Here is a 576,716-nt window from a genome sequence, read left to right as displayed (position 1 = left end):
TGTCGAAGTCTCATGTTAATAATGTACGAGACATTGAGCTATTTTGTATGTGGTAGTTTTGCGTATTTCAGTGCAATTGTGTTAATTCTTAGTTCATAATTTTAATGAGTTGAATGTATTTCAGAGTTTTGTGTCTGTGACATAACACACGTTATCTCTATATGTTCAGAGAAACGTATCAAATTGAATTTTGAATTTTCATGTTACAAATAAAGGAAACTATTATGCATTTTGTTCCACATTTGTTACATTATCTTTTAACCACTTGTATGTTTTCTCAGTATAAGATTTTAAATTTAAATTTAAATTTAAATTTAAATTTAAATTTAATGGTCAGTTCGCCTTATAACTGTACATATGGATGCCGTTTATATTGTCTTCTTTTTAGACCGTGGCGCAATATACTTAATGAAATCCAAGAATTAAAAAATCTTCCTATTTTTGATTTCTAAACGTTGGCAGGTATGTAATACATTGAAGTGATATTTTCTTGTCCTTGATCATGCAGAATTTCCTAATTGCTATATCAAAATATTGTTAATTTCAACTTGATGTGAAGTCTAAAAAACAGTACAGCAGTAAGCACACATTGTTTGCCTACACTTTGTTGATACAAATCCAGAACCTATGAATAACACCAATGCACACGTACAATATAACACACAGAAATGGTTCCAATAATGTTTTTAAATGTTTCCAGTTGTTTTCCACACTCCAAAAACTTCTTTACAAATATGTTTTGCAATGCACATACCATGGCATCCTTCTTGGTACTTGGTACACAGTTCTTCAAAAAAAGCTAAGTCACTTCCGTACAGGCCAGAAAGGCCCTTAGAGGAGTGAAAGGTAAAGGCTTCCGCCATTGTTGACCTCGGCACGTGATGGGGTATAGTAGTTAGCTCTACGCCCGGCCGCCTTTGCCCCCAGGAATTAACCTGGTACTCATTTTTGGTGTAGTCTGAGTGAACCTCAGTGCCATATGCACCTCCGGAAGTGGAATTCTCGTTTCTTAAATTTTACGACTTCCTGATGGGGATTCGAACCCACGTCCTTCCGGGCGAACCGAGCACATCTTTACCGCCTCGGCCAGGCTGCCCCTACACAGTTCTTCAGCTGGTCCTATAAGGGTTAAAGAATAATAATAACAATAATAATAATAATCTTAAGACGTTAGGTGGCAAGTTACCTAGTGCACTCTTCTCAGTTTTATCGTTTGTTTGTTTGTTTGCTTGTTTTTGCTTATTTAGGGTATCTCCTTTCCAAGTGGATAATCATCTTGAGTGTTGTTTTCCGTTTTGAGTGATACAGCCATCGCCTTTGTAAATAAAGAGTGTTTCTCATAAACGTAGGACAAGTTGTGAATTGCAGGCTAACTCGACAATGCACCTCAGCATTTCAAAAGTTTGCTGTGACAGCGGATTGGATTTTATTAATTGCGTATTTTTAAATTTTTGATGTAAGCATTGATCACGTTTATTTAGAGATTTTTGTTTATCTTTTTATTTCATTTTTGATGTTTGATCTATCGTGTTTTAAGCGTAGACATTGAAGGTACGTGGATTTCACTTTTATTTTGTAAAATTAATTGTAGGTGTAGCTTAGACTATTTAGTGTTTTGATTTCTTTTGTTTTGTGCACTATGTGGACAGTGCTATGTATAATTTTGTAAATTAGAATTTCAAATGTTAGTTTAGTAGGACCACCTGGTATTCACAGTCAAATAAATTACAGCAGGTTCTTTACTCTTACATGAAGGCACCGCAAATAAATTATGGGCCACTACAAATTTAATTTATGCAAATGAACTGAATTATGTGAATAATGCTGCGAGTTGAGTTTATGAGATGGAATCTGTCACCATCAACAATAACACAATTAGATTGTTTGAATCAAGGGTAATAAGCGGCAAATGTAATGATGTTAAAAGGCGAGTTCATTTGGTTGATGTAAATACTGAGGCATTTAGCCTACTATTATTTTTGTATTGATTGTCCGGAACTGTCACGGTAATTTAATTCAATCACTCAATCAATATTGATCTGCATTTAGGGCAGTCACCCAGGTGGCAGATTCCCTATCTGTTGCTTTCCTAGGCTTTTCCTAAATGATTTCAAAGAAATTGGAAATTTATTGAACGTCTCCCTTGGTAAGTTATTCCAATCCCTAACTCCCCTTCCTATAAATGAATATTTGCCCCAGTTTGTCCTCTTGAATTCCAACTTTATCTTCATATTGTGATCATTCCTACTTTTATAAACACCAAGGTGTGTCATGGCAGAATAACTAATTTCTGATATTTAATTTCATTTAATTGAAACATAGCCTTCTTGATTTTCTTTCAGCCACTAGAATTAATTACGTGGCAAGGTTATACAATTAAAAGTGATAGTAGTATTCAACGGAAAGAGTGTTCATGGTTCTTTCTTTCTTTTTCTTATTTAAAGTTTATTCTAACAGTTGAAAGGTCAATAAGACAAGAGTAGTGAGTTTAAGATACCCTTGAGTTGTCTCAGACTATTTTCATTAATTAATTAATTCATTAATTACATAATTGCATTATTTACAATTTTCAGTTACTTTTGTAAATCTGAGACGTTAGTACGAGTGGTGAGTCTCATTTCGTAGACCACAGGTTTCTTTTATATTAGCGCCTATTGACGCAGAGTTTGTTTATTCATGGTGATGTTCATTATTTTAATTTTGACCTACATTCAAGTTTGAGGCAAATTTTTGTGGGACGATTTTCGAGTTTTTATTTATTTTGATTATTCACTTTTTAAATCCATTTTGTCTCACTTCATTTTAATTTATATATATATATTTTTTTTTTGTAACTTTTGTTAATAAATTACGTTCATTTAAATTCAATTCAGTGTTGGGTAAATTTATTTGTAGTTAGTTAGACCCATCGTTATTTTTATCTCGTCACCCAATTTTGTTGTGGCTCTACAACCACAATGAAAGCTGAGTTACGTTCCACACTCAAGGAAAGAGAGAGAGAGTCTACGTGTGCGGTGAGTATTTTTGTTTTTATTTTTCAGCAGCAGCCGGAGCATCAGTTTATCAAGAGGAGCACCGCCACATATGCCTTGAAAAGCGCACAATATGAAAGTATCTTATTTCAGTAATAACATTTGTAGTCATTATAGGCAGGCTGATGGACAAGTTACAACAACCAGTTGTTTACTTAAAGTTCCTCGTAGATGTTCAATAATTATTCAACTTGGATATAGCAATGTGCGAAGTTTAAATAAATGTCTTATACGGCTAAAACATAGTATGGCTTCTGTGTCACAGGTTATTATATCCACAAAAGTTCAGTAAACAAAAAGGATAAGTCCATTGTATAGCTTGGTCTGCATGTCCGTAGGTGTTAACTACTTTCCAGTTCTTGTGGTATATGTAAAATTTGGCTTATCTATTTGAACATCTTGATTCAATTTTTAAACATTTGCAATCAATATAGATATGATGATAAGCTAGTTGCTACAGCCTGTTATTCAAGTGACAGAAGATCCTCATAAATGTGTGTTAATTAAAATTTCTGAGGCATTCAACTTGGACTTAACAGTATGTAGATTTTGTATAAAAATCTCTTATATAGCTAAAATCTAATGATATTGCACAGTATCACAGGTTATTATATCTCTAAACGTTCATTAACCCTTTTGCTCTGAGGCTATTTGCACCAGTCCAACCCAAAACACTCGGACCATTTTTCATGATTATGCAAGTTAAAATGTAAAAAATTTCCGTATAAAGAAATCCCCAGATACAAAATTGAAAAAAATCACAATAGTACACCATTCAATAAATTTGTAGAAAACAAATATCCCGAAATTGTTCATGGCATATTTTACTACAAAATAATTTTGAAAATTGGAAAATACATTACAAAAAATAAAAATTGGTTTTCAAATACTAAAAATGTAATCTGTTCTTTAGTGATATTGTTGCTCAGTCATTCTGAAAATAAGAGCATTTAATTCTGTATAACATGATATAATTTTGTTTTTTGTATTCTTATTTAGTCATGAGTTATTACACCTGACGCAAAGATCTGTACACATACCTTACGGAGTCCGCATTTATGTTTTGGAAAACATTCTCCTATCATCACTATCTGTAAAATCCGAATCACTCTTCTTCTCTTTCTACCGCTTTTCCCATACCTGTGGGGTCGTGGGTGCGAACTGTGTTGCACATGTGGATTTGGCTCTGTTTCATGGCCTGATGCTCTACCTGACGCCAACCCGACATGAAGGGATGTAATCACTATTGCATGTTTCTGTGGTGGTTGGTAGTGTAATATGTTGGGACAAACACAAACACCCTGTCCCCACATCAGAAGAACTAACCAAGGGCGATTAAAATCCCCGACCCCATCGGGAATTGAACCCGGGACCCTCTGAACTGAAGGGCTCAACACTGACCATTCAGCCAATGAGTTGGACTAAAATCAGAATCACTATTGGCTATGAAATCACTGCCATCATCTAAAGCATCTAAATAATCCAAGACTTCGGAATTATTTAGCCTAAAACTTGGACCAGCCATTTAAAAAAATTAGGCCTACTCGTGGCACGAAAATCTAATAACACGGAATGTTAAACTAAACTTCACTTGAGAACACCCATAAATGTTGAATATAAACAAAATATAACAAACAATAAACTATTAAAATGGAAACAATATAACGAAGGAAAACACGTATTTTGAAGTTTAAATAAGACTATACTCGCAAGCAGCACACTTCAACTTGCTATGCGGTAAACATACGCGGTTTGATACCTTTATTTGTTTCAAACAGATGAGCTTCGTGTCTCTTATCTCTTGAGAAAAGTGTAAACTAAATCCAGAAGGTACTTTTGCTCTTTTTCCTATATCTGGGAGTCCATTAAGGTACTGATACAACCATCCGAACACAGAGCCGATAGATCTGCACGCTGAGTGTTGTAACCAATACCACTTGATCCAATAGATCGGCTCGCTGAGCGTATAAGAGGTAAGTAAAATGCGTAAGTTCATTGTATGGCTTGGTTTTTGAGTGACCGTAAATTGCAACTTAAAAATTGTAGGTTAATATAGAACAAACGAGATTTTGAGAGAGTAGTATTGTCGAGTGGATCCTGTAAAAACTCTGGAAGTATCTCGAACCAAGGAACCTAAAAGAAGAAATTGAGCTGCATGTTAGCACGACGAATGAGACAAATGCCTGGAAGGAATTATATGTAAACAGAAACTCACCTCCAGTACCACATTGATCGGTGAAGAGTAAGATAAGCTAAATAGCAGACACAGGCCGTCAAAGAGAGCAGGTGGAGGCGGAGCGTATTAGGTCGGGGAAGGGGAGGTCGCTTTAGAAGAATGAACTCTTAGGGATATAATAACCTGTGATATTGTGTCATATCATTATATTTTAGCTACATAGGAGATTTTTATACAAAATCCACACAATGTTAAGTCCAAGTTAAATGCCTCATAAATTATAATTAGCATACAATACCACACAGCACACCTATATAAATGGTCCGTTATTGGACATTATAAATTTTCCAGCTAACTCATTCCTGGTTGCCAATGTTTCACTCCCGTGTGCTAGAATGGGCTCATCAGTTGGTACCTAGTACACCTACCAAGACGCATGGCTACTGCATACCGTCAACACATTTATGAGGATCTTCTGTCACTTGAATAACAGGCTGTAGCAATTAGTACATCAGCATATCTATATTTATTACAAATGTTTAAAAATTGAATCAAGATGTTCAAATAGGTAAACCAAATTTTACATACACCTCAAGAACTGGAAAGTAGATAACACCTGCAGACATGCAGACCAAGCTATACAATGGACTTATCCTTTATCTTTACTGAACTTTTGTGGCTATAATAACCTGTGACACAGAAGCCATACTATGTTTTAGCCATATAAGACATTTATTTAAACTTCACACATTGCTATATCCAAGTTGAATAATTATTGAATATCTACGAGGAACTTTAAGTAAACAACTGGTTGTTGTAACTAGTCCATCAACCTATCTATAATGACTACAAATGTTATTACTGAACTAAGACACTATCATATATACCTTTATGACTACAAAGTAGCTAACGACCCATATTGTTATTACAATGTGAAAAAGCTCATTCCACTTTTGTAATATTAACTGTACAAATATTTTGGTGTACACCTTTCTATATTCAATTTTAATGACAAAAAACTTTGTGCATGTGTAAAGTAATTCAGTTCAAGCACGTATGTTTTAAAAAGTATTGTTAATAATTTTAGGAAATGTAATGTACTCTATGTCCAATGGCTTTTGTCTTAATTCCTAGGCTGATGATGGCATACCCTATTGCCGAAAACGTTCCAAATAAAATGAATATGTGATGAATTTATAATTATCGCTATTTCTTGTATTGAATAGGTGGATCCCCGCACCTAACAATTTTGAATGTATATAATATTCATGTGTTAAAATATTTGGCCTACAGATATCCTTTTATTCCATTGATGAAATATCACCAGCTTGTCCTTTTAGCCAGTGTGGCCATTGACGATATATTGCCAGTCGGTCTTTCTCGCAAGGATTGTCACTGATATGTCGTCAGCAATGAGAGGCCACAAATTGTGTTTTTAAAATATAAAATGGCCTGTATTAATAGAATGAACCTTTGTGAATTATATACTGTATATAGGAATGTCTGTCTGTTAGGTCATCAGCCCAGCGGCTGGTTGGATCCTCAAATAGCACCACCAATGGTTATGCGGTTATAAGGAAACCCAAAACCAAAGGTAGCACCAAAATGAGGCGTACTAGGCAAGATGAGGCGTGAGGTAGTTTGCCATTGCTTTCCTCACTGGGTCAGAAAGTACTATTGCAGCATGACTGACCCTATGAGCAGCACCTTTCATAACACTCAGATGCACTAGTCATGCTCTGAATGTCGTTACTCAGCACTACCCATACCCCAGCAACTTCCATATTGTCACAGCCATGGATGTTGACTGGGACTTCGGTGGAAGCTACACTTTGCTCTGGCTTGTGTCAAGAGATGGATGCAAAAGTACTGTATCCATCAAGAAATGACAGCAGGCAGTATATAGGAATATTGAGGAATATTATGGTGTGACCTGTGTTGATCAAAATTGTCACATGACATGCCATTTCAGATGTAAGACTTCGATGATATATGTGAAAGTGATAATGTATTTTAAAATACCTAATTAAAGATGTCCACATTAATAGTTAAAATGTGACTTGGTCAGGTTTATTTCCTTTGAGAAAAGTTACATAATTATGTACTCTACCCAGACACTTCCAACGTTGCCATATTGTAGCATAGACCCTGGCAGTGAAGTGGGCTTTTCTTCTAAATTTGAACACACCATGATGCAACATATGTACGTTATTTTTGTATCATATGAAGGTGTCAGCCATCCAAAATGAGGATATTAATTAGCAAGTAAATATATAAAGCAATTTAATTATACTAGTCTTATGTAAAACATGAAGAAAATTGTATAGAAAAAACCTTTACATTCAAGTTATACCAGTACCAATAAGCTTCTTCAAACAATAAAAATGAATCATTATATAAGGCTAGTTAAGCCAAAAATAAACAGTTAAAATTGAAATACAATAAATTTACCTACTTAGGAATAGTTTGTCTTGGTATGGTATTCCTGAAAACCTTGAGCTATACACAGCCCAACCTTGCACTCCTTGCACCACCATCTCCCTTTTCTCACGTGCCTACCACTTTCCTTCCAACCTTTGTCTGAGTAAAACCTTGCAATAATGCTTAGTATTCACTTTATTGCTTGTTGGAGGAACCTTTTCTGGAAAATGGCAAATAAAAGTCCTGTCAACACTTAGGGAGGGAGTAGGTTTCAGCATTGAGATTTCTCCTCCTTTAGCTGCTAATCTCAAACTGAACACTTTCATACAATCCACAAGAGACATCTTTTGATTTTTATATATCTTTATATAGTATGAAACCATTCACAACAAACAAGAAACAAATTTAAGAACAAGTTTCTTCCACCATTTCATTGCTTTCAGTGCAAATGGGTGGTAACTGTTGCCCATTGCCGCATCGCAAAGCACATACAATTGTGTGCTAGAATGAAAGAGGGAGCTAACCCACAAATTGTTTTAAATTAGGTATTGACATATTTGGATATTACTATAATATATTTATTATTCCACAATATATGAATAATTATCCACTTTTACTCTCCCATGGTACAAAAAATAGATTTTGGAATAATTCTTAATTTTAATCTTGCAGTGTGATAGGGAGCTAAGCCAAGTGGTAACATTGTCAGCTAGTGGTAGCTAACGGCACACGCTTGCAAGCAGAAACTTCAAATCTAGCTAAGAAACAGGCATGCACATCTGGGCAGAAGATGAAATTTCACATTTGTGCCATGAAGATCGAAGCCAGGAAGCTTGGTATAATACAATATAAAGAAAACTACTCTCCATTGGCTGTTTGGAAGGAAGTTGAGGTTTTGAGCTAAAGTACTGCACGACCTTGGAAACAGAACATCAGCTCATTTCAACCCCATCACAGCTTACTCAAGCTTACATAATGCAGAGTGCTTGTATCTTGTTGGCAGAAAGATTGTTGCTGCAAAACACAAGGACATGATGTCCCTGCTCCCTTACATCCCTGAAAACCATCGTGCTGTGTACCATGATCTTCAACCAGACACTTGAGGTACAAACAGCAAGGAGGATGATTCAGATGGCTAAAAGTAAGTTTAGGTTTCGGTACAGGCGGCTGCTTATTCCGTGTGACTTGAACCCCAGGCACTATTAGTAAACCTTAAATGTAACAAGAAATTTATGCTTAAGTAAATCTGAACCTCATCAATATCTTAGAAGACAAAATACTGTATAGTCAACATACTTTATCCTTGGGGCAGCCTCCTCATCGGAGAAGTTGTATTAATAAATAATAATATAATAATTTTATTTAGATTTGGTGACTTTGAGCAGACAATTTTCAGATAAATAATGGATATAAGAAAACTGATTAAATTTTCCTATATTCTTAGGACTACTGTACATATGATTCTTTATGAATCAGAAAGGCGACTGTTAATGTGCTCGGTTTCATACAGTAAGGACAAACACAAAACTCAAAAGCTATCTCCCTCTTGCATTCTAGCACTCAATTTCAAAGCGTGCTTAGTGGTTTTATTCTTCATATCAACCCTAAATTCTACCTGACCACGGAATGGACATTTGGCCTGAAATATTGTTAGATTCTTATAAGGCCAAAAACTGGAAATGCATTTGAGCACAAAAAAGAGCCTGAGTTTATGTAGAGGGTCATGATTAGGGTCCCCCTTTTTAATAAAGGTGGCATTGTCATTTAGATGTAATATAAAATTCCTGAAAATTTATCACGACTACAATCGGCTGGAAAATCATGTTTGATCAGTAGACCAATAATCGCAGAGTTTGGGTGACTTCACAACATACATATGCAAAATAGTTGCAAAAAAACAGTTTATTTCCTGAAGTTTTACTGCAGACCACTGGTGCCACATGGAATTTTCCTTCAGTTAGCCCTGATGTTTCATTGCTGCAATTGTACCTGCATATCTGTTAGTTTCTGTCTTTATATATTTCATCGCATCACTAAATAATTAATTAAACCATTTCATCGCCCCCTGCACCTAACTGAGTAGAACCAGATGCTGACTGCAAGACAGTTAGCTGTGTTTTGTTATCTGTTTTTGACCGGTCATCATCAGGGTCGGACGCAACAGGTGAATCATCAGCCTGCGTCTCTTCATCTAAACGAAAAAAATTAACCCAAATATCTGTAAGTTTCTATCATTTGGATTCTGACTGAAATAATACAGCTAGAAACTTGCATTTGAAAGCAGCTTGATAAATAAAATTCTCACCTGAACTATCACTCGATATATTACAGTACCTGGTTCATATGCAGGGTCGTCATCACTGCCATCGTCCGACTCTTTGGCTGAATGGTCCGCACACTGGCCTTCGGTTCAAAGTGTCCTGGAATCGATTCCCGGCTGAGTCTGGGATTTTAAAATTCCTTGGTTAATTCCATTGGCCTGGGGTCTGGATGTTCGAGCTGTCCCCAACATCCCTGCAACTCAAACACCACACATACAGTAATACTATCCTCCACCACAATAACACGCAGTTACCATATGGCAGATGCCGCCCACACTCAATGGAGGGTCTGCCTTACAAGGGCTGCACTCAGCTAGAAATAGCCACACAAAATTATTATTACACTGCCATCTATTTCTGAACCTGCTTGTCCCGATAAAATATCCAAGATATCACTGGAATTGAGCCGGCGTGAGTGCATATTTATACAGTAACACAGCTGACGGCACGACATTTGGTGCGCACAGCACAGAGTGTTTCATGAGGGCTCACGTTTTCAATACATTATATGTTCTTTTTATTAATTTGCATAAATAACATCATTACTATGTCTAAAGCGGGACACATTTTGCCTATTTTTTAGGCATCTTCCTCTGCCATTGCTAATATCTAAGGTCAAAATTGCTAGGATCCTACACATTGTTTATTGTAAAATGCTTAAAATAGTTTGGATAACATGAATTGCTCTGTCTAATAAGTTATGCTTACTCATACTATACATAAAAACATCTAGCAAACATGAATTGCTGTCTAAAAATTTATGCTTACACATAATCTGCATTTTATAAAAACATCCTTCACATGATTGTTACAATTTAAAACACGATTGTATACTAGTTCGATCTAATGTTACTTATAGGCGTGGATTGCTCAGTCTATAATGTCCAATGTGTGTGCAACCTATGGAAACTTCACTGACTTAATTGTCACTTTTTGTGATGTTCGTTTTTGAGATCAAAATTCAGTTGTGGTTTCATGGGATGTTGTTGATGTGGTCAGTTGTCTTGACTGTTTATCTTCTTTGTTGCCTTTGTGATTATTAGAATTGGGTAAAACTGGGTTGCCTGCTATTATGTGGATCAGAAGAGGAGGCTTCTCAAGATCGTTCTTTCAGTTGTTGTGGCCCTTATTGCTCATTAAAGGGCTGAGAGTGGTGGATTGAGAGTCTGTAATGAGAAAAGTGTTTAGTTGTGAATAAAGTATAAAATGGGGTGCTAAGTGGAATCCTACTCACCCCTTCTCTTCTCTTGTGGCTGGCTTGCTCCTGTGATGTCTCCTGTCTGACTGGCAGTGGCTAATGCTGTGCACCTCATGATGTAACTGTGTGTGTTGCGTGGAGGGGGGTGGGCAGAAGGGGCATCGACTTGTCGGAGTAGGGGGTCTACTGTGGGCGGAACTTTTACGTGTGGAGATTATTTAAGGTTTTGTAACATGTGTTAAAGAGTATTTTTAGCCTCTGTGATGCAGAAATTTTCACACAGAACTGGAGTGTAAATCATAGAGACAGAATAGCAATGGTAGGAGGGGAAGTATTCATTCTGGAGAAAGAAGAATTTGTAAGCGACGAAAAAGTTAACGATAATAAACATGAAATTCTAGTTGTAAGGCTCAGTTCTAAAGATAAAAGGCAACTTTTTGTTTTTGGAGTGTGCAGACCGGGAAAGGGTAGCACTGATGTTTATTTAGAATTTTTGATAAAGATGATCAGCTATGTGGGAAACGATATGGAAAGGAATGTCATTGTAGCGGCCGATTTCAATTTAACAAATGTCAATTGGGAAGGTAATGCGAACGACATGAAGCGTGACTCAGATGTTGATTCCCATAGGGAATCTGAAATATTTGTCTGTACCATCTGATGGCCAAGCAGGCATCAATTTTTGGAAATGAGACAAAGTTTCTTATAGTGCATTGGCACTGCCTGTGGCTATTAAGTAGCCTACACAGTGGCCTCCACGGTATGCACTAGCCAGCATCTTGGTAGGTGTGCTAGGTACCAACTGATGAGCCCAACCTAGCACATGGGGGCAAAACACTGGCAACCAGGAATGAGTTAGCTGGAAAATTTATAATATCCAAATACGGACAATTTATATTGGTATTATGAAGCGTGACTAACAAATGGCAAATAAGTTAATATGTGAAGGACAGCTGATTCAGAAAGTGATGGAACCAACTGGAGGAAAGAATATTCCGGACATGGTGCTGGTAAAACCAGATGAGCTCTGTATAGAAACCGAAGTAATAGATGGTATTGGTGATCATGAAGCTGTTTATGTCGTAGTTAAAAATAAATGTAATAGAAAGGAAGGTCTTAAAAGTAAGACAATTAGGCAGTACCATATGGCTGATAAAGCAGGTATGAGAGAGTTTTTATATGATAGGTGGAAAACGGTAAATAAAAATGTATACAGACTCTGCGATGGGTTTAAAGCAATTGTTGAGGAATGTGAAAACAGGTTTGTACCTTTAAAGGTGGTAAGGAATGATAAAGACCTACTTTATTATAATGGAGAAATAAAGAGACTAAAAAGGAGGTGCACATTGGAAAGTTTGAAATGGCTGTGGAAGTAAGAAGAAATTGAAGGAACTTACTAGGAAATTGAATGTAGCAAAGTCAGGTAAGGATAACATGAAGGCAAGCATAATCGGCAGTCATACAAATTTTGGTGAAAAATGGAAAGGTACGTTTAGGTATCTTAAGGCAGAAACAGTTTCCAAGAAGGACATTCCAGGAATCATTAATGAACAAGGGGACTGTGTATGTGAGGATCTTCAAAAGGCAGAAGTATTCAGTCAGCAGTATGTAAAGATTGTTGGTTACAAGGATAATATTCAGACAGAGGATGTGACTAATGCTAAAGAAGTATTAAAATTTACAGATGATAACAATGACATTTACAATAAGATATATAAGATTTCTGGAGACTAAAGACAATGGGTTGTGATTTAGTACCATATCTGTAGTACTTACATGACTATTGTTTGCATGAAGGAGCTATACCAAATGAATGGAGAGTTGCTATAGTAGCCCCTGTGTATAAAGAAAAGGTGATAGACATAAACTACAGGCCAGTAAGTTTGACATGCACTGCATGTAAGCTTTGGGAAAACATTATTTCTGATTAATTAGACATGTTTGCATAATTAATAACTGGTTCGGTAGAAGGCAGTTTGGGTTTAGGAAAGGTTATTCCACTGAAGCTCAACTTGTAGGATTCCAGCAAGATATAACGGATATCTTGGATTCTGGAGGTCGAATGGACTGTATCACGATTGATCTGTCGATGGCATTTGGTAGGGTGGATCATGGGAGACTACTGGCAAAAATGAGTGCAATTGGACTAGACAAAAGAGTGACTTAATGGGTTGCTATATTTCTAGAAAAGAGAACTCAGATAATTATAGAGTATGCAAAGCTTTATTCTCAGTAATAATTAAAGAGGGGAATTCCACAAGGCAGTATTATTTGACTTTTATGTTTTCTTGCATATATAAATGATATGAGTAAAGAAGTGGGATTAGATATACGGCTTTTTGCAGATGATGTTATTCTGTATAGAGTAATAAATAATTTACAAGATTGTGAGCAACTGCAAAATGACATCTATAATGTTGTGAGGTGGACAGCAGTCAACGGAATGCAGACAAATGCAGTTAAAAGTCAGGTTGTGAGTTTCACAAAAAGGAAAGTCCTCTCGGTTTTAATTACCATGTTGATGGGGTGAAAGATACTAATGGGGATCACTGTATGTACCTAGGTGTTAATATAAGGAAAGATATTCTTTGGTGTAATCACATAAATGGGATTGTAAATAAAGAGTACAAATCTCTGCACAGGGTTATGAAGGTATTTAGGAGTTGTAGTGAGGATGTAAAGGAAAGGGCATATAAATCTCTGGTACGACCCCAACTAGAGTATGGTTCCAGTATATGGGATGCTTACAAGGATTACTGGATTCATTAACTGGAAAAAATCCAAAGAAAAGCAGCTTGATTTTTTTCTGGGTGATTTCCAAAAAAAGAGTAGTGTTACGAAAATGTTGTGAAGTTTGGACTGGGAAGACTTGAGAGAAAGGAGACGAGCTGCTTGACTAAGTGGTATTTTCTGAGCTGTCAGTGGATAGATGGCGTGGAATGACAATAGTAGACAAATAAGGTTGAGTGGTGTCTTTAGAAGTAGAAAAGAACACAATGTGAAGATAAAGTTGGAATTCAGGAGGACAAATTGGGGCAAATGTTCATTTATAGGAAGGGGAGTTAGGGATTGGAATAACTTACCAAGGGCGATGTTCAATGAATTTTCAATTTCTTTGAAATAATTTAAGAAAAGACTAGGAAATCAACAGATAGGAAATCTGCCACCTGAGCGACTGCCCTAAGTGCAGATCAGTAATGATTGATTGATTGATTGATTGATTGATTGATTGATTGATTGATTGATTGATTGATTGATCGATTGATTGATTGATTGTCATTTAAATTGTTTTTCTGTTAAAAAATTGGTCGATGAAAATGTAAATATTTTCAAACTCGTTCATCAATTCGCCTTTTTTATTCCCTTTAGTATGGTTAAATCTTGTTCTATGGTTGTGTAGGCATGTCCTGTTTCTTTCACGTGGACACTAATTGCCGAGAATTTATGGTGTTTGTTTGCATTAAAGTGTTCTAAGTATCTTGTTGAGAAACTTCTTCGTGTTTGTCCAATGTATGAAACAAAACATGGGCACAGGTGAGTTTATAGATCCCAGATCCTGAGTGTTGGTCTTTGTTGGAGTTGACAATGTTGTGATTTAAGAATATGCCTTGGTTGGTATTTTGTGTTTTTAAAGTAATTTTGAAGTCATGTTTCTTAAATAGGTTGGAAAATTGGCATATGCTTGGATTGCTGCAAGTGAAAGTGGCTAATTTGGACTTTTTGGTTTTTCCAGATTGGAATTCAGAATTTGTCTATTTTTAATTTTTTATTTGATTCACCATTTCAATATTAAACCCGATGAACTTCGCCATGTTCCGTATGTATTGTAATTTTCTTTGTTGAGGTCTTTGGGTGTGAGGGCTATTTTAAATGCTTGATTTATTAGACTCTAGTAAGCTGTCCATATTTGAATGTTGGGTAGTAATGAGTTTTCCTTGATTGTGTTTGATGAAAACGTTGGCTTTCTATAAATATGGTATTCATAGCTGTCGTCTTTTTATGTGGTGGTGATATCTGAAAATATTATGGAATTATTGATTTCGTCTTCTGCTGTGAATTTTATATTTTTATCTAATGAGCTGAGGTATTGCAGAATGTTCATACTGTTGATGAAATATTGGTCTACAATGATGAATGTGTCATCAACATGGCGCATCCATTACTTGTATTTTCGTTATGATTTTTGTGTTGTTCTAAGTGGTCTGCTAAAATGCTTGACACTGGATCTCCCATTAATAGGCCTTCCTGACGATATATTTTATTGTTGAAGGTGAAAAATTGTTGTTGAGGACAAAATTTAAGATTTTTATAAATTCATCGATTTCCATAACGCTTAGGCGGCCGAGACATTTTTCTCATTACAGACTCTCAATCCAAGACTCTCAGCCCTTTAATGAGTAATAAGGTCCACAACAACAGAAAGAACAATCTCTGAAGTCCCCTCTTCTGACCCACATAACAGCAGGCAGCCCTGTTTTACCTAATTCTAATCATCACAAGGCAACAAAGAAGAAAAATAGTCAAACAACTGACCACATCAACATCCCATGAAACCACACCTGAATTTTTATCTCAAACACGAACATCACAAAAAAAAGAAAAGACAATTAAATCAGTGAAGTTTCCATAGGTTGCAAACACGTTGGACATTATAGACTAAACAATCCACACAAGATCAACGTCATTATAAGTAACATTGGGTTGAACTAGTATACAACCGCGTTTTAAATTGTAACAATCATGTCGAAGATGTTTTTATAAAGTGTATATTATGTGTAAGCATAAAATATTAGACAGAGCAATTCATGTTAGCCAAATGGTTTTATGTATAGTATGTGTAAGCATAACTTATTAGACAGAGCAATTCATGTTAGCCAAATGTTTTTATAAGATATATAGTATGTATAAGCATAACTTTTTAGACAGAACAATTCATGTTAGCCAAACTATTTTAAGCATTTTACCATAAACAAAGCCTAGGATCCTGGCAATTTTGATTTTAGATATTAGGAAGAGCGGATGAAGAAGCCTAAAACATAGGCAAAACATTTCCCGCATAAGACATAGTAAAAAGCGGAGGCGGGGCAGGTTTTTCTCTATGTACACTGGTTTACCCCATTGTCTTTCATTCCAGTGACACTCCAATATCATTTCATTTGATTCATCAATCATTAATCATTACCCCAGAGGAGTACAACAGGCTTCGGTAGCTAGCACAATTCTAACATCGCTGCTAGATGGGGGCGTCATTCACTCGAATAACTGAAAAGAGGCCGAAAATTTTCATTTCCATTTGTGGACATCTTATTGAATCTTTCAGCATCATATGAAAAAGAGAAGCTACACAGAGCATTTTCAATCAGAAAAGTTTATACACACATAGAAATCTCTTTTTAATATTAGTATAAATATTTGGGCATATGTCCTTTCTATAACAAACTACAAAAATATATAAAACAATATTTTCCACTCTCTTGTTTTTAATAAGGGAAACTTGGTATTATGGTTTCTCATTATATTAAACACCCTAGTCCATTTTTAATACTCATTGTCTTTTATTTGCTGACTGTCATCTTCTTTTGGTAGCTGTAAAATCTCCCCATAGAAAGATTTGTAACCTGTAGGAACATAAAACATCAGTCACCAGAGGTCCTTCATTTTCTTCACTTCAGTGGGCACTGGCCATGTGTTAGCCTTTTCCTAAGAAAGCTGAATACTTGTTCCAAGAATTCTAACCTAATGTATGTTTAACCAGACCTCCACTGTATTCAAATACTACCAAATGACCTGTTTTGCCCTTACAACACTCAGAATACATGAATTTTTTGGGTTCAAATGCAGCTATTTGACATTTGGGCACGGATCTGCCTTGACTTTCTAGTGACAACCCACCTTTCCAATAATTATTCAGTCAATTATCAATGATCCATATGTAGGACTATTATCCATGTGGCAGATTCCCTATCAGTTCTTTACCTGTTGAGCCACCTGGCAGAAAAGTTCAGAATATCTTCTGTGGAAACAAAGTTAACAGAGAACCTGTTGTTCTTTGTTGCATGCACTATGTACTTCACATATTCTTCAAACTGTATATAAGTAATGAATTTTGTCAGCACTTGTTCGATAAGCCCACAATTTTTGTCACAAACATTGTAGGAATGTTCTCTTATTGGGAAATAGCTTCTCACTTTATCAGATCTTCCACTGTCGGCTAAAACTAGGCATAAGCGATGCATTGAACTGTTCTTGTTTTGTGCTACGCTTCCGTCCAATAGGAGACGGAGTTCCTTCACATCAGCTGGCACATGTTGTTCTGTAAAAACATAAATGAATCAACATACATTGTTTTCTCCTTTGAGAGTGTCCCTGCAATGTAGGCATAAAAGATGCATTTGTTAGTATTCATGTTGTGTTTATAGAATATATTTACCCATAGTTGGCATAAATAAAGTACATCTTGGACTGGAATTTTAGGGAGAGGAACATTCTGCATAAAATTGATGCAAAACCCCAATAACATATAATCATATTTGCATTCATCTGTGCATTATATCATAGCATGGTAAAACTTCCTTGTTTTACACTTGTAAACAATATATTCAGCACTTGCATCATTTAGCAAATGACTTTCTGCACACACGTATCAACTTGAGGCTATCCATCAAAACAATGATGTACTTGTCTGGAAAAAGAACAATAGCAATTTAACTCTTACTACCTACATTGTTGTTTTAAGACAACCGGCTTTGTTCAGATAAGACCGAATAGCTTTTTGGTTAGGTTATTATATCTGCATGATGGTCAAGTACATCTTACGGATATAGTTCTCCTAGCAGTATTGGTATATTTACATCCATTGACTTTTGCCTCTTTTCAGGATGTCTACATCTTTTCTTGACTTTCATATCATTACATCCATCATAACATACAGGTTTCATTTTAACAACACCAGAAATAGCCGTTTATTCGGTAGTTACCTATCCTCCCACAAAGACTGCATTAGTGATCGTTATAGAAGGGAACGCATGTCCTGGATATCTGACCTTTCTCAAATGCAGGCAATACACAAATTCAATTTTTCCATGTAAGGAAGGAAGAATGAGAGTCCTGTCTATAAGGAAAAGATGCACATTCATATGCAGATTATGATCCACTGTCAAACTCATTTTGGCCCAAATTGGACATGTGACCTTTCTAAAATGACTGACTCAGTTATGACTGACTTATCCTGCATTCAGAATATATAAATAGAACATTCAGAGTGTTAAAACAATCGTTATTGCCTATAATGCTGTGTAGAATTGATTATGATGATGATGATGATGATGATTGTTGTTTAAAGTTGCCTAACAGCTAGGTCATCGGTCTCTTGTATACTGTTAAAAAGGTACTTAAGTGCAAGGACATCCCTGACACATGATAAACCACATTCCTTTTCTGCATTGAACTACTGAGTCCATTTCTGTTTTCAATACCAATATGCTACTCTGTAATTCAGATGCTACATGGTCCCAAATTTGTCTAAAATGTATCTGTTATGGCCCCAAGTTTGACCAAATTGTATCTCTTGGTCCCATAATGGTACACATAATAAATCTACACTTATACAATTGGTCAAATTAAAAGGACATTTTAAAGGAGCTCAAAAAACCCAAGTGTTCTACTCAATACTACACAATGGGGCCGGAAACCGCATGTCTATCAGAAGTCACTGTTATGTGAAACAAATAATTTTGTTTTGCTCTGCACTGCTATTGTACACACCCTTCCTCGATGCACTCCACTCCATTCCACTATAAATCTACACATGCAATTACAGCATTTTGATTGCTCTCGTTCTCTCCACTCTCCTTGCTCCTTGCCTCTCCACTATTATCATACCCTTACTCTGAAGGGAGTATTCTGCACTTTGTCATTTCCCATGGCATAAGCACTAAGGCTATCTTATCCAGTGTAGTAGAATATAATGGATATAGAGTGGCTATATATAGCAGCTTGATTAGTGCTCTGGGCAGAGGCAAGCAACACTACTGTAATGGATCAAACACCCCATATATATATAATTAAAAACAATTGCACGCTGGATGCCAGGCTTCGAAATTAAATGTAATTTGAAACCAAATTTAGATATAAAAAGTACTAAACATAATTTAATGAGACTATCTCGGTCGTGAGGTATAGAGATACTAACAATTAAATACCATGTGGAAAAACATAGGGAACCTTTTAAAAAAATCAATTATTTAATGACGTGAAAAGAAAAAGAAAAAAAAATTTATTTAAAAAAAGATGAAATTACGTAAAAACGAGTTTTTACCAAAATTTAAATAATACTGACTGAGATTACAATTCAGTACTACACTCGTGTACTTGCGTTAACAGGGATTACTAATGCTCACCGTAGGTTGATCTTTTTGTCGTCTGCTTCCGTAGTTGATCGTTGTCGTCTCTCTTCCACCAGCATCATCCTTGGCATCTGCTTCATGGAATGGATTCCACCATGAATCTAACACTCCCTATTGTGCTGAGTACCAAAAACATAGTACCAGCCTTACAATGTGAAATTCCAGTCCTTCTATATTATCTGAACTTGTCTTTCTAAATAATCTGAGTAAGTCTCCCAGAGCCGATAAGAAATGTTGAGTAAAAGCACATCGTAAGCGATGCACTCAGATAGCAGAGTTGGATGCAGAATGCCGAATACAGAATCAGAATCAGAATGATCTTCACCATGCCGTGTAGATCTATATAAATCCTCTTCATAATCCCACTTCCTCCCTTGTCACATGACATCTCGCTCCAATGAGAGCCGATATACATCACCACCCTGTCGATATATAGATGAAGTGTCTGTCCTTGACAGAAAAAGCCCTCCTGATAGGAGCACGTGATATGGGGTAATTTTGCGTCCCAACAACGAAATTATGTATCTTCCTCTTGCTGTTGCATACGTTTCCAAGAACCTTCCAAAATTAACCTTCCTGGACTATTGCGAGACACCAAGTAGTCTGTTAGCGCAAGACCTGTCTTGACATTACCACGGAATATTCTAATATGTTACAATTAAAAATTATATCTCGTTCTTATGTACAATTACATAAATGATGATGATGGAGGTTAATAATGAATAAAATTACATATGATACATGATACATATATATACAATTAATTCGGGTGGGCAATCAAATTATGTACATGTCGTGGCGACCACGATTATTACATTTGCCCCCCTGATTCTGAAATGCGTAACACATAGTGTCGGAATCACTCACAACATATTTATATATAACACATCAAATATACTAGTTTGTCATACATCGAATCATCATTCACAGCTTGTCAAATTTACACTCCTCTCGACGTCTCATACAGTTCATCTTGCATCAGTCTATCATGTGGTATCACCTCAAAATAGACCGACACACATTATTTACCCAACTTTAACATGCCAACCATGTATACATATATTTCAGCCTCCACGCTCTCGAGTGTTCAACTGTCCTTCAACTTCCATCAAAATTCACACATTACACAATTACAAAAACAATACCTAAAAATACTACTATACAACATCTCCTCTGATTTCTTCACACTGAAGCGTTCATCAGTTTTAAGATTGTCTTCACCAGATTAAAATGGCACAAAAAACATATAGCGCAACCACACTCTATTCCATATGTGAGATCATAATTTCACCTGGTGTCATCCAATACCAAGTGTATTCCCACACATGACCCTACAAGCACTGTTACACACGTTCACCCACACGCCGTTGGAACATGTAACCGTGCTACCGCAAGTCCTCTCATGGCACATATTCGCCTGCGATAACTCTATTTTACAAAAACAAACTTTTTTACGTAGGTCTTCCTATTGGGCAAGTCTAAATTTTTTACATTAAAAAAAAAACCTGGCATCACATACGCGCCGATTGACATGACTCACGTGCGCAGCAGTACAGTGAGCTCACTCCAGACAACACACCATGCCCCCCACATGTCTACAGACATAATCCAGAAAATCCACTTCTTACATACACACAGCTGATACACAAACACACCAACACCTCGACACAGTAACCGGGCTGACTTCTCGTTATCTACGTTCTGACTACTTAATGGCTCAATCACGCCGTTTGATAGCATACTTTGTATTTGCTCATCTACTGCTTTGGAAAACTTGTGTGGAATGCCATACCTCGGTCCACTAAAAAGGCTACTATCCAGTACAGAAAAAGAATGCTCATACACATGAGTTTGGTCAGGTTTCACTGAAAATACATTGATGTGTTCAAGCAACACCGCCAACAACTCGTCTTGCCGTCCTTCCTCCAAGCAACTCTTGCTCATAGTTTCCCATAATGTGTCCTTTTGACCCTTATCAACCAACACACGACACAGAACAAAGCTCTCACTAACTTCTTCTTCCCTGAAGCTCTCTCTAGCTTCCTCAATAGCTTGTGAAACCCTGACAACACACCCCATGGCACAATCACCCCGTTTCCCCTGAATGTCACCCTCAAAATTGACTTTAATATGAGCCTCTTTCCATGTTAAGTTAACCACAGCTTCTTTGTAATCTAACTGTGCTGAGTGTGACGTCAGCCAGTCACATCCGAAGATGATATTAAACACAAGATGCGGAATAACTAAACATATCTGAACCATAATAGAACCAGCAATACATATAGGTAATGCCACCTGCTTACATACTTGTTTGGACTTCTTGCCAACAGCAGTGATGATGTACGTACTCTTAACTGGCATTTCCTCCACATAAATACCTCGTTGTACAAAACTCATATACCACTCATAACTAACGCATGATCTCTGACTACCTGAGTCAATAAGTGCCTGAACACCTGCCCCCCATACTTCTAACTTAACAATGGGATTAACCACTTGCTCCTGTTTATTAATATATTCCTGCTGTGGTTCAAACATTAAATCATTTCTTACATCAAGGTCATACGATAACTCCATAACACAACTTTGGGTTATCGGTGGATACGGCTGAAATACAGACCCTGAATTACAGCCCGTACTTAGTTTAAATGTCTTACTTGGCCCTGACCATTCGTCTCGCTAGTGCTCACATTCCTATCTGCCTGTCGGTTACCTGCTTGCTGATCCGCTCGTTGTTGGTTCCCGTTACTCCTAGGGTTTCCTTGATTTCTATTTTCGTAGTTCGGCTGCCTACGGTTTTCCCTGCGCTCATACAGCGGGGCATAATCTTGTGCGTTCCCATTTCTACTCTCCATATTTCCCAACCCATCAAATTTAGTGAGCAGCTGTTCCATCTCCTGATTAGTGCTAGTTTTCTGCATTACCGCTGCAGTTCTTACTCGTTCAGGAAAATGCCTGAGTAGTAGCCTTACTATGTCAGTATCCGTCACTATTTCAGCTAAATTCTGGCATATCGCGACGTGAGCCAAGAAGTACTCCATCATGGATACCCCCTCATTCGCCCTAAACTTGCCAAAAATGACTCTTTCCCTCTCACGACTCTGAATTGTCTCGCTCCTGTATTTTTTCTTTAAATTTATTCTGGAACTCGTTGAGGTCTTTCATACTGTTACAGTACACCATGAACCAGGATCTCGTTTCTCCCACGAAAGCACTGCTAATAATTTCCAAAACCTGCTCCCATTCAATATACCCCTCATTTATGTTTCGCTCAAACCGTTTCTGAATAAGGTTAAGGAAATCCGGTGGGTTGGTTTGTCTCCCGTTAAACTTCGGTAATTCCTCTTCTCTTACGTAATTTCCTCCATGCTTCACCCCATCATAGCTACCTTGTTTCTCTCGTATCTCCCGTCTCAGCTTCACTTCTACCTTATTGACTCTCTCCTCGACTTTCATATCTCTACCTTCTATCTCACTTAACGTGCTTGTCTGTTTGTTTCTTAATGCTTTAATTTCACTTTCCTGTGTTTCTACTCTCTCCCTAGTTTTATTATTTTCCTTCCCAATAACTTCTGAAAGTTCGCTTTTTTGCTCTACCAACTTCTTATCCACCTCTCTCTTATGTTGTTCAGTCTTCTCATTCTGTTCCTCTACCCGTTTATCGCAATTTTCACTCTTTTTTAACAGCTCACTTATTTCCTTACTATGTTCCTTCATTTTCTTATCAGTTTCTGCTTTGTACTCTCTTAGTTCTTCACATAGTTCTTTCTTAGTTTTCTCTAGGTCTACCTTAATTTCCTTCCCCTGCTGCTCTAATTTTTCATTGATTTTCTCCCCCTGCTGCTCTAATTTTTTGTTGATTTCCTTCCCCTGATGCTCTAATTTTTCATTGATTTCCTTCCCCTGATGCTCTAATTTTTCATTGATTTCCTTCCCTTGATCCTTCAACTCCTTCTTTAACTCTTTAAACATAGACTGTATAAAACCTCTTAACTCAATGGTATTTTCTTCGGTGATAGGGATAACCTCCACTCCGCCCCCCAATTTATTACCCTCTGAGTCATGTTGAGCCTGGTTATCTGTCTTATCTACTCTCATCTCCTCCAGAGACTCATCTACCATGTCTTTATCGTTAGTTGACGAACCACCACTAAGCACACTACCATCACGTAACATCACACCATGCGTTTGATCTGCCATGATACTCTAACCTCAAACATATACTGAAATTTGGATTTATTGATTGCACTTTCGCCCCTTAACAAAACACAGACCCTATCTTCAGATTTGCCGTTCCCTATATCGTATTTAATGGTTTTCGTGCCCCACGTTGGGCACCATAATGTAACGGATCAAACACCCCATATATATATATATATATATAATTAAAAGCAATTGCACGCTGGAAGCCAGGCTTCAAAATTAAATGTAATTTGAAACCGAATTTAGATATAAAAAGTACTAAACATAATTTAATGAGACTATCTCGGTCGTGAGGTATAGAGATACTAACAATTAAATACCACGTGGAAAAACATAGGGAACCTTTTAAAAAATCAATTATTTAACAACGTAAAAAGAAATAAATTTTATTTAAAAGAAGATGAAATTACGTAAAAACGAGTTTTTACCAAAATTAAAAAATTACTGACTGAGATTACAATTCAATACTACACTCGTGGACTTGCGTTAATAGGGATTACTAATACTCACCGTAGGTTGATCTTTTCGTCGTCTGCTTCCGTGGTTGATCGTTGTCGTCCCACTTCCACCAGCATCATTCTTGGCATCTGCTTCGTGGAATGGATTCCACCCTGAATCTATCACTCCCTATTCTGCTGAGTACCAAAAACATAGTACCAGCCTCACAATGTGAAATTCCACATCGGAATTAATTGAATAGGGAGAACGGAAAACATCCAGTCCTTCTATATTATCTGAACTTGTCTTTCTAAATAATCTGAGTAAGTCTTCCAGAGCCGATAAGAAATGTTGAGTATAAGCACATCGTAAGCGATGCACTGAGATAGCAGAGTTGGATGCAGAATGCAGAATGCAGAATGCTGAATACAGAATCAGAATCAGAATGATCTTCACCACGCCGTGTAGATCTATATAAATCCTCTTCATATTCTCACTTCCTCCCTTGTCACATGACATCTCATTCCAATGAGAGCCGATATAAGTCATCACCCTGTCGATATATAGATGAAGTGTCTGTCCTTGACAGAAAAAGCCCTCCTGATAGGAGCATGTGATATGGGGTAATCTTGCGTCCCAACAACGAAATTATGTATCTTCCTCTTGCTGTTGCGTACGTTTCCAAGAACCTTCCAAAATTAACCTTCCTGGACTATTGCGAGACACCAAGTAGCCTGTTAGCGCAAGACCTGTCTTGACATTACCACGGAATATTCTAATATATTATAATTAAAAATTATATCTCGTTCTTACGTACAATTACATAAATGATGATGATGGACGTTAATAATGAATAAAATTACATATGATACGTGATATATGTATATACAATTAATTCGGGTGGGCAATCAAATTATGTACATGTCGTGGCGACCACGATTATAACACTACAGCTGCCATGACATAAATGGTCCCGCTAATGATGACAGCAGTATGAGTAATCTCACATGTGTGTCAAGTTCATCTTTGATAGAAATTATTTTATAGTTTGGCTTTATTTATTGTAGCGTGAATATGCCTACATTCTGTTTCACTTGCTTTCGTTTAAGCAACACAGTATATCTTATTTCAGGTAAGTTAATTTCTTTTCTTTTATAAGGAGGCCATGTATATTGGAAGATCATCTTAATTTTTGCTACTGTAAAGCACAAATTCTTGTCACAGGCTTTCACCAAGACAGATGGCTTACTAGGCAGTGAGCAAGCACTATGTGTGTGCATCCAAATGTTGTCCTGTTTCTCTACGGGGTCGGGTGTTTGGTTAATGACAGGAGATGATAGCTGCCCAAAGCATTAACGACAATTTAGAATTGCTCTTCTCATCCCTACGTTATATGGGAGGAAACAAATAATGCCAATGCAGAGCAATTCAGTTAGCATACAGGAAGTGTTTACTGGGACAGATTGACCCATTGACAGGAAGTGATGCTTCTCTTATCTATGTACCATAGTACAATTCCTTCTGATGACAGCACCTGTACTGATCATGATTGCTGCACTACAGATCATGAGTCATTCACCAAGTACTCTGAAAACATTGTTGAGTACATAGCAGGAAATGTCATCCGTTAGGTGGGAAAGAAAATTAAAGCCACCACTGTCAGATGGTTATGTTTGCTCCTCAGCATTTTGAAGAGAAGAAAGTACTTATTGCCTAGAAAGATATAAAATACAGTCTCTTTATCCAGCCCATGATGTGAAATTGTCACGTGGCTGAAAACGTGTTCAGAAAAAAGTCACTGTCAAGAAAATGTAACATAAATCGTATGTTAAAGTTACAGACTGAAATTCTCTCATCAGTTGCAGGGCAGGTGCTTTAAAATAACGATAATTTATTTACTGCTACTGAGTTCAGTGAGGAAACCCATTATGCCAGCATGACAAAACATCCCTTAAAGTAATATTTTAAATCAGACTGCACCATAGATAGAGTTATTATGCAAGAAATGAAAGGCGTAACCATATTACAGACGTACACAAAATTAACACTTTTCATGGGGCAATAAAACCGAGCTAGAAAATACGTATCGGTACATGTGAATGAGAGAGCTGATTTGAATTGAAAAATGTGACTATTAAAATATCAATAAAAAATTCAATTTGTTTGTTGTAAATTTTATTTCCAGTCCATGTTACAAAAATATTATGTAGAAAGGTTGCCTCTGAAATGTATGATAATTGGCCTACACTCTTCCTGCATGTTGATAAATTGGGGAAATGTGGATATCTGCACATCTTTGTGATAAAATTGTACCGGGCGGTACACCTCCACTCCGCTAATTTAAAAATTGCGCCAGGTGAAACTCCTCTGCTGGAGGAAGTCTGAACTTTATTGACAGTATTAATTTTCTACCTTCTCAGAAGATGTCACCACGTGGAAAATTCTGAGTTTTTGAACTGTGTCATTTTTGATGTGTTTTTGTTTCGCTTGAAGTAAGAAGTGTGAACTTTCTCTTCTAGAGGACACTACTGAAGATCTACAATAGTGCAACCTAGTGCGGAGTCAAAGAACTATTTTTTTTTGGAGAAAATTTAATTTCAAGAGTTTGTTCTTTGTTAAATTTCTTTCTATCATTGTTTAAGTTGGCAATATTTACCCCTTTCTTCCCCTTGTTATGAATGTATCCAATCCCGAATTTCTTCAATTAATTTCTATCCAATCAGATGTATCTTCCCCCAACTTGAATCTGTTGCGGGGTCCTATCCAATAAAGAGTTTGTGGGAGGGTGTTTTCTTTCCCCTAACGCCTAGAAACTTCCACGAGAGTATTTAAACTGCTGATTTTTGGGTCTCTCGGCCACTTCTGTTCCATCTTTCAGTGTGTTAAGTACATAGCAGGGGGCGGGAAGCGCCTCTTTCTTCTCCAGCCGTTCAACACAAGGTAATGGCCGATTAATAACTTCTTTCTTTGCTAGCTCAGCAGTTTAACTTTCGGGGCGGGTTCTAAGCGTTCAACCATGTAACCTTTTCCTAAAATGTAACTTCTCTTTTCATCTATTCTCTTGTAAAACGACATATTGGGATAGAGAGTGCTAACCCTCTCGAGCTCCCACTCACATTGTCTTGAGGTGAACTTATTTTCTCAACCTATTCTTCGTTAATGTAAAACAAATTGTTGTTTTCTTAAGTCACCTCTTTAGCATGGGATTAGCCCTTGTATTAACGGCCTAGTGCCAAGTAGGTCTTAATCAAAGTGTATTAGGAGTGCAAGTTCGCCTCCTCTCAAATTGTTATTTTAGAGGTCATTTAATTAACCTGCTTTTCTTTTAATAGACCTCAGTAGATTGGGTATTTTACCCCTGTGTTTATGTCCGTTGAGGACAACTTGAAGGTGGAGTTTGGTGTGGCCTGGGAGAGGCTTAAAGTTTGAGAGCGAGTGGCTCTTTTGAAAATTCTGGGTTGTATGCCTCATGGAGGTTTTTCAGTGTAATTTGGAGCAAGGGCTCCTAGGTATAAATGGGGTTTTCTCCCCCTCTGTTAAAACTTGTGTTTGAGGTAAAACTGAGCTGATTGCCCAAGCATTGTGAAGTCAGGGCGCGAAGCCCAAATTCTGTAAATATTGTAACTAACCCCTTTTGAATTGCTACTTGTACCTGCCATGCTTGTTATTTCTTTGTTTTCAAAAAAGAAAATATAACCTTGTTAACTTTTAAATTAATTTTACATTGCACTATAATTTCGTAGCTTGAAACCCATTCACACCCGCACCTTCTTTCACCTCTACCTACCACGGAAAAGTCCGTAACAAGTGGTAGCAGAGCGTGGTTGAATGGGTCTCAATTTAGCCCCTTTTGACGGCTACACATTGTTTTGATCCGAACTCTAACCATTTTCTCAGTTGCTGGAATTTTTTGACCTTTTCTAAATTGGTCTGTCATCATGCCCGGCCCTCGCGATGTTCTCCTTCTTAACTATTTGCACGGAGGCACGGTTGCAATAGACACTAACAAGCTTAGAGAGTCCCTTGATTTGCCCATTTCCATCCCCAATTTGGGAGAGAAAGAAATTGACGACTCTCTTTCCACGATCACGGAGAATATTACTGGGCTAGCTTCTGTAGTTAGTTTTTTTGATGAAAATGATCCGTCTCCTAATCAAATTAAGCGTGTGCAAGGCAGGCTATATCATTTTTCGAATAGGGTTAACGATCTGTTGTCTCTAAAACTGAATGATGTTCAGAGGAAGGAAGCTAGTACGCTCCTGGAAAATATTTCCGAATTATCTAGTAAGGTCACTCAATTGTTAACTGTGGAAGTTCCTCCCAAATCTGATCAACCCACCATAGTAAATGCAGGTAGTGAGGAAGCGCCTCCCAAGGGAGAAGTTAATAGAATAACCGTTGCTGCTCAAACTATCCCTGCCCCATTGGACAACGAATCCGAACGTCGTGCATCATTGAGTAACATCCGTTCTGAATTAACTTCCTTACCATTGAAACCTTTACCTACTATGTCACCCGGGTTTAGCAGCTTGCCTCATCCATTGGCAATGTTGCTCAGAGGTATCTCTAAGTTTTCCGTTAATACCACCAGTGATGTAATTTCATTTTTAAGATTTCTAGTGGAATTCCAGGATCATGCCCTTGTTTTTTCTCTTTCTCCATGTCAAATCTTGCAAATTATCTATCCGTATGCTATTGGTATTCTCTCTGATAAAATCGTAAGAGCCATTGCCGAGCAATCATCTATTGAGGATTTCCATGCCCATTTGCTAGCTAACTTCATCCCTGCTAGGGCCAGGTCCTCCCTTATTCAGAAGTACTATTATCGTGTACAGCGCTTGGATGAAAACTTGGCTGATTTCATACAGGACATTAAGTTTTATACTAGGGTGTTTGCCCTTCATTTTCCTGAAGATCAGATTGTACAGGCTATTGTAGAGGGAATTTCACCTCCCTATAGGTCATATTTGTGTTTCGCGGCGTGCCCGCAAACTTTCTCGGAACTTGAAGCATTGGCCGTCTCAGCGGAAGGAGTTAGATACGCCGATTCTTTGCGTGTCGCGAAAGAACCCCCGCCTTCCATTAGTAATACTCGGCCTCCACCTCGCCGATCAGTCACCCCCGTAAATGTTATGCTTGCGGGTCGCCTGACCATCTGCGCAATAAGTGTCCTCTGATCAAAACTAGTAGGGCAAATAATGGAGCTGGTTCATCACAAGGCTGTTTTAAATGTGGGGCTTTCTCACATAGCGCAAAGAATTGTCCCAATTCGAATAGCACCCCCTCCTGCTCAACTTCTGGTGTAACTTCCAACAACAATCAAAAGTGACTAGTGGCTGCGGCTGAGTCAACTAATTCTGCTTCCCAAGGCTCAGCCCCTGGCAAAAAGGTCGAGAATTCAGGGAACGATAAGTCTTCGAATACATCTTTTGAATGCCCCAAAGAGTGTCTTAGGATTGCGGCGGATACCCCCGCACCGGTTCCTTTTCTTAAGATTGAGTTAAATAACGAGCCTATAACAGCTCTCTTAGATTCAGGCAGTGTTTGTTCGATTATTTCGGCTGAATGGTATTCTAAATTGAAATCGGTTTGTAAACTTCCTGACTATGTCTCATCTTCTATTCAATATGTTTCGGCTAATTCATCTCCATTAGAAATTCTAGGTTCCGTACTGGTCAAAATTCGTATTTTTAAGTTTACTTGGAAAATTAAATTGTTTGTGGCTAAGCACCTGTCTTGCCCCATTATATTGGGAGCTGACTTTATTTCTCACACTGGTCTTGTGCTCGATCTCCAGTCTAGGTCGTGCACATTCAAATTTGCTTCTAGTTGTAAAATACCACTATTAAAGTGTAATTCTGTGTCATGTTCTTCTATTTCGCCTACCCAGGATGAGATGTTGTTAGACCTTAGACATCTACCTGAGGAGCAGGCTGATAGTATTCGCAAACTGTGTCAGTCGTTTCCCGAGGTGTTCTCTGATACTCTTGGTGTTACTGACCTTATTGAATACAAAATTGAGGTCACGGATTCGATTCCTGTCCGTTTTCCACCTTATAGGCTATCTCCACCTAAAATGAAGGCTCTGAAAGAAATTATCGATCAGATGTTGAAGGATGGTATTATTAGGCCCTCTAAGTCGGCGTATTCATCGCCTATTTTTCTAGTCCCGAAACCCCAAGGAGGCTTCAGGCCTGTCATTGATTACAGGGCTCTCAATCGGAAGGTGGTGTTGCAATCTGTGCCCCTTCCTGACCTTCATTCTTGTTTTTCATGGTTTCGTAAGGCCAAGTTCTTCACTATCTTGGACTTGAATCAGGCCTATAATCAAATTCCCCTTGCCGAAGAGTCTAAACACCTTACAGCGTTTGCCACGGACTGGAATTTATATGAATACAACCGCGTGCCTTTCGGGCTCCCCACGGGGGCAGCTGTGCTCACTAGGCTACTAGATAGGGTCTTCTCCGACATCAAATTCGAGTACTTATATCACTATTTAGATGATGTCGTCGTATTTTCAGAGACTTTTGAAGAACATCTAGATCATTTGCGAGAAGTTCTCGATCGCCTTCGTAAGGCTGGGTTAACTGTTAAGTTGTCCAAGGTTGCCTTTGCTAAGCCCTCTATGTCTTTCCTAGGGCATATTGTGTCACCTGATGGTGTAGCAGTCGATCATTCTAGAACACAGGCCATCCGTGATTTTAAACCTCCCAAGGACATTAAAGGTATCGCCAGGTTTATTGGTATGGTGAATTTCTTCAGAAAGTTCATTCCTAACTTTGCTAATAGAGCGGCGCCCTTAAACCTCCTTCGTAGGAAAGGTATCAAATTCGAGTGGGGACCTTCTCAACAAGCCGCTTTTGAAGATCTTAAATTAGCACTTTGTAATGCCCCTGTACTTGCTATGCCTGATTTCTCGAAGAAATTCATCGTCCAAACCGACGCGTCGTCGTCAGCAGTAGCTGCAGTCCTTCTTCAAGAGACTGAACTAGGGAGGCGACCTATCGCCTATGCCTCTAGGACCTTGTCGGCTCAAGAAGCCAAGTATTCCATCTATGAGCTCGAAGGTTTGGCAGTCTTATTCGCCTTAGAAAAGTTCCGTCTCTATCTGGAACACGTCAAATTCGACCTGGAGACAGATAATCAAGCATTAAGCTGGGTCTTAGGTAGGCCGCGTCGTACTGGTCGTATAGCCCGCTGGGCTATTCGTATTTCCGCCTTCCAGTTTGATGTTAGACATATCAGAGGTACCGAAAATGTTGTTGCTGATGGACTCAGCCGTATGTTTCATAACGACGTCGAGACCCACGAAACGGTCGACAGTTCATCACCTCCCGAGTCCATACTATCTGGTGTTAATGCCATCTTAACAGATGCTCCCATGCTTTTTAGGGATATTGAGAAATACCAACGTGAAGATCCGACGCTGGCTCCGATAATGGAAACCCTTTCTTCTGGGGAACATGTTGTCCCTTATGTTCTGAGGAATGGTGTTCTATGTTGCCCATCGAGGCATGATAGGATGATGAAAGTTGTCGTTCCAGCTGTTCTTGTACCTATGATCTTCAAGTATTATCATGAGACCCCATTAGGAGGGCATCTTGGAATCTTTAAAACTCGTGAGAAGATTCGTGAAATGTTCATCTGGAAAGGTATGGACGGTGAAATCCGTGAACTTGTAAAAGCTTGTAAATCTTGTTTGCTCAGTAAACCCACCATGTCCACCAAGGTAGGCCTTTTGTCTTCGCATCAAGCGTCGCGCCCCATGGAACGTCTGTATATCGATTATGTAGGACCCTTCCCCCAGTCAAAGGGTAATGCTAACAAGTTCATCTTTGTGTGCGTAGATGGTTTTACCAGATTTTCTTGGTTATTTCCGACTAAGCTGGCTACCGCTCAGTCTACCATTACCTGCTTAAATTCTATTTTTGCTTCTTTTGGTCCGTGTCAATATATTGTATCTGATAATGCTAAGGCTTTTACATCTAATTTATTTCGTAAATTCTGTTTTGACTTATCAATCTCTCATGTAACTACTTCTGCTTATTACCCTCAACCATCTCTGGCTGAACGGGTTAACCGTAATCTCAGGTCCGCACTTATTGCCTATCATCATGAAGATCATTCCAGGTGGGACACGTCCCTACATTGGATAGCTTTTGCTTTGAATTCAGCGGTTCATGAATCTCACAAGTTTACTCCAGCTTCTTTGATGTTCAAGTTTGTTCCCAACTCGCCGCTCTCTAACCTCTGGTCTCTGAATGACATTCTACCCGAGACAATAGATCCGGATAACATTAAAGATCTTTGGAAGAAGGCTAAAGCCAATCTTAAAGTGTCTCATGAAAAGGTTAGGGAAAGGTATGATCGTGGACGGAGACCCACCCCTTTGAAGGTAGGTGACCAGGTTATGGTCAAAAATTTTGTTCCCGCGGGCAAGCTTGCCCCCAGATTTCATGGGCCATGCATCATTCTCGATTTTCTCACACCGGTTACATTGTTAGTAAGCAATCCAGCCACCGAGAGGATATTTAGGGTTCACCTGTCCCAGGTGAAACCGGTGTAAATTTGGTGTCAACTTGCTTCATATAATTTGATAGGAATATGAAGGTTATATTTTTTTTTTTTTTGAGTTCCACTCTTAAGGCATTCTGCTCCTTCTATTTTATTTTATATGTAAGCATTTCTTGTAAACCTCCCCGATTGTTAAACTGCCATCCTGTCCTTACCTCGGCCATTACCACGCTCCCGTCTCCTGCTTCAATACACACAGTGGCATAACTTATGCCATGGATATTTGCACGCCGCTGGCCCCTCAACCTCTCCACAAGCCTGTACCCTCAAAAAAGATGATGGTCCAACACAATTCTGCCGCCAAGCTTTAATGTTTCAGTGCCCCCGCAGCCGCGCGGCGCCATGCAGCAACTGGAGCTGAGGACGGGCCCCCTCGGCCCCAGCGAGGAAGACGTGTGCACGGCGAGCCGGAGCTCTCCTCCCGGCCAAGGCTGATGTGCGGCGCACAACCTGCTACTTGCCCGCAGCCTGTTTATGTTCACCGCGGGCGCGGCGTGCTTCAACACCTCTGCTCCCCTCATAGTGCGGGCGAGCGGTATCTCAGGGTACTTGAGGGGTCCGAGCGGCCTCCTTTGGACGCAAGCCGCAACGGCCGGTCTGGCCATCCCACTTCATCACCATCTACTACATGAACAGATACTATAAGTAATGACTACACTTGGGAATTCAACTGCAATATTTGGTGGACTTTGAAAATTTTTTTTTTTCCTTCACTTTCAAGTATAAAAAGTTATCTTCAGAAATTCAACTTCTACAAATATAAAGACTTTACTTCATCTGCAACAACAAAATTTTGAAACTCTATCATACCAAATTAAAAAATCTTATAAATGCTTCTGCAATCAATCTTCATATCCACAGCATAACTTGGACCTTGTTTCAAACTGATTTCATGTGTCATCCCTGGAGGAACTTTTGGGGGGAGAGGTCTGTACCGGGCGGTACACCTCCACTCCGCTAATTTAAAAATTGCGCCAGGTGAAACTCCTCTGCTGGAGGAAGTCTGAACTTTATTGACAGTATTAATTTTCTACCTTCTCAGAAGATGTCACCACGTGGAAAATTCTGAGTTTTTGAACTGTGTCATTTTTGATGTGTTTTTGTTTCGCTTGAAGTAAGAAGTGTGAACTTTCTCTTCTAGAGGACACTACTGAAGATCTACAATAGTGCAACCTAGTGCGGAGTCAAAGAACTATTTTTTTTGGAGAAAATTTAATTTCAAGAGTTTGTTCTTTGTTAAATTTCTTTCTATCATTGTTTAAGTTGGCAATATTTACCCCTTTCTTCCCCTTGTTATGAATGTATCCAATCCCGAATTTCTTCAATTAATTTCTATCCAATCAGATGTATCTTCCCCCAACTTGAATCTGTTGCGGGGTCCTATCCAATAAAGAGTTTGTGGGAGGGTGTTTTCTTTCCCCTAACGCCTAGAAACTTCCACGAGAGTATTTAAACTGCTGATTTTTGGGTCTCTCGGCCACTTCTGTTCCATCTTTCAGTGTGTTAAGTACATAGCAGGGGGCGGGAAGCGCCTCTTTCTTCTCCAGCCGTTCAACACAAGGTAATGGCCGATTAATAACTTCTTTCTTTGCTAGCTCAGCAGTTTAACTTTCGGGGCGGGTTCTAAGCGTTCAACCATGTAACCTTTTCCTAAAATGTAACTTCTCTTTTCATCTATTCTCTTGTAAAACGACATATTGGGATAGAGAGTGCTAACCCTCTCGAGCTCCCACTCACATTGTCTTGAGGTGAACTTATTTTCTCAACCTATTCTTCGTTAATGTAAAACAAATTGTTGTTTTCTTAAGTCACCTCTTTAGCATGGGATTAGCCCTTGTATTAACGGCCTAGTGCCAAGTAGGTCTTAATCAAAGTGTATTAGGAGTGCAAGTTCGCCTCCTCTCAAATTGTTATTTTAGAGGTCATTTAATTAACCTGCTTTTCTTTTAATAGACCTCAGTAGATTGGGTATTTTACCCCTGTGTTTATGTCCGTTGAGGACAACTTGAAGGTGGAGTTTGGTGTGGCCTGGGAGAGGCTTAAATTTTGAGAGCGAGTGGCTCTTTTGAAAATTCTGGGTTGTATGCCTCATGGAGGTTTTTCAGTGTAATTTGGAGCAAGGGCTCCTAGGTATAAATGGGGTTTTCTCCCCCTCTGTTAAAACTTGTGTTTGAGGTAAAACTGAGCTGATTGCCCAAGCATTGTGAAGTCAGGGCGCGAAGCCCAAATTCTGTAAATATTGTAACTAACCCCTTTTGAATTGCTACTTGTACCTGCCATGCTTGTTATTTCTTTGTTTTCAAAAAAGAAAATATAACCTTGTTAACTTTTAAATTAATTTTACATTGCACTATAATTTCGTAGCTTGAAACCCATTCACACCCGCACCTTCTTTCACCTCTACCTACCACGGAAAAGTCCGTAACAAAAATAATTATTGATTTAATCATTTTCAACAATATATCACTTCAAGTAAAAAAATTGTTATGCTATGTATTTTGTTTTTCCTATTTTAAGTTACAGTACACTGTGATTCTGTAGGGAACCTCTGCTTAAGGAAAACATATATGCCTCAAATAGTTAGGCTTTCTATCCGATATTTTAATCATCAACTCAAATAATCTCTGTCATACATAATGAATAAGATCTGTGAGATAATTTCTCATTTTCCTGCTTTGTTCCAGACACTCTTTCACAATGCTCTGCCTACTGAGATACGTTTAAGACATGGCGGTCGTCAGTTCAACTTTCTTCAAAGATGGCAGCGTGATAGGCACTCTATGTATTATATTCTTGATTGTTGATCTTATTTACTGCTATTGCTGCTTTTTTTTTTTTTTTGGAGCACAGTGGCAACTAATTAAATTTTATCAGAGGTTCATACTATGTATTGTTTCATCCTTTGCACTCCCAATTTGAAAAGTGATTTGTGTTTTTGATTACATTTACTTATGGAGATTGTCATAAGTTAATGACCTGATTAATTTTTGAAGTAATGAAAAGGAATAAACTAATAACAAATCAGTTTAAAATAATTGTATGGCCTCATCTATCATGTGTGCAACCATTTTGATTTGACACCACCAGGTTGGCTGCATGTCAATTTTGAGTTTCCATTTTACCCTATAAGATGGCAGGGAGGGTGCGATCAGTCATTGAGAGGAAGTTGGATGAAACCCAGTGTGGTTTCAGACCACAGAGAGGCTGTCAGGATCAGATTTTCAGTATGCGCCAGGTAATTGAAAAATGCTACGAGAGGAATAGGCAGTTGTGTTTATGTTTCGTAGATCTAGAGAAAGCATATGACAGGGTACCGAGGGAAAAGATGTTCGCCATACTGGGGGACTATGGAATTAAAAGCAGATTATTAAAATCAATTAAAGGTATTTATGTTGACAATTGGGCTTCAGTGAGAATTGATGGTAGAATGAGTTCTTGGTTCAGAGTACTTACAGGGGTTAGAAAAGGCTGTAATCTTTCACCTTTGCTGTTCGTAGTTTACATGGATCATCTACTGAAAGGTATAAAATGGCAAGGAGGGATTTAGTTAGATGGAAATATAATAAGCAGTCTGGCCTATGCTGACGACTTGGTCTTAATGGCAGATTGTGACAAAAGCCTGCAGTCTAATATCTTGGAACTTGAAAATAGGTGCAATGAGTATGGTATGAAAATTAGCCTTTCGAAGACTAAATTGATGTCAGTAGGTAAGAAATTCAACAGAATTGAATGTCAGATTGGTGATACAAAGCTAGAACAGGTCGATAATTTTAAGTATTTAGGTTGTGTGATCTCCCAGGATGGTAATATAGTAAGTGAGATTGAATCAAGGTGTCGTAAAACTAATGCAGTGAGCTCGCAGTTGCGATCAACAGTATTCTGTAAGAAGGAAGTCAGCTCCCAGACGAAACTATCTTTACATCGGTCTGTTTTCAGAACAATTTTGCTTTATGGGAGCGAAAGCTGGGTGGACTCAGGATATCTTATTCATAAGTTAGAAGTAACAGACATGAAAGTAGCAAGAATGATTGCTGATACAAACAGGTGGGAACAATGGCAGGATGGTACTTGGAATGAGGAGATAAAGCCTAATTTAGGAATTAACTCAATGGATGAAGCTGTACGCATATACCGGCTTCGGTGGTGGGGTCATGTGAGGCGAATGGAGGAGGATAGGTTACCTAGGAGAATAATGTACTCCGCTATGGAGGGTAAGAGAAGTAGAGGTAGACCAAGACGACGATGGTTAGACTTGGTTTCCAACGATTTAAAGATAATAGGTATAGAATTAAATGAGGCCACAACACTTGTTGCAAATCGACGATTGTGGCGACGTTCAGTAAATTCACAGAGGCTTGCAGACTGAACGCTGAAAGGCATAACAGTCTATTATAATAATAATGTGTGTATGTATGGCAGAGTAAAACAGATTTCTCTTGGGTGATCTATGCTGGAGATTTAATTAATTTTGTCGGGTAAACACCAAATAGATCACTGGAGATCTTTTACTTTACAACATTGTACAATAAGGAGTGTCCAATGGACTTCATTCCAACCTTCAAAGGTCTGACTTCCTCTGCTGGGTTTGAACCCATGATCAGGAGTTTAAATATCTACTATGGAATGACTGTGGGAGCTATCAAGTCTAGTAATATATTGAAAGATAGGAACATGTTAAAAGAACCTAAAATAGGATCAAAGCAATAAAAGGTCATTGGGGGAAGGGGTAGCAATTCAGACATGGAAACACTAAAGGACAAGGACATTTTTCACATCACCTTACATGACCCTTCCAATAAAAAGGCCCTCTTCTAATCAAACCCAACATTCATTATCTGTGTTGGTACGGGGTCTATAAGATTGTGTGGTATTATAATTATTCAAGATTATGCAGCATTAGAGCATTGACAGACAAATCTGCTGAACATGACTGCACTACATCGTGACATACAGATAAAGCAGATGAACATGATGGCACATCATCGATGACAGAAGTTGATTTAAGGTCTAGAGTGAATTCTGTGCAGCCTTTTTAAGATATATCTTGTAGTTCCATTGGGCTCTTGACTTCGCTCTCTCCTTGTAAAATTTATTCTTTAGGATATGCAAATTCATTATTTTTGCAACATTAAAAACATCTGTTGCTCTCTGTAAATGCTGGTGATTATTTTCCATGCTTTTGAACACTTCTAATTATATCTTCATCTATCAAACACTCCATAGGTTCGTTTATATCTAATTTTAACCACTTCAGGAGTTTTTCCTTTGTTTAGTTTACCATGGTGTTGTCTGGTGGTAAATACACAGACATATAGTTCTAGACTGGCAATGATCAGCAGGATTCTGAAGTCAGAAGCGTGTGGCCATGGCCCTCTTACGTCACTACAATATCCCGATCCATTAATGTAAAATAGTAGGCGAAATGGGAATATTGGAGGGGAGATATTTAAAATATTTAAAAGCACATAGAAATAATAACAACACTGATTAATTAGACCTATTAGGTCCCTCATTTCACTGTTAAAGAAAGAAATGCTAGTACTGTATATCAATTTACGAATGCTTAAAAATAGCCAACATGTTTTAGACGGATCTATGGTCAAATCTGTTTCTATTCAACTCTCTTACAGCACGATTACACATATTTTCAGGTTTGTTTGTTTGTCCAACCCTTGTTCCATTTTTGTAGAGGGTCGGATATGAAGTGCGATGAATCTGTCGTGGTGAGTTTTTATGAGCGGATGACCTTCCTGACGTCAACCTCAACAGAGGAGTAAATGTGATGAAATGAATGACGTGATATATGATAGTAGGAAGGGAGAGGGTGAAATCCGATGCCGGCACATAGCCTTCTCCTGTTGAATAGCACCAAGGTTTCTGCTCGAGGCTTATCTTCCCCATTCGACGGACGAATCACCATCAACAGCGTCATATGCTCTCACTCCATTTGAGCACTGCGGAGTGGTTTGGAATTTAAACCAGGTTTTGGCATGCAATCTAATGATTGGATATTGTATACCACCACCTCCACTACCTTGCCGGCCAATATTCTGATAGTGGATTCTTTTTCAACCAATGGGACTCGAACTGGCTAACCATGGTGTCAGACTGTTTAGACTTCAGTGCCACCAGGCAGGCTCTGACACATATTTTCAGGTACAGTAATGAAATTACAGTAATAAGGTGATAGACATGCGCGTCCTTTGAGTTTAGATCTAAAGCATGTGAGCTTAAACTTGAAACCAAAAAACAAAAAAAGCAATGTTTCATACAACTTAGCTGTGACTTCATTAGGGTATGTTCCCTTTCATGACTGAGCTTAAACGATTACATGTATTCACTCCGAAATACATCTCAGTAAGTTTGCACACATGAACATCTTTCGTAGGAACATGCAGATTACTTCCATTCTTGAAAGAAATGAATGGATAAGGATTTTCTAACAATAAAATTGAATGTTATTTATTTTACGTTTCACTAACTACTTCTGTTTTCGGAGACGCCGAGGTGCCTGAACTTTGCCCCGCATTTCTTTTACGTGCCAGTAAATATACTGACACAAGACTGGCATGTTTGAATACCTTCAAATACCACCGGACTGAGCCAGGATCGAACCTGTCAAGTTGGGCAGAAGGCCAGCCCCTCAACCGTCTGAGCCACTCAGCCCAGCTAAGGATTTTCTTTTTGTACAATAGCTTCCTTGCAAGTATCGCATGGTGGATAATAACTGACCAACATCTTTACCACCAAATCCTGAGGTATGTTCAATAATATTCTGTGATAATAAACCTAACACCTATTTTGATTGTTACTAGCTTACCAAACCTTCCACTCTAATTTTAACTGTAATTTTGATATCCTTACAATGTATCATTCCACTGCTAATAACACCACCGAAACAAAAACTTAAGTTATAACAAAATGTATTATTATTATTATTATCATTATTATTATCATTATTATTATTATTGTTATTATTATTATTATTATTATTATTATTATTATTATTATTATTATTATTATTAATATTATTATTATGTCCTAGCCGCACACCATCACGAGGGGGCTAACGCCGACAAATATACACTGGAAGGAAGTGAATTAGTCATCTTCAATAGTAAATAAAATTGTATTAATAAGTAGGCAACAGGTGTTCATGAGCACATGTACGCCACTTACCAGTGTATTGAAACTTGTATTCCTTCCTTATTCTTTCTTCGTAAATAGGAGAAACCTCACCCAAACACTACTCAGGTATTCACCATTCTGCCACACAGTAGTCGGCCAAAACATTATTGTGAAATGTGCATTAAAAGAACATAAAACACAACTGCACGTAACACAGTAACATGCATGTTTACAGTGGCCCTGTAGTGACATAAGATGGTGCCGGCCACAAGCTTCCAGCTTCACTTGCACCAATGCTACAAGATAGGGCGCTGCTAGTCTATTTACTATATGTCTGTGGGTAAATCGGCAATTGCTTTCACCAAGAGTGATCTTTAACGGCCATGTCTCATTTACTCCATCCAGGTTCCTTGGTTATTACCTCAGGCCAAAACTGGTGCCAAGAATTTTTTAAGAGTTCTTGCCTTTTCTTATCTTCTAGCAAGAGCTGCCACTAATGCACTACTATTAACACTGAATATGCCTGACATTCCTTTGCACTATAGTTGATGGTATTTGGATGAAATATCACCTGTAAATTACCTAGCAACCCATTTCTTAGATACCATACCATGCATCTGGATAATCCTTCAGAAAACTTATAAGTCAATTTCTTTAAGATGCAAGTTACCCTGAATTGGTTTTCCTTTTTAATAATCATAAGGCCAGTTATAGACTTTTACATTCTGAGTACTAGCCAGTGAGTAATGTGTTATTACAGTGCAAGTCTTTTGGAGCAACATGAGATAGAAATAGGAACCAGCCTGTTGAAGTAGATCGGACAGTCCCAGGGATGATCCACATCGTATTGTACAGCTGTACATCTACCTTTTTCACACGGGCACTGTTGCACCATATTGGGGAGGGCAGAGCTTCACTGATTTTCTGCTGTAGCAGCCCACAAAATGCAACACAGTTGATGAAGGATGTTATTTCATGTCTTTAAGTTTTGACTAGATACCATCTGTATGAAAGTTTCCTATCAAGGTACAGATCAAGATATTTTGTGTGAGACTTTGACGGAGCAAGATGCCGTTAAATTCACTCTTAATTGTGCCTGCCATCTTGTTGGGATGGAAGCTTGCTGGCTTGTCTTACTCAGACCTGGTAGTAGTGTCCAGTTATAGAAATACAATGCAAGTATACTCAGGTCCTTAGACAGGGTATCCTAAGAAGACTTAATAACTTAATGCTAGGTGGTAATGGCTAAGTCATTGAAGTATACTAATTTTCGGCATACTGATGAAGTAAGGTCATGTGTATTCACATTGAATAACTGAAGGAGGAAGGTCAGATGTATTCAAACTGAATAACCATCAGTATTTCTTAATTTATCAAATTCATTGTCCATAATTTCTCTGCCCTTTCTGAGTTTTTCTATCATAATTCCACCACCAATAATGTTTTCATATTTGGTGAATTTTTTCTAGTTTTTTTCTATCTAAGATGTCGGTAGTGGATGAAGCAATTTTAAAATCTTCATGCTTATGTGTCCACACCAAATTCCAGAAGTTACTGACTGCTACATTTTCACTACATTATGACCACTCCATTATTTCACTGGTTATCTAGACATTGTTAAAAGTAGGTTTACATATCAGAATTTTCTTTCTTTGTTTCTTTGAGTATGATGAAGATTTCAGAAGAAGGGATGAATGTCTGATATTATTAAAAATACCTTCTAATACAGTAGTCAAATCTATGTATCACTATCAATTCATGAAGTAATTTCCTTAATACTGTACGGTATACCATATAAAATTCATGTTAGCAGTTCAATGGATGAAACTTGCGATGTCTGCTAGAAGGGATGACAAGCAGTATAAATGACCTCTCCCCTCTTTAAATGCTGATGATGATGATAATAATATTATACTTTTCATGATATGTTTCTCAGTTCCATGCGTTAAATCCACATTGTACAGCAGTAGCATAGCCAGGATCGACCGATGTGGTGGTTATAGTTGATGAAAGGACATAATGAAGGTGCTTGTGCATGTGTACATGCATGAGTGTCATTGTAGTGACACTGATTCAAGTGAAATATGTTGATATTCAGATTGCAGTACTGATACACTACAAAATCTTACATTAAAATACAGAACAAAAACAATATGATCATGGTTACCAGTTTTACAGTGAATGGTATGTTAGATTACAATCTAAAATACAACTTTTGGAGCTTCTTAGAAAATAATTTAAAGAGATCTGTATGTTTTGCAATTATGTTTCTGTGAATGTTCAAAAGAGCCAAGCTATTAAATTGAATTTAACTTGTTTATTGTCAGTTTCTGTTTACTTCTTTTTGTAAAAATTTCAGGGGGATGGGTTCTAACCCCCTTAGCTATGCCTCTATTGTACAGGTATCCTATTTCTCAACTTGATAATATAACTAAGAAGGACCACTTTCCTTTCTGTGGCATTGCCTTTAACAGTGAGTTCTTAAGAAGTGCCAACCTGCCTGTTGCTTAAAGTACTATCAGTTTAAGGTACTTCCTCCACCAGGGGAAACTTCGGCCATTCCGTTGCAAAATACTTATTCTCATCTGTCACCTACACAAGAAATGAGTAGCGATATTAATTTTAAATTGTGCAGTCTAAAACTGATCAAGGTATCTGTCAATGTATAGTATGTATTTCATGTTTTCAACCTTTCCCCCAGTGAATTAAATTCTCACATATATGTTTGCCTTAACCAGATTATTTATTTCTTGCTTACATCGCACAATAAATAAATAATCCATTTAGGGCAGTTAGGTGTGAGAATTTAATTAAATTTAATAGTGACCACATTCTTGTGCAACATTCTGCAGCAACAACTGTTTTGCATCCTATATTAAATCTTAGCTTCTTAGGTATCGTAAGTGTCTGACAATACATTCCCCAAATCTCAACTGGAAATATTTAATAGGGCTCTCTTGAATCACTGTTAAGTAAAAGTAGGTATATTATGTTCCTAGGTCACACTAGCCATGCAATGCCATTACAAAAAGAAACGTGGAGGTCATTCTTTCCAAAATGACAACCCTATCTACATTGAGAGAGCTTTATATGAAATTTGAAACATAAGGCTTTCCATCCAGATAACATCTGAAACTGTATGCGGTTTCCAGAACATATATAACCTGGATGGACAGGAGAAGGTACAGTTAGCTCATGCTACGTCAGGAACAAAAGAGAGTGGTTAAGGCCACGGCTGATTCCTATTCCATTATTACCATAAGATCTATCTGCTTCAGTGCGACATAAAACAAATTGTCTTCAGGCAATTACGTGAAAGGAAAATAACAGACTACAACTTGTCCAGTTACGTAAATGTGGAGGACATTCGTATATTATGTGAAAGTAATATTAGATTGGCCAGCCCTGCTGTGTAGGGGTAGCATGCCTGCCTCTTACCCGAAGGACCCGGGTTCAATTACTGGCCAAGTCAGGGATTTTTACCTGCATCTGAGGGCTGGTTCGTGGTCCACTCAGCCTACGTGATTACAATTGAGGAGCTATCTGATGGTGAGATGGTGGCTCCGGTCTAGAAAGCCAAGAATAACGGCCGAGAGAACCTGTCGTGCTGACCACATGACACCTTGTAATCTGCAGGCCTTCGGGCTGAGCAACTGTCGCCTGGTAGTCCATGACCCTTCGGGTCTGTTGCGCCATTGCGGGGGGGGGGGAGTTAATGTTAGGTTAATTCTTCTTCCACCCAATTCAACCCTTCTCACACAACTGTTAGATATCGCTCTATTCTTTTCTTGAGTATTCCCAGTTATCCGAGTCAGCACTAATGTCATACGGCCGGATGTCACTTTGCTTTCTTCCATCCCCTAAAAACTTCTGGACAGAAAAAAATTATGACAAATGGATAAATAGGAACATTGGGGGTACCCAGAAAATAAAATTCTCCAGGTTTTTTAAATTGGACATTGAAGAAATTTGGGAAGAGAAAATAGAAAAATTGGTTGAAGTAACCTATTTTCAAAAGTAACTTTGACTTCCATATTAAACTAGCGTTGGCCAAAGTTACCCTAAATCTTAGGAAACTTCAGCCACAATTTAATCACCTTTAAACCAGCTGATGGTTTGCCCTCCCCTGCGAACCATGTGACCTTGTCGCAGTGGGGAGGCTTGCGTGACCCACTGAAGCAGGTAGCCAAGCCATAGGTGCACCTATATAGGTGATGGGTATCTGTCGAGAGACCAAACTAATGAATGGTTCACCGAAAAGGGGAGTAGCAGCCTTTCCGAAGTTGCAAGGGCTGCTGTCTAGATGATTGACTGATATGGTCTTGTAATAATACTTAACATGACTTAGCTGTGTTGGTACTGCTACATAGCTGAAAGCAACGGCAAACTACAGCCGTAACTAAATCCCAAGGACATGCAGTTCTCTCTGTATGAATGATGTACTGATTATGGCTTCATCCCCTTTAAAACATTCTGGGGGTAAAATAGTCCCCCACTTGGATCTCCGGGTGGGGACTACATGAGAGGGGGAAAACATGAAGAAGATGAATAATGACATTCTTCGTGCAGAGTGTGGAATGTTAGAAGTTTTAATCATTGTGGTATGTTAGAGAATCTAAAAAGGGAGATGGATAGACTAAAGTTAGATGTAGTTGGTATAAGTAAAGTACGTTGGCAAGACGATCAGGATTTTTGGTCAGGTGAGTACAGAATTATCAACACAAAATCAAACAGGGGGAATGCAGGAGTTGGTTTAATGATAAAAAATAAAATAGGGAGCGAGTAAGCTACCATGACCAGCATAGTGAAAGGATTATTGTTGTCAAGATAGACACTAAACCAATGCTCACCACAATAGTGCAGGTCTATATGCCTACTAGTTCAGCAGATGATGAAGAAATTGAATGAATGTATAAAGAGATAGAAGATTTAATACAATATGTAAAAGGTGAAGAGAATCTAATTGTTATGGGAGACTGGAACACAGTGGTAGGCCAACGAAGAGAAGGTAATACAGTAGGAGAATTTGGATTGGGACATAGGAATGAAAGATGAAGTCGGCTAGTTGAATTCTGCACTGTTCATAATTTAGTCCTTGCTAATACTTGGTTCAAACACCACAAATAATGGCTGTATACATGGACGAGACCTGGAGACACTGGAAGGTATCAAATAAACTTCATTATGATTAGGCAGAGATTCAAAAACCAGGTGTTGGATTGCAAAACTTTCCCAGGAGCAGACGTGGACTCTGATGACAACTTGTTGGTCGTGAAATGCCATCTGAAGTTGAAATTGAAAAAAGGAAGGAATGCAAGGAGATGGGATCTAGACAAGTTGAAGGAAAAGGGTGTGAGGGACTGTTTCAAGGAACATTGTTGCACAAGGACTAAATGAAATAGGCTGAAGGAAACACAATAGAGGAAGAATGGACAATCATGAAGAATGACATGAAGAAAGAAATGTTAGGAAGAAGGAAAAGGTCAACTAAGAACAAATTTAGAAATCTACCCGAGCGAAGCTGCAGGTAACTGCTAGTATATACAGTATATAAAATAACATGTCCTGACTGACTGACTGACTGACTGACTGATTCATCATCGCCGAGCCAAAACTCCTGGACATAAAGAAATGACATTTTGGGGGTACATTTGTATTACAGTGTAGGTGTCACTAAGAAAGGATTGTTGGATATTCCATTGCTAAGAGGGTTTAATTTTTAATTTCATGTGGCTACTTCTAGCAGAGTGCAGCCCTTGTAAGGCAGACCCTCCGATGAGGGTGGGCGGCATCTGCCATTTGTAGGACACTGCGTGTTATTGTGGTGGAGTATAGTGTTATGTGTGGTGTGTAAGTTGCAGGGATGTTCGGGACAGCACGAACACCCAGCCCCCGGGCCATTCGAATTAACCAATGAAGGTTAAAATCCCCGACCCGGCCGGGAATCGAACCCGGGACCCTCTGAACCGAAGGCCAGTACGCTGACCATTCAGCCATCGAGTCGGACACTAAGAGGGTGAAAAGGGAGGAAGTAAAATTTAAAAATGAGTGTATCTATATCTCAAAAACTTAATAGTTTAAAGACGTGAAAATTACTATTTGGAATCTCCTTTAAAAATAAAGAAACACTTATGTTTTTGTTTTTGGAAAATCCACTTAAGGGGGTAAAAAGAAGTGGGAAAGGGGTTGAAACCCTTTGTATGAGAATACTTATCTCTCGAAAACTGAAGATGTTACAGACGTGCAAATTGGTTCTTGGAATCTCCTTTAAAAATAAAGAAAGATGCTTTTTGTTTTCGGAAAATCCACTTAACGGGGGTAAAGAGAAGGGGAAAGTTGGGTAGAATGCTCTTTCATGAGGATAGTTATATCTCAAAAGATGTTACAGACATAAAAATTGGTACATGAAATCTCATTTTAATAATAAATAAACACGTATTTTTTTTCATTTTCGGGAAACCCGCTTAAAGGGGAGTTAAAATAAGTGAAAAGGGGGTGAATTTTTAAAATGAGTATATATCAAACACTTAACATGTTACAGTCATAAAAATTGGTATTTGGAATGTCCTTAAGTATAAACACATATTTCTTGTTTTTGGGAAATAAACTTAGAGGGGGGGAATGACTGAAAAAGAGATAGGATCCTTTAATGGGGATACTTATACTCAAAAAATGAACATCTTACAGATGTAAAAAATTACTAATTGGTATCTCCTTTCAAAATAAAGAAACAAGTATTTTTTTTTCACAAAATCTACTAATGGGGTGAAAAGGCGGGTAAACAATTAAGTGTGTATAGTGTACATAAAGTATATCTCATAAACAACGCATGTTACAGATGTTAACATTGGTATTTGGAATCTCCCTTAAAAATAAAGAAACATATTTTTGTTTCCAGAAAATCCACTTGGGATGGTTTGGGGGGGGGGGGGGGGGGTGAAGAATGAGTTGGTTTTTTATGAAGATATTTTTATCTCAAAACTGAAGATGTCACAGACAACAAAATTGGTGTTTAGAATCTCCTTTAAAAATAAATAAACACATTTTTGTTTTCGGAAAGTCCACTTAATGGGGGAGGGGTGAAAAGAAGGGAAGAAGTTGAATTTTTTATGGGGATACTTATATCTAAAAACCTGAAGAAATTACAGACGTGAAAACTGGTACTTGGAATCTCCTTTAAAAATAAAGAAACACATTTCATGTTCATTTTAGGAAAATCCACTTAAGGGGTGAAAAGAATTGAAAAAGTGGGTGATTTTTAAAAAAGGAGCATATCTACAGTATATCCAAAAAAATACTGTATTACAGACACGAAAATTGGTATTTGGAATCTCATTTAAAAATAAAGAAACGTGTATTTTTGTTTTCGACTTAAGAAAGGTCTGTTTCTCATAGGCGTATGTAGTTCTATGTCGCATGTTCCAGAGTTAGCTCAGCCAGTAGCCTGGTCATCTTAGCCCCAAAATGCAATAAGTTACCACAAATGTGGTTTACAAAGATTTACTGGGGTAAAAGAAATTCAATTTTTCGGTGAGTGTTTATACTTCAGGGCAGTAGAGTAGCCAGGATTTCAGTTTGGGTGGGGGTGGGGGGCATTAAGGTAGTTCTTCATCCAGAATTTTATTTTGATAGATGTCCAAACTTCCAGTGTTTAGCTGGTATAGAATACCTAAAAAGGAAATGAGTGTCCTTGGATCCAAATAACAGTGGTGGATTTGTGCAGATTCTGGAAGCTAACAATAATATGCATTATATATAAAATGCTTAATAAAAGTACATTCGTTAAAACTCCTGGAGTTCCTGGACTCCTTGGACGACAACCACCCCCCTCCCCCACCAACCTCTGTTATTCCCATCCCAAAATAGCTGCAGCATTTCATATATTCTGAGTACCGGTACAAGTGAAATGAATGTAAGAATATATAGTTTGAGTAAAGATGTAATATTCTGGTTCTGGTTTAGAATAAATACAGTAATTTTGTTATAATAATGATCATATGATAAGCTATAAAGAAGTGACATTATATACAAATAATGCAGCAAAGAAATACACACACACGACATATATATAGAATGAGATATTTTGTTAGTTGGTAAAGAAAAATACTCATCTCAACATAGGCCAATGCAAGGTAGGGTTTACTTTGTCCTATTAGTTTCCCTCTCAAGTCTGAGGTACAGAATATTTATATATATAAAAGAACATGTCCTGACTGACTGACTGACTGACTGACTGACTGACTGACTGACTGACTGACTGACTGACTGACTGACTGACTGACTGACTGACTGACTGACTGACTGATTCATCATCGCAGAGCCAAAACTACTGGACATAATGAAATAAAATTTTGAGGATACATTTATAGTACAATGTAGGTGCTCACTAAGGGAGGATTTTTGGATATTCCATTGCTAAGGGGGTGAAATTTTAAAATGAGTGTATCTATATCTCAAAACTTTAAAATACATATGTAAAAATTGGTATATAGAATATCCTTTAAAAATAAGGAAACAAGTATTTTTTTGTTTTCAGAAAATCCCAATAGTAGGGATGAAAAAGGGGTTGAATGCCTTCAATTAGGATATTTATATCTCAGAAACTGAAGATATTGCAGACCTGAAAATTGGTATTTACCATCTCCTTTAAAAATAAAGAAACATGTACTTTTTGTTTTTTGAAAATCCAATTAATGGGAGGGCGAAAATGGGGGTGAATTTTTAAAATGAGTGTATCTATATCTCAAAGCTTCAAAAGTTTGCAGATGTAAAAATTTGTATTTAGAATCTCCTTTAAAAATAAAGAAACACATATCTTTTGTTTTTGGAAAATCCCAATAGGAGGGGTGAAAAGGGGGTTGAATGCCTTTAATGGGGATACTTATATCTCACCAACTGAAGATATTACAGACCTGAAAATTGGTATTTGGGATCTCCTTTAAAAATAAAGAAACATACTTTTGTTTTTGGAAAATCCAATTAATGCGGGGTAAAAAGGGGGGTGAATTTTTAAAATGAGTATATCTATATCTCAAAACTTTTAAAGTTTACAAAAGTAAAAATTGGTACTTAGAATCCCCTTTAAAAATAAACGGGCCTGCCAACTTTCCCGATTTAGGCGGGAGACTCCCGATTTTCGACAGTTTTTCCCGCCTCCCGATTATTCTATTATTTCTCCCGATTTTAGCTTATTTTTTTGGTGAACTTCATTTGTTTTCAAATCCCCCCATTTCAGCTTTTTTTACGCCAGTGGCCGGAAGTCCTTCGCTCATTGGCTGCTTTCAAACGAAATATCGACGTTTATTCATGCGAGAAATGTGCGCGAATGTGCGATGTTTATTGAAACCTATACATCGCGACATGTATGTCGATTGTCAATCTCTCGTTCTCGCTTGCTATGTTCGTGTTCGTCTAGTCATTGAATTCTCTTTGGTCGATTCTAGAGACTAGTCGCTAGATATTGAGTCTTTCTTAATAATGTAATGACAGATTTTAAATGATAACGACTCAATATAAATAAAATAAGAGTTTTGTCTGTACATTGCTCAGAATTCAAAAATAATGATATTTCCGTACCGGTCGTGACCATACTAACAAGGGGAAATGCATGTTTTAATTTTCCGTAATGTCTGTCTGTCTGTCTGTCTGTCTGTCTGTCTGTCTGTCTGTCTGTCTGTCTGTCTGTCTGTATGTATGTATGTACGCACGGTCATCACGAGAAAACGGATGAAGGGAATTTAATGAAAATCGGTATATATCGGTCCGAGAATAAGTCGCTACAATCTAGGCCATAAATAATTTTATTCACGCTGAGATAAATGGTAGTTTAGGGGAAGGCCTAAAATTTCACTCTCAAATATTTGTTATTATTGGCCCTACCGATAAATACTACATAACTAAAGGTATATATATTATTAAATTTTCTATCATTTGCGTCGTATACATTTTTAGCGTACTGGCTATGATAGAGATATATTAATGAATTTGATTTTTTTTTTTTTTTTTTTTTTCCCTGCTAAGTCCATATCAGCGCCGAGGTACGTGAAATGGGTGAACAGAATTTTATGTAAAGTCGGGGAATAAGGAGCTGCAGTCTATGCTATAAATAATTTTTTTTCACTCTGTTCGAAATGGTAGCTTAGGGGAAGGTGCCAAAAATTTAATTTTTGATTACTTATCTTACTGGTCATATTGAAAAGTACTACATATCAAAAGTTATAGAGAATACAATTTCCGATTATTTCTGTCTTATTCAGTTTTACCGTACCGACTCTAATGATATTGGTGATGATGGTGATTAAATTATGAAGATGATTATAAAAATGAGAAAAAAGCCATGAAGGAACAATTGCTTAAGTAACACAAGAGGTTGTCATGAAAGAAAGGAGGACTCACTTGACGTTATATGCTCTAATATCACAGATTCGGAAGAAAACTAAATGTGAAGGCCTCCAATATAGAAAGCTCATAAAATTGATCAACGATAACATTACATTGACCATTGTTTGTTGTGATGCGCTTTGTGTATTCTGCTGCCATTTATCTCTGATAGATGGGATTACTGCTGCGTATTGAGTATAACAGCCTACCTGAATATTGGCGGGAAGTAGCTGGGGAGTGGGGAGTTAGATCTCTCTCTTCTTTAGCATGCCATTCTTCTGGTTCATAAATTTTCTGATGCTACTGGTACGTAACACACTGGATCATCATAGTATTCTAGCTATTCGATCCCTACTCTGAGGCAGTGATTGGAATGAGCAGTGTGCATACTTAAACGGAATAATTACAGAAGTATTCGCTGCTGTCTGGAGCCTGGTCATTCTAGCTCTGAAACTTTGAACTTGTTAGATCAACACCGTAGTACTTTTCGCTAAAAGTGAGAAAATGTGCTGTTTTCATGTTATCGAATATTTCATATGACAGCATTGCTTTTAATCGAGACATTCATAGTGGCATCATTGTAATGACCTATGTTGACTTCAGTTGGGAAAACTATAAGGACAGTCTTTCTGAGAATTCCGTAGTGAAGCACGGGTACATCAGCTAGTTATTTGATCCAAATAGCATTGCGCTTCGCATAATCACGCGGCCGCTTGATTCCTATATTACTCTATGCATTTGCTAAGTAATGGCATCTAAGTGCATGGCTGATTAACACGTGGAGCATGAGTTCATACTATTTTCAGTAGGCTTATCAGAGATCGATCGTCTCACTCACATACTTCCTGTGAGGGAATAGAGATGTCTAATTTTTAGCCTTGTAGCCTCGTATAGCAACTGTCGGGCTTTGAGACAATAAGTGTTATAAATATACCGTAGGCCTAGTACTGTATTGCGCAAAACATGTAGAATAAGCAGTTTTGTCCAATTGCATCTCCTGATTTCTCCTGATTTTTCCTGATTTTCATATCAAAATCTCATGATTTTTGTTTTTGAATAAAGAAACATATATTATTTTGTTTTCGGAAAATCACAAAAGGAGTGGTGAAAAAGTGTGAAAAAGGGGTTGAATGCCCTGAATGAGGATTCTTATATCTCGGAAAGAGAAGATATTACAGACCTGAAAATTGGTGTTAGGGATCTTCTTTGAAAATAAAGAAACACATACTTTTTTGTTTTTGGAAGATCCAATTAATGGGGGGGGGGGGTTAAACAGATGTGACAAATTGGGGTGAATTTTTAGAAAGACTATATCTACAGTAGTATATCTCAGAAACGTAAAATGTTACAGGCGTAAAAACTGGCATTTGCAATCTCCTGTAAAAGTAAAGAAATATAGGTGATTTGTTTTTTGAAACTCCACTTAAAGGGGAACTAGAAAACGGGGAGAAATTGTGAAATGAGCATTTCTACAGTATAACTCAAAAACGTAACATGTTACCGAAGTGAGAAATAGTATTTTTTTATCTCTATTAAAATAAAGAAACACGCATTTTTTGTTTTATGAAAAACCACTTGGGTGGAGGGGTAAACGTGACTGAAAAGGGGTTCATTTCATTTATTTAGGATACTGATATCTCAAAAGCTGAAGATGTTACAGACGTGAAATTTGGTATTAGGAATCCCCTTTAAAAATAAAGAAATATGTATTCTTTGTTTTTGGAATCCCACCTAAAAGGGGGGGGGGGATATTGAAAAATAAGTTGAATTATTTGTACGAGGATACTATTATCTCAGACGTGAAAATTGGTATATGGAATCTGCTATAAATTAAAGAAGCACGTATTCCCGGAAAATCCAATAAAGGGGTGGGGGTAGGTGAAAGAATTGAAAAATTAATTGAATTAATTGTATGAGGATACTTACATCTAATAAAAACTAAAGTTGTTACAGACGTGAAAATAGGTATTTGGATCTCCTTTAAAAACAAAGAAAAAAACGTTTCTGGGGGAAATTGGTATTTGGAATATCCTCTAAACATAAAGAAACACGCCTTCATTTTTAGTGTGTGTGGGGGGGGGGGCGTAAATCAACTTAATGGTGGTGGGGTGAAAAAGGAGTTGAGACCAATTGATTTTACTGTTCATAATGTACTTAGGGCCTACTCTGATCACAAACTGATCATTTTTAATCTTTCCTGGGTTCGTTTTCAAGAGCCATCTTTTCCTTTGTAGAACATAAAGTTAGATTACAGTAGGCTCTCCTGCCATATAAATAAAAATATAAACACATTTGACATAAACGATAGGAATGGCATTGACCAAGCAATTTTTCACCTCTATAATAAGGTCAATAATGCACGGAAGTATATCATTCGTGTCATCGGAAATCTCGCGCACTTGCCTACGCGCGACGATGATAATGGTCACATTGTCAGCAATGAAAATGGCAGCAGATGTAATTTACCGCCAAGTAGCGGTCTTGCATCTTGCTGTGGGGTCCAGAAAATCAATAAGAAGGAAGTCAGCTCCCAGACGAAACTATCTTTACATCGGTCTGTTTTCAGACCAACTTTGCTTTACGGGAGCGAAAGCTAGGTGGACTCAGGATATCTTGTTCATAAGTTAGAAGTAACAGACATGAAAGTAGCGAGAATGATTATTGGTACAAACAGGTGGGAACAATGGCAGGGAGGTACTCGGAATGAGGAGATATAAGCTAATTTAGGATTGAATTCGATGGATAAAGCTGTACGCATAAACCGGCTTCGGTGGTGGGGTCATGTGAGGCGAATGGAGGAGGATAGGTTACCTAGGAGAATAATGGAGTCTGTTATGGAGGGTAAGAGAAATAGAGGGAGACCAAGACGACAATGGTTAGACTCAGTTTCTAACGATTTAAAGATAAGAGGTATAGAACTAAATGAAGCCACAGCATTCGTTGCAAATAGAGGATTGTGGCGACGTTTAGTAAATTCGCAGAGGCCTGCAGACTGAACGTTGAAGGACATAACAGTCTATAGTGATAATGTATAATAATAATAATAATAATAATAATAATAATAATAATAATAATAATGTTCTGGACCGTCGTCAAAATGTGCGGACCGCGCTGGAAACGGGTCCTGGCCGGGTAATGACTACTATTGCAGTACGGCCGCGGGTTCAGTACCGCCACGGCACCCAAGACGACACCACGCCGGATCTCCTCAAGGATTTGATCCATATTAAAAATGCTTATAGGAAAATATGACAAAGATTTAGGAACCCAACCAACCGGGTAGAATACCTGCACCTAGCCCGGGAAGTACGAAATCGATTGCTGGAAAGAAAGATTGAAAAATGGGAGGAAATTTGCCGTAATCTCTCAGAAAACGGGTCAGATCACAAATTTTGGCGGATTCTCTCAGAAAACGAGTCAGATCGCGAATTTCGACGGATTATATATAAAACGTTAAGCATTCAACTATAAATTTCACTATAATACCGTAGCGAAGCACGGGTATCTTGCTCGTCTACAATATAAAATAACATGTGCTGAGCCAAAATGAATGGACAAAAAGATGTGAAACTTTGGGAATATTTTTATATTACAGTGTAGGTGCTTACTAAGGGAGGATTTTTGATATTTCTAGGCTAAGGGGATGAAAAGGAGGGCGCAATTTTAAAATTAGTATATCTATATCTCAAAAACTTACCAGTTTAAAGTCTAAAAATTGGTATTTGGAATCTCATTTACAAATAAAGAAACACGTATGTTTTTGTTTTCGTAAAATCCACTTAAGGGGTAAAAAGAAGTGCAAAGGTGGTGACTCCTTTTTATGAGAACTAATATCGCAAAAATTGAAGATGTTCCAGACGTAAAAATTGGTATTTGGAATTGCATTTGTAAATAAAGAAACACTTATTTTTTGTTTTCGTAAAATCCACTTAAGGGGGGTGAAAAGAAGTGAAAACTGTGTTGAATTATTTTTATGGGGATACTTATATCTAAAAAACTGAAGATATTATAGACGTAAAAATTGGTACATAGAATCTCCTTTCAAAATAAAGAAGCATTGGTATTTGGAATCTCCTTCGGAACTATTAAATCCCGCATTTTTTGTTTTCGGAAAACCCACTTGGGGGAGGGGAATGAATAAGACTGAAAATGTGGTGGAATCATTTTTATGGGGATACTTATAACTCAAAAACTGAGAATGTTGCAGACGTGAAAATTGCTATTTGGGGACTCTTTAAAAATAAAGTTTTTGTTTTCGGAAAATCCACACAGATGGGCGGAGGCTGGAAAAAAGGGGAAGAAATTGAATTATTTTTGTGATGATCCTTGTATCTCAAAAACTGAAGATGTTACAGACGTGAAGATTGGTATTTGGAATGAGCTTTTTTAAAAAAGAAACACGTATTCTTTGTTTTCAGAAAGTCCACTTAAGGGCGCGGGGTGGGGAGTGGGGGGTGGGGGTGGGGGTGGGGGTGGGGGTGGAGGTGAAAAGGAGTGAAGAAAGAGCTGGATTCCTTTAATCATCATACATATGTCTCAAAGACCGAAGATGTCACAGAGGTGGGAAATGCTATTTGGAATCTCCTTTAAAATTAATAAAACTCGTATTATTTGCTTTCGACTTGAGGGAGGACTGTTTCTCACATTGTCAGTTATATGTCGCATGTTCCAGAGTTACCTCTGCTAGTAGCCTGGTCATCTTAGTCCCAAACGGCAATACCACAAACGTGGTTTAAAAAGAGGTACTGGTAAATGAAACTCAATTTTTCGGGGAGTTGTTTTACTTTCGGAATTTTTATATAATATCTTAGTGCAGTACCAAGGAGGATTTTTTTAATCAAATTACGAAATCAGGCGTGGGAAGCCGCGGGTATCAGCTAGTAATAGTATATACAGTTTTGTGACTCTAATATTCGTACGTATATTTTTTTATTGTTTTCGGAAAATCCACACAGATGGGCGGAGGCTGGAAAAAAGTGGAAGAAATTGAATTATTTTTGTGATTGAAGATGTTACAGACGTGAAGATTTCAGTCTTCAGCCCTAAGGCTGGTTGGATCGTCAACAGTTCCGCCATCAGCTGTCATAGACGGCCTAGGCATCACTGAAGAGGCGTACTAGGGAAATGAGGAGTGAGGTAGGTTTCCGTTGCTTTCCTCACCTAGCCAGAAGTTGCTATTACATATCAGTCTGCCAAGTCCACTGAAATGCATGCACCAACCGACCCTATGAGCAACATTTTCTCACCATTCATAGCAAGGACTGGCTGCAGAAGGAATAGCATTACTAGCATCGCTCATACCTCAGTCACTTTCATATTGTCAAAGCCAAGTATAAGACAGAGACAGATCAATGAAAGTAACAAAATTACACTAGCCCATACCAGAAGACAGTGCACTGTAAACACTAGGTCCTGCCAGCAAAGGCACGAACGTGCCAGAAACCACCGACATGGAGCTGTTGCCATTTCAACACCGTTTTAAGGGCCACCGACCCAAGCCAGGATTTGAACCTGCGAACTCGAACTCAGAAGGACAGCAACTCTACCAACTGAGCCACATGAAAAGGAGGCGTTTGTGATTATTGTTATAAATAGATGCAGTTTGTATTTTACAAAGGTTTTATGAGGAGCATTTATTAAGGCGTACGTTTTCCAACTGTCCTAAATGCACGAGACCGGACGTAAGAACTAGCTTGAAGCTAAGGAGCCTTGCGGGGATGTTGCTTCCTTCTCTGTTTACTTTTCCAAGCCAAACTCCATGGCATAACAGCCCCGAAGTGCTATCGCCTACCAAGCGACCGCTGTTCAGCTCTAAGGCCTGCAGATTACGAGGTGTCGTGTGGTCAGCAAGATGAATCCTCTCCGCCGTTATTCTTGGCTTTCTAGACCGGAGCCGCCATCTCACCCTCAGATAGCTCCTCAATTATAAGTACGTGGGCTGAGTGTACCTTGAACCAGTCCTCAGATACAGGTAAAAATCTCTGACCTGGCCGGGAATCGACCCCGGGGCCTCCGGTAAGAGGCAGACACGCTACCCCTACACCGTGGGGCAGGTTGTTAACTTTTAGGTCTCCTTATTTTAGAATTTGACTTAAGGCACCCTGCATTCGATTCCCGGCACGGACAGAGTTAAGAAAGGAATGGGATGGGGAAGATACAGTCTTGTTTGTGGCTGCAGTAGAGTTGGCCTTAAGTCTCCCGTAATCGATATATCTACGACCTGGAAGGTAGTCACCTTCACGGGGCGTAGTACCAAATTGGTTCCTTTTTTAAGAAGACAAATTAAATGAAGATTCTACTTCCTCGCAAACGAAGAGCGATATTATTTATTTTACGATCAGTTTCAATAATGCAGCCGGTTTATGTTAAGAGTACAGACGCTACGATTTCGATTGTTGGATATAATTACATGGTAACAATCAAAACTATCAATATCTACAGAAGATCCGTCTCCACACTCGGTAGGACCGGCTTTCTTTTCATATCTACCGGGTGAGTTGGCCGTGCGGTTAGGGGTGCACAGCTGTGAGCTTGCATCCGGGAGTTAGCGGGTTCGAACCCCACTGTCAGCAGCCCTAGAGATGGTTTTCCGTGGTTTCCCATTTTCATACCAGGCAAATGCTTGGGCTGTACATTAATTAAGGACACAGCCGCTTCCTTCCCACTCCTAGCCCTTTCCTTTCCCATCGTCGCCATAAGACCTCCTATGCGACGTAAAGCAAAATCTAAATTTAAAAAAAATATGTTCACAACCCCTTCCAAGGAAAAGTTGTATCCGCGCTACTGGCCTGGACTTATGCCCAACCCACTGAAATTATTTTGTGGGTACGCCACTGCATCCACTCACCATTTGAGGTACAAGGTAAGCCCGAAGAATGGTTGGATACTTAAAATACACCACCATAAATGATACGGCTATGGCTCAAAAATACTAAAGAAAGGTAAGGATCGGGATCTAGTGTTTTAAGTAGAATCCGAATCAATTGAACGTGACTTCCCATTTTAAAAATGTTTCATGTATCGACTTTGACTCAAACCTCGGCCGTCTTGATGAGAAGATAGAACCGTTGGAACTGAGTTATCACGCCCGCTAATTACAAAATAGCTACCCGCACTTTTGATGGTGCCATTTGAGGTTCCAATCAGTCCCTGGGCATTTGACAAAATATATAGGCCTACCTATAGAACTTAGGCACGCATCCGCGATCTGTCTTGCTAATGTTAGGATAAAAAAATGTTCATAACTTACCGAGGATGGACGTAGTTCTTTATAACAAAACGGTCCATATTCAAAAAAGTTACTTATATGGCACAAAGATAGGAACTAACGTGCAGCTCACAATCCCGTCACAGTCTTCCCAACGCTGCAACTTAAACACAGCACATCTCTCAACCGTCCGCCTCTGTGGTGTAGTGGTTAGCGTGATTAGCTGCCACCCCCGGAGGCCCGGGTTCGATTCCCGGCTCTGCCACGAAATTTGAAAAGTGGTACGAGGGCTGGAACGGGGTCCACTCAGCCTCGGGAGATCAACTGAGTAGAGGTGGGTTCGAGTCTGAAGCTCCAGGACACTGCCCTTGAGCCGGTAGAGGGGGGATCCCTCGCTAAGTCCGAGGAAAAAACCGAACCTGGAGGGTAAACAGATGATGATGATGATGATGACATCTCTCAACCACGGTACAACCCCAGGATCCCTAGGACATTGTTGTTTCCTGGAACCGATGTGCAAAAGCTGACATGATGTAAGCTTGCAACTTTTTCTGGCCGTGGCTCCAGTTATCTCGGTGGTCACGTTCCGGCCCCCTACTGAGTAATCCCTTGCTAATTGCCCTTTTCCTCATCTGCTGGCATTTGTCAACACACGGTTATATTCCCAATACTGAGAACTTCTACAGGGAAATATCCCCGCGCATCACAATCCTAAGTGTTTTCCTTTCATTCAAGTTGTACAGATATGGAGAATTATGAATAGTCCTACAGTGAATTGCTATATAAAAAAAATATAGTAGACTCTTTGTCGCTACGTTAATTTAACATTTCGGTGGAAGTTTTTTAGTTGTTCGTACCGTACGTAAAACAACGGCTGATCCTCGCTCTAGTTTCAGGAAACATTTTGGGAAGGGGGAAACACTTTTATGCGAATAATTTTATCAAACCAAGAAATTCAAGCGAGCGAAGCCGCGGGAACAGCTAGTTTCTAATAAACCATAAAATGTGGTCGAAATTACCCCTGTTGACTGTATTTCCTATGGCTGTGATGCTTATTCAACTAGGCCATTACTTTCTGGCAGTTTTTACAGCTCACAGCTACGCGCCCCTAACCGCACGGCCAACTCGCCCGTCGAAAGGGTAGTGTAGGGAAAGGTCTAAACTGTAATTCTCAAATGTTTGTTATTAGTGGTCCTGTCGATAAATAATGCATAACTAAAGTTATACAGATTTCAATTTCCGATCATTTATGTCTTATACATTTTTACCATACCGGCTAGGATAACAAATATATTCATTAAGTTCGATTTTTGTTGCAAGTCTATGTCAGCGCCGAGCCACGAGAAAATGGGTGAGCAGAATTTAATGAAAATCGGTACGTGAAGCAGAGAACTAAGGGACTAGGGCCTACAGTCTAGGCTAAATAATGTTATTCGCGCTGGATGAAATGGTAGTTTAGGTGAAGGCGCCTAATATGTAATTTTTAATTACCTGCGTTATTGGTCCTATGGAAAAGTATTACATAACAAAAGTTACAGAGAATACAATTTCCCATCACTAATGTCTTATACAGTTTTACCATACCGACTATGACAATAGAACTCATGAATTAGACTTTTGGCTCGTAGTTTGTATCAACGTCGAGCATTGCTAACATGGAAATATTCTTCAATCGTGTTAACTTGGCGATGGCTTTTGTCATGATTGTTTTAAGGTGTAAAACCGCATGGTCATCTGACCAGATCGACAAGGAAAATTGTGAAGATGATTATAAAAAAAGAGAAAAAAATCGTAAAGGAATTATTGCTTGAAGAAAAAGACAGGAGGGAGTCATGGAAAAGAAAGGACTCCCTTTACATTACACGCCCTAACACCCCGAGAGTCGGAAGGATACTAAAATAGTGTGAAGGCCTACCATATCTAAAGCTCGTACAAATGATCAACAATAACATTACATTGAACATTATTGTAATGTGATTTGTTTCTTCTGCTCCCACTCCTCTCCGATAGATGGGAGCAGTAATATATGGTATTAGTGATCACGAAGCTGTTTTTTGTCGCAGTCAAAAATAAATGTGATAGAAAGGACGGTCTTAAAAGTAGGACTATTAGGCAGTACCATATGGTTGATAAAGCAGGCATGAGGGAGTTTTTAAAAAGTAACTATGATCGGTGGAAAACAATAAATAAAAATGTAAACAGACTCTGTGATGGGTTTAAAGCAGTTGTTGAGGAATATGAAAACAGGTTTGTACCTTTTAAAGGTGACAAGGAATGGTACAGACCAACTATATTATAACAGAGAAGTAAGGAGACTAAGAAGGAGATGCAGATTCGAAAGAAATAGAATTATAAATTGCTGTGGAAGTAAGTAGAAATTGAAAGAACTAACTAGGGAATTGAATCTGGTAAAGAAGTCAGCTAAGGATTATATGATGGCAAGCATAAGTAGCAGTCATACAAATTTTAGTGAAAAATGGAAGGGTATGTATAGGTACTTAAAAGACAGAAACAGGTTCCAAAAAGGACATTCCAGGAATCATTATTGAATAAGGGGAGTGTGTATGTGAGGATGTTCAAAAGGCAAAATATTCAGTCACCAGTATGTAAAGATTGTTGGTTACAAACGATAATGACCAGATAGAAGAGGTGACTAGTACTAAAGTATTACAACGACATTTACAGTACAATAAGATACTAAAGTTGAAAACTAGAAAAGCGGCTGGAATTGATAACATATTGGGGGATATGCCAAAGACAATTGGTTGGGATGTACTTATTTGATTATTGTTTGCATACCAAATGAATGGTGCTGGACAAAACGGAGGTGGGGCAGGTTTTTCTCCGGGTACTCCGGTTTTTCCTGTCATCTTTCATTCCGGCAACACTCACCATTATCATTTCATAGCATCTATCATTCATTAATAATCACTTTGGGAGTGGCGACCCCATCGTACTAACAGCCTATATCTGCTTCATTCATTACATCCCTGACCCGGTCAATGACTGGAAAACAGGTTGTAGGTTTTCATTTTCATTTTTCACCAAATGAATGGAGAGTTGCTATATTAGCCCATGTGTATAAAGGAAAGGGTGATAGACATATACCTGAAAGTTACAGGCCAGTCAGTTTGACATGCATTCCATGTAAGCTTTGGGTAAGTATTCTTTCTGATTATATTAGAAATGTCTTCAAAATTAATGACTGGTTCGACAGAAGGATGTTCGGGTTTAGGAAAGGTTATTCAACTTAAGCTGAGCTTCCGTGGCTCAGGCGACAGCGCACCGGCCTCTCACCTCTGGATACCGTGGTTCAAATCCCGGTCTCTCTATGTCTGATTTGTGCTGGACATGGCGGAGGCGGGACAGGTTTTTCTCCGGGTACTCCAGTTTTCCCTGGCATCTTTCATTCCAGCAACACTCTCCACTATCATTTTATTTCATCCGTCAGTCGTTAATCATTGCCCCAGAGGAGTGCGACAGGCCTCGGCAGCCGGCAAAATTATTCATATTCTCGCCGCAAGTTGGGAGCTTCTTTCATCCCATCCCTGACCCGGTCATTGACTGTAAAATAGGTTGTAGGTTTTCATTCAAAATTCCACTGAAGCTCAACTTGTAGGATTTCAGCAAGATATAGCAGATCTCTTGGATTCAGGAGGTCAAATGGATTGTATCGCGATTGACCTGTCTAAGGCATTTGATAGGCTGGATCATGGAATACTACTGGCAAAAATGAGTGCAATTGGACTAGACAAAAGAGTGACTGAATGGGTGGATATATTTCTAGAAAATAGATCTGTGAGACTTATAGTAGGAGAAGCTTTATCTGACCCTGCAATAATTAAGAGGGGAATTCCTCAAGACAGTGTTATTGGGCCTTTATGTTTTCTTACATATATAAACTAGCAAGATACTCGTGGCTCGCTGCGGCTTTAATATTAAAGTTATTATTCAAAGTTTTACATCTTGGAGAGTCCGATGTCAGCTGAGACTGTAAAGTACGTCCTCAGTTCGTACGTCAACCGGTTCTGCGGGAATGATTATTTATTTTATAATCTACCACTCACTTGAACCCCGTTCGGAAGAAAAATGAAATGGCGTATGGCTTTTAGTGCCAGGAGTGTCCGAGGACAAGTTCGGCTCACCAGATGCAAGTTTTTGATTTGACTCCCATAGGTGATCTGCGCGTCGTGATGAGGATGAAATGATAATGAAGACGACACATACACCCAGCCCGATACCCAGCGAAATTTACAAATTAATGTTAAAATTCCCGACCCTGCGGGGAATCGAACACGGGACCACTGTGAACAAAGGCCAGCACGCTAACCGTTTAGCTATGGAGCCGGACCGTATGGAGCAATTTGAATGTTTTAAACCATATCAGATTTAACATCCAGGACGTAAAAGCGACCAACCTGTGAAATTTTGATTTTGTACGTCGAACAGGGCTGAAGGAATTAATACTTTTTTAAGGAGTAAATGTTTTGAAATGTTTATTAACATCTAGGATATAGAAGACAACCCTTCATAAAATAAGTTATGTTCATGCCTGAAACGGTTTTGGAAGCATGGATATTGTGTTTTTGAGAGTCAACTACACTCTAAACCTCTTAGGAGAGAAATGTTTAAGTATACGGTATTTTACACCTAGGATATAAAATAAGACCCTTCTCTTAAAATCTTTGTACGCCAAACGGTCTTGGAGGATGAACAATTTAGTTTACGGAGCTAACCTCCTTTGACACTTTAGCGGTGGAACATTTAAAAATATTTCTTATTTCACACCTAGTATTAAAAATATGTACCACTGTTTGGAATTTTGTCTTCGTACGTTAGACCGTTTCAGAGGGAATTAATATACTGTATATATGCTTTTCTTCAGATCTTAACCCCTATTTATTTAACTCTCAGAGGGGTTAAATTTGTTTCAAACCTTCTGTTATTTAACACCTAGGGTATCATTTGACATTTTAACTTCGTAATTCAAACGGTGTCCGCCTCTGTGGTGTAGTGGTTAGCGTGATTAGCTGCCACCCCCAGAGGTCCGGGTTCGATTCCCGGCTCTGCCATGAAATTTGAAAAGTGGTACGAGGGCTGGAACGGGGTCCACTCAGCCTCAGGAGGTCAACTGAGTACAGGTGGGTTCGATTCCCACCTCAGCCATCCTCGAAGTGGTTTTCCGTGGTTTCCCACTTCACCTCCAGGCGAATGCCGGGATGGTACCTAACTTAAGGCTACGGCCGCTTCCTTCTCTCATCCTTGCCTATCCCTTCCAATCTTCCCATCCCCCTACAAGGCCCCTGTTCACCATAGGTACTGGTCATACTCCCCAGTTGTATCCCCCGACCAAGGATCTGAAGCTCCAGGACACTGCCCTTGAGGTGGTAGAGGTGGGATCCCTCGCCGAGTCCGAGGGAAACAGATGATGATGATGATGAAGAATCCACATAAAAAAGCAAAGACATGTTACTTTAATTTTCAAAAGATTAAAAATACCAATTGTCAAGTCTGTAACGTGTTAAGTTTTTGATGTATCGATATGTATAAAATAAGAGTTTTGTCTGTACGTTGCTCAAAATTTATAAAGGATGGTATTTCTGTATCAGTCGTGTTCACAGTAAGAAGGAAATGCACTTTTTAATTTTCTGTGATGTCTGTCTGTCTGCATGTATGTACACGCATCATGAGAAAGCGGCTGAAGAGAATTCAATGAAAATCGGTATTCAAAGTCGGGGAATAAGTCACTAAAATCTCGGCCATAAATAATTATATTCACGCTGAGTGAAATGGTAGTTTAGGGGAAGAGCTAAAATTTAATTCTCAAATATTTACGTTATTAGTGGTCGTATCTTAATGAAAATCGGTATGCAAAGTCGGGGAATAAGTCGCTATAATCTAGGTCGTAAATGATTGTATTCACACTGAGTGAAATTGTAGTTTAGGGGGAGGCCTAACATTTGTTTCTCAAATAATAATGTTATTAGTGGTCGTATCTTAACTAAAATCGGTAGGCGAAGTCGAAGAACAAGTCGCTACGATCTAGGTTATAAATAATTGTATTCACGCTTAGAAAAATGGTGGTTTAGGGGAAGGCCTGAAATGTAATTCTCAAAAAATGTTGTGTTGTTACTGGTGTTTCGATAAATACTACATAACTAGAGTTATATAGTATTAAATTTCTGCTCATTTATGTCTTATACATTGTTTCCATACCGCCTATGATCACAGAGATATTCATGAACTTGGATTTTTGTTACTAAGTCCATATCAGTGCCGAGTCACGAGAAAATGGGTAAACAGAATTTAAATAAAATCGGTACGTAAAGTCGGAGAATAAGGAACCACAGTCTACGCAATAAATAATTTTATAGGACGCCCTAATATCACAGAGTCTAAGGAAAACTAAATATAGAAAGCTCATAAAATTGATCGACAATAACATTATATTGACCATTGTTTGTTGTGATGTGATTTGTGTCTTCTGTTGCCACTCATCTCCGATAGACAGGATTACTGCTGCGTACCGAATATTTTTTTTAAAATTGCATTACGTCGCACCGACACAGATAGGTCTCTATGGCGACGATGGGATGGGAAAGGGCTAGGAGTGTGAAAGAAGTGGCCTTGGCCCTAATTGAGGTACAGCCCCAGCATTTGCCTGGTGTGAAAATGGGAAACCAAGGAATAATATCCTCAGGGCTGCCGACAGTGAGGTTCAAATCCACTATCTCCTGGGTGCAAGCTCACAGCTGCGCGCTCCTAACCAGACGGCCAACTCGCCCGGTCGTGCCGAGTGTAACAGCCTGCCTGAATATTGGCGGGAAGTAGCTGGGGAGTTAGATAACTTTCTTCTTTAGCATGCCATTCCTCTGGTTAAAACACTTTCTGATACTACTGGTACGTAACACACTGGTTCGTCATAGCATTCGAGATATTCAATCCTTACTCTGAGGCACTGATTGGAATGAGCAGTGTGCATATTTAACGGAATAATGGCAGAGGAGTGTTCACGGCTGTCTGCGGCCTGGTCATTCCAGCTCTGGAACTTTGGACTGGTTTTTTATTTGACCATCCAATGATAACATTGCTTTTAATCGCTACTTTCCTACTAACGTTTTTGTAATGACCTATGTTGATTTCAGTTAGGAAAACCACAATGTCAGTCTTTCCGAGAATCCTGTAGCGAAGCACGGGTGCATCGGCTAGTCTATACAGGATGAAGCGTAATTCGCGCACTCGGGCGTCGCAGCGCGACTCCTCACATGCCAGCAATAAAAAAATGTCTCTTAAATTTCATCTTGCGAGTATATCCGGCAGAAAAACGACGTTGAAGATTAGCAATCTGGCAACACTGTAACCACATGTAGGGTAAGTACCTCTGTCAGCGGACGTTTTGCGTATTGTAAAGTTGGCGCAATGGATAGAGTTTTGGGTTAGCATGCAGGAGGTCGAGTGGTCGATCCTGGGTTGAGGCGTACGTTTTTATTTCGTAAATGTAGTCCAGGTGGTATGATATCTGGCATCTTAATCGTCAACAGCGATTGCAGTGGGTCCTCTAGAAACCATTTGCACTCACATACTACGATCCTAGAAATGGACGAACAATCGTTTTCATTGGTCAGCTTTGAAAGGCGCCCTTTCCACGTCGTGGGCGTGAATTTATTCGCACCACTTCATCTACTACATGTGAAACCTGTTTTCTTTGTACCCTCCTCCAATGGTCCCATATATTAGTACCAACTATTATTCTTGCCTCGTTCAGGTCCATTACATTTCGTTAGGGCCTTACGTTACCAGTAGGCCTAGCAACGTGCTCTGCGAATAATGTCCAAACTCAGTTACAATTTGTATGTGTTATCACCATGGTCCCAATAATTCTGCCTTTCAACATTGCGAGTTGCGTCTGGTAACCGCATGCTGTTTAGTACGTATCTCAATGTATTATTATTATTATTATTATTATTATGTTGTAAATGTAGGATACATGTGACCTCAGAAACGGTGTCTTACTGTATCACAGTAGGTAATGTCAGATGGAAATTAGCAAATAAAAATGCGCCTCAACCCAGGATCGAACCATCGATCTTCTGCATGCCAACCAAAAACTCCACCTAGTGCACCAACTGTACAGCACGGGGTAGACGTGTTGACAGCGGTAGTTACCCTACATATGATTACAGTGTTGCCAGATTGCTACTCTTTAACGTCCGTTTTCTAAAGGATATACTCGCAAGACGAAATTTTGTAAGAGACATTTTTTATTGCTGGCATGTGAGGAGTCGCGCTGCGACGCCCGAGTGCGCGAATTACGCTTCACCCTGTATATACCAGGTGGCTCAATAACGCCGTGCTTTCTACTTGCAAATGCTCCGCATGCACAAATGATGAATGCGATGTCTACCAACTGATTTTTACAGGCGCACTACTGCTAGCGGGTAGGTTACGTCAGAATATGAAGAGATAAGGACCAGCCTGTCGCTCGCAACATGTTACTCAGCGTTTCAGGTCTAATGCACCCCTTGCATTAGTAAACATCGTTTTCCACCGCATAGTTCTAGGGTGGTGTATGGTACAGCCGCACTATATTTGCTGTCAGCATATCGGCAATGGATAGTGGGTTAAGCAGCGACAAATACACAGACATTATTTTAATCTGGACAACCTGGTCGGAATGCAGCCGAAGCTCCAAACAGACGTAGGGCAATGCCTTCTACACACGTATTTCACCGAACAGTATTACTTTTTGTTTTATAAGAGCAACTCTATTATCGAGTGGAATGTCTACACGTGTATAAATTAATAAGTTATTCAATTTCCTTTTCTGCATCTTTGGCGTGTTTACAAAATAATAGTAGCGGTGATTAGGGGGTGGGGCGAGCAGGGACAGTGGCACCCTCCCCCAACTTTTTGTAGTAAACATTACATTTTTTCGCACTTTAGCCAGCTGGATCTTGGAATTATTTTTTAAAAAGCTATTTGTACAAGCCTTGTTGTCTTATCTGCTAATTCTTTCCTTCATTTTTTAATTATTAACATAATTATTGGCGGAAATACGCACAAAATGTCGTTCGTCGCGACTAACCGATTTGTATAGCGCTGCGGCAAGTAGTGGAGACTTTGCATGTGCTGTGAGGAAGGGTAATAGGGGTACATATTTTTTTGACAAGGTCGTGGACACTGAGTTATAATTCACCCGCTTGCCGCGCGCATCCGTCAGTCTGGCACTTTCTTTTAGTGCCAATTAGTTTCTTAGTGTGTATTCAAATACTAAATGATTTTTAATTGCATAATCATGCCGTACTTCTATTTAATTGCACCGGACAAGCTGGCCGTGGGGTTAGGGGCGCGCAGTTCTGAGCTTGCACGCGGGAGATAGTGGTTTCGAATCCTACTGTCGGCAGGCCTGAAGATAGTTTTCCGTAGTTAACCATTTTCACACCAGGCAAGTGTTGGGGCTGTACCTTAATTAAGAAAGCGGCTGTGGCCTTAATTAAGCCACAGCCCCAGCATTTTCGTGGTGTGAAAATGGGAAACCTCGGAAAACCATCTCGCCCGGTAGTTCAATTCTTTGTGTGAGGATACTTATATCTCAAAAACTAAAGATGTTAAAGACGTGAAAATTGGTATTTGGAATCTACTATAAAAATAAAGAAACACGCACTTTGGGGGAAGGGGGAATCAACTTAACGGGTAGGAAGGGGGGGGGGGTGAGAAAGGAGTTGAATTACTTTTATGAGTATATTTACATCTCAAAAACTGAAGATGTTACGGACGTGAAAATTAGTATTTGTAATCTCCTTTATAAATGAAGAAACACGCATTTGTTTTTTAATTTCGGAAAATAGACGTAAGGGGTGTGGGGTTGAAAATAAGTAAATAAGGAATTGAAATATGTTTATGAGGAAACTTTATCTTAAAAACTGAAGCTGTTACAGACGTGAAAGTTTGTATTCTGAATTTCCTTTCAGAATAAAGAAACACATATATACAGACTGTATATATTTTGTTTTCGGAAAGTCTACTTAACTAAACTGTAATTTCAAGAGTTTTGAAAGTGACTACATGCTTGCTACATTTCTGGCGGTAGTGTTCATGGACATTTAAAATTTATACGGGTTCGATTTGTGAGATGATTGACCCCCTTTGATAGGCACTATATTTTTTTGACTTGGCTTGGGTCACGCCATGTACACGCGCTTTGAAATAGTTCACAAAAATGACTTGAGATTCTTCCGCCGTCGACACGTGTGGCTGACGTCACGTACCCCAGAGCGTGGGACCGAAGGTAATCACCCCCTCGTCACGTGTCAAATCCATGCTATCAAGAATCCAACTTTTAGTTTAATTGTTAATTTATGCATAATGTTCTTAGGGCACAAAGGTCATGGGTTCAATACCAAAAGATATAAAGATGTTACAAACATGAAAACTGGTATTTGGAATCTCCTTTAAAGATAAAGGAACACGCATTTGTTGGGAGAATCAACTTGGTACGGAGGGGGGGGGGGGGGGGGAGGGTAGAGGGTGAAAACGGAGATGAATTCCTTTTACGAGGATACATATATCTAAAAAACTGAAGATGTTACAGTCGTGATAATTGGTATTTGGAAGCTCTTTTAAAGAAACGGGTACTGTTTGTTTTTGGAAAATTCACTTCAGTGGGGACTGTGAAAGGAAGTAAAAAATTGAATTCTTTTTCTGGAGAAACTTATATCTCAAAACTGAAGGTTACAGACGTGGAAATTGGTATTTGGAATCTAATATAAAAATAAAGAAACACGCATTTTTGGATGGGGGGAAACCAACTTAACGGGCGGAAAAGGAGTTGAATTCTATTCATGAGGATATTTATATATCAAAAACTGAAGATGTTACAGATATGAAAATTTGTATTTGGAATTTTCTTTCAAAGTGAAGAAACACGCATTTTTGGGGCGGTGGCGGTGAAAAAGTAGTGTAATTCCTTTTTGTGAGGATACATATATCTCAAAACTGAAGATGTTACAGTCGTGATAACTGGCATTTGGAAGCTCCTTTATAAATAAAGAAACAAAGGGGGGGGGGGGTGAAAGGAAGTGAAAAAATGGAATTCTTTTTATGGAGAAACTTATATCTCAAAATATTAAAGTTACACACGTGAAAATTAGTATTTGGAATCACCTTAAAAATAAATAAACACGCATATTTTGAGGGGGGAATCAACTTAACGGGCTGGTGTGAAAAGGAGTTGAATTTTTTTTATGAGGATACTTATATCCCAAAAACTGAAGATGTTAGAGGCATGAACATTCGTATTTGGAGTCTTCTTTCAGAGTAAAGAGACACGTTTTCTATTGTCTTCGTAAAATCCACTTAAGGATTAGTTGAATTCTTTGCTATTTGTTTTACGTCGCACCGACACAGACAGGTCTTATGGCGACGAAGGGATAGGAAAGTCCTAGAAGTGGGAAGAAAGCGGCTGTGGCCTTAATTAAGCCACAGCCCCCAGCATTTTCGTGGTGTGAAAATGGGAAACCTCGGAAAACCATTTCGCCCGGTAGTTCAATTCTTTGTGTGAGGATACTTATATCTCAAAAACTAAAGATGTTAAAGACGTGTAAATTGGTATTTGGAATCTACTATAAAAATAAAGAAACACGCACTTTGGGGGAAGGGGGAATCAACTTAACGGGTAGGAAGGGGGGGGGGTGAGGAAGGAGTTGAATTACTTTTATGAGTATATTTACATCTCAAAAACTGAAGATGTTACGGACGTGAAAATTAGTATTTGTAATCTCCTTTATAAATGAAGAAACACGCATTTGTTTTTTAATTTCGGAAAATAGACGTAAGGGGCGTGGGGTTGAAAATAAGTAAATAAGGAATTGAAATATGTTTATGAGGAAACTTTATCTTAAAAACTGAAGCTGTTACAGACGTGAAAGTTTGTATTCTGAATTTCCTTTCAGAATAAAGAAACACATATATAGACTGTATATATTCTGTTTTCGGAAAGTCTACTTAAGGCGGGAGAGGTGTGGAAAGAAGTGAAGAAGAAGAAGAAGAAGAAGAAGAAGAAGAAGAAGAAGAATTCTTATGAGTACCTATACATTTATCTCAAAAACTGAAGGTGTTACAGACGTTCCCCTTTAAGGAATTAATACATTTTTTCGGATCATACACCTACTTAACTCTCTGAGGGGTAAAAATTTACTTCAAACCTTCTGTTATTTAAACCTAGGATAGTCCGGCCCCGCGGTGTAGGGGGCCCCGGGCTCGATTCCCGGATGGGTCAGGGGATTTTTAATTGTAAATTATGAATATGCCTGGCCGGGGGACTGGGTGTTTGTGTTGTCCTTAACGTTCCTTTCCTCACATTCAACACTCTATACTTCCTCCATTCTAATTACACGCAGGTTCATATCACATGGTGCAAGTAGGGGCAAAAGATCTCTATAGGTCGACGACCAGAACAAATAGCATTTTTTTTTTAAACTTAGGATATCATCTGATATTTTAACTTCGTAATTCTAACGGTTTCATATAAACGTATGTTTTCTTGTCATCATTCCTCATTCCCAGTCAAAACTCCTTAGGGGTGTATTGTTTTAAGTCCACTTCTTATTTCTATCCTCAAAAAATAATTCAACTCCTTTACCACCCCACTTAAGTTGATTCCCCCATCGAGCTCGATACCCACGGTCGCTCGAGTGCGGCCAGTATCCAGTATTCGGCAGATGGTGAGCTCGAACTCCACTGTCGGCAGCCCTGAAGATGGTTTCCCATTTTCACACCAGGCAAATGTGTGGGCTGTACCTTCATTAAGACCACGGTCGCTTCCTTCCCACTCCCAGCCCTTTTCTGTCCCATCGTTGCCAAAGACGTGTGTGCTGGTGCGACGTAAAGCAAATTCTAAAGCAACTCCAGATTGTTTCCCCGCCCCAACAAAAATGCGTGTTTCTCTATTTTTAAAAGAGATCCCAATTACCAATTTTCACGTCCGTAACATCCTTCGTTTGTATGATATAAAGTAGTATAATGGGAGAGTTCGGGCGCCTCCTCCTCCTCCCGCCGCCTCCTCCGCCGCCCGCGGGAAATTTGAATTTTGGCGGGAAATTTGAATTTTGGCGCGAGATTTGAATTTGTAAACAAAGCCACGTGCTTTTTGACAGCTGTCATCGACAACAACGCAACGCTAACCTCACTGCTGCCATCTTGACGGGCCTAAACCTCACTAGTGCCAACTTAACCTAACTAGCATGAGGTAAACAAAGCCACGTGTTTTTTGACAGCCACGTGCTTTTTGACAGACAACAACGCATCGCTAACCTCAGTACTGCCATCTTGACGGGCCTAAACCTCAGTAGTGCCAACTTAACCTAACTAGTGCGAGATAAACAAATCCACGTGCTTTTTGACAGCCACATGCTTTTCAACAGATTTGTAAACAAAGCCACGTGCTTTTTGACAGACAACAACGCATCGCTAACCTCAGTACTGCCATCTTGACGGGCCTAAACCTCAGTAGTACCAACTTAACCTAACTAGCGCGAGGTAAACAAAGCCACGTGCTTTTTGACAGCCACGTGTTTTTTGACAGCCACGTGCTTTTTTGACAGCTGTCATCCGCCATCTTTGAGCACGGTGCTGCCCTCTTTCGTCACCTATCATCGGCAGTGCTGCCATCTTGACGGGTCTAAACCTTAGTGCTACCAACTTAACCTCACTAGCGCGAGATAAACAAATCCACGTGCAGCTGTCATCCACCATCTTTGAGCATCGTGCTGCCCTCTTTAGCTACTTACCTTTGAAATGTGGTACGTTATCCGCCATCTTGCATCCGAAACCTCAGTGCTGCACTCAATGTGGTGACGGTAAATTCCACGTGCTCTTGTTTGGAAACAAAGCCACGTGCAGCTGTCATCCACCATCTTTAATCACCGTGCTGCCCTCTTTAGCTACTTACCTTTGACAGTTGTCATCCGCCATCTTGCATCGCAAACCTCAGTGCTGCGCTCTATGTAGTGGCGGCAAATTCTACGTGCTCTTGTTTGGAAACAAATTCACGTGCTATTTTTCTGACAGCTGTCATCCGCCATCTTTGAGCACCGTGCTGCCCTCTTTAGCTACTTACCTTTGAAATATGGTACGTCACAGCTGTCATCCGCCATCTTTAATCCAGAGAGAACAGTGCTGCAATCTATGTGGTGACGGCAAATTCCACGTGCTTTACAAATCAACATGCTTTTTTGACAGCTGTCAACCGCCATCTTTAATCACCGTGCTGCCATCTATGTGGTGGCGGTAAATTCCACATGCTTTACAAACCTATATGCTTTTCTGACAGCTGTCATCCGCCATCTTTGAGAACAGTGCTGCCCTCTATGTGGTGGCGGCAAATTCCACGTGCTCTTGTTTGGAAACAAAGCCATGTGCAGCTGTCATCCGCCATCTTTGAGCACCGTGCTGCGAGCAATTTCGTCAGTTGTCATCCGCCATCTTTAATCTACAGAACACCGTGCTGCCCTCTTTATGGCTACTACCTTAAGCACGTAGTAGCGGGCAATTTGAAAAGTTCTTTTAGCTATCATCCGCCATCTTTAATCACCGTGCTGCCATCTTTAGCTAGATACCTTTGAAATGTGGCGGCGGATAATTTGAAAAATGCTTTTTGACAGCAGCTATCTTTGAGCACCGTGCTACCCTCTATGTGGTGGCGGCAAATTCTACATGCTTTACAAACCCACGCGCTTTTTTTTTTTGACAGCCATCTTTAAGCAACAGAGCACCGTGCTGCCCTCATGCGGGGTAATTTCGTTAGCTGCCTTCCGCCATCTTTAAACACCGTGCTGCCCTCTTTATGACTACTACCTTAAGCACGTAGTAGCGGGCAATTTCGTTAGCTGTCATCCGCTATCTTTGAGCACCGTGCTGCTCTCTGTAGTAGCGGGTAATTTGAAAAGTTCTGTTAGCTGTCATCCGCCATCTTTGAGCACCGTGCTGCCATCTATGTGGTGGCGGCAAATTCCACATGCTTTACAAACTCACGCGCAGCTGTCATCCACCATCTTACATCGCAAACCTCAGTGCTACACTCTATGTGGTAGCGGATAATTTTAAAAAGAAAAATTCTACAGCAGCCATCTCTCGACGCTAATTGCACAAGATGGTAGCTATACATGACTCCTTAAAGGTGCTCATGCAAGATGATCGCTATACATAGACTCCCTTGGGATGCTTGCGCAAGATGGCGGTTATACAAGGCTCCTTATGAGGGATGCTTGCGCGAGATGGTGGTTGCTCTTATGAGGCGGCTCAAGGATCCATGGCTAGAGACACCCTAAGGATGCTTGCGCAAGATGGCGGATGCAAGATGGCGGCTATACATAGCTCCTTATGAGACAGCCAGTACAACATGTGATCAGAACATTGATTGATGTGTTCAGAACACAAAATAAGTAGAATCGAACACTGTACTCGATACAACATGTGATTAAAACATTGTGTGGTGTGTTCAGAACACTAATCGAACGCTGTATTAGGGGATACCTTTGTTTAGATTGAAACATAACAAGACTAGAATTGAACACTGCACATTGATTGATGTGTTCAGAACACAAAATAAGTAGAATCGAACACTGTACTCGATGTCGTTAACTTCAACATGTGATTAAAACATTGGCTGGTGTGTTCAGAACACTACATAAGTAGAATCGAACGCTGTATTAGGGGATACCTTTGTTTAGATTGAAACATAACAAGACTAGAATTGAACACTGCACTCGATGTCGGAAGATCAGATTGAAACATAACAAGACTAGAATTGAACACTGTACATTGATTGATGTGTTCAGAACACAAAATAAGTAGAATCGAATACTGTACTCGATGTCGTTAACTTCAACATGTGATTAAAACATTGTCTGGTGTGTTCAGAACACTACATAAGTAGAATCGAACGCTGTATTAGGGGATACCTTTGTTCTAAGAAGATCAGATTGAAACATAACAAGACTAGAATTGAACACTGCACTCGATGTCGTTACATGTGATCAGAACAATGATTGATGTGTTCAGATCACGAAACAAGTAGAACCGAACACTGTACAACATGTTAGGGGGATACCTTTGTTTAGATTGAAACATAACAAGACTAGAATTGAACACTGCACTCGATGTCGTTACATGTGATCAGAACAATGATTGATGTGTTCAGATCACGAAACAAGTAGAACCGAACACTGTACAACATGTTAGGGGATACCTTTGTTTAGATTGAAACTAACAAGACTAGAATCGAACACTGCACTCGATGTCGTTACATGTGACCCGATACAACATGTTAGGGGATACCTTTATCCTAAGAACCGAACACTGTACACCATGTTAGGGGATACCTTTGTTTAGATTGAAACTAACAAGACTAGAATCGAACACTGCACTCGATGTCGTTACATGTGATCCGATACAACATGTTAGGGGATACCTTTGTTTAGATTGAAACATAGCAAGCCTAGAATCGAACATTGTTTGATGTGTTCAGTACAACTTCAATGATTAACATACACACTGTGCACATATCGCATAGCTAAAAACACACTGTGCACATATCGCATACCTAACACTTCAAATGATTTGCTTAGTACGAAAATAAAAATAAAAAATCTATACCGCGTAGCTAACTCGTTCATCACACTGCTAAGACGCTTAGTAATTGTGAATACACTCATACGAAAATCAAGAAAGCACACTGCGTAGCCAACTCGTTCGGCACGAAAAAAATCTATACCGCGTAGCTAACTCGTTCATCACACTGCTAAGACGCTTAGTAATTGTGAATACACTCATACGAAAATCAAGAAAGCACACTGCGTAGCCAACTCGCTCGGCTCACTCGCTTAGTAATTGCAACACACACGGATAAGAATGTTCCGAGATACTTACATGTTTTTTACGGGAGGGTGAAAGATCATAAATTATATGTACACACATGTTGTCTCCTCCAAGTTGTAAGATGAAATAGACGCAGTACTGCGAGTTTCCACTCTAGCTGGCGAACGGAAGTAGCATGATATCTCAGCAAAAAATAAAAATACGCGTGAGCTTGCAAGTCAGACACAATGATGGATACCGCGATTCAAATCCTGGCAACTTATGCCGTCGGGAAGGGCATCCGGCTAGATCATGTAATGATGATCGCACAGGTCCCACGCCTAGCATTTACAGCTTCCAGTTCGAACCCGCTATCATCCGAAGTAGTGAGAATGATTGAAGAGTGTTTTAGTGTGATTCATTTGTTGGATGGAGGCGTTAAGCTGCCTTCTTCGGTAGGAGTAGGCTATGTCGGGATATCGATTTAAAATCCTAGTCAGGAAGGGCAGCCGGTCGTAAAACTATGGTGTGAGGCGGGGTGTGCAAAAAGCTAGCAATAAGTAAGGGCTGTTGATGGGGACGTTAAACCTTGTGCAGACTCCTTCGAAAATTATTTTTTGAGTACAAGTGTGTTGATGCTGATTCATTTGTCGGATGGAGGCAATAAGCCTTGTGCAGGCTTCTTCAGTGGAGTAGGCTATGTATCGGTACCGGGATATCTAGTTATAAAACCCGCTACAACAAATTTATCGCGTATACTGCGATTTAAAATCCTAGTCAGGAAGGGCAGCCGGTCGTATAAAACTATGGTGTGAGGCGGGGTGTGCAAAAAAGCCAGCATTAAGTAAGGGCTGTTGATAGGAGGCGTTAAACCATGTGCAAGCTCCTTCACCAGGAGAAGCCTACATACCGGTACCGTGCAGGTTCTTTCGATAGGAGTAGGCACTGTGTGTGTAAAACTATGGTGTGAGGCGGGGTGTGCAAAAAAGCCAGCATTAAGTAAGGGCTGTTGATAGGAGGCGTTAAACCATGTGCAAGCTCCTTCACCAGGAGAAGCCTACATGCCGGTACCGTGCAGGTTCTTTCGATAGGAGTAATCACTGTGTGTGTTTTAACCTCTCCGTACAATCATGATAGTTTACGTTAGGAACTTACATAGGCTAAATGCTACACATTCCGTGGCAGAGCCGGGAATCGAACTCGGTCGAAAATTATTTTTTGAGTACAAGAGTGTTGATGCTGATTCATTTGTCGGATGGAGGCAATAAGCCTTGTGCAGGCTTCTTCAGTGGAGTAGGCTATGTATCGGTACCGGGATATCTAGTTATAAAACCCGCTACAACAAATTTATCGCGTATACTGCGATTTAAAATCCTAGTCAGGAAGGGCAGCCGGTCGTATAAAACTATGGTGTGAGGCGGGGTGTGCAAAAAAGCCAGCATTAAGTAAGGGCTGTTGATAGGAGGCGTTAAACCATGTGCAAGCTCCTTCACCAGGAGAAGCCTACATGCCGGTACCGTGCAGGTTCTTTCGATAGGAGTAGGCACTGTGTGTGTTTTAACCTCTCCGTACAATCATGATAGTTTACGTTAGGAAATTACATAGGCTAAATGCTACACATTCCGTGTAAGAGGTTAGATACTGCCAGTTTTGCGTCAGGAAGGGCAACTCAACAAATTCTTGCGATTTAAAATCCTAGTCAGGAAGGGCAGCCGGTCGTATAAAACTATGGTGTGAGGCGGGGTGTGCAAAAAAGCCAGCATTAAGTAAGGGCTGTTGATAGGAGGCGTTAAACCATGTGCATGCTCCTTCACCAGGAGAAGCATACATGCCGGTACCGTGCAGGTTCTTTCGATAGGAGTAGGCACTGTGTGTGTTTTAACCTCTCCGTACAATCATGATATTTTACGTTAGGAACTTACATAGGCTAAATGCTACACATTCCGTGGCAGAGCCGGGAATCGAACTCGGACCTCCGAGGGTAGCAGCTAACTACTACACTACAGAGGAGGACTATTTCAGAATATTTTACAACCTTAATTAGTGCTGTGTTTTAAGAGCTTGAATGGTACTCAGCTAAGAAGACGTTCGCGAGTTACAAGCCGCTTATCAGTGTCCTCGTTCAAGGCCGAGCCGGAAGATACGTGTACAATTTCAGCTAACACACGCATTCCGCTGCTCGCTCTGCGCTGATACGACTTCATGGACAGTAGAACAAACCTATAGCCTACAGTATGCATGCCTCTCACCCGGTAGTCTCGGGTTCGATTCTCTTGGGAATAAAAATGTGTTTAAATCGCAAGAATTTGTTGAGTTGTCCTTTGCACACTCTTGCCTTCGCGATGCGTGTTCGATAATTGTTTTCAACCGGTTGCCCTTCCTGACGTCAAAGAACTCGGATTAAGAATCTGTCGAGAATCGGGGGTTTTACTGCTAGATTTTAAATCACGAACTATTGTTTTCCTATCCCATCGTCGCCGTAAAACCTATTTGTGTCGGTGCGACGTAAAGCAAGTTGTAAAAAAAAATCTAACCCAGGTCCCGAGCCATCGGAATTAACCAATAACGGTTAAAATCACCGACCCGGCCGGGAATCAAGCCCGGGACACCCTGGACCAAAGGCAGCCCGCTAACCATTTAACCACTGAGCAGGAAATAATAATAATAATAATAATAATAATAATAATAATAATAATAAGAATAATAATAATAATAATGATATTTGTTCATGGCGTCGACCTCTGCAGATCTTTTGCCACTACTTTCACCATATGAGAGGAACCTGCGTGTAAGTGTAATTGCGGAAGTGTATATAGAGTGTTGAATGTGAGGAAAGGAACGTTAAGGACGACACAAACACCCAGTCCCCAGGCCCCAGGCCAGGGATATTAATTATTTACAATTCCCGGCCGGGAATCGAACCTGGGGCCGCCGGGTGACAGGCGGAAGCATTGCCACCTACACCACGGGGTCGGACAACAACAATAATAATAATAATAATAATAATAATAATAATAATAATAATAATAATAATAATAATAATAATAATTGTACCTCCACGCCGCTAATTCAAACTTTGCGCCAGTTGAAACTCCTCTACTGGAGGAAGCCTGAACTTTAACTACCATGTTAATTTTCTAGTTTCTCAGAAGAAATTTTGAAGTGTTCTGAACTATGTCAATTTCGATTCATTGTTGTTTTCTCTGTAGCAAGAAGTGTGAACATTCTCTTCTAGATGACACTACTTACGAACTACTATTGTGCACCCTAGTGCGAAGTGAGGGAACCCTTTTTTTGAAGAAATTTAGTATTTATAAGTCTGTTCCTTTTTAAATTTCTTTCAGCTTTTGTTTAAGTTGGCAACGTTAACCCTTTCTTTCTGCCAGTTTTGAAATTGGCCAATCATAAATTTCTGTAATTAATTTTCCACCAATCCTGGTTTTCTTCTTCAGTTCTGACATGTAATCTTTTGGTCGTCCAATAAAAGGCTTGTGGGCGGGTGTTCTCATTCATGAAAGGTCTCGAATGTTCCGCGAGGGTATATAAACTGCTGATATTCGGGTCTCCGCGCCACTTCAGTAACACCTATCATTGTGTAAATTATGTAGCAGGGGGCGGGAAGCGCCTCTTTCTTCGGGCAGTAGTTCAACCACCAGGTAATGGCCGTTTTATAACTTATTTTCTTGCCAGCTCAGCAGTTTAACCCTCGGGGCGGGTTCGAAACCTTTTACCATGTAACTTTCCTCTAAAATGTAAAAGACTCTTGATTTAAATTCTGTCTCTGTAACTACATATGGGGATAGAGAGTGCTTAACCCTCTCGAGCTCCCACTCATATTGCTTTGAGGTGAACTTATTTTCACAACCGTTTCTTCCCTTCTAATGTAATGTAAATCGTTTTCTTATATAAGTCACCTCTTTAGTATGGGATTAGCCCTTGCATTAGCGGCCTAGTGCCAAGTAGGTTTTAATAAGGCGTATTTGGAGTGCAGTTTCGCCTCCTCTCAACTTGGTATTTTGGAAGCCATGTAATTGTCCTGTTTCTTCACTTAATAGGCCTCAGTAGGTTGGGTATTTTTTACCCCTGTGTGTATGTCCTTGGAGGACAGCTTGAATGTGGAGTTTGATGTGGCCTTTGATAGGCTGGAACTTTGAGAGCGGGTTGCTCTTCCAAAAAAAAAATGTTTCTGTGTGCCTCGAGGAGGCTTTACTGTGTAATTGGGAGTAAGTGCTCCCGGGCATGATAGGGGTTTTCTCCCCCTTATGTTGAATCTTGTATATTCGAGTAAAGTTGGGCTTATTGCTCAAGGATTGTAAGTCTGGGTCTCGACGCCCAAATCCTGTAACCTCGGTAATTGTACATTTTTCATTGGTTGCTATGCTACTATGTACCTGTCATTCTTGTTATTTCTTGATTTTGCAAAGAAAATATAACCTTGTTAAATTTTATCTTAACTTTAATTTTGTAAGTTGAGACCTGTTCACCCCAGCACCTTCTTTCACCTCTAACTACCACAGAAAACTCCGCAACAATAATAATTGTAGAGATCCATACTACAGTACTCCATAATGGTGAACAAGCAAGTGAATTATCTGTAATATTCCATTATACTCTTCCTGCCCTTCCCTAGAAGTGAAATATCTTTACGTATTGTGCAACTAAAAGGCCCTAAATCAGAACATACATTTCAGGCTACTGACAAGGAATTTTAAACCGAAAACTTACTTTTGAGAAATTTATATAGGTACCTATAGTTACTAACTTCACGGACGGTATTACAGAAATTCGAGCCCGAACGCGTAAAAAAAGTGTATTTTAATTGGCAAACATTTTAATGAACAATGGTATTAGGAATCTTTAAAAACAAAGAAACACGTATTTTTCGTTTTCGGGAAATCCTGCTAACGGGGGTGAAAAAGGTGAAAAATGTGTTGAATACCTTTAATGGGGATACTTATATCTCAAAAACTAATGACGTCACAGTCATGAAAACTGGTATTTGGAATCTCCTTTAAAAAATTAAGAAGCTCGTATTTTTTTTTTTTTTTGTAAAGTCTACTTAAGGGGGGGGGGGGTGAACAGGGGTGACAAATGGGGTGAATTCTTAAAATGAGTATATCTCAAAAACCTTACATGTTACAGACGTGAAAATTTGTATTTGTAAACTCCTGTAAAAGTAAAGGAACATGCATATTTTTTTTGAAAATCCACTTAAGGGGAAGTAATAAAGGGGGTAAATTTTTAAAATGAGAATATATGCAGTATATATCAAAAACTTAACACCTTACAGATGTGAAAATTGGTATTTTTAATCTCTTTTAAAAAAGTAACAAATATTTGTTCGTTTTCGAATAAGAAACCACTTCAGTGAGGGGGGAGTGTAAAAAGGACTGAAAAGGGGTTGAATTATTTTTGTGTGGATACTTATATCTCAAAAACTGAAGATGTTACAGACATGAAAATTGTTATTTGGAATCTCCTTTAAAATAAAGAAACACGTATTTTTTTATATTCGGAAAATCCACATAAGAGGGTGGGGTGTTTGAAGGGAAGTGTACTTAGTTGAATTATTTTATGGGGATACTTATACATCAAATACTGAAGATGGTACAGACGTAAAAACTGGTATTTGGAATCTTCATTAAAAATAAAGAAACACGTACATTTTTTGTTTTCGAAAAAAACTCTAAAAGGGGTGAAAAAGGCGAGAAAGATGTTGAAGACCTATTTGAGGACACTTATATCTCAAAAACTGAAGATGTTACAGTCATGAAAATTTTGATTTGGAATCTCCATTAAAATAAAGGAAATTGTATTTTATTTTGGTTTTGGAAAACGTACTTAAGGGGGGGGGGTGAGGGTGAACACGACTAACAAGGGGGGTCAATTTTTTAAATGAGTATGTCTCAATAATAATGATATTGGCCTAACTCACCACTAAATACTTTTACGGTTTTCGGAGACACCGAGGTGCCGGAATTTAGTCCCGCAGGAGTTCTTTTTACGTGCCAGTAAATCTACCGACACGAGGCTGACGTATTTGAGCACCTTCAAATACCACTAGACTGAGCCAGGATCGAACCTGCCAAATTCGGGTCAGAAGGCCAGCGCCTCAACCGTCTGAGCCACTCAGCCCGGCGGGTATATCTCAGAAAGAAGGAACATGTTACAGACGTAAAAAAATGGTATTTATAATCTCTTTTAAAAATAAAGTAACACATACTTTTTTTGTTTTCGTAAAAATCACTTGGGGGAGAGGGGTAAATTGGACTGAAAGAGGGGTTGAATTATTTTTATTAGGATACTGGTTTCTCAAAATCTGAAGATATTACAGAGGTGAAAATTGGTATTTGGAATCTCCTTTAAAAATAAAGGAACACGTATTTATTTATTTGTTTTTCTAAAATCCACTTAAAGTGGGTGTAAAAAGGACTGAAAGGGGTTGAATTCTTATTGTGAGAATACTTGTACCTCAAAAAATGAAGATATTACCGACACGAACATTTGTATTTGGAATATTCTTTAAAAATAAAGACACAGGCATTAATGTGTTTTCGGAAAATCCAATTAAGGGTGGGTAAATGAACTGAAAAATGATTTTCATTCTTCGTATGAATATACTTATATCACACAAACGAACGAAGTTACGGCCATGAAAATTGGTATTTGGTTCTCCTTTAAAAGTAAAGAAACACACATTTTTTCTTGGGGGGAGATCAACTTAAGGGGGTTGTAAAATGAGTTGAATTCTTTCTATGAGGATACAAATAAGAGGTGGACTTAAAACAATACACCGCTAATGGGTTTTGATTGGGGGATGAGGCATGAAGACAAAAATATACGTTTATATGAAACCGTTTGAATTACGAAGTTAAAATGTCAAATGATATCCTAGGTGTTAGATAACGAAGGTTGAAACAAATTTAATTCTTTCCTCCAAAATGGTTTAACGTACGAAGACAAAATTCTAAATATATTTTAAATCCTAGGTGCGAAATAAGAAATATTTTTTAATGTTCCACCGGTAAAGTATCAAAGGAGGTTAGCTCCGTAAACTAAATTATTCATCCCTCCAAGACCATTTGGCGTACAAAGTTGTAATTTTACGAGAAGGGTCTTCTTTTATGTCCTAGGTGTAAAATACCGTATACTTCAAAGCATTTCTCCCCTAAGAGGTTTAGAGTGTAGTTGACTCTCAAAAACACAATATCTATTCTTCCGAAACCGTTTCAGGCATGAACATAACTTTTCTTTAATGAAGGGTTGTCTTCTATATCCTAGATGAATGAAAATGAAAATGAAAACCTACAACCTGTTGTCCAGTCATTGACCGGGTCAGGAATGAAATGAATGAAGCATGGGGTCGTCACTCCCAAAGTGATTTATTAATTACTAATAGATGCTATGAAATGAGAATGGAGAGTGTAGCTGGAATGAAGGATGGCAGGGAAAACCGGAAAACCCGGAGAAAAAGCTGTCCCGCCTCCGCTTTGTCCAGCACAAATCTCACATGAAACGACAGGGATTTGAACCACGGTATCCAGCGGTGACAGGCCGACGCGCTGCCGTCTCCAGCACAAATCTCACATGAAACGACCGGGATTTGAACCACGGTATCCAGCGGTGACAGGCCGACGCGCTGCCGTCTGTGCCACGGAGGCTCATCTATTTTCCAGATGTTAATAAATATTTCAAAACATTCCCGCCTTATAAAAGCGTTCATTCCTGCGTTACTGTTCGACGTACAAAATCAAGATATCACAGGTTGGTCGCTTTTACGTCCTAGATGTTAAATCAGATATGGTTTAAAACATTCAAATTCTCCGTACGAGGTTCAAGTGAGAGGTACATTATAAAATAAATAATCACTCCCCAAAAACAGTTTGACGTACGAACTGAGGACGTACTTTACAGGCTCACCTAACAGTGGACTCTCCAAAATGTAAACGTTTAAATAATAAACATTCATTTTAAGGCCGTTGCGAATCACGGGTATCTTGCTAGTATACAGTATATATCAAAAACTGAACACGTTACAGACGTGAAAGTTGGTATTTTTAATCTTCTTCTTCTTCTTAATCTGTTTACCCTCCAGGGTTGGCTTTTCCCTCGGACTCAGCGAGGGATCCCACCTCTACCGCCTCAAGGGCTGTGTCCTGGAGCTTCAGACTTTGGGTCGGGGGATACAACTGGGGATAATGACCAGTACCTCGCCCAGGCGGCCTCACCTGCTATGCTGAACAGGGGCCTTGTGAAGGGATGGGAAGATTGGAAGGGATAGACAAGGAAGAGGGAAGGAAGCGGCCGTGGCCTTAAGTGAGGTACCATCCCGGCATTTGCCTGGAGGAGAAGTGGGAAACCACGGAAAACCACTTCCAGGATGGCTGAGGAGGGAATCGAAACCCCCTCTACTCATTTGACCTCCCGAGGCTGAGTGGACCCGTTCCAGCCCTCGTACCACTTTTCAAATTTCGTGGCAGAGCCGGGAATCGAACCCGGGCCTCTGGGGGTGGCAGCTAATCACTACACCACAGAGGCGGGCATATTATAAACTGTACTAAATAAATATATTACATTCAGTAATTATACAAACTGAGTAGCGTCCATCTGGAAATTAAACTGTGACGAGTAGGCTATAGTAACGAAGTTGAGAAGTACTGCCAGTTTTTCGACGACTGCTAAGAAAGAACATCCCAAGAAAGAAACGAGCTTTGTAATTAAGGTATAGGAAGCGACCTTGTTCTTAATTAAAGTACAGCCCGAGCATTTGCCTGGTGTGAAAATGGGAAACCAACTTCAGGACTGCCGACAGTGGAGTTCGAACTCACTATCACGTATGGTTAATGCCACTGCCTCGGGGACTGGGTGCTTTTGTTCGTCGGTACACATAACACACCACACTACCAACCATCACAGATACACCCAATAGTGAATACATCGCTCCGTAGATTTGGGTCAGATCCACATAAGGTGCCGACCTCGACTGATTGGGAAAAGGCCCGGCAGAATAAGAAGATAATGGAGATTTTGCCAATACAAGGAGAGGCAGGCATTTTTTTAATTATTAAGTTGTGGAGACAACGATATTTAAGGCACCTTGTTGCGAGCGTTCTTGATTTTACTTTAAAAATGAGGGTTTAAGGGAATCAACCAATAATTTTCAAAATGCGGCTCTTTGTACTAACAACTCTACATTACCGTCTTCTCAGTAGTCTACAGAGAAAAATGAAGTACCGGTAACTAAAAAACTTGGTAACATCATCACATAAATCATTGGACAGTTTATAGAAAAGTACTTTTTCCAAACTATCTTTCAACATAGGATGTGAATGAAAACTACGAAGCTTTCCTTCTTTCTTTCCGACAATAATAAGAGTAGCAAGAGGCACTCCTGTGCCTGAGAACTCATTATGAAAACTGTCACTAGGCGGGGGAAGGCGGCTAAGTAGCGCGGCCGGCGACACGGAATTCACCTGAGGTACTCTGTACCTGTAGCCAATTCCGGTCGCCTAGTGTGAAGCGGCCCTTTAATGTATAACGCTTAAGGAGAAGAAAAGACTATGTACCGGTAAACCAGGGGTGTACGCTGGGAACAAGACGTAGGCTACCACTAGACCTAGGTTACCGCTTTTCGATAGTTTGTTTAGTGAATATCAAGCCCTATGCGTTCTGAGCTGCAGCCAATAGACAGCGGAGTGGCTGGCCTACTGTGTTGTCAGTGCTGTTTCACAAGCCACTGCCCTGGCCTCTGCTACTGCCAATACTCAACACCTGATCAGTGGATATGGTAGTCTAAGGTTTAGCATTTTAAAGTCCGGCTTTGTGGCGAAATGGAGGGATCCGATGGGCCCGGTTCAATTCTCAGAATCAACAACCTCGTACTCTTAATTCCCCTGGAGTGGGGACTGGGGATTCATTTAATCGTCGTTAGGTCACTACCAAGCTTATGCGTCATTAATATTATTATTATTATTATTATTATTATTATTATTATTATTATTATTATTATTATTATTATTTAAAATGTTCAATTTTACAGCGTTAACAGCAGTCGTACCCATCGTTCACTGGTTTATTAGTTTCCTTCGGAGATCAGTGGTGGTGTCCGACCCATGATCACAGATTCGATTCCAACCAACCAAAGATAACACTAAACCTGAAAGATTCCATTCCATTTTAGCGGATCGGCCAATAAAAGGAAAAGTACAGTACAGGGTGATCACAAAGTCCCATTACCCCCTATGTATTACATAGATGGTAATGAATTGTTGTGTCTTATTGTTGTGGGATCATGGCAGAGGACAACTTTGAGGCAGTGTGACTATTCGTTATTATTTATTCCAGGGTGTCTGTGTATACACCATCGTTTTCATAACAGAGTATGATTCTCCTCCATGTACGATGTGAAATTCTCCTCAAGATTTCTGGCGTGATGGTAGTAAATGCACGTCGAACAGCATCCTTAAGTTCGTCAAGTGTCTCGTAACGTGTGGTAGCAACCTCCTGTTTAATAAACCCCCATAATGCATTATCGCAGGATGAGAGATCAGGACTTGGGGGTGGCCACTCCAAAGGCGCAGACAATTGGACAGAACCACGTCCAATCCATTTGTCAGGCAATACCTCATTGGTGGGGAAGGTTTCTGAAACCTTACAGTGAAATCATGCTGAATATCTCTAATTGACTTCCCTGTATGCGGTCGTTCGTGAGCCCACGTGATCATTATGATCCGTTCCTCCATAGTGTAAGTGGACTCATCCGCCATGATTAGATGTATATCAACACAAACAACAATAAGAAACAACAATTCATTAACATCAGTGTAATACATACGAAACACAATCTATGTAATACATAGGGGGTAATGGGACTTTGTGATCACCCTGTATATTACTCCTATAACAGTAGCCCGCAGTGTCTTTGTACAAGGATGTAGAAGCAAAAGGGAGTGAAATACCAGCACTCTGTTATTTGTATAAGTAAGTCAGAAGTATGAGGTGAGGAAGTATAGGCTGTACGACGAGGAACGCATGTATGTGTCAATTCGGAAACTTGCGGAGAACTTCGAGTCTCTGAGCAATCTCTCCTTCGTTAGCAGTGGCGATCTGACAGACCGAAGTCCGAAACCTAGCACGCTTATCCTCCCAGTCCCCGCACCATCGGGCATTCAACAACAAGCCTTGCAGGATGAGGCGAGGAGAGAAGGACGCAATGCATGGGCTGCAATATTTCTCCCCGCTGCCTGGCACTAAGAAATACGAGCGACGTTTTATCTCATTCCGTTCAAGTTTTGTAAATGGAAAAATGTATCATGTGTTTACATTATAATATGCTTTAGATTTCCATCGTTCTCATTTGAGGTTAGGGCTTCACCGATAGCCTTAGTTAGTCCTCGGTGTACGCCACTGCGAAAAACAAAAAAAAGCAGTTGCATGCAACATGCATAAAATTCGAAGCCTGATTATCAGAATACTCATCTGGAAATTGGGAATCTATCGCCCGGGTGACTGCCTAAAACCAGATCAGATCAGTTATGATTGATTGATTGATTGATTGATTGATTGATTGATTGATTGATTGATTGATTGATTGATTGATTGATTGATTGATTGATTGATTGATTGATTGATTGATTGATTGATTGATAGTGAGGTACTGAAAACGTATGTACGCGAGTACACTTTAAACAGACGGACCTATATTGTTTTGCAAAATAGCGGCATAGTCGTAACTGCAACTGAAGAGTATCAAGTTCAACAACATATACACACGACGAAACAATATGCATTGAAGTAAATTTAAAACAAAAACACCAGTCTCCTGTAACCACAGTTCAAGTTAAAACCTGGACCAACACGAAGTAAATTCACTAATTCAGTGACGACTTGTGTAAAGCGTTATCTCGGCAAACATACAGTCGATTAAGATAAACGATAAGAACTTGTTTCAGTTTCTGGAGGAGTATACGAAGCAATCAGTGCAGATGAATCGACAATTGGGAAGAAAGAATTAACGTTCCTGAGTTTTATAAAGTTATGCTAGGTAGACGAAGGAAAAAAAGTTGATGGAAATATATTTGGGTCTCGCTAGACGAAAGAACGGGCGTGGGTCAAAAATATGTAATTAATTTGTGTTTGGAATTTTAGGAGAGGAAGAAGAGGGTTATTCAACTAAGTTGACCGCCTCAAATAACTCGTGAACCGTTCAAGATACTGACATTCTGTAATAGTACGAAAGGGTCTCATAATAAGACTTAAAGGATTTTTTTCATGGCGTCAATATCTTCCTTTCTTTCTTTCTTAATCTGTTTGCCCTCCAGGGTTGGTTTTTCCCTCGGATTCAGCGAGGGATTCCACCTCTACCACCTCAAGGGCAGTGTCCTGGAGCGTGAGACACTGGATCAGGGGATACAACTGGGGAGAATGACCAGTACCTCGCCCAGGTGGCTTCACCTGCTATGCTGAACAGGGGCCTTGTGGTGGGATGGGAGGATTGAAAAGGATAGATAAGGAAGAGGGAAGGAAGCGGCCGTGGCCTGAAGTTAGGTACCGGTTCCTTCCCGGCATTTGTCTGGAGGATAAGTGGGAAAACATGGAAAACCACTTTCAGGATGGCTGAGGTGGGAATCGAACCCACCTCTACTCATTTGAACTCCCGAGACTGGGTGGACTCCATTCCAGCCCTGTCGATGACAGCGATGGAGTGTCCTACTGCGCGGAGTACAGATGCCACGTCAGGAAATCGGTGGCCTCGGAGGGCTTTCTTCAACTTCGGAAACAGATCGAAGTCTGGTGAGTACGGAGGGTGTTCCAAGATTTCCCAATGCCACCATTGCAATATGAGCTAGACATTGATTGCGACATCACAACGTGCGATGAATGCAACACGACAGGGCGATCGTCTCGCAACAAACGTGGACGTTTGCGCCGTATAGCCGGACTCAGACATCGCTCCAGAAATCGGCAATAGTAGTCACTGTAAGAATAACACCCTCGTAGTGTATGGGACAATCAGCATAAGCTTCACCCGACTGGGTTCCTGTTGACATTTCTGTGGACTGTGGACGTGACGAACCTGGGTGACGCCATTGATTCGATTGACGCTTTAATTCAGGCTCGTAGGCTCGTGCCCACGTCTCATCAATGGCGACAATACGCTACAAAAATGCGTCTCCTTCGTTGCGGTATCTGTCCAGGTGGATATCAGCCATTGCATACCGGGGCCAATTCTGTACGTCGGTGAGTTGATGTGGAACCTAACGGGACGCATTTTCCTTATATTAAGATACTAGCAGTTACCCGCGGCTTCGCTCAAGTGGATTTCGTAATTTGAGATAAGTAATCATTCCTCGGTTCTGCACTAAGACATTATCTGAAGATCCATAAAGTATAAAACCTCACCGAAAAAATGTGTTTCATTTATCCCAGAAACTCTTTGTAAACCACGTTTGTGGTACTGCCTTTTGGGGCTAAGATGACCATGCGATATAGAACTGTACACGTGAGTCTTCTCCCAAGTCGAAAAAAAGCCACGTTTCTTTATTTTTAAAGGAGTTTCTAAATCCTATTTCCACGTCTGTAGCATCTTCAGTTTTTGAGATATAAGTATCCTCACAAAAAAACAATTCAACCATTTTTTCATTTCTTTTCACCCGCTTTGAGTGCCTTTTACGAAAACAAAAAAATATATTTTCCTGTATTTTTAAAGGACTTTTCATGTCTGTGACATGTTAAGTTTTTGACATGCGTTGTAGATATACCGGAACTAATTTTAAAAATTCACCTACCTTTCCAATTATTTTCAGCCCCTTAAGTGGATTTTCTGAAAACAAAAAAATGTGTGTTTCTTTATTCTTGAAGGAGATTCCAAATACCAGTTTTCACGTCTGTAACATCTTCAGAATTGAGATATAAGTATCCTCATAAAAAAATTCAACTTCTTCTTCACTTCTTTCCAATCCCTCACACCTTAAGAGGAATACCGCTAACCGAAAACAAAAAGTACGTGTTTCTTTATCTTTAAAGGAGGTTCAAAATACCAACTTCCACGTCTGTAACATCTTCAGTTTTTGAGACATTTGTATCTTCATAAACAGAATTCAACTCCTTCTTTATTTATTTTCAGCCCCCACCCCCAAGTCGATTTTCCGAAGACAAAAGTATTCCATTTCTTTATAGCAATTTTCACGTCTGTAATATCGTTTAGGTTTTTTAGATATAAGTACCTCGCAAATAATTCAACTAAGTTTTCAATTCTTTCACCCTCCCGCCTCCCTTAACTGGATGTTTCGAAAACAAAGTAGATTCCAAATACCAATTTTCACGTCTGTAACATCTTTAGTTTTTGAGATATAAGTATTGTCATACAAAGAATTCAACTAATTTTCCAATTCATTCACACCCCCTTAAGTGGATATTCCGAAAACAAAAGAATATGGGTTTCTTTATTTTGAAAGAAGATTACAAATAAAAAACATGTCTGCAACATCTTTAGTTTTTGAGATATAAGTATCCTCTTAAAAATAATTCAACTCCTTTTTCACATCCCCGCCCATCTTTGGGCATTAAGTTTATTCCCCCACCCCTCAAAAATGCGTGTTTCGTTATATTTCAAGGAGACTGCAAATACCACTTTTCACGTCTGTAACCGTCAGTTCTGAGATATAAGTATCCCCTTAAAAAGAATTATATTTCCTTCACTTCCTTTCACCCTCCACCTTGACTGAATTTTCCGCAAACAACAAATACGTGTTTCTTTATTTATAAAGGAGCTTGCAAATACCAGTTATCTCGACTGTAACGTCTTAAGCTTTTGAGATATACGTATGCTCATGAAAAGAATTCAACTTCTATTTCCTTTTCTTTCTTTTTTTTTTTTTTTTTTTTGTTGGGGGAGTGGGTAGGAATTGATTTTCTCCACAAAATATGTGCGTTTATTTTTAAAAGAGATTCCAAGTACCAATTTTCACGTCTGCAACGTCTTTAGTTTTTGAGATAAAAGTATCCTCATGCTTAGAATTCAACTAATATTTCAATCCTTTCACCGTCCCCCCCCCCCCCCAAGTGGATTTTCCGAAAACAAAAAATATGTATTTCTTTATTTTTAAAGGAGACTCCAAATACCTATTTTCACGTCTGTAACATCTTCAGTTGTTGAGATATCAGTATCCTAATAAAAATAATTCAACCCCCTTTTCAGTAGGCCCGTAGGTGGCTTTTCCGACAACAAAAAAATACATGTTTCTTTATTTTTAAAAGTGATTAAAAATACCATTTCACACCTGTAACATGTTAAGTGTTTGAGATATACTGTAGATATGCTCATTTTAAAAATTCACCCTAACCAAAATGAGTAGTATTGAAAGTGAATTATTAAAGCACATAGAACTTTTTGTTTCAAACGGACAATGTACATGTTATTAAACTACATAAATTAACGTACCGGTACCTACAGTTCATCCTTCCTAATGAAAAGAACATGTATACTGGTAGAATAAAGAATCATTATCTTATTGCTGCGTTTGCAGTGCTTATTAACCGTATCAAAGTTCAAATTTACGGGCTGAGTAGCTCCGATGGTTAAGGCATTGGCATCCTGGCCCTTACTTGGCAGGCTTAAACCTGGCTCAGTCTGGTGGTATTTTAACCTGCTCAAATACGCCAGATTCCTATCAGTAGACTTACTGGCACGTTAAAGAATACATATGGGACAAGATTCCGGCACCTCAGTGCTCCGGACAAAATTCCGGCACATCGGAGTCTCCGAAAACCGTAAAAAGTAGCGGGACGTAGGCAAATAACATTATTATTATTATTATTATTATTATTATTATTATTATTATTATTATTATTATTATCATCATCATTATTATTATTATTATTATTGTACCGGGAGGTACACCTTAACCCCACGCATTTAAAATAAGCGCCTTAATGAACTCCTCTATCGGTCAAAAGGTGAAGTTGATACCACACGAACTTGGAACTTTAAGCGAATGATGTCACCACTGAAATATTAAGTAACTTTGTTATTGTGCAGTTTCCTAAACTGACCGAATTTCTCCTTGTTTTGTTTGCTATACATCAAGAAGTTTGAACATTTCTCTACAGATGACACTACCAAAAAACTATGATCATGAACTCTGGTGCAAGGTGAAAGAAGTTATAATTTAAAGCAGTTTTGTATTTCTAGCTTTTCCATAACTGATCTATGTTCATTTATTTTTGGGTTAGCAATACTTCCTTTTCTTTCCGCCAGTTTTGAATCTAGCCAATGATTAATTTTTGTAATTAATTTTCAACCAATCACGAATTTCTTGTTCACTTTGTTTCAACCAATAAAAATTAAGAGTGTGTGTCCTGATTAATCTTGAATGCTCTCGAACCTTCCTTGAGGGTTTATAAACTGCGGCTTTTCACGTTTCCTGGTCAATTGATCACCGTCTGTATAAGTGTGTGTGTTAAGGCAGGAGGCGGGACATCTATAAGGTAATGGCCACATACCTTAGACTAATTCTTTCTGGCTACCTCCGCAGTTTAATTCGAGAGGAAGGTCCGACTCTTTAATTATGTAACCATACTTTTCTAAAATGTAACTTTTCTTTCGGCTAATGTAAAAATTTCATAAAATCTTTAATTGTAAATCGGGCATAGAGAGTGAGTTACCCTCTCGAGCTCCCCTTCATCTTGATTTGAGGTGCCTGCGATTTTGCAACCTATTTTTTGTAATATGTTAAAGTGATTTCCATGCGCGCCACCTCACGTAGCTTGGGATTAGCCCCTGTTTCATCGGCCGAGGATTTTATATTTCATTGTCTGGGAGTGCAGTGTACGCTTCCATTCAGTTTGTATTCGGGCCGTTTATTTAACCTGTTCTTTTTCGCAAAGGCCCTGAGTAGGCTGGAAGAAACTGAGAGCCTGTAAGCTCTTATTTTCTTTTCTTTTTTTTTTTTTTGCTATTTACTTTACGTCGCACCGACACAGATATGTCTTATGGCGACGATGGGGTGGGAAAGGCCTAGGAATGGGAAGGAAGCGGCCGTGGACTTAATTAAGGTACAACCCCAGCATTTTCCTGGTGTGAAAATGGGAAACCGCGGAAAACCATCTTCAGGGCTGCCGACAGTGGGGTTCGAACCCACTATCTCCCGATTACTGGATACTGGCCGCACTTAAGCGACTGCAGCTATCGAGCTCGGTGTAAGCTTTTTCAAAGTTTTGTAAGAGTGAAGTGTGCCTCTGGGAGGCTAAATATTGTGATTTAGGGAGCTAGTGCTCTTGAATTGGTTGACTTCTGCCCTTGCCTGGGCCTAAGTTATACCACTTTGAAATTGTTTATTTGTAAGCTAGAGGCTTGAAGCCCTGAATCTGTAAAATTCACAAATCTTGGATTTTCCTAGTCTTGTTTCAAGATTGCTATTTGTACCTGACATGTTATGTTCACTCAGTGAAAAAAGATTGCTAAGTTTGTTTTCGGAAAATAAATATAACCTTTTAATGTTTTAATTCAATTTTGATGTCGTAATTAGACCCATTCAAGCCCACACCTTCTTTCACCTCTTTCTGCTCTACGGGTAACCCCGGAACAATTATTATTATTATTATTATTATTATTATTATTATTATTATTATTATTATTATTATTATTATTATTATTATCAAAATAAGAGCTATCCGTCACACTCAAAATTTGTAGCTCTTAATTTGTCAGAATACACAAAAACGAAAATAGTGAAATGTCAACAACTCCGAATTATTATCCGAATTGTTAATCATAACTCTGAACACGACTCCGAAATTACTGGAACATGTACTTCGAAGTTAGTATTCTGTTCCTTCATACGAGGTGCTCGAAATGTCGTCCGTTAACTCGACGACAGACTTCCATGTGGTGACAGCATAAATCCCTCACCCACCTCCACACCTCCGTATCAGCTCTCACAGTTACGATGGCATCCCAATGCGTCGTCTTACAGTAAATTCATCGGCATTTCCACTTGGTACACCAAGTCTTTGAGGTGCACCCAGAAATAAAAATCTAGTGGTTTGAACTCGGGGGAACTCGATTGGCAGCTGATGGGACTATACCGACAAACCCTCCGATTGGGGAAACGGCGTTTTAGTGATCGACGAGCATACATACTGAGGTGAGGAGATGCCCCATCGTGCATGAGCCACACCCGCTTACGTATCTGTAGTGGAACGTCGTCTTGTGGCTCTGGCAGAGAAAACTGCATAAAAGGAGATAACTAGAGCCAGTCAGCCGTGCAGGCAGCTCCAATGGTCCAAGAAGCAGATCTCCCGAATTTACAGCCTTAATATTTTTAGAAAACCTGTGCTGGAAATGACCTTGGTGAATGGCAGGAGGGTCGTCTTCTGCTAATTTTTGGGGATTGTGAAAAAAATTATACCTCACCTCCCCCGGTAAATGATACCTCATCTGTAACCAACTCACTGTGCAGAACGTCTGCATTACGTTCACATTGTTACAAGAACCAGGTACAGAATTCAACTCTTGGTAGGTAATCCGTTTCTTGGAGATGTTCAACATTTTTTAAACAATTTCTTGTCCCATTGTCTTACTGCGACGATGGGACAGGAAAGGACTAGGAATGGGAAAGAAGCAACCGTGGCCTTAATTAAGGTACAGCCCCAGCGTTTGTCTGGGTGAAAATGGGAAACCACGGAAAATCATCGTCGACAGCGAGGTTCGAACCCAATATCTCCCGAATGCAAGCCTCACAGCTGCGTGCCCCTAACCGCACGGCCAACTCGTTCGGTGAATTAGTTTCCTTATTCCCCCTCCACGTCCCTTCCCGTAGTACTAGAATGAAGGCCCTCTTCCATATTCCCTACTTCCGCCATTCTCTTAACCAAAAGTACATCTCTATACGCATCCCAGTAATGTTTAATACTGTACCTTATCTCTCAACAGGAAAGAGACTAACTGCGTTTATTGAGGACGCCACATCCGAACACCAGTCTGGTGCGACACCAGGAAGATGTATAATTAATTCTCTATGTGTAATTCGGGATATTATATGCTAGTCATTGGTCAATAACAAAAAGAAACTTCTAATATCACTAGATGTTGACCACGCATTTGACAGGGTAAACCACAAATATATAATTGAAACACTAAATGCCCTTGGCTTTGACACTCGATTCACGGCTCTCATGGGTAAAATTCTTAATGGAGGCTCTTCAAAGATTAACATAAATGGTTATTAAACAAGGCCAATCTACATCCACAGAGGAGTATGACAAGGGTGTCCACTACCTACGTTGATATTTGTTCTTCGTCGCCATAAGACCTATATGTGTCGGTGCGACGTAAAGCCGATAGCCAAAAAAAAAAAAAAAAAAAAAAAAAAAAGAAAAAATTTGTTCTCTCTCTAGAATCCCTTATTAGCAATCTACAACAAACTTTCACTCTTAGTAATCTAGATATTATCGGCAGTGGCGGTTCGTGCATGAAGAGCTTTTGGGCGCCGACCAGCCGCATTTTCAAAAACATTTTACGTTATTTCACTCTCTAATTGATTACATAAATAGATGGACAAATGTCGCGAATTCGAACTTATGTGGTGTGATATTCAGTTCTACAATGTAATTTTTATTATTTCGGCTGTAAACATTTTGCTCTTCTTTTTTTCAAGAAAATGGTAAAAGCTTTCAGACAGTGGCTGCTCTCCAGCAAGCACGATGTTTTCTCTTTAGTCGTGAGGCGTTTGGACTGAGGCAGCAGAGCCCTGAGTAGGTCGCAAGACTCTGCAAGTGTGCGGGGTGCGGGAGGAGCCTGGAGGGCGATATCGGCTTGTCAGGGGAAGGAAGAGTGCAGGCGGGTGTAAGCGCTGAACGGCGGAGCCCTCAGCAACATCGACAACCACTTTGCAATGTACCTAGGCTTCCCCCCCCCACGTCGTACATTAATTGTTGTTAGAAATTAATTCCAAAACATTTTACAAAGCAACGAATTCCATTATACTGACTATTTAAACAATTCAGTTCTATAAAGCTGCTAAAATAAAGATTAAAAATGTAACCATAACGTGACGGTACTATTTCTAGGGTGGTCAAATTGTTAAATATGTTGTCATGCTTTGAAATTTAAGCAAGGAGAGAGAAAATTCAGGAGTGGACTATTTATTTGTTTTCGTGAATGTTATTATCATTTGTGATTTTGATCAGTGTAACAGTGCAGTGTTACAGTAGTCGGGATTGCATTACCTGTTAGCCTGTTAATGTGTGTGCATAAATGTCATTGTAGAGTAGTTAATTAATGTTCTAGTGCAAGCAGATTTCTATTCAGCCAGTGTCATATTATTATTATTATTATTATTATTATTATTATTATTATTATTATTATTATTATTATTATTATTATTATTATTATTATTCATCCAAAAGTATCGTGGTGCTGGTCAGCGATAACTGGACCGATTGGGGAGGGGAAAGAGATGGCGGCACAGCCCTGCCAGAGTAACATGTCACGAAACGCCACTGATTGTCGCATTCGCAGATGACGTTACTCTGATATTAGAAGAAACCATTGGTATCCAGCATTTTTTCAAGGTAATCGAGGATTACGGGAGATATTCCTGGGCTCAGCTGAACCCAAAGAAGACAAAGGCGATGTGGATTGGGAAAATGGGCCGTATCCAATGGGCACTTCCAGAGTGTGTAACATTAACACAAACAATTACAATTCTGGGAATAACGTGTTTCAGTGTGCATAAGATGATCAAAAAGAACTGGCCCGATGCTATGCATTATGTAAGAGGCATATTGCAACAGGTTAGGTATAGATCTTTTCTCTTGCAATAGAGAATAATGTATGTGAATGTGTACTGCTTAAGCAAAATATGGTATCTGAGCCAAATCGCTCCCATGTCAAGGATGATTGGTAAAAGTATAATTTCGGTTGTTGATTGGTTCATTTGGCAAGGATTATTAATACGTCTTGCCAGAAGTACACTCACCTTACCTAAATCCCAGGGTGGGCTGGGACTAATCGACATCAAAGAGAAAGCAAAAACCTTGTTTGTAACAAGAAACGTAAAGCTGTTTCACAGAGCAGGGGATCATAAATCGAAGAATTTCCTCACGAGATGGTGCAGTCATCAACGGTGCATTGATCCACCAACTTACTATGACATCCGTCATCATGCACCTCACGCAAGATATCTGAGAATGGAGTTAAGTTATATTCCAAAGGACGTCTTCACATCTTCAGATGTCTCAACGAAAAAGGTTTGTCGCTGTATACTGTCTCAACAGTATTTAGCCCCTAACATAACGAAAGCAGCTATGATAATCAACTGGAATCGAGTATGGAGGAATATCTCCAATCGCATAATTTCAGACGCAGTAAAAGGAAGTTGGTATAAAGTAATCCATGCCATAATATCAACAAACAGCAGACTTCATCATATTGTAATGGTTATAGCGTCCGTCATGCCAACTGGCTATGGGCCCGGCCCGGCACCGTATAGGCGCGCCCCTTACGCTTCAACCGCGCCAATCACAAGCAGCGCTTAAGTGCTAGGCCAGCCTCACTCGCTTCCGCTCGCGGTCCCGTGGCAGAGGAGTATGGAAATGAATCCACGATTAATCTGGAGTCTTCCATCTCGCGATGTTCCTGGATTCATCGAGCATCCGGACGATTCTAGAAGGGCCAGCGCAGGTATATAAAAGAGGAACGACTTGCCTCCAGGAGTGAGACGGATTTAGTTAGTGAGTGAGTGAGCGAGCGAGAGCAAGATTGAGTTCGCTGGTGTGAGTTAGCGAAGAGCGCAGTCAGTGATAGCCTGGGCTGAGATGTCAGCCTGATGGAGTATCTGCCTGTTGGAGCCGAGGACTCGGTCCTGTTTCCCTGATGTCGTGTGTGTGTGTCCCTTGAGGCCGGCTGCTGGAGAAGATCCTGGGGTGTTCTGGAGCAACGCGAAGGGAACACTGGGTGCCGACGCGTGCAGACTGCGAACGGGGTTCGACGGATTGAGTGAACAGCGGATACTATCCCGACCTGCGAGACTGACGTGTAGGCTGTGGACCGTGACAGCGCTAACGAGTGTGACTGAGTGGCTGAGTGAGTGTAGTGTAAATAATCGATGACTCTGTGTGTGCGTGTCATTGCGGATGGAACATAAGAGAAACTAAGAGAGACAGCGCGCAAACCGTGTAAGTGTGTAACCGTGTACGTGTGTAAGTTGTAAGCTCGGCTATCGTCTGTGTGTGTAAATCTGTAATTGTAGTAAATGAAAAATGAAAACCTACAACCTGTTTTCCAGTCATTGACCGGGTCAGGGATGTAATGAATGAATCATATATAGGCTGTTAGTACGATGGGGTCGCCACTCCCAAAGTGATTTATTAATAAATGATAGATGCTATGAAATGAGAATGGAGAGTGTTGCCGGAATGAAAGATGACAGGGAAAACCGGAGTACCCGGAGAAAAACCTGTCCCGCCTCCGCTTTGTCCAGCACAAACCTCACATGGAGTGACCGGGATTTGAACCACGGTAGCCAGCGGTGAGAGGCCGACGCGCTGCCGTCTGAGCCACGGAGGCTCCTTGTAATTGTAGTACTTAGTTAATAAATCTTAGAAGTAGGACGCTAATAGTTCTGTACTCATTTATTTACTTATTTACCCCGCCAACACGGTCCAATATTCATATGATGGAGATGGATTTGTTCAACTTCTGTCAACATACAGATACAATCCAATACCGACTTACAACTGTGCGAAGATTCGACCGACATGGAATAAATTTAAACAGATGCTGAAGTGCATCATCGGACGTCCGAACATATATATCGTACCTGAATGGGTGATCCATCCTGCATTTAGTTTACAACCACCGCAATTGAACAGTGTTGTCGTGTTACTGTTAGGTTGTTATGTCGACTGTGTGCTGAAATCTTCCGAACCTTACAGTGAACTCGAAAGAATGTCCGAGATAAGTGACTATGTTTTAATGTGCATTCAGTGTCCGAAAAGGAAGAGATGGTTGGGAGAGTATATAGAGCAGCTAAGTAGTGTTCTGTAAGTGTGAAGTGGTGGGAGCGCCAAGGGTAAATTAAAAAAATCAAATTGGACTGTATAAAAGTGTGATATACGTTTGTGTGATTCATTCATTTGTTATGTGTTATTTCTTGTCATCTACAGAGGGGCATTATTGTGATATTCTGAGACTTCAAACAATTCATGAACATTAGGCAATAAAAAGTTGTAAAGACGGTTTCTGTTTGTGTTTTTCTCTATCTAATTGTGTGTTCGTTTGTTAAACAGTTTAAATAATTTTATGTATTAACTATTATAGGCAAATAAATCAGATGTGAAAAAAAACAGGAACCTAGATATCTTCCTATCGTATCCTTCCCTCCGCCATGATACTTCTCACGTAACTTAATTTCCCTTCTGGTTCTTTCCTGTGTCTTCTCCCTTTCCTTTGTTTATGTCGTTGTTAAAGTAAATATGTAAACTATGGGATTGTACAGTTTATATTGTGTATATTTGTGTCATATGTAAATATGTGTATATTTTTTATTTTAGATAAATAACTATTGCACATATTACAGATCATTGTAATTGCGTGGTACGCTGTTGCTGATCGTAAATAAATAATTGGCAGTACGTCGATACTAGAAGTGTCTGATTTCGTCAAATCGGAGTGTGCGCCATTTTTTTTTTTTTTTTTTTTTGCAAGTTGCTTTACGTCGTACTGACACAGTTAGGTCTTATGGCGACGATGGGACAGGAAAGGGCTAGAAGTGGAAAGGAAGCAGCCGTGGCCTTATTTAAGGTACAGCCTGCCCGGTGTGAAAATGGGACACCACGGAAAACCATCTTCAGGGCTGCCGACAGTGGGTCTCGAGCCCACTATCTCCCGAATACTGGATACTGGCCGCACTTAAGCGACTGCAGCTATTGAGCTCGGTGCGCCAATTGTAGCATGTAATGTAGAGACAATTTTCTTTTCAGAGTAAAAAAAAAAACATTTTAAGTGAAAATAGACACTAGTCTGTGTTTGAGAACCTGTTGCATCATACTGTGACTGAGTGCAATCAAGACTTGTGAATTTTTGGTTAATTTGGCAGTTTTTAATGTGTAAAATTGATCTTTTACTATAAACATTACCAATATGACAACAGATTTACGTTTGTTTTCAATGTAAATTTCAACATTTTAGTGCATATTTTGACAAGTTTTAGTGCATATTTGTGTGCATATTTGGCATTTTTAAGTGTACTATCATCCGAAGCCTGCTGAGAACACACATGGGATCCTTGTGAAGTTTTTTCGTAATGCAGTCATTCTCTAGCTTGGGATTTACCAATAGGCCTACTGGTAAATCTTTCACCATCTGCGACCCTGGGAGAAATATTTCCTTGAAATCCCTCTAAAAAAATAGTATCAATTACATTGGGCACTTATCGATCACCGGATCCAAAGATAACCATCAGCCCAACCAGACGGAATTAATGTTATTTTCTTGACAACCTGATGAGATGAGTTTCTCCCAGACGGTAGGTTTAAGATAACTTACTTCAGATTATTACTCTCTCAGTTGTTCGTCACCAGCACGGCGCGGCTTGCTGATGCGAATGTTGCTTTTTTGTAAAGATTTAAGCGGCATATCCGCTGACTTTAATCCTGATTTCACATTGCGTTTCTCGAAGGCCATGCCCGACTATGACTTGCGGATCCTATAATTTAAACATACTGTACTTTCAGTAGCCAAACTGACAGTTCATAACAAGTGAACATTCCGCTTTTTTTTTATGTCTTCAGAGTCCAGTACTAGGCTAATTAAGTTTTCGAGGTCCAACATCATTTTTGACTTGGTAGATATTCAGACGCGTGGCGAAGGTCTTTGCCAGTGTTCACTGTTCATGTCGGTTAATGCAGGATCGATGCTGCCTATTGTAACATAAATTACCTTTACTGATAGAACGTTTAATGTTATTCATATTGTGGAGGACAATTCTGATGTCATTTACTGCTATGTTTCCATGATGAATCCATCTGAATGCTCCCCCTACTCAATGCAGTAACTCTCTATATCTAATAAGAACTCTAAATCGGATAAATGTTTTTATGAAAAAAAAAAAAAAAAAAAAACTGAAGGAATATTACTCTTATACAGATATCTATATGACTTACTTTAATTATTACGTTAATACATTGATTGTCTATATTTAATATCTTACAGCCATGCAATATCTGAATATAATTCTGAAAAACTATGATGCTAACATGTTATGGCAACAACTATGTCTTAGTTACCCAAAAATGTACTTGTCACTTTCCAGAAAAAGCTGTAGTACATATGAAATGTAATTATTGTGTCGCCTTAAGAAAACTATGTACTGTACTGTCCCCAGCAGGAGCCCGAGGAGCATGGGACCTTTTGTCACCAATAAATAAATAAATAAATAAATAAATAAATAAATAAATGAATAAATAAATAAATAAATAAATAAAAATAATAGAAAGATGAATTCCCGAAGCTAATGGTAAAACTGGAGGTCCCGTGGCCATAGTCGCGATATCAATAGCCATGTAAAAAAAAAAAAGTTTCCATTTTGTAAAGCAAGTCTGCAGTTTGTCCGCCTCTGTGTTGTAGTGGTTAGTGTGATTAGCTGCTATCCCCGTAGCAAGGCCGCACTAGATAGACAGGCCACAAGGCTCGGACCGTGACGTCACGCTAGTGGCTGGCGTTCAGCATGGCAGTGTAGGGCCCGCTCTCACTTTCACCATGATATTGTTCATTTATTCAACCTTAACGATAAAATTGAACACTACTTCAAATGTGGCTTCACTTAGGCTTGTATACTACACGAGTTTTATGCGGGGAGAAAACTGGAAGGGCAGTACATGTACATTTCTTTACGTAAAATTATGATGACATCTGTCACTTGTAACGCAACACGGTATCTTTAAAAGATTAGAACGCATAATACGTATACAAAAAGTTTTAATATTACTAGGAAAATGCATGATGGCAATTCACAACAAAAGTCTGAAACCTTTCTTAGAAATTAAGCTGCAACTTAAAACTTACCTAAGAATTCCTAAGGTTTCAGTTTGTACATTTTTATTTTCCTGAGGATTTCTTCTTCTCAGCGATGAGTTTATCTACGGTAACTTTTCTATTGTTATTCAATAATATATTACAAAAGATGTATATACATTTGTCAACGAAATGTTTAAAACTATTTATTTAATCACAGCATGTTTAAACATTTTTTTTTTCCAGAACATTGTTGACAAGGGAAGTCAGATTTTTTCTCTGAGAATCCTCATGTAAAAACATTAGTATACAGGTTTACGTTTTGTAGCTCTAAAAGAGTCTGGTACAACACCTTTTGGTAACAGGGCAGGAGCAAGCCAAGGCCGCACTAGATAGACTCAGACATTTTTTTGTCTGACTCAGAGTTGTCAAAGTCAGGATAAGTTTTCAGCTTGATTAAGCCAGTTATTTATTAAGCTTTTAAATAAATGACCAGTATCAAACAATTTTGTGTGTGTGTGTGTTTCGTCAAATGGATTTTGAAAAGTGGTTTGTAAATTGCTTTTGCACAGCTTTTCAAACATTTTCCTGTTATTATTAGAAATTATGCATGCTACCTTATAAGCTATAGGACTATCTGTTAATACTTTAAAGACTTGCAAAGTTAGTTCTTCTAAGAAATGTCATATTAGGTTCTTACATGGAAACAAATCAACAACGTCTTTATTTTTTTAAAGACTGGATGACAACATAAAAGTTTGTGCAGTTGTAGCTAATGTAGTATTATTTTCTCCGCTTTTACTACGAAAAGCAACTCCCTCTACCTTTCCTCCCAGCGGGCGATCTGGCCGTGCGGTTAGGGGCGTGCGGCTGTGAACGTGCATCGGGAGATAGTGGGTTCGAATCCCACTGTCGGCAGCCCTGAAGAAGGTTTTCCGTAGTTTCCCCATTTATCACCAGGCAAATGCTGGGGCTGTACCTTAATTAAGGCCACGGCCGCTTCCCTCCAGCTGTTATGCCTCTCCTATCCCATCGTCGCCATAAGACCTATCTGTGTCGGTGCGACGTAAAGCCACTGGCAAAAACAAAAATAAAACCTTTCCTCCTTTATACTAGTTCAGCTCACGTTTTATGTAGACTCCATTCAACAAGTTACAAAATATTTCATGCTCCTTTAACAATTTTAGTTTCCTTTTTCAAGTAATTCCAATGTGAATCATCAATACCCGAATTTCCCGTGCCTAGTTTTGCAGTAAAAGACTGTGAATAACCAAGTGGGGCATTGTAAGAAACGTTGACTGTCTTATCTTCGTTTACGCCCCAGGAAATGCGAAAAATATTGAAGTGAACCATGTTATTAGAATACAGGAGTAAGATACTTTCTTTGCAAAGGCTATATTTAACTGTTCCTTAAAAATAAAATAAAAAATATCGGTAATGATACACTCATTAACTTCACTTTCAATGTCATCAATTATTTTGTGTACAGATTCTATTTTGTCGTGGACAGTCACTTTTGAGTTACGAGCAGGTCTAAACAGGAAGTTATAAATACTTTTCTAATTTGACCATTTTAATATCTTGCCCCCATCACCTAATGCACGTATATCAGGGTTATAACTCATGAAAATATCATGTTTAATGGATTTAAAATCAAGAGCCTCGTTTAATGTTAAGGAAGTACCAATTTTCGGAATATTTTCCTCAGTCACATACATTTTGAAAATACAGACTTTGGCTGTTAAAGTTGACGGAAACTTTGTCCAAATCTAATTTGCGTTTAATACTGAAATTACCCTGAACGTCGTCGAAGTCCTTGATCCTGTCATATTCTTCCTCAGCTTGCTTTCTTTCTTTCCTTCCTCTTCCCGTTTTTCAATTTCTTCTTGTCTTTGAATAGGATTTTTGCTCGTTGTTGGAAGATTTTTTTATACAGATAGGCAGGCAAATTTTAAAACTTAGGAATAGCATCGTTTGAGAGTTTTAAATGGTTAGGTTTTACAGTTAAAAGAGACTCATCAGGTCTTTTAACGGAATCGTCTCTGATTATGAAACTTCGTCGAAGTGTTTTATGCACACAACTTAGCTTGCTGAAGGGATGAATTCGGTTCGATGGATAGCTATGATCCACTTTTGTTTCCGAAACACGCCAGTAGGAAATTTGAACACTGAAATATTAGGCTGTTTTGAACTGTAGTTTATTCTACAACCAGGTATACAACACGACGTGGCCATAATTCACAATGTTCACACACGTTTAAATCATTCAACACCATCGATAGCCTCACTGCTGCGAAGTTCAGATCAGCTTATAAGTCACTGGCGAGAAGTGAAGCGGCTGGCGACTAGTGTGACGTAGCGCCCGAAGTGGAGGGGGAGCCTTATGGCCTGTATATCTAGTTGGCCTTGCCCGTAGGCGCGGGTTCGATTCCCGGCTCTGCCACGAAATTTGAAAAGTTGTACGAGGGCTGGAACGGGGTCCACTCAACCTCAGGAGGTCAACTGAGTAGAGGTGGGTTCGATTCCCACCTCAGCCATCCTAGAAGTGGTTTTCCGTGGTTTCCCACTTCTCCTCCAGGTAAATGCCGGGATGGTACTTAACTTAAGGCTACGACCGCTTCCTTCCCTCTTCCATGTCTATCCCTTCCAATCTTCCCATCCCCCCACAAGGCCCCTGCTCAGCATAGCAGGTGAGGCCGCCTGGGCGAGGTACTGGCCATTCTCCCCAGCTGTATCCCCCGACCCAATGTCTCACGCTCCAGGACACTGCCGTTGAGGCGGTAGAGGTGGGATTCCTCGCTGAGGAAAAACAAACCCTGGAGGGTTAAGAAGAAAAAGAAGACTGCAGTTTTACGTGACTGTTGATATCGCGACGGGACTTCTAATTTCAGGTGGAATCCGAATCATGACGACTTGACTCTTCATTTCAAAAATCCCTCATGATTTGGCCAAGATACGAATCAAGGTCGCTTTGTCATTTTAATTTCGCTGGTTCACGACGCACACAAAAGCGATTCATCTTGCTTTCTATCTCATCCGCGTCTCATACAATTAGAAATAAGGTGCGTCCTACTTTACTTGAGGGGTTTATGCGAACTGAGCTTTGTTTCCAGTGCAGGAAGCTTATTCAAATCTATTTCAGTTCCCGACAGGTCAGACATGTCATAGCGGTCCTGAACTCTTCAAGACTCTCTGTCCTGAAGGCACGCCCATAGATCAGAACCCCGATTATTCTCCTTTCTGGACTGATGACCTAGATGCTACCCCTCCGTACCAAAATCAACCAATCACCATTTCTCGCCTGGTACGTCTGTTACCATACAGTTAGTGAGACCTGTTCCTCGGTCTGTGTAGTTGAGGTATTGTTGTTTGTTTTAAGGCTAATGAGGCAACTGACAATGTGTCAGATGAAGCAGCAAGATAAGAAAGCCACTTTGCATCCTATTACTTTCTCTTCATGTTACATTCTGCTTCAGACCATAAAGTAAACAACATCCAAGTATAACTATTTAACAGGAAGGGTGCATGTGGACCTGAAATCCAGGACAGCATTGGGATTTCTTACCCGTAAGTTACTTGGTAAATAACGAGTTAGGTATCAATTCCTTTGTTGAAATTTTTGCCAGTAAGTCGGATTTTCAACTGTTAAAGGCAACACGGTAGAGCTGTAGAATAACGGATATTTTTCGGCAGATGGAGAAGCCACCTTTTACTGAAACCACTTGTGAAACCACTTGTGTTCAAATTTGGGCTGAAAATATGATTCTCAAATATTTCCAGTACCTACACTGAAAGCCATTGCTCAAGACAGAAGTGATCGGAATGTATTTTTACGTTTCAGTTTCACACACTAACAATTAGTTTATTATTATTATTATTATTATTATTATTATTATTATTATTATTATTATTATTATTATTATTACAGCTCCTTGACTGAATGTTGAACGTAGTGGTCTTCGGTTCAGAGGGTTCGAGGTTCGATTCTTGGTCAGATCGGGGATTTTTTCTGCAATGATGAGCCTAACGCCCTTGTCTCAGGGATCCTATGTTTGTGCTGTCCTGCAACTCATACACAACAAACAATACTAACACCCGCCTGTTTGCCATGATCGTTAAGGCGTCAAGTTTTCAAGTTCTGACACCGCGGTTAGCTGTCTCGAGTCCCGTTCGCGGGAAAAATCTTCACCATCAAAAAGTTCGCCAGCAGGGTAGGAGAGGTGATGGACTGATGGTATACAGTTTATAATCACGACATTGTATGCCAAATGTCTGGGTTCAATTCCAAACTTCTCCGCAGTGATCGCATATGACGCTGTTGATAGTGATTCGTCCGTCGGATGAAGACCTTAAATTAACACGTCGCTTGGTGTTATTCGACAGGAGTAGGCTATGTGCCGACACCAGGTTTCGCCCACTACATAGATACATACATACATACATACATACATACATACATACATACATACATACATACATACATACATACATGACGTGATGTCGAATATCAAGAGCTGTACCCGGCTTCTCCGGAGGTCACACGCACTCAATCAAACTATATCAACACCCTGTTTCCCATACTCATCAGTCGGTCTGCCTTACGAGGTCTGCACCAAGCTAGTAATAGCCGCACGAAATTATTATTATTATTATTATTATTATTATTATTATTATTATTATTATTATTATTATTTTCTAGTTGCTTTACGTCGCACCGACACAGATAGGTCTTATGGCGACGATGGGACAGGAAAGGGCTAGGAGTGGGAAGGAAGCGGACGTGGCCTTAATTAAGGTACAGCCTGGTGTGAAAATGGGAAACCACGGAAAACATTTTCAGGGCTGCCGACAGTGGGGTTCGAACCTACTATCTCCCGAATACTGGATACTGGCCGCACTTAAGCGACTGCAGCTATCGAGCTCGGTATTATTATTATTATTATTATTATTATTATTATTATTATTATTATTATTATTTGTTTATTATTATTTGTATCTTTCTTTCTTTCTTTCTTTCTTTCTTTCTTAATCCGTTTATCCTCCAGGGTTGTTTTTTCCATCGGACTCGGCGAGGGATCCCACCTCTATCGCCTCAAGGGCAGTGTCATGGAGCGTGAGTCTTTCGGTTAGGGGATACAACTGGGGAGGAGGGCCAGTACATCGCCCAGGCGGCCTCACCTGCTATGCAAACAAGGGCCTTGTGGGGGATGGGACGATTGGAAGGGATAGACAAGGAAAAGGGGAGGAAGCGGCCGTGGCCGTAAGTTATGTACCATCCCGGCATTTGCCTGGAGGAGGAGTGGGAAACCATCGAAAAACACTTCGATGATGGCTGAGGAGGGAATCGAACCCTCTTCTACTCAGTAGACCTCCCGAGGCTGAGTGGACCCCGTTCCAGCCCTTGTACCGCTTTTCAATTTACGTGGCAGAGCCGGGAATCGAACCCGGGCCTCTCGGGGTGGCAGCTAATAACGCTAACCACTGCACCACAGAGGCGGACATTATGATTATTATTATTATTTATTATTATAATCGCTATTGTGAGTTTCTGTGGTGGTTTGTAGTGTGATGTGTTGTATGTAGATGTGTATTAAGACGAACATAAGGACGCAGTCCCCGAGCTAGAGGAATTAACCTAACACGGCTAAAATCCTTGGCTCGTTCAGGAATTGAGACCAGGCCCCTATAAACCAATGGCCACTGCGCTGATCATATACACGGAAAGGAATTGTGACAGACGAGGCCTTTTGTGACGCGTTCCGAAAGGCTAAGACTGCTCGATACTGAGCGAGATCAGTTTGAGGCGTTATCTGCTGCAGGCGAGACCTGTTGTCAGCGCCTTAACGAAAAGACCTCGCCTCACAGATCAAGCCACTTGTAAGGAAAGCTTGGAGTGGACAAAGGCACTGCTAGAGAAATTTATTGAAATGTACAAAGAGCTGCCGTGTCTTTTACAATTTAAACATGAGGTGTCGCAGTGTCGCAATCAAGCGTTCTTCAGTATCCTCCTTCTTCAGCTTAGAAGCTACAATATCCACACTAAATATGCTTTCAAGGTTGCGTTCACAAAATACTACTCTCCAACTCCGAGTAAACTCGGAGTTAACTCTATCCGTTCATAAAAGTAAAGAGTCAACTCTACAAGGCGTTCAGAAAATGCTTTCGAGTTAACTTAGAGTATACTCCTTTTACTCTGCGTAAATAGGTGGGTAGATTTAACTCGACATGCGCAGTAATGCATTCAGTGGTGGCGGTGAGAAATATTAACTGCGGCTATATTGACGTGGCAATGAATTCAAATTATTTTCAGTTGTTGACAAAGAAGGGCGTTCTGTATTGAATAAAGAAGGGGATGTTTTCGTTTAAAACAGGAAAAATAGGCACCGTGCCAATTTTAATAATCGGCGGAAATAACATGACTGAATTTTTATAACAAAACCCATGTAATGAATGAGCAGCTGATTTATTAACCTCAACTTTTTTGAGATTTCCTTGAAAAAATGCAACGTAACTTTTTAATATTTTAGATGACCTTCTGAATGAGACCATTTAATTATACGATCAGAAATACCACACAGTGCATTTATAATTCTCACGAAACCGATATGTACGAATCAGGTGCTAAGAGCCAAATTACAACCAGAATTTTTTTCGTGGGTCTTGCAATGGTCTTCCTCGTTCCCCGATTTTGGATTTTAAAAGTTTAGGGCCAATGACTCTGAGTAGATGTTCGAATGCTGATCCGGCAATCGGAAATGTTGTTTAAATTCAGTTTCGTCGTAGTTGTTAACAACATAATCTTCACAGTTAGTTGTCCTAAATGGCTTATCGTGCATCAGTGCGGAGCCGATGTATTGGTATTCATCATCAATATAATCAGATTGTTCCTACGAGGTAAAGAATAACGGATACTGTTTTAAGGAACAACTTGGTGAGGAAAGTAGTAATAACTCATATAGCACGCTGCTATGAAGAAACTCGCCTAGAAATTAGACATTAAATTCCTCGCAAATGAGGTTATGGTAAAACAAATAACCTTCCTTAATTGATTAGCCATATTCTGTTACTCTGTATTCACTCGAAGCGTTCACGAAATACCGTTACTCAGAGTTAACTTTACCAGTTACTCCGCGATACTCTACTCTACTCCAACTCTACTCGAAGTCGTATTTTGTGAACGCAACCCAACTAGACTGCTCTCCAGTAAAGCTACGCAAAACAAGTTATTTTTTTACTAGTGGCTTTACGTCGCACCGACACAGATAGGTCTTATGGCGACGATGGGATAGTGAAGGGCCAGGCTTGGAAGGAAGCAGCCGTGGCTTTAATTAGGGTACAGCCCCAGCATTTGCCTGGTGTGAAAATGGCAAACCACGGAAAACCATCTTCAGGGCTGCCGACAATGGGATTCGAACCCACTGTCTCCCGGATGCAAGCTCACACCTGCGCGCCCCTAACCGCACGGCTAACTCGCCCGGTAAACAAGTCATTATGTATGTGCTGTGTATGTTTTGTATTCAGTCCGAAGACTGGTTTGATCCTCCACAGCTATGCCAACAGCTGTCATAGATAGCCTAGGCATCACTGAAGAAGCGTACTAGGGAAATGAGGAGTGAGGTAGCCAGTGGCGTATACTGAGGGTTACCAAGGCTATCAGTGAAGCCCAAACCTCAAATGCGAGCGATGGAAATCTAAAGCACATTATATTGTAAGCATCTGACACATTGTTCCATTTGCAAACCTTGAAAGCAATGAGAAAAAACGTCGCACGTATTTCTGAGAACAAGGCTTCGGAGACTGATATTGCAGCCCAGACTCTCGTCTCGCTCCCCTCGACATGCCTCACGCGGCTTGCTGCTGTTTGCCTACAGGCGCGGGGACCGGCGGAGGATAGGTGTGCTAGGCTTCGGTCCGTCAGATCGCCACTGCTAACTATCAACCATGCGTTACTCATCGTATATACCTCCTCACCTCATCCTTCTGACTTATATATATATAGATAACGGAGTGTTAGTATTTCACTCCCGTTTACTTCTACATCCTTGTAGCGACACTGCAGGCCTGCTGGTATAGGAGTAATATAGTTTTATTTTTATAGGCAGATCTGCTGAAATGCAATCTTTCATGTTTAGTGTTCTCTTTTGTTGGTTGGGTCGTACACCACCACTGATCATCCGAGGAAGATAATTAAACAGTGAACGATGGGTACGACCGCTGTAAAATTCAACATTGTTATTTAACGATTATGATGATGTGTTTAATAATAATAATAATAATAATAATAATAATAATAATAATAATAATAATAATAATAATAATAATGGTGCATGGCATCTGTATAGGCTTGGTGGTGACCTAATAAGGATAAAATAAATGGCGAAGACGTCGTAAACACCCAGTTACCAAGCCAGGGGAATTAACAGTATGAGGGGGTTGATTCTGAAAATTGAACCGGGGCCGTCGGACCAAAGGCCAGCATTCTATCCATTTAGCCTCAAAGCTGGAATTCAATTTCCTAAACCTTAGGCTACCAACTCTATTGATCAGGTGTTGAGTATTGGCAGTGGCAGAGGCCAGGGCAGTAGCTTGTGAAGCAGCCTTGACAACACAGCAGGTTTCTCCGTTGGCTATTGGCTGCAGCTCAAAACGCTTAAGGCTTGACGTTCCCTAAACCAACCATCGAAAAGGGGTAACCTAAGTCTAGTGGTAGCCCACGTCTTGATACCAGCATACGCCATTGGAGGTAGCTTCCCGTTGCTTTCTTCACCGAGCCAGAAGTTGCTCGCATATCAGTCTGCCAAGCCCACTGAAATGCACGCACCAGCTGACTCTATGAGTGATATTTTCATACCGTTCATAACAGGGACTGGCTGCATAGGGAATGGTATTACTAGCATCGCTCATACCTCAAGTCACTTTCATATTGTCAAAGCCAAGGATAAGACTGAGACAGATCAAACATTTAACGTAATAACGTATTATTATTATTATTATTATTATTATTATTATTGCTAGTTGCCTTACGTCGCACCGACACAGATAGGTCTTATGGCGACGATAGGATAGGAAAGGCCTAGGAGTTGGAAGGAAGTGGCCGTGGACTTAATTAAGGCACAGCCCCAGCATTTGCCTGGTGTGAAAATGGGAAAACACGGAAAATCATCTTCAGGGCGCCGATAGTAGGGTTCAAACCCACCATCTTCCGAATACTGGATACTGGCCGCAATTGAGCAACTGCAGCTATCGAGCTCGGTCTTTCCAATTCTAGCCCTTTCCCACACTTGCATCACCGAAAAAAAACCTTCAATGAGTTAGTGCGATATTAAACCACTTGCAAAAAGAAAAACACGCTACTGTAATTCCAAACATTGAATTGTTTAAAACTAGAAACCACTGCATTATCGGCCTCAGAGAGATAGAATGATAATATAATTTCATGTGGCTATTCCCAGATTGGTCCGCCTCTGTGGTGTAGTGTTAGTGTGATTAGCTGCCACCCCCGGAGGCGCGGGTTTGATTTCCGGCTCTGCCACGAAATTTCAAAAGTGGTACGAAGGCTGTAACGGTGTCCACTCAGCCTCGGGAGGTCAAATGAGTAGAGGTGGGTTCGATTCCCACCTCGGCCATTCTGGAAGTGGTTTTCCGTGGTTTCCCACTTCTCCTCGAGGCAAATGCCGGGATGGTACCTAACTTAAGTCCACGGCCGCTTCTTTCCCTCTTCCTTGTCTCTCCCTTCCAATCTTCCCATTCAGCATAGCAGGTGAGGCCGCCTGGGCGAGTTACTGGTCATTCTCTCCAGTTGTATCCCCCGACCCAATGTCTCACGCTTCAAGACACTGCCCTTGAGGCGGTAGAGGTGCAATCCCTCGCTGAGTCCGAGGGAAAAACCAACCGTGGAGGGTAAACAGATTAAGTAAGTATTCCCAGATTGGTGTAACCCATGTAAGGCAGTCCTTTCGACGAAGGTGGGTGGCATCTGCCGTGTGTGGGGAAACGGAGTGTTATTGTAGTGGAGGATAGTGTTGTGTGCGATTTATGATTTGCAGGAATGTTGAGGACAGCACAAAGACCCAGTCCAGCCCGAGATGCAGAGATGCTGGCGGCAAATACACAGTTCCCGAACAAAGGGAATTAACTTCTTAAAATTAAAAACCGACTCGGCCGGCAATCGACTCCACGATCCTGTGGACGCAGGGTCATTATGCTGACCATTCAACCAAGAAGCCGGACAGGGTGAAAGAGTGAGAAGAGGAGTAGGTTTTCTTTTTCTTTCTTTTTCCAATATTCCATCCTTGCATCGCCGAAGATCTTAAATGTGTTTGTGCGGCGTTAAACCACTAGCCGCCGGGCTGCGTCGCTCAGACGGTTGAGGCGCTGGCCTTCTGACCCCAGCTTGGCAGGTTCGATCCTGGCTCAGTCTGGTGGTATTTGAGGGTGCTCAAATTCGTCAGCCTCGTGTCGGTAGATTTACTGGCACGTAAAAGAACTCCTGCGGGACTGAATTCCAGCACCTCGGCGTAAACGTAGTTAGTGGGACGTAAGGCAGGTAGCATTATTATTATTATTAAACCACTAGCAAAAATAAAATTTAATTTCTAACACTGAACTGTTCAATAGTAGAAGCCACTGCATTATCGCCCTCAGAGAGATAGTGATAATATAATTTCATGTGGCTATTGCTCGAATGCAATCCGTCTGCCTCTGGACTTCCGAGAGTCTATATCTAACTGCCCAAATTCATGGGAAAGTAGGAGTCTTTTTGGGATTAGGGATTCCTTTACGCTAAGTCCAAGAGGTTCTTAATCAAGTCTACTTACAGAAAAATGCAGCGAGCCGTGGAATGTTCATGTCAGCTTCCTGTCTAAAGAGGAGGATTTTCCATGAATTCTACCACAGCTGCAGGACCTACATTCCTACAGTTCATATTCTTAATTTGGACAAAATATGACTGCTCTCTATGAGACACAGAACAAACAATCCTACACTTTCCTACGTGAATCTCCCGCGTTCCTCATGGATTCATTCGCCATTTTTAGAGAGCATTTAATTATAATAAATCCTCTTCCTGACCTATTCCCAATTAATTGGAGTAAGCACTACTTTTGGATTAAGCCCAGTTCTACGGCTGGATGCTTGTCCTGGCGCCAATCCTGCAACTTTCGTCCTTCCGATGTAATGTTCACACTTTTCAAGTTCTGGTGCATTTCTTGAATCCAGGAAGGTTATCCCTTCCACTTCTCTTGGAGGATGAAAATTTTGTTCACCAGCCTGTTGGACCCCATTCTTCTGATATGCCCGTGAAACATCAGTCTTCTCCTTCTAATGCTCAATGAAATCCCTTCGAACTTTTCGTAGAGCTCCTTGTTTGATCTCAAGTGGACTATAAAAACCATCTTCGGGAACTTTCTTTCGGTCCTAGAATTCTCTTTTAGAATTTCCTTTCTTTTTCACCATTTCCAAAATTATCATTTTAGCTAAGGTTGCCGCTGTGTATACACTCTGATTTGACTACAGTAGTCTATGGTAGTGTCTAAATTTGACCTGATAGAAGAGGGATCTTTCCTTGTATGTTTAAGGCAGAGTACGAATGCCATCTTCGTGTTTCTCACCCTCTCAACAATGGCAGCTTTCCCGTCAACATTTGGAGATAGAATTTCGCCGAAGTACTTGAATTTCTCGTTCCTGTATACCAGGCATGTGAAGGTCACGACCCGACTGACGACTCTGCGTGAACGGGACACAGCTGTTACGAGCGCTAGCCCAGGATGTTACCAGCCTGGAGGGGTGCACATTACACGTTCAAAACTACGGTACTCCATGCAATATATGTGTATATTCTTTGATATAAGGACGTACATAATTAAATGACCTGGCGAGATTGCCGTGCGGTTAGGCGCGCCCGGCTGTGAGCTTGCATCTAGAAGATAGTGGGTTCGAATCCCACTGTCGGCAGCCCTGAAGATGGTTTTCCCATGTTCACACCAGGAAAATGCTGGGGCTGTACTTTAATTAAGGCCACGGTCGCGTCCTTCCAACTCCTAACATTTCCTATACCATCGTCGCCATAAGACATATCTGCGTCGGTGCGACGTAATGCCACCAGCAAAAAAATACCATAATTAAATGTGGTCAACATGTCGTTTGTATAAAATGTGTCGAACAATGTAATCACTCAATAACAGAAAAATACATTATTACTCTAAAGTTTGCCATAAGCAATGAAGTGCAAAATAAAAGGGACTTAGCATGCTTAACTTTTTTCTTTTACCATCTGAAATTACTAGTTATTTATCTCTCTTTTGGACGAATAGTGTTATTTTAACTCTTGTGTGTATAGTTGTATTTATTTACTGTGCTTAATGAGATACTTATAATATTGTGTAACTATGTACCTATGACTCTGTCCATTGCAACAGCCAGTTGCCTAACGACAATAAAATTCTATTCTATTCTATGAACTTTTTTGAAGCCGAATAATACCGAATACTATGGCGCTACTACATCGCTTCTGCAGCAGAACGTTATGCTTCTATAAACGTAAACAAAATAAAATAGGCTATGAAAAAATTACCATGCTTCAAGCAACCATGTTGATAAAAAATGTACACAAATACAAACACACACTAACACACTGCCAACGGCCGTAGCCGTGTTGACACGCCGGGTCTCGTGAGATCTCCGAAGTTAAGCCACATTGGGCGTGGTCAAGATGTGGGTGGGTCACCACGCGCTGTTGGTGGAGGTTAAGGGAATGAACTGGCCTCCTTACCGTACGTAAACTCTGCGGAGGTTCGGATCTGCCTTCGGGTAGAATGCACCCTTACCTTACTTTTACTAACAAATTACTGTATCAATCGTTATGCCACAGCCTATGCAGCTGTATGTTTCAACCATTACTTGTAGATCAAGGGGAAGTAGCCTACAAGCCGACTGAGAGGAAGTGACCTGCGCCCTCGTGCACAGGTATTTATTTCAAGCACGGGCTTTGCACTCACGGCGAGCAAGCATTGACATCCGTGTTGTAAACAGTCCCATATTGGGTGCTCATTTCTTGAATTGGATCTGATCTGGTCCAGTTCATGTACTGTGTTTTCTACACGGAGATTATGTTTACTACTACTACTACTGCTACTACTACTAGGTCTGAAATTCACTAAAGAATAAGTTATATCGAAAATAAATTGTTTTGAATCAATGAAAGTATTAAACTCTCTCAGGATGCTGAAGAGGAATTATATGAACATTTCCTACATATTGCTCAACTGTACTTTATTACCGTTTAAGCTCCGGTATATACAGTATGTGTATAGGCCTACATTATGTTCAGGTACAGTACACGCACGGGGAATTACAATAACGTCCAAACGGCGACTTTTTCTTCTTTGGCTCATTCATCCCATCTTCTGAATTAGGAGTGTAATTCCTATGCAAGTTCAGGAGTTCTAATCCATTTAACCTTGTATTACCGGGCGAGTTGGCCGTGCGCGTAGAGGCGCGCGGCTGTGAGCTTGCATCCGGGAGATAGTAGGTTCGAATCCCACTATCGGCAGCCCTGAAGATGGTTTCCCGTGGTTTCCCATTTTCACACCAGGCAAATGCTGGGGCTGTACCTTAATCAAGGCCACGGCCGCTTCCTTCCAACTCCTAGTCCTTTCCTATCCCATCGTCGCCATAAGACCTATCTGTGTCGGTGCGACGTAAAGCCCCTAGCAAAAAAAAATAACCTTGTATTTTATGTAGAATCACACAAATATATTTTTGGCGGTCTTTCTTTCCTTCTTTCATGATCTGATTATCCTCCAGGGTTGGTTTTTCCCTCGTACTCGGCGAGGGATCCCAAGTCTACCGCCTCAAGGGCAGTGTCCTGGAGCGTAAGACTTTGGGCCGGGGGATACAACTGGGGAGGATGACCAGTACCTCGCCCAGATGACCTCACCTGCTATGCCGAACAGGGGCCTTGTGGTTGGAGGGGAAGATCGGAAGGGATAGGCAAGGAAGAGAGAAGGAAGCGGCCGTGGCTTTAAGTTAGGTACCATCATGGCATATGCCTGGAGGAGAAGTGGGAAACCACGGAAAACCACGTCGAGGATGGCTGAGGAGGGAATGGAACCCCCCTCTACTCATTTGACCTCCCGAGGCTGAGTGGACCCCGTTCCAGCCCTCGTGGCAGAACCGGGAATCGAACCCGGGCCCCCGGGAGTGGCAGCTAATCATGCTAACCACTACAACACAGAGAGCCTTTTAGGCGGCCTAATGTTGAAAAAGATCGTACTTTTGTTCATGCCGACACACGTCTTCTTCTACTTCTTTTCTAGCCTTTCTCCAAATGATCTGAGGATGGCACTAATGTGGATTAAACCCTGTTTTACGGCCGGATATCCTTCTTGATGCTTACCGTATGTGGAGGGGTCTATTTACTGTTGCCTATTCCTGCGCTGGTCGGTAGCGTGATGTGTTGTATGTAAATGAAGATATGTACTCAAGACGATCAGAAACACCTAGCCTCAGAGCAAGAAGAATTTATCAAATGCTGCTACAATACCCGGCCCGGTCAGAAATCGAATCCGTGGCCCTATGAACAGAAGACCACTACGCTGACCATTCAATCAAGGATGGGGACTCATGTTGGCACTGGTAGAGAAACTAAAATTTCTAGCAATGACATTTTTTTTTTTTTTTGGCCGTAGAGTTTCTTTTGATTTTGGCAAACTAACAAAGAGATTCTAATAATATATGAAGACCTCCCCGGAATAAGGATGTAACCAACAAATTTTGGAAAGTGAGATTTCAGTGGAAATAGTCCGGCTCCATAGCTAAATGGTTAGCGTGCTGGCCTTTGGTCACAGGAGTCCCGGGTTCGATTCCCGGTAAGGTCGGGAATTTTAACCATAAGTGGTTAATTCCCCTGGCACGGGGACTGGGTGTATGTGTCACCTTCATCATCGTTTCATCCTCATTATGACGCGCAGGTCGCCTACAGGAGTCAAATCAAAAGACCTGCACCTGGCGAGCCGAAGTACTCGTACACATCCCGGCATTAAAAGCCATACACCATTTCATTTTTCAGTGGAAATAGGGTATATCATCACGCCTCTATGCTGTAGTGTTTCCTTATGTCGCCGGGCTGAGTGGCTCAGATGGTTGAGGAGCTGGCGTTCAGACCCTAACTTGGCAGGTTCCATCCTGGCTCGATGCTGGTATGTGAAGGTGCTCAAATACGTCAGCTTCGTGTCGATAGATTTACTGGCATGTAAAAGAACTCCTGTGGGGCTGCATTCAGGCACCTCAGCGTCTCAAAAAACCGGAAAAGTAGTTAGTGGGACGTAAAGCCAGTAAAAGTATTATTATTATTATTATTATTATTATTATTATTATTATTATTATTATTATTATTATTATTATTATTTCATGAACCTTACCTTACCGTACCCAAAGGAAAATCCTACTCTTCACTTGTTTGCAGAAACAGTAAGCACTCCAGGTCGCAGAGCTTTGTTAATATTGCATGTCTGTGGGTTCTGCACACATTTCATCATTTCCTGTAAACATATCCAGTAATATCTGGTCTGCCCAACGTTTTACGGGTTTTCCAGGTCCTGAATTATGCAGAATGTCGACTCAAGTAGGTAACCAGTTTCTCCATTATTTAAGCTGAATGATGGAAACACAGTTAAAGAAAATTCCTGCAACACAATATACTTTTATTTCTTTTCGTCGTATGGGCTCCAGTTCTGGAAATGCACACCACCCAAAAGAGTGGAATGGAAGATGAGTAAATCGTGTCCTCGAGGCGGTGCAGGTCATTTCAGGTATACCCTCAATGGAAGTAAAGAGCTTGTACAGTCGCTCAAAAAAGAAAAGGAAAAAGACGAGGGCATAGTATTGTATAAGTAGGTTACATTTTTCTCAGAAACAATTGAACCTATGGATATAATATTTGTTGTGGGTATATACAGGCTTTGTATCTACACGGGAGGTGAATTATAATTTGTTAAAAGTTAAGTCTGATAAGATATTAAATGTTAGGAACATGCTATACCATGTGCTCATTCTTTCTTTGAGCGACTATACACTTTCAACCACTACTGCGTGTTTCAGTGGTGATTAGTAGTATGGTATGTTGTATGTGTGTCTTCAGTCCTGAGCCCGAAGGCTCCACCATTAGCTGCTATAGATGGCCAAAGCATCACTGAAGACACGTAGTAGGGAAATGAGGAGTAAGGTAGTTTCCCGTTGCTTTCCTCACTGAGCTAGATGTTGCTGTTACGTATCAGTCTGCCAAACACACTGAAATGCAGGCACCAACCGACCCCATGAACACTATTTATAGCAGGGACTGGCTGCATAAAGAATGGCATTACGAGCATCGCTCATACCTCAGTCACTTGCATATTCTCAAAGCCAAGGATAAGACTGAGGCAGTCAATGAATGTAATAACATTGTTCTAGAGATAGCACACTGTAAACACTCTTTTCAGGACGAAATACCGCAATTTCGGCGTCTATCAGAAATCGGTAACAGTTGAATTATTATTATTATTATTATTATTATTATTATTATTATTATTATTATACTTGTTCTACGTCGCAGCGACACAGATGGCGGTCGTGGTGGTGATTATTGTTTTAAGAGGAAGTACAACTGGACAACCATCCTCTATATAACACTAATCAGACCGAGCTCGATAACTGCAGTCGCTTAAGTGCGGCCAGTATCCAGTATTAGGGAGATAGTAAGTTCGAACCCCACTGTCGGCAGCCCTGAAAATGGTTTTCCGTGGTTTCCCATTTTCGCACCAGGCATATGCTGGGGCTGTACCTTAACTAAGGCCACGGCCGCTTCCTTCCCAGTCCCATCGTCGCCATAAGACCTATCTGTGTCGGTGCGACGTAAAGCGACTAGCAAAAAAAAAAAAAAAACTAATCAGAGAGAAAAGAAGGAAGGGATCCGATACTTCGAAACATGAAGGTATCGGCCAAAAAAGGCAAGGGGCACGAAGGGCGTAAAAATTAAAAACTCCCTATGCCTCGAATGCTCCAAAACCGTCAGGGTCGGAAAAGAACAAGAATTGATCAAGGGAGGTCGGATATGACAGATGAAAGTGAGAAGATTGGCACAAGTAAGCACCAACACAGACAGGTATTTTTGCGACAATGGAATAGGACAGGCATAGGAGTAGGAAGGAAGCTACCGCGGCCTTAATTAATTCCATCTCATTAACTCCTCTGATGAGTTTGACGTCAGAAAGGGCGTCCGGTCGTAAAAACCGGCTACGAAGCTTCATCTCACTTCAAACCTGACCCCGTAGAGAAACGGGACTAGGGTCGGACATACAGTTATTCAGCTTGTGTTTTGCATTCATTTACAGTACGGTAATCTGTTATTATGTAGGGTCGTTTTTGTTCTTTTATGTAACTGCGTACCTTTTTAAAGTGATCGACTTAATATATTTCTCCGTGGAAATCGGTTTTACAATGGAGAGGCTACTACGTAAGAGGGAATTCCGAAGCATAACTTAGCCTACCTGCGTCTATCTCGAAGACGATATAAACAGGAACTGGTATAACCATGTATGTGGTGGCTGGTAAATAACTTAACTAGTATCTTTAACCAGTACGCGTCTGGGGCTTGTATAACGACTACAGGAGATACCCAGTTATTGAAATAACAGCGGCTCGGCAATACTCGTGTGTACAGGACTCGATTAACGAGGGCAGGGCGCGGCCAAAGTCGTTACAAATAACTGCCTTCGGTAACCAGTATTTTACTAACCTCTGTAGTGTAGTGGTTAGTGTGATTAGCTGCCACCCCCGGTGGCCCGGGTACGATTCTCGGCTCTGCCTCGAAATATGAAAAGTGTTACGATGGCTGGAACGGGGTCCACTCAGCCTCAGGAGGTCAACTGAGTAGATTCCCACCTCAGCCTTCCTCAAAGTGGTTTTCCGTGGTTTCCCACTTCTCCTCCAGGCAAATGCCGTGATGATACCTTACACAAGGCCAAGGCCGCTTCCTTATCTCTTCCTTGCCTGTCCCTTCAAATCTTCTGTTCAACATAGCAAGTGAGTTCGCCTGGGCGAGGTACTGGTCCTCCTCTCCAGTTGGTATCCCCCGACCCAAAATCCGAAGCTCCAGGACACTGCCCTTGAGGCGGTAGAGGTGGGATCGCTCGCTGAGTCCGAGAGAAGAACCTGGAGGGTAAACAAATTAAGAAGAAGAAGTATTATAATACAGTATACAGCAATACGCCGGCCCCGTGGTGTAGGGGTAGTGTGCCTGCCTCTCGCCCGGAGGCCCCGGCTTAGATTCCCGGCCAGGTCAGGGATTTTTCTCTCGACCTGAGGGCTTGTTCGAGGTCCACTTAGCCTACGTGATTACTGATCTATCTGGAGCTATCTGACGGTGAGATGGCGGCCCCGGTCTCGAAAGCCCAGACTAACGGCCGAGAGGATGCGTTGTGCTGACCGCACGACCCCTCGTAATCTGCAGGCCTTCGGGCTGAGCTGCGGTCGCTGGGCAGGCCATGGCCCTTTCAAGGGCGTTAAGTGCCGTGAGGTTTGGTTTTTGGTATAAGTTTACAGCAATACAGTTACTGAATAACAGCCGCGCGGCGGCCGTACTCGCTACCACTAACCACTATTTATGTACGTTATTTCATCTTGTAATTGACATTATTTTAAAATTAGGAAGGATTAAATGTTCGTTGTATTTCTCCTGTTAAGCGCTGCCCTGTTGTACATACGAGTGTGGACTTGCCGTGGCTTTTCTCTAAAATATTTAAGAAAGGAATTTAAATTCCTTTAGAGTATTCTGCCGGCCCCGTGGTGTAGGGGTAGCATGCCTGCCTATTACCCGGAGCCCCCGGGTTCGATTCCCGGCCAGGTCAGGGATTTTTACCTGGACTTGAGGGCTGGTTCGAGGTCCACTCAGCCTACGTGATTAGAACTGAGGAGCTATCTGTGGCCCCGGTCTAGAAAGCCAAGAATAACGACCGAGAGGATTCGTCGTGCTGACCACACGACACCTCGTAATCTGCAGGCCTTCGGACTGAGCAGCGGTCGCTTGGTAGGCCAAGGTCCTTCAAGGGCTGTAGTGCCATGGGGGGGGGGGGGGTTAGACTATTCTTCTTATATTTGGAGGTAATTTTTTATTTTAAAACTGATCGACTTCATGTATTTTTCCTTGCGAGAAGTATCTGTCGGCAGAGTGGTATTTGCATAAAAGACAATTATGAGTACCGGGCGAGTTGGCTGTACGGTTAGGAGCGCACAGCCGTGAGCTTGCATTCGGAAGGTAGTGGTTTTGAACCCCACTGCCGGCAGCCCTGAATATGGTTTTCCGTGGTTTCCTATTTTCACACCAGACAAATGGTGGGGCTGTACCTTAACTAAGACCACGACCGCTTCCTTCCCACTCCTAGCCCTTTCTATCCCATCGTCACCATAAGACCTATTTGTGTCGGTGCGACGTAAACCAAAGAGTAAAATTGCAATGATGACTCTACTTACGTTAACCTTGCAGTTGGTACACATACTATACTTCATAGCCCCCTGGCGATGCCTGCTCCGAAGGGCCTTTCGCCTACTGAAAGCGGCCATTCCTCACCCCGAATGCCTGCAGATTATAATCTGACGCGTGATCAGCGCGACGAATTCTCTCGGCCGTTATCGGCTTTCTAGACCGAGGCCGTCATTTCACCGTCAGATAACTCCTCAAGTGTAAGCACATGGACCTCTCGAAAATCGCTGACCTAGCCGACATTCTTCCCCCAAGACCACGCGGCTGGCACTATATTTCCCTAGTACAGAGAATGTTAGATACCTTTAATATTTAACCAAAAATAACTGCTAAGGCAATCCCTAATAAAAACCTAGATTGTGCTTGATGCAGCACGATTCCTTTTAATATATGTTACACTGAGAGCACTCGCCATCAAAACCAAGCCTATAAATGCATTCCGTGATCGAATTTGGACCTTGAATCACGTGGAACAAATATACCGTACATGATAAATATTTACTTCGTATGTTGAAAGTACCGCCGTCGGAACCCGGCACTATTTGTGGATGTTAAGAGTGCAGATAGATTACATTCTCAAGTAAGTTATTTACGGGATAGTGAAGAAATTTGTTTTCCGCAATTTGTAATCTTGGCAATAGATGGAAGATAGCGATTAGATAGTCTTTCGGCCAGGAATCATACTTTTCACCCGAAGATGTAGTGAAACGCGGAGTCATGAATCTTGCCAGGAAATTAATGTTATTTCTAAAATTGCTGAACGGCAGTCCAGTCTACGTCCTAATGGATGTAGTAAGTAGAATTTCGCCCATTCCATTACAGTCTGGGGAACAATAAGAAGAAAGGTCTTTATATTTTCCTGTTTAGAGCAAACCACTCCGCTGATGCATTTACGAAGAATACGCCTACAGATTTCATAACTTTTTATCCCGTAATTCATTTGTAACACGTTAATACGGTGATGTCACTACAGTTACTGCAGTCTCAGTTCTCGGACAGAAATACTTTTCTCTGAGAATTTCGGGGATGACCAATCAACTAAGTAGTAAATTCTCGTACAGGACTAGTTGCAAAGGGTTTTTCCTATAGGAAATACTGGAGAGAAACAATCAGTTGTAATGCCTGATGATTGGTAGTCCTATTCCCTGCGTAAAATGGAATACAATTTTCCGTCCCACTTACAGACAGCGAACTGACATGAATACAAATTAATATATTAGAATTATTCGTATCAATTTGTGCACGGTGTGGTTAAAACATTGTGTTCCTCTTGGTTAAAATATACGTTTCCATAATATTCAGCTTTAAATAAATTCAGTTGGTATATTGCAAAAAAGCGACAGCCTTGACACACTCGGAGATATATAATTCGCTCTACCGACCGTTAGTGAGGGTCCGAAGAATTTGGCTGGTAAACACGGGAAACCATCTTCAGGGTTGCCGATGATGGGGTCCCGAATGCAAGCTCACAGCCAACTCGTTCGGTCATTTCCGCTATAGGCCTACAAGTTTCATCCAAATAATCAAAAAAATATATTAGTTTGTCGAAAGGTGGCATATTGGAAATTAAGATATCTGCAAAACAGCCTCCTACTGAACTTGGTTATAGCAAAATTAGCCCAAATAAACATCTTAAAAACTTTCTAATGACAGAATGGAATTCGGAATTCAATTGCCAATTGTATTTTTCTTCACCATGCCTCCACTAAACGAAAGCGTCAATCATTGACATTTTGATTTGAAAATATTCTTCGCACTGCATTTCATTTCGAAGTCTGTAACTATCTCAGAGCGATAAAAGCTTAAATTTAACCTTCTTCACTCACCCACTAAATGTGAGAAAGCTATTTCATACGTAACACATGTTTTGTTCTTCAGTAACATAAACACTAATACCGTAGAATGTAATAGTCATTCTTATAAACAGGCAATATTACAATTGTCATAAATAGCAGAAAGTACCATCAATGTACACACTTATCTCATAGAGTAAAGATTTTTCTCAACAACTAACAATCGCAATGTTCTCTCGAACTTTGTTGACTAACAGAAACTGATCTCCATTTGTAGTTTTAATGTTCAAAAATCCTATGGAACGGTGTACATTCTGAATGTTCAGTGGGACAGGCGGCCGAATTAACGTACGTGCTCTATAAATCCTTTTCCTAATGCATTTGATATAAGCAGTAGTAAGTGATGATATTTTAGAAGGACTTACCTCACTGTCTATAATTTTCCATGGGTGCTCTGAAATATCCTTATGGCCTTGCGTACAGCACAGTTTCGAATTATGTTTCGATTGAAAATATCAGTTTTCGTGGTTGTGGTTATGATCAACATTTCTCTGTACCATTATTCCAGTTCACGAATCAGCTTTAATAAAGCACTTGCACGTTTTCTCGCACATACCCGTCTTTTAATACCACCTTTCAATGTCTCTTAGAGTCCGGCTCCATGGCTAAATGGTTAGCGTGCTGGCCTTTCGTCATAGGCGTCCCGGGTTCGATTCCCGGCAGGCTCGGGAATTTTAACCATACTTGGTGAATTTCGCTGGCCCGGGGGTTAGGTGTATGTGTCGTCTTCATCATCATTTCATCTTCATCACGACACGCAAGTCGCCTACGGGAGTCAAGTCGAAAGACCTGCATCTGGCGAGCCGAACTTGTCCTCGGACACTCCCGGCACTAAAAGCCATACGCCATTTCATTTTTTTTTCATGTCTCTTAGAAATTGAATTAAAACCCGTCATATACACTTATATCGTTTCCCTTCTCACTTACAACTTTAAGTAGACCAGATATGACACGAACCAGTCTACTGTTTTGAATGACTAATTTCCGAATGTACACTTCACAGATACAAAATGCGCAAATCGTGACGGGAGGGAATCTCCCATTGCTGTCTCCACACGTACACAAAATATGAAATAGACAAGTCGTTACGGGGTAAATCAAGTTTCTAAAATAATGCAAATGGGAGAGGACTGACCTACAAACTGCCACTAAACGGAAATAAAGTGATTAGTTAACTTATTCTTTCGGCCAGGAATTATTCTTGTCATTTGCAGACTCAGAGAAACACAGTCATGTATCTTGCCAGGAGAGGTAATGTTTCTAAAATTGGTGACTTGCTGACCGGAAGTCAAGCCCACGTCCTAACGGATGTAATAAGTAGAATTTCACTCCTTCCATGATAATCCAATCCAGTTTAGAGTAAACCATTTCACTGAAACGTTTACGATGAATATGCCTTACTAGAATGCTACCTTTTTATTCTTTCAACCTGCTTTTCGTCGCACCCGAGGTAGTTTGAGTTCTACGTACTTTGCGTCGCACCGACACAGATAGATCTTATAGCGACGATGCGTTAGAAAAGTGCTGGGAGTGGAAAGGAAGCGCCCGTGGCCTTAATTAAATTTGCTGGAATTTCTGTAAACGATCGACCGTCGGGCATATGTTCATGGGGAGTTTTTGTGTTTTTTGGGGTGTACTATCTACCTCCAGATTACTTCCCATATGTTTTGGAACACTCTGTATTTCGTGTTACGGTCATAGAGTTGGCGTCGGGAAAGACATCCGGCTGCAAGCCCTGGCTTAATCAACATTTGTGCCGACCCCAGATAATTTTAAAAAAAGCCAAGAAGAAGTGTTACGGTGCTGAAAGTACAGCCGAATAAACGGCCTTATTTTCTCCCAAGGAGCCAGAAAGAGAAACACTGACTTGTTAGTGAGGAAGAATACGTTTCCAGAATGTTGCCGTCGAGTACAAAAGCAATGCTTCTCTCTTACGAGGGCGTCTTTAACAGTGATGTAACGAAAATGAACACATCCCTAATATTTTGCATTTTATTAAGGTGGCAATCTGGAAATATCGGGCTAAACTACGCTAGTAAAGAGAACACATTTGATACATTCCCAGTTTACTAGAGTTCCAAGTATCTCCATCACAGATACCTGCACATCAAACCCGATGAGACTGACCATTCAACTGGTAACCAGTCTCATTGTGACACACCGGAAATAAGCGGAAAAACAGAGGTGGGCATAACATTTCCAAATTATTAATTCTTACGAGGTAATCGCTACGCATCGGGCTTATAACAGATACCTTCAACAATGGTGGCCATCTTGGTGGAAGGGTGACTGCCTCACTACCCCAACATCAACACTAGCGGAAGAAGAGAGCACATCCGAATCAAAATCATGTAGTTACACACAGTTGAGCACCATTGGACGTGGTTATTTTTCAGGCGAGTGCCCTGTCACTCACTCAACGGCCAACCCATCAGGTGGACACAGAAAACTAAGTATCTATTATAGGTGTCACCCTATACAGAGGATTAACGTTCAGTGATCGCATTTCTTGCATCGTAGCGCAGGAAAGTGTGCACCTCTATAAGTTAACGCCCATGATTAAAGCCGACAATGGGCTAACTATAAAAAATCGACTAACACATCAATACAAAATTGCTGCAGCTAAGTCGCGTCTGTCAAACGTACAGCGCGTCCAGAACCGTGCCCTGCGCCGATTAACGGGTACCAACTGGTATGAAAGGAGCGATGAACGGTACCAGCTCCCTACTGTTCGTACTAGACTACTTAGCTCTGCCACGAAATGTTACGACGCTCTAGCTGAGAGAAAAACATTCACTGATCAGGAACATATGAAACTACGATACCTTATCCTTTAACCCTACCCTACTAAGGGGTCACCTTGTCAGCGCGATTTCAATTTACAGTTCCACAACTCTTCCAACAAAAACGCAGTCCTAGTTAGTAATTCGTCATCGAAATAGCATTCTAGGTCCAAACTGAGTCGACGGACTTTAATCCCTCAATGGAACCGGGACCTCCTGGCACCGTTGAGAATTTTGGTTACACGGTGAGAGCGTCTCCTTTGCATTCAATGAAACACGTACACGGAAGTTCTAAGTCTGATACTGAAAAAACTGACCTCAACATTTATTAACGATAAACAGCTGCAATTAGATGTGTGTTGTGTGTTATGTCATTTTTGTCTGGAGCGGAAGTGACTTCTTTCCTATAAAGGGCAACATTCTACATCAACTGAGATCTTACAGCGCATACTCTAAAATGGTCGTCTTTAGGAAACTACAGATTCTTTTACTGGAACACTGGAAGAGGAGTACACTAGTTCACCGGCTCCGAAAACCAACTTCCTCCTGTCCCGGCCTATAAAATTGTAGTTCTTGCAATGTAATTTCATGCGGCTGTGGATAGGATTTCACGTATAACTGGAGATCCCATGGCTATGATCACGATACCATCACGTAAGACTACAAGTTTCCTCCTTTCCTTTTTAGTTAAGATTATCACTGTACTTTAAGAATCTACAAGCATGTTTTGTTTCTAATCGCATATAGGCCTACCTTATACCTTCGAAAGTAAAGGTGTCCTACCAGGTGAAAACATATTATGCTTGAGTACTTAAGTTGGTTTTCTTTTGGACAAACATGTAAGCCCGCCCTTTTCAACTCTGAAAGTTACAGGAGTTTTCGATTTTTCTAGGAATCTTAAGGGTCTAACGCCGGGTTAAGTTTCCAGGCTGTATGAAAGTGCTTCATTAATTTCTCTCTATCTTCACATTTATATACAGAATCTACCCCTAAGGATTGCTACACCTTGACTTCCATTTCTGAGTATAAGTAGCCCAGATCCCCTCTCTGATACCGATCAGATATACAGTAGAGTATAAAATGCACAATATATTTTCCCGGTGTAGGCTTGACAAGTGACTGAACTATAATATATGGTGATAACGCCATTCCTAACGAAGTCTGTTCCTGTGATGAATTATGCGAAACTACGATGTGTATGGTCGGTTGGTATAGATTTTCAGTGGGATTAACAGACGGCGCCTTTCGTTTCCCTGGATGCCTCTTGAGTGACGACCAGGCTGTTGGAATTGTTGGAGATCCAACCAGCTCGGGCTGAGAACTCGAATCGATTAGCGAGAATAATATTGAAATATCGTTTCTTGTTTGTGCACGAATATTTACTTGCGTCCGTTGTTGTAGACCCATATTTTACAGCTATATAATATTAATGTTTTACCAGACTGTCACTTACACATCGAAATAAAGTGCACTGACTCATCAGCCAAGGGTTGGATGGATCCTCAAAATGCAGAACCGTAGTTTAAATGCTTATAGAAAAACTTCATCATTCCAAAACACAGCTGATGAATAGTACAAAGTAAGGTGGAATGGCCGGTTCCTTTTTACCGCCACTGAAATGTGAAATGAACTAGGAATATCCTTTCTAAAATCGGATGTTAGGCGAGGTGTTAGGAGAAAAGATCAGCGTAAAATATGTGCAGTGACAGGTTGAGTAGAGTAGCTGTTTCGTAGAACACGTCCTAAGTTCAAGGTTTCAGGACTGAATTAAGGTATATGTTTGGCTTTATTTCTTGATTAGCTCCGTTGCAGAAATTGTTTACTGTTTATTCATTACATTATTATTATTATTATTATTATTATTATTATTATTATTATTATTATTATTATTATTATTATTGTATTTTCAACTATTGTCATCTGTGAAAATAAAATTATCATAGTCCATTGTCTTTACACTTTACATTTCTGAGTGATACTTCGTTCTTTTTCTCGGTTTGGGTACATGTACCCCGAGCTCGATAGCTACTGTCGCTTAAGTGCGGCCAGTGTCCAGTATTCGGGAGACAGTGGGTTCGAACCTCAGTGTCGGCAGCCCTCAAGATGCATTTCCGTGGTTTCCTATTTTCACACCAGGCAAATGCTGGGGCTGTACATTAATTAAGGCCACGGCCGCTTCCTTCCCCTTTCCTCTCCCATCGTCGCCGTAAGACCTATCTGTGTCGATGCGACGTAAAGCAACTTAAAAAAAAAAAAAATGTGTATGAACAAAATTCGAAAGTAAGTTCAACTGAATTGTTGTCTCTGTTTTGTTTGTTTTTGTTTGCTTATTCGTTTGTTTGTTTGTTTGTTTTTGTTTGTTACGAGATCAAGAGAAAATTGTTCAGCAGAATTTCTCAAAATTCGGTATTTAAGTTCAGGAATAGACGGATATGTACTAGACTATATTTGATTAGTATACAGTCGCGTAGAGATATTACCGGGACCAAACCGAAATGTAAATGTCAAATTTCTCCGTTAATATAAGCTGTATCGAAACAAGGTACATAATAAAGAGTTGAAAAATATAATTTCGAAATTTTAGGTTCAATGCATCTTTACCGTGTGGGGAACAATAACTGAGATATTCATTTTTATTGCCTGCATTTTTCACAAACTTAAAAATACGGTATTTCCGGTAATAAAGTTAAATCCAAATTGTGTATGATTTGTTTTCTAATGGTTTAACGTCTCACTAACGCATGGAAGGTTTTCGGGGACGCGAAGGTTGAAAAGGTAGCGGCCGTGCCCTTAATTACGGTACAGCCCCAGAATTTATATAGTGTGGAAATTGGGGAAACGAGGGAAAACCATTTTCATGGCTACCGACGGTGGGTTTCGAGCCCACCATTTCCTGAATGCTAGCTCACAGCTACGTGGCTCTAACCGCACGGCCAACTCGCTCAGTAAATGCGTACGTGACAAAGAAAATTTAATACCGGTCCTTTATATTTGATATATTTTTGTCGTACAAGCTCTAATAATGCAGACGCACGAATTTACATTTTATTGCTGATATTATAAACGGTGAGTATCGTTGACGTGGGAATATTGTCTAGTTGTCATGGTAACTGAACCCACCATCCTCCGATAACCCAAAAGCTTTGCAACAGAACAAATATGACCTTGGCCAAGATTGCTCAGTCGGTAAAGCATCCGACAGGAAATCGGAAATTTGTGAGTTCAGTTCCCACTAAGTTCCAATTGACTATTTTTATTCTGTACTTTACATCCCCTCCTCTGCGAACCATGTGACCTTGCCGCGGTGGGGAGGCTTGCGTGTCCCAATGATGCAGATAGCCGAGCCGCAGGTGCAACCATATCGGATGGGTATCTGTTGAGAGACCAGACTAACGAATGGTTCATCGAAAGGGGGGTAGCAGCCTTTCGGTAGTTACAAGGGCGGCAGTCTAGATGATTGACTGATACGGCCTTGTAATAATACTCAACATGGCTTAGCTGTGTTGATACTGCTACACGGCTGAAAGCAACGGGAAACTACAGCCGTAACTAACTCCTGAGGACATGCAGCTCTCTCTGTATGAACGATGTACTGATGATGGCTTCCTCCCGGGTAAAATATTCCGGAGGTAAACTAGTCCCCCATTCGGATCTCCGGGTGGGGACTACACGAGAGGGGGCGATCATCAGGAAGATGGGTACTGATATTCTGCGAGTCGGAGCGTGGAATGTTAGAAGTTTGAATCGTTGTGGTAGGTTAGAGAATCTGAAAAGGGAGATGGATAGACTAAAGTTAGATGTAGTTGGTATAAGTGAAGTACGTTGGCAGGAAGAACAAGACTTTTGGTCAGGCGACTACCGAATTATCAACACAAAATCAAACAGGGGAAATGCAGGAGTTGGTTTAATAATGAATAAGAAAATACGGCAGCAGGTAAGCTACTACGTCCAGCATAGTGAAAGAATTATTGTCGTCAAGATAGACACCAAACCAATGCCCACCACAATAGTGCAGGTCTATATGCCTACTAGTTCAGCGGATGATGAAGAAATCGAAAGAATATATGAGAAGATAGAAGATTTAATACGATATGTAAAAGGTGACGAGAATCTAATTGTGATGGGAGACTGGAATGCAGTGGTAGGCCAAGGAAGAGAAGGTAGTACAGTAGGAGAATTTGGATTGGGACAAAGGAACGAAAGAGGAAGTCGGCTGGTTGAATTCTGCACTGATCATAATTTAGTCCTTGCCAATACTTGGTTCAAACACCACAAACGACGGCTGTATACGTCGACGAGACCTGGAGACACTGGAAGGTATCAAATAGACTTCATTATGATTAGGCAGAGATTCAGAAACCAGGTGTTGGATTGTAAAACTTTCCCAGGAGCAGACGTGGACTCTGACCACAACTTGTTGGTCATGAAATGCCATCTGAAGTTGAAGAAATTGAAGAAAGGAAAGAATGCAAAAAGATGGGATCTAGACAAGTTGAAAGAAAAGAGTGTGAGGGATTGTTTCAAGGAACATGTTGCACAAGGACTAAATGAAAAGGCCGAAGGAAACACTATAGAGGAAGAGTGGAAACTCATGAAAAATGAAGTCAGTAGGGCTGCTGAAGAAATGTTAGGAAGGAAGAAAAGATCAACTAAGAATCAGTGGATAACTCAGGAGATACTAGACCTGATTGATGAACGACGAAAATACAAGAATGCTAGAAATGAAGAGGCAGAAAAGAATACAGGCGATTAAAGAATGAAGTGGATAGAAAGTGCAAGGTAGCTAAGGAAGAATGGCTGAAGGAGAAGTGCAAGGATGTCGAAGGCTGTATGGTCCTGGGAAAGGTAGATGCTGCATACAGGAAAATCAAGGAAACCTTTGGAGAAAGGAAATCTAGGTGTATGAATATTAAGAGCTCAGATGGAAAGCCACTTCTAGGGAAAGAAGACAAAGCAGAAAGATGGCAGGACTATATCCAACAGTTGTATGAAGGTAAAGATGTAGATAATTTGGTTCTGGAACATGAAGAGGGTGTTGATGCTGATGAAATGGGAGACCCAATTTTGAGGTCAGAGTTTGACAGAGCTGTGATTGACCTCAATAGGAACAAGGCACCTGGAATTGATGATATTCCCTCTGAATTACTGACTGCCTTAGGAGAAACCAGCATGGCAAGGTTATTTCATTTAGTGTGTAAGATGAATGAGACAGGAGAAGTCCCATCCGATTTTCGGAAGAATGTTGTTATACCTATTCCCAAGAAAGCCGGTGCTGACAGGTGTGAAACCTACCGCACCATTAGTTTAGTATCTCATGCCTGCAAAATTTTAACACGTATTATTTACAGAAGAATGGAAAACAAGTTGAAGCTGAGTTGGGAGAAGATCAATTTGGCTTCAGAAGAAATGTAGGAACACGTGAAGCAATCCTGACTTTACGTCTGATCTTAGAAGACCGAATCAAGAAGGACAAGCCCACGTACATGGCGTTCGTAGATCTAGAAAAGGCATTCGATAATGTTGATTGGACCAAGCTATTTATGATTCTGAAGATGATAGGGATCAGATACCGAGAACGAAGAATTATCTACAATCTGTATAAAAATCAGTCTGCAGTGATAAGAATCGAGGGCTTTGAAAAAGAAGCAGCAATCCAGAAAGGAGTGAGGCAAGGTTGCAGTTTGTCCCCGCTCCTTTTCAATGTTTACATAGAACAGGCAGTAAAGGAAATCAAAGAGAAATTTGGAAAGGGAATCACAGTCCAAAGAGAGGAAATCAAAACCTTGAGATTTGCCGATGATATTGTTATTTTATCTGAGACTGCAGAAGATCTCGAGAAGTTGCTGAATGGTATGGATGAAGTCTTGGGTAAGGAGTACAAGATGAAAATAAATAAGTCCAAAACAAAAGTAATGGAGTGCAGTCGAAGGAAGGCAGGTGATGCAGGAAATATTAGATTAGGAAATGAAGTTTCAAAGGAAATAGATGAATATTGTTACTTGGGTAGTAAAATAACTAACGATGGCAGAAGTAAGGAGGACATAAAATGTAGACTAGCACAAGCAAGGAAGAGCTTTCTTAAGAAAAGAAATTTGCTCACTTCAAATATTGATATCGGAATTAGAAAGATGTTTTTGAAGACTTTCGTGTGGAGCGTGGCATTGTATGGAAGTGAAACATGGACGGTAACTAGCTCAGAAAGAAAGAGAATAGAAGCTTTTGAAATGTGGTGTTACAGAAGAATGCTGAAGGTGAGATGGATAGATCGAATCACGAATAAAGAGATACTGAATCGAATTGGTAAGAGGAGATCGATTTGGCTAAATTTGACGAGAAGAGATAGAATGATAGGACACATCTTAAGACACCCAGGACTTGTTCAGTTGGTTTTTGAAGGAAGTGTAGGTGGTAAGAACGGTAGGGGTAGACCAAGGTATGAATATGACAAGCAGATTAGAGCAGATGTAGGATGCAGTAGTTACGTAGAAATGAAAAGGTTAGCACAGGATAGGGTGGCTTGGAGAGCTGCATCAAACCAGTCTATGGACTGATGACTCAAACAACACAACTTTACATCCCTTTGGCATGTAATGCGTGTATTCAACATGACCTAATAAGCTGAAAGTTTACTTCAAATTTCATATAAACCATGACACTTCTATTAATTCATAATGGTATGAGTTCGATTTCACCGTATTGTACTGGAGGAATGGTGCCGTCTTTTGTCACGAGGTGCTCAGTATGCGCCAATATGTACAGAGATGTATAAGCTAGATGTTGTTGTTGTATTTGTGCTACTTCTTCATATATTCTTCCCATTCCTGGAATTGGCGTGGAAAATTGCCCCCGTCAGAGAGTGGTTAAATATACCAAAATACTCACCGTGAATTCGTTGTTCATTCAAGGCGCTGGCTACATCTATTCTTAGGAACTCCGTAAATGTTATACTTTCATTGTCAGATATCTTATCTTCCTTTGTTGAATTATCTCTCTGACGCATGAATTTAGTTGCTGCGGTACTCATCAGCACTCAGTACAGGTAATTAGTAAAACTAATAAATTAATACCAGAAGTACCGATCTCGTACCTCTGAGCTTGCAGTCGGGAGATGGTAGGTTCGAATCCCATCGTCGTCAAACCTAAACATGATTTTACGTGGTGTACCATTTTCACATCAGGCTGTACTGTACATTAATTAAGGCTACGGCAGCTGCCGTTCCCCATCCTTGCGTCGTTGTAATACGTTGATGTGTTAGGGCGCTATTCAGTATCACCAAAAAGGTACCAGGACTTTCCATACAAGTTAGAAAGTGGTGATACACTCTGTTACGACTGAATATTCTATTTATAAATGTTTCGTATTTTTTCTCATTTATTGGATCATGTTTTATTTCTCCTGTCCCGGACACCCTTGTCGGTAAATGTGCTGCATGCATCTGAATGGCCAGAAGTTTTAGATATACACGAAAGGAAAAGTGTCAGGATTTTGTGTGATCAACTTAAGTTCAAGACTGTAAACTAATTAAAACTTAAAGACAGTACAAGGAAGATAAAATGAAGAGAAAGTACACAGATGATCTCCCCCTTTTGTGAGCAGTCAACTAAAAAGGAGATTCACTATTGTCTGACAATTTCAGGTAGTCATCGATCCCAGAGATACCTTGCTGATGTACTTTATTTGTTACATGAAGATCTTATCTTTATGTTTCAGAAATTTCTATATATGACATATCTATCGTACACTTAGTGATTTCGAACTGTTTTGTGGGTCTAGGTAATTTCGTAACCGTTATCGTGTCCGGCCCCGCGGTGTAGGGGGCAACGCGTCCGCCTGTCACTTGGCGGTCCCGGGTTCGATTCCCGGCCGGGTCAGGGGGGACTGGGTGTTTGTGTCGTCCTTAACGTTCCTTTCCTCACATTCAACACTTTACACTTCCGCCATTCACAAAATACACGCAGGTTCCTCATGGATGGTGCAAGTAGGAACAAATATATCTATACCATTATTTAATAATACTTACCGAGCGGAGTGGCCGTGCGTATTAACGCGCTTCGTGTACACAACCAAACTCTGCATTCGGGAGACGTGTGTGTTCGAACCCCATCTTTGGCTGTCCTGAGAATGGTTTCCCATTTTCACTTCCAGGTAAATGTCGGGATAGTTCTTATTTATAGGCCACAGCCAATTTCTTCCACCTCTTTACCCAACTCAATTCACCATAATTAATTCAAACTTCATTAGCTCCTCCACCGAGGTTGGTGTCAGAAAGGGCATCTGTCCGTAAAACATGCACATTCATGTCGACTCATTCCCGACCCCGTATCAAGAAACGTAGCCATACTTCATATTTAATATTAGATAAATAGTTTTAAGGGCACACCGAATTTGGGTACCATATTTCTGGATTTTTAAGGTCAGGAACATCAGTATTCTAGTTACAGTTAATTTATTGAATAGAAATGTAGGTGCTGATGCATGTTAGGATGGGTCTGAAAGAGGAAGGGGCTAAGAATTGCAAAACTAAATTTGCAGACTTCTTTCATTAATTATTACTGGCCACGCGGATAGAAGAAACGAATTACCGTAGAATTAATGCAAGTGTAAGCTATTTTTTTTTGCTAGTTACTTTACGTCGCACCGACACAGATAGGTCTTATGGCGACGATGGGACAAGGAAGGGCTAGGAGTGGGAAGGAAGCGGCCGTGGCCTTAATTAAGGTACAGCCCCAGCATTTGCCTGGTGTGAAAATGGGAAACCACGGAAAACCATTTCTAGGGCTGCCGATAGTGGGGTTCGAACCTACTATCTCCCGAATACTGGATACTGGCCGCACTTAAGCGACTGCAACAAGTGTAAGCAATTATTCAGTCATCTTGACTCAGTTTCATTGACATGGGGCAGAGGCATTCACAGCTGGAATGTAGATGTTTTCAGTCTAAAATAAGCACTTGTTCCCATGTCCTCTGCAAGGAATTTAGCTGGCTTAAGGTCACGGGTAGTGTCATTCTTTGTTCTCAGTTGTGTTGCTTTAGTACTTATCAGATTGTGTGTTCTCCGTCTCATAATAAATGAAGAATTGTTACGGTACGCTAAATTATTGCAATATGAAATATATTGACATGAATGTTATTGTTGTTCCAGTTCAGAAAATTAGGACGTTGCTTTTATCAGCCATGTGTATTTACGCGTGTAAAGGTAGCGATCTGATAGCGTAGCATTATGCCATTTGGGTATCTGCGCCACTGTCAGTGTTGAGAATTGATTGGAATTAAGACTGGGACTGGTGTTCTTACATTGGGTACAATTCAGCAATTGCCTGACTTACGAGAAGAGAATCCCAGACCTTTCGGTATCGACGAGACGAGATATGGAGAACCGCTATGTAAACGTAAAGTAGCCAAAAGTGCACGTATGAATTGCGTATGTTGAAACTTGGCAAGAGAAATATTTGTGTTAACACATTGAAGATGCTCCATTACAGGAGAATACGAAACTTTGTACTACACTTGTGTACCGCTATTGGAATTAGAGACAAACCATTAAGAAATGCAAACAAAGATATCAATAAGTGTGAAGTTTTCTTCTAGTTAACATCGAAATAAAACACGTTCCTTCAGCAGGCGGCTATATTTTCTTCCGAATCTGTGAAACTATCTTTCCTATGAGATAAGGGAACTTCGGGATTTGAATGACTTTAAATCTTTTCAACCATACCACAGGACCTAAGTTGCAGTTTAAAATGGAAGTGTGTTAGTCGAATGTCATAACTGATTTCTCACATCGGTGGCGGAATTCCGCCTCTTTGGTTCGGATTCCACGTAAAAATACCGGCCCTATTGCCACAACCAGATATCGACAGCCACACAAAAACTGCAGCTTGCATTTTTGTAGTTTTGCGTGGATTTATAATCACAGAGACGTAATTTGCAGGTCGCAAATCCCATTTACATCGACTAGGATTCGAATCATGGCCGTCCAAGTGAAACGTTGGCCACCGTTATCACTGAGCTTCCACGCCTTCCCCATTCACATAATTGTGAATGTCAGACTTCTACTCTAATACCCGTGTACTTGCTTTTAGAAGTGGGATACTAAATAATAATTTCGTATGGCTGTTGCTGCAGCCCTCCTTACCCTCCATGGAGGGTGAGTGGCGTCTGTCGTATGAAGTCCTTCGTGGAACGTGTTATATGTAAGTTGTGGAGGCAATTCATACATTCATGCCCTGGGCCACTGGAATTATCCATTCGCGGTTGCGGCCGAGTATCGAACCTTAGCGCGCCAACACTCAGTCAAGGAGACGGCCAAGGCTGTGATTAAAATGTAGGCTCTGCGAGATTTGCAGAATATCTGCAGTCACACAGTTAATTGTACTTTTAACGTCTGGAGTGTCTGCATCCTTGGCTAAATGGTTAGCGTGCTAGCCTTTGGCCGGAAGGGTTACGGGTTCGATTCCCGGCAGGGTCGGGAATTTTAACCATCGTTGGTTAATTTTGCTGGCACGGGAAATGGGTGTATGTGTCCTCTCCATCATCATTTTCATCCTCATCACGACGCGCAGGTCGCCTACGGGAGTCAAATCAAAAGACCTGCACCTGGCGAGCCGAACTTGTCTTCAGACACTCCCGGCACTAAAAGCCATACGCCATTTCATTTCACACCTAAAGGGTGCTTATGCCTTATTACTATGTAGAAAGCAGTGATCTACGTCACATCTTATTAGGCTAAAGAAAAACAAATGTCATCGATGTTTGATAAGTTTCGATAAAGTTAGCTAGGAAGGGATGGACGGGCACTGAGAAAGAGATCCCTGTTTGAGAATTTATGTACAATTTGATGATATTTTGCTGTAAAGGAGTAAAGAATTAAGAACTGCATTTTCAGTTCTAATTTTGACTTATTCACCATCAAATTATAAATGTACAGTGTCTTCCTAATCGAGGAGAGTAGCGCCCCTCAGCTGTTGGTCACGCATGATTGTTGATGGTAAGAGGATACTGTAGTTACAGAATCTACCCTTAACTTAATAGACAGAAATGTATTATCGATATTTTTCAGAACCGACACTTGTGTCATATGCATTTGGAAAACAAAAAGAAAAAGATTTCTGACACTGGACGGTATAGTTTTTAACCGGTCTTTGTTCTATTCCCTCCTTTAGTATCACAATCATACCATGTGTAGGCTGAGCAAATTAACTACGCGGTACGTATCGCGTAGTTCTGATCTTGCATTCGGGAGATGGTGGTTTAGAATCCCACCACCGCAGCCCTAAGGATGGTTTTCCCTCGTTTTCCATTTTTACACCAGGCAAATACCGAGGCTGATTATTTATTAAAGCACAGTCGTTATCTTACTAATGCTAGCCTTTCCCGTCCTTGTGCCTTCGATGTGTTAGTGCGACGTTTTACCACTACGTATAATTCATTTTAATAAATATTTATGAGTTTCATTTACTGTAAGCAATGAGTTTAGAATAAGTTGCATGAAAGAAATGTGTGTTTTGCTGCTGAACTTGTGCAACATTCAGGATCACTTTGCATTCCAACTAGCTGCGGAAATGGATACCTGTATAGTTGGAAAACCCTCATTCCAGGAATAGTACAAATCAGGCAGGTCGTAGAGGAGGGGAGGGAGAACTTTCATGGCAGGTATTGTTTGTTCCTCAACATCAGTTCTCAGAAGTCGTTCAGTGAAAGGAGTTGGAGGGTAGTGGTGGCAGCGTCTTACCATGTCTTACGGTAAACCAACCCTGTTCCGTACATCAAATCACCAAGTGAAGGCTACATGTTTCCGTATGGTTTATTGCTACCATTTTATATCAATTCAGTCAGTAAAATGCATGCAGTAGAAGATATGAGCTACGACGTGCCGTCGTAAGAAAGGTAAGTTTAACTCAAATTTTAGTTTACTTTTTGAGTATTTATCAGCTTTTTAGACTTTCTGAATTGATTGTGTACATTGTTGTCAAAACCTCGCCGTGGAGATTTATAATAATAATAGTAGATAATGTTAGATAATGCTGATAGGTAACTTTGTTAATATACTAGAACCATAATTCAGTGTGTGTTCGAAACAGGCTCTTGAAATAGGATATTGATATTTTTAGAGTTATGAGCAGTGAGTGCGATCGTTTTTCAGTCTTTATGCCCACGCTTAGAACAATAACACCTTATTATATACCCAATCATTTTAAATAGTAATTATCTTGGAAGGGTTTAAAGTAGGTGCAACGAATCCTTGAGAAACAGAACATACCTGTAATTCGGGAGTAGATAGGAAATATGCCATAAATGAGATATTGTAACTCATTTAAAAACAAACGTGGAAAAAAGTGAACTTAATACCGGTAAGATGATTATAGAAAATGCATGTACTGTAGTATTAGAAATAAGAAATAAAGAATCGCTCTATGCTTCTGTTTTCGTGGATGATAAAAATTTGCGGTACGCGGCGGTAATATAGCCTAATATTCAGTACGTACTAAATTACTAACCATGGGCTTATTATTACGGTTGTTGGGCATTGTCGCAATGTAGTTAGGAGTTGAACGGATACTATAGGAGTTGAATGGATACTAAGCACATGGTATTATTATTATTATTATTATTATATCAAGCTTACTTATAAAGTATTGGAAACGAACTTTCATATATCATTTACATTAACTAGTTTTGATTTAATTTCATTTTACAGCTTGTCCCATGCCTTACTTTGATGTTCAGCTGGACATGATTTTCCATAAATATATCAAGCTGGAAATTACATTGTAGAATGAGTACTATTATTATTTTGATCCATTCGAGAATTGCGTGAAAATTTAAATTACTAACCCTATCAGTTTGTGATTTATGTCAACTGGAGTGATTTACTGGATTTGAAATTTGTTGTGGATTGTGTGCATTATTTAGCTGTACTATTTACCGATATTTATATCTATTTTGGAGCCGATTTTGTTGTATGTTTTGCCTTTCTGTCAGCGCTCTTCTTCCAGGAAGGTATTTTAGTATTGCGTTATGTGTTTCTCGTACAATATGGTTCACCCAATAGCGAATACTTTCATTTATGGCTCTTATCCTGTATGGTGATTATTTATCCCGAGAGGTATTTGATTTAAATTTACTGTTAAAATGTCTGATTATTGTCCGGCTCCTTGGGTGAACGGACAGCGTCGGAGCCTTTGGTTCAGAGGGTCCCTGGTATGATTCATGTAGGGTTTGATGATTTTAATCGCGTATGGTTAATTGCTCTAACTCGGGGACTGGCTATTTTTGTTTATCCCAATATAGGTACTTCTCTTCATACACACACAACACAATACATCACACGTGTTAAGGGCCAAATCCACGCCTAGTAGCGACTCCAAGAAATCGAGTAAAATAGTATGAAGATCTTATTCTTGATTATTAATTGCTATTGGGATACCGTAGGAGGATGATAAATGGATGCAGGTTATGCACTTTTGGGAATTCACTTGTTAATTAAGATAAATGCTTTTAGAATGGAGGTTCCTGTCTCAAAATTATATAATTAGCAGGTACGGTCTCTTTTTACACTTATTTGCTCATATAGACGAGAGAACGTATCTGTGTGCCCTGGTGGGTGCATTTCTCGTCATGTATTCGCATAGCTATCGTGACTAGATCTGCAATCACCTGGAGCAGATGGAACTTGCTACAGCGTTGGTTCAGGACTATAGGAAGTGTATCTCTTTAGCTTTGTCGACGTGAAAATTTCAGGAATTATTGGTGCTGTACAATGCAGCCACTGTCTTATCACATACTGTAGCTTAAGTAGAAATATTTTCTGCATGTAGTACTGTCCTAAGCTTTTTAAAAATATATATTGTGCTTGAGTGATGAACCACTTGCCGTTGATGGATGTGTTTCTAGTGCATGTAATAGTAGAAACATAACTAGTTCTACACCCGCTCAGGGCGTCTGTGTTGTCGACGCAAGTCAAGCCTCTTCTTTGCTGTCAATTGGGTTGAATACACATCGTGTACAAAGCTGTAGGAATTTTGAGGGTTATTGTGGATGGATATTGTCCGACTCATTGCCTGAATGGTCAGCATTGAGGCCTTCGGTTCAGAGGGTCCCGGGTTCGATTCCCAGCCGGGTTGGGGATTTTAATCGCCTCTGATTAACTCTTATGGCCCGTGGACTGAGCATCATATTCAGACAACGCACTACACTGCAAACCACCACAGAAACACGCAGTAGTGATTACATCCCTCCATATGGGGTTGGGGTCAGGAAGGGCATCCGGCCGTAAAATCCACATGTGCGACACAGTTCGCGACTCTACAGGTGTGGGAAAAGCAGTAGGAAAAGAAAGTAGTGTAATACTAATATCTGATTATCCTGGAAATCATACCTACATTATTATTTGAAATGGTAGACTACCATTCCTTACCACCGAATTCGCCTTATACCTAGGCCTACATAGTATATGTGTTTGGAAATGAACTATTAACTTACAATAGTGTAGACGTTTAGGAAATATCTTGGGAAATGGTTTCCTACTTGGCCTTGATCTTCGAAACTTATGACACAGTGCGAGACGCAAGGACCGGGCTGAGTGGCTCAGACGGTTAAGGCGCTGGCTTTCTGAACCCAAGTTGGCAGGTTCGATACTGGCTCAGTTCGGTGGTATTTGAAGGCGCTCAGATACGTTAGCCTCGTGTCGGTAGATTTATTGGCGCGTAAAAGAACTGCGGGACAAAATTCCGTCACCTCGGTGTCTCCGAAAACCGTAAAATAACATTATTAAGAGACGCAAGCACTATTGTTACTTCCTTCCTTTATAGACGACTATATCGTTCATAGGATGTAACTTTGTGCACTTCCCGTTTAGGTTTAAACGTGGAGCGTGCTACGTTGCAAGAGAAAGAACGAGCGCGCGCGGTAAAACGAGAGAGAGGGAGCACGATCACCGACACTTGTTTAATCCCTCTCCAGGGCAAACTTCCGATACTCCGGCGTCTCTAAAAGTTACAGAAATTAAAAAGGAAAAGAATTATATGGGATCCATGTAATTTGTTTCATAGTTAATGCATAACCAAAAACCAAACCCCAGCCCTTGAAGGGCCTTAGCCTACCAACCTACCAACCGACCGCTGCTCAGCCCGAAGGACTGCAGGTTACGAGGTGTCGTGTGGTCAGCACGACGAATCCTCTCGGCCGTTATTCTTGGCTTTCTAGACCGGGGCCGCTATCTCGCCGTCAGTTAGCTCCTCAATTCTAATCGCGTAGGCTGAGTGGACCTCGAACCAGCCCTCAGGTCCAGGTAAAAATCCCTGACCTGGCCGGGAATCGAACCCGGGGGCTCCGGGTAAGAGGCAGACACGCTACCCCTACACCACAGGGCCGGCCAGTTAATGCATAACACCCAATATAATTTGGTACAATCGTGTTGACCAACTGAAAAGCATAAATTTCATATATTAGGCAATACTGAAAGTGCCTTCCAACATGATAATGGTTTTATTCACATCATATTATGTTCAAGAAACATTTCTATAGACGTAGTAAATACTCTCTCATTCACCAAAAGTAATAAGACAAAGGAAAAACACATGGAATTAATGCATTTATAGGAAAATTAAAAAAAATGAATCCTCACAGGATTTTTCAAGAATGTAATCATGTTCATGACTTATTTCTCTCAGAAAAAAAGTCCACAAAGGAAATGTGCACATGTTCTTTCCACAGTTTTCACAATGGTACCTTGTGAAACGATTCTTTTTCACACCACAGTCTTACATCTTTTCCTTGATTCTGAGACTTTTGGATGGTTTTCTTCCTGTTCTTTTTGTGATGTTGCTGTATCTCTCTAGAGTTTTTCAGTGATGTGTTTGGTAAGAGATTTTATCTCTCGTCTTCTGAACATGTGAGCTTCTACTAGCTGGACTGATAGCTTTTTTAGGAAATGATGCCTGCTCCCTACAGCAGGGTTGTTATTGCCAATGTATATAATTTGTGAATTTATTCCAGCAATGTTTAGCATGTAAAAAAGTACTACCATGGGCCAACGTCTAGTTTTCATAGAAATGTATGTTGCACAAAGCTGATCCGTGGTGTTATGTCCTTCTGAAATGCATATTCACTTGATTTCACAGGTCTCTTTTTACATTGGTAAAACTTGGTGGTATTTCAGTCTTGTTTTTATGGATTGTTCTGAACAACTGTCAATTTTTCCTTCAACATATCATCTACCAATTTTATACTAGTGAACCAGTTATCCATAGTGATGTTTCTACCAGTTCTGTAAGCCTCTTTACAATATTTGTAGGACTGTTGCTAACTGGAAAAGGACCGTCTGGTTGTTTCCCAGCATATACCTCTAAATTCAGAGTGTAGAACATCCGTGCATCTGCTAGAGCAAATATTTTAATGCCATATTTTTTGGGCTTGCTGGGAATACTTACTGAGTCAGTCCTATTCTACCTTGCGGTGTCGAGGTTTTCCAGCGGGTTCTGTCTCGGGCCAGCTCCTTTACTTTCCTCCATTCCCCACCTCTGGCTTCCACAGCTGCATTTACATCTTCTTCCCACGTTCTTCTGGGTTTGCCGCACGGTCTAGCTCCTTGCATTCTGGCATCCAAAGCTTGTTTAGCCATTCTCTTATCCTCCATTCTTTGGACATACCCAAACCATTGTAGTTGACTCTGTTCAGTTTTCTCAAGAACAGGTGAGACGTCAAGACTGGTTCTGGTGGTCTGATTCCTGATTCTGTCCCTTCTCGTTTTCCCTTCAATTTTGCGGAGTAATCGCATTTCTGATGCCTGAATTCTACTCCGATGTTTGCTGGTCAATGCCCAGGTTTCACAGCCATAGAGCAAGGTTGGCAGATATATCACCTTGTACACACGGATTTTCGTGGATTTAGACACAGAAGGGTTGTTACGAAAATTTCTCTTCAGTGCATTGAAGAGCCGCCCTGAGGCTTGGGATTGAGCTATAATTTCGCCATCTATTATTCCATCTTCCTGCAATGTGGCTCCAAGTTATTTAAAATTGGTGGCCTGCTCCAATATTGTACCCTCATTCAGTGCAATTACTGTGAGGTAGGCTGCCGTGTCATCATCATGGTCTGAGTTTTTCTAGCATTGACTTTCATGCCCCTCTTTACCAGCTCTTCTTCCCAGATTAACAAGTTCTTTTGTAGATTCCTTTCTGACTCTCCCAGCAGCAATATGTCATCAGCAAAGGCACAATGGGTGATATACACTGGCCTCAGAAACTTACGGCCGAGCTTGAATTTCTGCACCTTCCCATTACTTGATTTGATCACATCATCCATTAAGGTAATGAAAAGAAGTGGGCTGAGGATGCAGCCTCGTTTGAGTCCCACTGAGGTCTCAAACACCTGAGACTCTGCATTGCAGGTTCGAACATAATTCTGTCTTTGACTGTACAGGCTTTGAATTGCTTCTGTTAGCTGTTGATCAACATTTCTTTCCAAATTTCAACTCTCGGAACGGTGTCAAGCGCTTTCTCTAGTTCGATGAAGGTGAGATGCGCCTCTTTTCCGTACCTCATCAGTGTTTTGCTCATCTGTCTTATGGTAAAAATGAGGTCCTGGGTGCTTCTTCCGAAACCCACACTGCACTTCATTGAACTGTGGATCTACAACTTGCCTTAATCTATCTTCCAGGATCCTTGCATATATTTTTCCCTGCACGCTCAGGAGCAATATGCCACGATGGTTTGTGCAATCTCTGTTGTCCCCTTTCTTGAATACTGGAACAATTACACTGTACTCCCAGTCAGTTGGAACCTTCTTTGTTTTCCAGGCCAGGTTGATAATACGGTGGAACATATGTTCACCACTTTTGCCCATAACTTGAGCATCTCAGGTGCTATCTGGCCGTGGCCAGCAGCTTTGCCTAGCTTCATTTTCATCAGTGCACGCTTTAGTTCCTCAATACGTAATTCCTCACAGGTCCAATCTTCCTCTTGATGCTGCCATTCTTCTCCAGATTGATTGTTATCCTCAATTTCCATATTTCCTCCGAGCAGTTCTTGAAAGTGTTCTTTCGACCTTTCCATGATCTCATTTTCACTTGGGAGGAAGTTTCTGCTTTTGTCCTTTATGAACTTGAGAGGACACTGCTTCCCTGTTCGCAAAGATTTCAGTACCCTGTAAAACAGCTTTTGGTTATTTTGTAGGTTTACTTCCATTGTTTCTCCAAACTTTTCCCATGACTGTTGTTTTGAATCTTTCACTGCGTTCTTCACTGCAGTCCTTTGTTTTTTGTAGGCCTCATAATCACTTGGGTCTTTAGTGAGTAAGTATTTCTTCCACAATTCCTTCTTTTCCCTGACTACTTCCTTCACCTCTTCTGTCCACCATGGTATCCTCTTCTGATGTTGCCCTTCCCTAGACTTTCCACAGACCTTGGCTGCAGCTTCAAGGATTACCTTCTTGAACAGGCACCGTGTCTCTTCCAGTTGGTCTTCTCCCTCAGGTGGCAATTCCAGTAGATCAATCCGTTGTTTCACGGCATCTTGGTAGGTTTGCTGGGTGGCCTCTTCTCTCAATTTATGCACCTTCATTCTTTCTTTAGGTTTCCTTGTGTTAACTGAGTTTTTGGTCTTGATGTTAATGTGAAGCCGCATAACTACCAAATAGTGATGGCTTCCAATCTCGTAACCTCTGTATACTCTGGCATCCTAGATATATCTCCACTGGCTACATGGCACTAGGATGTAGTCAATACCGGGCTGAGTGGATCAGACGGTTGAGGCGCTGGCCTTCTGAACCCAACATGGCAGGTTCGATCCTGGCTCAGTCCGGTGGTGTTTGAAAATGCTCAAATACGTCAGCCTTGTGTCGGTAGATTTACTGGCACGTAAGAGAACTCCTGCGGGATTAAATTCTGGCACCTCAGCGTCTCCGAAAACTGTAAAAGAGTAGTTAGTGGGATGTAAAGCAAATAACATTATTGATATTATTATTGATGTAGTCAGTAATGGATTTCTCATTGCGGCTGGCGACTTCTCTTGTGTAGCGGTGTGCTTCTTTGTGTGGGAACATAGTACACTGACTGACAGAGCAAATGCAACACCAAGGAGGAGTGGTTCGAAAGGGATGAAAGTTGGGGAAAAAACAGAGTCGGCATGGAAGAATAATTGATGTTTATTTCAAACCGATATGCAGGTTACACAATGCGCACGGCATCGACTCAGTAGGATGTAGGACCACCGCGAGCGGCGATGCACGCAGAAACACGTCGAGGTACAGAGTCAATAAGAGTGCGGATGGTGTCCTGAGGGATGGTTCTCCATTCTCTGTCAACCATTTGCCACAGTTGGTCGTCTGTACGAGGCTGGGGCAGAGTTTGCAAACGGCGTCCAATGAGATCCCACACGTATTCGATTGGTGAGAGATCCGGAGAGTACGCTGGCCACGGAAGCATCTGTATACCTCGTAGAGCCTGTTGGGAGATGCGAGCAGTGTGTGGGCAGGCATTATCCTGCTGAAACAGAGCATTGGGCAGCCCCTGAGGGTACGGGAGTGCCACCGTTTCGAAGGAAAATCCAAAATTCTTTACCGATTTTTTTGAGTTTCGTACCATAAAACAAAAAATATTAAACTAACAGTTTTGTATAACGCAATCAAAATTTTGTGCCATTTCTTCACCCAAAAAATTAGTTTAATGAAAAAAAACACATAAATTTTCAAAATGTCATAAAATTTCCAAAATTGTTATAATCTTGAAATTGTTTTCACCAAGTTGAAGTATATCATTCATAGAATGTTGTGAACTAGGATCTTCTAATTATCAAAAACAGAAAGTGAGCTAGACATAATTTTTGACAAAAGTTTAAAAATAATTAATCACCCGTGTTACAATGGCTATAAAAATAATAATAACAATAACAATATTCACAATATTAACAAAGTACTAGTTTACAACATTCCCACATTCATTGGCTTTAATTTAATCTATCATTGATTTTTCTATCTCAATTTTAAGGATATTTAAATTTATTTGAAATATGGGAATGTGTGCAAAAAATTACATTCAAGAAAAACAGCACTGAAGTTTTAGGACTAAGTTATGAACATAACCCACTTATTTGGGCACCTAGAAACTTGCCTGCTCCATAGGTTGGACCCTCTTTTAGAAGTTGCTTGTCTTCTTTTAGTTTTCTTCTGCCTCTCAAGGACTGCCTCCTCTGCTTTTGTTCTGCAGTACTTTGATTTGCACCTTTGTGTAATGGTATTGCATCAGCTTCAAGTACACCAGATGATGTGTACTTGCCAGGAGCAATTCCCATCTTCTTCAGTATTTCTATTTCCACTCCGTTCTCCCAGTTGAAATGGCAAACAACATCCATCACTCCTAATTTTAAGGTATCAAGCCCCACATTTATGTCTCCTTAGGACACCTTCTCCATACCATGGCATTGAATGACTCATTATTTTGAGTCAATCCATGGAAGGACTTAGCATTTCTGGATTGGTGAGTCGCTCATATATAGGCTTCACTGCTTGAAGAATGCCAAAGGACAGGCCTGGTTTGAATTAAAATTGTTCTATCTCATTATTTGCTTTAGCTCACTGATATGAGCACCAGCTGTCAGTTCCTACAGGACACCAATGGTAGGTGGGACAGTCCTTTGTTGCTGTCAAATGGTACAATGTGGCCCATATGCCATTTGACATGATGTGAATACCGCTGTGTTGGAACGTAAAGCAATTCCAAATAATTTTGCATCTTATCGATGAGTGCTCCTGTCAGTTGGGAAATTCATAATCACAGTTGCTGCAAAACAATGCAAGGGACATTCCCTAAACAAATCTCAGAATTTCTAGGTTTTTACAAAAAACTGTATTACAGCTGAAGCAACTAGGGAAAGCTAATGCAAATAATATACGTGTAAAGCACTCTATGTCAATAATGATATTGTAAATGTCACTAACACTATCAGATTCAATATTTACAGATGAAAGTTTGGACTGAGAATCACTAGAAAATGATTCCCTTACATTAGGCCTACTTTCCGTCTCACTATTTATACTGATAGCACAAGTAACACTGACATTCACCATGCTATGTCTGTTTCCATGAAAATTTCTCTTTTTCTTTGCTCTACATCGGCTTTTAGAACTCATTTTATACACACTCACAGAGAAACAAACTCTTTGGTCACAATGTGAAAGACCACTTGGCCACAAGGAAGGTTTGTTTATATCCGTTGCCTATCAATGGAATAAAAGTCTTTGGAATATACAAGTATTGACATCTGTTAGTCAGAACTATTAACTACGGTATGTACTCAGGAGGCAAGCCGCACCAACGAGGTTTACATGTAAGCAGGACACTGCAGCCACGCCCCTTATCACGCGCGCACGTGGCTATTTAAATCTTATTTTCGGATACTTACAGTTGGAATATATGTATGAATTATATCCCATTTTGAAGTAGAGACTTCAAGCTTTCATTTCCAGTGAAAAAATTAAAATGGCATTTTTGGGCAAAAAAGACGATTTCGAACGTTAATACATACATTAACGTGCCTTGAATACACACTAGAGGTGACGTGGAATCATACGCAATAGCGCCCCAAAACATGATGCCGCGTTGTCTAGCGGTAGGGCGCTCCACATTTACTGCCGGATTTGACCTTTCTCCACGCCGACGCCACACTCGTCTGCGGTGACTATCACTGACAGAACAGAAACGTGACTCATCAGAGAACATGACGTTCCGCCATTCCCTCATCCAAGTCGCTCTAGCCCGGCACCATGCCAGGCATGCACGTCTATGCTGTGGAGTCAATGGTAGTCTTCTGAGCGACCGCCGGGAGTGCAGGCCTCCTTCAACCAATCGACGGGAAATTGTTCTGGTCGATATTGGAACAGCCAGGGTGTCTTGCACATGCTGAAGAATGGCGGTTGACGTGGCGTGCGGGGCTGCCACCGCTTGGCGGCGGATGCGCCGATCCTCGCGTGCTGACGTCACTCGGGCTGCGCCTGGACCCCTCGCACGTGCCACATGTCCCTGCGCCAACCATCTTCGCCACAGGCGCTGCACCGTGGACACATCCCTATGGGTATCGGCTGCGATTTGACGAAGCGACCAACCTGCCCTTCTCAGCCCGATCACCATACCCCTCGTAAAGTCGTCTGTCTGCTGGAAATGCCTCCGTTGACGGCGGCCTGGCATTCTTAGCTATACACGTGTCCTGTGGCACACGACAACACGTTCTACAATGACTGTTGGCTGAGAAATCACGGTACGAAGTGGGCCATTCGCCAACGCCGTGTCCCACTTATCGTTCGCTACGTGTGCAGCACAGCATTTCACATCATAAGCATACCTCAGTGACGTCAGTCTACCCTGCAATTGCCATAAAGTTCTGACCACTCCTTTTTGGTGTTGCATTTGCTCTGTCAGTCAGTGTATTTGCTATTACAAAGTCATTTCCTGCACATATGTCCAGGAGTCTTCTCCCACTGTCATTCTGGTGAACCTCTCTGTATTTCCCAAGCAGGCCGTCCATTCCCTCTGAGTTAATTCCAACTCTGCCATTGATGTCGTCTACTGTTCTTTGCAATTCATCATAAAACCTGTCTTTCTCTTCTGAGATGTCATCTTCATTTGGTGCGTATACGGCAATGAAAGTAGTGTCTTCATTGGTGCTGCTGTTGAGAGTTAAAGTCACTGAGATCATTCTTTCGTTGATGAATTTCCAGCACTTGACATAATGTCTGTAGCCTTCGGGGCTAACTGTGCCGACTCCTCCCTTTGCTCTCTGTTCCTTGTCCACGCCTGAATGAAGCATTAAGAACTTTTCACCACTGCTTGGTTCCATTAGCTGTTCTTGCCATCAAAAATCAGCCCTGGAAATATAAGCCATTTTTCTATAAGTGCACTGTTAGATAATTTCGTTTTAGGCATGTTGAACTATATTCACTAACAGATGTTCTTTCACTGGTGACTTGACACATTATGTCCCTTCTTACTATCTGCTACTTGTTCTTCTGAGATAATCCTCTCCCTAACTGTTATGCAGGAAAAGAGAAATAGAGGTGAAGTAAGACAATGATGAATAGGCTCAGTTTCTGATCATTTAAAGGTAAGATGTAAATGTAAAAGTAAATGTGCTCTAGTCTAGAGAATTAGTCAAAAACATAGGATTGTGGATGCATTTAACAAATTCACACGGGCTTGCAGACTATGACAAAAGACATAGCAGTATATTTAAGGATGTATGTACCTATTTTCACACTGCTAAACAAATGCTTTAAAACCATCCCATAGGATGTTAACATTTTCATTTACCATTTTCTACTTATCATAATTACTTTTTAAAAACTCTGGTATGCCTGTCTTATTATCCATATGGTATTGTCTAATAATCCTAGTTTTATAATCTTCCTTTCTATTGATTAATTTTTAATTCTGACAAAAATAGCTTTGTGTAGACCTGGGATTTTAAGGCAAGTGCATATTTTGTTCCTTACAAAATAACATGAAATTTTTTAAATATGTTGATGTTTCATGACAATCCCTTACATTTATAGTTTTATAGTGCTCTAAATACCTATTTGGACCTTTAGAGCCTATTTTACTATTTTAGTGCATAAAATGCCAATTTCATATATTTAAAGTAAAAATCAACTTCTGTAATTTTGCGATCATGTAATGGACATCGCTGAAAAGACCAGAACAGCAGAGGGTGGGTTTTTCACAGAAAATTCATCTTCCCAGACAACTGTTGCCAAAGGAATGCTAAGTGACTGTAGCAGATAACATTTTCTTAATTTGCCTAATATCACAACTTTTTGTAAGGTAAAAGTTCAGTTGATGGCTGAAGCGGTGTGTGTAAAATGCCCCAGGCTGCTTATTTAAAATCAGTGCTTGGGTTCCAGTAAATTTACCTGACATAATTGATGCAACATCAAACCCATGAGCCTGACAATCCTGAAAGTTCAATCAAACTTTTCAATGTGACTGGAAGCGGGGACCCTCCTCTGCTTTACATATCATACTCATTGCACCTATTTCAAGTTCCAAGATATTAGATTGCAGCCTTTTAGAACAGTCTACCATTAAGACCAAGTCGTTGGCGTAGGACAAACTGCTCACTACATTTCTTCCTAACTGAATCTTTCCCTGCTGCTTTCTACCCTTCAGCTGCTGACCATGTGAACTAAGGTGAAGGGTTTCAACCTTATCTAACCCCTGTGTATGTACCTTGAACCCAGAACTCATTTTACCGTCAATTCTCACTGAGGCCCTATTATCAACATAAATGCCTTTATTGCTTTTAATAATATATCCTTTATCGCATATGAAATATTACAAATTATATAAATAAAATTGAAATCTGTCTAAATAACAACAATAATAATAATTAATAACAATTGCAATATGATTAAAATAAACAAATATGAATAAATTGAAATACATAATCGCCTCATGCTTGGGCATCAGTTGTAATCTAATTCAAAATATATTAATAAATATCTGAATAAAAAATAAATAAATTAAATTAATAAAATAATTAATCGAAATGTCCATAGTATGAGCACCAGAGTTCATCAGAATGGATACCTCATATTTGATAGAGCATGATAATTCTATCTCTCCAAAAATGACTAAATATGTAGGAACTGCACCTAGGTTCATCAATAACTCCACTGATTCCAAAATAACTAACCGTATTCTGAATAACATCTGTGCATGTGCACCTCATCAACACACCAAAATATACATAAAATACACTCACAAAGTACTGCTGGAAGACACCATATTTACAACAGCATAACTAAAAGCGAGGACCAAGCTACCAATGAAAGTACATTATAAAGCATATATATGTGGATGAATACCCTTCACTGTCTCTGTGTATCAACACAACTTCATATTCTCATTATTGGCACTTGTTATTTCATATTGATACTCTACCTTATAATTCTGTATTCACTGATTCTAACACTTGGTTTAAAGATACATTCACTTGAGCAACACACGCTTGTTGTTTGAAAACATAAATTCTGGAAAGTCTGAGATACAGTACCCCATAGCTTTCACCAACATACGAGGCGTGTTTTTTAAGTAAGGTTCATTTAAGAATAAGTACACAACGAAAGGTTATTTCAAAAAAGTAAATTTATTTTCAGAAAGTACATACTTCACTCTATTTTTTGACATAGTTGCCAAGTTTGTTCAAACACTTATCATACCTCGTAACCAATTTTAAAATATCCTCTTCATAGAAACTTGCCACCTGCTCCGATAACCAAAAGCTCACTGCTGTTTTCAGGAAATTCGTTTGAGAGACTTGTTATTGTGAAGCGCCTCTTCTCACGAATCTTCGCTTCAACTGAAGCCACCAAATCATCTGTAATCAAAGAAGGGCGACCGGAGCAGTCCTCATCATGGATGTTGTCGCAGCCATCTTTGAATTGTCATACCCACTTACGCACTTTGCTTTCACTCATAACAGTATCACCGTACACCTTGCAAATCTGTCGATGAATTTCTGCAGCAGACAGGTTCCTTGCTGACAAAAACCGTATCACTGACCGAACCTCACGCGGCGAGCTATACAGGTTAGCTACAGAGCTAAACCTGAGCACAGTTGTTCCTGAGGCATGCCGGTACATGACGCACATGCTCGTTGCGATATGCACGCGAACTGCTAGTGTCTACAAAAAACGGACCTAACTTAAAAAGCACTCTTTGTATAATACCAAGCTGCCACATGTAATACAATACCAAGTGCCTGGGCACTCCACAGTTGTAGGTTAGTACCACACTTCACATTCTACAAACATTATAAGACCACATTCCACCAAAGTTACATCTTCTCTTCCTACCAAAGTTTGAAGTCCCGTCCCCTGCTGTTTTCACATATGCCTATATAGATCTCAGCTTCCCTCTACTCTTTCATGATATGTCTAGATTGATGTTGGCCATCCAATCATGAGAGTGGAAGATCCACTTGTCATTCCAAGACCATGCCCTGAACCACTTCCGGATCCCAAGACAATAGCATCAACGGCCTCTGGGCTGTTCCACATGACTCGTGACTCGTACAAAGTTTCCAAGTTGTAAATAGCACTGTTTTCCCATCTGCTTATACAAAACAAATGACTCATATCACATAATAATAATAAAATTATTATTATTATTAATAATAATAATAATAATAATAATAATAATAATAATAAAATGAATAATGACAATATATCCTACTTTTGAATACAGTACAAGTGTGTGATATATGTAGTGTCAGAGATAATCCCCTTGGTACTCTGTCCTATGCCTTTTTTAGATCTACAAAACATCAGCATAACTGTCTATTCCTCTGGTAACATTGCCTGGTGTTTACCGGACAAATTTAATTAAAACTCAGCCATACACGCTTGATAGACTCTGTAACTGTGCCATCTAGCAGGCCAAGATTAAAATGGAACATTGAAATTGATGAGCTGACAGCCAGATGGAATTGAATATGTCCACACCTGGTAGCTGAGTCTGTTCGATTATTATTAATTATTATTATTATTACTATGTGGCACATATTGAATACCTGATCCTTACAAGCCTCTCCATACTCATCAATCAATCGTCAATGATCTGCATTTAGGGTTGTCGCCAAGGTGACTTATTCCCTAGTATTTTTTTACCTAGCTTTTTCTTAAATATTTTCAAAGAACTTGGAAATTTATAGGAACATTTCCCTTGATAATTTATTCCAATCCCTTACTCCTCATCCTATAAATGAATATCAGCCCCAATTTGTACTCTTGAATTCCAAATTTATATTCATATTATGATCTTTCCAACTTTTAAAAGCACAAACTTATTTGTATACTTATGTCACTTCATGCCAACTCTCCACTGACAGCATGAAACATACCTTATAGTCAAGCACCTCGTCTCCTTACTCTCAAGTCTTCCCAGCCCAAAATTTGCAACATTTTCATAAAACTACTCCTTCGTCGGAAATCACTCAGAACAAATCGAGCTGCTTTCTTTAGAATACTGGGCCGATGACCTTTGATGTTAGGCCCCATAAAACAACAAGCATCATCATCATCAACCCTAGAATATTTTGGTGAGAGTCCCATAACACTGGAACTTTACTCTAACTGCAGTCTTACCAGAGGCTTATAATCCCTCTCCTTTACATCCTTACTACGTCCCCTAAATACTCTTTCAAGCATGTGAAGAGATCTGTAACCTTTCTTAACGACCACATTAATATGTTTATCCCAATGAAGATCATTCCTTATATAACACCTAAGTACTTACATTGTACCCTATGAAGTACAACACAATAATTAAAACTGAGAGGAATTTTCCTCTGTACCACACTTCACATTCCACAAACATTATAAGACCACGATCCACTACAGTTACATCTCGTCTTCCTACCAAAGTTTGGTCTGAAATCACACTGGTTTTCATCCAACATACTCTCAACCACTAATTGCCTTTTTCCAAACTGCCAGTGAATACCTCGCCTGGTGTACAGATCAATGAAGTACTGTGATAGTTGTTGCAATCCTTTCTGTTCCCTTGCTTATAGATAGGTGTACCCTATATTTTAACACTTCAGGTCAAATTTTATCTATTCCTAATCCTTAATGGCAGCGGCGTTTATTTATCATCCTTTCCACTTCTTCAAGTGAGATTTGACTATCACAGTTCGCCTCCGCAATGGCTCGGTTTTCCACAACGTCAACAGAGAAAGTTCCTTGTACTACTACTAATAATGTTATTGGCTTTATGTCCCACTAACTTATTTTATGGTTTTTGGAGATGCCAAGGTGCTGGAATTTAGTCCCACAGGAGTTCTTTTACATGCCAGTAAAACTACTGACACGAGACTGACATATTTGAGTACCTTCAAGCACCACTGGACTGAACATGGATCGAACCTGCCAAATTGGGGTCAGAAGGCCAGCACGTCAACCGTCTGAGCCACTCAGAGGATTTTCAAAATACACTGGAGGAAAATCAAATCCCAACACCAAGAAATCTTTAGTTTAGAGGAATGCAATTTAGACCAAGCAATAATGTCTAGTTAACAGATTTATTTGATTAAAGTTTCCAGGTCACAGGTTCAAGTATGCGTGAGAAGACATGTGACATGGTGCTACAGTTATAAATGCTGTAGTCACCATGTTTCAGTCCAGACATGCAAACTTGCATATGTGTCATTTTATGGGATGGAGTTCCATGCCTGTTGCACTCGATCACTGAAATCGGCAACGGTTATTGCTGGTATTGGACGACACTGGATTTGTCAACCCATAATGTCCCATATGTGCTCAGTAGGTAAAAGGTCTGGTGATATCGCAGGCCATGGCAACTGGTTGACGTTCTGTAGAACATGTTGGGTGACAGCAGCAGTATGAGGACGAGTGTTATCCTGTTGGAAAACATGAATACTGCGGATGAATGGAAGCACAACCAGTTCAATCACCAATCGGATAAACTAATCCGCTGTCATTGTGATAATGATGAGAGCGCTCCTGCTGTCAAGGGCAATCGCTTCCAAGACAATAACTCCTGGTGTAAGTCTAGTGTGTCGATGCCACTGATAGCTGGTTCCAAGCACTCTCCTAGCCTCCTCGTTACAAACCTATGGGCACCAACACAGGAATGGTTCTCATCCGAAAACACAACATACATTCATCCCACCCTGCTATGAGCTCTAGCTTGACACCACTGAAGCCCCAGATGTCAGTGATTTGCAGTTAGTGGCATGAATACTACAGGACGTCTGGCTTGGAGCTTTCCCCCAAGTAATCAATTTGTTACAGTTTGCTGTGTCACTCTAATGCCAACTGGAATTATTCAAGATTAAAAAAGAAGAATAATCTTATTTATGAGGTATGAACCCATTAGCTCAAATTTAGCTTATACATGTCCCGATTTTCCTTTATCTAGTAAAACTTGGTTTTGGAATTTAATTTTTTGCCAGTATACTTCTACTTGTCCAGTGATACCCTGGGATCTAATATTTTACCTGATTTACCCAAAACACTTTTTTTATGTGGGTGTATTTGAAGCTCTGATGGCTCGTGTAGATGCAGAACAATCCACCGCAGCCATGAAGCGAATATGGCAGTCTTCCCTCTCTGTAGTGGCTCGTGTGCAGAAAGGTCTTCTTGATATAGTGCCTTCCTGTGACCATTGTTGCCAACATTGATTCCCTGTGGGTACATCCCTGCCGAGTCTTTCTGCAATATCGCAGAATGAACATGCACCTTCATGTAGCCCTATTACATGGTTTTATTCAAATTCAGCAAGCTGCTGATACTGCCTTCTTCATCTTGTTAAGGCATGACTACTACCTATCTCATAATATCAACATCAGAAGATGTCTAACGCTCGCTAAGTGTACAGGAGGTATGTAAAGCAGACTTGCTTTTCAAGGTAGTAGTGGTGCTGCTAACACCACTCTTCGTCGACTAGTGCGCAAACTTAATGGGCCATCATCTTTCAGATGTGCAGACACATATCCCGATTTTCCTTTATCTAGTACAACTTGGTTTTGGAATTTCATTTTTTGCCAGTGTACTCCTACCACATGTCTAGTGATACTCTGGAATCTAGGATTTTACCTGATTTACCCAAAACACTATTTTTTTTTTCTTTTTCACTACTGCTTGACCAAGCCTTTCCAGGTTATTACTGAAATCTTCCCATGATTTCTTCCTGGATTCAACAATAATTTATTTTGCTCTGTTTCGTTCTTCTACATACAATTCCCTGTCTGCTTTTGTCCTTGTTTGGGGCATTTCTCATATAACCTTCCTTTTCAGTAATCATATCTATGTACTTTGGTCAAGTTTCCTTATTCTGGAGATTTTCTAACTTTATTTGCTGCAGACAGATTTCACTTTTACTTTCCTAGGCCTAGATATACTTAGTTCAGTTCAGATCAGATAATGATCTGCACTGTTAAAATTCCTCTAATATACCCACACGTTTCTAATAGATTTTCTGAATTCAAAGTCTATTGTAGTACCCATCGTTGATGGGATAACCATTGACATAGGCCTATGCAAAGTTATCTAACTCCCTAGCTATTTTCAGCCAATATTCAGGCATGCTGTTTTACTCAGACACAACAGTAATCCTATCTATCAGAAATGAATGGCAGCAGAAGACACAAATCACATCACAACAATGATCAATGTAATGTTATTGTTGGTCAGTTTTATGATCTTTCGATATTGCAGGCCTTCACATTTAATTTTCTACCGACTTTTTGACATTAGGGCATCTAACGTCATAAGATTCCTGCTTTCATGACTCCCACTTCTCTTGTTCTCCAAGCGATTGTTTCTTTACATTTTTCTAATTTCTTATAATCATCTTCACAATTTTCCATGTTGAAATGGATCAATGACCATGCAGTTTTAAACCTTAAGGCAATCATGACAAACCATCATCAGTTAACATGATTGAACAATATTTCCATGTTAGCAATGCTCTGCGTTGATATGGACTGAGCAACAAAAGTCTAGATTCATGAATACTTTTGTAGTCAGTACGGTACAACTGTACAAGAAATAAATGATTCTAAATTTTATTCTGTATAACTTATGCTATATAGTACTTTACAATAGAGCCAATAACATAGGTATACTCATGTTCACAAAAACTAGAACACCTTGAAAGACTAGGGATAGGAAGTTCATATTCACAGGATACGTACATTAGTATGTTCTGAAGAAATGAATAGCATTTGAACCAGGTCGGCCCTCAGGTTCAAGGTCCACATTGATATCTCAGCGCACCACCACCACTGGTGAAATGTGGCTATGGCTCTCGTTGTCGCTCTAAACCAAAGGCAACGGATCAGTGTGATTTGAGCAGACGTGAAGGATGCCTTGGAGGCATATGCGAGAACCATACCGTCAAATGGTTTGAGTTTGAAAGAGGGCACATTGTTGACATGAGAGAACGTGATGCATCCATCCGAGAAATGGCTGCTGGTGTGGAACGAAGTGTGTCAGCAGTGGAACAGGTGGGTACAGAATGGTTCACAGAAGGCCGTAGACCACGACGGGATGGGTCTGGATGCACCATCCAGACCACCCCCGAGAAGATTTACACCTCATCCGAATGGCATTGCAGGACAGATCTGTGTCCTGATCGGGCTCTGGCGCAACACTGGACCAGTGTAACACATCGTAAACTATCAGGAGTGACAGCCTGTCACCGTTTATTCTGGTCTGAGTTTCCGGCGTGTCGTCCACTTCTTTGCCTACCTTTGACTAATGTGCATAAACCTGCTAGACTGCAATGGTGTATGGAACGACGTCACTTGGGACAGGAATGGAAGCAGATAGTGTTATCAGACGAATCCAGGTACTGTTGTTTTAAAATGATGGCTGCATTTTGGTTCGCCGTTGACAGGGGTAGAGGCATCGTATTGACTGCATTCCCATAAGACGTACAACGCCAACTCAAGGCCTTATGGTGTGGGGTGCTATGGGGGTACTACCACAAATCACAGTTGGTGTGTGTCTAGGGCACTGTGACCAATTTGACCTTTATGAATGACATCGTGCGACCCTTAGCCATACCCTTTCTGCACGACAACAGGACAATGTGCAACCACGTGTTGCAGCACGAGCACGTGCCTTGTTGTTGTCACAGAATGTCAGCCTGTTCCCCTGGCCCACCCGATCACCGGACTTGTTGCCAGTCAAAAATGTGTGGGACATGGTGAAACGACAGGTGTGGCGCTGTGACCCAATGCCAACCAAAGATGAACTGTGAAACAAGGTGAATGCATCATGGATGGCTATACCCCAGGTCGCCATTTGCGCCTTATACGTGTCAATGCCATCATGCATGGAACAAGTTATCAGTGCCTATGGAGGACCCAGTGCCTACTAGGCAACAAGACACATGCTGAACCTAGGTGACTGAAATGTTATCTGCAGAACATACTAATGAACATGTCCTGTGAATATGAACATCCTATCTCTAATCTTTGGAGGTGTTCTGTTTTTATGAACATGAGGGTATTTAAAAATTCAATTTTAGGCATCTTCCCATAAACTACAATTTGATCCAGGGCAAAATATAAGATTTATTTATAGCCTAGACTGTAGTGCCTTATTTCCGAACTTTACATATCAATTTTCATCTGTTCACCCATTTTGTCGTGGTTCGTCGTTGATATAAATTTTGCAACTATAAATTCATGAATATCTGTGCTATCGTAGCCAGTACGGTAAAAAAAGTATGACCGGTCAAGTTGGCTGTGCGGTTAGGGGCGCCCAGCTATGAGCTTGCATCTGGGAGATAGTGGGTTCGAACCGCATTGTTGGCAGCCCCGAAGATGGTTTTCCGTGGTTTGCATTTTCACACCAGGCAAATACTGGGGGTGTACCTTAATTAAGGCCACAGCTGCTTCTTTCCCACTCCTATCCCATTGTCGCCATAAGACCTATATGTGTCAGTGCAATGTAAAACAAACTGTAAAAAAAATGTATGAGATATAAATGATTAGAAATTTAATTCTGTATAATTTTAGTTATCTAATATTTATCTATTGTGTTTGTTGTTTAAAAGGGCCGAGCATCTGTCTGCATTAGCATGAACCAGAACTGTTATTTGCTCTTCAGATAACTTGTCACCAACACATTTTTCACCTTTAAATTTCAGAGGTTTGTCTAGTGTCACTCTGAAGAAAATGCCAGTCTTGTCTGCATTAAAGATGTCACAATTGGCATATCCTTTGCATACATTAAGCCAAATGGTAGAAAGCCATTCTTGGGTTGTTTCAGCATTCACACTATACGCTTCGCCACTCACTTTGCCGCCGAAACTAATGTTGTGACATTGCTTGAATCTGTCAGTCCAGCCACTGCTGCACACAGTTTCTTCATCTATTCATTTCTTGTCTAATTCTGCTTTCACCATAAGGAGAGGTTCACTAATGGGTTCATTGTAGCTTCTCTGTTGCTTAAACCGCTTATCAAATTTCCACATTGCTCCGTTCAGGTTTTTGTAGCCGGTTAATTTTCAAACCATTCTGTTCAATTGCAGTAACAATTTTATCCTTGCTCTCCTAGATCTGTTGGTCTGTGGAATTAACAAGGCCAAACTCACGGCACACATCAGCTTTTTTAATTCCATTCACATTTTGTTGAATTACTTTAACTTTTTCTTCCAACATTAAAACTTTACTTTTAGTAGTCATACTGGGTTAAAATGCATGCCCTTATCGAGATGAAACTTCCAGTCGAAACTGACCACACACAGGTACTGTTAATACCACAAGAATTCGGATGGGTTACAGTGGGGTGGGGAATATGCCTGCATTCCCGAGGTCTATGAAAAAAGGGGCAGGAATTAATTTGCCAGGTTAGATCTCAACAATATATTTCTTAAAATACTTTGGTTCTTAGAAAATCTTATTTGAAACTGAGGTTCAATATTAGGTTGCGAGATAGACGCATATACATTTGTTGTATGAAGCAAGGCTGAAAAACACATTTCTTATGAGCAATAGGTTTGTACCACAGAAAACACGACGATATAGACATTGTCGCTGAAACCAATGTCGTTATAACAAAGTTCAACTGTATAGTACGTTGAGCCCTTCAGAAACTAGAATAAAATGCTCGTTGCAGTTTTGGATAATCAGAAACTGAGGAGGGTTTTTATAATTGTAATCCAGATTCTCAATGCATGGCCTTTGTAACTGTCACAACACAAGCAATTAATCGTTTCAGACATGTACTACAGCAAATTGCAAGAACTACACCAAAATATGCAGCAAGTTAGGTCGTGACAACCAAAAAGCTAGGGTGTTGTATTCAGTTACAACACCAGGCCTCTCCAATAGAATGGAATATCATATCACAGCCACCAATTTGATCAAACATAGTGCCTGTAGATTTCCACTTGTTTTGCTTTCTGCAAAAGTTGTTGAACAAAACACTCTTGGGATCGTAAGGTGAATGCAGAGTTTTGTTTCCAACCAAAGTCTTATTTTGAGGATAAAGTGAGATAATTATCATTATATATCCCTGTACATAGCAAGAGGCTGCTGCATAGATACTGTATTTCTACACCATTACTAAGAAACCACAGGCAAGAAAATTAACAATAAGAATGTCATTGATTTTATGCCCCACTAACTAGGTTTATGGTGTTCAGAGATGCTGACATGCAGGAAATTTAGCTCTGCAGGAGCCCTTTTATGTGCCAGAGAATTACCAACATGAACATGCAGCAGTACTCTAAATATTCATTTGTGTCCTTCTCTACAAGTACCGGGCGAGTTGGCCGTGCGCGTAGAGGCGCGCGGCTGTGAGCTTGCATCCGGGAGATAGTAGGTTCGAATCCCACTATCGGCAGCCCTGAAAATGGTTTTCCGTGGTTTCCCATTTTCACACCAGGCAAATGCTGGGGCTGTACCTTAATTAAGGCCACGGCCGCTTCCTTCCAACTCCTAGGCCTTTCCTATCCCATCGTCGCCATAAGACCTTTCTGTGTCGGTGCGACGTAAAGCCCATAGCAAAAAAAAAAAATCTCTACAAGTACATAAAAGAGTTCATCATCTATCAGCACCCTCTGTTATTTCATGCATAGGTTCATGAAAAATATAAAAATATTACATCAGTGCATAGTGTAAGGTATTCAATGTGAAATATGCACATATCTATGGTTCATTTTGTACATCATTATTTACTGATTTCTTAGGATATTTGATCTCTATTATGTTATTGACTTTAATGTTTCTTGCACAACTGAACACTGCATTATGTCTGCTTTCCCCAGTGAATGTATTTCTGGTTATGTTTCCTTAGTGTATTAATGACTAGATTTGCAATCACTTGGAGCAAGAGAAATATACTACTTGACTGGATACATAATATCAGGTCAAGTACATGGTAATACCAATTAATTATGATTTCTAAGATGCCAGTAGTTATTTGATCAAACATAGTGCCTGTACATGTCAAACATAGCTACAACGTCTCTTTAAAAATGAATCAGACTGTTCAACAGATTAAAATACCACAGATCAAAAGCTGATAATTATATTTTACTGCAAACATATAGTAAGAAAAACTGAATTTCTTTTAACATTCATTCTTTTTAATTATAATTACCAAGGTGTACACCTTATAAAAATTGACCACTATTGTATTAATGACTATCAGCTTATTTATGTAAATATTACTTTAGTTTTAATATGTATATTTTCTAATTTTACTATTATGATATTACTATAAGAGTCATGATCAATGTATTTTATTGTTGTATAATTTATCCTAGGCTGATGATATATATAGTTTATATATAGTTATATATAGTTTATAGTTTATATATAGTTTTGTCGAAACCGGTACCGAAAAGTTCATAAACGTGATGATTTAACAGAAATGTAGAAATTTTCATGTAATATATAGTATTGGAAAGGTGGATCTTATTATTTGCTTTGTTTATTGTGAATCTTGATTCAATACGGAACCCGAAGAATGAAATTCTTAACGTTAAATGATTGAAAATGGTGTGCGGTACTGATTTGATTTTCATAAAATTGAATGCAATAGCCTGCTCTCTGCCTGATTCTTGAGGACTTCTTGCCTTTGAAGGGTGCTTTTCTAGTGCATGTGATCTCAGTTAAATCATGACTAGATTGTCACCTCTCAGGGGCGAGTGTGTGAGGAGAAAAATTAGGGACAGCTGATAGAACTGAGTAAAGGGTTCTTCGAGCACAAATTGCATCTGCTCTTTATTACCTTCATTGCCTTTTGTGCTACTTCTGTGATTTGTTTTTTCTATCCCAGCAGTGGACACAAAATGCAGAGTTGGCAACATCACATCAAGCAGCCTTGTACGGTGCACACACTGGATGGATTAAATATACATTAATTCTTCAATTATTGTTTCTATGTATATCATAAGGACTAAGATTTCTATATACTTGTGCAATACCATATGTCATTGTGCTTATCCTAATATGTGTTCCCATCTCTATGTATATGACATTTGCCACTTGGCTGTTCCTTTCCAATACTTATATTATTCCATTGCAATCTTTTTTCTACTTCTATGTTTGTCATATATTCCTAAACTTCTGCCACCTGTATTTGTCTTCATCTCATGTTTCTTCCCTTTCCCTGGATTTGTCCAGTTTTTTTTCTTATCCTACACTTACCACATCATGACTGAGGATCTGTTGGGATGGCCCCTCAATGAGTGTTGAAGCTTGCCCTTTTAATAAATTTGGGAAGCGGACATTAGCTCATGAGGCCGAAAAGAGATAGATGTAGAAGTACTGGGACTCATGAAGACAGAGCCCATCTATTTGAAGATATAGAGATCGTCCCTTTTCCTTTTTTTGTTTTCATGTTTGTCCTTGTCTCCTCTTTCTATCTTCCTATACTGACCTGCCATGGAGTTTCTCCTGTTATATATTCCTTTTGATGTTCCTATATCTCTACATATGACTTGTACAACACAATATTAATATAACACCGTATACATGCAATGGCTCTAAAATGTGTAGATCCTTGCAGAGAAGGGATTAGAACCCACTGGCATATAAAATGAGATGTTTATACCTACTGCCATATCTCAGCATATTTCTGGTGCATGTTACAGTTTTTATCCTCACCTAAGACAGGGGCAAAATGGTGCATACACTCTGTAGCTGGGCTACAGAGTGCCCGTATTACCACAATTATTCTGTTTTCTCAGTGGTTTTTACCTGTGTGATGCAGATTCCATCTTGCATTACCAGGTCCAGCACTGTCAGTTCATCAGCTCACAGAAGTTGATGTTATCCCTGACAGATCAATTCCCCTCCAGTTTGCTTTTTGTAACTGTACAGTCACTCAAAAAGAGAATGAATTCGTGGTATTGTATAGGTATCTTGTTCCACTTTTTTTCAGAAATAGTTGAATGTATAGTCATGTTTGTTCTGGGCATCCATTGGGTTTGTATCTACATGGGAGGCGAATTACATATTGTTGATAAATGCACAGCCTTTTTCCAATCATTTGACCGGGTCAGGAATGGAATGAATGAATCCCCCATGTTGCGGCGAGGATAGGAATTGTGGCAGCTGCCAAAGTCTGTCTACTCCTCTGGGGCAAAATTACACACTGATAATATTAAAAATTAAGCCCAGAACACATAATCATGCACTAACTCATTTTCTGGGCATCTATACATATGAAAGAAGGCTGAGTGGGATGGCAATTTTCTGATCTTATGTCTAGAACTCCAGTTCTCATGAATAATTGGATGTTCAGTAATCCATGATTTTTGACATGAGCTGCTGACATTTAATGGCTTATGTATGATTTAATCTTATAGTACTGCTATATGTGAGCTTTCTACTATTTGCTCTACATGTGTATATTTCTAGACCATGTTTCATCAATTTAATCATGGCTAGTCATATACTCATCATGAGCAGAGGGTACCGAACCTGTAATGTAATTTACCTACCTGTTGCACATTTCCTCTAGTTGATGTACAATAAGTGTATCCGTTGAGCCAGAATATTTGCTCGGTTAGAGGAGAATTGCTCTCACTATCAATAAAAATATTGCATCAGGAAAGAGTTGTTAGAATCAAATGAAATGATCGATTGTAACATTGATGTAAGTGATCACATTATTAGGGTGAAAGGATAGTTTATTACAAGGAACCAAAAGCTTGAAAGGAGACAATTAATATGTGGGTCTGTCTTTAGATTGGATAGAAGATGGGATACGAGCAGGTCTCTAAATTATATAAATTCCTAGGCTGTTGAAGTTGGCACCCCAAGTGATCCCAGACATGTTTCGTGGGCGGTAAATTTGGCGATCACGCAGACTACAGAAGTTGGACAATCTTGTGAAGGTATTCTTGTGATACCCTTCCTATGTGCATTGGAGCGCTATCCTGCTGGAAAATGCCTCTTGGAAGTCCTGCCCTGAAGGGTAAAACGTGGCTGCAGGGTGTCCTGCACACATCGCTGTACTGTATCCATTCTAGGGGTCACTGACCGCCCTATGCAATTTCCGCCCAGACCAGCGCACCAGCAGTTACGATGGTCTGGCAAGCCACAGTAAAGGCATGATTGATAGCACTTGCAATGAGGCTTGCAGACACAAACACAGTCAACATCAGTGCACACAGAGGACCTGGATTTGTCACTAAAGACAACTGTTCCAGTGCAGATTTCTCATTACAACACCCCTGAAAATGGACATTACGATGTGTGCATAGCAAGACACATAATGGGTGTTGTGAGGCTAATTTGATTCAGCCAAGCTCCGGAAATGGTTCGGGCATACACAGGGCCCTATAAGTATGGATTTTTATGTGCCTGGATGATGGACACTGCAACAGCTGGATTGACTCATGCTTGTCAGATCAGACAAAAAGCTCTCTCATGGTGGTTAGTCAAGGGTGTCCTGAGCCCTGTTACCATATGTGCATGCTCTCTTGCGTATGCTGAACCCGGCATGCCCTAACAGTCTGGTTAGAACAGGTTAAGTGATGAGTGATTTGTAGCTACAACCATGCAACGTTGCACATTCTGATAATGTGCCCCCACTAAAACACTGATAACTCAGTAAAGTTCTCTCATTGCATCATAGAGGCAACCCGCTAAGTACAGAATGTATTATGGGTTAGGGTAAGCCTTCGCTTGAACTTATTGGAGTGATCAGTTAACGATTTGATACTCAAAGTTGGTTGAACTTGTAGAAGTATCATTGCCTCATGATTCACTGGCAGGTAATTCCGGAGAGAATAAAACAAAAGTGAAGCAGATCGATCCACTAGAATGGATGGGCTGATTTGCCGAAGCTGTTTTCAGTAAACTCCTTTAATATATAGATTATTGTTATTATTATTGTTATTGTTATTATTATTATTATTATTATTATTATTATTATTGCAGAAACATGTATATTTTCTATTCTAATTATGTTTGATAATGTTAAATCGGACGTTCGGTAGATTCATTTAAATCAAAACTTGCCCGCTTTCTGTCATGAGCTCAAAATGTATTGCAGTCAAAATTTGACATTTGAAGTGCAGTTCTCCATACAGAAAAGCTTGGAAATGTCCTCCTCCAGCCTGCAGATGTGTCTGTACTGAATCTCACCAAATTCTTTCACATGCTCAGGTAGGTGATAACTTGTTCTTTTAAACTGAGTAGACATTGATATTTCTCAAGATTTTAACAACACTGTCCCTAATATCTGAAATGAATGATGTGCTAATCTAATATATGTAAATGGTTGACCATTATTGAAGTTGTATTGTGCAGATGAAGATCCAAGATCAGTCACAATTTTAAATTCATGTGGACCAATAATAGTGGAATTTGAAGAAAATTCACAAAGAGCACTATGCTCAAAATATAGGGTACAGCTTGAATTTTTAGGAAATAGATTGCGCGAGAACTGGCGGCATATGTGGTGGGGAGAGCTGCCTATCCTTCCACCCCTCCAGCAGCTCCAGTCTTCACTATACAGTAGTGCAACTTACAATGGTCAACTTAATTTTTATTCTTTTTAATAAATAGTTGACAATGTCTTGAATAGATAGTCCTAGAAATAAAGATCTTTTGAGAGTTCTCTCTATATGTTGTCATCGGCTTTAACTCGATCTGAGTATATATAACTTCTTCCTGCATACATTGACCAGTTCAGCTCAGTTTATGGATGTGTTTGCGATGACTAAACAGACCATTCTGGCATAAAACATACAGCCACACAAATCACACTGAATGGATGGAGGAGGGCGGGGTTATAATTGACGGAGTTTTCTTGCTTGTCGCTCGGCCTCTTGATGTCTGCAGCATTCTCTTTGAAAAAAGTTGACTACGGTGGATGTAGTGTTCCGCCACAGTGAACGGTCCACAGCACATGCTTCCCATGTCTGTATATACAGGCTGTTAGGTGTATACATGCAGATATTTTGCTAGTCGGCAAAGAAAAATACATCTCACAATATATGCTATATATTTTTTACCTTGTCCTATTAGTTTTCCTACAACTGAGCCAAATATTTCAGGACCTAATGTGTTTCGAACGGCCGTAGCAGGATACGTAGGTTATGTTATTCTGTCCTCATGTAGTTAAGTACAGTAGCAGAGTATAGGGGTTGTTGAACCTGTTTCTTATCGCAGGCCAACACATGTTGTGCACTTCCCCTAAATGCCTGGCAAGTAGAGGAGTTGGATTCACGTGCCAAGCCACTTGCTGTACTCGAAAACTGGTCTAGGGTACTCTGTGTGAAAAGTACACAATTCTTACTCAAGTATCCACTCTTGTACCATCTCATGTTGCTGCAGAGTATTATTTTGTACTCATTTGTGTACAGTAGCTATGTGATGTCGAAGATCCATACCAGCACATACACGCGAATCAAGTGTTGTTTAGTTGTGTGTGATTTATAAGACGCCAATGGCATTACTCAGTGATCCAAGCTGACAGAAATGAAGGGAAATAGTTATTGAGTAAATGAAAAATGGGCACAACATTTCTGTGCCGTTATTGTGGTAGTCTACGATGAATCTCTGACAGTAGACAATGCAAGTTTTCTATGCTATATTCATAATATTTTCAGGTCAATGAAAGTACGGTGGACACTGAAAGAAATGGATATAAGTATTCTGTGAAATTGTTATTAACGAGACAAATTTCAAAAACCGTAGTTTTATCCATGCATGAACATTGCTCGAAGGAAAAAGAGCTATTATGGAATTGCCGCCGGGTATTTGTAATAGGTTTATTACTGGACTGTAAGTGCCAATAGGTTAAATGATGACTGTAATAGACCCGTTTAATTAGAGCTTCCGTAATAATAATGTTACTACTAATAATAATAACAATAATAATAATGTCTTTACATTCCACTAACTAATTTTCACGGTTTTCGGAGATGTTGAGGTGCCAGAATTTAGTACCGCAGTATTTTTTTAATGCAAGTAAATCTACAGACACGAGACTGGCATATATTTGAGCACCTTCAAATACCACCGAACTGAGCTGCCATCGAACCTGCCAAGGTGGGATCAGGAGACCAGCGCTCTATCATCTGAGCTACTCAGCCTGGCACTAGTGCTTAGAGTAAGTTGGTTGTGCGGTTAGGGGTGCGCAGCTGAGAGATTGCATTCTCGAGATAGTGGGTTCGAACTCCACTGGCGGCAGCCCTGGAGATGGTTTTCCGTTGTTTCTCATTTTTCACACCAGGGAAATGCTGGGGCTGTACATTTATTGAGGCCTCAAACGCTTCCTTCCCACTTATATATCTATTTTCTGTCCCATCATTGCCATAAGACATATCTGCTTCGGTGCAACGTAAAACAATTTGTAAGTATATATTTCAGTAATTTCGGAGACATGTCCGCAATTATAAGATTAATAATAATTTGGACTTGTTGACAGTTCACTATTGTCATTAGGGTTTTCTGACAGATTACAAGCTATGAAGTTTTGAGTGTGGTGATTAACTAGTATTTTCATAATAGTTAGTAAAAGTAGACTAACACAGTTATAATAATAATAATAATAATAATATGATGATGATGATGATGATTACATCCCAGTGGAGACACCCGGTGTTGGAATTTTGCCCGGAGATATTCTTTAACGTGCCTGTAAATCTACCGATCAGAAGCGGGCATATTTGAGCACCTTCAGATATCACTGGACTGAGCCAGGATCGAGCCTGCTAAGATCATAAAACCTGGGCTTGAACCGTCTGAGCCACTCAGCCTGGCAATGTTTATGTTGATATGTTTCATAGGCACTGCAAAAGCAGCAGTAGGCTAGAATGCTTTAATTTACCATTACATGTGTTCTTTTCGTTTAGAAGCATGAAATGAATTTATGTTTAATTTATTTACTTTTATAACATGTCCCTTATTGGTATGAAGCAAAACGTTCAATATGCTTTGAAAATTCAATTCCAATACTACTCATTTGGACATCCTATCCAATGCATTCTTTTGTCAACAGAAGAAACTGTTTATGTACATGTCAAAATGCTTTTGCCTAGCAGACTAACCGGACATCCTGCAGGATTTGTGTTTGAGCTATCTTGTGCATTATAACAAAATGAAGAAATGAAGTCCGGGGTTTTTCTGCATATGGTGAGTTGGTCTCCCAAAAATCCATGATAATGAAATCACACTATGGGAGAACATTCAACGTAAGCAGTTCAACAAAAGCACTAGATGTGTCACATGCCAGTTCGGTTGTCTGCTGTTCCTAGCGACGGGGATGTGGTTAGATGGGATCCAGCCCCCTGACCTTCACCTGAATAACAGCTGTCAGAGAGGCAAATTATTGTCCGTACTAGTCGTACGTGAGTTACGACATAGTGCTAGTATTTGAACAATGTCAGGGTATGAAAATCACAAATACCATATGCTGCTAATGTATCATGAGGCAGAACAGAATATGGGTCACACACCATGAACCTATCAGGAAAGATGTCCCAACAGACAGGTCCCGAATCCAGCAACGATATTTGCTGTACTGCAGCATATTCGCGATACAGGTTGTGTTACATCATGCTATGAAAAGCCAGGGCCTGAGCAGCCGTGTGTAATCCTAGACACGGAAGAAGAAATCCTGACAATAGTAAACGATGATCCCGGGTGCCGTACGTGTAGTATAACACGTGCCATTGGTGTACTAGTTTGGACCATACGTAGGACACTGCATGAAGAGTGAATGCATCCTGACCACATTCAACGGGTGCAGTGTCTTTCACCAGCTGTTTACCAATTTTTTTACAAGTTGATGTACATCGCCACGACACAGATAGGTCTTATGACGATGACGGGACAGGAAAGGGCTAGGATCAGGAAAGAAGTAACTGTGGCCTTAATTAAGGTACAGCCCCAGCATTTGCCTGTGTGAAAATGGGAAACCACGGAAAACCATCTTCAGGGCTGCTGACAAAGGGGTTTGAACATACTATATCCCAAATACTGGATAATGGCCAAGCTTTAGTGACTGCTGCTATCAAGCTCGGTGATGATTTAAGAGTGGATTTGTGCCGCTGGTTAATTGATCAAGCATGCAATTCAGAATTTCTGTCAAGTGTATTAGTGATACATCAGGAAATTTTTACAGGACAAGGAGTGTTTAATATGTACATAACTCACTCATGGGCTGTGGAACATCCCCTCTCAGTATGTCAAGGCAAGTTCCAGCACCACCTCTCGATTAATATCTGGTTGGATGCAGTGAGAGGTCGGTTATGTGGACCAGTCATCTTTTTATTAGCGTTATTTTGCTTTATGTACCACTAATTATCTTTACTGTTTTCTGAGACACTGAGGAGCCAAAATTTAATACCACAGGAGTTCTTTTATGTGCCAGTATATCTATGACATGAGGCTGATGTATTTGAGCACCTTCAAATACCACCGGACTGGGCCAGGTTTGAACCTGGCTAGTTGGAGTCAAAAGGCCAGCACCTCAACTGTCTGAGCCACTCCACCTGGCAGGAAGCACAAAATGCAGGTACGTTTATTTTATTTAGATGTATAACATGTCCATTATTCGTTCGAAACAAAATGTTCAATGTGCATCGATGATTCAATTCCATTACTACTCATTTGGACATCCTATCCCATGCATGGTTTCATTGATGTAAAGAATTTTGTTTACGAACACATCAACACGATTTTGCATTCTTTCTTCTACCTTTATACAATGCACAACGGGGATCGTACCGTATTTCACGTCCTGGCGTGCCTATCCCAACCTTTCACTCCAAAAATTATTACACACGCTCATACAAATCCCGCACCGACACAGGTTTTCAGGGCATTTCTATACTCACTCGATCATGATGCTGATGACCACAGAAATCCCAATCCCTCCTAAAGGACGTAACAGCAAAAGAACCAGTATTAATGCTGCAAATTCGATTCATCTCCAGGATCCGAAACCTATTGCCAGGGTTGTCTGAAGCCCCTAAGTTGGAAACAAAATACTAACAACCACAAAACCAATCTGGCGAGAATGTTCCGTAACATGACATACCCTAGTAGCAGCCTTCAGCTCTTATCGTACTTCAGTTGCTATTAAACATAAAACCAGTTTGGCAAGTATGTTACCTAAAATCTCATGGCATTGCATCAGTAGCATTCAGCTGTTATAGTAGCACATTTGCTCTTAACCCATGATGGGTCGCGTCCGGTCCTTTCAACCATTTCTGTTTATTTTGATCAAACCTTCTGCAAAAACGGTTTGTTATACTTCCTACCCCTCAGTACCTTTCAATGGACTTGTCCACACTTGTCACACCACTGTTATCCCTTATCCACTCCTTCAGTGAGTGACAAGCTGGCTATCCAGTTGTTTCTTTCGCACGCGGCTCTTCACGTTACCTGTTTCCGTTTTATTCAACCATATGCGAATCCTGGCGTAGACTTATTTATAATGTAGAAGTGCATTGTTATCATTCATTGTTGATTAGAGGGATAAGGAACAGTGTCTGGATGTGTATTCAATGAAATTAAACATTTAAAAAAGTATTTTCCATATACAGAACTTGAATTTTTATTTACAATTTCATCAGCAAAAAGGCATCTCATTTTATTGATTTCTGGTCGAAACGACCGTACGCAACTCCTGACGTTACACTCCGCATGCGACCCCTTGCAGGTTAAACAGAAACCAGTTTGGCATGGAACTTGTAACTTGCCTGTTATCGAAGGAGAGCTATTCATTCACACAAACAAGGCATATCACCTACTCTAAAAAACATTGTATCCCTTTGCTCTCGAAAATAACTTCCGAGCATTGCTAACAGTTTAATATATAGTGGTTCGTCACATCATTCTCTATTGCTACAAGAAATATCTGCATGTATACACCTGTAAGCTGTATGTACCAGTTGTCTTCATGATGTGTTTCAGCTCATCCATAAGATGCTTAAGAGGGGCTCCATGAGCTCTACTGCCGGAGCAAAGTTCACCATAAAGAATTTGGCAGGGAAGCCCGGTGTCACCCATGCGGTAAACATGGGCTAACCATTTCAGTTGATGAGCGATGATTGTTGCCTCAATGCTGTTTAGCTGCGGTTTGTCAAGAACTGCCGTGTTGATCACATAGTCCTCTCACTTAATATTCATGATGAATCTGATTTTCTATTGGTGGAAGCGCTCATGTTTTTTGATATCACAGCAATAGAGATTCCAAATTTCACAGCCATACAGCAGCGTGGAAATGAAAAAAGCTTTGTACACCATGAATTTGGTATGCAGTTTTAGGTCGTTATTCATTAAGACTGTGCATTAACCGTCCGAATGCTACATGAGCAGGCCCAATTCTTTTATCAACGTCTTGTTCACAGGTACACCATTTAGACAAAATGCTTCCAAGATATCTGATACTGAGTTACCATGAGGAAGCTGTCCAGGCTGTGATCAAACCGTTCCAGTGTTATGTCAAAGATGGAGATAGTGAACTCAGGCAGAGTTAATCCTGGGGCAGGTTGTGCCAGTACCTTCATTCTTTTCACATTAATGGCAAGACCAATGCGATCACATGCAGTTTTAAAGCCGTTGACTGATTGTTGTAGTTCTGCAGGTGTTAGAGAAGGAGATGCGGTGTCATCGTCATACTGCAGTCCTGTCACTCAGGTAGCCAGAGTACGTTTTTTTGAGCGAAGTCTTGCCGTATTGAAAAGCCCTCTATCAAAACAAAATTTAATCTCCATGCATAAGTTGTTTGCAGATGATACATGCAGCATGCCAGCCATGTACAGTGCAAAGAGTGTAGGAGCAACCACACAGCCTTGTTTCAATCCATGAGTGATTGGGAACGAATCTGATACGAGTTACCATGAGGAAGCTGTCCAGGCATGCCACCATGAAGGGCTTGAACCAATTCCACATAACATTATGTCAAAGATGGAAATAGTGAACTCAGGCGGACTTAATCCTGGGGCAGGTTGTGCCAGCACCTTCATTCTTTTCACATTAATGGCACGACCAAAGCAATCGCATGCAGTTTTAAAGCAGTTGATTGATTGTTGTAGTTCTGCAGGTGTTAGAGAAGGAGATGCGATGTCATTGGCATACTGCAGTTCTGTCACCCAGGTAACCAGAGTACTTTCCGCATAGCAGATCTTGGTACTGAATCAAAGGCTTTTTCCAGATCATAGAAAACTAAATACAGAGGCTGCTGTAGGTCTCTGCATTTTTCCTGGAGTTGTCTAGCACAGAAGATCATAAATGTTGTGCCTCTGGAGGTTCAGAAACCTCATTGAGACTCAGGCAAAATCCTCTCTGAGATAACTCGGAGCTGGTTTAATAGAATTCTTGTGAGAATTTTACCTGCAGTCGACAGAAGCGATATACCACGGTAGTTCCCACATACACAATGATCTGCTTTCTTGAAGATAGTGATGATGGTAGCATTCTTCAAGTCTTCAGGTACTTTTCGAGTTTCCCAAATCAAGGGGATGAGCGTGAAAAGTCTATTCTTCAAGGGTATGTCTCCATTTTGTATCAGTTCCAGAGGGATGTTATCAGGACAAGGATCCTTTCCTGGTCTTAGCTGATTGAGTGCTTTGGTGAAGTCTCTGCATGTAGGTGGAACTGCCATCCATGGTTTTTGGGGCTGCTGAGGGACATTACAAAGAAAGTCCTCAGCAACATTGGAGACATGATTTAGAAGTGCAGAGAAATGTTCCTTCCAACGTTCTAAAATTTCTCCATTATCAGTTTAAATATTGGAGTTGCATACCTGCCAATTATTCTGGTTTATCCATAAAATGTGCAGATTTTGAGTGTGTTTTACTGTTGTACGGATGAACAACGTTATCGTACGGATTTTGAATATCCGCGCTTGGTTTCTCTTTCTGCGGTCAAATCGGCTTTGACTTTCGATATTAGCTGGTAATACGAGATGCAGTGTTTGAAATTTGACCAGTAAATGTATCGATTATCACTGTGCTTTTGTCACCTGTTCTACCTCAACTGCTGAGATGTTCCCAGACTAGTAGCAGGCTGTGATTTTGAAGAAAAAAAAAATCTGTGAAAACTAACAGGCTGTGAATACATATATAACAACTTTGGTAACTGTGTCGTGCTTCGTAGAAGCTGTGAAAGGCTTTGTGTGTGGGTGTGAGTAACATTGGCGGTACTTCTGAAACTCGTGGTAATTGTGTGACGAATTTTTAAGCGATTTAGTCCTTTTAGTGGTGTTCGTAATGAGTTCAACTGAGAAATTATATTATCAGTCTTTTAGGAAGGCATGTTCTGCTTAATTTCATTGTTTTATACAATCACGGAATGTGTACCCAGTGCGAAGTAGAAACAGATGAGCGCTCATCAAGATGTAACTTTGTGTGAGTATTTAATTTCAGGGGTGATCATAACATATATTTGACTTGTATTAGTATTATTTATAATCATCACCTCCCCCTTGCCTTCCATTTTCATTATGTGTCAAGACTTTGTGACGCATGCCTGTGTTAAAAATTTTCCACTTTAGAATCTTCCGGATTTCTCTTTTTGAAAGTTAGCAGGTATGGAGTTGTCAGCAGTCTTCAATGACCCTGATGAAGATCAAATTGGACCATATATCTCCTTTATGCCAGCATAGAAGTTTTGCAGGTCACGGGCATCAGCTGTCCTTTGTAGTTCTACAGCTTTTCGTTGCCATCAGTTATTCTTGATTTCCCTAAGTTGTGCCTGGCATTTTACTTTAAGTTCCAAGGAATGTGATCTCTTCACATTGGAAGACAGATCTTGAAGATACAATAGATGGGCTTCCTGTTTGGCATTGATCAGAAATTGAATTTCTTTGTTATTTTCATCAAATCAGTCCTGTATTTTTTTCCTCACAAAACCAATTGTTTCCTCAGCTATCTCAGTGATGACCTTCTGAAGCATGGTCCATGCCTGATTTGTACTATCACTGCTGACTGGATGACTAGCCAGTTTGATTGAGATTGCATTTCTGTAATCTGTAGCAATGGCTTCAATTTGAAATTTAGAGGAAGTATCGAATTACTTTCCTGGGCAGGTTGTGGATGGATCTTTTTGGTTTGCGACAGATTGAAATTCTCAGCCAGAAAAAAGGAGCTTATGATCTGTCCAGCAGTCATCGATGATTCTTGCGGTCCATGTAACAAGTACATACTTTTATCATAGTCAAGGATGTGCCAGTGCTTTAAGCATGGGTGCATCCAAGTGGTCTTGTAGCGATTAGGCAGGCAGAATTGACTATTAGTAATGCAGAGTTTATGTTCAGCACATAAGCCAAGGAGCAGTAGACCATTGGCATTACAGTTGCCAAGGCCATGTTTTCCCATCACATTGCCCCATAATTGGTGATCTTTACCAACTCTGGCGTTGAAATTGCCAAGTAGTAAGAGTTTGTCTCTTTGTGGTACTTTGGTGATGGTAGTACTCAGCAGGTTGTAGAATTGGTCTTCTACGGAGATGAGTGTCATAGATTTGGCCCCAGAGAGTGGGATTCGGAGATTCATAATTCTTTCACTGACAGCAGTTGGAGTTAGCTGATAATCATTCACTAATGTGGTCTTCACAGTGAATCCCACACCATTCAGGTCTGTTATTGTATGATGATATAGATGTTGATTCCCATAGGGAATCTGAAATATTTGTTCCGAATGAGTAAATTTATAATACCAATATGTATGGTCCGTTATTGGACATTGAGTTAGCTGGAAGATTTATAATGTCCAATAACGGACCATATATATTGGTATTATAAATTTATTCATTCGGAACAAATATTTCAGATTCCCTATAGGAATCAACATCTATATCATCTGATGGCCAAGCAGGCATTAATTTTGGTAATGAGACAAAGTCTCTCATAGTGCATTGGCACTGCCGGTGGCAACAATTAGCCTACGCAGTGGCCTTCACGATATGCACTGGCCAGTGTATTGGTAGGTGTGCTAGGTACCAACTGACGAGCCCAGCCTAGCACATGGGGGCGAAACGCTGGCAACCAGAAGTGAGTTAGCTGGATGATTTATAATGTCCAATAACGGACCATATATATTGGTATTATATTCTGTTATTGTATTTCAAATCAAATAGGGTTCGAACATTCCAGGTTCCTATTATCTAAGTTTTGATATTCTTCGTTTTTTTGACCGCATAAGGGGCGACCCACTGGGTGAGGCCTCACAGCCGGTTAGGGCCTTTCCCATTCAGGTTGGGCAGCGGTGATCCTAAATAGGCCTGCCCAAACACAGATACCGGACCGAATTCGTGAGTAGTCATGGGGTCTTAGAAAGACGACCATCACACATATGCTGCCAACGTGCAGGTCCAAACTAGAGGCTTCCAGTGTCACCCGAAAAGCTGGCTCCACCATCCTTATCCTATCACTGTTGGACTTGAGTTGAAGGGGGTTGACAGCAGGAAAAAGTGCCACGAGCGGAATTTTGTTTAAGGTGGATCGCAGCTTGCAACGAAGTGACCCACACACTATGAACTCGGAACTATACCCTGCGGCACAAATGACATGCGACATGCAGGTTAGGTTCTAGTGACACTACTGCAACACACTGCTGCAGACTCGAAATACCATTGAGTTGCACTTTCAAAGCCAGTCCATCTGGCATGACCTCGTCGACCTCCACAACCGATGGAAACCACAAAAAGGACGTTCCTCCAACTGTTTTTCCGTTGGGCCAAAGACACAGATGATGGGTTCCAGTGTCATTTCCTATACTGAGGGGACAGTCAGCGCACCAAAGGGGCTCATCCGCCCGAAGCTGTTGGCCCCTATTGGGGGGGGGGGGGGGGCGAGTTATTTACCGCCGCTCGACACTCGGCGTTAGCTGTTTTTACAGCTGGTTGCCAAACCAGCTAACCCTCCTTTCCCATTCCGGACTTGGGACTGGACAATGGATAATTGTAAGTCAGTACAGAATGAAAATGTAATTTATTTGTTGCAATGATTAGTTCTGTTTCATTTTTTTTACACTCTTGAGGACACTTGCCTAGGGTGCAGTGGCGGCGTGTGGGTAAAACATCTGGTGTTTCACTACTTTGAAAAATAACGTCCAAGTTTATTGTTATCTGATGTTTTCATATATGTAAAATATTGACCTTGTTTGACTAGAAAAGTGACTTGCCTTTGAATGCACGTGGCTGCAGCTTGAAGAAGTTACCAAAGCTATGAGAAATGAAAGACAGAGGATATAAAGTGTAATTACTTTAAGCTAATCCAGTTTTGTCTAATGTTGAAGATGTTGGTATAACAGCTGTCGTCTGTGTGCACAGGAAATCCTCCTTTCCTTCCTGGCGGCGAATAAGTCCATTACCTTCTCATTAAAATTGCCTAATTTATGGGTCATCTCCTTCTCGATAGATAACATAGTGAGAGCAGAAAGTCTTTTTTTTTATCCATTGAACTCCTCAGGAATGTCTTAATCCGCTTTAAAGTGGAAAAACGTTTTTCTGGTTCAGAAGTAGTCATGGGGACAGTAATAATTAATTTCAAAAGTTTCACCACTTCTCCGAAAGGTTCCCTGATCGTTCTCTATCAAAAAAACAGTTGCATTTTTCATTTCTTTAAAATCACTTCTTGAGTAAATCACCTGCAGTTCGGTTTTCAGTTTATTTTTCAAGAAAAGGGTAGGATTCTATAATATACGTAAGATTCTCTTGGAAAATTATTTTGGAAGGATAGGAAGAATAGGTGATCAAAGAAGCTGGATGCCAGTAAGTGGTTGGAGAAGTTGATCCTTTCTTTGCTCTGATTTATAATCACATCACACACCTCCTTCACTGCAATGTTCTTTGAGTAATAACTATTTTTGCAACTTCTTTACCGTCTGTTGTCTTCTTATATATTTTCCTCCACAATGATGCTGTCAACATTGTGTCTTACTTTAAAAATTGCCATTTCAAAGGAGCTTACTGCACTTCGCATTGCTACAGGGTTAGCAGAACGCTTTTGTAGCTGGCTGTGTAGAATGTTCACGTGAGGCATAACCCTGTGAAAGAACTCTAACCAAAAAGTAAATATTTTGCTTTTGTATTTCCAGACGCAGTCCATGTGCTTGTTTCATAGTAGCTGTTTGCTCGTGTCTTCAATTTTCTCCAAGCATTCCAGTATTGCTTCCTTATGCTCATGCAATGTAAGAACACATCTTGATTTAAAGTTCCATCTCGTAGCTGAGCTCTGCAGAACCTCACCAAGAATGGCCACTCTCTGAGGCAAATGAGAAAAAAATGCTGGAATCTCCCCAATGGTAACAAAGAACAATTGCATTTCTTTGCTGTGGCTAAATATAAATTCAATTGATGGGCGTAACAATGCACAATATAAGCTAATGGGTAATCTCGTCTTACTATCGTTTGTACTCCGGAGTGTCAGCCGCTCATAACATTGGCACCATCATAACTTTGGGAGACTACTTTTTCTTTGTGCACTCCAACTACTTCAGTGAGGACGTCTTTTATACAATTGGCTAATGAGCAGGCGTCGTTTCCTGCTGGGTTTAAGAAAGTCCAGAATCTTTGAACAGGCTCCCCGTTAGCTAATACATACTGAAGCACAATGACTATCTGACACTTTGAAGACACATCAGATGTTTCATTTGCTATCAGGGAGATGAAATCTGCAGTAGCTACTTCAGCTAAAATATTCTCGCGACACACTTGCAACATACATGCCAGAATATTATTTTGAACGTCCTTCAACATACCCTTGAAGAATGTAGCACTGTTGAAATGACACCTAACAATGGTGTCCAATGCCGAAGTTAAATTAATGAGTCCTTTGAATATGCCTGGATGCTTTAAATCAAGTGTTTTGTCATGACCTCTCAAAGCAAGTTGAAATTCACCACAGAACTTCACTCAGTCAATGATCTTCGAGAGCACGTACTTATTTTTTCTGACACTATCATTCTGTCTCTCAATATGCCGATTGAAAGCGCTATTTAGCTGCTGCCTAATATCTGTTTTTCCCAGAACTGAGAGAACCAAACATGCACTCTTATGTGTAATAGATGCTTTGTGCTTTTTAATCTTTTGTGTTAAATTGCTGAGATCTGATACCCCTGTTTTTGTCCAATTCATGTCCAAACCCTTAGCAAAAAGCAAGCATGAGAAACAGAAAAGTCATTAATGATATTGCAACTACATAGTCAAGTATTCCTCTTGTAAATCTGTGGTTTAAATGTTCTACAAAAATCCTTATCTCTACTAGTTTGCTTCTGAATAATGTTCAGAGAGGGAAGAGGCCTGCCAAACTGCTTTATTCTGCACTTTTCTTCTATACCAAGTGTTGGAAAGTTATTCTCTAGAAGAAACCAAATGGTATTCATTTTAAGTCTGATGAATACATGACACATGCATCAAGACACCACCAGACACCGTGATAATGAACTTGAGATACAATAGAGCTCTTCACTAAACACAGTCTTGAGTAGATATTTGCTACGGTACTGTTCCGCGGGTGGTTGAACTGACAGGTCAGAAATAAACACTGCTTCAAGAATGTGTTAAGCAGCCTGTTGTTATTTATGTTCATATCTTGTATTTTGCTTTTATGAGCACTTCATACTAATTAAAATTTTACAATAGTTACATAAACAGGCTACATATCCCTATTGATGTTATACAAATCGTACTTGGCAAACTATTCTGGTTCATTGCGGTTAATTATACCATGGGAAAGTGTTAAGATGTTCATTTGCTTCGAATACGGATCATCGAGGAAGCACTTAAAATACCAGCACTTGAGGAATCTTCTAGAACTCAGCTCAGCTGAAACAAGTATGAACAGAATGATGTTGATGGGAAACTAGTTTCAACAAATACATGTAATGTTCCTAAGGTTACAACAAACAATATTAAATAGGTAGAAACCTGCTTTTGTTTTACACTATATTGCTCTTCAATACGGATTAATATGAAACTGATTACCTATGATTAGTATCTGGACATCTGCAGAATAGAGTTTCTCATGTATTACAAAAAAAAACAGTACCATAATGCATTGAAACTTACTATATAAGTGCTATTATGTTGGCAGTGAACAGTAATTATGTGGCAAATAACAAGCACAAATGTCACTTGCACCTTTACCTTCTAAATGATTGCCCCGTACATCTGGTCACTTTACTAGTGAGTACAGACTCACAAGACAACCACTAGATATCACGAAGGTCAAACTTCTCCAGCAGCCTATCATAGCGAAGGACAGAAAAGCCGAACAACACACGACTGCTGCAGCAGTCCACTGGCTACCCGGCACGGCATTCTCTCGACTGCTACAACAGCGCACAGGAGCATACAGGTCAATTCCTTTCTTTCACTTTTCTTCATTTGTAATGAAATATTTTGCAATATTTTGTCTTCATGTAATGGTTGCATTTTTGTTCAGTTGTAAGCAGGCTGTGTCATTGAATATTGTAATGTATTTCCTATTTATCTTGTTAAAGTGGATGTTATTCATTCTAACACTTTGTACCACTAACAGGACAGGAGAACAACCCTGCCAGTTCCATGTGCCCCTCATAGGTGTGTTTCTTTCCCATGTGATAAGTTTAATCATGGCAAGATTCACACTTGTTTAGGGCACTGAGTATGAGATACTTTCATAACTGAATCATAATATGAGATTTTTAACTGAGTGGGATGAATTGAGTTGTAAGCTATGGCCTTATGCAGAGTGATTCAATAAACTGGCAGCTGTAGGCTGTTCTTGGTATGGGTGTACGGACATCTCTGTATAAGGTATGGTTCTCTGAGCTGCTCTAAATGTGTCATTACTTGCCAGATTTTATAAGATGTTACTGAAACTGGCCACATTGGTTATCCACATGTTCTTAACATCTCATGAAGGAACTATCTACCGTATTATTCTTTGTCTGAGTGCTTCCTATTGCCAAACACTTATTTTATGTAGAGCGGGCTTTTTTTATGAGTTGTGACAACACTTGGAACTCTTGCTTGAAATCAGCTTTGAACTTGCCAAACGGTGGTGTACCACACTGTACAGTGGGAATTTCTTCATGGACAATTAAGGCCTTTCCAAAACCAGATCAGGTACAGTTGGTAGTCTGGTGAGAACATGAAAAAATTAACAATCACGGAATGCCAGTTCATAAGCACTGGTGAGTCCAAGCCACTGTCAAATAATTTCGCCACCAACCATGGACGCTGTTCGCTCGTGGTATCCATCATCAAGTGGACCACCACGACACTAGCTTGAACCAAAGAGGTGACTATTTTAGCAAATATTGTACCCAAACATCACTCTTTACTTCCTGTATGTTCATGTATTCCAAGCAATAAACCATTACATAAATCAATAAAAGTCTCAGTTTCATAAGAGGAAAACTCGTGTGATCCATCTGAGTTAACCCAGTGAGCTAGTGAGGTTCAGAGAAGATTTACAGAAAGATTCTTGTGTGTGAAGGTTCCAGACTATACAAAAATCCATAATATTTATATTTTTTATCTCAGTAGCATCTTAAATATATATCTTACACCAGACAAATCCACATATACTTGAAGAATGGAAACACAGTACCTGCCAAGAAACAGCCAGAATTACTCAATGTGTTCTACAGGGAGTGTTCGTTCTTTCATAAGTTTGTAAGTAAACCAAACCAAACACCTGTAACACAACAGCCCCGATGGGCCATGGCCTATCAAGCGACCACTGCTCAGCCTGAAGGCCTGCAACTTACATGGCGTTGTGTGGTCCTCTTCGCTGTTATTATTGTCTTTCTAGACCGGGGCCGCTACCTCACAGTGAGATAGCTCATCAGTTTTAATCACATAGGTGTAGTGAACCTTCCGCCAGCCCTCAGATCCAGGTAAAAATCCCTTTTCTGGCTGGGAATCGAACACAGGGCCTCTGACTAGGAGGCAGGCACATTACTTCTACACCATGAGGCTGACTTGGTAAGAAAAACCTTCAGAAATAGTTAAAGAGACTGTTATATGGTTGTGTCAGCACCATTCTACAATACCTATAGACAGCGACGAGCATTGCTCAGTACCTAGTTTGTTGGATCTCTGTAAATCGAAATAACAAATGAAAACGTGTTGAGTAGATTGATATATTACACCACAATAGGGTAGACTTTATGGTTAAATATACAGGGAAACACTCAACTTGAAATAAAGAGCCATTTAACTTCACAGCTACATTCTATCACACGGAAACACACATAGTATCCGGTGTGCACAATTAAACCGACAGGTGTTCAGTGTGACACAGCACAGGCTGTAATGATCATAGGAGTCTGAAATTTCATAGATGTGCTAACTACACAATGCATTTGTGATTTATGCCACAAAAATTATTAGTTCCATGACTTGCCACCAGGTGAAAATAGTAGCATGATTTAAACAGTGGTAGGGTTGCATAAAAAGGCAGGAATGATCAAACACATGATGTCTGTGGATCTGGCATGCTTATTAGGATTTATAGTTACAAAAAATGTTCAGTATGCACTCCCAACTCGTCAACATGCTCCATCTATAACACAGCATTGCCAACACTTGCCCGCAACATATTGGCTGAAATCAGAGCAATATTTTGTTGTATGCTAGCCTTTATATCAGTCAGAGACCAGATATGTCCCTAATAGATACGATCTTTCAATTATTATTATTATTTTCCATTTTTTTTTTAGAATCTGCTTTACGTCACACCAACACAGATAGGTCTTATGGTGAGGACGGGATAGGAAAGGCCTAGGAGTGGGAAGCAAGCAGCCATGGCTTTAATTAAGGTACAGCCCCAGCATTTATCTGGTGTGAAAATGGGAAATCACAGAAAACCATCATCAGGGCTGTCAACAGTGGGGTTCGAATCCACTACCTCCCGGATGCAAGCTCACAGCTGCACGCCTCTAGCCACATGGCCAACTCACCCGGTCATCAAATATTCCTTCATCCAGAAGTCACTTGGATTTAGGCCTATTGATGAAGCAGTTGTTACTGAAGGTTTCTTGCAGCAAAATGGAATCGGTATGCGTCACCAAGGATCTCACACCAGAGTTACAGAATATTGCACGTTCTCACTGCTTACAATGCCATATTTTCACCTTGTGGCAAGACTTAGAATGAATAATTTTTGTGGCATAATTTGCGAGCCCATTGCTTAGTTAGTATATGTACAAAATTTCAGAATCCTATGATCATTACACCCTATGCTGTGCTGCGCTGAACACTGTCAGTTTAATTGTGGATACCCAGTTCATACAGCACGAGCTGGGTAGACTAGCATAGTCATTTGCATAGTCAGTGAATCTCACTAAATTAATTTACAATGCACAGCATTACTTGCCCCTATTACAGGGGATGCTGGAAATATCCTCGCTGCTGGAGGCAGAGTTTGACTCTTTTGTACTTGTTTTCAAACACTTTGTGTAGGGGCTCTCATGTAATTTTAATTCCTTATGTACAGCTCTATGTGGTGACTGCACAGAAACATTTGCTTCCTATGCTAATTTCTGCATTAATTTAGTGGGGTTCCTCAACATTATGCTTCTTGGTGCATCATGTATTGATTTGGTTTCAATAAATTTTGAACTAAATCTCTCTGTTTTACAATTAGTTCATACCGAGAAATGTTGATTAAATTTAGGCTTATAATAATTCTGGGCTTCTTATGGGCGTACAAAATGGTGTGAAGTGGACTGAACTCGATATTTTTACCAACATGTGGCATGCAGGAAGAAAGGCAATGGCTGCAGAACTCAGCCTGTATAATGTAAGACATTAACGCCTTCACTATCATTTTGTGATGTCTAGTCACTTTCTAAAAGTGTGAAATAATACAAATACCACACTACGATTTTAAAATTAAATAAAGCTCTACATTACATAACACTCATCAATGTGTTTGCGAGTGGAATACTCACTACAGTAGATCTTGGGGATATGCCATATTGTGAACACAAGTTTCATATTATCTTAGGTAATCAACTTAAACAATTCTTGTAGTGGACAGTCAAAGTAGAGACTAAATAATCTGAAATATTCTATTTTTGGGTAATCAGTTTTTTAACAATCTCAACTAGCTTTAACTGGGAGTCAGGATTTCATTAAGAAACTCTAAATTGGATTACCTGGAAACCCAGGGTAGTTGACCTTGTTCATTAAATGTTTTCATGCTTGTCTCCTCATTCTGTTACATCATCTTTCCTAATTAACTTGCCATATGTTATCATGTGTTCAATTTCATGCCTTTCTGTGTATGAGTTGATTATCACTTGTTTCACTACTTGCCATCATTTATAACCAGGGCCAGATTTTGTTGACCTAAAAATGTTAAAAAATGAACTTTAAAATGACCTTAAAATTGTGAAATAATGTCCTAAAAATGAACAAAAAGACCTAAAAATCCCAAATATTTATTGTTTGAAACTAAATTATATACATTTCTAGATATGAACAATATTGATAATTTCTCTAATTTTTACATAGCAATATGTCAGTTCTTTGTTTTGGAATCTTGGTTTCCCTTAGAGACAAAACGTACCGATACGAAGATCTTCTGACACCAGGTACTCCGTAAAGAGAAATAATCTGAAAACGAAAACAACGTTCCTATCAAGATAGTTGTAATCGCCATCGATTCCAGATTTAACTGTGATGCTATAGCCTATATAATGCCATATTACGTAGGTTTTAATATTTACCTCAGACCGTGTTGCAGTAGATAATTGTGACCATCCACAGATTCTCGAAGGTAAAAGAACGTAGATTGTCGGTCAAAACGTTCTTGTACATCGAAAAGCTCCTTTTGACGTCCACAGATGCGAGGGGTGCGTACTTGAAGTGCGCTAAATCACTTGGTGACAGTTCTTCTTCAATATCCACTACACTGAAATCTTCCCCAGTGAGTACCCAGATGATTGAGCACAAAACCTTGTATCCTGTGTTTTTATCAAGAACAGATTTTAGTTTCCAAAATACCAACTCGCCAACTCCCACGCATATTTTCCAAAGCTTCCTGCATTGCTCTCACGAAAGCTGTCAACTGTTTGATTGTCACACCTCTCTCCTGAAGTTGTGTAATAGCTGACGGCAGGGAGCTAAAATTTGCCTTAATGTATGCCGACATACCCTGCACATCGTCAGCTGAAAACATCTCTTGGGCAATTTCGATAGCCCTGGCGTCTTGGGCTTCTAGAGAGTTTATCACTCGCTTCACTGCTAAAATGTTGTCGCTGTGGTACTCGCACGCATTGATCCACGTATCCCAACGTGTGACTACAGGCTGCGAAGGTGGTGGGATATCGGGAGCTAGTGACTTAGAGTTTCCTGCGTGATGGGGCCTTGACAAATACCATTTTTACCTGTGGCACAAGTCTATCAATGTCAGGGAAATTCTCCCTCATGTCTTCTGCCACTCTGTGGAAAGCATGAGCGAGACAAGTTACATGCACCAGTCTTGAATAAAAAGCTTTGATAGCTTTACCAGCTTTAACTATGTAGGGCACGGCATCGGTCACGTAAAGTAACATGTCATCATACCTCACACCCTCAGGCCACAGCAGAACCATGGCCCCGTCAAACATTCGACATATTGTAGAATGATTGACAGATTCCAGGACTTCAGAAGTTAGCAAAAATATTTCTCTATGATTATATATTTCCAGGGTTCCTACATTTACATTAGCCATGTAACGACCTTCACCATCAGTAGTTTCATCTACTGAGACAAGAATCTTCTTTCCGCTTGTTCTTTCCCATATTCTTTGAAGTGTTTTTTCATAACATAGCAGTATGTAATTTTTCCTTAGCGTAGATTCGTCCAGAATGGAATGACCTGTATACCGTGCTAGGAACTGCCGTAATTTAGGAATAGTTAGTTTATGAAGAGGAGTATTAGCTGTGACAAAAACTTCACACAGTTCATTAAAAAAGGCTGAGGTTGTACTTCAGCTTGATGATGTATGAGTAACTGTTGAGTACATTTCTTTCTGCTGATATTCTGAATACCGCACACATGTTCGTCGTGACTGTTGTGCTCTTGAACAGTGAATGTATTTGCTGCTGCCACTTTCACTTCACACACTTTACAGAATAGTATTTCACCATCTGTAGAAAAGGTATTTTCCCCGAATTCAGAGACAATTTGTCTCAAATGACCTGCCTTGGATGGTTTTACCTTTGGCATTTTAACATGCACTCAAAATGGTTACACACAACTGACATCTACAAACTGTACAGCTAAAACTGACATGAGGGAACAAGGAAATAGAGTACACTGGCAGAAATACCTCACTGCTGACGCCATACTGTGAACACACTTCCCTGCTGAAGTGATAAAGTCTTAGCCCTCGTCTGAAGGTCACCCAAGAATAGCTTAGCTCTCACCTCCTGTTAAGACACAAAGGTGAGGGATGTACAAAGCTTCGTACTCAGCTCACAACTGAGTGCAGAAACTTTCGAAGATGAACCATCACGTAAATCTTCAAGTATGCCAGGATATAGGAACTGCTTCGTTGATGATGTAAAACGTGGATTCTTATTTAAAAATAACCGATAAGAAAAAAAACTAATTAAACATGACAATAATGATGCAAAAAGCAAAAAAAGACCAAAAAACCAAATACTTCAAAAACTGATGAAAAATGACTTAATAAATACGCATTTCTGTAATCTAGGGGCCATGAACAGGATTTGTATATAACTTAGCAACTTCTATGATGCACCAATTAAAACATGACATGGCATTGAAATCTGGGCCCTGCTTATAACCAATAAATTAATTGTATCTGATATTTCTGATGATGATGAATATGCTTGTTGTTTAAAGGGGCCTGACGTCGAAGGTCATCGGCCCTATCTGATATTTCAGGAGCATGTGGAGATGAGAATAAAAATACTAATCCTACAAATTCGTCCTTGCAGAGCTGTCATTCCTGGGAATGTTGGATGCTGTATTATCCAGCCATGAACTACAACTTACGAAATGTATGGAATTGACTTGAGGCACAGACATATGCTACTATTGCTTTAGCTTGAGATGAGATCCAAGAGCTCTGAACAGCTACAGACTAGTCATGGAAGATCCCCGTTAAAAACTAAACCTAGCTGGAATTTAACTACAAAGCGATTTAGGGTACTGGTAGACAATTGGACTCTGCTTTGGCATTTGAGTTTTACCCCTCCCTCCCACTCATAGTTGAGGAGACACCAGACCATATTCAAATACATAACCATAAAATACTCACAAGATGTAATCAAAACATAACCACCCATGTTACATCGTATGGTCACTGCGACAGTTGTGGCCAAAATGTTCACCATGAGACAGGCCTGCGAATGTGCCTTCGTTAATGTGAAAATCCTGGATGCTCATGCCGCCCTAATGACCAAATTTACTGACTTGAACGTAAACTATTTTACTTTCTCCACTATTAAGAACACCCAATATACCATATCAATAAAAAGAATGACACGGAGAAGTCTGAAATAATGACCGAACTGATGGACATGAATTATGAAATAAAACACTGTTCATCACACAACTAACCAAGACTGTAAACACCTCTGAGACCATCTTTCTACCTAAGAATCAACTTCCAATATTTATGGTGGCATACAATCCCACTAAGGCTAATAAGAACACTATACATGTCTACATTTATTTTTTTGCTAGTTGCTTTACGTCGCACCGACACAGATAGGTCTTATGGCGACGATGGGACAGGGAAGGGCTGGGAGTGGGAAGGAAGCAGCCGTGGCCTTAATTAAGGTACAACCCCAGCATTTGCCTGGTGTCAAAATGGGAAACCATGGAAAACCATCTTCAGGGCTGCCAACAGTGGGGTTCGAACCTACTATCTCCCGAATACTGGATACTGGCCACACTTAAGCGACTGCAGCTATCGAGCTCGGTGTCTACATTTATCAACACATTGATTACAATGAAATAAATACACACTTGTGCTGCACTACTAACTCTCATCCAAAAATCACTGCTTCTAAATATGGGACCAACCCATATGCAAAGTGACCAGGTCAAAACTGGATCCGAAAATTAGCTTGCAAGCTGAAGTCCTCTTTATTCAACGCAGACACAACATCACAAATTAAGAAAAAGGAATAACACAACAAGACAAGAAAAATACACAGAAAACTCCTGAAACAAAACACACACAAATATATACACAGGAAAATAATAGGTCATTGGGAAACGAGTTCCAATACATCCACGGCCGTGTCTGACTTCACGTCAAACCAAAACAGTGGCATACTGTCCTACATCTCCACGTGGTCGGTCAGTCAGCTGACTGCAGGACAACAAGATCTAACTAACTGGGATACGGAAATAGCAAGAGGTTCATTCAAAAGCTTAACGGGCTTGGCAACAAAAAAAAAACTTTCACTCAAACGACTGGGGTGAAATCTAAGCTGTAGCTACCTCCTAAAGCTGTACAAGGCCTGGCCCTAGCTTCCATTCCTCATAAATATGAGGTTCATAATCTCCCTCTTTCAAATTACATCAGAGAGTTCTTGCTCTCAATTAGCAAAGCACATGGCTCGCTATTTCATTACATTATCAGCCCCAGAAAACACAAATGGCTTCTCTGCTTATCACATATCCAATTAGCCCACAAAATGATTCACGGCACATCTGGCCTGCTAATCAATATCTCCTTAGTTCAATGCTCTCGCATACCCTGAACTTGCTCTCCGTAAATATTTACGACCCTGCTTACCCCAACATCGTATTCAGCTTGTCCGCACGTCCTATAACTAGACCTGAAAATCCAATAAATAAAAATACATCCTGTACTAGTTTCATGTCACTAAATTAATCTACAATTCAATGCAGAAGCATATAGCCCATGAATACACAAAGACTTCACGTATCATAAAAATAACATAACTCGCACAGGAAAATATGGAATACACTAAACAAAAAAAATACTAACTCCATCTATCCTGCCTTGTCCCTTCTTTCCAAGCTAAATAAACTATATATACAGGTCCTGGACTCGAAACATGCAAACAAGCCCTAGGCGTATTTAAATTGAAATACAAAGAAAGACAAGAAATGCCATTCTGGCTGACTTCTAATCATTAACAAATTTAGACCTTACACTAGCAAATTGTCATTATCTACAGCATGCTTAAGACATTAGACACTTATCTTTGCTGGCACCTCGGCATCACTGACAAGTTACATGACCGCTTTGTTTACGTACGTTTAGCACATCATGTTAGCAGTCATCAAACATTGAACGTCCATCCTGCTGACTTCTGGAAACTGACATGGCTGCTGTCTTGGTCTTGGATACGCCTGCATTGGTCTCCAATTACATCAGCCTCACCACTTTGGTTTTGCGCTTTACACATTGATTTTCCCCTTAGTGCTTGACTGCCATTTATTACAGCCTGCGATCAAATTTGAGTTCTGATTAACATGCCATTGATTTATGGGATTGATTTCCCTGGTAAAAACTGTCCTTCTTGGCGGAATATTAATGCAGAAACGCACATGATACTTCGTGTCCACGATTGCAACATGGCAGTTTATTGCTAATATGAAAGTTAATTTTCTCGTGTCAGTTCAGTTTATATTTTTAGCAATTTGTAAATTATGCCAAATCGCACTTAGCATATATAAATAATAATGGAATTATGATAGAGGTCACTATCTTGAAATACTGATTCATACAATGAACTGAACAAAGTTCCAAAGTGCACACATACAGCGTGTGGTTAAGTTCAAAAGATCACAGAGCGTGGTTCAAACATGCGACTCACCTCACAAATACACAAGGAATGAATGAGCTTCTCCCAGCATGGGCGGTTTTATAGACTCGCAGGAAGTTCGTTGGTGATGGTATTTCCCCGCTGGATAATAGATACTGGTCTCAACAGATTCTCATTCAAATACATCTCATAATGAAATAGCACAAGTGATCAAATACATCGTTGCTAGGTAGCTGATAATTCTTTTCTCAATATCTTATGCCATCAAACCTGTGGAATAATCCTTAGTAATGTATATCTTGGTTTATATTCAAGTGATCCCAGCCATGGGAAAGCAAGTTTGGCTAGCCTGAACTCAATGTCAAGTAGTTCCCCAGTTTCGAATCTTCTCCCTACCAGCTTCCAGTCAGTTAAATTTTAAATTTTAAACGTGGACTATGTGACTAATATCTCGGCCACTGGCTCGATTCAATCAAAGAAGTTAGTTTGTGCTGGCCCGAATACTGGTTCACAAAGCTTATGACACGGCCTCCCAAAGTACTGGCCTATGTTTTCAATGACTCAGTGCTGCTGTTAATAAAATATTGCCACAGAATCCATACCAATTAATTGAGGCATATTACGTTATGGCTCAGTACAGCCTACAGTATTACCTTCCTTTCACTTGGCTTTCCACCGAGAAATAAGACTAAGACAGACCAGACCGAAAAAGACAAACTAAAATTCCCGTCGGTGCCACAAGAACTCAAATCTAGGATTCTTCTGTCCCATGACCCACACCCCACTCGCCCACTACTGCCCATTCTAAATCACTGACAAGACAGTGATTATTCTGTAACTGAGACAGCTTTAACTTGATTTTATTATTGGCTAAAATTCATCCTGAACTACCCTGTGTCCTCCAGGTCCTAATAGCCAAACTCCACAGAACCCTCCAGACCTTCATAGAAAAGACCATTAAAAACCTCCAAGAAATCGGTACACAACTGAGGTCATGATGACTGTGATGACCAACAGCCTGGGATTACAAATGTAGACAGACTTGGGTAAGATACATCTGACTTTAGCAAACTAGGACAGACTTAATACCACAGCCAAACAACTGAGCTTTGTCGGAGACTAGGAGGCTAAACTCAATGTGAAAGTATTATTTTCTATCCTTAATGTGCCATATTCTACACAGAGCACACAGATAATAATTTCGTGTGGCTATCTCTAGCTGGGTGCAGCCCTTGTAAGGCAGATCCTCCGATGAGGGTGGGCGGCATCTGCCATTTATAGGTAACTGCGTGTTATTGTGGTGGAGGATAGTGTTATGTGTGGTGTGTGAGTTGCAGGGATGTTGGGGACGGCCCCTGAGCCACTGGAATTAACCAATGAAGGTTAAAATCCCTGACCCGGCCGGGAATTGAACCCAGGACCCTCTAAACCGAAGGCCGGTACGCTGACCATTCAGCCAATGAGTCGGACAGCACACAGTTGAGGAGGTACGATGAGAATCACTGAGACATAATGAACTGTACTGTACTTACTGGTGACAGACAATATTTAAGTGACAGCTATTCAACTTAAACCTCAAGTGACGACATTATTATTAGCAAACCTCCTTGATACAAAGACACTCCGATTTGGCAAACTGAACATGTTCCTAAATTATGAGCATATTCTGCTTGCCAGAGACCTGAACTCAAAGCACTGCTGCAAGGCAGCAAATCACACACAATTTCAGTCATGAATATTTCTTTATAGCACTACTGAACTGATATTCTACTGCTACCAAAATGAAATACATCACAAAGGCACTCTGTACATAACATTAACTGAAAATATACCTTATAACATAAACTTCATTACCCACAAAGTCCTAGGATCAGACCACAGACTGCTGGTCATAGAGCTTGGAGTGGACTGAACCAATATTTCTACAGTGTGATATATATACACTCATTGTACAGACTGGGACAAATGTGGCAAACAAATTGACCTGTTGTGGTACAGACACAGTATCCATATAACAGATTCATGGAAACACTAAAGGAGAACTAAATGGATACTGCAATAATTATTGATAGGTGAAGAGTTTAGTAACTTTCAATTTAATTATAACATCCTATGGCAAACTACTAAAATATTCACTAAAAGTAATAAGTCCCTCTATTTACTAAACCAAAGAGAGAAGTAACATTCTCCAATAAAAATAAAGCTGAGGTCCTTGGCAAATGCTAAAATAGTAATTTTAACCTATCAACCACCTTACAAACCAGCAACATGACTAGATGGTCTTAAATTAAGTAAATAATTTTCTCAACACTCCAATATGTTCACCAATCCCTCAACTAACTGCACAAGAAAAAAAAAATGCTTTTAAAATATTAACTTATAATTAGACCTTGGATGTATATCCTGTATAAGTCACCAATATAAACATGCAACTATAGTGCAGAAAATGGTGAAATATGCACTTATTTCATTGCTGTTTTATGAAATGCAAACGTAAAATTCCTTTACTAGACTCACACAATTCACCCACATCAATGCACAAAATCATGATCATGAATAAACAACTAAATGAAAAACAAAATATCACACTCCACTTACAGCTGGAGGTGTACAAACAATCCATGCATAGTTAGTGGGACGTCTCCTAGATAAGGCACAGTGTGTTAATACACATGGTGAATCTTAATTAGTAAGGTTGTAAGAAGACTGTAAAAAATAAAACGTGAATCAACACACTTAAATACACATTCCTCTTTCATTTTCAGTACACACCATACTTTTCCTGTACATAATTTGCTTTATAGTGCATTACAACAATCTTCAAGTTTTCTGGTATAAAAATCTGTGGCATTTGTTAAAATTAGCTTCAAAGCGGTGAATGATCTCTCTACATCTATGGATGTGACAGGACAGTACATGAATTTGGGAGCAGGTGTAGGTGTTAAACATTCTGATAGACAGATAATGTTGTAGCCTGAATTTCGTTTCAGGATACCCACAATATTTATTTGCAGACAGAGTCCGAGGTTTTCTGGGAAAACGTCTAGTTCATGCTTCACGTTCTCCATGATCTCCAGTGAATAACTAAGATGGAGCCCCCGTGTTTCAAGGCTCTTTATCGATTCGTGTATGCTTTGGAAGTGTGTCTTGAATAGTGCCAGTACTCTTTCAACCCAGTGTTCTCCCCAGGACCTTTTTTACTGGGCACACCACCCTGCTGTTTTCACAGATCGCCTGGCTAACAAAACCTAGTTACATAAAAGTAATACATATTTGAGTCACTGGGTGCTCGACATTAAAAATGTAAATACTGTAAAACTTTTTATTTAAATGGCAAATCTTCATTATTTTCAGCATAATTGTATCAGTTACATCAGAATTTAAATGTTTAGCTTGACTATCGTAGTATTGTGCATGATTAGCATGGATTCTGCAATGATGTCGCAAACCCGTGTGGCACTCCACAGCAACCAAGTGGTAAGCCCCAGTGTTACATGATTACAAACGAGCAGTAGAACACTATGTCTTGTTCGTGACATCATCATTCTTAACATTTCTCCTTATACAGCTATTGCCAGGTCGCAGCATTTACGGCACCTCTCCACCTTCCTCTCTTGTTCGAATATCCTCTTCTAAAATCTTTGTCCCTGTCCAGGTTTCTTCTTGCGCTCATGGTCATTGAATCAATCCACCTTGTTCTAGGTCATTTGAAGATGCAACTTCCAACAATTTATTACTCAACAAAATTTTCTTGTGAAATTCCTTACAATTCCTTCCCATTAAAGTTGAAGTATACAGTCAGTTAATTTTTTAATTAAATTTACAGAGCTTCTGTTTCTGTCATCTCTCCATTTTATTGCCATTATCAAAAATACTCTTTGAGTACAGTATGTGCTTTCAATGAAAGTATAATTAACACAAACTCAAGTCCCATCAAAGTGTTCTTCAGTTTTTCTGGGCCAATTAAACCTGTAATATATACCAATCTCTCTGGTAGTGATAAAAACACTAAAATACCGTAGTTCAGTTTGCCATGTATATTTGAAGAGTGGAAATGCTAAAGGATCTAAGTGCCAAAAGTGAAATTTTTCAGGAAGCAAAAAAAAAAAAAAAAACGAACTGCACATCTTTGTGAGAAATTAATATTTATTTTAATTAAACACAAATGTACTCTTTACTTCATTATTAACATGTTGACAAAGGTTTTTTAATTATCTTGAAAAACAAAATAGTTATGTGGTTTTTTGAGCAGAAAAACCTAAGTACTGGTACAAAACGTTTTGACACAGCTAATAGATCTAAGTGCCATGAGACAGCATTAACTTTATTGAGCTAAGAGCTGTGTGAAAAAAGCCTTGTTCTTCTCCTCCATGTAATCAGTAATGGTGGAAAAGTCTTTTTCCTTATTTGGTGTCAACGGAACTGTAGCTGGAAGTTTTTCCAATTCCACAGCTGCAATGTCTTTCATTGTCTTGCCTTTCTTCAGTACATAAAAATTCTCCCAGTCACACAGATCAGAAAAGGTTGTTTTGCAGCACACAATACCAGGCTGTTGTTCGCTTATTTTCAGGAAAGAAACCTGAGTGATACCAAATTTTTTTTTGTATCAATGCACTCAGAAGCCTTTTTCTCAAAGTTGAAGAGACTGTCATATATGTTCAACACTCGGAAAGGTTTTGTAGGCCTAGTTTGCTTGATCACATTTTCAAGATCTTTTGTTACTTGCATTTTGGCTGTCTTGCTGCATTTCTCTGTAAGAATGAAATCGTGATTGGCAAATGAAAATCTGTGCCCAGACAATAGAAATTTATGTTCTACTGACTTGAAAATACCCCGTTCTAGTATGTACATGTACAAAAATATTACCATTCGATTTTTTATTTGGCTTGAGCAATTGTCACTCCATACAACACGATTTGTTTTTCTGTTTGGAAGTAAACCAGAGTTTAGAGCCTGCAAAATACAAGAAGCCATCTCATTCCCTCCTCTACCTCCGTGCCACTTGTGCAACATGCACATTATACCATCGTTCGTATCGGTAATGTGAATGTTAAAGTTACAGCAAGAGAGTTGATGCAAATAATACATGTTACTGTGCGTCAATTTTGGGCAAAGGGTAAACTTTTTCTAAATCCACAACAATGGTGCAATGTTGGCTGCGAGGTAATGTGCTGGATGTGTCATTTTTCAATACGGAAAAGGTACTCTCAGCTTTTCTATGGAGTAACTCGAGTGCCTTTTTGGCTTTGGTTGATTGTATGGGGCATTACCTTTTGATTTTATTTAAATAATTGTACCTTTTTCAGGTATCACTCCTTGGTCTTCTAAACGATAGCTTAGGAAAGTCTTTCAGGAATACTTTGTGGTAGAACTTGTATTGCACACCACTATCAGGATTAAAGGCAGCAAACAAACGGCTTAAGTTTAAGTCACCACTTTGGTATTCTCTTTCAGATTTCAAATGACTATAGTGAGAAACATTTCTGGGGAATAAGTTAATGTGATTTTTCACTTGCATTCTGTCCTGTTTACTAAATTTGAATGTAGAATCTACAGAACCTGATATTTTCTTTGTAACAATTGTTTGAATTTTTTAGGAGAAATTCCAAAGGAATTTAAAAAGGTAGCTTTGCATACTCTTCAGATCTTCCGTTCCATCTGGAAGTGTGTAGCTGATGGTTGACTGTCTTCTACTTTCTGAATCTTCATTATAGGTCTCATGGCATCGTCGTTGAATAGGAAGAATATCTATAAGCCCCATCAGGAAATTGCCTTATTGACTCAGGTCAAGTTGGTGGTATTCTTCAAAGAGCTGCATTTTCATATTGATCTGCAACTGTACTTAAACTTACAAAATACCTAAAAACAAAACAAAAACAAAATATATACATAAACCTGCTAGAATTAATACACGAGTACTGTAAGCAAGGAATGTAGGCTTAAAACATCGGTAGAAGTAGACCTACGTATTGAGGTAGAACAGAATACAGATAAGACTGTTTTTTGGCATTTTTATATTACTAGATAATAATGTAGGCTTACAGAAAGAAATATTATGTATTATAGGTTTACTTCTACTGTAAAAAACAACAGAACTAACCTGTAAAGGTGGCAGTTGTTTTGCAGCCATTTCCCACCTGTTCTGCTTCTTCTGTGTGAGGTAAGACTTTCCACTTAATCTTGCTTTTTGCTGTTTTGTTGTGAACATAAATTTCTCAACACTTCCATCACTACTAAAAGCACTGGTGTTCATACTATTATTATCATTCTCGTCCATCATTTTCAATAACAAGCAAAAGCTTCAGTAAGCAAAACATTAGCACGAGATGAAGGTTATGGCATATCCTTGACTACTGACTACTGCTCAGCTAGCGGCAGCCGGCTGTGGCACATAGATCCACTAGCAGAGCAGATCTGTCTGAACATAGGACTACTGTTAGGGACTGTAGCAACTCCAAGGAACAACTGAGGCATATAAATTCCTTAGCACAGCCCTTGCATGAAGACAGATTGGTTAACAGTGAAAAACCCGAAAGTTAAAAAATGGCACTTAGACCCTTTAGCATTTCCACTCCTTATTTACCTCTGATAATATTGTTAATGCCTGAGGGGAATAAATTGAAATTTTATCATATCCCACTTTTACGTAGTTTTTGGGGACAGCACTGGTACCATTTCATAGCTGAAAGTCACTTTCGCCTCCTGAATAGCGCTGGCACAACTGACATCAAATCCTTCAATCATACACTCCACTTCATCGAAATGACAATAGAATAGTGCAGCTTCAGTCCAAGTTCCCCAGCATAAGGATTGGCTCTGGAGGAAGAGGACCATCTGGTAAGCAATTCCTGCAAGCCTCTGTCTGGAGAGGCACTTTCACAAAGACTTTCTTCACAGTGGATGTTAGTTTTCATGGTATGAAGGGTTTCACGGCCGGTGTCAATACAATAAAAATCTTCCAGGCTATTATGCTGTGGTCCACTCCTGATCCCTTGCAGATATTTCGACTACTGCTGCAGTAGTCATCTTCTGTGGTGTTTTCTAGGTACTCTCTCCTGTATCCCGTTGGCGACTGCCGTGGTTGCTTGCGAGGCAGCTGCATTTATATCTGAATGTGCAACCTCCGATTTTACCCAATTTTCATTAACCTATTGACATACTAATTTAAATGTACTGAGTACGTGCATGTATAACATTTTTTCATGCATAAGATACAGTTTTATGCTAATAAAATTTACACATGTAATCTGCAACATACTGAATTTTAATCATACCCTTGTTTGATGTGATATAGTGCAGCACCCAGAAGAACAATTTATGTAAGTTTTAATGGTGTTAAACACCCTAAAACACTCTGGGAAATGCAAAGCCACCAAATACTTTCACAGTCGTATCTCATTACACTTTTCTTGCTTGTCTTGCTTTCAACACAGTCACGGCATGTTTTAGGGCTATAAGCCTCATGAAATGTTCCCAGTGAGCTCATACAGGGTGAGTTGGGATTTTTTTTCTGTTAATAACTGATCAGCAAAACTGTTTCTTTCAGTAGCTATCTCACACTGTCTCTGCTCATGGAAGTATGCAAGTAAATCGGCTCTCCGTTGAAGCAATTTTGTAGGTGAACAGAAGCAGTGGAAAAGTGCAGATCTGTTGTACTTGTGCCATGGTTCAAGTTGAGACCAGTTTTAAATCAATATAGTTGCTTACATCAGAATAATATTAAAAATGGGTCATCATCCAAATAAAGCTAGCAGCGGTAGTGCCGGCAGTGGTGCCAACCAAATCGGAAAGGTGGTGAGAAGGGCACTGGACGAGGCCGTGCTCTCCGAACGTTTCGAGGACAGTATTGTAAGTGCAGTGGCGAGAAAGGTGATGGAAATTGATAAAGGAACTTGAGCATAGTCTCCAGTTCAATGCGGAATTTGTGAATGAACTAAACAAAAAACTTGAGTGCTGCAGAGAAGAAATAAACATCTCAAAGAAGAAGTTGAGATGAAGTGCGACTCCCTAGAATAGTACCAAAGGAGGTCAAGTTTATGTCTGGTAATGCTGAGAGTGAGGGTAAGAACACAGACTACATTGTTTTGAGCCTCTGCATTAAACTGGAGGCCAAGGTAACCAAAACTGACATTGACAGGAGCCACAGAGTAGGACCGAAGGTGCCTGGAAAACCTCGGCCCATCATTATGAAGTTCAATTCCTTTCGCTCCAGGCAAGTTGTTTTCACACGGAAGCATCAACTAAAAGGAACACCTACCAGGATACAGGAAGACCTGACTGCAACTCATTTAGCTATTTCGAAAGCAGCCATCAATGTTCATGGACTGATCACGGGGATGTCATAATTAAGTTGGCAGACGGTACAAGGCGTCATATCAACCGGATGTGTGATATTCCTAGATTGTAATCTGCAAACATCACTACAGCAATTATACTAATATCGAACAGTTTTAGCTTTTAATGTGAGTACCAAAATATTGTCTTCATTTGCTTTTGTAGTAGGAATATACTACAGTAAACTTCACTTTATCTTTCTCCTCTCTCTCTCTCTCTCTCTCTCTCTCCCATTCAACCTCTCTCCCGTAACACACTTCCTATCATATCTTTTACTATATCAGGTATCTGTTTTACAAATATAACATTGCTAGTTAGAACCCTCATTTACATGATTTACCTTGTGGAATTTGTTTGAAGTGTATTCTGTCATTGTTATTAGTTTTAAATTGTCTTTTATACCTATAGTAATGCATATGGCTTGAACTATATTTAACCGTAGTCCTCTCGTTAGTTCTGTTTTAGTTTTACATTTCTGTTCCAAAGTGGCATACCTTTTAGCACAATAAGGACATACTTCTGACGACTGCAGGCCTAAGCGCATTCGTTTATCTCCATCTCCTTACCCCCTGTTCTGTTAACCGCTCCCTTCACACACACATAGTTGCTAGAGCAAACCCAGGCCCTCTTTCAGCCACTACTACCTTGAAGGAAACTATGAAACAATTTCCAAGAGCTCTTAATGTTTTGTCACTGTCATTTGCAGTGTTTGCTGTCCCAAACGTGCATGGATGAAATGCATGACCTGTTTTCTCTGCGCCAGTTCCATGCAATTCTTATGTCTGAAACATGGTTGACCAGCAACTGCCCTAGCTCAGCTGTTGACATGGATGGGTATGTCCTTCTACAAAATGACCACGAGGGTAAAGGCAGTGGGGGAGTAGCTGCTTAGGTTGCCAGAGACCTCAACCCTCAAGTAATTAGCCATTCACCTTCAAAGTATGAATGTAAACTAGAGTTTTGTTTGTAGAGGTAACGCTGTTTAGAGTGAAGTGCTTGCTAGGAGGGGCTTACAAGCCTCCGAAAGTAGGGTATTTGACTGACCTTGAGACTGAAATACTAAACCTTCTGCCAGACTACGGACACACTATAGGCCTAATGGGAGACTTCAACACAAATTTGTTAGACAGTACTTCAGCTTCAACTCAACAGTTTTGTAATATTTTTGAAGCATGTAACATGACAGTTTTACCCCTCAGACCAACCCACGACACTTGCAGTCACACTTCTCGATCTAATAATAACAAACAATTCAGCAGAAGTTCTGCAACATGGACAAACATCAGCCCTGGGACTATCAGGACATGACATAATCTACCTGTCCTATCAATTACAATGGCCGAAACTATGGATGAAAATATTATCATTCAGGGACCTCAGGTGAATTGATGCAGACAACTTAGAAGAAGATGCTCTTTCTGTGCCATGGATGGAGATAAATCACGCCAATAATATAGAGGAAATGGTTTCAATATTTAATGACCTAGTAATGCAACTCTACGATGGGCACGTCCCAGTGTATACGGGAAAAGGTTCCAGAGCTCCTAAACCACAGATAGATGACAAAATTTGCCACTTAATGGCTAAACGAGATACTGCTCATAGACGATACAAACACTACCTAATGGAAGTAAACCGCCAGACTTATAAAACACTACGTAATAAAACAATTTCCCAAATTTGAACCACTAGGCTACATTACGCCCATAACTTGATTGAACCTGACATACGACAATATGGAAATCTGTGAAGTATTTTGGCATCAATAACCAGAACTCTAACAAAGAACTAAATGTTAGTGTAGACGAATTAAACTACCATTTCATCTTGCCAACAGGAATTAATCCATTTGCGAAAGAGAAAACAATTAAAACATTTGATAACATGCCATTTCTACACAGAGAGAAATTATACTTCAGTCACGTCACACTGCAAGAAGTGATTGACTCAGTAAAATGCATCATGACCAAGGCTAGGGGCATAGATAATATAGGCCACAAAATGCACATGAAAATTCTCCATCACATCATTTATCCACTGGTGAATATCTTTAATTATTCACTGCAACAGGGGACTTATCCAGAAATATGGAAAATAGTCTGTCTGCTTCAGAAAATAAGATTGCAGAGGATGTCAGTGACTATCGGCCAATTAGTATCTTATGCATATTGTCAAAAGCTTTAGAATTCATTGTTCACAAGCAGATTACCAACTATCTTACTCAATACAATCTCCTCAATATCCACCATTATGGCTTTAGACCGAGACACAGCACTTGCAGTGCATTAACACATGTGACTGATGACATAAAGCAAGCTATGGACAACAAACAACTGACAGTTTTAGCATTATTTGGCTTAAGTAAAGCTTTCAACACTTTGCAAAGACATACTTATATCCAAATTAAAGAGTTTAAATTTCTCCGCGAGTGCACTCCAGTGGATCAGTTCCTATCTCACCGGCCGCTGGCAGTGTGTACTTAATAACAACACTGAATATTCAAATTGGCGTACGGTTGATGTAGGAATACAACAAGGATCTGTACAGGGCCCCATATTTTTCTCTTTGTATATAAATGGCATAGCTTCAGGATTAAAACACTGTAAATATCACGTACATGCAGATGACTTACAGATATATAGGGCCTATACACAGCAAACCCGATGTAGTGATGGGCCAAAAATCAAGGATTAAAATTTAACCCATCAAAATTTCAGGCAATAATTATTGGTTACTCTAAATTACTTTGCAAACTCAATCGAACAGCATTACCACAGTTGTCCATAAGTGGTACTCCCATACAATATAGCCAAGATGTAAGAAATCATAGTTTACTATTTGACGAACATCTGTCCTGGTCTGCCCAAACTATATCTGTGTGTAGAAAAATGTATGGAATGCTACACTGTCTCAGTAAATTCAAATTCACTTTCCCATTTAAACTAAAGAAAATTCTTGTTGAATCACTCGCATTACCTTATTTTGATTATTGAGATATAGTTTACAACAACCTAGGAGAAGACTGGGGAAGGGAATTACAGTGTGCTCAGAATTCTTGAGTAAGATTTATCTGTGGACTTTGGTACGCTGACCATGTCACACTGTCTTGCACACGGCTCGGGTGGCTTCACCTCCAAGAACGACGCACACTTCATATTCTGCTTTTTGCATGATATTCTTAAAACTTCTCGACCATCCTAGCTCCGTGATCACATCAAGCTTCTCTTCATAGACCATAACAAAAATACCTGATCCTACAGCACCATGTGTTTATCCCTTCCTGTACACAGAACAGCAATCTACACAAAATCATTCACCATTATTGCAGCCCGACAATGGAATCTCTTACCAGTGGACATCAAAAGCATGTCTAGCAGCTCTGCTTTTAAACATGCGTTTTTACATACTAGGTAAACATGCATGAATCATCAAGTTTTGACCTGAAAACACCTACTACCTCTTCATCATTATTTCCCTCTTCCTTTCACAGATCATTTTCTTCTTACTAATCCTTCTCTTCACCTCTCAATTGAAGGCGATATCTCAGTATATTGTAGAAGTCTATATATTTTCTAAAGTTTCTCTTAAGTAGTAGTTAGAGTACTCATTATTCAAATATAGTTAATGTACTCTATATACGATGTGTATTATATAGACGATATGATTTGTTTTTTATGTGTGGTTAATTTTATTTACTATTAATGTTGTTTTCATATTATTGTCAATCAGTAGTTATTATTAACAGTGTTCTAGATTAAGAGTGGTTAAGTGTAAGAAAGGGAGTACATATCTAACTTTTGCCAGAATAAATAAAACTTGTTATTATCCCATAAAGTGTTGTGAATCACATGTTGAGACATGTGTAGAGGGGAGGGATCTGGATTGAGGGTCCTGTTTATTTATTTTATTTATTTATTTCATGCCTTTGTATGTGGCGAAGTTAGGGCTCACTACCCTCTCTTACACTTAACCACTACATACCGTACATAATCACATAATTTGGAAAAATAGCATTGGCAGTCCCTAGGAAATACCTAAATTTATGGAGTGATATTATAACAGATTATAACTGTTATTTCTAATGATTAATATTATCTAGCCTATCTACATGTACATCACCTAACAATAGTTCTAAATCACACTTGCACTCATACACACTAACATTCATACAAGCTGATCGTGTATTTAAGAGGAAATCTCGACAAGACCATTTGAATGAGACTGTTGAAGTGCTATTACGTATACTGACAGGGAGTGTGTTCCATAGCCTTGCCCAAGACACTTGGAAAGAGTGGCTGTATACAGATGAATGATTAACCGGTATCATAAGGGTAGAAGTCGATCTGGTATTATGTCCATGGATAGATGAGAGGAAGGTGTAGATTCTTTCAGAAGTCGAAAATACTGTCGCAGTATGTAAATTTCTTAGTTGATCAATTTTCAGCCAGGATAGCTTCTCATAATAGTGGGAAATATGTGTCCTAAAGTTCAAAGAAAATATAAATCGTGTGCAAGAGTTCATTGCCCTTTGAAGTTTCATAGTTTGTTCTGCAGTTGCATCGGTTAATACGACATCACAGTAATAAATTATTGGAAAAATGAGAGTTTGAATAAGTTTTATTTTCGTGCTGTGGTGGAAGAATGGATTGTTTCATTTTTAGGGGGTGAAGAGATGCATACACTTTTCTGCAGACACTTGTTATATGGTCATTCCAGTTTAATGTGTCATTCATGACAACGCCTAGGTTTTTTACAGACTTCTGAAAAGTTATAGTTTCACCACAGAGCATGAGGTTAGGCTGTTGTATGATGTTTAGCGTATTTAAAAGTCTAGATTGTCCTATTATGATTGCTTGCATTTTCTTCAGGTTAATTAATAGGCAGTTCTCTTTGGCATATGAGCTAATTGAATTTAAAGTCGAGTTTATATGGTGGATTGATTGGTCAGTGTCGGGGACACTAAAGTGTGAGTAGATCTGAAGATCGACAGCATAAAGATGATAGTTGCAGTCGTTCAGATGAGGAGAAATGTCATTAATATAGATTAAGAATAAAAGAGGTCCAAGAATAGACCCTTGGGGGATGCCAGATGGCTTAGTCCTCCATTCTGTAGTCTTCATGTTTGATACAACTCGCTGTCATCTGTTTTTGAGGTATGAGCCCAAGAGCTGAATAGCAGAATGAGCCATGTGAAGTTTTTGTAACTTAGCTAACAATATGTCTATATTTACAGTGTCAAACGCACTGCTAAAGTCTAGAAGGATAAATATAGTCAGTTTTCGTTCATCCATAGCCCGTCTAATGTCATCCGTGATTTTGATTAGTGTTGTTGCAGTACTGTGTCCTTTCTTAAAACCAGACTGTAAGGGATCAAGTACAGAATGTTTTTCCAAGTATTTAACAATTTGTTTATGTATTATCTTCTCCAGAACCTTAGAAAGTGCTGTGAGGATGCAGACAGGTCGGTAGTCAGATGTATTGCTTGCAGGAGAGTTTTTTGGGACAGGCACAATGAGTGCATCTTTCCATTTAATTGGGATTTTGCCTGAAGTAAGACAGGTATTAAGTAAATGCGTAAAAATGGGCAATATTATGTCGATTATGTAAGTCACGAATGAAATGGGAATTTCATCAGCTCCAGTTGCGTTAGATTTAATTGAAATTACTTCCCTTCTTACTTCATGCTCTGTAACGGTATCAAATTCAAATACAGGGCGGACTGGGGATTGTTGCCTTAATATATTGTCAATGGTGTTTTGTATTGTCGTTGTGTCAGGAGTGAGATGTTCCATGGAGAAATATGTATTTAATTCATCAAGGGACTCCTCGGGATCAGTATGCTTCGCAAGTGGTTTGCCAATAACCAGTGACCGAAGTTGTTGCCATGTGGAACCAGTGTTAACGTTTTTGTTTAAATGCTGGAAATAATTAAATTTCTTATTACGAATTACAAGCTTAATTCGGTTTCGAAGAACACGGTACTGCTCATGTACGTCAGCTAGTTGAGTCTGCTTATAGCGTCGGTGTAGTGCGTCTCGTTCTTTCATCATAGTCTTAACATTAGTAGTCAGCCAAGGGCAGGGTGGACGTGTTACTCTCACAGAACAATTTGGTGCGTGTTTGTTGTACAATTCATGTAAATGGGAATTAAATATTTCCACTTTCTCGTCAATGTCAGTCTTGATCATTATGTCATACCAGGGGCAGAGTTGTGCATCTTGTCTCAGTTGTATTAAATTCATCGTTTTAAAATCTCTAAACGTTACATATTTCGGTCGGTATTTCGGCACGCGAAGAGAGTATGCTAAGTATATGAGGTCATGTTTAGATATGTCAGGAACAGATACTTGACCATGGTGAAGGATTTTTTGAGGGTTATTTGTTATTACTAGGTCTATGAATGTATCAGCGGAAATAGTGGAAGTATGGACGTGGTGGGTGGGTTTAAGGGGTAATATAGTCATGTCACAGGATTTAAAAATATTTTGTAGTCGTAAGGCGTCGTTGTTCAGAGTTAAGAAATTGGTGTTGAAGTCTCTAAAAAGTATCATGTGCTTGTATGATGGTAGCAACCTCAGTAAGCTGTCTTCTAAGTCATGGAAGTCTCGCACTGTGTCAGGAGGCCTATATACTACACCTACAAGTACTTTTACAGAATTGACAAGCACCTCTACAAAAATATATTCAGGAGCCGTTTTTACAGCAGGAGTAGACGTGTGAACAACTCTACTCTCGAGCATTGATTTACAATATAGGGCAACCCCACCACCTCGTCTGTTCGTCCGATCATGCCTGTGAATATCGTAGCCCGATATGTCAACCATGCTTGAGGGAATCGAACTACGGAGCCAACTCTTGCTTACAGCAGCGATATGAATTGGACTGTCTTCAAATATCGTCTTCATTTCATCGAGGTGAGCAATGATGGATTGGCTGTTGACATACACACAAAACAGGGCTCGATTAAATGACATCAGTTCCTTCTCTAAAATAATATGGGACCAGGCGAGATGGCCGTGAGCGTAGAGGCGCACGGCTGTGAGCTTGCATCCGGGAGACAGGGGGTTCGAATCTCACTGTCGGCAGGCAGCCCTGAAGATGGTTTTCCATGGTTTCCCATTTTCACACCAGGCAAATGCTGGGGCTGTACCTTAATTAAGGCCATGGCCGCTTCCTTCCTGCTCCCAGGCCCTTCCTATCCCATCGTCCCCATAAGACCTATCTGTGTCGGTGCGACATAAAGCCCCTAGAAAAAAAAAATAGTATGGGTAGAATAGGAAGGAGAAAGTGTTGAGGAATGGTCAATGGCAGGCCGTGTCCTTTCAGACGTATGTTCCAGTGAAAGGGCTGTGAAGGGTGAGTGAGGGGGGTCTGTCCTACAGAGGAGTGCTGAGGGGTGAGGGAGGGAGCAAGGAGGGGGACTTTCAATAGCACTTCTCAACTCAAGCATGCTAAAGGAATGTAAAACATGCGGCTTACCTTAATTTCCTCATGCATACAGTGACCAGCTGATTCACACAAACACATACATTCACAACTATACACTAAATTAAAAATAAATAAACTACGTAGATTGCACATTGTTCATATGTTGCTTTCACCATATTGCCTGATTAATGATTGTAATTCCACGAGTGAGTTCACTTGGAATTTCTTGCCGGATACGTGAATGAATATCCTTCCATCTTGGCTGTATGTGTTGCGCAGTCCAAAAGTGTCTCGTGCCATGTTCAAGATGTCCTTTCTCAGCCTAGTGAGGGATTCAGTTATGTGTAGTTTGGAGCCTTTAAGCTGACGTTTAGTGCGCCAAACTTGATACCGCTGGTGGTAGCGGAGGAATTTTGTGACAGGTTTTATTCCAGAATTTCATATAAAATCATATTGGATGGTTTATCACCGATTTTATTCCATTGCCAGCCATCTTCCTTTGTCTTTTTATAGGCAGGATGGACTTCATTATCATCGTCACTTTCATCACTCTCATGTGAAATTTTTTGTTATGCTGCTATAATTTTCACTGCTAGTAAATAGAATTGTTTAATTTTTTAAAACTATATCATTCTGACTATCCCATAATATATGTTCCATGTTTTTCCTTGGAATACAATGTTTACTAGTGTCTACCATTTTTGCCAATTATCAAGCAGGTAATCACCCTGCTGTGTGCTGCAATGTATGATGTTCATTCGAACTTCAAACAGAGAGAGAGAGAGAGAGCAGAATCTCAGACTTCAGATGGTATACTGCATGTCATGCCATCTACGGACAGAAGGTTTGAACTAGTTGCAGAAAGCTTACCTCCCAGTAGACCGCCTGCCAGGCATCTATGTATGAATGGTAACTGCATGCACAGCCACCAGGTAGGCGGCAAAGTATGCCAATGAGCCAAAACGATAAACCACCTCATAAAAATTAGGACAGTCTTCGTACATATAAGTAGCAGTAATTCAACCCCCACAGTCATCAGTTAGTTTAATTGCTAAGATTCTATTTTAAAAATTAAATAAGTATCCCCTAACAAGTAATACCACTACCACCTTATAAACTGACAACATTGTCATATTAGCCATCTCACAAAATGCCAACTTCATTGTTTAACACCTCTAACAACACCAGGTAAAGCTTGAACCCATGCTCATACAATAGAAGATCCAGGTCAATATTGGCAAAACAAGGCTGTATTTGTCACCAGTGGTGATACCCACAACCAGCCTCACGCTACCCAGTGAACAGACCACCATAAATACCTTGGTATAACACTACACAGCCACCTCACACTACATCAGTGTATTAAGGACACTGATCACAAAGCCAAATCATCCATCATCATGCTGCACGCCTGACTCGGCTGAATAGTCAGTGTACTTGCCTTCGGTTCAGAGGGTCCTGGGTTCGAATCCCGGCCAGGTCTGGGATTGTAACCTTCATTGGTTAATTCCAATGGCCTAGGGGCTGGGTGTTTGTGCCATCCCCAACATCCCTGCAATTCACACACCACACATAACACACAGTGACCTGGAAATGGCAGATGCCGCCCACCCTCATCGGGGGGGTTTGCCTTACAGGGGCTGTACCCGGCTTGAAATAGCCACACGAAATTATTATTTTTATCATGCTTTATTCATTCATCAACCTGAAAGCCCACTGTCACAAAAAAAACATCAAGCTCATTTACACAGTGTTCATCAGATCAATAATAATGTACACTTTTCGAGCAATAGGCTTTGTGATCCTTTGAAAAACTGCATATACTACAGCACTGGCTGCTGACTGGTATTTGAAAGCTACTGCTAAACAGTAGTGCAACTACATGGCACGACAAAAATACTGCACTTGTCTACCTTATGGTGATGACAGCAAACCTTTACAGAAAAGTTGAGACAAACAGTAACCCCCTAATCTTGAACCTGACCTATCACACTGCAAAACCTGCACAACTAATAACATTCACATAACCCATGACTTCCCCACACCTTCAAATATCTCCCCATCCCAGAAATGAAGGACTAGATTCAAACCAGATTAATATCATTAAGCAGTTTCAGACCCAAAAAGTTCAAGTAGTAACTCAGCATAAGAAAGTAAAAAGTAACAATACCTATAAATTTTGGCACAAGTAATTAGGAAAGTAATGGATGACATATCATTCTACCAATACTATGACGCAATATCAAAACAAAATGCATACTGTATTTACTCGCATGTAATTCCCCCCTGAATATTTTAGTACATATTTCCTGAATCTTATTCTTGCATTCTTCACATACTGTGTAATTTCCACTAACATCTTTATTAAGAAATTGGACACGTTGCACCTAACAAGCCTGTTTCCTGGATTCCAAGCATCTATAAATACCTTTGCAAATGGAAAGCCCAAAGCCATTCACCATCCCTTCCTATTACCTGCTACCCTGGCCTGCTTCCAGGCGCAGTTTAAACTTACAGTTGTTTATTTTGCACAAATAATAGAATCAAGATGTGCCAATGGAAGCAAAGGATACTATGTACAAGATGTATTACGTACCCATAACAACTTACGGAGCAGAAACTTGGACAATGACAAAGAAGGATGAGAGTCGAATACAGGCAGCCGAAATGAAATTCTTGAGGAGTATGATACAGAAGAGTAGACGAGACAAAATAAGGAACGAGAAAATCCGGGAAGAAATTGGAGTGGAAAAAATGAATGATAGAATAGAGAAGAGCCGACTAAGATGGTTTGGGCACATAAAGCGAATGAGCGACGAAAGAATGCCAAAAAAGGTGATGGAAATGCAAATCCAAGGAAGGAGAGGCCGTGGACGACCACGATTGAGATGGAAGGATACCATCCAACGCAGCATTATAGAAAGAAACCTGGACTGGGACACAGTGTTGGAGGAGGAGTGGTGGAAAGACCGAAGAAAGTGGAGAGGAACCATATTTGCCCCTACCCGGCTACAGCTGGATAAAGGGAAATGATGATGATGATGATATGAATAGAATCAAGTGCGCAGGAAGAGAGTTTGGCATAGAAGCAAAATTAATTTGCTATTGGTGGGCTTAGAAAGAAGAATTAAAAAAGCTAAATCCAGATGTCATTCATTTTGTGGCCCAGAGTGCTAAAAATTCCCCCCAGGTTGAGAAAGAAGTGCTTGACTATGTAGTGGAACTAAGAAATGTTAGCATTGCTATATCATATGAAATAATGCTGATGAAAGGGATGGATGTAGTGAAAAATTGTGGTATTACAAGTACGCAATTCAAGGTGTGCATTGGATGGGCTGTTTGTTTTATGCAGAGTCATGGACTTAGTCTGCAAAGACAAGCGATGCAGGCTTAGTGTCTAGCACGGCATTACACGGACATAATAATCAAATTTCACAAGTTTATCATCAAACTTGGACAAGATAATTATTTTCATCTTTCTTAAATTGGAAAAGCGGACCAAACTCCTGTTTATTTTGATATGTGGCAAAGGACGACAGAGCATATGAAGGGGTGCATTCAGTTTATTAATTAAAACAGGCGTAGAGTAATTACAGTGTACCGTCATGCTTGTAGTTACAGTTTGCAGTTTTCAAAAGAAAACTCTGCCGAAGTTTAATCTTGCAGCGGGCATTGTTGTTCAAGTGCAGGGACAAGGATGGATGTCAGCTGATGTAATGAAAGAATGGCTGAAAATTGTGTGGGATTGAAACCCTCGAGCTTTATATCATAAAAATTCCATGCTTGTTCTGGACAGTTTTCGTAGTCATTTATCAGAGCCCGTTAATAATGAGATGTCCTGCCTCAACACCAGGTGACTTGACTTGACTTATTTCCTGTATCTCCTAAGTGGAGCATAGGGCATCAACGAACTTCCGCCACCGGACTTTGTTCTGCGCCATCGTCCTGATCTCTGTCCAGGTCTTTCCTCCTTTCTCCATCCCTTCTGCTATTACACTCCTCCTCCATGTGTTTCTTGGTCTGCCTCTTCTCCTGCTACCTTGTGGGTTCCATTGCAGGGCTTATCTTGCTATGTTGTCTTTATCTCGCCGTAATGTATGCCCGATCCACTTCCATTTCCTACGACGCCTCTCAATATCAATGGGTGTTTGATGGTTTTTTTCCCATAGTTCTTCATTGGAGATTACTTGTGGCCACCATATCCTCAGGATATTCCTCAAACTTCTGTTCAAAAATGTTTGAAGTCTGCTAATCAGTTGTTTGTTAGTCTTCCATGTTTCACACCCATAGAGCAGTACTGACTTGACATTTGTATTGAAGATGCGTAGTTTGGTATAGGTGTTAAGTTCCTTAGATTTCCAGATTGGTCTCAGCATTGCAAATGCTCCTTTAGCCTTATTTATTCTATTTCCTATATCCTCTATAGTTCCTCCCTCAGGGGTGACTATACTTCCAAGGTAGCAAAACTGGTTGACTTGTTCGATCTCTTGGTTTCCTAAAAATAATAGTGCCTTGTTTCGGTTATTATAACGCATCTCCTTGGTTTTCTTTCCATTTATCTTCAATCCCACCTCTGATGCTTCGGTTTTTAAATCATTCAGCTTTGCTTCCATATCCTTAAAACTGTTGGATAACAAACACAAGTCATCCGCAAAGTCCAAGTCCTTCAACCAGCCTGTCAGTCCCCATTGAATTCCTCTTCGGCGATTCATTGCCTTCTTCATCGTAAGATCCAGCACCATCAGAAATAGTATTGGTGACAGCAAACATCCTTGCTTAACCCCTGTGTTTACTGGGATGGGCTCAGACAACATCCCCTGATGTAAAACTTGGCATGTGTAGTTCTCATACATTTCTTGGGTTATCTGTATAATTTTCTTTGGAATCCCAAATTCTTTCATGGCTTTCCACACCTTCTTCCTCATTACATTATCAAATGCCTTTTCAAAGTCTACAAATAGCAGATACAGTGACGACTGCAGCTCTGTGGATTATTCTATAATTATGCGCAGTGTGTTGATCTGGTCTGTACAGGAGTAACCTTCTCTAAACCCTGCCTGTTCTTTCCTCAGCCTTGAGTTAACTCGCTTTTTGATCCTTTCTAAAATTATTCGTGAGAGTACCTTACTTGGTATCGAAAGGAGGGTAATCCCTCTGCAGTTATCACATTCCAATAAATCTCCTTTCTTCGGAAGCTTAATCAACAATCCTTTCTTCCAATCTGTGGGGATCTTCTCTTCTTCCCAAATCTTCTTGAAAAGTGGGAACAGAATCTCGACTGAAGTACCCACGTCCACTTTCAAGGCCTCCGGTGTGATATTGTCCATACCTGCCGCTTTGCCATTCTTTAGTTGTTTAATGGCCCTTTGGATCTCTGTTCTTGATGGCGGTTCTGTACTGATAGCAACATCTTCCTGTTCTTCTACGGTCATCACCTTTGTCTCTTCTTCCTCGATTGCTTCACGATTCAAGATCTCCAGAAAGTGTTCTCTCCATCTTTCTAGCTGTTCTTTTTGTGTGGACAATAATCTCCCATCTTTGGCTTTCACTGGCTTGTCAGATGTAGAAAACTTTCCTGTTAGTCTCTTGGTAATGTGGTAGAGGGTCTTACTATCATTGTTTTGTGCTGCCGTCTCAGCTTGTGTTGCAAGATTATTGATAAATGCTCGTTTGTCACGTTGAAATCTCCCCTTCACTATTTTGTTAAGTTCATTAAAGTTAGTTCTAGCTTGTGCCTTCTCTTCTTGTGTTCTTGCGGTATTGAGTCTTTTCTTACGTTCCTTCCTTTGATTCACGGCTTCCCATGTCTCAGAAGTAATCCATTCCTCTCTCCCTTTTGCCTAAGACCTTTTCACAGGTATTAATGTAGGTACTCTCTATGCTCTTCCAATTATGTTCAATATCCTGTCCTTCTTCCTCTCTTAGCTGTTGGAATCGGTTATTCAATTCTAGTGAAAATTTTTGTTGCACCTCCTTGTCCTTCAGTTTATCCCAGTTATACTTTATCCTCCTCTTCTGATGAATGTGCCTAGTACTTGCAATCTTAAGTTGGAGCGTAGCTACTACTAAGTGATGGTCACTTCCCACATCTGCCCCCCTCTTGTTCCTCACGTCCAAAAGGGAGGTTCGCCATGTCTTGCTGATAGTGAAATGGTCGATCTGATTCTCCGTTCTATGGTCAGGGGAAACCCACGTCACTTTATGGCAATTCTTATGGGGGAAGATAGTGCCTCCTATCACCAACCTGTGGTTACTACAAAATTCAATAAGCCTTTCACCATTCTCATTTCTATTACCTATACCATGTTTTCCTATTATATTTTCTATTCCTTGGTTATCATTGCCAACTTTCGCATTCAGGTCTCCCATCACGACCATTATATCCCTTTTCTTTGCCTTTAACAGGGTTCGATGTAGCTGACCATAAAATTGCTCTTTTTCTTCTTCTTCCCCTGCCTCTGTTGGTGCATAACTCTGCACCACTGTAATTGGTCTTACTCTTGATGCAAATCGAGCTACTAGAATCCTTTCTGAGACTGGGTACCATTCTATCAAACTCTTCCTTGTCTTTTGAGTGATCAATAATCCAACACCCTCTCTATGTTCTTCTTCTCTTCCTGAGTACAGCAGCGTGTCCCCTTCCTGGGTCTTTATCTCACCAAACCCAGTCCATCTCATCTCACTCAAGCCTAATATGTCCAACCTGTATCGCTTCATCTCCCTAGATACTTCAGCCAATCTTCCTGCCTGCCACATTGTCTGTACATTCCACATTCCAATTCTCGTGTCCGATTTCATGCTAAAAGTCAAATCCATTTTATCCATCCGGCTTCTATTCGTTGATGTTTCTGTAATAGGTTAATCTCGGGTGTGTAGGTTATTGGCCTTCAGCACCCAAAGCCTGGTGAAGGGGCTACCTTCTAAGTAGCCAGGCCTACTGATTTTCTGTTGGGGTTTCTTCCCTTAGCCTTTGAAGTTCCCACTTCTGACCACAAGGCAGCAGTTCCTATTCTATTTTCCCCGCATAGGAGGGTTGCCTCGTCCGTCAGTTCCACCGTTCCGAAGTCCGTTTTCTCCGCCTTCACTGCCGTTGAGGTCTTCTCCGCCTTCACTGCCGTTGAGGTCTTCTCCGTAACCCTGGCAAGGGACCCTTACATGGGACTACCAGCTGGGTCAGCTGGACCAAGGTCTTTTAAAGAGGTGTTACTCCTCTATCACTCGCCCTTTGTTCTGACTTGTGACAGGCAGAGCCTGGCTTCCCAAACATTGGGAACAGGTTGGTGGGTTTCAACACCAGGTGGGCTACTATAAATTTTATAGCTGCTAGAAATCTTAATGAATAAACAATTTAAAGATCACCTCCGCCAGTTGGATGGGGGAATGGATGGCATCTGGTTCCTTCAAAGTGACAAAAAGGGGCAGCATTACAAGACCCAGCATCAAACAGTTGTGCTCTTGGATTCTTTGAGCTTGGAATCTGATCATGGAAGACATAGTCACAAAGAGTTCCTGCAAGACTGGGATATCTAACGCGATGGATGGTTCAAGAGTATGACGTCATGTGGGGTGATGCAATGGATACAAACAACTCTGCTGATGAAGACTATCTATCTACCAGAATATCTTCCAAAGAAAGCTGTTGGGGGGTAGAGTATAGGTATGTTGTTTTCTATTTACACACTTAACGAGCTGATTTTGTTTACCACGCATTTTATATCTGATGTTTATTATGCATTGTTTTCCTTGCTAGGGTTGATCTCAAGATCAAGTACCGTAAAACGGGATAACTTCGGCCAGTTTCTTGGATATTTTAAAAATTAAAATGTGAAATATTCCCTGTAATTTTCTGAAGAATATAAGTTCTTCCATATTTGCTCTTCATTTTTAAACATGAACATAATTCTGATTATTATTCAGTAATGAATTATGATTATCGAAAGAGTGGCCGGAGTTACCCCATGTTTTGGGCCACGGTGAATGTTTTTAAAAAACCTGCAGAATGCCCAGTATCAACAATCACAAACAAATTAAAAGGATTTGTGGTGAAACAGATGTATAGTGATCAAATTAACATTTTCCCCATAGAAGAAACTATTTTATTTAGCCTAAGCCTACAAGCATTGTATGATATTACAAATTACACGTTGCATTGCATAAATATTTGTAATGGTACAAAATGTAATAAATAAAAGGTACGAAAATCATAAAGCCCAATTGTATGGAGAGAGAAGGAGGTCAGAAAAGAAGCAATCTTGTAGACTGTCCTCATAATACACTGTCTTCTAAATTAGAAAATATCTGGGCTGTCAATCAAGTTCTTAAATGTTTATCGTCCATGTCAACTGATATCCGTCTATTTATCATTGGAAATGGGAACCGTCTTTCCCCTTCCTGTCAGGTTAAACTTCCCTGTTTATTATTATTGTGCCTTTATTGATCTCTTCTAAAGTCTTCTTGAAGTAAACAGGATTGTAATTACAACACCCACGGCCGTGTAATGTTTTCCTGTATGTTCTTAGCATGGCCGAAGTTACCCCGAAAGGGGACAACTTTTATCACAGAACTATTCCCTGAAAAACCTATTTGAATAAAATGCATCAAATTGTGTTGATCGGTTACCAGACAGACTTACATTTTGAACCCATAAATCACTGGAATAGAGAATTGAATGCTGGGGCTAGAGAACAGTTCGTTTTCTGCTGTTACCAGACAAGTCAATAGTCAGGGCTGAGAAAAAATCGATTGACTCAACAATGAGCCCACCAATGTTTCTTGTACTACCGAGTGTTGATAGAGTATTCTATTGTATGTGCATTTTAGTTGTAGCAAGTGGTTCATCTTTTTCAGTATAGGAGGCAGGAGAAAATAAGTGTTGCTATTCGTCAGTGGCCGAAGTTACCCTGTATGGCCGAAGTTACCCCACTTTACGGTACATCTGTATCCTGCTTTTGAACTCACTGTTCAAATATTTTGTTATGTTAGTTATTTTGCTGTTAAATATTAATTTGATAAATTAAGTTCTTGAATGTATGCATCTCAATTTTACATCCGGTTTTTTTGTAGTCATCATGTAATATCCATGTATTTCCCCCCAACTCCAGTTTTGCACTCTAAATTTTAAGAAATAAAAGGGGGAGATTATGAGAGTAAATACAATACAAAAATAATAATGTATCATGTTAATCACAATGAACATTAAAACACAATGTGGAACTCTACATCATAACAATAGCAGGGGCGTTTAAATCAAGCATGGTTACCAGTGGCATTCTAGACATTGCCCAGGAACCTGAGGATAGAATTTTTAAAAAAGTTAAGGAGCAAGAGCTTCCTACTCCTATAATTGAAATACATCTAGTGTAATGGTGGGAGGTTAATTTACTGACTGTATAATGGCAATTTATTAGATTATACTACTGTTCTGTTTACTTGCCAATGATTTTCAAGAAAGGCAGAGTTCCACAGTTATATAATATGGAAGAGATGTTTAAGCAAGTGTAATAATAGGCCTACAGATCCTGTATTTTCCCCTCTGGACCCCACATGTAAGTTTGAACTGCGACCATGGTGCACTATCTGAATTCTTGTTCTCATCTGGTTATAGTGGAACAGTATTAGATGGATGACCTCTTGGAAATTTTTCATTTTCCACCTTTCCTGTACAAATGGAAGTAAGTATAAATACTTCTGGAAAATTTGTTCACAATTGTTGTAACTGCAAAGCATAGTCAGTTTGACTCTCTCTACTATGTGCTCAAATTGTGGAAGAAATGGAGATGGTGGTGGTGATTAATATAAACAACAAATCTCTGCTAATTCTGACACTGTAGGATTAAAACGGCAGAGGTCAAACACTTCAAAGAATGAAGCTACAAGCAAATGAAGACCTCGTAAATGTAATGCCATGAGGATCAGAAGAAACAAGGGGTGATTCAGATATGAAGGATGGAATTAAGAAGCTGGGCATAAGTTAGTAACTAAAATTGCTGTTTAAATTATTGCTATACAGGATATGTTATCGATTAAGAAGATTGTATCTGCTGCTTTAAATTATAATGTTGTGGTTCCACTGCTCCTAGCGGATGCATTTCCTGTGCATGTGTTTCTATTTTAACATGACAAGATCTGTATTCGTTGGGGGATGAATGGAATGACTCAACTTTCATCACTACAGGGAGTGGCTGATTCAGTGACGTAAATCCTGTGCAGGAATTATAAAAACAATTTTAGAAGTGCTTAAGGCATAGACTTCCTCCTTTACTTTCATCCATTTTGGTACTGTTTGCTTCATGAGGGTAGTCTTTCACCTACATTGGTTTTTATTTTTCCTCATTGATGGTAACATCACTGTATTATACCATATTTACCTTTGTAATTTTTGCCCTTGCATAACATTCCCAGCCTTAATTTTGAAATGGAGTTTGGGGGGATATAGAAATTCACATAATTTTCCTGCCATGATTATGTAAATGTTTTGCATCATCAGTGTGGTTTTTAAAATGGTCATGGAAACATTAAAGCTACGGATGGACAGGCATTTTTAAATGTAATATTTGTCTGTTGAATAACACAAGAAGTAGGCACTTAGTGGCATGCAGAATGACATGACTAGAAGTTACAGAAGTTATCATGCAGTAACAATGTACAAAGTCACTCTCAAGGTTAATACGCAGACAAATAGGTCGTAGCCCATAATTTTCCGGTGAAAGAGACAATGTTTATTGTCTGCACGAATGTTAAGTAATGTAGTGTACAAGCAATCTGGTCACTCATCAATTATAGATGTTTCCACCACTTTCTCTGTTGTTTTTGTTCCCGATGTCATCTGACAATCAACTATGAAACAGTCGCTTTCATTGTTATGCTTAATTCTGTCACGCTGTTTCAAAATGCTTCATTTCTTGGAAAATGGAGGCTGGTCCACACCGAGGCCCTACAACAAAGGCAGCTACACTAAAAATACATCGTGTAGCTGGTGCATTACAAAACCTGCCTTATTTATTGCATATATAACAGTGTTATTTAACATATGGTCTACACAGGGTGACGAAATAAAATATTATGTTCATTTCTGTAAAAATTGTTACGTTTAACAATGCCTGTCTAGCCATGGCCCTATTGTATCAACAGCCATTCATTAGTTAGTATACGGCCATTTAGAAGCGCAAGTGGCAACACAGAAGTAACAAGACCACTTGGCAAGCTACACACAACATCGGTCTATGCACGCATCACTTATATGCTAGTGGTAACCACATGGGAGAAATGAACTTGCTCTATAACATATGCTGGTCTCTGTGCTAATTCATTTTGCATATGCAAGCAAATAGTGATTAGCTAGGGGGATGAAAATTGAGTTACAATGCACAGTCAAAATTAACAGCAATTGTGTTCACGGGTAATAACAATATTTTGTGTAGAGCCATCACATGTATGCTACTCACGTATATAAAAAAAAATAGTTTCAGTGTGCCAAGACGAAAATTTTATCATTTTGGGGAGAAAAATCAGGTCGTATACATAAAATTAAAATGACTGTTGAAATAAGGTAAATGGATAAAGGAACAACAGCTGTTCAGTTTTGTGCAAAAGTTTAGTTAAAAGTGCTGAAGATCCCAGAGAAAATCAATATTGGGATCTCACAGTTCAAAGCACTGTGCATTAGTGAATAGGAGCACCCTTTCTTTTTGAAGGAAGATATCTGTATGCTAGCGATCACTGAAGAACCATACCGAAAGAGTGGAGGAATTCCATCGATACTTTAGATTCATAATTTTTCACATAATTTTCAAATGAAATATTTGTAATCCGTTAATGACAATGTAATGATACTGTTAATTAATATTTTATATGATACTGATCTAAAGAATCCCATTGAGGAAGCCCTTAAATAAGGCAAATTGTAATGAAGCTTGAAGTATGGTATTGACTGGCAGAATAACTGTATCTTAGAATACCTCATGGTAGTCGTATGGGAGGATTTAGGTATGAGGAATGCCGGGATGATGATACCCATCAGCATCTATCCTACCAGTAAGGAAGTTTGGAGAAAGTGGATGAACTTTATATAGAATGGAGTTGGCCCACTTGCAACAAAACTAGAAAATGTAAGTGCAGATGATACAACAGAGGACGTTTTGACCAGGTTAGTACTGTGTATGGTAGACCAGTTCAGTGACGTGTATTTATGAACAAGATATTGCTCCTTGTCTGTATCCAGGAGCATAGGATTATCCCGACTTTTCACCGAAAATAGCGTTCGACATCTTCGGCTACAAGCCCGGAAAATACAGACAGGGAGTAATGTTTTGCTCACAAAACAGTCATCACTTAACTGGTTTATCATCTGCACTTACATTTTCTAGCTGTGTTACAAGTGGGCCAACTCCACTGTGTTCTGGATTCAGGTTTATAGAACTGGAAACCAAGTCTTGTTGACCTGTTCAGATTCCTCCTCACAGATCAAGCTGTTGGTGTGCCTCAGGATTTCAATGGCTTCCCTTTGTAGCTGGACGTGATAAGTAGAGATGGGAATTTGCCTATTTTATTCCTGTGTTCAGAAACGTAGGCTTTTGAGATATAAATCCATTTTGGGGTCCTTTAAGTTAGATTTTGTTGGTTTTATTGTGCCTATAAATGCTTATTTCAGGGGTTTGTGCCTATTTTGAGTATATTTGCCTATTTGATGCCTTTTAAATCTATTTTAAAGAAACCGATTTTCTTCCAGTAACTGATGTACTCGACAGAATTATTTTCTCATTTCTCAAGATCTGTTTATCCCACGAACAAAAATGGGAATTCTCGGAAGTCACCAGAAATAGTTCTTGGGAAATTCCGTCAGGAGGAACAAGGAACAATTTGACAACGTCGAACAAACCATACCCCTTATACCTCCTTCTCGATGTGAACTGTTGTGCGCGTACACTTTATCTTCAGAACGTGTAGTCATTTATTGTGAAGAAGAAGTGTGTCTGTGGCAGTGCCCAAAGATAACTCACTGGGCGAGTTGGTTGTGTGCTTAGGGGCGCGCAGCTGTGAGCTTGCATCCGGGAGATAGTGGGTTCAAGTCCCACTGTCGGCAGCCCTGACGATGGTTTTCCATGGTTTCCCATTTTCACACCAGGCAAATGCTGCGGCTGTACCTTAATTAATGCCACGGTCACTTCCTTCCCATCCCATTGTCACCATAAGAGAAAGGCCTCTTAATGATCTGGTGCATATGTTCTACTTGTCCAAGAAACAGAAGTTGTCACTTCTATCCTGTTCTCTCTCCCTCTCCCACTCTCTTTCTCGAGATACATCTGGTTTTAGGGTCTTTGGCGCCCTGAGAACAGCCCATTTTGGCAGCGACGTCAATAGGATAATAACACTAAATCGATAGTTTTAAGGATTAAGGATAGTTGATTATTAATCTGCAGAATAAGGTTAAATATGGTTAATTTATGAAGTGACTTGTTGAAAACCTATTTTGATAAGGTACGAGAGATGATCAAAAACTAAGGTTACAAGGAAGATATTCCTGGCGTTTCATCTGTTATAGAGAAATTAGTAGTGTGCGGTAATTCTAATACATACAGTACGGTTGGCAACTGCAGTGTTTCAGCCGGCCACCACCTACAGCGCTAGTTATAAGTAAACACAAATGGTGACTCGTTTGGAAAACAGGTCTTGCAAAAAAAAAAAAATCAGCTCAGTTATTCGATTCCTGTGGGAAAAACATGTAACCACAACTGAAATTCACCGGCAGCTGGTAGAGGTTTATGGAGAGACTGTAATGTCTTGTCAGCATGTTGCAGAATGGTGTAGAAAGTTTGCAGCCAGTAGTGGAAAGGTCACCGATGAGAATCGCAGTGCTGACCAGCACGGCATCAATAGATTTGTATACAGATTGCGTGGAGGAGCTGATTCAGGACAACAGGAGGATCATATTACGGCATATGACGGTAGAAATTGGAATGTCGTTCAGAAGCATTCGTCACATTGTTCGCGATATTCTGCAATACAGGAAATTTTGTTCCCAATGTGTTCCATGAAATCTGTTCAACCAACACAAGGAGAAGCACATGGGGGAAAGTCTGCAACTGTTGCAATGATTCTCCATGGAAGGGAACAGTTTTCTTCACCGCATTGTCTCATGTGAAGAAGCATGGATCCATAACTGCACCCCTAGCAGTAAGTGGTCATCAGTGGAGCGGAAACACGCCTCTCCACAGACAAACAAGTTTAAGGCGCCATCTGTGAGGAAGGTGATGGCCACAGTGTTCTGGGACAGCATGGTTGTCATACTCGTGGAGTTTTTGGAAAGGGAGCATACAGTGACTGTTGACCGATACTGCAAGACCTTGACACGATTGCATGAAGCAGTCCAGAGGCAACGGCCAGGACTTCTCACCGAGGGCATCACCTTCCTTCACGACAATGCGCGATCTCATAAAGCCAAGCAGACCACCACACTGTTGAAGTAGTTTCTCTCAGTCATCATCAACTACCCTCCCTACACCTGGATCTCGCACCAAGCAACTTTCATCTCTTTTCTCTCTTGAAGGAGCATCTAGGAGGCTGACGATTTGCTTCAGACGAGGAGGTGAAATACTTCGCTACAACGTGGCTGAACATGCATGGACAGGATTTTTACCAGGAGGGAATATTCAAGCTCATCCCACAAAGCGACAAGCGCCTAAACCAGTATAGAGAATGTGTCAAAAAATATCCTAAAGTGTGTACTATCAGTTGGCTGTATTGGGTGTGTGAAATAAAGTGTACTTTTTGATCACCCTTCGTAAGAAAATTATTAGTCAATCTGAAACCATTAATTAAAAGATGAGTATTTAATTAGCTCACTGATGTTAAGATCTTCTGGAACCTACATGTGACCAGTGAAGGATTAGTGTGCATGTATTAGTGTTTCCTCTTGAAAAGCATTGATGGGTGGTATCGCATTTTATGTGTCAAATCTGTGAGTTCTGGAGGGAACATGCAATTCAATTTAACTGAACAATAATACTACAGTAAATTTCACTCCCAACATCAATACCTCCCCAATGTTAAGATTAAGAACATCTCAACCTCTATTTTTATATCCTAATAGCACAAGAAATTTCAGAAAATTTCAATTTCCTAGAATATTTTCCTAAAATGATTAAGGGCCGGTTAAACTATCTGCTGGTAAACTAATGGCAGCTATGCAGGAGGTAAACTGCTTGGGGGTGTAAATCAGCTGGTACTTTGGCTTGCATGCTACCACCTCTATGTAAACACTAGGTAGCTACCTGGAGCTAGACACCGATATGCAGGATTGGCTAGACTGATTTTCAGCGACTTCTAACTTTCGACTGAGATGCTATCTATCATTAGATGTATGAAGCTCATTTCGATTCTGTTATTTTCCTTTGCATAGATCTGCTGAAGTGGTGATTAATCACGAAAAAGCCTAATGATAGGAGTCTGTAGATTTACTGACAACGATTTATGTCAATCATTTATGAGAATAATCTATGATGTTCATAATCAGTACCTAATTGGGTTTAAAATCTTGAGATTTTAATGTTTAAATTTTCTTATGCCAGTTATAAGCTGTCCTGTAAGCAGAGTTTTGGAAAGTATTCGCGTAGTAGAGTGGTCAAGGCGCTTGCTCCAAACTGGAAGGTACGCAGGTTTTCTTTGCCTTTTTATTTTAAATTCAAATTTATCGCATTTATGCAAATAATCCCCGCACCCTGACTTTAGGAAGGCTCATTTTGAAAAAATTAAGTGCCAACATTGATGTAAATAAAACCTCCACCCCCAACTTCGTGCCTCAAATTTTAAAAATAATTATGCGGGGATTATTCGCGAAAATACGGTATTTTCATTCCCTGCCGATGTTCTTAACTCACTTTAACGTGTTTCCAAATGCGTAAACATACAAATCTTCCTTATGGACTTTTTGCCTTTGAGCATTCTATCTGTTGGCTCTGTGAATTAAGTATATCCATGATCCTCTATTTGCAACCTGCTCTGTGACCTCGTTTAGTTCCACATGCTTCTATTTATTGATAATGTATTTCATTCTAATGTTTAACTTTATGAATATAAAGAACAAATTGGGGTAAATATCCATTTATAGAAAGAGCGACAGTCCTAAATGCAGTCAGTGATGATTGGAATTAATCATAATATCACTTTCTATATGTAGAACACATATAAAGCAATTTCCTAGTAGACATAATATTGTGATTACATATTACTAGGGCAAGGCATTTAATGACCAAAAAATAGCAAGAAAATGCAAAATAAAAAATGCATTTATGACCAAAAATGGTTAAAAAATGACACAAAATTTGAAAAAAATGACCAATTAATTAATCGTAAGTTACTTATTTATTAATCCTTTAAGAAACAATTAGCTGATTTGAGAGAGAATTTTAATGGATGGCAATGCATTAAGTTTAAATTATTTTTGTTACTAACAAAGTAAATACCACTTTGCACCCCTGGTGAAAAAATGAAATATTTTAGAATTGGCATATTCTTCAAATACTCTCCTAGCAAATAGGTGTCATTTAATTAACAAAGAATATTTAAGAAAACAAACTTCAGTGGCTGTTTACAATAAATTTGAATTGAAATGCACAATAAAAACTTTGCATAGGTTCTCAAATGAAAACGATTGCCTATTGTCTGCAAGTAACGATTTGTACATGGAAAAGCTTCTCTCTGCATCAACTGAAACAATTGGTGCATACTGAAAACAAGCAATATCTCCCGGATTCAATTCACAGTCGGTAAGAGAAAAATTTTCACCCGACAATGCTTTGCCAATAGAACACAAAGTTTTATACCCACTGTTCTTTTGCAATACCTTATTCAATTTCATGGATACAACTTCACCCACTTTACCACACACACGATTCAGATCATTCACAACTTTATACACAATTTGCAGCTGCTCCACTAGTGGCACTTGGGATTTTTCTAGAGCACTTATTGCATTAGGAAGGGATCCAAAAAATTTTTTTATGTAGGAAAGTTTACCTGCAATTTCTTTGTCAGCTAAGAGTTCTTGGGCTGTTTTTATTGATCCAGCCTCGGTTTTGTCGAAGGAATCTACCACTTTCTTTACAACTTCAAAGTTCTCGCAGTAATAACAACAAGCCTCAATCCACGTTCCCCATCTAGTCAAAACAGGTGAAAGGGGCAAGGGAATTTCAAGAGCTTCTGTTTTGAATGCTAGAACTCTAGATGGGGCTTTTAATAACACTTTCTTTATGCACCCAATTAACTTGTCAACTTCAGGAAAATTATGTCGTACCTCTTCCGCGGTCCGATGTAACGCATGGGCTAGGCATGTGACATTCACCATTTTCGAGAAGGGCGCTTGTAATGAATTTGCAGCCTTTACCATGTAGGGTGCTGCTTCTGTTATTAAAAGCAGCACATTGTCATTCCGAATGCCATCGGGCCACAATAGCCTCAAAGACTGGTCAAACAGTTTGCTAATTGTTGACCAGTTAGCTTTGTCCAATTGCTCAAAATGTAGTAGAAATGATTCTCCAACATTCCCTGCTTGCAGGACGCCTACAATAACGTTGGCTATATATCGTTCCATACTGTCTCCTACCCTTATCCTTATTTCTTGTAATGTTTTGTCATAGCATTTTCCAACATAGGTTCTTCTTAATGTTCTGGGATCTGGTACAGATTTTCCAGTCTCCTCTTTTAAGAATGTACGCAGCTTTGGATGGTTCAGTTTGTTCAGTGGAATATTGGCGCATCTCACAAAATGGAGAAAATGTTGAAGATTCACCCCGTAGTGTCTGGTGTAAGTCACGGTTTCTTTTATCTTCAAGTCGCTGCACACCACGTATATGTTTTTCTCGCGACACATGTTGTTCAACTGTAAACTTCTTTTCCGCTGAAACTCGCACATCACACACTTTGCAAAATAATATTTTCCCATCAGTGGAAAATATATTTTCTCCATATTGTGTAACAAATTGTTTTAATTTAACAATTGTACTTCCTTAACTTTGGGCATCTTACAGTACTTGTCAACAAAGAATTCAAAACAACTACCGGTACGCCTCGAAGACGGAGAACCAAAGTTAATGTAACCCCAGGAATGAGTCTGTGCATTGAAGACACTGAAAACTGTGAAGGAGAGACATCCTACAACATACAGTTAGGCAACATTGGCAATGAAAGTCCTTCATCCTTTGGGATCGCTACAGATCAACCTCCTTACCTGGAAAGTGACACAAATGAAGGATCGTTCAACAACGAAAATAATGAGCCTGCTGCAAAGGATTCTTCATGTCATGCGAAGGTTGAAGATTTTGTGATAGTCAAGAACCCGTAAGTGCACAAATCGGAGAAATACTTCATTGGACAAATCACTGAAGTTTGTATCAATGACTCAGGATATGTTGTGAAATTTCTAAAGAGACAGAAATCCAAATTTGTGTGGCCAGATCATATTGATGAAAGCGAAGTCGCTAGAGAACAAATTATGTTAATCCTCACCAGACCTGACGTACTGAAACGAGGCTTTACATTTCTCCAGCATTAAATAGAGTGCTTCAATATTAACTGCTGTAATATTTGTGATAATAAACAGTAATAACAGTAGTGAATTTATACAGGAATATACTGTATGGATGTTTATATCTGAATAAGGTCTTTTTTTCCTTAAATTCAGTTTGACATTAATTTCGTATTTGTGTAAAAAAAAATTCTCAGAGAACAAAAGTTTGGTACTCATATTCACCAATAAATGATCTCTAATATATCCACATGCATTTTCTTCAAGTCAAGGAAACCTGTGATGGGGTTTACTATGACTGGCAATAATTATTCAGGCACAAAAACTTAAAAAAACAACACTCTGTGGTCAAAGTAACCCCATTTTCATGGTAACTTTGACCGGTTACTAAAGGGCTGTTTTCTGATTGTTTACAGGAAGTATCAGCCCCTAAATTGGTGTACTTTAATTCTTCAGGCGACATTCAGAAGTTATGTAGGCCTAAATGTAATATGAATAAAAATTTCGGTCAAAATATACCCAACTGACGGTACAAGATGGACAGATACAATGGAATATACTGTACAAAATGGGCAACATCCCTTTATCTTAATCCGAGGAATATTATATGGCTGAATGATCAGCGTACTGGTCTTCGGATCAGAGAGCCCCACGTTCAGTTCCCGGTCAGCCAAACGATCTTAACTGCATATGGTTAATTTGTGTTAAAACACTTTTCTTCATCTACACACACCACACTACAAACCACCGCAGAAACATGGAAAAGTGAATACATCCCAGCATACAGGATTGACGTCAGGAAGGGCATTCAGCTGTAAAGCTGGGTCAAATCCATATCGAGTGCCGACCCCAGTAAATGGGAAAAAGGCTAGGAAGAGTACAATATACTGTACAACTATTTAATGTAGGCCAACAGTCATGTAGGAAAATTAGAGGATGAGGTCCACCTTGGACTAATCCACTACCGATATTCATTTCTCATTACTCTTTAATATTTCCATTAATGTTAAACCAAACCCACCAACCTGGGCGTGATATTTGGGAAGCCAGGCTCTGCCTGTCACAAGTCAGGACAAAGGGCGAGTGATAGAGGAGTAACACCTCTTTAAAAACCTTGGTCCAGCTGCCCCGGCTAGTAGTCCCATGTAAGGGTCCCTTGTCAGGTTTACGGTGAAGACCTCAACGGCAGTGAAGGCGGAGAAGAGGGACTTCGGAACGGTGGAACCGACGGAAGAGGCAACCCTCCTATTTGGGGAAAATAGAACAGGAACTGCTGCCTTGTAGTCAGAAGTGGGAACTTCAAAGGCTAAGGGAAGAAACCCCGACAGAAAATCAGTAGGCCTGGCTATTTAGAAGGCAGCTCCTTCACCAGGCTTTGGGTGCTGAAGGCCAATAAAGTAACGTGTGTTTCCCCTGACCATAGAACGGAGAATCAGATCGACCATTTCACTATCAGCAAGACATGGCGAACCTCCTTTTTGGATGTGAGGAACAAGAGGAAGGGGGGGGGGGGGGGGCAGATGTGGGAAGTGACCATCACTTAGTAGTAGCTACGCTCCGACTGAAGATTGCACGTACTAGGCACATACATCAGAAGAGGAGGATAAAGTATAACTGGAATAAACTGAAGGATAAGGAGGTGCAACATTATTTTTCACTAGAATTGAGTAACCGATTCCAACAGCTAAGAGAGGAAGAAGGACAGGATATTGAACATAATTGGAAGAGCATAGAGAGTACCTACATTAATACCTGTGGACAGGTCTTAGGCAAAAGGGAGAGAGGAATGGATTACCTCTGAGACATGGGAAGCCGTGAATCAAAGGAAGGAATGTAAGAAAGGGCTCAGTACCGCAAGAACAGAAGGCGCAAGCTAGAAATGACTTTAATGAACTTAATAAAATAGTGAAGAGGAGATTTCGACGTGACAAACGAGCATTTATCAAGAATCTTGCAACACAAGCTGAGACTGCAGCACAAAACAATGACAGTAAGACCCTTTACCTCATTACCAAGCGACTAACAGGAAAGTTTTCTAGTTCTGACATGCCAGTGAAAGCCAAAGATGGGAGATTATTGCCCACACAAAAAGAACAGCTAGAAAGATGGAGAGAACACTTTCTGGAGATCTTGAACCGTGAAAGAATCGAGGAAGAGGAGACAGAGGTGATGACAGTAGAAGAGCAGGAATGTGTTGCTATTAGGGTTGGGCAGACCGGAACATTCACTTGTTCCGCAACATTAGGAGCTTGAGGCGGAGTGTTTCGGTACAGAGTGCAACAGGACATGCTCCGCTTCAGCTGGAATGCGCCTGAACCGAACGTGCTCTGCCAAGGCCGCACTAGATAGATTAGTTGGCCTTGGCTGTGTCTGCCTGTCGATACCGGCTGTGTGCCGCCCTGTGTTGGAGTGTCAACATTTTTTCATCCAGTTATATCCTTAATTCCAAAGCGATGACCCGTGTTTTTCTTGGGCTTAAAAGTTTCCTTAAAGTCCAAATTAATTTTTAACATCAATCCCCGAGAAAGTGTTGAGGGAAATTTTCGAGATATTGAAGAAAGTAAATGGAAGTTGAGAGGGAAGGATTTCGAAGTGCAGAGAGCATAACAGCACGAAAGTACATCAATGTTTTCATCCAGTTATATTTTTAATTCCAAAGCGACGACCCATACTTTTCTTGGGCTTAAAAGTTTACTTAAAGTCCAAATTAATTTTTAACGTCAATCCTCGAGAAAGTGTTGAGGGAAATTTTCGAGATATTGAAGAAAGTAAATGGAAGTTGAGAGGGAAGGAATTCGAAGTGCAGAGAGCATAAGATTGGGACACAGGCGAAGCAGCTAAAGCAGTGCAGCGCAGAGCAGATTTTTGTAATCCACACAAATCATTGCACCATCGCAAGTTGACAGACAGGGCAGGACAGAGCAGAGCACCTACTTCCGCCTACCACGCGCAGTCTTAGAAACAGTTTCCTGCGCATGTGTCACGCAGTATGTTAAGAAATGGAGGAGAAAATTACCACAGCCGTTCGGTCTCACCATGTTTTGTAGGTACTATGTGAATCATGTGGACTGCAATGCAGCATGTACGTATATATGTATGTACGGATGTATGTATGTATGTATGTTCGTGAGAAAATGGCTGAACAGAATTTAATGAAAATCGGTATGTAAATTCGGGGAATAAGGCACTACAGTCTAGGCTATAAATAATTTTATTCACGCTTGGTAACAAGGTAGTTTAGAGAAAGGCCTAAAATGTAATCCACCGAGCAAGTGGCAGTGCGGTTAGGGTCGCGCATCTGTGAGCTTGCATTCGGGAGATAGTGGGTTCGAACCCCACTGTCGGCAGCCCTGAAGATGGCTTTCCGTGGTTTCCCATTTTCATACTAGGCAAATGCTGGGGCTGTACCATAATTAAGGCCACGCCCGCTACCTTCCCAAACTTCCACTCTTCCGTCGCCGAAAACCTTCGATATGTTAGTGCGACGTTAAACAGCAAACAAAAGAATGTAATCCTCATATATCTATGAAACAATCCGTGACCGAAGTTCTCGCAACATATAGAATTTAAGACAAAGATCTAATGCTGATTATGGAAAGCATCATCGCCGACTCCGTCGCCGTCATCCGTCATCACATTTATGTGAAGAGATAAATACGGAAAATCATGTCTTGTCAAATATAAATGCAAACGCGTTCACAACAGATTGTCAATGTTGATTGATTTTAGTGTCTTGTGACAACTAGATGAAAATCTAGCAGTACATTTGTAAATACATATTTTTCCCTCTCCCCCACTGTGATCCTATTAATGAATTTACCATGCAAGTTGGTCGTGCGGTTAGGATCGCCTTGCTATGAGCTTGCATTCGGGAGATAGGGGGTTCGAACCCCACTGTCGGCAACCGTGAAGATAGTTTTCCGTGGTTTCCCATTTTCACACCACGCTAATGCTAGGGGGGACTGTACCTTAATTAAGGACACGGTCGCTTCCTTCCCATTCCTAGCCCTTTCCTATTCCATCGTTGCCATAAGACCTATCTGTGTCGGTGCGACGTAAAAAATATAAAAAATAATCATGAATTAAATTCTTTGCTTAGTCCATATGAACGCCGAACATCGGTAACATAGAAAAATTGGTCAGTCTTGTAAACTGGCGAAGGTGGTTGTTTTTATTGCGATTGTCTTAAGCTGAATAACCGCGTTGCCATCAGCACAAGGGAAATTGTGCAGATGACTAACAAAATGAGAAAAATCGCAAATGCTTGAAGAAAAAGAAAAAAAGAGCATCTTTATACTGGATGTCCCAGTATCACAGAGTCTAAAGAAAACATGTTATTTCTGAAAACCGACGAGACCCTGCGTGGCAATGTATGCTCACGTCCACTTCGCAGTTTCGTAAGCTTCGCGCTGTTCTGCTCTGCTCTTCCCTGCTCTGCGGCCAACTGCTTCTCAATGTGAGCCCGGTCTAACAGCACGAAAGTACAACTATGTATTCATCCAGTTATATCCTTAATTCCAAAGCGATGACCCATGTTTTTCTTGGGCTTAAAAGTTTCCTTAAAGTCCAAATTAATGTTTAACGTCAATCCCCGAGAAAGTGTTGAGGGAAATTTTCGAGATATTAATTACTCACTAATTACTCACAATACAGGCCAATACATTCAACTGGTGAAAATATTCTTGAATTGGTTACTTTTAAACACCTGCACTGCCGTTGTAACCGTGTTATGTGTATTTTATATTGACCGGATAAAACTTAACCTAAAAGCAGCCTTTAAACGTGATTAGTGGGCGCGAATTTCAGTGTTCAGACAGTTCGTTCACGTTCCCTGCAGCTCTATGCTGGACCATGGCCATAACTACACACAGGCACACACCACACAGCACGTTCCGTACAGGCACATTCCCAGTTCCCACTGGCGCGAAGCATGTAATGTTGCCTCTCGAAGTTCTCTCTACACTGCGCAGTTACAGTCCCGCGTCCCGTGCGCCCGCTGCACAGTTCAGCTAGTAGGCGATGGGCAGTGCACGCTGCACAGTGGCGCTTCTGATGGGACAGCGAGTCAGTGTCTCCGGCTCGCTTGAGAATGTTTCGGAACAATTGACACTCGGTGTTCTGGAACAGCGGAACATAACTTTGCACCGGCGCATTGTGCCGAAACAGGGACATAGTGCCCAACCCTAGTTGCTATCAGTACAGAACCGCCATCAAGAACAGAGATCCAAAGGGCCATTAAACAACTAGAGAACGGCAAAGCGGCAGGTATGGACAATATCGCACCGGAGGCCTTGAAAGTGGATGTGGGTACTTCAGTTGAGATTCTGTTCCCACTTTTCAAGTAGATTTGTGAAGAAGAGAAGATCCCCACAGATTGGAAGAAAGGACTGTTGATTAATCTTCCAAAGAAAGGAGATTTATTAGAATGCGAAAAGTGGAGAGGGATTACCCTCCTTTTGATACCAAGTAAGGTACTCTCACGAGTAATTTTAGAAAGGATCAAAAAGCGAGTTAACTCAAGGCTATGGAAAGTACAAGCAGGATTTAGAGAAGGTTACTCCTGTACAGACCAGATCAACACACTGCGCAAAATTATATAACAATCCACGGAGATGCAGTCGTCACTGTATCTACTATTTGTAGACTTTGAAAAGGCATTTGATAGTGTAATGAGGAAGAAGATGTGGAAAGCCATGAAAGAGTTTGGGATTCCAAAGAAATTTATAAAGATAACCCAAGAAATGTATGAGAACTACACATGCCAAGTTTTACATCAGGGGATGTTGTCTGAGCCCATCACAGTAAACACACGAGTTAAGCAAGGATGTTTGCTGTCACCCATACTATTTCTGATGGTGTTGGATCTTATGATGAAGAAGGCAATGAATCGCCGAAGAGGAATTCAATGGGGACTGACAGGCAGGTTGGAGGACTTGGACTTTGCGGATGACTTGTGTTTGCTAGCTAGCAGTTTTAAGGATATGGAAGCAGAGCTGAATGATTTAAAAACCGAAGCATCAGAGGTGGGATTGAAGATAAATGGAAAGAAAACCAAGGAGATACGCTATAATAACCGAAACAAGGCACTATTATTTTTAGGAAACCAAGAGATCGAGCAAGTCAATCAGTTTTGCTACCGGGGAAGTATAGTCACCCTTGAAGGAGGAACTATAGAGGGTATAGGAAATAGAATAAATAAGGCTAAAGGAGCATTTGCAATGCTGAGACCAATCTGGAAATCAAGGAAACTTAACACCTATACCAAACTACGCATCTTCAATACAAATGTCAAGTCAGTACTGCTCTATGGGTGTGAAACATGGAAGACTAACAAACAACTGATTAGCAGACTTCAAACATTTTTGAACAGAAGTTTGAGGAATATCCTGAGGATATGGTGGCCACAAGTAAGCTCCAATGAAGAACCGTGGAATAAAACCATCAAACACCCATTGATATTGAGATGCGTCGTAGGTAATGGAAGTGGTTCGGGCATACATTACGGCGAGATAAAGACAACATAGCAAGGCAAATCCTGGAATGGAACCCACAAGGTAGCAGGAGAAGAGGCAGACCAAGGAACACATGGAGGAGGAGTGTAATAGCAGAAGAGATGGAGAAAGGAGGGAAGACCTGGACAGAGATCAGGACAATGGCGCAGAACAGAGTCCGGTGGCGGAAGTTCATTGATGCCCTATGCTCCACTTAGGAGATACAGGAAATAAGTCAAGTAATGTTAAACCATCTGTTATGAAGGGGGTTTCAGTATACTACCCGTCAACATTATCTCAAAGCGAAACGGTTCCTACGTTCGGAAAAGGTTTACTGTAGTCCATTTTACTCATAATTTTTTAACCATATCAAACTTTTTTCTGCAATTTGCTTTACCTCGCACCGACAAAGATATGGCAACGATGGGACAGGAAAGGGCTAGGAATGTGAAGGAAGCGGCCGTGGTCTTAATTAAGGTACACCACCGGGCGAGTTGGCCGTGCGCGTAGAGGCGCGTGGCTGTGAGCTTGCATCCGGGAGATAGTAGGTTCGAATCCCACTATCGGCAGCCCTGAAAATGGTTTTCCGTGGTTTCCCATTTTCACACCAGGCAAATGCTGGGGCTGTACCTTAATTAAGGCCACGGCCGCTTCCTTCCAACTCCTAGGCCTTTCCTATCCCATCGTCGCCATAAGACCTATCTGTGTCGGTGCGACGTAAAGCCCCTAGCAAAAAAAATTAAGGTACAGCCCCAGCATTTGCCTGGTGTGAAAATGGGAAACCACGGAAAACCATCTTCAGGGTTGCCGACAGTGGTGTTCGAACCCACTATCTCCCGAATATTGGATACTGGCCGCATTTAAGCGACTGCAGCTATCAAGCTCGGTATCAAACTACTGTAGTTACCATACTGCTGTAAATTGTCGAACAAGTCAGACACCGACTATGTTTAGGACAACACGCATTTCCGGATACGCCCACTGAATTCCGTTTATGAGACGGTTCAGGAATACGACGAATTGGATTCGTCTCACATCTCAGCTGATGGACATCGGTACCATCGGTTGGCAAGAGGGGACCAACGAGCACGGAATACTCTGGGGTCGCCAATATGCGGCCGCAGATGAAGGCAGTGGACACACGGGGCCGCCATATTGTTTGAAACAAAACATAAGACCGGTTGCTGTAATGTAGACTAATCGATCAATGTGCCACGTTGGAGGTAAATACGAGAATTTTGTGTTATGGTTTTGGTTTACTGAGATACGGTATAAAAGGAGATGCACAAGGAAAGACGTACTTACGAAAGAAAATCAGAAATTTACACAAATTGAATCGGTCTATGCATCAAATCCATGCCTGAATCCATATTTTTGTGCCGGGCTGAGTGGTTCAGACCCCAATTTGGCAAGTTCGATCCTGGCGCACTCTGGTTGTACTTGAAGGTGTTCTAACACGTCAGCCTCGTGTCAATAGAATTACTGGCACGTAAAAGTACTCCTGCGGGACAAAGGTCCAGCACCTCGGCGTCTCCGAAAACCGTCAAAAAGTAGTTAGTGGGATGTAAAAACAATACAGCAATATTATTATTGTCATATTTTTGACGAAAATTATTTAATGGTGAAAAATGGTGTAATACACGGCTTTCAAAGCTTGCCCGCCGCAAGCACAGTGCCGTGCATGAGGGCGCAAGTCTCTTCCCCTCAGTCGGCGCGTAATTCCCCACGTTGCTGATGCAGGGCGGTGCACGCCTACCTATTACAGGCTCCATTTACCTGTTGTTTTGCCCTACAGCTGATGGTTGAAACATGCTTCAATCAATCAATCACTACTGATCTGCATTTAGGGTAGTCGCCCAGGTGGCAGGTTCGCTATCTGTTGTTTTCCTACATAGGCTGTGGCACAGTAGCGGCCGGCCCTTAAGGGCTCCCGGACGGTGTCCTCCCTAGATAAGGAAAAGTTTAATTTTTTTTCGGCATTTGAAGTCAAACATTTGACTCGAATAATGCTAAGGAAATTACATTCATTGTAAAACTGTACATTCTCATCAATGAAGAAGACTGTTCGGCAATATCAAACTTATGTGACTGACTTCCAGCGTACAGTTCACAGGTAAATATTTTCAGATTGTAGATATAAGGCAAGGACTCTCGAGCCTCCGTCCGGTGGTATAGCGCTGGTGAGGGGGTTGAGATGTAAGGGGGAAGTGCGCTGGTGGAGGATTTCGGGGGAAGGAAGGGTGCGGGAATGGGCTTTCACATGGGCGGAGTCCGTATCAGTGTAGCAGTAAAGATGTCCTCACAAACCCCTAAACGAGCATGCGCTAGCCAAATCTCCATGGTCGCATACAATAACATTAAATAATAATTTATGACCTTGTTTGCCCTACTATATACTTTTTTATACATCGAGTAGAGCCTCTATGGACTGCGTGCTAGCAACCAACTTAATTTTAGTGTGTAGGTCTTGTTCTTGTTCCGGCTTTGACTTCCTGCCAGTATCTTCTGAGCCCAGCGACGAGTGCCTGTTTATGCTCTTCAAAGGTCCTTTCCGTCTTCTGGAAGTTGATGCCATTTGGAAACCTTGATAGTTGTTCGAACCCCACTGTCGGCAGCCCTAAAAATGGTTTTCTGTGGTTTCCCATTTTCACACCAGGCAAATGCTGGGACTGTACCTTAATTTTTTTGCTAGGGGCTTTACGTCGCACCGACACAGATAGGTCTTATGGCGACGATGGGATAGGAAAGGCCTATGAGTTGAAAGGAAGCGGCCGTGGCCTTAATTAAGGTACAGCCCCAGAATTTGCCTGGTGTGAAAATGGGAAACCACGGAAAACCATCTTCAGGGCTGCCGATAGTGAGATTCGAACCTACTATCTCCCGGATGCAAGCTCACAGCCGCGCGCCTCTACGCGCACGGCCAACTCGCCCGGTGTACCTTAATTAAGGCCACGGCCGCTTCCTTCCTACTCCTAGCCCTTTCCTCTCCCGTCGTCGCCATAAGACCTATCTGTGTCGGTGTGACGCAAAAAAAAAAAAAGTTGTTCACCAATCTTCTGAATTCGTTCCTGTCATGAATTTCTTGGTCTGAAATACCAGTCTGCCTCAGATCTTTTTCGCATTCCTGGAACCATCTCGGCCTTGTTGCCTTAGGTTGAATAAAATTCCATATTCTTAGTCGATCATCAGTCATCCTCAAGAGATGACCGTAAAATAATGGCCGTCTCTTCTTTATTGACGCTGTGAGAGGTTCTGTCTTGCTGTACAAATCCTCATTTGGTCTCAGTCGCCACTTTCTATCAACCCACCCAGTACCTAGGATATTTCTTAGTATCCTGCGCTCTCTTTTCTCCAGCCGGCCAGCTTGACCTTTACTACTTTTCAGACTAAGTTTCAGACGCATATAATCCCTCAAGTTTTACAACTGTGTTATAGTGTCGGAACTTGGCCCCTATACTCATAGACTTTTTATTATAGATATTCTTTGTCATTTGGTGTGCCTGGTCTAGCTTCCACATCCTGACATTGATTGCTTCCTCTTCTATTCCATTCTGCTGGATGACTTCACCAAGATATCGGAAATTCTTGACACGACCTATTTTTCCAAGATTAGTGATTATCCATTCAGGTCCATCACAGGTGTTTGTCATATATTTTGTCTTCGGAATAGAAATCTGGAGTCCTACCTTTTCAGTAACTTCTGACACCTATTGATCTTGTTGATTGCTGAATCTATGTTGTTAGCAAAAATGGCTAGATCATCTGCAAAGGCAGGCAGAACAAAAATAATAAATAATTATATTGAAATGTAACATTTCAGACCAGGAATTTTTATTCATATTGGGCCTCTGGCTTGCATCCGCGTTTTTGCGAGGGTTGGCAGCAGTGAATTAGCTTGTTTTCGCGCGGAAGACTTGAATGAGTGCGGCGGTACTGGTCAGTAGCAAAGAAAGAGTTGTAGGAATTTGTTAGTGTGTGTTTGTGTACTTCTGTATCATTTGCTTGAAGATATACTGCTTTTATGGAAGCCTATTTAAAAGAGCGTTAAGTGATACAGCAAGATGCGAGTGAACTGTGTAGCTCTAGCGCTGCATTGTTATTACAATATTATTATTAATTTACAATCGTGTATCTATGTATGTCTCACTGGAGTGGAATATTATTTCAGCTGTATTTTTATTGCGTTAAGTGAATTTGATTTATTTAGTATTCATTACGATAGTAATAATCATGATTCTTTTTTTTTTCTTTTCTTTTTTATGAACGGAATGAAGCCGAAACTCGCAGACGGTATGGGCAGCAGTTTCCCAATTGCCGCCTGCCTTCCATACACGTATTTTGCCGGCCATAGCTGCAATTAAGAGGTAGTGAATCATTCAGCGCACACACCACATACAAGCAACTTAATTATAACTTAACGAGTTATTAAACTTTATTTTCTGCATCTTTGGCGTATTTACAAGTGCACTCTTTTACAGAATATGGGTAGTAAAATAACTCCTATTTGTTTCACATCCGACTTATAACACGTTATTGACTGTACTACGTATATTGTTTTTATTGTGTGCTCTTGATAAAACTATGTTCTTTCTGAGGCAATTCATCTGGCAGTTTTGAAACACAATTAAAAGTCAAGCGATTTTGGAATAAGATGAAAAGACTGATTTCAGCTCTGTTTCCTGGCATGGCGAGAGGTAGCTCTCCGAGGTCACGATGAATATGAAACGTCTTTAAAACAAAGGCAGTTATTTAGAATTATTGTATTCTTGGCAGAGGAGGAACCGTATATGAATGATCATTTATTAGCGAATGGCATATATAAAGGCACTTCATCTGACGCACAAAATAAACTACTCGAATGCATTAGTAGTTAAAGAACAGATTTTTAATGAACTTGAAAATTGAATATTTATTTCCATACAGGCTGACCAAATCACGGACGTCTCAACTACAAGTCAGATGAGCGTTATTTTCTGTCATGCCAATAACGAATCAGGAGAAAATGAAGACAGCTACGTAGAATTTTATTTTGTTTCAAAAGGCCGAAGTGCTAAAGGTATAGCCGCTGTTTTGGTTGACGTCCTCAAAACATGAAAGATCTCGAAAGGGAAATTGACATAACCGAAGGCTGCAGTGCAATGACATGTTAAAATACTGATGTTCACTGTATTGTAATAGTATCTTCATCCATTGTTATGCGTCAATAAAATTTGGTTCTGCTCTATGCTCGTAAAACAATTCTTCAAGTTTTAAGGTTTTTGTATCAGACCTTGCAGGATTTCATACTTTTTAGCCGTTCTAGTAAAAGAAGGGATCTTTTTAGAGCAAGGAATTTTAAATTGCCAAGAACATGTGAAATAAAATGGAACTTTCATTTACACACTGTTGTAACAGTTATCTTTCACTATTCAGAACTAAAAGCAGCATTTCATGATATTATAAACAATGATGGGTGGGATTATAATTCTTTACATCAGGCAGTTGGACTTGGCTATATACTGAACTACCTGATGTACCCGTGCTTCGCTACGGAATTCTACATTGTTTACGGAATTCTAGTGTACACGTTGTGAGCAAGATTGTATTAAATTGCATACCGCTTAACGTTACACTAGAATCGCGACGGGGAAGTCACCAAACATCTTTTTCCATATGAAGACTGGGTTAGGGAATTTTTCACAGTAATGGTAGACACTCACTCTCCACCTGCCTTTTTACATCCTCAGAAAGACTGTCTTGGTGGTTTTCCCAACTGAAATGTACATACATTACAATGACGTCAGTAGGAATGGCGCGATTAAAAGCAATGCTTTCGTATGAAATACTCAATCAAATGAAACACCACACATTTTCTCACTTTTAACGAACAGGACTACACTGCCGATCTAACAGTCCAAAGTTCCAGAGCTGGAATGACCAAGCCGCAGACAGCCGTGATTCGTGAACACTCTTCGTCTATTTTCGGCGGGGAGAGGGTCGAATAGTGGAGACTCCCAGGACAAAAACTATGCCATTTTACCAATCTGTTTCCTAGGAGTACCCGATGAGACGGAAAATATCAATTCACTATGCTGGCGGCGGAAGAATCCATCTGACTTGGAGGCAAATTTTTCCTCCAGGCCAGAGGAGAAACCCCCTCTTCACTGATAATTTGGAATAAAATGAATGTAGAATTTAATAAAAGTGAAGAGGAAGAAGCTTTTCTTAAGAAACGGGCTCTTTTCAGGGTTGAATTTTGAGTTATTTAGTGAATTGTGGTACTAAAATTTGGAATAGGCCTAAATTGTTATTATAGACCAGGCCATACTACTACTACTATTACTACACCACCACCACCACTAAGTCAGCCTATGCCGTAAGTATGCACACTGCTCATTCGAAACAGCGCGTCAAAGTAGGGATCGATTAACGGGAATACTATGAAGAACCAGTGTGTTACGTATCAGCTGTATCAGAAAACGTATGAACCAGAGGAAGATATTGTAAACGTGTGAAAATTGTTATCCACGCCATGAGTGGATACGGCAATATAGTGTTAATGTGTGAAATCACCGCCATAATGTTCTAATTCAATGGCGATGGACGTCCTTGGCACGGGCGGAACCTGATTGCAACAATGTGCGTACACCAGTTATTATGGTAAATCTAAGACGTAGTTTACTATTTGTACAGTCTAGTTACGCGAGTTGTCAGTTAAATGTTTAGTCATTGTAGTTTAATCTAATGTATAGCACAGAGGATACCTTTATGTAGGATGCTTTATTCACGCACAAATGTATTGTTATTATATATTATTATTATTATGATTATTATTATTATTATTATTATTATTATTATTAGTTTTACTAATTTGGATAGATGTTAATCCCTGCATTAAATCTAAATTAGGGGCCGTTAGAATGAGCTTTGATGAGATTGCGCATTATAAATGTTACATTGGCAGTTGTAGTGGAGTGAATGAGATTTTAATTAGTGCTAAACTTTGCCACGAAGTAGTTATTATGTTTAATTTTGGATGAGTTTCGTAAATCAGAATATGCTTCACCTGAGTACTAGAAACATGGACAGGTTATTTTAATTTTAAACAGGAGATATTTGATAATTGAGCATCGTCAGGTAATTTTATTAATGAGTAGATCAGTGGAGTTATAATGTATACTGCAAGGTAACGATTCGAAGCAGCCAATTGGGGAGTGTAAAATGATGTACTGAAGTAGTGTGGAAATTGTGTACAGGAAAGCGATGTTGTGTGACAAGGTTTATGATGTAATGAAAAAGAGATACATGTGATAAGTCAATATGCACTGTAGATGAAATTCTCAAGGATAATGAGATGAAAATAATAAATTCCAGCTACAGAGCTGAAGAGATAGTATTCCAGCCGTAGAGCTGATGTAATTTAGTAGTATTCTAGCCATAGAGCTGAGAAAATAAATGCCGGCGTTGTGAGCCGAGGAAGTAATGCAATCCAGTGTAAGGACAAGTGCCTTAATAGAACATTGTAAGTTGGTGTGAATAATATAGTATGTGAATAGCACGACTGAAGAATATAAACCAACATGACACACCATCGCTAAGTAACGTAATTATACGTAAGCCATAACAATTTATCATGATGAATATTTATTGAAGCAGTTTAAACACCCAATTGACTTGCGAAGATCGTATTGCAATAATTTTACTTACGATTTTATATTTAATTCGATATCAGGTAAGCCAGTAATACCACATGTTTCCAGAATTTCGTTATATCACGAGAGTGGATTATTGATTGCTTTATTTCTGATTATATATATTTTATTTATCACTGCAAAGTCTCAGTGAAGCCATGAAAGACTCCTGTGGTCATGGAAAAACACCTGCACTCAGTGATTGGTAATCAATGGACTCTGAGCAGGATGACCTTATTTTGAATACGTAATGGTGCAATCTGAGGCCAGTTATTTTTTTTTATTTATACAGTTGCTAGTGTGTGTGAATAAGTATCATGTAAATAAATGTGAACATAGGTAGGATTTAGGATGTCATTTGTTTTCAGACATGATGTTTTTTTGGTGTTTACTAGCATAATTAGGTGATATTCCTCTGTGTCTTTAATGTAACATAGTAAATTGCATTAGTTGTTCTTTTATTTGAGTGAGGTAGTAACCACACACGTTTATGTTTAGATAGGGAAAGATGGCTCGCGTAATAATTAAGTAAACAACGTAATAGATCTACCATTGCATCTCACAAAACAATTCACAACAGATTATAGGAGTTGCTGAACTAAAAACTGGGAGAATAAATTATAATTTGTTACTAATTATATGTGTTACCCATGAGTAATGAATAAATTAAAATTTGTAAAAGTAAACTCGAATAGGATTGTATAGATCCCACATTGCTGTGAAAACAGTAATATTTATGTTAACAACAAAGTTAAGTAATTTCCAAGATTTTCAATAGTAGCAGTTTCGTAAATCTTATGTAAAGTGATGGAAAGTTACACAGTGATTCAGTGATTTTTATTTTATTTTTATATTTTATATTTATTATTTGCAATGGAAGTTTGTCATATTTAAATAATGGGCAATGGTTAAGGAGAAGTGACTCCAGAAATTCATATTGTAATGTTCTAAGAAGATGAAAAGTTAATAACCCATGATGTAAAATTATAATTTATTATAATACAACGATTGGTGACATTAAGTGTCAGTCATAAAATTTAACTGGTGGTTATTCAGCTATTGTAATGCACTTCAGATCAATGATGATCAAAATAATAATTACAGCATTGTCAAATTTAAGATGGATTAGTAATGTGATAGTTAATTAATTAATTAATTAATTAATTAATTTCATAAAATGTTTTTTTTAGAATAATTTAAAATGTCTGTAAAGCTAGCAAGCTTGCATTTAAACAAGTTTTTAAACGTTTGCAACATGATAATTTATGCTTACATTTTATTTTATCAGTCAGTAGAAGGTGATAATTATGTTTCCTTTGGGTTAATAAAGATTTATTATATTTATAAATTAGTCTGAGTCAAAATTAGATTTTTTTATTCGTTAATAAAGATATCCCGTAGTTATATAATCCTTATTAGCACCCTGAAGGCGACGAAGAACTGATCACCAATGAGATATTTTTTACAGCAGCCGAGCCAAGAGCCAGGATGAGTTACCGCAGCTCTACCGGCTAAAGGGTGCAAAAGAAGTATTTCTTGCCTTGTCCTCTCCTAAATTTTGCAGGTGAACCTAAAACTTTTCTAAATCTGTGGTGGATCCAGAGAGCAGTTTTGGGGGGGGGGAACTTCGACCGTCGGTACTAGTGGGTATGTAAATTAGGCAGGGGGAGGTTTTAGGGGGCAATCCCCGCAAAAAATTGACCTTACACTTTGAAAATATTTGAATGTGATTCTAGACTCCAGCAAGTAACTCAGTTAATTAGTCAATCAATATGCTTTATTTGCACGTAGAGGTATTAGCCCTAGTGGCAAATTTCAAGTACTTGAAAATCTTTAGGCTTAGGTGCAGGCATATTGAGGTGATGCCATCTAGGTCAGCTGCTTGTCAATTTTGATATTCCACTTCACTCTGCCAGAGAGCATAGTGAAACAAAACTCTATTGGGTGACCCATGGCTGAGGTTTAAATTAATTTTGTCGGGTAGACACCAAATGTGCACCAGAGGTCTTTAATATGCCGATGTTGTGTGACATGAAGAGCCGAGGATTTCTTTTCTGTTATTCTGAAGTCCGATGCCGCCCGATCAATGGGGCAAATGTGTGATGGCTACCTGTCCAAGGCCGGGGCAGGTTAAAGAAGTGAGGCTAATTTACCCAATTTGCGATGATCACCAATGGAACAATAAAAGAATGCAGCCACGTGTTGGCCTAATCAGTAGCGGCGATTGACAACTAAAAGTGGGGGGCAAAAAATGTACAGACAGCAAAAAGTACCCGGGTTTATGGGATTTAGCGGGCAGAGGTGGTGGTGGTGGTGGTGGGGGGCGATATATATATATCAAAACTGAAAAAAAGATAAGCTTTTGATGCTCTCTGAGCGAATTTCCACAGAGAGGTTAAGGTTGACAGTTTACCAACATAAGTGATTTTGATTTAATGCTATACAATAAAACTCACGAAGGAAGAATATTACACATGTATTACAATTAAAGAGAAGTACGGTATGATTATACAATTAAAATTCATTTAGTGTTTGACTACACACTCAGAAACTAACAGACACTAATGGGACTGCCATTCTGACGAATGCGAGCGGCAAGTCGGTGAATCATACCTCAGTGTCCATGATCTTGGCAAAAAAAAAAAAAAAAAAAAAAAAAAAATAATAATCTAACAACCCTTCCTCACAGCACATGCAAAGTTTCCACTACTTGCTGAGGTGCTATAGAAAGCGGTTAGTTCTGGCGAACGATATTTTGTGCGTTTTACCGTTAGTAATGTTTTTAATAATTAAAGAAAATAAGGAAAGAACTATACGATAAAACAACAGGGCTTCACAAATGGCTTTTTAATAATTCCTATAATTCCTAGTTTCAGCCAGCTAAAATGGAATAATAATATAATGTTTCCTCCAAAACGTGTGGGGGGAGCAACTGTCCCCTTCGCCTCCCCCCATAATCGCCGCTATTGGGCCTAATCATTCAAGCTACAATGGTTAGATATTGCTTGTACCCAGTAGACAAAATGGAAAAGAGTGAAAGCCTATGACATTGGTGAAGGATACAAGCTCTTATAGTATGCACATCATCCTGCCGAAATGGCATGGCAATTACCATCTCCGAGAACTTGTGAGATAACATCACCTACGTAGATTGTACACCCAACCACCTGATTGGCATCTGAGTTGACGCCGGGTCAATAATAGTACGTATCGTCTCTTGTTATGCACCACAGGTAGGGTGCCTAGTAGAGGAAGAAGATTGATTTGGGACAAATGAAGTCATACGTCCACTCTATTTACGCCAGCAAACATTTGTTAATCGGTGGACATCTCAGCAGTAATGTTAGCCACACAAGGAATGGTTTCGAATGAATGCATGGTGGATTCAGGTTTGGTATGCGCAATGAAGCTGGTGAACGTGCCTTGGAATGAGACTTGGCAAAAGTAAATACGTTCCTCAAGAAAGGCCTGTTCGGCATTATGACATATAGCAGTGATCGTCGCTAGTCGCAAATTGATTATTGGATGGTGAGGAGGAAGGGTCTCCAGCTAGTAATGGTCTGTAAAGTGATACCATCAGACAACATCGCTCCTCAGAACACATTCCTGGTTCTTGAATTTCAGCTTCACCTTCACCCACCTCTCCGTCCCGTCACCACCACAGAACACATCAAGGGATGGAAGCTTCACGATGAAGCAGCAGTGCTAACGGACATCATCTGTCCCCTCCTGAATAATGATCACCATATGAAGGATACCTGGTGTTTGATCGAGTGCGAAAGAACTAGTTGGATTGACGAAACCAGGAAATTGTTTCGTGGGCAGTCAGGTCTGGTGGTGAAATGACGAGGTTCAGCATGCAGTGTCCAAGATGATCCCCAAATGAACTGACATCGATCTGGTCCACTATAGGGAACTTAACCCCTCGTGTGTGCTTCTACAATTGTAGGGGGATAACCTCGGTTACCCTCTTCAATTGAAGATCCTCTGCGTGGTGAGGGGGACTAGTAGCTCCTTTCTTGCGATGCCGAATGGAGCCCTATTGGGTAACCATTCAGTATACAAGGAGGAGGAAGCTAAATCACCACCCAACCCTAAGATGTAACGCGACCCGTGCCGATGGAGTGCATGGCACATGGGAGATGTGTCTTGAACGGAGGCTTCGAGATTCTTGGCGCCCTCTCGAAGTAAGTAGCCTTACCCGGGTATGTGGGGCTCTGCCTGGGCGGACATTATATTTCCCTAGCTACTCGTGGGACCTACATGAGTACCGTACCCACCTAAAAACCGGAGAGCTCCTCTGGGGCCTCCGAGAGAAACACCAGTTCAACCATAACCGATGGGGACTCTTCGGAGATACCCTCGGATAGTACGACCTCGACAGTAAAAGAGCTCACTCTAGAGGTGGGCAGTCTTATAGTCCAGAAGAAGAAGAAGAAGAAACGGCGCTCCGGCGCTGAGAAGAGGAGGTATAAGAAGGCTTTAAAGGCCCGGGAGCAGGCCAAAGAGGGCCTAACTCCTGGAGCTGAGCGGCCTTCTACTGCCACGACAGCGACGACTGTGGGGGGATCCAATGGGCACAAGAGGCGGAACCCTGAAAAGGGCTCTGCTTCTAGGGCACAGAGGACTCCACCCACCAGGACGCCAGTGGGGAAACGACTCTTGTCGGGAGCAACCCCAGAAGAAGATCGGCAGGTCCACAGAAAACCCAAGGTGGTGTATGCCAGGATAGCTAAAGCTGGGATCAGGATGGCCATAGTGCCTGTATGTTATCCTGACCAGCAGCTAACTGAGAAACAGGTGGAGTCTGTGGAGGAGGCTATCACCAATCTGATGGATGAGCTTCCGGAGCAGGGGCACATTAAGCCTCAGTTCCTGGACTGCTATCTGTCGAGAGGCGCGGCCATAATTATCGCAGAGAATGACGAGACTGTAGCATGGCTTTTTAGTCTTGTTACAGACATGCAACCGTGGGAAGGAGCCAGGCTCACAATTGTGGGCACGGATAAACTCCTTTCCTATAAGAGAGTCATGGTCTGGATACCAGGACAACCAAAGGACAACAACGTCCTTTTGGGAAGAATGGCATACCAGAACCATGGCTTAAATCCCAGCAGCTGGAGAGTCTACGACCGCAAGGAGGAGAAGAGAGGTGTCCGACTTGTGGTCAGCATGGACTCCAGAGATGTGGAAAAAGTGGTGGGGAAGAAGATCTTCTGCGGGGTGCATGTTGCTACCTTCACACTGGTGGAGGGCAAACGCGACAAGCAGAGGACCAACCCCACCACAGACAACACTGAGACTAGCAGGGGCGAAGAGCGGGAGCCTGGACAGGAGCCGGGGCCAGCCAAGCCTCAGGATTCATCGCGGAAGACGGAACTGCACGTTCCGGAGACCGCATAAGGTAATGTATTGCATGAAAGTAAGGAATGATTACTTTCATACAAGCAAACATACAACATTGTATAGCGGCCTCTAGGGTACTTATAAGAAGTATCCAGAAAGGCAGGTTTTCGGTCGCCCTGATACAAGAACCCTGGCTTAGACAGGGGCATAGGGCCTATCATGGGACTAACATGTGCAGGCTTCACTCTATTCAGTGGAGTGGCGGAGGAGAAGCCTAGAGCATGTATACTAGTTAAGGATCATAACGCCTGGGCTATACCGGGCTTCATTACTAGAGACCTTGTAGCAGTTCTAGTGAGATATGAAGAGGGCGGACAGCCAAGAGACCTGGTTGTCTGTTCTGCATATTTCCCAGGAGACTCTGAATCTCCACCTCCGCCGGAGGAGTTCAAGAGACTGGTGATATACTGTAGGAAACAGGGACTTAACCTCATAGTAGGTTGTGACGCCAATGCTCATCACAGCATTTGGGGAAGTAAATACACAAACAGAAGGGGAGAGCATTTCATAGAATTTCTATGCATAACTGAAGTTGAGATCATGAACATAGGTGATACCCCTGCCTTCATCAATAATAGGAGTAAGGGGATCATAGATCTTACCATGGGTTCCATGGGAATCATACAGGAATTTAAAGACTGGAAAGTTTCGTTGGAGCCTTCCTTGTCAGATCATAGACACATTGTGTTTTATATAGAGGGCTCCTTCGAGATCCCATCTTACAGAAACCCTAGACGAACCAATTGGACGTCTTTTAGGGAGGACGTGAGGAGGGGACTGGAAGGAGGACCTTCAAATATAATGAAGAACAAAGAGGAGCTGGAGCTCAGTGTGAGCTTTCTCACACGGACACTAGTTGCCTCTTATGAATTAAACTGCCCAGTCGTTAAGGCAAAAAGAGTAACAGGAAGCTTCAAGTGGAACAGTTATCTTGAACACCTGAGGAGAAACACACGAAGGCTCTGGAATAAATACAGGGAACTTCAGGATCAAGAAAGTCTAAATTCTTATAAAGAATCACAAAGAAAGTACAAGTCAGAAGTCAAAAAGGCTTCTAAGAAATCTTGGAGACAGTTTTGTGACTCCATCGAGAGTCAACATGAAGCGGCAAGGCTTCATAAATTCTAACCTTGGATGGAAGGGCAAGGCTGGGGTCATTGGAGTCACCTTCGGGTGGATATACATCCTCAGAGGGGGAGACCCTGAGCTTATTGCTCGATGCCCACTTTCCATGTTCAGTAGTCACAAATAGTGAAGTAGAATCGAGCGGATCCTTCAGATCCGATAGAAGTGGCTGGAAGGAAGCCGCAGAGATTGTTACCCCAAGAAGGGTGAAGTGAGCATTAGAATCTTTTGCCCCTTATGAAAGCCCAGGCATGGATGGGATCTTCCCAGTACTTCTCCAGGAAGCGGGCGCGGTCCTTGTACCATACCTGGTAAGAATTTTTAGAGCCTGTCTCACTATGGGGTACGTGTACTCCTTGTGGCGTCAGGCGAAGGTAGTGTATACACCTAAACGCGGAAGGTCTTCATATACTAGACCTAAGGATTATAGACCCATTAGTCTAACGTCTTTTCTTCTTAAGACTTTGGAAAGACTGGTGGATAGACATATCAGGGAGAAAGTATTAAGGGACTATCCCCTGCATCCTCATCAACATGCATACCAACCGGGGAAGTCGGTTGAGACGGCACTACACCAGCTAGTTTCTAGGCTGGACAGCGTCTTGGATCAGCAACAACTTGCTATGGTGGTATTCCTAGATATAGAAGGGGCCTTTAACTACACATCTTTGGGCTCCATAGAACTTAGTCTAGAGAGAAGAGGAGTGAGCAGGATGCTCATAAAATGGATGGCGAGCTGGTACTTCTGGGCCTGCATCAGTCACACAAATACGGCTTTGTTAAAGGTTGTAGAACAGCAGCTTCTATCCGTGTTGTCTGGTTGCTGGCAAAGAGACACATACAGAAGAGAAGGATGGTCCATGCGGCCTTTCTATATTTAGAAACGATATTTGACCGGGTCCCCTATGAATTCATCTGGTATTCGCTCCATACCCATGGTGTCCCAGAGAAATAGGTCCAATAGGTTCAGCTCCTCTACCACAACACTACAAACTCTGTCCGCTGTGCAACTGATGTAACAGCACCATTTGACATTCGAGTCGGAATTCATCAAGGATCCAGCTTGTCACACTCCTGTTTATCCTGTGCATGGACCCAGTAACCATGGATCTGCAAACGCGACATCCATGGACCCTTCTCTGTGCAGATGACGTTATACTGGATAGCGACTCACGGAACAGGCTTAATGAATTGGTTATCCAGTGAAACACAAGGCTGGAAACATTTGGATTGCCTCTAAACCTCGTAAAAACAGAATACTTGAATGCGGCACCCAGACAAATGGGGCAATATTGGTCTAAGACATTCCACTGCGAAAGATATTTGTGTTCCGTTACTTTGGCTCCCACATGACAGCTGACGGTGACACACTTGTAGACGCTTAAGCACGAGTTAACGCCGCCTGGCTGAAGTGATGCCAGGTCATGAGCCTTTGTGCCTGCAAGATTTCTGTGTGTTTCAGATCAAAGATCTACAGTCATTCGTCGATTCATACTACATGGGGTGGGATGTTTGCTAGCGACAAAGAGATACTAGCAGATGGTCTACGTAACGGAGTTGCGCATGCTTAGATGGATGCTGGGAGTCACGCGACTAGACCACACTAAGAGGTCAGGAACACTTAGAGTTGCCCCAATTCCCGACAAAATGAGACAGGCAAAATTGAGGTGGTATGGTCACGTGACCAAAGCTGACGCAGAATCTATCTTTGAAATGCCTTTATTTTCCTCCGATCTACAGCATTGAAACCTTATTGATCTATTAAGGAGAAAATAATAATGCCCAACCTAGGCAGCTTAATCTAACATACGCATATAATAATTCCTGCAAAATAAACATATCTAACCCATGTAAATAATAATAATAATCAAATAGCAACGAGGCAGAATGGTCTGTTGTCCCTGGTATAAAACAGTATGGCAATATGGCAATGAGAAACTAAGCTGGTATCATATTGCTATGTAGAGTACGATGTTGTGACAGATTTGCATCTGCACTTTAAATAAGACAGTATGACAGTATGACAATGAAAAGCTAAACTGGTAACATATTGCTATATAGGGTACGATATAGTGTTAGATTTGCATCTGCACTTTAAACAAAGAGTATATCACTTCCGGCCGGGTTCGCACTCAGCATATTCTTCCTTGAACACTGACCTCACTGGCTCTGTACTTGAGTTGCAAACCTGGCTTCGTATTTCCTCCACTGTTGTGCCGGTGTGCAATTTTTCACCTTACGTTTCTTTACTGTTGGCCACTATTTGACTCTGTTATCTCACTATATTCATTATCTTTAGAATCCAGACTACTTATCACATTAACTGAAAGCGTGTTCACTCACCATTAACTTGGACCCTCAGCTGATATACCAACCATCACCACCTATTAACTTTATCCTTAACACCTATCCAATTTACAATCACTCTCTTCCTCTTCACTGCACACTTTACCTCCTGCGAATTTAACTATTTAATCACTCTTGTCATAGTTAACGAATACCACACAAACTCCGCTATTCTCATGTATACACCAATTTGCATTCTACTGCAGATTGCCTTTTTTGCTTCTTGTCACTATGCCTTCGTCCAATTTGTTCTTACCCCATATCTCCCTTAGGCTCAAACTTCTCCCTTACGCTAGGGCACCTCTTGCTTCTTCTTCCTGCCTCCCAGCCGTATTTTCACTCCGTTTGTGTGCTCTTGTCACATCTTGCATTTCCGTCCTCACCAGCTCCTTAATAGCAGCCCTGGTCTCCCTGGTTTCCTTCCTTATTTCCCTCCTCATCTCAGCTGTTACCTCTCTGGCTCCTTCGTCGATCGATTTGAAAATAGCATCTTTCAGGTTAATCTTTTCTTGCTGTGAGCTTAGGTCCAGTGTCTTATTTTCTTTGGTTCTTTCTTTATCTCCAGGTCCGTCTTCACCCACTTTACTGTCTCTGGCTTGCCTTTCTTCCACACTCTTCCCAACTATCTGTACGCCCTTCCTATTCTCTTCCATTTCCTGTAATTTCTTTGCTGTCCACACTCTAGTCCATTGTCCATTGGATACTACTAGTTGCTGATACTTAATATAGCCTAGGCTCTTAACCCTTGTATTTTAGCCCTGACTAAATGTTTTTTCAGAGTGATTATATTCTTTACCCCTTCTCTTCCCATGTCTCTTTTAATCCAAATTTTTGTGCTACGTATATTATCTGCGCCTCTTATCACTACTTCCGCCATCAAGGTGGAAAACAACTTCAGTTTTATCGGCCTATCACCCCGTTTTTTACCTATCCTTTCCACATCATCAATATCAACTTCACTAAAGTTAATTTTCATCATTTTCTGAATAACTTCCACAACTTTGTAGGTTGTCAGCACTTTGTTTTCCCCTTTGTCTTCCGGTACTCCATATATCAATAAGCATTTCTTCCTACGTTCTCGGTTGCTATCTTCAATTTCTGCTTTCAGCTTCACCAGGTCTTCCTCCATCTCCTTTATTTTTACCTTTAATGATATCATTTCTCTCTCACTGATTTCCACTTTGTTCGTTGTCTCGTCTGTTTTTCCCTGTATCCAACGCCTCATATGTTCAAATTCCTTCATTTGTTCTTTCATCATGTTTTTAATCTGCTCAAACGGACATACTTCTTCCACCACTTCTTTCATCACTCTTCTTATGACCTCCACGTCTTCCCAGTTCATGTTACCACTGGAAGTCGGGCCAGGGTTCACCTCCACACCTCCTATGGCTAACAGTACCATAATCACCGCTGCCACCAGTATCATCTCGCCAATCATTCTTGTTTCCACTTTACCTCCTGTTCCTTTCTCCATCTCCCCTGCCAACTTCCAATAGCTGCACGATATTGGTCCACACCAATCATCTTCCTCTTCCCTCCTGTCTTACTTATCCACTCACCGGTCACACTCCACACCGGCTCTGCCGGCAGCTCAACTCAGCACGACTGTCACCGAACGCTGACTAGGTTAGACTGTGTGCAGAATCTATCGCGAACCCAGCACTTAGACCCAGCCCAAATGGGCCTTGAGGCCGACCTGAAAGTGGTGAATAGACTCTTTGAGGGAGGACGTGAGAGCTGCAGGTTTTCATCCTGCAGACGCTGAAGACCAGTCAGAATAGAGGGCGAAATGCAAGAAGGCAGACCCTCCATAAAATGGAAAGAATAACAGGAATAAGAAAAAGAAGAAGAAGAGAAATCGACTACCTTTGCCGGTTTTGAACCTGCGATCTTAGGATCCAGTGGCGTACACTCTACCACTCATGTAGTGAAGTTCCGCTTTTCGTGAGGAAGCCTCAACTAATATCGTGGAAGAGGAACGTGTCGGCTGGGGAGGCTTTTCATGCACCTCTGAGGGGATGATAAATGAATAACTGGATCATCCCTAGAATGAAATATACACAGGGAACAGTGGCGTATGCTGAAGGCAACCAAGGCTATCAGTGAAGCCCAAACCTCAAATGCGAATGATGGAAATCTAAAGCACATTATAATGTAAGCATCAGACACATTGTTCCATTTACAAACCTTGAAAGCAATGAGAAAAACGTCACACGTATTTCTGCGAACAAGGCTTCGGAGAGTGATATTGCAGCCCAGGCTCTCGTCCCTCTCCCCTCGACTCACCTCACGCGGCATGCTGCTGTATGCGTGATAGGCGCGGGGACCGGGGGGATAGGTGTCTTAGGTTTCGGTCCGTCAGATCGCCACTGCTATCAACCATGCGTTACTCATCGTATATACTTCCTCACCTCATACTTCTCACTTAATCAAATAGATAACAGAGTGCTGGTATTTCGCTGCCGTTTACTTCTACATCCTTGTAGGAAAACACTGCAGGGCTGCTGTTATAGGAATAATATAGTTTTATTTTTATAGGTAGATCTGCTAAAATGAAATATAATCTTTCAGGTGTAGTGTTCTCTTTTGTTGGTTGGAATCGAATCCGTGATCATGGGTCGGACATCAGCACTGATCTCCCCAGGAAGCTAATTAACCAGTGAACGATGGGTACGACCGCTGTAAAATTCAACATTTTTATTTAATGATGTTAATAATAATAATAATAATAATAATAATAATAATAATAATGGTGCATGGCATCTGTATTGGCTTGGTGGAGAGATAATGAGGATAAAATGAATGGCGAAGACGTCATAAACACCCAGCCCCCAAGCCAGGGGAATTAACAGTACGAGAGGGTTGATTCTGAAAATTGAACCGGGACCATCGGACCAAAGGCAAGCATTCTATCCATTTAGCCACAAAGTCGGACTTCAATTTGCTAAACCTTAAGCTACCATCTCAACTGATCAGGTGTTGAGTATTGGCAGTGGCAGAGGCCAGGGCAGTAGCTTGTGAAGCAGGCTTGTCCGTTGGCTGTAGCTCAAAACGCTGAAGGCTTGACGTTCACCAAACCAACTATCGAAAAGGGGTAACGTAAGTCTAGTGGTAGCCCACGTCTTGAAATGAAATGTCGTATGGCTTTTAGTGCCGGGATATCCCAGGACGGGTTCGGCTCGCCAGGTGCAGGTCTTTTTATTTGACTCCCGTAGGCAACCTGCGCGTCGTGATGAGGATGAAATGATGATGAAGACAACACATACACCCAGCCCCCGTGCCGTTGGAATTAACCAATTAAGGTTAAAATCCCCGACCCGGCCGGGAATCGAACCCAGGACCCTCTGAACCTAAGGCCAGTACGCTGACCGTTCAGCCAACGAGTCGGACAGCCCACGTCTTGATCCTAGCATACGCCACTGACAGGGAAACAGGAGATCCTGGTGAAATCCTGTCCGACCTCCGCTTTATCCAGCGCAAATATTACATGCTGTCTCCATGTTTGAACCCAGGACCAGTGTTGAAGGCCGGTATCTAACCGTCTTGAGACTCTAGAATGTAATAAAAATAAATAGTGAAATTTGGACAATCACACCTCATAATTAAATTAATTAAAAACGTACTTAGGTATCAAGCGGAATTGCTACTGTTAACGAGTCTTAAAAGTAAACCTATAAAACAATAATGATACATTTCAAAGATACATAAGAATTTTCTTCCAATATGAAAACCAACGAAAATGTTTCGGATTCTTTCAAAATGTTTTAACAATTTTTGTATTAACAACTCTTGCAGAAAACAGATGTATTTTAATTCGAATCTACAGGCTGTCTGAAAATAAGTTCGGGAAAATTTATGGGCATAATAAACCCAATAATGTAAGAGAGGATTCGTCATCCATGTGGTTAATCGCCAAGAATAACTGGTTCATATATCTTATGTCCTGCGATGTAGTGCACTGAATTCCTAACAGAAAGTTAGTGGTGAAGAGTGTTAATATTGGCATTCAAAATTCCCAAGGAGAATGCATAGGGTACGTAGAAATTATATGAGAAATTTTACTAGTGAACGGAGTACAGATATAAGCACGTGACTGAGGACCACACGGTATCGGCTGTTTACATGTGTTGTGGAGATGGCAAGCAATACAGTAGTGTGCATAATATGACTCAACCAAGACCAACTACAATATATCAGACCTCAATGCAGCTGTCGATATTAGCTAAAATGGCACCGCGATCGGTTGGTTCAAATGTAAACATGAGCGTGTGCAAAGCGTCAGTTTAGTTCATTCTGTTGGTTTGGTTTAATTAGGAAACGTTAGCGTAGTGATGTATATATTGAAATTTGTTTTTAAAACTAATTTGATATATTAGGACGTGTGCCTGGATGTAATTCATATTACAGGAGATGCACTCACATTCAGATCAAGTGTACTTAATGCATCGTGATGATTTCGTAGGTACAAACAATGTATTGGGATAAATTTGTCAATAGAGAGGGCGTTTTCCGTGTAGGCCTGCTTGATGAGCTACTTTTTCCGGATAAAGCCAAAACTCTGTGTTGGTGCCTATTCTAGTCTTCTTCTTCTTTTCCTGCCGCTTTTCCCACACCTGTGGGATCGCGGGTACGAACAGCGGCGCAAATGGGGATCTGACCTTGTTTTACGGCCGGATACCCTCCCTGACGCCAACCCTATATGGAGGGATGGAAGCACTATTGCGTGTTTCTGTGGTGGTTGGTGGTGTGGCATGTTGTCTGAATATGATGAGGAGAGTGTTGGGACGGACACGTACACCCAGCCCGGCCGGGAATCGAATCCGGGACCCTCTGAACCGAAGACCAGTACGCTGACCATTCAGCCTACGAGTCGGACCTGGTCCCTATCCTAGTATATTTCTCAATTACTATACCTTTTGAGGTGTTTAAAGTGACGTTATAAAACGTGATAAAGCTATTTATTTTATCTGTAAATGAAGATTATATTCTCTGTGTTAAATTACAGGATAAGGTATCAACTGTCACTTACAATGCGTACGGTATTTACGATGACAACGATTTCGGTTTCTATAGAATACTTTCCCGCCTTGTCAATACTTTACATATTTTATTATACCTAATTCCCGTACATGTTTCCAGAGCCAATCACTCTCTTCCTCAGCGGTGCCAAGACATCAATAATCTTTGGACTTGGTACATTGTAACAGATATACTTATCAACACAACAATTATATATAAAAATCTTGAAATTGTTAAAATATCTTTTTGTGTTTCAACTTACTTACTTACTATGTCAATTTATTACAGACTTGTTCAAAGGGCAGAGCAGATTTAAAATTTTAGCATATAGTTGACTAATTTAATAGATATCCATTTTATGATTTAAAAAATTCACTACACTGAAAAATAATTATAGTACTGAATGACATACCCACGTTGAGCTTGCATCCGGAAGATAGTGGGTTCGAGGCTCACCGTCAGCACACTTAAAATGGTTCTCCGTGGTTTCCCATTTTCACACCATATACCGTAATTAAGGGCACGGTCACTACCTTCCCAGTACTGGCCCTCCCCTTTCCCATAGTTGACGAAAACTGCAGTTGTTAGTGCGACGTTAAACATGTAGCAAAACTAATCTCGCATGCAGAGTGGTCACTTTGGTAGGAAGTCATCACGCTAGAAATAATCCTTCCCTCCCTAGAAACAAGAAATACTGTAGAACCGTCGCAAAGAAAGTGCCAGCAGGGAGATGCTACGAGCTACGGGGCGTGGGTTGCTCTTCTTACGTAGACTATTGTGTTATGAGAAGCGCGAAGTTTTGAAAATATGTTTAGTGACGAAGAGGGCCTCACAACAAATATAATCTAAAATTCAAGTCTATTCGTGATCACAAAATTAATTTGGTGCTGATTTAGGTACTGTGGCTACTTCAACCACTATTCTTACCAATACTCTTATACCTTCATCTCTTTCACACAATACACATAACATTCGGTAGAGCATACCTCTTATCTCAATTATCTCAAGGCGTGAGGTGATAAAACTCACACATCTGGCAATATACAGGGATATGGATCAGGACAATATTAGATTACGGTTGCATTTCCACAATTGAGGATTGAACTTGGAAATAGAATCACTTATTATAATTAAAATAAAACTGAGTTTATGACTATAATTTACGCCACAATGAACAAGTATTGACGTATTTTAATTTAACAAAAAAAATATATTGTGAGATTTGCTGTTACATTTAAAAAGAATTTAATCTAAACAAAGAAAGCTATTGGCATGAACTTGAAGTGAAATGTGATATCGCCGCTGATTACATTCTTCTTCATGTTATTAATGCATAACATGTGTGATGCTTTAATTACCTGATGTCTACCTACACCGCTGTTGAACTTGAAATTCCTGGAAAAACCAATGAGCTGAAGTCGGGAGCCGTCTGCTGTTACCTTCTTATGTAACCGGGAGTTGACCTACATACCATGTACGCGTGTAGAAAGCTCCAATGTAGTTACGTCCACTCAATAGATTGTAAGAAATTGGAAAATATTATTGAAAGTCCATCCTCACAAGTAAACGATGTTTCACTATCAGCATATTAGCAGTCTCTACTCGGATACAACCACCACTTGTAGACCTCCTCGATGATTCCAAGACCTCTTCAAACACAACTCTTAGCTCTGACCACCACTCTAAGACCACTGACCATCACTCTTCCCTCACTTCTTCCATTTGATTTGATTCCTCTGATAGCTCTCACCACCGTTGCATCGACTTATATAACCTCGTGATGACTACTCCTCTCCCTACTCTCTGGTCATCCCTTCCACCTCAACATACAGTAGCTGGCGAATACAGACACTTGCTCGAAATCACTTATGTCATCAGTCATGTGTCGTATAAGCGTGCCCACGCGGACTACGGATGACTACCTTGCATGTGTCACGGGAAACCTACTTGCTCAATACATTCTCGGTTAAACATAGCCTCGATTGCAAAATACTATGCCAGCTCATCTGGCCAGAGTTACGAGCCACAGCATGACTATTTGAAACCAACAAATCTCACTAATTAATATATAGTATAATTACAAACAAAATTCACTTAACCTATGATTAAATACAATAATATGCGTGATACCTAATTAGTACAGTCTTAATGATGAAAAACAGAATATAAAATCTAAAGAATCGGGTTAATAATAATAATAATAATAATAATAATAATAATAATAATAATAATAATAATAATTACTGAATGGAATCTGTAACCCTGTTGTACGGTTACAGTACTAAGTGACCGCATTCTGATGTAGAGGTTAGTGTTAGTGGCTTGATGCCCTATCAATTGCAGTGCTTGCTTTGCTTCAAACCAATTTAACAGTCCCGGTATCGGGCGAGTTGGCCGTGCGGTTAGGGGCTGTACCTGTACTAGCAAAAATACAACCAAAAACAGCTCCGGCATAAAAACATGCCATCATCGGCCCATGTCCTGTGACCACCTTCAATAGTTAGAACATTGGAATAATACGATTTGTTCACGTACGTAACCTTTCAATTTATATATGTGTATGCAAACGATAGAACAAACAGAGAAATGCCAATGAAGAGTAGCAAACAACATTGGCTAGCGCTAAGAATTTTTTTTTCGCTAGTTGCTTTACGTAGCACCGACACAGATAGGTCTTATGGCGACGATGGGACAGGGAAGGGCTAGGAGTGGGAAGGAAGCGGCCGTGGCCTTAAGGTACAGCCCCAGCATTTGCCTGGTGTGAAAATGGGAAACCACGGAAAACCATTTTCAGGGCTGCCGACAGTGGGGTTCGAACCTACTATTTCCCGAATACTGGATACTGGCCGCACTTAAGCGACTGCAGCTATCGAGCTAAGAAATTAATGCCGTTGTATTAATATAGGCAATTTGCACTTTATAGACTACTTCCCATTTTATTAGCTGCACTTTGCCAATGGTAATGACAGCTAACGGTATCATAAAAACTCAAGAAAACAGACACGTGCACTTCACTTTATGTATTTTCTCCAGAATCATGGAGCACAACTAATTATGATGCTTCCTCCTTACGTCACTTAGGTTGGGGTGGTAATTCTGTCATCATTCACCGCGGTTTCTCACTACGGGGTGGAGCTTTGGACTCTCTCTCTCTCTCTCTCTCTCTCTCTCTCCCCTCCTCAAAGTCAAGTTGTCGGTGCTATTAACAGAAGAGGGTAATTCTTGCAATTTTGTGCTGAACCGGCGACAAGCCAAACTATTTCCATTTAAGTTGTTAACGTCATAATGGGTATCCTGTTGCTATGTAAATTGTACATTATAATAATTATCATTATTCATAATGATTATTTTTATACTATCATATTACCCTAGAAACTGAGTCTCCCTTTTAGTTTATAGAATTTCTAAATTAAAAAATCGATTTTCTCCTCATCGCCCCCACTCCGTGCATCCGCCCCTGCTCTAAATGAAGCAGCAACACAGAAATTGAGGAGGCTTGCGTTCGAAATAGTTGACACTATAGTAGTGAACATGAAACCAGATTCCATGACTTTCAGAAGCTAGATTTTACGGAATTGATAGATAAGGAAATATCTTCATATTACAATAGGTCAAATCATTTTCCGATATGTATTCTCGAAAAATTCTTTAAAATGTATCCATTATTCCATTATGAAAAACTGTAGTAGAGAGGATAAACACCTATTGCCTAGGGGTCTATTCAAATACTTTATGCATAATGGATTAAAAACTGTACTGCCGGGCTGAGTGGCTCAGTCGGTTGAGGCCCTGGCCTTCTGACCCCAACTTGGCAGGTTCGATCCTGGCTCTGCCCGGTGGTATTTGAAGGTGCTCAAATACGTCAGATTCATGTCGGTAGATTTACTGGCACGTAAAATAACTCCTGCGGGACTAAATTCCGTTACCTCGGCGTCTCCGTAAACCGTAAAAGTAGTTAGTGGAACGTAAAGCAAATAACAATTATAAAAATTGTACTCCCCGAATGCGTGAAACAAGTTTCCTTGGTACTTTCAATTCGAGCGACCACATTTCCACGTGAAAGGAGCATGAGTACATTGTGTTAAAACATACCTCCGTAACACAATGACGAACAGCAGACTATCAAATTTCGCAATGTTGGCTATAGAGAAGAGAACTGTAAACTATTTTCTAGAGTTATCCATGTCTACGCCCAGAAAAAGGACAGAAGGATCGAACTTATTTACAAAAACGTTTAATGATTGATAATGTATTAATTTGCCTATGCTCCTTGTTGAATTCATTTAATTTAATTTAAAACATGTATGCATATTTTGATGAAAATTTCTGTCTCTTAAATAACATAATATTTGCAGGGGGGGGGGGGGGGGCAACTCGTGAAGGCAGAGTGCGAGTGTTATCAAGGCCACGCAAGCTCGCGTCGTGTCCCGTTCTTCACAGTAATTTCGAATGGACATTCTTTGTTGGTGTTGCCGATTTAGTTTTACTCGGTTGACTTATGACTGCATAGTCCGCACTGCTGGTCTCTTAGAAAAGGTCGCCGCCACCTGTTTAGAATAATACGGCTCTATTAAGATTATAGCACTTCACTTTCAATGTTGGGCCTACATTAAATGTCTCATGCTCACAACGTCATTTGGCGGTGAGGGGGGGGGGGGGCTTCGATAAATGCGCTTGTTTAGGCCTACTGGTCTTATAATACGGCTTTTTAAACTTCAAAAGATTGCCAAACGGAATATGCCTAGTTATAAAATGTAGAATCCTTTCTAAAGACTCACTGGTGTACTTATGCATTTACAGACCTGTGAAGGGTTCTTTTTATTAATTTCAAATAACACTACTGCTCTCTTATTAATGTGTAAGTGAAAAACGCAATTTAGTTAAGATCATTCTTTTTTTTCATAACCGGGCTGAGCGCCTCAGACGGTTGGGGCGTTGGCCTTCTGACCCCAACTTGGCAGGTTCGCTCCTGGCTCTGCCGGTGGTATTTGAAGGTGCTCAAATACATCAGCCTCATGTCGGTTGATTTACTTGCACGTAAAAGAACTCCTGCTGGACTAATTTCCGGCGCGTCGGCGTCTCCGGAAACCGTAAAAGTAGTTAGTGGGACGTAAAACAAATAACATTATTATTAATTTTTTATACCTGGTATGAGTAACCGTGTGTGCCTCTTGAAGGGAAATAGAGGTTCCAACCTCCAGTAGAATAAGGCTGTGATTTTTGAGGAATTGAGCACGTTTGTTACTTTTAAGATTCATTAATCCTCAGCCTACCTTACAAAAAAATATTACGCCTCACAGCTGCTCATTAGATCTCCTCCTCTCCTGGTCTCCCTTAACTTCCCTGATACCTGCAGAACCTATTTTCTCCACCCCACTTTCTCCCCTCAAGACCCTGTTCAACCTCCGTCTTTCTATCATCTACGTCCCCCTTTCCTTTTGCCTCGCGCCTCCTATGTACCACTTCTCTGTTACTCGCCTTCCGTTTGCTGTTGTACCTGCTGTGACTCATACCGAATCCTCATTGGTACCTCTTCTGAATATCTGTCTGACGAGAACCCTTAGCCCTCATTTTCCTTCCCCTTAAAATATCAGCCCACCTCTCTTATACGACTTCTTCCCGTCCTCCGCTTCCTCTTGCCTGTCTATTGTATCCAAGTAGGCTAAATTGTTTGAGGTAGACCAACCTTCATTCCTGTCCTCCGTTAAAAGCCCAATTATCTCCCGCAAACTCGATATCTTTTCCCCGAGGAGCCGGATCTGAAACCCATTGAGCACATCTGGGATACTGTAGAGGGATTTGTGTAGCCTGGACCCTGCTCCGACCAATCTTCATTGGTTATGGGAGGCTGTGCAGCGACTATGGATCAGTACGGCTCCCCAAGGCTTCTGGTGCCTTGTGTTGTCCATGCCAGGTCGCGTCGCCGCCGTCATCAAGGTATCTCTAATTCAACTGCTCACGAGTGTAGATAAGCAAAATACTAAGTTATTTAATAAAATAAATGCACTACGATTGTAATGCAATTAGGCGTATCCTAATTATAACAGGTTACCTGAAATGGTAGAACTGAAGTTAAAACTAAATATTTGATACTAAGATTACTATTTTTCTACCTACGCGCTGACAGAAATTGAAACTGCCCTTAATTACTTAAATATCGAGAGTACGAGAGAAGACGTCTAAAACAGTAACTCGTCAACAATTCTTATAACTATGCCGGAGACCTGAACTACAAATATGCCAATCGTCTGATTTACTCGACAGTATGCCAACAGTGGAATATTTGATTTCGAAGAGCAGTAATAAATTCACCAGCAATGTAGAGACCATTACCTCGTCAGTAAACCGTACGTTCTCTTGAAGTCTTTTTTTAAATTATATTTATTGACTAAATTTGCAATGCTTCCGGTTTTTAATTGATTATTTAAGGAACATTTTCCTTCGTGATAAGTGCAATGGGTGCTATACGAAATGTATCCAGTATATGTAAGAATGTAAATATAGGAAGTGCGGAAGGTACATCTCCGTATAATACCTTTTCTTTATACGTATCCTACTAACGAAGCTATTGCTATTTAAACAGAACAAAAGAATATCCTATTTTCCCCAACCCATATAGGAAACAAAGTAAACCTGACCTACGTAACGTACAGTAGGCCTACGTAATCTAACGAACGCCAACGGAACTACTCAACGTAAAATTTAAGAAATATTCACTAATCTTAATTACTACCGGTAAATGCCAGCATTAATTATTTATTCCACTAACAGGATCATTCCCACACCATTTTCTTCTATTATGCTAAGAAATAATAATAGGCCTACTACTAAAAAGGCCGGGCTTAGTGGCTCAGACGGTTAAGGTGCTGACCTTCTAACCCCAACTTGGCAGGTTCGATCCTGGCTCAGTCCGGTGGTATTTGAAGGTGCTCAAATACGACAGCCCCGTGTCGGTAGATTTACTGGCACGTTAAAGAACTCCTGCGGGACTAAATTCCGGCACCTCGGCGTCTCCGAAGACCTTGAAAAGTAGTTAGTGGGACGTAAAGCAAATAACATTATTATTATTATTACTACTAAAAGGCAGAGAACCATCAACAGCTGACCATTCACTAGCGCGTCAAATAACGGAGACCAAGAATATTTAATGAAAAATCTCCCTCCTTTTCTCTCTCTCCAGTTTGGGTAAGTTTGTACTGAAGAGAATGTTTTTAACAGAAGAGTAATGGTAATAGTGGAACTGTGATCCGTCTGTCACATCGGGGTGTTAACACTTCCCTGCGACAATGTCCTGCCTTCCTATTAGGGGTCTCGAGTTCAGCAACGAATAGTACTGGGTGTTTATGAAGTCAGCACACTCAAAATGCCTCATTATTCTTTTGAATGGTACCTTTCAAAAACAGCTAATGATTACATATAATTGCCACACACACACACTCACATTTAGGCGAAGGAAAATATATTTTAAACTTCTATGGAGATAAAGGTACCGGAAGTGTTGTTGATGATGTTTGTTGTTTAAAAGGGCCTAACAGCTAGGTCATCGGCCACTAATGGTACGAGGTGTAACTAAATGAAAATTAAAACTTCAGAATGTATCCACTGATTAGAATCTAAAACGAATGGTGATGAGAAAATGGTCTCCAGACGAAAACAATCAGTGTATCCAATTCACAATGTCTTAATTACTGGGATGATGCTTATTATCTAACGGGGTCCAAAATCCAGGTCAACGGCTCCTCACAGTGGTACTAATCACTAATAAAACAGAACCATGGTGTTCCTCCTACAGTGGTACTAATCGCTAATAAAACAGAACCATGGTGTTCCTCGTACAGTGGTACTAATCACAGGTAACGTAGACTCATGGTGTTTCTCGTATGGTCGTACTAATCACAGGTAATGTACACCCATGGTATGGCACCACTCGTAGGCAGCACAAACCCATGGCGTTTCGCACATAAGGGCACCGCCCACAAGCAACGCAGACCCATGGTGCTCCTAAGCTAGGTGTACTATTAGTCACGGGCGCCAGTACTCACTTAGTGGAACTAATCACAGGCCTCGCATATTCATGGGGTCGCCCAAACAGTGGTACTAATCATAGGCAATGCAGACCCACGATGCATCACACATTATGGTAACGCTCACAGGCAACAAAATCCCATGGTGTTCCTCGCATTATAATACTACTCTCGGGCAACGCAGACCAATGGTTTTCCTCAAATAGTGGTACTAATCACGGGGGTGAGCCAAACCCGTGGTGTTTCTCATATAGTAGAACTAACCGCAGGCAACGTAGACCCATGGCGTTGTGCATAAAATGGTACTACGCATAGGTAACGCAGATCATACTGAACAGAGTGGAACGGACCAATGGAATGCACATGGTGATCTCTTTCACAAGGAACACTCAGACCCATAATGTTCCTCAAAGAATGGTACGAATCACGGGTAATCGCATGGTTCTAATGTCATCATCCCTTGGTCGCCCCTTTTAGTCGTCTCTTTCTATAGGCAGGGGATATCGTGTGTGTATTTTTCGTCTACGTCCCCCACCTACAGGGGGTAGAGAGAGAGAAAAAGGAGAAAAAGAAGGGATCCGTCACTTCGAAAAATGAAGTAACGGACGAAGAAAGACGAGGGCCGCGAAGGCGTGAAAATGAAAGACTCCTTAGGCCTCGAATGCTCTAATACCATCGGTGTCGGAAAAGAACAAGAGTTGACCAAGGGAGGTCAGACAGGATAAATGAAAGTGGGGAGTCTGGCACAAGTAAATGGAAGCAATGCCAGGACTCAGCTAAGGTCCTCGTGGTCGCCAACCCACGCTCCCAAGTTGAGAGCCCCATGGCCCCTTTTAGTCGCCTCTTACGGCAGGCAGGGGATACCGTGGTTGTATTCTTCGTCTGCGGCTCCCACCCACAGGAGGTCGGAAGTGTTGAGAATGAATGCGCAAACACTACACTACCTTGTTTCACTGACATTGCTTTCCTGCATTTCCAGTTCACAATATACGTTGGGAATGACATGTTACATGTTTTCAGTAATAATGCTATTGGCTTTACGTCCCATTAACTACTTTTTACGCTTTTACGGAGACGCCGAGTTGCCGGAATTATGTCCTGCAGGAATTCTTGTACTTGCCAGTAAATCTATTGACACGAGGCTGACGTATTTGAGCAAGCACCTTCAAGTACCACTGGACTGTGCCAGGATCGAACCTGCCAAGTTGGGGTTAGAAGGCCAGCGCCTCAACCGTCTGAGCCACTCAGCCCGGCTTACGTGTTTTCAAAGAACTTGGAAATTAATCGAACATTTCCCTTGATAAATTATTCTTCGTGCAATAAACGAATATGTGCCCAAATTTGTTCTCTTGAATTCCAACTTTATCTTAAAACAGAGCCAAGTTTACATGTGTGATGCAGTTCGCACCCGCAACCCCACCAAGTTGTGAGAAAAGTGGATGATGATGATGCTGGTGATGATTATTATTATTACTATTATTATTAATTCGTCTTCAACAGTGTTATAGATACTGAAGAGACATGCGGGTGTCAGATTACTGTCCTGGAAAGGGGTTCCCCCTTAATGTGCTAGTAAATGTACTGACTCAGGTCGCTACTATTTAGCACTCTTAAACATCAACCGGTGCCGGGGTTCACTCCCTCAGGCGAGCGCTTCAACCAACCACGCAACGCAGGTGCAAAGAAGAAACTTGTTCATGAAGCCAACCGGATGAGACAACCCTCCTTACCGCTGGATACATAGACAAGATCATACGATGTAATAATGGGATGATTAAATGCCAAGTAGACTAGAAAACAGCAAGCTAGGTCCTCATTTGTGGCATTCGTCCGTTTAGTCAGCAGGTAAAGGACAGGAAACTCGCGATCAGGTGACCGGAGCGATAAATGATGACAGTATGAAGAGTTGGTTCTTGACTAGATACATTGTCAAAGGCTGTCCGCTACCTATCGTACCCGTCGTCGACGGGTCAATTACTCAACATGTATCAATCGATCATCAATCAATCATCTGCATCTAGGGCCGTCGCCCAGGTGGCAGATTCCCTATCTTTTGTTTGCCTAGCTTTTTAGCAAGAATACATTCCTGTCGACCATTTATTGAGCATTCTGCGTAGAATGCAATTGAATCAATTTATAAGAAAAGTAGTCTACATTATACGTATATCCTTATCATACGGGACTTATCTACTTTAGTAGTGATATCTTTCAATGACTAGTATCATTTCCATCTGATATCCACAGAAGGCTTCCTGACAATGAATCCTTAGTAAATGTTAGATGTCTTTCAGGAGTGTGCATTTGTCCAGTTTTTAGGAGATTGGAAACCAAATACAGTCGAACCTCGATATCTCGAATCTCCATTACTCGAATTTTCAGTATCTCGAAATTACTTAAGTTTTCCGTCCGTTTGTCCTATTCTTCACGTGTATTTATTCCTCTGTTACTCGAAATTCGGTTACACGAATTTCTCGATTTCTCGAAGCAAACATTTCCTCCTTTAAAGCAAAAAGACTCTGTAACTCGAATTTTCTGCAGCATTAACTGTGCAATACGGCGTTTTTGGTTTGTGAGGAACAGTTAACAAATAAAGAAAGGGTTACAGTGATGCTGGAAGCCAATATGACGGGAACCGAAAAACTAAAACTTCTAGTGATCGGAAAATGGGCGAAACCTCGCTGTTTCTCGGGTGTGAATTAATTACCGGTCACGTACGAAAGCAACGCCCGAAGTGCAGATGACAGGCTTTATTTACGAATCTCGGTTGCGTGGTATTGACGAGAAGTTTCAAAGTGAAGGGAGGAAAGGATAACCGTAACAAACAGAAGAGGCTACCGGATTTTTTTTCCAAATGTGTTAAAGGAGGTATGTTCCTTGTTTCACTACCTTATGTACGGTATCCTGTCTTCTAAAAGGTTACTATAATAAGGGTTATAATTAAACTGATGCCGTAAAATAGAGTTTGCACATTTTTAAGTACTGTTAAAAATAACGTATTCAGTATAAGCCCGTAGATACATATGATCGATTATGTGCTATACATGCTCAAAAACGATATTCTCTATATCTCGAAATTTCGATAACTCGAAATAAAATTTAGCTCCCGAGGTGATTCGAGATATCGAGGTTCCACTGTATAATGTAGTGATGTTATAATCGGAGATATTAGCACATTTGGTTCTCTTTGCGTTCAGGTCTTCATCTCTGCCGTCCTCCTCTTTCACATGGATCACTAAATTCCAGTACACAGACCAGGTATCACGTTAATATTCAAAAAGCAGCCTACAAACACATGTACAAGGCCTTTAATGCCTTGCTAGGACTATCTCCTTAGCAACTTTCCATCCAGCTAGTTATCGGTTCTTGAACATAATGTTTACACGACCGCCACTGATATTTCCCGTATTTTCACTGTATTGGAAGATAACATAGAACAAACAACTTTGTTAAGATCAAAATAAATTTTGTCATGTGCAATTTTATTGCAAAACCAATCATAAGAGTGTTACAGTGAGCTTTACGTTTGTTTGTTTGTTTGTTTGTTTGTTCGTTTGTTTGTTTACAATTTGCTTTACGTCGCACAGACACAGGTCTTATGTCGACGATGGGTGAGGAAAGGGCTAGGAGTGGGAAAGAAGCGACCGTGACCTTGATTAAGGTACAGCCCAAGGATTTGCCTGGTGTGAAAATGTGAAACCACTGAAAACCATCTTCAGGGCTGCCGACAGTGGGCTTCAAACCCACTATCTCCCTAACCACGCAGCCACTCGCTCGGTTGAGTTTTATGGTTTAGACCTCTTCTGAAGCCTCCTTCCTATTTTTCACTATATCGGAAAAATGTATAGAACAAAAGACTTCGTACATTTCTAAATAGATGTTGAGCAATTTTCCTGTAAAAGAGAAAGAGATACATCGAATTTTATACATTAGGCCTCATCTAAAGCCCCCCTCCTGCAGAATAATTTTGATCAGCATACAGTATAACTAAGATCCTATTTGCTCTTACCCTAAACTTAAATTTGAGGTTTTATGAACATCCCCCTATCCGTTTTGACCCGATGTTGTAAGAGACGAAGAAGCAAACAGACATATCAACACATCGCCAAACAGACAAAAATTAATAACTGAAGGCGACATAGGCTAGTATTTGTACTGCCCGGCATAAAAACCAAATATCAGGTTAATATCTAAGAAGTACAGTCAGAAAGAAGACTTTATGTTATATGCTATAGAGAGATGATCTGAAGGGCAATACTTAAACTTTTATTGTCGCTTATGAATGGAGACATCGCACGTAACAGAAACAAAATTTGACGAAAGAGCGATAAAACTCTCTAAATACTCGAAAATGAAAACAACAAACATGTCAATTGCAAATTACCGGGCGAGTTGGCCGTGCGGTTAGGGGTGCGCAGCTGTGAGTTGCTTCCGGGAGATAGTGGGTTCGAACCCCACCGTCGGCAGCCCTGAAGATGGTTTTCCGTGGTTTCCCATTTTCACACTAGGCAAATGCTGGGGCTGTACCTTAATTAAAGCCACAGTCGCTTCCTTCCCATCCCTAGGCCTTTCCTGTCACATCGTCGCCATAAGACCTATCAGTGTCGGTGCGACGTAAAGCAAGTAGCAAAAAAATTGCAAATTATGATTGTTTTAATTTTATTTTTTGCAAACTCCTTTCGTCGCACCGACACATATAGTTCTTACGGCGATGATGGGACAAGAAAGGAGTAGGAGTGGGAAGGAAGCGGCCGTGGCCTTAAGTAAGATACAGCCCCAGCATTTGCCTGGCGTGAAAATGAGAAACAACGGAAAACTATCATCAGGGCCTCCGACAGTAGTGTTCGAACCCACTATCTCCCGGATGCAAGCTCACAGCTGCGCGCCCCTAACCGAACGGCCACCTCGCCCGGTACCGGTAAATGTACTTTTATTAATAATAACTAACCAACTAGTGTTAACGAGCATTTATAAGCCACTTATTGGTGTATTGAATCTCATAGTCCTTCCTTCTATCTTCGCGAATAGGAAAAGCTACACCCAAACACTACGCAGGTAATTTGCTGAAAACTTAATTCAATATGCACATAAAACAGTAGAAACCAACAAAGCTTCACTTAGCACAATTCAATACAGTGAATCACCCGGTGATTTGGCCGTGCAGTTAGGGGCGCGCAGCTGTGAGCTTGCATCCGGGAGATAGCGGGTTCGTTCCCCAATGTCGGCAGCCCTGAAGATGGTTATCCGTGGTTTCCCATTTTCACACCAGGCAAATACTGGGGTTTTACCTTAATTAAGGCCACGGCCGCTTCCTTCCCACTCGTAGGCCTTTCCTATCCCATCGTCTCCATACGACCTATCTGCGTCGGTGCGACGTAAAACAAACTGTAAAAGAAAAATGTATAGTGAATCTGTAGTGGCGTAAGATGGCGGCGGTTGCAAGCTTTCGGTTTCACTAGCACCAATGCTGCGGGAGAGAGCTCTGTCTGTCTATCTACAATATAAAATAACATGCGCTGACTGACTCATCATCGCCAAGCCAAAATGAATGGCCAAAAAGATGTGAAACTTTATGAATACATTTATATTACAGTGTAGGTGCTTACTAAGGGAGGATTTTTGGATATTTCTTGGCTAAGGGGGTGAAAAGGAGGGCGAAATTTTAAAATGAGTATATCTATATCTCAAAAACTTGCCAGTTTAAAGACGTAAAAATTGGTATTTGGAATCTCCTTTACAAATAAAGAAACACGTATGTTTTTGTTTTCGGAAAATCCACTTAAGGGGTAAAAATAAGTGCAAATTGAAGATGTTACAGACGTGAAAATTGGTACGTGGAGTCTGCTTTAAAAACAAAGAAGCGCGTATTTTTTGTTTTCGTAAAAAACACTTAAGGGGGTGAAAAGAATTGAAAAGGAGTGTAATTTTTTAAAATGAGTATATCTCAAAAATATAACATGTTACGTACGTAAAAATTGGTATTTGTAATCACCTTTAAAAATAAAGAAACGCGTATTTTTTAATTTCGTAAAATCCACTTAAAGGGGGGGGGGGGTGTAAAGAAGTGAAAAAGGGGTTGAATTATTTTTTATGAGGATACTTATATGTCAAAAACTGAAGATGTTACAGACGTGAAAATTGGTACATGGAATCTTCTTTAAAAACAAAGATACACGTATTTTTTGTTTTGTTTTCGGAAAGAAACACTTAAGGGAGGGTGAAACGAGCTGGAAACGGGGGTGAATTCTTAAAATTAGTATACGGTATCTCAAAAATGTAACATGTTCCAGACGTAAAAATTGGCGTTTGAAATCGCATTTGAAATCGCATTTGAAAATAAAGAGACACGTATTTTTTGTTTTCGTAAAATCCACTTAAGGAGGATGAAAAGAAGTGAAAACGGTGTTGAATTATTGTTATGTGGATGTTCATATTTAAAAAACTGAAGATATTACAGACGTGAAAATTGGTACATAGAATCTCCTTTCATAATAAAGAAGCATATTTTTTGTTTTCGGAAAATCCACTAATTTGGGGGGGGGGGGGAGAAATGTAAAATATGGTGAATTATTCTAATGCGTATATCTAAAAAACTTAACATGTTACAAACGTAAAAATTGATATTAGGAATCTCCTTCGGAAGTGTTAAATCCAGCATTTTTTGCTTTCGGAAAATCCACTGGGGGTGGGGGGAGGGAATGAATAGGACTGAAAATGTGGTGGAATCAGTTTTATGGTGTTACTTATACCTCAAAAACTGATAATGTTGCAGACGTGAAAATTGATATTTGGGGACTCTTTACAAAAAATGTACTATTTTTTTTATTTCGGAAAATCCACAAAGATAGGCGGAGGCTGGAAAAAAGTGAAAGAATTTGAATTATTTTTGTGATGATCCTTATATCTCAAAAACTAAAGATGTTACAGATGTGAAGATGGGTATTTGGAATCAGCTTTAAAAATAAAGAAACACGTATTCTTTGTTTTCAGAAAGTCCAATTAAGGGCGCGGGGGGTTGAGGGTGGAGGTGAAAAGGAGTGAAGAAGGATTCTTTTAATGATGATACATATGTCTCACAGACCGAAGATGTCACAGACGTGGGAAATGCTATTTGGAATCTCCCTTAAAATGAATAAAACACGTATTATTTGTTTTCGACTTGAGGGAGGACTGTTTCTCACATTGTCAGTTGTATGTCGCATGTTCCAGAGTTACCTCTGCCAGTAGCCTGGTCACCTTAGTCCCAAAAGACAATATCACAAACGTGGTTTACAAAGAGGTACTGGTAGTAGTATAATAGGCGGATTCGTCCGCCACCACCACCACGGGCTCCCAGAGGCCTCCTCCACCACCACCACAGCCAGAGGCCTCCCAGAGGCCTCCTCCACCACCACCTCAGCCAGAGGCCTCCCAGAGGTCTCCTCCACCACCCGCGGGAAATTTGAATTTGTAAACAAAGCCACGTGCATTTTTTGAGAGCCACGTGCTTTTTGACAGACAACAACGCATCGCTAACCTCAGTACTGCCATCTTGACGGGCCTAAACCTCAGTAGTACCAACTTAACCTAACTAGCGCGAGATTTGAATTCGTAAACAAATCCACGTGTTTTTTGACAGCCACGTGCTTTTTGACAGACAACAACGCATCGCTAACCTCAGTACTGCCATCTTGACGGGCCTAAACCTCAGTAGTACCAACTTAACCTAACTAGCGTGAGATAAACAAATCAACGTTTTTTTGACAGCCACGTGCTTTTTTGACAGCTGTCATCCGCCATCTTTAATCCAGAGAGCACCATGCTGCCCTCTTTATCGTAGTAGATGTAAATTCGTCACCTGTCATCCGCAGTGCTGCCATCTTAACGGGCCTAAACCTTAGTGCTACCAACTTAACCTCACTAGCGCGAGATAAACAAATCCACGTGCTTTTCTGACAGCTGTCATCCGCCATCTTCAATCTATAGAGCACCGTGCTACCCTCTTTAGCTACTTACCTTTGAAATGTGGTGGCGGATAATTTGAAAAATGCTTTTTGACAGCAGCCATCTTTGAGCACCGTGCTGCCCTCTTTAGCTAGATACCTGTGGTGGCAGACAATTCTACGTGACAGCAGCCATCTTTGAGCACAGTGCTGCCCTCTTTGTGGCGGCGGGAAATTCCACGTGCTCTTGTTTGGAAACAAATTCACGTGCTATTTTCTGACAGCTGTCATCCGCCATCTTGCATCACAAACCTCAGTGCTACACTCTGTAGCTAGATACCTTTGAAATGTGGTGGCGGCAAATTCTACATGCCCTTGTTTGGAAACAAACCTATGCGCTTTTTTTGACAGCTATCATCCGCCATCTTTAATCCAGAGAGCACCGTGCTGCCCTCTTTAGCTACTTACCTTTGAAATGTGGTGGCGGCAAATTCTACGTGCTCTTGTTTGGAAACAAACCCATGTGCTTTTCTGTCAGCTGTCATCCACCATCTTGAATCCAGAGAGAACAGTGCTGCACTCTTTAGTTGAAATGTGGTGGCGGCAAATTCCACGTGCTCTTGTTTGGAAACAAACTCATGTGCTTTTCTGACAGCTGTCATCCACCATCTTTAATCCAGAGAGAACAGTGCTGCACTCTTTAGTTGAAATGTGGTGGTGGCAAATTCCACGTGCTCTTGTTTGGAAACAAACCCATGTGCTTTTCTGACAGCTGTCATCCACCATCTTTAATCCAGAGAGAACAGTGCCGCACTCTTTAGTTGAAATGTGGTGGCGGCAAATTCTACGTACTCTTGTTTGGAAACAAACCCATGTGCTTTTCTGACAGCTGCCATCCACCATCTTTAATCCAGAGAGAACAGTGCTGCACTCTTTAGTTGAAATGTGGTGGCGGCAAATTCTACGTGCTCTTGTTTGGAAACAAATTCTACGCGCTCTTCAGCTGTCATCCACCATCTTTAATCAAGAGAGCACCGTGCTGCCCTCTTTGTGGTGGCGGATAATTTGAAAAATTCTTTTCGACAAGCAGCCATCTTTAATCCAGAGAGAACAGTGCTGCCCTCTTTAGCTACTTACCTTTGAGGCGGTTAATTTGAAAAATTATTTTCGACAAGCAGCCATCTTTAATCCAGAGAGAACAGTGCTGCCCTCTTTAGCTACTTACCTTTGAGGCGGTTAATTTGAAAAATTATTTTCGACAAGCAGCCATCTTTAATCCAGAGAGAAAAGTGCTGCCCTCTTTAGCTACTTACCTTTGAGGCGGTTAATTTGAAAAATTCTATTTGACAAGCAGCCATCTTGCGGGTAAATTTTACGTCACAGCTGTCATCCACCATCTTGCATTGCTAACCTTAGTGCTGCCCTCTTTAGCTACTTACCTTTGAAAAAAAATCTATTTGACAAGCTGTCACCCGCCATCTTGCATCGCAAACCTCAGTGCTGCACTCTTTAGTTGAAATGTGGTGGCGGATAATTTGAAAAATCTTTTTGACAAGCAGCCATCTTTAATCAACAGAGCACCGTGCTGCCATCTTTAGCTACCACCATCTTACATCGCTTACCTCGCTGCTGCACTCTTTAGTTGAAATGTGGTGGCGGTAAATTCAAACAAGTTTAATCACGCATCGGGAAAGCTAGAGTAAGCACGTGCTGCAGTGATGACGTCATCATGCATGTTTAGACTTGTCCGTTTTCTTAAGAGTAAGTCGGTGAAAAGCAATGCAATAAGTATGCATCATAAAAACAGGAGTTTGCATGTGCTGCAGTGATGACGTTATTATGCATGTTTAAACCCGTTCGTTGACTAAAAGCTTTAGTCTTCGAGAAACAGTGATAGAGAGTGGAGTGCAAACATGACGAAAACATTAATAGTTGAGATGTGCAAGGCTTTAAAGTAAACGGAAACAAATTTGTGTTTAAAGAGGTGGCTGTGTTAGATTACAGTGTGTTGTGGGCACCAAAACTTGTTAGTTTAGTATTTAGTCCACCGTTCCCTTACTGTTTGCAAACAGATGAAGATAGAAAGCAGACTCAGTGGATTGAAAACAATTTAGGTTTAAAGTGGGAAGAAAAAGGAATACCTTATCGTTTTCTACCTTTAATGATGAATGCACATTTGTCAAGAGCAGGTCTTGTTCTTTTAAAGGGTTGTGAAAAGGAAGAATGGTTGCGTGATTTTCTACCATCATCGTGTGAAGTTACGACAGGCATGAATTGGGGTGCCCATCATTTAAAACTCTTCCGAAAGAGCATAGTAGAGAAACAAGTAAACAGTCTTTACAACATGTATGCATGCTCTTTGATTGGCTGTGTTGCAGTGCATGCCGGGAAGTGAACAACATATGTAAACTGCAATGTCGAAATAACCTTAGTGTAAAAGAAACATTTGTAGAGTAAAGACATCATGTCATTTCTAACAGATACTAAGTGTAACGCAGTTGAAAAGGCGATCGTAAAGTTTTATACATGCGAAAAGAAACTAAACACTTTTACTGAAGAAGAGTTAAATGCATTACCAAAGGCATTTTTAGTTAATGTAGCTACGAATGCTCTAAAGAAGATTTGGGATAAGGTGCCTCGTGAGAGGACTCAAGATCCTGTTTTGTCAGAGTTTCAAACGTGTAGTTTACATCATGAACACGTGAGTTTAAGTAGAAGACCTTCTGTGAGACAGTGCCGTACATGTCAACTAATTAAACTGTATCACGGACCTAAAACTAACGAGTTGTCTTCGCTTATAAACACTTATCATGGCTGTGGAGAGAGTAAACAAGGAAAAGGTGAAGAAACGTGCTGGGAAAAAGATGAGGAAGCATGTTGGGTGTGGACTCATCAATAGAGTGATTGATCTTCTTTTCTTCGTGCTTCATCTCCCCTGCGGCCCTAGAACACGTTCGCCTGACACGTAGTTACATGCTGCCTGCATAGAGTATGTCGTGTAGCTGTTAAAATCTGCTTCGTGTAGCTATGTTGTGTGTGTGTGTGTGTGTGTGTGTGTGTGTGTGTTATTACCTAGTGCTTTAGCTGCTCAGAAGATAGCAGCACTTGTCGTTGTTGGTGTAATAAAACGAAAACTGAGTAACAAAGACCTTAAAATAAACAAAGGATAAAAATGTATATATATAGTCCAAAATAAATATGAATTGTCAAAACATATTACAGGTGTTGTTTAATCCTACAGCATGTCCTAGTGACTTAGAAGAAAGGAAACGTAGAGGATTAAAAGAAAACACATAAGATTTAAAGTACATCCTCTTTATTAATCCATGAATTAAAGCTGTTATTAAAACCAAGCCATTTAACATACAGTTTATTCCCACGACGTCGAATAACATGTTCAACTAAATAGTGATCAGGATATTTTGTTTTCTGCAGTTCTTCGATGTAGAATCCTCCTTCAATAGGCTGTCCTCTGAGATCGCGAAGTAAATACGTAACTGGATTAGTAAGCTTAACACTTCTGATTTGAAAAAATTCAGTGCTCCAGTTAGGTGTGTATCCTTTTGCAAAGATAGACTTGTGTTTGCTGATGCCAACAAAATCACCTTCTTTAAAGCGATGGCGACGTGGATCAGCTGTTTTAATTACAAGATGAATAGCATTTATACGAGGTGTATTCTTTGTAACAAGACGTGGCTTTGTTCCGATAGTGCGATGAGGTGTATCGTTGTAGGTAGATAAAAGTCTAGGTAGCAGATCAATCCAACGATATGAACCTTGCGCTGTAAATTCTCGCCACATCATTGTTTTGAGTGTACGATTAAAGCGTTCTACAACACTTGCCTTGAGATTGCTGAACGTAGAGTAGTGTTGAATGCCAAGTAACTTGAGGTAAGAAGAAAAATCCTTGTTGTAAAACTCTTTACCTTGATCAGTTTGAAGAAGCCTTGGGCAGCGTTTCGATTCTTCAACAATATGTTTAAATGCTTCTTTAACTTGAGCTGCTGTTTTAGAACGCACGGGTTGTGCAAAAGCAAACTTCGAGTACACATCGATAACAGTAAGTAGATACTTATACCCCTTATTACTAGAAGCATATGGAATCATTTCTACTAAGTCTGCTTGCCAGAGATCATCTTTTCCTCGTGTAATAACGCGTCTGCGATAGTAGGTGCGACGTGCTGGTTTATGTAACTCATGTGCGATGTTTACCTTTACAGGTGAGATCTTCTCTTGACGAGCCATTACAAAATAATACCGGCATAACGTAATTTTCTTTCTATTTCTAGAATTTCTGATCCGTGACCAGTGTGACCAGCCTCTTGCGATGCTCTTAAAAGTTGTAATCGTTCAACGAGTAAGTTTGGGTCATTCCAGTATCTTACATCCACATACGGCAACAAAGGCTTGTAGATAACATCAAGACTACGTGCAGTTGGAAACAGCTTAGAAATAAACTCACGATACTTGTAACTCTTATTCGCATTTACAGCTTCTGTTCTCTTGTAATTACGTCGTGTTGCATCAGTAGCAAAAAGTATTGCTTTATATTTTTTAAAATCATCTTGTAAAATTATATCCTTGTCAGGTATTCGTGAGAAAAGAAGTTCTAAGAGTCCTTTCGTAGGTTTATAGGTAACACCTTTTACAATGAGTTTGTTGTTATTAATCTTAACATTTGAATTTCCTATCCGGAAACAGTCATCTTCGTAGCGAATACCGTAGGTAGTGTCAGTTTGTCCTGTAAAAAGTTTTTCTATATAAGGTGCAAAGAGAGATCCATAGGTATCTTGAATAAAAGTTCTAAACTGATTGCGATACTCTGGTGTAATCATAACCTCAGACAAAGATGGTGGATTTTGCGTCGATGTAGTAGGTGTTTCAGCAATAATTAAAAACTCAACACTCTTAGATGGTGATGTATCATTAAGTTGTTCTTCTTCTTCTTCCTTATCTTCCTCTTCCTCTTCTTGATCTACATCCTGCTTCTTCTCTTCCTTATCTTGTTCATGCTTTTCTTCTTCATGCTTCTCTTTATGATATGATGTTTGCATAGAAGCAAAACTTGAAGTAGACGGCGGTAATGAAGTAGAATTAAAAATTTCTTTGAGTGGTGTATTTAGTTGTGTTTTTAAAAATAAATCCGTGTCTGCTTGAATACGTTTAAGCTCCTTAAATTTCCGTCGAATATTGTTTCGAGCTTGGATGATATGTTTTGTGATCTCCTTGCTAGATGTTAACATGATGATGGTTTTTAATCAAGTAGTTACTGTAATTCTGCGTTAATGCATATAAAATGATCGAAACCCATGCGATATCGTCCATGCTGTACATCACTTTCTTTATCAATAACTAAAAAGCTGTAACGGTGTAATGACCAACATTTAGCACACATACGTTTAAAGTCATCGAATGTCATATCAGTGTTAACATGATCGTTATACACATGTCGCATGTTGCGCTCATCTTGCCGAAAAAGCACAATAACATTTGCGTTGTCGCGTATCAACTGCTTAGGCACACGAGAATAGGTTTGGCACAAATAGATGCAATCAACATATTTATGCCGTCCCATACTAAAGAATGCACGAATAACGTTTTGCTGTTCTGTTGCGACATCATCAAAGATCATAAGAGAATTAGGAAGCACATCGTCTGGTGATGGTACTTGCTCATGCGAATTAAATTTAAAATATCTTATTCCATCTTTAACTAGATCGTGTATTACAGTTTGTAGAATAGTATATAGCGGCTGATAGAGTGACTTTGCGAAAACGTAAATATTCTCGAAGCGTACACCATTTACAGAAGTAATAAGTGTGAGTAAAAGATTTGTTTTCCCGCATCCCGACGGGCCTGATATAATACATCGAACAGTAAAAGGAAACAACGTTCCATGACGTTTTCCTGTAGTTGTACTAGAACTAGGTAAGAGATGTGGTACAGTGTCGGTAACAGGTAGCGTGTCTTGCTGCTTTATAATCTTCATGATAACTGAATCATAAAGTACGTAATAGTAATATATATATTAAACGAAACAAGAGGTAACGGTTAGTTTATGATTTGCTCTTGACTAGTAAAGTCGTGTCCAGCATGGTGAAACAACGATATCCAAACGACATGAAGAAGAAGAAGAAAGTAAAAACTGTTGGATGGAAAGATGTTATAAAGGCTGCGCAAAAAGCTATTCGAGGGGAATACAATCCTCGTGTAGCTATTACTAAAGCGTTACGCGCAGCAAGAGCGAGAATTTCTCCAAAGTGCAGAGCAATATTTAGTAAACGTGCACGAATTATTCCTGTACCAAAACGAGGAGGATTTCTTCCTGCGCTGTTTGCTGGCTTAGCAGCTTTAGGGTCATTGCTAGGTGGTGCTAGTGCTGTAGCGAGAACTGTCAAAGCTGTAGAAGAAGCGAAACAACAGTTGAAAGAGAGTGAACGTCATAACAAGACGATGGAGGCAACTGCGTTACGAGGCAAAGGTGTGAACATGAAGCTAGCGCCATACAAGAAAGGTCTTGGTATCTACATTTCACCAAAAAACGTCTACTGAATGCACTGCCATATCGAACTCTAACGCATGATGCAGTTTTTACGTTTGCTAAACAACTAGGAATTCATTATTTTCGAGGAGTGTATATGCGCGATCAACTACCAGCGCGCCCACGTGAACGTGAAAGTGCCGTAATTAACTTAGACGACAGTCGTGGACCTGGAACTCATTACGTTGCTTATGTAAAACGTAAATCTAAAGTATGGTATTTTGATAGCTATGGAGACCTACCTCCTCCTTTTGAGCTCATACGTTATTTCGGAAGCAGTGCAGACATTGTTTACAATATAAACCGTGTGCAAAACTTTAATACACGCATGTGCGGACGATTATGTCTTATGTTCTTATATCAAACCCAGACAGTAGAGAAAGTGCATTAGTGTCTACGTGATGACGAACAGTGAAAGAACGTTTGCTGTACGTGGAGAAGGACCTGAAACAACCGTCTATTTTAATCCACCAATCGAACTTGGTTATCAGCCGCAAAGTCTTGGACTAGTATCGTTTGAAAGCTACAATAAAATCTATAATGTGCGTGATGGTGTAAACAAGTTCTATTACGATGAGTATGTGCTAACACTACCTTCAGGTAGTTATACAGTAGACGATATTCACGACTATATTGAAAGTACGTTAATTGATCAGTTTGGGGAAGATAGTTTTAGTAATCATAATTACAAGTTCTCTATCACTATAAGCAACATTACACATAAATGTGTTACTGAATCATCATTTAAGATTGACTTCAAATCACAACCTGATTCGATTGGACTACTGCTTGGATTTTCATCGAGGGAGCTCCTACCGAACGTACGTTACGAGTCTGATCAACCTATAAAACTCTTCGATGATTATAATGTGAACATTACTTGTAATATTATTACAGACTTGAATAGTAATCTACAACCTTCACACGTCCTGCACGACTTTATTGTTACAGAGGAACGTGGATATACTATTTGTGAGAAACCAGCAGTAGTTCTTTATCATCCTGTGTCTGTAAAACACATTAGCAACATTACTCTTAGACTTGTAAATAAACATAATCAGCTTATTCATTTAGATCAGCACGCGTACGTAGCTTACAAACTACATCTTAAACCAGTATGAAAACCATCTATAAAACACGGTGTACATTCCGAAGACATACTACATGTGTGCAGAGACTCATCGAGTTAACAGATACCCATAAGCAGATACTCCAAGATTTAGGATATACACTACTACAACAGAATGGAAGAAATGCTAGACATTACGAATACAGTAGAAAGTCGTGAAGGTGTAGTACGAAGTGAGCTGCATTCTTATCAACCTTTTACGTTTGGATTAAATAACAATGATGAAATTCATTTTATTATTAATCAACAAGATGTTTACACCTTACCACACGAAAGCTACCTCTATATTGAAGGACGACTAGAAAAGTCTGATGGAAGTGGACCAAGCACTTCACAACTAAACAACCATGCTCTAGCTTTTCTCTTTTCTGAAGCGCGATATGAAGTAAATAATGTTGAAATAGATCGAACGAAGAATGTTGGTATTACAAGTGCAATGAAACTCTATCCTTCTTTCTGTGATGAAGAAAGTAATCTTTTGCGGATGGCTGGATGGTGTCTAAAAGCTACTAACAACTGGATGATTAATGAGGATGGAACTTTTACGGGTATGTTATCACAGAAACATATTTTTGGATTCGCAGAAGACTTTACACGTATTATAATCAACACAAAACAAGAGCTTATTCTAATCCGTGATCGAAGTGATTACAATTCTCTTAAAGCAGTAGAAACACCAGTAGAATCGAAAATAACACTGCATCGTATACTGTGGCGGATTCCACATGTAACCTTATCTGATCGTGAAAAACTTCGATTGCTCAAGATTGTAGAAAATGATACACCATTACCTATACGTTTTAGAAGTTGGGAGCTGCATGAATATCCTGTGTTACCACCTACAAACAAGCATAGCTGGGCTGTTAAAACATCACGTTTTACTGAGAAGCCCTTGTACATTATTTTTGGATTTCAAACTAATCGTAAATTCAATCACGAAAAAGATAGCTCACTGTTTGATCACTGTAAATTAAGACACGTTAGACTATATCTCAACGGAATTACGTATCCCTACGAAAACATAGACATTAACTTTGAGAAAAATAAGTTTGGGATGCTCTATGACATATTTTGTAAATTTCAATCATCGTATTATCAGAAAGAAGATCGTCCGCTATTTACACCTCAAGAATTTAAAAATAAAGCACCGATTGTAGTTATAGACTGCTCTTATCATGAAGAATCTATAAAAGAATCTCCAGTTGATATTCGTTTAGAATTTGAAACATCTGAAAACATTCCTGCTAACACAGCAGCCTATTGTCTTATTATTCATATGAGTGATGTTACTTACCATCCGCTAACGAATATTGTTACGAGACTATAAATAAGAATAGATCTTTATCATTTTCATTAGTGTGTGCTTCGACATCGTACGCTATGGAACAAAACTGTAAATGTGCATGCTGTTTGCATGCTCATACGCAACATCTTGTTTATCTTACACGAGTGAGTGAGGCTATTAAGATGTTCTATAAACATAGATCGTCGATGCCGAAACATCTTATTCAATACTTACCACCAGGATTTTTATTTTTATATACGTACGCTGCCTCTTATGTACATAATTTTTGGGACATCCTTTCTCTACACAGTAAGATGTCGATCGAAGTAACTTTATGCAGAACTTGTGAATGACATTACAAGCATCGAGGAGAAAATGGTGATGATGATTGGGATGGAGCAAGTCCGAGGATTGAACACTGTACACAGTGTATGAATGAACTTTCTCTAGTACCTCATGATGATGATGATGATTCCGAAAAGGAATAACAACACTGTAAGAAGTATATGATCTTATCTGTAAAGCATAACATACTTAGTATAATATATTTCTAAATGTTTTGTTTAATTTGAATGTTGCAGGAGGCATTTCAGAAGCATACGTTGTTAAGAAGCACACCAACCTTGTCAGCAGCAAAAAACGAACACTGTTGTAGTACATTTGTAAATAAATATTTGATCGCATTCAAAAAATGTTGTACTTATTGCATTGCTTTACACCGACTTACTCTTAAGAAAAACGATCAGGTCTAAACATGCACAATGACGTCATCACAACAGCACGTGCTTACTCTAGCTTTCCCGATGCATGTTTAAACTTCTTCGAATTTACCGCCACTGCATTCCTTTACACCGACTTACTCTTAAGAAAACGGACAAGTCTAAACATGCATGATGACGTCATCACTGCAGCACGTGCTTACTCTAGCTTTCCCGATGCGTGATTAAACTTGTTTGAATTTACCACCACCGCATTTCAACTAAAGGGTGCAGCAGCGAGGTAAGCGATGTAAGATGGCGGTAGCTAAAGATGGCAGCACGGTGCTCTGTTGATTAGAGATGGCTGCTTGTCAAAAAGATTTTTTCAAATTATCCGCCACCACATTTCAACTAAAGAGTGCAGCACTGAGGTTTGCGATGCAAGATGGCGGGTGACAGGTTGTCAAATAGATTTTTTTCAAAGGTAAGTAGCTAAAGAGGGCAGCACTAAGGTTAGCAATGCAAGATGGTGGATGACAGCTGTGACGTAAAATTTACCCGCAAGATAGCACCACGATGCTCTTTTCATTAAAGATGGCTGCTTGTTAAATATAATTTTTCAAATTAACCGCCTCAAAGGTAAGTAGCTAAAGAGGGCAGCACTGTTCTCTCTGGATCGAAGATGGCTGCTTGTCGAAAATAATTTTTCAAATTAACCACCTCAAAGGTAAGTAGCTAAAGAGGGCAGCACTGTTCTCTCTGGATTAAAGATGGCTGCTTGTCGAAAAGAATTTTTCAAATTATCCGCCACCACAAAGAGGGCAGCATGGTGCTCTCTTGATTAAAGATGGTGGATGACAGCTGAAGAGCGCGTAGAATTTGTTTCCAAACAAGAGCACGTAGAATTTGCCGCCACCACATTTCAACTAAAGAGTGCAGCACTGTTCTGTCTGGATTAAAGATGGTGGATGACAGCTGTCAGAAAAGCACATGGGTTTGTTTCCAAACAAGAGCACGTAGAATTTGCCGCCACCACATTTCAACTAAAGAGTGCGGCACTGTTCTCTCTGGATTAAAGATGGTGGATGACAGCAGTCAGAAAAGCACATGGGTTTGTTTCCAAACAAGAGCACGTGGAATTTGCCACCACCACATTTCAACTAAAGAGTGCAGCACTGTTCTCTCTGGATTAAAGATGGTGGATGACAGCTGTCAGAAAAGCACATGAGTTTGTTTCCAAACAAGAGCACGTGGAATTTGCCGCCACCACATTTCAACTAAAGAGTGCAGCACTGTTCTCTCTGGATTCAAGATGGTGGATGACAGCTGACAGAAAAGCACATGGGTTTGTTTCCAAACAAGAGCACGTAGAATTTGCCGCCACCACATTTCAAAGGTAAGTAGCTAAAGAGGGCAGCACGGTGCTCTCTGGATTAAAGATGGCGGATGATAGCTGTCAAAAAAAGCGCATAGGTTTGTTTCCAAACAAGAGCATGTAGAATTTGCCGCCACCACATTTCAAAGGTATCTAGCTAAAGAGTGTAGCACTGAGGTTTGTGATGCAAGATGGCGGATGACAGCTGTCAGAAAATAGCACGTGAATTTGTTTCCAAACAAGAGCACGTGGAATTTCCCGCCGCCACAAAGAGGGCAGCACTGTGCTCAAAGATGGCTGCTGTCACGTAGAATTGTCTGCCACCACAGGTATCTAGCTAAAGAGGGCAGCACGGTGCTCAAAGATGGCTGCTGTCAAAAAGCATTTTTCAAATTATCCGCCACCACATTTCAAAGGTAAGTAGCTAAAGAGGGTAGCACGGTGCTCTATAGATTGAAGATGGCGGATGACAGCTGTCAGAAAAGCACGTGGATTTGTTTATCTCGCGCTAGTGAGGTTAAGTTGGTAGCACTAAGGTTTAGGCCCGTTAAGATGGCAGCACTGCGGATGACAGGTGACGAATTTACATCTACTACGATAAAGAGGGCAGCACGGTGCTCTCTGGATTAAAGATGGCGGATGACAGCTGTCAAAAAAGCACGTGGCTGTCAAAAAACACGTGGATTTGTTTATCTCACGCTAGTTAGGTTAAGTTGGTACTACTGAGATTTCGGCCGGTCAAGATGGCAGTACTGAGGTTAGCGATGCGTTGTTTTCTGTCAAAACGTACGTGGCTGTCAAAAACACGTGGATTTGTTTACAAATTCAAATCTCGCGCTAGTTAGGTTAGGTTGGTACTACTGAGGTTTAGGCCCGTCAAGATGGCAGTACTGAGGTTAGCGATGCGTTGTTGTCTGTCAAAAAGCACGTGGCTGTCAAAAAATGCACGTGGCTTTGTTTACAAATTCAAATTTCCCGCGGGTGGTGGAGGAGACCTCTGGGAGGCCTCTGGCCGTGGTGGTGGTGGAGGAGGCCTCTGGGAGGCCTCTGGCTGTGGTGGTGGTGGAGGAGGCCTCTGGGAGCCCGTGGTGGTGGTTGCGGCCGAATCCGCCTATTATACTACTACTGGTAAATGAAACTCAATTTTTCGGTGAGTTGTTTTACTTCCGGAATTTTTAGATAATATCTTAGTGCAGTACCAAGGAGGATTTTTTTTTATCAAATTACGAAATCACGCGTGCGAAGCTGCGAGTTATCAGCTAGTTTGTGGTCCATATGTGCTCCTGTAATCAGACCTTACTGGATGGTGTTGCCAATTCTACGGGTATTGTTCCAAGTAATAATTCATTAACCGGGCGAGGTGGCCGTGCGGTTAGGGGCGCGCGGCTGGGAGCTTGCATCCGGGAGATAGCGGGTTCGGGCCCCACTGTCGGTAGCCCTGAAGATGGTTTTCCTTGGTTTACCATTTTCACACCAGGCAAATGCTGGGGCTGTACCTTAATTAAGGCCACGGCCGCTTCCATCCAACTCCTAGGCCTTTCCTATCCTATCGTCGCCATAAGACCTATCTGTGTCGTTGCGACGTAAAGCCACTAGCGAAAAAAGGACTTCAGTATCCAGCGCGATATTATCATGTGGTTATTAAAATTATTTCAGAAAATACGATACTGGGTGGAAATCTTCCGAATTACTGTAGGCTATCCTCCATCCTCACCTTTTAGACATAAGTTATCAGGTAGAAATATTATCCATTGCACTTCAGTTCTAAACGTAAGTTGATTTTTCCTTCGGTTGCAATAGATTTTTAAGGGAAGCTTGGTGCAGATAACATATTGTTTGAAAAGAGGTTTTTAACGTGGCAGTGGAACGAGTCCCTCGCATGTTGGCAGTTGGGCGGGGGAGAAAGGGGGAAAAGGAAGTATAGATAAAAAGCGCAAATTATGGGAGTCTATCTTCTAATGTTGATTGTAGGTCTATTTAATGTTACGGTAACCTTTAAATATTTCAACAGGGTGACTTGGCCGTGCAGTTAGGTGCGCGCAACTGTAAGCTTGCATCCGGGAGATAGTGGGATCGAACCCCACTGTCGGCAGCACTGAAGATGGTTTTCCCATTTTCACACCACGTAAATTCTGGGGCTGTACCTTAATTAAGGCCACGGTCGCTTCCTTCCCACTCCTAGCCTTTTCCTATCCCATCGTCTCCATAAGACCTGTCTTTGTCTTTGCGACGTAAAGCCAGTTATTAAAAAATCAGCCTGTCGAACTCAAATAAAATATTACAAGCCACTAGTACATACCTGCAATACAAAGGAAACAGTCAGATATTATTTATATCTCGTGTCCGACAGACTGAAAACTTAAAGTTGATATTAACTGTGTCGACAATGAAAAGCATGGCTTTCGTACTAACGCATTTAATTTTAAGTAACTTAATCAACATTATGGCATAGACTACTGTATTTATAAACATCTTCCGAAATTTTTGAGTCCTATCTTCCGAAATATTAATTTTGGATCTGATCCCGCGGGCTTTCAACTGGTGAAGACTAGTGTGAGTTACCGTTGTGTAGTGTCAGTGTGTCATTTGTATATGTACGGGCTTCGAAATGTAAATAGTAATCGTGTCTGTCAGCTGCGTTTTCATATAGATTTATTTTTGATCAGGCAAGGTAATCATGAACTCGGTGGATTCAGTAGATTTGAACGTGATAGGTACATTTACTTACCAACTGCGCATTTGGGTGAGTGGCAAGAATTTTACTTAATACGTTAATGTAATTGTTAAATTTTGTGAACATCCAATTTTCTATTTGCCGATTCGCCACTGATTGCTATGCTCTTTATTACTATGTAAACTGAAAAATTAAAAAGTAGTTTAAACCAATTTGCGTCTTTACTAATGCCAAATACGGATTATAAAAGCGACACAATTTCCAAAGTTACTTTTTTTATTCTACCTAATAACTAATTCACAAACTATCATATTGTTTCTTGATATGATAAATTGTATCCCTTTTCGACATTTTTATTACAGAGCTTAGGCCTAATCTTTGAAAAGTTGTATTTAGGTCTGTTCAAAATTATTTACGATACATAACCTGCAAATACACGAGCAATGCCCTTCCAATTAATCAATTTCGCTAGGTATCAACAGTTGTTTATATCGCCTTCTCCATCAACTATTTCATATATTTCGTCTTCTTTAGCATTTTGCGCACCTACAATCATAGATTATATATTCCATTCTGCATCGCATTCTTGATTCGTGAAAAATACAACGTAAACCGCTAGCAACAGAACATACAGCTACATATCCCCACGACCATGTAGCTATAACCAAGCCTATCAAAATTGCGGCAGGGATTTTAATTGATCTTATCCTCGACCCCGTAGAAACTACGGGCTTTTGTTGGACAGTTTCGAAGGAATAGAAGAGCCCATAGAATTTACGGGCATGGAAGCTAGGGTGTTAAGTGACTACTGATACCGTGATGATATTCGTGGAACCTTTACTTCTACCGTGAATCTGAACGACTGCGGCGTGATATTTATTTAAAAAATCACACAGGTATTGGTCACGATTCGAGTCGTGGCTGTCTTAATGAAAATCCATTGATGATGTCACTCAACTATCTCGCCCTCCTAGTGAATGCGAGGTAAAAAAATATTTTTTCTATCCGTTTTACATCGCACCGCAACGGACAGGTCTTAAGGCAATGATGGTATATGGTAGGGCTGGGACTGAAAAGGATGCGACCGTAGCCTAAGGAACAGCCCCTTCATTTGCCAGGTGTGAAAATGGGAAACCAAGGAAAAACATGTTAATGGCTGCCGACTGTGGGTTTCAAACCCACCGTACCTCGACTGCAAGCTACTAGCTGCACAACCTGAAACGCATAACTAACCCGCTAGGTTATTATTATTATTATTATTATTATTATTATTATTATTATTATTATTATTATTATTATTATTATTATTATTATTATTATTATTATTATTATTATTATGTGCGTATGGACCCAATGGATCACGAAAAGCTCTAACGATTCTATTTTCTGAGTTGCCAAACAGCTCTCATCCTTTCTCCGTGGATCCTTTTTCGTTCTTCTGTCCACTTTGCTCCAGTCTTCTTTTTCACTTCGTTCTCTGGTTGCACTTTCCATCCATCAATTTTTTTCCTGTAGAGGTTTCTGTCCGCGGTGTCAGTTGAGTCCATGTGCGCATTTTCCAGATCCTTCTTCACTTCCAGTACCCATGGAATATTTTTTAAATGTTCTATGTAGGTGAGAATCTTGTGTGTCAGTCTACTTGTCGGCAGTCTGCGAACGTGCCCATAAAATTTCAGACGTCTTTTGCGGATGTCTGCTGCAATGTTGGAAAGCTCTTCTGTCACTTTGCGTGACCTCAGTCTATATCCATTTTCTGTTTTTCGGGGTCCGGGAATTTTCCTCAGGATTCTTCTTTCTTCTTTTAAAATGTTTTCTAGGTCACCTTTCCCATTTAGTGTATGGGTCTCACCGGCATATAAGACTTCGGGCTTGATTACTGTATTATAGTGTCTGATCTTTGCATGGCGGGACAAGCACTTTTTATTGTATATGTTGTGAACCCTACCGTAGGCTTTCCGAAATTTTTGTAGGCGAGTTTTCTGGGCAGCCTTCTCGCCTCCCGTTGGTTCAAGTATTTCTCCCAAGTACTTGAAGTGTGGTACTCGGCTGATTTGCCCATATGTCGTGTTCAAATATTGGATGTCAAGTTTTGAACAGAAGAACTTGGTCTTTTTGAAGGAAATTTGTAGACCAACCTTTCCAGCACATTCACTAAGGGTTTCAATTTGTTTAACGGCTGTGACTACATCATCTGTCAGTATGGTAAGGTCATCTGCAAAAGCGAAGCATGATATCTCAATACCGTCTTTGGGTCGTTCTAGTCGTATGGGGCGCCAGTATCCCATGTCTTTCAATGCCTTCTCCCTATCGCGGATAACTTTGTCTAGGACGAGGTTGAAAAGAAGCGGAGATAAGCCGTCACCTTGTCGGACGCCAGTTTTATTTGGGAATGGTTCAGAGATCTCCCCCATGAATTTAACTTTGGAGATAGTGTCAGTGAGTGTTGCCTTGATGAGGTTGAGGGTCTTGGAATCAAGCCCCAGTTCCTCAAGAATAACGAAGAGAGACTGTCGATCAACCGAGTCGTACGCTTTCCTGAAGTCAACAAAAATGCAGATGACCGGTTTGTTCCTCAATACTTTGTATTTAAGAGTTGCCTTCAAGTTGAATATTTGATCTGCACTCGAGCGACCAGGGCGGAAGCCTGCTTGATATTCGCCAATACGTTTTACAAGTTGTTCCTGCGTTCTCTTCAAAAGGCAAGCTGAAAGAATTTTGTATGTCACTTGAAGAAGAGAAATGCCCCTGTAATTGTTCACGTCAGTCTTATCTCCCTTTTTGTGTAATGGGTGGATGAGGGCACACTTCCAATCCTGAGGTAATTTCTCCGATTGCCAGATATCTGTAACGATTTGAGTGAGTTCCTTGAGGGAGTAAGGTCCAAGATTTTTCAGAAGTTCCGCAATGATGCCATCTTCTCCGGAGGTCCTATTGTTTTTAAGTTTCAGTATGTGGCCGCGAATTTCTTCCTCTGTCGGTGGTGGAGATTCTGGGAAAGTGTGCCTTGGGGGTTCTTGATGGAATCTTGTAAGGGGCTCTGGACAGTTGAGGGGATCAGCGAAGTAAAGTGCTAGTTCCTGACAATTTTCCTGATTACTGAGTGCAAGTTTTCCATCTGATCTTTTGAAAGCCAGGTTTTGAGGAGCATACCCACGGACTTGTCCTCCGAATTCCCTGTAGAAATCTCGTACGTTGTAGTTACGAAAGTTATCTTCAATCGAGTCCAGTTGTTGCTTCAAGTGTTTTCTCTTGACCTGCCTGATGATTTTAGCTACTCGTTTTCTGGTTTCATTGAAATATGTTTGGTTTTCTGGTGATTTCTTGCTGTTGTATTTCTTTAATGCTTCTCTTCGTTCCTTCAAGGCACGTTCACATTCAGAATTCCACCAAGGGTGTTTAGTATTCTTTTTCAGGGGAATTTGCTCTCGAGCTTTCTGGATGATTTTGTTGCGGAATTTCTCCCAGGTGCCTGCATGTTCCCTTTCCCACACTTCTTGCAGATTAGTGTTTCCAATCTGTGTCGTGTCAAACTTCGGTATGTGTGACCTCTTATGATGAATTTTCTTCGATGTGAATTTTACCTTTATTCTCACTAGGTAGTGATCGGAATCGACGTTTGCTCCTCGGCGTACCTGTACATCGTGTACCTCTCTCTGCATGGGATGAGATATGGCAATGTGATCGATTTGAAATTCACCGATCCCTGGAACGGGAGACCTCCAGGTTTTCTGTTTCCGTGGAAATCTATATATATAAAATAACTTGTCCTGACTGACTGACTGACTGATTCATCATCGCCGAGACAAAACTACTGGACATTAAGAAATAAAATTTTGGGGATACATTCATATTAACATGTAGGTGCTCGCTAAGGGAGGATTCTTGGATATCCCGTCGCTAAGGGGGTGAAAAGGGGGGTGAAATTTTAAAATGAGTGTTTCTATATCTCAAAACTTTATAAAAGTTTACAGATGTAAAAATTGGTATTTAGAATCTTCTTTAAAAATAAGGAAATACATATTTTTTTGTTTTCAGAAAATCCCAATTGGAGGGGTGAAAAAGGGTGAGAAAAGGGTTGAATACCTTTAATCAGGATACCGATACTTATATCTCAGAAACTGAACGTATTACAGACCTGAAAATTTGTACATTTGATCTTCCTTAAAAATAATGAAACACGTATTTTTTTGTTTTTGGAAAATCCAAATAAAGGGAGGGTGAAAATGGGGGTTGTATCTATATTTCATAACTTTGAAAGTTTACAGATGTAAAAATTGGTATTTAGAATCTTCGTTAAAAATAAAGAAACCCGCATTTTTTTGTTTTCGGAAAGTCCCAATAGGAGGGGTGTAAACGGGTGAAAAAGGGGTTGAATGCCTTTAATGAGGATACTTATATCTCAGAAACTGAAGATATTCCAGACCTGAAAACTGGTGTTTGGGATCTATTTTAAAAATAAAGAAACACGTATTTTTGTTTTTGGAAAATCCAATTATGGGGGGGGTGAAAAGGGGGTGAATTTTTAAAATGAGTGTATCTATATCTCAAAATTTTGAAAGTTTATGGATGTAAAAATAGGTATTTAGAATCTCCTTTAAAAATAAAGAAACACGTATTTTTTTGTTTTCGGAAAATCACAATAGGAAGGGTGGAAAAGGGTGAAAAATGGGTTGAATGCCTTTAAATGAGGCTACTTATATTTCAGAACCTGAAGATATTACACACCTGAAAATTGGTATTTGGAATCTACTTTAAAAATAAAGAAACAGGTATTTTTTCGTTTTTGGAAAATACAAATATTGGGGGGGGGGGATGAAAAGGGGTATGAATTTTTAAATTGAGTGTATCTACATCTTAAAAATTGAAAAGTTTACTGATGTAAAAATTGGTATTTAGAATCTCCTTAAAAAGTAAAAAACGTGTTTTTTTTTCCAAAAATCCCAATAGGAGGGGGTGAGAAAGGGGTTGAACGCCTTTAATGAGGATACTTATATCTCAGTAACTGAAGATATTCCAGACCTGAAAATTGGTATTTGGGAACTCTTTTAAAAATAAAGAAACAATTTTTTTTTGCTTTTGGAAAATCCAAATAGTGGGGGTGAAAAGGGGGTGGAATTTTAAAATTACTGTATCTATATCTCAACACTTTAAAATTTTGCAGATGTAAAAATTGATATTTAGAATCTCCGTTAAAAATAAAGGACCACGTATTTTTTTGTTTTCTGTAAATCCCAATAGGAGCGGTGTAAAAGGTTGAATAATGGGTTGAATGCCTTTAATGAGGATACATATATCTCAGAAACTGAAGATATTACAGAACTGAAAATTTGTATATGGGGTCTTCTTTAAAAAAGAAAAGAAACACGTATTTTTATTTGTTTTTGGAAAATTCAATTAATGGTGGTTAAACAGGAGTAAGAAATCGGGGTGATTTTTTTGAAGGACTATATCTACAGAATACCTGAGAAACGTAAAATGTTACAGACGTAAAATGTGGTATTTGGAATCTCCTGTAAATGTAAAGAAACTTAGGTGATTTTTTTTGGAACCTTCACTTATGAGGAACTAAAAAGGGGGTGATATTTTAAAATGAGAATTTCTACAGTATATCTAAAAAAACTTAACATGTTACAAAAGTGAAAAATGGTATTTTTTTATCTCTATTAAAAATCAAGAAACGTGTATTTTTAGTTTTCCGAAATACCACTTGGGTGGAGGGGCGGGGGGGTAAAAGTGACTGAAAATGTTGTTGAATTCTTTTAATTAGGATACTGATATCTCAAAAATGAAGACGTTACAGATGTGAAATTTGATATTTGGAATCTGCTTTAAAAACAAAGAAAAACGCGTTTGGGGGGGGGGGGAATCATCTTGGGGGGCGGGAGTGAAAAGGAGTTGAATTCCATTCACGAGGACACATAAATCAAAAACTGAAGAATTTAGAGTTGTGATAATTGGTATTTAGAAGATCCTTTACTATTAAAGAAACATTTTTTTTGCCGGAAAATTCACTTACGGGGGGAGGGGGACGGATTGTGAAAGGAAGTGAAAAAAGTGAACTATTTTTATGGGGATACTTATATCTCAAAACCGAAGGTAATAGACGCGAACATTTATGTTTTGAATCTCCTTTATACATAAAGAAACATGCCTTCTTTTAAACTTTGTGGGGTGGGGGTAAATAAAATTAACGGCGGTGGGGTGTAAAAGGAGGTGAGACCAATTGATTTTACTGTTCATAATGTACTTATAAGGAGCCTCCGTTGCGCAGGCGGCAGCGCGCCGGCCTCTCACAGCTGGGTTCCGTGGTTCAAATCCCGGTCACTCAATGTGACATTCGTGCTGGACAAAACGGAGGAGGGACAGGCTTCTCGCCGGATACTCCCGTTTTCCCTGTCATCATTCAATTCGGCAACACTGTCCAATATTTCATTTCATTTGTCATTCATCGATCATTGGCCCAGAGGAGTGCTTCGGCAGCCGGCACAATTCCTATTGTCGCCAGTAGATGGGGCTGTATTCATTCCATTCCTGACCCTGTCGAATGACTGGAAACAGGCTATAGATTTTCGATGTACTTATTCTGTTCATAAACCGATCATTTTTAATCTTTCCTGGGTTCGTTTTCAAGAGCCATCTTTTTCTTCGCAGAACGTTCTTAGATTACAGTAGATTCTCCTGGCATATAAATAAAAATTTAAACACCTCTGAAATTAACGATAGGAATGAGATTTACCGTCAAATTGTTCACCTCCATAATAAGGTCAATAACGCACAGAAGAATGTAATTCGTATCGCCAGAAATCCCGCACACTTGCCTACGCGCGACAATGTTCCTGGTCACATTTCCAACAATGACAATGGCAGCAGATGTAATTTACCGCCAAGTAGCGGTCTTGCATCTTGCTGTGGGGTCCAGAACATCTATAATAATAATAATAATAATAATAATAATAATAATAATAATAATAATAATAATAATAATAATAATAATAATAATAATAATAATAATAATAATAATGTTCTGGACCGTCGTCAAATGTGCGGACCGCGCTGGAAACGGGTCCTGGACGGGTAATGACTAAGAATGCAGTCCTGCCGCGGGTTCAGTACCGCCAAGGCACCCAAGACGACACCACGCCGGATCTCCTGAAGGATTTGATCCATATTAAAAATGCTTATAGGAAGAGATGGCAAAGATTTAGGGACCCAACTGACCGGGTGGAATACCTGGACCTAGCCCGGCAAGTACGAAATCGATTGCTGGAAAGAAAGATTGAAAATGGGAGGAAACTTGCCGTAATCTATTAGAAAACGAGTCAGATCGCGAATTTTGGCGGATTCTCGCAGGAAACGAGTCGGATCGTGAATTTCGGCGGATTATGTATCTAAAACCATAAGTATTCAATTATAATTTTCAGTATAATACCGTAGCGAAGCGCGGGTATCTTGCTAGTTTTCTCAGAGAAGTTGACATGATTTTAAGATTGTTTTGTTGACACAGTTCAATGAGTCTCAACCCGTTTTTGTTAGTGAATCTGTGAGCAGGGAATTTGCCAACAGTTTTCTGGTGTTCTTTTTCTTTACCAATTTGTGCGTTAAAGTCGCCCAGCAAAATTTTTGTATCCTCTTTTGGAATCTTCGCCATGATTTTCTCAAGTTTAGCCCAGACTGCATCAGTTTTTTGCGGTTCTTTCTTATAGTCAGCGTTAGTGGGTGCATGTACGTTCACTATTGCATATTTCTTGTTAGCACATTGGATTCGCATTGTCATGAGCCGTTTGCTTATGGGAGTGACGTCTTTTATTGAGCCTACTATACTTTTATGTACCATGAAGGCCATTCCTAGTAAGGGAGTTCCCTTACCAACTCTCCTGTCCGTTTTACTCTTGAAGATCCGGTAGTTTCCATAATCATTTGTGTCCTCATCAGTGAATCTTGTTTCCTGCAGGGCAAGTATCTGGATTTTCTGTTGATCTAGTTCTGTCACAAGATTGTGCAATTTACCGGGTTGGATTAATGTATTTACATTCAACATGCCAATGTATGTGAAGGTTTTGGATGTTAGTTTGCCAGAGAACTCAGACTTTCTCTGTGTTCGTGATTGCCTGGGTTCCCCAGATTCCGAATACCCAGTAGCCGCCTCATGACGGGTGGATTGGTTTCCACCTGGGGTAATGCTGATTTTACTCTCACGAATCATCATAGCTTGTAATCAAAGATTGGTCCAGTGTTTCCACTGGGGAATTAGGACCAGGGATTGCTAGTTCCTGGAACGTAACTATACAGCCGTACCTACTAGGTAAACAGACGCTGACCACTTCGCCGCTCGATCCGAGTCAGACGCGAGGTGGATTTTATTTTTGGTTCTTCCGCCCTCTCAGCCATTGAGACATATGTCCTCTTCTGCCATCGAAGCCGTTGACCACAGTTCTAGTTTCCTCAGTTGATCCGCGAGTGCTTATTTTACTACGTCGTATTCACACTTGTCCTGTACATCTACAGGAGACTTCCCCTATTAGCCATTGGGACGCGCCGTGTCGGGGTTGAGGGGCCCATCCCAGTGTCTCACGCAGGGTTATGCTTAGTTCGTACTCAGTTCGGAACTAAACCCCCACGTGAGCTGACCAGGTAATAATGTATTATGCTGTCCAATACATATGCATCAAATACATATGCATCACATTGCCAGTCTTAAGAATGGCTACAATAGTGGCCGGCAGTGTGACCTTGGCAACGCTGATAGTAAAAGGAATATAGCATATCTTATTCGTAGTTTCTATGGAATTGATGACAACAGAAACAAAATGAGTGCAGTTATGTCAACTCTAGATCGTGTTATCTATGGAATAATTGTCGTATTTTCCAAGGTGCCGGACATTTACATCATGAAATTCATATTAAATATTAATCAAAAACCCTGTTATACAACAACAAAATCACAAGATAACACCACAAGTAGAACCACTATTATTCCTCGGAAGCCATAAAGGAAGTACAGATCTTCTGTATTAGCCGACAAATGACGCAGCACCATTACACATGATATTATTATTATTATTATTATTATTATTATTATTATTATTATTATTATTATTATTATTATTATTATTATTATTATTATTATTATGCATCCGTGATTCAGGCGGCAGCATGCCAGCCTCTCACCGCTGGGTTCTGCGGTTCAAATCCCGGTCAGTCCATGTGAGATTTGTGCCAGACAAAGCGGAGGTGGGATAGGTTTTTCTCCGGGTACTCCGGTATTACCTTTCATCTTTCATTCCAGCAACACTCTCCAATATAATTTCATTTCATTCCATCTGTCAATCATCAATCATTACCCCAGAGGAGTGCGACAGGCATCGGCAGCCGGCACAGTTCCTATCCTCGCCACTAGATGGGGGCTCCGTTCATTCAATTCCTGACCCGGTTGGAACTGGAAAAAGGCTGTGAATTATTATTATTATTATTATTATTATTATTATTATTATTATTATTATTATTATTATTATTATTATTATTATTATTATTATTATTATTATTATTATTATTAATTCTGTAATAGTGCCTTATGACATGTCCCACAGTATTTAACTGAATCCAGGGTGTAAATATCTGCCAATACACAAGTCCATAGACATAACAGTAACACAGGCCCTGACAGTTTATAATAATAATAATAATAATAATAATAATAATAATAATAATAATAATAATAATAATGTGTTTACGTCCCACTAACGACATTTTTGACGGTTTTTGGAAACGCCGAGGTGCTGAAATTTTGTCCCACGGGATTTCTTTCACGTTCCGGTAAATCTACCTACAAAGGGGGAGGGGGTGACATATTTGAGCAGCTTCAAATACCACCGAACTGAATCATGATCGAACCTGTCAACTTGGTCTCAGAAAGCCAGCGCCTTAACCGGACAATTTATACAAACGTCACGGGCTTGAAGAGAAGAGAAGAGAAGAGAAGAGAAGAGAAGAGAAGAGAAGAGAAGAGAAACGACCGTTGCCTTCGCTCTTTGCCTTTTTCGGATCCTTATTTTCTTCAAACGCTGCACGAAATCTCGCTTCATCTCATATATCTGTGTTTCGAACTTTGTTGCCAAATGTGGTAGTACCGAAAAAAGATATTAAGCATCTTAACTGAAACAAATGAAACACTATTGTCAACAATAAAGCTTTGTTATGGCAATATCCTTAAGTTCACCTCTCTAACTTATCAGATATGACTATAGCTCCTCATGTGGAACTTCTATCCTTAAATGCACAATGCCATTACACTTCTTCTGCGGTCCTCTTTATCGCTGATTGAGCAGGGTACGACGTGATCAGCTGACTCGCGGCAGTTTTACTGTCGCAAGCGAAGCAGCAAAACGCTGGGTTTCTCTCCTTTGTTGCACAGTTTGTGGAGAGCACGCCGAGTGCTCGCTGTTCTCCAGAATTACTCAATCAGGACATCGGTCTAGTGAGCAGGTGATTATTTATTATTATTGTTATTCATAATACTGTTATTGGTTTTACGTCCCACCAACTACATTTTTGTGGTTTTTTTTTTTGCTAGTTGCTTTACGTCGCACCGACACAGATAGGTCTTATGGCGACGATGGGACAAGAAAGGGCTAGGAGTGGGAAGGAAGCGGCCGTGGCCTTGATTAAGGTACAGCCCCAGCATTTGCCTGGTGTGAAAATGGGAAACCACGGAAAACCATTTTCAGGGCAGCCGACAGTGGGGTTCGAACCTACTATCTCCCGAATACTGGATACTGGCCGCACTTAAGCGACTGCAGCTATCGAGCTCGGTCATTTTTGTGGTTTTGGGAGACGCTGAGATGCCAGGATGTTGCTTGTCCCGCAAGAGTTTCTTCTACGTGCCAATATGTCTACCGACAACGAATCTGCTACGTTGGGTTTAGAAGGCCAATGCTCCACCGCCTGAGCTATTCATTCCGGCACACTTTGATGAGAAGCCAGCAATGATATTAGACAGCTGTCACGTCCTTCCATCTCACTTTTTGAGCGCGCTGTTGAGAGTTATTACACTAATTTTGCTATTTGCTTTACGTCGCACCGACACAGATAGGTCTTATGGCGACGATGGGATAGGAATGGCCTATGAAGTGTAAGGAAGCGGCCGTGGCTTTAATTAAGGTACAGCCCCGGCATTTGCCTGGTGTGAAAATGGGAAACCACGGAAAACCATCTTTAGGGCTGCCGACAGTGGGGCTCGAACCCACTATCTCCCGATTACTGGATACTGGCCGCACTTAAGCACTGCAGCTATCGAGCTCGGTGAGTTATTACACTATGCTGCTTAAATATATCTTAAACACTACAGATAATAAGTGCTCTAGAAACTCTCTTTTATTACTAAATATATTCCAAGAGATTTTATGATGGAACCTATACCCACCGTTCAAAGTAGCTTCGGAGGATGTCCTAGTGTTAGAAGTAGTGGTGGCTCGGGATCTCATCGAGAGCGGGCTACATCTAACATTGAACTTCCAATTTCCTTCAATAAACTCTCTCGGCAATGGCAAAATTGTTTACATTTCTGTGCCGACTGTCGACATCTGCTTCACAGTCCGAGAAATTAAATGCTATTTGTTCCACTTCCCTTCAGTTTATCATCACTCTTCACAGGTACTGGAGCGCCAGAATATTTGCCTTAAGAACAAGATGTTCTATAACTTCGCTGTAAATCTACTTATGATCTTAATTACCACCGACCTCAGTGACACAGTCGGTTAGATTAGGTTCTTCTTAACATACTTGTAAAACTGCGTAGCCACGGAACCTGTAGTTTTTACGTGGAATCTAAACGACATAGAAGTGACTTTTAAATTTAAAAATCCCAATGTGAATTGGCCTGGAATCAAACCGCGACCGCCTTAGCCATAACGCCCATTTTGGTTAATCGTTGACCTTCTGTCTCCTTGACAGATGGGGGGGGGGGTGGTTTCGATCCTGGCAGAGATCGATGGCATTTGAGGGTGTTAAAATGTGGCAGCTCAATGTTCTTGATATCCAGCAGGTTAAAGAAATCTTGCGCGACAAAATTCTGGCACATCGATGTGTCTTAAAATCTACACCAATTGAAAGGATATTAAGCCATTATTATTATTATTATTATTATTATTATTATTATTATTATTATTATTATTATTATTATTATTATTATTATTGCGTTCCGGCCTTCTAAGGACCGCGTTACAATTTCAATTCTTCCTCCTTAGTTCTTTCCTTTTCTTCCAGGATTATTTCATTGTTTCACTGTGCTTCTTTTTCCTGTCTTCAGTCCACTTTGTGCCTGTTTTCTTTTCCTTCCTCCCTTGGAATCCTTCCATTTGTAAGACTTTCTTCCTAAAAATCTTTCTTTCCAATAATTCTTCTTCTCGTATGTTGCTCCTTTCCAGGTCTTTGTTGAATTCTTGAATCCAGGTGGTAGTTGATTTCTTTTCCCAAAGGTACTTGAAGATTCGTTTAGTTAGTCTGTTGTTATCCATTCTGTAAACGTGTCCAAGAAATAGCAATCTCCTTTTTCTTATTGTTTCTGATATGTTTTCTATGTTCTGGTAAATTTCATTGTTACTTCTTAATTTCCAAAACTCAGCAATTCTTAAAGGACCTAATATTTTCCTTACAATTCTTCTTTCTAATATTTCTAATTTATCGAGCTTGTAGTTCAGTGCTAGACATTCGCTGGCATAAAGGCAATCTGGTTTCACTACTTTGTTGTAGTGCTTTATTCTAAGTTTTCTTGATAAGCACTTTTTGTTATAAGTATTCTTAGTTATACCGTAAGCTCTTTCCATCTTTTGTATCCTCTCCTCTATAGCAGATTTTTCTAAACCATTTTCTTGAATTGTCTCACCCAAATATTTGAATTTCTTTACCTTTTCTATTTGACCAATATCCGTTACTAAAAACTTTGGGGCACTTTTTATATTCGTCAAAAATTTTGTTTTCTCGGCAGAGATTCTCAAGCCTGTCATGTTGGCTGTCTTTTCAAGGAGATTGATTTGCATTGCTGCATCTGTAAGGCTTTCTGAAAGTATGGCAAAATCATCTGCAAATACTAGGCAATTTATTGCAACACCTTTGTTCTTCTTCCCCAGCATGAATGGCAATATTTTGGATTCTTTCAGTTTTTCATTCCAAATTCTTACAATTTTCTCCATGACACAATTGAAAAGGAGTGGAGATAGACCATCGCCCTGCCTGACACCTGTTTTTATTTTGAAAGGTCGAGATATTTCAGCCATAAATTTTACTTTCGAGATAATGTCTGTAAGTGTTTCACGAATTAGGTTTGCCAATTTAGTTTTAACTCCAAATTCCCGGATTACTTTATCTAGGGTTTCCCTATCAACAGAGTCAAAAGCTTTTTTAAAGTCAATAAATGTTACAACTATGTCTTTGGAGTTTATTAATCTGTGTCGAATTATAGATTTCAGGTTGAAAATCTGTTCAGAGTAAGATCTTCCCTGTCTAAATCCACCTTGATATTCACGCAATTGACTGTCCAGTGTCGATTTAACTTTGTTTAGTAGTATTGTTGAAAATATCTTGTAAGCAACTGGCAAATTATTATTATTATTATTATTATTATTATTATTATTATTATTATTATTATTATTATTATTATTATTATTATTACTACTACTATGTCCGCCTCCATAGCGTGACGTTTGGCATTATTAGCTGCCGTCCCCGGGGGCCCGGGTTCGATTGCTGGTACTGCCAGAGATTTAAGAATGGCAGGAGGGCTGGTGTGTGGTTTAAATGGTACATGCAGCTCACCTCCGTTGGAGGTGTGCCTGAAAAGAGCTGCACCGCCTCGAGACCAGGACACAAGTTCAATTTATTATTATTATTATTATTATTATTATTATTATTATTATTATTATTATTATTATTATTATTATTATTATTATTTTATTATTATTATTATTATATAAGAGGTATAGAACTAAATGAGGCCACAACACTAGTTGCAAATTGAGGATTGTGGCGACGTTTAGTAAATTCACAGAGGCTTGCAGACTGAACGCTGAAAGGCATAACAGTCTATAATGATAATGTATGTATGTATGTATGTATGTATGTATGTATGTATGTATGTATGTATGTATGTATTATTATTATTATTATTATTATTATTATTATTATTATTATTATTATTATTATTATTATTATTATTATTTATCGAACCCTTGTCCCGATTCTCTACCGGATCGGGTATGAGGTGAGATGAATCTGTAATGACGCGGTTTTTTAATGACCGGATGCCCTTCCTGACGGCAACCACATTAGAGGAGTTAATGAAGTGAAATGAATGACGTGACATATAATAGTAGGAAGGGAGAGGGTGAAACCAGGTGCCGGTACATAGCCTACACCTGTCGAATAGCACCAAGGGGTCTGCTCAAGGCTTAACGTCGCCATCCGACGGACGAATTACTATCAGCAACGTCGTATGCACTCATTCCATGTGAGCAATGCGGATATGTTTGGAATTTAATCCAAGCTTTTAGATACGCAATCTAGCGACTAGAAATTGTATACGACCACCTCTACGCCGCCGGCCAACATTCTGATGGTGACATTTTTTTCTACCAACGGGACTTGAACCGGCTAACCATGATGTCAGGCAGTTTATACTTCAACGCCTTAACGACCGTGGTCACCAGGCGGGCTATTATTGTTGGCTTTACGTCCCACTATCTACTTTTACGATTTTCGGAGGCGTAGAGGTGCTGGAATTTAGTCTCTCAGCAGTTCTTTTATGTGCCAGTAAATCTACTGACACGAGGCTGACGTATTTGAGCACTTTCAAATATCACCGGACTGAGCCAGGATGGAACCTGCCAAGTTGGGGTCGGAAGGCCAGCGCCTCAACCGTCTGAGCCCCTCAGCCCGATTATTATTATTATTATTATTATTATTATTATTATTATTATTATTATTATTATTATTATTATTATTATTATTATTAAAGGATTAAAGTCTAGTTCTTATTCTAATTTTATACATTCGGTCTCCGTTACCACATTAATACCGATTTTTATCTTCTGATAAGTGCCACCAGATGCCGATGGCAGATAACTACACAGTTAGGTGGCATTTAACTCATTAATATTTTTATCTGTCTGCCTCTGTGGTGTAGTGATTAGCGTGATTATCTGCCACCCCCAGGAGGCCCGGGTTCGATTCCCAGCTCTGCCACGAAATTTGAAAAGTGGTACGAGGCCTGGAACGGGGTCCACTCAGCCTCGGGAGGTCAACTGAGTAGAGGTCGGTTCGATTCCCACCTCAGTCATCCTGGAAGTGGTTTTCCGTGGTTTTCCCCCACTTCTCCTCGAGGCAAATGCTGGGATTGATACCTAACTGCTGAGGCCGCCTGGGCGAGGTACTGGTCATTCTCCACAGCTGTATCCCCCGACCCAGAGTCTGAAGCTCCAGGACACTGCCCTTGAGGCGGTAGAGGGGCGATCCCTCGCTGAGTCCGAGGGAAAAACTGACATTGGAGGGTAAACAGATGAGGAAGAAGAAGAAGATATTTTTATATTTCTATTGCAAAAAAAAATCAAATTGTTGAGGGCCATAATCTTGTCCAGATCTAGCAACACATTGACATTTAGGAACTTGACTCAAGAACATGCGTTGTGTACTGAGAAGGTATGGGCTATGCGTAATTAGTTGGTTTATTTTAAGTTTTATAGATATGACAATCATCAGCTCCGCTTATTTACTGCATATAATGGAAATTATCTTACATGATGTTTAGTGTTATTTCTATTGTTATCTGTTTTACGTTGCACACAGACAATTTTTATGGCGACGATGTTGTACGGAAGAGCTAGGATTGGAATGGAAGCGACCATGGCCTTAATTAAGGTACAGCCCCAGCATTTGCCTGGTGCGAACATGGGAAACAACAGGAAAGCATTTTTAATTTTTAGAGCTGCCGATAACGGGACTCGATCCCACTATCTCACGAATGCAAGCTGGCAGCTATGTGACCTTTCCATGTAGCCAGGCTTAGACGGTTGAGGCGCTGGCCTTCTGACTCCAACTTGGCTGGTTCGATCCTGGCTCAGTCCGGTAGAATTTGAAGGTGCTCAAATACGTCAGCCTCGTGTCGGTAGATTTACTGACAAGTAAAAGAACTCCTGCGGGATTAAATTCCGGCACCTCGGCGTCTCAGAAACCCCTAAAAGTAGTTAGTGGGACGTAAAGCAAATAGTATAATAATTATTATTAAACCATGTAGCCAACTCGCTCGGTGATTTCTATTATTGCTGTGTCTATTGTAGTAGGTTTATTTGCATTATTTGGACCTGGTGTTGGGCAAAATGTGACGGTGGACTTGAAAAATTACTTTAACTTATTCCAGTATTTAAGTGGAGAAGAAATGAAAAACAACGGAAACCCATTCCATGAACTATATCACTTTCCGGGTCTAGAAGTAGCCTTCACTGGCTGGTGTGAGGAAACGGTTCACTAACCTGTGTTATTGTGATGTCTGTTTGTTGCTCTCATGACTTGTGGTTTGTAATTGGATAGGTGACCAGAGATATAACAACTCAACTATATCTATTTGTCCTATTTTGAAGCGAGTTTTATTATACTCAGCTATCAATGTAGGCCTACGTGATTTGAACAAAAAAGGACTGGGAAGGAAGCGGCCGTGGCCTTAATGAAGGTACAGCCACGGCATTTGCCTGGTGTGAAAATGGGAAACCACGGAAAACCATCTTCAGGGCTGTCGACAGTGGGGTTCGAACCCACTATCTCCCGAATACTGGATAGTGGCCACACTTAATTAAGCGACAGCAGCTATCGAGCTCGGTAAAATATAATTCAGTCCCAATCTTTTGCCTGTATTTGGTTTCATATCGCCTTTCGTTTGATAATGGATTTCTCTAGTACGTGCCTTGAATATTATAACTCCAGTAACAAAAACTCATTCAGATGCGTCCTAAATCACTTACTGGACCCTATTTAGCTGTAGGGTCCTACCCCAAAATAGCAGTAGAGACTACTCCCACTGTCAAAAGCAGCATCGATAAGCACATATTTAGTTTTAAATAATGTTATTGGCTTTACGTCCCGCTAACTTCTTTTACGGTTTTCGGAGACGCTAAGGTGCCGGAATTTAGTCCCACAGGGGTTTTTACGTGCCAGTAAATCTACGGACACGAGGCTGACGTATTTGAGCACCTTCAAATTCCACCGGACTGAGCCAGGATCGAACCTCCAAGTTGGGGTCAGAAGGCCAGCGCCTCAACCGTCTGAACCACTCAGCCCGGCAATTCAAATTTTAAGAAAGAGGTCGTGGACTTGAAAAAAAGGTGTTTATCTGGAGAAGAAATGGAAAACCCTGGAAGACCACTTCAAAGATGACCGACAGAGGATTCGATATCCCATATTTCCAAGGTCTACGAGTATTTCCCTTTCTGGCTAGTGGTATATCACACCAAGTTTCCCAGCTGGGTGCATGGAAACTGTTCGCTAGCCTTTGTCACTGTCATATCTTTTAAATGTATGATGAAATGGCGTATGGCTTTTAGTGCCGGTACTGACCGAGGACAAGTTCGGCTCGCCAGATGCAGGTCTTTCGATTTGACTCCCGTAGGCGACCTGCGTGTCGTGATGAAGATGAAATGATGATAAAGACGATACATATACCCAGTCCCCGTGCCAGGGAAATTAACCAGTTGTGGTTAAAATTCCCGACCCTCCCGGGAATCGAACCCTGGACCCCTGTGACCAACGGCCGGCACGCTGACCATTTAGCCATGGAGCCGGACAAATGTATGATTACCTATGGTCTATGTTCATTGAGTGCATGGGCTGTTGTTCACTCCGTTTATCCTAAAGATCGCACCCTGATACCTACATTGGCGTGAAAGAAGAAAAAGTCACACTTCCAAGAAAGAAAGAAAGAAAGAAAGAAAGAAAGAAAGAGAGTCGGGTTTATTCAAGAGTATATTCGTTCCTTCAAGCCTAAATTATATTATAACATTTTAAAATATCAGCTAAATGAACATTTAATTTTTTAAGGGAGTTATGTGCTCCCTGGCTGAAGGGTCAGTGTACAGGCCCTCGGTTCGGAGGGCTCCGTGTTCTGTTCCCAGCTGGGTCAAGGATTTTAACTGTATGGTTAATGAGTCTGCCAAAAATAAAAAAATAAAGGATGCTATACCTTGTCGTTTCACAAGTAATATATACAGTGGTTAATAAACCTACAGTGCTGGCTGCATGGTTTAACAGACCGAATACAATATATATATATTACAAAACACACACAAAAAAAATGCAGGTACCAAAACTTGAATTACCGATAATATTTTAGAGACCATCATCGTCTATTTCCCGTGTAGAAAAAAACAGAGTATTAAAACACTATATAAGATGTACTGTCAGGAAAAGAGATTGTATTGCTCCAGAAAATATCAACAAAACGCCGTTGTTATTTCGGTATTTGCCAGTACCGCTATAGGAAACCATACATCGTTAATACTGGTATTATGTCGTAATAGGACGTGCATACTGGTACGGACGTACATCAACGATATACCGGTATAATGCCGGTAAAAGCATCCAAGATTTAAAAAATAAAACCTGAATACTTAAGAAGTTCCGATAGACCTAGTCATTACGTTCACATGGTAAAGAAGTGGCCTTTCTGACCGGCTGCTTGTTGTTTTGTTGAAGAAAGCACAGACTGTGCATTCTGCTGTTTCGTTACGTTGTGGAAAGGGGTTATTCAAGAGTATATTCGTTCCTTCAAGCCTAAATTGTATTATAACATTTTAAAATATCAGCTAAATGAACATTTAATTTTTTAAGGGAGTTATGTGCTCCCTGGCTGAAGGGTCAGTGTACAGGCCCTCGGTTCGGAGGGCTCCGTGTTCTGTTCCCAGCTGGGTCAAGGATTTTAACTGTGTATGGTTAATGAGTCTGCCAAAAATAAAACAAGGTATAGCACCCTTTGCTGTAACGCGAGAGCCACTTGTTCGACAATTGTGAGTAGCTGTGGAGAGTTGTTCGGTCGTCTACCCATCCTCTTTTACATACGCTCGATGGAGATTTAGGCCCAAAGACCTGGGAGGCCATTAGAAAATTGTGGTTTCGTATGGAGCTTCCCTGGAGATTGCGTTTTGTGTAAACTCAGATATTGTTCTGCTGAAACACCCCACTTGCTACGTTTGCTATCAGATTCATCTGGAATAAACATACTGTATTGTCGAGTAGTCAACATGGCCCCCAACAATCACCATTTTCAGTTTCATATTAGACTCAGAGACCACAATGGCTGGTGTTCTTCTCGGTTAATACGGTCGGTTTCGACATGATTGCGACAATCGTTGTGACTAACATTAAAGGGTTATTCTTCACTGAATACGAAACTATGCCATTTGCCGGCCAAGCGCGATTTTTCCGACACCAGGCCAGCCTACCACGTCGACATTGTGGGTCAATGGAACACTTGCTGCCAGGCACGGGCTCGTAAGCCACCTGAACGCAAACAATTACCAATTTGTTATTTGTCACGTAACGTGAGATGCCACAGTTGCTCGAATTCCCATTGACATTGTTCGGGAATCCTTCTAGGCCATCTGAATGATGTGATGATCTTCCTGCACTCTTGTCTGTCAGGTTGGCCATGTGCTTACGAGGGGATATGTGCCGTCATTTGATCACTGCTCTCATGCAACTACCGTGGATACATGTCGGGTAACGCGTGCAGCTACATTCGTTACAGATAAACCATTGTCTCACACACCAATTATTATCTGAACCCTCTCAAACTCTAACAGTTGTTGGTTTCGTGCTCTTCCCTGCTGGCGAGGCATGTTGAGTGGAGATCACTTCTGAGACTGCAAGTTAACTAAGTCCACTGTGCTCCGTATACTGGAGGTGGTTCGTTCGCGACCAATCGCGCGAGGAGTGCCGTATCAACAATCCAATGGGCCTGCAAACGGTGTTGTGTATCTACCAGAACTCTAAAACACAAATGATCACTTTCTCCTTAACATTGCAATTTACATTTTGAGTAGTACGAGGACTGTAAATAAAGCAGTCCGGACATTCGCAGAAGAATGGACATGCGCAAATAGGATATGGGAGTGGTCAGGTGGCGCTGTTGTCGATGTGTAGTGTTCGTTTGACGGGCATCCATTTGGGAGTGTTGTTGCTGTGTGGCGTTGCAGTGAGGAGTGTCGATTTCATCGCTCTAAAGCATGTTTTCGAAAGGTGATCAGCGTTCGTTGATTAAACTCGAGGTTGCCCGTGGCAAAAATGCATCAGAATATTATCGAGGATTACGTTAAGCCTGTGGCGAGAATGTATTACCGTATAGGACGTTTGCTCCGATGGGTCAAGGCGTTTCGTGCGGGGTCGGAATGAGACTGCGTATTTGCATCTAGCAGGTCAGCCGTCCATTCCTCGAGGTCAGATAGACTTCGTGAGTGGTCTCGTTTCCGTAGACGATCGACAGACTGTCTGGGAATATTCCGTAAATGTTGGTCGCAGACATCAAACAGTGTGACACAGACTGAAGAAATGTCTTAACATGAGGAAAATTGCGTCCCGTTCGGCTCCACATCAACTCACCGACGTACAGAAATGGCACCGGTATGCACTGGCTGGCATCCACCTGGACAAATACCGCAACGAAGGCGACGCATTTCTGCAGCGTATTGTCGCCATTGATGAGACGTGGGCACGAGCCTACGAGCCTGAATCAAAGCGTCAATTGATTGAATGGCGTCACCCAGGTTCGCCACGTCCACATAAATTTCGACAGGAACCCAGTCGGGTGAAGTTTATGCTGATGTGTTACTGGGGTGTTGTTCTTACGCGTGCTGGGCCTGAAGGACAAACCGTCAACAGTGACTACTATTGCCGATTTCTGGAGCGACATCTTCATCCGGGTATGCAGCACAAACGTACACGTTTATTGCGAGACGATGGCCCTACCGTGTTGCATGACAACACATGTTGTCATGTTGCAAACAATGTCCAGCTCTTATTGCAACGATGGCATTGGGAGGTCTTGGAATATCCTCCGTACCCAGCAGACATGAGTTCGCTTGACTTCGACCTGTTTCCGAAGTTGAAGGAATCCCTCCGAGGCCGCCGATATGGTGACGTGGCATCTATACCCCGCGCAGTAGGGTGCTCCGTTGCTGTCATCAACAGAGATCGCCTTACCAATGGTCCCCAACGGCTTCCCGACATTTGACGAAAGGTAAGACTTTGCAGGTGACTATACTGAAGGAATGTAATCCTTGTTAGTTCATTAAATATTGCGTTCTATCATCCGGCTCCATGGCTAAATGGTTAGCGTGCTGGCCTTTGATCACAGGGGTCCCGGGTTCGATTTCCGGCAGGGTCGGGAATGTTAACCATAATTGGTTAATTCCGCTGGCACGGGGCTGGATGTGTGTGTCGTCTTCATCATCATTTCATCCTCACAAGACGCACTAGTCCCCTACGGCGTCGAATCAAAAGAGCTGCATCTGGCGGGTCCAACTCGTCCTCGGACACTCCCGGCAATAAAAGCCATTCACCATTTCATTTCATTTTTCCGTTCTATCAATATTGCTTGTTGTCTAATGGGGCCTAACATCTAGGTCACCGGCCCTCTATCAATATTGCCACTACTTTATTTACAGCCCTAGTATACTACAACAGGCCTGCACAACTTGCCTATAGCTGGCAGCATGTCCCGCACGCAGCCCAGGGCTAATTCCTTCTCGCCGTATTTTTGTCCCTACGGCTACGTCATTACAGCCCCTCCTTCTCTGTTATCGAAGGTAAGGTTAGCAGCTCTACAAAGTGACCGGCAAATTCGAGAAAAATATAGTCTAACTTGCGAAAATCTTCTCTACTTCAACCCAAGCTTACTGAAACTGACTTCCAAAATCATCAGTATGTTCGTGTTACGTACCTGTGTGAACAGTTCATTTCTAGAAACACCAAATCTGTTTTTCCATGTCAGACGTTAACCTCAAAAACTGTCTGAGACTAACCAGTGCTTAGAACCTGACTCCAAACATTGAAATACTCGAAGAAAAGAAAGCTACCTGGCATTTTGGGTTTCAACAGATCCATAATTTTTCTTCCCTTTTTTTACAATTTGCTTTACGTCGCACCGACACAGGTAGGTCTTATGGCGACGATGGGATAGGAAAGGCCTAAGAGTGGGAAGAAAGCGGCTGTGGCCTTAATTAAGGTACAGCCTGGTGTGAAAATGGGAAACCACGGAAAACCAACTTCAGGGCTGCCGACAGTGGGGTTCGAACCTACTATCTCCCGAATACTGGACACTGGCCGCACTTAAGCGACTGCAGCTATCGAGCTCGGTAGGGCCTTGGTGGGGGATAGACAAGGAAGAGGGAAGGAAGCGGCCGTGGCCTTAAGTTATGTACCATCCCGGCATTTACCTGGAGGAGAAGTGGGAAACCACGGAAAACCACTTCCAGGATGGCTGAGGTGGGAATCGAACCCACCTCTACTCAGTTAACCTCCCGAGGCTGAGTGGACCCCGTTCCAGCCCTCGTACTACTTTTCAAATTTCGTGGCAGAGCTGGGAATCGAATCCTGGCCTCCGGGGGTGGCTGCTAATCACGCTAACCACTACACTACGGTCTGTACCTTAAGGTACATTACTGCCACGGCCTGGTGGCGGGAGGGTGGGGCTGCCACATACCGCTCCCGTGCTTGCTCGATTTTTCGGTAGGGGTTCTCTCCCTTAGCTTTTAGGGATCCCTCTCTCACCCACAAGACAGTGGTTGCTGCCCTATTTAACCAGGAAAGCAGAGGTGCCTCTTCCGCCAGCTCTGGCCGTACCAAGATTCACTATTTCCGCCTTCGCTACCGGTCAGGGCTTCACCAGAACCACGTTAGCCGTCACTTTTCAGGATTCCTGTAGGCTCTTCACAGCTACAGTAGCTACCTCAGGTCACACAAGGTCCCCGATGTACAGGGTCTTTTTTTTTTCTTTTTTTTTTTCTGCAGCACCACTCAGAGCAGTAAATTTCTCGGCAAATGAGTCACCCGGCTATCGCCTTCCGTGCGTGTTCTCCTGACACATGGAGCGAGCCATTAAAAAGACCCTGTATTTTACCCCCACCTCTATCTCATGCCGTTGCCCTTCTCGCACGGCGGGAATGAGGGGTTGGACTTATGTGAGACGGTAAATGTACTGTATGTACAGTAATAACAATTCTATTGAGGAAAATACATTTTGTATGGGAAGCCATTATGGGACAAATAGAGAATGAAACGTGGAAAGAGAACTAATGTTTGAATAAAGGAAAGGAAATTAATGATTGTGTGTGCATATTGGAAAAGTAAATGGAAATTAAATGATGAGACATACTTAAATCTAATAATGTACTGTCTGAATTGACATGTTATTTATCAAGAAGCCTGGTGAATTCATTTCACTTCAGAGACAGGAAATAAACTGAAGCTGAGAGATGTGGAAATTATCGCACGAACAGCTTGTCCACTCATGCGAAAAAATATTTCATAACAGTTATTTACAGAAGCATGGAACGATAGTTTAGGTTGAGTGGAGTGAACGCCATTTACTTATATATACAGAAATAAAGTATAAAGATAACCATAAACACACAGAAGCGGTTGCGACCCAAATATTAACTGTCGACTAAACAGACGGCAAACTACCTCACTTTTCATCATGCCTTGTATGTCTGATTATGGCACCGTCAGCGGTTTTAGCGGTTTCTCTTTAATCTTCCGTATAATAATAATAATAATAATAATAATAATAATAATAATAATAATAATAATAATAATAATAATAATAATAATAATAATAATAACATGCTGCACTGCTGCCGGATTGTCAAGAAATGGTGTGTCTATCCCACTGTTGGCTGCCGTGGAGATGGTTTTTCGTGGTTTTCTATTTTCAGCCAGGCAAATACTTGGTCTTTACCTTAATATATTACTACCATGGCCTGGTGGCGGGAGGGTGGGGATGCCCCATACCGCTCCCAGACTTGCTCGATTTTTCCTTTAGACTTTAGGGATCCCTCTCTCACCCGCAAGCCTCTTTGCCAGCTCTGCCGTACCAAGATTCATCATTTCCGTCTTCGCTACCGTTCAGGACTTCACCAGAACCACGTTAGCCGTCACTTTTCAGGATAGAGATTGAAACGTGGAAAGAGAACTAATGTTTGAATAAAGGAATGGAAATTAACGATTGTGTAGGCATAATGGAAAAGTAAAAACAATCACATAAATATCAGCTGAAATATACATATAGCCAGAGGTGTAACGAATGTGATTCGAGGCCGCCTGCCAAAATAAAAATTCGGGACCTCTCAAATAAAATGTAAACCATATATAAATAATAATATTGTCAAATGATATAAACAAAGGGATTATTCAATATTGTAAGATTATAAAAAATGATGTTTAATAGGTTTCATTTGACTGCCTCAATAGTTTAACGTTTAAGCTGTTATGATGTCAACCTTACACCAGTTAGCTGTTCGTACTTAAAATTGGTTTCATGTAAATATTACCGTAGGAGCTAGATGATAAGTTTTCCCATTTAGTCGATAAGTCTATAACTTTTAGTATGTTGTGGAATTCAACAGAAATTAAGCAGTGTATTATGGTTGGGGTCCGCCGCTGTGGTGTAGTGGTTAGCGTGATTAGCTGCCACCCCCGGAGGTCCGGGTTCGATTCCCGGCTCTCCCACGAAAATTTGAAAAATGGTACGAGGGCTGGAACGGGGTCCACTCAGCCTCGGGAGGTCAACTGAGTAGAGGTGGGTTCGATTCCCACCTCAGCCATCCTGGAAGTGGTTTTCCGTGGTTTCCCACTTCTCCTCCAGGCGAATGCCGGGATGGTACCTCACTGAAGGCCACGGCCGCTTCCTTCCCTCTTCCTTGTCTATCCCTTCCATTCTTCCCATCCCTCCACAAGGCCCCTGTTCAGCATAGCAGGTAAGGCCGTCTGGGCGAGGTACTGGTCATTCTCCCCAGTTGTATCCCCCGACCAAGAGTCTGAAGCTCCAGGACACTGCCCTTGAGGCGGTAGAGGTGGGATCCCTCGCTGAGTCCGAGGGAAAAGCCGAACCTTGGAGGGTAAACAACAGATGATGATGATGATGATGATGATGATGATGATGATGATGATGATCATGATTATGGTTGGGAATAATAGCAGGCTCTAGAGCCTGAGCCACGCCATGCAAAACAAGACCATACTAAATAATAATAATAATAATAATAATAATAATAATAATAATAATAATAATAATAATAATAATGGCGTATGGCCTCCGGAGCAGCCATATGCAAGTCTTTTAGACTGACACCCATAGGCGTCCTGACCATCTGTGATGATGGGGCCCTACCTAGAATAGATAGATAGATAAATGTCTTTATTGGCCATTGGGCCTTCTCTTACACTAAACCAATTAGTATACAATACATTAAAGTCATAATTACCGTATTTTATCGCATAAGCTCCCCCCTCGCATATTTCCCTCCCCTACGATTTTTCATCATTAAAAATTATTTTATTAAATATCGCGCATAAGTCCCTCTCCCGGTTTCTTCTTATTGGAGCGGCCTTCGAATGACTTGATAATGGACAACAATAAACACAGCGGTACTTGACATAAAAATGTTTCCATTGTCCCAACATACTGTAAATTTGAACAGCGAAGTTGCAGACGTGTTTCTAGGTCAGTTTGTTACAAGTCGTCATAATGTCGAAATATTCAAACTACACGGCAAAATTTAAATTAAATGTGTTATCTTACGCCGATACAAATGGAGTGAAAGCTGCAGGAAGACATTTTTCCGTTGATCCTAATTCAATACGGTATTGGCGGAGACAAAAAGATAAACTTATGACTGCAAAGGCAAGCTCAAAATATTTCCGTGGGCCTAAAACAGGGAAATATCCCGAAATTGATAATGGTGTAATTGCTTATGTTAATGAACTTCCGAATTATGGTTGTGCTGTTTCTTACGAAATGATTCAGAACAAAGCTCGCGAGATAGCTGCCACGCTCAACATTGACAGAAAGGATTTTAAAGCAAGCATTGGTTGGGTGATTCGTTTTATGAGACGGCAAAATCTCAGTTTACGGAGGAGAACATCTTTGTGCCAGCGTTTACCTCGAGACTACACAGATGAGGTAATCGAGTTCCATCGTTACGTAATAAAAGTGCGACAGCTATATGACTATTTACTCTCTCAGGTTGGTAACGCTGACCAGACGCCAGTGTTTTTTGATATGCCGCACAACACCACCGTTGCTCCAACTGGCTCAAAAAGTGTCCTTGTGAAGACGACTGGAGCGGAGCGTCTAAGATGCACAGTGATGTTGTGCATTACAGCAGACGGCAATACACTTCCACCGTATGTCATCTTTAAAAGGAAGACATTACCAAAGGAGACTACGCCACATGGAATTCACGTACGAGTTCAAGAAAAGGGCTGGATGACAGCAGATTTGATGGTGGATTGGTTGGAGAAAGTCTGGGGAAGACGACCAGGGGCATTATTACAAAAGAAGTCCCTTCTTGTCCTAGACAGTTTCCGGGGTCACCTTGTGGAAGCTGTAAAAGAGAAAATGAAACTGATGAAGTCCCATCCTGTCATCATCCCTGGAGATTTAACGTCCATTCTTCAACCTTTAGATGTCAGCGTCAATAAACCTTTTAAAGAACATCTTCGACGCCTGTATTCAGAATGGATGGCGGCGGGATCTCATCAGCTGACTCCAGGAGGCAAGATAAGGAAGCCATCAATACCGACGATGTGCGAGTGGATAATCCGGGCGTGGGAGAAAATTAGTGTCGATATTGTTAAGAAGAGTTTTTTAAAAAACTGGAATTTCTTGTGCCATTGACGGTTCCAAGGACGACATGTTGTGGAATAGTGAAAGTGAAGAAGATGATGTGTTACCTGAGCCTGAAAATAGTGATGATAGTGACGAAAGTGAGGCCGCAGAGTAGTGAGAGAAAAGAAACAATGAAACAATGCATTGATGCTTTTCATTGTAGCCTAATGAAACCGTGGTATTCTTTTGTGTTAATTGAAAATAAATACCGGTAGGTACCACTTTTTTCACATATCGGTATTACCGTAAACATAACTTTTACCTAATACATCGTTTCCCTTCCTTTCTGAATGCCTAGAAGCACCACTCGCATAATTCCCTCCCTAGTGTTTTCAAGAAAATTTTTCGAGAAAAAACGGGGGGAATTACGCAATAAAATAAAATAACTGAAATAATTCCACCACAGTGAGATATACATAAAACAGCAATATTGATGATTATGATAATGATAATAATAATAATAATAATAATAATAATAATAATAATAATAATAAAATAATAATAATAATAGCTAGTAATAATATTGTAGTAGCACGATCAATGAAGACCAGAAATACACGGTTCACTCGCATCCTGCTATACCTCTTAACGCTCTTTTAAATGACACTGTAGTTGGTATTCCTCTGACGTCGTCCGCTAAACGATTCCATTCTCTTGCGGCAAACACCGAGAATGAGCTGTTATATGCGGCAGTTCGATGGTGAGGGATGATGATCTGGTTGGATGTTTGAGCCCTTGTATGTCTGTCATGAACATTTGAGAAGTAATGGAAACGCGAAGAAAGGTAAGATGTGGAAGATGTAGTAAGAACTCGATGGAGGAGAGACAAAGTATTATGGTTACGACGAACATGGAGTCGTGACCACTCTAGTTTTAGGAAAGATGGTGACACGTGGTCATATTTTCTTAAATTGCATGTATATCTCACACATGCATTTTGAGCGCGCTCTAGCCTTAGGGAAAATTGCAGCCTCACGTCATTGAAAACAACATCACAATAGTTACAACATTACAAGAGCTTCGATTAATTTCCTTTTAAGCTTTATTGGAAATATATGTTTATACTTATATAAAGAATGTAAAGCTGAGTAAACTTTTTGACAGATATGTAAGACATGTGCAGACCAATTCATCCGTTCATCCACGATAACACCGAGTTCCTTCGCTTGTGATACAAAAGGAACTGGAACATCCTGAAGGATTACTCTTGGCAACGGACATTTAGTTATACTTGTTATCTGACTTTGATGGCCAAGAAGGATTACTTGCGACTTTGTAGGGTTCAGTTTCAAGCCGTGCGCAGCAGACCAATCACTAACAGCCTGTGAGTCAAGGTTTAGTAAGTCGATATTTTTCTGAAGATCTCGTACTGTAGAGTCTGTGTACAGTTAATGATCGTCAGGGTACATATGGTATTTACAGTGTCTTAAATTCGATGATACGTCATTCACAAAGAGTGCGAAAAGAAGAAGACCAAGAACAGAGCCTTGAGGAACTCCTCTGTTCACATGGCGCCACGAGGAAATGATTCCATTATTACCTATCACACATTGTTGACGTCCGTGAAGATAAGAATGCATCCGAGCAATCGTACTCTGAGGAAAATGCAGAGCCTTCATATATATATATATATTTTTTTTTGCTATTTGTTTTACATCGCACCGACACAGATAGGTCTTATGGCGTCGATGGGACAGGAAAGGCCTAGGAATGGGAAGGAAGCGGCCGTGGCCTTAATTAAGGTACACCCCCAGCATTTGCCTGGTGTCAAAATGGGAAACCACGGAAAACCTTGTTTTACAAGTAAAATGTCAATGTCTCTACGCTGTCGAAAGCTTTACTGTAATCTAGTAGTACCAGAACTGTGAATCGTGCTCTGTCTATTGCTTGTCTAACGTTCTCAGTCACTTTAAGTAAGGCTGTAGTTGTACTACTTTATGTCCTTGTCGGAAACAGGACTGGAGAGGATTAAGGAGATTGTGCGTTCGAAGGTACTCAGGCATTTGTGTATGGACTACATATTCTAAGATTTTAGATAAAGCTGATAAAATACAGATTGGACGATAGTCTCCCTCGTTCGAAGGCGCTTGACTTTTCAGAAGAGGTAGCACAATAGCCTTCTTCCAGAGAGATGGATATGTCGAGTATAGATGAATGCCGATGTTGAAATTAGCACAAATTATCAGTCCATGAACCAGAGGAAATTCCCCCGTTTATGTATGTTTATCTCTTAGCCCAGTCTCCTAATACGGGGTCGGGGCTGAGTTGTAATGAAATTATACTATATGACATGTATTACGGCCGGATGCCCTTCCCGACGCCAACCTCATTTCAGGAGTTAATGAAGATGAAATGAATGATGATGAATGAAATTGGGTGATCGGCTGTAGCCTATGAATCCTCTGGGATTTGCCTGGAAGTAAAAATAAGAAACGACAGAAAACCATTCTCAGGACAGTCGACGGTAGGGTTCGAACCCACTCGCCTCACAAACGCAGAACTTGGCTCCACAGCCACAGCACGTTAACACGCGCTACCACTCTGCTCGGTAGAGGAAATATCGAACGAATGTTAACATCCCGGACCCGGCCGCGAATCGAATCCGGGGTGCTCTGAACCGAAGGCCAACACTGCCCATTCAGCCACGGAGCCGGGGTGAAGACTTAACAGAGACGTGATATTCCTGCTCACAGTGCAGCGAGTTGTTTGGCTGAGATTCCGGCACCCCGGAAAACAATCACATAAATATCAGCTGAGATATACATATGTGACCTTCCCTCTTAGGTGAACAATAATTGAACGAGAAATGCAACCATGCAAGCTAAGGGCGCTAATTTTTAAGTTGATGACTTAAAGATAAAAATTTATAATCAAGCTTGGACGGACTCTTATCACAGGGATGGGGTGATAGTGCACTAATCATTAAGCAGGAGAATTAGAAATCAAAAGGCTAATTAAGGCAGATTGATTAAAGTAAACTAGGAAAATACTATTTATTATATTGAATATAAATGACGACGGTTTAACGAGAACTGAATTTACAATAGGAAATGAATTTAACAAAAAGTTGAATGACTCTACTTCGCGAAAACTTGCAATATTTTTAACTCGCTTGCTCACCATGTAGTCTTGTTCTGCTGGTCCTTGGAAAGCTTCCATCCTTGTAGCTGGAACATCACCGGTCGTCTTTGAGATATCTTCATCTGCAGCTAAGTACCATTCCTGCCTTGCAAATTGCATCAACCACTAATTGGATGATGGCTTTGAAACTATCACTCCCTTTTATGCTCTATCCCATATATTGGAGATGAGCCCTAAGTCATAGTTAGAAAAACCTCCTTGGGTTATGTGGAGAGGATACTCAATTAATAATCCTTCCAACTTTACTGAAAATGTGCACTGAAGTTTCATTTCTATCTAGTTTAATACTACCTATTGTCTTAGACTGGTATAAACTGGTCTAATACAGAGCTGTTCGTACTTCCTGATGAGAGTGGCTATACACCCATCATTCAGAAATTCCTAAGTACCACGTCGTGGTAACGAAGTAATGAATGTAGAAGTGATGAACTATCACACTAGTCCACTATGGTACAACAACCATAAGACAAGTTATCAGACCTAATGCGAAATACAAGATAGAAGAATTAAGATTCCAGAATCTATCCCTTGCCAAGAGCTCCAACACGCCCTTTTATAACCTTCTCTGGCTCTAATTACAGGTCGCTACACGTGGTCCAATCAGTTGACACGTCTCTCCCCACTCCAGATATTAAAGTTGATGGGTCCCAACCATGATATTAACTGTTCTTCTATTAGCCCTTTCACTCAGTATCCATGGCAACATGACGCTCCTTTGAAAATATAGGCGGTGATCAGTTTGAATTATTCTGGTCGAAATACAGTAGCTGTCGTTACAACGCTTGAACACGTGCTCGCTTTTCCCAGAAGTTGATGTCTAAATTTGTCCTTCCTTCTTCCTCGGTGATGTGGCAAGATAGAGGAAAATCTACTGCAAGTTAAATTTAAACGAATGTCGCAAGAATCTAAGTTAATATTATGATATTCAGCCCTCGTTTACAAGTCGTAGTTACAAAGTAATGAAATGATAGTAAGCAAATGATCAAACATGAATTATAATAAAATTACATACCAAGATAAATATCATGACGTTAAATTCCTGAATTAATTACACATAATAAAATTAACATAATTACACTGTGACGTCTGGAACGTAACATACGCCCCCATGAGTTCTTAACAAATATCACATGAGTTGAGAACTCACACACTTACTCCCACATTGACTTGAAATACCTCTATTACCTGCCCATTACGAGCGACATTATTTTCATACCATTAATTATATCTCACTGTCTCCATATCTCACTTAGACTGCTTACCATTGCGAATGTCTGTTATTTCAGTTCTTCTTGAGGTTTGGATACTAAATTATGCCCAACATGAGCAACTTTCCATTTTTTAAAACAAGATTATCTTTGAGAATATAACATAATATATATACAATTCAGATTACAAACTCTCCCGAGTGTCTATTAGTCCTTTTACTCTCCATCTTTCCGACATTCTTTGCTAGATAGCAGTAACACGTTCTCTTCCAATCTTTTGCATTAAAACCATGGAAAACAAATGATACAAACAATTTACACCTTAATCACTCTCTCGAATGTTTCAACCTTATCTTGAAGCAGGATGCAATACACTTCACACGAATACACACGCGATTTAAGCTCACGGTAAAATGATTGCAAGTTAGAAATGCACATACGGGAAAATTAATTATTTGCCGTCGTCAGCTTTAATTAGCCTTCGGTAACATCTCAGAAAACAGATAAGATATAAAATTTCATGGCCTCACATACAGAAAACAGATGATCTATCGTCAATGAACGAGCGTAAATCTACCGCTACACACAAACACTTCCCTTGTTTACAAACACAACTAGGAAATACCACCACAATTGAGAGGTAAACTCATTCCGCTCGTAGTCTGACATAACAGGTAGCAACTTCCCCGTGTTACTGACCTATATCTCACAATCCGGTTCAGCCACCTCACACGACAGGTATCTCCGTAAACTGCTAATGTTATATGAACCATTCATTACGCTCTCGCCATCCGCTAACTTGTAAGCACAGGGTCCTGGTTTTCTATGTACTTTATAAGGACCTTGATATAAAAGAAAATATTTCTTTGTTACCTTATCCTCACTGTTTGACAACATGGGAACTCTCACCAAAACCAGATCACCTACCTCAAAGTTATCAAGTACCTTACGTTTCTGCTGCCTTTTACGTTTATCTCCAGATTTAATCAGGTTCTCCCGTGCCAGTCGGACGTAAAATTCAGCATTACGAGGTGGTTCCTCAGGCAAACCTAACACTCTAACTAGTTCATTCTGGGGCTTACGACCAAAATGAACTTGTGACGGCGTCAATCTAGTGCTTTCATGTTGAACTGCATTGATCCATGTCTCTATACGGGATAAATGAGCCAACCAGGCTGTATGCTTATCGAACACTAAGCATCTAAACATGCGAGATAACTCTTTCATAACGCGCTCACACATATTGCCCTGAGGGTACCTAATGGATGAATGAACCTGTGTAATATCTAGCTCTCTAATTATGGACTTCCATTTTCTCGAAATAAACTGCGGTCCACTGTCTGATAAGATTCTAAGAGGAGTACCTAATTCAGGGATATACTTCTCTTGGATTATACGACTACAAGATTTTCCAGTGGCTTTTCTCATACCGTATAATCTGACCAACTTCGAGAAGGCATCAATAATGACTAAAATATATTGGAAGCCGAACTGTCCCTTTACCACAGGTCCAAACAGATCAGTACACACCAAGTCACCAGGTCTTTCTGAGATTACTGCCTGACGAGGTCCTGCTAAATAGCGGTTAGGAACTTTGCTACGCTGACACAGATCGCAAGTGGAAAGAATTTTTCTTATATCTCTTCCCATCTTGTCCCATACAAAATTCTGTCGGATCTCATACAGAACTTTATTAGCTCCATAATGTCCTAATTCCTTGTGGATAAACCAAATCAATTCCACACGTAGCGCTTTGGGTACACAAATCCCCCAGAGATCCTCGCCACATTTCCTGGCTAGAAACCCGTTAACCAGTTTGTACGCGTGCCTACCATGCGACACAGTGAGCTACTCTCCTCCCTGAAGTACAGACAAAGGTTCCCGACATTCCTCGTCTACCGACTGTTCAACCAATAGGTTACGTAGTCTATCTAGAGCAGTTTCATTTTCCTTAGACAGACATGTACATATAATAATGCCCTCACGTGGCTCTAGAAGGCTACCTTCTTCGCACAACTTCGGATCACGTGACAATAAATCAGCAAGGACATTATTCTTTCCCTTAATGTGAGTTACCTTAAAATCATACTCTTGTAGGGCGAGTATCCATCTACTAACTCTGTTAGATGATAATTTACACTTGGATACAAAAGAAAGAGCATGATGATCCGTCCTAATTTCAAATTCGGTACCTAAAACATACATCCTAAATTTACTTAGAGCGTATACAATAGCTAGGAATTCAAGTTCCGTTATAGAATAACGCTTTTCAGCAGCACTTAAAACTCTGGAAGCTAAAGACACAATCCCTAAATTACCATCATCATCTACTTGACATAGTGCACCAGCGATACCACAGTGAGATGCGTCCGTCAGCAACACATACTTCCTATCGGGCATGGGGTATCTCAAAACAACCGCCTGCCTGAATCCTTCTTTTAATTTTAGGAAAGCTCGATCATGACCTTGTGTCCATTCCTACTTACTGCCAGCTTTCAATAGTTCTCTAAATGGCTCTAGTAAGTTACCATATCTCACTACATATCGTCTGAAAAAATTACATACACCAATATACGATCTGAGCTCCTTAATATTTCTAGGTGTCGTAGTATTCAATATTTTTTCAATTCTTGTGCTCTCAGGCGTCACTCCCATTGCCGATACACGGTGCCCCAAAAAAGTCACCTCTCGTCTACAGAAAACACACTTGTCAAGTTTCAGAGTAAAACCAGCATACTCTAATTTAGAAAAAACCCTCTCCAAGTGGTCCAAGTGCTCTTCAAAGGTACTAGATGCTATAACCAAGTCATCGATATAAATCGTAGCATAATCTCCAGTATCATCTCCCATACTTAGTGCGCGAATTAGAGCTGCCGAGCTCGTACGGGTCCCAAAAGGAACACGCCTAAATTGATACAAACTATGCTTATAGCTGAAAGCAGTAAGAGGCCTGTCTTCTGATCTCAAAGGTATTTGCCAAAAACTACTCCTAAGATCTAACGTAGAAAACCAACTCTTACCCTGAAAACTCTGTATCAACTCTTCAATGGTTTGTGATCTCAACTGATCAGCACCAATACGTCTGTTCATTTCCCTGCCATCAATACACAAACGTATTGATCCATCAGACTTAGGCAAGACAATTAAGGGATTAACGTATTGACTGTTTGATAATTCAATCACATCGTCTGCTAACATAGCTTGAATTTGATCCTCTACGGCTATGGCATATTTGTGTGGTATCGGATACCGCGGTCCGCTGAATGGACTCTTATCCAGCACAGAAAAAGAATGCTCGTACAGATGGGTAACACCAGGTTTCTCAGAGAAAATCTCCATGTGTTCATATAACACTTCAAATAACTTGTCCTTTTGGACTTCATTTAACTGATTTCTACCTACGGCTTCTTTCAAGCCACATATTTTATCCTCATTAATCCACAACTGGCACAACTTCAGGCCCTCACTAGCCTCTTCATTAACTTTAGAAACCTGTCTCATTCTCCACACTGTACTAACTTCCGTTTTCCTCTGAATTTCCTCCTCAAACTTGACCTTGATATCCTCATTATTCCACCTCAAATTTAGCACTGAATCATTGTAATTTAACTGAGCCAATTTTAACGTTAACCAGTCAGATCCCAAGATAAGATCAAATATCAAATGCGGAATTACCAAACATATCTGAACGCTAATAAAATTATTAATACAGATCGGAACAGCTACTTGTTTACAAATTTGCTTAGACCTCTTTCCAACAGCCGTAATGATGAAAGTAGACTTAACAGGCATTTCCTCCAACTGAATACCCTGTTTCACTAATGACTCATACCACTGAGAACAAATACATGATATTTGGCTACCTGAATCAATAAAAACTTTAACCCACGCCCCCCAAACTTTCAATTTAACAACGGGATTGACTACTTCATTACTTGAATCTCCATTATTCTGCTCGGGTTCATACAACAAATCGTCTCTAACATCTAGGTCATATGGTAACACTTTCATGACAAGACACTTCGCTACCTTCGTACTAGGCTGGAATTCTGACCTAAGATTACAGCCTCTAGTTAGTTTAAAGGTTCCCTTTGTGTATTGACGTTGGACTCATTAGTACATTGCTCTGGCCCCCGTTGGGAATTTCCTGTCCTATATTCAGGTGCTCCGCTCCTACTGTTATGCTGAGGTCTGAACTGATTGAGAGCTTCGTGATTCTGTGTTCTTCCGTTATGTCTCATTCCGTTGTGATCACTAAAGCTCTGAATATTCTCCGTTCTACTCCTAAGGTTACCTAAAGCATCAAAACTGCCTAGTAGGTTCTCCATCTCCTGAATAGTACCAACTCTTTGCATGCAGGCCGCTTCTCTCACCCTGTCCGGAAAATATCTCAAAAGTAGTCTAACTACATCAGACCCCTCAGTTATACCATCTAAGTTCTGACAAATCATGACATGGGCCAGGAAGTATTCGGTCATAGTGACTCCCTCATGCTGTTTGTACCTCCCAAATACCACCCTTTCTCTCTCCCGAGCTTGTATCGCTTCATTCCAGAATTTCTCTCTAAACTTATTTCTGAATTCTTTCAGGTTCGTCATCGTTTGCCTATATACCATGAACCAAGACCGAGTTTCTCCTACAAAAGCATGGTCAATATTTTCCATAACGTCTTCCCAGTCCATAGACCCTTCCTCTAGACGCTTTTCAAACCGTTTTTCTATCATCTTTAGGAAATCTAGCGGGTTCGTTTGTTTCCCATTAAATTTAGGTAGTTCAATTTCCCTAATGTAGCTATTTCCTAGACATTGCTTTCCCGTGAAAACCTGTTTATCCTTTGCCACCTGTTTTAACTGATTTTCTGCTTTCTCCATCCGGCATTCTACACCTTTGTCTCTCCTATCAATTTCGCTCTCCAAATTAACCTGCTTCTCTTTCAGTGTCCTAATTTCAATCTTATTCTCTTCAGCTATCGCAAACCTTTCTTCACTTGCCCGGGTCTCATCTTCTATTCTAAGCTTTACTGTGTCAATCTCTTGTTGGACGTGGTCTTTGAATACCCGTATTTCCCCTTTTTGAGTCTCAACTCTCTTATCAATACTAGTGACCTGCCTCATTACTTCCTCCCTAGTAGAGTTGCTTTCCTTCCCCATTAATTCCAGGAATTTACTTCTCTGCTCCGCAAACTTTTCTTCTTCCTCTTTCCCTTGCCGTTCACATTCACTTTTCTGTTCCTCTAATCGCTTATTAAAATGTTCATTTTTTACCACCAGATCGCGTAACTGCCTACTGTGTTCGTCCATTCTCCGATTCGCTTCCTCCTTATTTTCCCTCATCTCCCTGCTTAATTCAGCTTTAGTTTGCTCTAACTGTTCTTTAAGTTCATATTTAATAATCTCAATTTTAGTGTTAGTTTGTTCTAATTCACTTTTAAGCTCAGATTTAGTTTGTTCTACATCTGTTTTAATTTGTTCCAATTCATTTTTTATTTCAGATTTACTGTCCTCTATCTTACTCAACATTAACTGCATCATTCCCATTAACTGATCATTATTATTACTTTCATTGTTAGTGTTTACTTCCGCTTCGCCCCCCATCCTACTATCATCTGACTCCATACTGACTTCTTTCTGCTTGCCTTCACTCTCCATACTACTTACACTTCTATCTTCAATTTCCTCTACTAGACTACACAACTCTTCCTCTGAACTCAATACGTTATTGCCTTTTATCGCCCGTCCACTGCGCAACATCCTCTCCTCTTTCGTCTGATCAGCCATGACCCTCCCCACAATCAAACACTCCTAATGCAACTTGGATATCCAAATTTTTTCCCATAATACGAATTCTGATATCGTTACTGTCATTAACTGCTCCGTACTTAATGATTTTCTCGCCCTACGTTGGAGCGGCATTTATGTGACCTTCCCTCTTAGGTGAACAATAATTGAACGAGAAATGCAACCATGCAAGCTAAGGGCGCCAATCTTTAAGTTGATGACTTAAAGATAAAAATTTATAATCAAGCTTGGACGGACTCTTATCACAGGGATGGGGTGATAGTGCACTAATCATTAAGCAGGATAATTAGAAATCAAAAGGCTAATTAAGGCAGATTGATTAAAGCAAACTAGGAAAATACTATTTATTATATTGAATATAAATGACGACGGTTTAACGAGAACTGAATTTACAATAGGAAATGAATTTAACAAAAAGTTGAATGACTCTACTTCGCGAAAACTTGCAATATTTTTAACTCGCTTGCTCACCATGTAGTCTTGTTCTGCTGGTCCTTGGAAAGCTTCCATCCTTGTAGCTGGAACATCACCGGTCGTCTTTGAGATATCTTCATCTGCAGCTAAGTACCATTCCTGCCTTGCAAATTGCATCAACCACTAATTGGATGATGGCTTTGAAACTATCACTCCCTGTTATGCTCTATCCCATATATTGGAGATGAGCCCTAAGTCATAGTTAGAAAAACCTCCTTGGGTTATGTGGAGAGGATACTCAATTAATAATCCTTCCAACTTTACTGAAAATGTGCACTGAAGTTTCATTTCTATCTAGTTTAATACTACCTATTGTCTTAGACTGGTATAAACTGGTCTAATACAGAGCTGTTCGTACTTCCTGATGAGAGTGGCTATACACCCATCATTCAGAAATTCCTAAGTACCACATCGTGGTAACGAAGTAATGAATGTAGAAGTGATAAACTATCACACTAGTCCACTATGGTACAACAACCATAAGACAAGTTATCAGACCTAATGCGAAATACAAGATAGAAGAATCAAGATTCCAGAATCTATCCCTTGCCAAGAGCTCCAACACGCCCTTTTATAACCTTCTCTGGCTCTAATTACAGGTCGCTACACGTGGTCCAATCAGTTGACACGTCTCTCCCCACTCCAGATATTAAAGTTGATGGGTCCCAACCATGATATTAACTGTTCTTCTATTAGCCCTTTCACTCAGTATCCATGGCAACATGACGCTCCTTTGAAAATATAGGCGGTGATCAGTTTGAATTATTCTGGTCGAAATACAGTAGCTGTCGTTACAACGCTTGAACACGTGCTCGCTTTTCCCAGAATTTGATGTCTAAATTTGTCCTTCCTTCTTCCTCGGTGATGTGGCAAGATAGAGGAAAATCTACTGCAAGTTAAATTTAAACGAATGTCGCAAGAATCTAAGTTAATATTATGATATTCAGCCCTCGTTTACAAGTCGTAGTTACAAAGTAATGAAATGATAGTGAGCAAATGATCAAACAAGAATTATAATAAAATTACATACCAAGATAAATATCATGACGTTAAATTCCTGAATTAATTACACATAATAAAATTAACATAATTACACTGTGACGTCTGGAACGTTACACATATAGTCAGGGGCGTGACGAATGTGATACGGGCCTGCCTCTCGAAATAAAAATTCGGGCCCCCTCAAATAAAATGTAAAACCTATAAGTAACTAATATTTTCAAATTATATAAATAAAGGGATTATTCAATATTGTAAGATCATTAAAATTTATGTTTAGTAGATTTTATTTGACAGCTTCAATCGTTTAACGGTTAAGGTGTTAAGATGTCAACCGTACACCACTTAGCTGTTCGTACTCAAAATTGGTTTCATTTCTCAGTAATTACAGAACTATATTCTGTAACCGATACATTCGTAGATATGTTTATTTCTTAGTCTTGAAATTTCTCCCTCGACGACACACTAATAGTAAATTATGGGGCCTAATCAATGTTCACAGATGCCTACGTTCACAGACCTGTCGATTTAATTACACTAAATTCCTCCTTATCGACCAGTGTGGCAGGGCGTGATCAATCGTGTACATGCATTGGATTTAGAAACCATAGTGCTGAGATTCGAATGCTGTCCACGATGATTCTCGGCGACCATTCTGAATAGGTGTTATTTCTACTGTTCAAGACATATGATGGGAAACCACCTTCACGAAGCCGATATATACGGTATTTTTCCCATACCTGAGCTTAAAAAAATAACCATCTCGCACACACGCAGGAAACTGAACGATCGTTTGATAACTGTTTAACTTTACACTAACGTAAATAAGTTTTCGGCGATGCTTGGACAAATAGCGACCATTACCTTAATTGTCGTACAGCAAGTGTTGGCAGGCTAATTTACTTGCTATCTTCTTTACGCAAGTTACACGTAATTTACTAGTAAATTACTTCCTGTAGAAAACTAGTTTTTTAATACAGATATAAACATAATTTTTCAAAATAATTAATATAATTCACTTTAATTTTGAAGCGTCCGTGGCTCAGACGGCAGCGCGTCGGCCTCTCACCGCTGGATACCGTGGTTCAAATCCCGGCCACTCCATGTGAGATTTGTGCTGGACAAAGCGGACGCGGGACAGGTTTTTCTCCGGATACTCCGGTTTTACCTGTCATCCTTCATTCCAGCAACACTCTCCATTCTCATTTCATAACATCTATCAGTCATTAATAAATCACCTTGAGAGTGGCGACCCCATTGTAATAATAGCCTATATATGGTTCATTCATTTCATCCCTGACCCGGTCAAAGACTGGAAAACAGGTTGTAGGTTTTCATTTTCACTTTAATTTTATTGCATTCTGAAATTTAATTTTCTTACATATTTCTTCACTAAATAATTATATTCTAAAGATTGTGTATACAGCCATCTGTAAACAGATTACAAGAACGTACTTATTATTTCACATATTTCTAAAAATTGAGAAACTTTTTTCATATACCGGTATGTCTGTGTTTGATAGAGTCTACAAAACTGTGGATGTGCACTAATACAATTAAGTGAGAAAGTTCTCCGAAATGCCTCAGATATACTTTTAGTATTTTCAGAATTAATTGTATTTGAAACCCAAATCCCGGGAGGTAATGATGCATTAGATGCTACGAAGGTTGTAGCCAAATAATCGTTAAATTCTGTTAGTTTTCCATCTACTGATCGGATGCTAATCAATTCAGCAAAAACATATCCAACTTCAACAGGATCTAAGAATGTCAAACCGAATGTTCACTGAAACCACTAGGGTAAAGGTCTAGTTCTGTAACGAACTGTTTTTCGTTGAAGGTGTCCCAAGTTCGGTTCCTGGCCGGGTTGGTAATTTTAGCCTTCATTGGTTAATTCTTCTGGCTCGGGGACTGGGTGTTTGTGGCGTCTTCAACATAAGATTTCATCCAAGTCAGGGATCCATTTTCACAGATGCGCAGGTCAGCCATGGTCGTCAACTCGAATGACCTACACCAGGCCTCCTCGGAGGCCGCACGCCGTTCATCGCTAGGATTTAATATGCTGAGAACGCAATTGACGTGTTTACAACTAAACAGTCCGAGCGCAACAGATATGTTTACTTAAGCAGATCTCACCGGACCATAATATGCCCATTATGATAGCCTATTGTCCGGCCCCGTGGTGTAGAGGACAACGGGTCCGCCTGTCATCCGGCGGCCCCGGGTTCGATTCCCGGCTGGGACCGGGGTTTTTAATTGTAAATGATTAATATCCCTGGCCTGGGTGTTTGTGTCGTCCTTAACGTTCCTTTCCTCACATTCAACACTACATTTCCTCCATTCCAATTACACGCAGGTTCATATCACATGGTGCAGGTAGAAGCAAAATATCTCTATAGGTCGACGCCACGAGCAAATAGCATTTAAAAAATGCTAGCCTATTACTTACAAGTGAATGACTGAGCGGATGGCTGCGCAGTTTATGTCACGTAGCTATCATCTTGCATTCGAGAGACAGTGGACACGAATCCCACTATTGGCAGCCCTGAAGGTGATTTTCTATGGTTTCCCATTATCACACCAGGCAAAGGTCACGGTCGCTTCCCTCCCACTCCTAGCCTCTCCATATCCCATCGTCACCGTAAGACCTATGTGCGTCGGCGCGACTTAAAAAAAAAGGGTCACGTAACAATGAAAGTTTTGTTGCTACAAATACAGCTATTTTCTTTCTCTATGCTGTGACACAAGACTGACGTGGGCGATCATTTCGTAATACTGGCAGTAGGTTCGGTACTAATGTGGGTTAAGCTTGTTTTTACGGCCGGATGCCTTTCCCGACGCCAAGACTATGTGGAAGGATGCATTTATTATTCCATGGTTTTATCATCATCATCATCATCTGTTTACCCCCCCGGTTCGGTTTTTCCCTCGGACTTAGCGAGGGATCCCACCTCTACCGCCTCAAGGGCAGTGTCCTGGAGCTTCAGACTCTTGGTCGGGGGATACAACTGGGGAGTATGACAAGTACCTCGCCCAGGCGGCCTCACCTGCTATGCTGAACAGGGGCCTTGTGGAGGGATGGGAAGACTGGAAGGGATAGGCAAGGAAGAGGGAAGGAAGCGGCCGTGGCCTTAAGTTAGGTACCATCCCGGCATTCGCCTGGAGGAGAAGTGGGAAACCACGGAAAACCACTTCCAGGATGGCTGAGGTGGGAATCGACCCCACCTCTACTCAGTTGACCTCCCGAGGCTGAGTGGACCCCGTTCCAGCCCTCGTACCACTTTTCAAATTTCGTGGCAGAGCCGGGAATCGAACCCGGGCCTCCGGGGGTGGCAGCTAATCACGCTAACCACTACACCACAGAGGCGGACCCGTCGTTTTATAGTGGTTGGTAGTGTAATGTGTTGTATCAAAAGATGTATTACGACGAACACAAACACCAGCCCCCGAGCTGGAGGACGTAATTAAACACGGTTAAAAGCTATGGCCCGGGCGGGAACCGAAGGTCAGTACGCTCACCACTTAGCCAAAGCGCCGGTCTATACGTGTCGTCTCAAAACTCTCGCGTTTCAAAACTCACGAATTCCAGGAAGAGGATTAGTAAGAACAGGTTTCTCTACCTGGGCCAGTGTTATAACTCACAACCAGGGTCAGTTCTTCTTTGAATGGACAATTGTCCACTCTTATAGTGATGGGATAACTTCTATCCGATTATTTAAATAATCGAATGCATAATCAATTTAAATAATCGAATGAGTTTCAAATATCATTCAGTTATTTCGCACAGAATAATCGGATGCGTCATGAATATTTTTTTTTCGGTTTAATTGTGTCGGGTAGACAATCTTGAAATAAGCGAATAGATGAACTCTAACGAAATATAGAAACACACCTTTTTTTAAATGAATCTCCAAGTGTTGAAACTAAATGAGTGGATTAAGTGACTTGATCTTTAATATCTCAAAATAAAATTCACCGGGTGAGTTGGCCGTACGGTTAGGGGCGCGCGGCTGTGAGCCACTGTCGGCAGCCCTGAAGATGGTTTTCCGTGGTTTCCCATTTTCACACCAGGCGCTGTACCTTAATTAAGGCCACGGCCGTTTCCTTCAAACTCCTAGGCCTTTCCTATCCTCTTCGACGCCATAAGACATATCTGTGTCGGTGCGACGTAATTCAATGCCGCCTTCTGGCCGCATAATGGAACTAAGCCCCAGCACCACCAACTGACAGTTCCTTTTAACTAGCAGCGGGCAATATACCTACTTTAATTTTATGTCGTCCGGCTGCATGCATAAATTGTTAGTATGCTGGCCTTTGGTCCAGGGGGTCCCGGGTTCGATTTCCGGTCAGATCGGAGATTTAAACTTTCATTAGTTAATTCCTATGGTTTGGGGACTGGGTGTTGGTGCCATCTTCAGCATTAGCCTTCATCTGAGGTAGGGTCTCATCCTCACAGACGTCACGGCGTCAATTATAAATGTATGTGAAAAGTAAAAAATGCACTATATTAGCTTTAAGACAAGAGCAAAATATTTAAACAATAATAATGTAATACACCTCGGTCTTTTTCATTCAACAGTCATTATTTTTCCCCTGTGGGTGGGGGTGGCAGAATAACGTTCACAGTATCCCTTGCCTGTCGTAAGGGGCAACTAAAAAGGGAAGCGTGAATCATCGCGCACCTCATCCCTCCTGCGGCCCTGCTGTCCGAAGTCGTGAATTTTGAGACTCATTAGCATGTTTACTTTAGATACCAGTTTGTAGTCGTGAGTTTTGATACTATTTGTCACTAAGTTTAGCCCGTGAGTTTTGAAACTCGTGAGTTTTGAGACGTAACCGGTCTATATAGCATGTGATCTATTCAAACTAAATGCAGGAGCCTACCCGCCAACGAGACTTTCTGTTCGTGTCTCTGTTTCAAAGTGTTATTATTTTATCGTCGGTTTTATTTTTTATTAACTGTTAAAATTATGAGTGTTTTCATCAATGGCTTCTCACCGAGCGAATTGCCTGTGCGGTTAGTGTCGCGCAGCTGTTAGCTGGCATTCGGGACATAGTAGGTTCGAATACCACCATCGGCAGCCCTGAAGATAGTTCTTCGTGGTTTCCCAGTTTCACACCAGGCAAATGCTTGGGGTTGTAGGCCTACCTTAGATAAGACCACGGCCGCTACCTTGCCAGTCTTAGCCTTTTCCCATCTTTCCGTTGCCAGGAAACCCTCGATATGTTAGTCCGACGTTAAACAAGTAGCATAAAAAAGGCCTGGCTTCTCATCAATGAAGTCGCACTTTGAATCCCTGCCAGTGAATGTGGGATTTTAGAAATAGAAAGTCTCATCCCTGTGGTTGTAATTCCTCCGCGGCTATGATCACGATATTAAGGTCACATAAAAATACAAGATTGCTTGCTTTCTTACTTCTTGTCGAAAGCAAATACATTATAATATATCTTCATTACAGACGGTTATGCCTTTCATCGTTCACTCGAAATGTCTTTGTAAAATAACTAAGAACTTCCACTATATTTGCAACTAGCTCTTTGGCTGCGTTTAATTACACACTAAATATCTTTAAGTCATATTAAAAATGTGTCTAAACATCCACTTGGTCTCGTTATACTTGTTACCCTCCGCAGCCGAGTCCATTATTCTCCTTGGTAACTTATCCTCCTCCATTCGCCTCACATGACCGCGACACCAGTTCATACATACAGCTTCATTCAACGAGTTCATTATCCACTTAGTCATTATCTCCTCATAGCCAGTGTCGCTACCACCTTGTACTGGTAATTATTCTCACTACTTTTATAAATTAAGTTATCCCGAGTCCACTCAGCTTTCACTTCCGTAGAGCACAGTCGGCCTGAAAACAAACCAATGTAAAGATAATTTGTTTGAGAGCTCCCTCAGTGGCGTAAATATAGAGTGTAGTGGTTAACTCTACCCCTTCCCTGTTAAAAGCCATTCTTAACATTATATAGAATAATCACGTCATTGTAATAACTTCTATAAACTACATGTCAGTGCATTGTGAAAATTGAATCACATTTACTTTTTCCGAATAATAATAATAATAATAATAATAATAATAATAATAATAATAATAATAATAATAATAATAATACCGGGCGAGTTGGCCGTGCGGTTAGGAACGAGCAGCTGTGAGCTCGCACCCAGAAGATAGTGGGTTCGAACTCCACTGTCGACAGTCCTGAAGATGGTTTTCCGTGGTTTCCCATTTTCACACCAGGCAAATGCTGGGGCTGTACCTTAATTAAAGCCACGGCCACTTCCTTCCCATTCCTAGGCCTTTCCTATCCCATCGTCGCCATAAGACCTATATGTGTCGGTGCGACTAAAGCAAATAGCAAAATAATAATAATAATAATAATAATAATAATAATAATAATAATAATAATAATAATAATAATAATAATAATAATAATCCCTGGCGAGTTGGCCGTGCCGTTAGGGGCGCGCAGCTGTGAGCTCGCATCCGGGAGATAGTGGGTTCGAACCCCACTGTCGGCAGCCCTGAAGATGTTTTTCCATGGTTTTCCAGGCAAATGCTGGGGCTGTACCTTAAGTAACGCCACGGCCGCTTCCTTCCCATTCTTAGACCTTTCCTGTCCCATCGTCGCCATAAGACGTATCTGTGTCCATGCGACGTAAAGCAAATAGCAATAATAATAATAATAATAATAATAATAATAATAATAATAATAATAATAATAATAATAATATCGTGCAGCTGCGAGATTGCATTCGGGAAACAGTTGGTTCGAATCCCACCATCGGTAGCCCTGAAGATGGTTTTCCGTGGTTTCCTATTTTCACACCACGCAAATTCTAGATCTGCACTTTAATTAAGGCCACTGCCGCTACTTTCCCAACCCTAACCCTCTCCCATCTTTCCGTCGCCGAAAACCTTCGATGTGTTAGTGCGATCTTAAACAACTAGCGAAAAAAAAATAGAAAATCAAAAACATCGTACGGTTTCAGCTGCCGTGTGCAGGAATTTTAATTTGATGACATTTAGGCTGCCTTTGCGTCAACTTCGAAGTTCTGTTTTACTTTACCAGATGGCGGAGTACAACGGATCTTTGTAAGGCGATGGATGACTGAGTTTTTATGACTTTTGGAATTTTGTCGCTTAAACACAAAAAGTGCTTAGTAGAAATGTGGGTGCTACGGTACTTACTAACACAACCAAAACAAATGTACTTGTTGCGTCTGGACAAGCAATGTTGTTGTGAATCGAGAAGGCGGTGAACCGGTGAACTTGTATGTTAAGTTTTAAGAAACGAAGACGAATTTTATTTGTGCTTTGTGATTGTTGTGAAGGTTGGCTTAATCTCTAAATATACGGTTGAGAATTTGGGGGAGGAGTGAAACGGGTAGTTTCTTTGCTGTTCCAACATAAACTGGTGATCCTGACGTGATTTAATAACGCAGATACTAGTGAGTCTCAATCTGGTTATTATAGGTCTATTATCGTAACACCGAGCTCGATAGCTACAGTCGCTTAAGTGCGGCCAGTATCCAGTATTCGGGAGATAGTGGGTTCGAACCTTACTGTCGGCAGCCCTGAAGATGGTTTTCCGTGGTTTCCCATTTTAACATCAGGCAAATGCTGGGGCTGTACCTTAATTAAGGCCACAGTCGCTTCCTTCCCAGTCCTAGCCCTTTCCTGTCCCATCGTCGCCATAAGACCTATCTGTGTCGGTGCGACGTAAAAAACCAATAGCAAAAATATTATCGTAACGGAAGAAATGGAGGCAGTACTTATGAAACGTAAAGTGGTGGGAGCATGTTTACTAAAACTTATGACAGTTTTGCACAAGAAATATATTCTGAGAATCCGAATGAGGAAATAGTGAAATTAAAGTTTTCTACTTTAGATAGGTTATGTGGCGATCTAATAAACTAGACGATCGAGTGACCACGTTAATGTTAGATGATGAAAGTGCTGACTTTGAAACAGAATATAACACTGAAGAAGCGTACAGACAAAAAACGGATCGTGTTAAGGTGAAGATGGAAACCTTTGTTACAAAATGCGCTCAAGTAGGACTAGTCAGTGATGCCCAGTTAGTTATTTCATCCCTAACCTCAAGTAGGGGGAAACTTCAACTTCCTAAAATAGAGTTGACACGATTCAGTGGAAATATAAAAGTCTTTGAGGTTTTGGAACCAGTTTAAAAGAACTGATGAAGACTGGGATATGGAAGATACAGACAAATTTCGGTATTTGCTTCAGGCTACAGTAGAAGGTTCACGGGCCACAAGGATTGTGTAGAGTTTCCCCACAACTGCTCAAAATTATAAAAAAAAGCTATTGAATGCTTAAAAAATAGGTTCGGTAGGGAAGAATTGTTGAACGGGTATTATGTGAGAGAGCTACAAGGACCCGTGATAAAGAATGTAACAGAGACTTCAGCCAGGCTAGAAACAGCTCTTCTCTAAGATAAGTTACAAGTACACCTGAGAGCATTGGAATCAATCGGGATGACTTCAGATAAATACGCAGCGATGCTATTTCCACATGTGGAATCCTGTATTTCACAAGATCTACTTCACGTGGGGTTGAGGAACCCTGTGGCAGTCGAACAAGAGAACGAAGACGGTAGAATCTATGAAGACCGATAGAAACATCTTTTAGCATTCTTGCGGTGTGAAGCTGAGGGTGAAGAACGAATAGCACTATCAAAAGTTGTCTTCAAAGTCCGTGGAGATACTAAGCCGCAGGAGGAAAACGGAGAGCAAGTTGATGACAAGGATTATAATTACTGCAGCAGATTTGTTTTCTAGTGAGAAGAAGAAGAGTCCAGTTGTGTGTCTGTTCTGTGATAAACCTCGTGACAGTAAGGAATGTTTCCATGCCCAAAAATTATCCCTTAGCCATAAGCACGACTTGGTGAGAAAGGGGAAAGGATGTTTCGCATGTTTAAAAGATGGTCATCGAGCAAAGGACTGCAAGCAGAGAGTAAGCTGCATAATCTGTTCCAAAATACATTATACAATAATGTGTCCAAATCTAGCAAATGCGCAGAGAAATTTATCTGTAGAAGATAAGAATGATGAAGACTACAAAACGTGTTTATCTAGCCAGTGTACCTCAGAGGCTTTTCTTCAAACACTCGTGGTAAATCTCGTTGTAAATGGGAGAAAGCGATAAGTAAGGGTGCTAAATGACTCAGGTTCACAACGACCGTATATGTTGAAGAGGATTGAAGAACAAATGAGGTTACGGCATGTAAATACTGAGGTGGTAAAACACGCGTTATTTGGTGGAAGTTCAACCAAAAAAACGGAGCTCCGATGTTACAACATCTGCTTAGAAAGCTTTAAAGGAAACTACGCTAGCAACATTGAGGTACTAGACCAGCCCATAATATCTGTATCTGTATCTCGACACTCGTCTACGACTTGCTTGAAAGAGCTGAACCAACGTGGAATAAAAATAACTGATGTCGGAAACGGACAGCCAACAATTGAGATACCGTTAAGAGCGGACGCTGTGGCGATGGTTTACACTGGAAAAGTTGGAGAAATGGAATGTGGGCTCACAGCAGTGGAAACGACTAGGATGGGTTGTGATGGGACGAATGGAAAGAGGACACGGGCAACCTCACCATGCTGTGACGTTAATCACCATGCTGATACAAACCAATAATTTACCAGAGCTATGGAAGTTGGATGTGTTAGGGATTCTTGATCCTTCCGAAAGTCAGACCAAGGAAGAGGAGGAAGCAGTGGTTATGGATTACTTTGAAAAGAACTGTGAAGGGGAACTCTGAGGGGCGCTATGATTTTAATCTACCTTGGCTACAGGGTAGGGAAGAGTTACCAGATAACAGGTTCCTTGCTGAGATAAGATTGCTATCTACAACTTCCAAACTCAGCACTGCTAATAAGTTTCTAGATTACGATCAGGTACTGAAGGGTTGGCTGGAAGAAGTCAAAATTGAAGAAGTGTCAAGAAAAGAAGAAGATTGTTCAGGGCATTACCTGCCTCATAGAGGAGTGTTAAGGAAAATTCTACAACCAATATTAGGCCTGCTTTTGATGCGTCTTTCCAAGCAAAAAAATGGCTGTCCTTTGAATGACAACTTCTCAAAGGGTCCAGACCTGTTAGAATTGATTCCAAAAGTAATGATGGACTTCAGATTAAGGAGAATTGGAGTAATCTCCGATATATTTAACAAGCCTTCATTCAAATACCGGGCGAGTCAGCCGCGCCTGACGTTTTATGCTGTTAGGCATCCCACCAAACGTCACTAGTGTCGTTATGGTCTATTCTCCTTTGCCGTGTACCAAGCAACAATCGCCTTTAATCACTCACTGCACCATTACCTTTGCAAAATTATGTACCGTATGTGACAGATACTTACACAATGCATCAAACTGTCATACGGTTATGTAAAAAGTACGTGCCAATTATGAGCTTTCAGTAGGGTATGAAATGTACGCAGTGCGGCCAGTATCCAGTAATCGGGAGATAGTGGGTTCGAACCCCACTGTCGGCAGCCCTGAAGATGGTTTTCCGTGGTTTCCCATTTTCAAACCAGGCAAATGCTGGGGCTGCACCTTAATTAAGGCCACGACCACTACCTTCCCATTCCTAGGCCTTTCCTATCCCATCGTCGCCATAAGACCTATCTGTGTCGGTGCGGCGTAGAGCAAATAGCAAAAAAAAAAAAAAAATGTACGCTACAACTGGCACAGCGGTGTAGGGGTAGTGTACCTGCCTCTTATCCGGAGTCTCGGAGTTCGATTCCCGGCCAGGTCAGGTACTTTTACCTGCATCTGAGGGCTGGTTCGAGGTCCACTCAGCTTACGTGATTAAATTTAAGGAGCCATCTGACGGTGAGATAGTGGCCTCGGTCTAGAAAGCCAAGATTAACGGCCGAGGGGATCCGTCGTGCTTACTACACGACACCTCGTAATATGTAAGCTTTCGGGCTGAGCAGCGGTCGCTTGGTGGGCCATGGTCATGCGGGGCTGCTGCGCCCTGGGGTTGGAGGGATAAAATGAACGCTAAAAGCGATGGCATACTGATAGAAAACGTGTGTGCATTTGTGAAAAGGAAGTAGTAGTACATATAATAGGCTTTCTAGAAACCTACGCGCTGGAGTCGCCGTGCTGTCGTAGGTTAAGTGCGGTGCTGTTAATACAGCTGGGTTTGGTAAGTGGGTTCGAATCGCACTTGAGGCTGTAAATTTTATTTGCATTTTGTACTTACAAGAATCATCAACAGAGCCAATGTATCCGAATGCCCTCACGTCGTGGGTTAATTAATTAATTAATTAATTAATTAATTAATTTATTTATTTATTTATTTATTTATTTATTTATTTATTTATTTATTTATTTATTTATTTATTTATTTATTTATTTTGGCACTGTTCTAGGTCATGAGGGCTACTTATGTGGATTTTTTATAAGTAGGGCTGAACGAGGATAGAATCGTTGGGGGTTTGAATCCGCTTGACTGAGCAACAACCTGTTAATGCAGTGAAAATGAAAATCCACAGCCTGTTTCCAGTCATTCGACTGGGTCAGGAATGGAATGATTGAATGAATGACCGAGATGTGTTACATTCAGGTAGTTGCGAACATCTGCTGACATTTGGGGGGAGCTCCGTCGTGTTGATACGAAATGGTTACACGCTCACCCAGGGGCACATCATCATCTGTTTACCCTCCAGGTTCGGTTTTTCCCTCGGACTTAGCGAGGGATCCCACCTCTACTGCCTCAAGGGCAGTGTCCTGGAGCTTCAGACTCTTGGTCGGGGATACAACTGGGGAGTATGAACAGTACCTCGCCCAGGCGGCCTCACCTGCTATGCTGAACAGGGGCCTTGTGGAGGGATGGGAAGATTGGAAGGGATAGGCAAGGAAGAGGGAAGGAAGCGGCCGTGGCCTTAAGTTAGGTACCATCCGGCATTCGCCTGGAGGAGAAGTGGGAAACCACGGAAAACCACTTCCAGGATGGCTGAGGTGGGAATCGAACCCACCTCTACTCAGTTGACCTCCCGAGGCTGAGTGGACCCCGTTCCAGCCCTCGTACCACTTTTCAAATTTCGTGGCAGAGCCGGGAATCGAACCCGGGCCTCTGCGGGTGGCAGCTAATCACACTAACCACTACACCACAGAGGCGGACATCAGAAAGCTTACTTGGTGTAAAACTATGTTCCGCTTCACAAACTCTCACACGTTTTCTATCAGGATGCCATCGCTTTTAGCGATAGTTTCATAACCAATCGAAAGCTATAATTGGCACATACATTTTACCAGTGGCGGCTCGTTTGGGAGGCGCTAAGGCGCGCGCCCCCCACGGGGTTCCATTAAATTAGGGAATTTTAATCTTAAATGTTAACAAGCGAAATATTTTACTATTATTATCAAGGGCGCGAGTTGTACTGTACTGCGGCCCGATGCGCTGCTGGCCCGGCGCAGGAGGGCGCTCTCTCATAGCGGACCAAAGACTCTGAGTCTCACTCGACTGGCCTTGAGGGAGCCAATCAGAGGCACAGTAGAGATGTGCTGTTCTAACGGAGATTCCGGCGCGTTTCTGCCGCGGCCTATGGTTGCAGCCAACCTACCCGAAACATTGCTGATTTGATTTCTATTTAACAGGGGTCATTTTGTGCCATTTCTCTCCTAAAACTAGGAACTATTTTACTGGGGCACTTACCTGAGTTAAATGTGCCGGTATATATTTAAAATAGTCTTGTAATTTTTAGGATTATTAACTAACGAAACGAGTAACGACTGTAACTACTGTCTCCTCGCACTTCACTCATGTTGGCCATACTCACCGGAGAGCGCGATGTTTAGCTGTGTGTTGATGAATGATCTCGTGAGGTGACTGTGACGAGGTGAAATTAGGAGAAAGGTTGTGATTTATATGTATGCGTAGTGTTATGTTTGCACTTCGTACAGTATGATTACCATCGAACATATTAAAGAACTAACGTTTTCTTCTCTTTCTATCGAGAAGAAAGTCGAACTGAAGGAGTGTGGTAGGCCGACACCAGACTTCTCGTTGAAAAGACCGGAGACCAAGGAAAATGAAAAGAGGGCTTTCCAAAGAAAAATTAATTCTCCTGACGTATATAACAAGAACGCGCGGATATGTGGAAGTGATATCTCAGAAACCTTTTACTGCATTCCGTGCCTGCTATTCTCCCGTTCTAGGAAAGGAGATAAATGGATCACCACAGGGGTGATACCAATAGTACCATGGACTTTGAAATGCTTAGTAAAGTCAATGTCGTGTCTTATTTGAGTGATCACTACAGTGAAACTATTCGTAAACATAATTCGATCGTGGACAAGAACAGGCAAATGTTAATAATAATAATAATAATAATAATAATAATAATAATAATAATAATAATAATAATAACAAACAAAAGCGGACATGAAGAACGCACAAATTCAACCCGAAGACATTTTGAATCGAAACATATATAGAAAGAAAATTGACACGTGGGAAGTTACTCCAGAGAATGAAGTACCGTACCAAAAAGAGCAGGTACCAAGTGGTCGTAAGAAAGGAAGAGGATCTTTAGTCAACAGATGAAAGCATATCATAAATAAAGCTTCGTGTGTTCCAAAAGGGACCATTCACGCATAATAATAATAATAATAATAATAATAATAATAATAATAATAATAATAATAATAATAATAAAAATAAAAATTATTGCATATGCATTGCACCGTATAGTGTTCGAAGTGTGTATCTTGATGACATGATTTGAAGAACTTGAGATATATTACGGAATTATTAAACTAAGGCGCGCCCCCCACTGCTGATATCCACGAGCCGCCACTGCATTTTACGTAACTGTATGACAGTTTGATGTATTGTGTACATATCTGTCGCATACATGGTTTTGCAAAAGTCGTGTAGTGATGACGCAGTAAGTGCTTTAAAGGTGACTGTAGCTTGGTACACGGCAAAGGAAAATCGACCATCACCCCACTGACGTTTGTTGGGATGCCTGAAAGCAGAAAGATCAGGCGTGGCTGACTCACCCGGTATCAGTCAATCCAGAGGGTAGAGATTTTCTGCGATTTCTCTGGTGAGAAAGTGTGAATGAGAAGAAGATCAAGATTTTGAGACATTGTAGAGTACCATTTGGAGTAAACTGCAGCCGATTCCTTTTAGGGGCTGTCATACAACATCATTTTCATCAATACAAACCACCACTGAAAGACATTGCTGAAAAACTGAGACGGACGTTTTATGTGGACAAGTGTGTCACATCTGCTAATTCAGAAGAAGAGCTACAAGAGTTTATCGATAAGGCTACGTAGATAATGGCTGATGGAAAGTTTGAATTATGAGGGCGGGAAATACTTGTTTAAAACATTTGGAAGAAAGTATAAAACCGTCATCTGTACTCCGACTCTTATGCGATAAAATAAAAGATTCACTGTTTTGTGATATAAGTGGAATTGGCAAGCCTCAAGGTGTAATTACACGAAGAATTTTGTTGTCTACTGCACAACGAGTGTTTGACCCCATAGGCCAGTTACCCTTTGCCCGAAGCTGCTCCTACAGGAAAGCTGGAAAACCACGTTGGGGTGGGACAATGATATTTCGGTGGAGTTGCACAGGGAATTCATCAAGTGGGTTGAAAAGCTGCCAGACTTAACAAAGTTAAGAGTGCCTATATGGATCTCCTTTGAAGAACATTATTCATGCTCGTTACACATTTTCTGCGATGCTTCAAAGTTTTCGTATGCAGCTGCAGTATTTCTACGGTCTAAAGATAGTGCCAATGTATGGTTCAACTGCTGCAATGTAAATCAAGAGTTGCCCCTCTGAAGAACACAACAATCCCAAGACTAGAATTAATGACATGTTGCATTGGGGTACGACTGGCCTTACAGTTCAAGACGAGTCTCGAATCGTTGAATCTGAAGGAGTATTATTGGACGGATTTCACTTCTGTTCTATACTGGATCAAGAAAAATGAACAGTGGGGACCTTTGTCAAGAATAGGGTTAAAGAAATATGTGTATACTCGGACAGCACAAATTGGAGACATATCCCAGGTCAACATACCCCAGCTGATACGCCTTAAAGAGGCTGTAGTGTAAAAAGGTTAATCGGATCCAGAGTGGTTAAGATACGATGAGAACAAGTGGCCCACAACTCATTACCACCCGAATAAAGATTAAATAAACCAAGAAAAGAAAAGGGGATCTGTTAACATGTTGACGTCCGCATCGCCCTCGGCTGAAGAACAATGGTACCTTAAATACTTCTCGAGGTATTCAAGAATTGTACGCGTGATGGCTTGGGAATTGCTTTTCCCTAACAGCGCCAAACGTAAAGAAGACAGGCTTCTGTCGACAAAGTTATCAGTAACAGAAATAAAGCATGCAGAAATAAAATTCGAGAATTGTGCAGAACGACGCGTTTGAAAAGCTAGAGAGATCAGACTTCAAATCACTGTGTTCATTCCATGATAGAGAGGGGTTATTGAGAATCCACACCAAAATAATGAGGAGAAACGATGAAGAAGACTTTAGATGTTGCCGCCTGAACATAAAGTAACAGCTTTACTTGTAATGGAAGAGCACTTGGAAGCTTTTCGTGCAGGAGTACTGATCTTGTTATCTGTACTTAGAGAACGATCTTCGATCATCAAGGGAAGGAAGACAATTCGTAGCATTCTGGCCAAGTGTCTCAGATATAGGAGGTTTGAGTCAAAGAACGCTGAAACAGAACTTCCTCATGCTCATGCTCGAGTAGAGAAACGTCTGTATTTGAAGTGGTCGGAATTGATCTAGCGGGTCCATTGCAACTAAGAGGTAATACAAAATCGTGGTTGGTAATATTTACATGTACTGTTGTTAGGGCAGTTCATTTTGAACTAATTACCTCGGTCTTGTGTCCAGTTTTATGTTGGTATTGAGACGATTCATATCTAGACGGGGTAGAGCGTATGCTATTATAGTGACAATGGCACAAACTTCTGTGGAACGGAGAATTCACTCAAGACACTTGACTGGAAGAAGATAACCGAAGAAACAACAGTTTAGAAAATTGAATGGGGATTCAATCCACCCACTGCAGCCTGGTGGGGTGAGTGGTGGGAAAGAGTCATTCAGATGCTCAAAAGGTTGTTGCGATGGGTTCTGTGTCATGCTTTTTTAAACTATGAAGAAATGATGACGGTTCTTATTGACTGTGAAGCAGTTGTAAAATTCCAGACCATTGACCTTTATATCAGATGACCAGAATGACCTGGTGGCTCTGACACCTTTAATGTACATACAAGATATAAAAAGGGTGGGAGTGCCAGATCTCGATTACATTCATAACATTAATTTATCAAAAATGCTGCAATACAACAATGCTTGAGAAAAGAATTGAGGAAGAGATTCAGACTGGAGTATCTAGGTAAACTCGTTCACAAGAAAGGAAACATGAGGGGGAGGAGAGAAGAGATAAAGTGTGGAGATGTTGTGCTGATCGGCAATGACAACATGAAAAGAATGGACTGGCCCTTAGCGAGAGTGACAGAGGTGTTCCCCGGAAAGGACAATGTAGTACGAGTAGTGAAGTTGAAACCTGCTGCTGGATAATTTATCTGACAAATACAACACATCTATCCCTTGGAGATGTGTTTCTCTCCCATAAGCCCAGGTAAAGGCGCAACACTAAACGTTACCTCAAAAAATACCAGGGTAGCTGTTACAAGGTCTCCAGCTCCTGGTCTCCCCTTGCAAGGTGCCAAAGTTATCTGGATAGGCAGGAAAGTGAACATCCCTTCACGTTTTCTAGAGTGAAAGAACTTAAACTGTGTTTGAAATTTGGTTTAATATATCTTGTTAATGTGTAAATAAATTTGATTTGACAGTGTAAAATTAAAGGTGGGAGGATGTTGCGTCTGGACAAGCAATGTTGTTGTGAATCGAGAAGGCGGTGAACTTGTATGTTAAGTTTCAAAAAACGAAGACGAATGTTCCTTGTTGTGCTTTGTGATTGCTGTGAAAGTTAGCTGAATCTCTAAATATACGGTTAAGAATTTGGGGGAAAAACGGGTAGTTTCATTGCTGTTCCAAAAGTACATAACAAAACATTTTACTAATTCTGAAACATATTTCTCTCAGGAAAACGTAAGTTGTACCATATTTTTGACGACTTCAGTATACACAATTTTAAAAAATGTTAGGGAGCATTTAAAAATGCTTATAACTTGTAATTAGAGTTATATATTTCAAATATACAGTGTATAAAATAACTATAAAATAGATGAAAGAATTACTAACGGCCAAACCTTTTTAAACCAATTCAACTCTCTTGATCCATATATCAAGTTCACACTTGACTCTGAAGTAAATAACACTTTAAATTATTTAGACTTGAAAATTACTAGAAATAACAAAAACCTTTCATTGAATATTTTTAGAAAACCAACGCAGACCGTCAACATGATCAAAAATGATTCTTTACACCCGGGAGCTCATAAAAGAGCCGGTTCCTTTAGCATGATTTACAGAGCTTTTAATATTCCGCTTTCAACCCAGGATTTAGAAAAAAAAAATACTAAATACTATAAAGCATATAAGAATGGCTATAATAAAGAATTTGTAAACAGAATTACAAATAAAGTAAAAAATAAGCCAATGACTACGTTAGTAAAAGAACGAAAAGAAGAAGAGAATAAGAAATTTGCCGTATTTACATATAATAACAGTAAAGTATATAGTATTACCAATGTATTCAAAAGACGTAATTTGAGAATCGATTTTAGGACTAACAACACAAACTCGAAATTATTTTATAACAATCATGTCGTTAAAAATAATAATAATAAATTTCAAAATTCGGGGGTTTACAAACTTAAATGCGCTAGCTGTTTAAGTACGTATATTGGACAGACAGGAAATAACTTCATTACAAGATATCTGAAGCATACCCGAGCCAAGAAATACAACAGATACTCGGCCATGAGGGAACACATGACAGACTCCAATCACATGTTTACAAACATAGACAATGACCTTAAAGATCCTGAAAACTGTAAATAAAGGCCATTTATTGAACATATATGAAGAAATTTACATTTATCTGGAGCAAAAGAAAAATCCAGCAAGTAATATCAATGAACCTTCTGAGAAGTATAACATCTTATATGAAGAACTAATAAAAGCGAGACCGGGTGAGTTGGCCGTGCGCGTAGAGGCGCGCGGCTGTGAGCTTGCATCCGGGAGATAGTAGGTTCGAATCCCACTATCGGCAGCCCTGAAGATGGTTTTCCGTGGTTTCCCATTTTCACACCAGGCAAATGATGGGGCTGTACCTTAAATAAGGCCACGGCCGCTTCCTTCCAACTCCTAGGCCTTTCCTATCTCATCGTCGCCATAAGACCTATCTGTGTCGGTGCGACGTAAAACCCCTAGCAAAAAATGAAATAAAAAATAAAAGCGAGAGTTAGGAAAAAAACGTCAGACTCACACGTCACACGCTCGATGACACTCAGGTCGTTCAGCCTAGAACACACCCTCCCACTTCCCCTCCACACTCCTCGCTCAGCGTAGAAACTACCAGTACTTGTTTTGAATCAGATACACACTTACCTCAGTAGAAGTGAGTCCTTCTCTGCACATCGGGGCCAATAATGAGTAAGTAGCACGATTATATTATATTACTGTAATTCATTTCATCTTCCATCTCTCGTTACTTACACTCAGTTTTTTATTTTTATTTCAGACAAATAATGTTCATTACTACAATGAGCTTTACCACTACGCACCCCCTGAGTTGACTTTAAATTCTGAAGCATTCAGTGTATTTACCATTTAAGAAATGCATATCAAAGACCTAACAATCTTTCATCAAGAAATACTTTAAATCAAGAGTGCTATTCACAACAGTGATCATTTAAGATTTTATAAAGCACAACCGTTATTCCCAAGAACATTATCAAGAGTTTAATGGACAATTCAACTGTTTTTATCAATGTTTTTAATGGGTCTCGCCCGGTCTGAAACATACTGAGTACCCGTTGGTTAAATAAACAGTCTTTACAATGTACCGTATAGGCTATTACTTGTAAGAATTCAAAGTGCGTGACGCGTGTCATGTGACCTGGATTTTACTTGGGCGGGTGTCGGGCACACTGACATAGTTCTCGAGAGGTCGGACACAGGATATGAACAATTAGTCCAGGACGTGAAGTGGGACTCAAGACCCGTTGCTGTACCTGGTAGCTGCACCATCCCGAGTTCCACTCACAGGGACTAATCCCGGTCTTTACACACTTTGTCCACATGCATGCTGAGTATTTTATTTCTAGGGGCACTTATCCCAGTCCTATATAGAAGCAACAACCATGTGACACAGAACTATAGACACTTCACTAGCAATATTGTTAAACAGGATAAGTACATGGCAATGAGTTCATGGGTCTAAGACCTGAGCGAAGAAATACGATTCCTAGCTCAGCAATGTCAGAGCAAAAGTGTGCAAAAGACCTCTATTTCTTAACAGTAAAAGAATAGCACAAAACTATATTATTTACAGGTGCTTATCACACATCTGCCTGAACTGATTACTTACTGAGGTTTTGTTAAATTTAATGTAGATTAATTTATTTTCATGTTATAATCATGATTTATGACATGCCAACTGAAATACGAACAATGTAAGATATATTATTTTTTTGCTAGTGGCTTTACGTCGCACCGACACAGACAGGTCGTCTGGCGACGATGGGATAGGGAAGGCCTAGGAGTTGGAAGGAAGCGACTGTGGCCTTAATTAAGGTACAGCCCCAGCATTTTCCTGGTCTGAAAATGGGAAACCACGGAAAACCATCTTCAGGGCTGCCGACAGTGGGATTCGAACCCACTATCTACCAGATGGAAGCTCACAGCCGCCCTTCCCTAACCGCACGGCCAATCGCCCCTGTAAATATTCGTACACGTAAGAGAATATAAACGGCTGTTAAATAATAGATTACAATACGATCCCATAAGATGAACTGATATAGCAAAAGCCGGGCTAAGAAGCTCGGACGGTAGAGAGCTGACCTTCTGAGCCCAAATTGGCAGGTTTAGTTTAGTAATGTTTTATTTTACCTGGCAAGATTAAGACCTTCCGGCCTTCTCTCCCATCTAACCAGGCACTGACATACGCCCTATACATATATTACATCGAATTACTTTACACTAATTAGATTAAATACAAATTAAATTATTAATACTACAAGAATGATGAGTGATGAGATTAAATTAAGATGAAATAAATTAGATATAATAAAAGGAAAAATTCTTAAAAATAATATCCTAAATGTAAAACAAGAGGTAGTACATAGAATTTAATAATATTTGAAAAACAGAACGGTTAAGAATTTTAAACTAATCCTCTACCAGGGCTTCCATGACAATAGAATGGTTGTGAGTAGCAGCATCAAGTTTACAGATGCTCCTTAGTGGTGACATCCAAAGGGCTTCCTTGAAAGTGCGAATAGCGCTTAACCCTCGGATATTTTCGGGAGGGAGTTTTCACTCACGGCAGGCAATTACTGTGAATGAATTATCGTAGATGGCAGTTCTGTGGCTAGGTAAATCAAGGATGGAATTATTAGTAGATCTAGCGTTAAGACTGTGAAAAGATGAGAGGTATTTGAAATGTGAAGTAAGGTAAAGTGGTGTGAAGAATAAGGATTTTATGGAGATAGTATAGGGTATGCACAGTGCGACCTATTTCTAGTCGGTGCCAAGATAGGTGGTTATATGAATAAGATACATGGTCATAATACCGTAGGTTACAAACGTATCTCAAACATGTATTTTAATCACGTTGTAATCTGCTCAATAACTTGCACCTAGCGTCTCTATAGACCGCGTCACAATAGTCGAAATGAGGGAAAACCAGAGCTTCTACCAGCATTTTTTTGAGTTTCTCAGGAAATAACTATTTATACCCTCGCAGCATGTGCAATACAGAGCATGTTTTCAGGATGATATTCGTAATATGTTCATAATATATCATCATCGAAAGTAAGCCTAGGACTTTTACTGATGAGATGAATGGTATAATTTTTTTGCTATTTGCTTTACGTCGCACCGACACAGGTAGGTCTTATGGTGACGATGGGACAGGAAAGGCCTAGGAATAGGAAGGAAGCGGCCGTGGCCTTAAGTAGGATACAGCCCCAGCATTTTCCTGGTGTGAAAATGGGAAACCACGGAAAACCATCTTCAGGGCTGCCGACAGTGGGATTCGAACCCACTATCTTCCGGATGAGAGCTCACAGCTGCGCGCTCCTAACCGCACGGCCAACTCGTCCAGTGAATGGTATGTTAGTATTACTGTACATAACATTATAAATAGAATCTCTGGTCGATTGACCTTCGTGAGTAATATCGGGTATTCAAGGATGATATCTTCAAGTTTTTCTGGGTTTAACGTAAGACCACATCTCAAAGACCAAGAAGAAAACGATATTAGATCCTGATTGATTTTGTCTATGGCCGAAATTATTAGATATGGAGATATGTGGATGTGCACATCATCAGCGTAAACATGGTATTTGCGGTGCGTTAGGTTTTGGGGGACATCATTAGTGTAAATAGAAAAACGAAGGGGTCCTAACACCGACTCTTGGGGCACACCACACTGCACGGACCGCCAAGTTGATTTTGTTATTCTATCTGTAACACACTGCCGACGACCACACAGGTAGGAATGCAACCAAAGAAGGGCACTGTCCAAGAAATGGAGGGAATGCAATTTCGAGAGCAAAATGTCAATGTCAAAAGAGACAGATGCTTTGCTCAAGTCTAGAAGAATTAAAAATGTCGCTTCCTTGTTGTCCATTGCTTATCGAATATCTTCTGTGACCTTCAGAAGTGCCGTTGTAATACTATGTGCTTGATGAAAGCGAGATTGTAGTGGATCAAGTAAGTTGTAAGTCGTCATTAGTCTGTTATTTGTCTATGAGCGATGACTTCTAGCACTTCGGATAAAGCAGAAAGTATGCAGATGACTCTGCAGTCAGATGGCTCAGAAGGGGAAGGTACTTCTTTTAGATGACGTATAGTGCTCTCTTTCCATGTTTCGGGAAATGTGCTCTCCACAAGGGAAGAGTTAAATATATTAATTAGTGCAGGTAATATGACATCCAGAATAATTGTTATCATCTCTATTCCTACACTGTCACTTCCTTTCGCTGTTGATTTTATCCGATTTATAGCAAACCTTACTTGTGAGTGGGTTGCTTGTCGGAAGAGAAAGGTTTCTCAATCTGTTCGCGTCTTTGCGTAATTCGCGTCTAGAACTTCGATCCGGGCTCAGTCTGGTGGTATTTGAAGGCGCTCAAATACGCCAGCCTCGTGTCGGTAGATTTACTGGCACGTAAATGAACTCCCGCGGGACTCGGCGTATCCGAAAACTATAAAAGTAGTTAGTGGGACGTGAAAACAATAGCATTATTGTTATATAACAAGAGCTAATTCAGGGGGTCGTCACAATCAATGTTTATCTCAAATGCGATAAAGTACTACTGAGTTTTCAACAATAGGTTCTAAGAGAAAATAATTAAAATATGTTGTTTGTAGATTGATTCATTGTAGCCACAATGCCCATTCGAGAGCGTTACATATTTCTTTCACGAGATAGAAATGTGTTAATGAAAATAAATTATACATGTATGTGTTGGAATGACGAACTGAATACTTGTAGCACACATGTTCTAATAATAAACAGCGATGATTACTCTGGTAATGGACTGTAGTTTGGTTATGCACGTGATTAGACCATAGGGCCGAGTCATTCACCAATATTACACATAATAAAACATTTATTTAAATTATTCATGATTAACAAAATATACAAGCACTATTTACACCTTAAAGATTAAAATGAAATGCCTGGATGGCTATCGATTAAGTTTGAGGCCATGTGGCCGCGAATGCATGTCTAAACGACATGTTCTCGCTATCAAGTCTGTTTTGTAGGTCTCGGAAACCAGATGCATTCTGGTCGCTCAAACGAGACATTGACAAGAGCGCGCTCTGTATAAATTTTCTCTGAGAGGACGAAACAGTATGGCTTGAAATACATAGCGTTCCAGGCATGCAGTAAATCCGCATTTTTTTACAATTTGCTTTACGTCGCGCCGATACAGATAGGTCTTGTGGCCACGATGGGATAGGAAAGAGCTAGGAGTAAGGAGGAATAGGCCGTGGCCATAATCAGGTACAGCCCCAGCATTTGCCTGGTGTGAAAATGGGAAACCACGGAAAACCATCTCCAGGGCTGAGCGACAGAGGGGTTTGAACACACTATCTCCCGAATGCGATCTCATTGCTGCGCGCCCCTAACTGCACGGCTAACTCACACGCTGAATCCGCAAGGCAAACAGGTACGGTAGAGTACAGCGCAGTACATACATACTAGTGTCATGTAAAACACGCTCTATGCTCGGTTCATATTTGTCGAGTATGGCAATGACCGAACTTCGCTTCCCAGAGGTGTGGCGAGCTATGTTCGCTCGAGCTCGCCACTTGATACTCGTTCCTTCACGCGCTGTCTGAGTCACAGGTAGAAGTACTCACCTCCCTCCATTCTTGTTTAGCCGTATTCAAGTTTGTCTCGCGTACTTTATCTCTCGAAACATTACTCTTCTGCCGCGATGGTGGACTCATGACTGGGCATGGAAATACCAATAGTTACTCATATTTTTAGAATGTTTCTGCTTCGCATGTGGGAAAAACTGGAAATAATGTAGTAAATATCACTCCTGTCGGAGAAATGGTCAATAAAGTTCACGCGCTGCCGCATGTATTCCTCCTGGCTAGCGCACTTCACTGCCCTATACACGTTAACTAAATACACATTATTCCTGCATAAGCTTCGTATGTAGGGAAAACTGGAAATAATGTAGTAAATATTACTCCTGTCGGAGAAATGGGGAATAAAGTTCACGCGCTACCGCGTGTATTCCTCCTGGCTAGCGCACTTCACTGCCCTATACACGTTAACCCTTTCAGACTTGACTTTTTTCTAGATACCTAAAAAAAATATTTGTATATTCCAGGGTACTAGTATAGGTGTCAAAAGCACACAAATAAAACAATTTGCCCAAAAAATTGATTTATTTATAGCATGTCCATTCCAGTGGACAGATGATCCCAAGAGGTGTAAATCATTCCTTATGGAAGTTCTTAAAACAGTTTCTCCTTTTAACAAAACAGAAGTACACATTACATTTTTCACAATAAATGTGAGTTTTCTTCACACAGCCAAGCATCTTACACCTAGATGCTACCTTTTTGTGATCAAACTCAGGAAAATGATTACTCAGATCACGGCATTTTTCTGGTGCACGGCGAATTTCTGTTCTCATTCTCCTGCACATTATTACTGCATAAGCCATATATTTCACTACTAGCCATACTAAAGACATTTTATACAAACTGTGCAAATTAATAAGTCACTATATCACCTAAATTTAATATAAACCTCAACATTAATTTTAAAAATCCTCTGTGCTCCAGGTTTCTATACAAGGAGATATGGCTATTCCAATACTCTGGCTCCAATTCGGGAATGAATTGCAAACTAATTATTTATTGTTATGATTGTTATGAATTAACAACAAGTCATTGACATGGTCTGGGTCTAGCTAACTCCTACGATTCCTTAAAAGTATCCCCATTTTACAGAAGTTTCTTTCGCAGCTTGCTGGAGTGCACAACGTACGTCTGGCAATTACTGACAGAGTAGGTAGACTAATTTCATGCTTCCTCCACCGGGAGAATGGGAAAACACGGAAAACCATTCTCAGGACAGGCGACGGCGTGGACCGGCCCCTCTCCGTCTCCCGAATACAGTGGCGTAGAGCCAATGTAGAGACGTGGCCACCCCTCTTCTGCTCGGTTGGCCGGTCTGAGTGCAGAGCTGTTTAACGACGGACCAGCCATGGCCACTTGTGGGCCGAGAACAGCTCTGCATCCACCGACTCTTAATCAACCATTCCATCACCCTTTTATACCTCCGAATTCCCTGCCTGTACTCTTTGTAATTAAGGACTTACTCATATCTGGATAATAATATCCTGTGGCCTACGGAGAGGCCCAGTGAAGGTCTTTCGAGTTGACGACGTGCAGGCGACCTGCACTTGTGTGAGGATGGGGCTCCTACCTATGACGAATTCTAATGTTGAAACCCCCGAGCCATCAGAATTAACCAATGAAAGTTAAGATCCCCGACTCTGTCGGGAGTCGAGCCCGGGACCCACTGGACTAAAAGTCAGCACGCTAACCATTTAGGCATGGAGCCGGACTCATATCTGGATGAACCACATTGATTGCAACGTCAGAGAAACAAGAAAGTTCATCCTCCCTTCGCTTCGAATATGCCTTGTCGAACGAAATGGAGAAAACTCTTGGGCATTTTAGCTTACACGCTCCACTCATGCGTGATAATGGTTGCATATGCAGCACGGCACATGTTGCTCTGCCGTGGTTACCTGTCTCAAGTTCGAACAATGCACGCCGCTAGTACATACATACATACCATGTGGCTCACGGACGCCGTACTTTCTACTTATAAATGTCCCGTATGCATAGGTGATGTGTGGGGTGTCTACCAACTGATTTTAACAGGGGAACTACTGCCAGCGGGCAGGTTACGTCAGAATATGAAGAGATAAGAAACAGAGTCACACTCGCAGCATGTTACTCAGCGTTGCCGGTCGAATGCACCCCTTGCATTAGTAAACATCGTTTTCGACCGCATAGCTCTAGGCAGGTGTATGCTACAGCCGCACTGTATTTGCTGTCTGCATATCGGCAGTAGCTTATGTGATCAGCAGCGGTGAATACACAGACATTATTTTAATCTGGACAATCTGGTCGGAATGCAACAGAAGCTCCAAAGAGACGTATGCCTTCTACATGCGTACTTCACCGAACAGTATTAGTTTTTGTTTCATACATGCAACTCTTCCATCGAGTGGAATGTCTACACTTGTATAAATAAATAAGTTATTAGAATTCCTTTTCTACACTTTTGGCGTGTCTACAAACAGTAGCGGCGATTAGGAGGTGCGGCGAGGAGGGACAGTCGCTCCCCCCCTACACTTTGTGGAGTACACATTACATTTTCATTCCACTTTAGCCAGCTGGAAATAGGAATTATTTTAAAAAGCTGTTTGTACAAACCTTGTTATCTTATCTTATCTTATCTTCGTTTATTTTGTTTTCTTTAATTATTAACATAATTATTGACGGAAATACGCACAAAATGCTGTTCGTCGCCGCTAACCAATTTGTATAGCACTACGGCAAGTATGATTAGCTGCCATCCCCGGAGGTCCGGGTTCGATTCCCGGCTCTGCAACGAAATTTGAAAAGTGGTACGAGGGCTGGAACGGGGTCCACTCAGCCTCGGGAGGTCAACTGAGTAGAGGTGGGTTCGATTCCCACCTCAGCCATCCTGGAAGTGGTTTTCCGTGGTTTCCCACTTCTCCTCCAGGCGAATGCCGGAATGGTACCTAACTTAAGGCTACGGTCGCTTCCTTCCCCTCTTCCTTGCCTATCCCTTCCAATCTTCCCATCCCTCCACAAGGCCCCTGTCCAGCGTAGCAGGTGAGGCCGCCTGGGCGAGATACTGGTCATTCTCCCCAGTTGTATCCCCGACCAAGAGTCTGAAGCTCCGGGACACTGCCGTTGAGGCGGTAGAGGTGGGATCCCTCGCTGAGTCCGAGGGAAAAGCCGAACCTGGAGGGTAAACAGATGATGATGATGATGATGATGATGATGATGATGATGATGACTACGGCAAGTAATGGAGACTTTGTCTGTGCTGTGAGGAAGGGTAGTAGGGGTATATATTGTTTACCGAGGTCGTGGCCACTGAGTTATAATTCACCCACTTGTCGCGCGCATTCATCCGTCTGGCAGTCTCTTTAGTGTCTGTTAGTTCCTTAGTGAGTATTCAAATACTAAATTATTTTTAATTTCATAATCATGCCGTACTTCTATGTAATTATACCGGGCGAGGTGGCGGTGGGGTTACGGGCATGCAGCTCTGAGTTTGCACTCGGGAGATAGTAGTTTCGAATCGCACTGTCAGCAGCCCTGAAGATGGTTGTCCGTGGTTTCCCATTTTCACACCAGGCAAGTGCTGGGGCTATACCTTATTTAAGGCCACGGTAGCTTCCTTTCCACGCGTAGCCCTTTTCTGTCTCATCCTCGCCATAAATCCTATCTACTGTATGTCGGTGCGACGTAAAGCCAATTTAAAAAAAAAAAATCAGTTGTAATCGTATTTCAACAGGAGCTAATACCAACGTTCCTAAATTATTTCTTTGTGTTATGTTATTTATTAAGTAAATGCCCCGTAGTATGTTTGTGAGACCTGGTGAAAATTTTATTATACAGCATTGAATCAAAATATATATATAAAAAAACTATTATTACGAATGGGCCTAATCCACGGGGCTGATTAATTACATATAAAAAAGCATAATACAAATGAAATAATTTAGTCCGGTGAATGTTCGTTCGTTCGTAATCTGTTTACCCTCCAGGGTCGGTTTTTCCGTCGGACTCAGCGAGGGATCCCACCTCTACCGCCTCAAGGGCAGTGTCCTGGAGATGCAGACTTTGGGTCAGAGATACAACTGGGGAGATTGACCAGTACCTCGCCCAGGCGGCCTCGCCTGCTATGTTGAACAGGGGCCTTGTGGAGGGATGGGAAGTTTGGATGGGGCAGGCAAGGAAGAGGGAACGAAGCGGCCGTGGCCTTAAGTTAGGTACCATCCCGGCATTTACCTGGAGTAGAAGTGGGCAACCACGCAAAACCACTTCCAGGATGGCTGAGGTGGGAATCGAACCCACCTCTACTCAGTTGACCTCCCGAGACTGAGTGGACCCCGTTCCAGCCCTCGTACCACTTTTCAAATTTCGTGGCAGAGCCGGGAATCGAACCCGGACCTCCGGGGGTAGCAGCTAATTACTCTAACCACTACACCACAGAGGCGGACCCGGTGAATGTAAAGTTGGTATTCTCTCGCGTTGAAATTACAATTACAATTAAATAGGCCTATATCTGTTTTTACAATTGACTTTATGTCGCACCGACACAGATAGAACTTATGGGAAGGAAGCAACCGGGGCCTTAATTAAGGTACAGCCTCAGCGTTTGCCTGGTATGAAAATGGGATACCACGGAAAACCATCTTCAGTGGTGTCGACTATGGGATTCGAAACCACTATCTTCCGAGTGCAAGATCACAACTGCGCGCCCGTAACCCCACGGCCAGATCGCCCTGTACAATTACATAGATGTACGCCATGATTATGCAATTAATAATAATTTAGTATTTGAATACACACTAAGAAACTAACAGACAATAAAGAGACTGCCAGACTGACGAATGAGCGCGGCAAGCGGGTGAATTATAACTCAGTGGCCACGACCTCGGCAAAATATTTGTACCGAGCTCGATAGCTGAAGTCGCTTAAGTGCGGCCAGTATCCAGTATTCGGGAGATAGTAGGTTCGAACCCCACTGTCGGCAGCCCTGAAAATGGTTTTTCGTGGTTTCCCATTTTCACACCAGGCAAATGCTGGGGCTGTACCTTAATTAAGGCCACGGCCGCTTCCTTCCCACTCCTATCCCTTTCCAGTCCCATCGTCGCCATAAGACCTATTTGTGTCGGTGCGACGTAAAGCAACTAGCAAAAAAAAGATATATATTTGTACCCCTACTACCCTTCCTCACAGCACATGCAACGTCTCCACTACTTGCCGTAGCGCTATACAATAAAGGAAAGATTTAGCATATAAGACAACAAGGCTTGTATAAATAGCCTTTTTAAAATAATTCCTAGTTCCAGCTGGCTAAAATAGAATAAATGTCATATTTACTCTACAAAGTGCGGGTGGGAGCGACTGTCCCTCCTCACCCCACCCCCTAACCGCCGCTACTGTTTGTAGACACGCCAAAGATGCAGTAAATGAAATCTAATAACTTATTAATTTATACACGTGTAGACATTCAACTCGATAAAAGAGATGATTGCATGGAACAAAAACGAATACTGTTCGGCGAAATATGTGTGTAGAAGGCGTACGTCTGTTTGGAGCTTCTGTTGCATTCCGACCAGGTTGTCCAGATTAAAACAATGTCTATGTATTCACCGCTGCTGATCACACTAGCTACTACCGATATGCAGACAGCAAATACAGTGCGGCTGTAGCATACACCAGCCTAGAGCTATGCGGTCGAAAACGATGTTTACTAATGTAAGGGGTGCAATCGACCGGCAACGCTGAGTAACATGCTGCGAGTGTGACTCTGTTTCTTATCTCTTCATATTCTGACGTAACCTTCCCGCTGGCAGTAGTTCCCCTGTTAAAATCAGTTGGTAGACACCCCACACATCACTTATGCATACGGGACATTTATAAGTAGAAAGTACGGTGTCCGTGAGCCACCTGGTATATACATACATACGTACATACATTACCCTCGTACTTAAAAATTGAGGATAGGTGGCACTGCACCAAATTAGTACTGATGACATAGACACACGCTGAACACATACCCCGTTTACTGGAGGAAACGTGCGGCGAAACAAAAGCACACGTCATGTGAAACAACTTCAGGGAGATTGTAAGGCTTGTTTCATACTAGGCGGTTAGGTGATTCAACTAGCTCGGTGGGTGTCAGGGATAGTAGCAGGTATAAGTTTTAATTAGGAATCACTTCAATGAAGGTAGTTAGTGACAAGACTTGGTCAGCACAGCTTCTTTGTGGCCTGAATCCTGCTTGTTCAATAGGGATCGGACTTAGATACAGATCGGTTGGTTACGCCTCAACGGGAACGCAATCCACTTGTGTCTTTACACTTCATACAACTAGTTGAACGCCAACAGCAGGAAAACTGAGTTCAATCAACTTATCCGCCTTGTGTGAAACAAGCTTTAGTCGCTTTATGTATGTTTAGTCCTCAGTCTGAAGGCTGGTTGGATCGTCAACAGTTCTACCATCGGCTGTCATAGATGGCCTAGGTATCACTGAAGAGGCGTAGTAGGGAAATGAGAAGTAAGGTAGTTTCCCGTTGCTTTCCTCACTGAGCTAGAGGTTGCTATTACATATCAGTCTGCCAAGCCCACTGAAATGCATGCACTAACCGACCTTATGAGCAACATTTTCATACCATTCATAACAGGGACTGGCTGCATAAGGAATGGTATTACTACTGTGTAGAGATGAGAAGAATGCAAGAATGAGGAATGTGGCCTGCAAGCACGAACTTCCTGTTCTGCCCAGACAGATCGGTTCTTATCTGCTCGTATCTGCTACACGAAAACATCGACTCACACTTTGCAGTTTGCTGGATTACAACTGACGAGAGCGAAGAGCTGCCAGTAGAAGACAATATAAAGTCGCCTGGATAGTAGCGGAGTTGCTATGGTAACCATTACGTCACTGGCTCTGCTAGTGAAAACCCCTTCGTCCCGTGCCTCACCGGGCATGTGCATTCTTCTGATCTCCCAACAGTAACATCGCTCATACCTCAGTCACTTTCATATTGTCAAAGCTAAGGATAAGACTGAGACAGATCAATGAAAGTAACAAAATTGCTGTAGCCCACACCAGAAGACATAGTGCACTGTAAACACTAGGTCTCGCCAGCAAAGGCATCCTATCTCACTGATTTTTGAGCGCGTATAGAGGTTTCAATATGGCATGTGACTGATCGCCATGAGCATTGACACATGCAGTACAACTCTGGATCAGGCCGTGGAGCAGCTGTTGGGGTACGGCCTCCAGTGTGCGCCGGAACTCCTGAAGAGTCCTAGGAGGTGGAAGACGTGCACCGACACGCCGACCCAGAGCATCCCATACGTGCTCGATGGGGTTTAGGTCGGGGAAATAGGCTGGCCTCTCCATTTAGCTTATGTCTTCTGTTTCACGGAACTCCACGTAGGTATGAGCAGGAAGCGGTTTGAGGATCAGCTGGGCTTGCGCTACGCGAGGAAGTAGGCTACAGAAAAGAGTTCGAATGGTTACGTCACTACAGCTAGAACTAAGGAGTGAAGCTCTTAAAAAGCCGGAATTACACCTACCAAGTACTGGGCCGAGACACTGTATTCGGCCGAGCGCTCGGCTAATGTGATGACTACCCCAGTAGCGAGCGAGTGATTAGGACGAGATAGTGGATAGAAACGTTCCCCAACCACTCGGCCGACTAAGTACCCCCACCACCTGCTCACTCACCTCGGCGCTTCCCTCGCTCTTCACTCGGTGAGTGTAATCAGTCAAGTCAATGGTTTAGGAGTGTTCTTGTTTTGTCTGTCGCTCTTTGATTCGATTTCTTCCGTAACCTGTAATTTCACTTTTGCTGGAATAGCAGCTCGCAAAACAGTGTCCTGTTTTTTAATTTTATTTTAGGAGTTACCGTTTCAAGCAAAAACACAAACTAATTAAACCCCGATCTCATAAAAGATCTATATTCTTTGAGATCTTCAGTTTCAAATTCCCTTAACAGGGTTGCAGTTCCTCCTTTATTTTCTCTTCTTAATAGCCAGGATCTTGTCCATAATCGTTTTCTATTATTGCTAATTTCACCTTCGATCTCTATTATGGCAGGTATGGTCAAGATGCAATACTGTTTTCATAATTAGAACAGTCATGCCCCATAATCTGGATCATCTGCATCATTGGCTTCTTCCCTCATTCTTTTAGTGTTCTTCCGATGCTTTCTAGTATCTTGCCAAGTAACGTTGGTTAGCATTTCAGCCTCGATCACTCGCTGGTGGTCTATATCATTGAGTGTTTATTGTTTGTTGACACCTGGTTCGATACCTAACAGCTTTAAAACTTTGTTCTTACGAGATACTCCTTCACTGAAGCACAAAACTGCATCATTCACACCAAATTTCGTTGTTTCCAATCCCACATACACTGTGCCGACTGCCGAAGCCTGTCACACTCCTCTGTGGCAATGATTAATGATCACAGGTGAAATGAAATGATATTGGAGAGCATTGCTGGAATGAAAGATGACAGAGAAAACCGGAGTACCCGGAGAAAAGCCTGTTCCGCCTTCCCTTTATCCAGCACAAATCTTACATGGAGTGACCGGGATTTAAACGACGGAACCCAGCGGTGAGAGACTGGCGCGCTGCCGCCGGATCCACGGAGGCTTACGGCGATGTTAAAGGTGTTAAATCATACATTTACCGGGCGAATTGGCCGTACGGTTAGGGGCGTGCGGCTGTGAGCTTGCATCCTGGAGATAATGGGTTCGAATCCCACTGTCGGCAGCCCTGAAGAAGGTTTTCCGTGGTTTCCCATTTTCACACCAGGCAAATGCTTGGGCTTACATTAATTAAGGCCACGGCCACTTCCTTCCAACTCCTAGGCCTTTCCTATCGCATCGTCGCCATAAGACCTATCTGTGTCAGTGCGACGTAAAGCCACTGGCAAATAAAGCAAAACAAATATCATACATTTTACCACAGTGTATTTACGAGCACAGTAGAGAGAATACCTGTCTGTGAGAAGAAGGAGAAGCAAGTCTGAATGTCAGCAGCCAGATCATGTCTCATCCGTAGCGCAAGACGAGCAGGGCAATTCCCAGCTGGCAAATGAAGCAAGTTTGAATACATGGTTACGTGAACGAATCGTAACCATGAAATTTCATTGTAATTTTTGTCCAAAATGGAGGGAAATAATTGCTTTCGCGCAAGTCAACAGTAAAACTAGCGGTAAATTAATCAATGCCATTATTGCTAGAAAATGTTCATACGTACCTACAGCGACTTATTTCGCTTTAGACACGACTCTCTTCTGAGGCATTCCGCCTTTTGTTTCCCTCCTGAGGTCCAGGGCTAGCACCGATGAATGGAAGTGCTATTCAACATTATAACTGAGGAAGATCCATCGTGACTAGTGCGGGCAGTTCAAACGGAAAAATGCAATTGGAAAGTATACCGCAAGTGACACAAATAGCATGATTCCTGGACCAATATTTATATTAATTAATGAGTTAGCACCGACGAACGGGAGTGCTATGTCTGTGAATTCTCAATATCGTTGTCCATCTTAACCAGCGCGGGCAGTTCAAACGGGAAACTGGGCGTGAAAAGTGTATCGTAACAAAAAATGACCGTTGTTGATAGAAAAATAGCACGACCTCTGGACCAATAATTATATTAATTAATGAGTTATGGGCTCAAGTCAACAACTTGCCCCAACTTACAACATAAAGCAAAGCAAAGAAGTACAAAGAAGTTAGTGAGCAAAGACTTCACACAAAAAAGTGTTACATGAACAAAAGACATATTTTACTGAAGCGCTGTGACGTAGTGGAATTCATAGTCGTAATGTAGCAAAGTATGTATGTATATATTTCTCTAGTAATAATGGTATTTATTAATTTACCGCTTATTTTAATCTTGATTTGCGCAAAAGCAATCATTATCCTACATTTGGCCGTGCGGCCGTGGCCTTAATTGAGGTACAGCACCGGCATTTGCCTGGTGTGAAAATGTGAAACCATGGAAAACCATCTTCAGGGCTGCCGACAGTGGGGCTCGAACCCACTATCTCCCGATTACTGGATACTGGCCGCACTTAAGCGACTGCAGCTATCGAGCTCGGTAAGAATGGTATCGGCTTATGCAACAGATAGAGCAACCTCTCCTCTTTTGTGGTGATTATAACGCACATAGCACAACATGAGGTTGCGATACAAATGATACATATGGTGAGGCTGTCTTACAAATAGTAGATGAGTTCAATTTATTTGTGTTAAACGATGGATCGGCTACTCTGTTACCATTACCGGGACAACGTCCCTCCGCTGTCGACCTAACCATTTGTTCTTCTAATATCTCACCTGACTTTCATTGGAAAATCTTCCCGTATTCAATGGGTTCTAATCATTATGCTATCATCATTTCGCCTGTTTTGCCATTTCGTCCTTCACCGGTCAAACCCACTGTTAAATGGAACGTTCGAAACGCTGACTGGGTCAAATACAGAAGGGCAATAGACGCAAATATACACTCTATGTTACATCAAAGATCCACGCTTGATAAATACAACGCCTTCATACACACCATTAATTTACCTGCCGCCATATCCATTCCTGAAGGAAACAAACCAACATCTCAAAAAGATTCCCTACTCCATGGTGGAATTCCGAATGCAGTCGACAGGTAGCGAAGAGAAATCAGGCCCCCAGCAAGTTAAAACGAGCAACTACAATGGCAAATTTCCTCAATTACAAGAATATTGCGGCAGTAAGGTGCTTTCTGAAAAGGGTAAAGAAGAATAGCTGGAGATCTTATTGTGAAAAACTGTCCAAGAATACACCCCCTAACGCAAATATGGTCGATGGTTAACAAAACGAGGAAAAAAACGCCAAGCCCTATAGCACTTAAATGTTGGATAGAAGAGTTTTCAGACCTTATTGCCACCTACGACCTCGCTTCCCCCAAAACAGCGTCCACAGTTGGAACCTTCCCGACCTACGCAAGATATTCTTACACCACCTTTCACGTTGCATGAATTAGAACAAGTTTTAAAAACTGCGCCTGGATATGACCATGTACATTATTGCATGCTTTCCAACTTATCTCGCAACGCCAAGGAACTATTGCTGTTAATTTTCACATATATTTGGGATGAAATCAATTTTCCCGGCGGCTGGACGACGCAGATTATTGTCCCAATTTCAAAACAAGGTAACGATCCGAATGAAGCTTCTTCGTACAGAGCAATCGCTCTATCTTCATGCATACCTAAAACTTATGAACGGTAGTTGAAACTTAGACTGGAGTGGTGGTTAGAGTTTCACAATTCATTGCCTCGCTATCAATATGGGTTCCGGAAAAGTCGATCTACTTAAGACCATCTTAGCATTCTGACTACGGACATCGAATGTACATTTCTAAACCATGATTACCTTACCGCCATATTCCTCGATATATCTGGGGCATACGACAGCGTTATTATACAATTACTTTCTGAAAAGCTACAAAACCTAGGTCTTCCCGAAATATACGTGCGAGGTATATATAACTTATTTTTCCGGCGGACAATTTATATTCGAACCTAAGATAATACCTTGTATGGGCCCAGACTAGTAACAAAAGGACCCCCTCAGGGTGCTATACTGAGTCCCTTACTGTATGCCATCTACACTGCAGACCTTGATCACATGTTTAAACAAACAGTCAAAGTTCTTCAGTATGCAGATGACGTATGTATTTACGCATCCTCTCAGTCTCTTGGGTTAACATGTTCGTGGCTAGATGACACTGCAAGGAAACTCCAAATCTGGACATTTCAAACAGGTCTTAATTTTTCCCCAACAAAATCTTCTATTATCGTCTTCACTCGAAAGAAACTCCACTCAACATCACCATCTGTACATCTTGGGCCATATTCCTTCCCCTTACGGACTTCAGCCAAGCAACTAGGCTTATACCTCGATAGTAAACTTACGTGGAGAACCCACGTCGAGTACCTGGCAACTAAAGTGGGCCGAACGTTAAAAATCATCAGAGCATTACGTCGAGTATGGTGGGGATCTGACCCATCTGTTCTACTACTCTTTTATAGATCATTGATATGATCTATACTAGATTATGGTTGCATATTTTTTCGGCAACGCACCGCAGTATGTTCTTCGAAAACTAGATGTCCTACAGTTCCGCGCACTCAGAATATGTCTCGGAGCCATGAATTCAAGTCCTACTAATGCACTACTGGTAGAGGCTAAAGAAATGCCCCTTCAGATAAGACGAGATCTGATTAACAACAACTTTCTTCTGCAATGCTAGTCCATAACTAGCCACCCTATAACATCTAAACTGCGCCACCTCTTTCCACTTTGTGAAAGAGGAACAAACAGAAGACTACGAACACCTCTATTGGTCAAAAAATCAAGAAATTAGAGTACATTTTACTCATTACTCTTCAAGATACATCGCTTCCATTATTTCGACAGACGTATAAACTTTCAGTATTTCAACCATCCACATTTCATCTTCCAGATTTTATAATCTCCAATACAAATATCAACGAAAAGTAACAAATTTCATTGATGCATATTGGGGTGTTATACTCAAATATACGCAGCTGTGTCTAAGGCCGAAGAAGGAGTCGGTTATGCGTACTACTGCCCTGCACTCAACACTTGCAAAATGTTCTCTCTTCCCAACGAAACTTCAATATTCACAGCTGAAATACTTGCCATTAACTCAGCCAACACGTACGGCGTCCAGCACTTCAGCAGAATATTAATTCTCACGCACTTCAAAAACTAGAACAACCATGAAGGAACACGCGTTCGAATAAATACATCATGGACATCCTAAGTAGTATATACCTAGGTAAGGAAAAAAGAAAAGAAGTTCACCTTATGTGGATGAAAGGCCACACTGGAATTATACACAATGAGACAGTAGACCAACTGGCAAAGCAGAGCATTACAGAAGGCCAGTTCCAAACAGTACGCCTACCATACACGGACTTCCAAAGCCACATCAACGAACAGGCTTACAAATAACAGTCAAATCACTGGGAATCAACTCAACTCATCAAAGGCAAGCATTACGCCGCTATCCAGACACACCTCCCACAGACACCATGGTTCAATCTACTATCTCTAACTCGCCGCCATATTACATAAATGATCAAAATGAGACTTGAACATGCATCTTACCCCAGTCAACTGTTCAGACTCAAAGTTACAGACTCCCCAATTTGTCCCTCTGACCACAATCAAGAAGCATACATGAACCATACAATTTTAGGACGCACTAGATATAAACCACAAGTAACCAATTTATATCAAACGCTCATACAACTCTAAATTCCACTTCCCACTTCCGTTTCGTCGTTGTTAAGCAGCTATGGCATCCGTATATATCAGGCAATAGCCAAATTTTTAAGTGAAGCCAATTTAACATTGTGATACGTTTCTTCAACAGTCTGTATTTAAACTGTTCTTATCCAACCCAAGTTCCTGTATCGTGGCATTCTGTCACCAATTAGTCACAATGCTATGAAAGGTCCCATGTTGTAAAGATAGTGCCCTTTGATCTTCCTGTTTTATAAATGTGTAGAGCTGGCAGCATGCAGGCCCCGATTTACAAATGGGCGGACTGGGCATTTGCCCAGGGCGCCAGTTTTTGAGGGGCGGCGGCCGGCGGATCGAGTAATTATGGACTGCGTGAATTACGTCTTAAATTCATTACACTCAAATTACTTTTACATTCCACAAATTATTCCAATTATTTTATTAGACTATATAGGCCTAAAACACTTTAAACTATTCTAACTTTAAAACCTGAATTTAATTTATATATTTAAATTTTATGAAGACAACGTGTCTTATTTCTAAAATTATTTACTTATATACAAACGATCAAACTGAACCAACGGCTTTTTAAATTAAAAAAAGCTTCATTCTTATTTGGCTTGATAAGTTTAATTATGAGAACTGTATTTGCATAATGCGCTGTTTTAAAACTCATAATCTTGAAAACTGTAATATTTAATTTGTAAACAATTTTTTTAGAGGAATAGGAAAACGAGCAGAGGGGTGGGCGGCTAAATATTGTTTGCCCAGGGCGCTAACTACTTGAAATCGGGGCCTGGCAGCATGGTCTTACAGACCAAATGCCAAAATGTAAAAAAAGAATAATGATAAGAATAGTACTAATAATAACAGTTATAGTAAGTAGACACATAATTGGAGAATAAATGTGAATACGGATAGTTGACAATAGCAAGATCTTTACCACTACAGGCAGAGGGAAAGCGTCCAAAAAAAAAAAAAAAAGATCACCACAGTGAAGTCCGACTTAGAACAGCTGGTGATTTCAGAACGAACCATACAGGATCGTGTATTATTCCGGCAGTTGACCTTTCAAAGTGTCTTTCCAGAGTCTCTCACCAGCAGACAGAGTACAGGCACCACCCGACCGAAGTGAACCGAGGAAAGGAAACAAGCACACAGCTAGAAGATGAAAGCTTTCTGGGCGAAGAAAAAACAGAATTTCCGTACAAGGAGTCGAAACGATAATAATAATAATAATAATAATAATAATAATAATAATAATAATAATAATAATAATAATAATAATAATAATAATAATACCCGTGTGGGGATTTACCGGTTACCTCCATCGGGCGCGTCCCATTGGAATTGGGGAAGCTCGCTGGCTCTGCCGCCAGCAGAGTCAGAGGGTAGTAGGGAAATAAAATACCACCGTTAAAAAAAACTGGTCCCTTGCCAGGGTTATGGCGAAGACTGGTAAATGACCAGAAGCCGGAAAACATCTTGAGGCAACCTCTAGGGCTAACAACCCTAGTTGTAAAAGGATGGGTACCCGTCCAAAGCAAAGTCAAGTCAAAAAGCATGATGGCACAACATTTCAAGAAACATACCCCAGGGGGTAAATCTTCGGATAAATCCCTCGTCGTGAACGCCACGGCGCACGAGTCTCGTTCGGATTCTGGGGGAGACTCGACATCATGCAAGAGACGAGTCGGAGCGTCTCGGTGTACCCCGAAGAGTCAAAAACTCAGGCCAAAATCTAAAACCTTTCTAGCAACTTTCAACATAAATTCACTTACACAAACTGGCAAGCTGAAAACCCTCACCAAAGCTCTTCACGAAAATCAGATATCCATAATGGCCCTACAGGAAACAAGGTACCCAGATGAAGAGATTTTTGAATCCGAAGGCCACCGATTTTTCAAGAGCAAAGCGCAAAGAGGAATCCTCAGTGGAGCTGTGATGCTTGGAACCGCGTTTGCTGTTAGAACCAAGATCCTTAAATCGGTTGCAAATTTCGAACAAGTGAATGACAGATTGTCTATACTCACAATTAAATGCGCGAACAAAACCTACGCTCTAGTTAACGCACATGCTCCTACAAACGATAAGAACAAGTCTGATCCAGACGAAGTTGATAATTTCTGGGACCTACTGGATGAAAAATTAAACAAAATCCCCAAACACCATTTCAAGCTTCTTTTGGGTGACTTCAATGCCCAACTAGGTCGTGAACAGAAGTACAAGAAAGTTATAGGAAATTACCCTGCTCACAAAAAAACCAATCCCAACGGCAAAAGACTGGTGTCCATTTGCGAAAATCACAACCTGCAGGTCATGTAGACCCACTTTCGCCATCTACCCAGAAAGCAAATGACTTGGCGTTCTCCCGTCGAAGCTCTCGGAGAGTTCCAAATTGATCATGTTGCAATCTCCAGGAGAAACAGCCCTGAGATTATGAATGTCAAGGTAAAGAAAGGCATCAATGTGGCCTCAGATCATTATATGTCTCTTATCAAATTCAACCAATTCCCGCAAACACAAGGAAGACAACCAAACAGATCACACGCTTCGACAATGATAAACTTCGGCAAAGGGTCGAGGAGTTCCAGGAGAAGGCTAGACCAAATGCCTGTGACTTTAACAACGCCAAAAGTCTCCTTGTTGAGGCCGCCAAAGACGTTGCAGAAATCAAGAAAAGCAAAAAGCATGCCTGGTGGAATGGTACCTGCGAATCAGTCCTCCAAGAAAGACTCAATGCGTGGAAACAGTACTACTCTACGAAATCAGAAAATGATTGGGAAACCTACAAAACCCAACGTGCCCAAGCAGCTAGGGTGTTCAGAACTGAGAAACGTAAATACGAAAAATCTCTCATTGAAAAGATAGAACAAAACTTTAGGAAGAATGAAAGCAGAGAGTACTACAGAGCCTTCAAACGCAAACTCACTGGCTATAAACCACCATCTCTATGCTTTGAGCGAAAGGACGGCACACTGGCGACGTCAAATGAAGAAAATTGCAGCATTATGGCAGATTACTTCAAGAATTTACTTAATTGCTCTAAACCGCAAAGCGCCATTGAGACCAAGGAACCCTTACTCAGGTACCCAGATTCCACCACCCGACAGAGATGAAATCAAGCGCCACACTGCCCGTCTCAAAAATAACAAAGCGCCGGGGGAAGACTCAGTAGTAGCAGAACTACGGGAATATGCCCCAGAGGAATCACTTGATATCTTGCAAAAGCAAATAGAAGAAATTTGGATCAAGGAGACCCTACCCGAAGATTGGAAAATAGCTTTGATCCATCCATTACACAAAAAAGGCAGCATGAAGAACATCAACAACTACAGAGGAATATCTTTGCTACCCGTGACTTACAAAATTCTATCACTTGCCATCCTGGAGCGTTTGGAAGCACAAGTCGAACATCAAATAGGTGAATACCAAGGAGGGTTCAGGAAAGGTCGCTCAACAGCTGAACAGATCCAAAATCTCAAAACGATCATCAGATATTGTGCACTAAGGTCCAAGCAGTATGTGTCTGTCTTTGTGGACTTTAAGGAAGCGTACGACTCCATTGACCGGGAAGTCCTGCTAAACATCTTAAATGAATTTGGAGTTGATTTGAAACTGCTGGCATTAATTAGAGCCACCCTGACCGATACAAAATCCAAGGTGAAGTTCCACGGATGTCTCTCGCATTCCTTTGACATCAAAACAGGAGTCCGACAAGGTGATGGGCTATCCTCGATACTCTTCAACTGTGTTCTTGAAAAGATCATCAGAACCTGGCGGGTGAGATTACAGGAAACCAACTACAGTCCATTGAGAATAGGAACCAAATCCAAGGGGATCGCAACAGACTGCTTAGCATTTGCCGATGATATTGCTGTTCTCTCAAACGACATAGAAACCGCTAGAGCTCAAGTTGAAATTTTAAAGGAAATTGCCGAACAAACTGGTTTGCAGATATCGTTTGAGAAAACAGAAGTAATGACTAACATCAAAGAGGCTCCACCAAAACTCCATACAAAATACGGGGACATCACCCGAGTAGACAAATTCAAATACCTGGGTGAGATCATCATGAAAAATGGACTGGACAAAGAAGCACTTCAGGAGCGAGTACGCAAACTGGAAATAGCCTACCAAACATCCCGCACAATCTACAACAAAAAATGCCTTTCCCAAAACACCAAGATACGTCACTATGAAACAGTTCTGAAGCCAGTAGTTCTATATGCAGCCGAAACCCTGTCTCTAAATGCCAACAAAGGACTCCTTGAAGAACTGGAGAAAAGAGAACGCAAAATTGTGAGAGGAATCTTGGGATCAAAGTACAGAAATGGAATCCATCAAAAGAGATCCAACAAGGAAGTCTACAGCAAAATAGAGAAAATTACCGACACAGTCAGAAAAAGACGGTCACGATTTTACGGTCATCTGAAAAGAATGGACGAAAGAAAGTTAACTAAAGAAATATTTCACTTTTTTGATTCAAACCCCAAAACCACAATTCCCTGGTTTAGAAATACCAAAGAAGACCTGCAAATGCTAAATATCTCAGCTGAAGACGCCCTTAACAGAGAGCTCTTCCGCAAGAAAATATTGACGAACGGGCTAAACCGAGACGAGCAACCGAAGAGAAGGCACGGTGCCCCTTGGACAGAGGAGCGTAAGCAGGCCCACTCACAAAGAATGAGGGAAATTTGGGCTCTAAAGAAGGCCAAGTTCAGTGTCAAATGCAACAAGACTTAACGTGGTCCTTGATGGCCCCAGCGAATTATATAATAATAATAATAATAATAATAATAATAATAATAATAATAATAATAATAATAATAATAATAATAATAATAATAATAACACCGAGCAAGTGGCCGTGCGGTTAGGGTCGCGCAACTGTGAGCTCGCATTCGGGAGATAGTGGGTTCCAACCCCACTGTCGGCTGCCCTGAAGATGGTTTTCAGTGGTTTCCCATTTTCACACCAGGCAAATGCTGGCTGGGGCTGTACCTTAATGAAGACCACGGCCGCTACCTTCCCAATCTCCCACCCTTCCGTCGCCGAAAACCTTCGGTATGTTAGTGCGACGTTAAACAAATAGCAAAATAATAATATTAATAGTAATAATAATAATAAAATCGTAAAATAACGAGTAATATTAGCAAGTACAAAAGCAAGACAGTGTTAAAGTAAACAAGAAAAGAAAATACAAAGAAAAATACAAAGAAAATACAAATAAAATAAAGAAATCGCAGTAGCTGCAGATGTGGAATGCACCATTGTGCCCAGGAGCATGAAAATATACTATTGTAGAGGGAAGAAAATTAATTACACATACAAGGTGACAGTGGTGGATAAGGTGAAGCTAAGTGATAGGGGGAGGGAAGAGATGAGAAATGGCAGGAGTACGGGCGTGATTGAGTATGGCGGTGGCTAAAGGGGGAAGAGTGAGGGATTCGGTGATAAGTGGGTTGTTACGAAGTGTACCTTTGGTGAGATATTGGAGACGAAGGGAATGAATGTTCGAGGATGGTAGAGAAGGAGTAAAGAGGGATGAAGATCGCCGAAGGTGTATCGAATGGAAGGTGGTGAGCTATTCGGAGAGCATGTTTGTCAAGTTTGAGCAGTTGCTCGTATATTGTCGGAGGTGAGCAGTAATCTACGCAAGTGAGGAATAGGTAAGGATGGAACGGATAAACGTTTTATAGACATTAATGATTTGTACAAAAAGAAAATGTTAAAAAAGCATACTAAAGTATAATTCATAATCAAAAAATTCAAATATAAATAAAGTAAAGTGAGGCCCCATGTACGCGCGGTAAGCATACGGAGGGGCTGAAAGCGGTAATAGGCTCTCTTATAGACAGTAGCGAGGTGGTAGTTCCAGCGAAGGTTATTTTGGAATTTGATACCTGAATATGTTAGTGTAGTAGTTTCTACTAAGGGGGTGTTATATAATGTTAGGTGGACGCGGTGACGAGGATGGCAAAGACGGGATTTTTTTCGGAAGACGATAAATTGAGTTTTGACAGGGTTGACGGAGATATGCCAGCTATTAAACTAGGATTCTAAAAGATCAAGTTAGGTTTGGAGTTTGTTGGTATGTGTGGGAGTTGTGTTACAGAGAGCAAGGATTGCGAGATCGTCGGCATATTGGTATAGGTGGAGAGGGTGATCCGGGTGCAGTATATCATGAGAACATGAGTAAAGAGAAGATATAAAATAGGGGACAACGGACTGCCCCGAGGAACTCCGGAGTAGGAGGAGGTATGGTGTATACGTGTAGTACGGGAGCGAAGATAATTGTAAATAAAGCGAATGAGTGTGATAGGAAGCGGCAAGTGTCTAAGCTCATATAGCATGCCCGGATGCCAAACAGTATCAAACGCTCGGTTGAGATCTAGGCACACCAGTGCTGCAGATTTCCGGGGGCGAAGAAAGGCGTTGAGAGATGATGTAAAATGAAATAAATGATCATGGGTAGAGAAGTTAGATGTGAAACCTGCTTGGGAAGAGCGTAGGAGGTTAAGGGAAGTAAGGTAACGGGAAATTCTCCTGGCGAGGATCCCCTCAAAAAATTTTGAAAGAATACTCAGCAGGCTAATGGGTCGGTAGGAAGTGACGTCAGAAGGGAGTTTGCCAGCTTTAAGAAATAAAAGGACATTTGCACTACCCCAGTGTTCGGGAAAGAAACCAATGTAGAGCATGGCTGTGTAAAGGATATTAACCCTTTATAAGGCAGTACTCAATAAAACACTTTCTTTCCTAACTAACTTTATTTACAGGCTCTATAAGTGCTAACTAATACATTTTAACAGAAAAAGGACAATCCAGTGCTCAGGAGGTCAGTAATAAGATGGGAATTTACTTTCCACCGCCTGATGTCTGACATTCAGAAGTGGGAACGTATTTCCCATGTCCCACCTAAAGACACAATTTCTGTTCGGTTAGTTCACTTTTCATTTAGCAGAAATATTTCGGACACATATATGGGCTATGGGAAGCATATTTCCACATACAATGTGAAAGAAATTTATATCTCAGAACTCTTCAATTGGTAAAAGGAAGTAAATAATCTCAGAACAAATGAGAAAAATTCACATTAAACATAGAAAATTCATGTGAATAGTATACAGACTTATAAAACGTTGATTTCCTACCCTATTTTCACTTCATAAATCTTGTTCACAACAGGCGTTGCGCTGGCACAATGTCGCTTTTCAGATGTTTTCCAAAGAAGCTAAAGATTCCAAGGAAGTCAGAATAGTTCTACATATATTCCCAAGCGTCCAGCACATATCAATACATGGAAAATAAACTCCCAGCGCCTTGAAAAGACAAAAAACCGAGGTGGGAAATTAATTCCCACCGCCTTATTAAGGGTTAAGGAGTTCGATGAGGAGGGCGGGGGACCTCACGATTATACCGATAGGTAATTTTGTCCCAGCCGGGAACGGTATTCCTACGGTGACGAAGAAAGGAATGTACTGTATTTCAGTAGGGGCAATAGGAAAATTAAGAGGATGGCGGTAATCAATACCGACATAATTGGAGAAGGATGGTTGTAATTCAGGACAGGTAGTATGTGTTAGTTGATTAATTAGAGGTTCATCGGGATGTATAAAATTGGGAGATGGATCGGGGGAATAAACTAAAGCGTAATGTTGGGCAAACATATCGGCTTCTTCTTTGTCCGTGGTAGGGGTGACATTACGATAATGGACTGGGTAGGTGGGGACGAATTTATTAGTCTGTGTAACTCGTTTAAAGGTCGTCCACAATTTACGAGGGTCATGACAATCGGCAAGGTCAGTACAAGTTTGGTACCACTGCTTGTGTCGAATTGCTTTAATATAAGACCGTGCATGTCTAAGTGTGCTTCGATGTTGGAGCAGAGTAACTGGGTCACGTGTCCTTATGTATTCGCGGTATAAAGCATGCACGAGTCTTTTTATTTTTTGCTAGTGTCTTTACGTCGCACCGACACAGACAGGTCCTATGGCGACGATGGGATAGGAAAGGCCTAGGAGTTGGAAGGAAGCGGCTGTGGCCTTAATTATGTACAGCCCCAGCATTTGCTTGGTGTGAAAATTGGAAACCACGGAAAACCATCTTCAGGCTGCCAACAGTAGGATTCGAACCCACTATCTCCCGGATGCAAACTCACAGCCGCGCTCCCCTAACCGCACGGCCAACTCTCCCGGTCATGCGCGAGTCGTAAAAGTTGAAGTCCTTTAGGGGGTATGGGTGGTTTGAGAGGTGTGTATGAATGTCTAGGTACGTGTAAATTATCCGCTGTAATTAAAGCTTGTTCGATTTTTGTCACAAGTGAGAGGAGGTTGGGGTGGGAGGTGGGAGAAGGAGCTTCAAGGAGAAGTGTAGTAAGTGTCTTTCTTTAGTCAGTCCAGTTCGTTTCATTACATCATCGAGTGGGTGGGGGTCGAGGAGGGGGATTATGAGTGTGTGAAAGGACAGCAGGAATGGTTATGAGAACGGGGGGCGTGATCGCTACCTATCATAAGACAGGGTTCGAAGGGGAGAAAGACGGAGAAACAATTAGGATATCAGGAGTACTGCTATGAGACGGTAAGGAAGGGAAAGGAAAAGGGATGTGAATGCCCCGGATATTGCTACAGACAGTATTAAAAATCAAATGATCACGTGGAGTATATGAGGTGATATTTAAATCAGAAACTATTATGTAATTTTGGAAAGAATTATCGATATGCTGAATAAAATCTGCACGGGGAAGATTACGAGAGGGTAGGTATAGAGTTGCATTAGCAAACGACTGGTTGGCAATAATGATTTCTAATATAATGTATTCCTGAAAGTTGTGAAGAAATTGAAAATAATGTCTGCGAACGGTGAGATCCTTCCTGACGCCGATCGCTATGCCGTAGCGAGATTTATGAGGTCGGTCAGCACGATATAAACGATAACGTGGAAAGTGAGGTTGTTGACGTTGCGTCAGGAAGTTTTCATTTAAGACAAAGAAATCCGGGGCACGTAGGGAGATGGAAGTTTGAAGGAGAGCACAGTTGGCATTGATAGAGCGAATATTGAGGTAATATAATTTCATCTTGCTAGTTACCTAAAAAGTGGAATGGTGTTGAGGGGAAAGAATGCGAAATGCATTCTATTCTCCGTATAAGCAACATCCACATGGGTATTCAACACCAGCCGGGCTGCGAATTGGATTTGGGTAAGGATATGGGGGCCGATGGAAGGAAGGGTGTTCTGGAGAGCCATTGTCAAGAACCTGACAATGTTCTCCGTACTGGGGGAGGGGAGGGTAGAGGAAGGGGCAGGGTTAGGAAGGTCCTGAGATATGACTGGGACGGCAGTTTCGGGATGAGCAGGTTCAGGTTGCACTTGTAACTAAAGGAAGCGTGAGCTTCATTACAATTAACACATTTAGGGGTATGCTTATTGGGACATTCATAAGTGGGATGGTCCTGAGCACAGATGGCACATACCTGGTCTTGAATGCATGGCTGACTCGGTAGATGGTCGAATCGTTGGTAGCGATCACAGTGTATATGGCGAGGTGGGGACGACCTGGACGCTTCCACTCGGTGGAGGCGGGCGTAAATCAGCACGCCGTCCCGCAGGAGATTGTCCAGTGTGGTGACGTAACGGGAGAGAATCCGCACCAGTGACGTAGGTCCCCGATCTAAGGCTCTATAAGATGGGTATGCTTAGTCGCCATTTTGGTTCATACATGCATAATGGACAATGTGATCTAACTCTAGTTTCTCCTACGGACGCTGGCTTCGCAACATTGAACCTATTTCTTTAATCACCGCGTCATGGACAGAATAGTGCTATATTTGTGTGAATATTTATTGCATAATGGTGGGTTGTTCTCCACCTAACTGTAGTAATGTCTCTACTGGGGGTACAGGTTGTTTAGATTCCCTTGTGATCTGCATTATGCCTCCACTGCCACAGCTACACCTTCTACTTCAACTGGTGGCTTAAACCTGCATCTAGCTCCCACCGATATTACTACACCCCTTAATTCAGTCACATTAATCATTCAATACTCAGTTCTGCCACCAAAGTCGGGCAACAGGAGTTCAACATCCAAGCACCACAGTTACAATATTTGACAAAACTAACTTCATATGACAGAAATAATTTGTTTAACATTGGTGGTAGTACAATAAATGCATTATTGAAAATCAATCAATCAATCAATCAATCAATCAATCAATCAATCAATCAATCAATCAATCAATCAATCAATCAATCAATCAATCAATCAATCAATCAATCAATCAATCAATCAATCAATCACTACTGATCTGTATTTAGGGCAGTCGCCCAGGTGGCAGATTTCCTATCTGTTGTTTTCGTGGCCTTTTCTTAAATGATTGCAAAGAAATTGAAAATTTATTGAACATCTCCAAGGTCTGTGGTAGGCCTATATACAGACAGGTTTTAAACTATGAGCTTTCTGACTCAAGCTCTGAAACATTCGTATTTATTTAATTAAATATTAAAATTTTAGTGGTCTAAAGAAACCGAGGGGAGCCTCCGTGGCTCAGACTGCAGCGCGTCGGCTATCAGCGCTGGATACCGTGGTTCAAATCTCGGTCACTCCATGTGAGATTTGTGCTGGTCAAAGCGGGGGCAAGGCAGGCTTTTTCTCCGGGTACTCCGGTTTTCCCTGTCATCTTTAATTCCAGCAACACTCTCCATTCTCATTTCATAGGATTTATGTCATTCATAAGTCACTTTGGGAGTGGCGACCCCATTGTACTAATAGCCTATATATGGTTCATACATTACATCCCTGACCTGGTCAAAGACTGGAAAACAGGTTGTAGGTTTTCTTTTTCAAAGAAACCAAATTGTGAATTTATGAAATTAATTTGTAACTGTGAGGTCTTTTATAATGTATAATGCAAAATGGTGCAAATCTTGTAATGGAGAAATTTTTGAATAATCAATGTATCAGTACATGTTCTCCAACGTGCTATAATTTAAAAGAAAAAAATGTTAGACACTTCAAAATTCGATCCTATGCTGTTGTGGACTTTAACAAGAATGTACGGAAACGAGGTAAAATGTATGGGACAGCTTCGAAAAAGAAGAGAAAATGTAAACAAGGAATGGACTGTAATAAAAGGAGACAGTACATTTGTAAAATGTTACTTAAATGTGCTGCCTGAGCAAGTTAACCACTGAAGGTGAGTCGTGTTGAGAAATCATACTACTTCTCCTCAGACCAGAGGGGTAAAATGTACTGTTAACTTAGCCAAGGTAAAAAAAAAATTATCCACAGCTCGTGGGTCACTCTCCTTACAAGTGACTAGTAACTGTTTATCAGTGCAATACTTCAGGTTGGGAGAGAAGATTCAGCTATGGAAGTAGTTCCTCTGTTCCTATTTTGTTCCTGAATGTAATTTATAATAACGTAACATTTGTTTCATGAATGTTCGGTTGAGTAAACTAAAATCCTAACTGCATAAGCTGATGAGATCCATAACACTCACCAAAAGTAAAGTTTATTTTGCACACAGAATGTATTTTTTAAAATACTAGTAAATAAGAAAAGGGACTAAATTTTAGAAGAAAGAAATAAAGAATCCCAGTTACTTGGGTGTGTTCCTCACATTTCAGCGTTATTTCTGTTCGAAGAATATTTTTTCTTATTATTTCGACAACATTGAAAATAGCGCTGAATCAATTTCACGCAAGTATGAAATATCGACTGAAATCATATGGTATCAAAATCTTCTATAACAATTTATATATCTTCGACTCTGACCGATTTCCTCGATTTAAGAATGACAGTACCCTATATCAATACCACGGTCCACGGTGTCCCTCATTTCATTTGACGGTACCGCGGCGCATAGCTTGCCAACAACCTATTCTACTTATAAATAATGTAATAATAAAATACCTATTTATTTGTAAGCTATTTTTTCTAATATTTCTCCAGTGAGAGCACATGCCTAGTTTGTTTGTTAAAAGGCAAATTATCAACGACCTTGCTTTAACAATCACCGTCTCGAGTAAAAATTACACAATAATGTACGAAATAAACTAATATTTATGTTGAGTAACCGTTTGAGTAATACTGAGAGTGAGTATTTTTACAGTATGATAATTTAGCATTATTTTCTAGCTTGGAGAACAGGAAAAAGAGGGATATACAAGGCTGGGACGGTCAACTGCCTTACCAACGCAGTGCAGGAATGAACCATAATGGCGGGCGAGCATACCTAGTTTTTAAAGAGCCCTACCCCGATCGTTCTTGATGCGGACCACACGGTAGATGGTGTGTCCGTCGAGATGAAGTTGTGAAGCCACCTCGTCCTCCGTATAATCCCGCTCGACTCCATAAGCCACCACAGATAATATAGAGGTGGGGCGAGAGGAGACTTGCTGGCGGGTGGCTGGTCGCTGCTTCTCGTGTTTGCACTCAGACCGGGTGTTAAAGACCGAATGGCTATCCTCCCGCCACACTTGTTCAATGAGAATATCCTATATGAAGTCACTGTGATTTGAACGCGAGACAGTCGCGTCCGTAGTCGAGTGGCTAGATCACTGCGCCAGCGTGTGTTAATAATATTTTCATTATGAAATGATATGTCTCTCAGCATTAACGTCAGACTGCAAGCCTCTGTGAATGATAGAATACACATTCTTACTATTTGAAATAATTTTACAATTTGCTTTACGTCGCACCGACACAGATAGGTCTTATGGCGGCGATGGGATAGGAAAGGGCTAGGAGTGGGAAGGAAGCGGCCGTGGCTTTAATTATGTACAGCCCCAGCACTACTTGAAATAACCCACCTGTTCGAATTTTGCATTCCTACCTGACATTCAGTCCTCTTAGGTCTTGGAAATGCCAATTTTCGTACACTATTATACTCGCTGTATGTTGAGGAGAGCTAGAGTCCGGAACCTTCTGGAATCGTTCCCGGGCCATGAAGGCCCTTAGAAGAGTAGAAGGTAAAGGCTTCAACCATTGTAAACCTCGGCACGTGATGCGGTAGAGTGGTTAGCTCTAAGCCCCCAGGAATTAACCTGGTACTCATTTTCGGTGTAGGTTGAGTGAACCTCAGGGCCATATGCACCCCCCGGAAGTGGAAATTTCGTTTCTTAAATTTTACGACTTCCTGACGGGGATTCGAAACCTTGTCCTTCCGAGCGAACCGAGCACGCCTTTACCGCCTCGGCCAGGCAGCCCCTTTCAATTACTCAAGGTTTTAAAATAACTTGTGCTCAGTGAGAGTAAAGAAAGGAAAAAAAAAAGAAAGTATTCACCAGAGATACTTCTGTGGGCATCGTCAACTTATTTTTCATTTCTTGGCGCATGCATTCCACCGAAAAATTCAAGTGCTTTGACATTATCTCGCCTTTCTTATTTAAGAAGATTAGGTTTTGCTATGAAGAGTGAAGTAGGTTTGAAAGACTGGCAATTTCTGTGACGAGAGATATTTTTCTTTTTCAGATAGTTTATTACAGTAGGGCCAACGAGAGTTGAAGTCTGACGTTTAGCGTCACCGGCGAGAAAAAGTTGACTAACGCTGCTTGAAAATGGTCTCTTGCTGTGGCAACGATAACAGAGATGCCACATTTAAGAACGCTATCACCACGTGAGTTGGCTTGCTCTCAGTCGTTTTAGTGATATTATTCGGTGTAGTACTGTGTTAGCTGCGTTAGTTGTTGCTGGTTTATGTAATTCATCATCATCATCATCATCATCATCATCATCTGTTTACCCCCCAGGTTCGGCTTTTCCCTCGGACTCAGCGAGGGATTCCACCTCTACCGCCTCAAGGGCAGTGTCCTGGAGCTTCAGACTCTTGGTCGGGGGATACAACTGGGGAGTATGACCAGTACCTCGCCCAGGCGGCCTCACCTGCTATGCTGAACAGGGGCCTTGTGGAGGGACGGGAAGATTGGAAGGGATAGACAAGGAAGAGGGAAGGAAGCGGCCGTGGCCTTAAGTTAGGTACCATCCCGGCATTCGCCTGGAGGAGAAGTGGGAAACCACGGAAAACCACTTCGAGGATGGCTGAGGTGGGAATCGAACCCACCTCTACTCAGTTGACCTCCCGAGGCTGAGTGGACCCCGTTCCAGCCCTCGTACCACTTTTCAAATTTTCGTGGCAGAGCCGGGAATCGAACCCGGACCTCCGGGGGTGGCAGCTAATCACGCTAACCACTACACCACAGAGGCGGACTTGTGTAATTATTGACATGTTTGTTTCCTGAATATTATTTTCGTTGTTATTTTATTTTTTTGTAAGTTAATCAGTGACTAGTTAGATAGTTGTACAGTTCTATTCTCTATTTGATATGTACATTTGTTGAGGTTATTGTGAGGTTAGTGAATATGAAATCTCGTATTTGTCGGCAATGACGTGTTCTGTCATAAATGCTGGAATTATTAACACGAGCTCAGGAACGGGTCAAAGTTTATTGAATTGCATTAGGCCAACATAGTTGATTAAATCTTCAGCCTGTATGAAAGAGTGATATGCCGCAGATTGAGGTAACTATCACAACGCAGCGAACTTCGTTAATAATAATAATGTTATTTGCTTTACGTCCCACTAACTACTTTTACGGTCTTCGGAGACGCCGAGGTGCCGGAATTTAGTCCCGCAGGAGTTCTTTTACGTGCCAGTAAATCTACCGACACGAGGCTGTCGTATTTGAGCACCTTCAAATACCACCGGACAAGCGAACTTCGTTGTTACTGCTTTCGCAGCTCAAATGTCAGACTTCATCTCTCATGGACCCAACTATAATTTATTAATCAAAAAGTTAGTTTCGGTACACTGAAGAACCTAACAGTTAATAAATTAACTGAAGAGAAACTGAAAGGAGATGACTTTCGAGATAACAAAATAATAGTGTCCAAGATATGACATAGTTTTGGAAATAAATTTGGTAACAATTATTTAAAAATAATTAAAAGCGTTGTTTTTGCACAAGCAAGCGAAAAATAATGACACGAGAGACAACAATTCGCTTTGTGACAATCAGACGAGTAGCCTTCATTGGAACATTTCAAAATTTGTAATAGCCTATACCTTGGGTGCAGAATATATTTGTATGTAATTCCTTTTGATAGCATTTCTTATTTTTGTTTTTTACAAGTTGCTTTACGTCGCACTGACTCAGATATGTCTTATAGCGACGATGGGACAGGAAAGCGACTGCAGCTATCAAGCTCCGTGAGAGCATTTCTTCAATTGTATGTGAATATAGGCTTATTTTTGCATTTATTTGTCATATTGAAAACCTACAACCTGTTTTCCAGTCGTTGACCAGGTTAGGGACGTAATGAATGAATCACATATAGGCTATTAGTACGATGGGGTCGCCACTCCCAAAGTGAGTTATTAATGCCCGATAGATGCTATGAAATGAGAATGGAGAGTGTTGCTGGAATGAAAGATGACAGGGAAAACCGGAGTACCCGGACAAAAACCTGTCCCGCCTCCGCTTTGTCCAACACAAATCTCACATGGAGTGACCAGGATTTGAACCACGTTATCCAGCGGTGAGAGGCCGCGGGCTTATTTGTCATATTATGATAAGAAAATATCGTATTAGTAGTACAGGAACACACGTATCGGCATAGGCTTGGTACCACCCCTGTGACGTCACAGCTCTTGGCAGCAGGCTTCTATGTCAAGATGATTGTGTACAGTCCATGAACTTACCGTACAATGAATTAGCTGGGTCAGACAATGAAGTGTTTATGAGAGGGGAGAGGAGGACAGCGCACCAGACGCTAACAAGGCAGTTTTGCAGGTGCAGTACGCGGAACTTGAGCCTCAAGTTTGTATTTGGAGGAGACAATACTGCTATGAACACGTGCCTTGAACGAGAACTAAATGGTGCTTATGACTTTAACGTGTGCGTTTGATGGAGGAAGCACAGCCCGCAACCTACCTACCCACATACACCCTTGACTTTATTGTTGTTTTTTAACTTCGGTGCATTCTACTCTTTTTTCCTGTTTTTGTTTTTAATTTATTTTCTGCTTTGGTTTCTAGTATTTCTTTCCTCATGGTTGACAGGCAGCACAGTCTGTTAGACGCTGTGTGCAAGGGTGATGAATGTGCTGCTTGTCGCAGGTACTCAAAATAAACTTTCAACACAATAAGTCGTACATAGCATGTGGCTGCGCGGTTTTGAACACGTAGCTATCGGCTTGCATTCGGGAGATAGTGGGTTCGAACCACAATGTCGGCAAACCTGAAGATGGATTTCGTGGTTTTCAATTTTCACACCAGGTAAAGTTTGGGGCTGTAACTTAACTAAGCCCAGGGCCGCTTTCTTTCAACTCCTAGCCCATTCCTATGCCATCGCCGCCATAAAACCTGTCTGTGTCGGTGAGACGTAAAGCAAATTGAAAATAGTAAAAATAGGTCGTGTTCAGTACATACAGAACATATCAAAGAACAGTAGCTCAAATCCTTTCCAACAGAGCAAATATGACCTAGACCACCATAGCTCAATTGGACACAGCATCGGACGCGAAATCGTAAGGCTGTGGGTTCGGATCCCACCGATGTCTGGTTGGCTACTTTTGTTCTGTACTTAATATCTCTGTCTGCCTCTGTGGTGTAGTGGTTAGTGTGATTAGCTGCCACCCCCAGAGGTCCGGGTTCGATTCCCGGCTCTGCGACGAAATTTGAAAAGTGGTATGAGGGCTGGAACGGGGTCCACTCAGCCTCGGGGGGTCAACTGAGTAGAGGGGGGTTCGATTCCCTCCTCAACCATCCTGGAAGTGGTTTTCCGTGGTTTCCCACTTCTCCTCCAGGCAAATGCCGGGATGGTACCTAACATAAGGCCACGGCCGCTTCTTTCGCTCTTCCTTGTCTATCTCTTCCAAACTTCCCATCCCCCCACAAGGCCCCTGTTCAGCATAGCAGGTGAGGCCGCCTGGGCGAGGTACTGGTCATCCTCCCCAGTTGTATCCCCGACCCAGAGTCTGAAGCTCCAGGACACTGCCCTTGAGGCGGTAGAGGTGGGAGACCTCGCAGATTCCGAGGGAGAAACCGACCCTGGAGTGTAAGCAGATTACGAACGAACTTAATATCTCTTCGATACATTCTATATATACTCACAAGATTTGCCGACATGTTCAATAGCTCTTTTACGCGTCAAACTTATGGCAATACAGCGTCCCTTAGAACTGGTTTTATTATTATTATTATTATTATTATTATTATTATTATTATTATTATATTATTATTATTATTATTATTATTATTATTATTATTATTCCGGGGTATTTGTGGAACGTAGAGAGTTGAAAGAAGGTGCGGGCTTGAATGGGTCTAACTACAACATCAAGAATTCAATTAAAATTTTAACAAAGGTTATATTTATTTAGAATCTCAAAAATTAACAAATAACATAACGGGTACAATTAGCAATCTTGAAACAAGACTTGGAAAAATCCAAGATTCAGAACTTTAACAATTTTGGGCTTCAAGCCTCTAGTTTTACAATTTCTGAACTACGAGCTCAACTTTACAAAATTTCAATTCAAAATGTGGAACAATTTAGTCAAGGACAGAAATTCCCTCATTCAAGAGCGCTTGCTCCCTAAATTACAATATCTAGCCTTCCAGAGGCACTCTTTACTGTTACAAAACTTTGAAAAAGAGCTAACAGGCTCTCAGTTTTTCCAGCCTACTCCAGGCAACATTACATGAAAATCTTACAATCTCTGGCCTCTCAAGGCACGAATTTACAAGTTGAAATAGTTTTAAAGAGGGGTATCTAGTATCCAACCTACGGGGCCTTTGCGAAAAGAACCGGTTAAACAAACGGCCCGAACACAAACTGAATGGAGGCGTACACTGCGCTCACAGATAATGAAAAATTAAAACCTACAGGGCTCTCGGCAGATGAAACTGGGACTATTCCCAAACTAGAGAGGTGGCTCGAATGGAAATAACTTCAATACATTACAGAAACGAAAGGTTGCGAAAACGTAGCCACCTCAAACCAAAATGAAGGGGAGCTCGGGAGGGTAACTCACTCTCTATCCCCGATTTACTGTTAAACTTAGTGAAAATTTTACATTAGCCAAAAGAAGATTTACATTTTAGAAAAGTTTGTTACATAGTTAAAGATTCGGACCTTCCCCTCGTATTAATTTGCGGACACAGCAAGAAAGATAGGATTTATGTGGCCATTACCTTGTAGATGTTCTGCTGGCCGAAGAAAGAGGCGCCCCGCCTCCTGCCTTAACACACACACACTTAGAAAGACGGCGATCAATTGACAAGATAGCCAGAAAAACCGCAGTTTATATACCCTCAGGGAAGATTCGAGAGGATTCTGGGCTAATCCGTACACACCCTCTAAATTTTATTGGTTAAACTCAAAAGTTATACTCAAAATCGAACAAGAAGCCTGTGATAGGTTGAAAATTAATTACAGAAATTTTTCATTTGCCAGATTCAAAACTGGCGGAATGAGACAGAAGTGTTACAAACCTAGAGTTACAAAAAACAAATGAAAGTTGAGAAAACCTATAAACACAAAATTTCTTTCAATAACAACTTCCTTTACTTTGTACCGGAGTGCTTGATCAGAGTTTTTCAGTAGTGACATCTGTGGAAAAAGGTCCAAACTTCTTGATGTATAGCAAAACAAAACAAGGAGAAATTCAATCAGTTTAGGAAACTTCACAATAACACAATTACTTAATATTTCAGTGGTGACATCTTCTGATTAAAGTTCCAACTTGTTGTGTTATCAGTATCACTTTTTGATCGATAGAGGAGTTTATCAATGCGCTTATTTTGAATGAGCGGAGTTGAGGTGTAACATCCGGTACAGACCTCCCCCCCCCCAAAAAAAATGTCTTTCCTAGGGGTGACACAGAAGAATTTTGAGAAAACATTTCCAGTTAAAGTTTTTTTATACGTTTCTTTTCGAAAGTAGATTTGTAGAAAAAATCGTAAATCCAGATTTAAAGTGCCCTTGTGGTCGTAGAGAGTTAAATACATGCTGATAGATTTGACGACAAGACCTGCCGCCGCTGCCGATACCCAGGTGAGGTCACCCGGACCCCCCTCCCACAGTACCCTCAGATACATCTCTCCACTACTATGAGAGGGATAGTCGTGGTGATGGTCGCCGCAGATTAGATGTATATGTGCAGTCTCCAGATGTATTGGCGGTAGGGCTACCGCACTTCAGCCTTTGCCGGGAAGATGGTCTCCGACGCGCCGTTCACAAGGAGTCTTCACTGGAGTGGAGTGGAGTGGGCTCTTACCCCACTCCTGTTTCTCTCGCCGGATGTTGCTGCACGGCGGCTGATGGCTGAGGGGGTATTGAAACAGTAAGATCTTGGCGGCAGAGAAGTGTTTTTGCTTGAGACTGGAGAGTACGATCTTTATTGGTGAGGCAGAGGGGCGGGCGTCGTGGAAGGTGAGTGTGTGTTGAATGTGTGGAGATGCAGGAGACGGGGCGTGGTAATGGCCACCAGGGAATTGACAACAGGAAAAACAGAGGGGAAGATCGTACATAACAGGTCATATACAAAATTTCATAAAACAATTGGGGTAGAAAGCCTCGAATTAAAGAAACGTAACCTTAGACTCCTGCCAAATTTTAATGGCTAAAGTAAACAATTAAATTACACAGGTTTCACCTGAGAGAGGTGAACCCTACAGATTCTCTCTGTGGCTGGATTACTTACCAATAAGGTAACTGGTGTCAAAAAATCTAATATAACGCACGGCCCATGGAAACTGGGGGCAAGCTTGCCCGCAGGAACAAAATTCCTAACCATGACTTGATCTCCGACTATTAAATTGGTGGGCCTCCGTCCACGATCATATCTTTCCCTAATGTTTTCATGAGAAGCTTTAAGATTGGCTTTAGCCTTCTTCCAAAGAACTCTAATATTATCGGGATCTATTGTCTCTGGTAATATATCATTAAGGGACCAAAGGTTAGAGAGTGGCGTGTTAAACATAAGAGAAGCTGGGGTAAACTTATGGGACTCATGAACCGCTGTATTTAAAGCAAAGGCTAACCAATGCAGGGACGTATCCCACCTGGAATGATCTTCATGATGAAATGCGACTAGAGCAGATCTAAGATTACGATTGACCCGCTCAGCCAGAGATGGTTGAGGATAATAAGCCGAAGTAGTTAGATGTGATATAGACAGATCAAAACAGAATTTACGGAAAAAGTTGGACGTGAATGCCTTAGCATTATCAGAAACTATATATTGACAGGGGCTACAAGAAGCAAATATATTATTTAAACAAGAAATAGTAGAGTGAGCGGTTGCCAGCTTAGTCGGAAATAACCAAGAAAATCTAGTGAAACCATCTACACACACTAGAATGAATTTATTGGCGTTCCCCTTTTATTGGGGGAAGGGTACGACGCAGTCTATATATAGGCGTTCCATGGGGCGCGATGCTTGATGAGATGATAATAGACTTAGCTTAGTGGACAAGGTAGGCTTACTAAGCAAGCAAGATTTACACGTTTTTACTAATTCACGAATTTCGCCGTCCATACCATTCCAAATTAACATCTCTCGGATCTTTTCCTGAGTTTCCAAGATGCGTAAATACCCCCCTAATGGGGTCCCATGATAGTACTTGAAGATTATAGGTACAAGCACAGCTGGAACCACCACTTTCATTTTTTGATCATGCCTCGATGGGCAACACAAAACTCCGTTTCTCAATACATAAGGGACGACATGTTCTCCAGAAGAAAGGGTTTCAATAACAGGAGCCAGCACAGGATCTTCACGTTGGTATTTTTCAATATCCCGAAACAACATGGGGGCATCAGTTAGAATGGCATTAACGCCCGAAGGTATGGGCGTAGCAAGAGAAGAACTATCTTCCTGTTCGATGGTCTCCACATCGTGAGAGAACATGCGGCTTAGTGCATCCGCAACAACATTTTCAGATCCTCTGATATGTCTCACATCAAACTGGAAGGCAGAAATCCTGATGGCCCTACGGGCTATACGATCAGTACGATGCGGCCTAGATAATACCCAACTTAAGGCTTGGTTATCAGTTTCTAGGTCGAACTTGGCATGCTCCAGATAGAGTCGGAACTTCTCTAGTGCAAATAAAACTGTCAAACCCTCAAGTTCATAGATATAATATTTGGCCTCTTGAGCCGTTAATGTCCTAGACTCACAAGCTATCGGTCGCCTTCCGAGTTCAGTTTCCTGAAGGAGGACAGCAGCTACCGCCGATGCTGAGGCTTCGGTTTGAACAATGAATTTCTTCGAAAAGTCTGACATTGCAAGAACCGGGACGTTACAATGAGCTAATTTCAGATCTTCAAAAGCGGCTTGTTGAGACGGCCCCCATTCAAATTTGACGCCTTTCCTACGGAGTAAGTTCAAGGGCGCCGCTCTGTTAGCGAAGTTAGGAATAAATTTCCTTAAGAAATTTACCATGCCGATGAACCTGTCCTTAGGAGGTTTGAAATCACGGATGGACTGTGTCCTGGAATGATCAATAGAAACACCATCGGGCGACACAATATGCCCTAGGAATGACATAGAAGGTTTAGCAAACGCTACCTTGGATAACTTGACAGTCAACCCAGCCTTACGAAGGCGATCGAGTACTTCCTTTAGATGATCAAGGTGGTCTTCAAAGGTCTCGGAAAATACGACGACATCATCAAGATAGTGATACAAGTATTCAAATTTGATGTCGGAGAAGACCCTATCTAGCAGTCTAATGAGAACAGATGCCTCCGTGGGGAGCCCCAAAGGCACGCGTTTGTACTAATACAAGTTCCAATCCGTGGCAAAAGCAGTTAGATGTTTCGATTCTTCAGTTAGCGGAATGTGGTTGTACGCCTGATTAAGGTCTATGATGGTAAAGAACTTGCTTTCCGAAACCATGAAAAACAAGAATGAAGATCAGGAAGGGGCACAGATTGTAACACCACCTTACGATTTAAAGCTGTATAGTCATCACAGGCCTGAAGCCGCCTTGGGGTTTCGGCAGCAGGAAAATGGGCGATGAATACGCCGACTTAGAAGGTCGAATAATACCATCTTTTAGCATCTGATCGATGATCTCTTTAAGAACCTTCATTTTAGGAGGAGACAGCCTATAAGGCGGAAATCTAACTGGAATCGAATCCGTAACCTCAATCTTGTATTCGATAAGGTCAGGAAAGCCAAAGCTGCCTCTATGGATCAGTGGTAGAGTGTCGGCCTCCGGATCCCAAGATAGCAGGTTCAAACCCGGCAGAGGTAGTCGGATTTTTGAAGGGAGGAAAAAAGTCCATTCGACACTCCATGTCGTACGATATCGGCATGTAAAAGATCTCTGGTGACACATTTGGTGTTTACACGACAAAATTAAGTAAATCTCAGCCATAGACGCCCAAGAGAGTTTCGGTTTACTCGGTCTGCCATCTGGTGGGCCTAGAGTAAAACGGAACGTCGAAATTGACAAGCAGACAGCCAGATGGCGTCAACTTGAAATGTCTGCACACGGTAGCTGAGGCCATACGATTATTATTATTATTATTATTATTATTATTATTATTATTATTATTATTATTATTATTATTATTATTATTATTATTATTATTATTATTAGTAACGCCAAGAGTATCGGAAAATACATCAGGAAATGATTGACACAATTTACGAATACTTTCAGCCTGCTCCTCAGGTAGATATCTAAGGTCCAACAACATCTCATCCTGCGTAGGCGAAACAGATGAACATGACACAACTCATTTATACTTCTGAGTAGGTAGTTAAAGTATCCGTAATTTATATTTCGCTCCCTCGATCTTTCAGTATTTATGAGCGGTTAGCTAATAATAATAAAGTTCATATATCCCAGTAATTGCAGTTTAAGTCCCTGGAGTAGTAGGAGTAGTTTTGATAGAAAGATTTTAGAAATTATTATTGTAGAGAAACCTCGTAATGTTCAGTAGGCCTAATTAAGGACACTTTTATTCTCCGTCCCGTGGAGTAGGGAAAATAATAGTAATCCACCAGCAGTAATAATGACATAACCACATTTCAGTAAAATTGTAGTGAAGATAAGGTATAATATACACTGACTGACAGAGCAAATGCAACACCAAGAAGGAGTGGTTCGAAAGGGATGAAAGTTGGGGAAAAAACAGAGACGGCACGGACGAATAATTGATGTTTATTTCAAACCGATATGCAGGTTACACAATGCGCACGGCATCGACTCAGTAGGATGTAGGACCACCGCGAGCGGCGATGCACGCAGAAAGACGTCGAGGTACAGAGTCAATAAGAGTGCGGATGGTGTCCTGAGGGATGGTTCTCCATTCTCTGTCAACCATTTGCCACAGTTGGTCGTCCGTACGAGGCTGGGGCAGAGTTTGCAAACGGCGTCCAATGAGATCCCACACGTGTTCGATTGGTGAGAGATCCGGAGAGTACGCTGGCCACGGAAGCATCTGTACACCTCGTAGAGCCTGTTGGGAGATGCGAGCAGTGTGTGGGCGGGCATTATCCTGCTGAAACAGAGCATTGGGCAGCCCCTGAAGGTACGGGAGTGCCACCGGCCGCAGCACATGCTGCACGTGGCTGTGGGCATTTAACGTGCCTTGAATACGCACTAGAGGTGACGTGGAATCATACGCAATAGCGCCCCAAACCATGATGCCGCGTTGTCTAGCGGTAGGGCGCTCCACAGTTACTGCCGGATTTGACCTTTCTCCACGCCGACGCCACACTCGTCTGCGGTGACTATCACTGACAGAACAGAAGCGTGACTCATCGGAGAACACGACGTTCCGCCATTCCCTCATCCAAGTCGCTCTAGCCCGGCACCATGCCAGGCGTGCACGTCTATGCTGTGGAGTCAATGGTAGTCTTCTGAGCGGACGCCGGGAGTGCAGGCCTCCTTCAACCAATCGACGGGAAATTGTTCTGGTCGATATTGGAACAGCCAGGGTGTCTTGCACATGCTGAAGAATGGCGGTTGACGTGGCGTGCGGGGCTGCCACCGCTTGGCGGCGGATGCGCCGATCCTCGCGTGCTGACGTCACTCGGGCTGCGCCTGGACCCCTCGCACGTGCCACATGTCCCTGCGCCAACCATCTTCGCCACAGGCGCTGCACCGTGGACACATCCCTATGGGTATCGGCTGCGATTTGACGAAGCGACCAACCTGCCCTTCTCAGCCCGATCACCATACCCCTCGTAAAGTCGTCTGTCTGCTGGAAATGCCTCCGTTGACGGCGGCCTGGCATTCTTAGCTATACACGTGTCCTGTGGCACACGACAACACGTTCTACAATGACTGTCGGCTGAGAAATCACGGTACGAAGTGGGCCATTCGCCAACGCCGTGTCCCATTTATCGTTCGCTACGTGCGCAGCACAGCGGCGCATTTCACATCATGAGCATACCTCAGTGACGTCAGTCTACCCTGCAATTGGCATAGAGTTCTGACCACTCCTTCTTGGTGTTGCATTTGCTCTGTCAGTCAGTGTATTAGACAGTATCTTGCCAGTTATATTCGTGTTTTTCTTCGTGTACGGCAATCCTTTTGATACTTAAGCATTTAACCAAACGCAGTGTAGTGTAGTGTAATGTAGATACGTTGTAGTATAGATACAGTACATTTAGATAGTGCCATATCTTGCCTGCTATATTCGTGTGTTATCTTTCGTGTGTATCTTTTAGACCGTAATACTAATAATAAATTTTCTAAGCATTTAGCTTCGTTGGTAATCTTTGAGTACAGTAGTTCTTGCAAATTTCATTTCTGTTGTGCTTAGTAGTGACATACGGTACCGGTATCGTAATTACGATACGTCTGAAAGTAGTTCAAAAATTACTGTAGTGTACTGTACAGTAGTATACGAGTAATATCCTATTAGAATTTAGTGTGCTTATTTTATTATTGTAAAATATTTGTGTAGTACTGGTGTAGTAGAGGTATCCGTAGAAACTCTTACTAAAATACTGTTGTTGTAATTAGGATAGGCTTAATTGCAGTTTGGAATTGTGTAGTTCTTGTGTATTACTTTCGATATTCAGTAATTAACAGCAGTTTTTATCCTGTTAGGGGTTGTAGGATAAAAAATAGAGCACGACTAAGTAGTATTGTAGTGTAGTCGTATATTTATTACCTTATTGTAGTGTGATTTTTGAGTACTATCCCAGACTATATATCCCTCCGTTCATTTATTTTTTGCAAATAAGTTATTTTATTTTTAATTTCATTTTTTTCCACGTAAAGAATGGCTAAGGAGTGTGAGCGTACGAACTGTGGGTGTGACGAGGCATTGAGGGGTATGATGGAGGAGTTGGAAAGTTTGAGGGAGATAATTAGGATTCTCACAGAAGACAGGAAGGAAGATAGGACTCCCTCAAACAATGTACAGGTTACAGTAGGTGTACAAGAGGGAGGGGAAGGAAAGGGGGAGTTGTAGAAGATAGGTGGTCTAATGTTCTAAGGGGAAGGAGATTGCAGGCTAAGGGCTCTATTCAGGATCATAATTCAGGACAGGTGTCTGTGAAAAATCGGTACGAGTCACTCCAGGTAGAACAACAGAGGGAAGATGAGGGACAGGGAACTGTTGGTGAGATGTGTGGAAATAAGAGGAAGGGAAAAGGTAGGAAAGGGAAATGTAGAGTAGAGGATAGGAAAAGACAGGTGGAACAGGGTCATGGGAAGGAGAAAAGGGAGGAGGAAGTAGCTTCTGCAGCTATCAGGAAAGATAGGGCTGACCAGGAGGGGAGGGGATCAAATGAGGTGGGTAGGGTTGAGGCTCTGGTCATGGGGGATTCCATCGTTAGACACGTGGGGCAAGTGTGTGGAGGAATGGGAACCAGGTGTAGAATGTTATCCAGGAATTAGATTGAGGCAGATGTTGAGGAAAGTAGAAGAGAGGGAGGAGGGGAAGGAGAAGGTGGTAGTGTTTCACGTTGGTACCAACAACGTAAGGCAAGCTGATAGAAGTACAAACGTAATTGGAGATGTGTGGGATCTGGTAAATGCAGCACGGGTGAAGTTTAAGAAAGCGGAGATTGTTATTAGTGGAATACTGTGTAGGAGGGATACTGACTGGAGGGTGATTGGGGATTTAAATGAGACTATGGACTGGGTATGTGGGAAACTAGGAGTGAAATTTCTATATCCTAATGGGTGGGTAGGAGATAGGGATCTGCGCTCAGATGGCCTTCATTTAAACCGCAATGGTACGTATAAGTTAGGAAATTTGTTTGGAAGGGTAATAGGGAAGTACATTCAGGGAAATGGGATGGCCTAGGGAGCGGTGATAAGGGAACAGGGAACTGGAAATCAATTAGGGATGACATAAATTGTTAGTGTTGAACTGTAGAAGTATTGTAAAGAAAGGAATAGAATTAAGTAATTTAATAGATATATATTTACCAGATATTGTAATAGGAGTCGAATCATGGCTGAGAAGTGATATAATGGATGCAGAAATTTTCTCACGGCACTGGAGTGTGTATCGTAGAGATAGGATAGGAATTGTGGGAGGGGGAGTGTTCATTCTCGTGAAAGAAGAATTTGTAAGCTACGAAAAAGTTAAACATGAGACACATGAAATTCTAGGTGTAAGGCTCAGTTCTAAAGATAATAGGCAACTTGATATATTTGGAGTGTACAGATCGGGAAAGAGCACTGACGCGGATTCGGAATTATTTGATAGGATAGTCAGCTATGTGGGAAACTACATGGAAAGAAATGTGATTGTAGCGGGAGATCTGAATTTGCCAGATGTCAATTGGGAAGGAAATGTGAACGACAGGAAGCATGACCAACAAATGGCAAATAAGTTAATATGGGAAGGACAGCTGATTCAGAAAGTGATGGAACCAACCAGAGGGAAAAATATCCTGGATGTGGTGCTGATAAAACCAGATGAGCTCTATAGGGAAACTGAAGTAATAGATGGTATTAGTGATCATGAAGCTGTTCTTGTGGTAGTTAAAAATAAATGTGACGGAAAGGAAGGTCTTAAAAGTAGGACTATTAGGCATTACCATATGGCTGATAAAGCAGGCATGAGGCAGTTTCTAAATAGTAACTATGATCGGTGGAAAACGGTAAATAAAAATGTAAACAGACTCTGGGATGGGTTTAAAGACATTGTTGAGGAATGCGAAAACAGGTTTGTACCTTTAAGGGTGGTAAGGAATGGTAAAGACCCACCTTATTATAATAGAGAAATAAAGAGACTAAGAAGGAGGTGCAGACTGGAAAGAAATAGTTAGAAATGGCTGTGGAAGTAAGGAGAAATTGAAGGAATTTACTAGAAAATTGAATCTAGCAAAGAGGCAGCTAAGGATAACATGATGGCAAGCAGAATTGGTAGTCATACAAATTTTAGTGAAAAATGGAAGGGTATGCATAGGTATTTTAAGGCAGAAACCGGTTCCAAGAAGGACATTCCAGGAATAATTAATGAACAAGGGGAGTGTGTTTATGAGGATCTTCAAAAGGCAGAAGTATTCAGTAAGCAGTATGTAAAGACTGTTGGTTACAAGGATAATATCGAGATAGAGGAGGAGACTACGGCCAGAGAAGTAATATTATTTACATATGATAAAAATGACATTTACAATAAGATACAAAAGTTGAAAACCAGAAAAGCGGCTGGAATTGATCAGATTTCTGGAGATAAACTAAAGACAGTGGGTTGGGATATAGTACCATATCTGAAGGAGCTATACCAGATTAATGGAGAGTTGCTATTGTAGCCCCTGTGTATAAAGGAAAGGTTGATAGACATAAAGCTGAAAATTACAGGCCAGTAAGTTTGAAATGCATTGTATGTAAGCTTTGGGAAGGCATTCTTTCTGATTACATTAGACATGTTTGTGAAATTAATAACTGGTTCGATAGAAGGCAATTCGGTTTTAGGAAAGGTTATTCCACTGAAGCTCAACTTGTAGGATTTCAGCATGATATAGCAGATATCTTGGATTCTGGAGGTCAAATGGACTATATCGCGATTGACCTGTCTAAAGCATTTGATAGGGTGGATCATGGGAGACTACTGGCAAAAATGAGTGCAATTGGACTATACAAAAGAGTGAGTGAATGGGTTGCTATATTTCTTTATCTGACCCTGTAATAATTAAGAGGGGAATTCCTCAAGGCAGTATTATCGGACCTTTATGTTTTCTGATATATGCAAATGATATCAGTAAAGGAGTGGAATCGGAGGTAAGGCTTTTTGCGGAGGATGATGGTATTCTCTATAAAGTGATAAATAAGTTACAAGATTGTGACCAACTGCAACGTGACCTCGAAAATGTTGTGAGATGGACAGCAGGCAATGGTACGTTGATAAACGGGGTTTAATGTGAGGTTGTGAGTTTCACAAATAGGAAAAGTCCTCTCAGTTTTAATTATTGCGTTGATGGGGTGAAAGTTCCTTTTGGGGATCATTGTAAGTATCTAGGTGTTAATATAAGGAAAGATCTTCATTGGGGTAATCACATTAATGGGATTGTAAATAAAGGGTACAGATCTCTGAACATGGTTATGAGGGTGTTTAGGGGTTGTAGTAAGGATGTAAAGGAGAGGGCATATAAGTCTCTGGTAAGACCCCAACTAGAGTATGGTTCCAGTGTATGTGACCCTCACCAGGATTACCTGATTCAAGAATTGGAAAAAATCCAAAGAAAAGCAGCTCGATTTGTTCTGGGTGATTTTCGACAAAAGAGTAGCGTTACAAAAATGTTGCAAAGTTTGGGTTGGGAAGAATTGAGAGAAAGAAGAAAATCTGCTCGACTAAGTGGTACGTTTCGAGCTGTCAGCGGAGAGATGGCGTGGAATGACATTAGTAGACGAATAAGTTTGAGTGGCGTTTATAAAATTAGGAAAGATCACAATATGAAGATAAAGTTGGAATTCAAGAGGACAAACTGGGGCAAATATTCATTTATAGGAAGGGGAGTTAGGTATTGGAATAACTTACCAAAGGAGACGTTCAATAAATTTCCAATTTCTTTGAAATCATTTAGGAAAAGGCTAGGAAAGCGACAGATAGGGAATCTGCCACCTGGGCGACTGCCCTAAATGCAGATCAATATTGATTGAACATGCGGACTCAGCCGGAGACCCTAGTCACTTTACATTATTGGAGTTCGTGGAGGTCGCACCAGAAGTTGAGCAGGAGGGGGTGCTATTGGCATTAGGGCAATTCTTGGCTGGGTGCGTAAACGAACCACATTTGAAACATTCTTGTGATGGCCCTACTCCATTCTTTGTCCACTCGATTTTATCACTGGGCACTTGTTACGCAGATGATCCGTAGACCCACAAGCATAGCACTTGCGGGTGGTGAAAGTTCGGCGAGGTGGAGGCCGAAAACTACTAGACGATGGAGGGGGCTCCTTCGCAACTCGTAAGGTGTTGGCATACCTCATACCTTCGGCTGAGACAGCCATAGCCTCTAATTCTGCGAAGGTTTGGGGACGAGACTCAAAGCATATATAAATCTATAAGGTGGAGGGGTACCTTCAGCAATAGTTTGCACTATTTGGTCCTCGGAAAAATGCAGAGCGAACCCTCGGGTATAAAATTTGATATTTAGAATGAAGTCCGCAAGATTTTCGTCCAGACGTTGTACCCTAAAATAGAACTTCTGTATTAAAGAGGACATTTCCCTAGCCGGAATGAAATTCGCCAAAAGGTGAGCATGGAAGTCTTCTATCGATGAGCGATCAGCACTGGATTTAACTATTTTGTCCGAGAGGACGCCTACGGAATATGGATACATAATTTGAAGAATTTGAGAGTGAGAGAGGGAAAACACTAGAGCATGATCTTGAAATTCAACTAAGAATCTGAGAAATGAAATGATATCATTGGTGGAGTTTATTTGAGAATTTAGAAATTCCCCTAAGAAACATAGCCAATGGATGGGGCAAACTACTAAACCAGGGTGACATAATTGATGACGGTCTACAGGGTTGAGAGGCTTCACACACAGCATTGTTCTAAAAGAAAGGTGGAATTTGTTTCGGATGATCAGACTCAGTTTCCAATGGGGCCGGTGTTTATTGAGTTGCCACAGATTTTCTACCTTCTACCATTTTGGAAGAATCATCCTCACTTACTATGTTTATCACATGAGCTTGGTCGGTTTTGGGAGCAGCTGCCCCAGTCAACAATTGATTAACTCTATTTGACATTCCTGATAGATGGTTAACTAAATTACTAGCCTCCTTAGCATGGTCCTCTTTCAACTTTAGAGACAATAGGTCCCTAGCCCTATTATAAAAATGGAACAATCTAGCCTGTACTCTTTTAAGTTGGTTAGCAGATGGATCGCTTACTTCAAAAAACTAACTACAGACGCTAATTCGGTGGTATTGTCAGTGATAGTGGATAGAGCCCCATCGATTTCCTTCTCCCCCACAATTGGGATACAAATAAGCAATTCTAATGACTCTTTAAGTTGGGCAGTATCTGCCGCAACTGTGCCTCCAGATTGAACATTTCTAATGAGTACCTAATAAATCAATTCCTCCTTGCGCAAGTACCCGGGATGGAGAACTTCGCGAGGGCCAGACATGATGATAGAAAACTTACAAATTTAGAAAAATTCCAGCGACCGAGAAAATTCTTAGAGTTCGGCGCGCATCCTATGTTTAGCCGTCAAAAGGGGCTTAATTTAGAGCCATTCAACCACGCTCTGCTATCATTTTTTCCGGGGTATTTCTGGAACGCAGAGAGGTGAAAGAAGGTGCGGGCTTGAATGGGTCTAACTACAACATCAAGAATAAAATTAAAATTTTAACAAAGGTTATATTTATTTAGAATCTCAAAAATTAACAAATAACATAACAGGTACAATTAGCAATCTTGAAACAAGACTTGGAAAAATCCAAGATTCAGAACTTTAACAATTTTGGGCTTCAAGCCCCTAATTTTAAATTTCTGAGCTACAAGCTCAACTTTACAAAATTTCAATTCAAAATGTGGAACAATTTAGTCAAGGACAGAAATTCCCTCATTCAAGAGCGCTTGCTCCCTAAATTACAATATCTAGCCTTCCAGAGGCACTCTTTACTGTTACAAAACTTTGAAAAAGAGCTAACAGGCTCTCAGTTTTTTCAGCCTACTCAAGGCAACATTACATCAAAATCTTACAATCTCTGGCCTCTCAAGGCACGAATTTACAAGTTGAAATAGTTTTAAAGAGGGGTATCTAGTATCCAACCTACGGGGCCTTTGCGAAAAGAACCGGTTAAACAAACGGCCCGAACACAAACTGAATGGAGGCGTACACTGCGCTCACAGATAATGAAAAATTAAAACCTACAGGGCTCTCGGCAGATGAAACTGGGACTATTCCCAAACTAGAGAGGTGGCTCGAATGGAAATAACTTCAATACATTACAGAAACGAAAGGTTGCGAAAACGTAGCCACCTCAAACCAAAATGAAGGGGAGCTCGGGAGGGTAACTCACTCTCTATCCCCGATTTACTGTTAAACTTAGTGAAAATTTTACATTAGCCAAAAGAAGATTTACATTTTAGAAAAGTTTGTTACATAGTTAAAGATTCGGACCTTCCCCCCGTATTAATTTGCGGATACAGCAAGAAAGATAGGATTTATGTGGCCATTACATTGTAGATGTTCTGCTGGCCGAAGAAAGAGGCGCCCCGCCTCCTGCCTTAACACACACACTTAGAAAGGCGGCGATCAATTGACAAGATAGCCAGAAAAGCCGCAGTTTATATACCCTCAGGGAATGTTTGAGAGGATTCTGGGCTAATCCGTACACACCTTCTAAATTTTATTGGTTAAACTCAAAAGTTACACTCAAAATCGAACAAGAAGCCTGTGATAGGTTGAAAATTAATTACAGTAATTTTTCATTGGCCAGATTCAAAACTGGCGGAATGAGACAGGAGTACTGCAAACCTAGAGTTACAAAACCAAATGAAAGTTGAGAAAACCTATAAACACACAGTTTCTTTCAATAAGACCTTCCTTTACATTGCACCATAGTGCATGATCAGAGTTTTTCAGTAGTGAAATCTGTGGAAAAAGGTCCAAACTTCTAGATGTATAGCAAAACAAAACAAGGAGAAATTCAATCAGCTTAGGTAACTTCACAATAACACAATTACAGTAGCCTACTTAATATTTCAGTGGTGACATCTTCTGATTAAAGTTCCAACTTGATGTGTTATCAGTTTCACTTTTTGATCGATAGAGGAGTTTATCAAGGCGCTTATTTTGAATGAGAGGAGTTGGGGTGTACCTCCCGGTACAATTATTGTTACTATTATTATTATTAATTATTATTATTATTATTATTATTATTATTATTATTATTATTATTATTATTATTATTATTATTATTATTTCCAAACGAAACAAAACTTAACCTCCAGGGTACAACTTAATTGAGCAAGAAGTTTACATACATCATCTTCTTCTTCTTAATCTGTTTACCCTCCAGGGTTGGTTTTTCCCACGGACTCAGCGAGGGATCCTACCTCTACCGCCTCAGGGGCAGTGTCCTGGAGCGTGAGACTTTTGGTCGGGGGATACCACTGGGGAGAAAGACCAGTACATCGCCCAGGCGTCCTCACCTGCTATGCTGAATAGGGGCCTTGTCGGGGTGGGGGGGAGGATTGGAAGGGGTAGACAAGGAAGAGGGAAGGAAGCGGGCGTGGCCTTAAGTTAGGTACCATCCGGCATTTGCCTGGAGGAGAAGTGTGAAACCACGGGAAACCACTTCGAGGATGGCTGAGGAGGGAATCGAACCCCCCTATACTCAGTTGATCTCCCGAGGCTGAGTGGACCCCGTTCCGGCCCTCGTACATCTTTTCAAATTTCGTGACAGAGCCGAGAATTAATCCCGGGCCTCCGAGGGTGGCAGCCAATTACACTAACCACTACACCACAGAGGTGGGCAGTTTACATACATCATTTTTGATATCGAAAAGGGGCAGAAGACTTCCTTATGTTTACTTCAGTATTACTTAAACTTATAAATATCGTAAGGAAATATATATATTTGCTATTTGTTTTACGTCGCACCGACACAGATAGGTCTTATGGCGACGATGGGACAGGAAAGGCCTAGGAATGGGAAGGAAGCGGCCGTGGCCTTAATTAAGGTACAGCCCCAGCATTTGCCTGGTGTGAAAATGGGAAACCACGGAAAACCATTTTCATTGCTGGCGACAGTGAGGTTCGGACCCACTATCTCCCGGATGGGAGCTCACAGCAGCGCGCTCCTAACCGCACGGCCAACTCGCCCGGTGGAGCAAGAACCTCTCTAGGGCCAGACATAATGAAACAAATTATGACAATCGAGACCGACTTTCAACCTATTAGGTCGTGTTACGTACATTTAGTACGTGTAGAAGACATGTTGTCCGCCTCTGTTATGTAGTGGTTAGTATGATTAGCTGCCACCCCCAGAGGCCCGGGTTCGATTCCCGGCTCTGCCACAAAATTTGAAAACTGGTACGAGGGCTGGGACGGGGTCCACTCAGCCTCGGGAGGTCAACTGAGTAGAGGTGGGTTCGATTCCTATCTCAGCCATCCTCGAAGTGGTTTTCCGTGGTTTCCCAGTTCTCCTCCAGACAAATGCTGGGATGGTACCTAACTTAAGGCCACGGCCGCTTCCTTCCATCTTCCTTGTCTATCCCTTCCAATCTTCCCATCCCGCACCAAGGCCCCTGTTAAGCATTGCACGTGAGGCCGCCTGGGAGAGGTACTTGTCATTCTCCCCAGTTGTATCCCACCACCCAATGTCTCACGATCCAGCACACTGCCCTTGAGGTGGTAGAGGTGGGATCCCTCACCGAGTCCGAGGAGAAAAAACAACCCTGGAGGGTAAGCAGATTAAGAAAGAAAGAAGGAAAGAAAGAAAGAAGAGATGTTAAGTACAGAACAAAAGTGGCCAACCGGACACCAGTGGGATCCGAACCGACAGCCTCCTAATTTCGCGTCGGGTGCTCTACCAATTGAGCTATGATGGCCTAGGTCATCCGTGTTCTGTTGCAAAGGATCTAATCTACGAGTCTGGCATTACTGCCATCACACCGTACAGTGCGTTCAAGTCGTCCGTTGTGGGCCACGTCAATGAATATTGAATTTTCACGACCGCATTGTAATCGAAACCGACTTTCAACCTATTAGGTCGTGTTACGTACATTTAGTACGTGTTGAAGAGATGTTAAGTACAGGACAAAATGACTAACCGGACACCATTGAGATCCGAAACCACAACCTCCCGTTTTCGCGCCGGTTACTCTACCAATTAAGCTATGGTGGCCTAGGTCTTCCTTGTTCTGTTGGAAAGGATCTAAGGTACAGGTCTGTCACTACTGCCATCACACCGTAGAACAACCGACGTGAAATCGGGAGCACAGAATGCACATTCATCTCTCCTGGAGAAACAAAGTGGTACTAGCTGTAATCAGTGGCGGTTCGTGCTTAAAGGGGTTTTGGGCGCCACCTCGCAGCCTTTTCAAAAAACATTAAACGTTAGTTCACTCTGTAACTGATTACATAAAGAGATGAACAAATTAAGTCGAACATATGTGGTGTGATATTCAGTTATCTTCATCATCATCATCATCATCATCATCATCATCATCATCATCATCATCATCTGTTTACCCTCCAGGGTCGGCTTTTCCCACGGACTCTGCGAGGGATCCCACCTCTACCGCCTCAAGGGCAGTGTCCTGGAGCTTCAGACTCTTGGTTGGGGGATACAACTGGGGAGAATGACCAGTACCTCGCCCAGGCGGCCTCACCTGCTATGCTGAACAGGGGTCTTGTGGAGAGATGGGAAGATTGGAAGAGAGTGGCAAGGACGAGGGAAGGAAGCGGGCGTGGCCTTAAGTTAGGTACCATCCCGGCCTTTGACTGGAGGAGAAGTGGGAAACCACGGAAAACCACTTCCAGGATGGCTGAGGTGGGAATGGAACCCACCTCTACTCAGTTGACCCCCCGAGGCTGAGTGGACCCCGTTCCAGCCCTCGTACCACTTTTCAAATTTCGTGGTAGAGCCGGGAATCGAACCCGGGTCTCCGGGGGTGGCAGTTATTCACACTAACCACTACACCACAGAGGCGGACGATATTCAGTTATACAATGTTATATTTTTTATCTCGGCTGTCCGGCTCCATGGCTAAATGGTTAGCGTGGTGGCCTTTGGTCACAGGGGTCCCGGGTTCGATTCCAGGCAGGGTCGGGAATTTAAAACGTAATTGGTTAATTTCGCTGACATGGGACTGGGTGTATATGTCGTCTTCATCATCATTTCATCGTCATCACGACGCGCAGGTCGCCTACGGGCGCAAATCAAAAGACCTGTATCTGGTCAGCCGAACTTGTCCTCGGTCACTCCCGGCACTAAAAGCCATACGCCATCTTATCATCTATCTCGGCGTCCGACTCGTTGGCTGAATGGTCAGCGTACTGGCCTTCGGTTCAGAGGGTCCCGGGTTCGATTCCCGGCCGGGTCGGGGATTTTAACCGTCATTGGTTAATTCTAATGGCCCGGGGGCTGGGTGTTTGTGCTGTCCCCAACATCCCTGCAACTCACACACCACATATAACACTATCCTCCACCACAATAACACGCAGTTACCTACAAATGGCAGATGCCGCCCACCCTCATCGGAGGGTCTGCCTTACAAGGGCTGCACTCTGCTAGAAATAGCCACACGAAAAAAAATCTATCTCGGCTGTAAATATTTTGCTCTTCTATTTTCAAGAAAATGGCAAACGCTTTCAGACCATGGCTGCTGTCCAGCAAGCATGATGTTCTCTCTTTAGTCGTGAGGCGCTCGGAATGTGGCAGCAGAGCCCTGAGTAGGACTCCAGACTTTGCAAGTGTGCGGGGTGCGGGAGGAGTCTGGAAGGACGATATGGACTACTAGTCAGGGGGTGAGAAGAGTGCAGGCGGGTGTAAGCGCTGAACGGCGGAGCCTTCAGCAACATCGCCAATCTCTTTACAGTGTACCTAGGCTTTTCCGCCCCACGTCTTACATTAATTGTTTTTAGAAATTAATTCCAAAACATTTTACAAAACAATGAATTCCATTATACTGACTATTTAAACAATTCAGTTCTATACAGAAGCTAAAATCATCATCATCATCATCATCTGTTTACCCTCCAGGTTCGGCTTTTGCCTCGGACTCAGCGAGGGATCCCACCTCTACCGCCTCAAGGGCAGTGTCCTGGAGCTTCAGACTCTTGGTCGGGGGATACAACTGGGGAGAATGACCAGTACCTCGCCCAGGCGGCCTCACCTGCTATGCTGAACAGGGGCCTTGTGGAGGGATGGGAAGATTGGAAGGGATAGACAAGGAAGAGGGAAGGAAGCGGCCGTGGCCTTAAGTTAGGTACCATCCCGGCATTCGCCTGGAGGAGAAGTGGGAAACCACGGAAAACCACTTCGAGGATGGCTGAGGTGGGAATCGAACCCACCTCTACTCAGTTGACCTCCCGAGGCTGAGTGGACCCCGTTCCAGCCCTCGTACCACTTTTCAAATTTTCGTGGCAGAGCCGGGAATCGAACCCGGACCTCCGGGGGTGGCAGCTAATCACGCTAACCACTACACCACAGAGGCGGACCAGAAGCTAAAATAAAGATTCAAAATGTAACCATAACGTGACAGCACTATTTGTAGAGTGGTCAAATTGTTAAGTACGGTTTCATGCTCTGAAATTTGAGCACAGAGAGAGAAATTCGAGAGTGCACTGTTTATTTGTTTACATGAATGTTGTTATTATCACTTGAAGGGTCGGGGGAAAAACCAGGTAAGTCACTTTTTTTCTCGAAATTGAGATATTGTTACAGTCCGCTTCAGAGTGATCATGCGCATCTATTGAGAGGTCGGAAATGGAAATAAAGCAGGCGAGTTAGGAGAAATAAGCGCCCAAAGTTTCGCTGTAAGGGGAAAGAACTAGGGAAGTCAAGCGCAAAGAGGAAAGAAGCAGGCAAGTCAATGATGCCTCAGCTGGCCACGAGAGGGCAGAGCAAATTTCGCGGCACTATCTGTCTTGACTTTGTTCTCTGTGCTTCCCTCCATTTAGTTGATGTGTTGTTTTTGTTCATCCACGAGGTTATGGTTGTATTGTGAGCTGTGTGTCGCGAGTGTGTGTTAGCGGTTATGGCTTCCAGTGCTGATGAACTTGTAAAACATGAAGCAAAAAAAACGAAAGATTACTGGACGGATGTCAGAGGTGAACAAGAAACTGAAACTTTCTACCCACGAACCTGCCCCCCCCCCCCCTTGTCATTGTAAACGATTTGACTGTTATATCACGAGTGAAGCGGACAGGAAAGAAATATTACGCCAGTTCAACAGTCTACAGTCTCACAATGAACAAAATAGGTATTTGGAAGGGTTGATTACGGTTATGCCCGTGGCGCAAAGAAAGCCGCGGAAGGATGAAGAAGTTGCTCAGTTTCGCGGAGCTAGCTATGCTTACAGATTGCGTATTGGTCGAGAGGCGTTGGCATTTCAGGACGTTCAGGTATGTGCGAAAGCATTTTGTGCAATTCATGGCATAAGCAAAAATAAGCTTCACTATCTGCAGAAAGGTCTGAAATCACATGGATGTGCACCAGTGGATAAAAGGGGTAAGCTTCTACAAAACACAGACAACTATATAAGGCAATTGCGACTATGATTGAGAATCACATTAAAAGTTTCAGAGGCCGTCAGAGTCACTACAGCCTGAAGGACTCCAAGAAAACATACTTGCCGGAAGATTTAAACATTAAGAAAATGTTCAGTCTTTTTAAAGAACTTCATCCTACCACGACTGTGTCTTATGACACATATCGAATGATTTTCAACAGGAAATTTAATATTTCGTTTGGCCATCCTCGAACAGACACTTGTGCAGAGTGCGATGAATTCACTGCAAAAGTCAAAACTCTGAAGATGGCGAATGATCAAACACAGATTGATCGTTTAACGAAGATGAACATTCTTCATAAGAAAAAGGCTCAAGCATTTTACGACCGCAAAAGGAAAAGTAAGCTCTCGGCAAGGAAAAATAAAAAGAAGGTGGCTATCTGCATAGACTTTGCTAAAAATGTATCCCTACCACATATAGCTACCAATGACGTTTATTATAAACGACAACTGTCTATGTATTCGTTCAATATCCATGTTCTTGCAACAGGCCAATCAATTTTTTATATCTATCCAGAATGTATTGCAAAAAAGGCCCGAATGAAGTGACCTCATTCTTGTTTCACTTCATCACACATATCATGGATGAAGGCACTGAAGAACTCTCAATTTTCTGCGATTCCGCAGGTGGTCAGAATAAAAACTATACTGTATTCCGCTACATTCATTATGTAACACACAATCAAATTGCTGGCCTGAAGGACATCAAACTTACATTCCCCGTGCGTGACCATTCGTACTTGGAGTGCGATAAAAATGTCGGCTTATGGAATCTAAATGCGTTGATGGAAACATCTGAAGATTTCAAAGAAATGGTGAAAGCGTCCAGATGTAAACCACCCCCTTTCACTGTGGTCAGCGTTACTCAACAAATGGTGCTAGACTGGAAGACGATGTTGGACTCAAAATATGCTGCAAAATGCCCATTCAAAATGCAGCCTATTAAGGTAATAGCTTCTGCATCCAGCCACAGCCGTATGCTGCAGTATCGCATGACTTACTAGGGAGGAATGCAAACGGGGATTATAAGGGCACCACGACAAAGTCTACCATTGAAGGATGGGCTTTGTTGATCTTCCCACTCCAGCTTATAATGGTAAATTTAACTTTTAAAAAATCACTTGTTTCCTAAAACATCAATTTGTCGCAGTCTACTGAGATATTTCCGTTCTTTATTCTAGGTCTTCTCCCGATTTCCAAAGAAAAATTCAAAGATATACAAAGTATGATGAAGTTTTGCAGTCCTCATGCTTGCAAGTTCTTCAGTCAGCTTTCTCACAACTAGATGATGCGAGTCTGTTCCACTTGACTTACCAGTTTTTTTCCACCTCAAGCGTGTACTTTGATACGGTTTTGTGGAATAACACCATTGTGGGACAAATACAATGCCTAGAGCTCTGATTCCATATTTTCTGAAACCTAGTTGTTTTTTTCTGGAAATTAAAATTACTTAATATGCTGATACACTGATGTCACAATAATTTGATCATTAAAATTGATTTTCCTCAAGTTTAAAAAATATTGACTCCCCTGCTTTTTTCCCCTGACCCTTCACTTGTGATTGTGATAAATGAAGTACAGTGCCATAGCAGTCGGGATTGTATTAGCTGTTAGCCTGTTAATGTGTGTGCATAAATGTCATTGTAGTGTCCGACTCGTCGGCTGAACGGTCAGCGTACTGGCCTTCGGTTCAGAGGGTCCCGGGTTCGATTCCCGGCCGGGTCGGGGATTTTAACCTCAATTGGTTAATTCCTACGGCTCGGGGGCTGGGTGTATGTGTTGTCTTCATCATCATTTCATCCTCATCACGACGCGCAGGTCGCCTACGGGAGTCAAATAGAAAGACCTGCAACTGGCGAGCCGAACCCGTCCTGGGATATTCCGGCCCTAAAAGCCATACGATATTTCATTCATTTCATTGTAGTGTAGTTAATTAATGCTGTAGTGCAAGCAGATTTAAATCTAACAAAGTTTTTAATTAATCACTTCCAAGAAATTATTTTTTGAAGTGCTTGCTCGAGGAGGCTGCATTAAGTTTCTTTTTTACTTTAGAGCCAGTGGCGGTTCGTGACATTTTACTCTGACAGGGCTGTGCCGCCATCTCTTTCCCCTCCCCAATCGGTGGTCGAGTTTTCACTGACCAGCATCACGATACTTTTATAATAATAATAATAATAATAATAATAATAATAATAATAATAATAATAATAATAATAATAATAATAATAATAATAATAATAATAATAAATGTCTTCTGGAAAGGCTTGGTGGTGACATAATAAGGATGAAATGAATTGCGAAGGCGTCATAAACACCCAGTCCCCAAGTCAGGTAAATTAAGAGTACGAGGAGACTGATTTCGGCGAAGATGTGAACTATCAGCAATTTTTCTCCATACTTCAGTTGCGAGAATGGTTTATCCAGTACCTGTTTTATATGGTTCAGCCTGTTTACAAAATAAACCCCACACGGTCATTCACGTTATACACTGTACTTGTAACTTCAAATAAACTAAAATTGTTCTGAGAACAGTAATACTACTGAAATACACATTGTTTTTCAACTAATAACAATCAGTTGGCAGGGCGAGTGGCGATCTGAAGGACCGAAGCCTTGCCCACCTATCCCTTCGGTCCCCGCACCAATAGTTTATTCATCAGCTAACCGCACGAGGTGAGGAGAGGGGGGAGAAACGCAGTGCCTGGACTGCGATATCAGTCTCCGATGCCTTGCACTCAAAAATACGAGCGACGTTTTTTCTCTTTGCTTTCACGTTTTGTAAATGGAACGATGTGTCAGATGCTTACATTAGAATGTGATTTAGATTTCCATCTTTCTCACTTGAGGTTTGGGCTTCACCGATAGTCTTGGTAGGCCTCTGTATACGCCACTCGTGGCAACATTTATATTTCAATGAAAAGAAAATAACAGTGTTAGTGTTATTAAACAGTATATTTGCGGTTGCAGAAAAGTCCATCAGATCAGTCGATTGTCTATCTAATTTGATTTCTGATCACGTTGAAGAAAACCTAACCTCGATCAGCTTAATCCGATTGAAGATCTGAAAAGAAAATTAATCGGGCAACATTGCAATTCGTGACCACTGCCATATTGATTCTCTAAGGATGATGTCGAGCAAAGAAAAGGCTAAGTTTTTCAATGAATGATGGAGCCCTCTTACTTAATCTGGTAGATTATTGAAAACAATAAAACCAAGTGAATTGGCTGTGCGGTTAGGGGCACGCAGTTGTGAGCTTGCATTCGGGAGATAGTAGGTTCGAACCCCACTGTTGGCAGCCCTGAAAGTGGTTTTCCATGGTCTCCCATGTTCAAATCAGGAAAATGCTGGGGCTGTACATTAATTAAGCCACGGCCGATTCTTTCCCACTCCTAGCCCTTACCTACCCCATCGTCGCCATAAGACCTATTTGTGTCGGTGCGACGTAAAGTCAATTGAGGACCAAAGATGGAAAAGGGTGAAAGTGCCGAAATATGAAAAATGTTTTTTAAATTTTTTTAATAAGGGGATGTATTAGCCATGTCGCATATGGTGGTAACTTGTGCATGTGCCTGAGGTCATTGGTTTAGTTGGTAGGAAGTTCAACAGCTAGAGCCACAGTCCAATGTGCCCAGCTGAGTTTGTGGGGAAGGGTGAATGTGCCAGCGTCTCGTGCTGCAATTCTTCTGTGCTGTCCATTGTGTCAGTGTGCTATCACTCATGTATTTCCTCATGTCTGAGCCACTTAATTAAATAAATTAAATATGTAGAAGCTAAATATTGTTATGTAATTTTACAAAATGTATTGGATGTAGTATATTTGCACTTAAAAGGCCGTAGATAATCATTAATTTCTGGTCTCCTTTGGTAGAGAAGAGTGAAAGTGCCGTTGTGCTCGGGAATTCTATTATTAGAGTTTACTCGAAACATGTTTCTGGCGTCACCGTTTTCTCTCTTTAGTCCTCAATTGTAAAAAAGAGAAGAATGCTGTGTGGGCAAAAAGAAAAAGAGGCTGTATGGAAGGAAATTTCTTGCGATTTCAATGAAGTCAGTTGCGAATAATTGACAACAAACGAACAAATACACGCAAGTCCTTACTTAATGTAAATCTTTTGACAAACTTACTTTCATTACAAGAAAAAGAAAGAACTAGTTCATGCCTATCATGAAAAAATTCTTCTTAATATATTTGTCCATATTGTTAGATGACTTCATCAGAGTAATCCATATTAATTAAATTACTATAATATAACTGTAGTTATCAATCAGACTGGGGAACGGGCCACGCAACACTGCATGCAATGATCGGAGTACGGTATGAAAATTTCGAAAGAGCAAACAAGCATATTGCAGATAAGTTCAAGTTTTTGTCATGTTGGCTTATTAATTCTAAAGTGTGGTTTTACATGAATATTAATAAGCCAAAGATTAGAATTTATTTCAAGATGTGGAGTAATTTTATTGACAGAAATTAACCTTGTTCTTTGTTCAAGACCGGTATAAGATTGCGGTTATATGTGAGACTAACGACTACGGAAAACAAAATATTACGCAATACAAATCGCAACTTATACAAGAACTTCAATGTGCTATCACTGACATTTTTAATCAGATGTATTTAATGAAGGAATAGCACCCTTGAGTTTAAACATTGCAGGCAATGATTGAAGAATCAGTGCTTGATCAGCATGAACTCGCTCGTCAAATACGGTGGAAATTTGATCGTCGATCAAATAGTGATCTGCAACAGGGTACTACTCTTTAATGTCATAGTTGAACGCATCTGAATTTGCTGCTACAGTTTATTACATCTTATATTCATGCGTGAATAGGTCCGGCTCCTTGGCTACTGGCCTTCGATTCAGATGACCCTGGGTTCGATTTTGACTGCGTATGGTTAATTCCTCTGGGTGCTTGTGTTTGTCTTAATACTCCTATTTTCATTTACATGCAACACATCCACCACGGAAACACGGGATAGTGAATTCATCCCTTCGCATCCGGCCACAAAACTGGACTAGATTCACAAGAAGTGCTGACTTCAACAAAGTGAAAATACGGCCATTAAGAAGAAGGTATCCATGAGTGAATATATTTATCATCCAAAAAGCCTACTCGTGGTTGGGCATACATTTTCAAGCGTCTCAAAAGTCAAAATGGAAACATATGAATTCGAACCATGAATGCAAACATGACTGTTCATGTTGTAATCATAGCCATACGCTCCGAAGCAAAGTAGGCCTATGTGACATTTTGAAAGCCCTACACATGCATTGGTCGGGATTCTAATCACGGCCACCTTACTAAGAAACCAATGACGATGACACCTCGCTATCACGCCCCAGTCATGAATCATATCGATTGGTAGATGTGAATATGGTTTTTCGTAATTCACTCAAGCAAATACCGGATGACAACTTATCCAGTACGAAGTCGTGAGGTACTGAACCCATAATTCTACGATGAGAAAAATATTTTTTATTTTTCTCAATATTTATTTCAAATCAACAAGCTACTTTTATTTTTGAGGGCAGCCATGTTGCGCTCCTAGAGCCTCGATGTCGCGTTGGAACGATCTCACCCGCGGCAAGCTCGTGAAATACCGTGACACCTCGGCGGACTTCGAGTGCCCGATAATTCTTAAAATTCACGGAATTCTGCGTGACGAGAGATTTTAACAATACAGTAAATAAAGAAATAAATAATCTAAATTATTCTTAAACCCTACGTGAAGACAGAACCCCCAGGGTAAAATATAGATGCAGTTAAGCCTAAGTACAAATTGTAACCGTCCAGGCTTCTCCAGCCCTACTAATTTAATATAATATCATTTTACGCGATATCATTTGATATCAAGTTTATCCGCCATCGGCAATTATTTGTAATAACATATTTATTCAACGTCAATCATTTGTAATCAAGGCTTTTTGGAATCATATTGTATATATAATAACATCGTTTTAGTATTTAAATTATTATATTATGTAGGATAATAATTCATTATGTTGTAAATACGGTCAATATGTTGAGACATAGTTGTTTTCATTTCATCTCATGTTTGTGTATACGGAGGGTTATTCTTGAAGCTTGGGATTTTGCGTTAGTCATGGGTTTATTTTATGACCAAGACTAGTAAACAGCGACCCGTGCGCGAGGCTTGCAAGAGGGTCAGCTATGTCTTCGCCACGCCTTCTGGACTTGTCGAGGAAGAAGAGAAGGGGAGTTGATGCTTCGATCTATCGAATCAGATACTTCGTTGTATATGAGTTTTGAGATTGAACTGTTACCAAAAGTGGGGGTGAGCCCGGATATATACTGATTCTCAACACGAGAACAGGACCTTACAGCCTTACGACCTTACGAGCTTACAACCTTACAACCTAACTACGTGAACTCCATCACTACTACTTCTACTGCGAACATCTACTTTGAACGACGTGATTTGATTTTTGAAACAGTGTGTGGTCGCTCCGCAACATAGTTATTTTTGTACAATGTGTTGTCGCTTCGTTTATGTTATCGGATCTACGAGAAACGAAACAAGCTTATGGCTTGTGTGATATTCAGTAAATATTGTGGACGAAGAACTATGTTTAGTTCAAGTCTACGGAATTTTGGTACAAGTCTGTATCGTACAAATAGTATAGCTCAGTTGGATTGAGATTTCTACTAATATGGAAAAATTCATATCTCTGAATTTTCTCCTCCTACGATCAACGCTGATCAGTTTTTACAAGTATAGAGCCAATGTCTATTTTAAAGACTAGGCGAGTAGGGAGTGTTAGTCCAGATAGCCCGTACCATATCAGAGAAGGAAGGAAGGATGTCCATGGAGCAAATTCGACATCGAGAAGAAGAGAACGAGTAACCACGGAAACCAGATGACGTCAACGGAAGCTGCAATTGGTGAGCTTCAATTAGATAAAGCAAGCAATAGTAAATTCAGTAAATTATAAATTCCTCCACGCTTTAAGGAAACTTTTCCGATTCATCTCATTTTTTTGTATAATAAATTCATTTGTATGTTATATTGTGTTAATTTTCTTTCTTAAGCGATACTTAATGGTTAATTATTTAAAATCCTACCCCTGTGATTTCAGTATAAGTCTCTATGCTAGTAAATATAAATTTTGGTTTACAGTTTTATTTAAAACTGTAACCATGGCGCCCAAATATTACATAGAGAAATGGGGAACCATGGAATGTTAATTGTTTCTATTTGCGTGGCAATTTGCGGGCAAGCCACAAATAGTTTATTTAATATTCATGTGTCCCAAGATAATAACTTTCATTTCCCCATGTGTTCTGACGAGGTGGAACAGTTACAAAATCAGCGTCAGATCAGCGGACTAGCTCCACGTGCCAAGGTAAATGGATGAAGAAAACCCGCGAAACGCCCGGGCAGAAATAATTTATTTCACCTGTTGCGAGTGTGGTAAAATTATGAGATTAACATCTAAAATAATTACAAGTCTGTCCGGAATTCTGGAACAAGTTTCATGAAAATCGGTCTATTGGACGCGAAATTAGCAGATTACGCAATCAAGCTTAGTAGTGTGTGTAGCGTCCCTCATAAGACTATAAAAGGAACCCCCCCACTGCATATTTTTCAGTGTCGATCTGGTTTTTGAAGCGGCGGTAGCTTACGCCCGTCGTCAGCAGAAAATTGTACGAGATTGATCTATGAATAACTTAGTACATGGTCGTGGCTGAGGTCCACATCTTCTGTTTCCTATGTTCTATTTCCTATGTTAAAAGTGCATTTAACCAGTATGTTTTACAAGGATCACAGGCATTTAGAAAATTCCAGTGAAATTCGATAGATTTATATTTATTCATGGGAAGTAAAATTTTGGGACATCGTGTATATCGATGATACGGAAAATCGCGGTGTGTTCTTGTGTTCTCGAGGTCCGAAAGTAGTAGTAACAGTAAAATAAAGAGGTGTATTTTATAATGGTTGTTGTTTTCACAAGAGGATTGAAATATGAAAAGGGTGTTGGAAATATAAGAAGAATGGATTGAGAGCGAAGAATTTATATATGTGGAGATGAGAGGGATAGGAATATTGATGATGAAAGGGAGCCTGGATATTAAGTGATACCGCTGGTATAAGGCGAGGAGAATGAGTTGTGAGACAGGCTGTATTGTGACAGGCTGTAGTGTGTACCGCTACCAATCCGAAATTTGAGACGACTACTGTGTGAGGCACCGTAGATTTCTAGTAAGATCCCTAGTGAAAACGACTCTAGTATAGGTTAAAAATCTTGGTAGTAAAAGTCAAATGACTAGTTACGTAAAGCCCGTATGAACATTAAGATAATGTGACCTCAAGGATAAAAGAGCATTTAGAATACATGGTTGATGTTGTATTGAATTTCGTTTCACTGGATATGTCATTGATATAAATATTTGGAATTGACGGTAGGCGATTTGAGAGTTTCCAATGCGGTAGTGATGATTATTATTTCGGGCAACATCCACTAAATGGTAGACGTGTGTTGGTAATTATTATTGCTTCCCTAAAAACTTCTTTGCACAGGCTGAGATTGTGTTTGAGTTGGAGGATTGTTCGTCACGTATATTTATTTTCGAGTTCACGTATTGTTACGAGATGGAGACTTATGCATTTTCCGACTTGCATTAGTTTAATAGTAAGAGACGTTGTTCCGTGTGTGTTATTAGTCTGACCAGGTTTACCATTGAAATGTCAGAGTTGGTTTGAAATTGTTAGTTCGCCTGATATACTAGGGGATGCGTATTACGACCCATTCTTACGCCCGACCATAGATTTAGGACGTCACATGTTATCATTGGAGTTATTGATGGTGAGACGTCCTAGTTCACGCCCGACGATAGAATTTGGAAGGTATCGTGTACATAGAGATTAGTGTTAGGATGTACAGATTTTAAGTGAGCCCGACGATAGGTCTGGGATGTCAGCTGTACATACTCAAGTCTCAGATTAGATGTTTCTTTTGTTTTTGCGAAGTGACCTGGGCGAAGGTAGCATCTACAGTAAAATATGAAATATGAAGAGGGTTAGATCGGTAATAATGAGGCCAACTACTGCGTAGCTCCAACAGCTGGAAGTGTTCCCTAAGATAACGGGGCCGCTATCGGCGAATGAGGGTTGCCCAAATATTGGACATCGACCTGATGGAGATTAAATATTTTACTGTAATTCTCCGTGCGTGTTGAGTTTGAATGACTTCGATATGTTATTTTATTTTATGGATTTAATTGTTTTGTCGTTCTGACGTCCGTTTCGTTTTGATAATGTGCATATTGACACTCAATGTATTAGGGTGAGACTTGAGCTGCGAATGTGGTTTCGATTCGTCAGCCAGTAATATTATTTTATTTTCAATCTTTGTCGTACTTTCATTTTATACGTAGTTGAATTCGATTAAGTGATCACTTTATAGGTAGTGTGTTGGGAAAAACAATAAGTAGATGGATCTGTAATGGTAGTCATTGTTTTTCAAAGGAAAGAATTCCTTAAAGTTGTAGTATTTTTCAATGTGGACTGGTAATTTTATTAAGCGTAACATAACCATTTCTAACCTAAAAATCAGTTTGATAATAATACTTTTCAAGTGATTTACCACTTTTTAATTAACTTCAGTGTTTGGCATTTCTCCTAAATGCGTGATGAATAAGTGTTTCCTGCATTTCGCAGTTTTGTTCCTTCAGAACGACGTAACGTAAGATCCTCGCGGATCATGTTGTTGTTGGTTCCTTCCGAACAGCTGTTTGGGTGATGCACATTTAGCATCGGGATTACCTTATCACTTAAGGGTGTCATGAATGACAAATACATGGTGGAATTTTATTTCAATTGTGAATGATGCTGTTAACTCGTAGTGAACACCATGCTTTCCCATAATATTTCGCAACCTATCCAAAGCAACTGATAGTCAATTTGGTTCGATTAAGGGTCCATTCGGCGGGTGTTCCGTATCCGTAAAAGGTATTCGACTGGTGGATAACCTTAATTGAGAGGAAATCAGGCGTTCTACTTGTTGAAAGTCAGATTTTCCACGGATCGTGTGGATTAATTCTCAGTTCTCGTTTGGAGTAATAGGTGCCCGGTTTTCAGGTCTTTCCTTTTTCAGTTTTTCAGTTTCGCTGTCCACTAATTTATTAATTTCTCCGAAGTAACTCTTCGATATTGTGAGAAATAAATCAACGCTATGCAATGTGACTGCGTTTGAAACACTCAATAATAAATGATTTATAATTTTTTATTTCAAGGATTTATATTAAAATAATAATGTTGTCGTGTCATTTCGATTTTAATAAAAGTTAGTAAGCACATATTTGCTCCTCATTTCAAGTAGTTAGGCTCTCTTCTGAACCCCATCGTTTGGTTAATACAGCGTGACTGAATTTATTCCCGCAACGACCCATGATTTAAGAGTTCTATATTGTTCTACTGTAGCAGCCGTGGCCGACCAACGATGGAATGGTAAGTTCAAGGGTTCAGTACCTACTTAGAATGTCTCAGCATCAACGTCAAGTGAATTGATTTACAGTACATGGGCATATGAAATGATAGCTCAATTTATCCCAGAAATACAAAGTATTGGCCCTAGAAGCCTCCTCTACAAGACTGGAAACGTGCGTATGAATAGGTTTGTTATATATCTGAGTGTACCGGGCGAGTTGGCCGTGCAGTTAGGGGCGCGCAGCTGTGAGCTTGCATCGGGGAGATAGTGAGCTCGAACCCCACTGTAGGCAGACCTGAAGATGGTTTTCCGTGGTTTTCCATTTTCACACCAGGCAAATGCTGGGGCTGTTCCTTAATTAAGGCCACGGCTGCTTCCTTCCCACTCCTGGGCCTTTCCTGCCCCATCGTCGCCATAAGACTTATATGTGTCGGTGCGACGTAAAGCAACTTGCAACATCTGAATGTTGCTAGATACTCGTGTGGAGGTGATTATATAATGTAAAAATACCAGCCTTCTTCTTCTTCTTCTTCTTCTTCTTCTTCTTCTTCTTCTGCTTCTTCTTCTTCTTCTTCTTCTTTTCCTTCTCCTCCTCCTACTTCTTTGAGGCTGAGCTCGTGTCGTACACAGTCGGCAGCATATTCTCGCTTTAGATATCATAAACTTCTAAACTGAATGGTTAGTGTAGTGCTTTTCGGGTGATAGGTCCACGTGTTTGATTCCCGGTCAGGCATGGGATTTTATCTGTGTTTAATTAATTCCTCTAGCTCCGGGGCTGGGTGTTTGGGATCGTCTTAATACGCATCTTCATTTGCATACAAAACATCACACTACTAACCATCAGAGAAACCCACAATATTGAATACATCCCTCCATTTAGGGTTGGCGTCGAGTTTCGAGCCATAAAATTGAGCTTAATCCACGTCATTACCGACTCCAGGTAACTGAAAAGGGAAAAAAAGCCAGGAAAGATGTAAAACGTCTCAAAATTGGTTCAGTAATACTCGCTTGCCGATTTCAGTGGCTCAGCTGTTTAGTCTTTACCTATTGTTCCCAAGATAACTGGTTCGATCCGAGCTGAGGTCAGTAGCACTTTCTGTGAAACAAAATTCCGACACTCTAGCGTTTCACCAAATCTAGATCGTTTGAAGGGATGCTGAACAACAACAATAACAACAACTCCTGATACTCATATCTAATAATAAGATGTTAAGAAGGAAGCCATTCTTTTTCAGTGTCGGCTGAGTTAATATAACTTTTAAATTCCTATTGATATAATTTGTCGCAATTGTTCATAATATCACCCATCTACAGTCTTCGACGAGTTTACGCAACGTAAATATTACACATACATACTGTATACACGCATGTTTATAAGTGATTTGATACAATCTGAGGATGTAGATCGAAACACGTCATTCTGTTATTATTGTGTTCTTTTGCAGGTATGTTATAGTATCCTTTACTACGTGCTATATGTCGTGGTTCAACAGGCTGAAATACTTAGAAAAGGTAACATATAGTAATAGTGTAAATGATAGTGTTATCAGTTGTTGACCATCCACATGTATAATTCAATTACTACAGTGTCTTAGAGTTTATTGTTGTCCTTTCATTAAGCCCTCCAAGAACATTACAGCTCATTTAGACTCTGTCTGTCAAGACGACTGCCGCCCATCAAGATGACCTGCAGATATGGGAGTGCAACGTTATCAGTGTGACAACATGCTGAGCTTTCTTGGCCGGGTGCACTGCCCCTCACATCAAGCAGCTGCTCAACTGAACTCACGAGGCCGAGCAAATCCTGCATCCAGCCCTCAGTCCAGGATTAAAATCCTTGGAAAAGCTAAGAATCGAACCCGGAGCCTCCGATTAAGAGGCAGACAGGCTATTCCGACACTATGGGGCTGGCAGTACTTTTTTTCTTCATTTCTATTCTTCTTTGCAAGTGGTTTAAAGTCACACTAAAATATAGCCCTAAAGGCCTTCGGCGGAACTGGAATGGGAACCAGCTAGAATTGAGGAGGTAGAGGGCACAGGGGACACCACTTGCTTGCTTTGAAAATGGCAAACCACACAAAAGTATTGCCATTGATGCTTTCACGGCCCGTGACAGTATCATGTCACACGAAAGTATGTTCATAGCTCAAGATCGAACAAATCAGCTCCCCAATGCAAGCTTACAGCTACAATACTCATAAATACTGCTTAGCCATCTTGCTCAATGATAATAATAATAATAATAATAATAATAATAATAATAATAATAATAATAATAATAATAATAATAATAATAAAACCACTACGGCATATACAATGCATGAAGAGCAGTGGGATATCAAGACGGCTGCTGCCCACCGAGCGAGTGGCCGCGTGGTTTAGGGCACGTAGCTGTCAGCTTTCATTCGGGAGACAGTGGGTTCGAATCCCACTGTCGGCAGCCCCGAAGATGGTTTTTCCGTGGTTTCCCATTTTCACACCAGGCAAATGCTGGGCCTGTAGGCTACCTTAATTAAAGCCACGGTTAGACCTTTCCTCTTCCATCGCCGTCGTAAGACCTATGCGTGTCGGTGCGACGCAAACCAAATTACATTTCTATTTCGTCTGTTGCCCAGCTATATGACAAACAAATTCTGAAGTGTCATGACTTCCTCAGCCATACTGCTTGTCTTTCCTGACCGGGTCCGCTGTCCCCTATATAAGAGATTAATTCACAAGATTACCGTAATTCAAACCATCCCAGCCTTTAGTCAAGAATTGAATTATTGGATGGGTCGGGAGTCGGTCCCAAGCCCTCCAGGTAAAACACAGATGCGCTAACATGACATCGCGGAGCTGAGGGTGTTCTTTCGGTGACGCTAGGACGGAGACAGTAGCACCCATGAATTTGATTCAGGCACACCCTCACCATTTGACTGATTTGAAAATGGGGAAACCACAGAAACCATCTTCAGAGCTGCCTACAGAGGGATTGGAACCCATCATCTCACGAATACAAGCTCACAGCTCCATGACTTGCTCCGCGTACCAGATTCATTCGGTGTCCATAATGTTAATAACAATTTAACGTTTTAACTGCTAACGGTGTTGAGAGACACTGAAGCGAGAGAAGTTTGTCCCATAGGATTTATAATGTCGAATTACAAGGACACGGAGCTATCGGATTTAATCACCCGTAACTGCCAGCTAGCTCAACCACAATCGAATTGAGCCTGCTATCTTGGGAACGGAAAGCCAACAACTAACTGAGCTAATGTGGTTGGCTGGAAAAGGTGTTCTGGGATGGAAAGTAAAGCACTATACCAGCATTTTTCCCAGAACGGGACAAGGGAATGGAAGAGGGGCGTGGGTGTCGAGAGGCTTCGTCGTTGATGTCTCAGGAGTCCTCCCGGCCAAGGCATGTAGAATTTTTGAAATGAAAATTCACGTCTTTGTGGTTCGTATTCCACGAAAAACTGTAGGTCCCCCTTGGCTAAGATCACGATGTCAACCATCATGTAGAAGATTGCTTTATCAGGAGTGGAAAAACTCGGAGAAAAGCCGGATTCAGGACTGAAAATACTCACCTTTAATATGGGAATCTTTCCATGGAGCGTGAGTTAACGCACATTGCTGTACAGACCATTCACATATAAACGTCTTTAAACAGTAAAAGCAGTCAGTTCGAGACAACCGCTCATTATTCACTTGAATGGAAGAACGCACAAAACTGCTACATGCGAATTTGATGACTGATTATCCATTCCAGACGCACACTCCAGACTACAAGGCGATGCGTGCCGCAGATACCGTCATATCAGCTGATAATTTGGAATACCGCCAAGCCTGGACCATTTCCTGTACTTCAAGAAGAGCGGTGGTCAGTATACACCGTACCATGACTCAACTGTGGCTGATTCTCCTCCTGCTGCTTGCAGTCTGTAAGTAAATGTAGAACTTATGCCTCTACTGTAAGTGATTTCCGAGAGACAGTAGCGGTCAATGTCCTAGTCTGTTAAGTACCAGGAATGAAACTGTTGTATAAATCTATGCAGGGCTCTTTTTTCTAGGGTAAAAGGTGCCGGTACTTACCGTGTAGGTGGTATAGAGCAACTTCCACATTTCTTACATACACTCCGATATACCCTCGGAGTCACCAGCCATTTCTTTCTCTCGCTTAAGCCAATTTTTGCGTAAATGCCCAACGATCTGGCCAGCCATTATCATAATCTATTTCCGTTTGACCTCGTGGATCTTCAGTATTGGTTTCATAATCCTCTCCTACACGTGATTTTTCGGTGCTAGTTCTGTGTTTTACAGGATCACAAATAGAGTTGACAATTTCTACTTCTTCAGCCTTTTCCGGCTGCATTACCAACCTATGAAATCTATGAAATATGAAGGCATGTTACCAACTTGCGAGAAACTGAAAATTCAATTCTGCTCGAATATTTATAATACATCTCTCTGTAAATAAATTGCAGGTCTTTTTAGAAGGAACTTGGGAAAGGAAAGTTCCGTACTGTGTACCGTTGGGTACCGGCAGAAAAAAAAAGCACTGGATCTACTGAATTCATCAATTTCAGTGGTATGTGCAAGTTGGAAAGAACAGATGGTGTGTCATAGATCTTATATTTATGAATACAGAATGCTCTCAAGGAATTCGTAAGGTAAACAGGCGGTATTTAACATTGGCGGTGGGCTCTGAAGAGCACATTAGCACGTGAACACCCGGTTCAAATGCATATTCACGCATTCCTGGATAACTCAAAATTGTTTCCTTTGTTTCAACATCATTTCATCAATCGATCGAAAGCATTAGACTTCTATTGAGGCTCCATTACACTGACAGCTGTTCGTTTTGACTGACAATGCAGGGAGCACACTGGAAATTGTGCTACACACCTGTAGACCATCCGTAGTTCGTAACCGCGGGAAGAAGTTTGCTTTACGCTATGGGTGGAGAATCGTTTCAAGTGAAATTAATTTGAGTATTAGTAAATGTAGCGGCTGCCTGGCCGAGGCGGCAAAAGCGTGCTCGGTTCGTCCGGAACGACGTGGGTTCGAGTCCCCGTTAGGAAGTCGTAAAATTTAAGAAATGATATTTTCCATTTCCGGAGGTGCACATGGCCCTGAGGTTCACTTTATCCTTGTTATACCTAAGCGAACTTCGTGCTGCATATGTTAAAACAAGAATAGTGCTCATATCTTTTAATATTCGCTACAATAGGCCTACAGCATTGTAGCAAAAATGAGTACCAGGTTATTTTATTGCATTATAATCTATTTTTAAGTCCTTTTTTTATAAGGAAACAAGACATTGCGAATGAGATCCACTGATTATTATAAATTCATATTCATTTTCCCTCATCATTTTTTAAATTCCAGTCAGTGGATAAATTTTGAAATTGTAATTATCATTACATTTCGTTTCATCTCGTACCATTAGGGTCGGATGACCTAGGTGTTAGGCACTTTAAAGAACAAACATCATCATCATCATCATCATCATCATCGTCATCTGAGTCTGTACCGTAATCAAGACCATGGTCGTTTCCATTCAATCCCAGCCTTTTCCTTTCCCATCCTCGCCATAAAACCTATCTGTGTCTGTGCAACGTAAAGCAAATTGTAATAATAATAATAATAATAATAATAATAATAATAATAATAATAATAATGTAAGAGTTTTGTCTGTACATAACTCAGGGCCTGTACTACGAATGTCAGATAAACAGCCTGCATGTAGGCTGCATTTTTGCAAACTAGCAGTTAAATATATATATATTTTTTTGCATACTACCAACGGATTTTAACTACGGTATAGTTATGCGGAAGATATAGTGTACCCTTTGCATGATCCTCTGCGGTGACTTTTTCTTTCTGGATTCTGCCTCGGCTAGCCCTGTAATAAAATATACTCACCGCAGACTTCTCTTCTCTCCAGGGGCGGTGACGTCCACTAGACTGTCGGGGTGCATAGCGACAGGAGGATATGAGGCTACTAGGCTAACTATACTACTGAAATAAAGGAACTACTGGCTCAGACTGAGGTTTAAATAAAATTTATTAAAATGAAAACCGATAAATAAATAATTAAACATGAAATTGAAAACAATAATAATAATAATAATAATAATAATAATAATAATAATAATAATAATAATAAACTGATCCAAGTGAGTGTATGTGACAAGTGTAAATGATAGTAAACTCAATGCAAACAGGTCAAAGACAATTGATTATCCTCCAGATCAATTAACAAAATAATAAAGGAGGTTCAAAATGAAGTTTCCTCGCTAATTCATACACTGAATGTAATTAAACAAACACAATTATCTCCAACTAATTTTGTCATTTTCAACAAAAATCTCTGTTACTTCAATTGAATGACTACTCCTTTACATGGACCTAGAATACAATTTTTTACTGAAGTTTGTTACTTAAAATCAACATTGTTCGTTACCAGTTATTAAGTAGGTATTAGATGTGTGTACACATATAATTCTATGACTCAGAACATTCAATAATTCGTGGGACTCAACTCTCCCCTTTACCAATCTCTTCTAAATTAATCACAATAATCTTTACACAGATTTACTGATCTCTGATGGCTAAATGTGTCCATCTGACATTACACAAATTTTATTCAGAACATTGATTGTCAATAAATGGTTATGTTAAGTTACAAATTTAATGTTGACATCATTGTGTAAAATCATAAGGTGGGAGGTCAATCGCCTCAAGTAAAATTGAGCATCTAATCGACTGAACAGCTATTGCATTCAAAACAATTTTACTTTGACCAGCGTTGATCATATTCGGTCTCACAGGGACCCAGATTAGCGTACCTAGACATGACAAAATACCTCACACATATTCCTAATTTCTGGATCAATTCTGTCTAAGTGAACACATAACAAAATTTACAATTATCAGGTGCGCTGTTCAGTGATATCTAAAGTTATTATGTTTGTCGTTTAATATCTAATCAATAAGTGAATCTTAGATGCTGTTTAGTTACATTGACTCGAGCTCTCGTTACCCTAATATTTAATCAAACACAGCGGAAAATCTTCTGTCTTAGTAAAAGAAAATCTATCTACAATTCTAATCACGGTCAGTCACCGCATATGCTATAATAAAATTAAGTTCAAAGGAAAATTCACCTGAAATAAAAGACATGAATATGTAAACATTCTACACTAATTTATGTACACACCGATTCACGCACATGGTCGTAACAAAACACAAATATAAGTAAACAGTTAATTTTATATATTTCTACACCGCGTTGATTTCAATGTCCATGGATACCTTCATTGAAATCAGCGGCGACTATGACCCAGATGTTTGTTGCTCATGGCTGTCAACTGCCCTACAACAACTCAAATGACATCTCATGTCAGAATGAAGTGTAACAATCAAATCAAACATGGCGCAAGAAAAACCTCCCGGGTGACGTTAATACAACTCAAAATTACAGTGGATCTCGGCCACATCCTATTCCTGACAACATCAAAATGAAAACCATTTGATATTATTTTTCATTAACTGAACTTGGCAACGCTGCACGTGTCAGTGTGCCTTGTTTAACCATCACATAAATAAATGTTCGACAATTAGTTGTGCTGATTGTTTATTCACAATTAGGTTCTTTACATCGTTGTAGTAAGCATTTTCTTAACTCTTTAATTTCTTTATTCTCCGCTTATTTTTATTTATCCTTAATCATATCGTCGAAGACCTCAAATTATACTCATGACCTCGAGTATACAAATCATTGCGCTGTTCCATCATATTCAGAGCTTCGCGCAGGCCCACTTCTTATATCTTTAGTCTCAATATCATTTATCTCTCATCTTTCCGCTGGCATATACATTATTTCCTTCTTTATTCAAATTTGTATCACATGTCTCTCAGCCGAACCACTAACATAGAAATATCTCTTTTATTTCTCTCAGGATAAATTCACCATCAGTGCTCATAATTCTTCCTCATAACCGACAAACCAACGTTCAATCTTCCACAACCAATTCATCGACTTCAAAATAGCAACAATGGCTTTTTTTACTTTTATTCTTATCAAAAGGACAACAAAACAATCTCAATTGGTTTCCAAGACTAACGTGATCAGCGATGATCGCGTAAAATATGCAAACATGAATATCAAAATCGCAATTAGTGGGTTAGCATACCACAAAAAAAAATCACAACGTCAAAACATCTCCCTGCGCGAAATAAAATTATTATTGTCATTACACCATGAGAATAAAATTTCCTAGAGCTTACAGTACTTGAATAAATCATCATCATCATCATCTGTTTACCCTCCAGGTTCGGTTTTTCCCTCGGACTTAGCGAGGGATCCCACCTCTACCGCCTAGAGGGCAGTGTCCTGGAGCTTCAGACTCTTGCTCGGGGGATACAACTGGGGAGTATGACCAGTACCTCGCCCAGGCGGCCTCACCTGCTATGCTGAATAGGGACCTTGTGGAGGGATGGGAAGATTGGAAGGGATAGGCAAGGAACAGGGAAGGAAGCGGCCGTGGCCTGAAGTTAGGTACCATCCCGGCATTCGCCTGGAGGAGAAGTGGGAAACCTCCCGAGGCTGAGTGGACCCCGTTCCAGCCCTCGTACCACTTTTCAAATTTCGTGGCAGAGCCGGGAATCGAACGCGGAGAGAGATAATGAGGTGAAGAAATTGTCAGATGTGATATTTCTTCCCTTCTTCATATTAGGTTCATCAACTTCTTTACTTACAAAATCACCAAGGCGCTCGTTATTTGGCCCAGCATCATCTTTTCCGAGATATAGGGAAGCGTTCACGACATATTTGGAATTTTTTGTCTACCGCCATTCAATAGTTCAGTCTATATTTGTCTGGTTTTGACTGCGTAGATTTACAGCGGCATTTAGAAGGGAAGAGCTACTCGTCAACAGTTATGCTCCAGGTGTATAGCTACATTGGGTATTTGTAATGAAGACGTACAATATTTCTGAAACCAATGCAAATTTGTCTTATTTTAGTCTTTCTGACCTTGCAGATTTGACGTCAAACCTCAAGAAACGCATTATTTCTCTGAATCTATCCCGAGCAATTGTTGACTTCTCTGACCACAATGAGTCCCGTTCTAAGCTCCTATGGTAACGTGAATATACAGTCAATCCTCAATCTTTAGACACCAATCATCTGACATCAGTACACGATGGATCTCTGTCTCACAAGGTGGCATTCCCTACTCGTCACCGCCGATTTCGCTCAAATTTATAAAACATGCAGGGCTTGGCTAGAAATGAAAGTACCTGAAGTGGGAACTCCAGATGGCCAAGCGTATAGAAAATAAAAATAAAAACAAAAATGTTGACGCAGCTCTCGCACTGTATAACCCACTTACGTTAGTCTGCACGCCGAGCAGTTGTTGGCGAAGCGGTAAGAGCTCGGACTGATAATTCGTGTTAAGAATTCATTATTATCAGGTTATAATGTTAATCTAAGATATATCGAACTGAGTAGAGGTGGGTTCGATTCCCACCTCAGCCATCCTCGAAGTGGTTTTCCGTGGTTTCCCACTTCTCCTCCAGGCAAATGCCGGGATGGTACCTAACTTAAGGCCACGGCCGCTTCCTTCCCTCTTCCTTGTCTATCCCTTCCAATCTTCCCCACCCCCCGCAAGGCCCCTGTTCGCATAGCCGGTGAGGCCGCCTGGGCGAGGTACTGGTCATTCTCCCCAGTTGTATCCCCCGACCAAGAGTCTGAAGCTCCAGGACACTGCCCTTGAAGGCGGTAGAGGTGGTATCCCTCGCTGAGTCCGAGGGAAAAACCGAACCTGGAGGGTAAACAGATGATGATGATGATGATGAAATAAATAAATAAATAAATAAATAAATAAATAAATAAATAAATAAATAAATAAATAAATAAATAAATAAATAAATAAATAAAATTAATTATTCACCCCTTTGCTTAAGTGGAAAATGAATAATATAAAAGTTGAGAGGGAAAAAAGACAGTCTTCGCACGGGGAGCCGAACCCACAACCATCGAATTACCAGTCCGAGCTCGGCATCCGGACTAACTAAGTGGCTTATGCGGTGCGAGAGCCGCGTCAACATTTATATTTTTATTTTAAATTTCTATACGCTTGGCCATCTGGAGTTCCCACTTCGGGTACTTTCATTTCTAGCCAAGCCCTGTATGTTTTATAAATTTGAGCGAAATCGGCGGTGACGAGTAGGGAATGCCCCCTTGTCAGTGCATGTCACAATATGTTTCAAAATCTTGTCCGTGATCATAAGTCGCCAAGCACTTACACAACTCCCATTCACAATACGTGTAGCTTTAATATCACCAATTACCCCAACTTTCCAGGTCGTGCCATCTGGAAATACAATTTCTGCACCTGCTGGAAGCTGAATCAGGCTCTCGACACAAAACCTGCCTCGTTCTATGATGGCGCATCCTCTCCGTTGTCGTCAAATTGAACAATTCCTTAACCGTTAGCGAGGGCCTCCTCTCCCGATGACGGAACTAAACAGTGATCCTGGCCTCGCCCCCTTTGACGACCGCAAGAAGTCCCTGGCATTGCAAGACCTGATTAGATACAAAGACAAAGTTTTTCTTAGTTTGTCAACCCGAAAATAATATTTACAGCAAGTAAAAATGCACCGGGCTATATAAACCTAATAGTCCGAACATAAATATAACAGTGATGAAAGAAACTGTAAACTAAATACTTTTAGGCCTGAAATTTGCAAAGAGTCTCAATTATAGTCCATAAATTACGAAATGAAAGTTTAGAAATGCATACCTGCTCTATCAGGTTTTGCTACAGTTTCAAATGGCATGACATCATCTTCTGATGACGAATCTGAAGGTACGAGCTGTGATCCTTCATCAGACAAAAATTTCCAAGGGTTCCCCTTCAGATTCCTCATCGGAAATGCCATTTATGACATCAGTAATATTTTGTTCAGCAGTAAGTCGTTGACGTGCGGCCATTGTTAACTATTCACACACCGATACTGCAAAACTAACAACCTATTGCACAACAAAGCGTGGGTAGTGTCCTTACTGCACGATTTTTCAGATGTGACTAAGCGGTTTCGTACCTCTCCCTTCCTCCGCAGCCAATGCGATGTTGCCAGCTTGGTCACTTCATATATGCTTGGAGAATCCCGGTGGCACATGGACTAAAAGTATAAGAAGGTAAATGAAAGAACAGATGTTAACATTTTATTATCAAGGGCGGGTCAAATCTGACCCGGCCGCGGTTCTAGGAAAGTCTGGATTTCTTAAAACAGGAGTTGACCCCCGAAAACTAAAATTATGTGTGGTTGTTCAAGACCATTATTTATGAAAAGTCATGAAAATCTAGCACTCCAGGTAGAGACACAAAGAAGATAGGAAAGAAAGAACTAACAGCTGGGTCACAAATGACCCAGCCGCGGTTCTAGTGTTGTATTTTTACAAGAGTACTTGCAATATGAAATGCTGTCGTGTTTGTCAATTGTCAAAGTTTATGCGGCAAAGCATGTAATTGATAACCTGTTAGAATTAGGCTTAAAAATGTTTATTTTCCCACTTGAATTCCTATTCTGATTAAATATCACCTCTCAGTGAGCATTGCGCTCTAATAGTCTACCGTTACTTGTCAGCCCGACTGCTTCCAAGTTAAAGTTTCCCATCACTGTTTATGAATTAACACAGCAAAATCAAAGTTTAGAAGTAACTTACTCAACTGTTCAAAAGGTACTTAAAGCTGGCGAATCATACTGAGTTGACACAACACACTTTGTGTCTGGAGAAACACAAATATAACAGAGTACGTTGAACAACAATGAGAGTTGGAATAACACTGAGAATGAATGCTTTTTTTTTTATACGGGGGGCCCCCGTAGCCCGCTCCCCCGCCGTGGCAATCGACTCAATCTACATTGCCTCCGACATGCTATTAGTTTCTATGTAGAAAAGAGATAGCAGGGAAGAGTGGGAAGTGATACAAGGAGTATCTGCCGGTTTCCGAGTTAAACTCGCTACCACGGCAAAGTTTGTGTTGGTAAGGTAGTGTTAAGGTGTGGTATTGAAGGGTCAGGGAAAAACCACATAGGCAGAAAAGAGAAAGAGCCTACGTGTAAAACCTGACATCTTTTGATAGCACATGCAAGGATGTGGGCCGGAAAAGTCCAGAGGTTGTGATAGTTAGGAATATGTGTTATGCAATCATAACCATTTCCTTGCCATTGTCTGTTATTATGGGGATCAGTCCTTCTTGTCACTGCCGGGTCGGCATTACCGACAAGAGAATGAATGCAGTAGGCGTGCCTAATTTATACATTCATGGCCACCACAGGGCTTGGCTTCCTGCCCTCAGGGGTTTTGAGTCCTTCGTATCCCTCCGCAATGGGGGTGGCTTTCTTTAGCAGAAATAATTTTATTACACACGTATATATATTATTACAGGTATTGCTGAAGTCACCATATTACTGCTAACACTCTGCCAAACGTCACATCGAAAATCGATCGTAGAGTTATTAATTAACTTGTAAGCGTGGGTGGCAATATCTTCTCCTGACGACCCACTATAGGTGGGCGTAAATTGACCAGCGTGATTTCCAACGCGGGATATGCATTTCAACGACGCACTTTCTCAAATAAACCTTTTACACATATAATTAACCACAGAACTTGCACAGAAGATCTGATATTTTCACCTCACTGTCGGGATCACACTGTTCCTGCTTTAATACCCTTCAGATATCCACGATTCACTGAATTATTAGATCCGCTGGTTTCAAATGAGAAATTTAAAGCGTTGCCATTGGCTGAATATTGCCTGAGGGTATTTGACGTTGTTCCGGATGGATCACATCATTAGTTTTCAAGGGGTGGTCGGTGTCGCTTTGTCCTTCCTTGCGAATATCTCTTCTCTGTCTTCCGCTCGTGCTTTGTTCGAAACTAGGTGTGATTTTACGACTCTCGGCATCCTGCTTCTAGTGAGAACACAGCAACAGAAATATGTAGTTGCCGATGTCCCGAAGTTTATTGGAGGGCTGTTAGCAAGTGCTATTAGTTTAAGACATCCTGCTACGTACCTTAACGTTTGTTACTGGGATTTGGGCTTTGTCCCAAGAATTTATATTTGAAGTACCATGCCACCTGAGTGAATTTTTTCTGCGCTGGCTATGTTAGCGACCAGATATTTGATTAAAATAATCATCAATTATTCCATATCAATTCGGCATACGGATGCAGCAGTAATATTTTTATTGTATTGGCAATAAGGTTACCGGAAATGTAGTGACATTTAGCGTGGTGGTATACTTGTTCCCTGGTGTTTTCGTTTGTTTAGCGCAGGGCCTCTCAAACGCCCAAAATCTCATGCGTGCAAATCGAGGCGCAAGAGCTCCGTGCACTGTGCATCGGTCCCGCTCGGCTCGGCTCGGACCAACGCTTCGTCTCTGGGCTACTCGGCTAAGCTCGGCTCGGATTTGGAGCGCTACGGAGCAAGTGAGGAAGAGGGAAACATGGGGAGCGAGCGAGACAGACGTGGGAAAAGGGAGAGACAGCGCTATTGCTCCAAATCGAGGAGTGGGGGTCTGCACTCGGATCAACCAAGCGAAGTCGTCTTTTGCACCGTGCACAGTGCATGCACCAGGCGCATGGACTCTGAGAGTCCCTGCTGTAGTGTACGGGAGTGCACGGCATTCAGGGTCACCCACAGAATATTTTTGTGTTGTGGATTGTAGTATGCTTGCTGTTGATGACTGGATTTGTTGAGTCATCGGCCGTCAATAATTTGATTGTTACGATAGTTATTATCATCATAGGCAATGACATGTTTGACTTACTAACAAACTGTCAACTTGAAAGGTAGACAAGTACGACCGAAGATGAGCGTGGGATGGGAGCAGTTACCCCTCTGTGCCCCCTACGTTTCCTAGTGCCGATAACGGCAGTGTTCTATTATTATTATTATTATTATTATTATTATTATTATTATTATTATTATTATTATTATTGATGCTTGTTGTTTAAAGGGGCCTAACATCGAAGGTCATCGGCCCATTATTATTATTATTATTATTATTATTATTATTATTATTATTATTATTATTATTATTATGCAGCCTGGAAGTAGTCACCAGGGAATTGTTGATAGCTATGAAATACTATTCCCGCGACGTCCTTGTAGGAAAACGTGTAATAATATTGTGCGGAATAATGACAATATTACTGCCAGAGAAATTAATAGCAAAGGTACATGTGTAGGGCGTTCAGAAACATATATATGCGCTGTAGTATCACTTATTGGTATTGTATTCACGCAGTCTGCATAAATAACATGCAAATCTCTCCTGATTCCTATTTGATTAAATCACATTAACATTCACTGACCAATGGCTATGTGGGGTGCTCCCTTTAATGCCCGTAATTGTATATTTCGTCAGACAATTAACACATAAATCCTGTGTGAGAGAGAATTGTTGTATTTACAGAACCCTATTACAACTGTGGGCTCTTCGATTATCCTTGACCAGCAACGGAATTACAGTACCGTATATATTCTTGTTGCTTTTTTAAGAAAAATATTGGTATTCATCGACCTAGAGAAAAGCAAAGAACAAAATATTTATTTTATGTAGGCTAATAGATTGTTTTATGTAAGTAATACGTTGCAAAATTGATTTTCTGTTATTAAAGTACGTTTACATTGTTTACATAACTTTGTTACAGTATTTACCTGGCTATGTACTATGATCCTTGTCAATCCCACGATGGTAACGTAGGCTAATTGCCCTTCAGGCATTCTCACACTGATTTCGTGTACTGCATTCAGGTGTTTTCATGTCCGACTCATTGGCTGAATGGTCGGCGTTGAGACCTTCGGTTCAGAGGGTCCCGGGTTCGATTCCCAGCCGGGTCGGGGATTTTAATCGCCTCTGATTAATTCTTCTGGGCCGAATGTTTGAGTTTATCCCAACACTTTCCTCTTGATATTAATAAAACACACTACACTACCAACCACCAGAGAAAAACGCAATAGTGATTACATCCCTCCATATAGGGTTGGCGACAGGAAGGGCATCCAGCCGTAAAACAGGGCCAAATTCACCTGTGCGACATAGTTCACACCCGTGACCCTGCAGGTGTGGGAAAAGCGGTAGAGAAAGAAGATTAAGGTGTTTTAGCATGGTGTTTGTACTTCTGTTGTAACTTAAAGTATTATTACAGTACATATGTTGCATACAGCTTTATTGGGAACATTTTCAGAGACATCAAAGAAGTCCCATACAGCCGATCTCTTCCTACTTGACATTGTTGATATTTACAGTACCGCTCAAATCCCGCAACTATTCTTCGACCTTCGCTCAACTTCTAAAGACTGCAGTACACTCGGTTTTGTTCCTTTGCACAGTCATGTGTTGCAATGATAAACGTCAAAACGGAGGGTGTATTTTGTTCGTTGCATTCCTTCAGCTGTTTAGCTAGAACAAGGCTAATAGGCTAAGGTTACAATAAGTCTGTCATATTACCGGTCATGTTAGCATATCTATGGCATAATGGCTACCTGAGATCTAACTTTCCAGTAGAAAAACAATACAATGTGTGCAGAAAGACCGTGTCTAAAAGTATGTTTAAAATACACTAAATATAACATACCCGTACGTACCGTAATAGTGATTTTAAACAACAACAACAACAACAACAACAACAACAACAACAACAACAATAATAATAATAATAATAATAATAATAATAATAATAATCATAATAATAATAATAATAATAATAATAATAATGTTATGATTTTTACGTCCAACTACGTACATTTTTGCGGCTTTCGGAGATGCCCAGGTGCCGGAATTTACCGTAGTGCCGCAGTTCTTTTACGTGCCAGTAATTTTACCGACACGAGACTGACGTATCTGAGCACCTCAAATACCGTCCGACTCGTTGGCTGAATGGTCAGCGTACTGGCCTTCGGTTCAGAGGGTCCCGGGTTCGATCCCCGGTCGGGTAGGGGATTTTAACCTTAATTGGTTAATTCCAGTGGTTCGGGGGTTGGGTGTGTGTGGTATATTCACATTAGAAATCATCCTAGGTAGGCCCCTCATCTTCACAGACATGCAGGTCGCCTAATAGGCCGTCTACTAGAAAAAGACCTGCACCAGGCCTCTCCGGAGGCCATACGCCATTATTATTACTCAAATACCACCGGACTAAACCAGTATCGAACCTGCCAAGTTGGACTCAGAAGGCCAGTTAAGCTATGTTATCAATATTAGAATGGGGGGCATGTTAACTGGAATGCCTGAGAGACTCCGTGAACGGGTATTTTCATAGTTTATTATGCGTATTTGGCTGTAGTATTATCGTTCTCAAGTCATCCAATTTAGGTTATTCCTTTTGCTTATTCATTATGATGTTTATATCGTACGCACTATCGCGATCCCATAAAACCTCAGCGACCACTTGTACGCATGCTTCATCCATCCAAGAACGGGCGAGAGAGCGATCGTGTGACGTCATGCTGTCATCGAGGCTTCGTAAGCGAAACGAGTCCGAACCTGAACTCGAAAGTGTCGAGTACCGCGATTCCAGGCATCACTCGCGCACGTCACTAATTATATATATAGCAAGATACCCGTGTTTCGCTACGGTATTATACTAAAATTTAGAACTGAATGCTAATTGTTTTAAATATAATACGCCGAAATTCGCGATCTGACTCGTTTTCTGAGAGAATCCGTCAAAATTCGCGATCTGACTCGTATTCCAATAGATTACGGCAAGTGTCCTCCCATTTTTCAATCTTTCTTTCCAGGAGTCGATTTCGTACTTCCCGGGCTAGGTCCAGGCATTCCACCCGGTCAGTTGGGTCCCTAAATCTTTGCCATCTTTTCCTATAAGCATTTTTAGTATGGATCAAATCCTGAAGAAGATCCGGCGTTGGTGTCGTCTTGGGTGCCTTGGCGGTACTGAACCCGCGGCTGGACTGTATTCGTAGTCATTACCAGGCCAGGACCCGTTTCCAGCGCGGTCCGCACAATTTGACGACGGTCCAGAACATTATTATTATTATTATTATTATTATTATTATTATTATTATTATTATTATTATTGTTACCGTGTTTTTGTGGTAGTTATGCGTGAAAGAAGGTGCGAGGTGGTGAACGGGTCTCAAGCTACTAAAGTAAAATTAATTAAAATTTAACCAGGTTATATTTTCTTTTCAAAAACAAAGAAATAACAAGCATGGCAGGTACAAAGTAGCAAGTCAAAGGGTAGTTACAATATTTACAGGATTTGGGCTTCGAGCCCTGAAAACACAATGCTTGGGCAATCAGCGCAGTTTTACCTCCAAACACAAGTTTCAACAGAGGGGCAGAAAACCCCATCCATGCCTAGGAGCCCTAGCTCCAAATTACACTAAAAAGCCTCCACGAGGCATACAACACTCAATTTTCAAAAGAGCCACTCGCTCTTAAATTTAAGCCTCTCCCAGGCCACACCAAACTCCACCTTCAAGTTGTCCTCAACAGACATAAACACAGGGGTAAAATACCCAATCTACTGAGGTCTATTAAATGCAAAGGAGGTTAATTAAATGACCTCTAAAATAACAATTTGAGAGGAGGCGAACTTGCACTCCTAATACACTTTGATTAAGACCTACTTGGCACTAGGCCGTTAATACAAGGGCTAATCCCATACTAAAGAGGTGACTTAAGAAGAGAACAATTTGTTTTACGTTAACGAAGAATAGGTTGAGAAAAATAAGTTCACCTCAAAACAATATGAGTGGGAGCTCGAGAGGGTTAGCACTCTCTATCCCAGTATGTAGCTTTAAAAGAGAATATATGAAAAGAGTAGTTACATTTAGGAAAAAGTTACATGGTGGAACGCTTCGAACCCGCCCCGAGAGTTAAACTGCTGAGCTAGCAAAGAAAGAAGTTATTAATCGGCCATTACCTTGTTGTTGACCGCTGCCGAGGAAAGAGGCGCTTCCCGCCTCCTGCTATGTACCTTATACACTGAAAGATGGAACAGAAGTGGCCCGGAGACCCTAAAATCAGCAGTTTATATATTCTCGCGGAAGTTTCTAGGCGTTAGGGGAATGAGAACACCCTCCCACGAGGATTTTATTGGTTCATCCATAAACCCCCTACACAATACTAAGAAGAAACACATAATTGGTGGAAAATTAATTTAAGAAATTCGGGATAGGCTAGATTTAAAACAAGGGGAAAGAAGGGGTTAATATTGCCAACTTAACCAATGACTGAAAGAAATTTAGCAAAGAACGAACATTTGAAATAAAAATTTCTCCAACAAAATAGTTCTTTGACTCCGCACTAGGGTGCACTATTGTTGATCTTCAGTAGTGTCCTCTAGAAGAGAAAGTTCACACTTCTTACTTCAAGCAAAACAAAAACACATCAAAAATGACACAGTTCAAAAACTCAAAATTTTCCACGTGGTGACATCTTCTGAGAAGGTAGCGAATTAATAGCGTATATAAAGTTCAGACTTCCTCCAGCAGAGGAGTTTCAACTGGCGCAAATTTTAAATTAGCGGCGTGGAGGTGTACCGCCCGGTACAGACCTCCCCCCCCAAAAGTACCTCCAGGGGTGACACATGAAATCTGTTTGAAACAAGGTCCAAGTTATGCTGTGGATATGAAGATTGATTGCAGAAGCATTTATAAGATTTCTTAATTTGGTTTGATTCAGTTTCAAAATTTTGTTGTTGCAGGTGAAGTAAAGTCCTTATATTTGTAGAAGTTGAATTTCTGAAGATAAACTTTTAATACTTAGAGGTGAAGAAAAATTTTGCAATTGCCACCAAATATTGCTGTTGAATTCCCAAGTGTAGTCATTGCTTATCGTAACTGTCCATGTAGTTGATGTTAATTAAGTTGAATGGCCAGACCGGCCGTTGCAGCTTGCGTCCAAAGGGAGGCCGCTCGGACCCCTCAAGTACCCTGAGATACCGCTCGCCCGCACTATGAGGGGAGCAGAGGTGTTGAAACACGCCGCGCCCGCGGTGAACATATACAGGCTGCGGGCAAGTAGCAGGACGTGCGCCGCGCATCAGCCTCGGCCGGGAGGAGAGCTCCGGCTCGCCGTGCACCTGACGTACTCGCTGGAGAAGAGGGGGCCCGTCCTCTGCCCCAGTTGCTGCACGGCGCCGCGCAGCTACGGGGGCACTGAAACATTAAAGCTAGGCGGCAGAATTGTCTTGGACCATCATCTTTTGAGGGCACAGCCTTGGTGAAGAGGTTGAGGGGTCAGCGGCGTGCAGATGTCCATGGCATTTAATATAATCCAGCCACAGTGTGTATTGGAGCAGGAGACGGGAGCGTGGTAATGGCCGAGGCAAGGACAGGATGGCAGTTTAACAAATCGGGGGAGGTTTCACACAAATGCTTACATATAAAACAAAATATTATAGAAGGGGCAGAATGCCTAGGAATTGAAAACTCAAAAAAATATAACCTTCATATCCCCTTTCACAATAATATGAAGCAAGTTAACACAGAAATTACACCGGTTTCACCTGTGACAGGTGAACCCTAAATATCCTCTCGGTGGCTGGATTGCTTACTAACAACGTAACTGGCGTAAGAAAATCGAGAATGATACAAGGCCCATGAAATCTGGGGGCAAGCTTGCCCGCGGGAACAAAGTTCTTGACCATCACCTGGTCACCTACATTCAAAGTGGTGGGTCTCCGTCCACGATCATACCTTTCCCTAACCTTTTCATGAGATACCTTAAGATTGGCTTTAGCCTTCTTCCAAAGATCTTTAATATTATCCGGATCTATTGTCTCGGGTAGAATGTCACTCAGAGACCAGAGGTTAGAGAGCGGCGAGTTGGGAACAAACTTGAACATCAAAGAAGCTGGAGTAAATTTATGTGATTCATGAACCGCCGAATTCAAAGCAAAAGCTAACCAATGCAGGGACGTGTCCCACCTGGAATGATCTTCATGATGATAGGCAATAAGTGCGGACCTGAGATTACGATTAACCCGTTCAGCCAGAGATGGTTGAGGGTAATAAGCAGAAGTAGTTACATGAGAGATGGATAAGTCAAAACAGAATTTACGAAATAAATTAGATGTAAAAGCCTTAGCATTATCAGATACAATATATTGGCACGGACCAAAAGAAGCAAAAATAGAATTTAGGCAAGTAATGGTGGACTGAGCGGTAGCCAGCTTAGTCGGAAATAACCAAGAAAATCTGGTAAAACCATCTACACACACAAGGATGAACTTGTTGGCATTACCCTTTGACTGGGGGAAGGGTCCTACATAATCAATATACAGGCGTTCCATGGGGCGCGACGCTTGCTGAGAGGACAAGAGGCCTACCTTGGTGGACATGGTCGGTTTACTAAGCAAACAGGATTTACAAGCCTTTACTAGTTCACGGATTTCACCATCCATACCTTTCCAGATGAACATTTCACGAATCTTTTCACGAGTTTTAAAGATACCCAGATGCCCTCCTAATGGGGTCTCATGATAATACTTGAAGATCATAGGTACAAGAACCGCTGGAACAACAACTTTCATCATCTTATCATGCCTCGAAGGGCAACATAGAACACCATTCCTCAGAACATAAGGGACAACAAGTTCCCCAGAAGAAAGGGTTTCCATTATCGGAGCCAGCGTCGGATCTTCACGTTGGTATTTCTCGATATCCCTAAAGAGCATGGGAGCATCTGTTAGGATGGCATTAACATCAGATGGTGTGGACTCGGGAGGTGATGAACTGTCGACCAGTTCATGGTTCTCAACGTCGTTTGAAAACATATGGCTGAGTCCATCAGCGACAATATTTTCGGTACCTCTGATATGTCTAACATCAAACTGGAAGGCAGAAATACGAATGGCCCAGCGGGCTATACGACCAGTACGACGCGGCCTACCTAAGACCCAGCTTAAGGCTTGATTATCTGTCTCCAGGTCGAATTTAACATGTTCCAGATAGAGACGGAACTTCTCTAAGGCGAATAAGACTGCCAAACCTTCGAGCTCATAGATGGAATACTTGGATTCTTGAGCCGACAAAGTCCTAGATGCATAGGCGATGGGTCGCCTCCCTAGTTCAGTCTCTTGAAGAAGGACTGCCGCTACTGCTGACGACGACGCGTCGGTTTGGACGATGAATTTCTTCGAGAAATCAGGCATAGCAAGTACAGGGGCATTACAAAGAGCTAATTTAAGGTCTTCAAAAGCGGCTTGTTGAGAAGGTCCCCACTCGAATTTGATGCCTTTCCTACGAAGAAGGTTTAAGGGCGCCGCTCTATTAGCGAAGTTAGGAATAAACTTCCTGAAGAAATTCACCATACCAATGAACCTGGCGATACCTTTAATGTCCTTGGGAGGTTTAAAATCACGGATGGCCTGTGTTCTAGAATGATCGACGGCTACACCATCAGATGACACAATATGCCCTAGGAAAGACATAGAGGGCTTAGCAAAGGCGACCTTGGACAACTTAACAGTTAACCCAGCCTTACGAAGGCGATCGAGAACTTCTCGCAGATGATCTAGATGCTCTTCAAAAGTCTCTGAAAATACGACTACATCATCCAAGTAGTGATATAAGTACTCAAATTTGATGTCGGAGAAGACCCTATCTAGTAGCCTAGTGAGTACAGCTGCTCCCGTGGGGAGCCCGAAAGGCACGCGGTTGTATTCGTATAAGTTCCAGTCCGTGGCAAACGCTGTAAGATGTTTAGACTCTTCGGCAAGGGGAATTTGATTATAGGCCTGATTCAAGTCCAAGATAGTAAAGAACTTGGCCTTACGAAACCATGAAAAACAAGAATGAAGGTCAGGAAGGGGCACAGATTGCAACACCACCTTCCGATTGAGAGCCCTATAATCAATTACAGGCCTGAAGCCTCCTTGGGGTTTCGGGACTAAAAAAATAGGCGAAGAATACGCTGACTTAGAGGGCCTAATAATACCGTCCTTCAACATCTGATCGATAATTTCTTTCAGAGCCTTCATTTTAGGCGGAGATAGCCTATACGGTGGAAAACGGACAGGAATCGAATCCGTGACCTCAATTTTGTATTCGATCAGGTCAGTAACACCAAGAGTATCAGAAAACACCTCTGGAAACGACTGACACAGCTTACGAATACTATCAGCCTGCTCCTCAGGTAGATGTCTAAGATCTAACAACATCTCATCCTGGGTAGGCGAAATAGAAGAACATGATGCAGAATTACACTTTAATAAAGGGATGTTACAATTAGAGGCAAATTTGAAAGTGCAAGACCTACTCTGAAGGTCGAGCACAAGACCTGTGTGAAAAATAAAGTCCGCTCCCAATATAATGGGGCAAGACAAGTGCTTGGCCACAAACAATTTAACTTTCCATGTGAATTTAAAAATACGAATTTTGACCAATAAGGAACCTAGAATTTCTAATGGGGATGAATTAGCCGAAACATATTGAACCGGAGATGAGACATAGTCAGGTAGTTTACAAACAGATTTCAATTTAGAATACCATTCAGCCGAAATAATCGAACAAACACTGCCTGAATCTAAGAGAGCTGTTATAGGCTCGTTATTTAACTCAATCTTAAGAAAAGGAACCGGTGCGGAGGAATCCGCCGCAATCCTAAGACACTCTTTGGGACCTTCAAAAGATGAATTTGAAAATTGCTCGTTCCCTGAATTTAAAACCTGTTTACTAGGGGCTGAGTCTCGGGAAGATGGATTAGTCGACTCAGCCGAAGCCACTAGTCACTTTTTATTATTGGCATAGGTAGAATTTGCACCAGAAGTTGAGCAGGAGGGGGTGCTAATCGAGTTTGGGCAATTCTTGGCGATATGTGAGAAAGCCCCACATTTAAAACAGCCTTGTGCTGAACCAGCTCCATTATTTGCCCTACTAGTTTTGACCAATGGACATTTATTGCGAAGATGGTCAGGCGACCCGCAAGCATAACATTTACGGGGTGTGACTGGTCGGCGAGGTGGAGGCCGAGTATTACTAAACGAAGGAGGGGGTTCTTTTGCCACACGCAAAGAGTCAGCGTACCTCACTCCTTCCGCTGAGACGGCCAACGCTTCAAGTTCAGAGAAAGTTTGCGGGCATGCCGCGAAACACAAATATGACCTATAAGATGGAGAAATGCCTTCTACAATAGCCTGTACAATCTGATCTTCAGGAAAATGAAGGGCAAACACCCTAGTATAAAACTTAATGTCTTGTATGAAATCAGCCAAGTTCTCATCCAAGCGCTGTACACGATAATAGTACTTCTGAATCAGAGATGACCTCGCGCGGGCGGGAATAAAATTTGCAAGCAAGTGTGCATGAAAATCTTTAATAGATGACTGTTCGGCTATGGCTCTTACTATTTTGTCAGAAAGAATACCAATTGCATAAGGATAGATGATTTGCAAAATTTGACATGGAGAAAGAGAAAACACAAGGGCATGATCCTGAAATTCAACCAGAAATCTTAAAAATGAAATTACTTCACTGGTGGTATTAACCGAAAACTTAGAGATACCTCTGAGCAACATTGCCAATGGATGAGGCAAGCTGCAAAACCCGGGTGACATAGTAGGTAAAGGTTTCAATGGCAAGGAAGTTAATTCAGAACGGATGTTACTCAACGATGCACGGCGTTCAGATTCGTTGTCCAATGGGGCAGAGAAAGTTTGAGCGGCGATGGTTTTCCTATTTACTTCTCCCTTAGTAGGTTCTTCCTCACTACCTACATTCACTATGGTGGGTTGATCAGATTTGGGAGGAACTTCCCCAGTTAACAATTGAGTGACCTTGCTAGATAATTCAGACATATTTTCAAGTAGCGTACTAGCTTCCTTCTTCTGAACATCATTCAACTTTAGAGACAACAGATCGTTAACTCTATTTGAAAAGTGATATAGCCTAGCTTGCACACGCTTAATTTGATTAGGAGAAGGATCATTTTCATCAAAAAAAACTAACTACAGAAGCTAGCCCAGTAATATTCTCCGTGATCGTGGAAAGAGAGTCGTCAATTTCTTTCTCTCCCAAATTGGGGATGGAAATGGGCAAATCTAGGGACTCTCTAAGCTTGTTTGTGTCTACTGCAACCGTGCCTCCAGATTGTACATTTCTAATAGTCAATTCATAGATCAACTCCTCCTTGCGCAAATAGTTAAGATGGAGAACATCGCGAGGGCCGGGCATGGTGACAGAACAATTTTGAAAAACTCAAAAAATTCCAGCAACTGAAAAAATAGTTAGAGTTCGGAACAAAACAATGTTTAGCCGTCAAAAGGGGCTAAATTGAGACCCATTCAACCACGCTCTGCTACCACTTGTTACCGTGTTTTTGTGGTAGTTATGCGTGAAAGAAGGTGCGGGGTGGTGAACGGGTCTCAAGCTACTAAAGTAAAATTAATTAAAATTTAACCAGGTTATATTTTCTTTTCAAAAACAAAGAAATAACAAGCATGGCAGGTACAAAGTAGCAAGTCAAAGGGTAGTTACAATATTTACAGGATTTGGGCTTCGAGCCCTGAAAACACAATGCTTGGGCAATCAGCGCAGTTTTACCTCCAAACACAAGTTTCAACAGAGGGGCAGAAAACCCCATCCATGTCTAGGAGCCCTAGCTCCAAATTACACTGAAAAGCCTCCACGAGGCATACAACACTCAATTTTCAAAAGAGCCACTCGCTCTCAAATTTAAGCCTCTCCCAGGCCACACCAAACTCCACCTTCAAGTTGTCCTCAACAGACATAAACACAGGGGTAAAATACCCAATCTACTGAGGTCTATTAAATGCAAAGGAGGTTAATTAAATGACCTCTATATAACAATTTGAGAGGAGGCGAACTTGCACTCCTAATACACTTTGATTAAGACCTACTTGGCACTAGGCCGTTAATACAAGGGCTAATCCCATACTAAAGAGGTGACTTAAGAAGAGAACAATTTGTTTTACGTTAACGAAGAATAGGTTGAGAAAAATAAGTTCACCTCAAAACAATATGAGTGGGAGCTCGAGAGGGTTAGCACTCTCTATCCCAGTATGTAGCTTTAAAAGAGAATATATGAAAAGAGTAGTTACATTTAGGAAAAGGTTACATGGTGGAACGCTTCGAACCCGCCCCGAGAGTTAAACTGCTGAGCTAGCAAAGAAAGAAGTTATTAATCGGCCATTACCTTGTTGTTGACCGCTGCCGAGGAAAGAGGCGCTTCCCGCCTCCTGCTATGTACCTTATACACTGAAAGATGGAACAGAAGTGGCCCGGAGACCCTAAAATCAGCAGTTTATATACTCTCGCGGAAGTTTCTAGGCGTTAGGGGAATGAGAACACCCTCCCACGAGGATTTTATTGGTTCATCCATAAACCCCCTACACAATACTAAGAAGAAACACATAATTGGTGGAAAATTAATTTAAGAAATTCGGGATAGGCTAGATTTAAAACAAGGGGAAAGAAGGGGTTAATATTGCCAACTTAACCAATGACTGAAAGAAATTTAGCAAAGAACGAACATTTGAAATAAAAATTTCTCCAACAAAATAGTTCTTTGACTCCGGACTAGGGTGCACTATTGTTGATCTTCAGTAGTGTCCTCTAGAAGAGAAAGTTCACACTTCTTACTTCAAGCAAAACAAAAACACATCAAAAATGACACAGTTCAAAAACTCAAAATTTTCCACGTGGTGACATCTTCTGAGAAGGTAGCGAATTAATAGCGTATATAAAGTTCAGACTTCCTCCAGCAGAGGAGTTTCAACTGGCGCAAATTTTAAATTAGCGGCGTGGAGGTGTACCGCCCGGTACAATTATTATTATTATTATTATTATTATTATTATTATTATTATTATTATTATTATTATTATTATTATTATTACTATTATTATTATTATTATTAAATGTTCTGGACACCCCAGCAAGGTGCAAGACCGCTACTTGGCGGTAAATAGCATCTGCCATTGTCATTGTTGACAATGTGACCAGCACCATTGTCGCGCGTAGGCAAGTGTGCGGGATTTCTGGCGATACGAATGACATACTTCCGTGCATTATTGACCTTATTATAGAGGTGAACGATCTGACGGTCAATCTCATTCCTATCGTTTATTTCAAATGTGTTTAAATTTTTATTTATATGCCAGGAGAGTCTACTGTAATCTAAGAACGTCCTCCGAAGGAAAAGATGGCTGTTGAAATCGAACCCAGGAAAGATTAAAAATGATCGGCTTATGATCAGAATAAGTACATCGAAAATCTACAGCCTGTTTCCAGTCATTCGACAGGGTCAGGAATGGAATGAATACAGCCCCATCCTGCGGCGACAGTAATAATTGTGCTGGCTGCCGAAGCACTCCTCTGGGGCAATGAGCGATGAATGACAAATGAAATTAAATATTGGACAGTATTGCTGGAATGAATGATGACAGGGTAAACCGGAGAAAAACCTGTCCCGCATCTGATTTGTCCAGCACGAATGTCACATGGAGTGACCGGGATTTGAACCACGGAACCCAGCTGTGAGAGGCCGGCGCGCTGCAGCCTGAGCAACGGAGGCTCCTTATAAGTACATTATGAACAGTAAAATCAAGTGGTCTCACCTCCTTTTACATCCCACCGCCGTTAGGTTTATTTACCCCCAGAGAAAAATTAAAAGAAGGCGTGTTTCTTTATGTTTAAAGGAGATTCCAAACACAAATGTTCACGTCTATTACCTTCATATTTGAGATATAAATATCCTCGTAAATATAATTAACTTTTTTCACTTCCTTTCACATTCCCCCCCACCAAGTGAATTTTCCGGCAAAAAATTACTTGTTTCTTTAATAGTAAAGGTTCTTCTAAATACCAATTATCACGACTCTAACTATTTCAGTTTTTGATTTATGTGTCCTCGTGGAAGATATTCAACTCCTTTTCACTCCCGCCCCGCAAGATGTCCCCCCCGCCAAAACGCGTTTTTCTTTGTTTTTAAAGTAAATCCAAATACCAATTTTCACGCCTGTAACAATTTTATGTTTATTAGATGTATGTATTCTCATACAATTAAGTCAATTAATTTTTCAATTCTTTCACCCCCCCCCCTTCATTGGATTTTCCGAAAATACGTGTTTCTTTACTTTTAAAGCAGATTCCACATATCAAATTTCACGTCTGTAACATCTTCATTTTTGAGATATCAGTAGCCTAATTAAAAGAAATCAACACCATTTTCAGTCATTATTCCCCCCCCCCCCCTCCACCCAAGTGGTATTTCCGAAAACTAAAAGTACATGTTTCTTTATTTTCAAAAGAGATAAAATATACCGTTTTCTCTTCTGTAACATGTTAAGTTTTTTTATACATACTGCAGAAATTCAAATTTTAAAATTTCACCCCTTTTTATTTCCCCTTCACATTTACAGGAAATTACAAATACCCAATTTTTACGTCTGTAACATTTTACCTTTCTCAGATATTCTGTAGTTATAGTCTTTCGAAAAATTCACCCCAATTTGTCAATCCTGTTTAACCGCCATTAACTGGATTTTCCAAAAACTAAAAAAATCGTGTTTCTTTATTTTTAAAGGAGATTCTAAATACCAATTTTTACATCTATAAACTTTAAAAGTTTTGAGATATAGATACACTCATTTTAAAAATTCACCAATTTTCACCCCCATTAATTGTATTTTCAAAAACAAAGAAGTACGTGTTTCTTTATTTTTAAAGGAGATCCCAAACACCAATTTTCAGGTCTGTAATAACTTCAGTTTCTGAGATATAAGTATCCTCATTAAAGGCATTCAACCCAATTTTCACCCCTTTTCACCCCTCCTATTGGGATTTTCCGAAAACAAAAAAATACGTGTTTATTTTTAATGAGGATTCTAAATACCAATTTTTACATCTTTAAACTATAAAAGTTTTGAGATATAGATGCACTCATTTTAAGAATTCTCCCCCCGTTTTCACCCTCCCATTAATTGGATATTCCATAAACAAAAAAATACGTGTTTCTTTATTTTTAAAGGAGAACCCAAACACCAATTTTCAGGTCTGTAATAACTTCAGTTTCTGAGATATAAGTATCCTCATTAAAGGCATTCAATCCATTTTTCACCCCTTTTCACCCCTCCTATTGGGATTTTCCGAAAACAAAAAAATACGTTTTTCTTTATTTGTAATGGTGATTCTAAATACCAATTTTTACATCTGTAAACTTTAAAGGTTTTGAGATATAGATGCACTCATTTTAAAAATTCTCCCCCCTTTTCACCCTCCTATTAATTGGATTTTCCAAAAACAAAAAATACGTGTTTCTTTATTTTTAAAAGAAATCAAAAGTACCAATTTTCAGGTCTGTAATGTGTTCATTTTCTGAGATATAAGTACCGGTATCCTGATTAAAGGCATTTAACCACTTTTTCACCCTTTTTCACCCCTCCTATTGCGATTTTCTGAAAACAAAAAAAATACATGTTTCCTTATTTTTAAAGAAGATTCTAAATACCAATTTTTACGTCTGTAAACTTTTAAAGTTTTGAGATATAGATACACTCATTTTAAACTTTCAACCCCCTTTTCACCCCCTTAGCAAAGGAATATCCAAGAATCCTCTCTTAGCGAGCACCTACATCTTAATATGAATCTATGCCAAAAATTTCATTTCTTTATGTCCAGTAGTTTTGGCTGGGCGATGATGAATCAGTCAGTCAGTCAGTCAGTCAGTCAGTCAGGACAAGTTATTTTATATCTATAGATATGAGTAAAGAACTCGATGATGTAATACTGTACTGTATAGAGTAGTAAGTTACAAGGTGGTGAGCAACAGCAAAAAGACCCCGACAATGTGAGAGGGACAGCAGGTAGCAGTGGCGAAGCGTACTAGTGCCCACTGTTACCACTGGGAACAGTTTGCAAATATAAAAATCGAATATGCCCTAATATTAATATTTAATGTTTTTGTTTCTTCGCCTGGGCGTGTCGCAAGAACGCTATTGCAGTAAATTGCCAACGTCAAAGCTGAGCGAGAGGCTGTTACCAACTCCATGCAGTGGTTACGTACTGAATCTCTCCTAACAGTTAGGGGAGTAATACTGCACCTGCGCAGAGCAAGGCCCCTCTCCCCTCGACACAGATTTGTCCTGCTACATTCTCCGGTCGTGTTACCACAATGGAAAGTGGAAACAAAAGCTTATAACGTCGGTGCTGAGCTGTTCTGTCCGTTCTTTCCACTACGCTGAACAGTGCATTGCTATATTGTTGTGATATTGTTTTCTGTTATAACACGATGTGACTATTCTGGTTAAAGTGTGAATTTATATTTAATTTATGTTAGGTAAGGATAGCCTATAGGACTGCACAAGGTATTAAACATTAAAATGAGTGTTGCCACTTCCACCTAGAAAATAAGTGAGTTGGCGGGCCCAGAATATTCATGTATAATAGAAAACTTAACGAACAAATCATTTTCGTTAAGACTTTTGAAGGAAAGTAAAACATAATTGAAAAAGCTAGACCCACGCCTTCTCTTAAAACTTTAGTCATGGAATCGAAAAGATTAGTATGATATTTTCATGCAAAAAATATTAAACTGTACTGTTGGCCATGTATTCTACTTCCCTCAGAAAATAATGTTTGGAATAAAGACGGTGTGGACAATTTAGATAGTTTCAGAGTTTTTAAAGAAAAGCCATGAGGTGTCTCAAGTACATATCAACGCTGTTACCGATATAATTCTGTTCGGAAGGTCCAGAGTAGAGTTCTGTTTGAGTATAGCATAATGAGCTAGTAAGAAAATAACAGATATATTATCAGCATTTTAATTTATAGTGTGTGTTTTCTTTCGAAGCAAGGATTACGTTTCAGGGGCCATCGAAAAACTGAAGAATCTGATAACAGAGGTAATTACAGGAAGTTACTAGCGTTAATTGCTAAGAAAGATGGCGTATTTCGGCATCACTTAGAAACATCTACAGTTTTCTCAGGACTTGCATCTGATGTACAAAATGATATTATTGAAGCCATAACTACTTTTATGACCAGCGAAATTAAAGACGAAGTTAAGAAAGCAAACTTTATTTCCGTTATTTTGGATGAAAGTACAGACGTTTCTAACAGAGCACAACTCTAGACTGTATTTAAATATGTTAGTCCCGAATGCTAAATTCAAGAGAGATTTTTGAGATTCAGTGACATAAGCGGTGACCCTTCTGCTGTTTCTCCCTCTAAACATCTTTTTGGAGTGTTACGAGAATTTCAGTGTGGTAAAAAGTTAGTAGCAGAGACATTTGATGGCGGAGCAGTGATGTCAGGCCAGCACAGTGGGTCGCAGAAGTTAGTCATGGATAAATATGACCAGAATATATTTGTTCACTGCTATGGTCATAGGCTCATCTTGGTATTACAGCAATCTGTTAACCACATCAAGGAATGAAAAGTATTTTTTCAGACCTTGTCTGGGTTAGCAAGGTTTTATTCATCTTACCCTAAAAAGGCCGATTACCAACAGTAGCGGCTACCCGATGGATATATGCTGGTAGGCTGGTTGAAGTTGTGTCCTCTGTCTATACAGATCTCCTTGAATTCTTCAGGGAAATGAAAGAAATCGCAGACGAATGGGACGGTGGAACGAGAATTCAAGCTGTGTTACTATGTTACCCTGCAAGACTTTGATTTCTATTTCCTACTAAATTTATTTGCCGAAGTGCTCCCTCAATCTGATGTTCTGTATCAGATCCTTCAGAAGAAAATATGCGATATTGCTTTCTGCTCAAAGAGCGTTTTTGCAGACAACGAGAAATAATTTTGAAACTATGAGGTCAAAGTTGCAAGACAATGAAGGGAGGCAGAATTACCTTCAAAAGCGCCAGAGAATTGATTTTATAGGAACCATGAAAACATTGTACCTCCGATTGTATTTGGAAATAATTGATCATGTCTGTGCAACTATCAGATGGATTGTCTGATATTAACAAGTTGGAGTTCCTTCAGTTAATTGATATTGGCCAGTTTAAAAATTTCGCGAAGATGTTCCCGAACAGTGCCTATCAGTCGTTAGTGAAGACCTATGGACGAAATTTCTACTGCATAAAACTTAAAAGTGAACTGTCTGTCATCTACACGAAGCCAGACCTTGTGAAAAATAATCCACATGACCTCTACCAATATTTGCACACTAGTGGTCTTAAAATGAGCATATCCAGAAGCATCGAAATTGATTTACCTCATTCTCACCATCCCGGCAACTAGCGCTTCCGCTGAGACAAGCTTCTCGGCCTTAAAAAAGATACACACCTTCCAAAGAAATTGACAAATACAGGACAGGGGTCTCTGTACTTTCTTTGATCGCGATTGAGAAGACATTTCTGAGTGACTGAATGAAGAGGCCTAATTTCTACGATGCTGTGATAGACAATTTTGATGGCACAACATGCCGTCGTATCGACCTGAAGTACAAATAGGAAATACTGAGGTAAGCCTTAAAGCTCCGTTAGAAATTAATTTTAAACTTCATGTTTATGAGTGCATGAGTAGCCTGCCAAAGGTTTGGCATGATGTGACCTATTTTCAATTAGTGCATGATCGAGACTGGTAGTTTCCGTGATGTTGATGCTCACTAGTGCTCAATAGTATATATTATGTGCCATTTCATCATTTTCAAATGATGTTATACAAAAGTAATATCAGCTTTTATGAATTGGCGTCTGTACTCCTCATAAAAATGCTGTGGTGCGAGCAACAATATAGTCTCAGAAGTAGTGTGGTAACACTTTTCGAAACGTCACGCGTCGCCACTGGCAGGTAATGATTTGATGATAAATGGGGTTAAAAGTCAGGATGCTAGTTTCAATAAGAGGAAAAGTCCTCTCATTTTTAATTACTGCGTTGATAACGTGAAATTTCCTTATGGGGATCAGTTTAAGTACCTAGGTGTTAGTATAAGGAAAGACCTTCATTGGGGTAATCACATAAACGGGATTGTAAATAAAGGGTTCAGATCTCTGCACATGATTTTGCGGGCATTTTGGGTTGTAGTAAGGATCTAAAGGAGTGGACATATAAGTTCCTGGTAAGACCCCAACTAGAGTACGGTTCCAGTGTATGGGAACCTCACCAGGATTACTTGATTCAAGAACTGGAAAAAATCCAAAGAAAAGCAGCTCGATTTGTTCTGGGTGATTTCCGACAAAAGAGTAGCGTTACAAAAATGTTGCACAGTTTGGGCTGGGAAGACTTGGGAGAAAGGAGGCGATCTGCTTGACTAAGTGGTAGGTTCCAAGCAGTCAATGCAGAGATGGCGTGGAATGACATTAGTAGGCGAATAAGTTTGGGGGTATTTTAAAAGTAGGGAAGATCACAACATAAAGTTGGAATTCAAGAGGAAAAATTTGGGCATATATTCGTTTATAGGAAGAGGAGTTAACGATTGGAATAATTTATCAAGGGAGTTGTTCAATAAATTTCCAAATTATTTGCAATTATTTAAGAAAAGGTTAAGTAAACAACAGATAGGGAATCTGCTACCTAGGCGATTGCCATAATTGCAGATCAGTGGTGATTGATTGATTGATTGATTGATTGATTGATTGACTGATTGATTGATTGATTGATTGATTGATTGATTGATTGATTGATTGATTGATTGATTGATTGATTGATTGATTGATTGATTGATTGATTGATTGATTGATTGATTGATTGATTGACTTACCACTAGAACAGCCTGCCTGAATATTGGCAAGAAGTAGCTGGGAAGTTAGATAACTTTCTTTTTAGCATGGCATTCATCTTGTTCTAGCATGTTCTGATAACTACTGGTACGGAACATACTGGTCAATCATAGTATTCCAGCTATTCGATTCCTGCTGTGAGGTGCTGTTAGGAATGAAGAGTGTGCACACTTAACAGAAAACGGCAGAGCAGTGTTCACCGCAGTCTGTGGACTGGTTCTTCCAGCTCTGGGACTTGGCATTCTTAAAACGGCAGCATAGTACCGGTACTGTTCGTGAAAAGTGAGGAAATGTGCCGTTCTACATTTCATCCAGCATTTCGTATGATAGCATTCCAGTCGGTTAATATTATATTCTGACAAGAATACTGACGTCATTGTAATGACCTATGTCAAGTTCGCTTTAATGTTTGTCTGTGTCTGTTACGTAAAGATAGATGAGTGGATTTTAATGAAACCTGATATTTCAATTTAGAATAAGGTCGAGCATGATCTTTGCTACAAGTTGTTCCCAAAATTTCAGCAGAACGGGCCTAAAGCATAAAACTCGATGTAGCTCTCCTATGGTTGGTTTTATATGAAAGTAGCTCATGGCGATTTTTTGTGACCTTTTGCCGACACAGACAAAAACTAAGGGAAATATCAGTAGCAGATGAGTGAAATTTTAAGACCAAGATCTAGCAACTAACTCTATAGACTGTAAAGAGAGTTGCTATGGAGATCGTTCCGGCAACGTTTTGAAGAATTTTTACATCTGCCAATACTCTTTTAATATTAACCCAATTTTTGGCTTTCTTTTATACGGGGAAGGGGAGATTAAATCAAGATTAGCAATAATGCAAAAAAGAGGCATGTCCACTAATGTGCCTCAAAATATGGAGGAAAATATGAAGTATAATAATGCACATCTAAGAGGTTGTTCCGACTATGTTTATACCTATATATATATTGGTAGTGGTTTGAAAGCCGCACGAACACATCGAAGATATTCGGCGACGCAAGGATGGGAGGAGGATGGGATTGGGAATGTAGTGGCCGTGGCCTTAATTAAAGTACAGCCCCAGCACTTGCCTGGTGTGTATAATTCCTGCTCCTATTTACCTGGAAAATTAGCAACGGATTGTATGACCAATTGACTTGCAATTCAAAACCAAGTCCCAGCTATTATTTGGTATTCCAAGGTATCTGTTTAATACTTTTCATACTTTCATACACTTGACTTTCAAGAGGATAATTTCCATATTAATTTTTCAGTGTAGAATATACTAGGTGATTGTTTCTTTCTGCAGGCAGGCACTGCTCCGCGGAAGCTCACATCATACATATTTTGAACTGCCCGCTTGTTGCCGGCGGGACCTGCCCTGAGTCTTCAGTGCGCTTCATTCTCTTCACAAGGTTAGTACGTTTTTCTTAATGGACTGCACCTTTAAAAATAAACGATTATAATAATACGGAATTGCCTTGGAATGTTTCTAAGGGAATCTCGTTTTGTATTCATTCCATCACCTACAGTAGTCACTGCTCTGTCTGTATCAGCGGTGGAGACAATTTTGATTGAACTGATTACTAAGGATAGAAGTTCGACACCAAAAGTATGAAGTTAACTCCGTCGCTTGTTACACAAAGAGTTTTGTTCACGGCAACTCAGGGTAGTACAGGGACTTGTAGAGAGCATCGAAACATCGGCTGATATGGTTAGATGACTAAAACAAAATATATTTGTAATCGTGGAAGCCGTTTCCTTTCAACTTCGACGTGCTTAATCCATTCTTGTGATTCTTCTCTCGGTCGAAACGAATGCAAATATTGAAAATACCGGTAAAAGAAAACACTGAATAACAATTATATCTGAATAAGATATTTTCTAATTTTATTAATCCTGTATTAGTTTCGAAAGACTTCACAAAAATAGATAAAACAAATAGAGTATAACACACATTTACGAGAGTGGCTTACCTCATTTCCTTCTTTAAACTATTAATTGCCTCTGGAGATCAGACTTCATTTCCTACTAATTGCATTACTAGTTTTCAACTCATTTTGAGGAATAACATGATTCCATAAGAAATAAAGTCATAAAATAAAACGGTTCAGCTGGGATGGTAGCTATAAGTCGGTAGTACCTTACCTGAGGAGTGAAGAATGAGTGCGAGATGTGAAAGCTATTCTTAGTGAATATCTTGATAGAGACCATAAGCTTCTGGTGGCTAACCTGACAGGAATCCAAGTGCAGAAGACAAAGACCAGGAAGAGGATACCAAGGATTAAATACTGGAAGCTAAAGGAAGAGGACTGTAAACAGAAGTTCCAAGTGATCAAAAGCAAGTTACCAATGCTAGAGTCCAGCTGTAGTGATGTGGAATGAAATTATTTTAAAACTAGTTTCATTGGTAGTGAAGAAGAAGTGTGCAAAACTATGTGCAGGGAAGTACTGAATAAAAGGATATGCTGGTGGAATGACAGAGTGAAAGAAGTGATGAAAAAACAAAATAAGACCAAGAAAGCGAGGGATGTTGAAAGAGCCGGAAATAGTGACAAAAGGCAACTGAGAGATGAGATAATACATGAGCTAGACCAAGAATACCAAAATAGGAAATCAGAAGTAAAAAGGACTGTGAGAGAAGACAAGAAAAAATGCTGGGTTGAATTTATCCCAAAACTACAGGATGATACAGTACATAAAGGAAATATGAAGATTATGTACAGCCTGGTTAAAAGTAAGAGATCTGATAAAAAGAACATCACAGCACTAAAAACAGTAAATGGGAATGTAGTCAGGAGCGAACAAGAAATTAGAAGTTCAATTAAATTTTTATTTATTTTCTGTAGAGTTTTGCAGTTGACAGACAAGCTGTAACCTATATATAATAAAAAACATATGTTTTAATTCATATACAAATGAAAAACACACTTTCTGATTCACAGTTCATTTAAGGAGAGGCACTTGTTAATTAAGAGAACGTTTAGTGAATTTTGAAATGTTTTACCATGCAGATATTTTTATATTATAGAGTAATATACCATTCACATATGGGCTCTGGTCCATCTTTTTAGAGCGGTGGAGACTCGTGTGGTAATCATTCCGAATTGTTGTGCAATAATCGCCGATCTCACTGTTACTAATAGTCTATGATTTGATGTGCTTAATAAAAGATTTATAGATATACAGCGTGATTCAACCGCCCCTTCCAATGTAGTTTTATGCAGCCCACGATATTAATTCCGTCCTAAAAACATCTGCCCTGCCAGTATGCTCAGATAACACAACTGGATAGCTTGGCATTTACCGCCTCACCATGATAGGACGCCGAAATGTTATACGCGTATTAAACACTGGAAGACATGCGTGTGTCTTCTAGATCATATGAACCTGACACGCCGGCGAAACACTAAATTGATACAGTGACCGCAGTAAACTTAATACTTGCTATAAGCTGCCCAGTGAAGCGTACGGAACCGTAGTGTAGCTGGTAAAGGCGTGGGGGAGGGGGCTTGCATGTCAGGTGGTAGGTTCGAGTCCGGGGCGAAGATTACAAGTTTTTGAAATATTTGTTTAATACGTACCGCACGCAATGTAAGTTCAATACCTGCTTTCATGCAAACTGTGCGTGAATGCATGTGTTTGTGACCCTAAGAACGGTCGATTAGTTAGCAGGCCGGACACATACAGACAGGAAATAATAGGAACACAACTGCCCTGACAATGTTTTATCGCAGCAAATGCTCGATGTGATGACCGTTTTGGTTTATTCACTTTTGGGCCCGGTGTCCAATAGATCGTCTTGTGCGCTGAAGCATTCCAGGTGTAATTGCTCGGCAGGCATCCGTGATGAGTTCTCTGAGCTGGTCGGGGTTCCCCGGCACTTGAGTGTAAACGACGATCTTCAAATGTCCCCACAAGAAGAAGTCTAACGGCATTAAATCCGGTGATCTGGAGGTCCAAGAAATAGGGCCTTCTCGTCCTATCCATTTTCCTGCCAGTTGCTCGTTCAGATGGTTACGAACGGACAAAGTCAAATGTGGTGTAGCTCCATCCTGTTGCAACCACATCGTCAAATGATCATGCAAGGGCACATCCTGCAGCAGCAGAGGGAGTACCTGACGCAGACAGTGCAGGCAGCGTGGGCCCGTCCAATGGGCCTCAAAGAAATAAGGTCCAATCAGGTGATCCCCCAAGATTCCACACCAAACATTCACTCCCCATCGTACTTGATGGGGCGCCTTTCGCACCCAGTGAGGATTGTCCGGACTCCAATAGTGCATGTTGTGGCGGTTGACGTTCCCATTATTGTAGAAGCGTGATTCGTCCAAGAACAAGATATGCGATACGAATGCTGCATCATTGTCCAGCCTGTTTAATAGCCACCGACAGAACTCCATTCGTACTTCGAAATCCCGCGCATGGAGCTCTTGGTGTAGCTCAAGATGGTATGGGTGAAATTTACGTTCATGCAAAATTTGCCAGACGGACGGCTGGCTGGTGTTCACTTGTCGTGCAATCGACCCTGTACTGACGTGTGGATTATTAAGAGCTGCCTTCTGAACGGCCTCTTCTGTTTCACCCGATGTAACGGCCCTATCGCGGAGTGGTGGCTGGTTAGAAATCACGCCTGCTATCCTTAGGCGTCTTTCAACACGGCGGGGGCTGAGTGGCTCAGACGGTTAAGGCGCTGGCCTTCTGACCCCAACTTGGCAGGTTCGATCCTGGCTCAGTCCGGTGGTATTTGAAGGTGCTCAAATACAACAGCCTCGTGTCGGTAGATCTACTGGCACGTAAAAGAACTCCTGCGGGACTAAATTACAGCACCTCGGCGTCTCCAAAGACCGTAAAAGTAGTTAGTGGGACGTAAAGCAAATAGCATTATTATTACTATTCAACATGGCGGAGTATCGTACCAGCCGGGTTTCGCCTGTCGGGATACCGTTCCTGGTACAGACGTAGTGCCTTGCACGCGTTTTGTCTTGCTTTCCCATAAATGAGGAGCATGTCAACGTATTCCTCTGTGAAAGACATGCCGAATGATAGCAGAGATTACAGTACATTCAGGCCCTAAACAGCGGAGTATGCGCAGGGCCCAAGATGAATAACAGCGCCACTCTACTTTTTGAATGTGGCAAACATGAGCCTGTGTTTACGTATTCAAACATTATACCGATGCAAATATATTTAAATGATGCAGGATTCAAACCGCCGCTGGCACATCCGATACCCGCTTTCACATCCGCTACGCTACACTACCGCAAACGTGCTGGTAGTACGACGAGAGCAGAGTACATACGTCATCCATTTCGGTATTTAAGACATTAATCACCACACTGTTACCGAGTTTTGTGCATTGACTCCCCTCTTCGTTACACCCGGTCACGAGGTATGACACTTTAACATAGCTACATGGTCAAAGGATATTGCTGCATGATTTCAAGGTGTATGATGTGACATTTCGCTAGGGTGCAAAATGTGCTCACTGAACATTAGTACCATACAGTAGGCTACACCTGGAGGGGAATAGCACCCCTATAACCATGTGAACATTAGTTGGGCTGCAGCAAACAATATTGGAAGGGGCTGTTGAATCACACTGTATAAGGAAGAAAGTGTCATAATATTATGAATTATGAAAGAATGTTTGCAAGTACTTTGATTCTGAATGTTAAAGATGATCCCTAGTGCTTTGTATTGTAAAATAAAAAGTTGTTCAAAATATTCACTTGGCACACAACCCCAGACAATTATCCCATAGCTCAAGTGAGGGTATATTACTCCTAGTAAACTTTTAGTAATATATTTGTATGTACATACGCTATTGTAACCTCCTCCTCCGCCACCGCCTCCTCTTCCCGCTCTGTTAAATCATAGCTTTATGTCTCTATCGAACATACATTAGTATAACAACGCGATCTTATGCATAAGGCAGTGCACATACTGCGTAGCTATCTCGCTCAGGAAACGATAATTTACAAAATATGGATATAGCAAGCGTACAACTTCAATTATTTGCCTAGTGTGAAAATCGAAAACTTCTGAAACACATACTGCGTAGCTAACTCGCTCGGTAAACGATAATTTACAAATTATGAATACTACAAAAGTACAACTTCAATGATTTGCCTAATGCGACATCTTCTATCATTTGCCTAGTGCGAAAATCAAAACCTTCGGCAAAAACCTACTGCGTACCTAACTCGCTCGGTAAACGATAATTTACAAATTATGAATACAGCAAAAGTACAACTTCAATGATGTGCCTAACGTGACATCTTCTATCATTTGCCTAGTGTGAAAATCAAAACCTACGGAAAAAACTACTGCGTACCTAACTCGCTCGGTAAACAAAAATTTACAAATGATGAATACAACAAAAGTACAACTTCAATGATTTGCCTAGTGCGACATCTTCTATCATTTGCCTAGTGCTAAAATCAAAAATCTATGGAAAACCATACTGCGTAGCCAAGTCGCTCGGTAATCGATAATTTTAAAATTATGAATACAACAAAAATACAACTTCAATGATTTGCCGAGTGCGAAAATCAAAAAACAACGGAAACACATACTGCGTAGCTATCTCGCTCAGTAAACGCTCATTTACAAAATATGTATACACCAAAAGTACAACGTCAGTTATTTGCCTACTGTGAAAATCAAAACTACGGAAAAACATATTTCGCACAGCTAACACGCTCAGTGATAGAAAATATATCACAACACGGCTTATCGACCGGAACACTGATATACGCATACACGTCACTCTATTTCTCAAGTAGGGGCCGATGAACTTCGATGTTAGGCCCCTTAAAACAACAAGCATCATCATCACTATTTCTCAAGAATGTTGCGAGATACCACTTACACACGATCTTTAATTTACTGTACACACACACACAGATATGTCAATTACCTAAGATACGGTACTTACATGTATAAAAGGGAGAGGAAAAATATTAAATCATAATTTTTTGCATGTAGTCTGCTCGAAGTTATAAAGGCAAATGAGAACAGCACTGTGAGTTTTTGCTACTGCTTGCGAAAAAGTGAACGGAAGTGACATGTCAACACAGCAAAAATACACATCACGTTGTTCGCCCATACTCGAGTAAGACACACACATGATGGATACTGCAATTCAAAATCGCGGTGTCTTAATGTCCTGTTACTTGATGAACCTTAGGCGTAGGAAGGGTATCCGGCCGTAAAGCAGATTCTTATGTTTGTTTCTGGTACTTGAAAGACTTAGTTTCTAGTCATTACATCTTTGCGTTCGCGTCAGGATGGCTATGTGGCGGTAAAACAGTATCTTTGATCCTCGCTAAAAGCCCAGCGCACACTATGTCTGTTAGTGCCTCTTACTTGAAAGCGCCGAGTACACAACTAGCTCAGGGTCTCCTGGCCGTCAACTCATCCCCTCGTGTTATTCTACCGCCCTTGCCGATGAAAGTGGGAAGTCTAGCTAGGACACAGCTTAGGGGCCCCAGGGTTGCTAACTTACGCTCTGAAGTTAAGAGTCGACCTCCTCTCTTAGTCACCGCAGACAAGGGATACCGTGGGTGTTATTCTACCGTCCTTACCGATGAAAGTGAGGAGTCTAGCTAGGACACAGCTCAGGGGCCCGAGGGTTGCTAACTGACGCTCTCAAGTTAAGAGTCGGACCTCCTCTCTTAGTCACCACGCGCAGGGGATACCGTGAGTGTTATTCTACCGCCCTTACCTACAGGGAGTGTGTTTGAAAGGAACAAGAGCTGACCAAGGTGAGGTCGGATGAAAGTAGGGAGTCTAGAAGGAATGCTACGATTCAGCTCAGAGCCTGCTAGTGTTCCAGCAACAACTTGAAAGAAAGAGGAAATTTCATAATCATAGGTACACCAACATTTTTATCGCTTCCGTTATGACATTACTTATAGCCCCGCCTGGTAGCTATGTTTGTTAAGGCGCTGACACCGAGGTTAACCGGTTCGAGTCCCGCAGGGAATGTGTTTGAAAGTATCACGCTGTTGATGGGGATCCATCCGTCGGATGTCTAAACCTTGTCCCGTTTCCCTACGGGGTCGGGTCTGGTGCCGGCACATAACCTACTCCTGTCGAATAGCACCAAGTGTTCTGCTTAATGCCTCCATCCGACGGATGAATCACCATCAACAGCGTGATATGCTTTCAAGCACAGCAGAGAGGATTGGAATTTCATGCAGGCTTTTCGAACACAATTATAAATTGTATACTACCACACCCCCTACCCTGCTAGCTAATATTCTGATGGTGAAAATTTTTCGACTAACGGGACTCGAACTGGCTAACCTCGATGTTAGACCGTTAATGCCCCCATCCGACGGATGAATCGCCATCAACAGGGTGATACTTTCAAACGCATTCCCTGCGGGACTCGAACCGGCTAACCTCGGTGTCAGCGCCAAAACAAACATAGCTATCAGGCGAGGCTGTAAGTAATGTCATAACGGAAGCGATAACAATGTTGGTGTGCCTATGATTATGTAATTCCCTCTTTCTTACAAGTTTTTGTTAGAACACTAGCAGGCTCTGAGCTGAGCCGTAGCATTCCTTCTATAGACTCTTTACTTTCATCCGACCTCACCTTAGTTAGCTCTTGTTCCTTTCAAACACATTCCCTGTAGGTAAGGGTGGTAGAATAACACCCACGGTATCCCCTGTCTGCGGTGACTAAGAGAGGAGGTCCGACTCTTAACTTGAGAGCGTCAGTTTGCAACACTCGGGCCCCTGAGCTGTGTCCTAGCTAGACTCCTCACTTTCATCGGTAAGGGCATTAGAATGACGACCAAGAGGCCCTGAGCTAGTTGTGTACTCGGCCCTTTCGAGTAAGAGGCATTAACAGACATAGTGTGCGCTGAGCTTTTAGCGAGAATCAAAGATACTGTTTTACCGCTACATAGCCTTCTTGACGACAAGATGTAATTTCTAGAAACTAAGTCATTCAAGTAACAGAAACAAACATAAGAATCTGTTTTACGGCCGGATGCCCTTCCTAACGCCTAAGGTTTATCAAGTAACAGGACATTAAGTCACCGCGATTTTGAATCCCAGTATCCATCATGTGTGTGTCTTACTCGAGTATGGGCGAACAACGTGATGTGTATTTTTGCTGTGTTGACATGTCACTTCCGTTCACATTTTCGCAAGCAGTAGCAAAAACTCACAGTACTGTTCTCATTTGCCTTTATAACTTCGAGCAGACTACATGCAAAAATTTATGATTTAATATTTTCCTCCCCTTTTTTACATGTAAGTATCTTAGATAATTCATATATCTCTGTGTGTGTAGAGTAAATTAAAGATCGTGTGTAAGTGGTATATCGCAACATTCTTGAGAAATAGAGTGACGTGTATGCGAATATCAGTGTTCTGGTCGATAACCCGTGTTGTGATGTATTTGCAATCACTGAGCGTGTTACCTGTGCGGTATAAGTTTTTCCGAAGTTTTTGATTTTCGCAGTAGGGAATATCATTGAAGTTGTACTTTTTATGTATACATATTTTGTAAATGAACGTTTACTGAGCAAAATAGCTACGCAGTATGTGTTTCCGTTGGTTTTTTTATTTTTGCACTAGGCATATCATTGAAGTTGTACTTTTGGTGTATACACATTTTTGTAAATGAGCGTTTACTGAGCGAGATAGCTACGCAGTATGTGTTTCCGTTGTTCTTTAATTTAATTTAATTTGAAAATTATCGTTTACCGAGGGAGTTGGCTACGCAGGATGATTTTTCCATAGTTTTTGTTTTTCGCACTAGGCAAATGATAGAAGATGGCGCACTAGGCAAATCATTGAAGTTGTACTTTTGTTATATTCATAAAAATCATTGAAGTTGTACTTTTCTTTTATTCATAATTTGTAAATGATCATTTACCGAGCGAGTTAGCTACGCAGTATGTGTTTCAGCAGTTTTTATTTTCACACTAGGCAAGTCATTGAAGTTGTTCGTTTGCTGTATTCATATTTTGTAAATTATCGTTTACTGAAGGAGATAGCTACGCAGTATGTGCACTGCCTTATGCATAATATCGCGTTGTTATACTAATGTATGTTCGATAAAGACATAAAACTATGCCTTAACAGATCGGAAAGAGGAGGCGGTGGCGGAGGAGGAGGTTACAACAGCGTATGTATAAGCGCTATCTTGCGCAAGCTATTCAGAATTCTAGTCTTGTTAGTATTGCAGTAGGCGATATTTTTTTCTGTTTGAATCCATCGTCTTAGTACAAAGGTGTCCCCTGCTAATCAGTAAACATGTCCACAACACATGTTGTAAGTAACGACACCGGGTATCATGTTCCATTCTAGTCGTATTATGATTTAATTACTTATTTAGAAATCTGAAAACATCAATCAATGTTCTGAACACATGTTGAAGTTAACGACATCGAGTACAGTTTTCGATTCTACTCTTGTTATGTTTCAATGACTTCTTTTGTGATCTGATCTTCTTAGAACAAAGGTATCCCCTGGCATCTTATGAACAGTGATCTGAACACACGTTGTAAGTAACGACATCGAGTATCGTGTTCGATTCTAGTCTTGTTATGATTTAATCACTTCTTTCGTGATCAGAACACAACAATCAATGTCTGAACACATGTTGCAGTTAACGTCATCGAGTTCAGTGTTCAATTCTAGTCTTGTTATGATTCAATCACTTCTTTAGTGATCTGAACATGTGTTGTAGGTAACGACATATCGCGTCATTATAGCAATGCATGTTTAAACTTATTCGATAGAGATATAAAGCTATGCCTTGACAGAAGAAGAGGAGGAGGAAGAGGAGGTAATAACAGCCTATGTATAGCCACCATCTTCTGCAGTAGCCTCTAAGCTAGCTTTCTTCATAACCGCCTATGTATAGCCGCCATCTTTTGCAGTAGCCTCTAGGCTAGCGTTCTTCATAAGAGCAGCCACCATCTTGTGCAGTAGGCCCCTCAGCCAGCTTTCTCCGTAACAGCAGCCGCCATCTTGCGCAAGCGCCCTTAAGCGGTTCATAAGAGCCCATGTATAGTCGCCATCTTGTGCAATCGCCGTAGCCATCATCTTTCTCCATGAGAGCAGCTGCCATCTTGCGCAAGCGCCCTTAAGCGGTTCATAAGAGCACTTGTATAGTCGCCATCTTGTGTAGTCGCCCGTAGCCATCATCTTGCTCCATGAGAGCAGTCGCCATGTTGCGCAATCGCCCGTAGCCGTTAACTTTCTCGATAAGAGCCCATGTATAGCCGCCATCTTGCGCAATCGCCCATAGTCGTCATCTTTCTCCATAATAAGCCGTATATAGCCGCCATCTTGCACAAGCAACCCTAGGCCGTCTTATAAGAGCCCATGTATAGCCTCGATGTTGTGCAATCGCCCATAGCCGGCATGTCTAATAGCATGTTGGTTTAACAACTAAGATAATAGTATGTTGAGAATGGCAGCTTGATTTATAACTATGATCGTAGGAAGGGCAGATTGCGTGCTTGTTCTGTTAAATTCCGCACTATAAAGTTTACTTCTGTTAAGATAGCAGTAGGCCATGCTCATGTAGTTAAAGATTGCTGCTGACAGCTGTCAAAAACCACGTGGAAATTTTCAAATTTCCCGCTACCACGTGCATAAGGATAAGATTTAATGCCGTAAAGATGGCAGCACGATGCTATCTTGTTTAAAGATAGCAGCATGGCAGTTGTCAAAAGAGCACGTGGCTTTGAAGAGCACGTGGCTTGTCAAAAAAGCACGTGGAATTTCAAATTGCCCGCCACCACGTGCCTCAGGTGGTAGCCGTGAGGTTTAGTGCTGTCAAGATGGCAGCACTGAGGTTAGCGATCGTCTGTTGTTTAAAGATGGCAGCTGTCAGCTTGGCAACTATCAAAAAAGCACGTGGAATTTTTCAAATTGCCCGCTACTAAGTGCATATAAGTTTTAGTGCCGTAAAGATGGCATCACGATGCTCCGTTGATTAAAGATAGCTTGGACAGCTGTCAAAAAAGCACGTGGGTTTGTTTCACACAAGAGCACGTGGTCATGACCTTGCCGGAGATCAATGCGGCGGAGGCATCTCCCGAGGGCCTTAGGAGACGGCGGTACCAGAACCCCTGAAAAACAGCTACTTGTCTGGTTTGAACATTAGATACTGAATCTGGTCTGGGTTTAGGAATTTGTTGACATTCCTCTCCATGGCATTTTGTTTCTCTGGTAAGGTAAGCGTGTATTCTGCCCGAGGACAGGTCCGAACCTCCCTAGAGGTGTGCCGGCGCCGGAGTTTACGTACGGTAGGGTGGCCAGTTTCTTTCCACTCCTCCATTCCCTTACCTCCACCAACAGCGCGTGGCAACCCATCCAAATCTTGACCACGCCAAATGTTGCTTAACTTCGGAGATCTCACGGGATCCGGTGTTTCAACACGGCTACTGCCGTTAACCGTTTCTCTGGAAAAGGAAAAAATGAATTTCAACCTCATTTTCATGTGCTAACTAATGTAAATTTACATAAGCATAATGAAAGTTAAAGCAAAATTGTGTTTTCTATTCCAGCATCATAGAAAAGGGGTTACGATTTGCATTTATTACTTTATACATACTTGATATTTAAGTTTTCTGTTCTCTGCTTCAAGCATTGTCATTTTATCTGAAGAGTCATTAAGAGGTTCCCCAATACTGTCAGGCCTAGATTCTTCAGTTAGGCATAACTGTGTTCCTGAAGTCCCTTCTGGAAGCAAATACAATGTCGTAATAACTATTCATACAAATACCGGTAATAATAATAATGGTTAAGAAAATTAAAGCCACTGGTAGACACGATTCCATAAGAAATAGTAATTGAGTCACTATTAACATAGGTAAGCTATTTTAGGGATTACATTAGGATATTGTATAGACTACGGTACATTAAATTACAGTAGTTGGTTAGAGTGAGTGAAGTGAGTGTTACGATCTTTAAGTATTTGTCCAGCCATTTAATGCACTCTAGAGAGCATTTAAGATGAATGAAATATAGCTGTAAACAATAACTACAGTATAAGACTGCTTTTAACTTTTTATTCTTCTTTACCTGTTTACCCTCCAGGGTCTGTTTTTCCCTCGGACTCAGCGAGGGATCCCACTTCTACCGCCTCAAGGGCAGTGTCCTGGAGCTTCATACTCTGGGTCGGTGGATACAACTATGGAGGTTGACCAGTACCTCGCCTAGGCACCTCACCTGCTATGTTGTTCAGGAGCCTTGCGGGGGAGGGTTAGGAAGATTGGAAGGGATAGGCAAGGAAGAGGGAAGAAAGCGGTCGCGGCCTTCAGTTAGGTACCATCCCGGCATTTGCCTGGAAACCACGGAAAACCACTTCCAGGATGGCAGAGGTGGGAATCGAACCCACCTCTACTCAGTTGACCTCCCGAGGCTGAGCGGACCCCATTCCAGCCCTCGTACTACTTTTTCAAATTTCGTGGCCGAGCCTGGAATCATACCCGGGCCTCCGGGGGTGGCAGCTAATCACACTAACCACTACGCCACAGAGGCGGACTAAGACTGCTTTTAACTATTGTCGTAATGAAGGCAAGCCGGACACATTGTTGGTTTAGGCCGATTGTTTGTTGTGATTGTAATTGGTAAATGAACAGGAACAAGCATTTCAAATATATGTGAAAAATTCCTACGAGCACAACTGAATGTACGGTTAGAATTCTGTCTGTAGTTTACCTGAAAAGGAAACTTTCATAAACATCAATACTACTATTACACATTTCCTTTTACCTTTCTTGCTTCTTTTGAAAGAATTAGGGATTAGGGACTTTGAAAATTGTTGGGGTGAAATTCCACTTCAGTAGTATCCATCCATCTGCCCTCTTTAGTTCAAATTGCGATTCTTCAAAATGATGCTAGAAGAAAATACATAAGATACATAAATATAAAGCATCGTTCATATAAACATATTCTTATTCAGGAATAAAACGAATGTTTCCTTCTGCTTCCTTTTCGATGCTTTCCAGTTGTTTTGAAAATGTCTTGCTAACTCTGTATTCGTTTCTGCCAGTTCATCCGCGTGAATTGTTGAGCAAGTACGTTTCCCTGTGGAGTTAGATGTTGCCATCTAGTCAATGCAGGCGGATTCAGGTGCTACATTTCCCATGAGAGATGCACTAACGAGTCCAGCTGTTAAAACTTTATGTAGGGCCTGTGTAACACTTGCAGAGTTTGTTTGGTCGTCGCTACCTCCAGATTGTCTGATACAACTAAATAAGCTTTCTACTTCTTCAGAAGAAAATTTTCTGCTTAGCACAAAATGGAAGCCATTCCCAAGCAGGTACTTGACACACAGGACGGAAAATTATGTCGTCAGACAAGCTGCTTGATAAGGACTTGCTGATGCTTTCGCCCAGAGTTCAAAAAAGGAAATTAAGTCGTTCTCCAGCCATTCGAGTCTTTCATCATCAACTGAGAAGAAATGCATTGCTTCTTCATTCCGAAAGCGAATATGCTGCAAAGTGTTTTTCACGTTGTGGATGGTGAACCTTTTATTAACTATCTTTAAGAACTCAATAGTACCTTCAACATCCCGAAGTTCTTCTATTCCAAACTGAGACCCGTATTGCCTCAAGAAATCGTGGGCCGAAATGACATCTGAAGAGAAAATATCCACGGCTCTGCCCACGTGCATCTTCTCAAATGTTGTCGGGTGGACATGTTTGTGTGTCAGTTTTCTTACTAATTTTACTTTCATGCCCTTCTGTAAGTCGTACAACTTCCTGATGAACCTACCAGATGTGGGTTTCCAATCCTTGACCAAATGCTTCTTCACATCTAGTAATGCTTTTCTTAAATGTTTCAATTTATGACATTGGCCACAAGAGAGAAATGCATTCCATGAGCTGTCCGAGGGATGTGGCACAACAAGTAGAGGAGTACTACCTCCAGAAACAGTCCGACTCGTTGGCTGAATGGTCAGCGTACTGGCCTTCGGTTCAGAGGGTTCCGGGTTCGATTCCCGGCCGGGTCGGGGATTTTAACCTTCATTGGTTAATTCCAGTGGCTCGGGGGCTGGGTGTTTGTTCAGTCCCCAACATCCCTGCAACTCGCACACCACACATAACACTATCCTCCACCACAGTAACACGCAGTTACCTACACATGGCAGATGCCGCCCACCCTCATCGGAGGGTCTGCCGTACAAGGGCTGCACTCGGCTAGAAATAGCCACACGAAATTTAAAAAACCTCCAGAAACAAACGGAAAAGTTTCACATTTGTGGAGTGATTATCTGCCACTATACCAGGTGGCTCTCGAACGTCGTACTTTCTGCTTTTAAATGCCCCGCATGCACAAATGATGAATGGGATGTCTACCAACTGATTTTCACATGGGAACTACTGCCAGCGGGCAGGTTACGTCAGAATATGAAGAGATAAGAAACGGAGTGTCGCTCGCAGCATGACACTCAGGGCTACCGGTCTAATGCACCCCTTGCATTAGTAAACATCGTTTTCGACAGCATAGTTCTAGGCTGGTGAATGGTACAGCCGCACTATATTTGCCGTCTGCATATCGGCAATGGCTAGTGTGATCAGCAGCGGTGAATACACAGATATTATTTTATGCTGTACAACCTGGTCGGAGTGCAACACATATTTCGCCGAACAGTATTAGTTTTTGTTCCATACAATCAACTCTTTTATCGAGTTTAATGTCTACACCTGTGTAAATTAATAAGTAATTTGATTTCATTTACTGCATCTTTGGCGTGTCTACAAACAGTAGCGGCGGTTAGGGGGTGGGGTGAGGAGGGACAGTCGTTCCCATCCCGACTTTGTAGAGTAAACATTACATTTTATTCCACTTTAGCCAGCTAGATCTAGGAATTATTTTAAAAAAAGCTATTTGTGAAAGCCTTGTTGCCTTATATGCTAAATCTTTCCTTTATCTTATTGCGCTACGGCAAGTGGCCCCTGGTGTAGGGGTAGCGTGCGTGCCTCTTGCCCGGAGGACCCGGGTTCGATTCCCGGCCAGGTCAGGGATTTTTACCTGGACCTGAGGGCTGGTTCGAGGTCCACTCAGCCTACTTGATTAGATTTGAGGAGCTATCTGACGGCGAGATAGCGGTCCCGGTCTCGAAAACTCAGAATAACAGCCGAGAGGATTCGTCGTGCTGACCACACTACACCTCTTAATCTGCAGGCCTTCGGGCTGAGCAGCGGTCGCTTGGTAGGCCAAGGCCCTTTAAGGGCTGTAGTGCCATGGGGTTTTGGGAGGGGGGCTACTTCGGCAAGTAGTGGAGACTTTGCATGTGCTGTGATGGAGGGTAGTAGGGGTACATATTTTTTTGCCGAGGTCGTGGCCACTGAGTTATAATTCACCCGCTTGCCGCGCGCATTCGTCAGTCTGGCGGTTTCTTTATCGTCTGTCAGTTTCTTATTTTTAATTGCATTATCATGCCGTACATCTATGTAATTGTACGGGGCGAGCTGGCCGTGGGGTTACGGGCGCGCAGCTGTGAGCTTGCACTCGGGAGATAGTGGTTTCGAATCCCACTGTTGACAGTTCTGAAGATAGTTTTCCGTGGTTTCCCATTTTCATACCAGGAAAATGCTGAGGTTGTACCTTAATTAAGGCCACGGCCGCTTCCTTCCCATAAGTTCTATGTGTGTCGGTGCGACGTAAAGTCAATTGTAAAAAAAAAAAAGATATATTTAATTGTAATTTCAACGCGAGAGAATACCAACTTTACTTTCGCCGGACTAAATTATTTCGTTTCTATTTTGTTATTTTATATGTAAATGTAATTAATCCGCCACGTGGATTATTCGTAATAATAGTTTCTTTGAGATTTTGATTCAATGCTGTTTAATAAAATTTTCACCAGGTCTCACAAACATACTACGGGGCATTTACTTAATAAATAACATAACACAAAGAAATAATTTAGGAACGTTGGTATTAGCTCCCGTTGAAATACGATTACAACTGAATATTTTTTTTTTTACAATTGGCTTTACGTCGCACCGACATGGATAGGATGTATGGCGACAATGAGACAGGAAAGGGTTACGCGTGGAAAGGAAGCGACCGTGGTCGTAAATAAGGTACAGTCCCAGCAGTTGCCTGGTGTGAAAATGGGAAACCACGGACAACCATCTTCAGGGCTGCTGACAGTGGAATTCGAATACTATCTCCCGAGTGCAAGCTCAGAGCTGCGCGCCCGTAACCCCACGGCCACCTCGTCCGGTATAATTAAAATAGAATTACGGCATGATTATGCAATTAAAAATCATTTAGTATTTGAATACTCACTAAGAAACTAACAGACACTAAAGAGACTGCCAGAATGATGAATGCGCGCAGCAAGTGGGAGAATTATAACTCAGTGGCCACGACCACGGCAAGCAATATATACCCCTACTACCCTTCCTCAAAGCACATGCAAAGTCTCCACTACTTACCGTAGTGCTATACAAATTGGTTAGCCGCGTCGAACAGCATTTTGTGCGTATTTCCGTTAATAATTATGTTAATAATTAAAGAAAATAAACGAAGCAATTAGCAGATAAGATAACAAGGTTTGTTCAAACAGCTTTTAAAAAAAAAATCCTAGTTCCAGTTGGCTAGCAAAGCAAATCAAAGTCACCTCCGTACAGGCCATGAAGGCCCTTGGAGGAGTGGAAGGTAAAGGCTTCCACCATTGTTAACCTCGGCACGTGATGGGGTAGAGTGTATAGCTTTACCCCCGGCCGCCTTTGCCCCCAGGAATTAACCTGGTACTCATTTTCGGTGTAGGCTGAGTGAATCTCAGGGCCATATTCACCTCCGAAAGTGGAAATCTCGTTTCTTAAATTTTACGACTTCCTGACGGGGATTCGAACCCACATCTTTCCGGGCGAACCGGGCTCGCCTTTACCGCCTCGGCCAGGCAGCCCCTTCCAGCTGGCTAACGTGGAATAAAAATGTAATGTTTACTACACAAATTTTTTGGGGGGGCGACTGTCCCTCCTCGCCCCGCCTCCTAATCGCCGCTATTGTTTGTAGACACGCCAAAGATGCAAAAGAGGATATCTAATAACTTATGAATTTATACACTTGTAGACATTCCACTCGATGGAAAAGTTGCTTGTATGAAACAAAAACTAATACTGTTCGGTGAAGTACGTGTGTAGAAAGCATACGTCTGTTTTGAGCTTCTGTTACATTCCGACCAGATTGTCCAGATTAATATAATATCTGTGTATTCGTCGCTGCTGATCACACTAGCCATTGCTGATATGCAGACAGCAAATATAGTGCGGCTGTATCATATACCAGCCTAGAACTATGCGGTCGAAAACAATGTTTACCAATGCAAGGAGTGCATTAGACCGGAAGCGCTAACATGCTGCGAGCGACACTCCGTTTATCTCTTCATATTCTGACGTAACCTGCCCGCTGGCAGTAGTTCCCATGTGAAAATCAGTTGGTAGACATCCCATTGATCACTTGGGCATGCGGAGCATTTATAAGTAGAAAGTACGGCGTTCGAGAGCCACCTGGTACGTACAACTCGAAAAGAAGCATTTTCCACTTTATGAATAACTTCAATAACAATTTGATGAAGTACTTCATCCCTTAGGTCCTTAGTTAAAAATTATGCCACAGGGATTTCCAGTCCACCCAGTGACGCAAGTCCCTGTACTTCATCAGCTGTTTTACAGTAAAGCGCGCGGGGTTGAATAGGCATCCCATCTACAATAATCGAGCCAAATGTATTTATTCCCTCGGTGCATTTTGCTTATTCGTGCAGTACCTTTACTATTAAGCTTGAAACCATTATACCATTACAGCTTCCAAGATAACGTTTGATAGTAAACTTAGAAGGGAAGCTTAACAGTTCGCTACTTCGTATAAATCTGTAACCTGCCGGGGACTTACTGTGCCCGATAATGCAATACCTGACAGTTATATCACTCCACCTGTTTTTTTTTTACAAATACTTTAAGCTGTTCTTGTAGGAACTTTGCTTTTAAATTTCCTTCAGCACTCGAAGCCTCAACTGCATCTAGATTATAATCGACCATCTTTTTCTCTGGCCTACTTACTTGTTTTTGAGTTGCTGTTGGTAACGCCTCAGTGCAGATATCTTCTGCCTTACACGTCAAAGTGACCTACGCAGTGTTTGTAATGTCGTATTTCGTGAGTTAATATGTCGCACACGTAACATTGTTTGTGTAGACACACCTTTCTTGGCTAAATCACTACCACTTGAGATACCAGTTGGGGGGGGGAGTGCGTCATCAGGAGCACAAGAATTATTCGTAAAAGAACCAGCATTGGGATATGTTCTGGGTATAATTGATTTTACAATACACCTTCTTGGCACTGATAATTTAATTTTATTACTTGGTGGGTAATCAGTAATCACTAAAGACGCTGGGCACTGCATCAGGCTTTAACCGCTTTAGTTTTAGTTCAGGTTTGTAGTTACATGCCATAAAGTGATTACTGCACATGACGGAATGGTCACTAGGGTTCCATAACTTACCTTTGATACCATCTACACAACAGAATAAGGAAATTATTATCATCAGAACAGGAGCAATAACAATAAATAACCTAATATTTGCCATCACATGGTCTGCGTATTTACTGTACCATACCTTGTCTGCTTATCGCTTTAATCCACAATTCCCTAGTTGGCTCTTGGCAAGGGAGTTCGTGGAAACTAGTTCCAGGAACTTTATTTTTAGAGCCTTGTTTACAAAACGGTACGCAACAGTACACCATCGTAATATAATTGACGTATTTTAACAATACGACGTTACCCGTAAGCATTCAACGTGTAGAAATACCGCCAACCGAGGTGTTCATGTGAGGTTGAATTGCAGCGCCTCTAGCGGCAAATATCGCATCCAAAGTCTGACAGCTATGAGTGGCTATTGAGTAGGCCTTTTATTATTTGTAGGCTAAGATCTGATGCAGTGATTTCAGGAACGAATGTGAACACTACAGTCAAGGCACTCTTACAAACAGCTTGGCCAGAGTTCACATGCATCTACACAGACGGCTCCAAAACTTCAGAAGGACTGGGATACGCTTACTATTGCCCATTAACAGCAGATACTGAACGACAGTCCCTGCTGAGCCAACCTCCATCTACACAGTGGAAATGCTAGCAATTCAAGCAACTATACTTTATGGTACCTCTCAACAATTCCAGAAAATTATCATCCTGATAGACTGTTTCAGGGTGTTACAACGTTTAAAACTACTTGACTGGACCACAAAGACCAATAAGTACATCCTTGACATTCTGCAATTAGTGATAAACGCAGAACTGTGAGGAATAATAGTTCACTTTCTATGGAACAAGGGGCATGCTGCAATGGAACACAATGAAACAGCAGACAACCTCACTAAACAAAGTACAACTGCAGCCAACTTACGAGCAATCCAACTCCCTTATACAGACTTTCTTCCAAATATCCGTACGAAAGCTCAAAGAAAATGGCCAACGGAATAGAATACACAGGATCTGCACAAATGACGATATTATGCCGCACTTCAAGCTAATATCCCTAACAAGCCATGGTTCGACAGGATCAAACTTGCCAGACGTCACATCACACCACTCATACGCATGCGACTCGGATCAGATGTTACGCCGACCATCTCTACCGTATAAAAGTGTTGAGTATGACCCTCTTTGTGTCGCAGATTTGAACCTTGTTGTATTTGTTTATTCAAAGTACAGTGCTGCACGAACAGTAATGCTCTAAAAATTGGTTAAAATTGGAACTCCATTTCTCTTGCCAACGAGAGAGTATATGCGATTTTAGTGGAATTTCTCAAAAATAGGTAGTGATCTAAATATATAATTTGTGTTTTTCTTTTTTACCTCTCTTACTTAATAAAAAATTAGTATTGCTTTCTGTCACGTTCAGAAAAAAGTGCAAATCATCAATTGTGAGGGTCAGAACATCCAAGGAGTGTGTGGTGTGCCAGCATGCCAGTTCTTCTTTCTCCTGTCATCAGAGAGTATAAGCAACGTTAGCCCAGTTTCTCAAACATAGTGTTTTAAATATATAATTTGTGTGTTTTTTACCGCTCTTATTTTATCAGACATTTGTATTGATTATAGCCATTTTAAAAAAAGATTGTGAATGTCAGAACATCCAGGGAGTTTGTGGAGTGAAAGAGACTGTTTCAGGTGATATTTTCTGTCTGCCATTTATGCTATTTCTTTCCTGTGTCTGTCATATATAGGGTAAGGTAAGGCAGGTCCGAACCTCCGCAGAGATATGCCTAAGCCGGAGTTTACGTACGGTAGGGTGGCCAGTTCCTTTCCGCTCCTCCATTCCCTTACCCCCACCAACAGCGCGTGGCAACCCATCCAGATCTTGACCACGCCCGATGTTGCTTAACTTCGGAGATCTCACGGGTTCCGGTGTTTCAACACGGCTAAGGCCGTTGGCTATATATATATATATATATATATATATTATTGTGTGATTTGTGAAGTTTTAATGGTTAGCTGGCTGTAAAAAAAAAACTCGCTAGGCTGGACAGTTCAGAGCAACAGGGTCGGAAGAGTAAGGGGCGTTTGGTTGTAATTGCCTATGAAGGAGGTTTCTAGGAACACCCACGCACAAACACATTTATTTCTCTCAAATTTGGAGAAATTTATCGTGGAAGGTGGTAACTGGTAGGTCCTTCAAGTTAGTGATTACAGTTGTAATCACCAGTCACCGTTTCGCCATCTCTGCTGTATGTGCTAATAATGTCCCTGTTGATGACTAGAGTTTATTTGTGGTTGATACAGGAGTTCAAAAATAAAGTATAATGCTTTTGTGGAAATTATTTTAGTTGAGTACTGGTATACTGGTAAGCAGGTGATGGTAACATCAACGACTTACGAGCATTTAGATTAAGTTACGATAGCAATTCCAACTGTATTCCGGCTTATGGGAACAGAATTGGCATGTAGATTAATATGCACACATTATATGCCATCGTCAATTGCACTGTATAATCTACCCCTCAGTCATGTTTTCGTATAGAGGGTCGGGGATGAGGTGAGATTAAATTACATGGCATGTTTTTACGGCCGGATGCTTTTCCGGATGCCAATCTCAGCTGAGGAGCTAATGAAAATTAAATAAATGATGGTGAACGACCGGGCGAGTTGGCCGTGCGGTTAGAGGCGCACGGCTGTGAGCTTGCGTCCGGGAGATAGTGGGTTCAAATCCCACTGTCGGCAGCCTTGAAAATGGTTTTCCGTGTTTGCCCATTTTCACACCAGGCAAATGCTGGGACTGTACCTTAATTAAAGCCACGGCTACTTCCTTCCAACTCCTAGGCCTTTCCTATCCCATCGTCGCCATAAGACCTATCTGTGTCGGTGTGACGTAAAACCACTAGCAAAAAAAGTTAACGAAACTGGGTCTGTCTGTTAGGTCATCAGCCCAGAGGCTGGTTGGATCCTCAAATAGCATCACCAAAGGCTATGCAGTTATAGGGAACCCACAAAAACCAATGGCAGTACCAAAATGAGGCGTACTAGGCAAGCTGAGGAGTGAGGCAGTTTTCCATTGCTTTCCTCACTGGGCCAGACAGTGCTATTGTAGCACAACTATGAGCAACACCTTTCATGACACTCAGAATGCCATTAATCAGCACCACCCATACCCCAGCAGCTTCCATATTGTCACAGCCATGGATGAGACTGGAACTTCAGTGGAAGCTACACTTTGCTCTGGCCTGTGCCAAGAGATGGATGCAAAAGTACTGTATCCATCAAGAAATGACAGCAGGCAGCGAAACTGGGTAAGGAGGTAGGAGGAATCAGCTGTAGCCTATGAATAGGAACTGTCTCGGCATTTGCCTGGAAGTGAAAAGCGGAAACCACGGAAGACCATTCTTAAGATAGTGTTGGTGGCGGTTTCTGTTTTACGAGGAAGTACAATTGGGCAACGATCCTCTATTAATATTGCAGGCTGAGTAGCTCGGACGGTAGAGCGCTGGCCCTCTGAGTCCAACTCGGCGGGTTCTATCCTGGCTCAGTCCGGTGGTATTTGAAGGTGCTAAAATTCGTCAGTCTATTATCGACAGATTAACTGGTACGTTAAAGAACTCCTGCGGAGCATAATTCCGGCACTTTGGCGTCTCCAAAAAACCCATAAAAGTAGTTAGCGAGACGTAAAATATATTACAAGAAGAAGCTATTACACCAATCAGAGGGAAAATTTGAAAGGAGTCCGACACTTCGAAACATGAAGGTATTGGTCTAAGGGCCATGAAGGGCATGAAAATGAAGACTTCCTAGGATTAAAAGAATTTACAAACCTAATACCATCGGCGTAGGAAGAGAACATGACTTAACCAAGAGAGGTCGGATAACAGCAGATGAAAATGAGAAGCCTGACACAAGTAGAAGCAATGTCAGAACACAGCTAAGGGCCCTGTGGTCGCCAACCTAAGTTGAGAGCCTCTGGGACTCCTTTTAGTCGTCTCTTACGACAGGCGAGGGATAGTGAATTATTCAAACGGCTCTATAACCGTAGCGCGTTAACACCACTCCGATTGGTACCGTCAATTACATTGAATTTTACGAAAATGAACGTGTTCACTCACCACGTTCAAACTGTAGGTTGCTGTTGGCTCTTGGTAAAACATTATGATGCTGTTTAGGTACAAAAGTTACTGAATTCCGGAAACAGAGTTCGTTACCACAATAGGTTTTCTGTAGGTAATCTTCTGCTTTTCAACGTCAACCATCCACTCGGACAGTGTCTGAAACCTCGCAGGTCTGACAGTGAAGTCGTAATATCTAGCTACAGTCCAAAAGTATTTAACGTTCGCTGCTTATAGGAAAAGGACATCTCGAACACAGTGCGTTATGATTTGTTTCCAGATTACGCTAGGCCGGTCTTCGAGACCATATTAACTAGATTTTGTGGCCTTAGCATTTTTTTTTTTTTTTTTGCAGGACAGGGGTGCCCGAAGTACCCCCCCCCCCGCTCTCTGCCTGGCAATCAATACAAGCTACATTATCTCCGACATATTGTTAATTCTAAGAAGAGGAAGAGACAGCAGGGAGTATTGGGAAGCAGGAAGTATCTGTCTGCCCCCATGCTCATCGTGCTACCAGGCCAGATCAGGTGATGAGATATCATAGTGGTGTAATTGGGTAGTAACGGTTAGGGGGAAAAACCACATAGGCATAAAAAGAAAGATGCCTACATGTAAAACCTGACAATTTGTAGATAGCAAATGCAAGGATGTGGGTTGAAAAAGTGCAGGTAATAATGTTAATTAGGGACCGGTATCATGCACGTCACTAACCCATTCCAAGCCGGTCCAGTTATTCAGGGGACCGGGCCTTCTAGGCACTGGCCTTGCCAGTTACTAAGCCGTGCCATAAGAAATCGTGGTGGTCCCCTTGGGGTCACTGGTACCTAGTCTCAAATCCCGGAGAATGCGGCCACGCCCGCCGTTGCAGGGACCTACTGGACGGGGGCAGGTGCATGGCATTGGACCTCCTATCTTTCTGCCCAAGGCATGATTCTATATACTGGACAGCTGCAATGAGAGGCCGGATGCTCCCCCCCCCCCCGTGCATTTGGTGCACACCAGCGCCTTCCTAGGTGCCATGCAAGCTGTGTGATGGTGATCACCAGAACAGCGATTGAGGTATACCTGGAGTCCACAACGGTCCAAAGTGGCTCCACCTTATATAGCGTAAACACTGCGAGAATTGGGAGGGGGACGTTTAGGTATCGCCTGATTTTTGTAGTCCGCTGGTATCCTCTCCTCACTGGTCTTTGGGTTGGCTCCCTTCCTCAGTTCAGTCCTATCTTGCAGCTGGGTGACCCTGTCCTAGTGGACCGGCATCTTTTTAATCCTGGTGCGGCGTTGGCATTTCCTTCCTGGCACTGGTCTCTTCTCAGCAAGGGAGGAGGCCTCACACTAGCCTGGTGATCGTAAGGGCGCAGGACGCCCTGCGCCTTCTCCTTTCTGGTAGGCGTTGGCAGCGGGTGCTGGCGTCCTCGTGTATTCGCTGTCATGAAGAGCGCAATGGGATGTCTGCATGGTGAAGGAAACGCTAGCAGACCAGGAGGCCTGGATAACAGCCTCAGGATGGCAGGGGACTGTGCCGACATCTGCTGTCGGGGCGCTGTCCATGTTTGCGCCCGGGTGATGAGCCTTTCCTGTGTAGGTCCGTGAAGATGAATGACTTTCCTGGCTTATGGCCTTAGCGTCTGTGTCCACTTCGAATAGAAAGGCAGGACGACGTGAGTCGAGCCGTTGCAATGCTCGGGAGTGCCTGTCTGGTCCTCGTGCCATTGGACTCCATGACTGCCAAAGGCCACAAGTCCATGCCCACCTGCTTGTGCTTCTTCCTCCAGTCAGTTTGGGTGTCTGCTTCCTGTCTGCTCTCATGCTCTGGTCTAGTTTCTTTTTCGGGTATCCGTATCACCTGAAAAATACAGGGAAAGTGCTTCTTGTAGAACTTCAGCTTCTCCGGGCCATTGGGGCAGATTTCATAGCTGTGGGCAGGGCAGCCTCGATGATTGTTGATGAGTTATCTTCGTCCAGGTTCCACCGATTGACGAGGGTTGCAATCACATTGGACGCCTTTTGACAGCTGTGTCCGAGGCCTGGTCCACGTAGTTGGTCTTGAAGGCTATCTTCTTGTTGAAGTCCTATATGACTGCATAGTGATAGGACTCCATGTCCATTGTTGGTCCTGTAAGAGATTTAGCATTAAGAAGTGCTGGTTAGACAATGCTCTCTTACTTGTACTTATAAGTACAAGTGCATTGGTTGTGCAGATAAGTACTGATAAGCCCTGGCGAGGAGAGGGACTGACTTAGCATGTGGAAAGGCTAGGCTTTTTATGCAGTACTGTTTCCCCTAAATAGATGTCGCTCTGGCAACTTCGTCACGTGACCTTGGTAATGGCATATGTCGACAATAGCAGTCATTATTCTGAATCAGCTCGTTTCGACATGTTTACAGTGTCTGAATGTGTATACTAAATGTTTCCATTCCTCTCCTGCAGGGGGAGGCAGGCCTCCTAGACAGTGACGCTGTGTCTCAGGCGAGGAGATTTTTGTTGGAGAAGAAGGTGTGCGAAGAAGGTGAGAGGGTTGGTGGCCGTGGCCTATACTAGGAACTGTCCCGACATTTACGTTAGTGCAGGAGAATGGGAAACAACGGAAAACCATTCTCAGGATAGCCGACATTGGAACCTGCCCCTCTCCGTCTCCCAAATATAGAGGCGTAGAGCCACGGTAGAGCCGTGGCCACCCTTCCTTTTCTCAGTTGGCCGCTTAGAGTACAGAGCTGTCGGACCACAGACCAGCCATGGCCACTTGTGGGTTGAGATCCACTCGGCATCTGCCGACTTGTCTAAACAGACTGCTATTAATTACGATGTTTAGGCGCTTATGAGTAAAACATCAAGTACAGAAGTTGAAACTCACAACGTAATTGACGATGGTACATATGCTTTATGTATTTAGTAATCTGTAATGTACACATCAATTCCTTTCATATAAACCACACTTTAGGTGTAATCGTGATCACGATTTGTTCTAACTCCTCCATTAGTCGAAACCCCTCCTTGGGTCGGATCAGTGGGTTGCTGCTCCAGTGAACGCCAGGTAGAGAAAGGTGTCAGCTGCGAACATATGTCACATACTATCGGGATAGTGACAGAACACATTTTTATGGAGTGTTAGTGAAATGAAATTGAGAGGGGAATGCCACCGCCTTGTTCTGTGTTCAGTCAAAAAATTTCAACCTGGGATGTAGTGCTGATGTGCCAAAGTCTTATCAGTCCCTGAGTCTATTCTAAAAAATAAGCCCTTGCTAGAAAGCTGCTTTTCAGAGCTCGGAGAATGTAACACTATGGAAGGGTGGTAAAATAGCTTATGGTAGCATCTCTGAAACTTTAGAGTTACGTCGATATGTAAGAATTTTTGACGTTGCTGGGGACATTTGAACGCTTTAGTATTTGGCAGATAGCTAAGATCAAGAATCAAGAATCTTTATTTGTCATTGACCACTTACAATGAAATAGGCTTCGTCAACTGATAATATTTTAGTGCTTAATATTAAAAAGGCTAAATGTACAAATATCTTTTATTAAAAATTAATACTAATATTATGCATTTCTAAAATCCAGAGGTATAAAAAATGGATTTTATATTATGCAATCGTACAATTTCCTTTTACAATTGCTTAAAAGACTGGAGCATGCAGAATGTGGTAATTTATTATATAATCTTAAACAAGTTATTTTATGTGAGTGAGCAGTTTTTGACAGCCTATGAATTGGTAGGTCAATGTCTGCTTTGCACCAAGTAGTATCATGAAGGTGAATGTTTTCCCTAATACTGAATACATTTGTGTTGCTTTCAATATATGTCAAAGAGACATAAACATAACAATTTATAATTTTCAGTATTTTAAGCTTAATGAAGAGAGGTCAACAATGGTCAACTGCACCAGCCCTACACATTACGTGCACAACCTATCTCTGTACTAGAAGAATATTATATACGGTTCTCAAGAAGAATGATCCCATAATAATAGCCTGAAAGTAATGTGTGTCTGGAAGTGACCAAAATATGCCATCCTTAGGTAGTCACTGCTAACTAAATTCCTCAATTTCCATATCAAATAGGTCATTCGTGATTGTTTTACAAAGATGATCAATATGTGTTTCCCAGTTCAATTTGACATCAATATAGAAACCCAAAAATTTTACTGACTTTCAATATCTTTGGACAAGCCTAGTGTGAGAAATTGAGTTTTATCCTGATTACATGACAGCCTATTGGATGAAAATCAATGCATTGCAGTTGCAAGAGCTTCCTGCAACATTTGATGCAAACCCGAGATGCTCTGGTGTTTTGTACTTAATGTTGTCTCTTCCGATTAGGATACAAGAGCATGGGATGTGATATTTTGCGATAAATAATTGATTGCCAGAATGAATAAAAATGGACCAAGGACAGAGCCCTGTGGCACACAGTTCAAACTTTCTTCAAAGTGGAATACCAATTTTATTTGCGATAAACTGGTATATGTTATTTAAGTATGACTTAATTATGTGCAGTGGGGGATACTCGACACCATACATCTCAGGCTTTGCAAGTAAAATTTCATGATTAATACAATAAAAAGATTTACAGTACATAGATCACATAACACCAAAGTAAACTCCTGCTTGTTTGCAAAAGCTGTTAATATCTGATTAACAATTTCAATAGCAGTAGTAGTACATTTACCTTGTCGAAACCCTAACCGACTATCGGATAGGAGATTATGAGTTTCAAAATAGTGGCCAAGCTGATTGTACAAAAGCGATTCGAATATTTTAGAAATGACTGGAACAATTGAGATCGTGCGGTAGTTCTTCCCCCACTTTTAAATACTAGAATAACTTTAGAAATTTTAAGTAAATCAGGAAACACTCCAAAGTCTAAACACGTATTAAAAATAAAAGCTAGAGACTCAGAAATCAAATTTATTGTCCTTTTGATGATGTGATTAGATAACCAATATTAATCCGTACTCTTAGAATTTGATAATTTGAATCTAACTTTAATTACTTCATGAGGTGTAATTTCAACCCAGTGGAAAGTGTTTCAGCAGGGGGCTTGATTATGAAGAAAGTCACTTGCAGAGTACCTGGTGCCTTAATTTGATCTCCGACTTCTTTTAGAGAGTTTAAGAAATAATTATTCAGTTTCTCAGGATCGAAGACTGTGTCTTGTGTGTGAGTAGGGATGTTTTCTTGTACTATAATATCCCATGCCGCCTAGCATTTGTTGGGTGCATTCTTAATATATTTTTCACAAGCTAAATTTCTGGCATGGATTAAGTGATTGGTACTAATTACTGTATTTATTATTAATAAGGAAACCAATGAACAGAACCAAGTTATAGTCCACCAATACAATAGAATAGTAGTAAATTACTGAATGAATTACAGTTGGCCAGCTTGATGCGAGAGCACGCAGTCTTGAACTCTCCATAAAGGACACGCTCGGCAAGGAGAGCAATTCAAGGACGTTACAAGCATTATTATGGTTGAGAGAAATATTGGACTTACTAAGAAGAATTGAGACTCCAGAAAACTGAATAAAATATATGTTAACAATTACTAAATTTGAGTAAAAATTGTTTTAAAGGAATACTTGTTAGGGATCATGTATATAGAGTCTTACAGCGATTGGTAAAAGAGAGAGTCAGAAATGAAGATTTGTACAGATTTCAATAAAAGTTTTACTATCTTATTAAGAAAAAAAGAAACATTCCTTAATGATAATGTTATAAAAATAAGACTTCCTAGACCACATTCAAGACAGAAATAAATGAGTTCAAATAATACTAGATCCTAAAACTGCAACGAGACAAAATAACTCAGAGGCATGCTAATAATGGAAAACTTGATTTGTTAAAAACAATGACCGCAATGACATTAATTATCTACCATTTTTATCATAGATAACAAATTTTATTCCTGAATAAACAGGGATATTACCCTTAATAATAATAAAATATCTAATGTGAAAAAAATGAGATCCCACGTTAAGTTCTGCAATGTAGTCGGCAGCTGACAAGGGTTTGTTAGGCCAGTTAGAGAAGAGATCCTTACTTGGATTATGTATAAGTAAGGGTAGCATCCTGCCTCACAGAATTTCCTCCGAGCATACTCAGAACGTTTTAAGCAAGCCTCGGCCTATGGGGAGTAATGGGATCCCACTCCCATTTGACAGGCGAGGAACTCCCTGGAAACAACTTGGTGAACGAAATGAAATTCGATGGGGAAGTATCAATATTAATGGGGCTTATGGAAGAAAGAATGTAGAACTGGCTGAGTCAGCAAAGGGGATGCATCTGGATGCGCTAGTAGTAAATGGTGTTCCAGTAAGGGGAGATTGCGAGGAGGAGATAGGAGATTATAAAGTGTACTTAACAGGTGTTAAAAGGGAAGGCAGAGTGTGGGGTAGGGCTGTTATCACAAATACTATTGCACGCAACATAGTTTCTGTTAGGCATGTAAATGAGCAAATGATGTGGGCAGATTTGGAAGCTGGAGGAATTAGGACGACAATCCTCCCAGAATATTCACCATGTGAGGGTGCAGATGAGAGTGTAGTATACAGTATTTTTGGAGCACGGAGTGACATCGTAGTCAGGGTCAACAGCATGGATAGGAAAGCGTTAATGGGCGATTACTACGCGAAAGTTGGAAATAGAACTGAATGAAAGGGTAACTGTTAAATGTGGGGAAGATACGGAAGCTAATAGGAATGGAAAGCGTTTGCTGGACATCTGTGCTAGTAAGAGTTTAGCAGTTATGAACACATTCTTCAAGCGTAACGCTATCACCGCTACACGTGGCATGTTAGGGGCACCAAATCCATAATAGTGTATATCTTATCCGACTTTGAATTCAGGAAATCTGCTAGAATTTTTCGGGTTGTCTGGGGCTTTTTCCATGATACAGACAACGATCTGATCTGCTGTGAACTAAGTATCTCTAGGCCTAGGACAGAGAAAATTAAATCGGTCTGTAGACGAATAAGGTTAGATAATATCCAGGACGATGAAATTAGAAAGAAGTACATGGATATGATAAGTGAAAATGTTCGAACAATGGACAGTAAGCAGGTTAAGGATAGAGAAATAGAGAATGATTGGCATACAGGAATGCTGTACTAGAAAGAGCAAGGGCAAGCCTAGGAACAATTGTGTGTAAAGGTGGGAAAAACTGAACATCTTGGTGGAATAATGGAGTGAGAGGAGCTTGTCAACGTAAAAAGAAAGTGTATTGGAAACGGCTCCAAACAAGGAATGATGCAGATAGGGAATTATGCGTAGATGAGAGAAACAGAGTGAAACAAATAGTTGCTGAATCCAAAAAGAAGTCGTAGGAAGATTTTCGTAATAACCTGGAAAGACTAGGTCGAGCAGCAGGAAAACCTTTCTGGACAGTAATAAAGAATATTAGGAAGGGAGGGAAAAAGGAAATGAACAGTGCTTTGGGTAATTCAGGTGAACTCACAATAGATACCGGGGAATCATTGGACAGGTGGAGGGAATATTTTGAAGGTCTTCTCAACGTAAAAGGAAGTCTTCCTGGCGGTGTCGCGAACAACCAAGCTCATGGGGAGGAGGAAAATGATGTTGGTAAAATTACACTTGAGGAAGTGGAAAGAATGGCAAATAAACTTCATTGTCATGAAGCAGCAGGAATAGATGAAATTACACCTGAATTGGTGAAGTATAGTGGGAAGGCAGGGATGAAATGGTTTCATAGAGTAGTAAGATTAGCATGGAGTGTTGGTAAGGTACCTTCAGATTGGACAGAAGCAGTAATTGCACCTATCTATAGGTAAGGGAACAGGAAGGATTGCAACAACTATCGAGGTATCTCATTGATTAGTACACCAGGCAAAGTATTCACTGGCATCTTGGAAGGGAGGGTGCGATCAGTGGATGAGAGGAAGTTGGATGAAAACCAGTGTGGTTTCAGACCACAGAGGGGCTGTCAGGATCAGGTATTCAGTATGCACCAGGTAATACAACATAGAAAAGTGCTACGAGAGGAATAGGCAGTTGTGTTTGTGATTCGTAGATCTAGAGAAAGCATATCACAGGGTACCGAGGGAAAAGATGTTTTCTATACTGGGGGAGTATGGAGTTAAGGGTCTGTTACGTCATCAGCCCAGAGGCCGGTTGGATAATCAAATAGTACCACCAAACGCTGTGCCGTTATACGGAAATTGCAAAAACCAATGGCAGAGCCCAAATGTGGAGTACTAGGCAAGATAAGGAGTGAGGTTGTTTGCCATTGCTTTCCACATTGGACCAGAAGGTGCTACTGCAGCATGACTGATCCTATAAGCAACAGCTTTCATAACACTCAGACACTAGTTGTGCTTCAAATGTAATTACTCAGTACCGCCAACACCCCAGCAGCTTCCATACTGTCACAGCCGTTGATGAGATTGAGACTTCGGTGGAAGCTACACTTTGCTCTGGCCTGTGCCAAGAGACGGATAAAAAATACTGCATCCACCAAGAAATGGCAACAGGCGGGGAATTAAGGGTAGATTGTTAAAATCAATCAACGGCATTTATGTTGAAAATTTGGCTGCTGTGAGAATTGATGGCAGAATGAGTTCTTGATTCAGGGTACTTACAGGGGTTAGACAAGGCTGTAATCTTTAACCTTTGTTGTTTATAGTTTACATGGACCATCTGCTGAAAGGTATAAAGTGGCAGGGAAGGATTTAGGCAGGTGGAAATGTAGTAAACAGACTGGCCTGTGCTGTCGACTTGGTCTTAATAGCAGTGCCGAAAGCCTGCAGTCTAATATCTTGGAACATGAAAATAGGTGCAATGAGTATGGTATCAAAATTAGCCTTTCAAAGACTAAATTGATTTCAGTAGGTAAGAAGTTAAACAGAATTGAATATCAGACTGGTGATACAAACCTGGAACTGGTAGATAACTTTAAGTATTTAGGTTGTGTGTTCTTCCAGGATGGTAATATAGTAAGTGAGATTGAATCAAGGTTTAGTAAAGCTAATGCAGTGAGCTCGCAGTTGCGATCAACAGTGTTCTGTAAGAAGGAAGTCAGCTCCCTAAAGAAACTCTTTACATCAGTCTGTTTTCAGACCAACTTTGGTTTTTGGGGGCGAAATGTGGGTGGACTCAGGATATCATATTCATAAGTTAGAAGTAACGGACATGAACGTAGCGAGAATGATTGCTGGTACAGACAGGTGGGAACAATGGCTAGAGTTTACTAGGAACGAGGAGATAAAGACTAAGTTGGGAATGATTTCGATGAATGAAGCTGTACACAGAAACCGGCTTCGGTGGTGAGGTCATGTGAGGCGCATGGAGGAAAATAGGTTACCTAGGAGAATAATGGACTCTTTTATGGAGGGTAAGAGAAGTAGAGGGAGACCAAGACGACGATAGTTAGACTCAGTTTCTAAAGATTTAAAGATAAGAGGTATAGAAATAATTGAGGCCACAGCACTAATTGCAAATAGAGGATTGTGGCGATGTTTAGTAAATTCACAGAGACTTGCAGACTGAACGCTGAAAGGCATACTTGTCTATAATGATAATCTATGTATGTACTATGTATGTATGTACATTCATTTGAAGTTTTAAAAGAGCTATTGGTAGCCAAAATAACATATTTAGTCACATATTCGGGTACGTTCTTGGCAATTATAAAATGATGCTCTAATGAAATCCCAAAGTGTGCAGCACTCACATAAGTGAAATTACAGTCCAGGTATACAGGCGAGATGCGAGGCACAAAACATCATCCTTTGCCATCCAACTGTTTTCTACACTGTAAGTCACGCTGTGTGCTGATCACGTGGACTGAAGGAAAAACATGAGGTTTCACCTCCGGACAAGGCCAAATACGACGACTTGCACGTTTCTGATCTTCAGCGGACTTCCGAACATTAATCATCATGCTTCCATGATCGACTACCACCACCACCAACACCACCACCACCACCACCACCACCAGCACCAGCACCAGCACCGAGTTCAGGCAAGCAGCCGCAGTTACCTACTACTTGGCGGTAACGTCGAAATACGCTGCTACTAATTATCAAGCCAGATATACTCCTGCGACACCAGCTCCACCTTTCGATAGTTCAAGACTAAAATTTCACTTTAAGAGTGTGGCTTTAAAATCTAATGAAGAACAAGAACAAGCCACACAGCACCTGGGAGTGGCCTCAGAACCAACACCTCCACCAGCCACATCGCGGGTCCCATCGCTACCAGTGGCGTGCATTGTGGGTATGCAGGCTAAGCCGGGCTTACCCGTTGGACTTGAGAATCAAAGTAAGCAATAATGCAACTGTAAGTGCAACAAATAATTTTATCTTGTCAGTTGGCAAACTATTTCTTTTAACTAAGAGTATTTGCTGCAGTATGCAAGAAAATTATTCTGCAGTACGAATTTCTGCATTAGCGAGGGTACGCGACGCACCTACCGCTTGGCTCGCCCAGCGTTGAGTTCAAAGTGACGCATGCGTAGTAACCGCGCCAGTAAGCGAGCTTGGTAAGCCGACAGCTCAACGCTGCCCGGCTTGATCGCATAGTGTAACAGTGTGAAGCAACTTTGAGCTGGTTTATGATACGTTTATTTATTGTAATTTGGCTTATTGCTGAAACAGCTCTTGCGAATGATAACTGACAGCAGTGAAGAACGTTTTAAAAGTACGAATACCCAGTTCATTTTAGAACTGAAAATTATTTTTTCTTAAATGTAACAGTGTGAGAAAAACTTGCCTACTATATAGTAGGTACCAGCGTTGTTGTGGACCATGTGGCATGTTTGTAGGGGCGTACGTTCTAATAATTTTCATAATAATAACATGAAACGTGGACAGTGCTGTGTCGTGAGTGCATAGTTGTGTGTTTACGTAGAAGTATTAGTGAAATATACGGTACGGTAATTTCTTATTAGTTTCAACTATCGTAATATCTGCCATGTGAGAAACTAGAAATTGTTCAATCTGGAAAATCTTCTCCAGATATGCCCAACATTAAAGGGACGCATAAAAACAAAAGTCAAGAGTACCTTCGTCATTTCCAAACTTCACAGTACAGTAAAATAGAATGGATATCTGGAAGTTCCAAATTTAATAAACTGTTTGTTGGCCATGTTTACTCTTTGCAAGAGACCGGACTGTTTGGTCTGACACTGGTTATGATAATCTGAGTAACTTGCACAATGCCATTCAAAAGCACGAGAAATCGCAGTCACACATTTCTGCACTATTACGTTTGGAAAATCTAGAATTGATATTCAGCTTGATGCTCAATTGCGTGCAAGCACTGTACAATATAATGAGACCGTTCGGAAAAACAGGAAGGTGCTCAAGCGATTGATTGATGTGTGTTTTTTAGCTACTCACGAATCACCATTCCGTGGACATTCTGAGGGTGAAGATTCTTTGAACAGGGTTGCTTATTTGGGTGCATTGAACTTACTCGCCACTTACGATGCGACGTTAACTACACACCTAGAAACATCGACCGTGTTCCGGGGGAATTCAAACAGGATACAAAATGACTTAATAAGGGCAGTCAGTGATGTAGTTTTGGAAAAGTGAAGTCAGAAATAAAACACGCTATTTTCGTTGCCCTTCTTCTTGACGAGACTTTAGACATTATGAATTTGTCTCAACTATCAACCACTCTGAGATACGTTGATTCTGAAAGTGGTAAAGTTCACGAAAGGTTCATTTCTCTCACTGATGTCAGCGCAGATCGAACAGCCAGTGGTTTGTTTGTACATGTGAAAAACATTGTTACTGAGTTTGACTTAAACTACATGTTGGTTGCACAAACGTTCGACGGAGCAGCTGTGATGGCCGGCCACACAAGTACAAGAACTCTTTCCGAAGGCCATATTTATCCATATTTATTTATTCACAAGCTTAATCTGTTTATGTCACAGTCATTTTCCTGTATCAAGGAATGTAGAATATTTTTTCAGACCTTAACGGAATTAGGATCATTTTTTCACAAGTCCTCTAAACGATCTCATCAACTGAAAGAATTTACCGCAAAGAGGATGCCTAGAAATGCTTCAACACGGTGGAATTTTTCATCTCGTCTTGTTCACACAGTGAAAGAACATCGCACTTCATTCCTTGAATTCTTTCGGAATGTTTTAGATGAAAGCTCAAACTGGGACAGTGAAACAGTTGTAGCGGCATAAGGTTTCATGAAATTTCTAACCAGCACTGAAACTTCCTTTTTGTTACTGATTTTTAGCAACATTTTCACCTTCACTGATATCCTTTTCAATATCCTTCAATCCAAGCATTTAGACGTCCTATATTGCTCCCAAAAAGTTCAGGAAATCAAAAGAGAGATACTAAGCTTCAGGAAAAAGTGCGACGTAATTTGGGCCGAGACTCTGGTCTATCATGGTGTCGAAGACTCTCTACCAACTAAACGACAATGTCGGGAAGAAGATCTAATAATGTCAAGGAATTTCCTTTACCGCTCTATTTTTGACAACATTATTGTACAATTAGACGAACGATTTGGGTAATTAAACCAATTACAGTTTACTTCCTTGTTGGATCCTCTGAAGTATGAAGCGTACAAAGCTACTTTTCCTCATTCTACTTTTGAAAGTCTTAAACTTTCCTATAAAGACTTGTTTGATTTTATCCGATTGAAGAATGAACTTACCGTGCTGTATTCGTTTGACGAATTTTATGGTCAACACCCTCATCAGTTAGTGTGTTCTCTGAAAAGCAAACAATTAGATACAGCCCTGCCTGAAGTGTACAAACTGGGTGTACTTACAGTAACTGTTCCAAGCACAACAGCGTCAGTTGAAAGATCGTATTGAGCCCTCAGGAGGATTAAGACTTATCAGAGGTCAACACAGAGTCAAGAGCGGCTTTCAGGCTTGGCAGTTCTGTCCATAGAAAAGGAAGTTCTGCACCAACTCAAAAGCACAGACACATTTTATGATAATGTCTTCACAACATTCACAAAACAAGAGAGACGACTAGATTTCACCTTCAAGTAGACTCAAAGCAACCAAAAATCTTGTGGAGGGACTTAATGCACATTTTTGTTAGTAGTAGAGCATACAGTGGACAATAGAAGAACGTCTCACAAAAACGTAGCAAATAAGTTACTATCAATTTTTGATAGGCCTGTGTGTACAATGCAATATACATGATGCTGTAGCATTAGTGCCAGAGGTATTTCAAGTTGGCTTCTATGCTGAAGGGTGAAAAGTGTAACATGACAGAGAGTTTTCTGATACATACATAAGAGATCAAAGAGTTTTTTTAAACTGAATAGTGAGGGGTGATACATGAAATATACGTGATGTCTACTAATCTATGTACTTTGATGTAGGAAACTGAATAAAATAACAATTTTTATACAAAAATGCAACAATGACACGTTTGTCTTCCTTTTTTAAACGGATTATGCAATGTCATTGCGCATAAATAAACTATTTCTATACATCTCAATAAGTTAATTACAGCTTTAAAAATTATATTGATTTTTTAAATCTATAGATGTGACGTCACTAGTTATTTTGTGTTTCCTGAAGAGCCAAGGATTTGACATGATACCGTACGCTCTGGTTAGAAGTTCTTCAATTTTCATGAGATTACACATAGGTAAGTCTATATGGTTACAGCTTTGTTACATTCGTTTATATAATGATGCTGTTTAAATTATACTTCCTACGTCCGGTAATTAGTACGTCCTACCTTGGACAGCATACCCACTTTTCAAAACCACCGCACGCCACTGATCGCTACCCATGGAAATCAGCATGCAGAGTGAAGTTCCACCTTCTAACACAACCACAACCACTCCTGGCCAGCTCACCTTCTTTGCAGTATCCGGTATAAGATGTCCTATTAGCCACTCCTATTTTCTTCAGCCATCTCCGTCAGGTACACATTCCCTTTTACTTTCCCCCCCCCTCCCCTACTTTTCAATCACCTCACGTCATACTTGACACTCTGCTTCACTTCAACATGCACTGGGAGGATATCACACACGTCTGAAAAACCACTGCCGGAGCAATCATACAGGTCATAAGGGATGCTGCTGCCAGCCTGCTTATAACTACATTAGGATCTCATAATCTTGGTTCAATCACCACGATTCAACTCCTCCCAGCACCGGCTGTTCAAGCTCTGTCTCCCCTTATATGCTATTGATTCCTCAGCTGCATAATACGACATGGAGACCCTATATTACTGAAGATAACATCCTCGCTGAACTCAACGCAGAAGGCATCCAACAAAAAAAAAAAAAAAAAAAAAAAAGCATTCTGGATAAACAACTCAACAGGACCCATCTACATTGTTTGGATTCTATTGCCCATGCCTGAAAATGTGGACTGATTGTTTGCCAGCGGAGTCTCCATCTACAGACATCATCACAAAGGAGAACCATCTCTAGCCCTTCCACTACAATCCATCAGGCGTGAGTGGTGCCTCACATAAAATAAGCACCCTACCACTCAGTGCACAGCAAAACAGCCTGTATGCGGTCGTTGCAGCCAACAGCTCTTTACATCCAGTTGACTCAACACCTGACAACCTCTCCTGTGTCACACCTGTGGAGGCAATCGTCCGTGATATTCACGCTGGTGCAGACGCCGTCTCGCACCTCCCCAAAACCGATCTGAGCTCATAGCCCCTATTTGAACCATCAACATGTCCATACCACCCAACCGTTCCATTTTCCCACCCCCACGAATCTACTACGCTGGCGTAACAGGGGGAGAGGTGATACTCCCACGTGGCACGTCACATGTGGCGGATAGGGGTGCCTAACCGGCTTGCCGGCGGACTTGAGGGAAATAAAATACCTCTCGCTGACCAAACACACAACCCCCTGTGGGTGGGGGACGCAGACGAAGAATACACCCACGGTATCCCCTGCCTGTCGTAAGAGGTGACTAAAAGGGGAGACCAAGGGAAGATTGTATTAGAACCATGAAACTACTTGTGATTAGTACCACCATGCGGGGAACACCATAAGTCGATTTACTTGCGCGTAGATCCACTATGTTAGGTACCAAATAGGTTTGTGATTAGTACCAACAGAGTGCGTTGCCGGCTTCTACAGTATCTGTGATTAGTACCACTTTAGGAGTGACACCATGGGTGAGCGACACCATGATTGTGGCTTGCCTATGATTAGTACCTACTATATGAGGAACACCACGGAGTAGTGCGGCTCCCTATGGTTTGTACACGTATGTGATGAACACCGTCGGTTTGGGTTGCCCGTAAATGGCGCGGCAATGTGCAGAACACCATAGGTCTGTATTCCATGTGCGAATTTCATTACCTGTGAGTAGTACCATACTGTGTGAAATACCGCGAGTCTACGCTACTTTTGATTAGTACCGCAACATGACAAATACCATGGTTCTACTTTCCTAGCGATAAGTACCATTTTGAAGGGCCAATGACTTGGATTTTGTACCCCTTTAGACTAAAACCATCATCGATTCAGTATTATGCTATAGACGCAGTCCCTTGGTCAGTAAGATACCATTGTTTCTGTGAATGCGAGACATTGCGTGTCGGATCAACTGATTGTTTCAAATTCACACCCATCCATTCATTCTTCGTCCTCACGTTTTGAATTCTGGTCAGTGGAGGATTTTGGACTTTTAATTTGTCATTCCATTTCGTCTCATTTCGTACAATTAGGGGCCAATGACCTAGATGTTAGGCCCCTTTAAACAACAACATTATCATCATCATCACCTTTTCCCACCACCTACAATTGAATACCTCCTCTACTTTATAACAAATTCCCTACGGAATGTTCATCCCTACCACAGATCATTAGTCCTCACTTATCTACAAGCCATGGCAAACAAAATGTTCAACCTCCATTTTTTAACCACCCACTCAGGCTTAAACTTGCATTTCAGTTTCCCACCTCTCGAAACCCTCGTCTACACTCGCTCACCATTCTTTCACTCCAGAAAATAAATTTCATCTGTCATAAATTTCTACAGTCATCAATGTAACCACTCAAGTTATGATACTAGTTGGTTTGTCAGTGTTCTAGGAAACATGTATTTTATGTACTTTCATACATGTGCTTCTAGGCATAGCATGGAATAGAAAATTCCATGTATATAATTTGTTAAAATTGTATGTATTGCACACGCCCCCTACCCATTGGGTCTCCGGTGGTAAATCTACAGGGTCGGTAACTGGGTTATAAAATCAAGTGGGCATAATAAATATATAAAAATAACTTAGCGGCATAAAGGGTACGGTAATACAGGTGTCATATAACTAAATACAAATGAGAGCATTATTTAAAATTTTAAAGTCAAAGGGCTTATTATACTCCCGATGATTGTGGAATCTGATGCAAAATAACCTTGTTGGATATACATGAATAATCAAAATTCACAGCTAACCTGTTGAAGATTGTTTCAATTTAGATTGAGGACAAGACTAAGTACGCCCGTGTTATCATATCTTTATCATGATCTCACATATACGGAATAATAAACAAATATAATCACTCAAACTACCGTATCCCCATTAACACCGGGGCATGTTTACATAACTTACACACAAGTCTGAGTGAATCCTGACATAAATCTAACCTGTACAAAAATATAATAAATCCATTTAAAATAACACCTACCAAACACACAGGATATTTCAACACGAAAAGCTCTGATTCGGAATCGAGCCCAGCACACACACAATCAACCCCAGGTTTACAAATCTGCGTTGAGAAATCAACATAAAATGCACTCACCACAGTGAAACAAAACATAATACAATAGACTCAAATGGACACGGATCTCCACGGTGTGAGGTTCGAACAAGTGATCACTGGATTCCACAGATGGACACTGAAAACCGTAACTATAATATTCAGTCAAAAATGGCTGCATTACACTAGCTCATTGAGCCTGTCTCTGATCAGGGTACTTTAAAGAAAAGATAACCTTCTAAATGAATCACATTAACACATAAATTGCATGTCTTGGAAATGGAGCCCGAATTTCAACAACCCTGGCTATGTTTCGCCTCACACACAAAAAAATTATCGCTCGCTCCGCATTCTGCAGGCCACCCCTTGTGGGCATGTCCTTGTTACAAGTCAGGCAGCCGACTCATATATTCATGTCTCTCCATTAGCAACTTGGGATCACATAATTTATTCTCAAATATATCTTAAATCTGCTTTCACGGCTCTCATATCATCGCCACTTATATAAACTCATACTTTGTCCTTTAATACACTAGTTCACTGTGGCATTCCATCTCATACTCCGTTTCATAGTGGGTATTTAATCTTCCAAACTCAGAGTCCCGGCTTCCAATCTCTGCTGTATCCCTATGTTACATTTCTCTCCATGCATTGACACAAAAAGTCACTACCAAATAATTGGCAATTAAATATAGTTCCTTCAAAGATTCTACTCAGTTCTTAGGATGACATTACTACCTTCTCAACTCACAGCCATGAATTTAATTTATGAATGAATTTAGAAATCTCCTTCTCTCGCCTACTTATATGGGATGACGTGGTTCGAACCTCACGGTTCACTCCGGCACTCCTTCCATCGGTGACGACTAAACTATATCAAAATAATATTCGCATGCATGGTGATACAACTGGTCGAGTACCAATCAACTTAAAAGAAAATTCCAATGGACACTACTGGCATTAACAATTCTACACAAAGTCAAACAAAGTAAAAACAACTCTGAGAAAAATTCACAAATAAAGAAATGAAGAATAAAATAAAATAAAAATCAAATCTACCGTATTTACAAAATCTAATTCACTCAGACTTGTTACTAATTGAACACCGTGCCCTTAATTAGCACATTATTTTACATTTTAAAGGAAAGAATTCCTATCGTTTATTATTTAAAAATTAATGAAATTTAAATGGATATTCCGTTATGATACGAGCCATGCCAGTAAAATTGATGTACTCAGCCTCATCCTCCATGACACCTTGGATAAGTACGGGACGTCCATTGGATGATTTATTCCTTCATAGTTTCCATGTAGACTGCTTGGATGACCACGTCCGAACTGGAACTCCTAGAATGAAACTCCATAATCCTTGGCACTGGAAACTCCTTAGTAACTACGGCACAATACACACACAGTTAGGCCCGTTATATAGGTCTGCTTCAAACACGCACTTTCCGGCCCGATTTTTGATCCAAGTTGCCAGAATCAAAAATACTAATACAGGGTTATTAATTAAACATCGTCCGACTCGTTGGCTGAATGGTCAGCGTACTGGCCTTCGGTTCAGAGGGTCCCGGGTTCGATTCCTGGCTGGGTCGGGGATTTTAACCTTCATTGGTTAATTCCAGTGGCCCGGGGCTGGGTGTTTGTGCTGTCCCCAACATCCCTTCAACTCGCACACCACACATAACACTATCCTCCACCACAATAACACGCAGTTACCTACACATGGGAGATGCCGCCCACCCTCATCGGAGGGTCTACCTTACAAGGGCTGCACTCGGCTATAAATAGCCACACGAAATTAAAAAATTAAACATCCACATTTAGTTTAGTAGCGACACGTCCAAGTGTCAAGCTCTGTGTCTCTTCTCACTATAACTATTGTTACGCGGGTTCCAATAGTCCCTTCATTTTGTAGGTGATTACGGTAATGATAATACTAATATCAGTACAAGTTCGTGCTCTAAATTACGACCCAATAACCCGAACACGCACTCTAATATACCATCGATATCACTTCTTCTCATACACCAATTATTTTAAGACATTGTCACTATTCTTTAGAATGAAAGTTCGCATACAAAGGAAACTGTTCCTCAAGACGGCCACACATCTTTTCTCACGAGATACGAGGTAAAAACGCAGACTGGCCTGGGATGACGCTTTCCACACCTTATATCAGCTAAGAAGTTTCTCCCTCTCAAAGTTCCCATATACCCCATTCTCGGTGTATTACAGGCACAATAGTGCGACAATCAGGTAATCAGTAATTTATAATATGGTTAAGACTCGCCTGGACGAAATCTGATCACAGAATCCACAGTACTGAATAAATAACTGTCTTCATTTTTCAGCTCACTCACGGGGCTCCCCCTGTCAAGTGTGTGTCAAGACATTTAACTGTCCACTGTTATATAATCATATATTCCTTTCTTTTAACAGGAGATTATCACCATAAAGGACGTCACAAACCCTAAATAAATACACAGATGACGAACAGTTCTTTTGAATCCTTGTACAGTGCAGTATTATTAAAAATCGTTAATTCCTTTGACATAGAAAACAAAGTTGGCCAAGCTGTTTTAAAGATGGCTCCAAGATTACGTGCCAAACATTTTCCCTGTCCCACTTACAATCAACTGGTGGTGGGGATAACTTCTCCCTTCTTTTCCTCCAGGGGTTCCCTAGCTCTGCTTGGGGGAAATACTCCCTAGCCTGGCACTTGGCGTTCCACGCTTTGAGTTCCGCGAACTCGCTCCCAGACAAAGAAATGATCCCTAGTCCTTGCTTCATGTCCCTGTTGGGTACAGTACCTTATATCTAAAAACCAATATCTTTACCTGCTTGTATGTTACAAATTAAATAAAAGTAAAGTTGTAAAACCCTTAGCCAAGAGGCCAAAAATTTCCTCCTCTCATTCTTATCTCCACCTTCTTCACATCATTTACCCACCTCTATCCTCCATCACATCTCTCCAACCCACCCGCATTTTTTGACCATAGAGAGGGCAAATAAAATAAAAGTGAGTGAACCACACAATATAATCCACTTTGCGCAATCACATCATATTTAATTTTCCTTTCATCTTTCCCTCGTCTGTTTTCTTTTTTGCTTTTCCCTCTGAGTGTGTTTTTTTAGAATAATCTGTAGCTCTAGCTGTTTCACTGACTTCATTGGCTTTAAAAAGTAATCCATGTCACTCATTATAATACTGTGTTGTTTTCCCCTGAGTTTAACTATGGAGCAGTTTTTCTTAACTTGAAAATCCATTGTGCACTTTTCTGCCTTTGTTTTTTGAACTAAGAACCCCCACGCACGAGCACGAACTCACAAACCGCACAGACACAATCCACTTGTCTTTTGATTTTCATTTAATCAATATTAATCAATATTATACTTCTGAAAAACTGAACATTGCACTGCATGTGACTGTCTTGAGATTTAAATGCGCACTATTTGTGAGATTCCTACTGACAGTTAAGCCAGCCAGTGAGCCGGGTCACACGTGAAACCAAAATAAATGAGACGTTCTTCCTGTCATAAATTAGGAACTAATCGAGATAATGATTTGGGTTTGTTTTCAAAATAACTTCTAAATCCAAAAGCCATTTGTCTCACTTTGACCTCCAATGTAAAGTCAGTAGTAAATGCATTGGTCAGCATCTCAATTTCTTGTGCTCGCACATAAAAATCTCTGAACAGGATTGAACTGGATTTTCTTATCATTCAAATTTTAAATCAAACGTATCTATATTAAGCCTAAATGTTTCCTTACCATCAGCGCAGAAATTAAAAACATAATGAATATCAAATATGAATTATGATATGGTAAGTCCATGTAATGAAGATTTTGCATTTGTTGTAACTTTCCATTATATTAAAACGTTCACACTGTTATTTTTAACATTTTTTGTTAACAGTGTCAGATGCGGCTTGAAATTCTCCACATAACTTGATGTTCACCAATTTTAACCAATAACACTGAGATTTATGGACACTTGGCAAATACACTGCATTAATGAATGACAGCGCTAACTGCAAAACATGGTAGGAGCAAAGATATGAATCGTCTTATTACTGCTGAACTATATTATAAGGTCTGAACACTCTATACGCTCATTTCGGACGTCATCCTCTTGGAGTGTGGTCAGGCGTACGGTGTTGCTTGTGAACTCTCTGTTTGGGCAATACCACGTTGTCACAATTGCACGGCGGCGAGCTCGTCACTAACTGTTTACTTTTCCGTGCAGCCAAAAGGTTCAGTAACTAACATCTGCCCGCTCCTGATGGACATGTGCCAGCGTCTGGAGATAGGAGACCGGGATAGAGGCCTCCGTGTCCTCGCCCACTTCAAACCGGTTTCCGAAGTCTCCAGGAAACCAAGGGGCTTTTCAATTGCCCAATCTGCATCGATGTGCTCTTAAACCACTTGGCCTTCCTTCGCCTGCATTGTGGCTCTTGAATCCGAAGCTTCAATGACAGTAGGCTTCTTAGGTTGCGAGCTTAAGCTCAACAGCAAGTCAGATTACAGTGTTTGGTCTCGTAGAACGGGAGCAACTTAATATTCGCAGATAGAGTGATCAGATCCCGCGGCAGGAACGTCTCACTGAACCAAGGCGATTCGCCAACTCCACGGGACTGAAATTCAATCATGAGCTCGACTAGTTGGCATCTTCCATAATCTGTAGGTAAAGCTAGGTCCACAGTATGGTGCCATTCTGGAGGAGTCATTTTTGAACAACCATTTCTGTAGCTGGTAGATGGCTGCTGTTGCTTACTACTGAAAAGTACTGAAATAATTGCTCTTTCCGATCGAAATGAATTCGCCACCCTTTTGGATCGCTGTGCAACAATGGCAGTGAAGTAGTATTTTTACACTGCTCGGGTAAAGAGGAGTGAGGTAGGCCTAACTTCTGTAAAAATTCCAAAATCAATGGTGGAGGGAAGCGTGTTAATTGAACTAAAATGGAATGAAAATTAATGTTCCTGTTATTCGGAATTCATGTACAACTGGAGGTTCTTTGGCTATGACAACAGTGTTGACAGTCACGTAATACTACAAGCTTCTTTGCTTTTCACTATAGTCAAAGTAACTGACGGAATTATCCAGCTCCTCAGCTGAATAATCCGTGTATTGGCTTTCGGTTCAGAGGAATACGGGTTTTATTTCTGCCCAGGCCGAGGGTTTCAATCGCGTCTAATTAACTCCTCTGGTTCAGAGGCTGGGTGTTTGTGTTCGTCTTAATACTCATCTTCATTTACATACAACACATCACACTACAAACTACCACTCACACACAATCAATAGTGAATAAATCATTTCACATTAGGTTGGTGTCAGGAAAGGCATCTGAAAGTAAATGTGGCCTTGATTCATATATAATAGCGACCGTGAGTAGTTGGGTGAAGGCTAGGAAGAAGAAGAACCGACTGCTACGAAAGGTCAAAACTTGACGGCATTTTTCAGACCTTCGGAACTCTTCCAATCTATTTTCCCTTCCAACGAAAAATAAGTGGAACGGCAGCATACAGTCTTGAGACTGTTCGCCGCTACTCAGATTTTTTTCTTGGAAAAGGCCCCGCAGAGACCCGACAGTACTCAGTGTGGAGGTCGAGTTCTCTATATTGGGCATGAATGGAACATGCCTACATTCAAAGAGTACCTGTGAAATGTTAACAACATACTCCGGATAACTGCAGTGGTGACATCATATTCTGATGGGTAGTTTGAAATTTCTTCCCATTGTTCCACTACATTTTTGTCCCGAGTATTCTTCAGCTTTTATTAGTATTAATGAGAGGGATTCATTTACTTATTTGTTTTTCAGATCGAACCCAAGTGATGGCGTACTTGTGGATGTGGATGAGGTGCCGCCGATTTTCAACACTTCTCACCCTACTAAGGTACTCATTCATGGCTACAACTCTGGTATGGAAGTACTCTTCGACATCCGTGACGGTAAGTTGACACACAAATACTGGATAGCAAGGAACTTTTCTCCTGGATCCTCCCCATCTATTTAGCCATTTAGACAAACAAAATAATGTTAGCACAATAAAATTGTTCACACCAAAGACTTTGGAATCCGTCCTTCACCTTACATCCACTCAATGGGCCACTGTTGACTACGCTCAGCCTTTCTCATTAATGGCAGTGAATGCGGCACATTTACCAAAGCTATTCGAAGAAATTTCTGGGGTTGTAGGACAAAGCTAGTGGTCAACATTTGATCTGCAGGGTAAGTCACATCAACATTAGGCAGCATGAATTACTCCAGAACTTCAGCATATTCCTCAGATTTTTCCTTTATCTGTAGCAAATCTCTCAACCATAGCCAGCGCATTTTTACCTCTCATTTGTCCGACTCGTTGGCTGAATGGTCAGCCTTCGGTTCAGAGAGTCCCGGGTTCGATTCCTGGCTGGGTCGTGGATTTTAACCTTCATTGGTTAATTCCAGTGGCTCGGGGGCTGGGTATTTGTGCTGTCCCCAACATCCCTGCAACTCACACACCACACATAACACTACCCTCCACCACAATAACACGCAGTTACCTACCCATGGCAGATGCCGCCCACCCTCATCGGAGTGTCTGCCTTACAAGGGATGCACCCAGCTACAAATGGCCGCACGAAATTATTATTATTACGTCTCATTTGCCATTGCACTTCTCAGGAATGTCTTCATTCTATTTAATGGAGATAAATGCCTTTCTCTTTCCACAGTAGTCATTGGTATTGTTATAGCATTATTTTAAAAATAGCACATTTGAAAATACAAGTCAGTGAACTGCTACCCTTTTCACTTACATCAATCGGTAAACCTCTAAGCATGTCACCGTACTTGGAAGTGGTTACAACAGCGGAGCCTTCCGAGACTGGATTAGCATGCTAGGGTTGAGAGAACTTGTCGAGATCTCCTCCGGGATGAACCCTTCTGTTTCTCCATGGAGGTAGCCATGTTTTAGCTAGAAAGTGGATTTCAGTGTGTCAGCATATGGTTGGCTCAGATAGTGAGGATATGAACCATGGAGTTCTTCCTCCTTCCAGGTATGCTGCAGTTGTTTTCTGTTGGTGAATTTTGGTGGAGGATTTGACATGCTTTTAAGATTGAGTGGATTAAACTTATCATCATTTCAAAGACAGCTGTGAATAGATTTTGATCTCCCTTTGAATGGAAGTATTGAACCCTTTCTGGCCTGGATGCCATTGCTCTCCTCAAGCATTTCTTGCTTCATTCTAACGACCTCTGTCTGATTATTCTTCATCTGTACTATTACGTTCTTGACGCTAGCCAAACGATCGCTGAATTCGGTAGACGATTCGCTAAACGCCTTGATGGTTTCCGTCCTGACTGCCGTTATTTTCGCTTTATCACCAGCGATGTCGCCCACAACATGATTAATTGTAGAATTTGCGGTCTGCACCCAGTTTTCTTGTGCCGCCACTGTATCTGCGAGCTTAGCCTCAACCTGTTCGATACGCTCAACTGCCCCGCTGATCGTACTTTCCAACTTACTGCTCCGCTCAAAGACTTCGGTTAATTTTTTATCCAGTTCCTGTGCATTCTTATTGCAGCCATCCTGTACCCTTTTTACCTGATCTGATAACTCAGCACATTGCTCCTGCAAAATTATCTGATTCTCCTCGCGATTTCTATCCATCCTCACGCTCCTTATTCACCACCGTATTCAATTCCAGCAATAGTTTATTTCTGTCCTCGCGATCCTTATTCATCATAGTATTCAATTCCTCCAACTGTTTATTTCTGTCCTCGCGATCCTTATTCATCACCGTATTCAATTCCTTCAACTGTTTATTTCTGTTCTAGCGATCCTTCTCCATTTCCACCTTCCTATTCTCACGATACTTCTCCATTTGCTCCTTCCTCCTTCCTATCCTCACGATCCTTCTCCATTTGCGCCCTCATCACCTCAGCCACCAAAGTCCTCATGGCTTCTATATCCATTGAAATAGTAGAATAAACTGGGCCCACTTTAACTCGAACTCAGCACTAAAATCATCTCGTCAAATACATAATCATTCGTAATTTTAAATCCAGCTTCGGAAATTTCTCCATATTATTATATCAAAATAAACTTTAAAACTTTCTATAAGCTGCCTATTATTGCAATATATATTTCACCAAGGACATACCTAATTTTAACCCGTCACCCGAAATTTAGAAATTTATAATTATAGCTCCTAATTAAATTTTTAGTGCCGGCTGTATTCTCGGATTCATTGGGCTCGAATTTATTTGGCATCACAATTGAATAATGCTAGTAAGTTAAGTCATCCTTCCAGTGCTGAGGTTGATACAACAAGAACAAAGGTTAATATCATCTCAAACTATCTGCACATGAACCTAGTTTACTGCCATTTTGAAAAGATATAAGTTATGAGGTCTACCATTCTCTACCACGAATGTCCAAAATGCCTTTATATTTTCTAATATTGTTATTGAGGTTAATTTCAGCCAGACCTTGTGACTACTAACCATGAATAAATCCACTTGAAGGTTCTACATATTCACCCTTAAACTCATCATTGAGAAAATCATTTCGCTGTTTCCCAGGATTTAACCATATCCTAAATTAGTTAGGTTAGTCTTCTAACATGAGTGACCGTCACGGCTATTGTCCATTTAACTGGACCAGCAACCGTGTTTCATTTGCCTTCTGTATATATTAAAAGTTAAATTAAATTTGTCATTTCTTCTAAAATACTGGTCTAAATATTAGCATCCCATAATATGAGCTAAAGTAGCGCTCCTTTAATATTTGGCCAGTCCAAAAATTCCAATATGGCATTGCCATTATTTTGCGCCCATATTGCAAATGTCAAAGAATAGGAAATGCCGAAAATGCCTGTGAAAATCCTGTGAAAATGCCAGAAATGCCTGTAAAATTGCCAAACACGTTGGGCGCCACGTTGGCCTGGGATACGAAGCCACCACGATAGCAAAGTTCAAATATCCTTGACAACAGATGTGGCAACGCCCAAGGCCTGTGCAGGACTCGAACATACACTTCTCAGCACCCTTGATCTTGACTACTAGATCTTCCGGGGTGGTTTGTCCGAATCTGGAAATTTATATCTAGCTTACAGGCTTAAGGTTGTGGAGGAAAACTCAGGATGCTCTATACTATGGGAAATGAAAGTCTTCCAATATGAACAAACTTAAATTTAATCTCCTTGGCAAGGAATATAAAACTCCAAATAAGATAATATACCGTACATGTTTATATAAGTATTTAAGACCATACTTCGGAGTAGGTGTCTCTCCGAAATACAAAACATTAACCCCAAAATTCTCACATGACGAGATGAATTTTAAGTGTTATTTTTAATTGTATAAACGCATCCACATTATAAGATCTAATGAATTACTGCAATTACGAATGCGTCAGCGAACCCTAAATGACATTCCCTTCGACACTGGGAACTAAGTTACAACTAAACAAGGAAAACACTTGAAGCTGTTTAAGTGGTCAATGCCCCCTTACCATTAACACACAAAAACAATGAAACGAAATTACACACATAATAGAATGGTCCACTACTTGGGACAGAGAATTGCGAACCCAGCATCATTACGTGACTAAAGTCAGAATTTACTCATAATGAATAATCAACTCACAGGTATAAACAATACAGAAACACAAAGAAAGCAAATTAAAAGTACAAAGTCAATCAGTGGTTGTATGAACATATCTCTCCAGGTCAAAGAAAACACGGGAGAATTCATGTTGTTTGTGCCGGGATTTGAATCATGGATCTTGTGCTATCGTAGCTGCTTGCTGAAAGAAAAACCCGAACTTTTTATTTACGATAAGGGGTTCCTATCACCTACATTAATTAATTAATTACCTGGGTCTACGGCCGAACAATTTCCTGGTATATGAAACAAGCATAACACAGTTACATCTCCCTTGTGACAGTAAAATACGATCTTGGTCAAGAGTCTGTCTTTACCCTAGCACGGTTCTTGTCTCAGAAAGCCATACATTTCATACTGACAGCCGGAACAGATGGGAAGCCACGCACACTTAGCCCCTATGGTCTTCATTCATTCATAAGTCCCCTTTAAAAATCTCAACTCTGCATGCTTTAAACTTCTCATTCGACTGAAAACAAATCACACACGCTTTAAACTTCATACAGAAATGTCCTTACCAATAACCTTTTGGTAGGACAAATTAGCCACAAATTTATATAACTAGATCGTTAAAAGGGGCCTTCACGCTATTGAATTCATACTGACACAGAGTCAAGAAATACAGACCGGGATTCATGACCTGAGCACGCCGAGGAATAACAAGGAAACAACACGCGTACACTCAATGATCAGTCATATAATATACATATATATATAATTAAGAAGTGATATAATGGATGCAGAAATATTCTCCCGGAACTGGAGTGTGTATCGTAGAGATAGGATAGGAATGGTAGGAGGGGGAGTATTCATTCTGGTGAAAGAAGAATTTGTAAGCTACGAAAAAGTTAAGGATTAAAAACATGAAATTCTGACTGTAAGGCTCATCTCTAAAGATAATAGGCAACTTGATGTCTTTGGAGTGTACAGACCGGGAAAGTGTAGTGCTGATGATGATTCAGAATTATTTTATAAGATAATCAGCTACGTTGGAAATTATGTGGAAAGGAATGTGACAGTAGCAGGTCATCTCAACTTACCAAATGTCAATTGGGAAGGTAATGCGAACGACAGGAAGCATGCACAACAAATGGCAAATAAGTTAATATGGGAAGGGCAGCTGATTCAGAAAGTCATGGAACCAACTAGAGGGAAGAATATTTTGGATGTGGTGCTGATAAACCCAGATGAGCTCTATAGAGAAACCGAAGTAAAAAATGGTATTAGTGATCACGAAGCTGTTTTTGTCGTAGCTAAAAATAAATGTGAAAGAAAGAACGTATTAAAATTAGGACTATTAGGCAGTACCATAAGGCTGACAAAACAGGCATGAGGGAATTTTTAAAAAGTAACTATGATCGCTGGAAAATGGTAAATAAAAATGTAAACAGACTCTGGGATTGGTTTAAAGCAATTGTTGAGGAATGTGAATATAGGTTTGTACCTTTAAAGGTGGTAAGGAATGGTAAAGATACACTATATTATAACAGAGAAGTAAAGAGATTAAGAAGGAGGTGCAGGTTGGAACGTAATAGAGTTAGAAATGGTTGTGGAAGTAAGAAGAAATTGAAGGAACTTACTAGGAAATTGAATCTAACAAAGAAGTCAGCTAAGGATAACATGATGGCAAGCATAATTGGCGGTCATACAAATTTTAGTGAAAAATGGAAGAGTATGTATAGGTATTTTAAGGCAGAAACAGGTTCAAAGAAGGACATTCCAGGAATCATTAATGAACAAGGGGAGTGTGTATGCGAGGATCTTCAAAAGGCAGAAATATTCAGTCTGCAGTATGTAAAGGTTGTTGGTTACTAGGATAATGTCCAGATAGGGGAGATGAGTAATACTAAAGAAGTATTAAAATTTACCTATGATGAAAATGACATTTACAGTAAGATACAAAAGTTGAAAACTAGAAAAACAGCTGGAATTGATAAGATTTCTGGGGATATACTAAAGGCAATGGGTTGGGATATAGTACCATATCTGAATTACTTATTTGATTATTGTTTGGTTGAAGGATCTATACCAAATGAATGGAGAGTTGCTCTAGTAGCCTCTGTGTATAAAGGAAAGGGTGATAGACATAAAGCTGAAAATTACAGGCCAGTCAGTTTTACAGGCATTGCATGTTAGCTTTGGGAAAATATTCTTTCTGATTATATTAGACATGTTTGCGAAATTAATAACTGGTTTGACAGAAGGCAGTTTGGATTTAGGAAAGGTTATTCCACTAAAGCTCAGCTTATAGGATTTCAGCAAGATATAGCAGGTATCCTGGATTCAGGAGGCCAAATGGTCTGTATTGTGATTGACCTGTCTAAGGCATTTGATAGGGTAGATCATGGAAGACTACTGGCAAAAATGAGTGCTATTGGACTAGAAAAAAGAGTGACTGAATGGGTTGCTATATTTTTAGAAAATAGAACTCAGAGAATTAGAGTATGCGAAGCTTTATCTGACCCTGTAATAATTAAGAGGGGAATTTCTCAAGGCAGTATTATTGGACCTTTATGTTTTCTTACATATATCAATGATACATGTAAAGAAGTGGAATCAGAGATAAGGCTGTTCGCAGATGAATTTATTCTGTACAGAGTAATAAATAAGTTACAAGATAGTGAGCAGCTACAAGATGATCCCGATAGTGTTGTGAGATGGAGGGTGGTATGATGATAAATGGGTTTAAAAGCCAGGTTGTGAGTTTCACAAATAGGAAAAGTCCTCTCAGTTTTAATTACTGCATTGATGGTTTGAAAGTTCCTTCTGGGGATCATCGTAAGTACCTTCGTGTCAATATAAGAAAATACCAATATAATGGTCCGTTATTGGACATTATAAATTTTCCAGCTAACTCATTCTTGGTTGCCTGCGTTTCGCCCTCGTGTGCTAAGTTAGGTTCGTCAGTTGGGACTTAGCACACCACCCAAGACGCAAGGCTAGTGCATACCATGGAGGCCACTGCATAGGCTACTTGAAGCCACCAGCAGTGCCAATGCACTATGAGAGCTATGTCTCATTTTCAAAAATTGATGCCTGCCTGGCCATCAAATGATGTTAATACCAATATAATGGTCCGTTATTGGACATTATAAATTTTCCAGCTAACTCATTCTTGGTTGCCTGCGTTTCGCCCTCGTGTGCTAAGTTAGGCTCGTCAGTTGGGACTTAGCACACCACCCAAGACGCAAGGCTAGTGCATACCATGGAGGCCACTGCATAGGCCATCAAATGGCCAGGCAGGCAGGCATCAATTTTTGAAAATGAGACATAGCTCTCATAGTGCATTGGCACTGCTGGTGGCTTCAAGTAGCCTATGCAGTGGCCTCCATGGTATGCACTAGCCTTGCGTCTTGGGTGGTGTGCTAAGTCCCAACTGACGAGCCTAACTTAGCACACGAGGGCGAAACGCAGGCAACCAAGAATGAGTTAGCTGGAAAATTTATAATGTCCAATAACGGACCATTATATTGGTATTAACATCATTTGATGGCCAGGCAGGCATCAATTTTTGAAAATGAGACATAGCTCTCATAGTGCATTGGCACTGCTGGTGGCTTCAAGTAGCCTATGCAGTGGCCTCCATGGTATGCACTAGCCTTGCGTCTTGGGTGGTGTGCTAAGTCCCAACTGACGAGCCTAACTTAGCACACGAGGGCGAAACGCAGGCAACCAAGAATGAGTTAGCTGGAAAATTTATAATGTCCAATAACGGACCATTATATTGGTATTATAAATTTACTCATTTGGGACAAATATTTTAGGTTCCCTATGGGAATCAACATCTACATCAATATAAGAAAAGACCTTCATTGAGGTAATCACGTAAATATGGTTGTTAATAAAGGGTACAAATATCTGCACATGGTTATGAGGGTATTTAGGGGTTGTAGTAAGGATGTAAAGGAGAGGGCATATAAGTCTCTGGTAAGACCCCAACTAGAGTATGGTTCCAGCATATGGGAACCTCATCAGGATTACCTGATTCAAGAACTGGAAAAAAATCCAAAGAAAAGCAGCTGGATTTGTTCTGGGTGATTTCCGACAAAAGAGTAGCGTTACAAGAATGTTGCACAGTTTGGGCTGGGAAGACTTGGGAGAAAGGAGATGAGCTGCTCGATTAAGTGGTATGTTCCGAGCTGTCAGTGCAGAGATGGCGTGGGACGACATTAGTAGACAAATAAGTTTGAGTGGTGTCTTTAAAAGTAGGAAAGTTCACAACATAAAGATAAAGTTGGAATTCAAGAGGACAAATTGGGGCAAATATTCTTTTATAGGAAGGGGAGTTAGGGATTGGAATAATTTACCAAGGGAAATGTTCAATAATTTTCCAATTTCTTTGCGATCATTTAAGAAAGGGCCAGGAAAACAACAGATAGGGAATCTGCTACCTGGGCGACTGCTCTAAATGCAGATCAGTAGTGATTGATTGATATATTTCTTTCAAATGCAGGGGAGTAGAGGAATTAATATAAAATGCTTCCTTACGGAAAACTCTATCTAAATGGAGGTCGTGGATTCGAGTCCCAGTGTCTACAGCAAATCTGTAGTCATGGAGCTTATGCTACAAACTACTATTACTCGACATTTAAAAATATATCGAGTGGATTTCTGCTTTAAAAACGTGCATTAATTATACTCTATGTCCGACTCGTTGGCTGAACGGTCAGCGTACTGGCCTTTGGTTCAGAGGGTCGCGGGTTCGATTCCGGCCGGGTCGGGGATTTTAACCTAATTGGTTAATTCCAATGGCACGGGGGCTGGGTGTATGTGTTGTCTTCATCATCATTTCATCCTCATCACGACGCGCAGGTCGCCTACGGGAGACAAATCGAAAGACCTGCACCTGGCGAGCCGAACCCGTCCTGGGATATCCCGGCACTAAGATCCATACATTTCATTATACTCTATATACATGCAATGACTATAGGCCTACAATTATATTCCATCACCCTAATCTTTAACCTAATGCACTCACAAAATAAATCTAAAAATATCTATTCTGAAGCTGTAGATCTGATCCGTTCCCAAAATGAATTACACGATCACTGTGAACTAATGATTGAAGTGGAGTAATTACAACGACCTCCTCATAATTTCTTGCAAATTTAACTACTGTACATTAACTCACTCAAAAAGCTCCCTATGCTAAACCCATAGGTATAATAAGAATGCATTCTAATCTAAAATTGAACTATTTACACGCTACGCATTCATAATTACTAATAATGGGTTTCTGCACTTATCTGAATACTTCGATGGGGCCTTCCGCTCGAGCCTCGGGCAGGCCCATCCTGAGAATACTTTAAACCTCCATATCAGCGACGTTCATCATTGGTATACCAGGGGTTCAGAACTGAGTAGCTGTTTCCTGGAACATGGTTGGTATCTCGTTCTCCACGGAATACAGCTGTTGCACCCACACAGAATATTAGCCACTCGTTCATTTAATGTTACAATCACACTTTATGGTGATCTCAGGGCTACGGTCACACACGGAATTTACGCCCGATTATATATTAAATAATAATCACAAACCGTTTTAAAAGTTACAGAAATTATTCTATATTTGTTCGCTCTCAAACACATACAGTAGTGAATTGTTTTCTGAATACGACCTTATATATCTCAAATCATCCCCGCAGAAAGGAACTGATTCTGGCGACGAGTGACGTTGAGGGAGCCCCGTGACTATTTCCCGACGGAATTGGAAAGCGCCTTATTTGTTTAAGACTGGCACAAGACGGCTGACCATAGACTCCTCCCAGAGAGAATATCAATCTATTCCATTGATATTACGAATATCAGTGAAACAGTGCGCTCGGGAGGTAGCTAAATAATTCCATGAATCTTGACTGTATGCAGAAACGAATCCGGTCGTAAACTTTCTTGCAATTATCCAAAGCATCATCCCTGCCTTTGAAGCAATTGCGGGAATCCCCGTGACAAGCCATGTGTTCTGTGTATCGCGTGGGGAAGCTTTCTTTATGTGATAGAATCTCAGCTGCGTAATTTAAATTCCTCGGGATATTTATATTACCCCTTCCGGTCAATCTTTCTTCTTAATTCCGAACAGGCATGTGGTGTCATTAGTTATTCTAATTATAGTGTAAGTCGAGGTGCAAACTTAATCTCACCCCACATTTTCGTCCCGTTAGGTTGGCTCTCCACATAAAATTTCTTTTTTTTTTTTTTGCTAGGGGCTTTACGTCGCACCGACACAGATAGGTCTTATGGCGACGATGGGATAGGAAAGACTTAGGAGTTGGAAGGAAGCGGCCGTGGCCTTAATTAAGGTACAGCCCCAGCATTTGCCTGGTGTGAAAATGGGAAACCACGGAAAACCATTTTCAGGGCTGCCGATAGTGGGAATCGAACCTACTATCTCCCGGATGCAAGCTCACAGCCGCACGCCTCTACGCGCACGGCCAACTCGCCCGGTCATAAAATTTCTGTGCGGAATGTTGGCTATCCGTGATTTTTGCCCCCACAGTATTATCACGTTGTACGCGATCAGGACCTGCCCTCCTCTGTTTCCGTCGCACAGTTATCACTGTCGCACTTGCTCGTTTTGTGGAAATTTCCATGGGTTCAGTGTTCACGTGTCCCCCTCTCGGATCCGAGCGCGCCAAATACAGAACATGTTTAATAACATTTTGAATATATGTGCCTGGGTCATTAATTCCTGGCTCTGATACGGCACAGTATCTTTATGAGTTTTCTGTCTGATTGTGGCATACCTTCCTGAGGTTGAGTATTCCTCTTCCTCCATTTAGATTTGGCAAGTTCATTCACTCAATTACAGAATTAGGATAAGGCGTTCTGTTTGTTTTAAAACATGTCCTCATTTGTTTCGCACAGTCTACTAAATTTGTTTCAGACCATTTAATGATACCAAATGAGCAGATGGGAACAGGAATTGCAAAATATTTTATTGTCTTTACTTTGTTTCCTATATTTAGGAATGGTTTTAAAATGGCTGTGGCTCCCTCAAGGAAAGCAGTCTTAAGTTTCTTTGATGGTTGAGTGACCGATCATTTTACGTTGATGAAATCCCAAGTACTTGTGAAATTCTCCTGTTTCATGATCTTTAATTTTTTCCTTTTCAGAGATCTTAAAGTTTCAAGTTTTCCTTGTTTCATATTAACCGCTCTGCATTTCTCCATTCTGAACTGCATATGTATACCATTCGAGAATCCCTTTCCTATGGCCAGAAACTGGGTATGTTCCTCATTGCTAGTAGCATACAGCTTAAAATCATCCATGTAGTGGAGGTGACTTAATTTGTGGTTTGTTTCAGAATTCGTTTTGTTGTAGCCATCGCCTGTATTATTGAGTGCTCGGCTCAGTGGGTTAGGAGCTAGACAAAACAGCAAGGGAGTGAGGGAGTCACCTTGGAATATTTCTCTCCTGATATTGATTTCCCTCATTTGGATTTGCTGTCCAAGTCAGAGTCATACTGCCCATTTTGACATTGCTGACTGCAGGTAATTAACATTTGCTGATATGCTTTGTACATTATGGGGACTTTCACGAGGTAATCATGTGGCACTGAATTGAAGGCCTTCTTATGGTAAGTATAGGACTGTAGAGATTTTTCTTTTTGTGGGTGGCCTGGGCAACTACCACACTGTCAATTACCAGTTGGAATTTGAACCCTCTGAAGTTCTTGTAGTAGCCGTTTCGTTCTTTTCTCATGATTCCAGTGTTTAGGCAGTGATTGTAGATTGTGGTGGCAAATGTAGATGTGAGTTTCTTGAACAGAGTGGGCAGTCAGTGGTTGGTCTCTACTTGGAGGTTTTACTGGTATATTCATCCTTAGGCAGCAAATAGGTATCAGATGTCTTTATGTTGTAGCCATTGCCTGTATTATTGAGTGTTCGGTTCATTGGGTTAAGAGGTAGACAAAACAGCAGGGGACTACGGGAGTCACCTTGGAGTATTCTTTTCCTGATGTTGATTCCCCTTGTTTATAATTGCCTTCCAAGTCAGAGTCATGTTGTTCATTTCGACATTACTGATGCATCGTCTGGTTTTCAAGGAGATGTTCGTGACGGCATAGGACTTGATGTGTGCTTATGAGGACTTCATACCAGTAACTATGCACTCCGTCTGGACCTGGTGATTTCCAGCCGCTATTTTTTGAAGGATCTCTTTCAAGTCCTTGGGTGTTATTCTCACACATGGCATTTCATTACAGGTCTGGGATCTCATTTTCTCATTAACCAGCCAAGAAGTATCCCTCTGTTAATTTTTAGGATTTTCCGAGACGCTAGACCAAAATGATTGAACTTTGCAACGGCTTGGAACTTTATATTCTGTTCCTTTACTTTCTGTCGGGAGAGATCTATAGAATGATTTATTGTTTGTCTGGTAGATCCTGTTAACCTGCCAACTCCTCCTGCTTTCTCTATATACTTGCAGTCTACTAGAGAGCACTTTCAGCACTTTTATTGAGTCACATTGACAGTGGTGAACTGTTCTGTGAACAGCATTGAAAAGGATAATTATGTTGTGTGTTCATCGTTTTTTCAGTTACCATCGGTTTTAAGAGACACCAGAGTGCTGGAATTTTCCCATCAAATTGGGTTCCTCTATTTGCCAGTAGATCTACTGCCATATGCCACTCATATCTAAGTACTTCCAAATGCCCATTGACTCCATCAGGATTCGATTTCACACCTTTAGAAAACAAGACAACCACCTAACTAACTCCATTACACAGTCGGTCCTTATCGCTCATAAAGTAACTGTTGTTGTTTGAGTCATCAGTCCATTGACTGTGCTGATGCAGCTCTCCATGCCATCCTATCATGTGCTAACATTTTAATTTCTACGTAACTGCTGCATCCTACATCTGCTCTAATCTGTTTGTCATATTCATACCTTGGTATACCCCTACAATTCTTACTGCCTACATATCCCTAAAACAACTGGACAAGCCCTGGGTGTCTTAGGATGTGTCCTATAATTCTATCTCTTCTTCTGGTCAAAGTTAGTCAAATCGATCTCCTATCAACAATACGATTCAGAATCCCTCCATTCGTGATTCGATCTTTCCATCTCACCTTCAGTATTCTTCTGTAACACCACATTTCAAAAGCTTCTATCCTCTTTCTTTCTGGGGTAGTTGTCGTCCATGTTTCACCTCCATACAATGCCACACTCCGGACGAAAGTGTTCAAAACATCTATCTAATTCCTATATGAATATTCGAAATTAGCAATTATTTTTCTTAATCCTGGACAGGTGGCGCTCATTGTTGCAAAATGAGAGGCGGCGTGGTGTACTTTCTGACCACTATGATTGAACTAGCTTTAATAACAATATTACTACTTGTTATTCATCATATATTGATGTATTAGATTTATTAACCCAAGAGAATGACATTTTATCAAAAATAAATGCATAGGCCTATATCCAATAATAATTAGCTTCACAGCATATAAATTAAAAACTTGTCATGCTCAGGAATAATTTTTATTAAACACATTATCTTGCATAATTCAGTTATCAGGCTTAGATTCTGCTAACTACGTAATAACATTCCTGCAGCATATCCCTGGGTGGTGGGGAAGGATCCATCCAAAATAATTACGGTACGCTACTGGAAATTATCCTCTTCGTGACAGTCCATACCTTGGTAAGTTATTCGTTCGCGAGTATAATTTCCCCTGAATTTTTAATTTTCGAGGTTTTTGCAGTTTACAATGAATTGTAACATATCATTCGTGAAAAAAATGCTCGAATCTTCTTCAGGCAATTCTTGCTGCAAGTTTCACTCACGGTAAATGAGTGACAATGTTGTGAATTCGAGTATATGAGTTCTTAGTAGGAGGAACTTTTATCAAGTTTGTAACATCATTCTTTCCTGCTGTAGTCCGAAACCGTTGAGAATGAGGTAAATCATCATCACCAATATTTACTACTACTTCATTACCGCTCTGTCCCCTATCTGTTAGAGTCTACTACTTCTAATAAATTCATCTTCACTCTCACTAAAATTTCTTCTTCCCCCACAGACTGTAAAAGACATAACACCCTTGCCTCATACTTTTGATAAATCATTTCGGCGATAAGGGATTGACTGAATGAATTCCTAACATTATTACAAAATAAGTCTCTGGGTACAGTCAACACTGCTGCTGGTGTATTTCTGACGAACGGGACAGGTGGAGCGGTGTCTAACGAGACACTTCATTGCACACCGCTTGACAATAATCCCTCTTTCTCAGAATGAACACCCTTCACTGCAATTGCCACTGACCTCAGACAAAAGGCAAGGAATGTGGGGAGAGGTATGTGGCAGCCAAGGCCTCCAAGTTAAAAGAGCAATCGAACAAAATAAATTTGCGCCAGGCACAAAATACCCCGCGCCACCACTCCCAGGTTAAAAAAGGCCTTCTTTGCTTGTATTAGTCTGCATTTTATGTCCCCCTTAGTTCTGCCATTGTCACTTATTTTACTACCTAAGTAACAATATTCATCTATTTCCAAGACCTCATTTCCTAATTTAATATTTCCTGCATCACCTGACTTCGTACGACTGCACTCCATTACATTTTTTTACAATATGCTTTACGTCGCACCGACACAGTTGGGTCTTATGGCGACTATGGGAGAGTAAAGGGCTAGGAGTGGGAAGGAAGCGGCCGTTTCCCTGGTGTGAAAATGGGAAACCACGGAAAACTTTTGTTTTGGACTTATTATTTATTTTCGTCTTGTACTTCTTACCCAAGACTATATCCATACCATTCAGCAATTTCTCCAGATCTTCTGCAGTCTCAGATAAAACAACAATATCATCAGCAAATCTCAGGGTTTTGATTTCCTCTCTTTGGATTTTGATTCCCTTCCCAAATTCTTCTTTGATACCCATTACCGCCTATTCTATATAAACATTGAAGTGGAAAGGGACAAAATGCAACCTTGCCTCACTCCCTGTTGGATTGCTGTTTCTTTTTCAAAGCGCTCTATTCTTATCACTGAAGACTGATTTCTGATGATTCTTCGTTCTCGGTACTTGATCCCAATCACTTTCAGTATCTCAAAAGTTTGGTCCAATTAACATTATCAAGTGTCTGTTCAAGATCTACGAATGCCATGTATGTGGGCTTGTCCTTCTTAATTCGATCCTCTAAGATCAACGTAAAGTCAAGATTGCTTCACGTGTTCCGACATTTCTTCTGAAGCCAAATTGATCTTCTCCCAATTCAGTTTCAACTTGTCTTTCCATTCGTCTGTAAATAATACATCTTGAAATTTTGCAGGTGTGAGATACTAAACTAATGGTGCGGTAGTTTTTACACTTGTCAGCACCGGCTTTCTTGGAAATAGGTATAACAACAATCTGCCGAAAATCGGATAGCACTTCTCCTGTCTCATACATCTTACACACTAACTGGATTAACCTTGCCATGCTGGTTTCTCCTAAGGCAGTCAGTAATTCTGAGGGGATGTCATCAATTCCAGTAGCCTTTTTCCTATTTAGTTCTCTCAAAGCTCTGTCAAATTCTAACCTCAAAACTGAGTTTCCCATTTTAGCAGCATCAACAACCTCTTCTTGTTCCAGAACCTTATCATCTACTTCTTTACCTTGATACAGCTGTTGGATATGTTCCTGCCATCTTTCTGCCTTGTCTTTTTTCCCTAGAAGTGATTTTCCATCTGAGTTCATAATATTCATACACCTAGTTTTCCTTTCTCCAAAAGGCTCTTTGATTTTCCTGTATGCCACATCTACCTTTCCTAGGGCCATACAGCCTTCAACATCTTTGCACTTCTCCTTCAGCCATTCTTCCTTAGCTGTCCTGCACTTCCTACCCACTTCATTTGCCTGTATTCCTTTCCGCCCTCTTCATTTTTTGCATTCTTATACTTTCGTCTTTCATCAGTCAGGTCTGTTAACTCCTGAGTTATCCATTGATTCTTAGTTTATCTTTCCTTTCTTCTTAATACTTCTTCAGCAGCCCTAGAGACCTCATTCTTCAAGACTGTCCATTCTTTCTCTAATGTTTCCTTCAGCCTGTTCATATAGTCCTTGTGCAACAAGTTAACAGTCCCTCACACTCTTTTCTATCAGTTTGTTTAGATCCCATCTCCTTACATCCCTTCCTTTCTCCAATTTCTTCAACTTTCAGATGACATTTCATAACCAACAAATTGTGGTCAGTGTCCACGTCTGCTCCTTGGAAGTTTTGCAATCCAGCACCTGGTTTCTGACTCTTTTCCTAATCATAATGAAGTCTATTTGATACCATCCAGTGTCTCCAGGTCTCGTCCACGTATACAGCCGTCGTTTGTGGTGTTTAAACCAAGTATTAACAGGGACTAAATTATGATAGATGCAGAATTCAACCAGCCGACTTCCTCTTTCATTCCTTGGTCCCAATCCGAATTTTCCTACTGTATTACTTCCTCTTCCTTGGCTTACCACTCCATTCCATTCTCTCATCACAATCAGATGTCCGACTCATTGGTTGAATGGTCAGCGAATTGGCCTTCGGTTTAGAGGGACTCGGTTTGAATTCTCGGCCTGGTCGGGGAATTTAACCTTCATTGGTTAATTCCAGTGGCCCGGGGGCTCGGTGTTTTTGCTATCCCCAATATCCCTGCAACGCACACACCAAACATAACACTATCCTCCACCCCAGTAACACACAGTTGCCTACACATGGCAGATCCCGCCCACAGTCATTGGAGGGTCTGCCTTACAAGGGCTGCACTCGGCTACAAGTAGTCACACGATATTATTATTATTATTATTATTATTATTATTATTATTATTATTATTATTATTATTATTATTATTATTATTATTATCACAATTAGATTCTCGTCACCTTTTACATATTCCATTAAATCTTCCATCTCTTTATATATTCTTTCGATTTCTTCATCAACTGCTGAACTAGTAGGCATATAGACCTGCACTATTGTGATGGGCATTGGTTTGGTGTCTATCTTGACAACAATAATTATTTCACTATGCTGGTCATAGTAGATTAATTGCTGCCCTATTTTCTTACTCATTCTTAAACTAACACTTGCATTTCCCCTGTTGGATTTTGTGTTGATAATTCTGTAGTCACCTGACCAAAAATCCTGCTCTTCCTGCCAACGTACTTCACTTATACCAAGTAACTTAATCTAACTTTAGTCTATCCATCTCCCTTTTCAGATTCTCTAACCTACCACAATGATCCAAACTTCTAACATTCCACGCTCCGACTCGCAGAATACCAGTATCCATCTTTATGATGATTGCCTCCTCTCGCGTAGTCCCCACTCGGAGATTCGAATGGGGGACTATTTTACCTCCATAATACTTTACCTGGGAGGAAGCCATCATCAGTACATCATTAATACAGAGAGAGTTGCATGTCCTTGGGAGTTAGTTATGGCTGTCGTTTCCCATTGCTTTCAGTCGTGTACTGTAGCAGGGTATCGATACAGCTAAGCCATGCTGAGTATTACTAAAAGGCCATATCAGTAAATCATTTAGACTGCCACCCTTGCAACTTCCGAAAGGCTAATACACCCATTTCAAAGAACCATTAGTTATCCTAGTCTCTCGACAGATACCCATCCGATATGTTTGCGCCTGCAGCTCGGCTATCTGCTTCACTGGGCCACGCAAGCATCCCCACCGTGGCAAGGTCACATGGTTCGCAGGAAAGGCATAAAGTAACTATCAAAGGAAAATCAGAATATTCCAATCGTGATCTCAGATGCATTATAGACACAGGTAATACATTGAATAATACCGGCTGTGGTCAGTCTGAATTTGGTAGGGAGGGCGAACGCAGATACTTACCCAGTGCAGTACTACAACACTGAGGACGTAGAGAGACGTTCTCTTATTACATTAAGAAAACTCAGTCGGTATATTTAGCTGCAGCACCATTATCTTTTAGCCATACTCGCAGTCATCCCAGTCTGATGGCAAGCAGCTGTCACTGATTAGCACGCCAAATAATATGTGAAAATAAAGTGAGCCATTATGTGGTTTACATCTCCAAATTTAAAAAAAAATGTACCCTCATATAGTACAACATTCAAATCAAGTGGATAGGCATGGCGATTTCCGCCAGTAGGCAAGTCAAATTCTGTACAATGAAAAATGGCTATATATTTTAAACGATCTCATGAGTGCTAGAATTTTTCCTGAAAAGGGCTTCTTTAATACGCCAGTAAATCCAAATGGTGTCTCTTGCATTTAAACACAATCTAATGGTAACCGACTGTGCTAGGATTCGAGTGAAAATAATGTTATATGTTTAACATCAATTGTTACTGTTAACATTTTTAAGAGATTCCGATGAGTCAAAAATTTGCCCTCTATGAGTTCTTTCAGCTGCTGAATATTAAGGTCTACGATGTCTGTCAGTTCGTTGGGGGTTAACTCCCGTATTTTGAGTGGTTGAATAATTTTCTGAACTTTTGACCAGTTTTTAAATTCTTCTTCTTCTTCTTCTTCTTGTGCTGAGAGAGACATCCTAAATTTGGCCTGATGGTTTCCACTTTTTCCATGATTATTCTCATCCATGGAGGATCATTATTACAAACCCAGCTGGATCGAGTTTTCTAAAGCTCTCTCTTTAGTCCCAAGGATCTAACTACTACGACAACAAAGCAGTAAACAGTGCAATAGAGCTCTGCAATGGAGTACCATTCTTGGATGTTCTGAGGGAGCATGTGCACATTTAGATGTTCAAAGAGTTCTTTCAGTCAGAACATGGGGAGTAGATGTCTTGCTGTTGGGTCAGTATCTCTGAATTCAATCCATGCAGTCTAAAATTTGCACTCTAATTCGTGGAACTTCTGAGGAGTTCGCATACTTGTTTCGCTACCATGAAGGACACGTGGCACTTCTTGGTTCATTATTTGAAATTCATTGTCAACCTTTCCTCTGTAAAATTCTTTGACTGACTCGTGCTCAACAATATTCAGTATGGTGCTTGGGAGAAGGTTGCTTGTTACGGTTGCTCTTTTCCTGTTGAGCAGGTTTCGTTCTGTCACAGTGTTTCTAAGGTGTGATACAGTGCAGTGAACAACAGATGAAATCTTTCCCTATAACCTCTTTCCTCTTCTTGCACATTCCTAGATCGATAAAAACAATGCATTATATCTTCATTCATTTCTTTAGACCACTTAATCCATTGCCTTACTTTACCAGCATTAGTGGTCAGTTGCACATCTGCAGTTGAAACATGTATGGCTGGTACATTCGGTGGAGTTGTTGGGGGTACTGCTCAAACTCGCATCAGCTGTAGATTTTTTGGATCTTGCCTATTCAGCTATTGACCATTGTTGTCTCATCTGCTGTCACATCCAGCACCGGCTCCGCATGTGCCGTCGTATTCCCCAGGCAACTACCTTTCCTCCGAGGCTCTTGTGTTACTTCGTGTCTCCATATTTCAAGGGTGTGCCTTTTATAACCACAGCCATATCTCATATTTCACCTGCCTCTTACGTAGCACATAGACACTGTTAGCAGCTGCCTACTGCGTATCTGATACTGAAAGGGTGATTTTGTTTCAGGGTTTGCCTTCCACTTGAAAGGTTGCCTTCTCTTCAGTTAAAGAGTCCTGTCTACCCCGCCCTTTTAAGGTGCTATCCTCTGGGCCCGAAGGAACTGGGACTGCTGAGGGCAGGGGCACCACTTCCTGAGTTTGACTGCTCTTATGGGAGTCCCCTCCTGCCGCTACCCTTTATTATTATTATTATTATTATTATTATTATTATTATTATTATTATTATTATTATTATTATTATTATTATTATGGGATTTATTTAGAAATGCATGAGATAAATGCCTATTGAAAGGCGTAAGGAACTATTACATGACAACACCAACAGAATCACTTGATACACTATTTTATATCAGTCTCTATTTATGGGAAACCGCTTCACTCTTGCTTTCTTAGAGTTTTTATAATTTCCAGTACCTATTGGATATAGCACTCCCACACTTGGCCATTCTACATGTCATCTGACCTTAATGACTGGTACCCTTCCTGCCAAGGTTTCATGAATTCGGCACACGTGGATGTCTTCTTTGGACTCTCATGATCACCCTCTCGTAGGACATCGTAGGTGTTGTTGGGTTTCTTTTTAACTACTCTGTATGGACCTAGATATTTGATTTTCATTTTGATGCCTGGAACCACTTGAGTTCACTTTGCAGCCACCAAATCATCTATCCGATACGGACGTGCAGGTCGTTGATGTCGGTTGAAGTTTTCTCGATTCTCTCTTTGGATTTTCAGGATTTGACTCTTCGCTTGTTCTTGCAGGTGATCTCTGTGCTCCTCGAAGTTCTCTACCAGTTCTTTGCAAATGATTCATTTATTCTGATGTCGGTTTTATTGCGCATTCTAACTTCCGTCAGAAGCTCAAAGGGAGTCCTGTTGATGCTTCTTTGATATGATGAGTTTATGGCTCTTTGTACAGCCTCAACATACTTATACGACTTTGTCGGTTTCTCATCTGACATATTAGCCAAGATCGGTGTTACTATTGAATTAATCCTTTCTACTTGTCCGTTGGCACGCGGTAATCCAGTAGTTATCAGCTTATGTGAAATGTTCTCAGACTTACAATATTCTTCGAACTCCTTTGAAGTGAACGCTGATCCTCAATCAGAGATTATCTGCGCTGGATTCCCGAACACTGCCTTCTGTAACACTAACTCCAGAAGTTGTGGACTTCATAGGATAAAGCCATACAAACTTCGTAAATCCATCTATGACTGACAATATTTCTTTGTAACTCTTGTGTGTTGACTTCAGTGGTCCAAGATGATGAATGTGGTAGGTATATAAACGTAGACATTCCTTGAAAAGTGGGTGTAGTAATCCTTCTTGTTTGCCGACTTTTCGATTGATCAAAATGCATCTTACAAAATCGGCTACGACACGCTCTACCTTTCTATTGAGGTCTGGAATTTAAAACTCTTCGTTGACGGCGTCTTCAGTTCTTTTAACAGAGAAATGCGCCTTCTCGTGGGCGTTCTTGATAACCTCTTCTTGCATGCCGTTTGGTAAAACTAGCACTTCTAGACCTTCTCGGAGTATGAACAGCATATCATCTCGGATCTTGAAGTCCTTGTATGGTCGTTCTTTGAGTAATTCCCTAATAGCTTTGAGTCCATCACCTTCTCTTTGTGCCTTTTTCATTCTGGCAATCAATCCATCGGATACAGCGTATAGGACAGGATGTCGGTTTAAGGCGTCAACATGCAGAAATCTACTTCCACTGCGGTGTACTATTTTATATTGAAACTCTTCTAGCATTAAAGCCCATGTTGCTACTTTCGGGGTTAAGTCCTTTTTGTGCATAGTCTTCTGGAAGGCACCACAATCTGTAACAATAGTGAAATTAACACCCAGCAGATATACCCTAAACTCACTGAGTGCTGTGATAATAGCCAGAACTTCCAATTAATAGCTGCATGTTTCTCTTCTTGTGGGGTGGTCTTCTTACCCACAAAATTACTGGATGAAATTTATCGTCATTAGGAAGTTTTTGAAGGAGAACAGCCCCATAACCATGTTTACTGGCGTCGACATGAAGTTCTGTTTCATAAGAAGGACTGAAGATGCTTAAAACTGGTTTGTTGCAAAGTGATTCCTTCAACTTTGTGAATGCAGTCCTCTGTTCTTGCTCAAACTTGAATTCGACATCTTTCTCTTCAGCAAGTCGCTTAGTGGTCTTGCTATTATAGAATAGTTCCGGATGAACTTTCCGAAGTATCTAGAGAGGCCTAGGAAACTCTGGACCTCTTTTACAGTTGTTGGCTCCGCGAAGTTCACGACAGCGGCAGTTTTCTCTGACGAAGGATATATTTGAACATTTTCGACTAGATGTCCTAAAACTTTAATACTAGTCTTAAGGAAGTTCTATTTCTTCTTATTCAGTTCCAGCCCATATGTTTTAGCTGTATCCAACACGAGCTTCAAACGCTGTAATGCTTCACTGTTGTCCTTAGCAGGAATTATAATGTCATCCATGTAGATCAATACTACTCCTTGCACCACTAGGGGACGGAATGCAGAGTTTATAAATATTTGGAATACAGCAGGAGAACTAAGTAATCCAAAAGGTGTCTTCGTGAATTGGTACTGACCTGAGTGTGTTACGAACGAGGTGTATTGTCCACTTTCTTCCTCAACAGGAACGTGGAAAAATCCATTCCTTAAATCCAGAGTGCTAAACACAGTTGATCCTTGTAACTTATACAGCAGATCTTCTATGAGCGGAAACGGATATGGATCTTTTACAACACCTTTGTTCATTCTGCGATAATCAATGCATACTCAAGGTGATCCGTCTTTTTTCTTTACTACCACAACTTGACTAGCGTTTTCCGATGAACTGGGCTCAATGAATCCCTGCTCCAACCAATCCTTCACTTGATTGTCAACAATGGATTTCCCAGCCTTGGTCTTCTGGAAATTGGTTCGTCATCTTTCAATGTGATTTTCAACTTCACCTCCGATTCGCTGATTTTCTCAGGCTCATAGTTACTAATAAGTTGCTCAATTTCTTTCTTGTATTCCCTTGTAACATTTTCATTTATGTTCAGCGTTTCTTCTTCAGTCACATCTCTACTCAGAAGATACATGCCGGCTGATGTTTCCCTTCTTCCATTCATATAAGGTTTTTCTTTTGTTATACGGATACTTTTTCTATTGATAGTCATTTCTGCTAGATTTAAAAGCTCATTCTCTCTAATCACTGGTAACATGTTTGTTGTGTCTCTGGATACTACGTACATATCAAATTCAAATATATGTTCCTCTATTTGATTTTTGTGCGAAAATATCCTCGCGGCGAAATTACGATTTCCCCGAAATCAGCGTAATAACAGTGAGCCAATGTCTTCATACATATCCTCGCCAATGAGGTTAAGTTGACATCTAGTATCTAACAATGCTTCGGTTGTTTTGGGACCAATATGAATTATCTTCATGTGCCTCAATGTACTCGAGGCACACCTAACTGGATTATTCTATCTTCCTGTTTTGCCTTGGATGGGCAGACGACTGACTTATGACCAAACTTCTTGCAGCGGAAACATTTCAAATCCTTTCCTTTGGATGAGCAACTAGCTGACTTATGCCCGCTTCCCTGCAATTAAAACATTTTGAAGATACTGGTCTCTCTTTCTTTCCGTAAGGTTTATACTCGAAGGACCCTCTCTGCCGGTGATCTTCTTTAACAGTCTTTTAGATTTTTGGCACCATATAGAATTATAATGTTTCCAGAATCATCACCGATACCATCAATAACATATTGGAAGTGAAAGTCGTTATCAGTATCACCCCTGCTTGAGATTTCCTTCATGACCAAAAAGTATTCCTCTAATGATTCGTTCTTCTGTTTCTTACGCTTACTGAGTAATTTATGGAGCTCTGCACTGGTCGTCTTTGTATCAAACTCTTCTTTTAGTGCTTCTCATAATTTACACCATAATGAAATTCCTGTTTTACTCTGAATGAAAAGATTAGCCTGACCTCTCATCGATTCTTGGCGAACAATAGCATCTGCATTTCATTCCAGCCCATAAACGTTGCCATTTCCCCAAGGTCCACTATCCATTACCTAATGGGGTAACTTCCACCGCCATCAAAGGGTCGTATGGAACTTGTGATAGTACATATATCACACCCTCGCACTATATGTAGAAGTGGGAGATATTATTGTCAGTATTCGATTTATTTTATTATCATTATTATTATTAATATTAATATTATCAACATTTCAGTTGCATATTTTGTCATTAATATTTGTAAGCTGGGAGATCTCCATATGTGGTATGAGTAATTTGTTTGTACAATGCTATATTGAACTTGGAAACTTTGCATGAGTCATGTATTTGATGAGATGGACTTCTTGTTGTAGTCGGGAAATTCTATGAATCATGTGAATAGCCCAGAATCACATGAGCTTGTTGATGTTGTAGTCGGAAATCTCCGATGAGTCATGTGAAACACCCTAGAGTTTGTTTGTGTCTTGGGACCATGAAAAAGTTCATGGAGTGGCCTTTACTACAGGATAGACTCATGATTGGCTGGCCAGGATCAATCTAGACGTATCATGTGTGAGAAAGGGGAATGCTGATGTCTATTTAGCATGTAATCAAACGGCGGGAAGAACACACTGTACGGGAATGAAGTAGTACTGACACACGACAGGGAGTGGAACTGGATATACGGTACTGGAGTGCCACTGCTGCAATATACTGGAGTGGGTTTGAAACGTTCGTGGAACGTAGTCTTGTGTTCGTGGAAAGTGGCTGACCGACAAATTGTGGAGTGCTTACGCATTGGGTATTGTAGCACTTGTGGCGGCCTTGTATTATATGTTGGTGAAAGCTATCTCAGACTTTCCATAATTGATGTTCAGGAACGTCAAGCGTGTGTTGCTCAAATGTATATATCTTTATAACAAGTGTTAGACTCAGTGAACTCAGTATTATGAGGTACAGTATCTGTGTGATATTATAAGTGCCGATTATGAGAATCGGCAAGTCGTGTTGATACAGACACAGTGAAGGGTACTTATCTATATATATGTACATTGTTCAACGGACTAACCGCATATGGTGGCTTAAGAATATAGTTAGTTATTTTAGAATCAGTGGCGTTATTGATGAACCTAGGTGCAGTTCCTACCTATTTAGTCGTTTTCAGCAGGTTAGGTAATGCCTGTACCAGATGTACCAGTACGCAGCATATGTACACGACCTGGGAAATAAAGAATTATCATGCTCTATCTAAATTCGGGGGATCCATCCTGTGAACTCTGGAGCCCATACTGCGAACATTTCGATTAATTATTTTTATTAATTTAATTTATGTCAAGCATTTTATTAAGTATTTGAGTAATTTTATTTATTCAGTTATTTATTTATATATTTTTATTTATGATATTTTATTATTATTTATTAGTATTCACAAATAAGTTTCAAACTTTCAACATCTCGAAACGTTAGGGCAAATTAATGACGATCAACACTCGCTCTTTGCTGACGTGGTGTGTACCGAGAACTTAAGGAATGACAGCCGCGTGCGTAATTATGATAATTGTCACTCACTTCTTCGACGTCATCATCTTCATCTTCACCGTCGGCCTGTTGTTCATTTCCTCCATCTTAAAAACAAACTCATGTCTGAGAGGTGATCAAGGATTCGTTGCATTAACTCATCAATAATTCCTTCATAACTGAGACACTACATGTTACTTATTGTAATCAAATCACGCTCCTTAAAGTTGTCTGCACGAAACTTACTATATTATTGAAGTCATCAGTATCTCTAGAATGTAAGAAACCACTATAATCCCTGAGCTTTTTTCGATTTTGCCTGTCCGCTTCATTGCCATAAATTAGTTCATGAAATATTCTAACAGTACCAACTGGAGCTGTACATATATATTTTCGGAGATATTCTCTAACTAACCCAGCTTACACACTTTCAGGTTAAAGTACACTACCTAACACTAACACAGATTACCGGCTCACTTCCTATCGAATTTCTCAACAGCAGCCTTTACCACGAATAAATCACACATAACCTTCCTCTAACAAATGAACAGATGGCACTCAAACGTTTCGACGTCGTTAGATCGTAGCATATCGTATATCGTATTTTTTTTATTTTCTTATTTTGTAGTTTCCACGGCTCCGGCTCGTCCACCTTAAACTTCGTAACGCCATCTGCTTCAATCCAACAAAATTTGAATCACCCTAGAACACACGTCTTTTATTACTATTTCGTTCGTCGTACAATCTCCATCTGCTCCATCGAAGGTTATAGCTTCATTTCGCGGTGCGTATTAACATTTCTTCCGCGATCCCGGACGAGAAATGCATGGGAGAAATGACTATTGAAATACCTAAGATACTATTACATGACAATACCAACAGAATCATTTGATACAATCTTTTATATCAGTCTCTGATAATGGGAAAACCGCTTTTCTCTTGTTTTAGAGCTTGTATAATTTCCAGTGCTTACTGGATATATTATTATTATTATTATTATTATTATTATTATTATTATTATTATTATTATTATTATTATTATTATTATTGGTATTCATTAAATTTTATCTTTATCTAGCTCTGTTCAACTACTACAATGATGATGCTAATAATCATCTTTTTAAACATAATGTAATATTTCTAACATTAAAGCTTTTCATAGAATCAAATGCAATGCCCTTCTTCCTCTTCCTGGCCTTTTCAAAATTATTTTGGGTCGGAGCTACATGTTGATTTGGCCCAGTTTCATGGCCTGATGCCCTTCCTGATGCCAAACTTATGTGGAATGATGTATTCACTAATACGTATCACTGTTATGGTTGGTAGTGCGATGCGTTGTGTGTATACTGAGAACAGTGTATTAAGATGAACACAAACAGCTAGCCTTCAAGCCAGAGAAATTAACCAGGCACGACCAAAATCCCCGAATAAGCCAGAAATCGTACCTGGTACCCTCTGAACTGTGTCGCTGACCATTCAGACAACAACAAGTACAAAGTAACGCACCTGACAAAATCGTAAGCAATGTAACGACAACAAATTCGATTAGCCTGGCATATATTTTAGAACTAGCAGTTACCCGCGGCTTCGCTCGCGTCGATTATGTATTTTGATGAAAGTAATCGTTCCTCGGCACTGTACTTACGAGGGAACACATAGATGTGTTTCACTCGGATTCGGTTGAAACTTGGTAGGAATATTCGTGGGAGGCAGTAGAATGCTAAGATGAAAACTGCATGTCCCCAGCGCAAGTTTAAACGCCAAAATAGAACAAATAAATAGTCGTAAAATTAGAAGTGCCGCGGGAGTATCGGGGTTTGGCGGAGCGGTAGGGAGGAGCAAAGTAGCGGACGTGAGCCGACCGGGCTGTGTCGAGCTGCGCCAGTAGCCAGGCAGCGTATAGTTAGCGCGTTCCCCTTAACTTCCCGATTAGATGTGCAAAACGTAAATATGAAAACAGCACATGAAACAAGTGTACAAAGGACGATGTTCGAACAACGATTCCAATAAGGTTTGAGGAATTCACGCCCGAGTTCTTGTTACTCGTTGTAATTAGTGCAATAGTGATTGTTTACAAAAAAGTGTACAGGGCACAGATACTGTGTGCACCATGCACACCTTACAGCGCTGTCGCTTTCACAAGTATTACATTGATTATAGGAAGGCTCTTCTTTGAAATAATAATCGACTGGATTAACAAATTGTGAAGGTTTCTTGTTAACATAGCCACATTTGTATCAACTGTACTGCCACATGCTACGAAAACGCGGAGAGGAGAATTTTCCTTTTTTTTTTTTTGCTATTTGCTTTACGTCGCACCGACACAGATATGTCTTATGGCGACGATCGGAGAGGAAAGGCCCAGGAAGTGGAAGGAAGCGGCATTTGCCTGGTGTGAAAATGGGACACCACGGAAACCATCTTCAGGGCTGTCGACAGTGGAACTCGAACCCACTATCTCCCGATTACTGGATACTGGCCGCACTTAAGCGACTGCAGCTATCGAGCTCGGTGAGAGGCGAACTGGTCAAAGATTGCACTTTTAAAATGTTGTTCCTTAAATGTACCTTGATGTCTAACGAGTTTAACAAAATTAAATCGTAAAAATTCGTATAAATTGCTTCCAAATGCGGAAGCCCAAAACATCTAACGGCTGGATAAGTCTAGTGGCTACTTTCGGAATTGTTTGAACATTAATTATTTTCTTACTCCCAATTTTAGCATTTAAAATATTTCTTCTTTCTGTCCGGTCCAGGAATCGAGGACTAAAACACTGTACTCTGGTACTAGCTCACAATAAATATCCCGTAACCATTTCTGTACAAGTTCTTTGGTCAGTTTCCAGACTTTGAAGGCAAAGTGTACACATTTGATGCGGTAAATAGTTTTTTTCTATATTAGGACCAAATTTGCCATTTTTTTCTTTCAACACCACTAGCAACTTCGGCAGGTGTTGTCCATGTGCCGAAATTATTGGCTGCATTGTGTAGCTATGAGTTAGTGAATTGATAGATTGTGCTTCCGCTAATTCGACTTTTTCTCCTCGTTCATTATGGGTCCTACCAGAATGGAACTCTTAATGAAAACCAGACTGATCAGTATTAAACACGCACTCTGGACCGTGACTTTCTATTAAATGCGACACTTCTTCAACAAACAGTGTCGCGTTACAATTAGTATCTTCTTGTTCAAATTGGTAGTTTTTAGATACGAATTTGCAAATTTTTCTTGATCCAATTTTGAATTTCTTTTAAAAACTCATTACCCAGGAAGGAGACGCTCGAAACGTGTCGTAGTTAACTAGACGAGCGTACTTTAAGGCCCATTTTTAAATATTTATATCGTGAACAATTTTGTTTCGTTGTCTACTTTCTTTGAACTTTTGATAAGTCTTCTTCGTAACAAATTAATTTTTTCTCCCATTGTGCCACCGTTTTCCAGTTGTTGCTTCCACCTGTAAAGCTCTTGCCGGAACTATAATTTACAAAACCTGTGTTTCACTGATGCGAAGCTCCTCTGTTTCTCACCTTTGTTTCGCCAATATTCGACGACCTTCTTCTTATAAGTTATTGGGATTAGGCATCGTTCAGCCGTTGATGTGGATGCAGGGTTAGGAGCAACATTTTTGGAGACGAGGTCAAATAACGGTGTTTCAATATTGTCTTCCTCGAAATCAAAGTCATCATGTGACATATACAATGTGCCATCCAGTTCCAGTGTCATATCGGTATCCAAGACCCTGTCGGCAATTAGATCTGTAAAACGGAGACAAGAACGCAATTCCTGTGAACGCTTGTTTTCCTCGTAAAAGTAAATATATATAAATACATTGATCTACTTACGATATAATTCCAATCCCAAATTCCTTTCATCTTCAGAAAATGGGGTGTCTTTTTTGTCATACTCTGCAAAACAATTCTGAAGGCACACTACTACATTCCACGGATTGAATGACTTATGTAGTGGGCGTTTTCTTTGTATCTAGGTGTAAAAAATCAATTATTACCATACATGGTTAAAGTAAATATACAGTCACCATTCATAAAAATGACTATAAGAACGTCAGATTTTACCTGTCATTGTAAGAACGTTGTCTCATCGGACGATTAATCAGTGTGCACCTCTTGATCTACTTTGACGTTTCTAATCGGGAAGATACGAGGTAAGTGCGAAGTGCGGTGTAGTAAAGAAGAGTGGCCGGGAGGGTGGGGGTGGGTGGTCATTCATTCGACTCGAGCGAACAGCCCGACTGTACGCTGCTCACGTCCGCTGCTTCGCTCCTCCCTCCAACTCCGCCACACCCAGATACTCCCGCGGCACTTTTAATTTTACGACTATTTATTTGTTCTATTTTGGCGTTTAAACTTGCGCTGGGGACATGCAGTTTTCACCTTAGCATTCTACTGCCTCCCACGAATATTCCTACCAAACTTCAACCGAATCCGAGTGAAACACATGTATGTGTTCCCTCGTCACACATTATCTGAAAATCCCTAAAGTATAAAATCTCACCGAAAAATAGAGCTTCATTTACCCCAGAAACTCTTGTAAATCACGTTTGAGGTATTGCTTTTCGGGGCTAAGACGACCATGCGACACAGAACTGTACATGTGAGAAACAGTCTTGTCTCAAGTCGAAAAATATACGTTTCCTTATTTTTAAAGAAGATTCCAAATACCAGTTGCCATAACTGTAATATTTTCATTTTTTTTATATATATGCATCCTCATAAAAAATAATTCAACTCAATTTTCATCTTCCTTTCACACCCGTTAAATGCCTTTTCCGAAAACAAAAACGTACCTGTTCCTGTATTTTTAAAGGACTTTCCAAATACCAAATTTCTTGTCTCTCAAGTGTTAGGTTCTTGACATATACTGTAGATATACCGGTATTTATTTTAAAAATTCACCCGCTTTTACAATTCATTTCAGCCCCTTAAATGGATTTTCCGAAAGCAAAAATTACGTGTTTCATTATTTTTAAAAGAGATTACAAATACCAGTTTTCACGTCTGTATGTCTGTAACACCTTCAGTTTTAAGAGATATAAGTATTCTCACGAAAATAATTCAAATTCTTCTTCGCTTCCTTCCACCCTCTCCCCCCCTCTTACGTGAACTTCCCGATAAAAAAAGTACGTGCTTCTTTATTTTTAAAGGAAATTCAAAATACCAACTATCACGTCTGTGACAGCTTCAGTTTTTAATATATAAGTATCCTCATGCACGGAATTCTTCTTGCTAGCTTGCTTGCTATGGGCTTTACGTCGCACCGACACAGATAGGGGCACGGAATTCAACTCTTTCTTTACTTATTTTCAAACCCCCTTAAGTCGATTTTCCAAAAACAAAAAAAACCATGTTCCTTTATTTTTAAAGAAGATTCCAAATAGCAATTTTCACTTCTATAACGTCATTAGTTTTTGAGACATAAGTATCCTCATACAAAGAAATCAACTAATTTTTCAATTCATTCACGCCCTCTCCCCCGTAAGTGGATTTTCCGAAGACTAAAGAATAGGTATTTCTTTACTTTGAAGGAAGATTCCAAATACAAATTTTCATGTCCATAACATATTCAGTTTTTAACATGTAAGTATCCTCATAACAATAATTCAACTCCTTTATCAGCCGCCCCCAGACTCGCCTCTTAATGTGATCACCACACCCCCACACAAAAATGCGTGTTTTCTTTATTTTTAAAGGAGATTTCAAATACCACTTTTCACATCTGTAACCTTCATTTTTGAGACATAAGTTTCTCCATAAAAATAATTCAATTTTTTCACTTCCTTTCACTCTCCCACTTAAGTGAATTTTCCGAAGACAAAAAGTACGTGCTTCTTTATTTATAAAGGAGTTTCCAAATACCATTTATCACGACTGTAACATCTTCAGTTTTTGAGATATATGTACCCCCATAAAAAATACAATTCATTTTCACCCCATCCTCTGCCCGTTAACTTCATCCCCCCACCAAAATACGTGTTTATTTTTAAAAGAGATTCCAAATTACAATTTGATTTACATTGCTCCAACATAGATAGATCTTATGGCTATGATGGGATAGAAAAAGGCTTCGAGCAGGAAAGAAGCAACCGTGACCTAAATTAAGGTAGAGCTCCAGCATTTCCCTGGTGTAAAAATGGGAAAACGTGGAAAACCATCTTCAGGGCTGCTAACAAAAGGGTTCAAACTCGCTGTCTCCCAAATGCAAGTTGACAGCTATGTGACCCAAACCACGCAGCCATCCATTCGATCTTCTTTGCTAAACATTGATGATTAGCTTGATGGAAATGTGGAGCTTTCAAAAAAAAGGAATGCTCTAACAGATAACGGCCAAAACCACATGCTATAGTTCTCTGTCACTGTCTCCCAGTCTTAATACTGTAGTTATGGGAGGCATCAAATTCAACTAGACCTCCAAAGCGATGCTTGGAAGTTCCAATAAGCACCATCATTAACATGAAGTAACGGAGCAAGTTGGATGTGTAGTTCTGGTTGCGTAGCTGTTAGCTTAACTTCAGGAGATGGTATGTTCAAATCCGTCTGCCGGCAGCCCTCTTTCTTCCTAATCCTAGCCCTTTCCCATCCTTGCATTCTGAATTAGATAATAGTTCAATTAGTCGGCCAAAAGGCGGATGATTATTTCAATCTTATATTACACAAAACAAAATATGTTTAGATGCCAGCCTTTCCGACGCCCTTAGAAAATATGTCTAGTTCCAAAGAGTTATAGGAAATGACTGGTTTTGTCTAGGCCTGTGTCTTAATAATATCACATATTTGCAGTCTACTAGAGAGCACTTTCAGCACTTTTGCTGAGTCACATTGACAGTGGTTAACTCTTTTGTGAACAGCATTCAAAAGGTTAATAATGTTGTGTGTTCATCGTTTCTTCAGCTACCATCGGTTTTAACAGACGCAAGAGTGCTGGAATTTTGCCATCAAATTGTGTTCCTCTACGTGCCAATAGATCTACTGCCATGTGCCACTCATATCTCAGTAACTGTGCCAGTATTCGATTCCACAGCTTTAGTAAATGAGACAAGCACCTAACGAATTACATTACACAGTTAATCCACATCACTCATAAAGCAATTATCAAAGGATAATCATAATATTCCAATCGTGATCGCAGATGCATTATAAACACAGATAATACAGCTGCGGGCCGTCTGAAAGGGATAGGGAGGGATACACGCAGATATTTAACCAGTGCAATACTACACCACTGAGAACATAAAGAGATGCTCTCTTATTACATTAAGAAAACTCACTCGGTATATTTAGCTTCAGGACCATTATCTATTAACCATACTTGCAGCACTTCCAGTCTGTTAGCGAGCAGCTGTCGCTGGTTAGCACATCAAACAGTATGTGAAGATAAAGTGATCCATCATGTGGTTCACAACCCCAAATTTTGAAAATCCCCCTCCAGTATAGTCCAACAGTCAAATCAAGTGGGGATGGTGGGTAGGCATGGCGATTCCTGTCGCTACGCAAGCCTAATGCTGTACAATAAAGAATGGCTCTAGATTTTAAGAGATCCCAGAGTGCTGGAATATTTTCCTGAAAAGGGCTTCTTCAATGTGCCAGTAAATCCAATCAGTGTTTCTTGTATTTAAGCACATGTCATGGGTAACCGGCTCTTCTGGGATACGAATGTTAGTAATGTTATATGCTTAACATCAACTGTTACTGTTAACAGTTGTAAGGGATTCTGATGAGTGACAATTTTGCCCTTGATGAGTTATTTAATTTCCAAATGCCAAGGACATGTAATTATCATATTTAAGCACCCTCAAATGTCACTAACCTCAACTGGGAACATACTCACTCTTTAATAGAAGGCAAATGAATAACTGACTATGCCACAGAGGTTGACACCAGGATTTGATATTGCAAAGTTGGGCATAATTGATAAGTACCTCAACTATGTCACACAGACTATCAGCATTATAGACCGAGGTCTTGACTATGTTGCTCACATGGTTCACAGTTCCCGAAAGTCAGCAATGAATGTGATTCTTCTAAACATAGTAGTCTTTGTGATATAAGTATTACTTTCCTTCACATTTGCATTGTATAAATGGAAACGTGGAAGAGATTTTTGAATACCATATATTGTTCTTCAGTGTAATGTTGATTCTTCCTCCCCTCCTCCTTGAGCCAGGTGGTACCATTATTCCAGATGTGGAAAGGTGGTGTGGACTATGTGATGCCCTTAAGACAGTTTATCAATCAAAGGATGAGCATGCCCAGTCCTACTACTTCTGATCCATCAAAATTGTTGGCTCTTGTTTACAAGTTCATCATTAAGAAAATTTAAAATTGTTCATCAATTGGAACCTCAAAACATGACAGCTATTGAGTGCTCATTTGCCCTAAATTATTTTCTTCAGTGACAGACCACTGAGAATAAGAGAAAGTTCATTCCTAATACATTACATCTGGAAAGAGTTGAAGAAGGTGGTCAGTATCCCAAAACATGTTATTTTGGTGTCTTTGAAATATACTACACTTAACTCACTGATTGTATGAAAGCTTGCTTGGTACATTTTGACACCGTTAATGCAGGTGAATATCTATTGATTAAATAAGTTCAAGGAGGGAAAACTTAAAATACACTTGTCATCTCCAAATAGAAGGCGTTGTGAACACAATAGAAATCAAGATGATCAACAAAGTTTTGTAATCTGATGTTGACAAAACTTACAAACTTGATAATGACTTGCCTGAAATTTTCAGAGAAATCGAAAACCAATCTTCTACAGAGTTTTTGGTGGGGACCCGTATGATTACATTTCTTGGAGTTAAGCACGGAAAAATAGGATGCATAAACATAATGATGAGTAAGAGTGGGACCAGGGAGCAACAGAACGAGGAGATAAGAACAAATATGGAGACATAAAATGACAAAGAAAATGTCTGCATCTTCATACACTATTGTCTTCACACAGATGGGCACCACTTCTTCCTTTTGTGTTTGCCTTTTATTCCTATTCTTTTATCACCTGTCTCATTCTTTCCCCTATATTTATCTGGCATTCTCCTTGTCCTATGCTTCTCACTCCCCATTTACACCAGTCAATGGATAAAAGACTCAGCATATACTGTATATATAAAATCATTACCACAGTACTGAAGTTGCCAAATTCGTAAGTTTTTTTAAGAAGGAAGCAATCTTTTCCTCAGTTAAATGTAACCTAATAGCTTTTCAGTCTGTCGAACACCCAAGTTTAAGATAAATATTACACTATAACAGACCTGTAATATTATCACAAGATTGAACAAGGAATAGTGTGTGAAAACTACACTATTAAACAAGGAATAAAAGGAGTAATGTGTTATTCCATTCCTTGTTTGCTAGTGTTATTTTTACAGATATGTTATAGTGTAATATTTATATTGAATTTGTGTGTTCGACAGATTGAAAAGCTTTTAAGTTACATTTTTGTAAGTGGAACTTCCATTTTGGATACTCTCCATATATAATATTATAATGCAAATTTACACTATATGATGTTAAAATGTTGAATTTCCATGCAAAAATATTCCAGATTCATTCTAAGATTGCCAGACTAAGTGCCTCAGGTGGTTAAGGTGCTGGCTTTCTGAGCCAAAGTGGCAGGTTCGATCCTGGCTCAGTCTGATGGTATTTGAAGATACTAAAATACGTCAGTCCCATATCCTTAGAATTACAGGCAGGGTGAAAGAACTTCAGTAGGACAAAATTCCGGCAACTTGGAGTCTTCAAAACCTTTAAAAGTAGTTAGTGGGTCAAGAAATCAATACCATTAAAATCATTCTAAAATTGCACTGAAGTATACTATCAAAAGTATGTCGTGTATAAACGGTTTGATTTAAAGTAGAGTACATTAAACAACTTAAACTTGATATAACCAACACACCATAGCATGGGCGCCCGCAGAGGGGTGCAAGAGAGGCACTTGCCCCTCCCCCCTGTAATTCTGAAAACGTTGATGTTCAATTGTTTAATATCATGCCAGATTATTTCATAAACTGAACTTACTGATAGTCATCTAGCATCTGTTATAACCGAAAATTTCTGTAAACAATTTAATTTTGCCGACGTTATAATGGTATTTATATTCAAGAAAATTGTTAATGTGCCCCCCTCCTGGAAAAGATCCTGCGGGCGCCCATGCACCATAGTTGCAATTGGTTTTAAGCCACACCGACATAGATAGGTCTTATGGTGATGATAGGATAGAAAAGGGCTAAAACCGGCAAGGAAACAGCCATGGCCTTAATTAAGGTACGGCCCCAGCATTCGCCTGGTGTGAAAATGGGAAGCCACGGAAAACCATGTGATAGTACATATATCACACCCCCGAATTATGTGTAGAAGTTAGAGATATTATTGTCAGTATTCGATTTATTATTATTATTATTATTATTATTATTGTTATTATTATTATTATTATTATTATTTCATTTGTATATTTTGCCATTTATATTGGTAAGCTGGAAGATATCCACATATGTAGGTATGAGTAATTTGTTTTGCACGAGTGGGAAAACATTGCTTTAATAACTCTGGTAATTTGAATGAGTCATATGGCTACCCCAGTGTTTGTTGTGATGTACTTGTGTCGCAAAATTCATGAGTCATGTATATATCCCAGCCTGATGAGATGAGCTTGTTGTTGTATTAGGAAAATTTGGTGACTCATAGAATATACCCCAGAGTTTGTTATTGTCTTGGGAGGAAGTAGTAGTTCAGGGCTTGGTCTTGACTTGAGATCACTCATGATTGGCTGGCAAGCACCAATCCAGACGTATCATCTGAGAGGAGGGGGATGTTGATGTCTATAAAGGTTGATCATACGGCGGCAACCGAAAAACATTGTGAGAGTGATTGTAAAGGAACGAGAAGGAACTACAAGCAGTAACACTTTATGAAGGAACGACAACTGACGCACTGTACGGGAAGGAAGTGGTGCTGATACACGGTACTGGAGTGACACGGCTGCAATGGACTGGACTTCAAACGTTCGTGGAGCGTAGTCTTGTTATGTTTGTGGAAAGTGGCTGATTGTGGAGAGTGCTTGCGCATTAAGTATTGTAGCACTTGTGGCGGCCTAGCATTATATGTTGGTGAAAGCTATCTCAGACTTTCCATAAATTTATATGTTGAGGATCGACAGACGTGTGTATATATCTTTACAACAAGTGTTAAAATATGTGAACACAGTAGTACAAGGTACAGTATCTGTGTGATGTGATAACTGCCGATTATGAGAATCGGTAAGTCGAATTGATATAGAGACAGTGAAGGGTATTTATCTTCATACATGTACATTGTTCATCGGACCATCTACAAATGGTAGCTTAGTTCTCGCTTTCGTTTTCCCACGATTTTCATTATTTTTGTTGTTGTTGTAAATATGGAGTCTTCCAGCAATATTTTATGTGTGTATTATATGTATAATGTTGTATGTTGATGAGGTGCTCATGCACGGAATTTGTTAAGAATATAGTTAGGTATTTTAGAATCAGTGTTATTGATGAACCTAGGTGCAGTTCCTACCTAATTAGTCGTTTTCAGGAGGTTAGGTAAGGCCTGCAGCAGATGTACCAGTACGCAGCATTATGTACACGCCCTGGGATATACAGTTTATCATGCTCTTATCTAAATTCGAGGGATCCATTCTGGTGAACTCTGGCGCCCATACTACGGACATTTCGGTTAATTATGCTTAGTAATTTTATTAAGTTTTTGAGTAATTTTATTTATATATTTTTATTCATGACTTTATTTATTTATATTCATCAAAATAAGTTACAACCATCTTCAGGGATGCCGACAGTTGGATTTGAACCCACTATCTCCCGAACGCAACGTCACAGCTGCGCGCCCCTAACCGCACAGCCAACTCACTCGGACAGACGGACATACAAACACACACACACACACAAACACACACACACACACCATAGTTGAGAATTTGAATGTAGGTAAGGAATGTCTAGAAAGTAAATGTAAGGAACAGCTTTAGGCCTATCTGTATTAATCTGCATTATCTAATTAATGAAAGGCAAGAGAGGTTGTATGGCAATAGAACATAGTGTGTTAAAGAAATTTGTAATCTTATGATTCTGAAGTTTCTGTAAAAACAGGTGCAACCATCCAAACTTTACAATGTATTTACAAGAACACAACTTAGCATTCAGTTAGTGTTAAAATGTGCCACAATGTCAGTAAAATTAGAACTAGCTGTACTTTATTTCAGCCTATCTGGCGAATGGAGATTACAATGTGATAATGCTCGACTGGAATAAAATCAGCCTTAGTCCCTGCTACCCGACTGCAGTCTACAATGCTCGCTTTGTAGGGAAGTGTTCTGCACAAATGATACAACGTCTGAGAGGGATGGGGGCAGAGGATATTCACTTGGTGGGTTTCAGCCTCGGAGCCCATGTGACAGGGTTCACAGCCAACCACCTGAGGCCGTATAAACTTCCAAGGATCACAGGTGAGCAACAGACTGATGTCTTGTAACCTACTATCGCAATAAACTGCAGACTAAGGTCATACAAACTACCATCATAACAGTGACAGTTTATGCGGAATTGTATTTTGGTTCTACACTGTAATGTCCAGTCCATTGCAGTAGGTTTAATAGACAAACATGAATTCGTGTTGCATTTGGGAAGTGCCAACTGAGCTTGTGTGCATCCGTCCTCAAACACTGTGTAATCGCCTAATATGTCTTTCTCTCTCTCCATGTCCTATCAGCTTTCAAGGTCCTAAAAATTTACAGAAAAATACATGTGAACATACGTACGTCTCAGTTTGTAAGACTTACTGATTTGGAGTGACTTCGACGATATAAACAACCGACTTATACAAAAACCCAACATTTAAAATGTTACAAAAATAAAACTTTTCTTCCCCTTTTCGAAAATAATTGTGTTCGAGTATTGACACACTCATAATTACAGAAGTTCGGAGACCTGTATACAACCTTCGGAGCTGGCATCCTTAATGGAAAGGGAAATCATCATTTGATGATACTAACGTTCTTATTTTCATTTTCATAACCACCTAGTTAACATTAATATATCAGTAATAAATATTAAAATTGGAAAGACACATTAAATGTTTGACAATTTAAAATAAGATCTCCAAATTTTGTTAGAATTGTAAGTCATAAGACAGGTAAAACAGTCAAATTGTCCATATTTCTCTTGTTGATGTTCTTGGAAAACACCAGTTTTGCTTATAAAATCTTAAAATATCATTTGTTGTAAAAAGCACACTTGATTTGTATTCCTTGGTGAAAGATTTGTTAAAACTTAATAAGCATTCCTTAGATGGTATACTAAAATTTAAGTGCTTCAGAATTTAAAGTCAGATCGGGGCCGTGATGGTAAAGTTCTGTGTGGTAATGGATATATAACTTTATCTGAAATAAAATGAAAAAATAATATAAGTGTAAGTAACGTGAAATGGAAGTTGAAATAAAAACAATGTAATGTAATAAAATCGTATTACTTACTCCTTATTATTGGCCCTGATGTGCGGAGAAGGACTCACTTCTACCGAGGTAAGCGTGCATCTGCTTTAAAACTAGTACTGGTAGTTGCTACGCTGAGCAGGGAGTGTGGAGGGGAAGTAGGAGAGTGTGTCCTAAGTTGAATAACCTGAGTGTCACCGAGCGTGTGACGTGTTAGAGTCTGGAGTTTCTTCCTAACTTTCGCTGTTAATAGTTCTTCATATAAAATGTTATATTTCTCAGAAAACTCATTGATATTATTTGTTGGATTGTTTCTCCGGTCCAGATAAATGTATATTTCCTCATATATGTTTAATAAATGGCCTTTCTTTACGGTTTTCAGTATTTTGAGGTCATTATCTATGTTTGTAAACATGTGATTGGAGTCGGTCATGTGTTCGCTCATGGCCGAGTATCTGTTGTATTTCTTGGCTCTGGTGTGTTCCTGATATTTTATAATGAAGTTCCTACCTGTTTGTCCTATGTAACTTTTTAAACAACTAGCACAATTCAGTTTATAAACACCTGAATTTTGAAATTTATTATTATTATTATTATTATTATTATTATTATTAACGATATGAGTGTTATAAAACAATTTCGAGTTTGTGTTGTTAGTCCTAAAAGCGATTCTTGAATTACGTTTTTTGAATAGATTCGTAATACTATATATTTTACTGCTATTGTATGTAAATACGGCAAATTACTTATTCTCTTTTTCTTTTTGTTCTTGTACTAACGTTGTCTTAGGCTTACTTTTTACTTTATTTATAATCCTGTTTACAAACTCTTTATTATAGCCATTCTTGTATGCTAAATGGTATATAGTAGTAATTACTTTTTTTAAAATCCTGGGTTGAAAGCGGAATATTAAAAGCTCTGTAAATCATGCTAAAGAAGCTGGCTCTTTTATGAGCTCCCGGGTGTAAAGAATCATTTTTGATCATGTTGACACTCTGTCTTGGTTTTATGAAGATGTTAAAGGAAAGGTTTTGACTATTTCTAGTAATTTTCAAGTCTAAATAATTTAAAGTGTTATTTACTTCAGAGTCAAGTGTGAATTTGATATATGGATCCAGGGAGTTAAGTTGGTTTAAAAAAGTCTGGCCATTAGTAATTCTTTCATCTAGTATTACAAAGGTGTCATCTACAAATCTAGACCAATGGGACAAACCATCAAGTTTGTTGGTAATTTTAGTTTTTCCATGTGATAAATATAAATTTCGGCTAGGATGCCTGATGCTGGGGCGCCCATCGGAAGACCTTTTTGTTGGTAGATTTTGTTGTTAAACATAAAATAGTTATTGTTTAAGACAAAATGTAGGACTTTTAAAAATTTTATTTATTTCTTGCTGGCTCAAGTGGCTAAATTGGATCAAATTCTCTTTAATAATGTTGATGGTTTCTTTTATTGGAATACTAGGATACATATTTTTAATATCATACGAGTGTATTGTGTGATAATAATTTAATTCTAAATTTTTGGTAGCGTTACAGAATTCGATAGAGTTCTTTAGGGATTTATTGTTGTGAAATTTGAAATGTGTTTGAAGAAATTTATGTACATATTGCGAAATTTTATATGTTGGGTTAGTCCTGTAATTAATAAGAGGTCTGATGGGTGCCCCAGGTTTATGTATTTTTGGCATCGCTCTAGCAGTAGGAAGTCTCGGATTCATATTAAGCAGTTTCTTAGATTCTTGTCCATTCATCAGAAAAATGTTATTTTTCAAAATTTGTTTCAACTTTTTTTGGAGTTCATTAGTGGGATCTTTCTTAAGTATTGTAATATTGCTTTCTGTGAAGAATAGTTCAGTTTTTTCAACATATTGAGTTTTGTCCATAATGACTGTAACATTACCTTTATCGGCTTTTGTAATTATAAGATTATTATCTTGAATCTTTTGTTTAAGTTCTTTTAATTGTCTATTATTAGTGTGTTTAGGTTCAATTTTGCTATCAGGATTGATTAAAATATCTTTTAGTTTCTTTTTGATTTCATATCGTGTTTCTTCTTGTTGATCTAAGGGCAATTTTTGTATTGAGTGTTCTATTTCTGCAATTGTATCTATCTTATCTTTTATTTTATAAGAGTGGGGCCAATTATATTTAGGTCTGTTACTAATGATTCTTTACACCCGGGAGCTCATAAAAGAGCCGGCTTCTTTAGCATGATTTACAGAGCTTTTAATATTCCGCTTTCAACCCAGGATTTAAAAAAAGAAATTACTACTATATACCATTTAGCATACAAGAATGGCTATAATAAAGAGTTTGTAAACAGGATTATAAATAAAGTAAAAAGTAAGCCTAAGACAACGTTAGTACAAGAACAAAAAGAAAAAGAGAATAAGTAATTTGCCGTATTTACATACAATAGCAGTAAAATATATAGTATTACGAATCTATTCAAAAAACGTAATTCAAGAATCGCTTTTAGGACTAACAACACAAACTCGAAATTGTTTTATAACACTCATATCGTTAATAATAATAATAATAATAATAATAATAATAATAATAATAATAATAAATTTCAAAATTCAGGTGTTTATAAACTGAATTGTGCTAGTTGTTTAAAAAGTTACATAGGACAAACAGGTAGGAACTTCATTATAAGATATCAGGAACACACCAGAGCCAAGAAATACAACAGATACTCGGCCATGAGCGAACACATGACCGACTCCAATCACATGTTTACAAACATAGATAATGACCTCAATATACTGAAAACCGTAAAGAAAGGCCATTTATTAACATATATGAGGAAATATACATTTATCTGGACCGGAGAAACAATCCAACAAATAATATCAATGAGCTTTCTGAGAAGTATAACATTGTATATGAAGAACTATTAACAGCGAAAGTTAGGAAGAAACTCCAGACTCTAACACGTCACACGCTCGGTGACACTCAGGTTATTCAACTTAGGACACACTCTCCTACTTCCCTTCCACACTCCCCGCTCAGCGTAGCAACTACCAGTACTAGTTTTAAAGCAGATGCATGCTTACCTCGGTAGAAGTGAGGCCTTCTCCGCACATCGGGGCCAATAATAAGGAGTAAGTAATACGATTTTATTACATTACATTGTTTTTATTTCAACTTCCATTTCACGTTACTTACACTTATATTATTTTTTCATTTTATTTCAGATAAAGTTATATATCCATTACCACACAGAACTTTACCATCACGGCCCCGATCTGACTTTAAATTCTGAAGCACTTAAATTTTAGTATACCATCTAAGGAATGCTTATTAAGTTTTAACAAATCTTTCACCAAGGAATACAAATCAAGTGTGCTTTTTACAACAAATGATATTTTAAGATTTTATAAGCAAAACTGGTATTTTCCAAGAACATCAACAAGAGAAATATGGACAATTTGACTGTTTTACCTGTCTTATGACTTACAATTTTAACAAAATTTTAAGATCTTATTTTAAATTGTCAAACATTTAATGTGTCTTTCCAATTTTAATATTTATTACTGATATATTAATGTTAATTTGTTATTAGCTGATGATGTCCCTTAGGGGACGAAACATGTCCTAGATATTAATAAATTATATATTGTATTGAATAGGCGGACCGCTCAATTATAATATTTAAGTTTATCTTGAATATTCATTGATTAACTACCTAGTTTCAAAGAATCTTCATCTGTATCATTACAGTGAAACATCTTCATGATTTCTTGGAGAATGTTCATTCAGGTATTGATGTAATTACTTTTATGGCTTGTCTCGTCTTTCCAGCTGTATTATGAAGAGTGAAAGGCTACCTATTAAAACCTTTGTGAAAAGAAGGTCAGTTCAAACCCTTGAAATAATTCTTCGCCACAGCGTGATCTAATAGTATGATGCCAACCTGGACCAAATGCCATTTCAATAAAAATCATCAAACAAATTCTAAAGATCTCTGTTTCCTTTCACTTCCCGCGAGATAAATTCATCGCAAAGATGGTGATGTCCAAGGCAGGAGAAGCACTAGAAACTGACGTGAGAAATTACAATCTGCAATATCTAATACACACAAATACATCAGCCAAGTTGCAAGCCATGCAGATAATACAGAATCTTATGTGTGACTCTTAACCACAGCTTTCTCCGATATGTGGCTAAGTGTGCTTCCATGCTTTCTTCTCAATGTGCTGTCATTGACAGATCCAAGCATGGTTCACCAGATTACCAGTAACTGAATGGGTATCAATCTTTGGCTCTTTAACGTCACACAGCATGAAGGATGGGATAACTCATTGCTGTATATTATACCTTTCATTCTGGTGGTCCAGCAGCTCTGCAGATCATGTTATGCAGCCATGCCTGCACCATAATAAATCACAGACTGAAGGTATACAGAAGGAGGACAAAATATGGAAATGCCTAAGAACAGAAAAATAATATTTTATCTGGTGGCACAGCTAAATGAATGGAATTGTGACAGTTCTTTTTTTATCATTAGTTATGATTGTCCTATGGATTGCAGGTGTCAGTGTACAGTAGTATGCTTCCTTGTGTTTAGCAGTTCAGCCATATGCATGGCAGGATGGGAGACCTATCAGACTTTCAAAGGGTGCTAATTGTTAGTTCAAGTACAGTTGCACTGTCTGTAACAAAGTCTGCTGTGTTATTTGGTGTGTCAAAGAGAACAATGTCTAAAGATATGACAGCATACACAAATCAGAGGAACAGTAATGCAGGAACTGATTTAATTTTTGAAATGAAAATGAAAATGAATCAATCAATCAATCAATCAATCAATCAATCAATCAATCAATCAATCAATCAATCAATCAATCAATCAATCAATCAATCAATCGAATTAAAGACTAAATCCAAAGCAGTCTCTCACAAGATACATTCATGAGGGGCCTGACCGATAATGGTATAAAATCAATTACGAAGGGAAGTTCATCTGTAATCAATGGTTATTGTACCAATTTTAGCTGCACGTAGTGGTAATTACATATGTGTATGAGCCTACGAAGATATTGGTATACTAATGAATACGACAGGAAACTCATTTACAAATAATTATTATTCTAGCAATTTTAGCTGTCTTTATTTTACTCTTTAACGTCAGTGTGTTCCACTGGTTTAGTAATACTCTTCCCAAACGTTAGATGTCGCCAATGCTCCGGTATTTTTTATCAGATTATTTTCCGTTCCCTGTTTAATTTTATATTCTATTGGTTGTTGCTTTTTCTGCCCCTCTCTGGGACAAGATGGAGTCCTTCATTGGGAGGATGACCCCTCTGTTTTTATTATCCGATTCTTTCGCATTTCAAAGCACTTTGCTGGGGTGGATGTCGTGGAAATCCCAACTTCTGACCGGCTTATTTATTCACAATACCGTAAGTTGTGTTACATTTATTTTTGGCATTTATTATATTCTGTGCTGACAATTTTTTCTTTGTTATGTTGTTGCCTCGTAAGACTGTTGATATATTTCTATGCTATGGAGGCAGGGTTTGATTCCAAGTTTTTCCTGTGCTGATGTGTACGTTTTGCATTTCTACTGCGTTTATATTTTTTATGGGTTTCTCTAACAATTGGTGTACAATTTACTATTGTATGTCTGTGTTGATGAATGTGTTTCACACGAGACTTATGTGGGGCCTAGTCTTTCCTTTGCAGCGGGGAACTTTGTACATAAGTTTCAAGCCCGTTTTAAGTTTTGTCTCTGTGACTCGGTTCATTTATTGAATGGCCTGCTGCACCTAGAAACTGTTTGATGGAGACATTTGTGAGAGGTATTATGGTGACAGCGGTATTGGTAATTTTGTCCTGATTGTGTGAATATCTTTCAAATGACGTCCACGATGCTATATGTGGGCCCTTTAACTCTGTATACTGTTCCCTGGTTCTGGGTTTGTGTCTGGATCATGTGTGTGATTTAAATTAATGCACTTTTCCATTCTATTGCTGGCTCTGAGTGTATGCTTTGTACGCATGCCCGGTAAATCGTGTCCACCTTCTGTGTTAGAGGAAGGTTATTGGTTTTATATTATCCCTTTGTGTCTCTCACATTGTTTAGTTTAAATCCGAGCTTTATATCTCTCCCGTCTTGATCGTGCATTTATGTGCATATCTTTTTTTAATTTATCCGAGGCGACATGTTATTTTTTTCCTTTTCTGTCAGATAAGGCTCCAAACTTTGTTATATGGGCAAAGCATCCTCCTTTATTTTATTTTATGCTAGGTTCTAGTATTATGTCACCTTTTCTCTTTTGTCCTTGGAGATTGTAAGGGGATTCTGTGATCTTGGATTGTTAATTTCGGTGGATTTTTATTGGCACATTTCGGATATTGGTTCGTTGTGAATTCATTTTGGAATATGTTCTTATGTTTCACATCTTTGTGTTCATTTTAAAACACCTGGTATGAGATCCAATAATACAATAATACACCAAGATGGAGTGTTTATGTCGTCTACCCTTATTAAAAGGTCAGGTGAAATATATGATTGAGACCGGCGGGTTCACGTTATCAGAGGTTGTAATATAGTAGTAAATATATCTGTGTAGGAGCCTAGGTAGATATTGGTATACTAACTGCAAACGTCTGACAGCTAGTTACACAATGAATAATAATAATAATAATAATAATAATAATAATAATAATAATAATAATAATACGAATAATTGGTTTATGAACTTAAGAACACAGTAAAACAGTAAAACGAACCCAAGCTTCAACAAAAGCGGAGTACTATAAAACGTAAGCAACAGATTGAGAAATGTGTCAACTACAAAACGGATGTGGAAAGCGGCATGGACCCTATGAGGTAGATTGAACATATCCGTTGCGAAAAAAAAAAATTAGATGATAATTTCCCTTGAAAATTTTATTGAAGTAAACAAAATAAATGAATGAAAGGACGAACCAAAAATCATCACCGAAAGAACTAAACAAACTCATTTACAAGATAAAAGCAAGTGTTAACTGCGCCTGGAGATATGTGTAAGGTATTAAGGAAACTTTTAAGTCACATTTCAGTATACAATTATACATTATGATTAAAATGAGTGCTAATCCCGATCTACACAAATTGAAAAAAGGAAAGAAATAAAATCTTAACAAAGAGGCAACGGAAATTGCACTATTTAGTATGTTTGTTACCTATATGTGTTTATCCAGAATTCAAACAAATTTTGTTGATGGATTGAAAATGAATATAGAACCAGACATTTTGTCCAACATTTGGAGAAAGACAGTCATCCCACCATTTTGAAGAATACTTCGTCCACTTTGCCCGGTTTTGAACAAGTTATATGAATGTTAGGGGATCAATCATGTTCTGTTGCACTAGGGGACCAAATGTGCCACTTGGTCCATGTAAGACAATAAGAAGTGAAGAGAGAATATTACCTTCCATGAACACAATGCGCTGCATTCAGAATTTTAGCTGATGAATAATTAGGAACAATCTTGTCAGTGAATTCATTACCAAATGGAGTTACAGGATTCCCAATCTCATCTTGCAATTGAGCATTTTGTATGTTACAAAGTGCATAAATTTGTAATTAACAATCTCATAAACAGCCTTGAAATTCTAAACCCTGGGAGATCCAGCTCGGAAATTAGTCAATCCCAGTGTTATAGCTTCCGTGCACACTCACCTCTTTACATAAGTATCATGCGCAACCATTTTAGTAGTCATTGCCTCTTGAAAATAAGCGACACGTAGTCCGATATGGCTTTGAGTTTCTCATGGTTTGTTCCTTGTTGTACATAATATCTCTGATAGTGAGGTAGAAAGCTACTATCCTTGACCCTCCTGAAATAATGCATGATATTTTCAAATACCAACCTTTGTTTCTAGCTTTAGTTACCTTCTTTATTTTGGGTAGTGGATTAACATCACAATAACACGTCAAAGGAAAAGGGCTAAGACTGGGAAAGTAGTATCTATGGCCTTAACGAAGGTAGAGCTCCATCATTTGCCTGGTGTGTAAACGGAAAACAATGCAAAAGCATCTTCAGGGCTGCTGACGTTGTGATTTGAACCCACCATCTCCCAAATGTAACCTCACAGCTACACAATCCTAACCACATGGCCAACTTGCGTGGCAATTACCTTCCTGCTTGATCAAGAAGAACACATTCTTAACTACATCATCATTCTAGGGCTCTTAGGCAGCCCTTCCTATCTTAGCAACGTCAAATTCAGCAAATTTGGTGCACCATTTATAAAGGTCCCACAACTCTAAATGTTTACACTTTGTAATGTGGATAACAATGAATGTTTTAGCGCAGCGGTTATGGATTACAAGTTTCTTCACGAAAATATAATGTTTTCGATATAATTTTTTTGCATATATTCCACCCATTCTTGATATGTTGTCGTCGAGGTGGCGGCCGATGCTCGTATCCGAGTTTTCGTTTCTTTCCTGCTGATGAAGGTGGCGCTGATGGCTTACCAGACCAATTCTTTCATAAAACATGCAGCCACACATGTTGCATCTGATGGAAAGGGGGGATGTGACACTGTTTGACGTAGCTTCTTTCTCTGGTGAGTTTCCTCTTCCTTTCTTCGACATTCCTGCTCAAACTGTGCAACTGCAGCTGAGATGGTAGCACACCAGCAAGTGTGATCCAATGCGAGATTATGCCAAGCATTTGGGTTTGTATCTACTCTTCTCATGGTCTGCTTGAGTTGGTCTTTATATCGCTTCAGAGGAGCACCACGAGTCCTCTTGCCAGTGCTGAGTTCACCATACAGGATTTGCCGACGGAGTCTGCTGTCATTCATACGATGGATATGGCCTGCGCATCTGAGCCGATGACCAACCATGGTGGCTTCGATACTGTTTAGCTTTGCTTTCTCGAGAACTGCTGTATTAGTTATATAGTCATCCCATTTGATATTCATGGCGGATCAAAGTTTTTGTTGATGAAAGCGTTCCAGTTTCTTGATGTCCCAGTGATATGGGGTCCAGGCTTCACACCCGTAGAGTAACGTGGAAATAACAACAGCTTGGTACACCATTATTTTCGTGCGGATACTTAGATCTTTGTTCTGGAATACACGATGTGAGAGACGTCCGAAGTCCACATGGGCAGCCTGTATTCTGTTTTTACGTCCTTCTCACAGGTACAGTCATTGAGAGAATATTCCCAATGTACGGGAAGTGCTCAACTATTTCCAGAACTATGTCAGATATGGCGATATAAAAATCTGGGGGCAGGGTTGTTCCAGGAGCAGGCTGAGTAAGCACTTTGGTCTTCTAAATGTTGACAGGTCAAAACGTTCATAAGATCTGTTGAAGCAGATGACAGATTGTTGAAGCTCTTCTGGTGTGTGGGCTGGAGAAGCATTGTCATCTGCATATTGCAATTCTGTGACCCGGGTGGAATAGGTTCATCTTTTGGAGCGTAGTCTGGCTTGGTTGAAAAGCCCACCGTCATGCCGATATTTAATTTCCACGGATGTGTTGTTGCAGGCGTTGTCTCATAAAGTACAGCTGCCAGGTACAGGACAAAAAGTGTATGTTCAAGTACACACCCTTGCTTGAGTCCATTTGTGATCGGAAATTCTTCTGAAATATCATTCTGATACAGTTCCTGACCAACCATACCATCATGGAGAGCTTGGATCAGACCAACAAAATGCTCGGGGCATCCAAAGCGCCTATAAACCATCCACATAGTGTTTTGAGGAACCGTGTCAAAGGTCTTTTCAAGGTCATAGAACACTAAGAGCAGAGGTGTCATTTGTTCTCTGCACTTCTCCTGAAACCCACACTGACATTCAGGTAGTAACCTCTCAGAAACAACCTGAAGTCGATTCAGCTATGGAGAGCACGGATGTACCACGGTAGTTTTCACAGATACTGCGATCACCTTTCTTGAGGTTGTAACTATTCTGGAGTTTTTCATGCCAGCAGGAACATATTAGGTTCCCCAGATTAGAAGGATCAGGATTAGAAGAATCAGATAGAAAAGCCTGGTTTTTAGAGGAGAACCTCAATTTTGAATGAGTTCAAGAGGAATGTTTTCTGATCCTGGAGCCTTGATAAACTCTTGGAAGGTTGGAGGAGTGTTCATCCAGTGTTGGGGAGTATGTTGAGGAACATGAAGAAAATATTCAGCAGCAGCAGAACTACGGTTCTAGAGTGAGCTGAAGCGCTCTTTGCATCGTTTCAAGATGTCTTGGCCATCTGTAAGAATGGTGGTATTATTAACAGCTTTCAGAGTTCCTGAAGATGAGCGGACAGGATAGCTCTTTCCGTACTGTGTAAAAGTTGCATAAGTCCCTGATATGTGAGAATTTCCGAAGTTCGTTGGCTTTTTGCTGCTACCAGTTGCTCCTTATTTCCCTGATTTCAGACGGACACTTCTGTTGTAGTTCTTGAAAATGCATTTTCTTCTCTCTAGAAGATGGATAATGAGAAATGAATAGGTAGGCATCCCGTTTAGCTTTGGCGAGGTTCAAGATTTCTTCGTTGTTATTATTAAACCCGTCGTGTCTCTTCGTTTCCTCATAGCCAACGACTTTCTGTGTAGACTCTGTAATGGTATTTTGAAGTGTGGGCCATTCAATTCTACATCCTTTGTGTTGGTTGTATTGTGAGTTAGTTGTTCTAGAACAGAATTTTTGTATTTTGTGGCAACACTATCAAGTGGAAGCTTAGAGGTGTTGAACTTCTTCATTGTTGGATTCGTGAAGTGGGTTCGTGACTTTTTAAGGATGGTATTCCCGAATCGACTAATAAGAAATTTATGATCTGTCCAGCATCCGGACTGTTTTCGTGATTAGGACATCATTCTTGTCGCACTGTCAGGTGATGACATAATCTATCATATACCAATATTTAGAGCATGGGTGCATCAATGTGGTCTTGAAGTGATTTGGCAGTTGGTATTGGGTATTGGTGATAAAGAGCCCATGCTCAGCACTCAGGCCAAGAAGTAGCAGAACATTAGTATTGCAGTTCCCAATTCCACGTTTACCTATGACTTTTCCCCTTAAGAGGTTGTACCTCCTCACTCTGGTGTTGATATCTCCTAGTAGTGCAGGCTTGTCTGTAGTAGGCACTTATGTGGGGACTGTGTTCAGTTGGTGGTAGAGGCGGTTCTTAGAATCCTTGTCATCTTTAAGAGTGGAGGCATATGAGGAGAAGAGAGTAATGAATCTGTCTCCTGCAAGAGGTATGCGGAGAGTCATGAGTCTTTCATTTACTGCGATGGGAGCGAGTCGATGATCATTCACCAATTTGGTCTTTACTGCAAATACCACACCATGGATGCGACGTTCATTTTTCTCCTTTCCTTTCGAGAAGATGGTGTAGCCTGATGATGTCTCAATGATTTTTCCTTCTCCCGCAAATCTGGTTTCACTCAGGGCGATTATATCACGGTCGAGTCTCTTTAGCTCATGGCTGATGAGAGATGTTCTTCTTTCCGGTCTGTTATCATTGTCTAATAACGTTCTGACGTTCCATGCACCAATAGTGATGAACGTAGATTTCCTTCTTTCATGATTTCGATCGCAAGTTGGAGTAACCCTTTGAGTGCGGTTTCCCAGACAGGTTTTGAAAGTGACTACCGACGTTTAGCCCACATTTTCTAGGGCCTTTCCCATTCAGGAAGCATTCCTGGTCCACCTCCATGGCATCAAATAGTTTTCTTTTTAAACTTCTCCTCTTGCTCCTAGCAGACTTTTGTAACTAACTTTAAGCCATTTTTGCGCCTCAAAGCCTCTCCATGTCGGTCTTCTGAAATACTGTCACAGCGGTCCTTTCACGTTTGATGTCCAGCTTCCTTAGATTTTTATATTTCAAGATATGCCTTTATTGTAGGAAGATACAGCATCATAGACACAGAGTGAAGAATCCTAATACCAACAAGAACATTTTTGGAATACAGCTCCATATTACATTATTCACACTTCATTGCGGTTTTGCAGTTTTCCATGCCTGCACTTCTTCAAGACAGACAAGTCTTTAGCTTTGCTTTCTCGAGAACCGCTATGTTAGTTATATAGGCACCGTGCGTGTCGCTTTAGCGGCCGGGTGAAGAACAACACGTGAGGCAGACTCCAGACTCGCAGTAGCTGTTCTGTTATGACCGAGCGTGTAGTTACTCCGATAATAATGGCAGAGAAAAGGAGATCAAGTAATCGCAATTGTTGTGTTGTCGGATGTTCCAATACTTACGCAAATACGGGAAGTGAAGTACAATTTTATTGTTTTCCAAAACGAGCGATAGGAGTGGACCAAAGGAGGCGATGGATACAAGCAGTTAACCGAACGAAGTAAGTAGGCCTAGATATATGTACTGCACATGTTTGCAATAAGTTCAATTGATCCGATTTAATTTAATTTTGGTTTTAATTTTTAGTACTGATGGATCACTTCGGCAACCTACGACTTACTCAAGAATATGTAGTGCACATTTCATTGGAAACAGAAAATCTGGATACCCACTACGTCCAGCCTATGTTCCGACAATATTTCCGGATGAATACAACAAGAGGAATATGTCGCCAGGACCCAGATTACAGCGCTTTCACAGAAAACGCAAGCGATTAAAAAAGGAAGAATCGGACGAAAAATTGTCAAGTACAGTTTGCCCAACTAACATAACCAAGAATGCATCCGTGGGAACAGATGCATCTGATTTTCATTGTTCAGACTTCATGTTTTCTTGTTCAATAAATGAAAACGACGTAAATACACAAGCATGCATTCCACTTAATTTCGGTCTGGGAGGGGACATTACGAAACATGATAAATTGTGTGGAACGGAAGACGATCATGCAGACAGCAAAGGTCCAGGTTTCCAAGGTTACAGTTCCATAAGGAACAATACACAAATGCGTGATTTAACAGGTGCGAACTTCAACGTCTCTGCCTTGCTGCATGAGTTATTACCAAACCGTAACGTTTCGAAACTATACAAAGAAACCAGATTACTGATTTTTCTAGTGAAAATGAAAACAGGACTGTCCTATTCTGCTTTGAGAGTGCTATTCGGTGTTCACAGGACAACAATTTCACGTATTTTGACGACCGTGCTTATGCAGCTGGCACTGCGTACGAAACATTTCATATTCTGGCCTAGTAAGGGAAGTATACAAGAAACAATGCCTCCAGCATTTAAAAGAAATTACGCTAATTGTCGAGCCATTATCGACTGAACGGAATTTAGGGTTGAACAGCCTCCCTAAGTAGATCAGAGAGTGTATTTCTATTCTCAATACAAAGGTTGCTACACTGCAAAAGTTTTAATTGCAATCACGCCTAGTGGTATGATCGCCTTTAAATCCAAATTTTACGGTAGAAGAGCTAGCGACTCATTCATAACAACCGACAGTGGTTTATTAACTTTCCTTCAACCTGGCGATGAGGTCATGGCTAATAAAGGATTTCCTGGCCACAGAACTAATTTATCTAGCCGCGGTGTCGTAATCATGACACCACCGTTCTTACATGACGAGAGATTAACAGCTGAGAAGTTGAGAGTACTGTACTTACAATGTTGCGAGTGTTAGAATTCACGTAGGAAGGTGTATTCAAAGAATTAAAATATACAATATATTACAGAAAATGCCAACAGAACTTTGTCCACACGTGGATGACATCGTGCACATGTGTTGCGTGTTAACGAATTTGCAACCTCCAATAATTAAAGAATAGTTCGAGAATTGTTCTACCATCAGATTTTTATATATTCTTTGTTTACATTTTGATCTGTTCAACGTTCAACAAGCAAGAATTGACAAATAAATACTTAATAATAATAATAATAATAATAATAATAATAATAATAATAATAATAATAATAATAATAATAATAATAATAATAATAATAATAATAATAATAATAATAATTAGATTTATCATTATCGCGGTGTAGGGGTAGCATGCCTGCCTCTCACCCGGAGGCCCCGGTTTCGATTCCCGGCCAGGTCAGGGAATTTTACCTGCATCTAAGGGCTGGTTCAAGGTCCACTCAGCCTACGCGATTACAATCGAGCAGCTATCTTACTGTGAGATGGCGGCCCCAGTCAAGAAAGCCAAGAATAACGGCCGAGAGGATCCGTCGTGCTGACCACACGACACCTCGTAATCTGCAGGCCTTCAAGCTGGGCTCTTCAGGCTGAACAGCGGTCGCTTGGTAGGCCATGGTCCTTCGGGGCTGTTGCACCATGGGGTTTGGTTTGGTTTGGTTTGGTTTGGTTTTGGTTTGGTTTGGTTTGGTTTGGTTTGGTTGGTTTGGTTTGGTTTGGTGTAATACATATGACTTGTCTTTAACTGTATGTTCGTACTCGCACATTTCGTGACTCATCTGCCATTGGTTTATCTTTACAGAAAGACGGGCACTTAACTTCTAACACTCTGTCAGCTACATTTCCTTTGAGAACTACTCCATCTGGAGATCCACAAATCCAAGGTTGTTTCTTGTGGATTAATAACCCACATCGAATATCACAACACCAAATGAATTTCCATAGCATTCTATTGCTTCACTTTCCATTTCACTTCCGTAAGATTGTTCAAAGCAGCTCCCCCAATGCGAGAGCTAAAGTATCAAAGGAATGTCGCCTAGTTTTGATCCGATGTGCTTTCGTGATAGCAGATATTCTTATCTTTCTTTCTTGAAACCATCGAGGCTTCCTGATTGAGATAGAGTGTCCAGGAAGATGTTAATTGTACGATCAATATCAACCTGCACGTTGCTGGTAAGAAAACATTTCGCCATTCACAGTGCGAAAGGTGTATTTGTCTGGCAAGCTCACGTCGTTAAACACTTGTAAGTGTAATAGCTGTGCCACAATTTCCTCACATTCTTCTCTCCCCACATCATTCACTACCCTGTCTATCAATGAGGTGACTACGGCCCTGCGCGATTGTTCTGCTCGAAGCATTGTACGAAGACTGCAAGGGATGTCTTTTAAAATATCCTCAGTTAATTCGAAGGGGGAAGAGATGTATCCAAAGTCTTTTTACCGAAAGTTCTTCTATATTTTCTTCTTTTCTATATTTTTCTGTTGACACTGTTTTCGGGTTCGGTTATCCCCACTGTTGCGGACGGTCTGTTTTGGAGACAACACTTTCATTATGTATATAATACACTACCGCAGCTACGTGTTTGCAATGTTCCTCTGGCGCCGGCAGGACAGGAACATTCGCTGGTAGAGACATTACGATTCTCGTCAATCTGAACACAAAATGAAAATGCGTACAACTTAGCAAACATTCATTAAGTAATCCTTAATAAAAAAACTTTATTAATTGTTACTTAACTACACCTTGCCTACCTCAGATTCCACGATGTAATGCGGCAAAGTGACAGACGTTTGTCGGGTGACATTTCCTGTGATGTATCCGAAACCATTCGAAATTAACTCTTCAGCACCGTTCACGTAGTCACTGACAACAAGGTTTCTTCCTTTATTGCATGATGATTCACTTAGATCCCCGAACTGAATCGCTTTAAACCCGCAATGTGTTCGAATGTCACACATGTTAGTAGTATAATAGGACAGTTCGGCCGCCTCCTCCCGCGGGAAATTTGAATTCTGGCGGGAAATTTGAATTTTTGGCGGGATATTTGAATTTTGGCGCGAGATTTGAATTTGTAAACAAAGCCACGTGCTTTTTGACAGCTGTCATCGACAACAACGCATCGCTAACCTCACTGCTGCCATCTTGACGGGCCTAAACCTCAGTAGTTCCAACTTAACCTAACTAGCGCGAGGTAAACAAAGCCACGTGTTTTTTTGACAGCCACGTGCTTTTTGACAGCTGTCATCGACAACAACGCATCGCTAACCTCAGTACTGCCATCTTGACGGGCCTAAACCTCAGTAGTGCCAACTTAACCTAACTAGCGCGAGGTAAACAAAGCCACGTGTTTTTTGACAGCCACGTGCTTTTTGACAGACAACAACGCATCGCTAACCTCAGTACTGCCATCTTGAAGGGCCTAAACCTCAGTAGTACCAACTTAACCTAACTAGCGCGAGATAAACAAATCCACGTGTTTTTTGACAGCTACGTGCTTTTTTGACAGCTGTCTTCCGCCATCTTTAAACTACAGAGCACCGTGCTGCCCTCTTTATCGCAGTAGCTGCAAATTCGTCACCTGTCATCGGCAGTGCTGCCATCTTGGCGGGCCTAAACCTTAGTGCTACCAACTTAACCTCACTAGCGTGAGATAAACAAATTCACGTGCTTTTTTGACAGCTGTCATCCGCCATCTTTAAACCACAGAGCACTGTGCTGCCCTCTTTATCGCAGTAGCTGCAAATTCATCACCTGTCATCCGCAGTGCTGCCATCTTAACGGGCCTAAACCTTAGTGCTACCAACTTAACCTCACTAGCGCGAGATTAGAATCGGTAAACAAATCCACGTGCTTTTTTGACAGCTGTCATCCGCCATCTTTAATCTATAGAGCACAGTGGTGCTCTCTTTAGCTACTTACCTTTGAAATGTGGTGGCGGATAATTTGAAAAATGCTTTTTGACAGCAGCCATCTTTAATCTAGAGATCACCGTGCTGCCCTCTTTAGCTAGTTACCTTTGAAATGTGGTGGCAGGCAATTCCACATGACAGCAGCCATCTTTAATCAAGAGAGCACCGTGCTGCCCTCTATGTGGTGGCGGCAAATTCTACATGCTCTTGTTTGGAAACAAACTCACGCGCTTTTTTGACAGCCGTCATCCGCCATCTTTAATCAACAGAGCACAGTGCTGCACTCTTTAGCTAGATACCTTTGAAATGTGGTGGCGGCAATTTGAAAAATTCTATGTGCTCTTGTTGGGAAACAAAGCCACGTGCTTTTTTGACAGCTGTCATCCGCCATCTTTAATCAATAGAGCACTGTGCTGCTATCATGCGGGCAATTTCGTCAGCTGTCATCCGCCATCTTTAATCCACAGAACACCGTGCTACCCTCTTTATGACATGTAGTAGCGGGCAATTTGAAAAGTTCTGTTAGCTGTCATCCGCCATCTTTAATCAAGAGCGCACCGTGCTGCCATCTTTAGCTAGATACCTTTGAAATGTGGTGGCGGCAAATTGAAAAATTCCACGTGCTCCTGTTTAGTAAACAAACTCACGCGCTTTTTTGTCAGCTGTCATCCGCCATCTAACATCGCAAACCTCAGTGCTACACTCTTTAGGTACATACCTTTGAAATATGGTGGCGGATAATTTAAAAAGAAAAATTCTACAGCAGCCATCTCTCGACGCTAATTGCACAAGATGGTGGCTATACATGACTCCTTAAAGGTGCTTATGCAAGATGGCCGCTATACATAGGTTCTTATGAGACGCCCTTGGGATGCTTGCGCAAGATGGCGGTTATACATGGCTCCTTATGAGATGCCCTAGGGATGCTTGCGCGAGATGGCGGTTGCTCTTATGAGGCGGCTTAAGGGTCCTTGCACAAGATGGCTAGAGACGCCCTAAGGATGCTTGCGCAAGATGGCGGCTATACACGTCTCCTTATGAGACGCCTTAAGGGTGCTTGCACAAGATGGCTGCTGCTCTTATGAAGAAAGCTAGCTTAGAGGCTAACGCGTCGTGCTAGTTCGATTCATTGAATTTGGGGCTTAAATGTAAAATGTTAAATATCTCGAAAGCGGTGCATCGTAGAGCAAAACGGACAAAAAATTTTCTGCCCAGTACCTCGGTTCGCAGTACGAGGAACAAGAAAAACATAGTCTAATGATGAGATCAACGGTTCGGTTCCTACTTAAGCCCTTTGGCATTCGCTCTGTTTTAGCTTGTATTGAAGCAAGTCTTCGTAACATGATCAGGTTTAGCTATGGTAGAGAGTATAACGTGCCGTGCAGGTTCCATTCATTAAATTTGGGGCTTAAATGCAAAATGTTAAATATCTCGAAAACGGTGCATCATAGAGCAAAACCTGATACCTGCGTTTGCAGTATCAGGAACATGATAGCATAAGAAGAACATAGTCTAATGATGAGATCGACGGTTCGATCCCTACTTAGGCCCTTTGGCATTGGCAGCTATCTAATTCTACAAGATGGGGGCTATACATAGCTTCTTATGAGGCAGCTTAAGAGCGCTTGCACAAGATGGCTGCTGCTCTTATGAGACTCCCTAGGGGTGCTTGCGCAAGGTAGCAGCGACAAGACAGTGACTATACACAGCTCCTTATGATACGGTCTAGAGGTGCTCACACAAGATGGTGGCTGCTCTGATGAAGAAAGCTAGCTTTGCATCGTGCAGGTATCTTTACAGCACTAAACCTCATACCTTTGAAATGTGGTGGCGGGTAATTTGAAAAATTCTACGTGCTTTTTCTTAACAGCAGCTATCTTTAAACAATAGCGGCTATACATAAGCTGTTAAGGCCTCCTCTTATGTCAAGGCATAGCTCTATCGAACAAGTTTAAACCTGCATCGGGGTAGCTAGAGTAAGCACGTGCTGCAGTGATGACGTCATTATGCATGTTTAGACTTGCAAATCACTAAAGAAACATAACAAGACTAGAATCGAACACTGCACTCTATGCCGTTAACTTTATCATGTGATCGGAACATTGATTGAAGTGTTTAGAACACTAAATAAGTAATCAAGACTATAATAGAACACTGTACTCGATACAACATGTGTTTAGAACATGTCAGGGGATACCTTTGTTCTAAGAAGATTAGATTACCGCACATTCCTTTTAGGGCTAATAGGCTAAAGGGCTAATGGGCTAAAGGGCTAATGGGTTAAAGGGCTAAAGGGCTAATGGGCTAAAGGGCTAGGGTGCCTCTGCTCTCTTTATCCGGGCTTGAGACCGGCTCTACAACTAGAGGCTGAGTTAACACCCTAAGGAAGGGAGAATGTTGGGAAATAATCTATACGAATATAGCTACTCGATAGACTATATACTACAGATGGATGACTTAGGTGAGGGTAAGCGCTTACTTAATAATACCTACACGACGTAATTCATACTCTATTTCAAAAATATCTTCTTTGTACTGTGTGTAACCAGCATCATGATAGGCTCTTAGCAGTTGTAAACGTTTTACAAGTACGTTGGGTTTTTTACAGTAGCTTATATCTACATAGGGTAACAGAGGATTGTTGTGAACTTTGAGTCTATATTGAACGAGACAGGGGCATGATCCAAGGACCTTAGGTTGATATCGATCTCCGTAATTACGCACGCAATGCTATTAAAGGGAAAGAACGCAGAAAATGATTAATATTCATATCATTAATAGAGGTCATACCGAAACTAATTAATATTCATACCATTGAGATGGATAAATTGTGTATTTTAAAATTATTCTACGAGATTTCTTTGTCTGCGACTTATTGTGCAGTATTATCCTTTGTGTAGCGGGGGCCCTGCAGATGAAGCCAAGCCAACTTAGACCCGGGAGGGGTTACGAATGGGGATTCCCTGTGACATCACTCGAGAGAAGACATCCCTCCTCAAGACTCACAGAATGAGGGGAAACTAACTTTTTCGAAACGGAATATAGAAGCCATCTTGGAATCGGACTGGCCAACTTAATTACCTACGAGGTAGAAAATTAATAAAACTCGAATTAGGGGCTCATCTCCCAATTTAAAAGGGATAAGTGTTACTGGGACATTTATTTAGAGTGTTTAATGTCCTCTTCCGTGATAACTTTCAGCAGAAGAAAGAATACTGTGTTGTTTCTGCGTGGAAAAGTACTGTGGCCATCTGGTTAGTCTCATGACACGTCCTCGACGGAGGGACTCCACCCCGTGTGGGAGGGGAAGCAGAACATATTTTAATTAATTTAAAGAGATTCACCGAAGGATAATTGAGTGGTTATGTCTCAATCGCACCAACTAGATACTAGTCACCGGTCACCCGCACTATTTTATCTCGAGTACGCCGGGAATAGGCGCTACGCAAATTAGTGGAAGGGGTATCGCTCCCTAGTAAAAACTACTGCAGGAAGGGACAAGAGTCAGTCTGGACTGGTGGCTTACAGACGGCGAAGCTATGTGCATTCGAGCTTCCAGCGATCTTTTGTTTGAGTGAATTTAAATTTAATTTTAAAGTGAAATCGCGTACTGTGCGTAAATATTGCAGAGATTGGATAGACGCGATGCTAGTGTCTAAACTTTAAAGATCAGGGACGTGTCGCGAACATTAAATATAATTTGTAATAATATTATTATTATTACTACGGCGCTACTGTGTCGAGTAGTAACAAAGGAATACTGCCAGCGGTTTCGTCAACCTAGAACAATGGACTCCCGTTTGGAAAGAAGAATGGTGCCTCCAGTAACTGCTTTGGTGCCTATGGGTCAGCACTAATCCAGCAATGGACTTCCTGAGCTGACAACGTGTCATCGAGTGATGGAGATGAGTATCAATCATATTTAATATGACGTAATCAGATTGGGCGGGGAACAGTTATCATTACCTGACGCTATAATGTTAGAGATTGTAACTCTAGATGTAGATGTGCTACCATGATACACGTAGCTTCTATTTACTTTATTTAATTAGTAACACGTCTGAGCAATCAATTGTAAATAAAGGGGTAATACGATAAGTTTGCATGCAGTAGTAGATTGACTTAATCATTTTATTTGGGGAAACTTGTAATTATTGATGCGTCAGGAAACCAATTTTAGTAATTCAGAGTAATTCAAGTTAGGCTGTAGTTAGTCCAGCGTTGATAATGCATGGCTGGTAAATAGTGTAATTTTATTCCGTGAGCACCCAGAACTACGAGATATGACTTCGGAACTGACACCATAGGCCTCCACTGACATATATTTAGATAGGAAGTGTACGATTTTAATTGGCAGGCTTATCACAATTTAAGTGCAAATTGAGGAATATTTAATTCATAATTGTATTACCGTGTGACGATTTTATCAGAAATCAAAATTTAGATATGGATTAATTACACCGTTATTACGAGGAAGTTAATTATGATCACGCAGTATGGTCTAATTTACAGGTAAGTCGTGTAGGGAGATAGTGTAATGATGAACCCAATAATAATAATAATAATAATAATAATAATAATAATAATAATAATAATAATGATAATAATAATAATAATAAATTTTAGTTATGGTATTCATGCAAGTATTGGTATCATAGAAACCGGTGTCGCGTCGCGGGATCATGATATTGTAAACGAATGTGTGTGTTGAATTGAAGTGAAGTATTGAGAGCCGATGTAATTTTGTTTAATGAACAATGAAGCTCAGTTTATTAGTGAACGATCCCCGAGATGGGGTGTTTTGTTAAGAAAGGGCGTTATGCCTGTGAAGGCCGAGGCCATTGACCACCCGCCGTGCAGGGGCTGGGGCAGTTGACCTAGTGAGGAGAAGTGTTGGTTTTTTTGTATGCTCGTCCGCTCGTATAAGGGGGAGCCTTGAGTTAAAGAGAACGAGGGCCGGAAGAATCGCCTAATAATGGAATATTCAACACGCCAGAATGATGTAGTCGCTAATAAATGACACGGCGATTGTTACCAGTACTTGTTAGTTTACTGTCATTACACATTTGAGTATAATGTAGCTTAGGGTTTTCAGAGTCCCACCTCCATCCCAAGGGGTGTCAGTTCAGTTCCCGACAGCGGCATTGGTACCTCAATGCTCAACCGAAGGCTGGATGTCTCACGTGTTTACTGTATATAATTTGTGTTCTCTGAGTGTTTATGTATCTTGTTGTGATTATAATTGAGTTGCCGATGGTGCTGACCATCGGGGTGGTGAAATTTTTACAAGTGAGGGTCGGTTCAAACCCGGGCGTTTGTTCCACATTTTATGAGTTCCTTCTTGGTACTTCGTTGGGGAATGGTTGTGTGTTTAGTATAGGGATTGCTCAGATTCGTTGCATGCATGTTAATCCTATTGGTCAATGATATCACATAGCCTCAGTGTCTATGATAAGTGTTTTCCGTTCGAATCCCGTCATAATGGATCGCTCTGCGATAGATAATACTCGGATCCATCACATACGACTAAAAGTCGATAACAAACAACAACAATTGATAATAATCCATGTAATTCATTTGTATATAAATGCGTCATTACCATCATCATCATTAAGGCCTAATAAACCACTTGTATTAATCTAAACTTTAACCCGAATGTGTTCTCATTGTAATTAGGTATGATCCGTCTCCTACCCTGTATGCCTTTAAACTAAGTCTAGTTAAGCGCCTATTTGTTTTATTCCAACCCGTTAACGCCCTGTAGATATCATGCCGGAGCCATTATGTGTAGGGACGGGTGCAATATGCTGACATTTGATGTGCAGGGACTTGTTTTGATGTAATACGTGCTTCAGCAGTAGCGTTTCTAGGTACAAACTTAACTTGTTTTGATAGCGATGAAGCGTTGAAATTTCCTTCTTCTTTACCTTGCATCTCTTCTTGAGATGTTTGCACTTCGACAGAACGTGTAGTAGGCTTAGGAAATGAAGTAAAATCATCAAGCTGTAATGGCAATGAATTTTCTTCTTCTTCTACTTTCCCTTTACTACTGTTTTGATCAACATCATTATCCTTATTATCATAATCATGATCTTGCCTCTCTTTATCTTGAAGTTTGTGCTTAGTAACAGAACTTGCAGCAGGCCTAGACAACAAGGGAGAATTAAAAATCTCTCGCAGAGGTGTACTTTTTAAACATAAATCAGTGTTCGCTGGAATATGGTTGAGCTCTTTGTATTTTGTTCCCGATGAAGCTACATTACACGCAGCTTCATGACGTTGAGCGTTGTATGCGTTTCTTGAACTCTCTTCTACAATGATTGCATTGAAAAATTGTCCTACATGATATCTCATGACGTCTCCTGTGATAGCTTCGGGAAAATGCTTTTCTACACTCTTCGCAAATATACCTGGAAATAGGTTTTTCTATGACGGACTTTTATCTTCTGCTAACAGATTCTTCTTTAAATCTACTCGACATTTGTTACTCTCTACTTCGATGATGCGAACAGCTTAGCGATTAACAGTAAACTAACACAAAAGCGTATAACCAAGGTAGCAACAGTAAGGTTTAAGCCCATCAAGATGGCAAGAGTGAGGTTAGCGACGTTCTGCTGTTGGATTTTAAATTCCGCGCTATAACATGCATAAGGTGGTAGCCTTGAGGTTTACTGCCGTAAAGATGGCAGCAGTGAGGTTAGCGACGCTCTATTGTCCTTCAAAGTGAGGTTAGGGTTCGTCAAGAAGACAGCTGTCAAAAGAGCACGTGGCTATGTTTACCAAACAAGTCTTGTTATGTTTCTTTAGTGATTTGCAAGTCTAAACATGCATAATGACGTCATCACTGCAGCACGTGCTTACTCTAGCTATCCCGATGCAGGTTTAAACTTGTTCGATAGAGCTATGCCTTGACATAAGAGGAGGCCTTAACAGCTTATGTATAGCCGCTATTGTTTAAAGATAGCTGCTGTTAAGAAAAAGCACGTAGAATTTTTCAAATTACCCGCCACCACATTTCAAAGGTATGAGGTTTAGTGCTGTAAAGATACCTGCACGATGCAAAGCTAGCTTTCTTCATCAGAGCAGCCACCATCTTGTGTGAGCACCTCTAGACCGTATCATACGGAGCTGTGTATAGTCACCGTCTTGTCGCTGCTACCTTGCGCAAGCACCCCTAGGGAGTCTCATAAGAGCAGCAGCCATCTTGTGCAAGCGCTCTTAAGCTGCCTCATAAGAAGCTATGTATAGCCCCCATCTTGTAGAATTAGATAGTAGCCGGGCTGAGTGGCTCAGACGGTTAAGGCGCTGGCCTTCTAACCCCAACTTGGCAGGTTCGATCCTGGCTCAGTCCGGTGGTATTTGAAGGTGCTCAAATACGACAGCCCCGTGTCGGTAGATTTACTGGCTCGTAAAAGAACTCCTGCGGGACTAAATTCCGGCACCTCGGCGTCTCCGAAGACCTTAAAAAGTAGTTAGTGGGACGTAAAACAAATAACATTATTATTATTAGAATTAGATAGCTGCCAATGCCAAAGGACCTAAGTAGGGATCGAACCGTCGATCTCATCATTAGACTATGTTTTTCTTGTGCTATCATATTCCTGATACTGCAAACCCAGGTATCAGGTTTTGCTCTATGATGCACCGTTTTCGAGATATTTAACATTTTGCATTTAAGCCCCAAATTTAATGAATGGAACCTGCACGGCACGTTATACTCTCTACCATAGCTAAACCTGATCATGTTACGAAGACTTGCTTCAATACAAGCTAAAACAGAGCGAATGCCAAAGGGCTTAAGTAGGAACCGAACCGTTGATCTCATCATTAGACTATGTTTTTCTTGTTCCTCGTACTGCGAACCGAGGTACTGGGCAGAAATTTTTTTGTCCGTTTTGCTCTACGATGCACCGCTTTCGAGATATTTAACATTTTACATTTAAGCCCCAAATTTAATGCATCGAACTAGCACGACGCGTTAGCCTCTAAGCTAGCTTTCTTCATAAGAGCAGCAGCCATCTTGTGCAAGCACCCTTAAGGCGTCTCATAAGGAGACGTGTATAGCCGCCATCTTGCGCAAGCATCCTTAGGGCGTCTCTAGCCATCTTGTGCAAGGACCCTTAAGCCGCCTCATAAGAGCAACCGCCATCTCGCGCAAGCATCCCTAGGGCATCTCATAAGGAGCCATGTATAACCGCCATCTTGCGCAAGCATCCCAAGGGCGTCTCATAAGAACCTATGTATAGCGGCCATCTTGCATAAGCACCTTTAAGGAGTCATGTATAGCCACCATCTTGTGCAATTAGCGTCGAGAGATGGCTGCTGTAGAATTTTTCTTTTTAAATTATCCGCCACCATATTTCAAAGGTATGTACCTAAAGAGTGTAGCACTGAGGTTTGCGATGTTAGATGGCGGATGACAGCTGACAAAAAAGCGCGTGAGTTTGTTTACTAAACAGGAGCACGTGGAATTTTTCAATTTGCCGCCACCACATTTCAAAGGTATCTAGCTAAAGATGGCAGCACGGTGCGCTCTTGATTAAAGATGGCGGATGACAGCTAACAGAACTTTTCAAATTGCCCGCTACTACATGTCATAAAGAGGGTAGCACGGTGTTCTGTGGATTAAAGATGGCGGATGACAGCTGACGAAATTGCCCGCATGATAGCAGCACAGTGCTCTATTGATTAAAGATGGCGGATGACAGCTGTCAAAAAAGCACGTGGCTTTGTTTCCCAACAAGAGCACATAGAATTTTTCAAATTGCCGCCACCACATTTCAAAGGTATCTAGCTAAAGAGTGCAGCACTGTGCTCTGTTGATTAAAGATGGCGGATGACGGCTGTCAAAAAAGCGCGTGAGTTTGTTTCCAAACAAGAGCATGTAGAATTTGCCGCCACCACATAGAGAGCAGCACGGTGCTCTCTTGATTAAAGATGGCTGCTGTCATGTGGAATTGCCTGCCACCACATTTCAAAGGTAACTAGCTAAAGAGGGCAGCACGGTGATCTCTAGATTAAAGATGGCTGCTGTCAAAAAGCATTTTTCAAATTATCCGCCACCACATTTCAAAGGTAAGTAGCTAAAGAGAGCACAACTGTGCTCTATAGATTAAAGATGGCGGATGACAGCTGTCAAAAAAGCACGTGGATTTGTTTACCGATTCTAATCTCGCGCTAGTGAGGTTAAGTTGGTAGCACTAAGGTTTAGGCCCGTTAAGATGGCAGCACTGCGGATGACAGGTGATGAATTTGCAGCTACTGCGATAAAGAGGGCAGCACAGTGCTCTGTGGTTTAAAGATGGCGGATGACAGCTGTCAAAAAAGCACGTGAATTTGTTTATCTCACGCTAGTGAGGTTAAGTTGGTAGCACTAAGGTTTAGGCCCGCCAAGATGGCAGCACTGCCGATGACAGGTGACGAATTTGCAGCTACTGCGATAAAGAGGGCAGCACGGTGCTCTGTAGTTTAAAGATGGCGGATGACAGCTGTCAAAAAAGCACGTGGCTGTCAAAAAACACGTGGATTTGTTTATCTCGCGCTAGTTAGATCAAGTTGGTACTACTGAGGTTTAGGCCCGTCAAGATGGCAGTACTGAGGTTAGCGATGCGTTGTTGTCTGTCAAAACGCACGTGGCTGTCAAAAAACACGTGGCTTTGTTTACCTCGCGCTAGTTAGGTTAAGTTGGCACTACTGAGGCTTAGGCCTGTCAAGATGGCAGCAGGGAGGTTAGCGATGCGTTGTTGTCGATGACAGCAGTCAAAAAGCACGTGGCTTTGTTTACAAATTCAAATCTCGCGCCAAAATTCAAATTCCCGCCAAAAATTCAAATTTCCCGCCAGAATTCAAATTTCCCGCGGGAGGAGGCGGCCGAACTGTCCTATTATACTACTCATGTTGTACTGAGACTCTCTCACTACGCCTCACTTTTTGTTTCATACGGGCCACTATGTAGCGCTAGTAGTAGCATTTCGATCTATCTGCACGGTGCCTATAGTCATCCCATTTGATATTCATGACGGATCTAGGTTTTTTTGATGAAAGCGTTCCAGTTTCTTGATGTCGCGGCGATCATAACCTCTTCCATAACAGTCGCTGACTGTGGATATGATGATATGATTGGTCTGTTTCTTTGTAACTGTTGTATTTACTTAGTGTGTTTGGAGAGGATGGGCAGAGTCTATGGTTTGGTGCTTTATCTGCCAAACATGCCGTCAATCACACATCGGTTGCAGTGCGCAGTTCAAAAATTAATTTCCTTACTTTTCCAGAAGAATATTCTGTACAAATTAATCAGGAAATTTGGCACTAATTTTAAACAAAAACAGCATTTTTTCAGATTATCTAGGGCCTTAAATAGGCTCAACATCAGTAGATTTATTGGTAGGTATTTGCATCAGTTCTTCATCCTCCAGGATTTTAGTGATAGTGACACCTTCAAGTTTCTTGATCAAACTGAAAACAGTGTTTGCAATTTCTCTTTCCTCCTCATGTATTTCACATGATGAAGATGACACTTCAAGTCTGGTATAAAACTTCTGACACCTTGTTTGCAGCAATTCTCACTGTGCAAGATACAAACACAAATGCACAATCTCAGGAATTCACTAATTACAGATCAGAGTATACACTCACAAACATAAACAACTACATTGGAGTCAAACAGAATGGTATTCTAATGCACTGCCACAACTATATGCTGCTGCACACATGGATTACCTCTAACTGCTTATCTGTAGCAAATGAGTCAGTAAGGACAGCTAAAACTTGCACTACTGCCATCTAGTAGATCATTTGTACCTATTTACAAAATATGAGATAAATACCCGCCAGGCACATCACGAATGTTCTTGTCAGTTATATTATTTGGGTAACTTCTCAGATTGTACTTCTCACGTTTTAGCCATATATGTATAGTATAAGTTTCTTGAGCAATAGTGGCACTCTTTGTGCCTCTGTTTGTGACAGTGCCCAAAGATGGTAAGCTGGATGCCACTGATGCTCAGTTTGTTGACGTGATGCACACAAATGCATTCTTCCAAAGCAAGGCAGAACAGATGGGGCAAGTTGATATTTATATGAATGGTGGAGTTGACCAACCGGGCTGCGCCTATGAATCCAGTGAGTTTTTATTTAGCATCTTGCTTTTAGTACCGGGAGTGTCCAGCACAAATGGAAAGTTTGAATCTCTTAGCTAATGGTTATTGCAACAACATAGACATCAAGAAAACTCTTGTTTGAGTCTTGACCATATTAACCATTTCATGTCATTTTTGCTGTATAGAGACTGCTTTAGGACTAGTAATCCTTTAAAGCTGTTCATTTTTCAGTATATTCTTCCCATGTTTATATGGGATTGGCAGAAAATCTAAGAAGAATTTGAGTCTTATGTAGAGGTTTAAAGCCAGATGCTATTTTTGCTACAATGTGTTTGTTTCAAACATTATCTTTTTGAAATTATTATTGTTATTCCAGTAATTTCTGCCTAAAGTTTCAATATTTTGATTTCAGGGCTGGACCCAGCCATGCCTCTGTTTGTGACAGTGCCCAAAGATGGTAAGCTGGATGCCACTGATGCTCAGTTTGTTGACGTGATGCACACAAATGCATTCTTCCAAGGCAAGGCAGAACAGATGGGGCAAGTTGATATTTATATGAATGGTGGAGTTGACCAACCGGGCTGCGCCTTTGAATCCAGTGAGTTTTTATTTAGCGTATTGCTTTTAGTACCAGGAGTGTCCAAGGACATGTTTGGTTCACCTGGCACAGGTCTTTCTGTTTGACGTCCATGGGCGACCTGTGCATCTGGGTGTGAGATGATTTTGATAATGAGGTAGCGGTAGCGTGAAACCTGTTGCCGGCATGTAGTCTACTCTTGTCGAATAACACCAAGTGGTCTTCTCAAGGCACAATATCACCATCTGATGGACAAATCACTATCAGCAGTGTCACATGCACTCACTCCACATGAACACCAGGCTTTTGGTACACGACCTAGTGACTAGAAATTGTATAACACCACCTCTCCTACCTGCTGGCCAATATTCAGATGGTGACATATTTCTCCACTACTAGGATTCGAACTGGCTAACCACAGCGTTAGACCAGTGAGTACAGTATATGGACACAAATAGAGGATATATCACTTAATCTCATTTCTCCCTCTTCCTTTCTTTACTTTTCCTTCTAGTTAAATTTGAAAGGGATTTATTTGGGTATTTAGGTGATGTGTAGTCATCAGCGCCTCCCCTAAGTCCAACCCTTGTCCACGTTGTGGGAGTTTGGCAATGGCATGAAGTAGGGGATTGCCTGTAGGGGTGATGTACAGTGGAGACTGGGTGTGTCCCATGACTGTTACGGTAGCTGTGAAGGCCCTACAAGAACCCTGAAAAGGGATAGGTAACAGGGCTCTGGTGATGTCCTAGATGGCAGATGCAGCAGAAGAGGAGACCTTTGGAACGGCAAAGCTGGCAGACGAAGCAACCCTCTTCCCATGAAGATAATGAAATACGGAGAACCACCCCTTACGGTGAAGAGTTACCTTCAAAGGCTACGGGAAACAACCCCTGCAGAGATCAGCAGGCTTGAAGGCTCAGGTGGCAGCCCCACGACCAAGCTCAGGTTGCTGTGGGCTAATAACTTGCACAACATTAAATAAAGAACTATTAAAGATACCGAAGTGAAACACAACCGGATGGATAATAACTTGACAATTTTTACATGAAACGGAAAACGAGAATAGGTTCTTGGAATGCCAGAACCCTCAGAGAGATTAGTAGATTCAAACAAGTGACTAAAGTGATGGAGGAATACAGACTGGATTTCTTTGGACTAAGTGAAGTATGCTGGCTACACTTCGGGGAAATACAGACTCTTAATAGAAGCACATTCCTTTATTCTCGACAAATGGGGGATGATGCAAAACATAGAGAAGGTGTAGGATTGTTATTGAATAAAACTGCAAAGAGGAGCCTTCTTGATTCGAAACCTATCTCGGAGAGACTGATGAGAGCCTGATTCAGGACCAGGGTTCAAAATGTAACTGTGATCCAATGTTATGTTCCCACAGAAATGTCAGAGACTGAAAAACAGGAAGCATTCTACTGCCAATTAGATGAGACTATTAAGAGAGGGAAAAAGAGGGATATTATTGTGATGGGGAATTTAAATGCAAAGGTTGGTTCTAACAATGAGAGTCTGGAACAAATTATGGGAGTGGTGACTCTAATGAAAATGGGGAGCTTTTCATTGATTTCTGTGCTAGCCATGATTTGGTAGTGGATGCACTTGATTTCCTCATAAATGGTGCTGTAAGATTACATGGGTGTCGCCAGACCACGTTACAAAAAAACAGATAGACCACATCACCATAAATAGAAAATTTAGAAGATCATTGACTGATGTGAGAAATAAAAGAGGGGCAGATATTGGAAGTGATCATCACTTGGTAGTTGCGAGTTTAGAATGAAAATTGTGGCAAGTGGAAGGAAATTCGAAAGGAGACATAAGAAATTTGATTTAGGTAAACTGCAAGGTGAAAGTAAAAGGAAAGACTTCAAGTTAGAGTTTGAAGCTCCCGCTGTTGAACCTGAACCAGAACCCAGTATGGATATCCAATGATCATGGAAGAAAGTTACAGACACACATTTAGAAGTTAGTGAGAAGGTACGTAGATTCAACAATCATCTTCAGAAGGAGTGGATGTCTGATGCTACTTGGAAAGAAATAGAGCTTAGGAAACTAATTAAGGTAAAGTTTAATATGAGTAAAACAAGACAACAGAAAGCTGTAGCACAAAAGAATATGTAGAAGCTGATAAGAGCATGAAGAAAAGCAAAAAAAGGACCACATACAGTGGGTAGATGAACAAACATGAACGGCAGAAGAGGCATCAGCAAGAGAAGATGCTAAGGAATTGTATAGTATCACAAACAAACTGCCAAAGAGAGGGTTTATCAGAAGATGCTAAGGAATTTTATAGTATCACAAACAAACTGCCAAAGAGCGGGTTTATCAGAAATAAACTTGTTAAATAAGAGAGATAAACTACTGACCATCCAGAAAGAACAGTTACAGAGATGGAAGGAACGAGTTGCTTAATAGAGATTTAGAAAGGAATGGTAATAAACAAATGGAGTTTGTAGACAGTGACCCAATAATAAAGTTACACCCTCCAACCTGTGCAGAAGTAGAGGGGGCCTTGAAACAGATAAGAACAGGAAAAGCACCAGATATGGATAATACTGCGCCATAAATACTTGTAGCAGATATTGAGACCTCGGCAAAATTATTGCAACCCCAAAGGTGATATTCCTAAGTGTGACAATTGGAAGGGAATTACGTTGTTGTCGGTACCCTGCAAGATGCTTTCTAGGATCATTTTAGAGCGGGTGAAGGATGTTGTTGAATTATGCCTTAGAAAGGAACAGGATGGTTTCCGTAAACATTATAGCTGTGTCGACCTCATAAATACTCTGAGAATTATTGTGGAACAAAGTGCAGAATGGCAGAATACCTTCTACTTGACTTTCATCAATTTTGAGAAAGCCATAAGTAATAAATGTCATATTAATCCATATTGAAGAGCAATATAATGTAAAACAAAAGCTAAAGGTTTCCACCTATTCGTTATTGTTTGTTGTAGCTCTATAAAGGTTACATATATTTGTTGAAACTAGTTTTGGTCGTACTAGAGACTATCATCAGTCAAAATCAATAAAAGTTAAGGCAAGATATGAATTATAGGTAAAATGTATGAAGCAAGCATGTGTTGCTGAAATTTAGTGCAAGACAAGTAAAGATATGGATGTCAAACACTCATCACAATCACATGTCCTTTGCAAGCTCTCAGCCTTCCTCCAATTTGAAAAATGCACATCACAGAAGACTAGGTCAAACATTTAAAATACCAGCACTCGAGGAATCTTCTAGAACTCAGCTTAGCTGAAACGAGTGTGAACAGAATGATGTTAATGGGGAAGTGTTGAGATGTTCATTTGTTTCCAAAACCGGCATGAAAAAAAGAAATGCTTACGGTGGGGCTGATGGAGGTGGAATGGAGGGTGATTGCTGGAGGGAATTTGGAGAAAAATAAAGAAGGGTGTTTAGAGTACTTAATTTCTTTTTATTGAAAATAGGATTTAATAGATCTAATAAAGGGTTTGTTTTTCCTTGGCTATGTATGGCTGTGTTATGCATGAGTTAAACACCATCAGAAATATAGCCAAGGCCACCGGATGTAATAAATATTTTATTGAAGGAATAATAAATGAAGTCAGACATCGACTTTCCACTGCCCTCACTAAAGAAGAAAAACTAACAAAACCTTATTTTCCACTTTCACCATTAATAACCCACAGATACATAAGATATCTAACATTTTCAAAAAAATTGTATAAAAATATCTTTTAAAACGGACAATAATAATGCATTAATTCTACATAACACAAACTCGATTAATAATAATAAAAAATTATATAGATCAGGTGTTTATATGCTTAAATAGAGTAGCTGGCCGTCCACCCATATCGGCAAACAGGTGGAAACTTTGACACGAGGTACTTAGAACATGTAAATTCATGTAAATATAATAGACTAGCAGATGTACCCGTGCTTCGCTACGGAATTCTACATTGTATACAGAATTCTAGGTTAAGAGTACACGTTGTGAGTAAGACTGTATTAAATTGCATAGCTCTTGAACGTTACCCCAGAAACACGATGGGAAAGTCATCATATGCCTTTTTTTCATGTGAAGACCGGATTAGGGAATTTTAATTGTAATGGCAGGCCCTCTTGCCTACTATTAAGTGGTGGAGTTTTTAAATATTTATTAAAATCTAGGATATAGAAGACCACCCTTCATAAAAAAATTAAGTTAGCGCCTGAAATGATTTCGGAAGAAGGGATATAGTGTTGTTGAGTTTCAACCACCATCTAACTCCTTTAGGGGAGAAATATGTTGAAGTATGCGATATTTTTCACCTAAGACATAAAAGAGGACACTTCTCGCAAAATTACAACTTTGTACGTCAAACGGTTTTCGAGAGATGAATAATTTCGTTTACAGAGCTAACCTCATTTAACACTTTAGAGACAGAACGTTAGAAAATATTTCCTATTTCACACCTAGGATTTAAAATCTATACCGCTATTTGGAATTTTCTCTTCATGAGTTAAACCGTTTTGGAGAAAGAAATGAATACAATATTGTTTTTGGATCATAACCTCCATTTAACTCGCCGAGCTTTTAAATGTGTTTCAAACCTTCTGTTATTTAACACCTAGGATATCATTTAAAATTTCAACTTCATAATTCAAACTGTTTCCTATAAATGCATACTTTTGTGACCATTCCTGACCCCCCCCCAGTCAAAACCCCCGTAGGAGTCTATTGTTTTAAGTCCACTTATTATTTGTATCCTCATAAAAAGAATCCAACTACTTTGCACCCCTTAAATTGATTCAATCCCCGTCCCTCCCCTGCCACCAAATACGCGTGTCTTCATTTTTAAAGGAGATTTCAAATATTACTTTTCTCGTCCGTAACATCCTTCGTTTTCCAGATATGAGTATCCTCAAGCAAAGAATTCCACTCATTTTTCAATTCATTTACCCCCTCCCCTTAATTGGATTTTCCGGAAAAAAGAGTACGTGTTTATTTTTAAAGGAGATTCCAAATAAAAATTTTCATGTCTCTAACACTTTCAGTATATGAGATATAAGTATTCTCATTCAAAAGAATTCCGCCTTTTTCCAGTCCTGTTTTCAATCCCCACCCCAAAAGTGTTTTTTCCGAAAATACGTGTTGCTTTATTTTTAAAAGATATTAAAAAGTTTTCACGTCTGCAATATCTAAAGTTTTTGAGATACTTCACCCCTTTTAACACTTCCCCTCGAGTGGATACTCAGAAAACAAATTATGTGTGTTCCTTTACTTTTACAGGTGATTCCAAATACCAGTTCTCACGTCTGTAACATCTTCAGTATTTGATATACAGGTATCATCATAAAAATAATTCAATACTTTCTTCATTTCATTTCACCCACCCCATCCACTTAAGTGGATTTTCCGAAAACAAAAATACTTTTTTCTTCACTTTTAAAGAAGATTCCAAATACAAATGTTCATGTCTGTAACATCTTCAGTTTTTGAGATATAAGTATCCTCATAAAAAGAATTCACCCCCTTTTTCAAACCTTTTCAGAACCCCTTTAAGGGAATTTTCCGAAGACAAAAAAATATGTATTTCTTTATATTTAAAGAAGATTCCAGATAAAAATGTTCATGACTGTAAAACTTTCATCTTTTGAGATATAAGTACCCTCATAAAAAGAATTCAACCCCTTATTCAGTCCTTTTTATAATCCCCTTTTCTTTGTTTTTAAAGGACATACTAACTTTCACGTCAGTGATGATGATGATACTGATATCTTCAGTTTTGGAGATACCAGTATCATCATCATCATCATCATCATCATCATCTGTTTACCCTCCAGGTTCGGTTTTTCCCTCGGACTCAGCGAGGGATCCCACCTCTACCGCCTCAAGGGCAGTGTCCTGGAGCTTCAGACTCTTGGTCGGGGATACAACTGGGGAGAATGACCAGTACCTCGCCCAGGCGGCCTCACCTGCTATGCTGAACAGGGGCCTTGTGGAGGGATGGGAAGGAAGAGGGAAGGAAGCGGCCGTGGCCTTAAGTTAGGTACCATCCCGGCATTCGCCTGGAGGAGAAGTGGGAAACCACGGAAAACCACTTCCAGGATGGCTGAGGTGGGAATCGAACCCCCCTCTACTCAGTTGACCTCCCGAGGCTGAGTCGACCCCGTTCCAGCCCTCGTACCACTTTTCAAATTTCGTGGCAGAGCCGGGAATCGAACCCGGGCCTCCGGGGGTGGCAGCTGATCACGCTAACCACTACACCACAGAGGCGGACAGATACCAGTATCCTGATAAAAATAATTCAACCCCCTTTCTGAGTCATTTTACACCGAGCCCGATAGCTGCAGTCGCTTAAGTGCGGCCAGTATCCAGTATTCGGGAGATAGTAGGTTCGAACCCCACTGTCGGCAGCCCTGAAAATGGTTTTCCGTGGTTTTCCATTTTCACACCAGGCAAATGCTGGGGCTGTACCTTAATTAAGGCCACGGCCGCTTCCTTGTCCCATAAGACCTATCTGTGTCGGTGCGACGTAAAGCAACTAGCAAAAAAAAAAAAAAAAAAGAGTCATTTTACACCCCTGTAATTGTTTATTCCGAAAACAAAAAAAATACCTGTTACTTTAAAAGAAGGGCCTGTCTGGCCGAGGCGTTAAAGGAGTGCTTGGTTCGCCCGGAAGGACGAATCCCCGTCAGGAAGTCGTAAATTTTTTTTTGCTAGGAGCTTTACGTCGCACCGGCACAGATAGGTCTTATGGCGACGATAGGATAGGAAAGGCCTAGGAGTTGGAAGGAAGTGGCCGTGGCCTTACTTAAGGTACAGCCCCAGCATTTGGCTGGTGTGAAAATGGGAAACCACGGAAAACCATTTTCAGGGCTGCCGATAGTGGGATTCGAACCTACTATCTCCCGGATAGTCGTAAAATTTAAGAAACGAGATTTCCATTTCCGGAGGTGCATATGGCCCTGACGTTCACTCAGCCTACACCAAAAATGAGTACCAGGTTAATTCCTGGCGGCAAAGGCGGCCGGCGTAGAGCTAACCTCTCTACCCCATCACGTGCCGAGGTTAACCTTCCACTCCTCCAAGGGCCTTCATGGCCTGTACGGAGGTGACTTTGCTTTGCTTTTTTGCTTTGCTTTAAAAGAGATTAAAATTCAAAATTTCACGTCTGTAATATGTTATGTTTTTGAGACATACTGTAGATATGCTCATTTTAAAATGTCAACCCTTTTTAACACATCCCCTTAAGTGGATTTTCGGAAAGTAAATTTCGCATGTTCTTTTACTTTCACAATACCTAATACCAATTTTCAGGTCTGTAACGTTACGTTTTTTGAGATATATTGTAGATATACTCATTTTAAAAATTCATCCCCCTTGTCACTCCTGTTTACCACCTCTTTAGAAGATTTTCCAAAAACAAAAGAAATACGTGTTACTTTTCTTTCAAATGAGATTCCAAATGCCAATTTTCATGACTGTAACATCTTCAGTTTTTGAGATATAAGTATCCTCATAAAAAGTATACGACATATTTTTCACCTTTTTTCACCCGCGTAAGTGGATTTTCCGAAAACAAAAAATACATGTTTCCTTATTTTTAAAGAAGATTCCAAATAACAATTTTCACGTCTTCAAACTGTTTTTTGAGATATGGATACACGCATTTTAAAAATTCACCCTCCTTTTCACCCCCTTAGTTTCGGTATGTCCAAATACCCTCCCTTAGTGAGCACCTACATTGTAATATAAATATATCTTAAAAATTTCATTTCTGTATGTCCAGTAGTTTTGGCTCAGCAATGATGAATGAGTCAGTCAATCAGGACATGTCATTTAATATATATGTAGATAAGGAACCAAAAGGTTCAATAATACTGCCCTACAGGACCCCCCTCCCTTAATCATTACAGGATCATATAACACTTCACCTACTCTAATTCTCTGAGTTTTATTTTCTAGAAATTCAGCCACCCATTCAACCACTCCTTTGTGTAGTCCAATAGCCCTCATTTTCACCAGTAATCTCCCATGATCTACCCTACCAAAAGCCTCAGATAGATCAAAAGCGATACAGTCCCTTTGACCTTCTGAATATAAAATATCTGCTACACATTGCTGGAATCCTACAAGTTGAGCACCATTGGAATAACTTTTCCTATACCCATGGGCGCCCGCAGGATCTTTTCCAGGTGGGGGGGGGGGGGCACATTAACAATGTTCTTAATTATAAAAACCGACATAACGTCAGCAACATTAAATTGTTTACAGAAACGTTCGGTTATAACAGATGCTAGACGACTGTCAGTAAGTTCAGTTTATGAAATAATCTTGTATGATATTAAACCAATTGAACACGAACATTTTTAGAATTCCAGGGGGGGGCAAGTGCCCCCCTTGCCCCCCCCCCTTGCGGGCGCCCATGCCTAAACCTGAACTGCCTTCTATCAAACCAGTTAGTTATTTTGCCAACATATCTAATATAATCAGAAAAATGCTTTCCCAGAGCTTACAAACAACCCAATGTCAAGCTGATGGGTCTATAATTAGCTGCTTTATTTTTGTCACCCTTTCTCATGGTTCAGTGGGGCTACTATTGCAACTCTCCATTCATTTGGTATCACTCCATCATGCAAACAGTAATCAAATACGTATGTCCGATATGGCACTATATCCTAACCCAAAGCCTTAAATAGATCCCCAGAAATCTTCTCAATCCCAGCTGCCTTTCTAGCTTTCAACTTTTGTATTTATTTTTTTGCTAGTTGTTTTACGTCGCACCGACACACCTAGGTCTTATGGTGACAATGGGACAGGAAAGGCCTAGGAATGGGAAGGAAGCGGCCGTGGCCTTAATTAATGTACAGCCCCAGCATTTGCCTGGTGTGAAAATGGGAAGCCACGGAAAACCATTTTCAGGGCCGCCGACAGTGGGATTCGAACCCACTGTCTCCCGGATGCGAGCTCATAGCTGCGCACTCCTAACCGCACGGCCAACTCGCCCGGTTTATTTTTTTGTGGTTCATGTTTGTGGGTTACCGTAATCACGGCCAACTCGCCCGGTTTATTTGTTATGTGGTTCATGTTTGTGGGTTACTGTAGTCACGTCCTAGTTCGTGAACCATGGGCAACGGCTGAGTGGCCTAGTAAGTGGTCCTGAGAGTCGGGATACCAGTTGCTATGGAATGGGAGTGGGCATCTCGGACATATTCTGAGTCGTGGCCCTCCTTGTGCTCAGGCGGCTAGGACTATACAATTCACCGGTGGTCCATAACCCGTTAGAGGAGAGATCCTCACTTGGACTATGTGCAAGTAGGGTAGCATCCTGCTTCATGAATTTACCGAGCTCAGAACATTTTAAGCAAGCCTCGGACCTATGGGAGTAATGGAGTCCCACTCCCATTTGACAGGCGAGGGACTCCTTGGAAACATGGGAAGTCATGGGAAGATTTTGGTAATAACCTGGAAAGGCTAGGTCAAGCAGCAGGGAAACCTTTCTGGACAGTAATAAAGAATCTTAGGAAGGGAGGGAAAAAGGAAATTAACAGTGTTTTGAGTAATTCAGGTGAACTCATAATAGATCCCAGGGAATCACTGGAGAGGTGGAGGGAATATTTTGAACATCTTCTCAATGTAAAAGGAAATCATCCTGGTGGTGTTGCAAACAGCCAAGCTCATGGGAAGGAGGAAAATGATGTTGGTGAAATTATGCTTGAGGAAGTGGAAAGGATGGTAAATAAACTCCATTGTCATAAGGCAGCAGGAATAGATGAAATTAGACCTGAAATGGTGAAGTATAGTGGGAAGGCAGGGATCAAATGGCTTCATAGAGTAGTAAAATTAGCGTGGAGTGTTGGCAAGGTACCTTCAGATTGGACAAAAGCAGTAATTGCACCTATCTATAAGCAAGGAAACAGGAAGGATTGCAACAACTATCGAGGTATCTCATTGATTAGTATACCAGGCAAAGTATTCACTGGCATCTTGGAAGGGAGGGTGCGATCAGTCGTTGAGAGGAAGTTGGATGAAAACCAGTGTGGTTTCAGACCACAGAGAGGCTGTCAGGATCAGATTTTCAGTATGCACCAGGTAAGTGAAAAATGCTACGAGAGGAATAGGCAGTTGTGTTTATGTTTCGTAGATCTAGAGAAAGCATATGACAGGGTACCGAGGGAAAAGATGTTCACGATACTGGGGGACTATGGAATTAAAGGTAGATTATTAAATTCAATCAAAGGAATTTATGTAGACAATTGGGCTTCAGTGAGAATTGATGGTAGAATGAGTTCTTTGTTCAGGGTACTTACAGGGTTTAGACAAGGCTGTAATCTTTCACCTTTGCTGTTCGTAGTTTACATGGATCATCTGCTGAAAGGCATAAAATGGCAGGGAGGGATTCAGTTAGGTGGAAATGTAGTAAGCAGTTTGGCCTATGCTGACGACTTGGTCTTAATGGCAGACTGTGCTGAAAGCCTGCAGTCTAATATCTTGGAACTTGAAAATAGGTGCAATGAGTATGGTATGAAAATTAGCCTCTCGAAGACTACATTGATGTCAGTAGGTAAGAAATTCAACAGAATTGAATGTCAGATTGGTGATACAAAGCTAGAACAGGTCGATAATTTCAAGTATTTAGGTTGTGTGTTCTCCCAGGATGGTAATATAGTAAGTGAGATTGAATCAAGGTGTAGTAAAGCTAATGCAGTGAGCTCGCAGTTGCGATCAGCAGTATTCTGCAAGAAGGAAGTCAGCTCCCAGACGAAACTATCTTTACATCGGTCTGTTTTCAGACCAACTTTGCTTTACGGGAGTGAAAGCTGGGTGAGCTCAGGATATCTTATTCATAAGTTAGAAGTAACAGACATGAAGGTAGCAAGAATGATTGCCGGTACAAACAGATGGGAACAATGACAGGAGGGTACTCGGAATGAGGAGATAAAGGCTAATTTAGGAATGAACTCGATGGATGAAGCTGTACGCATAAACCGGCTTCGGTGGTGGGGTCATGTGAGGCGAATGGAGTGGGATAGGTTACCTAGAAGAATAATGGACTCTGCTATGGAGGGTAAGAGAAGTAGAGGGAGACCAAGACGATGATGGTTAGACTCGGTTTCTAACGATTTAAAGAGGTATAGAACTAAATGAGGCCACAACACTAGTTGCAAATCGAGGATTGTGGCGACGTTTAGTACATTCACAGAGGCTTGCAGACTGAACGCTGAAAGGCATAACAGTCTATAATGATAATATATGTATGTATGTATGTATGTATGTATGTATGTATGTATGTATGTATGTATGTATGTATGTATGTATGTATGTATGTATGTATGTATGTATGTCTTAATTATCATAGGTAAATTTCAGTATTTCGCCAGTATTAGTCGTCTCCTCTACCTGGACCTAATATTTATACCAAACTACCTTTACGTATTGCTGACTGATTACTTCTGCCTTCTGTAAGTCCTCTCATATACACTCTCCTTGTTCATTAATGATCCGTGGAATGTCCTTCCTGGAACCTATTTCTGCTTTGAAGTATCTACACATATTATCCTTTCACTGCTTCCAAAATTTCATATGGCTGCCAATTATGTTTGTCATCATGTTACCCTTAACAGACTTTTTTGCTGAATTTATATTCTTTGGCCTGGTTCCTTGAAGTAATTACAGGTACCTTTGTATTTGAACTTCTTTATCACTATTTTCCTTTGTTTTTTAAACTTAATTTTTCCACTAATGCTCCTTATTCGAATTTTTTCATTAAGTGTTGCAACATTTCTCAGAAACATGTACAACTGTTGTTTCAACTTGTTGAATGTTTTCATCTTATCCTTTTTTAATAACATCCAACTTGATTCGAATGAATCAAGACTTGCAGTCAAAATATGTACGAACTTTACATACCAACATCAAGTCAGATAAAACATTTTCATTTTTAACCTTAAGCCCATTGTTTAACTCATTCCACAAAAATGTCAGCTTTGCAATATGCATCAAAATATCCTCCCCATGTGTCCAACCAAATACGAGAAATATGTACAGATCTTGAAAAGCTGATCTTCCTTGTCCATGATTTCCTGATGATCAGTATCTGGCATTGCACTTGTAATCATAGACTTGGCATAACTGTTAACCTTCGCCGGGCTGAGTGGCTCAGACGGTTAAGGCGCTGGCCTTCTAACCCCAACTTGGCAGGTTCGATCCTGGCTCAGTCTGGTGGTATTTGAAGGTGCTCAAATACGACAGCCCCGTGTCGGTAGATTTACTGGCACGTAAAAGAACTCCTGTGGGACTAAATTCCGGCACCTCGGCGTCTCCGAAGACCTTAAAAAGTAGTTAGTGGGACGTAAAACAAATAACATTATTATTACTGTTAACCTTCAATACAGGTCTGACTGCACTTTGTGATTCTTTACTGCAGCTTCACCAGGTCCATCTCCCAACACCTCCGGTTTCATCAGTTTGCCATCAATTGAACCTAAGGCTACCAACAAAGCTTGAATCTTACTCTTCCACATCGGCCAATCAGCCCCGTAGCTTAACGACTTTACATGCTTTACTAAATCCATTATTTGATTTAAACAAAATGTGAGACTCAAAAAACAGTTTGTAATGGTTTACTTTTCCTGTCTTTGGTTGCACAGCTGGCACCCATGAATGAAAATCCACAGCCTGTTTCCAGTCATTCGACTGGGTCGGCGATGGAATGACTGAAGCCCCCATCTAGCAGCGAGGATAGGAATCGTGCCTGCTGCCAATGCCTGTCGCACTCCTCTAGGGCAATGATTAATGAATGACGGATGGAATTAAATGATATTGGAGAGTGTTGCTGGAATGAAAGATGACAGGGAAAATCGGAGTACCCGGAGAAAAACCTGTACCGCCTCTGCTTTGTCTAGCACAAATCTCAAATGGAGTGACCGGGATTTGAACCACGGAACTCAGCGGTGCTAGGCCGGCGCGCTGCCGCCTGAGCCACGGAGGCTTTTGTACAGCTGCTACCCATAACTTGATGAATTTAAAATGTTATATAATGCTGCTACTTAGTTGAGAAAAACCTTAATTTATTAGTAGACTGACTTCTACACAGTATACAAACCATATCAACCAAAAATCATGTGGACAATACAATGTGACTATTCACTGCTTGAAGAAAAATGTGGCACTGCACTCTATTTTGTTTGTGTGTATTCAAAACCTTAACTTTAATTGTTCAAAAAGATATACATTCCTAACTTCAATAAAAGTCTCTAGACATAAGTTAGTTATTTTACTTTTTTATCTAACACTCTTGTTTCTTTAAACTTCATACAGAGAAAAGGATTATACATTCACAGAAATTGTATCTTCGATGAAGTTCTTCTTCATCTTAAGCGGCTTACCCTCCAGGGTTGGTTTTCCCCTCGGACTCAGCAAGGGATCCCACCTCTACCGCCTCAAGGGCAGTGTCCTGGAGCGTAAGACATTGGGTCGGGGAATACAACTGGGAAGGATAACCAGAGCCGGAAATCGAACCCGGTCCTCCGGGTGTGGCAGCTAATCACACTTACCACTACACCACGGAGGCGGACTTCGATGAAGTTACCTAATGATATTGCTAGTGAACAACTGCAAGATTTCTTAGAGAAGTTGACTGTGAAGGTCGATACTGAATCTCGGTTTTTTAATCTTCATAGCTCCCTCTGTAGTTCGGTGAGAGTGCTGACCTTTATTGATATTTTGGTGAGTTTTACAATGCAGACTGATGGATGAGGTGATACAATTCTTAAAGATGAGTATGATGTGCCTAAGTCGGTCGGACGTAGGGTCCGGGGTAGCTATTGGAGGTTAGGAACTGGAGGGTGGTGGTGATGTTATGGAGAGATAGAATGAGGAGGCGAAGAAGGTCGTATGTTTGGAGAGGTAGAGGGATGGGTCCAGTTGGGAGAGGGAACGGAGTTTGTTGTAGATATGGGGGAACACAGGGGAGGGTTGGCTGGGGGCGGCGGTGTGAATTGATCGATGGTTGGCGGTTTCGTGGGGGTAGGGGTGGGGAGTGGGAGGGCTCTACTCGATGGCGGCGACCATAGACTTGTGCGCCGGTACTGATGAGGTGCTGGGCGTCTTCTTTACTGGGCATCTGGAGGCGCATCATGAAAGTAGGTCCATGGCTGTTGTAAATTCTGATGGCTCTAAGTACATTGACTCCAGTTTTCCGTAGTTCTTGGATTATGTTTTGCTCGGTAACTTCTGGAGATATCCCACGTAGTACACAGCTGAAGACGGCTGGTGGGGGCGTCTGTTGTTGGTTTGCTGGTGGTGAGACTGCGGCGTCCGGCGGAAATTGCAGTGGTGGGGAGGCTGGGGTCTGCTGGGATGATGACATTACTGGGGATGGGTGGGAAGTTGTGACGGTGGTGAATATGTCTGGGGAGGGGGTACAAGTTGACGGAGTTATGGTTGTGAGGGTAGTTGTTGTTGTTGTTGTTGTTGTGGGTAAGGTTGGTAGAGGCGATGGGGGCACCTGGATGATGGGGATGTGATAAGGGTCGGCTTTTATTTGGTTCAGGATGCATGGGGGGGTTGGCACCACTGCGTAGGTTTTATTATGGATGTTTGCTCCGGTGGTGAACAGGCGGCGTTGGGCTGCTTCTCCTTCTAGTTGGACTAAAACGTGAGTAGATGGTGCTGCGGTCTGACCGTCCTGTAATCTGAAGGCGTTGAGAACTGGAACGTCGTCTGCTTGGAGGTCTTCAAATATGTGATCTTCGGGAATGTGGAGTTCCACGCCAGGGATGAGGCAGTAGGTCATGATGAGGATAGGCGACTGCCAACTAGGCGTCTGCCTGTTTGTGTTTATAGTGGGCCGACTGAGTGAGCTATTAAAGATGATGGCCACCCAGCCGAAAAAATTTCGGGCGTGTGTTATGTGTGTTCCCCTCTCCAACCAGAGCAGGTGTTCCTCGGGCTGCAGGTGAACTTATCAGAAGCCTCTTATGTGGCACAGTCTGATAACTTCATACGGGAGATAAAACTCCACAATGGAATTAATGCCCGCCTAGCAATTCCAAATGGTAATTCTAAATTCCCATGGAGGGAATTAGATATTTTTCCACCAATAGAGCATATCAAAAATTAGATGTAGGCTTTTCAGGCGTTTGCTCTATTAACCAGCATTTCGTCTTAGGTCTGACACTAGACTCGTCAGAGTGGGATGTGTGAGACCCTACCCACTGATGCTGGGCTGTATGCAGGTGAACATCATCATCATCACAAGGTTGGTTCACTCCTTCCCAGATGGGAAGGCGGGCCACCAGCTGAACTAGGCAGCTCTTCGGCCAGTTGAAGGAAAATGTACAGTAAAAAGTTTAATAGAGTGTATGTGTGGTGCATACGTAAAAAGAGTGTTAAAGGGTCCGGCGCAGGGGAACAGCGACCAGCAAGGGAGCCCACAGGACAGAAACCGCACCACACCAACCGGGGCCGACCCCCACTGGGTTCACCTTTATTGGGGAGAGTGAGATGTATCTCGGGCGCGCATTTCGAAAAGGACTATTGACAGAAGATGACATGAGTAGTTACATAAGTTTAGACATACGAAGAGAGGACAGAGTGTGGAGAAAGAGCGAAGAGGAATTAAATATAGGGCGGAGGGACCGAGTACGGAGAAGACACAGAGGAAGGAGAGGGATTGTAGTGGTAGCATAGAAGGTAGTAGACGGTCGTGGAAATGTTAGTAATAGAAGTGGCAAGAAGTCGGAGAAGTTCGAGAATTGGAAGTGGCGAAAGAAGAAAAGGTTGTGGTGGAGGAGGTGAATACACAGCCTGCGGTGGAGGGGGGGTGGCGGGACTGATTGTGGACGAGGTCGGAAGGCAGAAGAGGGAGTGGGGGACGACATAGGAGAGGAGCGTGAATATTCCACTCGATGGTACCGACGTCGATGGCGGACGCCAGAAGTGACCAGTTGATGGACTGCAGCATCACTAGGAAGGTGAAGTCGAACCATGAAAGTAGGGCCACTATCGTTGTTGATACGGGTGACACGGTGAGCGGTGATGCCTGTCGTAGAAAGCTCACTCCGAATATCTTCCTCCGGAATGGCAGGATCCACGCCGCGGACAACACAACTGGACGACGGAAGGGGATGTTGAATCCGAGGACGGGCGGCTGCCCGGGCAATTGTTGAGGAGGAAGAAGCACCGACAGTGTCCCAGGGGGTAGAGGAGGATTGTTGGTCGTGGGAGGGAGGAGTCGAGAGGGAAGTGATAGTCGTTGATGGTATGGGAGAGGAGTGGCTAGCCGTAGTAGATATACTAGAAGGAGGAGAAGCAGATGCAGAGGTAGTGACGGAAGTTGTAGTAGTGATGGAAGTGGAAGTCGAAGTACGAAGCTGTAGGGACGGCGCGGATTCCAGATGGGCAGTACGGACAGGATAACGCAGTTGATGTATGAGGGCGTCCGGAGCAGACTCCACTGGATAACGCTTGCCGTCGATGAGTGCACCGTCCTTGAGTAGATTCTGGGTGTCGACAAATTCTTTGACGACCATCAGGACGTTCGGAGCAGGTTGACCAGACTTGCTATCTTGGAGCCGAACAACATCACGGGGAGTAATATAAGAAGAGTGACGTAATTCATAGCTGATGAGTTCGTCCGCATAACGTTCGGGCACGCCCTTGATGACAACAGCGTACATGGTAGGCGGGGAGGCGACAGCCAACAATGCGTCTGCCGAGTTATTAGTGATTGGGCCGGCTGAGGCTAAGACGAGAAGAGAGCCACCCAGCCGCAAAAATGAGGGCGTGACGAAGTTGAGAGAGGGATGTGCAGGTGAACTTATCAGAAGCCTCTTATGTGGCACAGTCTGATAACTGCATACGGGAGATAAAACTCCACAATGGAATTAATGTCCGCCTAGCAATTCCAAATGGTAATTCTAAATTCCCATGGAGGGAATTAGATATTTTTCCACCAATAGAGCATATCAAAAATTAGATGTAGGCTTTTCAGGCGTTTGCTCTATTAACCAGCATTTCGTCTTAGGTCTGACACTAGACTCGTCAGAGTGGGATGTGTCAGACCCTACCCACTGATGCTGGGGTGTATGCAGGTGAACTTATCAGAAGCCTCTTATGTGGCACAGTCTGATAACTGCATACGGGAGATAAAACTCCACAATGGAATTAATGCCCGCCTAGCAATTCATTACTAATACATTACAATACATTACTAAAAAGATCACACCTGTTGCAGGAATTTTAAAGAAACTTAGTTATCTTATCCCACAACATCTTCTAAAACACATCTACTACTCTTTAATTCATAGTCACCTACAATATTTGAAAGGAAAGGAAACGTAAGTTATTTCATTCCCGCCGCGAGTGCGGCGGGCGGGCCATCAGCCGAACTAGCGGCTCTTGGGCCTTGCGAATGAGAAAGGGAGAGTGAGATTAACAAGATCTAGCGGGTATGTTATGCACATGCGTAAAATAATATGTAGAATGTCCCTGCATAAAAGGGTACAATTGAAACAGAAAATTGTGAAAGTCCTGCAGCATTGCTTACGTTGCACTACTATAACGTAAAATAAACAGAATTGGCCTGCAGCACTTCTTACGCTGCAATGTTAACTCTAGACATAACGAAAAAGGAGGAAATTAGAAGAGAGTGTTCAGTTGTCCTTCGGAGTACGTCGGCAGCAAGTGCGATAAAATCGCACAAAAGAAACCATAGAGACGTAGCGAGTAATAAACACTGAAAGAAAGAAATGCACGTGAAGGACACTTTATTGCACTTGGTAAAAACAATCATTGAGGGCGCTTGTGGCGCCGGGTCGTCGAGGGTGGACAAGAGGAGCAGGACCGCACCCAGGAGCATCGGGAAAACAAAACATGAGTGGACAATTTGCGGTTCGGTTGAAAGGTTTAGTAAGGAGCAGGAGGGTAATGTTGTAATAGGAGGTAGTAGAGGGTGGTTGTGATGTTAGTAATGGAGGTAGCGAGAAGACGAAGAAGGTCGAGGATCGGGAGGGGCGACAGGAAAGTTGGGGGTTGGGGAGCAGGTAGGTAAACCGATTGCGGGGGTGGGGTGGGTGGCGGGTCCGGTCGAGGGCGACGAGGAGAACTGATGGGTGGGGAGCACACAGTACGGGGTGGGGAGCGAGAATGTTCCACACGGTAGTGCCGACGACGGATGCGGACGCCAGAGATGATCAGTTTGTGGACGTCTTCATCTGACGGGAGTTGGAGGCGTACCATAAACGTTGGGCCAGCATTGTTGTAGATACGGAACACTCGAAGTGCCGGAACGCCTACCATGTGGAGTTCCCCCAATATGTCCTGTTCCGTGATGGTAGGGTCGATGCCACGAAGGACGCAGCTCGAAGACGGAGGCCGGTGAAGAACTGCGGCAGCGGCGGACTCTCCTGGGGAAGCTGGCTGAGCAGTGACCGTGGCAGCGGTGGAGGTGGTAGGGGGCTGTTGGGGACTGGGCAATGTGATGGATGGGGTGAGGGCAGGGGTGGACATGATGGGAGAGGGGTGACTAATTGTAGGAGGAAGAGTTGAAGTACTCGGGAGGGTAAGTGCAGAATGGGTGGAGGTGGTAGTAGTAGTAGTAGTAGTAGTGAGGGTGGTCGTTACAGAGGTGGGGAGCGGTGGGAAATGCTGAAGTGTGCGAGGGGGACATAGATAAACGCTGGGAGGTTCGCCGGGGTCAGAGCGCAACTGTTGAAGGATGAACTCGGGAGTAGGAACCACCTTATAAAGCCGTCCGTTGATGTTTACTCCACTGGTTTGAAGGGCTGCCGTGTCGACGTGATCAAAGAATTGCACCATGATCTGCGTTGACATGTCATTAGTGGTGCTATCATGTAGCCTCCTGACTGCACGGATGGGAAGAACGTTGAAAAGCTGATTTTCGTCGATAGCGGGGTCCACACCAAGAATAAGATGAAGAGTCATGGTGAATAGGGGAGGCGACAGCCAACGAGGCGTCTGCCCGTTTAGTTATGCTTGGGCCGACTGAGTGTGCGCAGAGAAGAGGGCCACCCAGCCGAAAAAAGTGTGGACATGTGAAGGATATGTTGATCGACGACGCACAATATTTGAATGTAATCTGGATGCGCTGTAGGAAGTCCGACTTGAATGAGCTAATGGTAGTACAAAATAGAGCTGTTAGAAATATACTTAATCTTCCCTACTTAACACCAATAAAATATCTATACCTAAGTGCTAAAATACCACCCCTAAGCATGAGTGCAGAATTCAATACAGCTGTACTCATGTATAAAATAAAACATAAATTTATACAACACAACACTACATATACTCTGAATTCTGACAACCATCCATACAGTACTAGGCATGCAAATGACTTTGCCTTATACAATGTTTGCTCTTATAAATATGGTATAAACAGCTTGAAGTTCTATGCGATCCAGTTATTTAATAACATCCCTGTGGAGATAAAAAACAGCACCAACTTTGGCAAAATTCAAACAAAGAGTCAAGCATTATTTTTGGGAAAGGTACAGTGCTGTTTAAATCAAAATAACAGTTGTCATTTAAGGCATTCTCCCAAACAATCTTGCAAACTGTCCGGAACTATTCTTGTACCTCTACAACTTTTATGTTATGTAAATGTAAATACTCTGTAATCTGTTCTTGTACCTCTGCAACTCTGTGTTATGTATATATACTGTAAATACTCTGTAATCAATTCCTGTACGTCTGCAACTTTTGTGTTATGTAATTGTAAATAATCTTAAATCTATTCTTGTACTTCAGCAACTCTTATGTAAATGAAAATACTCAATAATCCATTCTTGTACCTTTGCAACTTTCATGTTATGTAAATGTAAATACAGCCAGAAATAATTCTCTGTAATCCTCATATTGATGATGTACATATTTTATATATTGTATGTGTTTATATGTTCAACCATTTACTAATTATCTTATATACACAAACTATATTTTGATGTGTAAGTGTCCGCCAGTATGTAATGTCCTGTACAATTCCTATGTATGAGCCTGCAGGCTCGTTGGAATTAATTGAAATGAATGAATGAATGAATGAATGAATGAATGAATGAATGAATGAATGAATGAATGAATGAATGAATGAACTATGCCGAAGTTGGAGAGGCTACCTTGTAAATGGTTGTCGGTAGGGTACTAGAGGTAATAGTACACATTTCCTAATCATTAAAATGCGTGTCAAAAGTGTGGGTTCTATTCCAAATCTATCCGCGACGCACATAAATCGAGTAAAGGTATACGACGTAGTTCATGGCGATTCGTCCGTCGAATGAGGTTATATTTCTTTTACTTCATAATAACTTGCTGCAAAAGTATTTACGCTAAAGTGAGATAAATGCTTGCCAGTTACTATTCTCACATTGTATTGAAAAGAAAGAAACTAACTACTTATTCAATGAGCAAACAATAAATTGAATTAATAATAAAATTAATGATCCCATGCTGCATCAGTGGCATTTATTTCGAATATCAACTTTACTTTCGTAACGCGCAACCTCGTAAATAGTACTAAAAAAAATACATAACCTGAATGTTAACTTTTGCGTCCAGGTTACATTTTCAGTCTTTTTATTTTCTATAATAGTTTCAGTTTCTTTATACAGTTAATTAATTTTAACATTTCTTCGTACGTGTATATTTCAGTCCTAATTCTGTTTTTGACCTGGACTTCCACATTATAGCTTAATAAGAGTCTGATAATGGATTCTAGTAATACAATTTCAAAAGGAATAGAGCTAAACAAACGAAAACACCAGGGAACACGTATCATCATCTGTTTACCCTCCAGGTTCGGTTTTCCCTCGGACATGGCGAGGGATCCCACCTCTACCGCCTCAAGGGCAGTGTCCTGGAGCTTCAGACTCTTGGTCGGGGGATACAACTGGGGAGTATGACCAGTACCTCGCCCAGGCGGCCTCACCTGCTATGCTGAACAGGGGCCTTGTGGAGGGATGGGAAGATTGGAAGGGATAGGCAAGGAAGAGGGAAGGAAGCGGCCGTGGCCTTAAGTTAGGGACCATCCCGGCATTCGCCTGGAGGAGAAGTGGGAAACCACGGAAAACCACTTCCAGGATGGCTGAGGTGGGACTCGAACCCACCTCTACTCAGTTGACCTCCCGAGGCTGAGTGGACCCCGTTCCAGCCCTCGTACCACTTTTCAAATTTCGTGGCAGAGCCGGGAATCGAACCCGGGCCTCCGGGGGTGGCAGCTAATCACGCTAACCACTACACCACAGAGGCGGACAACCTTATTACCAACCCAATAAAATGTTACTACATCTTCCGCATTACAATACCGTCGTTAAAATCCGTTGGTAGTACGCAAGAAAATATTTAACTTCTACTTTGCAAAACTGCAGCCTATGTATCTGGGTGTTTATCTGACAGTCGTAGTACAGGCCCTCAGTACAATAGGCTTCCGTGCTGAGAGCATGATTATCCAACAGTTTCTGAGATATGGAATCTTAATTATGCATCAAAATCACCCAGAGCGTTTCTGTGGTTCATGAATGTGCCTGAGAAAACTCATTACTATATCTGTGTGTGTCCAATGCAAACCTGACAAGGAACAGTTACAGTGCCTTAACTAAACAAATTGTAAGGGATGCATATGCCACCACAAACTAGCGGTCTCTAAGATATCCCTTTAAAATGATTAGCTTGATTGTACCTACCTTCCTGTTGTCGTCATGTGTGAAAATGCAAGGAGTTGGTGTGATGACCGGGCCTGGATTTGTGTGTTAAAGTACAGTTTAATTATTCCCTGATTCAAGGTTGACTTTTCCAGCACCATGCTGTTTGGGTAATTTTAAGGGGAGCTCTCCAAAGGCAGGGCACAATATACTCACATCAATGCACAACAGAAACTTTCTAGTGAAGCTTAAGAATTATGTAGAATGTGAGTGGTCATTTGATACAAAAGGCAGCACTCTTTTTATCTGAAGTAATGGGAGCTTTTTCCCGGGCTTTTATTATTGCTCCATCATTGTAAATGTGATTTTTTAAATTATATGTTCCAAATCAATATGAATTAGTAATGTTTCTCCCCCACCTATTTTATTTTCTACAATTTTGCGCTCTGATTTTAATCGACACCATGATATCAGAATTTTTTCTTACAGGAGTACCGTAGTGGAACATGAAGTTGTTTCACTTAAACACCCGCAAATGCCTTCAATCTTAGTGCAGATCAAACCCACTATCTTAGGAACAGAAAGTCGGCTAACAAACTGCATGACTGGGGATGGCATATTAATACTGCTGAAATTTACAAGGCTAAAGTGAGCAATGTTTCAGTGCTAGTCAGTCAAATGAGTACTGTCTATGGTTGAACAAAGAGAGTGAATAAAAAGCACATTATGTTAATAGAAAACACATTATGTTGAGTATCACAATGTTTTCTTGAAAACTTATTTTGAATAGTCTCTAAGACAAATACTTCATCTCCTCTCTTTAGGTTTCTTAAGTTGCAACCATCATCGTGCTGTTGCATACTTCACCGAATCCATCAAAGGTGACACTGGTTTATGGGCCTGGAAATGCCGGGGATTACTCCAGTATGCTCTTGGAATGTGTCCCCCAAGTGGAATACCACAACTTATTGGAGAATTTATAGATTACAGGTGAGAAGAATGAATCTGTCATAATAATATCTAGAGACTGCCACAATGAACATAATCTATTTTACAAAATAATGGTTTGTAATCTGTCAGCTCAGAGAATTGCTCAGCTATCCTCATGAGACTGAAGGCTATCAATTCTAGATCTCCATATTGCACCCTTGCGCACTGATTGTCTCTTGTAAATGTAGATTCATCTATTCTCAGGGGGTTCCCTTTCTTCAGTCACTTGTTGACATCGGCGGGTGGCATAAGTAAATCTAATTATTACTTGAAATAAAATTCAAGAAGTGGGCTAAAAAGGATTTATTATAAAAAGAATTAATACTACGTCCAATAGATTTGAGGCATCTAATAAAAACAATAATTGTAGTAACGAAACAACTGACAGAAAAATTTGGCATAAATGTGAAAAAATGAAGACCTCACAAAAATTCGTTTTATTGCTAATTAGTAAATTTAAGTTATTCCAGAGCAGAATTCAATAACAAAAAATAATGAAGAGAGAACGAACTAAAAATTACTATCCGGTTGCAAGTAACGCCGTTGGTCGATCCACTTGGTCCGTGAAGATTCGGTTTCCTTAACCGGACTCCGAAATTTTCTCAACTAAGGTTTTCCACCGATCACGAAATACCACGCAGGATATCATCAGCCACCGAATGGACCCTTAATCGAACCAAAACAACCTCCTGTTTTATTTGAACCGACTAATTATACATAAAAAGGCATTTACTTCACAAGTTAACTCGCTCCTTGGCAAGGCATGGTGCTCAAAAATTTAGTGTTATCAATCCCTGATATCTCTATAAAAATACATGATTGCATCATGTTGTGTCATAACCAGACACCCAGAAATAAAATTACTTTTTTAATTAACTGGCAGTTACCCGCGGCTTTGCTCGGGTGGATTTCGTAATTTATTAAAAGTAATCATTCCTCGGTACTGTACTAAAACATTATATGAAAATTCAAAAAGTATAAAAAAATCACCGAAAAATTTAATTTCATTCTCCCCAGAAACTCTTTGTAAACCACGTATGCGGTATTGCCTTTGGCTTTTGGGGCTGAGATCACTATGCGACATAGAACTGTATGTGTGAGAAACAGTCTTCTCTCAAGTAAAAAAAAAAGAGAGACCAACATGTTTTTTTATTTTTAAAAGAGATTTCAAATACCTATGTCCGCATCTGTAACATCTTCACTTTTTGAGATATAAGTATCCCCATAAAAAGAATTCAACCCAATTATCAGTCCTTCCCCCAACCCGACACCTACCTAAGTGGATTTTCCGAAAATAAAAAATGCATGTTTATTTTTAAAGGACATTCCAAATACCGATTTTAGCGTCTGTAACACCTTCAGTTTTTGAGATATAAGTACCCTCACAAAAAATTCAACTCTTTCTTCACTCCTTTTCAGTTCCGCTAAGTACCTTTCCGAAAATAAAAATAAAACAAGTTCCTGTATTTTTAAAGGACTTTCCAAATACTTAGTTTCACGTCTGTAACATGTTAAGTTTTTGACATATACTGGACACATACCGGTACTCTTTTCAAAAATTCACCCGCTTTTTCAATTCTTTTCATCACCTTAAGTGGATATTCCGAAAACAAAAAGTACGTGTCCCTTTCTTTTTAAAGGAGATTCAAAATACCAGTTTTTACGTCTGTAATATCTTCAATAATGATTAATGACTAACAAATGAAATGTTATTGGAGAGTGTTGCTGGAATGAAAGATGACAGGGAAAGACGGAATACCAGGAGGAAAACCTGTCCCATCTTCGCCTCGTCCAGCATAAATCTCACATGGAGTGACCAGGATTTTAACCACGGAAGCCAGTGGTGAGAGGCCATCTGAGGCAAGGAGACTCAGCAACCCCACGTAAAGGACTGCAATATTTGGAATGGTAGTACTGTGTAGTCTACCTAGTGAGTTTGAAAGTCATTGATTGATTGATTGATTGATTGATTGATTGATTGATTGATTGATTGATTGATTGATTGATTGATTGATTTAAAGGACAAAATAATTTTGATATTCCACCCCATTGTGGAAGAACAGGGTACCGTGTAAATACTTTCATCAATATTTTCCGTCCAGTCACGGTCGCCATTATGTAAGAGTATGGAAATCTGAATACACATTACAAGAACTCACTGATAATAAACAATGATTCTGCACACGTTTATTGTACTTAATTACAGATTCCTGTTTTCTTAACATGAGACACTATTACACACACATGCTTCCATTTTTACCACTACTTTTTCTCAGGGTTTATATACATCCTTTACTGCCCATGACAGTCCTAACCTGTAAAAACGCAAGTTCTACACACTACTGAAGTCGACGATTATATTTTGCTGCTTTACGTCAAAAATGTTGGAACACATTAATCTACAATTATAAGGGTCACCAATTTCATGAGTCTGGGCTCTCAGTTCTTTGTTTGCATTCTTGAATCTACCAAAACTCGTCCTCTTCCTACTACTTTGATAAGATGTACACGGTTTCTTGAGCACCTTCATTCTCTGCACAAGTATTTGGATCCATGTTGTAACTTAACTGGAACACAATAATTACTGCCAAACCAACAGTATGCCATAGTAGGCCATTTTCTTCTTCTCCTGCTTCTTCTTCTTCTCCTTCCATTCCAGTAGTGTTGCCACACGTAGCACACTCCATAGTCTGTAGAGCTGCATTCCAATAGATGCAAAAATATGACTCGCCTCCCTATTGCCCTGTTTAGTACTGACTTACCTCCCTCTTCCCCTGTAAGCAAAACTTTCAATCTGAAGTTTCTCACTGACTAACCTTCCTTTTGCCCTGCAATTTACCCCATAAAAAATATGCCACTCATGCAATATGGTTATGTTCGAAACTCATTTCATCCCATTTACTGACTTACCTTCTCCCCAATAGTCTCATATATTGCCTTCTCTAACCACCAGTGGGGAAACACCCTCCTCATAAGCTCTGTACCTTTAAGGTGATTTGTCAGATAGATAATATCCTGACTAGACTATCTTAAATTGTGGAAATAAAACGGCAAAATTGAGCCAAATCTACACGAAATGCCAAACCCAAAAAGTTGGGAGAGAAGGCCAGGAAGAGAATTAAGTTCATTTATTAAAAGACAAATTGGCTAATTTTAATTTCCACCACAAACTTAAACATTAGGTCAGAAAGCTGTACGGGAAAATAAAATATACCTGTGCTCTATCAACCTGCCCCTCTACTGAAGTTAATTAAACTAAAAGGTACTAATTTTAGTTGTGAGAGGGAAACTGATCTAAAATGACAAATTATTTATTTTCTGTAACTGAAGAGAGCATTGTTATGGACTGTAGTACTATATTTTCAAGTTTACATTTCTTTTGTAATTCTGTTGTAGTGAATGAATTAAAGTAAACATAATGGCATTTGTTTTGTATTTTGCAGCGCAAGAGGTTTACATATATGCAAGACAAATGATCGGTCGCCATTTGCTCTTGGTAAATGGTGGGCCAATGGGTCTGATAGACTTCGGTACTCAGTAGACAGAGAAGAGAGTTGTGGTATTCTTAGAGCATTACAGATTCCTCATCCTACTATCGTGCAGCTTCAAAGCTCCAAGGTGTGAGTTCTTAGTTGACTGGTGAAGTTCATAACAATACTCCACAGTGCAGTGGATGTAAAAATAGTGATCATGTCTGGACAAATACAATATGATTTGAGTATAATATCGGAGATTGTAGGATCCGAGAATATGACTGGATTATGATACCCAGGAGTAAAGCCTGTGATATTCAACAGAGCAAAAGGTGACTGAAGAGAGCTATGGTATAATATGTCAAAGTAGGCGGAAGATATAAGAAACGCTTTATCCTAATGTTATTAATTCTGCTTGATTTAAAGAGAATTTATATCGAGACCAGGTATCATACTTCTAAAAATTGGCAACTAGATTGAATATTATAGGGATATTCAAACATTACTATTGTGTATTAAAGAGTGTAGCCAACAGCCCCACAGTTAGTTTAGATGACACACAAAACATGCATCCCAATGAACATTGCGAAATTGTACTTTTCCAAAATATTTTCTGCAATGAAACCTACCCATACTGCGTTGAAACTGTATGATTTACTCTCTCAGCGTTCAAAGGTATGTGTTTAATTTCAGTAGAACTAAATTACAAAAAACGGAAGAGACAATTTCTGATAAACTGTCATACAGTCTTTGTCTCTCGGCTTACTTATAACCGCAATAGCTTTGAAGACTTATGAGGGAGAGATAAAATATATTTTCTCATTAAGACAGACTCTAGAAACGAACCCGAAAGGACAGAGAAGGAGAGAGAGAGAGAGAGAGAGAGAGAGAGAGAGGGTAGGGGGAGTTACTTGGATTTCATCTAAATTAAAATGACAACAATTTTCTAAACCTTATAAACAAATAGACTGAAAATATTATAGAGAGTATATTAGAAGTAGTAGAATTACTTCCATAATGCACAGGTAATTCTTCTTTAAATTCTCTGTTTAATAGGTTTGGATTCATGTTCTTCATGTTGTGCAGTTTCGCTAAATAATAATTTGGAGAGACTTTGTTGAAAACCTTATGGAAATATTTTCTCATACTGTAGATTACCCTTAAATTCAGGCTTCATTTCATGCACACTGCAATGCTCAAACAGTGTTACATGGAAAGCACGGATGCATGTATGTGCATAATATATTTCATAGCTGATAGTCTTCTGGGGAATCTACACATCTGAGGGAAAATGACGAATTTTCCAATTTTCATTTTATCTCGTGAAGGTTACCACTTTGCTTCAGATTTGCACATGAATTTCTCTGATGTCTACAATCCTGTAAACGTTATGACCTAAGACATGTAGAGGAGTAACAGAGGTTCTCTATCACATCAAATATTTATCGTCCATTGTCTCAAAAGTCTGTTTTTCTATACCATTTCACAGATGCTGTTGGGGAGATTTTAAAATATTAAGATGAAAATGTCCATGCGTGTGCATTTCACAGAGAGCAATTAAGCTAGGATTGTTGTTTCATATTTTATAATTCCATTCTTTAAAATGACCTCAGAATGATCTAGTTGAAAGTGACTTTTTGAAAATGTTTAAGCTGTGTATATGTTTGTTTCTAGTGGAACTTGAGACTGAAGATAACTGTTTAAGGAGAAAGAACGACTGGAAACGTCATTATTTGTGCAATTTATTAATTTATATAGTAATTACCAAACGTGGCATTTTATATTGCCACAATTTTGAATAATTAATTTAATTAATTAAATTTAATAATTAATTGTTTTTACAATAACATACGATAGGTGATAGATACATGTATGTGCATATTCCAAAATGATTCCACGTTTATCCTACAAAATTGCATATCAGTGGTGTATTCTCTTGCTGAGAAAAAATGTATCCTATGCATAAATGAAAATATTTCCTAAAGAATTGTTAAAGTAAAGAAAACCTTTGTGGAGAACAATGGGTGATTTATTTTCCGAATGAATGTGTGAATGGCGTAAAATCACCGATATGTGGAATTTGTAAGTAAAATATTTATCTAACTTGTATACTATATCATTCCTTAAAGATTATATAGCATATTAAGTTCACAACAGTAAACTGAAAACATGTAAATTTAATATGACTATTCACATTATCAAAATAATGTGGGTAAGTATATTTTACATTTTCTATGCCTACTTCCTCCTCCTTTGATAAATACTTTCTAAGTTTAATTGATAGTTACAAGGGGCTATTTACAGATTTTCTTAGATAACAGTAAACCACAAAAAGAAATCTGAAAAGGAAACTACCCCTCTTCATCTCTTAAATTCCTAATTCATGAAATATTTGAAGCATGTAATAGTTTGTGAAATTTCCACCTAATATTTTTGTGAATTTGAAAAAGCTTCGGGAAGAACAATGGTTAATTTACTTGTAGAACGAACATATGATTTAGAGAT

General features: G+C 40.6%; 1 protein-coding gene across 1 annotated transcript; it reads left to right on the top strand.

Annotated features, from left to right (window-relative positions):
- Positions 1-289,585: 289,585 nt before the first annotated feature.
- On the top strand, positions 289,586-576,351 carry LOC136863206 (lipase member H-A). The gene is made up of 8 exons (XM_067139572.2): positions 289,586-289,675; positions 406,504-406,675; positions 436,770-436,875; positions 481,582-481,712; positions 518,727-518,969; positions 547,942-548,127; positions 570,573-570,738; positions 574,182-576,351. The coding sequence occupies exons 2-8, from the start codon at positions 406,528-406,530 to the stop codon at positions 574,360-574,362; spliced, it is 1,161 nt and encodes a 386-aa protein (XP_066995673.1). The 5' UTR covers positions 289,586-289,675; positions 406,504-406,527; the 3' UTR covers positions 574,363-576,351.
- Positions 576,352-576,716: the final 365 nt, after the last annotated feature.

Source organism: Anabrus simplex, chromosome 2 (assembly GCF_040414725.1).
Source record: "Anabrus simplex isolate iqAnaSimp1 chromosome 2, ASM4041472v1, whole genome shotgun sequence".
NCBI lineage: Eukaryota > Metazoa > Arthropoda > Insecta > Orthoptera > Tettigoniidae > Anabrus > Anabrus simplex.
The sequence above is the reverse complement of the archived record's forward strand: the minus strand, read 5'-3'. Positions and strand labels throughout refer to the sequence as shown.

Excerpts from the sequence above, each read along its gene's own strand:
- LOC136863206 (XM_067139572.2), top strand. The coding sequence starts at position 406,528 with ATGCGTGCCGCAGATACCGTCATATCAGCTGATAATTTGGAATACCGC. Across the intron at positions 548,128-570,572 it reads GGGCTGCGCCTTTGAATCCA|GTTTCTTAAGTTGCAACCAT; the intron begins GTGAGTTTTTAT and ends TCCTCTCTTTAG. Across the intron at positions 570,739-574,181 it reads GGAGAATTTATAGATTACAG|CGCAAGAGGTTTACATATAT; the intron begins GTGAGAAGAATG and ends TGTATTTTGCAG.